This window comes from Saimiri boliviensis, chromosome 3 (assembly GCF_048565385.1).
Source record: "Saimiri boliviensis isolate mSaiBol1 chromosome 3, mSaiBol1.pri, whole genome shotgun sequence".
NCBI lineage: Eukaryota > Metazoa > Chordata > Mammalia > Primates > Cebidae > Saimiri > Saimiri boliviensis.
The window spans coordinates 40,037,409-40,585,000 of NC_133451.1; the positions used below are offsets into that span (position 1 = coordinate 40,037,409).

The 547,592-nt window shown below is 40.5% G+C and overlaps 2 protein-coding genes and 2 long non-coding RNA genes across 18 annotated transcripts in view; 2 read left to right on the top strand and 2 right to left on the bottom strand.

Annotated features, from left to right (window-relative positions):
- The first annotated feature begins 304 nt into the window (after positions 1-304).
- LIMCH1 (LIM and calponin homology domains 1) lies at positions 305-362,716 on the top strand. 15 transcript variants are annotated; one of them, XM_074396063.1, is made up of 35 exons: positions 305-494; positions 143,191-143,261; positions 174,535-174,604; positions 255,510-255,616; positions 260,685-260,715; positions 262,733-262,843; positions 270,329-270,524; positions 276,447-276,699; positions 277,696-277,962; positions 284,178-284,480; positions 286,947-287,192; positions 288,883-289,203; positions 290,764-290,882; positions 290,989-291,097; positions 291,560-291,820; positions 297,026-297,061; positions 302,912-303,038; positions 304,542-304,699; positions 304,905-305,313; positions 309,030-309,245; positions 320,634-320,724; positions 322,482-322,645; positions 329,554-329,659; positions 333,952-334,026; positions 334,765-334,805; positions 339,969-340,049; positions 343,104-343,196; positions 344,054-344,158; positions 345,441-345,568; positions 347,448-347,569; positions 348,766-348,886; positions 350,631-350,708; positions 352,359-352,467; positions 354,634-354,736; positions 359,826-362,716. In XM_074396063.1, exons 1-35 carry the CDS (start codon positions 399-401, stop codon positions 359,849-359,851), a joined length of 4,950 nt encoding a protein of 1,649 aa, XP_074252164.1. In that variant the 5' UTR covers positions 305-398; the 3' UTR covers positions 359,852-362,716. The 15 variants fall into 15 exon arrangements, with proteins under 15 accessions (XP_074252164.1, XP_074252165.1, XP_039324035.1 ...); XM_074396064.1 differs by lacking the exon at positions 333,952-334,026 and having other exon boundaries at positions 306-494; positions 350,631-350,717; XM_039468101.2 differs by lacking the exon at positions 333,952-334,026 and having other exon boundaries at positions 306-494.
- A 50,298-nt stretch (positions 362,717-413,014) lies between these two features.
- On the bottom strand, positions 413,015-417,616 carry PHOX2B (paired like homeobox 2B). Its single transcript, XM_039468314.2, has 3 exons — positions 417,261-417,616; positions 416,252-416,439; positions 413,015-415,244 (listed from the first exon to the last, which is right to left on the bottom strand). The coding sequence occupies exons 1-3, from the start codon at positions 417,499-417,501 to the stop codon at positions 414,729-414,731; spliced, it is 945 nt and encodes a 314-aa protein (XP_039324248.1). The 5' UTR covers positions 417,502-417,616; the 3' UTR covers positions 413,015-414,728.
- On the top strand, positions 417,240-465,971 carry LOC141583898 (uncharacterized). Its single transcript, XR_012516736.1, has 4 exons — positions 417,240-417,477; positions 463,744-463,878; positions 464,595-464,753; positions 465,261-465,971. It is a non-coding gene; the product is annotated as an uncharacterized LOC141583898 (long non-coding RNA).
- Positions 465,972-546,943: 80,972 nt separating this feature from the next.
- The window catches only part of LOC104653391 (uncharacterized), a 3,108-nt gene continuing 2,459 nt past the window's right edge, over positions 546,944-547,592 (bottom strand). Inside the window, exon 2 of the long non-coding RNA XR_746582.2 lies at positions 546,944-547,592. This exon is cut by the window's right edge and continues 666 nt beyond it. This is a non-coding gene — a long non-coding RNA (uncharacterized LOC104653391).

The following is a 547,592-nucleotide window of genomic DNA, read 5'->3' on the forward strand; positions in this document are numbered from 1 at the left end:
ACGTGAGGGCAGCCGGTGAAGTCCCTCTCCCCGGCCCGGTGTGAGCCGGCGGGAGACACGAAGCGGTCGCTCCCGGTTATTTTTAGTCAGTAGCTGTGCCCCCCCTCCCAGGGGCGGAGCGGCCCGCGAAGGTGGGGAGGAGAAGCTCCCGGCGCCTCGGCGCTCGCTCTCGCGGGGCACTCGCGGCGCGTTGGAGCCCGGGCGGCGCTGGGACCAGCTGCCGCGGCGTCCTCTAGCAGCGCGCGGCTCTCCAGGGACCTGCGCCGGCCGGGGGCGGGGAGAGGCGGGGAGGAGAGGCCGGCGGGCGGGAAGGGGCGGGGAGCGCGCTCCTGCGGCGGCGGCGGCGGCGGCGGCGGCCGTCCTCATCCCGGCGCTCGAGCGGACGCGGGGCTGCGCAAATGGCTTGTCCCGCTCTCGGTCTGGAAGCTCTTCAGCCCCTGCAGCCCGAGCCGCCCCCTGAGCCCGCCTTCTCCGAGGCGCAGAAGTGGATCGAGGTAGGTGCGGGTGGCTGGCGGGCGGCCTTGCACTGGCGCCGGGAGCCATGGACCCGCGCACGCTCGGACCGCAGGTCCAGCCTCGCCTCCCCCTCACCCCCCCACTTTCTTTTGCCAGCTGCCCCAGGTCACCCCCCCCTCCGGGCCTCGGCGAGCCGCGAAACCCTGGCCCTTTGGCATGGGAGTCCCGGGCGAGGGTGGGCGTGAAAGGGGACACTGCAGTGTAGCTGCGCGCGTGAGGACAGGAAGGGATCCCCTGCGCCTCCATCCTTCCTGCCCGCCGGCCTCGCAAATCTCAGCTCCCGCCGCTTTCAGGCGCTGCCAAGGGAAGCGCAGTGCGAGCAAAGGGTTGCAAAGGCGCAGGAAGCGCGAGCCCGCAGAGCCTTCACCGGTGCTCGCATTTCGGGGTATCTTGCTCCTGGTCCCGCATTTCGCCCCTTGCCCCCTAACCCTCCGCTGCCCTTCCGGAGCGGAGTTGGCAGTGTCTCCTCGGAGGCGCATACCCACCGGAGCCTCTTGCTGTATTCCTGGCACTGGGTCAGGTGTGAGGCTGGCACAGCGCACAGGGCCGGGGTAGCCTGCAAGACCCACTTGCGAGCACGCATCCACATAGACGCTGCCCAGCCTTTGGCAGCACCCGCCCCTCTCCATCCCAGCGACGGCAGGGTGGGTTACGAAGTACTGGGTACCCGACCTGGTTGGCATATTTTACTTCTTAAATGACTCGTTGGCAGGCCAGGGAAATCACTGGAGCTGTCAGCTCAGTCCAGGAAGCGCTCGCTGGGTGATCCTGATTCACGATGTCTATCAGTAGATGGAGCTTGGTAGCCCCAAGCTCCCGAAATGACCGTTCCGCGGGGTTCAGGATGCTTGAAGGGCATGAAGGGGAAAGGTGACCCCCTATGATTAGTGCAAGGAGCCTCTTTTTCAATGGATGGCCTTTCTGGAGGCTTAATGGAGGGTGTGAATTTGGCCTTGTTTCCCTTAGTGACAAGCAGTCCTTTGCTCAGTAGTTCAGAGGAGGAAGTGTACCGCTAAATCATGACCCAGCAATGTTGAAGCTTCCAGAATTCTGTCTGTCACTTAGTGACTTCCCACTCTGTTCAGCACCGTAGTTCTCAAGATGCTGCTACAGTAACAGAACTCCACGTACAGATTTAAACCTGCTGATTTCCCTGCAGAAACTACCCTCACTTAATGCTCTTCTCCTGCTCCAGCCAGACACCGGCATCCTACAGGGTTAACCTGCTTCCCGCAAGCAAGAGTGTTACTTAAGTGTTTAGAAACATCTATTTAAAACTAGGGCTCAAGAAACAGAGAACAGTGAACTCAGGGCCGTCTTGCTGAAAGCCCCAGGCATGTCTCTCATAATTTGATAGCTCACCATCAGATGAGAAAAAGACCTTGACTTTTTATTTTTGATATGTGGCTGGAACGATTTGGTGTGTGACAGGTGCTCTCTCTGTGTCGCATACTTGGGCTCCCAGGATACGCAGGAAGCATTTGTAGTTACTGGCTTAGTGCAGAGTTGGATAACTGTTTTTCAGGTTCTTGAACTTTAAAATTCTCAGGAGAGATTTTGAGTGTGGGTGGGGGAAAGGGGAGGATCCAAAAGCAGAACAGTCTTACTGTTCTTGCAGTCAAGTGATTTATTCCCAATTTCTTTAACTGTGAGTAACACTGACATACTCTGCTTTAGAAAAATGCAGTCTAAGTTACACATGGAAAAGTGCACAAATCTGAAGTGTACACCTCCATGAATTTTTGACATATGTCTATTACTATAGCCCCCACCAAATCAAGATACAGAACATCTCCTTTGGCCAAGAGTAGTTTGCTTTTAAGAGGTAGTATATTTCAGGCTATTATGCAGTGCAGAATATTAGTTTTAATATAAGTTTAAGAAAGGAAGAAAGGATTCCTTAAGAAAGTAGAGCCTCATTAAGCCCTGTAGACAGTTTGGCATTGTTCTTGATGCTTTACCATTCATAGCAATTTAGAAATTTGAAAACCGTAATGGGACGTGCATGGCTTTAGGACCAGGCAGCCCAGGTGAGCTGCCTGTGCATTATTGAAGCGGCCTATCTCCTTTCAATTGTAGGATTCAGTTTCAGAGAAAGGAGAGCTTCCCCCTCCCAGGCTATATAAAAAAGGTAGTTGCTCCAGGGAAAGACAGAGACCTTTCCCTTCCTACCCAGAGTATTTTCTTGAAATGTAAATGTCTGCAAACCCGGGATCCCAGAAGTAGTAACAGATGGTTTTGCTTGTGGTTGCCTTGTGAACAAAGATTCCTCAGCTAATAATGCAATAATGTAGTACTTAGGGCCAGTGAATTCCTGGGGGGATTGTTATCTCAAGACAGTTGCAGCTCCTCTAGGGGCCCCATTGTCTCTGACAACATCCTCATTGGTGGGGCTTTGTTTTAACTTTTGTTCAGTTGTTAAATTTCCCGTAGGATTTTTTTTTCTTTCTTCTTTTTGAGTGGTCAGGAAATTCACCCTTTAATAAAAATGTTCCCTTGGGTGCAGCAAGTTAATAAACAAACTTTGCTGCCTGTCTCTCCTCAGTTCTTAGTCTTCCTTGAGTCATGAATTGGTGAGAAAACATTCATTCTTAATAAAGGCTCAAGGAACCAGCTCCAGGACATAACTCGTTAGTGAGGAATTTCTCGGCCTGCAGCCTTGGCTATTTGAGGACTGTGTTACTGGGAAGGAAATGTGGCCTGGGAACAATTCCCCCAACTCAGCCCCCATCCCCTCGCACCTTCCTTATCTGGCAAAGGTGAAGGCTCTAATGGAGCTCTAGATGGTCACAGACCACGCAGGGACAACCCTGTAACATGCCTAGAGACTTTTTATAGCTGCAGGATCAGGCTGCACATCTTACTGTGCGTTTGGGAAGTCTCCTAGAGGAGTCAGCAAACTTGAAGAAGTAACTCTGGCTACCAGCAGGCAGGGGAGTGACTAACTTCTTTCCATACTACTTTTCTAGAAGGCCTTCCTAAGCAGAACACAGTGGGTGAGGGATCAGACCTTGGAGCCCAGCATCCTGGCTTTGAGTCCAGAGTCTGTTACTTCCTAGCTAGATGACTCTGAGCAAGCGACTTTCCCTTTCCTATGGTTCCAAATGATTTCTTTGAAAGGTAGCTCTAGTTGTTAACAACAACAAAAATAAGAATTATTGTTGACAGCATCTGCAAAACAGGTTACCAATAACAGCTCACCTGTTTCATAGGAATGCTCTCAGGATTAAATAAATCGATATATTTAAAATGCTTAGAACAGTGCCCAGTATATAGGAAGTTCTGTGTGAGTATGGTTAGTAGTATCATTGCCATTAACATTACACTGCTGTTACTTTTACTGCTACTATTATTACTATGATCATTATTAGTACTATTGCTATTGCTATTGTTTTTTCTGTTGTGAACAACAACTAAGGTTGATTTTGAAAGAAATGATTCAGAACACCTATTTTCCAGGGTAGAAGATATGATTCAATTGCCTGCTGATTTCAACCTATTATCTTATTCTATTAACTCTGGACACCTGGTCCCGAAGTTAACTAGATGCTACATATCACTTTAATTTGCATTAACAGTAACTTGGGGATCAGAGAAAAACCTTTAATATCTACTCATAAAATGATTGCAGTAGTCCATCAAAGCTTAGAAATTGTTCCTCAACATTATGCCGAATATGTAAGTTGAATGTATAATCTTTGTTACCAAACTTCAAGCAGAATGTTCAGTGCCTCTCCTCTTGTAGATGATCTAATATTAAGTCATTATACAAATAATGGGTCTAAATATTCATCTAATTGCAGCAGTGTTTTTTTACACTGAAGTTGTGTCAACTCCTGCTAGGAAAAAGAATAATTCTTCCATTGAGTTTCTTTCTCTCTTTTTCCCTTCTTTTATTCTTTCCTTCTTTTTTTTCTGGTGGTATTTATTGAGTTACAAGAGTTTATTAGTAGTTAGATGACTTGGATTTTCCCGATTCCCCACTTCTCTTGGCCTCACCACCCACAACAATATTTATCTGTTCTTATCTGTAGTTCTTCTTTTCAATGCCAAACACATTCTGAAGAAACAGATGTCCTTCAGCTTGGTTTCGGTTATGATTTGGAGCAGGTTCCCAGGCCTTTAGGGAGGGACTGGAAATTTCAACCCAACTCAGCCTTACTTCTCAACTTGAGAAGTTCCTGGACTCCTTTACCTTCAATCACAGTGTGCCTGTGGGGCTTGGTGATGAATGCAATCTTATTTGTGACCTAATCCATACTTCACAAGAGTGGGAACTAGTGCTGGAAAGGATCAGTTTTTCATTTTGGTTCATTCCCTGCTGCCCACATAGAATTGTTTTCTGATTCAACTGGGACCTAATTCTGAAGATTAAAAACACTGAGGGTATCATAGCTCTCCAAGACTGAAAGATGCTTGTGTTGTTTGGCAGTAGGGAAAATTTATGAGTAGCTTTTGAGATAACTTAGCATTTAATGGCCAGTAACATATGACATTTGTGATGTAATACCATAAGTTATATATGTAGTCATTTCTAATTCTCCACCTCTGTAGGAATTAAACTCTTGCATCTTTTTTTTTTTTTTTGTGGGACGGAGTTTCGCTCTTGTTACCCAGGCTGGAGTGCAATGGCACGATCTCGGCTCACCGCAACCTCCGCCTCCTGGGTTCAGGCAATTCTCCTGCCTCAGCCTCCTGAGTAGCTGGGATTACAGGCACGTGCCACCATGCCCAGCTAATTTTTTTGTATTTTTAGTAGAGACGGGGTTTCACCATATTGACCAGGATGGTCTCGATCTCTCAACCTCGTGATCCACCCGCCTCAGCCTCCCAAAGTGCTGGGATTACAGGCTTGAGCCACCGCGCCCGGCTAAACTCTTGCATCTTTTTATCCCAACAGATAGTTAACTTTGCAGATGGTCCTCCAGCTCTGCATAAATTGCCAAGGAAGGGGAAGAAAAACTTTTCTGGCTAGATGAAGGAAAAGAGTAGTGGTCTGAATAGATATGTAAATGAGAGCAGGCGGCATCTTTCTCACAATGACATTTAAATGGTCTAGCTTGTTTGTATACAAGGGCAGCTATGACACAGTGCTGTCACATGGTAGGAAAACAGTGAGGTCCCACAGATTTGGGGAAAGGGACACGGAATGGGAGATAGAACTGGCATTTCTTGCCCCAGCATCTCCCTGGAAACCAGTTGCATCAAGTAAGCTCCAAAGGGCAGGCTGAGCACTGGCTACCAAGAAAGGGAAGGCTGGGCATATGTTCCCAGCCACTGGGTCTCTTAGCCTCCTGCTCTCCGCCAATGGATGACAATAGAGGCATGATGTAGACAGTTGGCCTTGATTCTGTGGGTGGCAGTCAGTGCTAGGTGGGACTAGGCAGCTCTAGGAGTACTAGAAATTGGCCTGGCAGCTTCTCTTTTTGCTTTAAACCATTCTGAAGCTTAAAAGCATCACAGCTGGGGAATAACATGATGATAAAAGTTATGGTAATGATGCTGATTTTGATGATGATAAAAGCTTCTATTTTATTGAGTGCTTATTATGTGCCTGCTAAAGTCTATAGACAGTTGGCCCTCCAAATGGTACAAACTGCATTTTGTATTTTGGCCTTGATGTTCATGGTTTAGGACAGAATCAGTTAACACTGGTTGATTTTTGACCAAACTGTTCTCACTGGAATTAGATTTTCCTTTTAAGCCCAGTTCACAGCTCTGAGAATTTTAAAATGGTACAATAATTTTATAATAGAATCCCTCATGTGTTCCTCAGGATGTGTTTGTATGTTTACATTTGAGGCAGAAGAAAGGTAACAGATATGATCGCCTTTGGAGGAGGGGTAGGGTGGAAAAAGGATGATTTCAGTGCTATTAAATGAGGAAAGGAAGGGATAATAGAACTTTGGTTTTAAGTGATTGAGAAATATAAAAATAGCCTAAAATAGAGGGCTAATAGATAATATAGGGGAAAAATAGTTCTTGAAAAAAAAAAAAAAAGAATGATAGGATATTGGAAAGACTTCTGCCTGCACATGAGATGTTATATTTCAAGGAGGAATGATGCCATGGAATTCAGTTCTGCTGTGATAAAAATTCCATGTTTACGATATTGAAAACAACACTTCCAAAGACATCACCTCATGCATCTAACCCTGATGGGATGTGTATTAGTTTGCTTACACACTACTACAAAGATATGACCCAAGACTGGGTAATTTATAAAGAAAGGAGGTTTAATTGACTTACAGTTTCAAGTGGCTGGGGAGGCCTCAAGAAACTCACAATTATGATGGAAGGCAAAGGGGAAGCAAGACAGGTCTTATATGGTAGCAGAAGAGAGAGCAAGTGAAGAGGGAACTACCAAACACTTTTTTTTTTTTTTTTTTTCTGAAACAGAGTCTTGCTCTGTGGCCTGGTCTGGCGTGCAGTGGTACGATCTTGGCTCACTGCAACCTCGATCTCCTGGGTTCAAGTGATTCTCCTGCCTCAGCCTCCCGAGTAGCTGGGATTACAGGCATGAGGCACCACACCCGGGTAATTTTTGTATTTTTGGTAGAGACAGGGTTTCACCATGTTGGCCAGGATGGCCTCAATCTCCTGACCTTGTGATCCACGTACCTCAGCCTCCCAAAGTGCTGGGAGTATAGGCATGAGCCACCTCGACTGGCTATGAGCCACTGTGCCTGTCAGCCAAACACTTTTAAAACCATTAGCTCTTGTGAGAACTCACTCACTCATGAGAACAGCATGGGGGAAACTGCTCTCATGATCCAATGGCTTCCTACCAGGCTCCCTTTCCTGACATGTGGGGATTAAAACTTGAGATGAGATTTGGGTGGGAACACAGAGCCAAACCATATCAGGATGGCTGCCCTATCTCAAGGAATTACCTTTGGCATCAGGAAAATGACAGATGATGTAATCATATAAGATGCACCTAAGAAATAATTTGACTGATACTTTTTCCCACTGTCAGGAAAACTGTGCTCTGTGCTGAGACCTTAAGAATAAAATATCGGTTAGGTTGACAAAGCACCATGTTTCCACTGCCCTGCATTTTGTCTGTGAGAGTTACTCTAGTGTGGCTCTTGGAGGCTGCAGTTTGGCTCCTGGTCAGTGTAAGCTAGGGACTGTCCCACCCATTTATCCTTTATCCTTGCTTTGGAAGTTCTTGAATATTCCTTGCAGGCCACTCAGACTTTGCATGATGATCCACTGTCCATTTTACAGCTGAGGCACAGATAAATTAAGAACTCACCTAAGAAAAATGCGGAGAGGACTCTGGGGTTTATGTTTGAGTCTAGACTCTGGATTAAAATTTTTGGACAAAATAGAGGCTGTAGAAGAAGCTGCACTCCACTCTGAGTAAGAAGGGGCTGTGGGAAACCTGCTTGCTTTTCACTGAGACAGGAGAGCCATTTTATGTTAAGACTTTGGGTGGTGACCTACAGATGTCTTCTCATTTGGGAACTTTCCCCAAATTCTTCTAAAACAGGGGGCTTTATAAACTAATAAAGCCAGGTGCCCTTTGGGAGCCCCAGAAATGGTAAACTCTGGAAGACTGAATAAGATTCCTTTCAGCACTTGAACCCACCATTCTTAGATCTCCTCCCTCATCTTCACAGTCTGATATGGCTACTGGAGAGTCATGATCACATTACCTTTCCAAGAAGCTGGATGGAGGCAAGGAAAGTGAAGAGTGCCTCCTGGGAAACTGTTTTGGACATATGGGCTACTATTTTATTGCCCAGAATTTCAGGAACATTGCCCTTTTTGGGTGTAGGGGAGACCCTGGAGAAGGGTCTTTTTCTCCAGGTAGCAGATAATATTCTTGAGTTCTATTCTTCAGGAAAAAGGGGAGACGAGCCGCTGGGGTAGCCACGCTCTGGAATGCCCCTTCTCCACTTCTCCAGGGACAAATCCTTTCAAGACAGAGCTTAAACATGACTGACTGCCTCTGCAGCACAGTCCTGATTCCTCTTAAGCTCATTAATACTTCCCTTCTCTGTGCACACCTGAGCCTCAGTTTTTGCCTTTTTTAGAAAAGTTGTTGTATTTCACTATCACGAATGTTTTTGTGTGTGCCTGTGGGGGGATTTGACTCCTTTGCTGAAACCCAGAGCCCTGTGGCCAAGGACTGGGTCTTATCACCTAGTTCCCTCCGGGTTTCAGTCAGGCTGCTCCCTGCCAGGGCCCCACGCCACATTTCCCCACCACCTGAGTGCTTTCTCAGTGAGTCTATGCCCAGCTACAGTTGCCTGATTGGCACTTGGGCTCGGCTGTGGCAGAGAAAATAGACTCTGTTGCTGCCCTGACAGGAAACAAAGTGTTTTTTTTTTTTTTTTAAGAGTGATTAAAAAAAGCAGTTTACCCAATAGTTGCCTGGAGACAGTTGGTGATTGGACACTAGGAAGGTGATTTCTCTTTTGGCCCTTGGGCAAAGATACTCTTTAGGGCACTAACCCTCCCTTCAGGTTGGACTGGGTCAGGGCTCATTGAACTTGGAGTTCCTGGCTGCAAGGCTGGAGATCAAACATCTCTTTTCTTTACATAAACATGCCCCCAGGTTTTGGGCCTGGGACTCTCACCTACTCTTTCTTTCCCTACATCAAGGCAAACCTCTCTTTCACCTGTTGTAGAAGGACAAGGGAAAGATAGAGTACTTCAAATGATAGTGAATCTAAAAAAAAGCATGGAACAATTTTTATTATAGTGATCACCTCTATGAGTTCTTTTTAGACAGTTTTTTTTTTTTTTTTTTTTTTTTTTTTTTTTGAGACAGAGTTTCACTTTGTTGCCCAGGCTGGAGCACAATGGTGCAGTCTTGGCTTAGTGCAACCTCTGCCTCCCGGGTTCAAGAGATTCTCCTGCCTCAGGCTCCGGGGTAGCTGGAATTATGGGGATGTGCCACCACACCTGGCTAATTTTTGTATTTTTAATAGAGATGGGGTTTCACCATGTTGGCCAGGTTGATCTCAAACTTCTGACCTCGTGATCCACCTGCCTCAGCCTCCCAAAGTGCTAGGATTACAGGCATGAGCTGCTACCCCTGGCCTAGACAGGTATTTTTAAAGGAAAAAAACCCCAAATGACTGACTAGTAGCTGGTGTCAATAAATGACCACGGCTGTGACTGTTAATTGTCATGACCCAATGGGAACACTGAGAAATAGCATTCTCTCCTCCTTTCCTATGGAAAATTTAAAACAACAACAACAACAATTAAGCCTGTGGAGCTGAATGTTGTCATCAGCCAGCAGATGTGGTTGCCGCCTGTTCCCTAAGGGACCATGCAAGATGTCATAAATAGGAGGGGCCAGTGACAAGTAGAAGCCTGATTCATTATGCTGTTAGAGTTGACAGAGCATGATAATAGAAAGTGATAGCCGGGCGCGGTGGCTAATGCCTGTAATCCCAGCACTTTGGGAGGCCGAGGCGGGTGGAACACGAGGTCAAGAGATCGAGACCATCCTGGTCAACAAGGTGAAACCCCATCTCTACTAAAAATACAAAAACTAGCTGGCCATGGTGGCGCGTGCCTGTAGTCCCAGCTACTCAGGAGGCTGAGGCAGGAGAATTGCTTGAACCCAGGAGGTGGAGGTTGCGGTGAGCTGAGATTGCGCCATTGCACTCCAGCCTGGGTAACAAGAGTGAAACTCCGTCTCAAGAGAAAAAAAAAAAAAAAAAAGAAAGTGATAAAAATGGCTAGTTCAGTGCCAAATAAAAATAGTAACAGGGAACACACTTCTGCAACACTTACCATGCACTAGTGCTAGTCTAGGTGCCTGCTTGAGTTAATGAGGTGATGTATTATATATATAACAAACACCCAGTACAGTGCCTCACATGTACTTCTCAAGCAAGCACCATTTATGGCCATTTTACGGATGGGAAAATGGGCACACAGAAATGGTAACTGACTTGCTTGAAGTCACACAGCTAATCGGTGACAAAGCTGGGATTTGAACCCAGGCAAACTGGTTCCAGAGCTTGGACTGGTGACTGCTGTGTCCTGCTGCCTTATCCTCAATAGCTGTTTAGTATATATTTATTCATTGGAAAAAGTACTTTTCCAGAGTTAGTATTGGGAACCCTTTAGAAGTAAAAGCGAAACTTCTAAAAAAGATCATGATCCCAAGTAACTATCTAAACGAGCAGGTGACCTGCTTTCCCCTTCTCTTTTCTCATTCCCTTAATGATTGAAGATGCTGTTTATTGAGCATCTTCTATATACATAGCACTGTTAGTTGTGAGGAAACAGTTTCATCCATATGGCTCCCAAGCACATTCTCTGAAACTGGAGCCCTTTCAATGTTTTTTAAAAGATAAATGTCAGGAGGGTGGTTAGGACTATGATGAAAATTCATTACAGGAGTCCAGTGAACCATCGTCAATGGGTAGAACCATTTTTATTCCTTTTCACTTCACATCCCCTTCCCCAATCTTTTTCTCATTGATTGGGACCTGACTCCCCTACTGGATTCAAATAGTCCTGAGATCCAGACTGGAATGATTATAAACAAGGGGAAGGAAATCGTGGATTTAGGGTGTCTCCCTGCCAGGCACTGTTAGGTTCTCTGCATATGGTATTCTGTTTAGTCTTTGCATAACACAGGTATCTGCTGTCCCCTGTCACAGCTTGAGGTTTTCTACTGTGTCTGTTTCAATAAATTTCACTCATGTTAAGACTGGCAGGTGAGCTGGCCTGATCCCACATGGCTCCTGAGTCCCCACATGGTACCCACATGACGGTCCTTCTTTTGGCCTCACCTGGCACCTCCCAACTGCAGCTCCACTCATAGACCACTCATGTGGCATGGGCTCTGGCTTTCTGAACAAATACAGTTGGCTATATTATAATGTAGATTTCTGTAATGAGGATTATTACATATGCGACTGGGAAACAGGAGAAGCATGCTTCATAATGTGCACGTTGCGATGGTTCACGTGAATTTTTTTTGGTGGGGGGGATGGAGTTCACTCTTGCTGCCAGGTGGAGTGCAGTGGGATGATCTCAGCTCACTACAACTTCTGCCTCCCTGGTTCAAGCGATCCTCCTGCCTCAGCCTCCCAAGTAGCTGGGACTATAGGTATGCACCACCATGACCAGCTAATTCGTGTATTTTTAGTAGAGACAGGGTTTTACCATGTTGGCCAGGATGGTCTTGATCTCTTGACCTCAAGATCCACCTACCTCAGCCTCCCAAAGTGCTGGGATTTTTCATGTGATATTTTTAATTAGCACTTGCATATTTTGTACCACCAAATAGCAATGGTTGAAACCAAAATAGGACAGTAGAGGTGAACACAACCAACCAGGGAGGTGAACACTGCTGTTCTTGCTCTTCACTCCATTTGGCTTTGTGTTGATTCAAAAGTCTGGTTTTCCCAGCTCTTTCTCCATTTTCCTCTTACCTCTGTAACACAGCAGCCGTGGTCTTTCCTCACATCCTTCCACCATGCACTCTTCCCTCGCCTTTTTGTGAAATTCCTCTTTCGTTCTGTAATAGGAAATAGAAAACATCTTTTTATCTGTGCTGGTAATTTTTAGTGTTCTTGTTTTTGTTAGTGCTCTAGTTACAAAGTTGAATGGGGTTTGGGCCTTTTATATGAACTCTGTATTTTCCATAAGCCCTGTTATTTTTAGTGTGTGATTTTGTAGAATATAAGGTTTTTGGCTGTCTGTCTTAGTTTGGTACATTATTCATTCATTTACAGGAAATATGGATACCGTTTTATGGTAGAAATACTTAGATATTAATATTTTGTGCAGATAGTATCTGTCACACACTCATACACAGATGCATAAAACAGTATCTTGAAGATTCCCAGTGCTGGAGTCTGGAATCTTGGGTCATGTGGAAAACATTTTTTAGGAATTTCACATTTCCTATCTGCTCTCAGAAGACCTTGCACAACATTTCCAGGAGAAGCTTCTGTTGCCTTTGGAGGAGGTAGTGAATGTTGTCTGTGTATGTGTTTTTCTAATTTTTCTTTGGGATTTTGTGCCTGGGCACTACATAAAGCAGCACTCTTTTCCCCAGGGAAGCTACAGGAATTACTTATTGTGAGTGAGAAACTCTTGCAAGTGAGTTGGAAATGAGGAAATGGAGACTTGATGATTGGTGATTTGTCTGAGGGTCAGTGACTTCCAGGCTGCGATTATTCCTGTTCTCTGGAGCCCTCATGACACCAATATATGAGTACTGGCAATCTGTCTTAGTTTGGGACGTTATTCATTCATTCATCATACATGATGAATATTTGAATTATTGAGCATGTCCTAGTTATTGAGCATGAGAGACAAACATGGGATTTGTAGTCCACCTGGAAGGATGGATGTTGAGCACAGAGTCATGCTTGTGATGCATGTTCGGAAAGGGAAGAGCAGGTTGTTCTGAAACACAAAGAGGGCCAGGCTCTCATTTGGTCTAAGGGGCTACAGGACAGCCTCTCTGAGGAAGTGCTATGTAAGTAAGCCGAGACCCTAAGGACAAGCAGGGGTTGGCCATGCAAAAATGGGCAAGAAATCATGTTCTAGGTGGATACTGAAGGCTGTATGGAGACTCTTGTGGAAGAGCTAAAGGAGACCAGTGAGGCAGGAGCTTTGGGAGTCAGTACGAGGCCTGGGCTGTGGCTGGCTTTGTCTGGGAGGACAGCAATTGGGTTTTCTCCAAACTCTCAAATTACTACATGACAAAATAATGGAAACGTAGCTACCAGTTATGAGAGCTTATGGCCTGGCAAACCCTGTCCTAAGCACCTAACTTTTCAACCATCCTATGAGCTAGATACAACCCTTATTACTCCCATTAAACGTAGAAATGAGTGAATGGCTAAGGGTTGTACAGTCATTAGATGGTAGAACTGATCTTCAAACCCATGCCGTCTGGCTGCTTTACCTGTGCTCTTAACCTAACCACCATGCTACAGGGTGTGATATGGTTCGGATTTGTGTCCCTGACCAAATCTCATGTTGAATTGTAATCCCCAGTGTTGGAGGAGGGGCCTGGTAGGAGGTGATTGGATCATGGGGGCGAATTTTCCCCTTGCTGTTCTTGTGATAGTTGGGGAGCTCTCACAAGATCTGGTTGTTTAAAAGAGAGAGCAGTAGTACCTCCCCCTGCTCTCTCTTCCTCCTGCTCCTACCATGCAGGACATGCCTGCTCCCCCTTCTGCCATGATTGTAATTTTCCTGAGTCTCCCAGCCATGCTTCCTGTAGAGCCTGCAGGACCATAAGCCAATTCAAACTTTTTTTGTTACAAATTACCCAGCCTCAGGTAATTCTTCATAGCAATGTGAGAACAAACTAATACAGGGTGCAAATGCAGGCTGTTGACCAAGGGTGTCTGTGAGGGATGTAGATAGGGGGGAATAGCTGTAAAGAGCTGGGGGTGGGAGGGTGGAGGTAGGGGATGCCTAAGAGTGCTGGAGGCCAACGTTGGCTTTAGACATGTTTTCTATGTGTTAAAAGAAACTCCAAAAATAAGTCCTCTCACCTTGACAATTGTTGCCACTTGGGAAGGAGAGTGATTATGTACAAAGAGGGCTCCAGGCGTCTCCCCAACCCTACATTCTTTTTTTTTGAGATGGAGTTTGAGATGGAGTCTCGCTCTGTCACCCAGGCTGGGAATGCAGTGACACAATCTCAGCTCACTGCAGCCTCTGTCCCCTGGGTTCAAGCAATTCTCCTGCCTCAGCCTCCCAAGTAGCTGGGATTACAGGTGCCCACTGTCATGCCCAGCTAATTTTTGTAGTTTTGGTAGAGTGGGGATTTCACCATGTTGACCAGGCTGGTCTCAAACTCCTGACCTCAGGCAATTTGCTCACCTCAGCCTCCCAAAGTGCTGGGGTTACAGGCGTGAGCCACTGTGCCCGGCCCCCAGTCTCACATTCTAATGCATGGGAACTCTGGTTCCCAAGCAGCCTGGTGAACCCTGGTATTGCTCTGAGATGACAGGCCACTCATTTTTAACTTCCATCAATAGTTGTAGGTAGTATGATATATTTTAAAATATACTTGTTTATTTGATTTTAAACTCTGTGTGTGTGTTAAATAATTTTTTTATTCATTTTTTGCTTTAGTTAGTATTCTTATGGTTGCAAACAACAGAAATCCAATCAAAATTAGCTTTAAAAAATAGACAGTTCATTGCTCCTTGACAGTCTGGAGGTAGATCCCTACTTCAGACAAAGGCTGACTGAGCAGCTTAATGATATCAGTAAGGACCTGATTCTCTCTGTCTTTCCACTGTGCTGTGCATTGTGTGGCTTTGTGCCCTGGCTTTACATAGGTCCTCCACACCTGTCCTATCCCACCTTAGAAGGTTCAGGCTTTTCCACTGAGGGCTGGCTGGGAAAGAGTGACTGCAGTCCTCAAGTTCTCTTTACACCCTCTGGGCAGAGAGAGGACACATCCCTCATTCATGATCCCCAGGGGAATAGATGAGTTGATTAGCTTAAGCCAATCAGACTTCACCCTGGTCTATCCCTATCAAAAATGCTGGCTGCTACCCAACAGAGAAGCAGTGAATTCCCTAGAGGAAAATCTGGGTACTTTTAATAGAAGAATGGGTAAAGTGGATACTGAAGAGGTCACCACCAATTGTTACTAACATTTTCTTAAAAGTGTGGTAATATACAAGAACGCACATGGGTGAAAAGGAAAAGGGAAGGAAGGAAATAATTAAAATAAACTATTTAGAACAGTGACTACTTCTTGGAGGTGAGTATAAGATTTTACAACCCAGGAGTGGTTTAAAAAAAGGCATTAATAGATTGTTTTATTCCTATTTTTATAAAACTAGAACAGTGCTATGTTTAGAGGTATCACTGAATATCAAGTGCCCAACCCACACCTAATTGGTTCTACTAGGTGTAAAAATTCAATGGAATGAACCGGGTTGATTTTTGAACTATTGATTAAAAAAATAAAAATGTTCATCAGAGTACTTCAACTCTCTTTTCTTCCCAATATATATGAACCTTTACACTGAATTATTGTAGCTTTTAAAAAAAATGTTAGAAATGAAGGTATCCAATACCAGTATCTGATTTGTTTTTTCCCATTTAGTTTCATATTTCTCAGGTAAAGATACATATTTTTTGGATCCTGAAGCCTAGAAATAGCAAAACCATGCAGTTGCTGTTCACTGGGCACTCCGGGTCGAGAGGGTGTGCAGCTCCGTGCCTGAGCAGACTCCAGGCATGCGGAGCCTTTCTAAATGTGGATACAGCGGCTGTTGCCCACTGATCCTCTGTGCTGAGTGACCCAGATTGGCACAGCGCAGCTGGGTTCTACCCAGGGCGAGTACGGGAAAGAGGAGTAAAAATAAAAACTGGTTGGACAGCTTAGGTGGAGTCAGGATACTTGAAAGCTCACAGGTTACTTTGCTAATTCTTGGGCAGATTTTTCCTTTTTTATTTTGTGAGGGTATAGTAATGATTCCAATAAGAGTTTTCTAGGTTTCTTGGATTGGGCAACATAGTTTCATATAGAACAGCAAAATGAAGTGAGGGGTGCTTTTTCTACATGTGGAAAATATGTTTTTTGAGATTAGAACATTTTGCTGTTGGCATGAGTTTATTATTTATCCTATTCAACATTCAACTCTTTAATAAACTTTTCCCCAAGGGTATCTGCTTTATGGAGTTACTTTCTGAATTAAGACGTTTCTCTCTTTTTTTGTTAATACCATGAAATGTGCTTGTCATTATAGTTTCGATATAGATTCTTTGTTATCTAAGAAAAATGAGTAACAGTGTTTAGGTATGGTGTCAAGTTATCCACCCAGAATAGTCTTTTAATCTCTGCCACTGTTTGTGGCATTTTGACATTTGTGGGTTTTTTAAAGTGTTGATTTGCTAATTTTTGAAGCTTTGGTCCTTACTATTAGAAATTTTGATATTTTATTTTTGGTGTTTGACCAATAGGTGCCTTTTTTTGTGTGTGTGCAAAAGCAGAGTTTATGTAATGTTTGTAATGTTTTTCGTCAGGTATGGATAGCTTTGATAAACTATATGATTTTTTTTTCTACTGAATGCTCCGTGGCTTTTATGTAATCATCTCTCTTATCTGTAGACCAATAATTAAATCTCCAAATGGCCTTTGCCTTGCAATAACAATTAAAAAGAGTATTTAATATTTATACTTAAACTATATGGGAAATGAGGGTAAAACTTCTTTTAAAGATTAAAATGTCCTTAAAATACCCCAGGAAGACACATTTCTGGGGAAAAAAATTCCTGCAATGTGTACATCATGATACTAATTTGAAATAAGAGTTCTCCTAAGAAATTTCTTACATTTTCATTCATTAAGTTAGTTACAAAATCTATTAAGAGACTGCTAATAGCTATGGGTTTCTTTTTGGGGTGATAGAAGTGTTCTGGAATTAGACAGTGGTGATGGTTGCCCATATGTAGTACTTACTGAAAAACTAAAAATTTTTTTAATTATAAAAGGGTGAATTTGATGGTATCTGAATTATATGTTAACAAAAAATCTGCTAAGAGCTCTTAATGTTTTTTTTTTTGTTGTTGTTGTTTGTTTGTTTTTTTGGAGATAGAGTCTTGCTCTGTCACCCAGGCCGGAGTGCAGTGGCCCAATCTTGGCTCACTGGAACCTCTACCTCCCGGATTCAAGTGATTCTCCTGCCTCAGCCTACTGAGTGACTGGGACTATAGGTGCACACCACCATGCCCAGCTAATTTATTTATTTATTTTTTAGTAGAGACAGGGTTTCACCATGCTGCTCAGGCTAGTCTCGAACTCCTGAGCTCAAGGAATCAGCCTGCCTCAGCATCCCAAAGTGCTAAGATTACAGATGTGAGCCACCATGTCTGGCCGAGCTCTTAATGTTTTAAGCATGATTTTGAGCTCCCAAGATATGTAAACAAGCATATGAAATTAAGACTTCCAGATGTACGTACAATAATGCAGCATAACAAACCACCCCCAAACCCAGTGGCAGATAGCAATGGTAATAATTTTTCTTGGTCATGGGTTAAAGAATCAGCTTGAGCAGTTCTGCTTCAAGCTGTGGGTTGGCTGCACTTGGCTAAAGGCTGTGAGTTATGTTCAAGTCTGTTTCATGTATATTCTTTCTTTTTGGACCAGAGGCTACCTGGGAGATGCTTTCTTTATGGCAAATGAACGACAGGTGCACCAGAACCCAGCCAAAACCATGCAACAAATGGATTTAACGTTTCTACTTGCATCACATCTACTCATATTCCACTGCAAAAGCAAGTGATATGGCCACGTCCAAAGTCAGTTGGGCAGGGAAAGGCATTCTGCTCACAGTGGGAGGGAAGGGGAGTGGATATTTTTCCAGTAATACTCTCATCTACCACAAAGTCTGTTCAGGGTTCCTTGGTGCTACAAAGGGAGATGTGAGCGTTCTTCCTGGGTACTGGAATGTTTGAAAGATGGGTATTCAGTTCCTTGGTATTTTGGTTTGTTTTCTGTCGCCTTAACTAAATACCATAGGCTGGATAATTTACAAAGAATATACATTTATTTCTTAGATTCTGGAGACTGGGAAGTCCAAGGTCAAGGGGTGGCATCTAGTGAGGGGCATTCTTGCTAGTGGAGACTCTGCAGAATGCCAAGGTGGTATGGGTATCATATGGCAAGAAGTGCTCACTAGAGATGGCCAAACTGGTTTTGGTAAGAGACCCACTCTTGTGATAACTAACTCACTCCCTTGGTAACCTGTTAATCATGAAGGCAGAGTGCTTATGACTAAATTACCTCCTAAAGGTTCTATTTTTCAAGACTGCTGCACTGGGGACCAAGTTTCCAGCACACGAATTCTGGGGTAGGCACTTAAGTCATAGCACTTGGGTTGAGTCTTGAAAAATTAGCAAACATTGTCAGTTGGATGGGGTGGTAAGGATGAAGAGAGGTGAAAGCAAGGGCTAGACCATGAAGGCAGCATGAGCAGAGGCATGGAGGTATGTGGTAGCAGAGTGCACTTGGTAAGCTGCAGAGCTGGACTTAGCATGTGGAGAGTGCTGCTGGAAGGAGACACACTGAGTCACATCAGCAGAGGCCTTGTGTGCCATGCTTGAGGGTTTGGTGCTGAAACTAAATGGGCTGGGCTCAGAGTCATCCTGAATTGCAAACTTGGCTCCGCTATTTACTAATGCTGTGAGTGTGGGGGAAGTTATTTGGCCTCTCTGTGCCTTACCTCTTAATCTGTGAAATGATAAGGGTATTTTCAGCACCTACGTTGTGAATTGTGGTTAGGATTAAATAAATTAATATACACAGTGCTTGATATAAAGTCAAGTGCTCAGTAAGTGTTGCTGTTAGTAATTTTTAATGGAGTTTAGATTTTATCTGTAAGCAAGGGGGTATGACCTTAAAGTATGAAAGGGATGTGATATATTTTGGCAAGACGACATTGGTGGTAGTGTAGGGGATGATTATGATGGCCAGCATGGAAGCAGGGAGGCTGTATGGTTATTGCAATAATAGAGGTAAGAGGTGATGATGGCAGCATCAGGGGGAATGAATGTGAAAGATGTTAAAGTTTTTAAAATGATGAGATTTAGTGACTGAATGGATGTGTGAAGCGAGAGAAATGGAGAGATCCAGGGAAAGGAGGAACATAAGATTGTAGTAGGATTTGCTTTGTTCTGTATTTAAGGATCGGAAAGACTTGGACATATTAGAAGGCTTTGACAAAGCAGTAGAGAGGGAGCCCACTGATTATATGACAATGAGAAGGAATGATGGGTAAAACAAGTTCCTGAGACATTCAGAGAGGGAGTTGAGGGTAGATGGGAATAGTAGAAGGGATACTTTAATACTTGTCAAGAAAACTTAAAAGTTTTGTGATGGTGATTTAGTTATCTATTGGTGCATAATAAATTATCCCAAAACACAGTAGCTTAAACCAACAAATATTTATTATTTTATAGTTTCTGTGAATCAGAGATTTGGGAATTATTAGTTAGATGGTTCTGGCTTGGGTTTTTCTTGAGTTTGCAAGCAAGATGTTGGCTAGGGTTGCTGTCATCTGAAGGCTTGACTGTGGCTGGAAGATCTGCTTTGAAGATGGCTCCCTCATGTGGCTGTATGCAGGAGGCCTCAAGACATTGCTGGCTGTTGGCAGAAGGTATTAGTTCTGTCATCTAGGTCTCCCTGTAGGGCTGTTTGTGTGTCCTTATAACATGGCGGCTGACTTCCCCTCGAGTGAATGATTCAGGAGAGCAAAAAGGAAGGCATGGTAGGACCTGGCTTCAGACTTCACATGTCACCATATCTGCCAACTTCTCTGCCACTGTATCAGCCACGATTACTTCCTAATAAGTACAGCCCAGACCCAAGAGGAGAGGAATTAGGCTCCACCTTTTGAAAAAAAGGATTGTCAAAGAATTTGTAGATGTATTTTAAAACCATCATAAGTGGCCACACAATCAATATATAATTTTAACTGTAACTGGTCATTTATCATGTTTTATATATAAGGTATTCAATATTAGATATTCTGACACTAAGTCATTTGTCCTAGTCCGGTCTATTTAGATAAATGGTAGGGTAAGATATTCTATCTAGATATGTTTTCCAAATAGGTCTAGTATTTTTAAAATGTATTTTTATTTTTTTGAGACAGAGTCTCGCTCTGTCACCCAGGCTGGAGTGCAGTGGTGCAATCTTAGCTCACTGAAACTTCCGCCTTCCGAGTTCAAGCGATTCTTCTGCCTCAGCCTCCTGAGTAGCTGGGATTACAGGTGCACACTGTGACACCTGGCTAATTTTGTACTTTTAGTAGAGACGAGGTTTTGCCATGTTGGCCAGGCTGGTCTCAAACTCCCTGACCTTAACCTTAGGTGATCCTGCCTCAGCCTTCCAAAGTGCTAGGATTACAGGCGTGAACTACCATGTACAGCCAGGTCTAGTATTTTAAACACCACCACCCACCACCACCGAACAATATAGGAATAAAAATGCTTCTACTCTAGAATTCCACAGGTAATCACTGGTAATATTCACTATTTATATTGAAACTCATGTTACTGAAACTTTTGGTTAATTCTAGAACCATTTATTCAAACAAAATCTTACAGAGATTTGCTATCTTTTTTTTCTTTCTTATAGAGATGGGATCTCACTTTGTTGCCCAGGCTGGCCTTGATCTCTTCCTGGCTTTGAGCAATCCTGCTGTGGCCTCCCAAAGTGCTGGGATTATAGGCATGAGCCACTACGACCAGCCTGATAATTGGATTTGATATTTTGTTTTCTTTCTTCCTTTCCTTTTCCTTCCTTCCTTCCTTCCCTCCCTCCCTCCCTCCCTCCCTCTCTCCCTACCCCCTTCCTTCCTTCCTTCTTTCCTTTCTTTTTTCTTTCTTCTTCTTCTTCTTCTTCTTTTTTTTATAAGCATGTAATAATAATCACTGCCTCCCTGCTAGTGGAGAGCTCTGGCTCAGCAGTTCTCAACTCTGGCTACATGTTAGAATTATTTGGGAGCTTTTGATTTATAATGATCTGGATCAGGGCCTGAACGTTGTTATTTTATAGCAGTTTTCCGCCAAGTGATTCCAATATGTAGCAAGGGTGGAAAACCCAGCAGATGACAAAACAAGTGAGTAAGTTGCACTGGGCGATATCAGAAGAGCTAAGATTTAACACTTGTTGGAATGATTATTTCTGTGGGGGTGTGTGAAGAGATGTGCATCCAGGGGATATAGTTATATTTTGTCTGCCAACAGCATCATTCTTAGTTCCCATGATGGAATAAAATAATCAGCATTTTGTGGTACACTACGAAGAGTAGTAGAAAGTTCTAAATACCTGAGCAAATTTGACCACAGCTTCTTTAGGAGAATCTTCCTACTTTCTGCACTGAATCACAGACATCCCAGGGTGTAAGGTCACATCACAATCAGTCATTCTTCTTTGTATGAATGTCCTCATTTATTTATTTATTCAGTAAACAGATCTTGAACACTTACTATGTGCCAGGTAAGTACATTTAATGTCCAAGGCACTGAATGCCCAAGAAAGAACTTAACGTTACCATTATTGTTATTATTATTATTATTATTATCTGAGATGGAGTTTCACTCTTGTTGCCCAGGCTGGAGTGCAATGGCATGATCTCTGCTCACCGTAACCTCTCCCTCCCAGGTTCAAGCAATTCTCCTGCCTCAGGCTCCCGGGTAGCTGCGATTACAGGCATGTGCCACCATGCCTGGCTAATTTTTTGTATTTTTAGTGGAGATGAGGTTTCTCCATGTTGGTTAGGCTGGTCTCAAACTCCTGACCTCAGGTGATCTGCCTGCCTTGGCCTCCCAAAGTTCTGGGATTATAGCATGAGCCACTGTGCCTGGCCCAACCTTATTCTTAAACGAATATCTTAATATATAGATTCTAGCACCAAGTGTGAGTAATTCTCTGTCAGAGTAGAGGAGACGAACAGGTGCACAAATAAGTGGAGGCCAAGGTAAGGAAACTTTAATAACAGTACAGCACAGCACCAACCAGCCAGAGCAGACCCAGTCACAGTAGCATCCACCACGGTGAATAGTGGCTGTCTGTCAGCCTGAGTATAGGTAACACCAAGTGCAATATTTTAAACACCCAAAGAAGAATGTAAACAAGAGGGAGCAGAGAGAAGGGAACCACTTTTACGATTCCAAGTTCATGTTTCCCTCGCAGAGGGAGCTGAGTTGGTATGGATGGCTATTCCAGTTTTCCATCCTGTCCTGTATATGCACTGCTTGCCAAGTGACTGCACTTCTTCTCCCTGAAGAGGTGGAGTCTATGTCCTGACTCCTTGGATCTGGGCAGGCCATCTGACTTGCTTTGGTCAGTAGAATGCAGCAGAAGTGATGAGATGCCTGTTCCAAGCTTAGGCTGTAAGATGCTTTGAGTAATTGTGTTTGTTCCTGCTCTTCTGCCATCACTATGACAAGATGCCCCGGATAGTCTACTGGAGGATGAGAGACCTGGACAAAGCCAAGTTGCCGCACTTGCCCCAGACAAAGCTATTCGAGATCAGCTAATAGCCAGCCAGCACCTGCAGTGAAGTTCTCAGCAGAAGCACTTTGATGTTAGGGTTTGGATCATTGTTTGTTATAGGGAGCTGTTCATTTTAGGATGGTTAGCATCATCCCTGGCCTCCACTCTCCAGATCCCAGTAGTACCCACACCCCCACCAAAAGTGTGACAACCAAAAATGTCTCCAGACATTGCCAAATGCCCCCGAGGGGCAAAACAGCCTCTGGTTGACAACTTATGCTCCAGACTCATATGTCCAGCTAAGCTCGGCAGTGCTACCTAGTTTCTGACCGCAGATACATGAGCAGTAAATGCCTAGTGTAGTTTGCCTCTGAAGTATATGGTTATCTGTCTCATAGCATTATTATGGAATAGATAGCTAATACATTGACCAAAAACATGGAAACGTGGAAGTGGGAGATAGAACTGTACAGCTGGAATTAGTTCAGTGGGATGGTTGTAGGTAGAGTTGGGTTTGTGTGAAGTACAGACCAGGCTAGAAAGCTAGGGTAGGCTGTATCCATGGTGACTTTAGGTGCCTTGGTATGAATTGGGGACATGATTATTCATGGGTGTGGGGACGGGTGCTATCAGAGGTTTTAGTTATGTATTTATAGCAGAGGAAACAGGGTTATCAGTCTGTACTGAAGGCAGCAGTAGGGAGGGGGAATTGGAAGCAGGAAGGAAGGTTCTGCAGTGGTTCAGTTCATACATAAGGCCTGAATTAGGGAATTGGAGAGTGACCATAGGTGTAAAAAGGAGGGGAGGGCTACCAGGTGCATTTGATATAAAATTGAAACAACTTAGTCACCTCTACATTGCTGCCTTTGCACATTTGATTTCCCTTGTCTCAAAGGCTTCCTCTTCTCCAGTGATGCTCTACTTAGCCCTTAATACTTAACTCAACACTAGGGAAGTCTTTTTGGTAGTCTTCCGTGTCTTATGAAGGCAGAGCTTATATGGCTATCACCATTTTTTTTTTTTTTTTTTTTTGATACAGAGTCTCACTCCCATCTCCCAGGCTGGAGTGCAGTGGCACAATCTCGGCTCATTGCAGCCTCAGCCTCCTGGGCTCAAGCAATCTTCCCACCTCAGCCTCTCAAGTAACTGGGACTACAGGTGCATGCCACTACACCTGGCTATTTTTTGGTATTTTTTAAGAGGTGGGGTCTTGCCACATTGTCCAGGCTGGTCTTGAGCTCCTAGGCTCAAGCAATTCACCTACCTTAGCCTCCCAAAGTGTTGGGATTATCCACATGAGCCACTGTGCCCAGCCATGCTTATCTTTTTACCACTGAATTGTCCATCTTATATTTGAACTAATAATCAGTCGTAAGTCTGTCTCTTCATATTGTCAGCTGCTAATTCACGTATTAAGTGCCTTTCCTATGTTTGGCTTGGTGGTCGCTGCTTGGGACACAGTGTTGAGTTAGAGAGATATATAATTGCTGATTTCTTGAAGCTTATGGTCTAGTGGGGAGCCACCCAGATAAACAGGCAATTACTGAACATGCTGTAAAGTGGGAAGTAAAGATGGCTGTAGGAACATACAGGACAGACAGTCTGAAATGTGTGGGTACCAGTGAAGACCTCTTGAGGAGTGAAGTGATGAAGGGGTAGGATGTGGTATGGGAGGAGTTAAAGGCAGGGAACTATGGGCTTTATGGTTCTGGATTAAGAGAAAACAGCACATTTGAGGAAAAGAAGAAAATTCAGCATCATCATAAAGGGCTTTGTAAACTATGATCAGAGCTGTGTTGGGAAAAATCACTCTGATTGATTTTCAATCCTGGCTGTACAACAGAACGACTATATGGAGCTTTTAATAATAGAGAGACCCGAGCCTCACTCCAAGCCTGTTTAATTACTATGACCAGAGTGTGCGGCTCAGATATATATATATATATGTATGTATATATGTATGTGTATTTATGTGTTTAAGGCAATGTAGGTGATTCTGGTGTGTGACCAGGGTTGAGAACTGTAGGGCTACAGTGGAGAGCAAGAATGAGAGTAGAGGAGCAAGACTGGAGGCTTGCCAGAGAGACAAAGCAAGACTGGAGGGACACAAGAGAGACAAAGAGTAATCCAGGTGGTGATTCTGGAAGCTCAACTTGGAGTAGTTTAAGGGGGCCTGGAGAAAGCATGTATAGATTAAGAGATTTTTAGGAGTTAGAACCCATAGCAATTAAGATCGATTGAATGTAGGGGGCTGTGGGGACGGAGTTCAAGAATGGCTCCTAGTTTCTGACACAGTCACAGAGTGGAAGGTTGTGCTCTTCACCAATCTAGGAAATATTAGAGGAGGAGCAGTTTTCATGAGAAAGGTGAGGTTTTCAGGTTTTAGGTGAGTTAGAAATCCTCATGGAACCTCCAAATAGGATTATCCATTAGATTATTGACTATAAGAGTCTGGAGTTCAGGAGATGTGTCTAGCCTGGGGAACTGTAGATCAGCACCATCCATCTGACACTGGAGCCCATAAAATTGAATGAAATTGACCAGTGAACAGGTGAAAAGTAAAAAGGGAACTGTGAAGAATGACATTTAAGGGATGAGTAGAAGAGGAACCTGCAGAGAAACAGATAAGGAAGTCAGAAACTTGGACAATTAAGTGGGAGAACTAGTTGTTAAATGTTGAAGACAGCTAATAGTCTCAGAAGCTAAGGCAAGAGTAGTGTTCAAGAAGGAAGGGAGGAGCACAATTGTCAAATGCTGCCAGGAAGGCAAATAAGGAACTGAATATGGCCAAAAAGATTGTTAGAGATCTTGGCCGGAGCCATTTCAGTGGAGTGGTGGGGCAGAAGCTAGACTGCAGGGGCTGAGAAGTGAGTAGGAGGTGAGAGGAGTTAGACAATGAGGGGTCCTTCACATTACATCCTGCTTTTTGGGTCATCACAGAATCCTCAGCAGTCAATCAACTTTTAATAAGTGAAAGTATGGGTATTGGGAGAGTAAGGGGTTAAGTTGATACAACATTTTTAGCCTGGCTGGTTGGGCACATGATGGTGGCATTTGCTGAGATTTGGAGCAAAGCCAGAAGGAAGGGCTGAGCTTGGTTTTGTGTTCCAGATATGCAAAGGAGAAGATGCTAAGTGCGGTTGTAGATATAGTAAGTTTGATGCTCTTTTTCTGATTATTCTGTAAGTACAGCATTGTCTTCAAAGTCCATGCTAAATACTACCAAGTATTACTTAGTGTTGATCAGAAGTAGGGTTTCCCCTCAACTTTGTATATTTGAAAATGTGATAGAATTAAAAAAAAACTAGCAATTTAAGAAAAAAGTATGAACAGCATCAGTTTGAGCTATAAGTAAAGTAGAACTGATGGAGAGGGGAACACATTCTGTTTGCATGAGGGAGTTGGACTAGCTCTACCTCTGTTATGGCATTTAAAAATTGTATATTTAAATTTTCAGTGTATTTAACTTCTCTTTGTCCTCTTGAAGTTGGGAACATTCAGTTGTACTCTGAATCAGTGGATAATTGTGACCTGGCGCTATGCCACTTGGGCCAGCTTTTGTTTCCTTAATGAATGCACTTCCTTCATCTGTTAGTGATAAGCAGGCAAGTGAAGAATTCTTATCTGCATCTATCGATTGAACATCTGTTTCTATTCCACTGTGTCAGTTTTAACTTCTTTGCTTAGAAATTAATGTGAGCAAGTGAGCCCCCTCTTTTGTAAAGCTATTTTGGATTGAGAGTATTTGTTATCTTAGTACCTTATATGCATTAAATTGATAGTTTAGATTTTTTTCTGATATTTTGAGTGATACAGAAATAATCATCACAAGGTTTCCTTAAATGTCTGTGACAATGGGTTTATTAAAAAATGTAATTTTGTGCATAGTGATTATTGGAAGGATACCATATTTATCCTTTGGGTGTTCAATTTTGTTAGAGTTATGATACATTTTATTCTGCTTATTAAAAATGTTCCAGAAAGGAAAGCAAAAAATCACCATGGCAACTCAGTAGAATGCCCTTATTTTGTTTTTCTGAAGGGAAAATTCTAAATCTGAGTAATGAGGTATAAAAAATGAGCAATGCAGATTGTGTCTCTGGCTTCCAGGAAGTGAGCTCATAAAAGAATGGATTTGATGCCCTGGGTGGCTCAGTGTTATTTAGGACCTTGTTTCTCTTTTCTCATAAGGAAGAGCTATAAAAAGGTAGCTCATATATTGACACTACTAAAGCAGATCTGCCAAAGAGCCTGTTGGAGAGCTGCAGGCGTTCGTGGGGGAAGGTTCTTAAGATGCCATCACACCACTTTTGACACTTCAGCACTGAAAGATTGCTACTAGGGTGACTTTGATTAGAATGATTTTGGGCAGAATGTCAAAAAAGAAATAACACATAGTAGATGAATTGATACATGGATCAATAGTAAAAGTAGAATCAAGCCATGCACCATTTTTATAGAGAGACTGGTGGGCAGATCAGTTGTCAAAATGGCATCCAGTTGTAGCCCCAAACTGGTCTTCTAGAACTCAGTGTCTAATCGTAAATGGTTGCTATATCAGGGCTTCTGTTATCTGTCTTGGAGAAGCACCAGAGGCTCCACAGGAACATCAGTATTCTATAGAGGAGAGGTAAAGTGCTCAGGCATAGGGCTTGAGTGACAAGGCTGGAAGTAGCTTGGGAAAGTTACTTAACCTCTCCAAACATCAGTTTCCTTATCTATGAAATGGTTATGGTAATAACACCTATCTTACAGGGTTGTTTTGAGGAATATATGAGTTAATATATATATAACATTGAAAGAAATGTCTGAAACATAGTAAGCACCAATTATTAGCTCTAATTATTCAAGAATCTACAAGTGATCGAGAGAGATCCAAGATGGCTGATCACTAGCAGCTTGGGATTGTAGCTCCCAGTGAAAGCGCAAAGAATGAGAGGACGCCACACCTTCACATGAATTCTTGTTGCTCATGCACCAGGAGATTCCCAGCGGAGGAGCCCCACGGGTCGCCAGCGCGACTCTTGTGACCGGCGAGGCGGTTTTGCCGGCGCCTTGGAGCGACGGTTCTTGGTGCAGAGTCAGAAAAGCACCATCAATCTTAAGGCCGCTGATTTGGTCGGTGCAGTGGGTTGCTCAGATTTCGGCGCTGAGAATCAGTAAGTTGGACATCCACTCAGAAACCTAATTACAAAGACGGTGAATACAAAGACCACAGATGTATAAATTTATAACGAAGGGAGGAAAACGGCCAAAAAAGGCTGAGAATGCCCAAGATCGGAACGCCTCTCCCTCAGCGGGGGATCACAGTTCCTCATCAGCAACGGAACAAGGCTTGATGGAGAACGAGTGTGTTCCAATTACAGAAGCAGGCTTCAAAATGTGGATAATGAGAAACTTCTGTGAATTAAAAGAACTTGTTTTAACCCAATCTAAAGTAACTAAGAACTTTGAAAAAAGATTTGACGAAATGTTAACAAGAATATACAATTTAGAGAGGAATATAAGTGAATTGATGGAGCTGAAAAACACAATAGGAGAACTTCGTGAAGTATGCACAAGTTGTTGTTTTTTTTTTTTTTTTTTTTGAGACGGAGTTTCGCTCTTGTTACCCAGGCTGGAGTGCAATGGCGCGATCTCGGCTCACCTCAACCTCCGCCTCCTGGGTTCAGGCAATTCTCCTGCCTCAGCCTCCTGAGTAGCTGGGATTACAGGCACGCGCCACCATGCCCAGCTAATTTTTTTGTATTTTTAGTAGAGACGGGGTTTCACCATGTTGACCAAGATGGTCTCGATCTCCTGACCTCGTGATCCATCCGCCTCGGCCTCCCAAAGTGCTGGGATTATAGGCTTGAACCACCGCGCCCGGCCGCACAAGTTTTAACAGCCGAATTGATCAAGCAGAAGAAAGGCTATCAGAGGTCGAAGACCAACTCAATGAAATAAAACAAGAAGATAAGACGAGAGAAAAAAGGATAAAAAGGAACGAGCAAAGTCTCCAAGAAATATGGGACTATGTGAAAAGACCTAATCTACGCTTGATAGGTGTACCTGAATGTGACGAAGAGAATGAATCCAAGCTGGAAAATACGCTTCAGGACATTATTCAGGAAAATTTTCCCAGCCTAGTAAGGCAAGATAATATTCAACTCCAGGTAATACAGAGAACACCACAAAGATATTCCTCGAGAAGAGCAACTCCAAGGCACATAATCGTCAGATTCACCAGGGTTGAAATGAAGGAGAAAATACTAAGGGCAGCCAGAGAGAAAGGTCAGGTTACCCACAAAGGGAAGCCTATCAGACTTACAGCAGATCTCTCAGCAGAAACCCTACAAGCCAGAAGAGAGTGGGGGCCAATATTCAACATCCTTAAAGAAAAGAACTTTCAACCCAGAATTTCACATCCAGCCAAACTAGACTTCACAAGTGAAGGAAAAATAAAGTTTTTTTGTGAATAAGCAAGCACTCAGAGATTTCATCACCACCAGGCCTGCTTTACAAGAGCTTCTGAAAGAACCACTACACATAGAAAGGAACAAACAGTATCAGCCTTTCTAAAAAAATTATCAAAAAGAGCATCAATATAATTAAGAATTTACATCAACTAATGGACAAAATAGCCAGCTAATGGCAGTATTAAACTCACATATATTATTATTAATTCTAAATTTAAATTGACTAAATCCCTCAATCCAAAGACAGGCAATTTGAATAAAAAACTAAAACCCATCAGTATGCTGCATCCAGACCCATCTCACATTCAAGGATACACAAAGACTCCAAACAAGGGATGGAGAAAGATTTACCAACCAAACAGAGAGCTAAAATAAATAAATAAAAAGCAGAAGTTACAATTAAGCAACAAAGATCAAAAGAAGCAAAGAAGGACATTATATAATGATAAAAGGATCAATGCAACAACAAGAAGAGCTAAAGATCCTAAATATATACGCACCCAATACAGGAATACGCAGACATACAGGAGTTATAAAGAGACTTAGACTCCCACATAATAATAGTGGGAGACTTCAACATTAATATTAGACAGATCAATGAGACAGAAAATTAACAACGATATTCAGGGCTTGAACTCAGATCTGGAACAAGTAAATGTAATTAGCATTTATAGAACTCTCCACTTTAAATATACAAAATATACACTCTTATCAGTACCACATCATATCAACTTAGAAGTTCAAAAGAAATCTTGGTTGGCTCCTTGTTTGTTATTCTCTTCCCTCATTTTCTTTTATATCTCCATTATTAAGGACAATTATAGGCATACCCATATTTAGATTGCATTCTAGCCCGGGCAATAAAGCAATACCCTCATCCTCTCTCCCTCTTCCTCATTCTCTTTCTTCCTCTTCTTTATTCTTTTTTTATTAAAAAAAAAAATAATCCTTTTATGATTTTTCTGATGGAACTAGGGAGATGTTTAATTTCTGCCATGGCTTTCTTGATCTTTACATTTTCTAAAATAAACATATATTCTTTTAAAATAAGAAACAGAAAGATACTGAAAATAAAGATATGCAAAAATTATATTACGTTGCATGAGAATATATTATATTTATCATTTACTACATATATTTTGAAATGTTCTAATGGCTTGCAAGAAATCAACTATGATATTTTTCCACAGGACAAAAAAGAGGAAAATTGATATTGTAAGAGGGAGTCATTTTTTCTTTTCCTACGTATAAAAAAGTCTATCTGGTAACCCTAAAGATCAATAAATGCTCATTACAGAAACATCAGGTGATCATTAATCATTCTCAAAAATATTGGAAAGCAAAATAAAACGAATATAGTTTTAGTTTCATGAAAATGTATTTCCATACACAAAATAAAATTTCAGAACAAAACTGATTTTAATCAGTCATCTATGGGGATTGGGTCCAGGACTTGGATAAATATCGAAATTTGTGCATACTCAAGTCCTGCAGAAAAAAAAAAAAAAAAAAAAAGAATCTACAAGTGATGCTGTTTTTGGCTCTGACTCTTCTAAATTGGATCTGTTTATGAAATGGACAGGCAAACAATTACTTTTGTCATTGTTCTTTGGTAATTACTTTGTAATAAGTTAAAATGGGATGGACATAAATGGGGAGGGGATATATTGAAACCCAATTTTCAGTCACATGGGGTCATGTGGAATACTGGGAGATAACTGACACATGGAACATTCTGGCCTGTAGCATTTAGGGAAAATATGGATATTCAGCAAAGATGTATGTAAGGCACACTCTGGGTAACTATCAGTTCAAGAGTGAGGTTTCTGATGTGCATGACATCCAGGGGCAAGATTTCTGCTGCTGTGCTGTAGGAAAAGGAATTGCATGCTATTTTCTTTATTTTAATTGTTTTTAGCCAAAGTAGCTGTTATAGCTGTATGCTATGGTAAATCACTACAGCTCTTGGTTGTTAGGAAACTGTTGGGTTATCTGGGCTCTTTTTCCCAAGTTCTGAAGATGAAGTTCTGGCTATCAGAAGGCACAAAAAGAATAAAACAGTTTGTGACTTCTGAGACATAAATTGTTATCCATTATGGTAAGTAAATGTTCATTCATACAGTATTTTTAAAAAGTTAAACAAAATTTATTTTCATTTGTCTTATTAGAAGTGATAAAAATACTGAAAATGAGAACATACGTATACATAAGAATGAGTTGTATGAGAACATACAGATAACATACATGAGAACATACGTTATTCATTCTACAAAGAACAAGGCTCATAATCCTATTTTAAAGTATATTATAAGTACATTTCCTTTACAATGAATATACATCTCCCATATAATCGAGCAATTCATAAACATAACCAAAGGATAGACCAAAAGAAGTTTGAATCATTATTCTATTATCAACATGTGGATTATTTCCAATTATTATGAACAATTTCTTAAATAATATGACTGGACACTTGCCATCAGGGCAGAATAATGAGGCTCCTTCAACCTAAAGGGCTGTTTATTTTAACAGAGCCAAGGCAGCAGCTTCTCTGTACATATGTACCTCTGGGAAGACAATTTTCTAATGAAGGCATGGCTTCATTCAGCATTTGATGACAAATCTACACTAGTTTAGTGAAAGAGATATACTCATGTTCAGTGATACACCAAGGAAGGGCAGATTATTACCTTGGAAGTCTACACTTGGCAACTATCTGACAACTTTTGGCAGTCAAAACTTGATGTGAAGGTTCTTATAAAGTTAACTTGGTCAGGCACAGTGGCTTACACCTGTAATCTTAGCACTTTGGGAGGCCGAGGTGGGTGGATTCCCTGAGCTCAGGAGTTTGAGACCAGCCTAGGCAACATGGCAAAACCCCGCCTCTTATTAAAATTTAAAAATTAGCTGGGCGTGGTGATGATGTCTGTAATCCTGGCTACTGGGGAGGCTGAGGCAGGAGAATCGCTTGAACCTGAGAGGCGAAGGTTACAGAGAGCCGAGATCACGCCACAGCACTCCAGCCTGGGTGAAAGGGCAAGACCCTATCTCAAAAAAAAAAAAAAAAAAGAAAAAAAAATTAACTTACCACAGACCCAGCAATTCTACTTTTAGGTAGCTGCTTTAGAGAATTGAAAACATACGTACATATGAAAACTTGCTCATGAATGATCCTAGAAGCATTCATATAGTCCAAAATGTTCATAGTAGCTCCAAAGTAGAAACAGGCCAAATGTCTATGAACTGGTGAAAGAATAAAGGTGGTATATCCATACAATGGAATATTCTACTACTTGGCAATACAAGGGAATGAATCACCGAACCTCAAAAACATTATGCTAAGTGAAAGAAACCAGATGAGAAAGACTGTACATTGTGTTATTCCATTTATGTGTGATGTCCAGAAAAGGCAGACCTATAGAGACAGAAAACAGAGTTGCCTGGGCTACAGATGGGTGTGATGATTAACTGTTCATGGGTAGGAAGAGTCTTTTAAGGATGATGGAAATATTCTAAAACTAATTTGTTGTGATGGTTGTGCAATTCTATAAATTCACTAAAACTTATGGAACTGGACTTTTACAGTGGGTGAATTTTGTACTATATGCATCCATAAAGCTTTGTTTTGTTTTGTTTTGTTTTTTTGAGACAGAGTTTTGCTCTTGTTGCCCAGGCTGGAGCACAATGGTGCTGTCTCAGCTCACTACAACCTCTGCCTCCCAGGTTCAAGTGATTCTCCTGCCTCAGCCCCCTGAGTAGCTAGGATTACAGGCGTCCAGCACCATGCCCAGCTAATTTTTGTATTTTTAGCAGAGATTAGATTTCTCCATGTTGGCTAGGCTGGTCTCAAACTTCAGACCTCAGGTTATCCATCTACCTCAGCCTCCCAAAATGCTGGGATTACAAGTGTGAGTCACTGCACCTGGCCCATAAAGCTGTTTTTTTTTTTTTTGTTGTTAAACTTAATGAATTGTATTTGATTATTAAAACATTGAAAAGGAAATTGGTAAGTTATTTATAGTACTTTTGTGTTTTTTGGCTGGGAGGAAGCCGAGGTGCAACTTTCTTTGGTCAACCTGTATCCCCGGTTCCTCTGATACCAGCTGCCTCTCCCATACCACCTAAGTTTGACCCTAGTGAGATCAAGGTTGTATATCTGAGGTGAACAAGTAGCAAAATCAGATTCACATCTGCCACTGGCCTCTAAGGTCAGCCCCCTGGGTTTTTCCCCATCAAGGTTGGTGAGGACATTGCCAGGGCAACCAGCGATTGGAAACGTCTGAGGATTACAGTGAAAATGATCAGGCCCAATTTGAGGTGGTGTCTTATACCTCTGCCCTCATCATCAAAGCACTCAAGGAACCATCAAGAGGTAGAAATAGAAAAATAAACCTGGCTGGCCACGGTGGCTCATGCCTGTAATCCCAGGACTTTGGGAGGCTGAGGCAGGCGGATCATGAGGTTAGGAGTTGAAGACCAGACTGACCAACATGGTGAAACTCAATCTCTACTAAAAATACAAAAATTAGCCAGGTGCAGTGGTGTTTACCTATAATCCCAGCTACCAGAAAGGTCGAGGTAGGAGAATCACTTGAACCCTGGAGGTGGAGGTTGCAGTGAGCTGAGATCATGCCACTGCACTTCAGCCTAGTTGACAGAGCGACACTCCATCTCAAAAAAAAAAAAAAAATAAAAAAAGAAAGAAAAACTCAGTGGAAATATCACTTTTGATGAGATTGTCAACATTGCCTGACAAATGTGGCAGCGATCTTTAGCCAGAGAACTCTCTGGAATCATTAGAGAGACCCTGGGGACTGCCAAGTCTGCGGGCTGCAGTTGTTGATGGCCACTACCCTCATGACATCTAGATGACATCAACAGTGATGTAGTGCATTGCACAGCTAGTTAAGTACAAAGGAAAATATTTCAGTGAGGATCATTTGACAACCAACCAACCAACCAAAAAAATAAATAAACAAAAGGACATCAACAGCAGAAGTTCCCAACCTGCCTGCTCATCAGAATATTTTGGGAAGTAAAATTAAATAAAAAAAGAGTCCTGGGCCTGACCCCAGCCTTAGGGTTCCTGTTTTCAATGATCTTCCTAAATTATTGGTGAGTCAGGTTAGAAACCACTGCTCTTTGTGAGCCATTGCTCCGGATCCTGAACTAGTCTGAAAAATACCAAAACAGATGTATTCAATAGGTGCTGATCCCACCTTCCCTTCTGGTTTGAGCTAAATAGATGTCAAATCCCCTAGCTCCCCATGGTTTACCTTGAAAGCCTCTCTTCTCCTACTTAAAGCTAGACTTAGTGCTTCTCTGCATTCACCTTAAGGAACTGACTCACTGTAGAAGCATCAGCAGCACCATTTTTTTTTTTTTTTAAACTGGAGAGACAAAAAAAGCATTAGCTACAGAGCAAACAACATTCCTGCCCTCTCAAGTTTAGGTGTCCCTTTCCGTGACCCTTCTGCCATCTGCCTCTCACTCCACTACTTTCTGAAGCTTGGGTGACCCTGTGTTGTCCAATCTTCTGCTCTACCTGCATCTCAGAGAGAGACAGAGAGAGAGAGAGAGAGAGAGAGAGAGAGAGAGGGCGGGCTTCTCCCACTGGGTAGTCTCTCTGCCTTCCTGGAATTCCAGGGAGTACAGTTTTATTTATTTTGTTGATGAGTTGTTGTTTGTTTCTTCTGTGTTTATGTGTTCTGCTTAGTTCAGCTCAAGTCGTCAAATAGTTCCAGAGTGAATGTAGTGTGTGAGGTCTGCCATGCATGGTGTGTGATATTACCAAGAGATGCATTATCAGATCTATCAAGGCACCTATGGTTTGACAATTAGAGTTGCCAGATTTAGCAAAGAAAAATATATGATGGCCAGTTAGGCTTGAATTTGAAATTAATGACAAAATTTTCATTGTAAACGTATTACTTTATCTGAAATTAGAATCTAATGTTTTACCCTCTCTTTTATTGGACATTCCTGAAGTTTCCATCAGACCTGGCTTTTCCACTTGAATAGTTAGGTACTCAGTAGGTTACTTAACATCTCTAAACTTTGGTTTTCTTATCTGAAAATTAGGGCAAATATTACCTGTAAGTGTGGGCTTCCTTCCTTCTCAGAGGACTCCAAGCTCATGAGAAACAGTGGTTAGCCCTGTGTGCCAAGTTTAGAATTTATGCTTACATTTTATTGTCTGGAATGTAATCAGATGGCCACAGCTACCTCTAAGAGTGGCCTGGATGTGGTCCTTATTCTGGGCAGCCATGTAACTACCAATTAGGGATTCTCTTATGTGGGAAGAACTCAGGGACAATTAACAGTCTTCACCACATACTTTCTTTCTTTCTTTCTTTTTGTCTGCAATACTGTTGAATAAATGCTATTTATTAAACATATTTAATAGAACAAAGGTCACTACCCAGTTACAGCAATCAAGAAATTGTTTGGATCATTGCCAAGGATACAGAGTAGGGGGTCATTCTTGGATTCAACTAACTAGCTGACCTGTCCTGCCATATTGGAAAAATATTTTAATCCTTAAGTGCTCTAGTTTTTTCATTTGTGTGAAGTCCATGTTGACTAGGGTCACAGACATAATTACATTATATAGCTGGTTACTGATCCAATTTTTGGCAGTTTTAAAACATGTCACAGGGATTTTATATACCTCACATTTTCCTGGTGACTGAGTTAAAGTAGAGGTGCATTTTTGCAGAAATTAGGTTCTAACGTCAGCACATAGAACAAACATTGTGTGTAGCTAACATTACTGAATGTGGGCTGATACAGTGACTCACTCTTTACAGACAGACTAGGGGAAGGGAAAAATAATAACTTCACAGTGGAGAAATCTGGCAGACACCACCTTATCAAGTATTCAAGATTAACTTCCCCAACAAGTCGTGCTGTTTCATATGCCCTCTGAAGAGCACTTCATCTCTGTGGTATTCTTCCCCCAAATCTATACCCCAGATTAGTCATGAGATAGCATCAGACAAGCCAAATTGAAGGACATTCTACAAAACATCCAACCAAGTACCCTTCAAAAGTGTCAAGGTCATAAAAAACAAGCAAAGACTGAGAAGCTATTACAGATGGATGGAGACTAAGAGGTTATGATAACTAAATATGATATGGACATTAGTGGAAAAACTGGTGAAATCCAAGTAAAATGTAGTTAATCGTGTTGTACCAATGTCAGTTTCTTAGTTTTGATAAATGCACTGTGGTTAGATAAGATGTTAATATTAGAGGAAGCTGGATAAAGAAACATGTGAGAACTCTCTTTGCAACTTTTCTTAAATCTAAAGTTATTCCAAAAATTTTTTTTTAGAAACTACTCCTGAAATTCCTTGGAAAATGCTTTATGTTGTGAATGAGGACCATGTGACACCTTGAAAGAAGATTAACATGTCTGGTTTTATTCCAGCATTAGGGCAGATTACTGTTTTCTTAATAGATATTTAACATGGATTTTCCTGGTGCGGGTAATACAGCAGTGAAAAAGCAGTTAAAAAATAATCTGCCCTCCTAGAGCTTACAGTCTAGTAGGGATGTAATAAAAGAAACAAACAAAATGTATTACACATAAAATAGTATTAAGTGCTATGGAAAAAAATAAAGCAGGAAAGAAAGTAAGTATTGGAGGGTTGATAAAAGTTTAGAGCCCAAAAGATGTTCTCCCTAAGAGGATGACTTTAATGTAAAGACATGAGGGAAGTGAGAAAAAGAGCCATATCAAACAAACATAACAGATATTTTGGAGAAAAGCACCCCAGATAGACGAAATAGCATGTGCAAAGGACTTGCCTGGTATATCTGAAAAACAGCAAGGGCTGCTGTTTGCGTACTTGATCCACAGAGAGAGTAGCTAGTTTTCATCTGGCGTCATGTTGTAGGAAAAATATGTATCTTTGAATCATGCTCAGCTTGGGAGTTGCTTACATTATGAGAGGCATTTGGGAACTCTGCCTGATTGAAGGGGCAGTCTTCTTCCATCTTGTCTAGGATCATAGGCTTATACAGTGAAATGGAAGTCTAACTCTCCACGCTGATGAAAATAGGCCGAACGTCGTGGCTCACACCTGTAATCCCAGCACTTTGGGAGGCTGAGGCAGATCAATCACATGAGATCAGGAGTTTGAGACCAGCCTGTTCAACATGGTGAAACCCGACTCTACAAAAAAAAAAAAAAAAAAAAAAAACAAAAATTAGCCTAGCATGGTGGCACATGCCTGTAATCCCAGCTATTTGTGAGACTGAGGCAGGAATCGCTTGAACCTGGGAGGCGGAGGTTGCAATGAGCCAAGATCAAGCCACTGCACTCCAGCCTGGGTGACAGAGTGAGACTCTGTCTCGACAAAGAAAAAAATAAAATGTTATATATTTTTTATTTTTTGGTCCAGCACATACAATTTATTTTGAATTTGTTAAAGGCAAAGAAAAGATGTTTACTTTATGTGCTGACTTTGTGATATGACGACAGAGCCCATTCACAATGAAGACGCTGAGTGTTGCTAGGAAAGGCTGACTTACTCCTTGTTGGCTGCCTGTTGTCTCTGGCTTTCCTCATTGAATGCTTACTCTCCTAACTGCTTGGGAGGAAGTGGCCAGGAGGAGTGTGCTGTGTCTTTTTTCTCTTTGCTAGACAATGTGGCTGCTGCTGGGAGTGGTAAATTATGATGGTTCTACTCTGTCCTTCATGAATGTCACTGTTGCGGCAATAAAGTGTGCATTAGTAGAGAAGGGGATTGTTGCACTTGATTTTAGAATGTACTTTGATAAAGAAATCCTTTATTATGGGTCCTAAAAGGCAATCTGTTTAAACATACCTTTCAAACACTGGGCCATTTATATGGATGTGTGTTCCAGTTACCTACGTATAGCTAGATAGTCCCATGGTGGAGACTATATGACTGAAGGCCTGCTAGAAATAGAAGAAAATGAGAGTCTCTCCTACAGAATAGAGCACTATAGTTTCACTTGAAGCTTTAATGTCTTATAACAAATACCATGGCTTTTAAGCCATGTAACAAAAGGAAAAACACTTTCATCTGGACCTCTTTAACCTATAAAAATGTATCCCTCTCTTAATCATCTAGAATTATATACATATAAATATGAACTGTAAAATTGGAAAGACCTGAAGATACTTGAATAAAAAGAAAATTTTCTTTTATTCAAAATGTATCATTATCATCTGGCTCAGATTTTTTCATTTTTAGGAGACATATAAAATGAAACCCTTTCAATTGAATTATCTCAGGAACTCTTTTTACTGTGTCATTAGGAAAAATAATAACAGTTTGGGAATAATATAAAATATCCTTGAATCTGAAGTATCTGGGTTTAAGTAGAAACTTTATATCATCTGGGGGCAACTTTTTACTTTTGGGATTGAGTTCTTTGTCTATGTAAACTTAATGTAGTTTTAAAGTTACTACATAAAGAATTTTCTTTCCATTTCCATAGTATGCTAGGCCAAAATTGGTTCTGTTTTATGTGTTATTGACAGTTTTGATTGAAGTGCTACCATACCTTTCAGGAAAAGATTGTTGAGTTGGTTGCTGTGGTACGTTAAGGAATGAACACTTTCAATAGGACCCTGATTGTGGTATTCTGATAGAATCAGAAGTTAGATTCTTAGGTTACATTTAAACCTTCCAAATGAAAAGGACTTTTTATTATACTATGAAATGAGAATGAAATATTCATTTGCTTGGAACCTGTTAAATTCTTAAATTTCATATAGGAGTTACAGAATAAAGACCTATTGTTGACTAAGGCTAATCTGAAAATCTCTATCATACTTCTCTGCAAGCTGTGAAAGCTGTGCAGCTATATTCTGGGTCTTGGTATTTAAAATCTTTGGATTTCCTGAGATTGGTAGTGGAAGGGAGTGTAGAAGTGAAAATGCCAAGAAAATTACTGCTCTTCTTGATCTGGGATTGTAGGTACTTCTGTGACCTTTAATTCAAGATTTCTTATTATGAGTCGCCTTAATGTTCCCCTGGAAATCACATGTCTTGGGGAACACCTAAATAGCTCGCTTCCTTCTGTAATTGGGAGTAAGTAGGGAAGGGTAGATGATTCATAGAGCATCTCTCATGGTGGAGGAATCTGAGTGCGATTCTCCTGCCTCAGCCTCCCAAGTAACCGGGACTACAGGCACCCACCACCATGCCCAACTAATTTTTGAATTTTCAGTAGAGACGGGGTTTCGGCATGTTGACCAGGCTAGTCCCAAACTCCTAACCTCAAGTGATCCACCCACTTCAGCCTCCCAAAGTGTTGGGATTACAGGAGTGAGCCACCAAACCCGGCCGAATGTTCTTAGTGGTGGTATAATTGTGTTTACTTTTGGCCTCATGAGAGAAAGGAAAATATACTACTCTATAAAATACTTCTTGGCAGCTGGGTCTCAGTTTTCCTGCTCTTAGTTCTGGGCATACTTTCATAAAAGAGTGTATTATTTTTCTATTATGGCTCCATGTCACCCCCATTCATCCATTCAGCAGATACTTATTGAGCCTCTACTATGTGTCAGGAACTTTTCCAGCTCCTGGGGATTCCGGCCTCTGGTAACTTAGATTCTAGAGGTTAAAGACAAAAAAGAGGTAAGAATATACATCAGACAGTGGTAAGTGTCATGGAGAAAAATAAAGTAGGCAATGGAGACAGGGATTATTTGGGGGAAGGGAATGTGCTGTGTTTTAAGGTGATTAGGGACAGTCTTACTGAGAAGGTGACAGTGGAGCAGAGACCTGAAAGGAATGAGGACGAAAGCCATAAGAACACCTGGGAGAAGAGCCCCCCAGTAATGGGAACAAGGGGGCCAGGGTGGTGCCATGAGTGAGAGGAAGAGCAGTAATAGAAGTTAGAGTGTTTGTGGGGCCAGATCTGGAGGATCTCGTAGCCAAGAGAAGGCTTTAGGATTTTTTTCCCTGTGTGAGTTATATCCTAATACAATTGCTGATATTTCTTGTGCCTAACCTGTTTCATTTTCCTATGCCATTTCCAGTTGTTTTGACATGTAGACTTGTGAAAGTTTCAAAAACAAGCAAATATAACCCAAATAGCAATGTATGAAATGCAAAAGATTGAAAGCTGCATGTCTATTTCTATTAAACCACTCTTTATATGTGCCATTTGCTGGGGAAAACAGCATTTGCTACTGACCTATTTAAATATGCTGAGCTCAGTGGCCTTCCCAGTCCAGCAAAATGTACTTAACCCTCTATGGGAATAGAAGGTTGATATATTGTTTGATGGTTGCATTGTGTGTAGGTTTTTTTTTTTTTTTTTTTTTTTTTTTGGTTTTGCACCTGACTTTGATGTTTATCTGTGTCTGGGAATTTTTTAGAAAGTAAGCTCTGAAGGCTGGGCACAGTGGCTCACCCCTGTAATCCCAGCACTTTGGGAGGCCAAGGTGGGTGGATCACTTGAGGTCAGGAGTTCTAGACCAACATGGTGAACTCTGTCTCTACTAAAAATACAAAAATTAGCCGGGTATGGTGGCGGGTGCCTGTAATCCCAGCTACTTGGGAGGCTGAGGCAGGAATCACTTGAATCTGGGTGGTGGAAGTTGCAGTGAACCAAGATCATGCCACTACACTTCAACCTGGGTGACAGAGCAATACTCTGTCTCAAAAAAAAAAAAAAAAGTAAGCAAGCTCTGAGAAGACAGGTATATGTGGAGTATAATGGTTACTGTGGTTGATTCCCTGACACACAGTCCACCCACTGTGGTCATTTCAGTTGACTCCCTTGTCCCAAGTTCCTCCTACTAAGCCACTCATGGCATTCCTATGCTCCTTGTCAGTTATTTATTAGTTAAGGATTGGGCTGTTAGCTTGGTCATGACTAATGTTGAGGGAGCTTCTATGAAGGATTTCCTTGCTTCTAAGAAAGACATGGAGAGAAGGTTGCCTTTCTTCTTTGGTCATTGCTGTGTTTGGATGTGATGCCTGGAATTGCTGCAGCTATTTTGCTACCTGCCTGAGAATGAAATTAATATGTTCTGAGCTATGGAATTGTCCAATTCTGGGTCCTGCTCACTTTAATCTTTTTATGGCATGGGATATATATCCTTGTTGTTTACAGCTGAAAGCGTCCTAACTGATAAAGATGTATTCATTCCCTTCCTGAAGTTTTTTTTTTTTCTGAATACATTATATAGATTTACATGTAGTGTTTTTCAGTAATATTTAGCCCTGTGGATTCAAAACTTGCTAAAATAATTTAGAAGGTTAGAGTGGGAATGTAGTGACATTAAGTTGCCTCTGTTAATGTCTGGAGTTCTGTTACACGAAAGCAGTATGAAAACTTTGTGTGTTTAAAGAGTTGAAAAGGAAAAAAAAACAGATACAGAAAAAAACCACAGTTATTAGACTGTATTGTTCAAATATTATGTAGCTGTACTAATTTTTGTTGGCATATTTGTAATTGAATGTGCTGTATTGAAACCTCCCATTATGGTGGTGACTTTGTCAATTTCTCCTACAATCTTATCAGTCTATGTATTGACATTTATATATTTATAGTTCTCTAGGTTATTTTTTTAGATGCATAGAGATTTTAATGGTTATGTCTTCTTGGTGAATTAAAATTGTTACATTATGTAAAAAAAAAAAAAAGAAAGAGAGAGCTGAAAAGACCCTTTAGACCACGTTAATTTATTTTAATGATCATGCCCTGATCTTTAAGTTAGCAACATCTGAACTAACAGTAATAGAAAAGAAAGGTAAATTGTGTGATACAAACCCATGTCCATGTACCAGATTCATCATAGCTATTTTTTCATCAGCCCAGATACTTTAAATTAAAAAAAGGAAATGTTGAAGAACTTGAAATTCATCATTTTATCCCATTCATTTATTAATAATTTTCTCAAGCACAGGTAATACTAGCAAATTGATACATTAATATTTGAGGGTTTTAAGGTGGCCAGACTGTGGGATCATCAATTTCCATACTTTTCCATCATCCAACTGAGTTTACCATTTTATTTATTGTAAAGCAACATTTTTGGTATTTTTTTCTCACATATCTCTTTTAGTTCTTATAAAGGCTAGGAGTAGAACTTTGCTGCTCAAATGGGGAGTGAGCAGTAAAATTAAAAGGTTGGCCAAGACCCTGGGAAAATGCGAACAGTGAGTGTCTATTTTTGCATCTGAACTGAAATCTGAGAGGTTCCTAGGTTCTGTACAAGGTAGCTTTGTGCATATTTCTCTGATTGCTGAGCCTGGAGTGAGCTACCTGACAGGCCTCTGATAATCAATTCCAAAGCACACACTATTCTCTTTCAGCATCTTGTAGGAAAAGGTGGACAAAGAGTGTGAAATGAATATTCTCTTCTCAAGCCTCCCATCCCAAGTGCCTCTGAGGTGGGATACTGACAAAGTCTTAAAAATATCCATCTTGCTTGCCCGCTTCCACATCCCTAAATACAAGAAGAAGAAAACAACCCCAAATGCCTAATAGGAAGACAGTTCCTTTTAAATTTTGTCAAAATCTAGGAACTCTTTGTGCTGTGGTGTCCAGAAACATAAAAGGAGAATTCTATGAACAGATTTCAGCTAATTAACATTTACAGGGTGCCTACTGCTATGCCACCACGTGAGGTGTTATTTAAGCTTTGCAGAGGTAAATTAAAATGTGTTTTTTGTTGCCTTGCCTGCTTAAAGGGGAAAGCAGAGGCATGGGATGTTATAAAGTAAGGAGTTTGATTTTCATGTGAGGCTTAGTGCAAATCAAATCAGCCTGTTGTTTATTCTGAAAAGCATGCTTTTTTTTAAAATACAGATTTATTTATTTATTTGCTTGTTTCTTATATTAAGCTTTTTAAGTGGGACAAATAATGAAAAAAAAAAATCCATAAGAATAGAAAGGATAAAGGGAGCAGAGAAAAGGGAGGAAACTCAGAAGGTGAAGAAATACTAACGGTTGCTACCAGTTTCTTTTTCTGCTATCTTTGTCCCAGAAGGATACCCGCTAAATGTCAGTCTGATCTCTCCTTTATGAGGTGACTCTTTGGATATATGGGCGTCAGGGAGCTGCTTGAGGAGACAGTCTGTCCTTTACATGAGCTCAAGTGTTGAGTTGTGGGCTCCGTGTTTCATTCAGGGCTGCTGGGCAGGTACGTTTAGGTCTGCTGCAGCAAAACTCATAAACACCTTTTTTTTTTTTTTTTCCCCAGGTGCTCTGTCTCAGGGAGTTAGGGCTTTATTTATGAGTTTTCATTGTGCTGCTGCCTTTTCTTCAGGGCTGCCCTGCGCAGCAAGGAGGCAGCCTAGTCACTGTCTGCCTGCAGAGGCTTTGCTGAGCTGCTGTGGGCTCCACCCAGCTGTAGTGTGAACTTCCCTGCAGTCCTGTTTATATGGGTGTAGTCAGAACTGTCTCAGCATTGGTGGCCTGCCTCTGTAATGGTGGACTCTTGCTGTAACGGCAGGTTGCCTTGGCAATGGCGGGCTGCCTTGGCAACAGTGGGCTGCCTTGGCAATGGTAGACTACCTCCATAGTGGTGGAGTGCCTTGGCAATGGCGGACACCCCTCCCCCACAGAGCTGGACTGTCCCAGACTCAGCTGTGCTTGCTGTGAAACTCTCGGTCCAAAGACTTTCTGATTGCTGTTCTTTTGTGGGGTGGGACCAGCCAAGCCTGATCACCTGGCTCCCTGCCTCAGAGACTTCTGTTTTTTTTATTTTTTATTTTTTTTTTTATGAGACGGAGTTTCGCTCTCGTTACCCAGGCTGGAGTGCAATGGTGCGATCTCGGCTCACTGCAACCTCCGCCTCCTGGGTTCAAGCAATTCTCCTGCCTCAGCCTCCCGAGTAGCTGGGACTACAGGTGTGCACCATCTTGCCCAGCTAAATTTTTTGTATTTTAGTAGAGACAGGGTTTCACCATGTTGACGAGGATGGTCTCGATCTCTTGACCTCGTGATCCACCTGCCTCAGCCTCCCAAAGTGCTGGGATTACAGGCGTGAGCCACCGCGCCCGGCCAAAGACTTCTGTTTTTCAGTTGAACAGTTGACTCTCCCAGGTGTTCCAGTTGCCTATTGAAAAGGCGCTGAGATCTTTGCGATTTCCCCTGTGACAACTCACTGCGCCAGCTTAAACAGTGGCGCTGAGATTCGTGGGGCTTTTTTTTTTTTTTTTGCCTGGGAATCTCCTGGCCTGACCCCTTTTTAGTCTGATGAATGAGCCACTGCGCCTTCCCGGGGCTCCAACCTTGCCAGCTAAAAGGGCACCTGGACCAGTGTATTTTGTATACAGAACTGCCGTGCTGGGGCGCCGCAATGCAGCCACATGGGCCAAAACGGCCACTGGCGACCCGGGGACTCCTCTGCCTGGGAATCTCCTGGTCTGTGGGCAATAAAAATCCATCTGGAAATGTGGCATCCACTCACCCTCTGTGCTTTCACTGGGAGCTGCAATCCTGAGCTGTTCCTAAATGGCCATCTTGGATCTATACTACAAGGCTACAGTAATCAAAACAGCATGGTACTGGTACCAAAACAGAGATATAGACCAATGGAACAGAACAGAGGCCTCAGAGGCAACACAACATATCTAGGACCATCTGATCTTTGACAAACCTGACAAAAACAAGCAATGGGGAAAGGAGTCCCTGTTTAATAAATGGTGTTGGGAAAACTGGCTAGCCATGTGCAGAAAGCAGAAACTGGACCCCTTCCTGACACCTTACTCTAAAATTAACTCCAGATGGATTAAAGACTTAAACATAAGACCTAACACCATAGAAACCCTAGAAGAAAATCTAGGCAAAACCATTCAGGACATAAGTGTAGGCAAGGATTTCATGAACAAAACACCAAAAGCATTGGCAACAGAAGCCAAAATAGACAAATGGGACCTAATAAAACTCCACAGCTTCTGCACAGCAAAAGAAACAGTCATTAGAGTGAATCAGCAACCAACAGAATGGGAAAAAATTTTTGCAGTTTGACAAAGGGCTGATATTGAGAATTTACAAATAACTCAAACAGATTTACAAGAAAAAAACAAGCCCATTCAAAAGTGGGCAAAGGATATGAACAGACACTTTACAAAAGAAGACATACATGAGGCCAACAAACATATGAAAAAATGCTTATCATCACTGGTTATTAGAGAAATGCAAATCAAAACTACATTGAGATACCATCTCATGCCAGTTAGAATGGTGATCATTAAAAAATCTGGAGACAACAGATGCTGGAGAGGATGTGGAGAAATAGGAATACTTTTACACTGTTGGTGGGAGTGTAAATTAGTTCAACCATTGTGGAAGACAGTGTGGAGATTCCTCAAGGACCTAGAAATAGAAATTCCATTTGACCCAGCAATCCCATTACTGGGTATATATCCAAAGGATTATAAATCATTCTACTATAAGGACACATGCACACAAATGTTCATTGCAGCACAGTTTACAATAGCAAAGACCTGGAACCAACCCAAATGCCCATCGATGATGACTGGACAGGGACAATGTGGTACCTATACACCATGGAATATTATGCAGCCATCAAAAACGATGAGTTTGTGTCCTTTGTAGGGACTTGGATGAATCTGGAAGCCATCATTCTCAGCAAACTGACACAGGAGCAGAAAATCAAACACCATATGTTCTCACTCATAGACGGGTGTTAAACAGTGAGAACACATGGACACAGGGACGGGAGCACTACACACTGGGGTCTGTTGGGGGGAAATAGGGGAGGGACAGCAGGGGGTGGGGGTTGGGGGGGATGGCATGGGGAGAAATGCCAGATATAGGTGAGGCGGGGAGGAAGGCAGCAAATCACACTGCCATGTGTGTACCTATGCAACAATCTTGCATGTTCTTCACATGTACCCCAAAACCTAAAATGCAATTAAAAAAAAAAAAGAAGGTGAAGAAATATTGTGGTTTTCCTGAGGGAATCTGGGAAGTAAGGAGATGGAAGAAGTTGGGCGATACATTCAATTAAAATAAGTGAAGACGGTTGTGGGTTAAGAGAAGTAAGACTTTCCAATTACGAAGATCTTGCACATGTAACTGGTCAAATATTATAGATTCTAGATGGACATTTCAAGAGAAGAGGTAATATAATGTAATAAAATATTGGCTAATGATTAATGACTGCTTAACATGTATGTGTTAAGACTGGTGGGAACAAGACTTTATATATGTTATTCAGCTGACTTTACTCTTAACAATCCTATGAGGAAGATACTCTTTTCATTTCCATTTTTTTTTTTTTTTTTTTTTTTTGAGGAGGAAACTGAAACTTAGAGAGATTACATTTCCTAAAGTCTCAGTTAGTAAGTAATAAAACCAAGGTTAGGACAAACACTGTGCCCCTAATGGCTATCCTATACTGTTTCTGAATACCTGAGGAAATGAAGTAGAACATACAACTGAAATCATTTTAATTTTTTTTTTTTAAAACAGTAGCAATAGAAGCATAGAATTTTAAAGTTTAAAAGGTCTTAGAAATCAGATTATAGGGAAAAAATGGAAGTCCAAGGAGAGTTCTTAAACTCTGTCATGGAGTACCTTGGAAAAATTTTTACCTTTGTATTTTCACTTCCCAAAAAGTATAAAATACATAATTGGCTGGGCGCGGTGACTCACTCCTGTAATTTCAGCACTTTGGGAGGCTGAGGTGGGTAGATCACCTGAGGTCAGGAGATTGAGACCAGCCTGGCAACATGGTGAAACCCGGTCTCTACTAAAAATACAAAAATTAGCTGGGCATAGTGGTGGGCATCTGTAATCCCAGCTACTCGGGAGGCTGAGGCAGGAGAATTGCTTGAACCCAGGAGGCAGAGTTGCAGTGAGCTGAGATTGTGCCACTGCACTTCAGCCTGGGTGACATGAGCAAAACTCTGTCTCAAAAACAAACAAACAAACAAACAAACAAACAAAAACTCCACCCCAAAAATGATTTACTCTGTCAATTTTTTTCCAGTTTTTTGTTCATTATGAATGTCAGGGCAGGTATCTATTTTAAATTGGACTCTGTAATGAGTAATGCTTGAAGAATTACATGTTGTGCTTGGCAATTCGTACTGTGTGAAAAGCTGAAATGTAGGAAATTTTTCTGTTTTGTGCTCTCTCTCTCATTATGTGTAGGATGAGGAGAATGGAGCCCTAATGCAGTTTATTTAGGAAGTGTAGTATACCAGCAGTAATTAAAATGATTATTATGCGATAATGCCAAGGGCTTTAGAATAGCAAAATTACTTGATGTTTTCTAGATAGATCTTAAAATAGATATCAATATAAAACAAAATGGAAGGTACAGAAAGTTAATTTTAGAATGTCAGTTCTGGATATATTTTGATGAGAATATGAGAAAGTAGCCACAAATCACACCTTGCACCATGAAATTTGCAACAGAAATTTCAAAGCCAAATATATTTAAGTGTTCTTGGAGCCCAATTTTTGTTTTATTTAAAAAGATCTATCCAAATGCTGAAAATGAAACTAGTAGAAATTATATAAAGATGAAATAACTTATATTGAGGATTTTACATAGTTATCATGACTTAGATATTTTTCTATTCAAAAAATAAAAAAGCCTGGAACCATATCTAGGAAAACAGAGTAATGCTGTAAAAGTGCCCAGGGGTGGTAGGGAAAGATGGAATTTTCTAGTTGATTGATAACATGAAATTGAATATGCAAACAACTATGTTGCTCTTTCTATTTTAAGGGACCCATCAGGTTGGGCGTGGTGGCTTATGCCTGTAATGCCAGCACTTTGAGAGGTTGAGGTAGGCAGATCACTTGAGGTCGGAGTTCAGACCAGCCTGGACAACATGACGAAAACCCTGTCTCTACTGAAAATACAAAAATTAGCCGGGCGTGCTGGCATGTGCCTGTAATCCTAGCTATTTGGGAGGCTGAGGCAGGAGAATCGCTTGAACCTGGGAGTTGGAGGTTACAGTGAGCTGAGATTGTGTCACTGCACTCTAGCCACAGTGAGACTCAGTCTTAAATAAACAAATAAGATTAAGAGACCCATCAGTGTTGGCTGGGCGTGGTGGCTCACGCCTGTAATCCCAGCACTTTGGGAGGCTGAGGTGGGTGGATCACAAGGTCAGGAGATTGAGACCACCCCGGCTAACATGAGAAAACCCTGTCTGTACTAAAAACACAAAAAAATTAGCCAGGCGTGGTGGCATGCACCTGTAGTCCCAGCTACTAGGGAGGCTGAGGCCGGAGAATCGCTTGAACCCGGGAGGCGGAGGTTGCAGTGAGCTGAGATCACGCCACTGCACTCCAGCCTGGACAACAGAGCGAGACTCCGTCTCAAAAAAAGAGACCCACAGTGTTTTGTGTTTGGTCACTCGCCAATAGTAACGTTGTAATTTCCACCGAGCTCCTGCATTGATCTTGCACTTTTGCAATCCAATGCATTTTAGTTGGTCTACTTGTACACTTAATTCTCATAGCAAGCCTCATTAATCTCATTAATGCCATGCCTTAGTGAACTGCTGAAAAGGAAAGTTGGCATTACCATGAATTCTGTCCGATAAAGGGATGGAATGGTGGAAACCACCTTCCTTTGCCTTCCTCTGTCTCTGTTTTGCTGCTGTCCAAATGTTTTACATCAAAAGAGTATTATAAAAAACAAATTGATTTCAGGTATTTGAGGGATGGCATACTGATTTAGTGTATTTGGGCAACTGAGAAGTGTTTGATGTGAGGTAGAGGTATAAGGAAATGGGAGTGGGTTTTATATGCATAATAGTGCATGGCAGAGTTGGATAGGCTAGACTAGAGGCTAGATTATGTGTCAGTTACAAACGACCCCCAAATCTCAGTGGCTTGCACCTTAGAAGTTTTTTCTTGCTCATGCTATATCCATCCAACGTGGGTTGGTACCCAGACTGACAAGAGACTTTCTTCACAATATCTCCAGCCATGACCACCCTTACAGTGGGGAGGGAAAGGAGCTTTCTTTAGGACATGACTCATGGGTCAAAGCAAGTCTTACAACAATGCCTACCTGCAGCTGGGGATGGGAAGAGCCATCAGACTTTATGTCTCAACAGGAAGACCAGAAACCAATGACAGCTAGGACTGTTTCCTAACTATTCTTAAGAAAGAGCGATAACATTAAAGGATTAAGATAGGGGCAGTGCCAACCTCTTCAGTCTTGTGTTGTTTCTCGGGGAGTATCTTTTAAAAATAATCGATTAATAGGCTGGGCACAGTGGCTCACACCTGCAATCCCAGGACTTTGGGAGGCCAAGGTGGGTGGATTACCTGAGGTCGGGAGTTTGAAACTAGCCTGACAACATGATGAAACCCCTTCTCTACTGAAAATACAAAAAATTAGCTAGGCGTCATGGCAGGTGCCCATCATTCCAGCTACTCGGGAGGCTGAGGCAGGAAAATCACTTGAACCTGGGAGGCAGAGTTTGCATTGAGCCAGGACTGCACCACTACACTCCAGCCTGGGTGACAGAGTAAGAGACTGTGTCTCAAAAAAAAAAAGAAAAAAAAATTGATCAACAATATTGCATATGGAGGCAAGGGCCCCAACATGTGATCTTAGGGCTTGTTAGTTTATTCTCTTCTTCATTCTTTTGTTCCTTCACCCCTTCACTACATATTTATTGAATGATCACATATGAAGTACATGATGTAAGTGCTGATTTATTTTATTTATTTTGCTTTTGCTTGTGTGATCTTTAGTGATTCTTCTTTAACCCATTTTTGCTGTCTTGTCAATTTTTAGTTGCACTCAGGAGCAACCTTTTGTATGCATGTTTATTTTGAATCTATTATTTTTTAAATTCCTTCAGGGTGTGGACATGATCTGTTTTCGTTACCATACTATCCACATGTATTCTTAGTAAATATTTGATAATGAGAGAGAAAGCATAGTTTATTGGTTGTACCATTTTTGGTATTTCTATGAAGCCGTTCTGATTTTAAAAAACGTTCCAAGTCTATTAACATTTTAATTAGCATCTTGAAATTTTATCTGTAATACACAGGTAGAATTTTTCCCTTGCTGTTTCACTTGTGGACTCAAATGATTCTAATCCATGTCATTCAGGTGACACAAAAAAACCTCTGCATAATGAGTAAAATTATCCCAGAGGAAGAAGCTCATTTAGACTGAAACATAGTGGGGTTCTTGAGTGCAACTAAAATTTCTTTTCTGATTAATCGCTGTCCCCTTGGTTCATCTTTGCTTGGTCTTGTGTATTTCTACTGCATAGTTTGACTTGTAATGTGGTTCTGCAGTTTTGTCTTTCTTAGAATTAGGTGATCACAGGAAGCATCTTATTTATCTTTGTAGCCCAGTCCTCCTCCTCTCATCCTGTAGGCCTTACTCAATAACTTGTATATAGTAGCTGTTCAATAAAAGCTTTTTAAATATTAAGGTGATGGATATCTCAATTACCCTGATTTGATTATATGAATGTATCAAATTATCACACATACCCCTAAAATATGTGCATCTATTATGTATCAATAAAAAATAAAATCTTGTTAAAGGGATTTAATTTTCAGTGATGACAGGTGTTGTGCTTTTGAGGTGATGCAAGGCTAAGAATAAAACTGTGATTGCTGAATACAGAAAGTAGTTGCAGAACGGAGTCTGAAGAGAGATAGGACAATAGGGTCTGCATGGAAGGAAGATTTTGTGCATAGAATGTTCTAGCCTATTTAGATTGCCTTGACTTGTGTCAGCTTAGCAGTTTGTTTCACTTTGCCTATATAAGATTAATGCTCCTGAGATGAAAAAACACACAAAACAGGAGCTTTTTGATGTAATCAAGTATCTATCAATCACTTCTTGCTTTTTAACAACTTTTGTATCTTCCTTTCAGGAGAGCAGTTGAAGTGAATTCTTCTGGGACCAAATCCAGTGTTTCTGCCTTGAAGAAACATAATTAACTGACATTTTAAAAGCTACTTTATAGGCATGTTCTGACTCTGAGCAAAGGACATTACTTGATTTATAGTTTATGAAAAGTCTACTTTCAGAATTTGAGTATGTTTTATGGTAGCTCTTTTAGTTGATTACTTTCATTTTTCTTGGGGAAATTATCTAGAGTAGCTGTAGTGATGTCATCAGAAGCTTGACTTTTACCTCTGTGTGCTTAGAGGGCTGACTGACGCACAGGGAAATATTTCACAGTGAATAGTGAGGTTAAGCTTAAGTGTGCAGGAAAAGGTAACTGCATTGCAAGCAGCTTCCCACTCCCTCCCTCTCCAAGGAGGGGATGGTAGCTATTATTAACTGATTTTCCTCTTACCATGGAAGCCAAGGGTTTTGATGTTAATGGAAAAGAATTACTGAAATGTCAAGGATTTTGTTTTGTGGCTTGGGTTGCCTGAAACCTAGCTTGAAGAGACCAGCAGTGAATTACAGTGTTGCATTGTAAAGACACTGACAAGATTTTTGTCATTAAAATTAAAAATATTGCAACAGATTGCCTGGGTAATCAGACCTTCCTTTAATATGTGTGTTAAGAATTCTTATTCAAGGGAACTGAGGTGGGATATATATTCATTGTTAGAGACTCCAGCATGGATATGATTTTAGGTTTCAATGTAAAACTTTCTTCCAGAATTACCATGCTTCAGGAAGTAGGATTAAGAGTTGATGACTTCTGTTCACCAGTCACAGACATTCTTGCCAGTTTAAGAGCATGAGTAAAAGTGATCTCTGTGCTTCTAGTCATATGCACCTATCACTGTTGGGTCTCCCAAGGATCTCATATGTCAGTTCAGATCCATGTGTCTGGTGACTTTCATCCCTCTGCCTGGAGCCCAGCCTCATTTTCATGATAATGGGTCCCCTTCCAGCTTTCTAATAAGGAGGTTTCATGTTGGTCCTGTATTGGTTCTTGGGATATAGGTAAAAGAAGAAAAGTCATTTGAAAGTCTACAGGTCCACGCTGGGTGCTTCCCTGTCATATTTTTCTTTCTTGAGGCAGTGTCTTACTCTGTCACCCAGGCTGGAGTGCGGTGGTGCAATCATGACTCACTGCAGCTTTGACCTGCTGGGCTTAAGTGATCCTCCCACCTCAGCCACCTGAGTTGCTAGGACTGTGGATATGTGCCACCATGCCTGGCTAATTTTTAAATTTTTTGTAGAGGGGAGATCTCACTGTGTTGGCTAGGCTGGTCTCAAACTCCTGGGCTCAAGTGACCCTTCCACCTTGGCCTTCCAGAGTGCTGGGATTACAGGCATGAGGGCATGAGCCACTGTACCCGGACCCCAATCATCTTTATCTTTCAAGTGAAGAGTCCTGGAGGGAGTGGTCCATGTCCATAGGTTAGGAGTGTCAGTGTTGTCATTTGGCTGATCCATGCCCTCTGTGGAAGGTACCAGACTAAGAAAAATATATTAAAACAAGATAGGCCAGGCGTGGTGGCGCACACCTATAATCCCAGCACTTTGGGAGGCCGAGGCAGGTCGATGATGAGGTCAAGAGATCGAGACCATCTGACCAACATGGTGAAACACTGTCTCTACTAAAAATACAAAAAAATTAGCTGAGCGTGGTGGCACATGCCTGTAGTCCCAACTACTCAGGAGGCTGAGGCAGGAGAATCACTTGAACCTGGAATGCTCAGGTTGCAGTGAGCTGAGATCACACATTGCACTCTAACCTGGGCGGCAGAGTGAGACTGTGCCTTAAAACAAAAAAACAAGAGTAAACCAAGCAAATGACCACAGACTTTGCCTATTCCAGAGCTACCACCTTCCCCTTCCAGCCTACTTCTTATCATAGTATCCCTAATTGAGGCTTGGAGGTTTGAGCCCCAGGTCTAGACTTGAATACTTGAGCATGTGAAGCCAACTGCTGCAACTTTCTCAGGTTCTTGCAATTTCAACTCTGGGCTACTAGTGCTCTGGACACAAAATTAGTCACTCAGTGGATCAACTAAGTGCATATTGCTGGACTTAGTTTTGTAGATAATCATTTAAAAATTCTTGGAAACAAATTAGGAACTATTTATAAAGTTATCGACCTTTTGCCAGCATAGTTCCATATAGAATATGAAACTGGTTTCATTTCATACCTCGCCTCACTCCATGCCTTGTCCATAGTTAGTGTTCAAAATATCAGGTCGAATGAATAATGAGTGAGTATCAGACAGATTTATTCATGGAAGGCAGCAAAGTGAACAAGGTCAAGTAGGCAGGGGTAGGGGGACAAACCTGGGAGGGCTGCTTAAAAGTTGTCAAGGAACATAATAGATTTTTGGGGCTGATGAGATGAGAGATGGTTGAGTAGAGATGTCTGACTTAGAGCAGGATTCACCTAAGGAGCATCCCACTCAGTGCAGTAAAATGCTTGTCCTGAGAAATGTACATGTGAACTCCCTTTGTGCGTTCTGTATGGTTGGATTTCTCTAGCTTTATGCAAATACAACATGAGTCCACTGTGAATGTGTTGGTGCTTTCAAGAAGCTGCAAAACTCTTACTACTATCCCATTTTAGATGAGGAAATGGAGAGTCACAAGAGTCAAGAAATCTGCCCAAAGTCTCACAGTTGCAGACCCTCAAAATATGCATACATATTCCTCTGTAAAAATGTCAGGTTTTCCAATGTTCCTCCTATACCCAACTGTATATTGATTTGCCCTGAGTGAAAGGAGGGAGGTGACAAGAAATAGGAACTAAGTAAGGTTGTTTCTTGTGTGATTTTTTTGAACCAGAAACGGCAGTTGAATCAACAGGTTTTGCTTCCACCTGGAATAACATCTTCATTTTGTTCCACTCTTTCTTAAACATCTGTAATGGCTTAAACTTTTGGGAGTTCAGTTGGACTGTATTGAGGGTAAGTTTCCAAGATAGGACAACTGTTGGCTCCAACAAACTACTGCCATAGTATCTTCTAGCACTTAAGTTAATCCTGATGTTTCTCATAAATTCTAGGGATGATCAACAATTTAGTCTTGGAAATAGGCCTTCTAACTTTAGTTGCAGGAATCAATGACCCAGAATTAGTTGCAGCTATATCCTGATTTGAAGTCGTTTATAAAATTTGCTCCTCCTGACTCGCTCTGTACATGGACTGTGTATAGATCAGTGTGGGAGTGTGTGCTTGCTTCATTTTGAGGACTTTTTATTACAAAAGCTGAGGAACTTGACTTGAAATTCTATGATATAACTATTTATTACTGAAGTGATGCCAGGGCTTGGGTGATATTTCATGCCAAATTTAAAAAATAGTATTATTATTTATAAGCAATTACATTTTACCATGCATAATTTGATTGTTTGATTCATTATGACTCATGAGCAGCTGAAATGTGTGGGTTGAATTTTGAATCAGTTCATTAGGAAATATTCAGTCAAAAAGCATTTATTAGGGTTTCTCTTGGCCCAGAATTTAAAGGGGATTAATGCTGCCAGTGGTAGAGATGACTATTAACACTATGACAATTCAAATTTGAATGATATACTATTGAGGTGAGTCAGAATATATCCAGTGATAACTAGTAATAGCTTGACATTGGGAAAATATTGGCTGCTTTTGTTAATCTTTAAAAAATATGGACATTCTTGCTATAATTAAAAAGCTGCCATTTACACCGAAATGCATCTATGTTGGGGAAGAGGAATGATTTGATAGCTGTAAGCTGGTTAGGTCTTTATTCAGAAATTGTGTTGACATTGACTTAGAGCAGTTCCTCTAAATGATGTCCCGATATAGTAACACTATACTCATCTTGTAGAAGTCCACTCTTGCCTCTTTTTGTCAAATAATGTTGCCAGACTTTACAGCTGTACTGTGATTTGAAACACTGTGAAAACTGCCCTATTTACTGATTCCAAGCCAAAGGACTAATGCTAAGTCCGTTTGCTTGTCACAAGTTGATTGAGTAATAGTCAACTTCATTCACTTTTCTCTGGTTCTTTTTATTAAAGCTTTTCTTCCTGTGCAATCATTTTGATTTAAATTCTTTTAAAACAAAAGAGAAAAAAACTCTGACAGTTACTCCTTTATCCTTTATCTGCCTCAGAATAGCTAAGAAAGGTTATGTTAGGAATTCCTGAAAATGGGGTCATATAAGGGCTTTATATTTTATGCTACCCAAATCCTTTTATGTAAACTGGAAAAACACACACATACAGACACATCAGATTCTGAATGAAAGCACAGAAAAAAAAAGAGTCAGGGCTGACTTTAGCAGAGCAGCCCAAGAGGATGAATGTGTTTTCATTGTATTGCCTTTCAGAAACAAGGGAGGTAGTGACTCAAGACCCAGTTGATACTTGCGTACTTTCCCAGGAGGCTGTGTTTATGATTTTTAGGGCCTGTTTCTAGGGCCTGTAGATTGCACCTTACACAATATTGGATTCCGCTCATTTCTGTTGGTTAATTCAGTCTTCATGTTCTGCAATGTAGCTTCTTTTGGCTCAGTTAAGATTTGTACTCCTCTCAGTTTACTTCTGTTCTTCCATTAAGGCTTTTGTCGTTGGCATTGTAGGAAAGAATGATTTCTCCCTGTTCCCATTACTGTTGTTTTCATCAATGGTCCTTCTTTGCTGTCCCCTGAAGGATATGCCCTCAAACCACTTTACATCTCGACCTGGGTGTGATAGCTCTGCTTGGATGCACTTGAACAAAATGTGGGGGGAAATGGAACTCACTCATTGTGCTCCCTGCAAGACAGCACCCACTCCCCGCCCCCCCGCACTGTCAACTCTGCCAGCAGTCTCCTCTCCCGTCCATGGGATCCAGTGAGAGGTATTCAGGTCCCAGATGTTTTAGGATTAATTTGTGTACTGTCATTTCTGCTACATGCTGGTTCATTAGCCTGTCTTCTGGCTTTCTTCAAGCCCATGCCTAGATTAGTGAAACTGTTTCTCTGATTTTTCTTTACACTTGACTTCCCATCTCATTTTGCTGGGCCTTGCTCCCCACTGGGCTGACCTGGCTCTTACCTAAGCCCCACACTCACACCTGCTAGCTCATCCAGATAAATGAACTCCATTCTGTAGTCTTGCTGTTTGTAGAGGTTTACACAGCTCAAGACATTCTTCGCCACCATCAGGTTGTTTATTCTCCCTTGTTATGTTAGACCCCATTTAAGACTCTCAGTCTTCTCAAACTCAGCACTTGAATGATTGCCTGTGTTTGTAAAGCATTTTTACAGTGTGTTTTTTCTTTTTTCTTTTATTATACTTTAAGTTCTGGGGTACACGTGCAGTACATGCAGGTTTGTTACATAGGTATACACATGCCATGGTGATTTGCTGCACCCATCAACCCGTCATCTACATTAGGTATTTCTTCTACTACTGTTCCTCCCCTAGCCCCCCACCTACCAACAGGCCCCAGTATATGATGTTCCCCTCCCTGTGTCCATGTGTTTTCATTATTCATCTCCCACTTATGGGAGTGGAAGATGAATAATGAAAACACATGGACACAGGGAGGGGAGCATGCAGTGTTTGGTTTTCTGTTCTTGTGTTACTTTGCTGAGAATGGTGGTTTCCAGCTTCATCCATAACCCTGTAAAGGGCATGGACTCATCCTTTTTTATAGCTGTATAGTATTCCATGGTATATATATACCACATTTGTTTTATCTAGTCTTTCTTTGATGGACATTTGGGTTGGTTCCAAGTCTTTGCTATTGTGAACAGTGCCACAATAAACATATGTGTCCATGTGTCTTTATAGTAGAATGATTTATAATCCTTTGGGTATATACCCAGTAATGGGATTGCTGGGTCAAATGGTATTTCTAGTTCTAGATCCTTGAGGAATTGCCACTACAGTGTGTATTTTCACCTAGAATGTCTCATTTACAAATGTATCTCAAATGTATTCAGGCTGGGATTTGAATCCAGGCAGTCTGGCTCCAGAGCCTGTGTTCTTAAATTACTAAGTTTTATATTTAGGGTAATAGAAAGATGAGAATTTGGATACAAACCTTTACATATAAAACCTGTTCCTTTGCTATCATGTTATTCTCTCTCATCATGGCCAAAATTATCAAAATTTGTCAGCCAAAAATTACTGTGTTGCTGTGTCTTGTTTTTGTTTTTTTGTGTGACATGGTCTCATTATGTTGCTCAGGCTGTTCTTGATCTCCTGGGCTCAAGCAATCCTCCTGCCTCCGCCTCCTGAGTAGCTGAGACCATAGGTGCTGGCCACTGCCCAGCTTGCTGTTTTCCATTTTATCAGGAAGTTCCCTTGAAGCTTTAAGAAACCAAACCTCACTTTTTCCTCTCTCACCAATGGCTGGAATTCATTGCCTGACTGACCACTCCACCACTCATTCTTGTGGTCCACCATCTGCCAATGGACTCAGCTTCTAGGAAAAAAAAAAAGATAGTCTAGACACAGGCTGAAAACCCTGTTTTAAATAGATCACAGAGAACATGCATTTTTAAAAACCAGCCCCACTAGCAGAGATTGTTAGCTATATGCAATATAAGTTCCCTTTTAAAAAATGTTTTCTTCTGTATTAAGGCTGTGACCCACAGCTCTCATTCTCACAGGGAAGCATGGTAGTTGGTGCAGCTGAGCAGCAATTTATTAAAGGTACAAATTAGATTTCATATGGCACTTGGTCTTCCTCATGCCTCTTGTAACCAAATTTTTATATATATATATAAATTTTAGGTTCTGGGGTACATGTAAAGAACATGCAGGATTGTTGCATAGGTACATACATGGCAATGTGGTTTGCTGCCCCCATCCCGATCACCTATATCTGGCGTTTCTCTCCATGTCATCCCTCCCCAACTCCCTGCTCCCCACTGGACCTCCCCTAGTCCCCCACCACAGACCTCAGTGTGTGGTGCTCCCCTCCCTGTGTCCATGTGTTCTTATTGTTCAACACCCACCTATGAGTGAGAACATGCAGTGTTTAATTTTCTGCTCTTGTGTCAGTTTGCCAAGAATGATGGTTTCTAGGTTCATCCATGTCCCTACAAAGGACACGAACTCATCATTTTTGATGGCTGCATAGTATTCCATGGTGTATGTGTGCCACATTTTCCCTGTCCAGTCTATCATTGATAGGCATTTGGGTTGGTTCCAAGTCTTTGCTATTGTAAACAGTGCTGCAGTGAACATATGTGTGCATGTGTCCTTATAATAGTATGATTTATAATCATTTGGATATATACCCAGTAATGAGATTGCTGGGTCAAATGGAATATCTATTTCTAGGTCCTTGAGGAATTGCCACACTGTCTTCCACAATGGTTGAACTAATATACACTCCTACCAACAGTGTAAAAATTTTCCTATTTCTCCACATCTTCTCCAGCATCTGTTGTCTCCAGATTTTTTAATGATTGCCATTCTAACTGGCGTGAGATGGTATCTCAATGTAGTTTTGATTTGCATTTCTCTAATGACCAGTGATGATAAGCGTTTTTTCATATGTTTGTTGGCCTCATATATGTCTTCTTTTGAAAAGTGTCTGTTCGTATCCTTTGCCCACTTTTGAATGGTTTTGTTTGTTTTTTTTCTTGTAAGTCTGTTTTAGTTCTTTGTAGATTTTGAATATAAGTCCTTTTTCAGATGGGTAGATTGCAAAAATTTTTTCCCATTCTGTTGGTTGCCAGTTCACTCTAATGATTGTTTCTTTTGCTGTGCAGAAGCTCTGGAGTTTAATTAGATCCCATTTGTCTATTTTGGCTTTTGTTGCCAATGCTTTTGGTGTTTTAGTCATAAAGTCCTTGCCTATGCCTATGTCCTGAATGGTTTTGCCTATGTTTTCTTCTAGGGTTTTTATGGTGTTAGGTCTTGTGGTTAAGTCTTTAATCCATCTGGAATTAATTTTAGAGTAAGGTGTCAGGAAGGGGTCCAGTTTCTGCTTTCTGCACATGGCTAGCCAGTTTTCCCAAAACCCTTTATTAAACAGAGACTCCTTTCCCCATTGCTTGTTTTTGTCAGGTTTGTCAAAGATCAGATGGTTGTAGATGTGTGGCTTGCCTCTGAGGCCTCTGTTCTGTTCATTGGTCTATGTCTCTGTTTTGGTACCAGTACCATGCTGTTTTGATTACTGTAGCCTTGTAGTATACTTTGAAATCAGGTAGCATGATTCCTCCAGCTTTGTTCTTTTTGCTTAGAATTGACTTGGCTATGTGGGCTCTCTTTTGGTTCCCTATGAAGTTTAAGATTGTTTTTCCAGTTCTGTGAAGAAGGTCATTGGTAGCTTGATAGGATAGCGTTGAATCTATAGATTACTTTGGCCAGAATTCTACCAGACATACAAAGAGGAGCTGGTACCACTCCTTCTGAAACTATCTGAAACAATCCATAAAGAGGGAATCCTCCCCAAATTATTTTATGAGACCAACATCATCCTGATACCAAAACCCGGTGGAGACTCAACAAGAAAAGAAAACTTCAGACCAATATCCATGATGAATATAGGTGCAAAAATCTTCAATAAAGTACTGGCAAACCGTTTGTAACAGCACATCAAAAAGCTTATTCATCATGATCAAGTAGGCTTCATCCTGGGGATGCAAGGGTGGTCCAACATATGCAAGTCCATAAACATAATTCACCACATAAACAGAACCAAAGACAAAAACCACATGATTATCTCAGTTGATGCAGAGAAGGCCTTTGACAAAATTCAACAGCCCTTTATGCTAAAAACTCTAAATAAACTACATATCCATGGAACATATCTCAAAATAATAAAAGCTATTTACGACAAACCCACAGCCAGTATCATACTGAATGGGCAAAAACTGGAAGCATTCCCTTTGAAATCTTGCACTAGACAAGGATGCCCTCTCTCACCTCTCCTATTCAATGTAGTATTGGAAGTTCTAGTCAGAGCAATCAGGCAAGAAAAAGAAAGTGTATTCAATTAGGAAAGGAGGAAGTAAAATTGTCTCTATTTGCAGACGACACGATTGTATATTTAGAAGACCTTATAGTCTCAGCCCAAAATATCCTTAAACTGATAAGCAACTTCAGCAAAGTCTCAGGATACAAAGTCAATGTGCAAAAATCACAAGCATTCCTATACACCAATAACAGACTTAAAGAGAGCCAAATCAAGAACGAACTGCCATTCACAGTTGCTACAAAGAGAATAAAATACCTAGAAATACGACTGACAAAGGATGTAAAGGACCTCTTCAAGGAGAACTACAAACCATTGCTCAATGAAATAAGAGAAGACACAAACAGGTGGAGAAGCATTCCATGTTCATGATTAGGAAGAATCAATATCGTGAAAGTAACCAAATATTTTTAATAGTGTCTAAAAAAAGTTGGAAATCAGAGGATACTATGAAATGGAGTATAATTATGTACCGAAGACATGTGATGGCTGTTGTTCTAGGTGCTGAATTGCATATCTCAGTCTGTATTTTTTTCAATTTTCAGGTTTGAAGGCTTTTAGATAATTTCAGTAGCTATAGAGGTTACTTAAGGATACTAACTGACGTGAGGTCTTATAATCATAGGGGGAAATAGAGGTAAAATGGGAAACTAAAACGTTAATATTTAGGGCAGTATTTAAAAAAAGAGCATAGTAATTGGGTCAGTTGATGTATGTATGCATGTGCATGGGAAAGTCAATGCATTGAAAAAGAGCAAAGGTTTTTTGCATTGTATTCTAATACAATAATGTATTAGAATTGTGCTTTATAGGTGGGGAAATGAGCCTTAGAGAGGCTAAATGAGTTGACCGAGAGGCCATGGGGAAGTGAGGACAGAGCTGGGATTGAAACACATCCTCCTGGATTCAAGTACACTTGATCTTTGTCTTCTGGCTGAATGGATGGCAAGAAGGATCCACCATGTCAAGAGAAAAAATGAAAAGGGAAGCTCTTCATCTAGGGGACTAGTATGATATCATTAAATTGGGGGTAAAAAATAAAAATAGATGGTTCAAGTCAACTCTGTGGGTTACCAGATTTGGAACCTAGGTAAGTTGCTGAAGTTGGGGCCTCAAGTCTGGAGATCCTCATAGCTAAAGGGAAAGGGTTTTTGGAGGATAAGCTTATCCACTACCTTTGGGGATTGAGATCATGTGCATGACAATATCTAGAACTTGATAAGTGTCAAGTTCCCTTCTCCTTCCTTTACATATTGATCTATAAGTGGTTTAAATTTTTCCTCAGGACATTGTTTTCTCCTGATTCCCCTTCATTTTAGAAAACCATTTTATTATATGCAACATGTAGACATAATACTTTTTTTTTTTTTTTTAACTATGGGTTTTGTGCGTTGTAACGTAACTTCCAGGTAAGTTGCCTTATGGCCAAATGGTTTGAAGTCTCATGGAGCCGTGAAAATGTCATCTACAATTTAACTTTTTTTTTGAGACAAGGTCTCATTTTGTTGCCTAGGCTGTACTGCAGTGGTGCAATCATAGCTCACCGCAGCCTTGAACTCCTGGGCTCAAGAGATCTTCCCACTTCAGCCTCCCGAGTAGCTAGGATTACAGGCACATGCCACCATGCCTGGTTTCTTTCCTTTTTTTTTCTTTTCTTTTTTTTTTTTTTGTATTTTTGGGGGTCTTGCTATGTTGCCCAGGCTGGTCTCGAAATCCTGGCTTCAAGTGATCCTTCTGTCTCAACTTCTCAATGTGTTGGGATAATAGACATGACCCTGGCCTATAATTAACTTTTAAGAAAATATCAGTGATGCAATGATATAATATAAAGGCCAAGAGAAATGGCAAGATGTTACGTCTTATGCCATTTGTTCTGGTGGCTGTGAATGTTTATTTAGCATGGCTCTTATGTTGTGGAGTGGTTAATGTCCAGATCAGTTCCACATAATGTAAAGCTTACTTCAAGTAGGAGGAGGATAAATAGGTTCAAGGAAAAAAGACTAGCAGAGGTTCCTGTGGTTTATAAAAAGGAAGTGGTTGAGGGAGTAGATTGATGACTGAGGATTAGTAAACCAGGGTTAGCTGGTGCACAGTTTTAATGCAGACCCTAAAAGTGGGGCAGGGACATGCCTTTCTCCTGCCTGGTCAAATGGGAAATATCATTAGACAGTAATAAATATATTTAGTTTAAACTTCAGTTCCTTATGTTTACATGAGAAAAGATCAGATTACAGATTTATTGTAACTCATTCTTCAAAATATCTGGGAGTAAATAAAAAATGAAATAATCCTCTATTATTCATATTAACAGGATGGAGGAGACAGGAATAGAGTGTGTGTGGACAACATAGGACAATGAATAGTATAAAAACCGCTGATCTCTGACAGATCCCTCTTCTGTTTTCTTCCTGGCCTTCTTAGTTTGACAACACTAGACATAGCTGAGTCTTTAGCATGAGGGAAGGGGGTTGAGAGGAACAGACAACTCACATACTACTGAAGTTGATGATAAAAAAACCATTATTCCAATCTGCCCCCTTAAAAACTGTTTTCCTCTCAACTTCTCACACTCTGTGAAATATATGTATAAGCCTCTAATGCCTGACTTGATCCTCACTGTAGTGATTAAAGTCAGATGTTTAGACACACTGGACTAATCTAATGCACTCTGACTTGGCTGCAGTGGAGACTGTAAATCCATATGTCAGATACCAGGCGATTGACGTTTTTGTAATGACCGTAAATTACGTTGGACCTGGAGTCTGATGTAAAATTATGCATTATGTCACTGTGTTAACTACTCATCATGGAACGCTTTGTTTGATGTTGGTCCTGATTGTCTAATTCTAGGAGTATGAAGTTTCATACTCCTAGAATGCCAATTTCAAATTTAGATGTCAGCCATGATGATAAGGTTTTACAAATTTGTGCTTTAAAGCAACTTAAATCTTACAGGTGGTTCTCAGTATATAAAGAATAAATTTGTTCAGTGCTTTAAAGAATGTTGTACACATACTGTGATCACAATATCTTAAAAAGAAAATGTTGATAAAATGGAAAGGAAACACAGCAGAGTGGTTAGGAACACAGACTTTGAAATCAAACCTTAGTTTGAGTCCAGGTCTTTCTTGCCACTAATTAGATGTTTAACCTTTCTTAACTATATCCCCCTGCCCCCATGTATGCTATAGGAGTAATAATATAATACCTGTTTCATAGAGACATTGTGATAATTAGCTGAAATGATGCATTTAAAGGCTATAGGTTGGTACATTGTGAGTGCTCAATAATCACTGGCTACAATTAGCAATAATAATAGAAATAAATATTAAGAGTACCACCCTTAACATCTCAAGTTTATAACCTTCCTGAAAATGCAGAATGATTAATATCTGTTGTTGTTTTGATGCTGATATTGTAGAATATATTAACTTTTGTCCTTTTGCTCCTAAAAGCCACGTGGAGAATGTCAGTCGTGTGTCCTGAAGATGTGTTATTGGGAGGTGACCTTATAATGATTTTTTAAACCGTTTGGATAAAATAAAATGTTCTCTAAACTTTCCATCCCCTCTCTTGCCCCCTTCTTTCCTGAAGAGAGATTTGGTGGTGATAATGTATATATGATTTCTTTGCTGGAACAAATGATTTAAATTATTTGGGGTTTTGAAGCAGCATGCTGCAGGAAAAGAAGGAGAGGCCCAGAGGGCTGAAACCCGGCCTTGCCCATATAGCTGTCTTCTGCTTTAGGAGATAGGGTTTGGAAACATTGCCAGCTCTATGATGCTTCTGTGACCTTGGCTAGCCATTGTCCCTTATCCACGTGTCTGGTACTGCTATTTGTGTACATGCCCATTATTATGCTGAAAACACCATGCGGTGGTTCACGTCTATAATCCCAACACTTTGGGAGGCCGAGGCAGGCAGATCATGAGGTCAGGAGTTCGAGACCAGCCTGACCAACGTGGTGAAACCCCGTCTCTACTAAAAATAAAAAAATTAGCCAGGCATGGTGGCAGGCACCTGTACTGGGGAGGCTGAGGCAGGAGAATCACTTGAACCTGGGAGGCGGAGGTTGCAGTGAGTCAAGATTGTGCCACTGCACTCCAGCCTGGGCAACAGAGCAAGACTCTGTCTCAAAAAAAAAAAAAAAAGTGCCCACCCATTAAACTGTGAATTCTTTGAGGGCATTTTATGTATTGTACTCAGGCTAACACCGAGTACTGACCTAGTAAAGATTTGTTGAGTGATTGTGTGATCAGCGTCAAGGTGTGACTCTGGGCTTACTTTGCTGGGTGGTTTTGGGAGGCTTATTTACTCTGAAACCCAATGAACATCACACCTGCTTTGTCTCTTGCAAATAGTTAATGTGAACCCAAATGAGTAAATGTAAATAGTTTCTGTAATTTCAAAATGAAAGGCAATAGAAGATTTAAAAACCTGGTCACTGTAATAACAATGATGTTGAAACCCAAGCTATAATATTTACCCTGGTATGCTTCATAATAGTGAGAACTGGAAACAACTCAGATTTTCTGTGGCTCACACCTGTAATCCCAGCACTTTGGGAGGCCGAGGTGGGTCGATCACTTGAGGTCAGGAGTTTTGGACCAGCCTGACCAACATGGTGAAACCTCATCTCTACTTAAAAAAAAAAAAAAAAATTAGCTGGGTGTGGGCACCTGTAATTCCACCTGCTTGGGAGGCTGAGGCATGAGAATCTCTTGAATCTGGGAGGTGGAGGCTGCAGTGAGTTGGAAGTTGCAGTGAGCCGAGATCATGTAACTGTACTCCAGCCTGGGCAACAGAGTAAGACTCCATCTCAAAACAAAAGCAAAAGAAAATTTTATCACTAGGTTATTTGTTAAATCACTGATGCCACACACACATAATATAGTATTAGGCAGCTGATAATATTCACTGAATGTTTAAATTATGTGTTGTTCTATTGTGAATGAGCTGGTCTAGGCAAACCTATCCTCAAAGGCCAAGGGAGCTGAGAGGCCAAAGAAAGAGGTTGACAAATCTAGTTTTTCAGAAAGAAATAGGACTTACCAATAGAAGAAGTGTCTCTGGCAGCTGAGAGACGGTGGATCCCTGCACTTGCCCTGCAAAAAATATCCTTTACATAGCAAACCTTTAGTGCAAAGACATATGCAGTTGGTCATTTCTAAGACTTTTGTGAGAAATTTGTGACTTCTTGAGAGGTTAGATACCCGTCTTTATTCGGGGTTATCTAGGCTATAGGCATTGTTTCTTTGTGAGGGGTTAGCTGTGATATGGGAACACATTGGTCATCACAGAGGTTTTGTTTCAAGATCGAGTCACTCTTGGTGAAAACAGGCTGTTTTCCTGCATGCACCAGGCCCTCTGTTCTAAGCGTTTAGCAAATATCTCATTTAATCTTTACAACACCCCTTTGAAATCCAGACGCCAGAGTCCTCAGTTTATGGATGAAGTGGAACTATATGACTGGGACAGGAAGAGTCACACATTTTGTACATCAATCAAAAGCAAGTTGAATGCTGTGTATATTTATTAAGCATAGAAAAAGCAAACTTGATAGGCGGCCCATCCAAGAATTAGCAGTCATTATCTGTGGAGACAAGATTTCTGAGGCAGTTGCTCCCTGTAGGGGGGCCGGTGTTGCTCTCTTGCCCAGGCTGGAGTGCAGTGGCACAATTTCCCACCTCAGCCTCCCAAATAGCTGGGACTACAGGCATGTGCCACCATGCCTGGCTAATAACTTTTGTATCTTTTTGTAAAGATGTGGTTTCACCATGTTGCCCAGGCTGGTCTTGAACTCCTGGGCTCAATCGATCCACCCACCTCAGCCTCCCCAAGTGCTGGGATTACAGGTGTGAGCCACTGTGCCCAGCCTCTATAGGGCATTTTAAGATTTGATTGGAATTTTTTTTTTACAATGAGCATGTATTATTTTATATTTAATGAAATAAAGCAATACGTGATCATTTACTTTGTAACTATTTTATTACAAAGAAGTAGCCAAGAAATGAAATGTTAACATAACTGAAACGTTAATTAGTTCTCAATTTAGCAATGAAAGTTGTTCAATTAGAGGTTTAAAATAGTGCATTTGAAACAAAAGATACCTGCCCCTATCCACCTCTTTTCTTGTTTTCTGGGTCTCAGAAATTCACTTGCATTAGACTTTCATGTATCATATTTGTGAGGATAGGTGAAGTTTTAGCTAATCAGTAATGTAGCATTAAATTTCTGTGACTGTAAAAAAGACTACAGCTTTCTAGCCAGCAAATGCCTCTTTCCATAAGGGAACAAATTCTCTGACTTTCAAAAATTTAATATAACAAACGACTCTATTCTAGATTGTATGGATGTTGTAAACTTTAATGAGATCTGTGTTTTTCTCCATTCACCTGGTGTGAAGAGGGAGGGACTCAACCTGGGTGAGCAGCTATTTAAGCATCTGGCACAGGAATCTTCGTCAGCCACATGCGTGTGAAGGGCTATAAAGAAGTCCAGGTTTGTGTTAGGAGTCCATCACTAAGTGTTTATGTGCCGGTGAAGTCACCAGGCCTTCAACACCCACAGCCAGGAGCCATGCAGAGAGAAGGAGGCTGCCGCTCCTGCAGTCTGGTTGACAAGCCTCCATGCCCGGCACCTGCGCCTGTTGACTGTGGGATTCCAACTCTCATTGTTGCCTCAGAAACTTTTGTTACCAGAGAACTTTCTCACACTCACTGGCCCAGACGTTTGCAGAATTCCAGGGCTGGTGTGTGTGGTCAGGCAGCCAAATTCCAATTTTAGAATGCTGCTTGTGACCATGAAACTCTGTTAATTCAGGCTTTTAAAGGGCTGACATGGTGAGAGAGAGAGAGACAGAGAGAGAGAGAGACTGTGCTGGGGAGGAAACAGTATGAAGATGAATAAACAAGCAATTGTTTATTGTTCTCAACTAGAGAACAAACATACATTTTGATCTCCAGAGGATTTGAGTGTCGGCAGTGATAAAATAAAGGTATTTGAAAGATGGAATGATGGTGGAATCTTCAGTCATCCACATTTCACAAAAGATTGTGTTAAAATTCTTTCAGAAAGGTAGAGGGCTTATTTCACTTCTAAATTTCCAGTTGCTTCACAATCTGCCTCAGTAAAGTGTCTCAGAATTTGACATTTCTAAGTCACTAAGTTTTTTTTTTTTTTTTAATGCCTACAATAACTCTCTCATTGTGAGGCTTATGGAAGACCCTGCACTGATTCATTCCCTCCTTCCCTCCCTTCCCTCCCTCCCTCCCTCCTTTCCTCCCTGCCTCCCTTCCTCCCTTCCCTCCCTCCCTCCCTTCCTCCCTTCCCTCCCTCCCTCCCTCCCTCCCTTCCTCCCTTCCTTCCCTCCCTCCCTGCCCTTCTTTCTTCCTTCCTTTTCTTCCTCCCTTCCCTCCCTCTCTCCCTCCTTCCTTCCTTCCCTCCCTCCCTCCTTCCTTCCTTCCCTCCCTCCCTCCTTCCTTCCTTCCCTCCCTCCCTCCTTCCTTCCTTCCCTCCCTCCCTCCTTCCTTTCTTCCTCCCCTCCTTTCTTTCTTTTGTCCTTCCCTTTTTTCTCCTCTCCTTCCTTCCTTCTTCTCTCCCTTCCTCCTTTCTTGTCTTCCCTCTTCCCTCCCTCTGATGCCATTCTTTGACAGGTATTATTATCAGCATTGAGGATGTAACTTGGAACCAGATGGAAGTTTCCTTGCCTTCAAGAAACTGACATCCTAGTGGAGATAAACAGATAATACATACTAAACGAGAACTTCAGAAATATTAAATGCTATGAATAAAACTAAGCAAGGTACTGTGATAGAGAGAGGGGCTGAGACATGTGGATGGGGGCCTTTTGCTTTTAATTGGGTGCTCTGGGCAAGCTTCTCTGTGGAGCTGACCTTTCATTTAAGAGCTGCTGATGAGAAACTGTGGGAGATTCTGCCAGCCAGACCCAAAGGCTTCCATTTTCCATGTGTCAGTTAAGGCAGGTGGGGCAGGATCGCAACACCTACCTGACAGGTTGATTTGGATTAACTGAGGTAACATGCCAAAATCCCCAGAATAGTGCTTTCGTACTTAATAGCCTCAAATTATAATAGTAGACCTTAAAAATGTCCCCACCCCCATTTTTCATGCTTGTTGAAGTAGTCATCATCTTTATAAAAAGCTGCTAGATACAGAGGTCAGAATAAAAGGTCTACCAGAGCCATGCCTTGGATTCAGGGTGTAGGACCAAACAAGATGATGCCAGAATCTAGCCCTGCCTCGTGAGATTACCAGTGGGGTTAATCATGTTCCTTTATTTGCCAACTTTATCTCAGAAGTTGGCTAGAGCTTAGTTTTTCGATGGATGAGTTGGACATAGGACTTGCCAATATGAACCACGCCTTAGGTTGACTTAACTTGATTCCTCCACCCCAAGGAGGTGAAATGCAGGGAGCTCTGAAGACAGGGCCGATGTGCTGGCCTCAGGAGGCTCTTGAGATATGCTCACATGCTTGGCACGTCCTCCGCTGAAATTCCCGAGTTCTGCTCTGCATAGCATGGAAGAGATGGCTTTGGCCTGGAAGGTTTGATAGCAGGTGTTACCTTGCGGCTGCCAAGAACTAGACGATAGAGATTCCTCATTGCAAGAATGCTGGAGAAAGAACATTTTACTGTATGTGGGCCAATTTGAATTTCTTCTTACTAGTTAATAGTTGTTGTAGGCTTTGCTTCAAAAAGGTGCATACAAGGCTTACTCAAGTAACACATGTGTAACCAATGCCTGTGTTTGTATAGCGTGTATAGCTTGACCTAGATCTTTGAGCCTTACTGCAAGCTTGTGGGTTGTTAGGACTGGCCCCAAGAATTGTATCCCTAAGTAGTGTGGCATAGTGGTTAAGGAGTATTGATACTCTAAAGCTAGACTTCCCGGGGCTTGGATCCAGGTTCTATCACTAGCAGTGAGATCCTGGTTAATGTATTTACCTACTCTGTGACTGGTTCCACACCATAAAGTGGTACTCACATCATCGGAGTGCTGTGAGAAGTAAGTTATTCTATGTAAGCTCCTTAGCGTCATACCTGAGTGTGAACCAAGACTTAAATGGTGGGGAGACAAGAGACTCAAGAAGTCACATCGCTGATTTGGGTGAGCAGATTTGCAGAGTTGAGATTCAAACACAAGTTTGATTCTAAGTCTGGTACAATCTTTCTACTTTCTCTTATGTTTAACAGTTATTGGTTATGATTTTAAAACATAAACACAGAAAGATGCCTAGGAAGATATTTAGGATCCTAGTAATAGAATTGCACACTATTCGAAGTAGTGGTACCGTTCTCTCTCCTTTACATATGGGGAAACTGAGGTATATAGCAGTTGTTTTGCAATGACCTGATGTTACTTTGGTTGGTATTTTTAGTATGTCATTTGTCTTTTCATTTCCGGATCCTAATTTTATAAGCAGTGTGAAAAGAGTAAGACTAAAAGTGGTATTTCCAAAATTAAAATTAAATGAACTGTCATGTGAGGCAAAACTATAAAAGAATACCATTAAAAAGATAAAATAGCAATTCAGATATCACAATGAGATTAGAGGCCAGGCATGACAGCTCACACCTGTAATCTCAGCACTTTGGGAGACCAAGGTAGGTGGATCACTTGAGCCCAGGAATTTGAGACCAGTCTGGCCAACATGGTGAAACCTTGTCTCTACTAAATATACAGAAATTAGCCAGCAAAGTGGTGTGCACCTGTAATTCCAGCTACTTGGGAGGCTGAGACATGAGAATTGCTTGAACCTGGATGGCAAAGGTTGCAGTGAGCCGAGATTGCACCACTGCACTCCAGCCTGGGCGACAGAGCGAGACTCTGTAGAGTCTCAAAAAAAAAAAAAATAGTGATAGAGATTAGAGACTTTTCTCAATGATGATACTGTCATCATCAACTATAACTGTAACTTCTCTTTGGAAATTACCTTAACAATAGGTATCACCTTATTTTATTTATTTATTTTTTTAGGTAAGTGAATGATCTCAGTTTACTACAATCTCCACGTCCTGGGTTCAAGCGATTCTTGTGCCTCAGCTTCCCAAGTAGCTGGGATTATAGGTGCACACCACCATGCCTAGCTAATTTTGGAATTTTTATTAGTGACGGGGTTTCACTGTGTTGCCCAGGCTGGTCTTGAACCCTGATCTCAAGTGATCTGCCCACCTCAGCCTCCCAAAGTACTGGGATTACTGGCATGAACCACTGAGCCCGGCCAGGTATCACCTTATTTTAAATAAGCTTTTAAGGTTAATATTAATTTTTTTAAAAGAAAAATTTACTTGAGCATAAATTTAGTAAAAATGTAGACATTACTTGAACATTTTTTCTTTTTCAGAAATAGAAGACAGCTTCAAAGGTAGAGGAAGAAAATGGTGTATAATCAATTTGGGACTAAAAAGCTGTTTAGCTTGTGTGGCCAAAATTGTGGTTTTCCTGCGTGGCTCCAGCAGATAGGGACATTTCTTTTTCTTTCTTTCTTTCCTTTTTTATTTTATTTTTTCTTTGAGAAAGGGTCTCACTCTGTCGCCCAGGCTGCAGTATAGTGGCACAATCACGGCTCACTGCCACCTTGACCTGTACTCAAGCAATCCTCCTGCTTCAGCCTCCCAGGGAGCTGGGACTGCAGGTGTGCGCCACCACACCCAGCTAATGTTTTCAATTTTTTGTAGAGATGGGGTTTCACTATGTGGCTCAGGCTGGTTGATCTCCTGGGCTCAAGCGATCCTCCTGCCTCAGCCTCCCAAAGTGGTGGAATTACAAATGCGAGCCACCATACGTAGCCTGGGGATTTCAAATGGAGTTCTTGTCCCTAACGGCAGCCACGATGAAATGAATGAATGGGGACTGCTGGGAAGGCTAACATTCATGGGGTGCTTGATAAACATCAGCGTCAGACACCCTCCGTATGATATGAAGAAGTAACGAAAGCCGCAAACTTACCATCCGGCTTGAAGCCATAACTTCTCTTTCCAAGTAATCTTTTCAGGGAAAGCCTTTTGGCTTTGACTACAGCCATCCACAAATGGAAAGATTTGAATTTCATGAAGTCTGGGAAAGAGAGTTTTGGGTGGGATGTGCATCAACACGATCAAGAGTCTGTTAAAGTGAATTTTGCAAATGAGCAAAAACTAATTTGCGTTAAATGCAAATATGTTGTCTTGGGGTTAAGAAAAAGAATACTGCAGAGCTCTGAGACTGCTAGCAGATGGATTTGAGAGTGGAGATGGGAGGCGAGGTGAGAAGCTATGGTGGTGGTCTATTGGGAGAGGCACAGAAATGCGTCAGTTGTGGCCTGCCTTCTCCCTAATGGGGGAGGAAGGAGAGCTAGCTGGGGGAATGTACTGCCAGTGCCCAGACCAACTTGACGTAATTACCCAGGTGGCCTCAGGCCTGGCATGGGCACACATGAAGATAGGAAGTGTCTGCTTGGAGTTACAGAGTGGGGAATATTAAGGGCAGGCACAGCCATTCAGGACTGAAAGCTATCATTTTAATTTGCCTGAGGCAGCCAACTGTAGATGTGCCAAATGTCACAGAATGTGATATTTGTATTTCTTCTAAAACTTTTATATCAGACACCTAAAGCCAGCCATGGCTCTTGCAGCTGATTTAGTTGGAGAGTTCCAGTTGTAGCTGTCAGGCTGGTAGTTAACTGTCATGACAACTTGTTTTACTTGTTTTAAATTGAGTCTGTAAGTCTTTTGAAAGTACCAAATATGTGAATGCCTGGTCATGTTCGGGAAACTTAAGTATTGGGAGGTGATTTTAACTTGGTTTGGGATAAGAATAAGTTGCTCCTTAAAGGTTGATGTCATCATGAAGAACACAAGCCAGGAAAATGTTGCACAAACATCTATGTTGAAAAGACCCTTCCACATGCCTGTTCTACTTGGGCAAGAGAATTCTTCCCTGCAGGAAAAGAAACATGATCATTACTCTTTCATTTTTAGAGTGGAGCCTTAGTGAGCAAAGCACAAAGAACTCCTCTCTGTCCTTGAATAAGTGCTTAATTGCTCTAAGCCTCAGTTTCCTCCTCTCTACAATATGACTACTAGTAGTGTCTTGATTATTGGATTTTGTTATTATTGGAGAATGAAATAACACACGTACAACACCTAGCATGTAAGTGTACAGTAAATGTTTTTAAAAAAGTATTGACTGAGTACCTGACCCTCTATCAGGTGCTGTTTTCAGTCACCATCTTTTACTCTGAGGAGGTGAAGAATCGTCCAATTCAAATTCTGTCCTCACGGTCATGTATTTGTGTAACAATAAGGCTGGGATTCAATCCCAATGCCGCCTTCTTCTTCTCCTTCTTTTCCTTTTCCTTCTTCATCTTCCTTTTTTGACAGAGTCTCGCTCTATAGCCCAAGCTGAAGTGCGGTGGCATAATCTTGCACCTCCTGGACTCAAGTGATTCTCCTGCCTCAGCCTCCTGAGTAGATGGGATTACCAGGCACATGCCACCACGTCCCGCTAATTTTTTGTATTTTTTGTAGAGACGGGTTTTCACCATGTTGCCCAGGCTGGTCTCAAACTTTTGAGCTTAGGCAGTCTGCCCATCTCAGCCACCTGAAGTGCTGGGATTATAGGCATGGGCACCCATCCCAGCCACAATCCCACTGCCTTCTGACTGCAGAAGTTCACATTCTTCCTGCTGCACTTACTTTTTTTGGTTATTAACTTATCCTGGGTGAATAATAGTTTATTCATTAATTGATGAATTCCACTCACTTTTATTGAATATCACGCTGTGGGCCCTCTGTGTCTTAGCTAAGTAAGCTTATAAGTTACTTTGCCTTTCTGCACCTCAATTTTCTTATCTGTAAACCGAAAGTAAGACTGCTATCTATATTTAGGATGATGTGATGTTTAAATGAGTTAGAACACATAAAGTGCTTACCATAATGCCTGGTACTTAATATATGCTCACGGAACACTGGTTAATACTAGTAGCAGTACTGTAGTCATTATTGGTTTAGTATGGTTCCTGGACTCTGTTTTTATGACCAGCTTTCAGTGTTCCATTTGATTTCTGCCTTGGTGGAGATGATGGTTTATTTCTTTCTTCCCATCCCACCGCTTCTTTTCTGCCGTGAGCCAGCAGAATTGCAAAGTGAGTGTTATGAGCAGACCAGCATATTCACTTCTGCAATGTAGGATGTATGATTAACTTTTATAAATCTGGAAAATTCTGAAATATGAATGATACCTCAGCTCAAGGGTTTTGGGCAAAGCTCTGTGGACCTGTACTTGGTAAGAACACTTTCAGCAGCGAGTATGAATCTCTGAATCAGGGCTCACGGTATTTTTTGGGTTACATCATTGAATTAAGTATAAAACGAAAACAATGTTTAAATGAGTAAGGAAGTTTACTGAGACATTATATCTTGCTTTTTAAGTTCTTCATTTCATCCAACTAATATTTTTAATCCCTTCTGTGCCAGATACTGTGTTAGGCAAACAAGTCCCAAGTTCCCGCCTTCTCCAAGCCTATAGTTTGGGGGAGTCTGTGGGTGGGACCAAAAGTCCTCTAAGCAGAAACATTCTATATATTCAGAATTTATCAAAATATTCTGGTGTCTGTGATTATCCCAATCTGGAAGAATTCTTGGGTGAGGGCTAAGAATTGAGATGCTAAATTTTTTGGTGAAAGTGCTATAAAGGTGTGGAGTTTGGGGGGAAAGTAAGTGTTTAATACGGGAAAGACTGTGAGTGCATTGGTAAAAAGAAGGGGAAGGTGGGTTGGGGTTAACTGTGAAGTAGCATAGGGCATTTCAGTGATGTTTCAGGCTGTCAGGGCCAGTCAGTGAGTTACTCTTTGCCCATGAGTGATGTTCTGAGCCTCAAAATAACTAGGATAGGATACTGCAATCCCGTCGTTAGTGTGGTTCCCTCCCTCCTGCCTTCTCTTCCTCTCATTTTGATATGATCGACTTGGACTTTTTACTAAACTTTTTTTTTCTTTTTACCATGTGTACTAGCTTTATACATATGTCATAGGGTTCCCTGTTTCCCTCCCTCCTTCCCTCTCTCTCTCTTTCTTTTTCTTTCTCTCCCTGTGAACGTGGAACTCTGCTAATGATTCAAGCAGTGATCATGATTCTTCTGATCTTGTTTTATATGTAACAGAAAAAATCAAATTGAGACCTTTTGGAAATAAACACGATAGCCCAGCACTGAGCATATAGTGAGTGTTTTTAAAATGTCAGTGGAACGAAACCACCTGGATGAAAGCTCAAAGCTGTTTTCATAGATTCTTATTGACTGCTTGAAGTAATTTTACCATAGATTCTTACAAACCCATGGGCCCTTATCTGAAACTCTTGGGGCCAAATGCCTTTCATAGATCAGAATTTTCTAGATTTAAAAAAGTTTATATAGTGTGGATAGCATGTATTATGTAACTTCTTCAGTAGCAGCACCCATATCCAAACATACCATTTTTTTTTTTTTTTTTTTTTTGTAATGGAAATACACATTTAATAAATAAAGACAATACATAGCTGTAAATCAGTTCAGGTTAGGTTTTGTCACTAATTGAGTTTTCACAAAGCTTGTATACTTTTGGGTTTCAGAACTTTGGGGTTTTGGCATTGTAGACCATAGTGGCTTTTTGGAACTCTTTCTTGCTTATGTTGCTGTTAACTGTTGCCCAGTGTGCCTTAAAAAAAATTGGATTCACCAGGTCTGACAGTGGCTATCAATATCATTCATCTTAGGCCAGGCGCGGTGGCTCAAGCCTGTAATCCCAGCACTTTGGGAGGCCGAGGCGGGTGGATCACGAGGTCAAGAGATCGAGACCATCCTGGTCAACATGGTGAAACCCCGTCTCTACTAAAAATACAAAAAATTAGCTGGGCATGGTGGCGCGTGCCTGTAATCCCAGCTACTCAAGAGGCTGAGGCAGGAGAATTGCCTGAACCCAGGAGGCGGAGGTTACAGTGAGCTGAGATTGCGCCATTGCACTCCAGCCTGGGTAACAAGAGCGAAACTCCGTCTCAAAAAAAAAAAAAAAAAAAAAAAAAAAAAAAAAAAAAAAAAATATCATTCATCTTATGTTTCCTGTAGGAAATCTGTACGTCTTATAGGCTCTGCATCAAAGAGAAAATCAGAAGGAAAACCGTCTTTGGTCTTCCCTCTGGTTTTCTGTTTTAGATCCTGATTAGCTTTGTCTCTCAATTGTAAAAACAGTCCTCTCAGCCACCAGATTCCTCAGTCACTCCTCTGGTCCATCTCTTCCTTTATCAGTGTTCATGCCTCCTTTTAAGAGCGTGATGTCATTCATTGCTTTTAACAACCTGGGATTTGGCCTGATACAAATGGGTTCTTAAACTGAGAAGAGCATATCTGTTTTTCTTCTGAACATTTAAAAAGATTTAAAGCATGGAACGGATTGTAAAAAGCAATTTGCTTGTTTTAATACAGAGAGATAATCACTTCTAAAGGCTTCATGTCTGTGAAGGGTCTTGATCCCATGAACTGTTCCTGTATCATCTATTTCTTCCTTATTCCTCTTTTCTTGGTCTTGGTTTCTACTCTTGCTTTTCAGTACTCTTAGGCAGTCTCTCTCTCTTTTTTTTTTCGATAGAGTCTCACTCTGTTGCCCAAGTTGGAGTGCAGTGGCATGATCTCCACTCACTGCAACCTCCAACTCCCGGGTTCAAGCGATTCTCCCACCTCAGCCTCCCAGGTAGCTGAGACTACAGGTGTGCACCATCATGCCTGGCTAATTTTTGTGTTTTTAGTAAAGACAGGTTTTGTCATGTTGGCCAGGCTGGTCTTGAACTCCCGACCTCAGGTGATCCTCTGGCCTCAGCCTCCCAAAGGGCTGAGATTACAGACATGAGCCACCACACCCACCTAGCCTGGTAGTCTCTTTCTTACCACCCTTTCTCTACTTCTTTTGCTTGCTGCCTCTACTACCTGCTTCTTTTTAATCAGTTGTATCCGCTTTTAGTTGTTTACAATCAGTTGCCAATCTCTGAGAACAGTTTCTTAACAAACACATTTCCTCACTCTTCCTGTTTTGGAGGCTTTTCTGTTTGGGATTCTGTCCACATATGCAGACACTTAAACTTCTAGTTTCATGGCTGTTTAAGAGGACTTAGGTTGCTGGGCAGCTGAGAGCTGGATGTCTGAGGTACTGCTGTTTTAAGGAACATTTATACGCATGTGAGTGGTTTTGATTTGAAACCAAGGCCGCTAACTATGAAATCTGAGAGAGTGAAAAGATTCTTTTAAGATTCCAGGTGATTCTTAGTTCTTTTCATGGTCTGTATATGAGAAGTATTTTTCTACATCTTTCTTTATGATAGCAAAAGATGTTTGTAACAGTATAGACATTTCATAGGAGACTTTAGTTTAAATTTATGAATCATAACTTTATCCTGGCAATTTTACTTTAGAACTATTATATGCTTAGAATATTTCAGATAACTAGGTCTTTTGAATGTTCTGTGCATATTGCTGCCTTTCCTATTTGCAGATGGATTTGGAAAAGATTGTTCTCAGGGTGTAAAGAGTCCAATATGTACCACAGTTGTTTCCACACAGCATTGTCATTTCCTACCAGGGACTCTCCCTTTTAGACTTAGAGTTGGCACGGAAACATTATTGCTCACAAGAGCCACCTCATTCCCGAGTGTGATTGGACAGGTCTTTGTAAACAAACTTCTTCAGGCTTGCTGAAATAAGTGGAAAAATCTAGGCTCTCATGTTTATAGTTGATGTGGATTTTCCTTTCACCTGAACCATTACAGGTAAGACACTAAGGAAAAAATATAGTCATTTCTACTCAGTACATAAAAATATTATATGTTTGATGTATTCAGTGACAGTTCAATTAACTCACAACTCTTTGAGGCCATGAATGGAAAGCTGGCATTATTACTCTCTACCCCCTGTGCTTTGCACTATTCCTGGGCACAGAAAGAGACACATAATTCATAAAATTCATGTTGGGTGGATCAAAGAATGATTGACCACTGGCATCTCCTGATTCTATTTGGTGATCAGAGAAAGTGGCCAGACTTAAGTGATTTTACATATGAACATTTCTTGCAAAATTTGGAGAGGATGTTTTGATGGCTTGAGATCTTTTCATTTTTTTGAGAACTTTTATTGCCCTTCCCACCCCTTCCCTCTCTCCACTCTGAGCTGCATAGGGCCTGCCTGCATAACTACTCACTTCTGACTCCAAGGAAGGCCATATCATGTGTTTTAAGTACTCCATAAAGTTTGTCTTCAAAGTAAAGCTTCCTTTGCTAAGCTCACAAATGACGAATTTTGGTTTTCCTTCGGCTTGAGGGTCAAGAGAGTGGCCACTTTGTATGTATCAGCCTTCCTGGCCATTTCCTCCCTCCTACTCTACTGCCCTCTCCCTGTCTTAGGCAAGAAATAGGTTGGTTCCAAGCAGTGAACTCCACTGGGCCAGACAGTTTTGAAAGCTTTGTGTGTTCATTTCCTTAAAGAAGTGGAAGGTAACATGTTTGAAAGCAGGGCAGCTGTGGCCTGTTCCAAAACATCAATGTTGATTGTTTGTTTTTCTGGATTTTAACAAAGAAGCTTTTGCCAGAAGACCTTTGCACTCTTGCTTATGCAAACCCCAAATTACGAAAATACATAACAAAAATAAAACAGAAGCCAGACTTAAGGTTATCTTACCAGAACAGGACTTCTTCTCTCTTTAGATTGTACAAACACATAAGCTTCCCAGTTAAGTTTCAATGGGTCATTCCTGATGGATTCAGCTAATGCTTTGCTTTAACTCATACCACATTGTCTAGTCCTTAGGGCTTAGTTCTATTTCCTCACCTTGTTTACCTACAAAATGGTGCATCTATTTGGGAAAAAAAAAAAAAAGAATAATTTACTGGTTCCTTTTTCCCTCTGTGTATTCGGCAATAAAAAAAATTCTCTGAAATGTATGCTGGGGAATGATAAGCACTTTTCCTTGGGTGGTCTTAACAGGTCATCAGTTAGCTTGCTATGAAATTGAGATCCTCAAAGATGATCTTTTAAAAGGGGAAGTGTCAACTTTCTAATCTTTTGGAGAGAGAGGGATGCAGCATTAGCTAGAGACGGTGTAGGGTGGTGGTAAAGAACATGAACTCTGAGGCCAGTTGGTTTGGTTTCGAATCCTCTGCCTCTTACTAGCTGTGGATCTTGGCTTTATCACTTAACCTCACTGTCCCTCATCTGTATAATGTTAATAATAGTAGTATCTCCTCCATGCTATCATGATTAAATCAGTTAATATTTCTAAAGCACTACATAATAAATGCTATGTGAGTTTTAAAAAATATATGAAAAGGAAATAGAGATTGGGTAATGTCAGAAGAGATTAGTGTCAAGCCCTTGAAGGGATGGGGGCAATTTCAAATGAGAAGAGCTGATAGGTAGTGGCAGAGAAAGCAAGTAAATTGGGGATTAAATAATAGACTAGGAATCTGGCCATTTGGAGTTCTTAAGTATTTTCTAACTATTCAGATGTGTGACTTTAAGCAAGCCAACTTACTTCCCTATCAGTAAAAGGTGACACTTGGCTGGCTCGATATTCTTTTATGTGTCCCAGCTCCAGAAATATACAGACTGGCTTCCATTTTTAGTGCAGTGCTGTGAGCAGAAGCCAGACTGAGATTTCAGGTAGGATTGAGGAAAGATGAAAGCGTTGACACTTGGTATTTAAGTCACTTCCTGGCAGTGAGTGAGAAGAGAGAGCATCACTAATGGCAAAGCCAGGGCTGAGAGGCACAGGGTTGCATTGCTGCATGAAGACAGTCGCTCACTGCTGCCTGAAGATGTTCGTGGTTTCTTCCATGTGTTCTTCCTTTCTCTTCTCAAGTGTTTGATTCCCCTTCTTCCTTTTTTTTCTATTTCTCTTTCGAAGTTGCCCATGAAAGGGCCTCCTTGTTTGAAATCTCTTCTTGGGAAGGAAGAAAGTGGCATGCAGCAACATAAATAGCAGGTGCAAATCCTCCAGATGAGTTCCAGCCCAGGGAGAGTGGTGCTTGAGTGGTGTGCTGAATTCCTCCTCCCAACTTGATAGCATATTTTTGATATTACAATCCATCTGTGCACCATTTTTTAATGCGTATGTTTAGTTTTTGGTTTGCTGTATTCTCATTTTTTTCACCTTGGGCTCTTTAAAGTAGTCTTATTCTACAAAGCACCTTTTTTTTTCTTTTTCTAATTTGTGCTTCTATTGTTCTGACCCATGGGTTATTTGAATATAAATTCATTTGCCTTTAGCCACGGAGTGAAAGGTACTCATTTCTGAGGAACATACTTATTATTCTGGCATAAGATATGCGAACAGACTGTTCTCGACAGATTTTAGTATCTTTGAGAGGTGCTGGTGACAACAATGGCATTTGGCAGCATGATGCTCTGTTCAAACAGATATTCAACTTGGTTAATATTAGTGTTTGCATTAGGCTGTGATAAGCACAGTGTTCTCAGATTTGAACCTATAAGGAATTATGGAAAAAGGATGGTGAGGTCCACAGAAGTGGTCATTGCACTTATATTTTTCAAGTTTGCTTTTCTTGATTTTTTTTCTTCATTAAACTTTCTTCAGTATTTTTATCAGACAGGTTGTGCTAGATTATGCTACAGTAACAAATAATACCGAAGTTTCAGTTGCTTATAACAACAAAGTTTTCTTTATTGGCCATGCTGCGTATCCATGGAGGGCTGGCGTTCATGTAGCTCTTCCTTTTGGCTGCACGTTGATAGATTTCCCTCTGTCCCCAGTGACCAAGGTGAAGGAAAGGAAACATTGTGAATCATGTACACTGTCTTGTGGGACTTGGCTTAGAACTAATACTACTTTTGCTCACATTCGTTGGCCAGTCAATGAAATCCAAGTCAAATGGCCATGCCTAACTTTACATGGACAGGGAAACACAATCCTGTAATGTTCTTGGAGGAAGGAGAATTGGAAATATTTGAATAGCACTAAATGCCTAATACGATATAGACCTTATGTAAGCCAAATGCCATAATGGATTCTAGGGGCACAAAGATGAATGGAGTGTATACTAGTTCTAGAGAAATTAATTTTTTTGGTGGGGTGGATAGCTTTATTGCAGTGGCCTGATCTCGGCTCACTGCAACCTCTGCCTCCCAGGTTCAAGTGATTCTCCTGCCCCAGCCTCCCGAGTAGCTGGAACTACAGGTGCGTGCCACCATACCCGGCTATTTTTTTGTATTTTTAGTAGAGATAGATTTTCACTGTCTTAGCCAGGATGGTGTCAATCTCCTGACCTTGCGATCCGCCCGCTTCGATCTCCCAAAGTGCTAGGATTACAGGTGTGAGCCACCGTGTCTGGCCTCATCTCTGTATTTTAAAAAATTAGTAATGTTTTCTATATTGTTTCATTTCTCCAGGTTTTGAGAATGTCTTCCACAAGTTACAAGTAGCTACTACATAATCTTCAGGTCTTAAATCCGATGAAAAAAAATTGGCTTTACCTAATTTTACATAATGTTTAGGTCTTCTCTTGAATCTTTATGTGTGAAAGACATCATTTTTGTGTTTTTGCCATGCTTTAGCAGTCTAAAAATTGAATGTGCCTAAGGAGAATAACTTTTTTATTACATGCTGGCTTAAATCTCAGACAGAATTCCACTGAAAGCCAATTGGTTTTCTGTTTTTTTCTTCTATGTGTCTTTCAGTTCTGAAACTGGAAATAAACCAGCATTATGGCTTCATGACGGAAAGTGTAGCAATTCTGCACAAAACACAAGCAAGTTTGTCGTTTAAAATATCAGACATCTGTCTGAAGTTGGTGCTGACTTTCTAAACTGCAACTGAATGTCCAGATTGTTATTTCTCCATCCTCCTCAGATGCATTTCCAGTGTTGGACTCATAGCCCCATGCTTCTTGTCTGCTTCCTAGTGGGTTATGGGTTGTTTCCTAGAGTCTAGACATGAAATGAAAAATGATTATGTAATCTATTTCCCATTCTCCTCTGCAAAATTCAGCAGGAGGGTCAAAGCTTTGAGACATTCTGCCTCTCTGCGCTTGGTGTGAAGAGCAGATTTGGGGATCTATAGACATGGGTTGGAATCTTGGCCAGCCCCTTCCTACCTGTAGAACTTTGGGTAGGTTGATTAATCTCTTTAATTCTCAGCTTCTTTCCCAGTAATGTGAAGTGCATAAGAACTATTTCAATGGCTTGTTGTGAGGGTTGAGTATATGGCTTATATAAAATGCCAACAATGTCTGACATGTAATAAGAACCCAATAAATATTCCCTATTGGCACAGTGCATACTGTTTTTTAAAGAACTTCATTATATTTTGTCTCATGGAAATACATCAAGGAGGTAAAAGGCATCTAGCTGAATTAGTTTTCCATTAACTTGCCAAAAAAATAAATACAGACTGCATTCTCTTGGAGTCACAGTTGACTTTGAGAAGATCTTATTCAATTATAACGTGTATGTTTTCTTGTCTACTCACATTTTTCCTTACCCATCATCTTGTTAGATTACATGTAGACTGAATCCTCTAACTACATTTTTTAAGTTATAAATCTTTTCTTGTGCTATTATGAGTTTTGAGTGATTACTTCAACCAGCAATGAATGATTAAGGTCTGAGGGGATTAGTGTTGGTACTATAGGAGAAGAAAACAAAAACTTTAATAATTTTAATAATAATCACTAACACTAATTGAATACTGAATCTGCACCTAGTTCCTAAATGAAGTTTTCTTTTTTCCATGAAATCATAGTTAATCTTCTCTCCACCTTGTAAGGTAGCTATGACTGTTACTTGCATATTGCAGGTGAAGAAATTTAGGCTAGGATGTTAAGTAATTTGTCCAAGGCAATATACTTAGTACGCTTAGCACTGGAATTTGAATCCAAGATCGTTTGATTTCAAAATAGCTGTTTTTCCCCATTCAGCTCTATAGTACAGATAAATTTGAGTTTAAAATAGGGAGGTTATATTCCTGGCTGATACATGTTCTATGAACACTGTCTGAGTGGATTAATTGTGGCAGCTAAAAATAACAGGGTGTATTGTTGCCTTTTTGCATAGTCTAAACTTCTTGTCTGGATGACTTTAAAATATGTGTTGCTGCTCCTGATTCCTAACAGGGAGCTTTAGAGACCTGGAAGCCTGTCCTTTGTGTAACTCTCTAGGATTCTGTGGACAGGTGGCCCTCATCTGCATCTCTAACAGGAGGGTTACTAATGAGAAGTAAGGGTAAAGATAGAAGCTAGAAAAACAAATAGGCCGTACCTTCTCATCTGAATTATTTTCTCATTTTTCTAATCCCTGACAACTTTCTCAATAAACTGGCCTAGCAAGTAAATCCATGGGTCCTCTGTCCTTGTTGGGAATAGTGTCATTTGGGCACAACTTTGCCATCAGTGTTCCATTTAAAAACATTTTCGGAGATAAACATTAAGACCTGAATGACTGCTATAGGTTGAGATTTTTGTTTGAATTTTGAGGCTTACTTGGATGGACACCATTTTTCAATTACAACAATCTTTCCTGTCTTAAAACCTGATTGTTAAAATACAGGACATATGGGAGATCTTAAAAAGATCAAGTTTCAAGTATAATTCTTTTTCAAGTAGGCAGTGGAGTCTGGTGCATAATGTTCCAATCCAGTTTCACGGTTCTTTTGATCAACCCAAAATAAAACTGAGTAAGACAGCATCTCTCAAAGGGTTAATACCCTGGAATTTCACACTTAACAATTGGCATTATGTTCTTTGCATTCTTGAGGAATTTTCTCACTGATGTCAAAAGACTTTGGTTTGTTATGCAAGACAGTGGTCCAGTGACTTTGCATATCACATTCTCTTAACATGAGGGAAATCCCTGCATGCTAATTGGAGGAGGAAAAAAGTAGTGCGAGTGGTTCTTTGGCTCCAGATGAATTAAATGAGGGAGTGCATTTAGTGAAAAACAAAGCACAACAAAACCCTTGCAAATGAGCGGGCATCCTGTTGAAATGGCTGCTTACTCTGGTCATTTTGTGTATGCCTTACTGCTATGTCACTGTGATCACATTTTTTGGGGGGAAATACTTGAATGTATATACAGTTTTTTTTTTTTTTTTATTTTTCTGATTGCTTTAATTACCTATTGCTCTATAAGAAACCATTCCAAACTTAGGGGCTTAAAAATAACAACACTTTATTGTTTATTAAGATTCCAGGAGTTGACTATTCCATTCTATTCCTTGGAGCATTGGCTGGTCCCTATGTTCAGTTGGTGCTGGGGCTGGGCTGGAAGGTTCAAGACGTTTTTTCTCATGTCTGGGCCCTCAGTGCTTCTCCACGTGGCCTCTCTACCTGGCAAGTTTGGGTGCCCTCATAGCATGGTGGTCTCAGGGTACTTGGACTTCCTCAGGTTGCTGGCCTTCAGGAAAAAGAAAGCAGAAGCTGTCAGTCTTCTTAAGGCCAAGCTTGAAAGTGGCAGCATGTTACTTCCACTATATCCTGTTGTTTAAAGGAAGCTCTAGAGAGTCAGTCCAGATTCCAGAGAAGTGTGGGAAATAGACCCTACTTCTGGAAGGCTGGAGTGCCATGTCCCTACAGGAGGAAAATAATTGATAGCCCAAATTGTACAAGTAGAGGGAGCACTGAGGGCAGAAGGGATCATCCTGGCTTGTAGGAACACTAAGGGCAGAGGAGAGTTTTGTCCCACTCTCTGTTTAGGGTTCTGGGCAGGCACTGCTATGTGAGTAACTTCATGCCAGCTTGGAAGGGGTGCACAGTGACATAAGAGGACAAATTGGTGAGGTCAGGTAGAGGAGGCCTCAGGGGCACTCACCAAGCCTCTCTCAGCTCTTATGTGGTGGCAGAAGGAGCCAGATGTTCTGGAATTCTTTCAAGGGAGGGCTCAGAAGGCAGCTGAGCTAAGAGGCAGTGGGCTTAGGCTAGGAACTGGGTGGAAAATAAGACCCAGAGCTGGCTATGGCACCACTGGAGGCCAGCCAGTGGCACTCTAAGCCCTGACCACCAGCTGTGGACATCAGTTGCAGATGTCCATGGAATATCCAGGGTTATAGAGCTAGTCAGTATCACTCCCATGGTCACCAGGCCAGGCGGCAACCCAGACTAGCTGCTTTGCAGCCGAGGGCAGCTAGGCTGCAGAGGACAACATGTGATTTGCATTCTCCATCTCTCATGTCACCATAATAATGGAGACACTCTCCTCTCTCCCCATGGTTACTGTTGTTTATTTTTACCCCCAAGCCAGAGTCTCACTGTGTCGCCCAGGCTGGAGTGCAGTGGCGCGATCTCGGCTCATTGCAACCTCCACTGGCCGGGTTCAAGCGATTCTTCTGCCTCAGCCTCCCGAGTAGCTGGGACTACAGGCACCCATCACCATGTCTGGCTAATTTTTGTATTTTTAGTAGAGCTTGAGTTTCACCATATTGACCAGGCTGGTCTCAGATTCCTGACCTCAGATGATCTGTCAGCCCCGGCTTCCCAAAGTGCTGGGATTATGGGCATGAGCCACCAGGTCCTGGTTACTGTCTTGATGAACAGAAATCTGAGTGACTGAGCATGATGTCTAAAAGGACTGAACCTAAAGGAACTGTTTAATTTATTGCCTAGGAGTAAATATTTCCCAGAGTTTTCTACAATTGGGTCTCCCTTTTTTTAGTAGTCTGAATAAAGTCTTCCTAGGGATGTTCACATCCTAATCTTTAGAGCCTCTGGCTATGTTATCTTATATGGAAAAAGAGACTTTGCAGATGTGGTTGTATCAAGGATCTTGAGATGGGGAGATTATTCTACATCATCTCAGTGGACTCTGTTATCACAGAAGTCCTTGTAAGGGGGAAGCTGGACATCAGAAACAGAAAAAGGAGAGTTGATGATGGAACCAGGTATTGGAGTGATGCACTTCGACGGTTGAAGAAGGGCCCAGGAGCAAAGGAAAACAGTCGGCCCTAGAAGCTGGAAAGCAGCCCTGCCAACACCAGGACATTACACTTCCTACCCTCAGAACTGAAGAGTCAATTTTTGTAGTTTTAAGCTACTAAACTTAATGTGGTAACTTGTTGGAGCAGCAACAGGAAAGTAATATACCCTTCTCTTCCCAAACCAGTCACTTAGAAACATTGAAGCTACAATTTCTTTGGTTATTTGAGTGTAGAATAAGCTAATAGAGTTCTACTAGTTCTATTTTTTTCTCCCATTCATTTTCCTAATAAGATATTATTTCTGACTATTTTATGAACAAGAACATTGAGAGGTAGGGAGTGAAGTTCAGTAACTTTGCCCAGGTTGAATAGTTAATGATTGAGCAGGATTCATCTGAGCTACAGAGACACTGTCTGCGAACATCATGCAAGATGTTTTGTATAAGAACATCTTATATATCAAGGCCGGGCACAGTGGCTCATACCTGTAATCCCAGCACTTTGGAAAGCCAAGGCAGGTGGATCACAAGGTTCAGGAGTTTGAGACCAGCCTGACCAACATGGTGAAACCCCATCTCTACTAAACATATAAAATTAGCTGGGTGTGGTGGTGCATGCCTGTAATCCTAGCTACTTGGGAGACTGAGGGAAGAGAATCACTTGAACTCAGGAAGTGGAGGTTGCAGTGAGCTGAGATGGCACCAGCGCACTACAGCCTGGGTGACAGAGTGAGACTGTCTCAAAAAAAAAAAAAAATGTATCAAGTAGAAGTTTATATACAGAGTAAGCTTTTAGTATCTCAGGAATCTTATTTCTGAAGTCCTATATTGTAGCAACTTATTGACATGATGATTCCTATAGTAGAAATAATATGAAAACAATTGCTACTACATGACTCAAATTGTCTACTCCTTATTTTGAAGACTTTACTCAATTTCTCCAGAAATAACCATTGTACTGTATTTGTTCTACTTTCAATGATACAGGCCCTTTTCAATTCATTTATTGCTTTTGTAAAGTTTAGTTCTAATAAAGCTCATAGAGCCACAAGAAAATCTCTTTAAACCTTGTTTTTCTATGAAAAAAAAAAATACATTCTGGGTTGTAAGTTAGGAGGCCAGGAATTCTTGTTCCCTCTTTGGAGGTGATGGTGGTGGTGGTTTGAGCTGTCTCCTTACCTAGATCTAGGTATCTAGACTCCACATCTGTTCACTTTTTGCATCTCTCCATCTGTGTAGAGTTGGTACATTTGTCTGAACGTGAGTATACCTCCAGTTTGCCTCTCCTTGAGCTTTTCTGACATAGAGAAGCAAGCAGTTGCCCCCTGCACCCTCCACTGAGGACTGAGGTTGCAGATGTACTTCGAGGCTGATCATGGGTCTGGAGTATTAAAAAATAATGTCCATATGTTGGGGATAGCTTGTATTAAGAATAATCTTCGCGAGCCAGTTAATGCTGTGAGAGATTTTTTCCTAACATTGTCATTGTGCTATTTGCAGCACAAGTTCCAACACAACAGCTTTTCCATTTTATCACAGGGATTGTCGAGGCAGCATGTAAAGTAATTAAAATAATGGCACCAGGACAATCTATGTGGGAGATGCTGTCAGGACTGGAAATGGAATGCAGAAATTTCCAAATTTCTGTGCATATGCTTTGGTCCTTCCAAAGGAACCTTCATATGTATTTCAGTCCTTGCCCAGGATGGGAAACTAGGATTTTGTCAGCGTCTGGGTATATACTGGAAGTGTGGAGCTGGTTGAAAAAAAAAATCATGAAGGAGATATAAAGCAGACAATTAGAGTAAAAATACATGTTTTTTGTCTGGTCTTCTGCGTTTCCTATGTGAAAGGTGAATCCTTCAATCTGAAAATGAAAGCATCTCCAGTGTCTCCTAGTGAATATGTTAAATACTGTCACGGACCTCGGATCCCTTTCATTGCACTCTTTGTTATCTCTAAATGTGAGCTTGACACACAAATCTTTTAAGAAGGCTTTCCAGAAGGCCTACTGTAGCTGTGTGCATGCTTTAAAATAAAAGTAAATCCCTTTCTCACTTAAATAAAATAAAACACCAACCTATTTGTTTCCGTGAAAAATATCTTTGCATGTCTAGACAGTAGTGCTGATCAGCTGCCTTTTGTAAGGAAGGGATACAGAAAAACTATTATTCTCCCCAGAAACCTTGTAAGGTCCTATGTGACCCAAGTGACCTCTCACTCAACTAGTGAAACAGGAGCCAGAAGTGTGCAAGGAGCCAGAGCTGGAGCTTGATGCTGATGTTATAAATCAGCCTTGGCATTACCGAGCTTTCCTGTTTTTAGCCAGCAGTCCTTGGGGACTGTTGCTGATTGAGGGTGAAAAAAATTTCAGAACCATTGTGAGTGGTGACACTGACATATCATTAGGCTTCTACCCAGATGGCATTTGTAACAAATAGAAAGGAAACAGTAATGGAATTAACTTAAAGAGGAAAGAATTAAAGCACAATTTTACAGGCAAACGTGGCATGGGAAAGATTGAAAGGGAACTCTGATTTGCTCTCTGCTTTTGCTAGATACTGTGCTTGGTGTGTTGTAGGTGGACTTCGCAATAATGAGAAAAGGTTTTTGTTTTTCATTTACAGAGTGGCCAGGAGAGCCCTATACCTGGTAGTTGAAATTGTCTGTGTTTACCTCTCTTTTCCTTATAAATTCAGTTTTTTTTTCTCTTCTCCTAGGCATCTTCTTCTGTGTTTATGACTATAAATCATTAAAGCAGTTCCTGAAAACTGTTCTTAGGTCTTTAGCTGTTGTTGGAATGCAGTTGAGAATTTTTTGCTTTCACAGTGGCCCAAAGTAAATTGTCACATGTGCTTAAGTCTGGACCCTGCAGTAACCACTAGATTATCATATCCGTATCCAGTCCATGGTGCACTGAATTTGTCACCAAAATATCTTCCACCTGGAATATGAGAAAGTGCTGAGAGCATTCATTATTTTATTGCAGGATAGCTGTTTTCTCCAAATAGCTGCTATTTTTTTTTTTTCACACAGCTGTGGAACAAACCACAACCAAAGTGTATTCAAGTGTGTGACTGACCCTTGTGTTGAACAAATGTTCAAATTGCCCATTTTATGGCATGAGGAAGAAGCTGCTCATTGAACAGAGATGTACCCTCCTTCATCCATATCTGCCAGATGAGAGAATGGAGGTCCAGAAAAGTAAAGTAACTTGTTCAGGTCATATCGTCAGGCAAGTAGTGGAGCAAACACTCATACTTGGTTCTGTCTGATTACAGTGCTTGTGCCTTTTAATTTTTCTTTTCTTTTCTTTTTGAGACAGAGTCTTGCTCTGTCACCCAGGCTGGAGTGCCGTGGCCTGATCTTGGCTCACTGCAATCTCCATTTCCTGAATTCAAGCAATTCTTAGGCCTCAGCCTCCTGAGTAGTTGGGATTACAGGCATGCACCATCACACCTGGCTAATTTTTGTATTTTTAGTAGACATGCAGTTCCACCATGTTGGCTAGGCTGTTCTTGAACTCCTGGCCTCAAGCAGTCCACCTGCCTTGGCCTCCCAAAGTACTGGGATTACAGACATGAGCCACTACACCTGGCTGGCTTGTGCCTTTTTATTACAGATCTTTTCAAACTTTTGCAGTGAAGGACTAAGTTTTTTTGTTTTGCTTTTGTTTTTAAAATTTCCAATCCACTGTAATACAGGGCTGACTGCACAGAATCAGCATGCAGCTTGCATCACATGCACCTCACCCAGGCCAGTTGGCCAACACCTAAACAGATTTACATCTTGCTCAGCAAGATGCGTCCTGTTATCACATGGCTTGGTTGTGGTGGTGATGGCCAAACTGCTGTCAAAGTTTCTAAGCGTAGATTCTCAATCCTCTAATGTACAATGTCATGGACCAATAAGATCAGTTCACAGGTCACGTTTGAAATAATACTGCTTTGGTTTATGGGTGAGGGGAGCATCTGTCAGAGAAAAACCAGACTTCTTTGATTAAAGAGAAACATTGAGAGCACAGTTGGGAGGCTAGGAATAGAATATGTGGAAGATGTACACTTCAGCCTGCAGATGGTATGGTTTTCTTATTCTTTTCAGGACAAACTTGAATTCCAGCAAGTCATGCTCACATTCAGTACATGCAGATTTTTGTTCTCAAGTCAGATGGGAGCATAATTGCAGTGTCCACTATAGGAAAAACACCAAGCGATTTCTAATACCTACGACAAACAAAATTTACATCGTGAAAAGGGGTTCAAAAAGGGGAGGGCAGGCCAGGCGTGGTGGCTCATGTCTGTAATCTCACTTTGGAAGACTAGTGTGCATGGATTGCCTGAGCCCAGGAATTCGAAACCAGCCTGGACAACATGGTGAAACCACCATCTCTACAAAAAACACAAGAAATAGTTGGATATGGTGGTGTGTGCCTGTCATCCTACTCAGGAGGCTGAAGTTGGAGGATTATGTGAGCCCAGGAGGTCGAGGCTGCAGTGACTTGTGATTGTGCCATTGCATTGCAGCCTGGATGACAGGGCAAGACCCTGTCTCATTAAAAAAAAAAAATTAAAATTTCTTTTTTAAAAAGGGGAGGAGGGGCTGGGTGCAGAGGCTCATGCTCGTAATCTCAGAATTTTGGGAGGCCAAGGAAGGCGGATCACCTAAGGTCGGGAGTTTGAGACCAGCCTGAGCAGCATGGGGAAACCCCATCTCTACTAATAATACAAAATATTAGCTAGGCATGGTGGCATATGCCTGTGATCCCAGCTACTTGGGAGGCTGAGGCAGGAGAATGGCTTGAAGCTGGGAGGTGGAGGTTGTGGTGAGCCAAGATCATGCCATTGCACTAAAAAAGAGGGAAAAAAAAGGCAAGGAGGAGCATTCGTCCTTATATGAGATGAGTTTCTCCAGAGGCTTTTTTTTTTTTTTTTTTTTTTTTGAGTTGGAGTCTTGCTCTGTCGCCCAAGTTAGAGTGCAGTGGCACGATCTTGGCTCACTGCAAACTCCACCTCCCAGGTTCAAGCGATTCTCCTGCCTCAGCCTCCTGAGTAGCTAGAATTACAGGCACCTGCTGCCACCTCCAGCTAATTTTTATACTTTTAGCAGAGATGGGGTTTCACCATCTTGGTCAGCCTGGTCTCAAACTCCTGACCTCATGATCCACCCGCTTTGGCCTCCCAAGGTGCTGGGATTACAGCTCTGGGCCACCGTGCCTGGCCAAAAGGCTTTATTAATTCACTCGGTGATTTGTTCAGCTTCCTTATTGAGCATCTCCTGTACACTTTGCTTGGTGCTTCATGATGAAGCATGATGCTTCAAGGTAGTGTTCTAATGCTTTGTAATTTACAGCTGCTGGAGGAAAGGAAGAAGTAACAAGAAGACATTTTAAAAATTATTAAATAAACGAGTATTTGTTTTGTTAGTTTGACCTCTATAATTAACAAGTTTGAAGAAAATATTGTTTAATGCTTAGTTTTTTTAGGCGATTAGTAATTTGTAATAATTGTATTTTTTAAGGGCTTTAATCAGGAAACTAGCATCTAATTAAAACCATGTTTCTGTGGGGAAATCACATCCTACAAAAATATTTTTGATTTCAAAACTTTTCTCAAGAATAAATCCTGTCAGAGTGTGAAAACTGCCTGTACTTAGCAGAGCAGTTTTTTTGTGAACCAGTATTGGTAAATGCCCCAAATGGTACCATTGGGTTTCTTTGACTTGAGATATAATAGTCTTACGGAATTTTATGTTTTTAAAAAATACAGAAAAAATACCATGGTTATTTATTTATTTGTTTGAGACAGAGTCTCTCACTCTGGCACCCAGGCTAGAGTGCAGTGGCATAATCTTGGCTTACTGTAACCTCCACCTCCTGGAATCAAGTGATTCTCCTGCCTCAGCCTTCCAAGTAGCCAGGACCACAGGTGGTGGGGCCATCATGCGTGGCTAATTTTTGTATTTTTAGTAGAGACGGGGTTTTGCCTTGTTGGCCAGGCTGGTCTCAAGCTCCTGACCTCAGGTGATCCATCTGCATCTGCCTTCCACAAGTGCTGGGATTACAGGTATAAGCCACTGCACCCAGCCCATGGTCTATTATTGATAATATGGCAGACCTAATTCTATCATGACTAAATATAACAGAAATTAATGATGTTCTCAAAAGCTTTTAAAATGAAGCTGAATATGAATATGTGGCAGAATACGAAATTTGGTCTTAAGTCTTTGATTCTGATTATCCACAGATTGTTTTCCTTTGTGTTTGATTTTACTTCTGTTTCATGACATAAGAGATCTCTTTCCCTTGATATTGCCTGTGTAGATATAGATGACTTGAACCCCTCTTCCCAGCACTTTGCTGTGCAAAGTCAAAGATGCCATGTATTGCTAGGAATTTTTAAATCAGCTGCTGTCTCAAGTAGAAGTTAATTTACTAGGAGAAGATGTAGTAATCTTAGTTTTATAGTAACCAATGAAAAATGAAATTTGCCTTTTCAATGAAAAATGAACAGCTTCTTTATAACTTAAATCTATTAGCAATGCTTTAAGCAAATATCTAATGAGTGTATTTAAAAAATACTGGTATTTATTCTAGTTTCCTTGGCTCAATCCTCTTTCTTATGATAAGTCTTGTTTTTGAGTTTCTATAAAGAAAGACTTAAAAACTTAGAGCATTCTCTCTCTCGAATCAGTCATTTTTTTTCACTTTAAAGACATCATTGTGCCTTGGTTTTAATATGAGGAAAAATGAAGGTGGGAGTGGAATTTGCATTAAATATTTGGAATTTTTCTTCTTCCCCACCCTCAACATCTAAAATATGCATGGGATTTGGAAAACAAATTAGAAACAGGATATTTCACAGATATTTAAAAAATGCATTTCTAAATGGTGGGGAGTTCTGATTTCTGAATAGTGCCATTTCATTTAGGAGCTTAGGTTGCAGAAGTCATATCTAATACTCTTTTTCTTTTTCTTGGTTTTTATTTTGACTTCTTAAAATTGAAAGTCTTTTTAGTAAATTAATGTTAAATATCCACTTTGCTAATATAAAGTAATTTGCTAGTATAAACTAATAATGGTTTAAGCAGTATTAATTTTTTTAGTTTTTTTTTGTTGTTGTTTGTTTTTGATGTTGGATATCTGCCAAGGATATAGAGAGTAATTAGACTCAGAAATGATTTTGCTTCTTTGTCTCTCTCTGTCCCTAAACTCTTGGGTTAGTGGGAACATGGAGAGCATACATGAAATGAGCTGTGATTCTTTCTCTTTGACATTAATTTTAAAATAGCCTGGGTGCCGTAGCTCATGCCTGTAATCTCAGCAATTTGGAAGGCTGAGGTGGGCCGATCACTTGAGCTCAGGAGTTTAAGACTAGTCTGGGTAACATGGCAAAACAGTATCTCTACAAAAAATACAAGAATTAGCCAGGCGTTGTGGTATGCATCTGTAGTTTCAGCTACTCAGGAGGCTGAGGCAGGAGGATCAGCTGAACCTGGGAGGTTGAGGCTGCAGTAAGCCCTGATCATGTTACTGCTTTCCGGCCTGGGCAACAGAGCTGTCTCAAAAAATAAATAAATAAAATAAATAAATAAATAAATAAGGCCAGATGGACTGGAACAAACCATCAAAGAAGCATTTTACAAAAGACATGCGTTTGGCCACTTAACGTCAGTGTCTACTCTTGCTCACTTTTGTGTACAAGCTTAGCATATTCCCCAACATGCATATGGCTCAAATATGTATCCATGGAGCAAATGGATGAAGGAAATTAATTGGGTGTAGAACCAACTAGTTAACTGATGAGTTGAGTTCATGATAGTTGAGAACTCATCTGTGTGGGTTACCTTTGTGTGTTGAAATCACCTACATTTTTCAAACAGGTACTCTCTCCTCATTTTGGTTGACTGTGTTGACAAAGAAAAAGATTGTCACACTCAGAAATCTAAATATAGCTTCACACAGATGCACACTTGTTATAATGATGCAGATGGAAATTAACTACGGATTGAATTTTAATCATGTAAACTGCACACATCTCCTACCCCTTCCTCCCTCTATTGTATCACATGTAATTACATTATTATACATCAGTCATTTAACCAGTGTAAACAATAATTGCTGGAAAACTAAGATTTTTAATTTGAAGAAAGGAATTGCTAAGTAAATGAAAGGGAAACATACAGATGTATTGGGTGATTCTTTTTGTATAGCTGTTTGTTTAGCAATTCAGGAAGTGACTTAAACTTTGCCTGCCAATATTGGATGCTAGATTTTTATCAAAGGAAGGGTCCTATCGTTTTTCATGTGTGTTTAGTTAGAGATTTATTTAAATGGAAACATGATCTAGCAAGCAACAGTTTAACTTTTGGGGAATGATTTCCCTCATAAAAACTTCATGTCTCATGCTTCAAGGTAAAGAGATAAAAAGTTATATTGAATGTTTTTTTTCTTTCTGCTCTGGAAAGTGCATCAAATGTAACCAACACAGTGAATTCAGACCACCTGTGAGATTCCAAATTGCTTTTCCCAATCGTTGTTGAATTAAATAACAACATTTGATTATGGTACTTAAAGCAAATCAAGGAATATTCAGATGAATCAGTGGATAAACACATTTAATAGTAGTATGGACTTGGCTCTTATTGCAGATGGATTATTATCCAGTGAAACCATTCTTCTTTCATGTTGTAAAGCTTTCCAGATTTCAGGAAGCCAGGGCAGCTGTATTTTTTTAAACCTTCACATGTGATCCAAAAGTACCATTTCCTAGGAGAAACGAGATCTGTTAATTTACAGTATTTGTAAGCAATGGCTAAACTCTTTTCTGTAAACATCGGAAATACACCTGGTGAAGGAAAGCTCTTCTGCCAGATAAAATGGAATGTTCTCAATGAAACAGGGAAGCAGCTTGGTTGAGAGAGACCCACAGAACAAGTGCTGCTGAGTATCTGATTCCAGCCTGTGAAGGATGTGAGGGAATTTGCCTCGTCTTAGGGCTAGAGAACTATTAATACAAGCAACTCAGCAATTTCTGTCTATATTGCTCATTTTGTCTTGAAGAATATGCCCACTTAAAACTCATAGACTCGAGGAAAGTCAAGCTGGCTAGACTTAAAACTGAATCATAGAAGAGACAACGTCTGTTAGAGAAAACTCTGTAATCATGGACGGTGCAGATATTCCTATCAGGATAGGTATTGTCAGTGGGACTGAAGAGAGCCAAAATGTGTGCAAGAGATGCCTCAGAGATTGAGGAGCTCTTCAGGTTTCTATGAGTCTGAATAGTTCCAAAAATGTGGAGACTCATTTGGTTTGAGTTTATGTTCTGGCAGGTATTCATTGTATAAAATTCTATTTTTGGTACTCCTAAACAGCTTTTTGGTGACTTTTCAATCATATTACATATAACTAAAATATATGTGTGTGTGTGTGTGTGTGTGTATATACATATATATATATATATATATATATATATATAGTACAGGGCACAGCATGAGTTTATTGTACAGGGCACGAGTTTATTAATGTTTCATTGAGAAGGGGTAAGACTGACATATAATTGCAGAATGTTGAGGAAAATCAATATTAATGCATGGGCTTGACCTTAAGGGTAGGTCAGTGGATCTTGCGCTATTTGGTGGGTGTCAGGCCATGCCTGTGGTGGCTCTTCATTGCCCAACACAATGGCGTCTTTGTCTGGGAATCTCTACCTCTCATTAGGGTGGTCAACATAACACAGTGCCTTTCCCTTTCCCAAATAGCTGTGGGAACAAAAGAGCCAACACAAGCATAAACCCTTGCCAAGTACAACAACATGAGGGTCCATCAGCCCTAACGAGGGGCATCCTGAGAACCCTCAGTGCCCTCGGAGTTGGTCATCACAGCAGTGGGATAGACAGTCTTGCTCAACAATTGGGGATTTGAATAGCTCTTGGGATCATCTATTCTCTAGTGGTTAAGGATATAGTCCCCATAAAAGAAATCTGCTTCTAGGATATATTTTGCCAAAATCTGACCATCCACAGTCTGATGACCAGGTCACCAGACTGAGGTTTAAGAGCTGAGTTACTTATTGACAATGTCACCAACTTCTTCTAGCTCAGCATCTTGCTCAGTAACCACTTTGTGCTTTTGTAGGCACATGAAGAGAATATTCAACATTTTCCTGTTCTTTGTGTTTTTGAGATGGAGTCTCACTGTGTTGCCCAGGCTGGAGAGCAGTGGTGAAATCTTGGCTCACTACAACCTCTGCCTCCTGGGTTCAAGCAGTTCTCCTGCTTCAGTTTCCTGAGTGACTGGGACTACAGGTGCCTGCCACCACGCCAGGCTGATTTTTGTATTTTTAGTAGAAGTGGGGTTTCACCATATTGACCAAGATGGTCTTGATCTCTTGACTTTGTGGTCTGCCCGCCTCAGCCTCCCAAAATGCTGGGATTATAGGCATCAGCCACCGCGCCCAGCTCTGTTTCTTTATTAAACTTGTAGGAAGCCTATTTATCTTTCAAGCCTCTGATTGACAGCAGTTGATTGATTGTTTGTGAAAGATGGACTTTTACCATTCTTTGTTCCCAAGCTTTAGTTAGGCAGAAAGCCATTGCTGTCTTCTGAGATGAAACCCGGTAATGTAACCATAAAGCAGGAAGGATCATAGGCACCTGTGGAGTTGTTGTCCTCAAATTTTTTGGCAATTAAAATTGCAACTGAAGCACTGCTAATATTTTCAAGAAAAACAGTAAAAGTAGATTGTTACAATTAGTTTCTCCAATTAGGTATTCAAGAAAAGCATAGAAGAATGTGAAGGTTTCCTTATCTGTTTATCCAGTGACCTGTATCTTTCCACGATACTTTCAAATGGAATTTATTTAGCCTAAAAATGGGAATTAATTTTGCACTGATGGCCTGAGATTAGAGTTTCTGTGCATTCTGGAGATGAGGGTGGCTACTGACCTCTCTATCTTACTTTATTATCTGTTGGTCTTGGCAGTACCTTTCTCTTCCAGGATGCATTCCCAGAATGGTTAAGTGAAACAAACGCTGTTTGGAGGACTTTGGCTCTTTGTGGCTGAGATAAATATATATCAACTTAAAGTGGGGTTTATTTCCTCTGTGAATGAGTTCCTAGAGAATTGTAATTGTGGAAAGAACTAAAAGCTCAAACATAACAAAATGAAATTTCCCTGAAGGATTAAAGATTGAAGCCTCAGTACATTGAGTAATTGTGCTAAAATAGGTGCTTTTTGTCAAAGCTTTTAAGGGTTGCTGTCAATCTGTTTTCAAAACTGAAGATGAGGTGAATGATTCTCAGCTGCAGGTTCAATTGGAACATTGTTGGGGGAAGAGTCTCTTTTCTACTAGTGATTGGTTTTTGAAGCACAGACTGGGCCTCTGAGATTTGGGTGGCATGGTGAGGGAAGGGGAGTAAGGGACGATGCAGCAGGGTATAGGGGATTTAGACTCACCTTCCTAGGCCTGTTGCAGTTCTGAACCCTCTGTGTCTATTAGTGCCCGACACAAGTGCTTGTTAAAATAGATCAAAGTCTAGATTTCTAACAATTAGGGAAGGGAAAGACATTCTCAGAGATTCACAAATATATGTGGTTAATGGAACCATAACTTTTAGAAGTCAGTGTTCACAGGACAGATGGGAATAGCTGGAATGAAGTGAGCTTTGAATGTTGATTGCTTTATTTTTATACCAGCTAATGAGTTAATGTGCCACACATCCTCTAACCTTTCTGGAATGGTGAACAAATGGGCCGGTGTGCTGAGTAAGTGTTGGAAGACAACGACATGAACTCTTAAGAAATTAGAAGGAATTGAAAGAAATAAACCGTGTGTTTACGATTGAACTAGGAAAAGCCTGTATATAAATCCAATTGGTAACACTTTATATAAAGATAAATGATAAAATCCCTAATGTTTTTCATGATCTTTCAAAGTTTCTTTAAAAGTGGTAAGTGGCCTCAGAAATTTGAATTATCATGAAAGGAAAAGGAAGAATAACTTAAGGATGTGCATGTGTGTGATTCTGAGTTAAGATTCTGATACAGATCAGTATAATGGAGACATTGGAGACAAATTTGAAGGTTAAATTTATTCACTGGGCCAGGTGTGGTGGCTCATGCCTGTCTGTAACCCCTGTACTTTGGGAGGCTAAGGAGGGTGGATCACTTGAGCCCAGGAGTTTGACACCAGCCTGGACAACATGGTGAAACTCTATCTCTACAAAAAACACAAAAAGATAGCTGGGCATGGTGGTGGCATGTGCCTGTAGTCCTAGTTACTTGGGAGGTGGAGGTGGGAAAATCACCTGAACCCAGGAGGTTGAGGCTGCAGTGAGCTGAGTTGGCACCAACTGTACCACTCCAGCCTGAGTGATAGAGCAAGACCCTGACTCAAACAAAGAGTGTCCCTAAAACCCCCAAACTCAACAACAAATAAATTTATTTATTGCATTTCAAGAGGAGTATTTTGAGGAAGGCTACAAGGACTGTTGGCAAGTTGGGTTAAATACTGTTATCTACTTCTTTAACAGGATCACCACTCTTGTCTATATCTGGAAAGAAGACAAACCTTGGGCAGCAAAATGCTGTTTTTATTATTAATGAAGTGATGTCAATCCAAACTAGATGACTATGATTCATGGAATCTTCAAGGAAAACTAAATATTCTTTTTTAATAAAGTAATGGAGCTGGGAATTGCACATCTGCTCTTAAAAATCTGTTTTTCATAATACAGAACATATGTTAATAGTCACATCTTTTATTAAACTGAAGGAAAATTCTTGTTGAATGGATTAATTCTGGATCCTGAAAATGTGGGACCATGGAGACAAGCATATCAAGACAAATGTCTGTCTGTCTTACCAACTTACCTCTAGAACGGTGATTTTCAAACTGCTGGATATGACCCTTAAAACGGTAATGAAATCAAGCTAGTGGGTTGGGAGTAGCATTTTTTTTTTCTTTTGAGACAGGGTCTCCCTCTGTCACCCAGGCTGGAGTGCAGTGGCATGATCTCCACTGAGTGCAACTCTGCCTCTCCGGTCCAAGCAATTCTTCTGTAGCTGGAATTACAGGTGCATGTCACCATGCCTGGTTAGTTTTTGTATTTTTAGTAGAGATGGGGTTTTGTCCCATTGGTTTTAATAGACAGAATTTTGCCAGGCTGGTCTTGAACTCCTGACCTCAGATGATCTGCCAGCCTTGGCCTCCCAAAGTGCTGGAATTACAGGCATGAGCCACTGTGCCCAGCCCAGGAGTAGCATTAAAAAAAAAATGAAATGGAATAGAAAATGCTGGAGTACATTGAATGTCGGAGCTTTTGGAAGCTTTTACATTGTTATTCTCTGTTGTGTGTCTACACAGAGCTGTCTGCAGTGATGTTGTAGGAGGTACCTTTCCTGTATTTCTTCTAGAGTTCCAGCTTTGGGTTTGCTTTATGTTGGTAGGACCAGCAAAATCCCACCCATCCTTGGAGAGGTCAGGCTGATTGGTTGAGGCTAGGGCAATGTCTGTTGAGAGGGCTCAAAGACTCACCCATAGCATTTGAGTCACTGATTCTGCAGTTGCATTATACCTGCAGACTCAGCTGCCTGAGCTTGTCTGTTTCCTCACAGATATTTATCACAGTGTGCTCTCCTTGGCTGGCAGTGACCCAGGAATCAGAAGCATTATGTCAGTACGTAAGGAAGCATAGTTCATTAATTCTTTTTTTTAAAAGACTTTTTTCTTAACAGTTTTATTGAGAAATAATTCATATACTATAGAGTTTATCAATTTAAAGTGTGCAAATCATGCTTTTCAGTATATTCACAGAGTTGTGCAACCATCACCCACATCAATTTTGGAATATTTTTATGACTTCAAAAGAAGAACCTGTACCTTTTAGCTAGCATTTCCCAACCGTTCCTTTCTTGGGTTGAGGTTGCAGCCTCTGTGGAAGCCTCAAAAGAAGAGATGAACTTCCGCATCTATAGGCTAATACAGTGGTCTCCAAACTTTATTAACTCTTCAGTAAAAAAGTTTTTGAGCATGCACCCCCAACTTACATCGATAGAAATACATTTGTTAATTTCTATTTCAAGCTTTAAAAAAAAAAGAAAATAAACCATTTGTAAATGATATATGCCACTGTACTGATATAGTGTTACATTATCAAACACACACAGGGTTCAGCACTTAGTAAAAAAAGCTGGTATTTTCTCCACATGCCCCCGTGACTCAGCCTCTGTGGGCCCCCCTTCCATTTTGATGGCCTTCAGTTAGCGTACACGGTCCCAGTTTGGTCTGGGCTCACCTGACTTCTGGACCTCTCTCTCATTCTCTGGCACCCTTCCAACCCATTCCCCGCTCTCTGGCCTTGCAGAACTCCAGGCAGTGCTCCCAGATGTTGACTTTTCCCGCCCAGTGCCATCGCCCCATCTTGACTTTCTACCTGGAATGTTCTCCTTTTCCCTGTCTTTTTGGCAAACTTGGTATAATTCACACAGCATATACCCAGGTTTACCTGCTCTGCTCGCCTTCCTTACTCTCTGAAGCCCAGGCAGATGGGCCTACCTCCTTTTCCCCATAACAGCCACAGCTGTTTATTGTAACAATATATTCATTTGTTTGTATCCCGTTTTGGGTCCCGGGGATTGGACTTGTGCATGGCTTACATTGTCTCCCCCACCTTCGCTTTCTCTTTCTTTCTTATTATAGTGATGTTAACAAGTTTATTCTCCCTTATACATGAATCTTTGCACTTTCCCACGTATCTTCCTAGGGAAAGATTCCTAGAATATTGATGCTATTTTCTGGTCAGAGTTTAAAAAATCCAGAAAAATGGGTTCAGATCAATTCCAAACATTAAAGCTTATTAACTGGGCATTAATCATAGGAGTTTGCTAGAGCTGCTACAATAAACCACCACCAAGGGGGTTGCTGGAACAACAGAATTTGTCATCTCAGCAGTTCTGGAGGCTGGAAGCCCAAAAGGAGAGTGTTGGCAGGGTTGGTTCCTGAGGGCTGTTCAGGAAGGCTCTGTGCCAGGCCTCGCTCTTTCGCCTTCTTCATGTTCACCTGACATTCTCCCTGTATGCCTACCTTTGTTCCCAGATTTCCCCCTTTATGATGGCATAAAGTCACACTGGATTAGAGGCCCACCCTACTTCAGTATGACCTCTTTGTAGCTTCACTAACTGCATCTGTGATGACCCCATTTGCAGATAAGGTCACATTCTGAGGTACTAGGGGTTAGGACTTCAACATATGAATTTGCCGAGCAGCGAGCAGCGCACAGTTCAGTCCATAACATTGATTGATACAAAGTTGAAGTTATATATGATTAGGGAAATCTGATACATTTATAATGTTGAATCTTGCTAATCAGGAACACGATGTATTTCTCTTTTTATTTAAGATTTATTTATGTTTATTTTATCAAGTCAAGTTTATAGATTTATTGGGTTTGGGGCCTTAGAAAATTAGAATATTTGTAAAATGGGATCAAACCAGAAATAATATGGGTAAACCATGTTAGGGAAGTAAGAGAATGGAGTGGAGTGACTGACATGTAGTTGGTATTCCACAAGTGTCTGTGTAGTAAATTTGCTGCATGAGTAGAGGGAATCAAAGGTAAGGCAGACATTTAATTTTGTAGTGTCAAAGTTGTAGGGGATGATGGCCGGATGCATTGGTTCATGCTGTAATCCCAGCACTTTGGGAGGCTGAGGTGGGCGGATCACTTGAGGTCTGGAGTTCGAGACCAGCCTGGCCAATGTGGTGAAATCCTGTCTCTACTGATAATACAAAAATTAGCTGTGCGTGGAGGGCACCTGAAGTCCCAGCTACTCAGAGGGTTGAGGCAGGAGAATTGCTTGAACCCAGGAGGTAGAGGTTGCTGAGCTGAGATTGCGCCACTGCACCTAACCTGGGCCACAGAGTAAAACTTTTTTTCTCTCTCTCTCAAAAACAACAACCACCACAAAAAAGTTGTAGGGGATGTTGCTGTACAGTTTGGTTATTTACATATTTGAATTTGTCTAAGATTGTCCTTTGTCAGGACAGATTGAGCTCTCAATTTGATAATTCACTTTGCGTGTGTGGCTCATCATAGAGGAAGTATAGAAGCTGACATACTATTATGAGAAAAAGACTGCATAAAAAACTCACTACTACCAAGATCTCCTTTTTCTTCTTTTCTTTTTGAGATGGAGTCTTGCTCTGTCACCCAGGCTGGAGTGCAGTGGCATGATCTCGGCTCACTGCAACCCCTGCCTTCCAGATCCCAGTGATTCTCTTGCCTCAGCCTCCCGAGTAGCTGGGACTACAGGCATGCACCCCCACGCCTGACAATTTTTTTTGTATTTTTAGTAGAGACAGGGTTTCACTGCAGTAGCAAGGCTGTTCTTGATCTCCTGACCTTGTGATCTGCCCGCCTTGGCCTCTCAAAGTGCTGGATTAGAGGTATGAGCCACCGTGCCTGGCCTCCTTTTCCTTCTTATATTAGTCTTTAGAAATACAGATGATTGAAAATTTGCATTACATGGAAAAAATAAGAAATACCCTAAAAGGGTAATTATTTTAAAACACTTTTATTTCTATGGTCAAAGAAGACTCACAGATCCCCATCCTGCTATTCTCTGTGGCATTTCCAACTCTTGAGAGTCTTTCCCTCCCCCTGGGGCCTCTCCTATCTCCCCTCTCCCCCATTTAGTGCTGGTTCAGGAATACTTGATGATTGTCCTATTGTGCAAACACTCAACACTGCATCTTTCATCTCAAATCCTACAGCTGAAAGCAGAAATATTTAAGTTTGAAAGAATGGGAAACCTTTGCAATTCACAGATCTGTAGTTCCCGGTTCCAAACGCTTGCCTTGATGTTTGTTACCTCATTATAGTCCTCAGTGAAAAATTCTATCTTCAGGGTAGCACTGTGAGTTCAATTATTACGTTCTTTCTTTTTCTTTCATCTTTTTTATTCTGCACAAAGTTTCATTCCTTTAGCTAAGCTCCCACCTGCCCCATCTTCTTACCTTTTATCCAGATGTCTCCATGCTGGGAAGCCTCTGCCAGTTGGACTTGTTTCTCAAGGAAGGCTTCATTCACCACTTTGCCTCCTCATAAGCCCTAGGCACGCTTTCTGGATAAACTCTTTCTTCTTTTCTTCTCAGAATCAAATAACTCAGCCCCCGCCTGGCTCTTCCTATAGGCTCTAGCTGTAGTCCGTAGAGCCTCTCCCAACCGCCCTCCAGTACATGACAAAAAGGCAAAAGCATGCTTTCACTGCTATGGCAACCATGTCCAGCCACCTCTTCTCTCCCTTTTGAAGTTCCTTCCTTATTTTATTTATGTAAAGTTATTGAATAGCTGAGCTTCATGCTTTTAACTGTTTCCAATCCTCCTTTGAAGACTTGGCCTTATTTCCTTTCATAAGCTTCATTATAGCTGTTTGGTACATGGATTTCTTCATCACAGATACCTAGAATACTTTCCCTGCCCATGGCCCCTGGAACACTTCATTGTCTCTGAATATACAAGTCCCTTTGTGAGAGGTAGTACCTTAGCTTGTCATGCACTTCCAGTTTGAAAATATCTTTTGGCAGATTTGTGGATGATGAATTGGCTGTAAAGCTAACATAGGGTGGTATCTTTAAAAGTGTGGACTTACATGTGATAACTCACTTTGGGATGTTGTGAAGTGACACGTCTCTACTCCTCCTAACAATGGTTGACTTACAAACAGCTCTCAGGAATTGCTTTGATTCCTATCATTAGTATGAATGAAGTTATCCAGAAGGTCATAGGGAAACACAGAGTTGTGTACAGGGGATGGGGAGGAGGACACAGATCTCTTCTAATGTCATGATTAGGGAATTAGAGGTCACTTATTTTGGGTATCTATTGAAGGAAGAATTATAATGTCTTTATACAGACAGTAGATTAATAGACACTGGAGACTATAAAAGGTAGGCAGGTAGGAGGGGCTGAGGGTTGAAAAATTACCTATTAGATACAATGTTTACTGTCTAGTGATGGGTACACTAAAAGCCTGGACTTTACCACTATGCAATGTCTGTATGTTAAAACCCTGACCTTGATTTTTTTTTTTTTTTTTTTTTGGACGGAGTCTTGCTCTGTAGCAAGGCTGGAGTGCAGTGGTGCAATTTCAGTCCACTGCAACCTCCGCCTCCTGGGTTCAAGCGATTCTCTTGCCTCAGTCTTCTGAGTAGCTGGGATTACAGGCATGCTATACCACGCCTGGCTAATTTTTGTATTTTTAGTAAAGATAGGGTTTCACCATGTTGGCTAGAATGGTCTCGATCTGTTGACCTCATGATCTGCCTGCTTTGGTCACCCAAAGTGCTGGGATTATAGGTGTGAGCCACTGCTCCTGGCCACAAACTGTACTTGTATACCCTAAATATATAAAAATAAAAAGAAATTTAAAAGAAAGAATCATAAAAATTTTAAGGTTGTATCGTATGATTCTCAAATCCTTTTTATGATTTTTGCTCAAGTAGATTTCTCACTCTTTAAATATCACTAAGGTCTGAGATGATCCCCCTTTTTTGGGGATCACATTTCTTCTTTGGTCATCTCTTAATAAGATAACTTCTTCTGAGTGAGCCTGTCTTTCTTAGGTCTGTCATTGTGCTGGCTTATTCCTGGGTTTTCAACCATGTAAATTCCTTGGGCAGTATGCAGATATTTGCACTTGTTTTTATGCAGCTAGAAGAAACAGTGGAAAGGAATGATGTGTCTAGTCAAAGCCATGGCAACATACATCTAAGTAATGCTGAGATGAAATGGTGACTTGTTGACTCACTCAACACACATTTGCTTACATAACTTGTGAGGCATAGTGCTGGATGCTGAGTACTTAACAGATAACTGGTGTTTTCTGGCTTGAAGAGCTTCCTTTCAGGGAAGGAAGTATGTAAAATATCTATGTGGAGCTCACTCTATAAACCTCCCCAATTCCATTCTCTTTCCATATTTAGAAGTAACCACTAGATTAAATTTGGCTTTCATCATTCCCATTCATGCTTTTGTATTTTTACTACATGTATATGTATCCATAAACTATATATAAGATTATTTTGCATGTTTTTGAACTTTATAGAAATAGCACACTGATTATGTAATCCTGCAACCTGCTTTCTATGCCTTTGCATAGAATTTACCCATATAGTTCTAGTTTATAATTTTTGCTGCAAGTTTTATTGTATGAAAATACTATTAATATATATTCACATCATCATCTGTTAATAAACAGTGTTTCAATATTTCACTTTTGTAAAGCTTGCTAGATTGAACAATCTTGTGTGTCTTGTGTGAGAGTTTGTCTAGGCATATCTGTATCATTGTTGAGTCAAATGATTTGTGTTATCTTTAGCTTTACTGGATTTTGGTCAGTTGCTCTTCAAAGTGATTTTGCCAACTTACTGTTCTACCAGTGCTGTATTTGAGTTTCAATTCCCTGCATTCTCTTCAACACTGGGCTTTGTTGTATTTTTTGATGCTTGCCTTTAAGATATTCTCATAGCTCCCTCAACTTTGTCTTCTCATCATTCTTGTTTAAAGCCCTTGCCAGACTGTAGACTCTAGGAGGCAGGGATGGTGCTTGTTTGTTCACCATTCCACTCTCAGGAGTTCCTGAAATCCGACACCTCCTTCCTTCTTCTATTGCAAGGGCAGTTTCGGATGCCAAATCTTCTACGAAGCCTTCTTCAGTCTCTCAAAATCAGGTGGCTCTTCATTTTTTGGGGAATCTTTGTTGTTAATAGCAGTTTTTGTACCACTTTAGTGTTCACCAGGTCTTATATCTAAATGTGTGCTTTTCTGTTGCCCTCAATAGATTAGCTGGTTCTCGAGGGTGGAGAAGATCTTTCTCATCTTTGTAGCACCCACAATACCTGGGCCGTGTATGGTCTAGGTGCTTGATAAATATTTGAGTGAATACTTCAGTGCCTGCAATGTTCTGGGAAATCATTCATACCCTTCATACTTGATGATACTCAATGTAGTTGCTGACACAAAAAATATGTACCTAACGTAGGTTGTTTATCAGGGCCAGGTGGTGCTCTAGAAGGACTGCAGCAAACAAGAGGACTTTTCTCCCCACACCTGCTGAGGAGGAAGAAGAGGGGTTGGTTTTGTTGTTTCAGGGGTAGCAGAAGCAGAATAAAATTGACATGGAACTAAACTCGTGAAGTTCAAACTGTGTTATTCCAAGGTCAATTGCATATATGTATTTCTGTTGTGAGATTTCTGTTTATGCCCTTTGCTCTTTTATCCTTTGGGGTATTTGCCTTGTTTGCATAACTTCTTTCTACATTAAAGATACTAATACTCTCTCATGTTGCTCACTTATTTGTTATCTAAAGCTTGTTTCTTAGGATGAGTCTCCAGCCCAAGTACCTCCATTTATCTTGTTTCTCTGAAAGGAACAGTCTTCCTTTTTCTACCGTTCTATTTCTTTTCCGTCTCCCTCCCTTCTTCTACCCTTCTCTCCTTGCCCCATCTTCTCCAACAGTCTTACTCTGGTCAACGTCAACTCATTTTTCCTACCTAAGTTTAAATACCACTGCTTTGGAGAAGCCTATCTGGTCCTTCCCTCCCACCTCATGTCAGTCAACCCCCCTATGCCCCGTTATTCTCTTTCAATGCCTGCCCCTTCACACACATCATTCTCTCCCATAACTGCCCTCATGCTCCCTTCATGTCCCTCAACATCATTAGCAAACTACATGCACATGGATTTTTTTTTTTTATCCGCTGCTACAATGTAAATTTCTTCCAGGACTGGGATAAAATCTGTTTGGTAAATAAGGGAGTGAGTAAATCAAACAGTAAAGTGATTCTTTTTGATCATTGTTTTATTAAACTAAAATGGTTTCTATTTCATCAGTTCGTAAAGAAATTGTTTAAAGACTTCCACTTGCACTCTGAAAAAAATTTGATGTTTGCTAATGGAAATTAATAAAAATGGAGTGTTTTTCAAATGAGTGAATGACGGGGTCAGAGAGAGAGAGAGAGAGAATGTGCATCTGAGAGCAAAACAACTGCATATTTGAGAGTAGGTGTGGCCAGCCATTCTGTGTTCTGTGCTGGAGGAGGCTGCACCCTTCCTGGTGTGTTTCCCCAAGTCAGCTCTGCGAGAAATCTGTAGCATTCAAACAGCCCCTTCAGTGTGTGTCACAAGTAGTGTATCTAGTGGCAGTGCACATTTCACAGCCATTGCTAAAAGATAAAGCAGAGACGCAAGCTATGCAGGGCACGTCAACATTCACAGCAAGCTATTTTCTAGAAAGCACTTGTGAATCTGATCTGATTATTAGGCTGTTTTCACTGCATGGTAGGTATGGTTTAAGGGCAACCCCATGCTCAGTGGTGAGAGAATGGTAATTTGAAATCCTGACCTTCTCTGATTCTGCAGTAAATGCTTTGTTGGCACAGAAAATATATACCTGAGGGTTTTACAGCTGTGCTTGTGCATGCGCGCGAGCATGTGTGTGGTCACATTTAATGAAAACATGCTTCTTTGACTATTAGTTGGGGTTATTGACATGAACACCTTAGATGCAGCCATAAAACATACTATATTTCTCTATGGATTTGACTATTATAAATATTTATGATAGTTTATTCTCTAGATTGCATTTTTTCCAGATTAAAAGGAAAACAATAGCTGACCATTGAAATATGAAGAAAGGGAGGCTGCTATCAATTATAGTGTTTAAAAGTATGGCTTTAGATAAAAGGATGATTTGTTATTTAATGTATCAAACAATAATGTGAGCAAATTCTGGTTGACCACATCTGGGTGTGTTCCCCTTAACTCTAAAAGGAGAGGGGTGAGCCAGGAATGATTAGTTTGGAAACAGTCTAGGGGCAGAGAGGGTGGGGCTGGATTGTATGCAGTGGGGAGAGACACTGCTCAGTTTGGTTTTTACAACTCAGAATGGATATTTGGAGAGGACACTGCTTTCATCCCTCTGGGTGCAAGGTCAGCTGCAGATGCTCTTTCACTGTTTCTTTCTAATCAGCTTCTAAGAATGTGGCTTCAAGGCTCAGCTATTTCCAGGTGGTTGGCATCATTTATTTAGTTGTCAGCTAGAGTTATTTCATACAATGCCTAAAATGACTTAAAAAAAAATAAACAGCTGTGCTGCAAACATGCTGATGAGGACCTCTGCATTTAGTTGCTTCGACTCAGCACACAAATTAATTTAATGTTCTGAGTTTGGTGACTTATTCAAGTCCTAAATTGTTACTGCTGTGGTTAGTCTATAACGTCAGGAGTCTTGTTAATCATGGTGGTTACATTAACCTGTTAAAGAAAGACTGACCTCAGACAAGATAGCCAATGGTGGGGTGATATCTTCTGACTTGATACTAACACAGACGAAATCTCTTGTTCCTTTAAAATAACCAGTAAAATTACTTATCTTGTTAGTGAGTTTGCATTTCAACATTCTTTTATTTCCAATTTTATTCAACTCCTGGATGCCAGACACACTATTTTGAGTTTTTTTTTTTTCTGCATGAGTTCTTGTAATACCAGTGAAATAGCTACAGCAGTATCTTTTATTGCAATAGTGATTTTATCAATCAGACGATTTGAGCTCGTTTAATCCTCCCAATAGTACTGAAGCAAGTAGTTCTATTATTTTTATTTTATGAGTGAGAAAACAGTGGCCCAGGGAGGCTAAGTAGCTTAGTCCAGGTCATACAGCTACTCAGTGCTAGGGCTGAGTTAGAACATAGGCCATTGCACAGTTTGGCTCTAGAGTCCACATCCCTAACTAGAGTGAAGGTAGACTTTGGATAAAGCCTTGGCCTTTGACTTTCATTTCTTTTAAGAAATCATATGATGCTGCATTTGTGAACAGTTAATGCAAATCCATTCAAAACACATTTGCAAATCATCTAAGAGTGATTAGTAAAAGTCCCTCTTAAATGCTGATTGGAGATTTTAAAAATCCTTAAAATATCATCTTTGCCTTCAAAGACTTTATTATTTAGTAAAGGTATTAAAATAATTAGACTATAAGGTAAATAATGGATAAATAAATGAGGAACTATGAAATGGGAAACTTCAGGGAAGGGCAAGAAAGAGAAAAGTACTTTGAAGATAGGAGGCAATCAATAAATATGTTGACCAGATAACTAAAAGTATAATTGGATTGTGTGTAACACAAAGGATAAATGCTTGAGATGATGGATACCTCATTTACCCTGATATAATTATTATGCATTGTTTGCTTGTATCAAAATATCTTATGTACCTCATACAGCTGCTATGTATCCACAAAATTTAAAAAAAACTTGATGCATAGTATCTCACACTATGAAAGGAAGAACTTGTAACAAACCAGTCTCCTTCTTCTGCACATTAATCCTGTTTCCAATTTATTTGCTACCATAAAATGATTAAACAAGTGACTTATAAAAAAACAAATGAATATGTTGACATTAAAGTTTGAACAGATCTTAAGAGGCACCTAGTAATCAAATAGGGGTGGAATGATACTAATCACATATCAACACATAGTTCAGTTTGGGTTTGGGTAAGGACAGAGTAGGAGCCAAGTCTGGAAAGGTGAGTTAAAGATGGATTATGAGTTGTTTTCTGAATATCAGGCTAAGGAAGTTGAACTCTTTCCTGAGACAATGGGAAGGAATTGACAGTGTTTCAATAGTGCACTTGAGTGGAATGAGTTCGCATGAACTTACATGAACTTTTGAGGCAGGCTGAGTCATTTAGTTGCTGTTTAACCTGCTTAAGTTTCTCTCTAAGCCTCATTATTTTCAGTTATAAAATGGGAAAAATAATACTGATTTCATAGAGTTCTTATAAGGAACAAAGAACTAGAACATGCAAAACTGCCAATAACATGCTTGGCACTGTACAAATTATGATTTCTGATATACTTTTATATCATTTACTATTTAGATGATTAACATGCTGATTATGGCTGAGTTTCATGACAGCAATTATCAGGATAAAGAGCTTAAAGAGGAAAATTTAGTTAGGATGGTATATTAGTGTTCAGGGAGTAAAAGAAAAAGCATTTTAGGTGTTTCTTTGCATCCCTCCCTCCCTCCCTCTGTCCCTTCCTTCCTTCGTTTTTGACAGTTTCTTGCTCTGTCACCCAAGCTGGAATGCAGTGGCGTGAACACAGCTCATTGCAGCCTCGATCTCCTGGGCTTAAGTGATTCTCCCTCTTCAGCCTCCCAAGTAGCTGGGACCACAAGTATGTGGCACTGCACCCAAATAATGTTTTTAATTGTTTGTGAAGACAAGGTTTCACCCTGTTGCCCCAGCTGGTTTTGAACTTCTGGGCTCAAGCAGTCCTCCTGCCTCATCCTCCCAAAGAGTTGGGATTATAGGTGTGAGCCACTGCACACAACCCATTTTAGGTATTTTAATGGAGGGAACTTAATAGAGCAAATTGGGTATGTGGATGGTATAAGGGCTAAGAACCAAACAGGAGACAGGGAAGCAATCCAGAGATTAACAGTAGCAAGAAGCTACCACTAACTACTCCTAGGGCTGAAGGAACTTAGGGAGGATATTTTACCTGAGTCCAGAGACAGAGGCTGCTAAGTGGGAGCTAGAACTAAGACGAAGCTTGCAGTCAGAGCTATAATGTGGAGGGAGGCGCTGACCAGGGAAAGTTAGAACCATGGAGGAGAAATGACCATTGCTAAGGATGCCACCTGAGGCAAAGTTAGGGAGGGGAACATTTCCTGGCTTTTCCACTTCCCCTCCCCACAGCCTTTACCCAAGCCTCTGACTGATAGATGAATATTGGTGAGACTTTCTTACCTGGAAGCCAATTGTCAAGAGGGCCTGGGAAATTTAAGTCGCCTGTGATATAAAGCAGAGAGAGGGTATGGGCAGTAGGATATGCATCTTAGAGTGAACGGACAGAGGATCGCACAGATAGAATTCTAATTGACTATAAAAATCTGCACAGCCGTTATGGTAGCCCCTAGTCAAGTGTGACTATTGAAATTTAAATTGAAATAATTGAATTAAAAATTCAGTTTCTCAGTTGTACTAGCTGTATTACAAGTACTCAGTATTCGCATGTGACTAGTGGCTACCATATTGCATAGTGCAGATATAGGACATTTCGATCATTGCAGAACATTCTTGGGCAGTGCTGTCTGTATGCTGTCATGAAGGCTGTGTTAGAGAAGTGCACATGGAAAGGCAGATGCAGATTTGAGAGGCAGCAAAGAGGTAAAATGAGCCTGCCTTATAAGATTATAGAATCCATGGTGGGGAGGGGGAATGAAGCCAAGACAAGTACTGATGTGTTTGATTCTGTGGTAAATGCCTTGGTAGTACTTTTAGATGCAATAAGAAGCCAGGAGAAGAGGCTGGACATGATGGCTCATGCCTGTAATCCCAGCAGTTTGGTAGGCTGAGGTGGGAAGGTCATTTGAGTCTGGGAGTTTGAGACCAGCCTGGGCAACATAGTGATACTCCATCTCTACAAAAATTAAAAATTAGCCAGGTATGATTGTACATGCCTGTAGTCCCTGCTATTTGTAGGGGCTGAGGTGGGAGGATTGCTTTAGCCTGTGAGGTTGAGGCTACAGTGAGCCATGATCATGCCACTACACTGCAGCCTGAGTGACAGAGAAAGACCTTGAGAAAGAAAGAGAGAGAGAAAGAGAAAGAGAGAAAAAGAAAAAGGGGGAAGGGAGGGGAGGGGAGGACCAGGAGAAGAGCAGAGGGGAGGACCAGGAGAAGAATCTGATTGGGAGGAGGGATATTAAGTTTGCTTTGGGCCATGATGGGTTTGAGGATATCCAGAGACATATGTGAAGCTATCTTGGAGCTGGTTAGAGATTGGGCTAGAAATATGAATTTGGAAGTTGCCTTCCTAGAAGTGATGGTTGCATATTTGGGAAGAGAGCCAACCACTAAGAATTTGTGGCTTCCTTTAAGTGCAGATGGAGTAGACTCTATGCTCCAAATCTTGGCAAATTTGAAGATGCTAACTCCATCTGAAATTGTTGATGACCCAGTTGCATTCAAAAGTCATCAAAACCAAAACAGAAGTGAGAGGTCAGGAGGAGAGGTGACTGGAGATCTCGATGGAAATGAAAACTGTTAATAGGTCCAGTAGGTGTGAGGTAGTATCAAGAGTAAAAGGATGGCAGGAAGCAGGTGCTGCCACTAGGAAACCTCTTGAGTTCAAGATCTTTGAGGAGATCCTGCACAGGGTAGGGTGCAGAGGAGGTTTGAGGTAAGGCGGGAATGGTATGCAGGAGCCTGTCACTTAGAAAAGGGAGGTTCCAGGCGCCAAGTCCTTTGAGAAGTTGAAGTTGCTATGGATTCATCCATTAAATACATAGTTTTTCGCCATTTGCTGCGTGCTTGGCACTGTGATAGACACTGGGTATATCACATTAAATATCGTCTGGCCCCTTCAAGAAATGCATTGCCTAGACTGGAGTCAGAATCTCCTGGGGAAAAGGAGCTTATTAAAAATGCAGGTGCTGGCTCCATCCCTGGGGAGTCTGAGAGATTGGTGGTGGGGACAGAGGAAATGAGCAGAAATAGTAGAACTGAGAGAACAGAGGTGATCCTGGTTGTGGGGAGGGGATGTGGCTATCACCAACTAGTGTCTAGGCCATGGACATGTTTAAGAGGTAGGAAAGAGACAGAGAGGCAGCTTCTAGACCCATGTCAAGGTAGGAGGAATACTAAAGAGGCAGGTCTGGGGGATTTTGCTAGAACTAGCTGGCCCTAAAATGTGAATAAGTTTTCTACCCTTACTTTTGAACTAATATGTCATCAAGTGAAATATTTCAATCAATTTAAGTTCAATCAATGGACTTAAAGCGACTGATCCTGGCATTCAAAAATTGAAATGGAGCCAGGTACAGTGGCTCACACCTATATTCCCAACACTTCAGGAAGCTGAGGTGGGAGGACTGCTTGAGCTCAGGAGTTTGAGACCAGCCTGGGCAACATAGTAAGACCCTGTCTCTAAAAAATAAATAAATAAATAAAGTAACCAGACATGGTGGCATATGCCTATAGTCCCAGCTATGTGGGAGGCTGAGGTGGGGATGGCTTGAACCCAGGAGTTGGGGGCTGCAGGGAGCTATGATTGTGCCACTGTACTCCAGCCTGGGCAACAGAGACCTTGTCTCTAAAATAAATAAATAAATAAATAGAAATGCCTATCACTTCAGCTTTATGATGAAGTTATGGTTGTCACTGGCAAGTGCTGATGCTTCTCTTGTAGCAGGAGCCTGTTTCAATGCTACGTGAGCCCCAGGTTTGCTGAAACATCCTTCAGCTATATTAAACCTTGGCCTTAGTCTGTAGAATGAGGTGATGCATAGGTTAATTTGTACTAGTAATCATCTTATTATATATGTATCTTTTTTTTTTTTTTTTTTTTTGGGACGGAGTTTTGCTCTTGTTACCCAGGCTGGAGTGCAATAGCACGATCTCGGCTCACCACAACCTCCGCCTCCTGAGTTCAAGCAATTCTCCTGCCTCAGCCTCCTGAGTAGCCGGGATTACAGGCACGTGCCACCATGCCCAGCTAATTTTTTGTATTTTTAGTAGAGATGGGGTTTCACCATGTTGACCAGGATGGTCTCGATCTCTCGACCTCGTGATCCACCCGCCTCGGCCTCCCAAAGTGCTGGGATTACAGGCTTGAGCCACCGCGCCCGGCTTATTATATATGTATCTTATAATATTACACTATAGATCTTAAATATACATAGGAAGACTTTTTTAAAGTTGTCAATTTTGAGAAGAGATTTAGGTATGTTGGTTTTGTGATTGAGTCATGGTGCTTTTCAGTATTTTTCTAATTACTCAAAATAAGAATATAAATAATTTTTAAAGGCATAAAAGCCCAAAAGAGCCACCTGTTGTGGTCATGCGTTCCTCTGCAACCCATCAGCCCTCTCTTGGTTCATTTGGTGCCATTATGAGTGGTTGAGTAGGTGTGTCCCTCTGGCTTTTCCTCTTATAGAAAAGCCTTTTATTTCAGTGGGTGTAGTTGACAGATGTTCGGAGCCAGAGCACCATGCATGCTGGCGAGGAAACGCCTGCTCCGATGAGCTTCCTGCCGTCCTCAGTTCCCCTGACTGTGGCAGGTACTGCACATTGGCCCATTGGAAATTGCGGTTGTTTTTAATATTTTTATAAACAAATGATCTCCAATTGGCTCTGTTGCTCCCAACTTCCTTTCATTTGTTTAACACTCAAGAGGCAAGTATCTGGTTTGTTTATGGTCTTGTGGAAATTGGAATAATGAACATTTATATAGTGGTTAGCCTATGCTAGGCCTTCTAAACACCAGTACTTGCTAAGCACCCATTAATTTGTTGAATTTTCACAGAAACATTATGAGGTAGGTACTGTTGTTACCTTTAATTTCAAATGAGGAAACGAGGGAGAGGGTGTTTTAGTATGACCTGCTCACAGCTAGGAGGTGGCTGAACAGGATGTGGCTGAACAGTCTGGCTGCAGAATCCGTGCCACTGGTCAAGCTTCTCTCACTCGAGTTTTAGAATGCTGGATGCAGTTTGTTTGGACTTACTTCTTCGATTGCTTCAAAATAACTAAAGAGGTTTTGCCTCATTTGATGTGTATTCTATTGTGAGTTGCACAACTTCTATTGTCTTTTACTTTAAAAAAAGATAAAAAGCATAAAATTATGGATGGCTTTTGAGAAGCTGAGAGTCTGTGGTCTCACTGGGCTGTTTGGTACCTACCTTCAGCCTCAAATCTCTAGAGTAAGAGCACACTGTTAGCTTAGTGATATCTCCCTTAGGACATTGTGACAAACTGCCACAAAAGTAATAAAACAGAAGCAGGGTTTGTTGGGGTTGTGTTGAGGGCCAGTGTCTGATTTCTGTTAGGCTCTTGAAAGCTTGGCAGTTTCCTTATGGCTAGAAGGCCTTCAAAACTTTTTTGAGGATTTAGAATTGTGAAGGCCATCAGCAAAACATGAGCCCAAGTGGCGTTTCTCCCTCACATTTCCTTTGCTTTGCATGGAAATCATTATCTTCCTTTAAAAACATAAAAGAGAAAAGTGCTCCGACCTGAGTAAGAGTCTAATGAAATGCGCATGTGCAGCCCACAGCCCTTCATCAGGGCTTTGCCCATGATTGATTGTTTTGCAGGACTCTCTAAATCAGTAGCATGTTTTTGGACAGTTTGCAGAAGACCAACCTATTTAGCATTTTGGCCAGTGTTGCCAAAGGGGCTGCTGCTTGAAGTCTGCAAAGTTCTCTTTGTATGATAAATAATTATAAAGGGAACTGTGTACTTGAACATCTGGCTGATGGAAAGACGGACTTGGAAAAATGCTGACCTTTTTGAGTGCATCCAGCCCCAACATCTGGTGTGGGGATTCGATGGATTTGGGAGGGGGCAGTATGTTTGACATCTGTGTATGGGTCCTAGAATGTTCTTTTCAAGTTGTTTGTGCTTGTCCCAGTTGACTTGTATCCTGTAGGAAGTAAAAAGGCAACTACAGAAAGGATTAATTAGATTCCATCTCTCTGGGAGAAAAATCTTTATTGGTAACTTACAGTTCGAGATGAGAGTTTTCACTGGTAATGTAACTTCTTCTGGGTTTGATTTCCTCCTTAAATAGATTATCATCCAGGAGATATCTTAAGAAGAAAAAAAAAGTTCTAACATCCTGAAGGTCAAAAGATAGAAGAAGAGAGGAAAAGAATCCCACAGGAATCATGAGAGCACTTGGCATAGAAAAGCAGAAATAATTCAAACATAAATTTAAAAAAATGCTTTGAATCAAATAGGAAAGCATACGTAAGTCATCAGTTGGTGCTAGATGCATCTTGAAATTTCGAACTTTTATACATAACATAAACTAAAAGGAGCACAAGTTTTATATCAATGACCCAAAACCACAAAGCAATTTACTTTTATTAACATTGGAGTAAATACCAGTGTTTGCTGGCTTGTGGCTTAGATATGAAACATAAAAGAGGAAAAGTCTGTTTGCTTTTTTTCCCCCAAAAAGTAATACAGCTGGCAAAAGGCAGCATTTTGCCTCACTTGTAATTGTCTGGAAATTTAAAATAGGTCCCCCCCTTTTTTTTAAAGTTTATATTGAAATTCCATCTTTACATGAAATCAGTGAGCATAGGTTTAATAGCACACATTGGTCTCTCATGTATAGTTTGTATTATGTGAAAGGCCAGAGCAATTTTGTGCACCAGCATGGCACAGCTCTTACATATCTTGGGATGAGGTTGCTTGGGTAGGATCCAGGATTACGAACCACCCAAATATTGAACCAATTGTCTTCTGTGCTGCTATGACCATTCACCTCCTGGAAGGTCCCAGAGGGAGTTATACACGTAGCGAATAAGTTGAGAAAAATTCATTTAAAAAAACGATGAAGTTTTTTAGGGTCTTGAAGAGCTTGGGCAGGGTGATGTGAGTGTCAGCTGCTGAAGATCTAGACAGGATTGGCTTCCTAGGAGTCACTTTTTCTTTTTATCATACACTCACTTTGTATAGCAGCCATCGCTTGCAGAGCCTATATTGTCTGTGTTTAGGGCTCAGAACAGAAGATAATGAGAAAGGTTTAATGCTTTACCCATTGCTAGTAAATCTGTGATAAATGTCTCAAATTCAGGACCTGGACTGAAATTAAACTGATGGAAAGCTACAATTCCTAGTCAGTTGTGACACTGCTTCTAGTTAGAGATCTATCATGAAAGCCTCCAGGTGGTTTCTGTATCTGCTCCCTACCCTTCACTTCTCCTAATCCCTTTTTTTTTTTTTTTTTAACTTTTATTTTTTGAGGCAGGAGTCTCACTCTGTTGCCCGGGCTGGTGTGCAGAGGCATGCTTTTGGCTCACTGCAGGTTCCATTTCCCGGACTCAAGCGATGCTCCCACCTCAGCACCCACCGAGCGGCTGGCACTACAGGTGGGTGCCACCATGCCTGGCCAATTCTTATGTTTTTTATGAGAGACAGAGTTTCACCACATTGGCCAAGCTGGTCTTGATCTCCTGACCTCAAGTGATCTGCTTGCCTCGGCCTTCCAAAGTGCTAGGATTACAAGCGTGAGCCACTGTGCCTGGCCAAATTTTTAAAAATTTTTGTAGGGATGAGGTCTCACTGTATTTTCCCAGTCTGGTCTCAAACTCCTGGGCTCCAGCTATCTTTCCACTTTAGCCTCCCAAATTGCTGAGATTACAGGTGTGAGCCGCCATGCCCAGCCATCCCAATCCCTTTTTCTTTACAGTGGTATCTTTTTGAAACCCAAATCTGATTTGTCATCCCCTTTCTAACTCTGCTTAAAATCATCCGATGGCATCCCATTGTTCCTGGGTTCAGCTGACATTTCTTCAATGCCTTGGTTCTTGTCCCACCCCCATTGCTAGCACTGGTCCTTGTCCCATTTACGTCTCTAGCCAGGTATCTGTGCTTGCCATTGTTCTCTGAACTCCAGTACCCTTCCTCCTGTCCCTCACATGTGCCCAGTACTCTTCCTCCACCGGGCTATGTGCATGCCATCTTCTCCCCTGGAAGGCTCTTCCCTTTTTACTTCCTTACTTCCTACTCATTCTTCAATTTCCACTCTGGAACCATTTTCTTTTCTTTTTCTTTTTTCTTTTCTTTTTTTTTTTGAGACAGAGTCTCACTCTGTCGCCCAGTCTGGAGTGCAGTGGCATAATCTCGGCTCACGGCAATCTCTGCCTCCTGGATTCAAGTGATTCTCCTGCCTCAGCCTCCTCAGTAGCTGGGATTGCAGGTGCATGCCACCATGCCGAGCTAATTTTTGTATTTTTAGTAGAGATAGGGTTTTACTGTGTTGGTCAGGCTGGTCTTGAACTGCTACCTCGTGATCCGCCTGCCTTAGCCTCCCAAAGTGCTGGGATTACAGGCATGAGCCACTGTGACTGTCTGAGCCAGTTTCTTAAGTAGGTCTAGTCTCTTCATTCTGAGCTTCCCAGCATTGTCTGTTTTTTGTTTCCGGAATTTACAACAGTTGCAGTTTTACATTTGTGTGTGATTCTTGAATGACCGTCTTCTCCCTTCCACAAGCTTCCTCACTGCACTACTTGTGTGGAGCACAAAGTCTTTCCTGTTACAGTAGGTGCATGCAAATATTTGTCAAATCAGTGAATTATCTCTGAGGGTGTATCTACTCCCTGATCACGGTGGAAGACTGGAACTGTAACCCTCTACTGCAGAATTTAGAAATTTGCAGTGATCGTGCCTCTCATCTCTTTGTCTTTCCTGCTTAGCTTTTTTGGGTGGACATTTTGTATATTTCAGACATCTGCAAACTTTTCTTTTGGACTACTGCATTCCTAGCGGCCCAGAACTAAACTGATCCAGGAGGGAATTCTCCAAGTTGCATTTCCCACAGTCTTTCTTCTGCTGGTGTCTATTTTTTTCGTTCTCAGCAGAGTCCCCAACTTTCTTCCCCCTGCGCAGCCATTTGTTGCCTCCTTTTTGGAACCAAAATCCATAAGCCAGTCTTGTGGGGGCTGGTTCCCACCTGCCTCCGCATTTGTTCCTGTCTGAGAAATCTGCTTGATGAGTCTCTGAACTCATCAAGTGCTGGTGATTCTCAAGTCCCTGCTGCCAGCACGCCAGTGAGGTCCAAAATGTCTTGGCCAAATCATCATCTTCAAAGGGTTTCCAGGCCTTGGGTTAAAATTCTCCACTCCGTCATGCCTTCCTGCTACCTCTTCTCCTCCAGCGTAGATCACAATTTCTATTCTGATGTCACCTGCCCATTTTCCTCCATTGGTTCCCTCTCCCTTGTACAGAAGCTCATATGGAACACGGGTTACAGCCCAGTTCTTTTGCTGTTCCCATCTGCCACGTGGAGGACTGGATCAGCAGGTTTTCCTCCTCCAGTTTTTGTTTTTAACTTCAAAGCTAGTATTTTATATTGATACTTCTCTTTTCTGAGTTTGAGATTATCCTTGTAAAGCCCAAGTTATGATTTTCTATACACTTAGAAAATGTGAAGGCTTTCTTCCCTATAGAACAGAAGTAAGCCAACTGTGGCCCACTGCCTCATTTTTACAAATAAAGTTTTATTGGAGCACACCATACCCATTCATTTTATCTATGGCCTGTACCTGTTTTCACACTATAGTGGCAGTTGAGTAGTTGTGACAGTGCCTCTTGCAAAGCCTAAGGGATTTACTGTCTGTTTCTTCTTAGAATACTTTTGCTGACCTCTACTCTAGATCAGTGGTTCTCTACCCTGAGGATACATTAAATTAACTGGGAAGCTTTTTTAAAAAATGGCAGTACCAGCCAGGCACTGTAGCTCATGCCTATAATCCCAGCACTTTGGGAGGTCGAGGTGGGTGGATCACTTGAGGTCGGGAGTTTGAGACCAGCCTGGCCCCAATTCTACTAAAAATAAAAAAATGAGCTGGGTGTGTTGGCTTGTGCCTGTAGTGGCTACTTGTGAGGCTGAGGCAGGAGAATACTTGGACCCGGGAGGTGGAGGTTGCAGTGAGCTGAGATTATGCCACTGCACTCCAGCCTGGGTGATAGAGTGAGCCTTTGTCTCAAAAGAATAAAAATAAAAAATAAATAAAGGCAGTGCCTAGGCCCCATTTCACAGCAATTAAATTAGACTCTCTGGCTAGGGCCATATTTCCAGGTAATTATGTGCAATCAGATTGAGAAGCACTGTTAATAGGCTTCCTTTTATTTCTTGATTAATTGATGAACTCTACTTCCTGGACCTTCCAAATTTATGATTATCAAGGCTTAGAAACAGTTCAGTTCCTTAACCTCAGCTGAGAGATGGAGTGATTACAATGAACCTCATGCTTCACTTCATTTCAGAAGTCCCCAGTCTGCCCTAAAGCTGTCTCTAAATAGCCAGAATGATAGACTTCCTGTGTCATTTTTGAGGTTGTTCAGTACATATTTTCAGGATATGCCTTCTTTCACTATTAAATTCCTTCATTATTTTATTTATTTATTTATTTATTTATTTATTTATTTATTTATTGTGACGGAGTCTTGCTCTGTCACCCAGGCTCCAGTGCAGTGGTGTGATCTCTGCTCACTGCAACCTCCACCTCCTGGGTCCAAGGGATTTTCCTGCCTCAGTCTCTCGAGCAGCAGGGACTATAGGTGCATGCATCATGCCTGGCTAATTTTCTGTATTTTTAGTAGAGACTGGGTTTCACTGTGTTAGCCAGGATGGTCTCGATCTCCTGACCTTGTGATCTGCCCATCTCAGCTTCCCAAAGTGCTGGGATTACAGGCGTGAACCACTGAGCCCAGCCCCTTTATTATTATTATTAAATCATGGTAAAATATACATAACATAAAATTTACCATTTAAACTATTTTTAAGTGTACAGTTCAGTGACGTGAAATGCATTCACATTTTTCTGCAGCCATCACCACCATCCATTCACAGAACTCCTTTTATCTTATAAAACCAAAACTCTGTACCCATTAAACAATAGCTCCCCATTGTCCTGCCCTCCAGCTTTTGGAAACCACCATGCTACTTTTTATCTCTGTGAACTGGAATACTATAGGTACCTTGTTTGGTGGAATCACACAGTGTCTGTCCTTTTGTGACTGGCTGACTTTGCCTAAAATGATGTCCTCATGCCTTCATTCATGTGATAGTATGGATCAGAATTTCCTTCTTTTTAAAAGCTGAATAATATTCCCTTCTGTGTGTATACACAGTTTGTTTATCCATGCATCCATCAATGGATGTTGTTTCCATCTTTTGGATATTTTGAATAATGCTGCTATGAACATTGGTGTGCAGGTATCTCTTGGAGTCTATTAAATGTTTTTTAACCAGTGTATTAGTTCGTTCTCATGCTGTTAATAAAGTGACACCTGAGACTGGGTAATTTATGAAGGAAAGAGGTTTAATGGATTCACAGTTCCCCATGGCTGGGGAGGCCTCACAATCATGGCAGAAGGTGAATGAGGATCAAAGTCACATCTTACAGGCAAGAGGGTGTGTACAGGGGAGCTCCCCTTTGTAAAACCATCAGATCTCATGAGACTCCTTCACTGTCACGAGAACAGCACAGGAAAAACCTACCCCCGTGATTCAGTTACTTCCTACCGGGTCCCTCCCATGACACGTGGGTATCATTAAAATTCAAGGTGAGATTTGGATGGGAACACAGAGCCAAATCTTATACACAGGGTATCTTTGATCTTGTCCTAAGGAGAAATCAGATCTGGCACATGGTCCTTATTATTTTCACACAAAAGATGATGTTCTGGTAAGGTCAGTGGCCAGTAAGCATTGTACATCTTGCATTTCTACCAGAAAACAGAACAGTCAGCATCGTGCTTGTAGGTACCCCTGAACTCAGAGGCTAGATAATACCCAACAGTGTTCCTCACTGTACGTGGGAAGCATTGACATGTGCGAGATGCCATTCATACAGTGTCACATACCAGATTTCAGAAGATGGTGGTTGCCTGATGTTTGTCAACATTTTGATAATCTCCGCTTTTTCCATTTGCTTTTCATATGGTAAAAATGACAGCTCTTTGGAAGCCTGATAGTTGAATATAGCAAGCCTACAGGGCAAAGCTTGCGTGTTTGCCTTTTGTTTTTATAGGTCTTCATTTATTTGAGTACAAATACAAAACCCAAACAGCTTTGAGAAGTGGAAGTTTTCTTTTTAAGTTTAGTCTTTCTTATTTTCAACTGGCTGGCCTGCCTTCATTCCTTTCCTGCCTTTCCCCTTCCCCGCCTCCTCCTCCCCTTCCCACCCCCTTCCCTCACTATCCCCCTCCCCTTCCCTCCTCTCTCTCTCCCACCTTCTCTCCTCCTCCCCTCCCCCCCTTCCCTCCTCTCTCCCTCTTTCCTTCCTTTTCTCTCTTCTTTCCTTCTTCCTTTGGTAAATTCATTTAGCAAAACCTTTACCTGATCTGAAATGACATTAGGTTATTCTTTATCTTAATGAATTTCACTTAATGTGAACATTCATACATTTTACCACAGAAATATTGTGTTCGATTACAGAGTGCTTCCCCTGATCATTTGGAGGTGTTACTTAGTAGACAGTACATATATTACCATTCTAAAATCCAACACATTACCAATTAGCTTCAAGAGTTGTGGGTAAGGCATATAGTCCTGCATTGTCAGGTATCTGGTTTTCTCTCATTCAGGTAAGATCAAAGGTGGTGATCACATTTCGGCCACTTTCGAGAGCCCTGTTTACTTTCATACACACCAAGGAGTGTCTCTATGCCCAGTGTAGCTGGTGGGTAGCAGCTCCGACGTCTGACCTTGGGCTTCTGTGTGTTGGGAATGTCTGTAAAACTCTCTTATGGAGAAACTGTTATTTTTTTAAGGAGTTGAAAAACCGTTACCTTACCCTCGGAAACACAGGCAAGGTGTTTATCCTGGTGATTTTCAAACCCTTTTCTCAAAGGACTCATCAGAGGGCTTGTTGTCATGAGTTCACTCCAACACGGTCAAATGGGCAGCTTTCGCCGTGATACTTGTAATGATGTCGCAGGTGTTTAGGGCCGAGAGTCATCCATACATCCACTGGGACTGAGGATCATAATTTATTTTATGAGGTGGGAATTAGTAATCTGGGCCTCCTGGTAGCTGGACACTGAAATTTTTAACCACCACCTCCCACAACAGTTGAAATAAAGCCAAGCACATTTGAGTGACTGCCACTCCTCCCCTTCTGTTGATCTTGCTCCTTCTTCAGGGGAAACAGATCTCTTACGTTCTTCTAGCATATACAAGCATGGTTACAACTCAGAAATCATGCTGGGCTGGTCCATTTGCTGCCTCCCTCTTTCAGTCACTAATTGGTTTCCAAAGTCTCTGAAGCGTTGCTTCTCTGGAATGTCCCCCTGTGGCATCAGTAACTCCGGTGTACGTGTCAGGGTGAGAGAGGAAGGCGACTTCACACTGCGAGCTGCTGGCCGTGCTCACAGCCATAGGCATTCTTCATAGTGTCCAAGGCATGGCCAGCCATATACATTCCAGAAAAGTTTTCTTTATAGTTAGGTAGTTTGTTTATTTATTTATTTGAGTCTTAACAGGAAACTATTTCTTTTTAGTTTTAACCACCTTTTTTAGGATTATGTCCTGGCTGGTTTTGAGATTTTGGTTTTGTTTTAAAGCAGTCAGGCTCATCTTGGAGCATAATTACGGGATTTTGTGTTCATGGATAATAACTGCAATGGCCAAGGTTCCTGAAGGAGGGAGAAGGAACAAAGGAACATCCAGTGGGCCGGCCATACTTACCCACTACCCATGTATCACTTTACCATCTTCACTTTTCACCTTTTTCTTTCCTCAGACCTCCAGCACCATTCTCCTTTTGGCATCCTCAACTGCTCACTTCTAAAGCAATCTGAAGAGAACTGCTCGTCTTCTCACCCTCAGCTTTCCCATCTGCCCTGCATCTGCACCCGTTTACTCTGACTTCCTTCCTTCGCAGTGGATGATTTCTCCCTGCTCATGTCTAAGGCTAGACCTCGCCCTTGTGACCTGCATACTTTCACCCAGTCAGAGATTTGCTCTTTGTCCTTGCAATTGTCGTTTCTCTCTTTCCTATGTGATGAACTTCTCTTTCTCTTCTGGGTTGTTCTTTAGTATGTGTCCTCTCTCCACATCCATCTCCAGCTACTTCTCTTTTTCTACTCATTCAGAGAGTTGACTATGGTAGTTCTCCTTTGTGTACTCCCGTGTACACTTCTCCCCACGATTCTGTATAAATTGCTCATGCCAAGATTACCTGGGTCTTTTATTGCCCCTGATCCATCAGACAATTCACAGTTCTCATCGTACACAGCTCCTTCACATCTTTGGACTATTAACCATGCCTCTTCTCTTCATTTTTCTTTTTTTTTGAGATAGTGTCTTGCTCTGTCTCCAGGCGCCAGGCTGGAGTGCAGTGGTGTGGTCTCGGCTCACTGCAACCTCCGCCTCCCGGGTTCAAGCAGTTCTCCTGCCTCAGCCTCCCAGGTAGCTGCGACTACAGGTGCATGCCACCACACCCAGCTATTTTTTTTTTTGTATATTTAGTAGAGACGGGGTTTCACCCTGTTGACCAGGATGGTCTTGATCTCTTGACCTTGTGATCCACCCACCTCAGCCTCCCAAAGTGCTGGGATTATAGGCTTGAGCTACAGTGCCTGGCCCTCTTCAAACATCTTTTCTCCCTCTTTCCTGACTTAGTGGTTGGCTGGCCCCAGGATTCAGGACTTAGACCTCTTCTCTTGCACACCTCATGGGTGATTTCATCTAGTGGTCTCTGACAGCAAATTTTGTTCTCTCTCTTATTTCTGTCTCTGTTGCTATCATCTAGGCCTTTGGTTTAAAGTACTTACTTGGGAAGAGAGAGAGACAATTCTTGTGGATAGGTAAAAAGAAACTATAAAGGTTAGGGAAGGTACTGGTAGCTCCCAGGATTTTGAAGTGTAATTGTTTTTGTGTCTGAGGATGCCTGTCTTTCCAAACTAAGACTTTATTTATGTTTTTTCTTTTTGAGATGGAGTTTTGCTTTGTCACCCAGGCTGCAGTGCAGTGGTGCGATCTTGGCTCACTGCAACCTCTGTCTCCTGGTTTCAAGCAATTCTCCTGCCTCAGCCTCCCAAGTAGCTGGGACTACAGACACTTGCCATCATGCCCAGCTAATTTTTTGTATTTTTACTAGAGATGGGGGTTGCACTGTGTTAGCCAGGATGGTCTCGATCTCCTGTCCTTGTGATACACCCACCTTGGCCTCCCAAAGTGCTGGAATTACAGGCATGAGCCACTGCACTTGGCCGACATTTTTTTTTTTTTTTAAATATAGGTGGGAGACTAATCACATCTGGAGGTTTGAGTTTTGAATTGTTAGTAGAAATCTTAAAATAGTTATGTGAAAAGTAACAGAAATTGTAGAACAGCAACAGTTAGATCTTCACTTAGATTAACAAATACATGTTGTGCTATCATGTGTTAGCTCTAACTTGCTAACAAGAAAATATTTTCGTATTTAAGAAAATATTGTGGTAATCACATTGTGGTAAAATTCCAATACTAGGCATTGTGTATCTGGACACAACAAAGCTTTGTTTTAGAAGCTGACCCACCTTGAACTGATTTTAATAAATGTTTGAGGATGGTGGAAAGAGTTGGGCGGAACAATGCTTAGTATTTCAAAGTGAGGACTTGAAAATCTATTTCTGCTTCTTAGTAATAGGATCTCTGAGGCTCTAGAATTATTTTTGAACTGGTTCGCCAGCTCTTGGACACCCTGCTGCCCCAAGTCTGTGGCACTGACGAGGATCTTGACATAATTGCTTTTCCACCTGGCATTTGATGGAAATTGTTTGGGGAATTACTTAGTCATATATCTAAGAAGTATCCAGCGTTTATCCTCCTAGAGATTGGATTTAATGGCCAAATGGCTGGATTTGGCTCTGTCCATGTCTCAGAGCTGCGTAATTGTTAAAATTCCTGACTGCTGTGTTCCTCAATTCCATTTCAAATTAAAAAGTCAAGCTTGTGTTTTGTATCTGTATTGTGAGGCAGCCTATGATCTGTCTTTATGACTTACTCATTCCAGCCATGTGTGTTTGTTCCTGGAACTTCCTTTAGCACAGCACACACTCCTTTCTTCCTGCTCATCTGCGCTCAGGCCTGCCTTTTTGGACGTCTTTCCTCTTTAATACCCCACTCTCATGGGCCTTGTTTCAGTTCTCTCGAACATCTACACATAAGCGCACTTGTTACTTTTGTTTCCTTAACTTCGCTGTAAACTGGATGCCTTATGTGGTGTGCAGTTTTAATTCCTTTATGGTTTAAAAGATTCTGCACAGGGCAAGTACATCTGTGGGTAGTGTTGTGTGGGTAGTATTGCTCTGTTAGTCCAGTTTTTAAAATTTCTTTCAAGAGAAGCCATAAAAAAAACCCCTTTGTTGTTTTTGTTTAAATATTAGCTCTTTGAATTTTTAAATTATGGTGGCTTATGCACATTTTTTAAAGTACCATGTGTGCCACTACAGCAAAGGCCAAACAACACATGTATGGGCCTGTTTGGCCCCTGAAGCCATGATTTTGCCAGCTCTGCAGAAAGCCAGTTCCCTCCTTTCCTTCCTTCATTTCTTCCTTCCTCTCTCATTTTCCCTCCTTCCTTCATTCTTCTCTCTCTTTTTTTTCTTCCTTCTTCTTTTTCTTTCTTTCTGACAGGGTCTCACTCTGTCACCCTGGCTAGAGTGCAGTGGTGCAATCACGGCTCAGTGCAACCTTTGCCTCCTGGGCCCAAGTGATCCTCCCACCTTAGTCTCCCAAGTAGCTAAGTCTATAGGTACATGCCACCACACCTGGCTAATTTTTGTGTTTTTTGTAGAGATAGGTTTTGCCATGTTGCCCAGGCTGGTCTCAAACTCCTGGGCTAAAGCGATCACCCACCTTGGCCTCCCAGAAACCCAGTTTCCTAAAGCAAGTTCTGTAGGACACTGATCCCACCATTGGATGATTTTCCTGCAAAGTGATCTTGGTTAGACAGATTGGGAAACTGCATTTTATCCCCCTCTGGAGAATCTCATTAACATATTGTTGGCACTGAGAAGTTCAAAGTTAAAAAAAAATTTTTTTTTTTAAACACAGCATTTCCCAAGCTTACTTGACCATGGATTCTTCTTTCTGCATCACATCTCTTAACATCCCATGGAGCTAGGATTCTATAGAACACACTTTGGGAAATGCTGCTATAAGCATTTTTTTTTTCTCTTGGGTAGGGCAGAGAATAAATGCGAAGGCCTCTCCATGAAATAATAATGTAATACCCTTCAGGAAAGAAGTGAACAGATATTGCCTTTGAATTTTAACTCCTCCCAGTGCCATAAAATGACAACTTGATAAATGTTGATGTGAGTGTGAATCTTTTAGGACCTGCCAATACTGAGAGTGGGAGGAGGAAAGGTGTGTGCCATTTACTGCATGTTCTTGGAGATGTGAGGTCTGTTTGGTTGGCTTTGCTGAGGTTTGTCATTGTGTGCAATGGTACATCCTGGTCCCATCACTACCAACATGTTGCATAATGGATGAGGCTGAAGAGACTCAGGCAGCAGGCAGCAATTTAACAAAACAGAGAAAGAACAGAGCTGTTGATGGTTGGAAAATGCATTAGCCTTTTCTCTCTTTTGCAAACAACAGATCCCTGTGTCAATCAGCAGTGAAACTGCAACTGGTCTATTTTGCTAGTTCTCCTGATCACTTCCCTTGCAGGGTAATCAAGAGTCTAGTTCGGGATCTTTATCTCACCCCTTATACAAGAATCAACTGAAAATGGATTAAAGACTTAGATGCAAAGCCTGAAACTACAAAACTACTAGAAGAAAATGTAGGGGAAAACTCCATGACATTGGTTTGGGCAGTGATTTCTTGCATATGACCTCAAAGCACAGACAGCAAAAGCAAAAACAGACAAATGAAATTGCATCAAATTAAAAAGCTTCTGCACAGGGAAGGAAACAGTTAACTGAATAAAAAGACAACCAACAGATGGGGAGAAAATATTTGCAAATCATACATCAGATAAGGGGCTAATATCCAAAATATGTAAGGAACTCAAACAACTCAATAACAAGAAAATAACCCTACTTAAAAATGGTCAAATGTCTGGGCACAGTGGCTCACGCCTGTAATCTCAGCACAATGTGAGGCTGAGGTGGGAGGATCATTTGAGGCAAGGATTTTGAGACCAGCCTAGCCAACATGGCAAAACCCTGTCTCTACTAAAAATATAAAAATTCACCAGGCATGGTGGTGCACACCTGTAATCCCAGCTACTCAGGAGGCTGAGGCATGATAATTGCTTGAACCCTTGAGGCGGGGATTGCAGTAAGCTGAGATTCCACCACTGTACTCCAGCCTGGGCAACAGAATGAGACTCTGCCTCTCAAAATAAAAATAAAAATGGGCGGCTGGGCATGGTGGCTCACATCTGTAATCCCAGCACTTTGGGAGGCCAAGGTGAGTGAATCACAAGGTCAGGAGTTTGGGACCAGTCTGGCTAATATGGTGAAACTCCATCTCTACTAAAAATATAAAAATTAGCTGGGCATGGTGGCAGGCACCTGTAGTACCAGGTACTCGGGATGCTGAGGCAGGAGAATCACTTGAACCCGGGAGGTGGAGGTTGCGATGAGCCAAGATCGTGTCACTGCATTCCAGCCTGGGTGACAGAGTGAGACTCCACATCTCAATAAAAGTAGAAATGGGCAAAGGACTTGAATAGACTATTCTCAAAAGAAGACACACAAATAGTCAACAGATATATGAAAATACGCTCAACACCTCTAATCACTGGAAAAATGCAAGTTAAAACTGCAATGAGATACTATCTCACACCTGTTAGACTGGCTATTACCAAAAAGACAAAAGATAACAAACATTGGTGAGGATATGCAGAAAGGGAACCCTTGTACACAGTTGGTGGTATTGTAAATTAATATAGTCATTTTGGAAAACAATAAAGAGGTTCGTCAAAAAACTAAAAAATAAAATTACCATGTGCTCCAGCATCCAACCAATGGGTATATATCCAAAGGAACTGAAATCAGTATATTGAAGAGATTTCTGTATTCCCGTGTTTACTGCAGCACTGTTCACCATAGCCAAGATAGGGAAACACCAAAGTGTCCAACAATGGATAAAAATGTGGTGTATATATACACAAAGTAATACTATTCAACCTTAACAAAAAGCAAGGAAATTCTATCATTTGTACAATATAAGCTAACCTAGAGGACATGATGCCAAGTGAAATAAACCAGGCACCAAGAGACAATTTTCAGGAGTTTAGTAGAGACCTTTGCTTTTGTTTTCCATTGCCTACCTTTAGCCAGGAAATCAGAAACAGCCATCTGAAAGGATGCTAGGTTTATGTTATTCAAGTCCTTGTGTCTTTCTATAAGATGTTGACTGTTTATAAATAAGAGTATACACAAGTTTAAAAGTATCTGAATGTTTGTATAGTTAACATGTTTTGTTTTCTATCATTTGATAAAAAAATCATTTCAGTCATTTGATTTGACCATTTCAGTCTTTTGATAAGATTCTCCAATTTCATAAATATTCAGAAATTATAATATAGTTGGAACACTGCATTTGAATTAACTCTTGTCCTATAATGTATGTCATACAGACTGTGAGTTTGCAGCAGGGGTCTGGAGCCAGGTCATATGGCTGGGGAGAAGGGATTGTGCCTGTTTCTTCTCCACTTTGCATTCAGTGATATCAGGTTGAGCATGAATTCAGCCAAAGTGGGAATATTGCAACCACAGAAGTTGGCAATTATTATACATTAGTAATCTCCCCATTCCCATGAGAACTGGTGGTTAAGCATTTAGTTGAACACCCTTAGTCCTGGACCATTTCTCATGATGACTTGATTATAAAGAATGTGGGAGTTGAACAGTGGAAACACATGGACACAGGGAGGGGAACGTCACACACCAGGGCCTGTTGGGGGGTTTGGGGCCAGGGGAGGGAGAGCATTAGGACAAATAGCTAATGCATGCGGGGCTTAACACCTAGCTGACGGTTGACGGGTACAGCAAACCACCATGGCACATGTATACCTATATAACAAACCTGTACATTCAGCATATGTATCCCAGAACTTGAAGTAAAATAATAAAAAAAAAAAGACATTAAAATGAATTTTAAAAATACAATCAAGGACCTTTCAGAACATAGTGAGTGTTGTAACAATAACACAATTGCCTTTTGTTTATCTGTTTTTAGAGACAAGGTCTTGCTCTGTCGCCCAGACTGGAGGGCAGTGGCATGATTATAGTTCACTGTAGCCTTGAACTCCTGGGCTCAAGTGATCCTCCTACCTCAGCTTTCAAAGCGCTGGGATTCCAGACATGAGCCCCCACACCTGGCTCTCACAATGGCTTTTTATATCTTTATTCCTTTCTTCATTTCTTCAGTCTTTTGGTTAATGGTGTTTAAGCTGATGTGTGGGCACAAGGGCCCATTGTTGGTTGGTTTGTTGGTTCGTTAAACATGGTTCTCACCTATTAGGTTTATAAAGAATAACTGCTGGCCGGGAGCGGTGGCTCAAGCCTGTAATCCCAGCACTTTGGGAGGCCGAGGCGGGTGGATCACGAGGTCAAGAGATCGAGACCATCCTGTTCAACATGGTGAAACCCCGTCTCTACTAAAAATACAAAAAATTAGCTGGGCATGGTGGTGCGTGTCTGTAATCCCAGCTACGCAGGAGGCTGAGGCAGGAGAATTGCCTGAACCCAGGAGGCGGAGGTTGCGGTGAGCCGAGATCACGCCATTGCACTCCAGCCTGGGTAACAAGAGCGAAACTCCGTCTCAAAAAAAAAAAAACAAAACAAAACAAAACAAAACAAAACAAAAAACACTGCTTTTTTTTTTCCTATAATTTCATAGGGATAATTCAGTTTTGCGTTGTTTCATTAGAGTTCTTGGTAACACCCTGGAGATAGTACTTGTTCTTCATTGCAGTGGGCGTTGTTTGTGGAGGTGGAGGTCAGGAGAGCCAAATTCAGAGCCTGAGCAAGGTTCTCTCCTGTGGAGGGCACGAGGGCTGCCTCTGGCGGGGCAGCAGCACACTCCGCATCAGCAAGGCCCAGTGATGAGTGGCATTTTAGTGGGCTGGGATTACCACCTGCTGTCTGCATCACAAACCAGCCAAAAGAACAGATTTCCTGCCATAATGCATTATGTATAAGTCTAAGGAACCAAAGGAAGATAAGTAGGGAAATATTTTGTTCCAGAAATGCCTGATGGTATGAAATGAGGCATCTTGTCTTCCTTCCTTCTGTTCCCCCCCACCCTCCTTAAATGGATATTTATTTTTCATTCCATAGGGGACTGAGTTGTATATAGGATTATTTCAAGCTGGATTCTTTGGGTATTTGTGATGATTTTTTAAAAACAAAGGAAAAAAATCCAGGGACCTTACAAAAATTGTTATTATTTCACCCCCTGGTGTTGAGTGAATTGATAATAAATGCACAGACATGTTGATATTTTTCTGGATTTGAGGGTTTATTTTCATGGTCCACATTTTGAGGAAAAGACACATTGAAGCGGGCAGAATGTTGCATAGGTAGTCGACGTCTGGTATCTCTTTGTAACTCAACTGATAATAGGGGGAAATCAGCAACATATTTAGACAACATAGCACACTGGCTAGGAGCACAGGTTAGTAGCCAGGCTGCCCAGCTTAGAATCCTGGGTACACCTGCTAGCTACAGGAAATTGGGCAAATTACTTAATGGTCTGTACTTTTATTTCTTCATCTGGAGAGCAGGGATAATAATAATGCTTATATCCAGGCTCCTGATAGCCCACTGAGCACTTTTGTGTAAATCTGAAAAGGCAACTTTTCAGGTTGGGCTCTATGGGCTTGGGTCTTTCACATAAAGACAGTAGCTTTGTGTGAGTTAGGAAAACAGGACTCTTCCTTTAGAGGAGTTTGTATGGTTTAGCAAAGAGTGGTCAGGCTGGATGTTTACCCCAACATGACAATCTGTGTAACCAGCCTTGGTAGCTCTGACTACCACACTGGGAGCTGAGGAGTAAATGAGTTGATGAAGATTCAATAAAAGATGCTGTTATTATCATCATCATTATTTTGAAGTGACAGGCTAGAGTAGAAGAGGGTCCAGAAGAGCCTGTAGATTCATGCAGAGTAATCTTAGAAAATGAAGCTATTTGCTGAAAGTCCTTGGTTATTAGCAAAACTGTGGCTAGAACCCAGTTGTCTGGACTTTCAGTTTCTGCCAATCCTGACTAGGTGTTGCTATACAGCTATGTGAATCAAACAAAAGAACCATTGATAGAAGATGGGGTGAGGGGCACTATGTCAGTCCCAGCCGCAAGTGCCCACTGAGAGCCATCCAAATAACAAACTCTTAGATGATGATGGTTTTCCCTCTAAAACTGAACAGTATATTGGTTCTATTGTCCAGAGTTTAAGTGTTCATTCAAAAATATACCATGAAGTAGGCATGTGTGGATCATAGCTATGATCTTAGTGGTAGATTTGAGGAATATCAGTAGATGGAGATATATTTCTGTCATATTTGAGCCAAACAACTTTTAAAAGTAGTACTTCTCACCATGGTCTTTTCTGCATAAAACTAAATGGAAAAAATACCTTCATTTCTTATAAGAGGAAAGAACAAGGGAGATGAGCTGCTGCTCAAGTTAAGCTATGTATTTCCAGTTCCCTGTGAAACCTATTTCATTATAAAATGTAACACAAGTACAGAGAATCACATGAAATGAATACATTGCTTAGCTAATTATTTAAGTTGAACAGTCTTGTAATGACTACTCAAATCAAAAATTAGTATTTTACCACCCTGGAAGCACATTTGTTGCTCACCCTCAATGATCACTCCTTCTTTCCTTCCTAAAATCACTCTCCTCATTTTTTGTTGATCACTTCCTTGCTTTTCTTTATAGTTGTGTTGCCCAAGTCAAGCCTTCTTAAAAATAGGCTGTTTGAACTGGGATCATTCTGTCTTTATGCTAAGCATTTCACCATGTTTTATTTTCATTCGGTAATCTAATAACTTGTTTGGGTGAATTCTATTAGTTTCCTAACTTGAGTTTGATGCCTTTTCAAATGCCGAGAATTGGAGACATATGACAGTTTTGTGGTTACTTTGGATTCTTAGCTAAAAGTTATCCAGTTATTAGAATATCAAATAGTGAAATCGATCACTTCTTCAGACAGCTCTACAACTGTTACAGGACTGTGTGTTCTTGGCAAAGCCTCTAGTACTAGTTCCTTGCCTGAACTCAGGAAGCCAAGGGGCTCAACCCCTCCTTCCTTCCCATCCTCAGTGGTAATGTCATGTCAATTTGATGGCTAGAAAGTGCCATTTCTGTGTAGTAAACAGGGGAAGAGTGAGTTGAATGTAAATGTAGTGACCAGTAGTGAACTAGCAAATGAGTGTCATCAGCAAAAATAAATATGAAAAAATACTCCTAGAAATTAATGAGGTGGCACTGGACAGGTTGTTGATCTGAGTATTTTCCCTGGGCCCCAAACACTTTATTATGAATGTTTTGAAACATTCAAAAGAAAGAAAAAGAAAGGGGAGGGACGAAGAGGAGAGAGAGATTGGTTCAGAGAGACCCATCACCTAGTTTTAACAATGGTTAACATTTTCTATATTTGCTCCCTACACACACCACTCTAGCATTTTTTCAGTCCTTTCAAAATAAATTACAGCTGTCAGAACGCTTTCCCTCTATTTATGCATCTCCAAAGTACAAGACCATTCCCCTATGTAACCACCATGGCATTATCACTCTTTTTGTTTGTTCAAAATAATATCTCACTTGGTCCTCCAGGGTAGAGCACAGTGCTGTGATCACAGCTTACTGCAGCCTCCAACTCCTGGGCTCAAGCTATCCTCTTGCCTCAGCCTCCCAAGTAGCTGGGTCTATGGGTATGCACCACCACACCCAGCCAGATTTTTTTTTTTTTTTTTTTTTTTGTAGAGGTGGGGTTTCACTATGTTGCTCAGGCTGGTCGAACTCCTGGCCTCAAGCAGTTCTCTCACTTCAGCCTTTGAAAATACTGGGATTGCATACGTGAGCCACTGCACCCAGCATCACTCTTAATAAGGTGAGCAGTGATGCCCTAATATCATCAAATGGCCAGTATGTATTTAGCTTTCCCCAAATGTGTCCAAAACATTAATTATAAATATTCTTTTAAACTAGCATCTCATTAAGGAGTATCCATTGCAATTGGTCATTATGTCTCTTATTTAGAATAGCAGCCCCTCTGCTTTTCTTCATGACATCAATTTTTTGAAGTCCAGTTCTCTTCTACAACGTGTCATTTTGGATTTGCATAATTGTTTCCTCATGGTCTCATTTAACCCAGATAGTGTATATAGAAGGCTATCACATGGGCTTCCGTGTGTGATTTTGTGCTCAGCATTTACAAATGCAGATCCATCGTTGAAGTGGCAAATTTGCCTCAACTACACTTTCTCTCTCCTGGGCAGCATTTCAGAATGAAAATTGCAACCTCCTGATTTAGGCACTCCAGTTATGGATTTTCTTCTGTTTAAATATGAAGCTTGAAAAAAAAATAATAGACCTACCATTTTGCACACTCAGTAAGTACTAAATGTCCTAATAGATGTCTCCTACCCATGATTTCCAGCCTATAACAGGTTGGAAATCAGACTGTTGTCAATCAGACTTCCGTTACCATTTTTTAAAGGAAGCAGGCTCAGAGAAATCAAACTATTTGTCCAGTTCCCAAGTGCCAGGCCTGAAATTTGAATGTAGATCTGCCTAATTGAGAGGTTTTATACTTCAGTGTACTGAAGGCTACCTGAAAGTTAGATGGACTGATTTGCCAAAATTAGTCAAGAACTAAAACATTTTTTCAAGAAGCAACATGATACCCAGGTAACAATAACACTGTGGTCAAAGCACATCTCTGCACCTTGAAATGGAGGCAACCCATCCAGCCTACGAGCTCTCCACTAGTCCATTTTCTGTCTGGACTCTTCTTTCACTGTGCTCTCAAGTCAGTTACTAAGGCTTTATGCTGTGGTAGAGCTCATTCTGAGTGCTGTCTGTCTTTCTGTGAAGCTTCTGTTCTTTTTGCAAGGCAAAGACAGCTTAAGGATGTGCAAACACAATTTTGCTAAACCCACTCACATGTCTCTTGACTGACCCATTTTCTGCATCTAGATCATACAAGGGCTCGATCAGAGGATTTAATGCTCCCTGGGTGCTTTTGAGCATCGGCTGTATTCTTAATTAGATTTTTTTTTTTTGTAAAGTCTGTCAGTCTGTGTCTATAAACAGTGCCTTCTGGTTTTCTGATGACACGATGAAAATATAAATGGATTCTGCAGAGTGCATTTTATTATCCTCAATATTAAGCACTCAGAACTGGTGCTAGAGGGAATTATGGTTGGATAATGTTGATTAAATAACCTCAGGCCTGGACTTCTGTGCTGTTTCTTTGCCAACAAAACTGAATAGATATAGGGAACTATTGTTATTAAAGAAAGTGTAGCAATGTAACTGCCACAGAAGGAAGAGTCGGGCTTCAGAATGCAGCGTGGTCGGGCAGTGCAGCCCTGGCCTGGGTGAAATGAGAACTGAGTGTAGACTTATCCTTGCTGCTAGCTGGTTATATGACCCTGGGCAAGTCACCTAATTTCCAGGACATTATTTTCCTCATCTGTAAAATACAGGGGTGTGTGTATTTTACCTGAATTTCAGTTTAAAGAAAGGACATAAATGAATCTCTAGAAAGACCCCTAGATGCTGTGTGGGAGGTGGCTTGTGGAAGGGCTGGAGTGGAAGCAGAGAGGTCCCTCAGGTGGCAACTGCTGTTGTCTTGCTGAGACATGACGGAAGCCTAGACTAGTGTCATAGTGCAGAGACAGAGAGAAAAGGACAGACCTAAAATCTATTTTGGGGGAGAATGTTATTTTTCTTGGTGGTTGGAATGTGTCAAACCACCAAGAACTAAAACATTTATTCAAGGAGCAACATAATACCCATGTTACAGGGAAGGGAGATGGTAGTGCCATTTATTGATACGGAGACTAGATGTGGAACAGGTCAGAGTAGGGAACAGATGTTAAGACTTTGGTATTGATCTTGGTGTGAAATCTTTTTTTTTTTTTTTTTGAGTCTGAGTCTTACTCTGTCGCCCAGGCTGGAGTGCAGTGGTATGATCTCGGCTCATTGCACCCTCTGCCTCCCAGGTTCAAGCAATTCTCCTGCCTCAGCCTCTTGAGTAGCTGGGATTACATGTGTGTACCACCATGCCTGGCTAATTTTTGTATTTTCAGAAGAGAAGGTTTTGCCATGTTGGCCAGGCTGGTCTTGAATTCATGGCCTCAAGTGATCTGCCTACCTGAGCCTCCCAAAGTGCTGGGATTACAGGTGTGAGCCATTGTGCCTAGCCTGAAATAGTTCCTAGGTACCCAAGTGGAGATAATGATGAGGAAATTAGATATTTGCTTCTGATGTGTGAGTTACCATCATCTGTGAACTGTAGAGAGCCAAAAGATTGGATGAGACTATCCAGGGAAGGGGGTGGGAGTGGTACAGAGAGAAGAAAAGAGAAGTGAAGACAGTACAAAAGTGCCTGCAATTACAGCTAGGAAGAGAATGACACGGAATTCCCTATGGCAATGGATAAAGGAGTATTTATTTAAGGAAGGAGAAGGAAATCAGGAGTGTCTGGTAATGGGGAAGACTGGGAGAGGCAGATGATCCAAAATGGAGGGAGAGGGTGACTGTCATGCTGCTGCGATGTTACAATCAAATGAGAAAAATGTCTTCTGGGTTAGACAGTATGACAATATTAGAATATAAGAGGAGAACCAGGAAAGCGTGGCCTTGTTTAAGATCAGGGAGGAAGCTGAAAAAATGAATGGAAAGGGAGAAATCAAGAATGAGATCCATGGCAATTTTATTATTGCTACCAAAAATGATAATGGAATGTCCTGAGCTCTTACAATGGAGCAGATAATGTAGTCCTGGTTTTAGAGACATTAATTTATTTATTCTTCATGCAAACCTTTGGAGTAGGTTCTATTAGCATGTCTTAATTGGGAAAGCTGAGGGTTGGTACAAGTTTATTAAGATGATTTAGCTGGGGGAGCCGTTAAGGATTTTCAGTGAGTTAAGTGAGGACAGCTTGCAGATGGCTGAGCTGTGATGATAGGGTAATGGGCATAGGATACTCATATAGGAAGTCTGGGCTCTGTCAGGAAAGAGAAGAACAGGATGGTGATTGAAGGGCTGGATGGAATGAGGGTTTTTAGGAAAAAAGGAAACTCAGGTTATCTGTAGAGAAATGACGGATGCTGTGAGTAGAGGGTTAAGGTTGATGTAAAAAGGCAGGACCTAGGGATGAGAAGGGGTGGGGCCTAGAGCCTTGATAGAGGAAGCCAGTTCAGGAAGGAGAAAATATATTTCTGCCTTTTGAGCTGTCAGGAAAAGATGAAAAGATACGTGTGGATGTAGCATGTTGTTGGGGGTGTGTGGGGCCAAGGATGGTGGTTATAAAGGAAAGTCTTCCCCAATGGTCTCTGTCTCATTGCATTTCCCACCATGAAGTCATTGGTTGTACAAGGGGGTGCAAGAGTCCATGGAGAGATAATTAGGAGCAACAAGCAAAGTGTCATTCTGGAAGAATGTCTTTAGAAGTAGAAAATTGGTGGGAAATAGGGAAATTGATTACCAAAGAATTCCTCCCCATGCTCTTGTCTTCTGTGGTGTCTCTTTTGTTCTGGGTTCAGGTATAACCCATAGTGCTGGCACATAAGGTCTTTGACCATCTCGACCATTCCTGCTCTGGCACCTCATCACCTACCACCCTTCCCATCTGCACCTGCCAGGACCCCTGTCCTCAGCTCTTTGAACTTTTGGTCTTTGTTCAAAGAAACCTTTGTGTAGGTCTTTGTATCTGCCTGGAGTGTCCTACTTCATATCCTTCCTTTGGGGAATTCCTTCTCATCTCAGGACCAACTCAAATGTCAGCCACTCAAGGGCCTTCCCCAACTATCTTAGGCAGAGAGAGTTGATTCTTCAGCTCTCCCATAATATTTTGCTCAAATGCTGCACAAAATGGTGCCTAAGTGTGGCATCAACTCTGTAGACACACTCCCTGGGTTAAATCCAGGCTCTGTTATTTATTAGTTTTGTGCCCTTGGGCAAGTAACTTAACCTTTCTGTGCCTGGATTTCTTTGGCTTTAAAATGGAAGCAATAATCAAACACCATAAAATTGTTATGAAGTTTAAATAGATTAATATGTGGCAAGCATTTAGAACAGAGAAGGCATATGGTAGTCGAGATGGTGAAGGACCTTAAGTGCCAGAACTATGGGTTATACCTGAACCCAGAACAAAAGAGACACCCCAGAAGACATGAGCAAGTGGAGGAATTTCTTCAGTTATGCAGTTTTTGTTCATTGCTTCTTCCATGAGCTTGTAACTCTCTGCCCATATTTATCTTCCATCCGTCTTTTGTTTTCTAATGTTTTATTTTTTTCCTGGGCTATGATTTCTACAGGGTTGGGTCCAGATCTGGTCATTTTGGTCTTACTCACACCTTTTACACTGACTGCCATAAAACAGGTATTTGGTGAATGATTGATTGGTTGATTTCTAATTCTGGCGTAGATGAGTGTGATTCATCAATGCTTAAAAAAAACCCTTCCATAGAATTTTGATTTGATTGTTTCTAGCAATTCCACAAAGGGTTGATTCCTCAGAAAATAAGAGAAATTTTTGTTCCACTTTATTTCACAATTTAGGTATAAAAATATGCAGAGATGTTCTTCTTGTGAATTAAGTCAAATATAATCAGAAGAGAAGTAAGCATAATAAGCTACAGATTATCTTCAGTGAACTAATGAGGTGTGATTTTTTTTTTTCATTTACAGTTTGTAAGAGGAAATCATGGTCTTCTGAAAAGTGTCCCTGCTTTTGTACAATTTAGGGAAAATATCCATGTCTTTCGCAAGTTGCCAAAATCTGTTAAATCTAGTATTTTGTTCCAGTTGCTTGAATCTAGGAACCATTATTTCGTCAGTCAACAGAATCTCCTCTTAAGATCATTACAATAGGGTTTGTCAACATTTGTTTAAAATCTTCTTCAGACATATAGTTTGTTAGCGGACTGTAGTTTGTCCACCAGATTGCTTTCAAAAACAACCAAAGGTTAATGAAAATATTTCTAAAATACCTTATATAAAAATGGGAATGATCAGGCTGGGAGACTCATTCTTGGCAGTCTTTGACTTTTTATGGCAATTACATAATAACAGTGGTTACAAAGAAATTAGCAGAGTGGAGCATAGTGATATACAACGTTTTATATCACATTATAAACACACTGTGAAAATGTTGCTATAAAATTGTGTGGTTTTCTTTATTAGACTGTTTTTTTTAAAGTCCCCCATGTTTCTAATTTGGGTGGTTCAGAGCAGTGCCATTGATACAGACAAACTGAGAAGCATAATTACCTTTTAGTTCTATGGAAAGGAAATCAGATACAGATGAGCTTTCTCACTAATTACTTCCATAAAACAGTGTGATGACACATTGAAATCTCCTCTTCTGCTTTTGGTGTAACTGCTAAAGCACATGAACGCTTTTCTTTTCCTTGAAAATCATCAATTTTGGTGAATTGTCCATTCATTGATTGTGTTAATCTATGTGTCCCTCCAAGAAATAGTTTGGTTAGTGAATTAATCCTAAAGCATAAAGCAAGAAAAATCTGGCATTGGGCTTTCTTGAAAAAGGCACACGGGGCATAGTTGGTGACATAACTGCCACCGTTAAGTACTTCTGAGGAGTAAGTACTACATTCCCCTTGAATGGAGACATATATGGAAGTTTATTATGCCCACCTTAAAGACAGTGGTGTCCCATGTTTTTTGTTTATGCGTGCCCATTAGTTTGTGTGTTTGTATGTTTACTTGTTTGGTTTTATGTTGAGCAATATTAGGGAACTCTAAGAACTTTTCACTTAACCAAGAGTGAGATAGGGACTTGTTGGGGTGGCAGCGGGGGTCTGAGTGGAGTGGTAGCATGATGTAACTTTACAGGATTCCCTGGCTGCTGGGTTGAGAATAGATGGAAGGGAGGCAAGGGTAGAAGCGGTGAGGCCAGCTAGGAGACCCTTGAACTATGACAAGATGTGTTAAATGACGGTAGCTTGGAAAAAGACAGTAAAATGCAGGCTGTGAGAAGCATTGACTGGCTAAATTCTGAAAGAAGAATCAACATGACTTGTTGATAGATGTGGTTAGGTGTGAAAGAATAGAGGTCAAGCATAACTCTAAGATTTTGGCTAAACAGCTGCAAAGGTGGAGCTGTAAGGATTAAATGATCAGTGAGTGAGGATCAAGAGGGTGAGAGAGCAGGATTTGTGGGGGCTGATGAAGTGCTCCTGACATTGCATGCAGCTCTTGCCCTGCTGGCCCCTGAATGATTCTGAACCTGAGCTCTCTCATCATCGTTCCCATATCAGGCTCTTTTTAAGAGCTCTGCTAAGCTTCCCATCCTGCCCTTGTGTCTTTGGAGAGTGATCATGAGCTGATGGTTTGCCCAGTGCCTTGTCTGGAAGGTTATTGAGAGTCCTCCGTTAGTCAGGATCCAGGTGGCACGGGAAGGCAGTCACTTTTTTTTTTAATTGCATTTTAGGTTTTGGGGTACATGTGAAGAACATGCAAGATTGTTGCATAGGTACATACATGGCAGTGTGATTTGCTGCCTTTCTCCCCATCACCTATATCTGGCATTTCTCCCCATGCTACCTCTCCCCAACTCCCCACTTTTTACATGTCCTGCAAATGGACTGTCGATAATGGTGGTTGATTCTTGGCAGCTGTTTTGCTGTTTATAGCAATGGCTTGTGCTATCATTGAAGTGAACAGGAATTAGCAGTCTTTATAGTTAGTATATAGAATGTGTGATGTGTAAACATATTATAAGGATGTTGCTTAGAGGGGTTGTTGAGACAGGCCATCCCAAATCCTGACACGAGTGGAAGGCCCTCCCTCTGTGATTCTGAACCTCTGGCTTAGTTTAGTATACAAGGTGAGGGCTTTGTGAAATTTAATGTGCATAGGAATCATATGGGGATCTTTTTTTTTAATTGCATTTTAGGTTTCGGGGTACATGTGAAGAACATGCAAGATTGTTGCATAGGTACACACATGGCAGTGTGGTTTTCTGCCTTCCGTCCCCTCGCCTGTATCTGTCCTTTCTCCCCATGCTATAAGCAATTTAGGTTATAGGTGGGGCATCAATATTTTCTTATATTCTTAATAGTTATGTTATCTTGAATTTATCATAAGAGTTTAGATATCTGCTTTTCTCATCAATCAGTGAGGTTCCTGTGCATAGTGGCCACACTTCATCTGTGGTTCTGTCTCTAGATCCTGCCCATTATCATTGTTCAATACATGGAGAAAGGCCTAGTTAAACTTAGCCAGAGGTTCTGAAGTAAATGTAGCTAAACTTTGTTGGGTTCTCAATGTTGGCACTGTTTTCACTAGAACATAATACTTTTAACAAAAATGTAAAGACTTATGAAAAAATATTTTAGAACCTTTCTAATCACTTCTTGGTGAACAAAGGTTAGTATTATAGAGAGGATTAGTGATGTTGCCAAAATATAAATCATTCTGACAGATGACACATTGGTGACAGACAAATTATTGACAGATTCTGGAAAAAAAATGCCAACATTTTTAAAGTCTGTCTTTAAAATATTAGCTTTTTAAATAGGCTCTTTCTTAATTTCTGTATTTTGAGAACACTAGATATTTGTAAACTGTTAAGAATGACTTTTTAAAATTCATTTTCTTACCCTCCCTCAAATAAAAATGAGAGGATTTTAACAAAATAATTGTTTGAGACATTACATAGTGGGAGTGGTTAATGAGGATGTTTTATGATAGAATTTAAACTTTGATTTGTAAGGAAAAATTGAGACCATTTAGTTTCTTTAGATTACTCTTTTATGAGCTTTTCTTTTTTCCTCAAAAAAGCTTGTTTGATTTTTCTAATGCTTAAAGTAATAAATACTAGTTGTAGAAAGTTTTAGGAAAATATTGAAAAACTTAAAAAGTAAAGTAAAAGTGATATATGATTCCCAACATGAAGAAATATTATTTTGGCATATTTTTTGTGTGTCTTATAATATCTATCTGGTTTTGGTATCACGGTAATACTAACCTAGTAAAATGAATTGGGAGATATTGTTTCCTTTTCAATTATCTGGAAGAATTTGTGTAGAATCACATTATTTGTTCCTTAAATATTTGGTACTGTTTATCAGGTAAGCCTTCTGGGCCTGACATTTTCTTTGTGAGAAGGTTATTTATCCATGTCTTTGTTCAGTGAACTATGGCTGTTTGTGTCAACAGATTTATCAGGTTCATCTAAGCTGATGAATGTATTGGTACAAATTTAGTTATAATTTTTCTTGTTATCTTTTTAGTATCTGTAGCATCTGTAATAATGTCATCTCTGTCATTCTTGATATCAGTAATTTCTGTCTTTCTTTTCTGGATTAAAAAAAGGTTACTAATTTTATTGATGGAGAGTTTATCAATGTAGCTAAAGGTTTTTTAAATTTTATTGAGCAATAGCAATGACAAAACCAGCTTTTGTCATTGATTTTTCTGTATTGTTTTTCAGTTTTGTATTTGATTTCATTCCTGATTTTTCCCCCTTCCTTCTACTTCATTTGGCCTTAATTTGATGAGATGAAAGCACAGTTCGTTGATCTGAGATGATGTTTTCTGATATAGGTATTTCATGACATTCCTTTCTCCCAAATACTGCTTTAGTGTCTTTCATATATTTTGATATTGCCATATTCTTTCACTACAAAATACATTGTAACTTCTTTTTGATTTCTTCTTTGATCAGTGAGTTATTAAGAATTGTGTTATTTAGTTTAAAAATATTTGCGGATTTTCCAGTGATATTTCTGTTGTTAGTTTAGAACTTAATTCCATTGCAATCAGATAACATATTTTGTATGAATTCTTTTAAGTGTATTGAGATTTGTTTTCTGACTCAGAATTTGGACTGTCTTCATAATGCTCATGTGAACTTAAGGAAAAAATGTACAATCTGCTGTTTTTAGGGTGGAATATTCTAGAAATGCCAGTCAGGTCTATTTGGTAGATAATGTTGTCTTCTATAGCCTTATTGATTTTTCTGTCTAGTTGTCCTGTCAGTTATTGAAGAGAGACACATTAATCTCTGATTGTTTGTGGATATGTCCATTTCTCTGTATAGTTCTCTTTTGGCTTGTGTATTTTGAAGCTTTTTAATTAGGGATGTGAATGTTTAGAATTCTTACATCTTCCTGATTAGTGAACCTCTTTACCATTGTCAAATAATTTTATTTCTGTTGTTATTATTATTCTGAAAGTTTCTTTCTCTGATATTTAGTTATATCAGACTTTACAGGAAAAATTATATTTCCTAAACAATACAGTCCAACAATTTACATATAACCATATATATATGGTTAATCCAGCTTTCTTTTGATTAGTGTTATCATGGTATATCTTATTCCATTCTTTTATTTAACTTTTTTGTGTCTTTATATTTAAAGTGCATTTCTATAGGCAGTACCTGGTCGTTGGGTCTTGCTTTTTTATCCATTCTGACAATCTCTGTGTTTTAATTGGGATGTTTAGACCATTTATATTTAAGGTAATTATTGACATGGTCAGGTTTAAGTCTATAATCTATTTATTTTCTATTTTCTCCTCTGTTCTTTGTTATCCTTTCCCTTTTTTGTTGCTTTTTAAATTGTTAGCATTTTTTATGATCAATTTTATCTCCTTTCTTGGTTTGTTAGCTTTAGGGGTTGCTTTAGAGTTTATAGTAAAGTCAGGCTTCCATACCCATGAGTTCTACATGGGTGGATTCAACCAACTGTGGATCAAAAATATTTGAAAAAGAAAAAGAAAAAAAAAGTATCTGTACTGAACCTGTAGATTGTTTTTATTGTCATTATTTCTTAAAGAAAACAGTATAACAACTATTTAAATAGTATTTACATTATATTAGGCAGCATAAATAATCTGGAGAAGATTTAAAGCATACTGGAAGATGTGCATAGGTTATATGCAAATACTATACCATTTTTTATCAGAGACTGGAGCATTCGCAGATTTTGGTAGCTGAGCTGGGTTTTGGAACCAATCCCTCATGGATATTGAGAGATGCCTGTGTACATACTTACCTGGCATATTTTAGGTACTCAGTAAATATTTACTGAATGAACACATGAACAAATGTCTCCCTGATGCCTAGGCCACAGGGCTGCTGAGAACCAGAGGCACCAAGAGTGGCTGTCAGTCCTGTGCTGTCAGACAACTGTTCTTCCCCAGCTTTTAATTTTTTCTCTTTTATGCCATATTATTTATGGCTATTGGCTTTACTCTTCTGGTCATGATGTTAGTCCCTTGAGATAGGCATCTATATCCTCTTCTCCCTTAGTCCCTGAAGGTTTCAGTAAATAGGGTCTTTATCCTCAGGTGTGCTTTCCCCAGGTTTTTTTGAAAGAGTGCATGGGGTGGATCCTCTGGATGAAGGAGGCTATGGCTTTGACTTATTGTGGCCAAACCCCTAAAAGTAAGAAATTCTTATCAGGAAGGACAGATATTTTTTTAATGTAGTTAGTAGGAAAAAAGCCTTCAAAGAAATGGTCTAAATTTAACTTTAGCTGATCTAGGCAAAGCTACACATGGGAAGGAAATTCAGGTCTAACAGATTTTCGCCATTCTTGGAATACCACCAGTTTTTTAAAGTCTCTTGGAAAAACACACAGACACACCCCCCTACACACACACACACATATATATGATTGGACTTCTTGATTAAAAAAGAAAAACTTATGCTTTCTTTTTCTTTTCTCTTTTGCAGCAAGTAACTGGCAGAAGTTTTGGTGATAAAGATTTTCGGACAGGTTTAGAAAATGGAATCCTCCTCTGCGAGTAAGTATAGCCTATATTCAGTTGGTTTTATTCAAAAAAATCATTAATAGTATCCAATTTGGCTGTAAGACTTACAGTATTTTGTTTTGAATTTATTCACAGTTTGAATCTGAAACTAAAAAAATCACTAGGCTTGCTAGGCAAGAAACACATATCAGTGTGGGAGCCTTGGTGTGGCAGTAGGGAGTGGTGGGGACTGTGGCAACTGCAAACAAGACAGAGAAAGAGTGCCTGGTAGCTGATGCTCGGCTCCAATAATCTTTCCCTGTGCATCAATTTGAGCCCAGGTAATTGTAAGCATGGACCTAATTGTGGTAAAAGTAATAGCTTTTCTCCCCTCTTAAATCCCAAACAAAAGCAGCTTATGCCAAAAGAAGACAGTGCTTCTAAATACTTACAGCACTTAAAAGCATGCAAGGTTATGTTCCTCACTTTGCCTGTTTCACTGATGTATTTTGGATATTTAATTTGTGCTGTGGGCAAAATTTAAATGTGAACAATAACTGCAGTGTTTAATTTTTGTGTTTTGAAGAATTCATAGCTCCTATGAAGTAGTTCTAGATACAAAATAAGCAGAGCCTTCATACTTATATAGACATAAATTTCAAGACTTCAAAATTTGCATTTATTTAATTCTTTGATTTCTATAATTACAGAATTGTTCTGTAATTTCTATACTGATTTTTTTGAAGTAAAATATACATACACTGAAGCAGCTCCTAATTGTACAATCTAATGGCTTTTGAAAGATGTGCACATGTATGTAACCTATACCTTAATCAAGATATAGAACAAAAAGTTTCCTCATGCCCCTTCTCACTCAATCTCAAGCTCCTGGAGACAAGCACCATTCTGATCTGTATCACTGTAGCATCTACTTTGCCTTCTCTTAAGCTTGATGTCAGTGGAATCATATAGAAAAAAATTCATTCTGGCAACTTTCAGAACATTGCTTGGGATACACTGATGAAATGGAAGGAGTGTGGGTTTTGGAGCCTGAGGACAAGAGTCATGTTCCTACTTTACCCCTAAATCATTTAATCTCCCCAAGTCCCATTTTATTTTCTAAAATCGTAATAAAAATTCATAACTCTATTTCATAGGCTTTTTATAAACTTCAAAAGATAGGGTAAGTGAGGCACTTTCAAAGATCATGCAGCACAGAGGTACAAATGATGACTAACATTTGAACCTCTCAACATAGCTCATGTCAGCATTTTTTTCTACTTCCCCAGTGTTCTTCTTTCTTCAAAAACAAGTGTATATCTTCTGTTTCATGTTTCCATATTCTGTTTTCTACGAAGTCTCTCCACCCTACTCATATTGTGTAATCCCTCACCACCTCTTTTCCCTTTATTATTACATCTAAATCAGAGCTTAAGTCTTAGGTAAGCTGTAATTATTTCAGAACCTCAGTGGAGGCAAGCCCAGTCAGGCCCCGAACTCTTTCCTTCTGTTACAGCACTTGGTTTTCCCATGATTCTGGACTTAGCCCTCTCCTGAACAGACTCTGATCTAATTCGTGTGGACCATGTTGGTTCAGTTGAAGTGGGCCTTTTGTCCAATTTTTGTTTACCTAACATTTGCTCCAGAGATTCTTGTAGGCATCCACTTCTCTACTATATTCTCATGCCTGGTAGGTAGGATGAAATTGTCTAAGTCATCTCACCACGGGGGATTGGACCCACTGGTCTATTTGAAGGAGCATGAGCTTTGGAGTCGGAGGACTAGGGATCAAGCCCTCATTTCCCCAGTGGGACTCTAGCTAGCAGCCCTGGCAAAGAGTTTGCTAAAGTGGAATGAACCACATAGGAGGCTTGAGGCAACGAAAACCAGTAGCACGAACCCTAGCTAGATCCTTTGAGAGACAGCTGGGTCAGGAGCCATGGAAATCAGATGCACACAGATTTCTAGACATGGAACTTGCAGAACAATGAGAACCAAAACCATGACCCAGGAGCTGCATGCAATGGTGGCTGGGGGCAAGGGAGGAAGAGCGTTTTCTTCCTCACCCTTATGGCTAGGTTTTGTCTAAGTCGAGACTATTAGGCTGCCACAGACTGAGATTAGCAGGTGTATTTTCTGGGACTTGTATCCCAAGGCCAATCTAGCAAAAAGGAGGACTTGCTCTGTTGCCAGTGTGGGATTGTTAGATGGCAGGGGCCAAAAGCCAGGACACTCAGCATGGAGGGTTTTAGGAAGTTGAAGGCTCCCAGACAATGGAGCCACACAGGTGTCAAACCACCTGTCTTTGGAGATTAGATTAGAATGCCTAAGTCTGTACCATGCTCTAGAATCAGAGAGAATTTAGAGGGTGCTGGTGATTAGGAGTTCTGACTCATAGCTACCCTACACCACAGAAACATTAAAAAACATAAGGATTCTCTACAGTTTCAAAATTTGAAAACTAAGCAGTTTAGCTCTTCTTAGAATGGGGCTTTTTATAGTACATAGTCTTTAAAAAATTATTTGATGCTTTCCAGTTTTGTGTTATTCAAAATAGAAGCCCAGTTGGTATCTTGGAACAGTGTTTTCATCCCAGTTGGCAAATACATGAGCAGCATTATTGAATTCTTTCTTTTGTTCAACAAATGTTCATCGTTTTGTCCAAGTTGGATCCACTATAAATGTTAGTAGCAACTGTGTAGAGACACCAGGCTCTTTGTTCACTAAAATTTTCCTGGTTTGTTGTAGGAGTCTTAAAAAAAAAAAAAAAAAACTTCATCATTTTCATCAAACAGAAGGATATCTTCTGGGCCTGGGGTCTGGTTTTCCCCGACCAACCTGGTTTTAAACTTAACTGTGGTCTCTAAGGAATATTATTATACTTATTTTATGGAGGACATAACTGGGATACAAAGGATTAAATAACTTGGCTAAAGTCACACAGATAAGAAATATTTCAGTTTTGATGGACGCAGTGGCTGATGCCTGTAATCCCAGCACTTTGGGAGGCGAGGGCAGGTGGATCACCTGAGGTCAGGAATTCAAGACCAGCCTGGTCAACATGGTGAAATCCCGTCTCTACTGAAAACACAAAAAATTAGTCGGACTTGATGGCAGACACCTGTAATGCCAGCTACTCAGGAGGATGAAGCAGGAGAATCGCTTGAACCAGAGAGGTGGAGGTTGCAGTGAGTCAAGATTGCACTACTGTACTTCAGCCTGGGCAACAAGAGCGAAACTTCGTCTCAAGAAACAATTAAGTTCAGGAGGTCTGATTCCTTAGCTTTTGCTGTTAATCACTGCCCTGTTCTAGAATTAGGATTCTAATGGGAGAGAAAAGAAAGAGATTGGCAAGTGGGGAGAGGAGAGAGCATTAGTGCTTGCAGACCTAAGTGTGAGGAGGGCGGCAGTGCAAAAGGTGAACCGCCGGGTCTCAACTGGGCAGAGGACAAAGAAGGACTGTATGGGGTTCATGGTCTTAGAAAAACAAAAGCATTGAGGGCCTGGTGGTCTCACTTGGGCTAAGAAGACGACTTTCATAAAAGTAAGGGCAAGAGAGCTGAAAGGGTCAGAGATTGTGGTCAGTGGAGGATGTAGGTGTTTCAGTTATCAATAGAGTGGTCAAGACCAGATGGAGACAAACAAGAATAGCAGACCTGGATTAAAGACTACAGAGACAGGAGAGAGAAAACACGAACACCCACATGCAGCACATACGACAGAAATGGAATACCCTCAAAATCACCCTGGGAGATCTCTGACTTCATATGCCTTTGAATATGCAACCCCCATGCAGGAATACTAATACATAAATGTATAATTTACAGTAATAGCAAGCATAAAATAGAGTGTATGTGCTCAGTGCAATGGCAGTAGATGTGTTTTTGCCATACTGATGTTTCTCTTCCTCTGTTGTTTTTGCCAAGTGTGTGTGTAGCTGGTTTCGGAGGTTAAATGCTTAAATGACATGAGCCCTCTTCTGAGTGTTTAATAAAAGAATGGGGTCAAAGTGTGACAGAGCCACAATCGTGTGACAAATATTATGCTGTTAGAAATATTAATCATATACGGCACAGTGTCCTTGATGACTTATGAGTCAAAAAGTAAGGATGCAGAGAGTTATTCTTTAAAGAAGAGGCTCCCAGGGGTCGAGCGTGGTGGCTCATGCCTGTAATCCCAGTACTTTGGGAGGCCAAGGCGGGCAGATCACGAGGTCAGGAGTTTGAGACCAGTCTGACCAACATGGTATAACCCTGTCTCTACTAAAAATACAAAAATTAGCCAGGCATGGTGGCACATGCCTGTAATCCCAGCTACTCAGGAGGCTGAGGCAGGCAAATCGCTTGAACCCAGGAGTCAGAGGTTGCAGTGAGCCGAGAACGAGCCACTGCATTCCATCCTGGGCAACAGAGTGAGACTCCATCTCAAAAAGAAGCTATTGGAGTCATTAGAAGATGATATTCTCTACTTCCCTGACAAACACACCAGGCTGTTTTGAAATGACTCCAGAAGTGAAACTTTCTGACTTATATTCCTGACTCTCATTTTATTATTTAGATAGTGTCTATGGAATTTTATCTGGATCAGGGGTTGGCAAATTATGGCCCTTGGCCTATGTTTGTACTGGCCTTCTTGCTAAGGATTTTTTTTCTTTTTTAATGTTTTTAAAGGATTGTAAACCAGACTAAATTAAACAAGAGTCCATACGTGGCTCACAAAGCCTGAAGTGTTTACTATCTGGTCCTTTACAGAGAAACTTTGCCAGTTCAAAAGGACTATGGAATTAATGTTAGCTGTAAATTGTTTATCCTTGTAAAGTTAAGAAACGGAGTTTGGGCAGTGCAAATGCTCTTTGGGTAAATCAAATAACTTTTTACAAAATGTTTTCCCAGGAGTCTCTTTATAAGTTTTCTCCCCCACCTTTTTATTTTGGACAATTTCAAATTTATAGAAAAGTTATAAGAATAATATAATAAATATCCATGTACCCTGCACCTCAATATACTAATTATTATCATTTTGTCATATTTGCTTTATCTCTTCATGTATATATGCCTCTTTTTCTCTGAGCCATTTGAACATAAGATGCAAACATCATGAAACTTGACTCCTAAATGTTGCAGGGTGGATCTTTTAAATATAGGAACATTATCCTCCATAAACATTCAAGGCATTTAGCAATAATATAGTAACATCTAAAGCATATTCAAGAGTTAAATCGTAGTATCCCCAGTAATATCCTTTATGCTGATTTTTAAAAAAAATCTAGGATCTAATCAAAGGTCACACAATGCATTTGGTTAGATGTCTCCTTAGTTTCCCTAAACCCAGTACCATCCATCCAGTCTTTCGTGTCTTTCATTACATTAACATGTTTCAAGATTCCGGACAAGCTATTTTGTAAATATCTTACATTTGGGTTTTTCTAATTGCTTCCTCATGGTTAAATTAAGGTTAGACAGTTATAACAAGGGAATTACATAGGTGATGGTAAATGTTCTTGGCATGGGATATAGTAGAGTTTTTCCCATTGCTGGTAATGTTATGACTGATAATTGGTCAAGGTGATAGCCCAAGATTTATGCATCGTTAATATGCCTTTTCTTTTTTGTCATCTGTGAAAGATACTCTGAGGTTGTAGAAATAACTTGGTATCCCAAGCTCTTTCATCTGGTGGGTTTAGTATCTATTGATGATACTTTCCTGAATCAGTCATTACACTGAGAGTTGCACAGTGGTGATTTTCTAATACTATTCTTTCTTTATTTGTTAGCTGGCATTCTTGTGTCTTTTTTAAGAAAAGAGCTTTCCTCCCTCCTCTTTTTGAGTATCGACAATCCATTGGCATCCATACTTTTACATTATCCTAAATTGCTAAAAAGTTCTTATAGACAATGAAGGAGGTAAGTGATAATAGCAGGGCTGTTTTACAAATACAACCAGAATATAGAGCCTCTAAGATTTTAAAGTCAGTCTACTGGAAAAAGATTTTAGAGCTTCTGTGTTCATATAGGTAGGTGGTTTATATTTCTATTTGTTTTTATATTATCTTCCAATTTTATCTTAGTGTTCACCTTTTGCAAGGTCAGATGTCCTGCCTTGGCCAATGTTCAGGCAGATCCACTAATATGACTATATTGGGCACACCTGCCCGAGGAAGGCGATTCCAGTGAAGACTTGGAAAGACATTTTCTACATTTACATACTAGAAAAATGTAAGCATCAAGAGTCCGATAGTCCTGCTTGGTTTAATACAAGTAAGGGCATGAGAGAGCTGAAAGGATAGGAGGGTGGGGTCAGTGGAGGATGGAGGGGTTTCAGTTTTTGATAGAGTGGTCGAGACCAGATGGAGACAAATGAGAGAGGTGGATCTGGACTACAGAGGCAGGAGAAAGAAAAGACTAGCACCTTCAGGCAGCATAAATGATGGAAACTGAGTACCATCAAAACCACCCCAGGAGATGTCATATTTTAGCATGGGGGCTTCAGGTGATGTCACTGGAAGTTCAGGTAAGAACTTTGCATAAGAAAGATCATTAATGGGCCAAGTGTGGTGGCTCACACCTGTAATCCCAATACTTTGGGAGGCTGAACTGGGCGGATCAGGAGGTCAAGAGATTGAAGACCATCCTGGCCAACATGGTGAAACGCCATCTCTACTAAAAATACAAAAATTAGCAGGGCCTGGTGGTGTACACCTGTAATCCCAGTTACTCAAGAGTCTGAGGTGAAAGAATCGATTGAACCTGGGAGGCAGAGGCTGCAGTCAGCCGAGATTGTGCCACCGCATTCCAGCCCCGAGACAGTGAGACTCTGTCTCAAAAAAAAAAGACCATTAATGACCCTGGTGATTTTTTTTAAACCCCGAGAAAACTACAGACCACACATGAGTTACTTCTACACAGAACCTTCAATATTTTTAAGTTAGTCATAGTAAAAATTATTTCTTTGAAAGCATAGATATATGTGAATGAGGAAGAGCCTGCTACTGGCTTACCATTTTCTGGCTTATCTAAAGCATTCACTGCAAGAACCTCAAGTAAATGAACTCTTAAGTGTTTTAGAATCTCATGTCTTTTGACCAGAGCTGTATGAAAGTCATATTTCTACTTGGTGTAGTTGGTGTAGGAGGCTGAAAAGATTTCCTCACTGTTTGGTGTTGCTTGATGTGTGAAATCATGAATTGATAAGCCCTGTAGGGATAAGTTATCTAGTCACCACCACATCATAAGTAGACAGAGGTATTCCAGCTTTTCTTTTGTTTCTTCTGCTCTCATGTTGCCTGTTTAGGGATAATTCTATGAAATTTTCAAATCTTTTGGTGGGGTCATTCCAGAAAAGGGACAGGCTTCCATGCATTTTGTCTCTAAGGTATAAATGAAAGTAACTTGAAAATATCCTTTTCCTGGTGATGAGGCACAATTACTGAATTATAGAAAACAATAGAAGACAAATTAATTCCTTTGTCCACTGTATTAAACCTTTAGTGGGAATCTTTTTCTTTTTTATTGCATTTTAGGTTTTGGGGTACATGCAAAGAACATGCAAGATTGTTGCATAGGTACACACATGGCAGTGTGATTTGCTGCCTTCCTCCCCATCCCCTATATCTGGCATTTCTCCCCATGCTATCTCTCCCCAACTCCCCACTCCCTGCTGTCCCTCCTCTATTTCCCCCCGACAGACCCCAGTGTGTGATGCTCCCCTCCCTGTGTCCATGTGTTCCCATTGTTCAACACCCACCTGTGAGTAAGAACATGCGGTGTTTGATTTTCTGTTCCTGTGTCAGTTTGCTGAGAATGATGGTTTCCAGGTTCATCCGTGGCCTTACAAAGGACACGAACTCATCGTTTGATGGCTGCATAATATTCCATGGTGGATACTGGCTACATTTTAAGGTGAGTTTAAAGTCAATGCCACGTTCAGTGTAGAATTCTTTTTTTTTCCTCTTCAACTTTTAAGTTCTGGGGTACATGTGCAGGATGTGCAGGTTTGTTACATAGGTAAATGTGTGCTATGGTGGTTTGTTGCATATATCAACTGGCTCTGTCACCCAGGTATTAAGCCAAGCATCTATTAGCTATTCTTTCTGATGCTCTCCCTCCCCCAGCACCCTCCTCCTGTACCACTGACAGGCCCCAGTGTGTGTTTAATCCCTATGTGTCTATGTGTTCTCATCATTCAGCTCTCATTTGTAAGTGAGATGTAGTGTTTGGTTTTCTGTTCTTGAGTTAGTTTGTTGAGGATGATGGCTTCCAGCTCCATCCATGTCCCTGCAAAGGACATGATCTAATTCCTTTTTATGGCTGCATGGTATTCCGTGGTATATCTCCACCATATTTTCTTTATGCAGTCTTTCACTGATGGGCATTTGAGTTGATTCCATGTCTTTGCTATTGTGAATGGTGCTGCAAGGAACATATGTGTGCATGTGTCTTTATAATAGATGATTTATATTCCTTTGGGTATATACCCAGTAATGGGATTTCTGGGTCAAATGGTAGTTCTGCTTTGAGATCTTTGAGGAATCACCACACTATCTTCCACAGTGGTTGAACTAATTTACATTCCCACCAGCAGTGTAAAGCATTCCTTTTTCTCTGTAACCTTGCCAGCGTCTGTTGTTTGATTTTTTAATAATCACTATTCTGATGGCATGAAATGGTATCTCATTGTGGTTTTGATTTGCATTTCTCAAATGACCCATGATGTTGAGCTTTTTTTCAAACTAGTATAGAGTTCTTTTTTCACTTTTCTCATTTCCTACATGTAGACATGTGTCAAAATGATGGGTCTTCCACATTTAGAGAATGGGTTTTTTTTGTTTTTGTTTTTGTTTTGGTGGTGTTGGGGGTTGAGTTGAAGTTTGCTAGTGAGAATTTTTGTTGTTGTCAGTGATAGAAACGCAGCTGAAACCAGTTTAAAAAAATGGGATGTGATTGGTTCATGTGAATAAGCACAGAGGTCAATCACTGGTACACACACACACCCCAGGTACAGACATAACTATATAACCATGCTTGAACTATGCTATCTGCCTGCCTGCCTGCCCCCCCCCATATATATATATCAACTCCCGACTCCCTGCTGTCCCTCCTCTATTTCCCCCCGACAGACCCCAGTGTGTGATACTCCCCTCCCTGTGTCCATGTGTTCTCATTGTTCAACACCCACCTGTGAGTGAGAACATGCAGTGTTTGATTTTCTGTTCCTGTGTCAGTTTGCTGAGAATGATGGTTTTCACTCTCACCACAGTCTACCCTACCCCTCTCTCTCTCTCTCTCTCTCTCTCTCTCTCTCTCTATATATATATATATATATATATATATATATATATATAACCCCCCCATGTATATATAGAGAGGGGGGGTTTTATATATATATATATATATATATATATATATATATATATAGAGAGAGAGAGAGAGAGAGAGAGAGAGAGAGAGATTTATATCTATATAGAAATATATAGATATTTCTATGTAATCTGTGTGTCCATCTACCCATCCATCCATCAATCCAGCCATCCATCTATCCATCCATCCATCCAGCCATCCATCATCTATCTCTTGACTCTGCTTTATTCTTTATTGCCTTTGTCTTTGGGTAAGCTTTCCTATGTGGTGACAATGTTGGCTACTGTTAGCTTTTAGCTTATATTTTACTAGCTTTGCAATCCCAGCAGGAAAAAAGATAATTTTTTTTTTTTGGAGTAAAGTAATCCCAGTAGAAGTCCTGGTGGCTACCCTTTATTGACCTCAGTTGGGCCTGGTGCTCATCTTGGAATTAACCGAATGACCAGGTCTGGATTTGCCCTTGCTTGGAGCCAGGAAGTAGCCTGAGCTCTCACCACAGTCTACCCTACCCCACATCTACCCTACCATGCCTGGAGAGTTGGGAGGGAAAGTTGCTCAAGTGAAAATTAAGACGCTATTATCAAAGAAGAAGGAATGACTATTGGATGAACAAAATCAATACATGCCTGCCGAGGGACTTTTCTATCGAATAAGGATAGGCAGCCTTCAGAACTTCTAGGGGAGAAAAGGTGAGCTTAAGAGTGGTGTGCAAGCTTTATTAGGTGTCTTTGGGGCCTGGGTTAGACTTACATAGGGGTTTGTTCAAAGAAGGATACTTTGGAGAGACTTACGTTTTGTGAACTTTCCTGTTAGGATCCATTCCTTTATCCCTCTCTTCTCTAAACTACAGAGTGAATTCCCTTGGTGAGGTAAAGCTGAGGCCACCAAAATCTACAGATCGGTACTTCCTTGGGAGTATTGCCAGAGAAAAGCCTCTCTCCTGAGAAACAGGCCTTGTCCTCTACAGGTCGGTTCCCTCATCCCTCAGGTGATAACTGCCTTTGCTCTGAGCTTTCTCCCAGGCTTTTAACCTTGATCTCCAGGGGTTTGGGCTGATGCTTCCAGGAGCTACCACTTTTCTCCTGATGTGGCTGCCGTGTTCCCTAACCCTGCTGCCTCTGAGCACTTGGAGTTGGGAGAGAGACCTCTCTGCCAATGATAGCTCTTTGGGCAAATCTTAGACAGGTGGTCCTCTGAGCAGTCTGTACTTTCTCCTTTTAATGTATAGTACCCTCTACTAAATAACTTGGCACAAATTCCCTGAGAGTGGACAGGAGACCTTGGAGCTATCCAGCTGGGTTTCTCCTCACAACCATTTGCTGTCTCCTAGAGTAAGGACTCTCTATATCCAGTTCTGTCCAACCTCAGGGTGTGTCTCTGCATACTTGAGACCTTTTCTTTCCAGGGGCTGGGATAAATGTTTGCTTCCCTGGCATTAGTCCCGATGTCTGTTCATCCTGAATTTCCTAGAATTTTTTTTTTTTTTTAGACGGAGTTTCTCTCTTGTTACCCAGGCTGGAGTGCAATGGCAGGATCTCGGCTCACCACAACCTCCGCCTCCTGGGTTCAAGCAATTCTCCCGCCTCAACCTCCTCAGTAGCTGGAATCACAGGCACGCACCACCATGCCCAGCTAATTTTTTTTATTTTTTTTTTTAGTAGAGACGGGTTTCACCATGTTGACCAGGATGGTCTTCATCTCTTGACCTCATGATCCACCCGTCTTGGCCTCCCAAAGTGCTGGGATTACAGGCGTGAGCCACCGAGAATTTCTTTAACTATTTCTTCCAGGAGGTCCAGGGGACCCCCAGCCAATGGGACCTCTGTGGAACTGTTCAAACATCGTAGGTGGGTTTTGAAGCTGATGAGCTCCTGTTTTTCCACAGGGATGATACTGCTGTCACCAGAACAATTCCTTTTTGCATCTGAGCAGTTTCACCTATTGCAGATAATTCTCCTCCTCCATTTTGCTCACTTTAAGCCAGTGGTACCTCCTACTCATGAGAACAACCCCATATTCACCTTCAGATTCCCAGATACTTTCTGACAATGGTGGTATTGGATTTGTAACTTGCCCATAGAAGAAATGTAAAGCCGAATTTCAGTGTGTGTATGACTATGTTTATTTTCTTACCCAGATTCTTACTGATATGCTCTCCTTTATTCTTTGGTTTGCTTATTATTTTCCCCACCCTTTTCTTCCATTTTTGTTACTCTCTAAGGACATATATTTAACAAAAGCCAATTCAAAGGCTTTTATGAGAGAGTATAGTGGAAAGTGAATGGATTTTGGATTTCCTACATTGAATCCTATGAAATTGTGTCAATAGACCAAAAAATAGTTAGATAATGTGATTTCCTGGGGTTCAACCTAGTAGATGGAGCAGATGACATTAAAATAGTCAAATAATGTAATTTCCTAGGGTTCAACCTAGTAGATGGAGCCTCCTGTATGTCCTTAGGCTAGTAACCCAACCTTTCTGAGTCCCTCAGTTTACTTATCTATAAAACAGATAATAATTGTAAAAATTCATATAGGATTGTTCTGAGGATAGAATGAATTGAAAATAAGTATAAAATTCTTTGTTTAGTGCTTGGAACATAGCAGGCACTTAAATGCTAACTTTTCCCCATTCATCTATGTAACGGGGAAATTACTACTTCATGAGGTTTCTGGGAGATTCCAGTGAGAAAATACAGTGAAGCACTCAGCATAATGTCTGGCACTTGCTTGGCACCCTGTGCCACTGGCTGTTCTGATTATTATTGTTGGAAATGGTCCAAAAGTCAATTATGAATATGACATAGTCATTGCAACTCTGTGTCACTGTGCACTCACTGGCTCGCTCCCTCGGGCTGCCAACAAGCCATGGGATAAAGGCATTTGGATTTTACTTTCTAGTTTCTCTCATCTAGCTTGTGATCAAAAACTGGGCAAGACAATTTGGGTCTCTTACAAACTTGATCATGTGTGAATAATGAACTTTGGCTGGCAGAGCTTGGGAACTAGAGTGATTGTTTTGAAAACAATAACCTTGACCTCTGTGGTGATGTCATTTCCTCCCACTTCGTCCAGTCTGTTGTGGTTTCCTTCTCTGGGAAGCTGTTCCAGAACCTTCTAGGCAGAGTTAATAGGTTCCTATCTGGCTGTAAGAACCCATACAGAACTCCACTTTAGTGCTGCCATAAAGCTCTTCTTCTTTGTTCCATGTTCTACCAGATTGAGAGCTTCTCAAAGACCCTTTCTATTTATCTTTGTATTTCACTCATTTGACACTGGTGTAGCAAATAATCCATCTAATAGAAACACTTGATGATTAGATTGAGACCCAGATACAAGAATTCTACCTAGGCCACCTGATCATCAATACTGCCTTTAACTTTATCCCAGTCTTAGTCAATATTATATTCTCTCTCTGTCTCTGTTTCTGACACACACACACACACACACACACACACACACACACACACACACTCTCACACACTTTATATAAACAACAGACCTATTCCCTGAAGACTGGGAGACCAAAGGATGGATGTCTTTGCTTTCTTCAAGTATAAAATTCTCTATTACAAATTCCATCTTCCTAGGAGTCATAGAACTGAACTTAAAAGTTTTGTTTTGCAAACATAACATCATGAAATGAAAGTCTGAGTATGTTAATCTACAAATAAGTGACCAATAAAGAATGTTTTAGTGGATTTTTATCTCAGTTCCTATGTTGCTGAAATAATTTTCCAGAGATAAGAAATCTGTTGGCAAACACTTTTTCTGTCATCACTAATAAATGAGCTGCTTGTCAGAAGGAGCCCTGGCCTTGGATTGTTGTCATGATTTCAGCATGAGATGTGGTGTGTCACAGATATGTCCTAGTCTTCTAGGACAGGTTGAGGGTTGATGGTGTAGCTCTGTGTGGAGACATTTTATCACATGGAGGAATTGTTCGCTGTCGACCATGTGCTGCATAGCACCAAATTAGGCACCAAGAGGCATAAAAACAGAATGTAAAACATGATCTTCAAAAGTTGTATGATGTGCTTGGGGATGGGGACTGGATCCACACACACAGAGCAGTGAAGTTGCAGTGTAATCCAGTGTATAAGTAAATGCAAAAGCAACCAAGATTTAATCTCCAAGATTTAATAAGAGGCTAAATGAGGATATTGTTACAGCTTGGGAGACAGTTAATTGGGGAGATATAATATTAATTGACTATTAAGAAAAGAATAGGTTGAGAGAAAGAGAAAATCATCTTTATAGAAAAAAAGCAGTTTTTTCTTCTTTATACTTTCATAGCCCTCTGATCATCAAAATGTGTGGGTTTTGTCCCCCATAATGACAAATTCTCCAGTACCAGCTGGGTATCTTAAAGTTTTAACTTAATCTCAAGACTAACTGGAGATAATGCAGACCCCATAGATTAAGGGCTCAGCCCCACAAGACTGCCTCCCCCCTACTTTAGAGGCCAGTTGCGAGTAGTAGGTCCTCAGGGGACCCACAACTTCTGCCCACTTGGCTACAAATTGGAGGCTTTCATGGGAACATTAGTCAGAATGGCTCACAGAACTCCGGAGAACATTTGTGTATATTTACAGATTTATTCTAAAGGATCTGATAAAGGGTACAGATGAATGACCAAATGGAAGAGATGCAAAGGGGAAGGCATGGTGCCAATGGAATGGGGTTTTCATCCTCTTCTGGTTGGTCTATCTTCCCAGCACCTCCACATGCCCAGCAGCCCAGAATCTCTTCAGACTCTATTTCAGGGATTTTTATGGAGGTTTTGTCACTTAGGCATGATTGGTTATTAACTCTGTTTCTAGCCTCTTTCCCCTTCCTGGAGGATGGCGGTAGGGCTAGAAGTTCCAAGCTCCTAATCATAGCTCCAACTTTATGGTAATCAGCCTCCATCTAGGAGCCTACCAAGAGTCACCTCATTAGAGCAAACGATGTTCCTATCACCCGCTCCTATCACCCAGGAAATTCCAAGGGATTAGGAGTTCTGCGTCAGCAACTGGGGTCAAAGACTAAATATTAGAGAGAAAAAAATGTACCTAGCATTCCTATTGCTCAGGCAATTACAAGGATTTTAGGGACTCTGTGTCAGGAGCTAGGGATGAAGACCAAAATATAGATTTCTTAATATAATCCACAGTATCACAGCATGCTACAAAGGCAGGAGTAAAGGTTTGGAGTCAGGAATGAGTAGGCTGTGTTTGGCACACATAGAGGAGAGCTGCCTGAAAGGGCAAGGGCATCTCTTCCTTTATCCAACTGACCTTTATAAGAACCCACTTACGAGTGTGGTAAGTTACTGTAAAGATGAATGCACTGTGCGATCACATCATGTAATGATGGTGGTGGTGGTGGGGCAGCTGAACTGAAATCTAAATCCTGACTCTGTGGAATATAAACCTCAGGTTCCCTTCAAAAAGCAATATTTAGGTGGAGACCTGAATGAAGAGGAGAAATTCTCTTCTACCAGGAAAGAAGAAAGGAGAAATGAAAATTGAGAAGAAACATACTCTAGAGCTGAAAGAATAACATGATTGAAATCCCTAAGACTGGAACAAGCTCTGTGTCTTGGAGGAATTACAGGTAGACTTGTTTGGCCAAAACGTAGAAAACCAGTGGGGGAATTGTATGAGATGAGTGTGGATGGAGAGAAATAGTAGGGGCAAGATTGTGCAGGACCTTGTAAGACATATAAGGATTTGGGGGTTTGATTCCCAAGAGCAATGGAAATAAAGAGGATTTTGAAGAAATTAACAGCACCTGGTAGAGTGTAGTGATGAATGAAAGAAAAGACAAAAAATAGTTTTGGTGTTTCAGTTGAGTGGGGCTCTGATACAAGCCAGAAAGTCTCCTCTATTTTTTGGAGAAGTCATGGTTTCAGTTTGGGCAGGTTGAGTTTGTGATATGGACAAACCACCCAGGGCCAGAGTCCTGTAGGCTGTTGGAGATGAGGGCCTGGTGCTTCGGAGTGAGACGATGCATTTAGCTTGCTCAAATTGGATTTGTGAGCCACTGTTGGACATCAAGGTTAAGCTGTGAGATATGGAAGCCTCTCTGAGGGAAAGGTCATATTAGGAAAGAGTTGCAGAATGAGGTCTCAGTTTGAGGAAGTCTCTACCCTGGATCAAGGGTGGGAGAAAGAGAAGCTCACAAAAGAGCTATTGGAGAGATGAGAGGAAACCCAGGAAAGTGTGATGTCATGGAAACCAAGAGGGCTAAAAAGACTTTTAAGAAGGTGGAGGTGACCTTTATTGTATGACCCTGGTAGATATCAGTTTCAGCAAATCCTCAGAAACAGCCTGCCTTGCTTGCCGAAGGAAGGACTGGAGGCTTTTATCAATTAACATGTATCTATGGGAACTGCCAGTCAACTGATTATGATTTCGCCGAACTGTTTTAGGTCTAGCTCATGTTTTTGTATCATTCCAACATGCTGTTGTTAGAGACTTTGTGTAATATAAACTACAAATGCAATATTTTTCTGAGATATCGATGAAGAGATGAGATTATTGTGACCCAATAATCTGATTAGTAGAGCAGCCATACAACTTGTCATTTTAAACTGAGGTACTGTTCAGAGTGAAATGGAGTATTAACCAGATGAGATGCTAGAACAAGTAGAATCTGGGACTGACCTCCGCTAACTGGGATATGTGGTCACCCCAGTTATTGATGACTTTAGACTGGTCTCTACTGGGCACCATTGCTTTGTTCAATATTCACAAACCGATCCCTTATTTAGTCCTTACAGTAACCCCAGTGAACCTAGACCTCTCCACCTCTCTTCTGTAGATAATTAGATGCAGACCCGTGGTGGCAAAGCACAATGTGTCTTTGCATTCTTTGCCTAGAGCTCTATGTTTAACCCTGATGCTAGCTCTAATCTCAGCAAACTTGGGTCCTTTATCCATTACTGATTTTGGCCTTAGCAGACTGGGAAGAATTTGATAGGCCTTCTATGTAGGGTTCTCCCTTGTCTTTCTGCCAAATCACAATTGGCCATGCTGACTTGGCCTGTCTCCATCTTTTTGGCACCAAGACTCATTAAGCCTTTAAGTTCAAGTGAGGACATTTCAACCCACTCCTTTTTTGAAAGAGATCTCCAGTGAAAAAGCTGCTTTTTGTTTGAAGATTGGACTGGCTTAGGTGGGGGCTTAGGCAAGAACATGGAAGTATCCCTAACAGGCTTCTGTTAGAAAGAAGAAAACAGATGGAGAACATGGAAGGTGAATATGCAGGACTCATGATGAGCAGAATGAGCCCCAGTGTTGCCTCTTTTTTTGAATACTCACCAAATAAATAGCCCTTGGTTCCTACTCAAGAGAGGGACTCTTAGCACAGTAGGGGATACTGTTTCCATTCAAACTGTTTTTTGGGCATCAGTTACAAAATCTACTCTGGGAGCTCTTGTGTGCGGTTAAGCATTGTGCCTTTGGAATATTCTCAAGCTCATCCATCTTTGTAAATATTCTGTTCATTAAAAATTATATAATTATTGACACTTCCTTTCTTCTAATACATAGTCTTACATGATCCAGAGCCAATAGGGCATTTACAGAGTTTGTTTTGAAGCTTCCCAGAAATGTGTTTGAAACTTATTTTAGAATAATTGTCACTTGGAACCACTTACCCCAACATGCAGTGATTCCCTCATCCTGTTCTTCGGTACCTTAATAAATATGAAAATTCTCCTGACTTGAATCTCAGGCTAATCTTTCTCCTCCTGAACAAATTTTTGACAGATTTTTTAGAATGATCAGCTGATTTGAGAAAATACAACAACTGGTTTAAATGTGGGCTGCTCATATGGTAGATGAGAAACTGGCCTAGCCTGTCGCCTGCCTGTGGGGTTACATGCTGGATTAGGCTTTGCTTAGATTTAAGAGGATTTAGTAGCTCTAATTGTATTTTCTTAATAATCCATTTTCTGATTGTCTCTAATGGGCTGTCAGGCTTGGTGGGCTGGCTTCCCATGATGAAGTGTGCAAAATCCCTGCCTCAACCGTTATGAATGTTCCCTTTGGTTACTCAAAGGAGTGGACTTAAAGAGCCTACCAACAACCCAGTTTATAAATGATTTCTTTAAAAAGTTAACTGTGAAGAAATAGACTTCCTTCTTGGTATCAAGAGGAAGAAAGAGTGAATAAAAAGAAAAAGAAAGTGAAGACTGTGAATCTGAGTAATTAGCTCTAGTGCTTGCCCTTCCCTAAGCCACTGTAGACTCTACTAGGAGGTGAACATTCCCAAACATGGCTTCATCATGACCGGTGGCCTCTTCCCAGAAGATGGGACGTGATTCAAGTTCCTTTGCCTGGAATGTGGTGTCCCTCACTGTCTGGAGGCAATTATTCTATTTAGCTCATCAACCCTGTCCATTTGCACTGGCCATAGAGGTTGATTTATTGTTCCTATGATTCTATTTGTGTGTCCTTACTCTGTATCTTTCTTGCATTTGCTTCTAGCTACCTGGGTGCTGTATTCCCTGTCCATTTCCATCTTCCTAAATCCCAAACACATGCAATGGACTCTTTACCCTCCACCATGACATCCCCAGTGCTGCAACCTGAATTCAGTCCTCTGGGTGCCCATGGCTGTGACAGCCATACATTCCGAAGTGGAGATAACAGCCCTGATTTCAACTGCTGTGTCCTTCCTTTCTTGTTTGAAAGAAATTTTGGCTGTGCCTAGGGCAAGTCATTTGTCTCACACATGACACTACTCATGAAGTTGGATATTTTAACTTTCTATTAGATTATGAATTCCTTGAAGGTAGTGACAGTGACTCACCCATCTTTGTATGCCTAATGGTGCTCGCACATGGCAGGCATATAGTAAGTTTTTAAAGGGAGAATGGGAGAAAAGAAGGATTATTTAAAAATTAATACTTTTAAAATTATTGACATGTTTATAACTAATCATTAAGTGTGTAGTAAAATGCTACACTTTTAACTCAGAATGGATCATAGACCTAAATGTAAGAGCTAAAAACTACAAAACTCGTAAAGTAAAACATAGCAGTAAATCTTTGTGACCTTGTATTAGGCAATCATTTTTTAACATAAACATCAAAAATACAAGTGACAAGAAAAATAAATAAATAAATTGGGCTATATAAAAATTTTAAGCTTTTATCCTATAAACGATATCATCTCTCAACCCACAGAATGGGAAAAAATTTTGCAAATTATATGTCTGATATGTATCCAAAATATACAAAGAGCTCTTATAACTCAAAAAGAAAAAGATAACCCAATTTAAAAATTGTCCAATTTAAAAATGGACAAAATTTTGTCCAATTTAAAAATAGACAAAATATCTGAATAGATATTTCTCCAAAGAAGCTACAAAAATGACTAATAAGTACATGAAAAAGATATTCAACATAGTCTTGAGAGAAATGCAAATCAAAGCCACAATGAAATACCACTTCACACCTACTAAGATGGCTATAATAAAAAAGGAAGACAGTACGACATGTGGCATGATATGGAGAACTGAGAACTTTCATGCATCACTTGCAGGATTGTAAAATGATGCAGCCATTTTGGAAAACCGTTTGGCAGTTCCTCAAAAGGTTAAATATTAAGTTACCGTATGACCCAGCTGTTATACTCCAAAGTACATACCCAGGAGAAGTGAAAACACACATCCATACAAAATCCTGTACTCAAGTGTTCATAGCAGCATTATGCGTAATAGCCAAAAGGTGGAAACACCCAAATGTTCACAGAGTGATGAATGGATAGATCAAATGTGGTATATCCTTGCAATGCAACATTATTTGGCCATAAAAAGGTATGAAGCACTGATGCATGCTGCAATATGAATGAACCTTAGATGAACCTTAAAAACATTATGTTAAGTGAAAGAAACCAGTCACAAAAGACTCCATATTATATAATTTCATTTATGTAAATGTCCAGAATAGGCAAACCCATAGCGACAGAAGGCAGATTAGTGGTTACTTGGGGCTGGGAGTTGTGGGTGAGTAAGAGGGGAAGTGAAAACTAATGGATTTGGGTGTTCTGCTAGTGGAAGAAGAACTAAAATTAGATTGCAGTGATGGTTGCCTAATCCTGTGAATGTACAAAAATATTGAATTCTACATTTTCAATGGGTAAACTGTGTGTGAATTGTATCTCAGATCATACACACACACACACACACACACACACACACACACACAACACACACACACGGATTTGAATTTTTGGCTTCGAGATGTTTGCAATGTCATCTATAAGACTCATTCCAAGTATCATTTAGTTCATTTCTAGATGTACTAGTATCATTATTGTAAAGTGCTGCTCATATTTTAGAACATCGTTGGAGAGAATGTTCCATATATTGATAATATTTATATTATCTACTTCAAAGGAGATGTAAAGAATATTACAAAAATAAAACTAAAAAAGGCACATTAATTAAGATCAGAAGTAGTAACATCAGACAAAGAAAGGCCATGGAATGCAAGAATGCGAAGATGGTATTATTTAAGTACTACACAGCTTTTGCTCACTTAAAACTCTTCTGCCGCAGATGAAAAGGCTTTGCTTGCTGTTTGATGATTTTTCTGCAAGAGCCTCTGGCCTCAAGAATGTATTCCCCAGTCCTCTGAATAAAAGTGTATTTTGTATTTCTGCTGCACACCCAGTAAAGGAGAATAATGTGTGCTGCCCAAGGGGAGATGGCCACATTGTTTTCTCCTCACCCCATTTGTATATCCCCTGGTACATCAAAAAAGAAGGACCCAGAAACTTTACTGCTTCCTTTGGAATTAACTAACTCCTAACTCTTCTTTAGAGAGAACAGGGTGACTCTACTCATTTCCATCCTCTCTTTCACAGACCAACAGGAACTTCATGGAGTAATAACCGGCAGGAAGGAACTAGAGGCCTGTCAGATAATCTTTCTTTCTCTGCTGTGGTTGCTTGAATCCAACTTTAGTCTTGGTCCTGAGGGAGTGATGCAGATATGATTAATGGGCCAGGCGTGGTGGCTCACACCTGTAATCCCATCACTTTGTGAGGTGGAGATGGGTGCATCACCTGAGGTCAGGAGTTCAAGACCAGCCTGGCCAACATGACAAAACTCCGTCTCTACTAAAAATACAAAAAGTAGCTGGGCATGGTGGTGCACGCCTACAATTCCAGCTGCATAGGAGGCGGAGGCAGGAGAATCACTTGAATCCAGGAGGCAGAAGTTGCAGTGAGCTGAGATCACACCACTGCACTCCAACCTGGGGGCCAGAGAGACTCCATCTCAAAAAAAAAAAAAATTGATGATAACAAAAGTTGTAAAATCATTAGCAGATCTAAACCATTACAGTTCCAAAAATGATGTTTTGGGTCTTTCCCAATACTTTGAGATGTTGCTCATTTCATTAACAATTCACTCAGCAAACAAAAATTGAGGCCCTGCCAAGGACTGGCCCTTACACTACAGCTGGAGTTAAGGCGAGAACTAACCCTTTGCCTGATGAAGAAGCCAGACAATTTCTTTGCAATGTGATAATTAGGGAAGCCAAAGAGTGTTGGAATCCAGAGGTGGAAGGTACAGTCTCTACTTAGGAAATGGTTCGGTGAGGAGGTACCATTTAAATTGGGTTTTGAAGGATAAGTAGGAGTTTGCTAGACCACAAAGGAGTAAGATGAGGCCTGTGGGAAAGGCAGTTCAAGGGAGGAAGAAGTAAGCATCTGCAAATGCCCAGCTGTATGAAGAAGCTTTGCATGCTCAGGGTCAAAGGTTAGGACAAGTGCAAGGTGGGGCAGACTAGAGATGAGAGGTAGATATCAGGTCAGTTTGGGAATGATCTTTAGTAGCATGGTAAGGACTTTCAACAGCATCCAGTGAGCAGTAGGCAGCCAACACAGTCTCTATATAGAAGAGCAATGGGATTGGGTTTGCTTTTTAGGCAATTACCTCTGGTGGCAATGGAGACTAAAAACAAAACACCATGCCTCCTGAGGAGCAGCAGAAATGCTTACTGCACCCACTTTGTTATGTCTGTCCTTAGTTTACATCCTACTATGCACATCCTACATCTCAGAAGTTCTCTTCCAAATTACTTGTTTAGAACTTGGAAGTTATTTCCCTATAGAAGTAGTGTTCTTTCTAAAGTCTTATGTAACCCAAATCACATCTGAGATTTTGTGAGCCTCACTGTAGAACCCAGCCTCATGTGTGTGTCTGGGCTTAGCTGGTGTGGGGTAAACGTTTGATAGTAAGATGTGAAATGAATAGGAAGTAGATTCAGAATTCTCATGGCCACATTAGGAGCAGAATCCCCTTTCTCTGCAGCTGTTGACTTGTCCTCATCATCCTCGGGATGGCAAGTAAGGTGGGGGAGATGGGAGCCTTCTTAAAAAGAGTTAAAGGACAGCTCGATTTTGGCAGAAAGCAGGGCTGGGGGCAGCTGTGACTGCAGTGATTATGCAGTCGGGTCTGTCTTTGGAGCTTCTTTCTGCCTTTTCTTTGTCGGCATCCTCCCTTCCTTCCGCCCCATCACCAGCTTTTCTGTTGCCTTCCGCCTGTCCAGAGACTACGCCCATGGAAGCCTGTCCTTCAGAAGGACTGCCATTGTCTTGTTCCCTCACTGCTGTTCTTTCTTTGCTTCTAACTTAGCTGCAGCCACAGGCAGGATGCTCAGGAGGAGAAGTGAGCCAATGGTCAACACAGCCAATTTTCACCAGTGGGAGGACTGCATCAAAATCTGCTTGGAGTAGATGGTAATAACACCTGCCATTTATGAAGGGTGTCTTGTATACCAGGCCTGTGCCAAGTGCATTGTTTTACTTATTCCACATTCTCAAGCTATCAGTACTAGGTATTTTTGTCTCCATTTGAAAGAGGAGGAAACTGAGGCTCATGGATGTCAAATACTTCAATAATTTGGCTAGTGAGTTACAGGACTGGGATTTGGAACCAGGTCTTTCTGTTTTTGGAGGTGCCTGCTGCTCTTGGAATTTTATGAACCCATTTTATGAACCCCAATCCTGGAACTCTTGGTTCTGAGAACTTCTTGCTAAAGAAGAGTTGGGAGCTAGCTGTGTATTCCACCACAGGATTGGATACAGAAACCTTTAGAGCTGCTTCACAGCAATTTCACCTGAATTTTCTCTCCACCCTCTTGATAGTAAACCCAGCAATAACGAGGTTTTAGCTGTGCAAAGGAAATGCTAATTACAATCATTTATATGTAATTACTACATAGCACAATGATGATTGCACATATCATTGCCTGTGTCAGAGTAAATTTAGTCTCCATTTTATTTGTTATACTAAGTTCTTTTCGTATGTTGGCAGCTTTTGCAGTTTATTGATCACATGTATCATCTTAAGCTTGTAGCTTATAAAGGCAGGGAGACTCTTGAGTGGGAAAGGCAGTTTGGGGGTGATTGGGATTGATCACTAGGTGAAGGCACTTGGAGGGTGTCCTGTGGCACTTGGGAGCCTGGAAGTTCTTGGAAGAGGGAAGGAGCCTGGCTAGAGCCAGGATTTAGCAGTGGTCAGTTTGGGTGCAGTGGGCCTTGGATTAGGATGGCAGAGACTGGTGGCTGGAGATGATCTGCAACATGCAAAAAGCGAAGTGTCGCAGCAAAGCACTGGCTTCACATTTAGAAACCCAAATAATCCCAACTCTACTGCATAGGAGCTCTGACCTCAGACATGTGCCTTCACCTCCCGGGGACAATTCCTTTACTCCTTATCTAGATTATTTGATTTGATTTTTATGCCTTTTCTAGTTCCCAAAGTTCATAATTTCCAGACAGCAGGAATAGTTATGCAAAGGATGTACTGTAAAAGAGATTGGAAATGGATCAGAGCACTCTGAAGATATTCAAATAATGGCTCTATGTTCCTTCCCATGCTTATGGTATAGATGATTTTAGAAGTGCTAGTATTTTAGTGTTAAGGTGGATGTGATAGGCAAGACGAGGTTTTATCTTTCGTCCTAGAAAATGTGGGAAAATAAAAATGCATCCATTTGTTTACAGTATCCCAAATTTTAGCTCTTTTTCTTTCTGCTGCCATCCCTGAAAAATCCAGAAGAAAGTATTTGCCCAGGTGTTAAACTTCACATTCTGGAACAGGATTTTCTTTTCTTTCTTTCTTTCTTTTTTTTTTTTTTGAGATGGAGTTTCGCTTTTGTTACCCAGGCTGGAGTGCAATGGTGCGATCTCGGCTCACCGCAACCTCCGCCTCCTGGGTTCAGACAATTCTCCTGCCTCAGCCTCCTGAGTAGCTCGGATTACAGGCATGTGCCACCATGCCCAGCTACTTTTTTTGTATTTTTAGTAGAGACGGGGTTTCATCATGTTGACCAGGATGGTCTCGATCTCTTGATGTTGTGATCCACCCACCTCGGCCTCCCAAAGTGCTGGGATTACAGGCTTGAGCCACCGTGCCCAGCCCTGGAACAGGATTTTCTTGGGTATGGTTTGCCTGGGTATTGGAAAAAGGCCTCCTGCAGAGGTGTAACAGTCAAGATAGTGCTGGGTGCTGTAAGTAATAAACTCCTAGATCTCAGTGGCTTAACACTGTGGAAATGTATTTCTACTCTTGTATGGCCTAATTTTGGCAGCAGGGAAGGATGAAGGCAACTCTAAGCAGGCAGTTCTGTAGGGACACCAGCTAATAGACACTCCATCTTCAACACACAACTTTCAAGGACTTCCTGGTGTCAACATCTGACTAGTAAATGCAGAGGAGAGAGAATGGAGAATTCTTTGAGAGGTTTTTTAGGGCCAGGCCTGCATGTGATAGAATTACTTCTTCCTGTGCTCCATTGGCCAGCACTCTTATTATATAGCCACAGCAAGTTGCAAAGGAGGCTGGGAAATAAAGCCCAGTGTGTGATTGAGACAGCAGGAAGATAAGTATGGTGAGCAGTCTCTTCCACGGGTGCTGTATTAGAATACTAACAGCACTGCTGAGCCGTAGAAATTCACCACGTCAGGCCCAACTTCTTGGAATTCCAAATCTACAAAAGCCTTCTAAAGCTTCTATGATCTGGTCTTAGGTGTGCTCAAGGCAAATGACTTAATATGACCTACATTTCACACATTCTGAACTGTGCATAGCACCCCACAAGCATTTGGTAGATATTGATGGTAGCTTGCATTCCAACACTCTTTTGTTCATTTGAAACTCCTCTTTGTTTCAAGTTTCACTTTTCCCTATATTTTAGCCAATTTTTCTTGATCTCAGAGGATTTGTTAATTTTCCTGGTTTTGCCTGGGCAACTCCAGAAAGAAGTCTTTTAAAATGACATCTGTAACAGGTTTATGGTCAAGGTTAAATTGATCTCATACTTAGGTTCAAAAACAGATGCCATGTTATGTTAAATGAAAGTACATATACTTTTATCCAGGGTACATAGTCAAACCCAGAAAGTGATCAAGGAAACCACATAGAAAAACACTATTGAGCCAAATTAAAAGGGACACAAAGTGAGTAATTTTGTGATCATAGTTGCCTATTGCAGCTGTACAAACCAAGCTAATGAGAAGATGATGTAATCTCTTGTTGCAAAGAATAAAGTGATTTCCTATGAGATTAAGCACAAACTTTCCAACCTTGTATTTAAGATTTAGATAGCTCTTCTGTTCTTCCCCAAACTCTAGGATAAGTATTAGAATTAAATTTCTGAGCCAAATGACTTATAGAGTAAGCTCAATCCTTTTTAAATTTGCAATCCTTTAAGAATTTTATGTTTAATGTTCACATTACAGTCTGATAACATATAAGCTGCCCATTGCTATAATTCCTAATGTCTAGATCGTCTCATAAGGTACCTTTTTCAGTAGTATTCTCAGTGCTGTGCTCCTTGAAGAGCTAGTATATGGGCTATTGGAAGAGTATGTCTGAAACAGAACCTGTCTCTTCCAGAGTGGGACTTTGAGTTGTTTTTTATTTTAAAGTCGCAGGTAGAATAAAGGTTTTCATTTTGTACTTCATAATTATTAAATGATGATTGAGAGACTACAACATGCTGGATATTAGGTGTACCAAAGAGTTATTAAATGCAGCCTGTGGTTGAATCAGAATATTAGTATCATTCCTGGGTGTCTCAACAATTGTTTCTTTTTTAAAAAAGTTAATTTTACTTGAAGTTTTGGGATACCTGTGCAGAATGTGCAGGTTCATTACATAAGCATACATGTGCCATGGTGGTGTGCTGTACCTATCAACCTGTCGTCTAGGTTTTAAGCCCCCCCCATACATTAGGTATTTGTCCTAATGCTATCCCTCTCTTTGCTCCCCACACCCCGACAGGCCCTGGTGTGTGATGTTCCCCTCCCTGTGTCCATGTGTTCTTGTTGTTTAACACCCACTTATGAGTGAGAACATGAGGTGTTTGGTTTTCTCTTTTTGTGTTAGTTTGCTGAGGATGATGGTTTCCAGCTTCATCCATGTCCCTGCAAAGGACATGAACTCATCCTTTTTTATGGCTGCATAGTATTCCATGGTGTATATATGCCACATTTTCTTTATCCAGTCTATCATTGATGGGCATTTGGGTTGGTTCCAAGTCTTTGCTATTGTAAATAGTGCCACAACAAACATGTGTGTGCAGCATTCCCTCTGAGCAATTGTTTCTTTAAGGAGTCTGATCATTAATCTTTTAAGAACTGCATTCTATAGAACGTGTGCAAAGCATATCTTTAATTTACCTTCTCAAAAATTAAGATGGCCATGCATTAGGGCATATGACAGTGAGATACGTATGTGCACTGTTCTGGTCTTCCTGTGGGTTTTTAAGCCACTAGTGAGCAGGCCCCACGAGGGAGAGACCTGGGGTCTTCCCTGCCTTTCTTCATATCCTCAGAACCCAGCATGAGACCAGACATCATGCATGCCCAATAAATGCTTTTTGAGTACATGAAAGAACATGTAACGTAGGCTTAATTGAAATGGGTTGAGTGTGTTTCAGATTTAGAATATAAAAGTTTAGTAGATACCATTTCATTTTCATATAAAATTAACATTTATTTTTGATTAGTCCCAATGCCATTAACTTGTTTCATAATTGAGGATTATCTAAGATCATAGCTTTTCTTCCTGTTTCTAGTTGTTTCTCACCTAGTGTATGCTAGGGAAGCTGTAGACATTTGTTGATTTGATTCATTAATGTGAGACTTTTATCTAAAGGTGACCAGAGAAAGAGAACAAGCAAACTTGTTTTGGTTTTTGGTAACTAGTTAGTAGAAACAATGAAACTAAAATAACTTGCAGTTACCTAGCAAAAAGTGAAATGCTCAGTATAGTAAACGAATGAATTTGCAAGTTTCCATTTATTAAATGCTAGCAACCAATATCACCCCATTGGACTCTCACCCTAATCCTGAATGGCAGGCGAAGCTTATTTTAAATTCACATTTTATGAAAGGGAAAACTGAGACCTTGATTAAGAGACCTCTCAGTTACTCATAGCTAATATGTATAGGATTCAACTTTAAAACCTAGACTATTGACTCCAAATTCACTGCCTCTTCCTCTTCATCAAGCTGAATGTTATGTTACTGGTGATGTTTTATTGTTATCAATGCTCTCTGATACCTATGATATTTAATAAGCAGAAATCTTCTGTATGCATGTAGTTGTAAATTTATTTTCATACCTATTTGCATACAGTGATATTTTGAAAATATAAAGCAGATCATCTCAGTCTGTGTTTTAAGAATATTCCTATCCTTCACATTGAACTTAAGATAAAAAATCTAGACATCTTGCCTGGGCCTGGATTTTGCCTACACCTGGGCCCTCTTGTCCTAGACCTCTTCCTTCTACTCAGTCTGCTCACCTCCGTTGGCCTTCTGGTTGTCCCTTGAATATACCAAGCCCACTCCTACCTCAAGGCCTTTCTACTGACTGTTCAATCTGCCGGGAAACTCTTGTCCTCGAGTCTCTCATTGGCTAATTCCTTTGTATCATTCTACTTTTTTTCTCAAATGTGACCTCCTGGCAGCCTTCACACTGTCCAATTAGAGTACTACTGTGTGGCCTGTTACTGTACTGGTCTTCCTAGCATGCACGCTATCTGAAATTTTCTTCGCATTTATTTACTGGTTTTCTGTTTCCCCGACTGCCCCATCCACTCACTATACCAAGATTACAAATTCCAAAGAACAAAAACTTTGCTTGTCTTGTTCACTGTTGTCCTTCCTGTGCCTAGAATAGAGGACAATACATAATAGGCACTTGATCAAGAATATTGGATAAATAGCAAATATCTGAAAACAGTTCCTTCTCATTGGCTCTTAAATTTTGGACATTTTTTATTTTCTTTATTTTTGTTTGTAGTTGTGGGTATGTTTAGCACAGAAGACATGGAATGGTACAAATGCTTAATAGTTTTGTTGTGTAGGGTTATGCTAATTTTCCAGAAGCATCTTTCGTTGAATACAAAGATGATCTCCTACCAGACAGAGAGAGCAGACTACCTGTTAAGACCTTCAGCTGTAGGTTTTGGGAACCACAGGAAGGAAATTGACATAGGATTCTGCTGAGTGGAGATACTCCTCCCAGTGGATGACAGCCTCCTTCCCTCTGGAATTCCTGGTGATGAAGTTGTAGATCACCCATAGATGGAACTTGGATCTGATGTGTCTTACACGTCACCAACATACACTCTCTTCCATTTTCCTTTTATTGCCACCTGATATTGATATTATCCCATTGTATTTAGATGGTGTTTGCTTGGGGTTTGATTTTTGTGTTTTGTCTTATTTTGAATTATGCTTTGATGACACATACTGAGGTTGGATTTTCGAAAGCACCAAACTGTGATATAAAGTGACTAGCATAAGAGGTGAAAACTGTCCCAGCTGTGCGGCATCTGTCTCTGGGAGACCTTTACATCTGTTTGGGGTTCATTGTTTTCTTCTACAGAAATGGTGAGACATATACATGACCTGTCTCTACAGGGCAGGACTTTTGGGAAATAATGCACCCCACAAGTTATATAAATATAACATATCATCATCAGCATAATTACTTTAACGCATATTATCAATAAGTATTTACTGAAAATATTTATATTTTAACTTACATAGGAAGGCAGTAGTGGTTTTTAATAAAATTGCAAGTGAATATCCTTGACTCTTACTCAAAAAAATCTCTTACACAAAAAATGTCCTCAGTTTAACACAAAATACAAGATAAGCAGGTGTTGGGCATTTCAACAATGTGAATTCAATGTTATTTCATTGTTGTGTATTATAAACATTACACAGGATTGGAGCAATGTTTACCTGAAAAAAAAAGTACAGCTGTCTCAGTCTTGAAAGTAAACATTATGGCTTTTTATTTTTTAATTTATGATAAAAGCATTGTGAGAGAGATCATATCATAGTTTCTGGTTCTTTTAAGTAAGACCTAGAGTTATAGGTCATTTGATTGATTTTTTCCAATCTTCCCTTTATGTGATAGGGAAGATTCTGCCATACAAGTGTAGTTTTTACAAAGGATGAATACCATGAAATATTAAAAACAGCTTAAAAATCTAAATATATATAAAAGAGGAGTTTTGGGGCCATGATTACTGAAAATATTAACATAGTTCTTAGATACAGGAGACAAAAAGGATACCTCTTTAAAAGATAATATTTAAATAATGAATTTCGGGGTAGGACATTTTGTTATTTTTTCTACTTTGCCTAATTAGCAACAAGGCTTAGATCTCAGTCTGTCTGGTAGCAATGGTATTTCTTCTTAGAAAAATCTAAAACTGTTAGACAAAGTGGTTGATCTTCCAGATCCTTAGTCATTAGTGGTCCACAGCTATTGAAAAGAACATAGCTCTATGTGTATGGATAAGCAGTCTCCAAGGTAAATCCTTCAAGCTCCAGAATACATTGTTAAATGAAAAACAAGGTACAGGACAGTGTGTACTATATGCTACATGTATATTTTTAGAGTTCTATATATTTTTATAAATTTTTCTCTGGAAAGTCTTTCAGGTTGCCTTCAGAGAGTAGGTTGGAGTCCTGTGGTACAAAGATGACAGTGAAATATTTTACTGGATAACCTTTTGATGCTTTTGAATTGTCAACAATTGTACACAAATATTATCTTAAAAATCAGTTTAAAATGACACTGTTAAAAACTAGTAAGAAAAGTAATGTGTCTGAGAAAAGCAAAACTAGTGAGAAAGAGAATTTTGTGCATTTAAAAATGTGGCTTTGAAGATATCATATCTATCTGTGAATTTTAAACCAGGAGATTTGGGATATGTACACCACCTGAGAGAATGCATTGATCTAAGAAATTTGGGTTCTAGACCCTAGTGTGCTACTGATCAGCTCTGGGAAAGTCACTCAGATTTTAATTCAGACTTCACCAGGCCTAAATTTTCTAAACTATAGAATGAGAAGAGTGAATAATTACCTTCCAACTGGTGAAACCAGTAATTCCAAAATAACTTGTAAAGAAGCATTTTTAAAGGGTTAAATTTATGGTTAAAAATAAGTGTGTTCATGAAAAGAGCAGCCAGCTTTGCTCTCTGTGGCCAAAAAAACACATGTGCACTCTGAGTACTGCCTCTTGGTGACAGCATGTTGGAATTGCAGTGAAAATTACTGAGAACAGGCAGCTAATCTTGCGTGCAAAAATGGAATATCCTGTCTGTCACAATCCCTGTAGGGACATTTCTCAATTTATAAACATATAGTGATATCAAAGTCAAAGATAGTCTAATTTCAAAACTATTAAACCATTTGAAAAATTTTTGTTACTCATCTGTAGAAATCTATCAAGCATAGGTTCTTTATAATTTGTTATAATCTTGGATTGCATGAATTTTAACAGAGGTCAGCAAACTTTTTCTGTAAAGGGTCAAATGGTAAAGATTGTATGATTTGTGGCCCCTAAGGTCTCCATTGTAACTGTACAACTCTGCAATTGTAACAAAAAGGTAGCCATAGACAATATGTAAATGAATGAGGATGGTTATATTCCTGTTCCAGTTACACTTTATTTAGAAGTACAGGTGTTAGACCAGATTTGGCCCACGGATTGTAGTTTGTTGACCCCTGAATTATAATACACTCCTACCCTAAGTTTCTCTTTGCACCGTATTCTTAAGTTACCCAATTGCCTAATTCCCAAGTATGGAAATAACATTCTACATTCTACAACCCCTTACCTTCAATCACTTCTTTATGAATAACCTACTTTGCAAATACTACGCTTTACCCAGTTACCCTGATTTTAACCATATTTTAGTTCTATAAGTTGTTTTCCTTGTTTATCTTCACTCTGGATTTATTTTTTTCTGAAAACAAGCAATGATATTTCTCTTCCACTCCCTTGTGTGTGTAACAATTTTTATGTAATTTCAATCTTTAGCCTGAAAGTCTTTTGCTAAATATCTTTTGTACCTAGGGAATCTCGGTCAGCCTTAAAATCTTCAGAATATGATTGGTTAACCACTTATTAAACATATTCTTCCCTTTTTAAAGTGAAGTTCAATCACATTGAAAACTCCTCAAAGAGCAAATATGGTCTGACTTATAATTTGTCTTGGCAAATCATTTGCAAAGATAGATATTGGTCTTTGAATTTAGTGCATCCCTGGGGAGACCCCTGTCTTAGCCAGGAACATTGGCAACAAGACCTGAGTTGTAATACCTGGCTCCAGTTCCAGATAATTCCCTCACCATGTCAATCCAGCTCTCATCCTTGTCTTTTTCCTTGAAGCTCTCCTTAGTCTTTACCCTTTCTCCTCTCTCAATATTTCTGAATTCTAAAACTTTGCCTGCCATGGACCAACTTGATATTGGCAAAACTCTTCACTTACATGCATGAAAGCTGATAGATTATTGAGATTTACTACATGCTTTAAATTCACTGCTTTTCCTATCCAGCAATTTAGCTGTAGCCCTGGATAAAGGTGATTCATGTGATCCATCTTGCTTTATGTCTCACTTGACATTCTGCCTTTTTCATGACAGGTTGCTGAATGCTATAAAGCCAGGACTTGTTAAAAAGATCAATAGATTGCCTACCCCCATTGCAGGACTGGTGAGTATTTGGAATTGAGATTTATTTTCCAATATTCCTTTGCTCTAACCTAGGGGTCATGACAGTACCATTTATTACAGTTCTCTCCTGCAATATATATTCCACTTGAATGAGAATGCATTGAATCCATTAAACCAAGAGGTCACTTAAAATGAAAGATTGCAGTCATGCCTAAATGACATGTTAATCTTTGTTTGTATTTTTTCCATGACTGATAAGGACCTTCATTCTCAAAGAGCTAAATTTGTTTTGGGGTGAGAGGCTGATAATTTGGTTGATCTTTGGGGGAGGAATGTGATTTTAATTACATTTTCTCATTTCAGGTCATCACTGCATTCCCCTAGAACGGAGGTTAGGGGAGATAGTGAGAAAGAAAATATTAAGAGAAAACAACAGTTTCATAATAAATTGCTGTTTTCAATATTATAATCTACTTGGGTTTAAATACCACAATTGTAGACCAACTATTCTAAAGACATAATGGGCCACTAAGGTGGTCTAAGGTTATCTGGAGAACTGTTTAAGCCCTTCTGAACCTACCCACATAAAATCTAAAACTCACATGTTCATATGTGGTTAGAAGCAGAATTTTTTTTCATCCATTGATATGTCTTACAATTCTTGGCAACTAATTTTAATTGCTTCCTGGATGTTGCCTTTGTGTAGAAAAAGGAAAGAAGTAGAAGATCAGGAAGACAATCAAATTTTCGTGCCGGAAGGAATTGGCATATGTGTACGTGTGCACACACACATACACACACACAGCCGAGGAAGTATATGGCTTGGTAATGACTCACTGATTGTTTCCATTGTGATTGCCTTCTGTGTATGTGGTTTTGCAGAAAAAAATGAGAAGAATGTCAAGAATTCAAGCAGGATCCTAGGTAGACTTTACTGATTGTTGTTAAAAAGCTTCTTAGCCATATCACGATGACTAATTGAAATTAGATGTGACAAAAAACCAATTGTATTTGAGAACTGTAGGGGGTCCTTGTAGGAAGGTACATAGTTTCAACCAGTTGAATGCAATAGATGTTTTCTTTAAGAATTGCTCTTTTGGCGAATGCATTTTATTCCCCATATAGGTTGGTAGTGAGCTGGTTATTAGTCATTAAAAATCCTTCTAATTTTGTTTTTCAGAATCATGTAACCAAATAAGTTAATATCTAGATAGATACATAAATTTGGAAGGAATATATTTGAATAATTCTATAAAATAACCAAAAGATGAATATTACATATTAATGTGTACATATATCAATTATTACATTTAGTATCTTCACCTATTACAAATTTTTTTTTTTTTTTTTTCCGAGATGGAAATTCGCTCTTGTTACCCAGGCTGGAGTGCAATGGTGCGATCTCGGCTTACCGCAACCTCCGCCTCCTGGGTTCAGGCAGTTCTCCTGCCTCAGCCTCCTGAGTAGCTTGGATTACAGGCACGCACCATCATGCCCAGCTGATTTTTTGTATTTTTAGTAGAGACGGGGTTTCACCATGTTGACCAGGATGGTCTCGATCTCTTGACCTCGTGATCCACCCGCCTCGGCCTCCCAAAGTGCTGGGATTACAGGCTTGAGCCACCACCTCTTACAAATGTTAAAGCCAAGCTCTTAATGATCCTGATGAATATCTGTTTGTCCCCGAGCCTATGGCATCCTGGATCTTGGAGCTCTGGAGTTTAATGTTATAGAAGCAAAATTTGCTTCTATAACAGGAAGGCCCCAGAAAAATCCAGATGAGGAGAAACAAGTCACGCCAGTCCAGTAGCTAAAGAGAAAGGGGTTTTAAAACCTCAATTTAAAAATGGAAATAATAAATAATTTTAGTAAAATTAACTGTTAGGGGCACATGCATTTATCTTTATATTATTTCCTGTCATGGACGAAATGTTGTTTCTTACCTATTGCTTCTGTCTTGGAGTATTTAGGCAACCTGATATAAGAAGGCAAGGTGACCTCATCCTTTTTCCTTCTATTTATGTTCTTGACTAGTATTCTCCTACTTCCTTTTCTTCATTTGGATTTCCTTTTCACTTTGTCCTTGCCATTACTATTTCCTTTTTTTTGGCTCCTTTTCAATGAACACCTCCCCTACTTGCTTTCACCCTGTATCACCTATATTTTCTTTACTAATTTATTATCTTTAATTAAAAAATACTTTATAGCAATAAGTGCCCACACGAGAAACAAGGAAAGATCTAAAATTGACACCCTATCATCAAAATTCAAAGAGCTAGAGGAGGAAGATAAAAAAAAAAACCTCAAAAGCTAGCAGAAGACAAGAAATAACTAAGATCAGAGCAGAACTGAAGGAGATGGAGACACAAAAAACCCTTCAAAAAATCAATAAATCCAGGAGCTGGTTTTTTGAAAAGATCAACAAAATAGACAGACAGCTAGCCAGACTAATAAAAAAGAAAGGAGAGAAGAATCAAACGGATAGAATAAAAAAAGATAAAGGGGACATCGCCACTGATCCCACAGAAATACAAACTACCATCAGAGATTACTACAAACAGCTCTATGCACATAAACCAGTAAACCAGGAAGAAATGGATAAATTTCTGGACACTTGTACTCTACCAAGACTAAATCAGGAGGAAGTTGAAACCCTGAATAGACCAACAAGGGCTGAAGTAGAGGCAGCAATCAATAGCCTACCAGCCAATATCATACTGAATGGGCAAAAGCTGGTAGAATTCCCTTTGAAACAGGCACTAGACAAGGATACCCTCTCTCACCACTCCTATTCAATATTAGTATTGGAAGTTCTAGCCTCAGCAATGAGGCAACAAAAAGAAATAAAGGGTATTCAGTTAGGAAAGGAGGAAGTCAAACTGTCTCTATTTGCAGACGACATGATTGTATATCTATAAGAGCCCATTGTCTCAACCCAAAATCTTCTCAAACTGATAAGCAACTTCAGCAGAGTCTCAGGATACAAAATCAATTTGCAGAAATCACAGGCATTCCTGTATACCAGTAACAGACAAACAGAGAGCCAAATCAAGAGTGAACGTCCATTCACAATTGCTACAAAGAGAATAAAATACCTAGGAATACAATTAACAAAGGATGTAAAGGACCTCTTCAAGGAGAACTACAAACCACTGTTCAACAAAATAAGAGAGGACAGAAACAGATGGAAAAACATTCCATGCTTATAGTTAGAAAGAATTAATGTCAGGAAAATGGCCATAATGCCCAAAGTAATCTATAGATTCAATGCTCTCCCCATCAAGCTACTAATGACCTTCTTCACAGAACTGGAAAAAAACACTTTAAACTTCATATTGAATCACAAGAGAGCCTGCATAGCCAAGACAATACTAAGCAAAAAGAACAAAGCCAGAGGCATCACACTGCTGGACTTCAAACTATACTACAAGGCTATAGTAATTAAAACAGCATGGTACTGGTACCAAAACATAGACATAGACCAATGGAACAGAACAGAGGCCCCAGAAGCAACATCACACATCTACAACCATCTGATCTTTGACAAACCTGACAAAAACAAGCAATGGGGAAAGGATTCCCTGTTTAATAAATGGTGTTGGGAAAACTGGCTAGCAAAGTGCAGAAAGCAGAAACTGGACCCCTACCTGTCACCTTACACTAAAATTAACTCCAGATGGATTAAAGATTTAAACATAAGATCTAACACTATAAAAACCCTAGAAGAAAACACAGGCAAAACCATCCAGGACATAGGCATAGGCAAGAACTTCATAATTAAAACACCAAAAGCAATGGCAATAAAAGCCAAGATAGACAAATGGGATCTAATTAAAATTTAGAGCTTCTGTATAGCAAAAGAAACCATTGTTAGAGTGAATTGGCAACCAACAGAATGGGAACAAATTTTTATAATCTACCCATCTGACAAAGGGCTAATATCCAGAATCTACAAAGAACTAAAACAGATATGCAAGAAAAAAACAACCCCAATCAAAAGTGGGCAAAGGATATGAATAGATGCTTTTCAAAAGAAGACATATATGAGGCCAACAAACATAATGAAAAATGCTCATAATCACAGGTCATTAGAGAAATGCAAATCAAAACCACATTGAGTTACCATCTCACACCAGTTAGAATGGCGATCATTAAAAAATCTCAAGACAACAGATGCTGGAGAGGATGTGAAGAAATAGGAACACTCTTACACAGTTGGTGGGAGTGTAAATTAGTTTAACCATTGTGGAAGACAGTGTGGCAATTTCTCAAGGGTCTATAAATAGAAAGAAATGGAAATTCCATTTGACCCAGCAATCCCATTACTGGGTATATACCCAAAGAACTATAAATTGTTCTACTATAAAGACATATGCACATATACGTTCATTGCAGCCCTGTGTACAATAGCAAAGACCAGGAACCAACCCAAATGCCCATCAATGATAGACTGGACAAAGAAAATGTGATAACATATACACCATGGAATACTATGCAGCCATAAAAAATGATGAGTTCATGTCCTTTGTAGGGACTTGGATGAATCTGGAAACCATCATTCTCAGCAAACTGACACAAGAACAGAAAGCCAAACACTACATGTTCTCACTCATAGGTGGGTGTTGAGCAGTGAGAACATGTGGACTCAGATCATTACACACTGGGGGTGGTTGAGGGGGTAGGGGAGAGACTGCAGAGGGTGGGGAGGGATATCATGGGGAGAAATGCCAGATATAGTATGCACCTAAAGTAAAATTAAAAAAAAAAAAAGAAGACTTCAGCCCCAGCAGGCATCTCACTGCAACTATATAGAAAGATCTCAAGTGAGAACCACCCAGCTGAGCCCATCCATCCTCAGAACTATTAGAAATAACCAATCATTGTTTTAAGCCACTGAGCTTGGGTGTTGCTTCTTATGCAGCAGCAGATTAATAGGATAAGTCTACCAATTTACAGCAAAGGGCAACTATTATATAAAACCATGAGAAAACAAAAAAAGAGGGATTAGAAACCTACCAGTTAAAAAAGAATGAATCCACACTGAGGGCTCCAAAAGGTGGGAGTGTGGGAAGAGAGTGAGAGTATAAAAACTACCTATTGAGTATAATGTTCACTTTTGGGTGATGGGTTCACTAGAAGCTCAAATGTCACCACTAAGCAATAATATATTCATGTAACAAACCTGCACATGTACCCCTGAATCTAAAAAGAAAAAGAAAAAAAGAATGAATGAACTTAAAAAAAAAATACTTTCTTAAGTAAAGTCAGTCACCTACTGCCCATGCACTGTTAACTCCTGAAACTACAAATCTGGTCAAACTCTTTTCCTTTGCTCCAGTGGCCTTTAGGTCAACATTTTCACAAAAACCAGGGCACTAGTTGTGGCCCTGGTGGGAAGCAGATCACTGTCTACATCCCCCTGTTATGTTCCTGTCCTTCCAGGGTTCTCACTTCATTCCTGTGCCTACCTTCCTACACTCATGTGCTTGTCTATGTTCATGACTTTAACTCTCCATGATACTGACCCAGAGTAGCATTTCTCATCAAGTGCTGTCTCCTGAACTCCAAATCCAGTGTTCTGTCTGTTGGACAGCTCTATCTAGAAGTCCTACAGGCACCTCAAACTTAACATATTCAAATGAGGCTTGAATGACCAGTCCCGTTCACCTATTTTCCAGTGTCAGTGAAGGCATCATAGACGTGCAGTTGCACCAGTTCCACTATCAAAGAATTTTCCCACCTGTCTACTTGCCTGCATTTCCTTGGCCACTGTCCCAGAGCAGGCCGTCCTCATCTCTTGCCTAGACTATAGTAGTTGACTCACAGTTCTGCAAACACTCTTCATTCCCATGTATGATGCCTTTTCTTGTGATATGTGTTATTCATTGAATGCTTTCCTCCTGCTCTGCTTGACAAAATCATGTTTATGTATCAAGATCTAACACAGATTAACACATCTTTTAACTTAAAAAAAAAAACAAACTAAAGATCTAACACAAAACATCCTCCTTTGTGAAACCTTTAGAATTTAGTCCATTATGATCTTTTATTATAGAATACAGAGAGTATCTCCTGATATAGAAGAAAATGAGTTAATACCCGAGAGAGATAAAAATCAGCTCTGTTTTGAAATATATTTTGAAGAATAAGATTTTGAATAACTATGGTTAACAGTTTGAAATTAAAGGCCTGTAAATGGTTTCATGTTAGTGTTAAGACACTATGTGTTTAAGTAGTTGGCCCTGATCAAACTTACCAATATCTATAATGGGTCCAAATGATGTTAGGTGTCCTGGTGATGCACTAAGAAATCACAACAGTTCTTAGGAAACAATCCGACAAATCCACATTCAGGGACATACTGCAAAACAGCTGGCCTGTCCTCTTTACCACTGTCAGCATCATTAAAAATACTGTCCCATCCCCAAAAGGCTGGACAACTGTTGTAGATTAAAGATGTCTAAGAAATAGGACACCTCATGCAGTGTATGATCCCTTAATTGCAACAAAAAAGCAGCTGTAATAGACATTATTGGGACAATTGGGGAAATTTGAGTATAAATCGAATTTTAGATAATAGTATTCTCTCAGTGTTGGATTTCCTGTATGTGAAAACTGTCTTTGTGTATATAGAAGAATACTCTTGATCTTAGATGGCACATATATATGCTGGACTATTTTGAGATGAAATGTCATGCTGTATACAACCAATCCTCAATATGTTTAGCAAAAAAGTCTAGGTAGATGATACATAATTTTATATATACATAGAGATAAGAAGGAAGGAAGGAAAGGAAGGAAGGGAGGAAGGGTGGAAATGTGGCAAAATACTGTCTGTAGATAAACGGTGTACAGGGGTCATGGTACTATTGTTGCAACCTTTTGGTAGGTTTGAAACTTTTCAATATAAAAAGTTGAGGATTAAAATCCATTAATTCTCTTATTTTCAGGGAGACGTAGGGAACCTCAAAGAAGTAGTAGGTTTGAAGATGGCAGAGATCATCTTGTTAGCAGAAATGCAGGCTTTGTGTGAGGGTATTTTTCACACAATATTTTTTTCTTCCTTATATTCATGACATTCAGGAAAGGGCAGATAAAAAAAAATCCCTGAAATGCTTCTGAATACATCAGGTTGATTTTTTCACTTTGTCAGGGGTTGACAGGCCACTGACCATCTATTGATCATGAAGTCCACAGTAGCAGGGGCCATAGAGATCTGAGAAGTGTGGCCAGTGAGTTTTCCATGCCTGAAAACCATGCATGTGTGTCTTAATGGGCTAGTGTTGAGAAGCCAATCCATTAAGATGGCCCAGCTGCTTGACTTGAAGATAAATAGAAAAGTGTTTTTTCACATAGCAATCTGAAATTATAAACATATGTAGATTTACAAAGGCATGAATAGGTGTATTTTAACCCCTGAGTTCAGCTGTGGTTACAAAGAATTCAGGGGTGAAGGTGTTAAAACAAAGTAGTTGAAAATCATTTCCTGGCAAGAATGCAAAGACCCTGGATCCGGGTCTGCATTTCTTCTGTAACGATTGCTGACATACGAAGCCGTGCAGTGACTGCCTGCAGATGCTTGCATTCTCTTTTAGGTGTTAGTGATGCTGTTTGCTGCTGCCAGAGTCCTTGAATTTAGGACTTAGCATACCAAAGGTTTTTTAAAACTGCACTTCAGTCTGTGAGCTTGTCTGTATTGTACAATAAAGCCACATCTTGAAACTCAATTTAGTGGTCATTAGAGATCATGCTAAATGTTGTTTCATCCCAGGAGCTTTGGGTTTTGTGCAAAAGTCATGAATGGATAAAGTCTTTGCTTATGATAGGAATGTGGGGATTAAGCCTTTTCTTGCCGGGAATTGAATGGTGACAGCCGTCGTGTGTGTACATATGCACATATGAAGTGTAATTGGGAATAGATGATATCCATGGATTCTGCCCCTGAGTGCTGAACCTTCCTAGAGTTGTCATGAAATGCTGTTTGACTTTTCGTGGGTCTATGAGGATAAAAGTGATCTGAGGAAAAGACAACTTTACATCTTAGATGTATCTTATAAGGTCATCTTAGATGTATTTGTTTTACAGATGAGGACATGTGGGTCCATAAAGGGGAAGTTATTTGCCCCACATGATATAAACAGTGAAAGATGCGTTGGTCCTGAGCCCTGGCTGCTCCTCTCCTTGGTTCTTCCCAGTTGAAGATGAGACACGTTTAATCACACATTATTTTACCTTTTTTGAAAAAGAGAGGAAGATAAAAACTCACGTTTTAAGTTCATCTCTCTTTCTTTTCTTTCTGTTGGCCAATACCTACAAAATATCTCCCTGAGCTCTCTGAAAGGCCTTACTTCACGGATCACTTCTTAGCCTGATGAATGATGGAAATTTGATGTTATAGCTGAAGGTCAGTAGGATAAGCAGGAATGCAGCTGCTTGGATGATCCCACCCTTTGGAAACCCTAACCCACTTAGAAACGTGTTTCGGGGAAAAGGATGTACTTTTCTCTAATCAAAGATAAGATTTCAGATATGGTTAGAGCTTCTTGATGTTTAAAATATAAAAATGTAAGTTTCCATAAGTTCTTTCAACTTTAGGAAGCTTTCAAAAGTTATCTGCTTTATTTTATGAAAGTGATATCAGAATAGTTGACATTTCATTGAGGGAGATCAGTAGGGGAAGCGATGAAAGAGCTATAGAGATGTCCATATTATGAGAAGATTAAAAACAGTGTTTTGGACAAAAGCTAGACATACAAAGCTGTTAACCTGAGGAGTACAAGTGAAAAGACTTTAGGCAGACTTCATCATTTAGGAAGATGACAGTGTGATGAATTGGGGTCCTCGCTTTTTTGGGTATCTGTCAAGAAAAGGTTTTCTGCAAATCCCACCTAAGAATTATCTCTGGTGTGCCTCAGCTCATCCTGATCAATGTCTTCTATTTTAGGTTATATTCTTAAAACTTCCTTTAGAATTTCTAGAACTTTTACCTTCCCTCCAATGGTTTGTCTTATAGGTTACCTTGTAAAAAACTGGTTAATATTCTGTTCTCTGGCTTCTGTCTCTCCTTCAGTTAAAATTGTTTTTTTTTTTTTTTTTTTTTTTGGTCTGGGCATGGTGGCTCACACCTATAATTTCAGTACTTTGGGAGGCCAAGGCATGCAGATCACCTAAGGTCAGGAGTTCAAGACCAGTCTGGCCAACATGGTAAAACCCCATCTCAACTAAAACCACAAAACTTAGCCAGGCATGGTGGTACATGCCTGTCGTCCCAGCTACTCGGGAAGCGGAGGCAGGAGAATTGCTTGAACCCAGGAGGCAGAGGTTGCGGTGAGCTGAGATTATGCCATTGCACTCCAGCCAGGGCTATAAGAGTGAAATTCTGCCTCAAAAAAAAAAAATGTTTTCTGGGCCAGCAAGGAGGTCAGGCAGGCAAGAGGGAGGTTAGAGGTGTAAGTTACCACAGCGATAACCGTCACATGCAACATATCACATTCCTACCCCAGACCAGGTGCTGTGCTAGGTCATCCTCCCTAATCTTTGCAGTACACCTGCTAGGTCGTTACTGCTGTACCTTTAATCTAAAGTTCAAAGAAATGTCACCAGCTTTCCAACTAAGAAGAGGCAGAGTTGGGACTTGAACCTGGGTTTGCCCAGCTCTGTGTCTGTGCCTTTTCCACTGGGTTACACTCTCTCCATTAGACCTGAGGATGTAGAATTGAACCTCAACACTTTCAGAACATTTGTTTGGAGACATCAACCTCTAAGGAGACAAGTTATTAGAAGACAAACTCTCTCATTTCAAATCTATTAGTTCAACCAAATTGAAGAAGTAGCCTTTTTGAAAAAGGCACTGCTACATATAATATTTCTACCATGGCCACTATCAAATCAGGCTTCATGTGTCCACACCTCAAGCATCACAGTCAGTGAAACACCAGCCTAACAACTGATCATGGGAAAGCACTAGAATCTTTACTGGAGTCTTTTTTAAAAATGTCAGAGTGATTTCATTCACAACATGCAACAAAATTTCCTAAAATGTCCTCCTCTATTTCCTTCTCTTCTACACACACACACACACACACACACACACACACACACACCCCTTATACTTGCCAACTCTCCCAAACCTCTCTCTACCTCCAGTGACTTCAAATATTTGAGCCTCACACTGTACTAGTTCTTGTCTTCCTTGCTGCTTATGCTTTTGTCTGCTGTGACTAACGATTAGCCCTTTCCAGTGCAAATCAATCCAGCTAGATTCAGCTCTCTTTGCCCCCGATTCTGATTCTGGACAACAAAGATTCAGAGACAGAAAGACAAAATTCTCCTTCATGGGTAGGGGAGGATGAAGGGTTCGGAATAAAAACCCTCATACGTTTTTTCTGCTACTCTGTGTTCTCTGTAGTAGCATGGCACAATCAGGGGTCTCCAGGGGTCGTCCTCCTCTTCTTTAGGGGAACAAGTAAAAACTGGTAGCCGAGTGATGTTCTGTCTGAAGGAGGTATATTTCACTGAGGGAAATGAATAGACGTTGTGAAGTTTCTCAGCCAAAATGGAATTTAATGACACACTTTCCTTTATCCTCCTCCCTGGCACAGTATGAGAAGTCTCGGTTGCATTCCGACACCACACACAGAGGGAATGCTCAATTTGCTGCTCTCAAGTGTGATGCCAAAGCCAAACCAAAGTAGGAGTGATGGTTAGCATTTTAGTAAGTTTAGGCTTGAAAGACTGCACACCACCAGGAAAAACAACAAAATGCACAAGGTCTTTGCTGCATTCCATCTGCGTTCAGTTGAAAGGTGGAGTATCAACTTGGGGATCCTAAGTTTATTTAACACCTCCCATGTCAATACGGCTTGAAACAGCCTCCACGGTTAGCTTGTGAAAAAGCACAGGTCATCTCGTGTCCCTCATCTTCTCATAATTTTATATGGCTCCCCATTGAACGTGGAGTAAAATCCAAACACCTCGAAAAGGTATTTAAGGCTCTTCCTGAGGGAAGGTAACATTGAAGGTTTATCTCTCACTACGTACATCACTCTGGGAAACAGGGCAACAGATGATTCATGACCTAAACCAAAAGGCTTGACCACATTGTGAATACAGTGATAAAAGTGTGTCTGATGGTGAGAGCCATTCTCCACTGTGATTGGACCGGGTGAAGGGGAGTTCTGATGCCCACTGGAGCAGGCTGGCTTTTGGTTGTTCACTGATGTGCTTGGATCAGACCAGCAAGTTATTCCCTTTGCATATCTTTTGTGGGTATTTGGGAAGACTTAATAAGAATTTTTTGTCCCTCCATGATCTCGGCTTACTGCAACCTCTACCTCCCAGGTTCAAGCAATTCTCCTGCCTCAGCCTCCTAAGTAGCTGGGACTACAGGCACATGCCACCACGCCCAGCTAATTTTTTATATTTTTAGTAGAGACAGGGTTTCCCCATGTTGGCCAGGATGGTCTCTGTCTCTTGACCTTGTGATCCGCCTGCCTTGGCCTCCCAAAGTGCTGGGATTACAGGTGTGAGCCACCATGCGCCCAGCCCTGGTTTTCTTATTTGGTCAGAGTTGTAATTATCCATTGCTGTATAACAAATTACCCCAGAACTTAGTGGCTTAAAACAACAGCATTTATTATCTTGTAGTTCTTGTGTGTCAGGAATTTGAGCAAGGCTTAGCTGAGTTCAGGGTCTGTCACAAGGCTACATTCAAGGTGTTGGTCAGTATCATTTCCAGGCCAGAGTTGGGAGCTTAGAACTTCCGCTTCTAAGCCCACTCGTGGATATTGGCAGGATTCAGTTCCTCACAGGCTGTTGGCCAAAGCCATCCTTGGTTGCTTGCTATGTGGGTCTTTCTATAGAGCAGGTTACAGGGTTGCAGCTTGCATTATCAGAGTGAGCAAGCAGGAAGGGCCAGAGAAAGAAAGGAAAAGGGAGGGAGAGGACAAGCAAGATGGAAGTCACAGTCCTTTATAACCTAATCTCTGAAGCGATGTTTTATCAGTTCTACGTTATTCTATTAATTAAAAGCAAGTCACAAGGTCTGGTCCACACTCAAGGGGAGGAGGTTACACAAGGGTCTAAATGCCAGGAGGAAGGGATCTCTGGGTGCTTTTTAGAAGCTGCTCGTCACGAAGAATGAAATGGTTGTATCCGTCTATTGAGCAGCCACGGCAGACATCTCTCATTTTCCTGAGCATGGGCTCCTTGTGCATATGGGACTTTAAAGATAACACAGTTTTCCTTAGATAACCTTTGTTGCATGACATCCAAGGTCTTTTTTCTAATTTTCTTCTGCACATACACACCAAATAGAGATGATGTGTTTTCTCTCTCTTGCCTTCCAAGTAAAAATCCACTTATGATTCAAGACATAATTCCAATTCCTGCCTTTTAGGAGACTACTTTCTAGAAGACAAATATAGAGGGAAGGTCAACTGTAAAGTAGATTGTGAAATGTTCATGAATATGCAAGGAAGACTAAGGAAGAATTTTGATTTGAGATTAAGAACTTTGGAAGACGTGGGATTTGAACAGGGCATCTACAGATAGTGATCATGGAGTTAGAAGAAAAACAACTAGCTTCAGGGCATGGAATGAGAAAGGCCCTGAGTCAGAAGAACCTGGGTCTTATCTGGAAGTTGCTATTATTTGCATTATTTGCACTGGGTCTAGTGACTGCAACTGGATGCAGAGTCCTTGAGAAAAATCCATGCTTGAAAAGTGGACTGGGAATAGTAAGCTGAGACCTGAAATGCCATCTGGGGGTGTTTGTACTCATTTTGTGGCCAGTAAGAGCCACTGAAAACGAGGGAATCTTGTGTTCCAGATAACTGAGGTGGCTGTGTAGAAAGCTGATTATGGGAACAAACCAGCAATAAAAGTCAAGTAGGAGATAAGTAGTCCAAATGGGATAGGATGAACACTTAAACCTTGTAGAAGCAGTGGGATTAGAGATGAGGAGAAAGGATTTGCTTTTCACTACATGTAATGTGCCATCAATGATGAAACACACCATTTAAAAAAATTACAGCTCATTTTTGAAAGCTGCCAATTTAATGATGACACGATGTTAAGACACTGGCAATGAAAAAAATGCATCTTTGTTTCAGAGGTTAAAAAAAGTTTACATCCTAGAACTGATGAAATACAACGGATAACTTAGGAAGATGACGTTTACATTTTGAACTTGAGCAACATGGAGGATACTGATGCCATTAATAGGAATCATGGGAACATGGGAATGAGAAATGGGCTCTAAAAGAAAAGATGCATTCTCTTTTGGACATGTTGAGTTGGCTATCTCTAAAAGATATTCATGTGCAGATGTCTGGCAGACTATCAGAAATGCTGGTTTGGAACTCAGGGAAAAAGTTACAAAAAATTGGACTAGGTTAATGAATGGATTATTTTGACGTTATATCCTTATGCTTAAGTATATATGAAGACTTTTTTTTTCTATAACGACAAGCTATGAAGTTCCCCCCCCCAAATTATCATATTGTCTTTGGAGTGTTTGATCCACATTGGCAGTGACTGGGAGGAGAAAAGTGAAAAAACGAGTCTGACACTACAGGAAAAGTAATTAGCAATAGCACTTAGAATTGAAAATTATGACAGAAAGACCATTGCAGTGGCTCATGCCTGTAATCCCATCACTTTGGGAGGCCAAGGCAGGTGGACCAGGAGTCCAAGTCCAGCCTGGGCAACATGGCAAAACCTCGTCACTGCTAAAAATACAACAAAACTAGCCAGACGTGGTGGTGCACGCCTGTAGTTCCAGATACTTAAGAAGCTGAGATAGGAGAATCACTTGGGCCTGGGAAGTTAGGGCTGCAGTGAGCTGTGATTGTGCCACTGGACTCCAGCCTGAGTGATGCAGTGAGACCCTGTCACACAAAAAGAGAAAAGTTCTTCATATAATTGGCAATTCACTGAGATATCATATGTACCCAATCTTGTACCCTGTAGCCTCTCTTATACCCTTGATATTTCATTCTTAGTACCAGATGAGTGTATTAGTTTGCTCTGACGGCAGTAGCAAAGTACCACAGATTACGTGGCTTTAAATAATAGAAATTTATTTTGCCAATTCCAGAGGTTAGAAGTCTGAGATCAAGGCCTGTCTTGTTGGCTCACAGATGGCTGCCTTCTCCCTGTGTCTTTACATGGTCTTTCCCCTGTATGTATCTGTGTCCATATTTTACCTTTTTATAAGGACACTGTCATATTGGATAAGGGCCCCCTCAGATGACCTCATATAACTTAATTACCTCCTTACAGTCACTACGGTCACTGAGTTAGAAAGGGTTAGGAATTCAAGATATGAATTGGGGGAGGGAAGAGGAGACAGTTTAGTCCGTAACAGTGGGTTAGCCAGCTAAGCACTTAAATTCTTATTCACATGTGTTTTGAATGCCTAGACTTGCTAGCTGAAGTCTAATATCCTCTTTGTGCACCACAAACTATTTTTCCAAATTTGTTTCCATAATTATTCTCTGCAGAGGTAAAAGGTTATATATAGCAGTCCTATAAAGCATTTTTTCCTCCTTCATTTTTCTTTCCTTTCCTGTTCCTGAGGAAAAAAAATGACATTTTTGAATAAAGAAACCACTTGTTCTCCCTTATCTTTCATTGAGCAGCAGTTAGCAGAATTTGTGACATTACATCAGTTCCTCACTTTTTTTCCCCTTAGGAATAGACCTTCAGTTACAAACTGTGAGCAAAAAATATATAATAGCAGGAAGTACATATTTCAGGCAAAGTCTGACTTCTTTTTTTTCCATAATTACAGCTTACCTAGAGGATAACTTTCTGTGGAACTAATTCTTAGCATGTATTCCAAATCTTAAGTTTATAGGGATTTTGTTGTTTGACAACAGGAAAAAAAAAATCACCAAATATATAAAAGTATCATTTGAAAGAGAAAACCAGGCTTGGCTGAAACAGCACTTCTCTTAAAACGTGCCTTCCTCTGGATTGTTTTTGTAGGAAGCTTGCCTTGGCAAGCATTTCAAAAGAACTTGCTAGACACCTCACTTGTAATTAGATGGCTTTCTGCTAGAATATTAGGTCTACCTTCATCTCAAATGGGTGCAAAAATCAATTCCTCTCTGTCACTCTGTCCACAGTATAAAATACTAGATTCCTGAGTAGTTTGAGATCTAATTTTTCCTTTCTAAAATTTAGCTGTATTCAATTTAAATTTTTTGATTTAACTTAAACATAACATTCAAAAATAGGATGGTTGATAATGATGTTATAGAAGTGGTACTTTTCTTCTTTTCCCACAGGTTTAAAAAAAATTGCACTTTTTCCTCACAATTTAGGTTTGTCTGATATTTTTTCCATGGCTGTATCCCCAGCCATGGAAAAAATATCAGACAAACCTAAACTGAAGGATATTCTACAAAATATCTGACCAGTATTCTTCAAAACTGTCAAGGCCATCAAAAGCAAGGCTTGTCTGAGAAATAAGGAAAGTCTAGAAAATGTTAAGGAGACATAATGATTAAACATAATATGGCATTTTAGGTGGGACCTTAAAACAGAGAAAGTACATTAGGGAAAAACTAATGAAATCCAAATAAAACATGGATTTAGTTAATAGTAGTGTAGCAGTGTTTATTCGTTAATTGTGATAAATGCACCATAGGAACATAAGATGTAAGATGCGAGTTATACTGAAACTCTGCATATTATCTTTGTAGTTTTCTATAAATCTGAAAACTATTCTAAAATAAAAAGTTCACTTAGAATGAGTGACAATAAAGGTAACAGAGCATAATGCAAGGAAACTATGAAATCAGCAAGGAAATACAGAAGTTTTTAATAAATATTAAATGTCACCCTACCACTTGATGTATTGGTATCAAGAAATGGCAGGATACCAGTGAGTCCATTGGCATATTAATCCAATAAACTTTTACAAATGATGAATTGGTTGTAAACATTGTTTTATAGCATTTGAAAATTCCAAATGGTAACTCCGCACACGATGTTTCTGCTCACATATTTCAGGATCCTGTTTTTAGAATCTGCAGAAAGAAATATTTCATGTCCTTTAGGGAGGTTTAATAAAAAGCAACAGGTGGAAAATGGATTTTGCAGTAGCACGAACGGCCATAACCATAAATACTAGTACCTCAGAATTATACCAGCAGAGGATTGTAAACACATTAATCTCCCAGCAGTGCAAAAATTCCATTCTCAGATGTCATTTTAATTTCAGGCACAAAGATTGAATGCCTCCATTTAAATTCAAAACACTGAGTGGATATGATGATCCTTTATTTTCATGGGGATTCATGTGAGTGAGTTTGCTGGTTTCCTCATCTATAAGATGGGGTTGATAAATCCCATCTCAGCATTATGGGATTAAATGAGATGATATACATAAGATACCTAACATGGTGGATTGTACACAGTATGTTTTCAATAAATGGTAGTTTACTATTTATTATGCTTACAAGTATTAGGATGTCCTTAGAATCTCAGAACCAGGAGCCACTTAGAGATGTACTTTTTGAAACACGTTTATTTTACAAACAAGGAAACTGAGACGTTTCTCGTGTGACTTGCCTGGAGTCAGGCAGCAACTTCGTTTCAGAGATGGGATTTGAATCTTTGTTCCTCGGGTCCCACTTGGGTGCTTTTTCCAGATCTGGATTTCCTGACAATACTGCAAACCTACTGTGTGCTAGTGGCTGACACAAAGCTCTCTGCAGAATTCCAATCCGGGCATCTCTGCCTCTGAAGATGCCATTCCCCTTCCTCAGAGGGAGCGGGCTTCTCCGCCTCCCTCTCCAATAGGTGTGGCAATCAGCTCTTTTCCAGTCAGTTCCCTTTGACTGCATCAGCATTTCAGTCGCTGCAGCCTGCTTGTGGACAGAGCAGGGGTTGGCAGTGGTGACGGCTGTTTTGGGAAAGGAAATGTAAGGGCATTTCAGCTGCTGTGCTGGGGTTGACCAGGAGCACACTGGAGAGGTGCCCCTCCCATCTCCCAGAGTGGGTCCGCTGGATTTCAATGTGGAGCGTGAGGACATGTGGGGGTAAGTAAAATTTATTATAAAAATGTACATGTTTAGGGGTATCCATGATGGAAAGAAGGAAGCTGTTTAGACTAATACTTGGTTTAAAAAAAAGTTATTTTTTATGCATTTATTAGTATGCAAAAATAATATGAAAATTACTTTCCTGTGGATTCATCTTATCCTTTGATAACTGTTAGCACCTGTTGCTTTTAATTAACTTCCTTTTTTAAAAAAATTCCCTAAGGAAAGCATTGTTTTTTCTTTTCTAGTATGTGGTGGAAGACACGTAACTCCATTAGTTTAGTCAAAATAAAAAGGATTTTCGAGAATTTTGAGAATGAGTAACAACTTGGCTGCATTTTTAAGCTGTGGTCCAGCAGCACATGGGGTCGTGGGGAGATGTGGTGCATTCATGGTGGGGCTGCTTCACCTGAGCTCCGTCACCTTCTGCTCCTGACTCCATGGCCCCCTTTGCTTTTTGAAAAGGGGAGGGAAAGAAGTGAGGAGAGCATTGGGGAGGGAGGAGTATGGAGAGAAGGGCTGTGTCTCCAGCCTAGCCCACTTAGTCCTTGTCCTTCGAAGTCACTATTTACTGCAGTCTGGGAAAGGAGTGGGGGTTATTTCTGGACAATTATCTCATAAAATCCTTTAGACCTGTCTGAATGCTAAATGCTCCATGGCACTGGTTATCCAAGTGAACAAAATTTTCCTTTGCCAAATTTGAGGCTGGGTTGAAAACCAGGTTGAAACAGAGCCTGGCGAATCCCCATGGCAAAATGATTCATCTTCGTGGAGTTGGAAAATCTATTTTTATCACCTTTATTTAGCCAGCTCCTGATTTTAATTCTCTCACTGAGCGACTGCTGTTTCCTTCATGGTACTGAATAGACCAAATGTCTCAGGAGTCTGAAACTTCTCTCTCGCTACTCCCAGTGTGGCTGATTCAGCAGCCTCGGGAAAAGGGGTTTGTCTTGTGCTGCACGGGTGGGTTCCGTACAAGGTGAAGGTCAAATGAAACCGAGAGGCTGCAGATGTCAGCAGCCTGCCTTTGACTGAGGAATCCTGCCTGGGGGTGTGTGCCACTCTGCTTTCCTGCTTTCTCTATAAGGTGGACAGAAAGTGACTAGGCAGCCATAACTCCTCCAGTCTTGAAGACCTTCCCAAGGGAAGAAGGGGCAAAAATAAGCCATGCTCCTTAGATCTGCCAATGCATCTCTCCATCTAATCATTGGGCAGAGAGAGACTTCCTGACACCGTTGTGTTCATTTTCCTATTTCCATTCAGTTCTGTAACTGTGCATTCCAGGCTGCTACATAGTCCCAGCTGGTTCTTGCTGGAGTCCCAAGTAATGCTGAGAGTAGTGATGATAGTTTTCTGTAATAAGTAAGTTTAAAGGATACAGATATGGAAGAAGAACTCACTCTTGAGTTTCCTTTTCTAATGGATTCAGCGTGCTTACTCTCTGGGTGCTACGACAAATGGTGATTAGGAAAGCAACAGGAATGTTGACTAGACAGGAACAGTGACTATGGCTGCTGGGGCCATTCCCAGAACCTGGTATATTGGTATATAGAAGGCACTCAATAAATATTTGTGAAATGAATGGCCATGATACTGTTCCTCATAGACTTCGGTTGGCCTTCTTAACAGCTGTCCTTCAGGACATACTATTACAGAGCAGCTAGGAGCTGACATTCTAGAGTGAGATGGCCTGAGTTCAGATCCTGGATTTGATGTCAGTTGTGTGCTGATCTGTGGCAGGCAGCACAATCACTTGTTTCCTCATCTCTAAAAATGGACATAATATAGTAACTACCTTATATGGTTTTCATGAAGAGTAAATGAATTAACACAGGTAAAGAGTCTAGACATTTTTTTCTTGTCATGTGGTTCAAGATACGAAGAAGAAGAAAAGCAGGAATAGGAAAAGGAGGAAGAGGAGGAGAAAGAGCTTTGGTCATTGGAATAAATTTGGGACCCTTTGAGATTTGGGCCCTGCCTTTTAGGTTAAATAATTCTCTAAAACTATGATTCAGTGATTTTTAAACCTTTCCTTGTCCAGTAGAGAGAATAATTTGAGAATAAAAGGATAAAATGGTCCAGCTATGGTGGCACATGCCTGTAATCTCAGCACTTTGGGAGGCTGAGGCAGGCAGATTATCTGAGGTCAGGCATTTAAGACTAGCCTGGCCAATATGACAAAACCCTGTCTCTACTAAAAATACAAAAGTTAGCTGGCCATGGTGGTGTGCATCTCTAATCCCTGCTACTCTGGAGGCTGAGGACTTGAACCTGGGAGGTGGAGGTTACAGTGAACTGAGATCGCACCACTGTACTCTAGCCTAAAAAAAAAAAAAAAAAAAAAAAAAAAAAAAAAAAAAAAAAAAGAAGAAGAAGAAGAAGTGGATTTTAAGGGGGGAAAGATGACAAATTATTACCAAGAGTTCCTGAGCTCCTGCTCTTTGTTGGATACTAACCATATTCAGTGTTGAAACAAACTGTCGGTCCTTGCCCTGATGGATGCTGTGGCTGACTCTTGAGGACTTCTGGGCACTGAATTCATTGGCTCAGTGCTCACAATTGCTACGTTCCTTGTTTTCTGCCTTTTAAAAAGGAATGTGGAGTAGATCTGGAAAGATGAAGTTTCAGACTTAGCTCCCAACAGGACATGAGGGGTGAGAAAGTAAGGAGATTTGCATGTGTGTGTGTGTGTGTGTGTGTGTGTGTAGTGGCAGATGAAGCCTAATTGTACAGCAGTGTAAAGGCAGTGAAAGAAATGTAGGCATGGGCATTGGATTGAACCATGAAACTGAAGGGACATCCAAAGCAGTAATGTCTCATCAACCTGTGAAATGTAAAGAAGCCGAGGAAAGTAGTAAAAGAATGAAGGCACCAAAGCAGTTGTTGTGATGATATAAGAGCCATCGCTTATTAGACCCCCAAGAGTCCCAAAGCCCAATCTTGAGAGTGTCGATTAGGGAAGGCTGGATTCCTTTGGCATCCTCCCCTTTTTTCAGCTCTGGGTACTACCACAGCAGGTGAGCTTCTGTTTGGTCCCTTTCAGAGCCTGGAATCTCTCATCTCTTAGAAATACAAGGGTATGTATGAGCTACGGACTCCCACCTGGCTTTGCTGGTCTGTGGGACATTCTATTTTAATTTGATGAATGCTTTTTTGACTCTAGAGATCTTCAGCTGTACCTGCCCTTCACACCATTCCCTCACCTTTGCCAGATCTGCTTTTGAGTAGCAGTTTTATCCCTAGATGTCTTATAGCCCAGACCTGGTAAATCACCAATGTGAATTATAGAACAGAATCATTTTTCATCCTGCTTTCATCCCAGTGGTTGGACTAATTTTTTGGATCTCTGTTTTCTATAAGCAGTCATTTCTTCCACAGCAGCCATCTGTGAAGAAACAGAGCTTACGAAATGACTGGGGCATGTTTTACATGGCTGTGCTCCGTTCCTTCTGTTTGATTCCCATGTAAGCTTTGGCAGTGATTTCCACAAGCATTTCTGTGGGAGGTGCTGGAGAATGACTTTGGTAAACATCCCCCTGGCTATTGTTGGCCCTTTCCCCACAAATACCATAAAGGACACAACTTGAAAAGTAGCTGTGGTTTCCAAGCCCCTCTTAGGGCCGACCCCAGGTCTGACAGCTGAAAAGCTGACCTCAGCCATGCTTGTGGTAGGGCAGCAGCCTGGACTGGCTCTGTGTTTGCATGGCTTCTTCTGGGCCACTCTTGGCTGGATTGGAGCTCGACTATAGAGTTTACTCCCTTCCCCTCATTATACATCCTGGGATTTTCACCCTAACCCTCAATCTGCTGGAGTCTTTTTTGATAGAATCTCATTTCATCTTCCTCATTTCCATTTCAGTTTTTCATTCCATTAAGAATGGAATGACCGGTTCCATTGAAAAACAGCCTTAGAAGCTCTCAATGTATTGATTTTATTTACACTGCTAGCGTTACATTTTGCTTTTAGGAATATGGAAAAGGCTAGGGAATTTTTGGACATGTGTTTTTCTTTTTTTTTTTTCCTGCAAAGATACTAACGGCAGGAAGTTTCTGCTTTCAAATTACTCAATCAAGGTAATTAAAGACTAAAAAAAATTAAACGTGTGAATTAAGCAGTAAAAGCTTATAGGAAGGAAAAAGTATCTTCCTTATAGGAAGAAGCAAAAACTGGATATGAATAAACTTGTTAGAAAGAGAAAACTGATTTACCAGCAACTGAACACCATTTTGTTTCCTGATTTTTTTTGCCTTTAAATAGACTGTGCTGTTTCCTGAAGTTGACCCGTTTTCCTTGCTTCTGCCAACACTCCTTTAAGATAACGTATTTATAAAGTTTTTTTGACACTGATATTTCAATAATTTCCAGAAATCCATCCCATCACAGTAGCTTCCATACTGACAGGGAATCTGACCTCAGTGTTTTCTGAAGTCAAAGGATGGTCTTAAATGTATGTAAGTGCATATATAGAGAGTAAGAGAGAAGAACTTGCTATATGGTGCGCATATGAGTCAATGCTAATAAATTAAAAATAATAACTAAAAAAATACCATAATCCTCACATTATTTTTAAAGCATTATATGTTATGAAGCTGGCAAAGCTGATAACCATATATAATGGCCAAAGGAACTATTCACTTTCAAAAAGATAAGTAACTAGGCTGTCTTTGTTTTCATCAACATGTTTTTTTTGATGACTATTGTGTTGATTTGATGAAAGCTAATTGTACAAATATACGGTTTGTGGGGAAGAAAGTAACATGTGGAACTATGTCTAAGAGATGTGGATGTTAATTCATTGGTGGATCCAGCACTTTCTTCCTCAATAAAGGGTATTTGTTCCTAAAATAACTAGTGTCCTTCAAAGCATAGAATATCTAGCTCAGCTAAAGTTATTTAATTTATATAATAAATGTACCTACATATTTTATTAATTTTAATAGAAATATATTAATTTACATTGATAAGTTTAAACATAAAACATATGAAATATGTTTGAATGTATTGTTAGGGACATCTTTGATCTCCTGTGGAGATAGTGTCTTGTCCCTAACATAACTTACATTTAAGAAAATTGGATTTTTCATGAAATTTACTCAGGTAAGGCTGTAGGCTGAGTTTAATAAATATGACAACTAAACTTTCAGCTCATATTGCACCAAATTAAAGCTTTCTTCTTTGTCTTTGAGCACAAGAATGAAGGCTGGCATACCGTCCGATAGACTGAAATGTGTCCTCACAGTAATTTTGACCACCTTATGAGCATGATTAATTGACAGCATGTTGTCACTATCTTAATTATTTGGTCTGAATCTCAGCTCCTGTGCCAGACCTCTGAGTCCCAAATGTAGCGCCACAGTCTGGGTCTTCACATCTTGGCCAAGTTTCTGTTAAAAAAACAAAGGCGTCTCTGTGTTACAGTTTTATGGAGCGCATGTGGTGTGTATTTATTTTGTGATAGGTTTTTATCACTTGCTAGAAAGATGTGACTGTATCTTAACTGAATGATCGTTTTACCCCGTTGCTCCACAGACCCTAGTTGTTTTTTTCCATGGGTGATGGATTTTGAGGGGCATGTTGACAAGCCTGCCCTGAGAATCTTTCTTCTCCAGATGTTTGCTTCTATATTTTTATCTGAAATTCAGCCTTTTCACCTGTGGACCCAGCAGCAAATAACATGACGAACTCTTTGTCTTTAAATTTCAGACTCCCCATCCATTGCCCCCCACACCTTCTTAATTCCAAACCTATGATTATGCTGCATGCTTTATGTGTTATGCTCTGGCTTGTAATGGGCCAACTGAAAGATAAACTGCTATTAAATAAATCTATGACCCTTTTGAGAACAAATAGAGCTGTTGAAAGAATTTAAGAACATAGTGACTCCTCAAAAGACTGTGAACATTCTTGAACCCTTTGAATCAAAGTGAATTTTCTTCACTCTCCTTGTGTGGGTGTACATTGAAACTTATAAGAAAGAACCTCAGTAGCAAGATATTTGAAGCCTTTTGTGTTCTTAACCCTGCAAGGTTTTTCTTGGCAAGACTTGAAGAAAATGTAGCTGTCATCTATTTTCTGCTCCTGTTGAGGGGCGCAGTTGAGACTGGGAGGCCTCTGATGTGTCAGGGAGAAGCCTGCGAGTAGAGAAGAGCCCCAAAGCCTCCAGGTGTCCAGGGGTTCCCTAAGTATTCCATTACCTAGTTACCTGGTTATTCCATTACCTAGTTACCTGGTTATTCCATTGCCTAGTTACCTAGTTAATTCATTGCATTCAACCTCCTCTCCAAGCCAGGCTGGGTTGTTCTTCTACTTTGATCTTTTCTCATGTGTCTCTGTTGCTGTGGAGATGTAACATTAAAGCCTACCCCAGACCACTCATCTTCTGTTGCCACCATGTTTTTCCCTCTGAACACTGGCTCCGCCCTGCTGCCATTAGGATGGTTATGCTTCCTAGGAAGCTCATTCTCTGTGCTGGGGCAGTGGCTGAGGACTACACAAGCTTTGCTGTCATGGGTTTAGCCTTCAGGAACTCCCCAACTCATCTAAGTTACCTCTTGGGTCCTTGACTAGAACTCCAGTTGCCAGTTAATGGAGATACAATAATTCACATTGATCTCTCTTCCCTTTTCCATCTTTCCTGCTTCTCTTCTGAAAAGAACTGCTCTGAATTGGCAAACGCTTACAGGGACCTCAGTATCATAGGACAGGCTACCTTAACTCCTTTGTTCAACCTCAGAGTCACTGCCAATACAAGGGTAAAACAGATTTTTTTCATTGTACTCAATTTCAGTGTGATGCGAGTTGGAATGCTAAGAAAAACTTAGAGATATTTTTAGCAAAAATGAAATATTTTGATGCCTATCTCTCACCTGAAAATTTTCCCAGATTTGCTATTTCTAGATTTTAGCAGCTTCACAAAGGGGTATTGTGTTTGAGTCGGAAGAGAAAAATATTTTTATTTCCTGTCCTTGACATTTAGTGGAATTGATAAAAAAGCATCAAGGATCTTTGAGTTCTGGATCTCCTGCAAAAAAACACATTACGTAAGGAAGGACTGGAGTGGTTTTTTTCCTGTTTGTCAGTATGAGGGGAGAGTTATCGTGGAAAGTGAAGGGAAGTAATCAGCAGGAATGAAAAACAAAGAGCTTTGCTAGAAAATCACAGCAAGGGTGATCGGGCAGTTACTCTGTTATCTGGCTCTAAAATTAATGTTGACCTCGACAATGGCTTTATTTTATTTTTTATTTATTTTATTTTATTTTTAGCTGATCACCTGAGGTAAGGAGTTCGGGACCAGCCTGGCCAACATGGTGAAATCCGACAATGGCTTTTACATCCTCCTCCAACATAGTTAACAGGCTTCTTCACTCATTCCTGAAAAGACACTGTTGCAACTTCAGTTGCAGGGTTGTTGGAGCTACCTGATGTTTTATTAAATGGTTATTTAATCAGTAAATAAGTGATCATCTCTTATGGTTGATTAGGAAGTATTCATTAAAATGTCATAGGTTTAACTTTTTTAAAAGTCAAGTCAACACAGAGCTTATGTATTTAAGCAGTTGGAAGTCAAAATAATATGTTCAGTCAAGAATATCCATTTCATTTCATACTTATTTGCAGTTTCATTTTTTTTGGCCATAGTTTACATGGTCCAACTCTTAGGTTGGTTAGGTTTGCCAACGTGAAATATTAACAATGGGGTGAATGCTTTACAAAAAGAAACTGTTTCAGCTTGGTCTACCTGTTTATTCATTCATCAAGATTTCTCAGACTCTGTCAATAATTCCTGAGCAGACATTTGATGATGTATTGTTATAGGAATAAAATATATGTTATATGAATAGAAAACTGCATTCCATGTAGGGTAGAAAGAAGCATTCGGTGGTCTGTTTGTTTTGTTTTGTTTTTTTGAGACAGAGTCTCCCTCTGTCACCCAGGCTGGAGTGCAGTGGTACAATCTCAACTCACTATAATCACCACCTCCCCGGTTCAAGCAATTCTCTTGCCTCAGCCTCCCAAGTAGCTGGAGTACCGGTGTGCGCCGCCATGCCATGCCCAGCTGAGTTTTGTAATTTTAGTAAAGATGGTGTTTCACTATGCTGACCAGGATGATCACAAATTCCTGAGCTCAAGTGATCCGCCTGCCTTGGCCAAAATGCTGAGATTGTAGGCATGAGCCACTGTGCCCAGTGTGTATTTTTTTTAAAATAAAAATAATCCTTGGACAACTGTTTATGTTGTTCTCTTATGCTTCTTTATAGATAGAAAGAACTCAGTGTGTTTTTTTTTTTCTCAATTTTCTTCTTTTTTATTCTTCTTCAGTCCCATCATTCAGTGTCTTTGTTCCTAAGTCTTTCAGGTGATTTAACCAAACTCTTTTATTGCCTGATTCTCTGTTCCATTTAGTATGTTATTCTAGGCAATTAATGTTTATAAATATTTTATTATTATGGCACTAAAATAGTAAAGAGCGTTAGTACAATTGGAGCAAAAATTACTCTCCTAAGCCCCATTCTTCCCCTAGCTCAATTCAGTGTTCTATTAGCCATAGAAGCATCAAGGGTTTCACATACCTACATATGTAAATGGAAAGAGAGGAAAAAGAGAGAGAGTGAGAGATTGAGACCGAGATTGAGACAGAGAGAGCTATTTCCCTGTGAGGTCTTTATTATTGGAAGAATCAAAGATTTGCAAATGGAGATTTTTCTTTGCATCTTCTTCTTCTTCCTATTATCCTTTTTTTTTTAAAATAAAAATGCTTATTTTATTTTTAATTGACAAGTGATAATTATATATATTTCTGGGGTACAAGGTGATGAGGTGGTATTATAGTATCTGTATACAATGTGGAATCACCAAATCAGGCTAATTAACATGTCTGTCACCTCAGACTTATTTGTTTGTGGTGAGAATGTTTAAAATCCATTCTTCACACAATTTTGACATATACATTATTATCAACTATAGTTGTTATGCTGTCTAATAGATCACTAGAACATATTCCTCCTGTCTAACTGGAATGTTGTGTGCTTTGACTAACATGTCACCTTTCTCCACCCACCTCTTACCTCTTCCTCAGCCGCTGGTAACCTCCATTCTACTCTCTACTTCTATGAGTTTGGCTTTTTTAGATTCCACATATAAGTGAGATCATGTGGTATCTGTCTTCCTATGCTTTTTATTCTTAAATATATTTACTGCAGACGCCAATGTTCATCCCCTGCCTTAGCCACTGCTCAGCCCAAGGTGACCCTGGGCTAATAATTTAAGTTTCACATTTTTCATCTGTAAAATGATGATTAGCTATAGTACTGACCTTATAAGACTATTGTAAGGACTAAATGAGCTAATATATATAATAATATATACAGATATTATAAATATATATACATATATAATATATACAGATATAAATATATGCATATATAATATATGCATATGTTATATCCATATACTATATGCCTATTATATATATACACACATCATAAATATATGCATAATGTATGAATAAATATATAAAATATAAACACGTATATAATAAACAGATATATTAAAAATAAATATACCTTTTAAATACATATGGTTTTTTGTTATTATATATATGCATAATACAATGAGTACATTTACCTAGTGCATAGTATGTGCTTAGAAAAAGATGACTATAGTAATGGTGCTGGTACAGGTGTTAATGTCACTCGTATTCTTCCCTAAATCTCTATTTTCCCATCTATAAAATGTCATAGTAATAGTACCCGACTCATTAATTTGTGAGGAATGAAGGCATATGGATCAATGTAGCATGCTGCCTGGCACCTTATGAGGTCTCAGTGAATCATGATGGATACTTCTGCAATAAGATAGATCATTGTACTTCTCCTGTTTATCTCTACCCTTTGTTGAAGGCTTACATTTTAATCCATAATCTTACCATGAGGTCCTGAAATTACACTAGCCAAGTCACTTTGAGCCAGTGATTTGTTTTCTTCATTTCTATTCCTCATTTGTAAAATGAGTGTTGAATTAAGTACTCTGAATAGTTTCTTCCTTCAAAGTATTTTCACAACCATCTTATCTCACTCAACTCATTTTAAGAAATACCTGCTAATGAGAAACTCATCCAAGAGAACTTCTTTGCCCCCGTTCCACCAAAAACCTTACTAAACTAGTCTGTTTAGTTGCTCAGTCAATTTTCTCTTTTCAAAAAGTTGGGCTGTTTTGTTTGATTAATGACACCATCAACTGGCCTTATCCCAGAGCGTAATTGATCAGCCCATAATTCCCCAAAGTCATTCATATTTCCTATGGTTATATTTTTAATTTATAAACCTTTGGCCAGTTTCACCAAAAATTAAATCCTGATGCGTTTCAGATATATGTTCCAAATATCGAGGAGCAGTATTCAATTTTGTCTCTTTGCCAGTGGCTGCTCTCACCTTGTTCCAACTCCCAAATCCCCATCTTGTTTTTTCCTTTTTGGAGAATAGTTGTGAAAAACTGGTTTCCATTATAATTCCATCACCCCTAGAGGCAGGAGGACTAAGTATGCAGTGCAGTTTCAGGCCAAGAACATTGGACTGGAGGCCCAAAGAGCTGGGTTGCAGTGCTGGCCCTGCCTCCAGAGCTGAGGGGCTTTGGGCAGGGTACTTTCTGTTGCTTTAGTCCTTAGTTGTCTCATTTGTGGAGTGAAAGATGAAACTGAATGATTCCTAAGACCTTTTTACCTGTGAAAACTCATGGTTTCTATTCTTTCCCATTTTGTCCCCTGCTGTTAAATTTTTTTTTTTTTTAAGACATTAGGTCTCACTATGTTGCCCAGGCTGGTCTCAAACTCCCAGGCTCAAGCAACCATCCTATCTTGGCCTCCCAAAGTGCTAGGATTGCAGGCATAACAGCCACTGTTCCGGGCCTGATGATATTAACTACCATTTATTTAGTACCTACAATATGCCAGATATTAATCTAATAATAGTTAATATTTAGTATGTTCTCACCATGTGCTAAGCACTTTACTCCTCTCAGTAACCCAACAAAGTAGATACAACAGGTATCCTCTTTTACAGATGAAGAAACTGAGACACAGGGACATGAAGTCTGTGCTCATGGGTATGCACTCAGTGAGGGATAGAGCCAGAAGCTGAACCCAGGATGCTGATGCCTTGCCCTTGCCCTTAGTTATTTTATTATGTAACATTCCTAAACACTTTATTTTTTTCTTTTTCTCTCTACAGTAGCACTAGGATGGATATCATAGTACCCTCATTTAAAAAATGAAGAAACCAAGTGCAAGGAATCAAAATAATTTGGCCACCACAATAACCCAGCTAGCGTATGACAGAGCTGGGGATCAAACCTAAGCCTGGCCCCTAACCACCATGTTCCAAGACCAGAGTGGATTTCTTACTGCTCTCACACAGATCTTGTGGGTTAGTGAGAAGCAAAGTATAGCACATTTTAAAAAGAAGGATACTTTTGCTTTCTATTTTAAAAAAATTTTTAGCATGTAAGATAGAAGTTTGCTACATTTACTTGAAGAAACAGAAATCACTTTGTAATCAACACATTATTTATATGTAGATAGATTCTTTTTGTTTAGTAAGATATCACAGTTTAATCTAGTTCCTGTGACATTTGTCTTATATTTCAAAGAATGCTATCTGAATTGTTAGGTTGGTGCCAGAGTAATTGTGGTTTTGCCATTAAAAGTAATGACAAAATTAGAAATAATGGCAAAAACCACGATTACTTTTATACAACCCAATAACAAAACTTGGCCAAATTGTAAGAGACAACAGGCTTCACCCCTGCCATCTCTTACAATATTCACCAATATCCTCAGTGTGGCTGCTATTTCTTATGTCCACTGTCCCTCATGCTGCTATTTAAAAATCAATTATCCTGTTTACAAAATGAGACTCAATTTGATATAGTATCTAAGTGGTTAATTTTATATTGTGTGTATGTATTTTTCCTATTGATTCAGTCAACAGGTATTAATTGAGCACATGTGGCAGGTGATCAATTAATACCTGTTGGCTGAATCAATAGGAAAATATAATTTGATACTTTTAGTTCATTTTATTCTTCTAGGTATTTTTAAAAATGAGCCTTCTACTTTCAAAATGGTCTGGAGTAAATGGCTCAAGGCCATCTCATTTCACCATCTCTGGTGCCTCAAGTTGGAATCAATCATACATCACTTGGCCTGAAATTCAGATAATAGTTGACAGGAAGTGGGCAGTAACTGTTTCCTTGTTTTTTGTTGTTTGTATAAATGTTAAGTGCTATGGCAGCATAAAACTAACAGCCAGATGAAGAACAGAAACATATGGAGAAGTGAAAGGCAGCCTTGACAAAGAGATATTTGAAAGAAGATTATTTATTTGGCTCATCTTGATATGAGTGAGCGCATTGCTAACATGCTTGTGTTCCTGAGTAGAAATGCAAGCTTACTAAGATTAGAGAATTAATGAATTAGTTGGTACCCTTTCTTATTCTACAAAGGACTTGAAACATAAAAATACTAAGTTATAGTTGGGGGTAAAGTAAAAGCTTTGACCATGGAAAATATCAGTGTAACCAAGAGATAATATAATTTTAATAATCGGGGCACACACTTTACTTTGAGTTTCCTGGCAGCCACAGCAAAAAGGAAAATATGATTAGTTACAAAGCTTTTAGCTTCCATCGGACATAGTCAATTTCTCGTGAGGAAGAAAGTTATTCTTAACATCTAGGTTTAAAAGAAATTCCTTTCATAGGTATTCATATTAGAGACTAACTCTTTGACTCCAAAAATTCAGAATGTTTCTTCTTTCCCCTCTGTGATAAAAAAAATTGATGCCATTTAAGATGAAGAGTAAGTTTCTAAAGTCATGTTCAGACCTGCTGTATAATTAGGTAAGAATACAGATGGACTATGAGGGGAAATATGCCTTTCATCCTTCCAGCAATATCCACAGAGTTCATGAGTTTAAACTTTCATAATTATGGATATTTATAACAGCCTTGCCTTCTATTGCTAAGCTCATCACAGATCACTCCAAACAGTGCATGATTCTCAAAATTTTCTAAAGGAGTTTCTCAGGACAAGGTAACACTATTAAGTCTTGCTTTTCTTTATCTGGTTGTATCATAGCACTTATTTTTATCAAGTTCAAATGGTCAGTACTAGGCATCTTCCAGGGGCAGGCTGTATTGCTGGCATTGGGCACTTCAAGGATACAAATAGGAGATGAAATTAGAGTGTTTGTATGAAGTAGAGTTCAAGGAACTATATCCTGCAGGCCAAAACCAGCCTGCTCCCTTTTGTTCATGGCCTGTGGGATAAGAATGGTTTTTATATCTTTAAATGGTTGGAAAGAAATTAAAAGAAAAAGATTTCATAATACATGGAAATTAAGTGAATTTCTAATTTCAGTGTCTATAAATATAGTTTTATTTGAATACAGCCATAGTCACTCATTTATGTAGTATCCATGGCTACTTTCATACCACAGTGGCAGAGTAGATACAACAGAAAACGTATGGATCACAAAGCCTGAAATGTATACTATTTGGCCCTTTCAGAAAAAGTTTGCCAATTCCTATTGTAGTGGAGAAAGTGCTTTCTGTGTGTATTAGTCTGTCCTCACATTGCTAATAAAGATATACTCAAGACTGGGTAATTTATAAAGGAAAGAGGTTTAATGGACTAGCAGTTCCACATGGCTGGGGAGGCCTCATAATCACAGCAGAAGAGCGAGGGACGTCTTACATGGCAGCAGGCATTTATAAAACCATCAGATCTTGTTATGAGACTTATTCACTAACAGGAGAACAGCACAGGAAAGACCCACCCATGATTCAGTTACTTCCCCCTGGGTCCCTTCCACAACTTACGGGGATTGTGGGAGCTACAATTCAAGATGAGATTTGGGTGGGGACACAGGCAAACCATATCACTATGTGTTCATGAGCTGTATGAAGAGTCTGTAAAAGGAAGAACCTTCGGCCAGATACAGTGGCTCATGCCTGTAATCTCAACGCTTTGGGAGGCCGAGGTGGGTGGATCACAAGGTTAGGAGTTCGAGACCAGCCTGACCAACATGGTGAAACCCCCCATCTCTACTAAAAATACAAAAATTAGCTGGGTGTGGTGGCATGCACCTTTAATGCCAGCTACTCAGGAGACTGAGGCAGAAGAATCACTTGAACCCAGGACCTGGTAGAGGTTTCAGTGAGCTGAGATCCTGCCATTGCACTCCAGCCTGGCGACAGAGCGAGATTCTGTCTCAAAAAAAAGAAGGAGAAGGAGAAGAAAGAAGAAGCAGCAGCATCTTCTCTTGTAGACAGGGCCCTCTATCTATGTGGTACATCCTTTATGTCTCCATATGCTGATTTTTAAAACATGGCATGTGTCACGCTTGCATCAGGATCCACCTGAGAAGAACACTCCAGAAGCCTGGACTCATGAGCCCAGGGCCCAATATAAATGCCATTGCCTTGTTTTGGAGCCTTTCCCTACTGGCTCTTACTCTCTTGGAATCAGTGCCTTTTTCTCATCTTTTGCTTCTCGTTCTCCTCAACTGCTGCTCACCAATCCATAAAAATCATAAACACGTATGTTCAAAAATTCGGGGCCACAAAATATTCAAATTACCCTGCTACTACCTCTTCTAGATACTAGGTCTGTTCTTTATTAATGCCCTCCTTTTCTCAGGAGCTTGGATAAAATGGTGCACACCTGTAGTCCTAGCTACTAGGGAGGCGGAGGCCAGAAAATCGGCGGAGTTTGCAGTGAGCCGTGATTGTGCCACTGCACTCCAGCCTGGGCAACAGAGTGAGACTGCGTCTCAAAAAAAAAAAAAAAAAAAAAAAAAAAAATCGCTGAAGTCTGTTTGCCTTTCTCCTAGGCTCTGCATTTTATGTCCTTATTAGTATTTGATTATGATAATTTTAAAACTTTATGTAATCAGAAGTAAGGCAGACTTTAAGAATTATGAGCTGAAAGGTCAGGTTCATAGCTCATGAAAGTAATATATAAAGTTATCTCCTTAGGAATTTTAATTCTTTGAGGTGAGCTATTTAAAATTAAGAGTGCAAAGTACTTATGTGTTTAATTCCTATTCCAAACCCCAAAATCTGAATGGAGATTTATAAAATCATGCAATTATGGGGTTAGTGTGACGCTAAGTGCCACTGGTATAATTAACCTTCCACGTGCTACAGAAATCTCTTCTCTCCCTTCTGGAGTAATGGCCTTCTGGTCTCTGCGAGATCTTTCTCAGTGATTGGCAGCTGTCTGACTCCTGGTTTAGTTTTGTTATCATGATACTGTCTACCATACCAGCCACTGTGCTTTAGGGGTTACAACCATGAATGACATGGTCTCCACCTTTGAAGAACTATCTAGTGGGGGAGGCAGACAATTTCAGTTTAGCATGGTAGATAAGATGGATATATTCACAAAGTGCTATGGGAATATAGGGGAGGACCTCAATTGAGTCCACTTGGGAATTTGGAAAAATCTTCCTAAAGAAAGTAACACAGGAGGTGAGTCTTGAAGGATAATTGAGTTAACCGGGCAGAAAGAAAAAGGTGGTATTTATGTTCCCAGCAGATAGAACAGCATGAGAGAGGACATAGAAATACGGAGCAAAGTGTGCAAGGCACCGCTAGACCAGAGGATGAGGTAGGGTGTGGTGGGGGATCAGGAGAGCAGGGAGATATGTACTGTCTTGAGAGTCCCTGTGCACCTGGTAAAGGACTTGGGATCCCTTCTCATGGTGATTAAAAGAAAGAAAGTGGTTAACTGAATGATAGCAATGAAAGAATGGAGGAAGGGAGGCTAGTTTCAAGGTTCCAAAGGGGATGTTAGTGTCAGTGGATCAGACTTTATGGTACACTGGTGGTGACCTCTGATGAAAGATTCTTGAACCAGTTTCAGCTGTCTGTCCTCTTGGATCAAGGGACTGGAGGCCAGCTTTGGCATCCTCCATTCATTTTTGGTTTACCTACTATGTATTGTATACCTACTATGTGCTAGATCCTGTGCTGTTATCTCAATGTGTAGGGACATAAAAACAAAACAGATAATAATATCCTTGAGCTAAGAGAATTATCAGGCTCATCAATATTAGGCTAGGGCAAGTCGGGTTCAGCACCTGAGCCTGGAGAAGCTGTGGTGCCGTGGCCAGATTTATGGATTTCCAAGCTCAGATTCACTAAAGCATATTCTTTTCATGATTGGCTTCAGTCCTTATAAAACTACAACTTTCTGAATCCAGATTTTTCTTCTTGAGAGCCATTTGAATCAGTTTTTCCATTCCCATCGTCTAAGGAAAAGGAGCTGTTTTGCTTCCACTGATGTATAATAGACCTTCCACTATTTCTCTTTGTGTCATTTATCTATTATTGCAATTGAACTAGGTAACAAACAATCACAAAACCTCAGGGGTGTAAAACAAGTGTTTATTGCTCATGCATCTGAGATGGCCAGATTGGTGGCTCTGCAGAGGTTGGCCGAGGTGATGGGTAACGTGGCACTGCTCCAACGTGGCTCTTACTCTGGTTCGCAGTCCCAGGCCTGTGTTCATGCTTCCCAATTTCTTCTACTGTTGCCTATGAGACCTTGTTTGTGGACTACTCATCATTATATCAGGATTTTTTCCTAAAATGTACACTCAGACCGGCACAACTCTCCTCTAGGTATGGTCTAACCAGTAAAAACTGCAGGGGAAGCATTATTTTATTTCTTATCCTCTGGACACATTGCTTCTATTAGTTGTTAATTTGGGCTGAGATGGCATTAGCTTACTTAGCAGATGAATTGCTAAGTTGGCCTGCATCTCACATTAAGCTTGAGAAAAATAAAACTCAGATTTTCGTCCATATATACTGCTGCCAATTCTCATCCATCCTGTTGAAAAAAAATCTTTGTCTTTCATGCCTAGCCCTTGAACCGTGTCAATTGGGTTTTGTAAAGGGTCTTTGAAATATGTCTTGAATTAACAAAGTTCATTCATTCATTCCATAAATATTTATTATGTCCCTATTAGGTGCCAGGCTCTGTGCAGGGAACAAGACCTGAACATAGTCCTTGCTCTTGTAGAAGTTGTGCTCTAATTGCAGAAGGGTAGGGTAGATGTTAAAGATTTAGTAGTCAGGATTAAAAGGCATTATCCACTTTGTGACATGTTTCTTGCCATGGAGTCTTCTTTATTCTTTTTGAGAACTCCTGTAGTTGATTAAAATTCCAGTCATTACCATTTGATTGATATTTGAAGTTTTGGTGAAATGTGACACATCTGCTCAAGCAAGGAATGAATAGTTAGAGGATGTGAAAACTGTTCACAAATTGCAAAAAGCAAGTTTCTGTTGAACATTATGAACTTGATCGACATCACACGCAGGATGATGTTGGTTTAGCAAGCATGTCCTACTGTTTTCATGGAAAGTTCAAACATCTTTCCCCTGTGCCACTTGATTTGCATAATGTGTGAAGGATTCTTAGGCAAAAGAGCATGTGGTGACTACTGAAGCCTGTCCCAGAAAAGCTTTCTATCACTCAGAACTGCACAGCGTGCCTATGTTAGAGCTAGCTGAATGCCTTCCATTGGTTCCAAGGATACCCAGTTAGCAGTGCACTTGGTGTTGCCCTGACCTGACTCTAAAGCTAGGGTCTGAGTACTGGGGGGAAGCATCACCCCTTTTTGACTAACCCAGCATTCACAATGCAAAACAATTCTAAGTGAAGTTCTTTCGTTCATTCAACAAATATCAGAAAATCACTGGGGACTGAAAATTCATCAGCAGGCAAAATGCCCTTGAAGAGGGTATACTCTAATGGGAAAACAGAGAGGTAATAATAATAAAACTAACAAAAATGTTTTTCTTATATATTTAGGCAGTAAGTTCTATAAACAAGGATGTAAAGTGCTGAGATGAAAGACAAGGGAAAAGATAAAGTGTTATTTTGTTTTATTTTTGAGACAGGGTCTCACCGTGTTGCCTAAGCTGCAGTGCAGTGGCATGATCACAGCTCACTGCAACCTCAACCTCCCAGGTTTAGTGAATCTTCCCACCTCAGTTTTCTGAGTATCTAGGACCGTAGACTCATGCTACCATGTCTCGCTATCTTTTTGTGTACTTTTTTGTAGAGACAGGGTTTCACTGTGTTGCCCAGGTTGGCCTTGAACTCCTGGACTCAAGGGGTCTGCCTGCCTCGGTCTCTGGATCATAGGTGAGCCACCACACCCAGCTAGGTGTAATTTTAAATGGAGTGGTTGGCACAGGCCTCATTGAGAAGGTAATATGTAGAACAAAAATCTGGAAAATGATCTGAAAGAAGTAGTTAGCCAAGTCCCAACACTTTGGGAGACCAAGGCAGGTGGATCATCTGAGGTCAGGAGTTCGAGACTAGCCTGACCAACATGGCAAAACCATGTCTCTACTAAAAACACAAAAATTTTCCAGGCATGGTGGCACGTGCTTGCAATTCCAGCTACTTGGGAGGCTGAGGCAGGAAAATCACTTGAACCTGGGAGGCAGAGGTTGCTGTAAGCTGAGATCGCCCCACTGCATTCCAGAGTGGGCAGCAAGAGTGACACTCCATCTCAAAAAGAAGAAAATATCATAACATGCAGAGACAACTGCCAGTGTCAAGTTCCCTGGTTCTACCTTTTTGATCATTAACTCTAAATTACTTGTAGCTATTAAATTAGCTACAAGTTTTTGAGTGCCCTCATGTGTCCAGGAATTGGGCAGTTTATATCTATTGCTTGGACTCTGCCTAGGAAGTACATTATATTATAAGTGGAGGAAACTGAGACTCAGATGAATTAAGTCAAGTCTCATATCTTAAGCAACAGTGGAGACGGGATTTGAATCCATCTGACTTTGAGCTCCTGGAAGCCTGAGCATTTCCTTCTCTGTCTTGTGGCTTCTCTCATATAGACATAACCTTGGTAAAAACAAACGGGGAAATTACTCTTTGAACCAAGCAATTTGAGTGTTTTTAAAACTAAGAGATTGAGTTTCTGGGATATAACTGGTGTTCTTTAAAATTCACCACAGGATCTACTTTTTCCAGGAAATCTCCCCTGAATAAGGGAAAGTATTTGCCATTCCACATCCAGCTAGGTTAATAGAGCTCTTTGTATAGCCTATCTGTCATTAAAGCAGCCATTCTACACAGAATTTTGTTTAACTATCATTAATGACTATTCCAGGAACCTATCTCTATTTCTTTGGGATACAAAATCAATTCTGTATCCACTGATTACTGACTGCTTGAGACTCTTTGACACATAATAAACACAGACCTTCGTTGTGTTCTGAGGTTGCAAATTGTATCATGTGGGCTGTTGTAAAGTGGTTCTCATTTTTCCATGGCATCAATACCAGGACGGAGGAGTTGCCTCCCTAAGTGGTCATCATGACCGACAATGTCATAAACGCAAAGATGAAGATAAAATTACCTTTGAACCTCCGTAAAAAAGGTTATAAAAGGGAACCCCATGTACTAGTGTACATAAAACACACACACAAAAAACCTAACTCCACTTTCATACATTTAGAGTTTACAAGAATCAAGAAAAGAGATAATTTTTTAAAAGGTATCTAAGAAAGTTTAAACTGATGCTTTTTCTTTAAATAAATAGGTCTAAATCAAGCAAATATGTTAAAATGTGCATGTTTTTTTAAAACTTTATAGCCGTTCTCTCTCTCTGTGTATGTGTGTGTGTGCATGCATAAATAGAATGGTGAGGAGAATTCTTAATAAAGGTGGCTTGGTGAGCAGACCCAGCACAATTTTAATCAGTGAGGTGTTAAAACACTGCTAGAAATTTATGGTGATGAGGGAAACTTGATTTACCAGAAATCTCCCCAGACATTGCGTGGAAGGAACCTTTACCTAAGCCACATAGGGCGAAGGTGGTCTGGCACATTGGAAATGCCAAGGGCCGTTCTAAACTACATTCTACTGAAGGTGGATCCAATCAGTGTGGGCTTTTGTCGGAGCTTTAATTGCGAGGTTAGGATCTGATAGGAATCCTGGAGAGCTCAACACACCCCCGCCTTTTTTTTTTTTTAATATCTTCATGCTCAACTCAAGCCCTTCTGAAAATTGATGTCCAACAGCTAGGTTTTTTTTTTTTTTAATTGCATTTTAGGTTTTGGGGTACATGTGAAGAACATGCAAGATTGTTGCATAGGTACACACATGGCAGTGTGATTTGCTGCCTTCCTTCCCCTCACCTGTATCTCATTTCTCCTCATGCTACCTCTTCCCACCTCCCCACCTCCCTGTCCCTCCCCCATTTCCCCCCAACGGACCCCAGCATGTAGTGCTCCCCTCCCTGTGTCCATGTGTTCTCATTGTTCAACACCCGCCTATGAGTGAGAACATGCGGTGTTTGGTTTTCTGCTCTTGTGTCAGTTTGCTGAGAATGATGGTTTCCAGGTTCATCCATGTCCCTACAAAGGACGCAAACTCATCGTTTTTGATGGCTGCGTAATATTCCATGGTGTATTTGTACCACATTTTCCCTATCCAGTCTATCGTCGATGGGCATTTGGGTTGGTTTCAGGTCTTTGCTATTGTAAACAGTGCTGCAATGAACATTCGTGTACATGTGTCCTTATAGTAGAATGATTTATAATCCTTTGGATATATACCCAGTAATGGAATTGCTGGGTCAAATGGGATTTCTATCTTTAGGTCATTGAGGAATCGCCACACTGTCTTCCACAATGGTTGAATTAATTTACACTCCCACCAACAGTGTAAAAGTGTTCCTATTTCTCCACATCCTCTCCAGCATCCAACAGCTAGGTTTTAAGGGCTACAGATTATCCACCTTATCACGGTGCCCACACGTGTCAGCCTGGTGATGATGGTGTTTAACATTTCTCAACAATTCCTCATGGTGCCTGGATGTCGGATTGTGTAAAGCTTTAAATAAAGCTGTTCGTACACATCAGACCAAATAGCCACCCATAAACCCATAAAGTGCTTTTAGGTCACTTTGACACCTTGGTGACAACTCTTGGACAGTTTCACTCTTCTCTGAAGAGTCGTAAAAACGGATACCAACACTAAAAAAAAAAACTTCAAAGTTTGTCTCTCAGAGTTGTAAACGCAGGAACGAGACAGCATTGGCCTGTTCGATCTTATGGGAATTTCACCAAAAAGAGGGGCGGTGTATAGGAAGGTATCATTTGAGCCACTGGTTAAATGAATGGTTTAAAACAAATTAGGCGGTAATGTCTGTTTTTGCTTTTTTCCAGTTCAAAATCTTTATTGGTTCTGTTTGTTCTATTCCTCAGCAGGTTACAATCCATATTCCTTTCCACATTCTGCCCAGCCTCATTTCCTGTCCATTCATTTCTATTTCCTCCACCCTCTAATGTCATTACCTTCCTGGCCCTTCCCTCAATAGAGAAGAGGCAAACCTAAAGTCAGCCTTGGAGACCCAGGCCTCATCACCTCACTGAAGTGCCCTGTGAGGTGCTTCTGATGAGTTCTGACACCCATGGTACAGTTTTCTTCAATGATGTCAACCATATTGTATTTATGAAAGATGCATATGTGTATCTTTCGCACACATTGAGACAGTAAATTTTTTGAAATGTAGAGACCATTTTCTATCAATCCCTTCAGCATGTGGCATAATTATAGCTCATGAATGACTGGATTGGTGCTATAAAGAGGAGGCTTCCTATTTATGATCTCAATGCAAGCAGAGCTTCTTTCTTTGTTAAAACTGTTGGGTTTTGAATTTCAGCAGACATGTCTTCACCATCTGATACTATGATAAATGTTTGACTTACTAATGCAGAAATTTAGCTTTGTAAAACTCAGACAGATTTTTTGTTTGTTTCGTATTATCCAAAAGAGCATTGTCTTCCTGGCTGAAAAAAAAAATCTTATATCTAGTTTGGCAGATTAATTTGGAAGGATAGATAGAGCTGGGTTGGGGGTTAGGACAGTTTATGTGGAAGGCAATTTTTGTCATTTGTATTTTAAATGCAGTCCTTGTGGTACATATACACCATGGAATATTATGCAGCCATCAAAAACGATGAGTTCACATCCTTTGTAGGGACATGGATGAACCTGGAAACCATCATTCTCAGCAAACTGACACAAGAGCAGAAAATCAAACACCGCATATTCTCACTCATAGGCGGGTGTTGAACAATGAGAACACATGGACACAGGGAGGGGAGCACTACACACTGGGTTCTGTTGGGGGGAAATGGGGGAGCGACAGGGGTGTGGGGAGGTGGGAAGAGATAGCATGGGGAGAAATGACAGAAACAGGTGAGGGGACGGAAGGCAGAAAAGCACACTGCCATGTGTGTGCCTATGCAACAATCTTGCATGTTCTTCACATGTACCCCAAAACCTAAAATGCAATAAAAAAAAAGAATTGTGAATTTTTAAATAAAATATCCTTGCTTTTGTTGCCCACTAAAACATAATAAAAATAAAAGCCCAGATTCAAGTCATCCTACAGGAGCACCTTCAATTTCCTCCTCTGCCTTAGACATTCCGTTTAGCCTGTGTCCTGTTCTATTTCCCAAAGTCCTAAAGGAAGATCCTTTCTTAATCCTACTTTCTTCCAGAATCTTCTGAACCAAGCCCTGCTATTAGAGCCCATCTGTCTCACTTGTTCCACCCCTCACTTTACCATCAGCTCCTACGCTTCTGTCTACAACCCTGCTAAGCCCTCTTTTACTCTTAAATCCCTCTTTCCCAAACCTGGCTACATCCTCTGACTCCCATTTTCTTCATCCTCTTCTTTAAGTGCAACTCGTTGCAAAAATAGTCTCCATTTACATCATCATCCATCATCATCTCACATCTTAAGCTTGTACCAATCTGACTTCCACCTCTTCATGGGATTAAACCTACTCTCAGAGTCACTAATGCCCATCAGCTACCTCCTGCTTGATGGATACCACTGGTCAATCCCTACCTGAAAGTAGCTTTCTTCTTGACTGTTGCCACACCACAGCTTCTGGTTTCCCTACATCTCCTTTATATGCACGCTACCCCTACCCAACACAGATATTTCCTTTGGTTCTGTCTTTCATTCTTGTGCATCTCTCACTACCTTTTTTCTCTTGACAGCTCTGCTTGCTGTCTTCATTTAAACCGCTGTCTACATGTGCTAAAGAACCCCAAGTCTATATGCCAAAATCTCCCAAGTCTCTATTGGTAGTCCCAATCTCTTTCTAGGGCTTTGTACCCTTATTTCAAAGTACTGCCTGGACTTCTTTTCCTGTATTCCTGACAATTCCTCAACTTTATTCTGCCCAAACTGTCCAAGTGTGATGAACCGCACAACCATTCCTCCATCTGCATTCCTTATTTCCCTTAACACCCATGTTCTTTATTGGCAGCACAATTCTTATAGCCTGCATCCTGGAGGCATTCCCAGCACTCACCCCTCCATCCAGTTGTTCCAAAGTTCTGTAGATTCTAAGTCCTCTCTCTCACACACACACATCTTTTCCTTTCTATTGCTTCTGGCCTTTGTCAAAGCTCCTGTGTCAAAGCACAGTGGGGATTCTGTTACTCTCCTGCCCTTTCACTGCAGCAGTGAAAGACTTCAAATTCTTGTACAAGGCTTTCAGGGCCACACAAGTCTGACTGTCATTTACCTTATATAAGCATAAGGTTACAGTGGAAAGCAGCACTTTGTTAATGGTGAAAGTCCAGGCTTCTGAAGTTCATAGACATGAGTGAAAACCTTGGACCTCCCCTCCCTCAAATACGGTTACTTCTCTCCAAGCTTCATCCTTGTGTATTCCACTCTCTATTTGTCTTTTCTGGGTCTGGGTTAAAAACTGTTCTGAGGCCAGGCATGGTGGCTCACACCTATAATCCCAGCACTTAGGGAGGCTGACGCAGGAGGATTACTTGAGCCCAGGAGTTTGAGACCAGCGTGGGCAACAGAGTGAGGCCCCTTCTCTACAAAAAATAAAAAATAAATTAGTCAGGCATGGTGGCATGTGCCTGTAGTTCCAGCACTTTGGGAGACCAAGGTACATGGATCACTTGAGCTTAGGAGTTCAAAAACAGCCTGGGCAACCTGGTGAAACCCTGGATCTACAAAAAATACAAACAGCCAGGTGTGGTATGCATGCCCATAGTCCCAACTACTTTGGAGGCTGAGGCAGGAGGATTGCTTGAGTCCAGGAGGTCAAGGCTGCAGTGAGCCATGATTATGGCACTGTACTTCAGCATGGGCAACAGATTGAGACCCTGTCTCAAAAAACCAAACATCTCAGACAAATCCAAAAAACAACTATTCTGAGTCTTTCCCACCTCAGGATGTTTCTGACCCAAGAGAAGCCCCGAGTGCTGACTTGGACCTGTAGAAGCTGCCAGGCTCTTTCTGACCCTGTGTTGTTTAATCCAACCTCAGTGTGAAAGGAAAAGAAACAATACAGTACTTGCACAGACTTAAATGTTTTAAAAATTATTCTCCCTTCCTTTCTGTCCAGTTTTGAAATGCTGCACATAAATTTAGTCTTGCTTCCTTGGCTGTATTTTTTTTTTTCCTCCAGAACTGCATGGAATTTTCTGTAGGTGTTAGAAAATCTAGATTCCAATTAACTTTGCTGCTGATTACTTTGTAAATCTTGGTGAGTCAGAGCTTGTTCGTAAATGATGATGAAAAATTTAAAGTTCTTTGAGCATGGCAATGCGTGAGCAGAATGTAGATGAACTAATTAGAATGTATAGTCGCAGCTCTTGTGTGATTGGTTTTGAGAAGAAGGCTGTAAATAAACATGGAGCTTTCAAGTCTTGTTTGTGGTTTTCAAGGGGAAGTTTGTGTGCTTTATCTCATATGGAAAACCAGTTTACAAAACTTCTTTAAATCTCTCTTGATCTTAAGTTCATATTCTTGGGCACTAAACTATGGACAAGTACAATGGGAAAGAAAAAGAAGTGGGTATTCTGTAAAAATTCCACTGATGTCGAAGAACTAAATTCCTACTGGGAATGTGATCAAAAAGAGACTAGGGGAACAGCAGAATGGGAAAAGTAACCAACAAGTTTATTCTTCATGCCTCCTAATTACACCATGAGGAAATAGACGGATGTCACAAGAGGATGCCCTTCAATAAACATTTGCTTGAAAATGGTATTTAAGAATCCTCTGAAATCTCCCCAAAGGCCTCTAAAAGGCCTTCTATCTGGAGAGAATTCTGATTATAAAACATGTTCTGCCTGTCTTACCCTTTCTCGTAGGCAGTATCGTTCCTTGCGGGGTTTGGGCTTTGTTTTGCTTTTGCTTCTGTCGTGAGCCTCTGAGCAGTGTTCAGAGGTAGCCAAGGCAGCCTTTTTCAGGTGTTCTTGGTGCCAGGGCCAGCCATGGGCATGAAAGAGTCACAGCCCTGTCCTACTTTTGAAAAAGAGGCCCTGCAACCTCCCCTGCACTTTGCATGTTAAATTTCCAGTTAGAACTTTCTGTTATCTCTTTTGCTTCCTTATAAAATTTTATCTCACCGTTAGTAGAGTGATTGGGGTATATGAGAAGTTTTCCCTACTTTCCTCTTTCTTGTGTGGTGAGGATGAGTCAGTCTTTCTGAGTGGTATTTTAACTTTCCCTGTTTCCTGTAACATTTAAAGAAGTCTGAGAGAATGTCAATTAGCTAAGTTCCTATCCAGAAATAAAAGAAAAAGGAAAACTGTCATTAAGTATGGTGGTAGGATAACAATTTTGGTGTAATGCTGAGACAAAAAGGAAATCGTTTTTGACAGGTCATGAGAATTAGCGTGGGTCTAGTCATTCCATCCTCAAATAACTTAATTTAGACTTTAAAAATTGTGCTGACTAGATAACAAAATCTGTAGCAAAATTCAAAATTGTTACCCTAGTATTTGGATGGCTATATAGTCCACTGTGGCAATGATTATTGGTACGGAAATGTTTAAAATGGGTAAGTTCAGGCCAAGTGTGGTGGCTCACAGCTGTAATCCCAGCACTTCAGGAGGGAGGCTGAGGTGAGTGTATTACCTGAGGTGAGGAGTTCAAGACTAACCTGGCCAACATGGTGAAACTCCGTCTCTACTAAAAATACAAAAATAAGCCGGGCATGGTGATGGATGCCTGTAATCCCAGTTACTCAGGAGACTGAGGCAGGAGAATTACTCGAACCCAGGAGGCAGAAGTTGCAGTGAGCTGAGAAGCTGACCACTGCACACTCTAGCCTAGATGGCAGAGTGAGGCTGTGTCTCCAAAAAAAAAAAAAAAAGGTAAGTTCAGGCTGGAGTCTGGAAGTAAGTATTGATCCTTGTATCTCCCCTCTGTAGGGCTAAGGATTTGACAGAATTATGAAATAGATATTTGGATATCTGTACCAAGGTGAAAAATATTGCTCTTTCTGGGTCATGGGAAAGGTGTGATTTTTGCTTTCCCTTTTATCAGCACTGAAAAAAGTTTGATAGAAAAGATCTTTGGAATGATGCAGTCAGTGTGAGTTCACTGGGCAGAATGTTATGAAAGGGTTTGATTTTCCAGTTAAAGCATTCTTAACTAGATTAAATTGAGCAGCATCAATTCTAAAGATGAGTCTGTTTACCTCTCCCAGTGGAATACTGCAAAGGATTGCCTTGTAAATTTCAAACACTGTGCTTAAGTTAGGAAGATTCATCTTCTGTTATTAGTAGTTGAAGATTCATAACATGAGCCATGGCCTATATAGACCTTGGACCAAATCTTCGTGCCATCACCTATCAGTTCTGTAACAGTGTGCATGTCGCAGAGCCTCTCTCATACCCAGTTTCTTTGATCTCTCAAACTTAGTGGTAATATATTCAAGAGATTATGGCTAAAAAAGGATATATGTATATATGGGGGCCTGCAATGTATGCACACACAGTAAATGCTCAGTAAGCACTACCTGTTATCATCTTTATCCTGATATCCATACTCCAGGTATGTTATTCTCTTCCAGGGATGTATCTGGAGCAGGTGTCCCCAAACTTTTTACACAGGGGGCCAGTTCACTGTCCCTCAGACCGTTGGAGGGCCACCACATACTGTGCTCCTCTCACTGACCACCTTCCTGAAGTGCGGGGAGGGGCCAGATAAACGGCCTCAGGGGGCCACATGCGGCCCGCGGGCTGTAGTTTGGGGATGCCTGATCTGGAGCATAGATAATTAGAACCCCACAAACAGCTTATAAAATGAAGCAAGTATCTCTCAAATTTAAATAATCAGTCCAGATATTTGCAAATTGATTTTAATATTTTTCCTACATAAAAGGGTAGAATTTAGTTATTTATAGTGATAGATACTAAAAATTAGAGCAAATTCTTTCCTCAATTGTTCTGAATATATATAGTTTACTGAGAAATTCTAGAAAACCCAATATACCAGTGGCTTGAACAGCATCTATACTTTGGAGACTAGAACCCCCTCTCCCCATCCTGCAAAAAATAAACAAGTATTGCTTGTGAATGCTTTGCACAGCAATGCTCTCTCATTTTTCCCTATAAATCACCCACTTTTTCCTCTTAGTCACGTGTTATTAGATTTTATCACTAAAGTCTAATATACCTCTATTAGAGTTGAAAACAAGACATTTTGCCTACTTCCTCATTCTTGAACCAACAATCAGAAAATTTACCATCAGGGATCTCCTGTTGAATTTAAGTCAGGAGTGTTGGACTCCTTAGTAATCCTCTTCTCTCCATCCTGGAGCAAGAGGATTGGTGGAACTGTTCCTGCTCTCTGTTTTACACCTGAGGAAATTATAGAACAGAATGGTTAAGCGACTTACCCTAGGCTCATCAGCCAGCAAATAATACAACAATGCTTAATATTTACTTAGTGCTCACTGTAGGCCCAAAGCTCTCCTTATGCACTTTGTATGTTATTTCGATTGCTTCTCATAACAAGTGTAAGAAGTACAGATAATATAATTATTCCCATTTTACAGATGAGGAAAGGAGCATGGGAAGCGAGTGACTTGCTCAAGGTGGTAGGACTGGAATTAAAATTCAGGTAGCTAAATCCAGCGGCGTCTTTGCCCGAGTAGCTGGAACTACAGGCATGCACCACCACTGCTCAGAAGTTTTGTATTTTTAGTAGAAACAGGGTTTCACCATGTTTCCCAGGCTGGTCTTGAACTCCTGACCTGAAGTGATTTGCCCGCCTCGGCCTCCCAAACTGCTGGGATTATAGGAATGAGGCACCACACCTGGCCCTTACCTAATATTTTATATATGAGGTCCTCTAGCTCTGAGGGAAGAATAGAATTCACATTGAGGCTATTTCAGGTTTTGCTGGTTCTCCTGAAAGCATTATTGCTTAAAATTATTATAATGAAAAATAAAAGACAGATTTGCCTGCAATTTGGGAACGTTTATTTAATAAATACTTATTGAGTACATGGTATGGTTAAGGGTCTGTGCTTGGTTCTGTGGGGGAATACTAAAATAGACATGATTATTGCAGTATACATTAAACCCAGTCTTTCTATACAGAAAAAAAGTACATATAATCCCTGTTTTGTCCTCAATTAAGTTAATATATCCTGTTCTGGAAACTTCCCAGTGATTTCCATAGAGTTAGCATGACTGCTGTCAGTTCTCACTATAAGCCACTCAGTCTAGGAAATCCAAATTACCTAAAGGATAAATTGCCCCTATGATTTGGTTTGGCTCTGTATTCCCACCCAAATGTCACCCTGAATTGTAATAATCTCCACATATCAAGGGCAGGATCAGGTGGAGGCAGTTTACCCCATGTTGTTCTTGTGATGGTGAGTGAGTTATCACGAGATCTGATGGTTTTTTAAGGGGCTTCCCCCTTCACTCAGCACTCATTTCTCTCACCTGCTGCCCTGGAAGGAGGTGCTTTTTGCCGTGATTGTAAGTTTCCTGAGGCTTCTCAAGCCAGCCCTGCAGAACTATGAGCCAATTAAGCCCCTTTGTAAATTACCCAATCTCAGACAGTTCTTTATAGCAGCGTGGGAACAGACTAATACACCCTATTAAAAACAAATAAGAGAATAAACTGTGAATAAGTAGTGTCCTCAAATTAGACCTTGGTAGGTCACGAAAGTGATGTGACACTGCTGTGCTGCCAGTGCCTAAAAGCTCGTGGGATCTTGGAGTGGTTTTGTGTTCTAGTTGTCACCATTCTGTTCTAAGCAGGGATCTGTCATCCAAGCCAAGATCTCCTCGGTTTATGCATAGTGATTTGAGGGCTCTCTGTCATAGGTTGGCATCTTAGGAAAGATAGTTAGAAGTTAACTCCTAGGAGGAATTTAGCTGTTTTGGTTATATATATGTTTTTCAAACTGGTGTTTGATGTCTGTTTTCATTGTTCCAGATAGAATCTTAGGATTTTTAGAATTTCCTTTGTCTCATGATAAAAATAACACTTAGCTTTTGTGTCTTTTTAAAAAAATATATTTTACTGCACTTAAGTTCTGGGGTACATGTCCAGAACATGCAGGATTGTTGCATAGGTACATACATGGCAATGTGGTTTGCTGCCTCCATCTCGCCATCACCTATATCTGGCGTTTCTCCCCATGTTATCCCTACCCAACTCCCTACCCCACACTGTCCCTCCCCTAGAAGCCCCCAACAGACACCAGTGTGTGATGCTCCCCTCCTTGTGTTTTTGTATCTTTCTCTAAAAGGAATTCCAAGATGTTTAACAATGGTCCAGGTACTTGGACTGGTGAACCATTAGATCCCTAAATTCCCAGCGATCTGATGGGTAAGAGAGGGAGAAGTGGGCATTTTGGCTGTTAGTCTTGGGACTGGAGTTGTGATGTATGTGGTTGGAGCTTAGTAATCTGAGTGCTGTTGCTGCTGTACCTGAGTCTGGATCAGGGTGAGTATCCCATCTCAATTTGTGCCTCACACTCGGAGAGTGTCTAAGATGATGATGATAATAACCACTACAAGCAACTAACATTTGGGGATGCAGACTGTGTACTAGGCATGGCACTGAGCTCTTGGGAATTTCTTACTTAACCCTGACAGCTTATACCATAGATATTATTATTCCTGTTTCACAGATAAGGAAACTTGTCCAAGATCACAAAATTAGTAAGATCCAGAGTTCAAACCACAGTCTGTCTTATTCATCCCTGAACTCTTAACCACTAAAGTAGGCATCCCTAGTGGTGAAGATACTAAGGTAGGAGTCATGCCATATGGGTGGGCATGTCACATTGCATCCCTCAAAGTCATCTGTGAGGACTGGAATCAACTTATTCCAAACTCCTGTTAATATTGATATTTTGAGCATCTCTCAAGAATCACAAATAGTCTTTTAATGGCATCTAGAATGACGAATCCTTTCCAGAAGGTCTTCAATTTGCTTTGCCCAGATCCATCAGAGGAATCACTATCTATGGCAGCTATAGCCTTACAGAATATTTCTTAGATAACTAGACTTGAAAGTTGAAATTATTCCTTGGTCCATGGACTGCAGAGCTTTGAGTGAGGCTTTGAACGCGGGGAAGGCTTTGTGCGTGGAGAGGAGATAGGCTTAGGGGAGACATGATGAAATATTAGAACAGACGTCCCCAGACTTTTTACACAGGGGGCCAGTTCACTGTCCCTCAGACCGTTGGAGGGCCGCCACATACTGTACTCCTCTCACTGACCACCAATGAAAGAGGTGCCCCTTCCTGAAGTGTGGGGGTGGGAGGGCGGATAAATGGCCTCAGGGGGCCGCATGTGGCCCGCGGGCCGTAGTTTGGGGACGCCTGTATTAGAATATTGAAGGACAGCTGGATGGAAGAGAGCCTCAGCATGATGTAGGCAGTCTCCGAAAAGTAGACTTAGAACTAATGAGGAGAAGTTACTAGGAGCAACATGTTGATAAAATATAAGAATGAGTTTTCTTTGATAACTTTGTGAGGTGATAGATATGTTAATCATTCTACACAAGATCATTATACGAAAATGTATAAATTTTAAAAGTAGAATGTGATATTTTTGGTACAAACATCATTGTACACTTTATATGATTTTTGTTAATTATACCCGATTAAAGCTGGAAATAAACTTAAAAAAAAAAGTTGTTTTTTTTTTATCACATGCAGAGTTATCCAAAGATGGGCTGAAATGCATCAGAAATTGGCCACATCCTCATCACTGAAGCCATTCGAGTTTAGACTGTGCAGCTTCCTGATGAAGACTCAGTCATTGTTAATCCTATAATTCTTTGATCCCAGTAAGCAATGCTCTTATAAGTGCCCATCAGAATACTTGCAAAACCTGCCTGCTCAAACTCCTCTGTTCTTAAAACTGTTCTTCCTTTCAACAAGTTCAGGGAACTAGCAAGGGCTCTGCCTAATGGTGTGTCATAGCACAGTACAAAACTGATGGGTCTGCACAAGGAGGCAGAATAGAGGATGCTGAGGTTAAGAGCGGGAACTGCCTGGGTTTGAACCCTGTCTCATTTACTTGCTGTGCATGCATCTGAAGTTACTCTACCTCTCTGTGCCTTGGTTTCCTCATATATTATGCTGTACATGGGATAATATTAAAATGAAAGTGTTTTCAAGATTAATGAGATAATACATTGAAAGCCCTCAGAACAATGCCTCGTTTCAGGTATTCAGTAAGTGTTTTTGTTGGCTTTATGAGTATGTCAACGAAAGTTTTTTTAACTTTTGATTTGCTCTCAGCCAAATAAGTAAAGTGTTTATTCAAAAATAATAATGACAAGGTCAACAGTAGCAGCAACAGTAGTAATATGTGACTGAGGCTGAATTAAATTCGAGAACCTGTACTTGTGTGTGTATGTGTGTGTGTGTGTGTGTGTGTGTGTGTGTGTGTATACTTTAAGTTCTGGGGTACATGTGCAGAACAACATGCAGATTTGTTACATAGGTATATACGTGCTGTGGTGGTTTGTTGCATCCATCGCCCTGTCATCTACATTAGGTATTTCTCCTAATGCTATCCCTTCTGTAGCCTCCCACCCCCTGACAGGCCCCAGTGTGTGATGTTCCCCTCCCTGTGTCCATGTGTTCTCATTGTTCATCTACCACTTATGAGTGAGAACATGTGATGTTTGGTTTTCTGTTCTTGTGTTAGTTTGCTAAGAATGATGGTTTTCAGCTTTATCCATGTCCCTGCAAAGAACATGAACTCATCCTTTTTTGTGGCTGCATAGTATTCCATGATGTATATGTGCCACATTTTCTTTATCTAGTCTATCATTGATGAGAGCGCATACTTTTGACTACCTACTTAGTGTTAGGTACTACGTTAGGTGCTATACTTGAGTTATTTCCTTTATTCCCCAGGAAAACCTGGTAAGTAAGTGCTACTACGTTTTATAGATGAGGAACCTGGGGCTTAGGCAGATTATGTAGTTTGCCCAGTATTAACCAGTAAGTGCCCAGAAATGCATAATTAGAATCCAGGTCTTTTTATGTTTATCTTTGGAAATATTGCTACACTTGTATAGTAGTAACACATAGCCCCTTTTAAGAAATCCTGTACTTAAGTGACATCAGAAAAGATGATAAGTTTATTTTACCTCCTAGGTAATGTCCTTAAAATTGGCAGCTATGACAGTTACCTAAACGGGCAGTAAAATGGCATTTGAGAGATAAATGGTCAATAGGATCTAGTGTTTACAACCACAATTGGTAGTGAAATTACAGATTCATCACTAAGGATGCCTTCCTATCACTTTACAATAAGTCATGCAATCTGAAAACATTAAAACAAAGGGTTATCAAGGTCCAGCTTCAGGTCAGCCAACGTGACAGATGATCTGAGGCACCAGAGTGACAGAACAAGAACTGTCACAGTCTCTGCAATGGGGTGTCATGGGTTTGATCCACACGCACGCAGTGTGTGTATTCAAAACAGTGGTGACATAATGTTCTACTTATTTTTGAATCTAGATGTCTTCAAACACCAATGCTAGAAAAATACTCTAAAATGGATTATTTCTTCTGGCTTTCCTTCAGAAAGACTGAATGAGAAAAATATGATGCTGCTAAAATAGGCCAAAATGTTGATGAAATGTCTGTGGATGTTGGAGGATATATTCAAATGTAAACTGTCTCTTTGACATAAAATAAGGCGAGGCTACAAGTGTAGGTGTTGGCAGTTGCTATGAATAGTAAATAACCATTGAAAGAGGTTGCTTGACTTTGAAATTGATTGCAGGGATAAACATTTACAAGTATTCTCTCAAATCCTAGACATGTTATTTACCTCCCTATTCAGGTTACATGGCCCATCTTTGCACACTGGAAACTTACTACATTTTTTACATTCTTTTTGTCTCTTTATGTTTGTGTTTTTAGTTTTTCATCCTCTCGACCAACTTCTATATATGGTGTAAGGAAAATAGACACAGAATATAATCAAGAACTGTCTCATGTAATTAAGAAAACAATTTTGTGCTTCTTAACATAGTACTAAATAGAAATTACCAACTGAGGGAAACTGAGACTAATTGTGTAAATGCCTGCATCCAAACCAGCATAGATATTGTTTAATAACTGGTTTTGTTTCTCATGATTAATAATGCTGTGCCACCTGTTACCTGCCTTGAGAGATGCGGGAGTTTGAGATCAAAATGCTCAGTTTATTAATGATAAGAGCTCAGTTGAAGACTGTGGTCTTTGGCAACGGTGACTACTGCTCTTTTAGCCTGGACTAAGCCAGACTTAACTCAATCAGCCCCGAGAAAGAGCCCAGCATGCAGGCCTCTTCTGTAGGGGATGCTCCCCTAACACTTGCAATATAGAGTAGAAGAGAAAGCGTGCATTTTGCCAGAAGCTGGAGGAGGAGGCTTAGCTAAACATGTTCATTTCTTTCATCACTCAGACACCCCATGAGCAAGAGAGCAGCAGATGCCCAGGGATTATACTAAGGGAGCATCCTCTACCTGGAAACAGGAAGTAAAAGAATAGGAGGGTCTACCCTCAACAACCAATTAGGAGATAAATCTCAACTGAAATCTAGGACTTTTTTAAAATCTGGCTGAACACATTAGCTACAGTACCTGTGGTTTCCAAACACTATAGTAAATATATTGTACATAGTTCGATTACTAGAGATGCATTGTCAAAGTAGTCAGGTCAAGGACCACATTCAATTCTGAAGTGGGTTTCAAACGTAATGAAAAATAATAAGGACTCCAAAAATGCCACTAAAAGCAGGTTCTAAGTATTTACTGTGCATCAAATTCACTTTAGTTCACTGAAAAATAACCTATTGATTAAAGTTCTGTTCCTCATCATCATCAAGAAAGGATTTATGCTTTAAAGTTCCTGTGCTGTTGAATCTATTTAGCATTTCTCTGGCCATTGTGACTGAATTTCTCTTTCATGTGGAAATGTAAAAGACTAAATGACAGCCATTTATAGCATCATTGCTGAGGAAACAGCTGAGAGTCTGCCCAGCATGAACCACATGTTTGCAGAATGGTTGGTGGGCAGCAGGTCCCAGTGTGGGATATTAGGTATGAGTGTCACCATGTGTCTCAGTAACACAGAGTGGTATCCTTGGCAATGTACTCTGTAACCTCCACAAAACATTAGATATGCTGCATCAGCTTGAATGCTGAAAATAGTAAGCCTGCCTGGCACACATAATTCTGTGACCATTATGTGCTTTAACCAGTAGTGCTACAGTGAAGCTGTGACCTGAGGCATTCTGCTTATAGCACTAACAAAACTTTGCTTTCCAAGGGGTTAAAGAAATGCTTTCAAAACATGTGGCCTCACTTCCACTTGAGTGCTGTAGGGACTCTCTTGTTTCACCAGGAGCCCTTGAATCTGAAGTTTACAACTTGCTTTTGTTCTCAGTCCTCATTTCCTTCAGTGATATGTTTTGCGTTAATGTTGCAGTGGAGTAGACACTAGCTCGTGTTGATTTTGGTTTGCATGCTTATGCTAAGGCAGAGGTGTTAATTTTGGAGGAAGAATGAATCATGGTGTTGGACCTGAGAAAGGGAGGAAATTGTCATTTCCCCACATCTATAACAGTGGCCCTGCTGTGAACATTTTGTGGTAAATATATGTCCAATAGGTAGTTCTGGGCAGGCAAGAGGGATTCAAGAATCAGTAACATTTAGGCAAAGGTTAAAGACAGAAGGATGAATGGCACTGCCCAAAAAGAACCGACTTTTAAGAGTCATTGGCCATGGGGTGTGACTTGGAGAAACTGTCATTTAAGGATTCGGGGAGAAAAAGGGACTCAAGAGGAGGACTGAGAAAAAGGAATAGAGAAATAGTGGAAAGGGGAGCATCCTAGCATCCATTTGAAGGAGAGGGAAGAAAGAGGAAGTCATGAACCGTGTCAAATGCAGGTAGAGATTTAGCACATTGCGATAACTGAAAAGTGTCCCTTGGATTAGCAAGTAAGGAATGATTGTTGATCTTAAGAGGATTTGTACCAGATGGTGAGAATTGAAGTCTGATTGTGAGGGGGATCAAACAGGAGAAGAGAAATAAAGACTGTGATTATGTTCAATTCTTGTGGGCATGAGAGCTGAAAAGGAAGGGGAGAGAATGAGTGGCTCAGGGAACCACCCAGTCCTTGGAGGACTGTTCGTTAGGGTAGAAATTTTTTTTCATCTTGTTTATAGGACAAGGAAAAGACTGGTGAGAAAAAGCAGATGAAGACAGGGAAGAGAGGGGAAAATCGGTATAATGAAGTCTTGGATGTTAGGAAGGGATGATCTTGACAAAGGAGAGACTTCTTTTGTCCTCAGAGCAGGGGAAAGGAGATGGAACACAGGGGTGTATAAATAAGGAATGGAATATTGACAGTGCCATTTCTGGAGGCCTTGACCTTCTCAGGGGAGCAGCAGGCAAGGTATCTGAGAGTAAGTGGGAGGGGTATCGCAGAGAGAATATGAAGAGAGAAGCAGGATGTTGGATTTTTTGTTGAGGGGAATAGGATAAAATTATGGCCTCAACAAAGACTCAGCTGAGTTTGGAAATGACGAATTTGTAAGGGAGTCAACATGTTCCATTGGGTGATCAACAGATTAGAAACTTGGTATGAGGTCCAAGTAGAAGTGCATTTTGAGGGTGAGCAAGAGCCTGTTGGGTAATGCGTTTGGCCATGGAATATGGTAATAGATTTTCTACAGTATCACTGCAGGTAATGACAAGGTTCAAAGTGGATCTCCAGAGTGGTATGGTGCCTGGCCTTGAAGGAAGGGAAAGTAGATGGCTCTTAATAGGAGTTGATGTCAAAAATGTCAAAAAGCAGTGTTACCTCAAAAACCCTTTTTCTTATCAGATGTTTACCAGAGCCTGAAATTCCTTGAGGGGTGTCTTATAGCAGCCTTTTGTTAATAGTAAGCTAGAAGCAGATATGTTAATCTCCCATGATTTCTACCTAAGCATGAATGAAACATGAAAGGGACAATCCTAAGAAATAATTATCGGTAGGTTTGTTGATAGGAGTAGGAGCAAATGGAGGGAGTGAGATGGGCACTGATTATGAGAAAAAGAAATGTTAGCTGCTGAAATGAATTCTACTTTGTCGAACTTTTCTAAACACAGCTCCATCTGGAAATGTAACGCAATTAACGACATCTTCACAGATGTAAGATAATGATCTTGCAAGGGCCCCACTCCAATTATTATAGGTTGTATAGAGATACAGTTCAGGGGTTTAGAAACCACAGAGAAACAAAGTTTGACAATTAGCAATACATTGGATTTGGGTGAATTACCATTGGAATTGGTTTTATATTACATTTTAGTGCCCAAGACTGCATATTTTACAATCCAATTTTTTTTTTTACTTAAGGAAAGAAAATATGAGACATCTTAATACCAAAAGGAAAATTAAGAGTGGAGTTTGAGTGATATGGAATTTGATAGTGAGGTAAATTTAAAAAAAGGACCTCTGAGGTAAGACTTTCTGGCAGAAGAAAGCAAGGCTCTTAGTAGCACATTTTAAATGAGTAATGGTGAAGGAAAATAATGTGAAACAGATTATCTCATAAACACAGAGGAGAAAACACAGAAGGGAATAATGCAAGGTCAGGCTGAAATGAACTGGAATTAGAGTCTGTGAAATAGCACAACCAGAATATTGTCACGTGGTGTTTGTGTTTTGATTTCAGTATCTTGGCAGTTAGATAGGACCTAGTCAGTGATTCATAGGTGAGTAAAGAACTTTCTAGACATAAGGCATCAGGAATGAGGAAACTGAAGGAGGAGGAGACAGACAAGAGCGTTCAGAGGAGTCGGACACTTCCCAAGGGCTACTGCTATTCAGTGACATCACAGAAATATCTAATGTAGATGTTTTCTATCCTCAGACCAAGATATGGTTACCTACAGTAATGGGACAATTTCTGCATTAGGGGTTATATAGATAAGGAAAATCTCTAAGTAATGTTACCCAGTGTAGGACTTTGAGATCTTCTCCAAACTACTGCATGGCAGTCAGCCTCTCCTACCAAAAAGATGGCTTTGAAATTTACTGTCAGGTCTCCTCCTTCTATGCACCAGTGGTGATGCCAATAAGTAGTGAATTTTCAGACAACAGAAGGTGAGAGAAAAATAGTTCATGTCTCATTGGCTTGGCTGTCACTAGAAAAAGCCTATAGCTGAGAAAGTCAACAGCATCAACAATCAATTTAAAGAATCTTAAAAAAAAATCGCCATCTTTTTCAGGATTTAACTATGATATATAATCACTATGTAAAAATTAAAATTAAAAATATATAAAGGAGCAAATAAAATAACGTATAGCATTTTACTCAGAGACTGTTCGCATTCTGGTTGACGTTCCTCTAGTGATTACTCTGAATGTTGATAAGTATGCAAATGACATGGTTGAGGTTACATGGTGCATCACTTTTCTAGCCTTCATTTTCCCTGCACCTTGATCATGAGGACTTCCCTACATTGTTAAGTATTCTTTGCAAATGCTATTTTGATGGCTGTATACACTGGATGTGCAATAAATTATTTAACTGCACTCCTGTTGTTGGGAATTTGGGTGATTGCTATTTTTAAGCTATTGTAAGTCAACTTGTGATGAACAATAGTGTACATAAACCTTCTTTTTTTTCTGATCATTTTTTTAGGGCAAATTCCCAGTACTAAAATTGCTAGATCAAAGAAAACCCACACTTTTAAGGTTTTTGAGACTTGTTGTCAAGTCCTCCTCATAAAGGTTGTAATACACACTTTGCGTGTGTAAAGCATTATAAAAGACCCGAGGGGAGATACTGGATTATGAAGGCTAATGGCTATTAGGTCATTAGCTTAAAGAACTATTTTTAAAGTTCTGAGTCCTGGATGTTTGCCATAAGCTCCCATCTATAATACAATTAGGAAGACAAATCTCTCTTATATGCCATCTGTGAGGGAATTTGTGCCAAATTATTCAAACAAAACTCTTGCCTATAAAGCAAACTCAAGAGGCAGGAAATACCATGGGTTTTGTTGAACTGGCTTTATTTCAGGCAGATCTTAAGTACAGAATCAGGTGGGATCTGGCAGAGGTCATTGAGTAAAAGTTTCGGAAAGGCAAAACATGTTAAAAGTGTGAGGAAGACCATCTTGATTTGACTTATATCCATCAAGATCCCTTTTCCCTCGTCTCCTCTCTTCTCCTCCCTTCTCTTCTCCTCCTCTCCCCCTTTCCCTCCCCTCTTTCCTCTCCCCTCCCTTCCTTCTCCCCCTCCCCTCTTTCCTCTCCCCTCTCCTCCTTTTGCCCCTCCCCTCCCTTATCCTCCCCTCCCTTTTTGAAATTGAATCTTGCTCTGTCTACCATTCTGGAGAACAATGGTATAATCCCAGTTCCCTGCAATCTCCACCTCCTGGGTTCAAGTGATTCTCCTGCCTCAGCCTCCTAAGTAGCTAGGATTACAGGTGGGTGCGACCACGCCTGGCTAATTTTTTGTATTTTTTATAGAGATGGGGTTTTAACATGTTTGCCAGGCTAGTTTCAAACTCTTGACCTCATGTGATCCACCTGCCTCGGCCTCCCAAAGTGCTGGGATTACAGGCCTGAGCTACCTCGCCTGTCCCTTTTCATATTTCAGGATCCAGACTCATCCCTGGGAGACAAGCATAGCCCACAAACCTATCAACTTAACCATCATCCAGTCATTGTTTTACTGTGTTGAATGTAAGTGATTAAGACTTCCAATGTGGCTTGAGTATTCTATTAAGCCATTTGCTTTTTGCTTTCCAGGAAAACATTTATGAGACTGTGCAAGGGAGTAAAATGGGTGGGGCACTTGAGAGTAGGTTTAAATCCCATCTCTACCACTTGCTGGATGTATGGCCTTGGAGAAATCATTTTACCACTCTGAGATTTGGTTTTAATTTCCTCATCTGTAAATTAGGAACTACTGACTCTTTGAGGGCTGTTCTGAGAATGAAAAGAATCATGTCTGTGAAATACTCAGCACGATTTGATTTCTATGGCTTTTTTTTTTTTTTTTTTTTTTTTTTTCGAGACAGAGTTTCACTCTTGTTACCCAGGCTGGAGTGCAATGGCGCGATCTCGGCTCACCGCAACCTCCGCCTCCTGGGTTCAGGCAATTCTCCTGCCTCAGCCGCCTGAGTAGCTGGGATTGCAGGCACGCGCCACCATGCCCAGCTAATTTTTTGTATTTTTAGTAGAGACGGGGTTTCACCATGTTGACCAGGATGGTCTCGATCTCTCGACCTCGTGATCCACCCGCCTCGGCCTCCCAAAGTGCCGGGATTACAGGCTTGAGCCCCTGCGCCCAGCCTCTATGGCTTTTTAAATCCTACTGTTGCAATCTTCATTATGTGAAATCACACACACACACACAATTTATTAATTTATTGCAGGACATTTTGAAGTAGCAAATGATTGGAAACAACCTATAACCTCTAAATATCCATTGGTAGAAGACTAATGTAAATATTCTGACTAGTAACTGTTGTTATTGCTTTAAGTATGAAGACACTGACCAGATAGCATATATTTCTTTTAACATCTCTGATTTTTAAAGCCATCGTGATTGGGAAAGTGCTGTTTTACCTGTTAGCTCTGTATTATTTCATCAAGTATGGTTTGAATGTGTAAAGATCTGCCTCACCCCAAATGCAATCATTCAGTAAATATTTATTATGCGCCAACATGATGCTATAGTTTCACAAACCCATTACAAGTTCAAATTTTTTAAATTGCATTCATTCAGGGGTATATTCTTTTGGAAATAATTTTGAAATACTGTTTCATCATGTGGATATGACATTCTTAAAAAAGTGCTCATAGAAATCTTCCCTCATATGTTTGAGAACATTCTGTACTTGGTTTGTAACTCTTGGCATACAAGTTTATATGATATATATAAAGCTCCATATCAGCAGTGTCTTGTGAGTAGTAGGAAGATGTTTAAGGTTAGAGCCTAAATATATGAGATTTTTAAAACACATTTTGGCAAGTGTAGGTTTCATTTTTTATATGTAAAAGGAGCTGTGTCTTCTTTTCCTGGAGCTTAAATACACTAAGCAGGAATGTATCTGGTGGTAGTAGATATTTGCTTCTTGCAATGTTTAGATGGCGTAATTTTAGCAGATACTCCCAGCCTGTTGGTCTTACATTCCGCTACTTCTTTGGGCTTCAGGTCCAGCAGCTGTAATGGGCACAGTTGGTACTACAATAGCTGGCTCTAAGGAGAAGAATAATCTTTTTGTAACTATTTGTTCTCCGAGAAGAAAAGAAGCAGGCTTCTGTCAGCCATTTGTTGTCGTTTATTGACTTCAGATGAAAACTAACTTGCCTAGTTGGACCACAAGAAAAATGTGTAAGGTATAAAAATGGGATGAGACATGCACAGTGACATTAATAAGCAATACATTTACAAAGTGTTTGTTAGTTTACCCTCTGCATAATCTGCTGATTCATACGTATTTCTTGTAAGATTTATGTTTTTTTTGAATCTTCCACATTGTCCAAATACATTTAACTTTATTTCCAGTCTTATGTTTCTATATGCATTTATGATCAAGAATGCTTTAGACTTGCTCAATATATATTTTTCAGACATGTTTTAAATTTCAAAAGTAACTTATTGTTTTATCTTATTGTAAAGGCAGTACTTGCTTATGTCAGAAAAAAGATGAAAATGATGACAGCCTTTTGGGAGGACAATCTGGAAATACCTATCAAATTTTAAAAAATGCAGATATCCTTTGAATAAGCAATTTCTCTTATAAGTGTTATAATTTACAGATGCACTCCCATTTATGTGAAATAACATGCATAAAGAGGTTTTCATTGCAGCAGTTTTGCGGTAGCATGTGATTAAAAATAACCTAAATGTCCGTCAACAGAAGAATGGTAAAATCAGTTGTGGTCATTTGTGGTTAGGATGATCATTCATCCAGGTTTGGCTGAGACAGTCTTTGTTTATGTCTACTGTTCTGCAGTAGTTAGGAATAGCATCCTCTTCCCTTTCAAAAGTATTACGATTTGGCTGATAAATTTTGTGTCCAACCTAATTTGAGCAGTCTTACCATGAAATGCCATATAATAGATATTTTTTAATGATGGCATTCTTTGTCTTTGATTAATTAAAAAAAAAAAGGAAGATGTACCTACATTGGGTTTTAGAATATTAATATATGGGGGAGGATGTGGAATGTGTATAAGGAGATTCCTAGACACAATTGACCTTTAATACACTAATAATGAAGATTTTGTTCAATATACAGTAGCTCACTGCATCCAACGGTTCCGAATCTGCAACCAAATGCAGATAAAAAAAATATACAGCCTTCCCAGGATATTAAGCCCTTACATATGGAGGGTTGACTTTTCCACAGGGCCCACTGTGGGACTTGAGTATCCATGGATTTTAATATACTTAGGGTCCTGCAACCAATTCCCTACATGTACCAAGGGATGACTGTACACCAAATACTTCAGGAAATATGTATAAGAAACTGAAAATACTAGTTGTTTTGGAGGTTGGAATCTTGGTGGCTGGAGTCTAGAACTATGAGGGAAACTTTACAGTATACCCTTTAAACCATGTGAATAAACTACCTATTAGGAAAATTCAGAATTTTAGAAAGTGAGGAAATATTATATATCAATATAGAAAAATAACTTATAAAGTTATGCATCCTAGTGTTAACAGTGCTTATTCTGAATAGTGCAGTTGCAAGTGATTTTTTTTTTTTTTGAGACAAGGTCTTGCTCTCTCATCCAGGCTGACGTGTAGTGGCACGATCACAGCTCACTGCAGCCTCAACCTGTTAGGCCCAAGTGATCCTCCTATCTCAGCCTCCCAAATAGTTGAGACTACAGCTGCATGTCACTACACCTGGCTAATTTTAAATTTTTTGTAGAGATAGGGTCTCCCTATGTTGCTCAGGCTGTCTTGAACTCCTGGGCTCAAGCAATCCTTGAGCCTCGACCTCCCAAAGCACTGAGATTACAAGTGTGAGCTACCATGCCTGGGCATAAGTGATTTTTTTGTACACATCTTTTTGCATATTGCCATCATTTGGACTTCAGGATTAAACTACTTCAAATTATTTTAATGCCTCACATGAGCATATACCAACGTAAATATATACCATAATAGCTTCCAACATAACTATATACCATAATTTTATTTAAGCAATCTGTTGTTGTTGAACATTTATGTTGTCCCAGTTTTTCATTTTAAACAATGTTACAATGGTCATTCTTTCATAAAAATATTTGTGAATGTCCATGTCTATGTCTTTAGGATAGATTCCTCAAAAGTGAATATCTGAATCCAAGAAATGCAAAATCCTAAGGCTTTGGCAGTTATTTCTATATTAGTCCTACAATGTTTACTGAATTATTTTTATGCATACCCTTTTAAGATATAACTGGGTAATTTATAAGGAGGTTTGATTGACTTACAGTTTTGCATGGCTCAGGAGACCTCAGGAAACTTACAATCATGGCAGAAGGCAAAGGGGAAGCAAGGCAAATCACAATCGAGGCAGCAGGAGAGAGAGGGAGAAGGAGGAAGCACCAGCCACTTATCAAACAACTGGATCTCAGGAGAACTCACTCATTATCATGAGAACAGCATAGAGGAAACTGCACCCATGAATCAGTCACCTCCCACCTGGCCCCTCCCTTGACTTGGGGATTACAATTCAGATTACAATTTCAGATGAGATTTGGGTGGGGACAGAGTCAAACCATATCAATTTGTAAATCATTCTTCTAAAATATAGTATAGAACCAATTTACACCCTTGATAGCTGAATCTGAGACTGTCAACCTCTTTATACCTTCCCAACACTAGATCTTTATAATTCTTACTCATCGTGGCCAATTTGATGGGTAAAACTGTTTCTCTGCTGTTATTTTAATTTGCATTAAAAAATTTTTTTAGAGTAGGCCAAATTTCCCCCCACATATATATTGACCATTAGTATTTCTTTTCTTTTCTTCTTTTTCCCCTCTCCACTCCCTACCCCTCCCATCTCCTTCTTTGACAGGGTCTCACTTGGTTACCCAGACTAGAGTGCAATGGAGTCATAGCTCACTGCAGCGTTGAACTCCTGGGCTCAAGTGACCTGGTAGCTAAGATTACAGTCATGCAAAAGCACACTTGGCTAATTTTTAAATTCGTTCATAGAGACAGAATCTCACTATGTTTTCCAGGCTAGTCTCAAACTCCTGGCCTCAAGGGACCCTCCTGCCTTGGCCTCCCAAAGCTCTGGGATTACTGATGTGAGCCACTGCATCCAGCTCTATTTATATTTCTTATGAATAAAACTAACAGAAGAAAAATACGTGAGTTTTTTTAGTGGGACCAAATCCTTAAAAGAAGGTTCTGGGAGAATGAAGTTTCACATATCATGGCTTTCTTCTTTTTGCCAGCCAAGGTGCTCAGAATAAGAGCTGTTATGGAAATATCAAGTCTAAAATGATTATATAAGTCTACAGGCCAGCTGCTAGGTTAAACCTGACTTTGTACTCTGAATGTCAGGGCTGTTTACCACATCCTGTCCTATAAGAGTCTTGTCCAGTCACTGAAATTGATCGGGCATAATATTGCCACTTCTGATCCGTATACAGTGGCATTTACTGAGGCAGGAAAGGTCTTAAAAGTTAATCACAATTTTCTGAATTATTTTAACTCACAATAGCATGTTGCAACCTTAAACATGAGATGGGGAAATCATTTGTGTTAGGACTGGTTTACCTTAATCTGCTTTTCAAATGGCACTGAGTCAGATGCCTCTTGACATGGTTGCGCAGTCCATCTGGCGTACAGACGGTCATTGTTAATATAACAGTGATCTGCATCATGTATATGTGTCTAAACATCAAACAAATCAAACTCTTTTGATGTCCTTCTCAATCAGTTTTTAGTTTCAAAAATAGTCTTTACACTGCCTAACAGCAAAATTACTTTAAGTCCTTTCTCTCCTCCACCACTGTACACTCTGTGTTTTAAGGAATTTAAAACACTTAACTGCTTCAAAAGACACATGATAGGGAATGATTGCCTTTCTCTGGTATCCTCTTGGCACGTGTAACATGCATGCAGCAGTGTGTCCATCTCTCAATACTTCATGGTCTCTGGTGCCTGACAAGCCCCAATCTCCATTTGAAGCCTTTTCTGTTGTTTACCAGGGCTGCAAAAGAGCTGCTTTTTAAGGGCAGTATTTCAATAGCTAACTGGAACTTCCGGGAGGCACAGCCTTCGGGGAGGGCACCACCAGGCTCATTTAATTTTCACTGTTAATGTGGTAAGGTAGGCAGGCACAATTTACATTTGACGCACGGGATAACTGAGTCCCAGGCCTCTGCGTGGAGGAAGCAGGATTTTAAAATTCCAAATCTCATGCTTTTTCTTACCACCTCATGTAAGGTGTCCTATAGAACAATCCTTAAGTGAATGAGTTTCATGTCAACTTTCAAAGATCATGGTCAGCGTATAAAGATAGACATTTAAATGTCCATGAAACATGTCCTGTCACTCTCCTTCCCCTGAATCATGTATGTGGCCACAAAGAAATCCTTCAAAAGATCAAAGAAAACGGAGATATTTAACAGTTCACACTCTCTGATCATGATGCAATGGGAATAGAAATAATAACAAGAAGGCAATTTAAAAAATTTTACCCCATTGCAAATTATGAAACACACTCACTGATAACCCTGGAATCAAAAAGAAAACCAAAGAAAATATTGGCATCATCACTTCCATTTTCATTGGAAGTGAAAGTTATCAGAGAAGAAAGAAAAACTAAAATTTTATTATGAAAACTTCTGAGCACAGTGATACTCAGAGGAAATTTACTATTCTTTACTAAAGAATAACGAAAAAATATGACAAGTCATTACTCAGCTTAAGAAATAAAGAGAAACGGGAACCGCCATCTTCCAGTAATTTGCCAAAATGACGAACACAAAGGGAAAGAGGAGAGGCACTCGATACATGTTCTCTAGGCCTTTTAGAAAACATGGAGTTGTTCCTTTGGCCACGTATATGCGAATCTATAAGAAAGGTGGTATTGTAGACATCAAGGGAATGGGTATTGTTCAAAAAGGAATGCCCCACAAATGTTATCATGGCAAAACTGGAAGGGTCTACAATGTTACCCAGCATGCTGTTGGCATTGTTGTAAACAAACAAGTTAAGGGCAAGATTCTTGCCAAGAGAATTAATGTGCGTATTGAGCACATCAAGCATTCTAAGAGCCGAGATAGCTTCCTAAAATGTGTGAAGGAAAATGATCAGAAAAAGAAAGAAGCCAAAAAAAAAAAGGTACCTGGGTCCAACTGAAGCGCCAGCCTGCTCCACCCAGAGAAGCACACTTTGTGAGAACCAATGGGAAGGAGCCTGAGCTGCTGGAACCTATTCCCTATGAATTCATGGCATAATAGGTGTTAAAAAAATAATAATAATAAAAGACCTCTGGACTGTTAAAAAAAAAGAAAAAGAAATAAAGAGAAACAAAATAAACCTAAAAAACTGGGAAGAAGGAATTAATAAAGATAAAAGCTGAAATTAAAGGGACAGGAGAATGGATAAATAAATCCAAAACGACCAGTAAAATAGATAAATCCCTTGAAAACCCAATTAAAGGAAAATAAGATAGCAAAAGAGTACAACATAAGGACAAAGAAAATAAATGGCATACCAATAAATCATTTTGAGACTTGTATAAACAAACTCATGGTAAGAGGTTTGAAAACCAACAGAAAAGGATGATTTTCCAGCAAAATATAAATGATCAAAATTGATCCCAGAAATAGAAACCGTGACTAAACCAAGTACTATAAAAGATGCTGGAAAGGTAATTAAAAAATTAGCATTGAAAAGGATTCCAGAACTAGATGGTTACAGGGCTAACATTTAAAGACAGAAAAACTGTCCATCCATCCATCCATCCATCCATCCATCCATCCAATCTACCTGCCTACCTACCTACCTACCTACCAACCATCTTATCTATCTATGTATCTCTTTATCTACCTATCTAATCTATCTATCTGTTTCCCAGATTTTTTGAGGGATAGTTGTCAAATAAAAATTGTATATATTTAAGGTGTGTAACATCATGACTTGATATATGTATACACTGTGAAATGACTACCACAATCAAGCTAATTAACACATCCATCACTGAAAGTGCAGTGAGAACACTTAAGACCTACTCTCCTAGCAAATTTCAAGTGTACAATACAGTGTTATTAACTATAGTCACCATCCCACACATCATATCCTCAAAATTTATACATCTTATTACTGATTATACCTTTTGGACCAACATCTCTCTATTTCCCACAGCCCCTGGCAACCCTCATTGTACTTTCTGCTTCTATGAGTTCAATGATTTTAAATTCCACAAGTGAGATCATAGAAAATTTGTCTTTGAGTCTGGCGTATTTCGCTTGGCATAATGTCCATCAAAGTTCATCCATGTTCTCACAAATAACAGAATTTCCTTCTTTTTTATGGCTACTAATCCATTGTAAATATATATGTCAAATTTTCTTTATTCATTCATCCATTGAAAGACATGTAGGTTGGTTCCATATTTTGGCTATTGCTAATAATACTGCCATGAATATATTATTTAAACTCTTCCAAGTGAATTAAAAAAAAAAAGAAAGACTTGCTTAAAATGTGTAGTGTACCAGCCATAGTGCTAGTCCTAAAATAGTTGGTACATGCATGAGTGTGAATTCCTGCATGTTAACTCATAGAATAATGGATAACTAAGCCATAGGCTTTAAGCATAACCCAGAGCTGCATGTGCATGCTGTTCCTACCACCGTAGTTTAGGCGGTGCCAAAGAATTGTGGTTCACAGGCACACATGGAAAACTACATGGAAGATGGTGCTGAAGCAGGTCTTTGGAATATTCTCCTGAGAGACTAGGTGGCAACTCACTTTTATTAGCCCATCTGAATATTATTTATAACCTCTTACCGTGCTTGGTTTGGGCATTATCTTGAGGCTAGTGAAGTTTATGTCTTTATATGCTTATGTGCCTAAATTTATAGACCAGGAGGCAATGCAGTGTAGTGGTAAGGGGCAGGAGCTCTAGAGTCAGACTGCCTGGATTTGATTCAACCATTTATGTTGGTTCAACCATTTACGTGTGTGTCCTTGAGCACGTTACATTATGTCTCTGTGGTTCACTGTCTCATCTGGAAAATGGGAATAATAATAGTATCTACCTTTAGGGTTGATGTGAAGCTTTGGTATGTAAATATAAATAAATTGCTTAGAGCAGTGTCTGACACATCGAATGGACTCAAGAAGTCAGGAATGATGATGATCATGATGTTGATATTTATAATCATCATCATCATCATCATCATCTTTAGCAGTAGTTTTATAAGTTGGAGGGAAAGACTGTATGGCTTTTGAATCAGACACACATCTGTTAGCTTTGTCATTGGTGTGTTGTGTGCCCTTGGGACAGTACTGAACTTTATTTGATTGTGGTAAAATATACATAACAAAATTTACCATTTTAATCACTTTAAGTGGACAGTTCAATGGAGTTAATACATTTGCATTGCTGTGCAAGCATCACCACCATCCATCTCTGTAACTTTTCATCATCTCAAACTGAAACTCCGTTCTTATCAAACAATAACTCTATGGAGCTTATTTTAAACATCATCTTTCTATGTGAGAATTAAATGTGGAAGAAGTTGCAAAGCCCCGCACACCTTATAGGGCCTTAGTACTTCTTGTCTTTAGGAAACCATGTCTATATCTTCCCAAACCTGAGTGCTTAGGAAAAGGTCCTTTGCAGTCACATCAGTGGCTCTCAACATTCCTTATGTTCACCCTTCTCTCTTCCCCCTCCATGGTGATCTTTTTCTCAGACATCTTGTTTTGTGAACATGAGCAGCATATGCAATGTGTTAACTTATTTTAGTTGCCAAGAATGTGCTAGGTGCTATTTGGGAGAGATAACTTCTCCCGTTAGATTTACTGTACAAATTAGGTCAAACACTAAGTTGGAAAGAGGAAGCTAGTATCCATGGAAAATTTATTATTTTGAATATACTTTTTTTCAACATTCCTTGTAGATGAAATGTGGTTTCTACTTGTGCGTGATTACAAAGTTGAGAATGTAGAGTTATATGAAGGCAAGCTTTTCTCCACACCTTTTTTGAATTACATAGAAAAAAATTGGAATAGTAAGGGCAGCCTCAACTTGGGTTAAGCACCTGATAAACTTGAAAACATAAAAGGAGTGGTGGTGATATTTCAACCCGATTTCTCTTTTTCTGCTTTGAATTCGTACCCTACTTATGTCTTCTTCCTTTTCATATACATTTTAATGTCAGCAGAATATTTCAAGTGGACTTTTCTTCAGCTGAAATTTTTGAATACTGAAATGACTTCAGGTTTGTTTTGGGGTTTTTTATTTTGTGGTATTTCCTTTCTGGCTGACTTTTTAGTCTTCTCAGTAGAGAGGTTATGACCTGTAAATATGATAGGGGTAATGGTGTTTAGATCCATTGACATGGCTCTTGCTCTCACACTCATTTGACCACTGTATGCCTGTTTGTTCTCCTAATGTCATCCACATGCTTGCCCTAGACTATGAAATACTTTGTTCCTGGGGTTACCCCTAAGTAGTAAATCATTGTCTTAACCTGCAGCCCTATAGAGACAAGTGTGGAATATATCCTTTGTTGCAAAGATTGAAGTATGCAGAGATGAATCAGACCTTGATGTTTGACTCCTATTTGTCTCATGTGCCTTGGAGGTTGGCATTGCCAGTGTAGATATGGATTGAAAATTGACAGTTTTAGATGACAAGCCACAACCATAGTGTGATGAGTATTTGACCCTTGTTTAAATATGATGTGAAAATATAAACTGTGTTTCAGTATAGTTCATCTGGCTCAGCATTTCTTAAACTGTGCTTTATGAGATATTAAAAGGTACATGATGGAAAAAGGGATTCTAAAGTCCAATACATCTAGGAAAAGCTGAGTTAAAATTAAGTGTCTCTTAGTAAGACTTTATCAGAACTGTTAGTAATATTAGGAACTCCAAATGGGGAATATTTTATGCAGTATTTTGCAAACTTTATTTGATCCAGAATCTCCTGGGACATATCCTCTAGGACTGTGGGTTGTGTTTGTTGCTGTTGCTGTTGCTGTTGTTGTTTGCACTTTTTATACCTAACAAAATTTATCATTTTTAGGTGTACAATTTATTAAGTTACATGCACAGTGTTATGCAATTGTCACCTCTATCCATTTGTCTTAGTTTGTTCAGGCTGCTGTAACAAAATAGTATGGACTAGGTGGCTTATAAGCACCATGAGAACTTTATTTCTCATGGTTCTGGAGGCTGGAAAGTTCAAAATCAAGGCACTGGCAGATTTGGCATCTGGTGAGGACCTGCTTCCTGGTTTATAGATGACCATCTTTTTTCTATGTCCCTCCATGGTAGAAAGGGCAAGGATGCTCTCTGGGGTCTCCTTTAAAACAGCACTAATCCCATTTATGAGGACTCATCCTCATGACTTAATCACTTCCTAAGACTCTACTTCCAAATAGCTTCACATTGATGGACACAAGCATTCAGTTTATAGCACGATTTTGAGAACTTTTTTGTCATCACAAACTAAAACTCTATACTCATTAAACAACAACTATCCTTTATCCCCTACCCCTACCTCAGACCCTGGTAACCTTTATTTTACCTTCTGTCTCTATGAATTTGACTACTCTAAGTACCTCATGTATAAGTGAAATCCTGCAATATCTGCCCTTTTGTGTCTGGCTTATTTCACTTAGTATAATATCATCCAGATTTATTTACATTATAGTATATATTAGAATGTCATCCCTTTATAAGACTAAATACTATTCCATTATATGTATAGACCACATTTTGTTTATCTATTCATCTGCTGATGAACATTTGGGTTGTTTCCACAATTTGGCCATTATAAACTTTAGTATGCAAGTGTCTATTTGAGTCTCTGCTTTCAATTCTTTTAGTTATATGCCTGAAAGTGGGATGGCTGGATCATATTGTAATCCTGTGTTTAACTTTTTGAGGGAACATCAAACTCTTTTCCCTAGTAGTTACGCCATTTTACATTCTTACCAGCAATGCTCAGTGGTTCTAGTTTCTCTGTATTCTCATCAATTGTTTTTTTCTGTCTTTTTTAAAATAGCCATTCTAATGAGTGTGAAGTGATATCTCATTGTGTTTTATTTGCCTTTTATTATTGTTGTTGTTTAACTTCCGAACTAACTCAGACTCATACATGATTCTACTGCCATTGATTACACAGTTCAGCACAATATGTGACTCACACAGGTTGGAAAAAAAATTCAAAATAGTATACTCCCTGTTCAGTGAAATGAGCTCATTGATCACAGAGTTGGATGAGACTAGAATACCAAATTGTTATAACAGTTTTTAAATGCTTCTTTTCTTTTTCTTTTTTTTTTTTGAAACAGGGTCTCACTCTGTCATCTAGGCCTGAGTGCAGTAGCATGATCTTGGCTCACTGCATCCTCAATCTCCTGGGCTCAAGCAATCCTCCCACCTCAGCCTATGCCTGGCTAATGTTTATGTTTTTGGTAGAGATGAGATCTCCTCATGTTGCCTACACCGGTCTCAAACCCCTGGGCTCAAGTGATGCACCTGCTTTGGCCTCCCAAAGTGCTCAGATTATAGGCATGGGCCACTGCGCTTGGCCTAAATGCTTATTTTCAGTTCTGCAGTTATTTCATCATGGACCAGTACCAAACCCATAGCAATCCACAGACCACAGTTTATCACTGCTCTCGGTCATATTTTACATGTCAAATATATGGGAATTGTTTAATGGAATATGATAAATGGTTTAAGCAGTTTTATTCTAAAATAAGTGAAGGTAGTTTTCATTCAATTCCCAAAATGCCACTAGTGAATTATGTTGGAAAACAATCTGGCAATATAATATAATAATGCATATGTTAGGTTTTAGGGTTAGTTTAAGTTGCCTGGGGAATAGTTCAGTAATTTTTTGAAGGGTTAGATTCCTTGGAATCCAGACAGTTTTCCTGCTAAGCTGCACTGTAGTATTGCTCCTCAAGTGAGCTTGAATGTGAAGTCCTTGAGAGGCGATATAGCTGCCGTATGGATGGTCATGAGTCTGGAATCCAGAAAGAGATAAAACCAAGGCACAAGAGCCAATGGAGTCTTTGGGTTTGGGCACTCTATTTCCCTAACTGTCCTATGAGGAAAGAAAAATTAATATATGTTCTTCTGGCAAGGAATTGTGCTTCCAAAGCTCTTCCAAGCAGTTAATTAAGTAATATATGCTCACTTCATTTTGTAGTTGGCCCTCTTTGACATCAGGACTGTTGACTTCAAGAAATGGAAGCAGCATTACAGCTTAGTGCACAGACTCTTCCAAAAGAATATCTTTAAAGCAAAACCAAATTTGATCAGTTACATTTGTATGCTAAACATGATAGTAGTAATTCAGCATTCTACTCTAAAACTGTGAAAGGAAAATCTACATCTGATCCACTTTTGTGAGTGTAGCCAGTGTTGATGGTTTTGTCTGCCCTAGGGAGTCACATTTTTCTTCTTTTGGAAACGATTCCTCCTCTACTCCTCCCTGACCAAGGATTCACAGTCTTTTCTTTCATTAGCTATTGTGGGAGGGAACTTGACCCTAGACAGGTCAATATGGGTCTTTTCCTGGGATGTTTTTCAAACTGCAAGTGAGAAGAAGTCAGTCCTCTGATGTGGTGCCAGCCTTCATGTATGAAGCCTGGGAACTACAGGTTCATGTGGAAGAAACTCATGAACAGCAAGAGCCAATAAGCCAACATGCAGAATAGGCAGGCAAGAGATGAAGTGAGTCCAGGCCCACGGTACCTGAGGCCTTGCTTTCAACTGTTTCAGTGGGTCACCTACATTCCCACCCCACACCCTACTGGGTGGTACTGGACTCTGTAATCCAATATATGCCTGTTTACGTCTGGATTTCTCTTACTTGCAAATAAGAGTCTCTTATCATGACCCCTTCCTGCTCAAAACACTTAACATACCACCTTTTAAATAGCAGATATGCCGTTTATACCTTTGAGTAAGCTTTAAAAGTTAAAGTTAGCATAGCCTAAGCACTGACTCATCATCATTCTAACCTAGACTCACACTTTGCTTCCACTGTTGAAAAAACAGTAACAGATTATTTCAAAATATCTTAAAATATCCAACTCTATATTCTTTTAAAAAGTCATTTTTAGGTACAGAATAGGGGATCGGTGAAATGAGGGGATTTAACTCTGGGGAGCTAATGACATTTGTGAGTAAGAAGAAGGTGAAGACATGGCAGAGAGGTAAAGGAAAGCAGAGGAGGCTTGTTGACACATCTTCCAAGGTTGGAAGAGGGGACTGACCAAGGATGCCTGGAAGGATTAACAAGTGGATCCAAGAGCTCACTGATGTGGAAGCTCATAAATTTGTAGCAGCTCCAGACCCAATCATGGCAGCAGTATGTCCTGTAGCACTGGGAGTCAAGTGTTAGGGACTGAGAGTGATAAATAATATTCTTCTCTTCCCCTTCCAACTGAGACATAAAATGGGAATCAGACAGAGATCACAATATCATCTTGACTTCTCATGGAGCAAATTGGAGAACATGGGTTTAGCGCTTCAACCAAGTGGGTTTGCCAATCCTCAGTCCCGAATTAAATGAATTTATCCACCCATATCTGGCACAGCTGGGCAACCAGAGGCCTTCCCCACAGAGAGAGGCCCCTTATCACATGGCAGAGACCAACAGCCTGTCTTTACGGAGAGGAAATGGCTGAGCAGGGAATGTCCCATTTCTCCTCCCAAAGCAACTTAGGAAAGGAGGAGTGAGGGGTCAGGAGTACCTCCACAGAGGCATGCGGCTGATCCTTCTTCCAGTGGAGGCAAGAGCTGAATGGGTTAGATGCCAGGGCTCATTGTCCCAGGCTCACTGCTCCACCTGTGCTATTTCCTCTTCCTAGTCCCTGTTCTCATAGAATGACGAAGAGGTGGAAATGCTGAAGCTTCAGGCAGTGGTCTAGACTGGATCTCAGAAGAAATAAGGCAGCAAGGGGAGAGAGAAATGGACTGAGAAAAAAGGGCAAAGTCTTGAAATGAAAGAGCAGATGTTACAGGAGCGAAAGAATGAGAATCCTGGAAGGAGAGGGACTAAGGTCAAGGAGGAAGAGCATTTACATCTTATGCTCCAGATATTCCAGGTGATATCTAGGTTAAAGGAGAGTGAGAGAGTGCAAAGACCCTGGTGGGAGCTCACCTGGCATGTCTAAGGACCAGTGAGCAGGGTGTCTGGCTGAAGCTGCATCAGGGGAGGTGGGTTGGGGAGAGCCTCAGAGATGTGATCAGAAACGTAGTGGGTAACAGGTCCTATAGGACTTGTATGGACACAGGCTTTTAGAAGAGAAACCTGGGGCAGAGAAGGGTTAGGTTATTCATCCAGAAATGGACAGAGCTGGGATCCTCAGTGTGGTGTGGTGGCATTTGACTCCAGACACACAGTGCCCCCTGAAACAGTGCTCCTGTCTGTCTTCCCTGGCACTGTCTTCCCTGGTTCTCCTCCTGCTTGTGTTTGCCTTTCTTCAGGCACAATGGATTCGTCCTCTTCTAACTGTCCTTTACGTGTCAATGATGGCTCTGGGTTAGCCTCGCTCGTCCTGTCTGAGCTCTCCTAGGAAATATCCTGCCTTCCCTCTGCTTCTCCCATGTTCTTGGGCTGGTGATTCCTAAACCTGCTTATTCTGCAGGGGCCTCACTTCTCAAATCCAAACCCAAATGTAAGTCCCCGATAAGCTGTGGCTTTCTGAATATAGAATGCTCCCAATTTATTTCCCTTCCTCACAAATCTCTTCTTGCTCCTGTTCCTTAGGATGATCTAAATGGCTTAAAAACCTTGGTGTTACCTGAAACCCCATCTTTGCCCTCATCCTCGATCCCCACATCCACTCGATGGCCAATCCAAAGAGAGACGCTCACATCTTACTCCCCTGGTTTAGCTCTCCCTGGACACTTTTAAAATTAATTAATTAATTAATTAATTAATTATTTTGAGACAGGGTGTCGCCCAGGCTGGAGTGCAGTGGCATAATCATGGCTCACTTCAACCTCTGCTTCCTAGGTTCAAGCCATCCTCCCACCTCAGCCTCCCGAGTAGTTGGGACTATAGGTGCACACCACCAGGCCCAGCTAATTTTTTTTTATTTTGTAAAGATAAGGTTTCACCACATTGCCCAGGCTGGCCTCAAACTCCTGGGCTCAAGCAATCTGCCCGCCTCCTAAAGTGCTGAAATTACAGGGACGAGCTACCACTCCAGGCCTGGGATGTTATAGTAACCTCTTAAATGGACCCTCTTCTCCATCCATTGGCTCTCTCCCGCTGCACCTGACATCTTTTCCCAAAACAAAGCTAGGATCCCAGGTCTCCTGTTCTCATGAACTGGTCTGGCTTCCCCACTGCCTAAAGAACAGTCCAGATCTTTAGCAGGACACTCACCGCCCTCCTCTCTCTCGCCTTTCATTGTCTCTTCCCCTACCACCCCACCATTTTCTTTCCCATGATCCACTGCACTTCTGTTCACTTCCTATCCATAAAATGTTTGCTTCTGCTTCAAGCAACCACCCAGTTGCCACCTTCTGGGTCAAACCTCCCCAGAATTCCCCTAGGCAGAGTGAGTTGCTCTTTTCTCTCAGTGGAAGAGCTGGTATTCTCATTAAGTGCTCCTGGCAAATAGAAATGCATTGAAAGTCTGGCAAGTGCTGATTGTTGTTGGACATGGGCCAGTCACTGGAGTGTGGCTGTTACCTATACAGGCTGAGGCAGTAACTGTGAACACACGGCAGTCACAGGAAATCCCCAAGTTCTATTAATTATGGGGTAAGTTCCTGGAGATATTTTGGTAATATATTCCTTAAGTTCTGAGTTTCTTAATTGCATTTCTGTTAAAGGGAGTTAGCTTCAAATGCAGAAAACCTAATCAAAACATGTTTAAAAGAAAAAAAAAAAAGTCTTACAGGTAGAAGAGAATAACATTAGTGGTCGTTATGGATTTCCTAACAAGATCTGGGTCTTCTATGATATACTTGCAAATCTGCACGTCTTTTTGAGGTATGCTAGTCCTTATTAAGATTTCTTTCTTTTTTCTTTTCTTTTCTCATCCTCTTTCTTTTCTTTCTTTCTTTCTTTCTTTTTTTAAGACAGAGTCTTGCTTTCTTGCCCAGGCTGAAGTGCAGTGGTGCAATCATAGCTCACTGCAGCCTCTACCTCCTGGGCTCAGGTGATCCTCCCATCCTAGCCTCCTGAGTAGCTGGGACTACAGGCATGCCCCACCATGCCCAGCTAATTTTTTAAAAAACATTTAATAGAGAGAGTCTTGCTCTATTGCCCAGGGTGGTCTTGAATTTCTGGCCTCAAGGGATCCTCCTGCCTCAACCTCTGAAAGCACTGGCAGTACAGGTATGACCTGCTGCACCTGGACCTTATTAAGATTTTTAAAGCAAATACTTGTTATAGAAAATGTATAAAAATGAGAACTTCAACTGAGGTAATTCTAGTTTATGTTTTAATATTTTCCACCTAGTCTTTTCATTTATTAAAAACTGAGAATTATATGGATGCTTTATAATATATGTACATTTTGCATTTTAAATATCTGGCAGTAAAGGTGTCTGGATTCATTTGAAACCCAAATGAGTATTCCCTTCATTTTCTGTGAACACAAATCCACGATCATATTGATCTTTTCCTAATGGAGTAAAAGAAATAAAGCCAAGAAGGATGGGCACAGAAGGGAGCTTCTCATTGCCTGTCTGGTTTCCACAGAGAACTACCAAATGCAGGGTGTCTGCCCCAGAGCCAGAAAGCTGCTTGCTCTGTGCAGGAGATAAAGGAAAAAGAGAAACCTTTTTGCGGATGGAAATGACAGCTGAAGAAAGGGAAAGGTAGCAAGGAGCTTCTTGCTTGCCTTCTGAAGAAAAGAGAAAGGCTTAGATGAGGCCCCTTCCTGCTCCTTCTTCTCCCTCCTATAGCACTGCCATGGGCTGAGGAAACCTCTTCTGTAGCTGCTGGAATCCTTGATCCAACTATAGTCAGAGGAGTTGTGCACCTGGCATCTCCAAATATTTTCCCACTGAAATGTTCTGCCCAGCTTTCAGGTTCCATCATGTAATTCCTATGCTCCTTCATGTATATTCTGGATGAAGTAGGCTTTTCTGATTTGAACTTTGAACCACCATGCAAGGATTTATTTCTGTGAGATAATTACAAATGGTGACTTAGAAGCAGCTACCTTACCAATGAACTTAGCCTGCTCCTAAATTTGAGGCTGTTTATAAAACTGCCAAGCTGGTGGTTAATAACAGCTAAGTAACAAAGGTAGGAGCTATCTTTTTCTTTTCTTTTCTTTTCTTTTTTTTTTTGCCATCTCCTATGTAACTGACAAAGGCTATGCCTACATACTGTGCCTATTTTTCATAATGGACAAACTATTCTTCATCAATGCATCTTCCATGGTCCTTTCTTGACCTGAGTGAACAAGAATGTCTTACTAACTTCCATGCAGGAGAGTGTCCAGAAGGTGCCAGACACTGAGCTGTGCTCTTAATGTTTATTTTTTGTAATTTTGACATCCCTACAAGTTGATAGCATCCCTCACCTTACAGATTAGACATCTGAGGATCAGAAGGGTTAGGAACTATCCCCAAGGGACATATAGCTAAGAGGCAGACAAGGCTGGAATTCTAACTGGAAAAGCTATTTGTGCCCTGTTCCTTGATATGTTTGTTCTTCTCTTATTTCTGTTTTCTAATTTGATGTCAGAACTCTGTTTATGTGTATCTTGAACAATTCCAGTTATTGCATGGATTGTGAAGACTAAGGAATTCTGTTTTATTCATTGTTACAGATACATAGAAGAGTAAGTAGCACATTGAATTGAGTTTATTTAAATATTTAGCGAGCAATTGCTGTATGTCGGAACTTCGCTACGCTCTGGGGATAGAGAACATCCTGGGCTATTCTCTCACCTTGCCTTTGGAGTGAGAAAGGAAAGAGAGTGAGTTGCAAGGATGTCTTTAGAGTAAGAGGCCCTGGGAAGGTAGCAAGCTCAGGTCTCACCCATAGCCCTTTGGGAATATTTTCATCACAGGGCAGGCCCACAAATCAATGAAATGAGAAACCACTGGCCCATGAACAAGGGGGGTTTAATGCATGGAAGTTACAGAAACAGTGGTACAAATCCATATATTAATAGTAGTCTAGTACAAAATAGACTCTTTAAGGAACTTTATGTTATGCTTCTCTGTGGAATTGAGACTCATGTTATACTGTACTTGCCAATTAGCCAGAAGTGGTAAGTTTCCCTCAGTAGCACCTGAGCATTTACCTCCATGACTTTGCAGTGGTCATCTCAGAGGTTGCAACCATTTTTCCTTGAATTTTGTGGAATAGATTTTTGCCAGTGGAGTCACAACCCTACCTAGTTGAATATATCTTTTAGAAATTTAAGAACCTTTCTCACAGCCTTTTTTGGGAAAGATCTCAAACATACAGAAAAATGGAAAGAATGGTATGGTGAATAACTGAATATGGGGTCAGCTAGCTACAGCCTGTGGGCCAAATCCACCCAATGCCTGCTTTGGTAAATAAAGTTTGTTAGAATACAGACACACACATTTGAATGGTTATGATCTTATTACAACAACAATGTTGAATTATTAACAGAGACCACCATATGGCCTACAAGGCCTAAAACATTTACTATCTGACCTTTTATAGAAGAAGTTTACTGACCCTTGATCTAGATCACCACTTGTTACTATTTTAGTATTTGCTTTATCTCTTTCTTCACAGACAAGCAGGCATACTGGCAATCTTTCTCTCTCCCTTCCCCCACACGTGTGAACCTATATATACATGCATACTTTTTTGAACCATTTGAAAGTTATGTTATGACATTATGATAATTCACCCCTAAATAATTCATATGGATGCTTAAAAATAAAGGCAGTCTGTCATGTAAATTCAACATTATAATCACACCTAAAAAAATTAACATTCATTCAACAATATCATCCAATATGCAGTTCATATTTAAATTAGACTTTTGCAGCCTTATTTAATTTTTACTTTGGGATCTAGGGTCCAATCAAAGGTCATGCACTGCATTTGGTCACGATGTCTTTGATCACTAATTTTTGTTTTGCATGACATTGACTTTTTGAAGAGTCATTTAAAAACTTCTTCCAGTGATGTATGGGTTTGTTAGCTCCACGATAGTAAGAGCTAAATATATAGCCATTATAGTAAAGTGGTGTCTTGTACTTCTTTTCCCTTGGGATTGAGATACTTTTAGTGCTTGGCTTCCAAAGTTAACACGCTAAGATGTGGGTTTTGCTTGAAATTGTAAATGTGGAAAAATCTCTGTGAAAAGCAAGGCAGATGAGAATTCACAGGATGCATTTTATGTAATTAAAGGCACAGTCCTTGCTTGCTCCAGTGGGTACCCTTGCTAGGTCTTGGCTGAGTGGCTCTTCCTTCTGGCTTTTCTCCTGCCCGGGGCCTGGCTCTGATCCAGCATCATTAGGTTGTAGCAAGAAGCTGGAAACAGACCTGCAGTTATTTAAATCTTCTAGCCCAAATTGTTTGGGCTGGCTGGCAGCACAAAGCTTTTGTGTTTGCAGCCTCTGTGCTGGACATAGCATGTTGTTCAAGGGCAGGTGTGTGCATCTGGGATGCACATAGGAGGAGCACCTTGTTGAAAATCTGGGGGCCACACTCACGTACCTCTTAGGGGACTATGTGCTGGTCACAGGTTCTTGTCCTTTATTGTGGTGTCAAATGATTCCTAGAGAGCATCAACACTCAGCCTTTCTCCCTCTGGGGAGAAAGCACTCAGAGCTTAAAGGCAAATCAAAGGATACTTGCAGTCCCTAGTGAAGACTCACCTGGATCTGTACTAGCCACTCTTTGGTTTGAAGTTGCCTCATTGGGTAGTTAAAGGGTTTATTTACTGTTCCTGAACAGTGGAATTTTAAGTGAGCAGTGCACCCATCTTTGAATGTGGTATCCTCAAGATTGTTCAGGGCTAGAGCCAGTGGCACATTTAAGAGTCATGAAGCCACGCAAGTAAGAGGGTGCACATATATGTGTGTTTGTGTGCTGGTGGGAGGTAAGGAGGAGGAACATCATAGAGAAAGAGAAAAGACAAGAAAAAAAGAACTAAGATGGAAATGTCAGGAAGGCTGAATTAAGAATAAGGTACCTGGAAACTTGGAGAGGTGGGAAAAGGAATTGCCACTTTTCAGACTTAGATTTTTAACATCTGGGGAAACTTTTTTTTTCTTGCTGCGTGGAGTTAATTGGGAGTTGGATTTAGTAGCAGCGTGACTGGTATGGTACATAACCTGCCTGTGCCTCAATTACTCCTCTAGAAAATGGAGACAATAACAGTGCCTGCTGTGTATGGCTGTTTTGAAAATAAATGAAATAATCCATGTACATCCTCAGAACAGACCAGGTAGATAGATGGTAAATGCCTGAAGAATGTAAGCTACAAGTGTTTAGTTTATATTATTAAGTGCCCCATGTAATTTGCCATAATGATCTGATATCTAAAGACTTCACCAATCTTTAACTTGTTTTCTTAAGAATAATAAGTAAATTTTATTAAAGCTTTTTCAAAAAGAATTTACCAGCTAGGCATGATGGCTCATGCTTGTAATCCCAGCACTTTGCAGTGCCAAGGCCATCAGAAAACTTGAGGTTGAGACCAGCCTGGCCAACATGGTGAAACTTTATCTCTACTGAAAATACAGAAATTAGCCAGGCATGGTGGTACACACCTGTGGTCCCAGCTTCTTGGGTGGCTGAGGCAGGAGAATTGCTTGAACTCAGGAGGTGGAATCTGAAGTGAGCTGAGATTGTAACACTGCACTCCAGCCTGGGTGACAGAGTGAAACTCCATCTCAAAAAAAAAAAAAAAAAAAAAAAAAGAATTAACCAGCAAGCTCTGATTCTCATATTGACAAAATACTTTCCCAGTTTTCAGCAATACTTTATTGTACCAATTTTTATCTTTGTATGTGCTCATAAATATGCCAATAATAATAAAGTAGGTGACTTTTATTTCTTCTTCTTTTTCTGCCATTTTACTAACCAATCACTTACATGTAAACATACCAAATGAACATCCACAGATACTTTTTCCACCGGCAATAAGAAAAGCAAAATTCCAGGGAGAAGATTTTTCTGTCTCTGGAAAATGATGTGGCCCAAATTGGAAGTCTCAGTACTAAGTAAAGACAAGCCTGGAAACAAGTAAGACCAGTGTGGTTGGCATAGCTAAAATCACTGATAAATCGATATGTCTGTGTGATAACAAAGTTAACTAGAAAAGGGATTGAAAACAGTTTTATTTCAAATAACTGAAATATTGGGACAAATTACATTTTTTGAAAGGAAAGATGTTATCTTTAAATTCAGTAACAGGATGATCAATGGAAAACTAGAAAATCTGAGTCCTTTAAAAAGGACTCAGTATCACCACTTTTTTCATTCCTTGCTTTCCCTTTGTTTTCTACCTAGGACAGGGTTAATCAATGAAAAACATATAGGGCCGAGAAAGCAGAAAACTGTAAAACTCAAGGATGGGAGGGAACTCTTTTTTTTTTTTTTTTTTTTTTTGAGACGGAGTTTCGCACTTGTTACTCAGGCTGGAGTGCAATGGCGCGATCTCGGCTCACCACAACCTCCGCCTCCTGGGTTCAGGCAATTCTCCTGCCTCAGCCTCCTAAGTAGCTGGGATTACAGGCATGCGCCACCACGCCCAGCTAGTTTTTTGTATTTTTAGTAGAGACGGGGTTTCACCATGTTGACCAGGATGGTCTCGATCTCTCGACCTCGTGATCCACCCGCCTCGGCCTCCCAAAGTGCTGGGATTACAGGCTTGAGCCACCACGCCTGGCGGGAGGGAACTCTTACATTTGATAATTTAAAAATGTGGAAAGTAACTGAAGGAGAAATTGGTGAGAGTGTAGGTGACTCCAGACTTGCTCTGACCGGCTGGCTCACTGTCAGCCTCCAAGAGGTCTTGTGAAGGATGGTATCTCTTGCCTACTGTAAAGGAACAAGGCTTTACACAGAAAGAAAACATCCTGGGATGAAGGCAACCTCACTGGGGGAAATGAAGGTTATCATAACTCCTCATTTGTCTCCCTTTCCCTCACCTTGTTCCTTTTTTTTTTTTTTTTTTTTTTTGAGGTAGAGTCTCACTGTGTGGCCCAGGCTGGAGTGCAGTGTTGCTATCTCAGCTCACTGCAACCTCCGCCTTCTGGATTCAAGCAATTCTTCTGCCTCAGCCTCCCGAGTAACTGGGACTGTAGGCACATGCCACCATGCCTGGCTAATGTTTTGTATTTTTAGTAGAGATGGGGTTTCACTGTGTTAGACAGGATGATCTCCTGACCTCGTGATCCACCTGCCTCGGCCTTCCAAAGTACTGGGATTACAGGCGTGAGCCACCGCACCTGGCCTTGTTCCTTTTTAATACTTCCTTCACACCATCTGCCTTCCCCCAACCCCAACCACAACAATCTCATTTCACCATAGATCTGGGCTTTCCCTTCTCAGACACAGCCCCTCTGTGACATTCTGCAACTTGCCTTCCATGGCCTTCAAGGCCTCTGTGATAAGCCTCTACCTGCATAGCTTCATCTTCCTCTGGTGCTGGCCTCAGATTTTATGCTTGAGTTCCTCATATAAGCCATGTTGTTTTATACCTCTATCCTTTGGGGAATGTGTGATCTTGGACAATTTGCTTAATCTGTGCTTTAGATCACTCCTCTGTAAAAATCATTGATAAAGTTATATAGGAATTAAATGAGCTAATATATGTAAAGTTCTTGGAATAATGCATGGTGAATAATAAGGACTATAGAAAGGTTTGCAACTTATTGCTATTGCTCTTGTTATTTTGAGCCTGGATGATTTTTTATTATTATTATTACTGTGTAAACCTAATATCTTTAATAGCCATTGGTTATCTCTCATTTTCTGAATGTCAGAAGTCTGGAGATGGTGTGACTGAGTTTTTAGCTCAGGGTCTCACAGGACTGAAATCAAAGTGTTAGTGTGGGCTCAGATCCTATCTGAACATCTTCCAAGCTTCTTCCAAGCTCATGTGGTTAATAGAATTCATCTCATTGCAGCTGTAGAATTCATGGCCAGCATGAATCCTGACCTCGCCTTCTTCTAAGAGCTTCCCTGATTAGGTCAGGCCCAATCAGATAATCTTTCTTTTGATTAATTCCAAGTCAACTTGCTAGTGACATATCACAGAGTGATATCCCATCATATTCACAGATTTCACTTACACTCAAGGAGAGATGTGTACATTGGGGGCAAGATTCTTGAGGGTTATCTTAGGTCCCTGCCTGCAAACTGGGTAACTGGGAAATATCTTTTCTGTTCACCAAGTTGAATAGCATGTGGGTGAATATATGCTTCTGTAATCACCACCATCATTTCAGATTTTTGTAGCATCTTCTCACAGCATTTAGATGGATTCACATCAGTCTGGCTTCTGGAGCCGACATTCCCTATCCGGTAGTTTTCACCAGCTGATGAGGTCAGTTAGCACCTTCAGAAGTCTTTTAGGAAGATGACAATTAGAGACTTGTAACTGATAAACCTCTTGACTGACATCCTGGAGTTCTAAAAGGATGACCCACAATTTGCAATCCCTTTCAGAACCATGTGTTTGTTCTTTATGACTTAAATAGAGGAAGACAGACTACTCCTTAATTGTCACTGTTGCCTGCCAATTCAAAGTAAGTTTGTATCTGCTAGAGAAAATTTCACTTTCTTGACAGTCTTTTGCATTATTATTTTAAAAGCCTTCCCTATCCTTCTTTTTTCTCATTTCAATTGAGTCTAGATTTTTTTTTTTTGCCTTTAACTCAGTTTATAGTCCACAAAGAGGTATTAAAACTATAAAGGATGTAAAATACATAAAGAATACATTTTAGAAGATCAATTAAGAAGAAAAACTTGCTGAAGATGAAAAATTCTTTAAAAAAAATTTCAGTCAGATTCTAGGCAACAAGACATGGACAAAAAAGCAATAGGGAATACCTGTTTTTTTATTTTTTAGGTAGTATGTTTTTTTTCAATGTGTCAAGCTAAAGGGAAAAAAATGAATCTGGCATGGTCTTGGGTTTGGAAGTCTGAAGTGCCTGTTTATCTGGGATTTCCTAACAAAGTATGATTTGTTAATGCAAGCCATGGTTTAGACCTGACTGCTGCCTTAGTGACTGGTATCCCTACAGCACCCTGGGAAGGACTCGTTCATAAAGATAATCTAAGGTAATATTGACTTGGATTTCTTTTCTTCCCTCTAGGACAATATTATCTTATTCTTGAGAGGTTGTAAAGAGCTTGGCCTAAAAGAATCTCAGCTTTTTGACCCGAGTGACCTCCAGGATGCATCCAACAGAGTAACAGTCAAGTAAGTAAAGCATGATTTATGTTTACGGGAAACTCCTTTAAAGTTTGATTTGCAATTTTGTGATGATGTTGTAAGTTCTAAGAGACAGAGAATTGGTTATGCTTAAAAAAATAACAGTGTGAAGGTAAAAGTCAACTTTCAAAACAACTCACCTTGGCTCTCCCTCTGTGCAGAGCTTTCATTCTAATCAAACATAATTTTTTGAATGCAAAAATCTTGCGTATAGAGTTACAACTTTGAAGAGATGGAGAAAAATGTTAATTAAAGCTTAACAAAGAGGCAAGAAAGAAATAGACACAGAACTAGTGTGTTAGACAAAAAACTTCTATTGGTGCCAATTGAGCATTTAAATAAGCTTGGAAGGTAAACAGATCTGAGCTCTGTTATGCAAGGAAAGCATTAGATTATGGAGAACTTGCTTCATTTACATTTCTGTTTTCTCCTATGTGTCAGCGATCAAGTTCTTTGAAGATGGATCATTGGCACTTTATATCTACTTAGTGAGCCCTGTTTGGGCCAAAGAATTCTTGGAGCAGAATGTCACAGAAAGAGACAGCAGTGTACTTCGTGTAAAGAAATAGCTTGTGACCAGGGTTTGAGATGGCAGAGATAACTTTCCTGTAGTTTAGAAGCTCTTTAATTCCTACTGATTTCATATAAAACATTTTCCACTTTAGTCAAATAATGTTTGACATGGATATGCCTGAATAATAAACACAGTTACATAGACAGGGTCTGTGAATTGGTAACTTTTCTTCTTTTGATTGTTTTTGGAGTCATTTTATCATGGAAGAACAGAAAAAGGAGAGTGCCGAAATTCAGAGCTATTAAGTTTATACTATTTGATGATCTTGATTAGAAAAAAAGAGGATGCGGAAAAACAGGGAAAAAAGAGAACTACTGGATAAAATAAAGTTTGGGGTTTATATTGGATTTTACGATTCATGCCTGGGAATACTGGGGAGTCAGTGGTGATCTATTATCTAAAATTACTTTTCTGTTGTCAATGCTCCATTCTTTAATACTTCTCATGGAAAAATTTTAGCTAAGTAAAAAAAAAACAATAAAAATTAGGATGTTTGAATATAGAAAGCACTGTAAACCTCATCTTGGTCATCACATGCCCCATTTATTATTGTACCTAGATCTAGCCTCTGTAAACCATTGTTCCCTTTAGGAAGTCGTTTTAGGTTCTGCCTCATCTCCCATTCATAGTTTCACCTAGTGGCAAGTGACCAGAAGCAACAGTAACTGTGCAGCTTCGTAGGTGATAATTAGTCACACACACACATTGCTTGGAGGGTGAAGGAAAGGTCACTTCCACAGTGTCTGCAGCTGCATTCATTTTGTTTTTTAGGGCCATTTTAAATCAATATGTTACTAAACCAGGAGAATTCTGAGCCTGATTGGTTTTTAAAATTCAGAACTCATATCACCTTTATTGTTTATCTACAAAAAAACTGGGCATCAGGAAAATTGGGATCTAGCCCTAGGTCTCTCGCTCACTAGATCTGAAGCCCTGGTTAAGCTCCCTTCTTCAGCAGGCCGCAGGTATTCATCTAAAAATTGAAACTGGACAGAATATTCCATCTGGTATGATTCTAGGTAAAGCTTGCTCAGTGCAGTTAAGGGAAGATGGAACAAGTGACTTGTAAAGAAAGAGACTTTCAATCAAGACTTGGAAAGAAACCTAAAGGGGAAAAAGTCACATAGGCAAGTGACACATGGACACAGTCCCTTCTTAGTTACTGTATCATCTTTTTGTTTTCCTGTCCTTTGGATTTTTCCTTTTTTTCTGTTTCCTTTTCTTCCTTCTGCCTTCCCTCCCTTTTAAATCCTGCCTTTCTATCAATCTCTCCTTTTGTATTTCTTCTCCTCATTTTCATAATTTTTCCTTCAATTGGGCACTCTTATTTTCTTTTTTTTCTTTGGAAATGGAGTCTCACTCTGTAGCCCAGGCTGGAGTGCAGTGGCACAATCTCGGCTCATTGCAACCTCTGCCTCCTGGATGCTGGTTCAAGCAATTCTCCTGTTTCAGCCTCCCAAGTAGCTGGGATTATAGGCACGAACCACCACGCCCAGCTAATTTTTGCATTTTTTAAATAGAGATGAGGTTTCACCATGTTGGCCAGACTGGTCTTGAACTCCTGACCTCGTGATCTGCCCGCTTCAGCCTCCCAAAGGGCTGGGATTACAGGCATGAGCCACTGCGCCCCACCTTTTGTTTTCTTTAGGTAATACTTTTCCATCACATTCCCCCATGACCCTGGCAGTTTTCATTCATTCATTCATTCATTCATTCAGCAAATGTTTGCTGAGCAGCTTCTCTGTGTTAGATACTTTTTTTCATCACTAGAGAAATAGAATGAACTCAGATAGCCAAGGTCTTCTGCTCATGTGAAGTTTACAGTCCAGTGTCAAGAAACGAGAAGCAAAGAAGTAAACAAAGAAGATCATTGCAGAAAGTGATAAGTGGTGAGAAGAAAATAAATAGAGTGATAAGTGAAAGACAGTGGCCAGTCCAGAGGTGAAAAGGGTGGCCTTTCTGAAGTGCTAGCATTTTGGCTGAGTGGTGAGGGCTGAGATATGAATGGGAAGGAAGAACAGGCTGTGGGGAGATCTGTGGGGCATTCAGGACAGAGAAAGAACAGGTACAAAGGCTGGGGAAAAGGACCAACAAGATTCATGTTTAAAAGAAGGAAAAGTAACTGGTGTGGTTGAAGGATAACGTGAGGCCGGGCGCGGTGGCTCATGCCTGTAATCCCAGCACTTTGGAAGGCTGAGGCGGGTGGATCACGAGGTCAAGAGATCGAGACCATCCTGGGCAACATGGTGAAACCCCGTCTCTACTAAAAAATACAAAAAATTAGCTGGGCGTGGTGGCGCGTGCCTGTAGTCCCAGCTATTCAGGAGGCTGAGGCAGGAGAATTGCCTGAACCCAGGAGGCGGAGGTTGCGGTGAGCCGAGATCGCGCCATTGCACTCCAGCCTGGGTAACAAGAGCGAAACTCCGTCTCAAAAAAAAAAAAAAAAAAAAAAAAGAAAAGAAAAAAAGAGTGGTGAGCATGGCAGTACACAAATAGGGTAGGATGTTGAACTCAGAATCATTATGGAGAAAAAATACTTCACTGTATGAATATTTGAAAGAACATAAAGAATTTTATCTTAAAATTATGCTATACATTTACATTACTTAGAAACTTGTTTCTAGTTTTAGTAAAGAGTAGAGTATGGAATAAACTATCAGATTTCATGTAGTTTTAATAAGTGATGCTGGTTTAATTTGGCCCTGTGCAGGGAGTGCTGGTAACATATGCAAATATTGTAAACTAAGGTAGTTAAAGTAGAACTGCTGTATTTCTCTGTTGTCCCTCTGAGAGTTCAGCAGGACATCCGTAAACACAGAGAGCACCTCATTGCCACCAATTATTAGTAGAGGCAGTAAGGTATAGATCCCACAGAAGAGATTTGGACGGTTTTCTGAAATTTTGTTTTAGAAAATACTCTTTCATTTAGCTTTCATGGTAGGTAGTTTTGTGTGTGTGTGTAGTTTTTTTTTTTTTTTTTTTTTTGGGAGAAGTAACTTGAGTAGACCAAAAAAAAAAAAAAAAAAAAAAAAAAAAAAGAAGGAAAGCCTGCAAATGATTACTCCATGTGTAATTTAGTGAACTCTACCTGTAATGGATGCCAGACAACCTTGATGGAATTGAAAGTGTAATCTAGACAGGCACACAACAAGTATCATTCCAGGGAATCAAAGCAACTGGATGAAAACGTACACAGGCTCTGGATTGCTCCTGAGTGTCTCTGTAAAAATTTGGAAGTATTTCCACATAATGGATTGCTAGGTTGGAGTCATTCAACAAATATTTTGTGAGCTTCTACTATGTACCAGGTGTAATTTTTAGCATGGAGTCAAAGTCTTAGTGAACTTTTATCATCAATGCAAAAAAAGTTTTATGTTCCCTATTTTAAATATGTTTTCCATGAAAGTTTCAAATCTTTTATAGGTTTTAAAAAATCTGGTTTCTTTCTTAAATTAAAAAACAAACAAACAAACCAAAAACCCTAGCAGATAAGGACATCTTTTTTTTTTCCCCGATTAAAAACAGAAACATGGAAACATTTACTTAATCAAATGCAAACTGGACTAATGCTTCTTTGAATCTATGTCCTTGTTGATGGGTTTATTCCATTGTATACTACCTTGTTTTCTATTCCTTCACATTTCAATGGACTTAAAATTGTTCACTTTAGGTCAGAATATGCTGCAATGAAGTAATCAGAGTCTAAATACTTTAAGGAATGGAATTCTTGAGTGGTTTATGTGATAGACTTTCTCTCCCTCTCACTGAAGTTACTGTGAAAAAAAGAAATGCTGAGTCTTTTTTTTTTTTCTGGTGTTTATTTATTGACATGTTAAAAAAGACTTTGAAATAATTTTGCAGGAACTCTTATATTTCATTGTATGAATATTTCAAAGTAGCTTTCTTGTTTATAGTTAGAGAGTAAACATGGGTGGATATTCGAGCATGCGTGTGTGTATATTTGAACATAGCAAACATATTTTCCTGCTTATGGCTTACTCTCAGTGCTAATTTATGTCCAGAGCAGAAAAGAACAAATATTTGGGTAGGATTTCTTCTTGTACACATATTTTCAGACCTGTATTAAAAACACTTGCATGAAGATTTTGGAGGTATAGTCAGATTTCAGCTTGACAGTGGTCTAGAATCAAGGCAGAATCTTCAATGGTTAATCTTTGAGATCACAACTATGAACATTCCTGGTTCGAATCAGACTTCTTCAGTTTCCAGGTGTTATAAAACATCATCTTTTCATAGTGTACTGTGGAATTTAATCCCACCTACCTTGTCCTTCTACATTTTGTTTTCTAAGTAATTTTATTCATTCCCCAAAATCACGAAACTTAAGCCTTAAAAAACAATACATTCTTCTGATTTCATTATATATGTTAGCTTCAAGTACATCTTAGTGGTGTTTAAGGAAAGATCATAATATAGAATTGGCTATTCTGACAATATTTTCTTTTCCCTTTCCTTGACTAGGAGCCTTGATTATAGTAGGAAGCTGAAAAATGTAAGTGTTTTAACTTCCAAACTTGTATCTTTGGTGGTTCGAGTGTAAATTTTAGCTAAATTCAATGCTTCTCATATGTCTTGCTGATAAAAGTCCTTAGAAAAAAGTTTATGTGTATTTGATAGAATAATTAATGACCATGATAGGAATAAAATAGTAAATTGTGTATATGTTGGGCTGGGGTGGTGGTGGTTCTCTTTATTTAGATAAATGTTCAATCCAGAAATAAACAAGTGAAAGCCTGTGCTCTGTTTCTGATTCAGTTTCTTAAACGCAAAATGATCAGGCTCAACACTAACATTAGCTCCTTTCCATTTGTAGGCACAGATGGGATTATTAAATTAAGCAGTTGGGCAAATTGTTGTAGGGTAAGATCAGCATAATATGAATAGTATTGAATGCCATGGGCCTATACTCTGTGTATTTTGTTCTCCTTTTAATCTTTTGTACTCTTACTAGTACTTGCCAGAATCAACTTTTTGTAGATCTTATTTTCAAAAGGCAAGTATGTTAGTGCTGTTTTATTTTCAGTTTAGATTGAGGAATGAAAGAAGTGACCGTCCACATCTAAAATTTTTAAATTGGCTGAAACTTTTTTTAAAAAAAATTTCCCCAGATGTTCTTATATTTGATTAACATTTTCATTCTTACCTTCTTTTACCTTCTCTATAAAACTAGAGGTATATGCCATTTTTCATCATAAAATTTTAAACAAATCAGAAAACCTTTAACCTAAAACAACGCAATCTATTTTCCATTCTCCATTATACCTTTTAAGATAAGCTTATACTCTAAGCACACGTTAGTTATTTTATGGTCCTAGTTAATGTCCTGACATTTGGAATCTCTGGAAATTTATTTGTAGGTAGTCAGTTTAAAAAGATGTTCTGGAAGTTTCCAGGGATTCATGAAGTAAAATTTTCTCACAGAGGTAGAAAACAGAATCACCTCGTAGCATCAATGCACATAACCATATTTTGGGTCTGTTGCCAGCTGGACTCATGTAACTATAGCATGCTGTCTACAGTATTTTCTGGCTACCAAGTAGGAGTCACAATAAATACTTCCCAACCTGGCTGAAGCAATAAGACAGAATGTGAAAAAAAAATTACTCATCTTAGCTTTTGCACGGGCCTCAGATCCCTGTAATTCAGTTTGAGAGAGCCCATCTTCAGCTGACTCCTGCTGGATTTCATGGGAAGTGAATGTAAAGAGGATTTGCTTTTGTGGATGCTTTCTTCAGAAAGATAGAACAAAATTAACTTGGGACCGTAGCTTCAGACCACTGAATATTCATAGACATTCTTAACTATCCAAGGTTGTTTAATTGGTAGCTAGCTTGTCAAGGCTTAAAATTTCCCATCTCAGATTAATGGGACTCTAACTATATCCCAAAGCTAGGTATCCGCAGATCATATTTTTCATGACATTGCTTTCTTTCAACTTTAATTAGATATATTGTGTTGATCCTGTGCTGGGAACCACTAATTAAACTTCATCACTTGTTTGGGATTTTTTTTTTTTTTTTTTTTTTTTTTTTTTTTTTTTGCCATTGGCTTTAGCAGAACCTCTGTGCCCACAAGTAGAAATTATGAGCCTTCAAAGCACCTTTCTCAAAAGGAATTGACAGTCTCTTTCATTGCTTCTCTGGGTAAAGGTTCCAAGGCATTTCTGAAAAATGTTGCTGCCTAATTGTGAAACCTTCATTACATAAAAATAATGTTGGTGGATTTATTTTTCCTTCTTGCTGTCTTAGAGATAATTTCCTCACAAACTAACTTTCCCTAACACTGGAATCGTTTTAACTACTGAACCATGTTTGTGTTGACTGATACGGCATTGGGTTCTTATTAATATGATTTTACATTTAATGCATACCTCATGGGTGGTGGTTTTTTAAAATCAGTGTAAATCAGGTCTTTCCTTCCTGCCTTCCTGTTAGTGGAGCATTATTGACTCCCTAGTTTAAATGTGATTCTTGAGGGAAAAATATGCTCTTGTGTGTTTTGTTCCATAGGTATTAGTTACCATTTACTGGCTGGGAAAAGCAGCAAATAGCTGCACATCCTACAGCGGAACGACACTAAACCTGAAGGAGTTTGAAGGATTGTTGGCTCAGATGCGAAAGGTAACTTGGCTTTTCTTCTTTATCCCATGAGCGTCAGACAAGGTGGGAAAGCCACACGTTTGCTTGTTTTTTTTTTTGTTTTGTTTGTTTGTTTGTTTTAATACTTGAAGTTCTGGGGTACATGTGCAGATCATGCACATTTGCCTGTTTTTAAGATTACCAGAGTACTGGGTTGTGGAACAGTATGGGCCAAAGATACGCACTCAAGGAAACTTACCTTACCAATGACATGTTAGCCTTGTGCATCTCACACCTACCTGAACTTTCATACCCTTCAGAGAACTGGAGTTCTGAACTCCATCCAACTTTTAATTTTAGAAGAGCAAATTCAATCTGTCAGTATATGCCTTTGTGTGCCAAGGAGCTCAGTGCTTGTTTTCTTGGGGAAATAGTGCTTGAATTAAACACTGCAGTATTATGCACAAATGAAGACTCACTCTGCGCTTTTGTCCTAAAGGGCATTTTGCTGACCCACTGGGGCCTTGGTGTGCATGAGGTAACGTGAGCCAAGTTCTTACCTTCACATACACCCTGGACAAGCCAGGATACATTAAAAGCGTTCTCCTCTAACATGCACATGTCATGGCCATTGTTTTTGAATGACATAGAAATTTGGAAAACATTTTATTAAACACTTCATTTGTTTCTTTGAGTATAGAAGCGACTGACCTAAGGTAGGGATTTGTCAAGGAAACAGTCGGATGTTTCATGTGTACTTGCCTGAATGTTTCATCTGAAGGTCCGTCAATATACATAATTCATACAAATGACTAGTACATAGTATTACCCAGGAGAGGCCCTCCTAACCCACCTTAGTGAACAGGTAAGGGTTATTTGTAATCAGCCTCCATGCATTTTTGGTTTTGTTTTTTGAGATGGAGACTTGCTGTGTCACCCAGGCTGGAGTGCAGTGGCGCAATCTCAGCTCACTGCAATGTCTGCCTCCTGGGTTTAAGTGATTCTCCTGCCTCAGCCTCCCAAGTAGCTAGGATTACAGGTGGCCACCACCATGCCTGGCTAATTTTTGTAGTTTTAGTGGAGACAGAGTTTCACCATGTTGGTCAGGATGGTCTTGAACTCCTGGATCTGCCAAAATGCTGGGATTACAAGTGTAAGCCACTGTACCCGGCCCCTCCATGCATTGTGGATAAGGTTCACATTAAAGGATAAATAATTGAGGCCTTACTCTTCCTCATTTCTCTAGCATAAAAAATAAATGAACTAATGAGACTTCACTGAGAAACACTGAGTTCTTTGCAATTTTTCTTTTGACACTGAAAGCAAGAATTGTTTTCAATTTTCTAAACATTTATTTTCCTTTCCTTAAAGATAATGGTTCTGATAGTCTTCATATTTGGCTAAGGCCAGTCTGGCTCACATATTTATAAATGGACAAAACTTTCATATTAGAAGTAATGCACATACACAAAGTACTTTAAGCTAAATTCCTTTAAAAATAAAATAAACACACACAATGAAGCACAACTCATTGCTTCTCAGTCTCACCTCTTATTTGCCCTTTAATTTCTCATTTAACATTCATCTGGATTTGAGAAGTCTAAATGTTTATGGTTTTTATGTTAAATTTGGACTTGAATAATAATAGATGAGTCATCAAGTTCTGCCTCACAGTTCCCCTGCTAGATTTTGTGGGAATCTAATTTATTCTCATTATTGACATTTCTTACTGCTAGTCCAGCACCTGTAGAATCTGAGCAGCTACTGGTTTCTGCAACTCTCTTAGTTTCTCTTTCTACAATCAGGTTCTTCAACTGCCATAAAATGACCTATTGTTAATAGCTTTACCCTTTTTGTTGAATGCAGATAACATCACAGGACATGATGGAGTAGGTAGTATCCCTGGATAAAGCATGACTCTCAGCAAAAATGGCCAGGCATGATTCTGCCATACCTCCATCTAGAGAGAAAATGACTTAACAAGTCTATCTAAGCACCTGGAAATACTAATTTTATATTGTCTCATTTTCTCAGTTATGATCGGGTTCAGCTGGGAAATGAAAAGCCTCAAAATAACAGATAAAATAAGATAAAAATTCTATTTCTAATTCACATAAACAAGATGTGAACATGAGTAGCCCAGGGCTGATGTGGGCTTCCATGTCTTTTCAACAGCAGAAGGCCCAAGCTTTTTGGTCTGTTTGCACCAACATCCTCAACCCGTGCCTCTATACCTGCTGATCCAAGATGGCTGTTGAGGCTTTAGCCATCATGTCCAGATTCAGCCAAGAGAAAGGAGGATTGGCAGGGAAGAGGTTCTATGCCCTCCCTTTGAACACACCTCTGGAAAATTACACACTACACATATACTTCCATCTACAGACCTGTACTTGATTATGTACCCATACCTAGCTGCAAGCAAGGACTTGGGAAAAGTAGACTTTATTTCAGCTAAAATCTGTAGGCATGGTTACTAGGAAAGCAGATATTGAGGGACAACTGTAATCTCTTCTGCACATAGGCAGGCTGAAATAAATTGGAAATCAGATTTTTTATTTCACAAAGGAGATTATCCACAAATGTTTATATTCATTTTTCTAGCGGGTGAAATGTGCATAAAAATGATTCACTAGGGTGCAACTTGTTAAGTTCTGTAGTAAAGGTGACCCAGGGAGAGCCTAGGCATAAAGTGTGGCGTGTCGTAGATTGCTGCTATTGCTATATTTTTTAAAAGGGTCTCCGAAATCATAGTAACAGTGTCCTTTCACTGAGACCAGATATGTCAAAGAGTCCTTCCACAGGAGGGGGCACCTCAGCAGAACAATGAGGATTTACTACAAGAATATTAAGATTGTAGGGACACCCATGGGGACTAGGGCGGCTCTCGGGATCTCAGAATCTTTCTCTCATCTCTTCTTACCTCTCCTTAAACTCATTCTTTCCTCATATAGGCAAACATTCCCTTATAACAGGAAGCATGGATAATATCATCCCCAGCATTACTTGTTTCTAGCTCCTTGCCCAGAAAACCAAGGGAATTCTTACCCCTGGCCCCAGGTGTAAAATTCCTAGTAATGTACCCTGGTCCAGTGTGGACCTTATTCCTGAAGCAGTCACTGTGATCAGAGGCAAGTGATACCATGACTGTATCATACTATTCCTGTTTCAGGGGGTGAGGGGCATTACAGGAAGAAAGGGAAAAAGGGAGGGAGCATGGTGAGCAAACAGATGCAAGACTTCTGCCTCAAAGAGCAACCGTCTCAACTTCTAATCCCTCAACACACCTTCTTTTTATTTTCATGATACTTATCATCCAACTTTGTATTCATTTGTGTTTTTCTGTTTATGTTTTGTCTTCTTTCCTGGAACTTAAGGCCCATGAGGACAGGGTATTTATTGATTTTTGTGGAATGTTGTAGACTAGAACAGTGTCTGTCACACAGAAGATGCTCAGTAAATATTTGCGAAATGAACAGCTTCCGCAACCAGAGGGTGATGGGTGGAGAGTGGCTGAGCAGGCTGGAAAAGTAGGACCCGAAAGCCCTCTAGAGCCGAGTAAGCCACCGGACAAATCACAAAGGGATCAGAAAATGGTCGGTGGTAAAAGAGAGGTATCTGGAGTGTCTCAGAAACTGTGAAGTCATCCACCAATCCTAGCTGGTTCTTGCTATGTCTGAGAAAGGGGAATGGGAAGAAGAAGAGTAAAATAATCCCAAAATTTTTTGAAGCTGATAGTTCTCACTTCTTCATTAATATACTTTTACTAGAATAATTCAGTAGCAGTTAGCACAAGAGACTGAGCTTCTAGATGAAAAGCAGAGACTATGTTAATTAGAGCCCAAGAAAGGCGAATGTAGGTGTGCTAGTTTCAGTGTTGGCTTGTATCTTCTACTCATCCTCAGAAGTTTCGCTTTAAGTGACCCAAAAAAATGAGATATGGTGACTTGACGGCAACCAAAGGATTGTCCATCCAGCTGATACCCACATTTTTATTTCTGGCTGAAGAGCCAGCCTCTCACTTCACCCTGAACTTCTTAGGGAATGAGCTTGGCCAAGGACAGCCACTGGTGGCCTGGTTTTCACTTTTCAAACTGGCCATGCCATTCAGCTCCCAGCTCTTGCACTTGGTCCAGGGTTTGATTCCTGGCTTTCTACGCAGCCACGAACATAGCAGCCTTTCTGTTTTTCCTTCCCATAACTAGCTGTGAGAAAGTAGCTAACGCTCCAAGAGGCATGTTGACTTTTTCCTTTCTTCTCCTGTGGTTTGTCGGGTGAGGGTGGGGAAGACATTTGGTCCTGTGGGGAGCCTTTCTTATATTATTTTCTTGAAAGGCCAGTGGTGTAATGCTGTGCCAAGGAGCTTGTAGTTGTGTCATTTCCAGATGTGACCAGCAGTCTGGCTCCCTGAGAGTCTGCCTTTCCTGATGGGAAATTAGGCTCAAGACATCCAGATATGGGATATAAATGAAGAAAGAGATAGAGGAGTATCAGAATGTGTGTAAAGTTATGTCCCTAGCTATGTTTATAAATGTCTTACGATTTGTATATATTGAAATTTACCTATTTGAGTGAATAAATTATAGCAATTATAACTATAGCTGATACTTTTGGAGTACCTGTTCTGTAATAGGCATTTTTCTGAACACTTTCCATATATGAACCCATTTAACTCTCCCAACAACTCTGTGAGATAGGCATTATTATTAGTCCCATTTTTATGGATGAGAAAACTGAGGTCTGGAGAAATGAAATAACTTGCTTAAGGTTACACAGCTGGCAAGGGGTGGAGCCAGTATTTAAACCCCGCTAGTTGGGATTCAAAGACCATTCTCTTAACCATTATGCTAAATTCCCTCTCTTTGGCACTAATCGTGCTCCATATAACAGTGTTTCAGTCAATAGCGGACAGCATATACGACAGTGGTCCTAGAAAATTATAATGCAGGTTGAATATCCCTAATCTGAAAATCTGAAATCTGAATGTTCCAAAATCCAAAACTTTTGAGCAAAGATGTGACTCTGAAAGGAAGTGCTCACTGGAATTTTGGATTTTGGATTTTCGGATTTGGGATGATGCTGACCTGTATAATGCAGACATTTCCAAATCCAAACAAGTCAGAAATCCTGAACACTTTTGGTCCCAAGCATTTGGAGAATGGAGACTCCATCTGTAGCACATTTTTACTCTTATCTTTTCTATATTTAGGTATGTGTAGATGCACAAATACATTGTGTTGCAATTACCTACAGTATTCAGTACAGTCACTTGCTGTATAGGTTTGCAGCATAGGAACAGTAGGCTGTACAAACAGCCTAGGTGTGTAGTAGGATCTGGCATCTAGGTTTGTGTGAATGCACACTATGATGTTTGCACAATAGTGAAATCACCTAATGACATATCCCTGTCATTCACCAACACATAACTGTATTTATAGTTTTGTAATCTAGGCATAATAGCATTCAGCTGAGGAACATAATTGAGGTTAGCATCAGCTACAGAATAAGGAGGTTATAAGTGTCTAATAGTGGAGGAGAAGATGCTGATGATGGAACTGTAACTATACAAAAGATGATCAAATATTTTCAGGTATACCATTTGGGATTTGGAGACAGAGTTCTGAGTTGGAATCACAGCTTTGCCACTAACTGTGTGACCTCAGTCAAGTTACTTAACCTCTCTGACTCTTATTTTTCACTTCTGTAAAATAGGGATAATGCTAACCACATGGTAGGACGCGTGGTTGTGAGGATTAAATAACATAACATGCAGAAAGCATCAAGTATAGCCACAGACACATAATAAGTGTTCAATAAAAGTGACCTTTGTTTTTTCACCATTTGGCCGATTCTCAGCCGGTAAATAACCCAAGATAATTACTTGCATTTCCAAAGATATTAAATATGAAACCATATCCAGTTTGTGTCTATAATTTTCAGTGAGTCATGAGTCCTTCCTTTTCCAGCTAGTCAGGCCTGGCTTTTGTTCATGTCCTGGTTAACTTTTGACCTATAAGTAAGCTACCTTAATTTCCATAACTGGAATTTCTGCCTTCCTCTGGAAGGTCATTCCAGCTCTACTCACCCAGGCCATTTGACAACCTATTTTTCAGGGGTATTAATCAATCCTCTGTCTGGAGGCTGCAGGGTGCTCCTCTCAGTCCTGCCCTTGTCCTCTTGCCCACTTCCTTCCCTTGATGCAAAGCTGTGTGTGTCTTGCAAAGTATAGCCACTCTGTCCCCAGCAAAGGGCCTCCTGCTGCAGAGTATGTCAGAAGCTCTGCATATAATTGATAGAAGCAGCAAGCAAAGGCACTTCCTGCAAACGCACTGGCTCCCATGGGCATCCTAGACAGTTTAGACCAGTTTCCAAAACTGCTAACATGAAGAATATTTATTTTTCCTTTCTGTTGGGAATGTGGAGGGGACTTTCATGAGCATCCCAGGAAATCTACAGTGTGGCATTCCAGTCTTTGCCAATGAGAACATGCCTCTCTGCCAGTGTTATGCACAGTCCTAATTTTAAGTGACAGTCCAGAGGATATTAAATTGAGGTTTATCTTTGAGTGACCAGAGTTATTTTTGTTTTAGTCAGCCTGGACTATTGTAATTAATGCTAAGACACTGGCGGGAACAAGGCTTTTATTATAATACGAGGGTGAGGATGGCTTTGACTGACCTTTCTTCTGCTGGAGTTTCAGTGTTTTAGTATGTGCTGCTTGTGCTGGAAAGAATTTATAATCACAGGCTGTCAAAGACAGCCATTGTTCTCCCTGCTCTGAACATGTGGGTCAGCCACAAGTGCTTTCAGCTCCCCCAGCGCCAAGAGCTGGCCTAGAGCGAGAGCATGCCTGGATTCTTCTGAGGCATCAGGAAAAGCGTTTTGCATATTTTTCATTGCCTTTTTTTTTTTTTTTTTTTAACTTTTTGCCTCAGAAAGGCAGCTCCCTTTCAGAGCAGGAATTTCCCTTCAAGGTAGCAGAAGATGAATGCATGCTGCTCCAGGATTTTACAGAACTGATTCTGCTGCAGAAACAAATGCTGCCTGCATTTGCCAGATAGCATAAACAGGAAAAGTTGCACAGCTAAACCAGGGGCTCATTCCCAGGACAGACATGCAGTCATGGATTCCGAAAGACAAGTCAAGGTTAAGGTTTTGGCTTTTTGTTTTTGTTTTTGTTTTGAACTGTCATTGTACTGTTGTGAATCCAAACTTTATAATCCTTTCTTCTAATTCTTTCTCTACTCTTTTTTTTTTTAAACCTTAGGAAGTATGAGTTATTTGGGAATTTCTTTTTTGAAATAACGTACGTGATTTTCTGATTGGGAAAGTTGCAGCAGAGGAGGCTTGAGGAGCATTGAGTGATGACTTTTCGATGATGATTGATCCTATAACTGGTTACCACAATCTTTCCATGCTGATGTGATATGCAGGGCTTTATTTTTTGGAGACCCCTGGAGACCCATGTCCCTGATACTATAGGCTAGAATGCAGTAATGCCTGTAACCTTTTCATTTTCTTTTTGGACAGGAGACTGATGACATTGAGAGTCCTAAACGCAGTATCCGAGACAGTGGCTACATCGACTGCTGGGATTCCGAGCGCAGCGACTCCCTCTCTCCTCCTCGCCACGGCAGAGATGATTCCTTCGACAGCCTGGATTCCTTTGGCTCTCGCTCTCGGCAGACGCCTTCACCAGATGTAGTCCTCAGGGGAAGCAGTGATGGTAGGTTGGAGTCTTAATAAACTATCCATCTTGGAATTAAACATTTGCAGGGACTGCACTGCGGCTGGCAGAGGGATGGGAAAGCAGACTCCATATCCACCTTGCTGGAACCTAGTAATTCTATAAACTGGCAGGAAAAAAGTCTTTGAATGTTGTTTTTCATGGTCCTTAGAATTTTGGTTGGCTTTGCCAGGAGTTTATTTGAGCACTGCCTCAGTGAGCATATCTTCTGTTGGAAAATGTGTTACATCATTTCTCCCTTGGTCTCAGTGAATCAAGACACTGTGCAGACCATTAGCTCATAAAGTGTGCTGGAGGTTTATGTACTCTGGGCATGAAGAAGGGAAATGTGTGAGTGAGTACCATACTATATAAGTGAAAATGGATCAACTTCCAGTAAACTGGAAATGAGCTGCACACACTTAGGAAAGTTCTAAAGCCTGGGATTGTGCAACTTTAATTGGCATGGTTTTTGGCAATCTGTTTGATGCTTATGATACCTGACTGGTATAGCCAGCATGATGCAGGTGGCCGTTAACGTATAGTGCACAACCCAGGCTGTGCACAATCCCAGCTCATTCTGAAGCTGGGATTGATTTAAACCCTATGGGTTTTATGTCGCTTGGAAGAGATGATCATTTTTCTTTACAAAAATGTGTAATCATGTAACTTGATATACATGTAATGCCTATTTTTCAGAAGCTGTTTGTCTTACTTATCTTGTACCTTTGTACTTTTAGAAGGAAAAATGGTTTGGTTCTACATATTCTACATATATAAACTTGTGGAAAACATGAGGGCTGTTGGGAATTTTTAAAGTGTTTCTTTTTTTTTTTTTTTTTTTTTTTTGAGACGAAGTTTCGCTCTTGTTACCCAGGCTGGAGTGCAATGGCGCGATCTCGGCTCACCGCAACCTCCACCTCCTGGGCTCAGGCAATTCTCCTGCCTCAGCCTCCTGAGTAGCTGGGATTACAGGCATGCGCCACCATGCCCAGCTAATTTTTTATATTTTTAGTAGAGACAGGGTTTCACTATGTTGACCAGGATGGTCTCGATCTCTTGACTTCGTGATCCACCCGCCTCGGCCTCCCAAAGTGCTGAGATTACAGGCTTGAGCCACCGCACCCGGCATGTGTTTCTTTTTTTAATGTATTGCTTGTTGAAGCTACTATATCTAGTTATTATATCTTAAGCCTACTCTGAGATCAGAATTATCTTTTGTAGCTAAAAGATACCTTCCAACTATAAAATTCTGTTACTAAAATACTTGACTGTTTAATGTGTCCAGGATCTAAGTTAATTCCTTGGCACACAGTATCTCATTTAGTCTCAGCTGAGATCTTAGAGATACTCACTCAGTATCTCATTCGGCACTCCCACAGAGTTGTGAGACACTACTTATCCTTGCTTTACAGATGAGCCTTTGAGGAGTTAAGTAATCATCTCAATATTTACAAGTTACAAAAAAATCACTGTCAGAAAGTAGCATAACAGTGTTAGCTTCAAGAAGTGTGAATGCAAAATCTATGCTCTTAAGCTTAGTTTACTCACACTTCTTTCTCTTTGCCTAATAGATGTTTTATTCTGGAGTGACTAAACTAATGCTTTTGTTTTGGACTTAAACTTTCCAACAAATAGTTTAGCCTCAGGCCACATAGTATGTGACTCCTGAAGAATTCCAGGATGCATTGTGAGCCTTTTGCGAAGCATTTCTAAAATGTTATATGACATCTTAAGTGCCCCCCACACTGTTAGAAGTTAAATACCAAGTTCCCAATCTAAGTGAGCTTTAACATAACCAAAGAGTAGATTTACTTTTCCAAAACATACCTTAACCAAACGATTTCATCCATATTATTTTGATTAGTTGTTTTAAGTTATTGCATTTTCTTCATCTTGTTTTTTCTTAACTGCCAATGTAGATCATTTATTTATTGTTACCAGCTTTAGGGGGTTTAATGTTTAAACAAATCACATCTTGAAGGGATTTGAGGTGGTGATTACTAATATTATACTAATATGTGCTGAAGCACAATTTAGTTTGCAGCAATTATTTTTATGAATGTTTTTTCCATCCAAAAAAAACACATGAAATTAGAGCTTCACAAAACACCATCCATGGAAGAGCTTCTTACACACAGATTTCACCAATCAATCCAATACCTTAAGGCTTAGGTTCTTGTAAACTAATCAAGAGCTAATGAGATTCAAAAAACAACACATTTATTGATCTGCCGTTTAAAATGTGGTATAATTTTAGCCAAATAGATGTTGGGTTTCATGAGAGTTTATATTATGTTTTTTAAAATGATGCTAATTAAGAAGATTGCTAGTCCTAATAAATACTTCCAAATTTGAAAAAAAAAAAAAAGAGACTTGTTTTTTTAAGTCTTGAGAATTTATATCCTAGGACTCATAATCAGTTAGGGAATATCTGTCTTATCATGAAATTCTTCAACTCTATATTGGGCCAATATAGAGGTCTTTCATTTTATTATATTCTATTCCCACTAATCCATTCAATAAAGACAATCAGGAGCCATACTCCTGAGAGGCATCATGATTCTGTAGGTTGGACGCAGAGCTACCTGGTAGGATGCTATAGATCCCCAGGATTGATTCAACTAATCTGTCTTGCTAGACAGATGCCCAGTTTCTCCCCTACCATTAATAGCATCTCTTATGAGTTCACTTAACGGGCTTCGTTGAAGAGGAAATAACAAAACCCTCCACCCAGGTGTTTTTAGAATTAAGAACATATTTTGTAAATATGATGCATGAGGTTAAATGAACAGACTAATGTTTTGTATAAAAGACATGCTAAGGGAGAGAAACAATGAGATAAATCAAAGTGCTAGGGAAGATTAAAAAGCGAAGAGTTGGGGGTGTATATGGCAAAGATATGTTAAAGAAAGACCTTCAGTTACTGAGAGAGAAATGTAGCCTCATGAAAAGGAAGAATCAGACTTTGATAAAAAAGAACAACATCATCACATGCTAGATTCCATTTTCCTAACTCCGGACATAAATGGAGAAGCCACCCTAGTAAATTTCCATGTTCACAGGGAGAGGTGAAGTCAAAACTTTTGAGGTGCCAGCCTTAGATAGGAAGACTCTGACATTTACCAAGGATATACTGGGCCAGCCACCTCCTAGGTGCTTTCTGTCATCTCATTTAATCCTTGTGACAACATGTAATACCTGTATTATTACCTTCATGTATCCCATGAGGACCCTGAAGTATAGAAGATTTAAGTTTCCCAGGACCACACAGCTAGTAGGTGGTAGAGCTGAAATTTTAGACCCTGGTCTCTAAATCCGTAAACTTATACTTCTTTCAACTGAGCTACTCTGTGCTGGAGCATTTGCAAGGCTAACATTTCTGGAATTGTCTAAGACATTCACCAAAGAATAAGTGAGGCAAAAAGTAATTTGCTTATGTTGTTAGACAACATATTTGGAGACTTTCACTCAGTATATTATAGATAATATATATAGACATCTGTGTGTGTGTGTGTGTGTGTGTGTGTGTGTATAGATACTATACAAATAAGGTTCATAGATTATAGGATTTTAGAATTGAGGGACCTGAGGCAAATCTAATCCATCACTAAGCTTTCGTAGTTGATTGAAGAATCCTTCACTTTATTTGTTCCACAAAGCACAGCACTTCTCATAGTCAGGACACTCTTATCAGAGGACATTTTCCCAGGACAGGTGTGTCACAGAGAAAAGAACTTTGGGAGTCAAGAGAACAGAAAGTAGAATTTCAGAGTTGTCACTAAGCAGCCCTGCAGAAGCGGTTCCTACAGTCTCGCTGAGCCTGTTCCTATCTTTATAAAATGAGGATAGTATCAAATGGGGAAACAAATGTAAGAGTTTAGCAAGGTAAGGTAGTGTTAGTATTTGTTTATAAAGCAATTCACAGGTGGCACTAAACATTTCATTGTGATACTGAGACAGATATACTTGTTTAAAGACAGGGTAGAAAGGAGCTAAATTATGAATCAAATACTGTACTGATAAGTAATGAAATGGTCAAAACTTCAGAAGGAAGACTGAATGCATGTGGCATGAATAATTCATAAACTGAATACTTCATCTGTAACAATAAACAACTTGTTTATGGTCAATGCTTTTAAGTTTTACAGTCTTTTAAAAACCATTATATCACTTAACCTCCAGGGCAAATCATTTTATTTCTGTTTTACAAAAAAGGACAGTCAAGCATGTTAGAGACAACCCTAGGAGCCCACAGCTCATTTCTGCCAGATCCAGAATTATTATGACATAAAAAGTAGCCAGTATTTATTAAGCACTTAGTCTAACCCACGCACTGTACCAATAGTTTTATATGTATCTGGTCCTTCCAACAGCTATGAGATAGGGATATTATTATCCTTATTTTATAAATTGGGAAACTGAGGCTTAAAGTACTGATGTAACATATGCAAATGAGCAGAACACCAAAGGAAGTGGTTCTGGCTTAACACTTAACCAACCCCTCTACCAGGCTGCCACATCTCTTGGCTCTTAGTGTAAGGCTCTATTTTTTTTCTTTTTTTCTTTTTTTTTTGAGATGGAGTCTTGCTCTGTTGCCCAGGCTGAAGTGCAGTGACGCAATCTCGGCTAACTGCAACCTCCGCCTCCTGGGTTCAAGCAATTCTCCTGCCTCAGCCTCCTGAGTAGGTGGGATTACCAGTCTGTGCTACCACGCCTGGCTAATTTTTGTATTTTTAGTAGAGATGAGGTTTCACCATGTTGGCCAGGATGGTCTCAAATTCTTGACCTCAAGTGATCTGCCCACCCAGGCCTACTGAAGTGCTAGGATTGCAGACATGAGCCACCGCGCCTGGCCAAGGCTCTTTTCTTAAGTCTAAAGAGGTATACATTTCATTTATCACCAACATAGTTGAACAATCTTGTAATGCTCTCATTGATTAATTGTTTTCAACCAGCATTGAAATGGTGGCTATTTATATGGTAGTTTTGTTGGAATGATGACTTCATTCTAAGAGATCCTAGAAATCTAATAAGATAGGACTCAGGAAACAAGAATACAGTATAATCATTGGGTCTATTGTCCAACAAATGGCTGATGTTGGGAACATTGAATTCTCATGTGTTGTCTAAAACGCTCTCTAAGCCAAACCAACTCATTTATTCATGAGATAATCTAAGGATGTCCACTGTGTACAAAGGCAATGGCATGAAAACGTTAAAAACTATAAAGCTCTTATTCTCAAAGTACAAGTTAGAAAGTAGAATGCACCAGAGGAAAAAACAAGATCATGGGGGCATAGGATTTGCCGGAAGAACAGATTGCCTCCAGCTGTGGGAACCAGGAAGAGCTCCCATGCAGAGGAATGACCTGAACCACTTCCTGGAAGGCAAACCCTTGGTGTAATTCAAATCGATCATGTTCCTGAATTCCTATTGTTCTTGGCTTCTTGATTATAACTTAAATTCTCTAGGTACGTTATGGGTTGGTTAAAGATGCCTCAAAGACAAAATGTCTCATAATTTTTATTTGCTGGACTATCTGGCAAAGTGTAAGACATGCAGCAGGTGCTCAGTGAAAACTTCATTGATTAATTTCTGTTTTCTTCTTTTGAGAGTAGCAGAATCTCAGTAGGCATATAATCCTATTGCAAGTGTGTTGCTAATTGTAGTTCTCAGATACAGTTAGGCTTATGTCTGTATTTTTAAATTTTGCCCTTGTTGGTGTTTTTTTTCCTGATTTTTTCCCTTCTTTTCCCAGAGTAGAGTAATCTACATGGATTCTTCTGATTTGTTAAGTTAATGATTTAAGAAGGAATCCTCAGAACCCACAGATTGAACCACATCCCTAATGCGTACTTAACATTGGGAACTTTCTGCTAGCTTGACACACTTTCTCAGCACCCATCCTCTCTTTCCCAGGGAGAGGAAGTGACTCTGAATCCGACTTGCCTCATCGGAAGCTGCCAGATGTGAAGAAGGATGACATGTCTGCAAGGCGGACTTCCCATGGTGAGCCGAAATCAGTAGTGCCTTTTAACCAGTACCTCCCGAACAAAAGCAATCAGACCGCCTACGTCCCTGCACCTCTGAGAAAGAAGAAAGCAGAGCGTGAGGAATACCGCAAGAGCTGGAGTACCGCCACCTCCCCCCTGGGTGGGGAGAGGCCCTTCAGGTAAGGCCTGAGTGCAGCTGCCCTCTTACTGGCTTGGGCATGAGTGGTTTGGGAACTGCAGCTTCTGGACAGGAATGAGGTTAAATGACCAATTCAGAACTTTGATGGAAGATTACAGACAGGGGTGGATGGGACAGATATTTGGAGAGAGCTTGTCAGGAGAAAGTAGAAGCTTGGTGAGTGTGCCTAGAACAGTGCCTGGCACATAATAGGTATTCAACAGCTACTTGCCTAAATAAGCAGATTTCTGAAACCAATTTTGTTGATAGGACATTGAGAGCAAATCTGTCATCTGTGTCCTTCTGCAGAGACTGCTTGACTCCGAATCCTATCAGATTAGGTGTAGAAAGAGTCCTATCTTGATGAAAAAAGAGGTTTTAAAAATCTAGGCTTAAATTAATCTGATACAAGCTCAAATATGTGATGCAAATACATGATGCGTAGGATGTGGTTCACAATCACATGTGAAATAGTCATAATAAATGGATTTCTCCTCTCTTTAGAGAAACAGTGGTTTCCTTAATCTCTCATTATGCTTTTGTATTTATTTATTCATTTATTCGGGAAGTACTTGTTGAACATCTATTATATACTAGGCACTGGGGACCCAATAACAAATAAGGCAGAGTTCCTGCCTTCAAGAACCTTATAACAAAATAAACTTCTCCATTAGTCCATCTGTACTATTACTTTCCATTGAATAAAAATTTTATTACAATTGTTAGTTTGCTGAACCAACTAATGAATTTTATGTTTGCAGCAGAAAAGATTTTTGCCTTTCATTATCAAGTCTGGGATAACTCTCAATGTTGCGGGTATGATGCATTGTATGAATTAACAAATGGTTGTGTTGAATTTTCTTCACATTTTCAGGCTCATATTTTGTGCTGTGACTTCCTTTTCTAAAGTGAAAATCAGAATAGCGGGGAGATGACATGGGGTGTGCTCCCCAGCCCAGTCTGTTAGTTTGGTAAACCATATTGTCCAACTCACTAGCTTTCCTGAAACAATAGAGGAAGAGGGGAGTGAAGTGGGGTCGGCTGATGAAGACGATCCAGTTGGCCAAATGAATCCTGGTCGGAAGCCTTCCCATGGTGGGTGTGAATTACCCGACGGCAGTGGTAAGGAGCACCCTTCTTCAGATGGGGCTGTGGTGGCCCCAGCTCCCAAGTCTGAAGAAAAAGATGCTGCTGAGATCCAAAAGCGCAAAAGGCTAGAGCAAGCTGGAATCAAGGTCATGCCAGCAGCACGGCGCTTTGCCAGGTCAGCTCTGGGCTGAGGGCTGGCCCGGCTGGCTTTCTGCATGCCTGGGGGTTTGGAATGTCTCTAGAGAGCTGGAGTTTTCATCTTATTTTTTCCACTTCCCGCTTTTCCTGTTGCATCGCTGTTCCCTACTCTGAGCACATAGATGATAGTCTTTGCCTTAAGGCATGTCTCTGCTAAGTACCTCCTAGGTATTTTAGATGAAGGTGAAGAGTGAGCTCCTCGCCGCCTGGTGCAGACCTTGTCTTCCTCACATATTTGTAGTCATCATTTGTGGGCTGCAGGATTTGCCCAGTAATAGCATTGTATTTTTCTATTGTTTGTGGCTTGTTAATTTTCACGCTACTCCTAAATGGCTCATATCTTACTTTACACATCACTAGAAGATAGTCTGTTTCTTTGAAATGGGGAACACTCTAGAGGGTGGCTGGCTTACAAAAATCCACTTACTTTCTTTGTCTCAAGAGGGTACTAAGTAGAATTGAGTTTATTTGACTCCTTATTTTCTAAAGCATGTCGATTCAAAAACAAAGAATGGAGTAATTACTTCTCTTTAATTGTAACAAAGGGACTAGTATCCGGTACTGATAGTTTTGTATTACATGTGAGATGGAGACCCTTTGTATTATATGTGAGATGGCAACAATCAGAGCCAAGGAAAATTATAGTTATACACTCTTCTGTAGTGTTTTGAGAAGCTAGTTAATTTTTCTTATGTAATAACCACAATAATCCTAATAAATAATAGTGCAGCCAAAATATATTTTACAAATTGACATTAATAATAATTTGACAGTTGAAATTCCTTTGCCACTTGCTGTTCCATTTATGTCTTTTTTTTTTCTTGAGACAGAGTCTCCCTGTGTTGCCCAAGCTGGAGTACAGTGGTACAATCTCAGCTCACTGCAACCTCTGCAGTGAGGTTCAAGCAATTCTCCTACCTCAGCCTCTTAAGTAGCTGGGATTACAGGCATGTACCAATATGCCTGGCTAATTTTTGGATTTTTAGTAGAGATGGGGTTTAACCATGTTGGTCAGGCTGGTTTAAGAGGTGGATTATATACCCATTTTCCAGAAGTGGAAGCTGAGGATCCATGATAGTCAGTGACTTGCAAAGCTGGTCACCACCAACCTGGTGACCAGATTCGGATGCTCTGACCACAGTACCACATCAGCCTCCCACACATTTTCCATCTCTGTGTACAATGCCACATATGGTTATTTCTGTGGACCAGGTCTTAATTAAAATATCCAGTGTTGATTTATATAAATTTAATCCTAGAGTAGCTTTGTATTAAAAAAAATTTAAAAACCAAAGGATATCTCTTTGTCTGTGGTATGTTACAGATAATCATGCCTATTCTAAACACATATGTGCTTCTGGAATATTCTAACATGAAATTGTGCTTTTGTTACAAACAGCTCTCTGAATTTATTAAATAATGAAGAGTAATGTAATAAAATCTTTTTTAAAAGTCCAGATAATTAAGTTTTGATACAGAGACCTTTTCAGACACATTTTTTTCTACATCCCTTGAGCATCTTATGTACTGGAGACCAGACTAGATGCTGAGAAGGCAGAAATAATAATAGTGAGAGGAATAATATCTCCTCACTATGTATCATTTTTCAGACTTCTCTAGCTCCTGCCTTTAAGGACATAGTAGTAGGTAATAATTTGATCTTCCTATCTTTGACACACATCTTTCGTTTATATCACATGTGTAGAGTGTTTAAGCTAGTGTTTACCAAGGATACCATAATCTTTAGAGTATCTAAAACAGCAAGCGAGGACGGGGGGAGCTGCATTAAGCTAATTCAGCACATTCAGGAATAATGGTCTTGTAGAGAAGAGAAGTTGGGCAAAGGCTGGGAAGTCCATATGGGGACTGTGCTGCTTCAGTAACTGGGATGTTTATTTTATAAAAAAACTTTGAACTCTTTTGTGACAACTCGCATTCACTGTACAAACATCAAATCATAGTTTAAAAATGTAATTCTATCATGCCTGTAATTTCCTAGCACTTTGGGAGGCTGAGGTGGGCAGATCACAAGGTCAAGAGATCAAGAGTATCCTGGCCAAAATGGTGAAACCCTGTCTCTACTAGACACACACTCACACACACACACACACTGGCTGGGCCCAGCTACTTGGGAGGCTGAGGCAGGAGAATCGCTTGAACCTGGGAGGCGTAGGTTGCATTGAGCTGAGATCGCGCCACTACGCTCTAGCCTGGTGGCAGTGTGAGACTCTGTCTCAAAAACAAAAAAAAATGTAATTCTAATGGATATATATTTCTTTATTTCACTTCCATTCATGTTTCCTGTTATCTGGCTTAATTTTAACCTATTTCATCCAAGTTAGCTCTCGTATGCAGAAGTTTGTAGGTCAGTTAATGTCATGATGCCTCAGATCTTCTGATTTAGCATTTAAAATTGGGTTCCGGATAATTATGCATATTCTCAGAGAATGTTCCCAATAGCAACACAACACAGCTGCTCCAAACACCCAGAATTCATTTGTTAGACAGATTTTTCAGCTGCCAGCTCTCTCATAAAGGTTTTACACATAGCATGCCACCAGCCTGGCATGTCTATGTCTTTGTTACTTTTTGCAAGCCCCAGGAGTTGAGAGTCATTCGAAGTTTATTCACATTTGGGATCCTGCTTTTAATGTGGCAGAAACTAGTTTAACTGAAATGAAGTATCATGAAGAAGAAAAGGACTCTTGGTGTCTGGAAAATAAGAATTTAAGTCATTGAAATATGCTGATGTCTCTGAAGACATTTTAACTTCAGTATTCTGTCTTTGACATCCAGATGAATTCTGGCCAGCAAGTCTTTGCACCCAATAAGAGGACCACTTGTTGTGGCCCATTTCTCAGTTGGGAAATGTTTGCAGAAATGAGTGAAATAATAGAGCCCTGTCCAAGGGGAGGAGCATGTAGATGAACAACAAAGCTTTATTTTGTAGACTGTTTTTTGTTTGTTTGTTTCCCAAGTATATTCTTAAATGCCTTGCTAGGCTGGATGCGATGGTTCACACCTGCAATCTCAGCACTTTGGGAGGCCGAGGCGGGCAGATCACTTGAGATCAGGAGTTCAAGACCAGCCTGACCAACATGGTGAAACCCTGTCTCTACTAAAAATACAAAAAAATCACCTGGGCATGGTGCCACATGCCTGTAATCCCAGCTGCTCAGGGAGGCTAAGGCACAAGAATTGCTTGAACCCCCGGAGGCAGAGGTTCCAGTAAGCGAAGATTGTATTAGTGCACTCCAACCTGGGTGACAGAGTGAGACTCGCATTATCTTTAAGGCAGTATACAAAAGGGAGCAGAGGTGCATGTTGTTTCATTTTCACAGGAGGTCAAAATCCTAGAAGCCCCAAGCTTCCTGTCAAATAATATATTAGCAGTATCTTAGCATCAGGAGACAGAAAGTAGGACTTCTTAATAAATGTGTGGACTTTAATATTTATTAGAGTTTCCATTGAAGTGAAAAGGTATATAAACTTTTTCTTCTATTTTATTTTATGGTTGCACTAACTTAATTATTCCCCAAATATGACACTCTGCCAAAGAAGCTAAGATTTCTGTTTTCAAGAGGATAAAATAAGAACCAAGATGCACTTCCCCTGAATTAAAGTGCCATGGAGATTTGAGTTCTTTTACTTGGTGTTTCCCATTGGAGAAGTAAAAATTTTTTTAAACTGAATTATAGGTTTCACGTGATTGTACTTCTTTTCTAATTGTTTTCATATGTTTCAGCACTCAGTGCTTGGTTTCTGCTGGTCTGTGGATCTTCTCAACCACATAGTAATTAATTACAGGGGGGTGGCGGGGAAGCGGGTAAAAAAACCTCTGAGGAACAATAGGCATTTTAGAAATCTTTAGAAGAAGAGCAGATGCAGCTAAGTGCCAGACACAGATTCCTCTACAGACCCTCCTCACCAGACGCCGGTTCAGCATGGCTGCTGAACAGATCCTTGGGTATCGGGGACAAGCCAGGCACATAACTTGCATGACTCTTTGTGACTCTGGGTGTATTAGGCTGGTGCACAAGTAATTGTGGTTTTGCCATTTTTAAAGGCAAAAAACGCAATTACTTGTGCACCAACCAAATAGCTGCCCTGATTGGAGATGGGATGAACAGGGAGGTTTCCGGTATCCCCCAGCACATTCCCAGGGGAACTAACAGGCTTTTCTGGAGAGCCCAGTTTCCTTCAGTGGAATACACTAGCTACCAATCTGAGCTGGTTGCTTATACATTGCTAAGTTAAAACGGGGTGAAAGAAAACCCCAGCTTCTCCTTACTTTAAATCATTATCTCATTCACTTTGAAATATATAAGCCTCAGAAACGTTGAGACGAGCTTTTCTTCCCCCTCACCTGCTTTGGGCCCATCGTCTCTCCTATCAAGATAGCTAGCCTGCCTTGTTTTAGGTGAGGCTGTGCAGGATCGCCAGTTGGAGGCAGGGCTTGGCATTTCTCATTTGACATTGAACTATGTTCCTTCCACATGAAGCAATGAGCTGTGCTCTGAAAGCAGCTCTTTCCCAAAGCATCTCATCTGTGACTGACTTGGATGAAATAAAACTGCCAAACCTTTTCATGAATATAAAGCCAGACAGCCTGGGCCTGCCCCTTGAGTATACTTCAATTAATTTACCTAAGTTCAGATGGCTTGAACTAGAGACCTTAATATTCTCTTCTGCAAAGTGGGCATCATAATCTCTATTTTGCAGGGTTTTCATGAAAGTTAGTGTATCTGGAATGTACTGGCTACTCAAAGAGTTGTAGTTATTGAAAAATAAAGTAAAATGGACCCAAGTTTCATGAAAGACTGCCCTTAGGGACCTTCAAAGGAGAAAAAAAAAACCACATTATAAAAATCATTTAAATATTTTGCTACCTAGACACCTGTGAATACAATCTTACATATCTACCTTATACATAATATTTATTGTTTCAATGCCATCAGTGCCAGCTCAAAACTTGCATCATTATTTTTTGCTCTCCATGAATTAGTGGCATTAGTGGAAATTATCTATTAGTGGAAAATCAGTCATTGTGACCATTTTTTAAGTGGGCGGGAGTGTCTTCCAGTAGCCAATGGTATGGAAACTTTCTTTACCCTCTTTTTTTTTTTTTTTTAAGTTCGCATATCTAAATTCAGATCACTTGAAATGAGTCTTGTCACACTGGGCATTTAGCCTAAAAATAAACACCGAAGGGAATGTGCAGCCTGGCTGGGCTCACAAGATGCACAAGGGACCAGATTATTCCTGCTCAAATTGGCATCGCCAATTGGCAGGGCCATTTGCATAAACACGAATATTTTATTCCAAAAAATTCTGCCCAAGGGGATGCTGGAGCCCAGGACCATTTGGTTTGTCCGAAAGTGGAAAGAGTGTTGCTCTTGGACTTCAGGGGTTCAAGTAGAAGATCTGCTTCTATATTAGGGTATGAGAGCTGTGATTGCACCACTGCATTCCAGCCTGTGCAATAGAACAAGACCCTGGCTCTTAAAAAAAGAAAAAGAAGAGTTGGGAGGTAGAGAGACAAGGAGATAGAAGAGGAAGAAAAGGTTTCTGATGGAAAGGTACAGAGCAAGATAAGCTTCCTGGAAGTGGAGGACCATAGGAATGGAATAGTTTAAGACCATCCTATGAATGGTTTTAAACTACCCCCGATGTTTCATGTGAGCTCAGCTCTGTAGAAAGACTTCCTTACACTTTGTAATCTGTGACACATTTTAAGTGTGCTGTCATGTAGCTGTATTCATTTGTTTTCTCCCAGATCAGTTTCTTGGCTCAGTTTTTTGCTCTGTCAGTCAAAATCAAATTAAGTGTCTACTGGGTACTAATGTGCTAAAGAAAAAAGAACAGTCACAAAAAACTTCCCACCTTTCCCCAATTTCATGCAAAGAATCTACGCTGTCATTTTCAGAGCCATTTAGGATCCTGTCTTTCTGTTGTGGATGGAAACCCTGAAAACTAAATGAATTTTTAGTATTGCTAATGTCTGGCTAAATTCAAGGTTTTAAAACCCACCCTAACTATGCTGCAATCTAGATTGAAATAATGAACAGATGCCATTTGAACTAACAATTTTGAGAAGACTTTTTACTAACAACACAGTTGTCTGTCTAGAGATGGGGATTTAATTTTTTTTGTCTGATCACATGTGGAGTCCCATTTAATTTTCCCCATTAGTCAAAAACAATTAATTGAAGAGAAAGAAGCTGTTCGTGACATTGTCCTTCGCAAAGAAAACTCTTTCCTGAGCCATCAACATGGCAACGATTCAGAGGCAGAAGGTGAAGTTGTGTGTCGACTGCCTGATCTTGAGAAGGATGACTTTGCTGCAAGGAGAGCAAGGATGAACCAAACCAAGCCAACGGTGCCATTAAATCAACTCCTCTATGGCCCTTATCCAAAGAAAGGGGCAGATAAATCAGATGGCAGCAAACAGCTCTCAAAGGGAATCTCAAATAAAAGAAGTTTAGAATATAAAAGGTGTGCACATGGCGTGTGTGTGTGTGTGTGTGTGTGTGTGTGTGTGTGTCTATGAAAGAGAGGGAGAGAGGACATAATTAAATGAAGGCAGTTTGTATTATACCCCCTCCAGTTCCTCTTTCCAGCCCCTCAATTATGTGTACTTTGTAATGGGGGTTTATTTTGAAGTGGAACTTTAGATATTCAATCTCCTCTAAATGCAGATGGCAGACAGTAGAGTGTCCATGTCCAAAATAGGGCTAACTTTGCCAAAGAATCATTGAATTCCAGTGTGTAGATGTGCTGAATCAGGGCTCATCACCACATATGGGTGCTGGTGTCATCAGTTGGCATTATTAGCAAAAATAGACATGTACTATTTCCTATCAGAGAACAGCCACCTCTAACAGCTGCTCCAGTCCATTCAAAAGAAGCAGAAAAACACTAAAAGCACTTCTCTCTTATTAGTTCCGTTTAGATGTTGGAAGGAAAAAAAAATGAGACTTGTTCTTTCTTCTCTCACACCAGCAACATCTCCTAGACACATGATAATGGGTATTTCCCATCAAAACTACTTCTCAGACTTAAAGTATACTTCTATATGTTCTGTCATAGAAATTGTTTTCAGACACGTTTCCTTCTGCCAAAATTCTTCCCATCCTCTTAATACATGTTGGAGTGAATTGTGGAAAGGAAATTTGTAGTAAGATGGAATTTGACCAGTGATTTTTGTCCTAAGAGGGAGATACGATTTCATTTAGGGTGCCCACTTGCTGCATTTCATTCTGCTGAGTTTATCATTCCTGTATGTTTCCTTATATCAAAATCAGCTAGAGTTAACATCTACATTATTGAATTGTCATCTTTTTGCCCATCACTTTAGAGGTTTTTAAGCCTGTTGAACTTAGTATATAATTATCTCAGCTGTGCTTAGACAATTGAAAGGGTTCTTTGGGCAGAGTTGTTGAGCTCAGTGGAGTAGTTGGTCTTTTTGATTTTTCTTAGGAAGTACCAGATACAAAAACCCATGAGAGATTCCTGGATATAGAACAGGGATTAGATGAGAGAAAATCTGGCATAATTTCTTTATAGGACACATTATAGCTTCAGAAGGCCCTTGGTCTTTGCTATTGGCAGGCCTTGTAACAAACCATTCTTGGAGGGCCTTGAGGGAGGGATCAGTTGTGCAAGTGAAACAAAGACTTTTGGATAAGTGACTAACATCAAGGCATATTGATGGCAATCAGCACTTTGAGTGAGGCAAAGGACTAGCCTTCATCTCCCTTTTTTTCTTTCTCCTATATGTAATTTTAATTCCTTATATTTCCAGCTACATCTGTCTGTTGTCACCTGACTGTGTTTGTGGACACAGCTCTGGGTCTGAAGCAGCCTATGACCTCCCTAGATAGCATCAAAGAACTTATTTTAAAAAAAGAATCCCTTGTGCCTCGTTGCTATGCCATTCCTTGATCTCCTTCCTCAAACTAAGTAGAAAATTCTGCTGCCTTTCTATTTTTGTGGGTTCTGCAACCACACCAAATCATTGAGGTGACAAAAGACTATCTCATGGTTTTCCAGCTCGAATGATATATTTTGTGGGAAAATTAAAAGGCTGTATTTCTATATTTTTTGAGATTTTTCTATTTTAAGAAGCGTATTTAGTTAGAAGTGGACTTTTAATGGAATATTTATGCATATAAATGCCACAGCTTTGGTTTAAATCACAATTTTGTCAATGTTAGCCAGCTAATGTTCACGTCATAGGAGAACGATTGAAAATATAGTTTTAGCATCAATAAAGGTGAATGGTTATTAACATCAGAAACAAATGAGTATTGACTCTCTCAATCCAGGTAAAGAGGAATACCCTCTGCTCTTCAAGTTTGTATTAGCCGAACCTGACTAATGTCATGAAGCAGACGTTAAGTTTAAACATTGAAACTTTCTGTCAGAATTGACTTAGATGTACTTTCTGGCAGCTGTGGGTTTAGGTTTAAGATATTTAATATGTGAACAATGTTCCAGCTATCTACAAACTAATCCTAGAATTTGGATCATGCAGAGCTCATTACGAACATTTTACTAGTGCAGTAAAAAACATTCCACGAGGGCTAAGGGATTCAATCAGAAAAACTGAATTCATTACAGTAACTTGAATAGTGTGGGAATTGGGCATCATTACCATCCAGCCAAAATCTCATTACCATTAGTAATATTTCAGCAGGCACTACTCTGCTTCCTAAACTGTAGTTGAGACTGTCATCTGGTGGGGGAAAAAAAAACATCTGTCTCACTCAGAGTTATAAGGGTGACATAGATGAAAGTCATCACAGCTCCTTGATTCCATTTTTGAGAAAGGGAAAGGCACTTCCATCATTTTGTTCTGTCCTCAGCCTGTGAGTTTCCATGCTTGACATTCTCTTTGTCTGCTCCCCTTCCTTGAACTTGATTTTTCCATTGATGTGGGGGCCTGGATCAAATGGACAGAAACCAGGGCTACACAGAAGAGGTGAAGTCAATAGTGACCTGTAATGCAAGGGCTCAGGAGAGTGAACCTGTGGAAGGAGGAGGACTCAGGAAGGTGCCAGATCTTCACAAGGATGACCTGGCCCAGCGGAGAATTCAGGGCAGCCTTGCCCCTCACCGTGAGCCCCGAAGCTTCATTACACTCTCCAACATAACAGAAGCTGACTTGGAGACGTGGGAGAGACTCAAAGTATCAGGAAAGGCAAGGTGTGTCATGTTTCCCCCTGGCAGTAGTAGTATTTTATTTTGAAGGCATCAAATACTTATCCTTGTATCTTTTTTTTTTTTTTTTTAAAGTCAGGGTCTTGCTCAGTTGCCCAGGCTGGGATACAGTGGCTTGATCACAGCTCACTGTAGCCTCGACCCCTGGGCTCAAGCAATCCTCCTGCCTCAGCCTCTTGAGTAGCTGGGACTACAGCCCCATGTCACCATGCCTGGTTAATTTTTTATAGAGACAAGGTCTCACTACATTGCCTATGCTGAAACTCCTAGGTTCAAGGGATCCTCCTGCCTCAGCTTTCCAAAGTCCTCAGATTGTAAGCATGAGCCACTGCACCTGGCCAACTTTTTAATTGATTTTTTAAATAGAGACAGGGTCTTGGTGTGTTGCTCAGGCTGGTGTTGAACACCTATGGCTCCTAGGGCTCAAGTAATCCATATCAGCCTCTCAAAGTGCTGTAATTACAGACATGAGCCACTGTGAGGGCCCCTTGTACCATTTTTTATTTTGATGGCTTGAAAAAGTGCCTCTCATATCACAGAGTTCCTGGAGCTCAGCACATGCATCATGAGATGAATTTATTAATACTAAAAGTTAAAAACCACATGGAGAGAAAACATTCTCTTTTTAACTCAGCTGACTTTCTAAGAATGGTTATTTATTTTGATAGCCTTGTTTATTGTAGAGTTTAAACTTGACTTTAAAATAATTTTAAGTATTCCACAGTACCTAAGATTTTCTTATGCCATCACTTATGATGTTAGAGATGTTAGAATTAATGTTTTGAAAGCTATAGAAACTTAAAGACAAGGTAATGATCATTTTTAAGCAAGACAATGATCATTTCTTCATTTGAGTATTAATGGAAAAGCAATTCTGCTCTAGCCATAAAAGTGTTTTTTGGGCCGGGTGCGGTAGCTCAAGCCTGTAATCCCAGCACTTTGGGAGGCCGAGGCGGGTGGATCACGAGGTCGAGAGATCGAGACCATCCTGGTCAACATGGTGAAACCCCATCTCTACTAAAAACACAAAAAAAATTAGCTGGGCATGGTGGCGCGTGCCTGTAATCCCAGCTACTCAGGAGGCTGAGGCAGGAGAATTGCCTGAACCCAGGAGGGGGAGGTTGCGGTGAGCCGAGATCATGCCATTGTACTCCAGCCTGGGTAACAAGAGCAAAACTCCGTCTCAAAAAAAAAAAAAAAAAAAAAAAAAAAAGTGTTTTTCGTATACAGTTGTCCCTCGGTAACCATGCTTAATTCCAAGACTCTACTTGGATATTAAAATTTTTAGATGCTCAAGTCCTTAATATGAAATGGTATAGTATTTGCATATAACCTATGCACATCCCCCCAAATACTTGAAATTATCTGTAGATTACTGATAATACCTACAGAAACCTAAGCATACCTTATACATGTATACCTCATACAGTGCTTTCTCATCACTTCATTCACGTGGATTCAGTGTAGTACTTACTGCACAGCAAGTTCACGTTTTGCTTTTTGAAACTTTGTGGAATTTTTTTTCTCCGAAATAATTTCCACTGAAGTTGGTTGAATCCACCAGTGCCGAACCCACTGATAGGGAGGGCCAACTACTTCTATTATTTTGTTTTTTCCAAACCTCTTATTGATTTTTACTTAGACATTTTTAGAACTTCTTTCTGGTTTTGACTAGGGATGGAGATGTTCAGCATATCTGTGCTTCTGAGCCTTCCCCAGAAATTAAAGCAGAAACTGCCATCCGTGATGACTTTGCCAACCGCAAAGCAAGGGCCTCTAAGAAAGCTTCCAGCCCCAGGCAAAAGTTTGTGCACTTTGGACCAGTGACGGAGATAGACCAGCAGAAATGGAAGCGGCTTAGCATTGGGAAGGCTGGGCCTAGAGAGGATGAAGAAGAAGTCATCTGTCATGGCAGCAAGGTTCAAACGGACTCTATGTCTCCTGTCTCAGTGGCCACTTCCAGCTTAAAGGGGCACCAAGCGCTTAATGACTACAGGTATTTTTCGCCATACATGAGCAAGGATATCTGCATGGGAGTCACTGCTGCTTTTTTTTTTGAGATGGAGTCTTGCTGCGTTGCCCAGGCTGGAGTGCAGTGGTGCGATATTGGCCCACTGCAACCTCCGCATCCCGGATTCAAGCGAATCTCCTGCCTCAGCCTCCTAAGTAGCTAAGATTACAGGCACGTGCCACCACACCCAGCTAATTTTTGTATTTTTAGTAGAGACGGGGTTTCTCCATGTTGGCCAGGCTGGTCTCAAACTCCTGACTTCGTGATCTTCCCGCCTCAGCCTCCCAAAGTGTTGGGATTACAGGCGTGAGCCACTGTGCCTGGCCCCACTGCTGCTTTTAAAGAGTTTGCTGAAGAACATTATATAAACCCCTAGAGGTGACATAGTTTTAACAGACTATGTATAGCAGAGAAGTAATGTTAGTGGGTCCCGTTGCGGGGAACATGTGTCTGAAGTTTAATGGCAGACATCCATTTTGATTCTGTTGTCACCAGAATCACTGCCTGGGAATGTCAATAATCTTGACAAATGACCCTTTTTCCCTTGGCTGCATCCAGCACAATTTTATTAGTTGAAAATATTGAACGAGCTAAATGGAATGTTTTAATGATATTACTAGGGTTTCTTGGGCTTATCTATAACCTCTCTCTTTCCTACGCCTTAGAGAGAGGAAGAAAAAGTTATTAGTATCATGAGTTCACATTTTGGACATCTAAGTAGACATATTAAAAAAGTAAAGTTCTCCTTCCTCCCCTACTTTTTAAAATTGTATAATAAATCAGGAGTCTAAAAACACTCCTCTTTGGGGGTTTCTATAAGCCAAGACTTTCCTTGGATGAATCATCATCCAAATGTGTAGGGGAAGAGCATCTTATAGGCCTGTCCCCAGTTCTCGTCCTCCCTGGAGGCCACCCAGTTTTGAATTCCCAAGTTCTCTTTTGGGGATTTGGTTCTGCGGGCTGATCTTTCATCCAGGAAACACATAGAGTACATGTGTAAAACTGGATGGGCCCCGGGAACCTCCATTCCATCTGTACGGTAGGAGTGAAGTGATGCTCTCCATAGCAGGAGGAAGTGTTCCTAGCATTCTTCTTTATACTTTGCCCTTGAAATCCAAAGGAAGCAATGGATGGCCCCATGACAAGGGTTTCTTTGGTTCCAGACTCTGGGTGACACCATAGAAGAGAGAAGGCTGTGAACACCAGAGATAAAGAGCTGAGGTTTCAGAGACTGGTGGGAATCTGAGGTGGGGAGGAAGGATAGGAAAGTAATAAATACATCCTTCAGGCCTTGAATCCTGAGGGTCCCATCACTCAGTCTTGTGGTGACAGAGTCACGCCAGCCTTGTTTGACTTTCATAGGCCCTAGCCAGAGTTCACATTCCATTATCTCAATCTGATTATATCATCCTTACTAACCAGCCTTTGGAATGAGAGCAGCCACATTCTTCTCTTAATCTTTCCGTCCCAAGGGCATTCATTGTCTTCTTTCATAACCCTTGTTCCTCTCCTTTCTTGCCACCAATGCTACTTGATCGTCTGCAGAACAGTGAATTCTGGCCTAGGTGACTATTGCAGAAGGGCCTCGTGGCTGGCTCCTGTGCCGGAGTCCCAGGAAGAGTGGGTCTGCAGTCTGGGCAAGTGCCCGAGGGGGACAGAGGAAGGTGAGGAGCAGTGTTTTCCTGCCTCTCCAGGAGGTGAAGGAGGACAGGTGGGGTCCCTCTGGTGTGAATTCTTTCCTAGGAGTGAAACTATCCTCTCTGGCTTTAGTTACATCCAAACAGCTGTCACAGGATGGCAAAGAAGAAATGGAAAGTGCTCTGAGAGATTCCAGGAGGCTGTCAAAGGCAGAAAGATCAGAGGAGAGCAGCCAGCCACCGTGAGCATCTTGCCTGCGCTCTGCTCCATGGTGTGTTGCCCCTGCTGTGTGTGGCTGTTGTGTTCCAAAAAAAATCAGCTTAAAGTCACAGTCTGCACTTGGCGGCTGATAGCAGGTGGAGTAAAGTCACTAAAAGAGTGTTCTGATCCCAAGATCAGAGTGCTGCTTCTGATGCCCGCTCTGGGTAGTGATTTTAGCCTTTGCATGTGGCTGAGTACTGGCCAAATTTCATTCTCAGGACTCAGGAAAACCAGAAAGGGAAACCTGTCCTATGTGAGTACCAGCTGCATGACAGCGGGTCCCAGTGTTCAAAAGGGAGATTTCCTGCTCAGCTGCTGTGTGTGCCACTGCCTCCAGGGACGCTGGCTTCTTCTGTCTTGAATTAACGCCAGTGAGTGATGCTACTGAAAATATCTTTAGCAATAAGTGGCCTTTGACTGGCTGGACTGAATGTTGCCCTAGGGCATGTCCTCTGGCCTCTGAGTATGAGGCTTCAGGGACAGAAGAGAAGTTGGAGAAGATGACAGCTCCTGCCTGGAGTGACAGTGGACTGAAAGGCCAGCAAGAGTTGGATGATTCACGAAAAGACGACATGATGGCCAGGAGAACTGGGATGTCCCTTAGACACACTGGATCCAACCCAAACCAGTTCCTTCCAGTTCCATTTGCAAAGCAACAGGATGTGGAAGAATCTTCTAAGGGTCCACCCATGAAAGATCAGAGGTCAGAAGGTTACTCTGTGCTCTTGTGACTTTGTTTCTCCAGTCTGAGCTTTCAGTATGTTCTTAATGCATATGGCGTCTCAGTGCCACTTACCTGCTGTTGCTAGCAGAAACAGAATGATTACAATTGGCCTCATCTGCCAAGAGTTTTTTCCTCTTTTTTGGCATGTAAGCAAGTGTAATTCAGTGGTGGATTTCCCTGTTAAACATTTTTTGTTTCTGACTCTTGTGGACTTAGTAAATGGGAAATTCTTTTCTTTCTAGCTCACAAAGGAACCTTTGGGTAAAGGGGTTGCCCTTCTTTCTGACTTACTTGATTTCACTCTGATTCCAGGTACAAAGAAAATGAATACCATTTACAAACGTTGTAATTATATTAATTTTCCGACATTAGCAAACACTCGTTGCCTTCTGGAGGTAGGATTTCTATTCCATGCTCTGACTTAACTTAGAATCAAGCACAACTTGATGACAAGTAACGGAATAATTATCCTGGGGTTCAGGTTCCAGTTTAGGGTCCTATATGTTGAAGCCTCTCTTGCCATTTAATAAAAGTGATACATTTTTGTTAAATATGTGGTTAGCCTACCAATATAGGGCAAAGGAATGGGGAGTGCTTTGCATAATTTGTAAGCTCACCATAAAATAGGAAGCTATGGTGTTCTTTTTCTCCAAGGACCCTGATGGCAATGAGACAGAAGAAGGCAGAGTGGGAGGCAAGGAGAACAGTAGGTACTCTCCATATTTTTAAAAAATAAATGCCCTAGCCATCTTTATCACCTGAATATAATCTATATTTTACATTCTTCTGAATAAAACAGTAATGGAGCCTAGCACTATTTTCAGGGAGAAGTAATATTTGTGCTTTACAACCACAAAGTGCTTTGCAGCATTTCCTAAGTGTGTCTGCTCCCTCAAGCTCACCTTGTCCTGGGAATTCACAGGTAGGTTGAAGGAATCCATGTGAGCTCCATTTCACGAATAAGAAGGCTGATGTAGAGAAAGGCTATATGAGTGGATCACACATGATTCCCAAGCTGGTTGGGGCTGGGGAGACAGAGGAATAGAGGGCTGAACCTGGCCCTCCATAGTCACTCACTTTCCAGATGCCCCAGCATGGGACTTGACCCTGGATCCGTGGGCTTCTGTAAAGCAAGTGAGAATGGAAGGAAAAAAGGAGGTGAGGATTAAAGGCTGCCTACTGGATACATTTAGGTGCTATCCCATTCATTTATTTCTTACACTACCTTAGAGAGTGAGAATTTTCATCTGCATTTTGCAATTAGGAAACTGAGCTCCACATGTTCACAGCTGGTACCTACAGAGCTAAGATCCAAACTCAGCTCTGTTAGAGTGGAAAAGCACCATCCCACTCCAGCACGATGCCTACACAAGTACTGGAGAGCACTGTGGAAGCCTGAGGAATTCTCTATCACTTTTTGTTTTTTGTTTTTTTTTTTTTTTTTTTTTTTGAGATGGAGTCTTGCTTTGTCACCTAGGCTGGAGTGCAGGGCCCGATCTCAGCTCACTGAAACCTCCACCTCCCTAGTTCAACCAATTCCTGTGCCTCAGCATCCTGAGTAGCTGGGATTACAGGTGCATGCCACCACATCCGCCTAATTTTTGTATTTTTAGTAGAGACAGGGTTTTGCCATATTGGTCAGGCTGGTCTCAAATTCCTAACTTCAAGTGATCCACCTGCCTAGACCTCCCAAAGTCCTGGGATTGCAAGTGTGAGCCACTGTACCTGGCCTGTCACTGTCTTTATGATTTAGGAAAGAGTCCTCTTTATTTTCACATGGGAGTGGATGGTTACTCTGAGCACAAGGAGGAATGGCCAGGTGAACTATGTGACATACTGTGTGATTGATCGAGCCAGCATTCACCGTGAGGATGCATGTTTCCTTTCAACAAGTGTTTATTGAGTAACAGTCACTGTGTGTAAAGGACCATGCTCGGTGATGGGGGGTAATCTTATATGAGCAGTAAAATCATTTTCTCTCCCTCTCACTTTAAATTTAGCTAGTGCTAGTTCATGATATAGAAATAGATAACTAGTGAATTGTTGATTCTAAAATGCTTTATTAGTAGTGAAAGTTACATAAATATAGTCAATGAGTACATAGGCTGTTCCCTTTATCTTTCTACCTACCCCTACCCTCAAAAGTAAACTTTATTTTTTTTGAGACGGGATCTCACTCTATCACCCAAGCTGGAATATAGTGGCGTAATCACAGTTCACGGGAGCCTGGACCTCCCAGACTCAAGCAATCCACCCATCTCAGCCTCCCAAGTAGCTGGGACCACAGGTGCATACACCACTACACTTGGCTACATTTTTGTTTTTGTTTTGTGGATGTCCATGAAAAACTATTAATTACAGGGTCTCACTGTGTTGCCCAGGTGGTTTTGAACTCCTGGGCTCAGTGATCCTTCCACCTTAGCCTCCCAAGTATTGAGATGACAGGCATGAGCCACCATGGTGCCAGGCCTCAAAATTAAACTTTATTGACTTTTTTTTTTTTTTTTAGTAGGATGCGTATGTCAACTGTGACCTATCTGGCCAGTTTTGTACCTCATAGCCTATTGACTCAGGTACTTTGCATTAAAAAGATTGCTCTATTGGTGATCCTCACCCCCAACTTGCCTTTACTTTTTGGTCTCCTGTAGAATGATTGGGAAAGTCACTTGACACCTCAGCTCTAATTATCTTCCCCTTGCCAGCAATGGCAATTATGCTTAAGTTGGTGCCCTTTTAAAGCTAATACGTTAGTCTCAGAGGAAATTCCTTAAACCCACAGTACATAGTAAAGGGATAAATGAAGGTTATCTTTGGAAACTGGGCTATTCTTTTCTATTTTTAGAGCACCTGATAAGTATTTAATAAATATTAAAATAAAATTAAATAAAAAGTATTTAATAAATACTTATTGAGGAACTCGTTTGGTCGCTGTTCAGGGAACCCAAACAGAAAAATCTCTGCTCCCGTGGGGCTTACATTTTGTTGGTAGAGATGTCCATGAAATGCTGTTAATTACTTTGCGTAGAAACAACATAAATTCAAATATATCCTAGATGCAACAACATAGTTGAAACTCACAAACAAAATGTGTTAAAGAAGCCCAGCTCAAGAGTATATACTATTTGAGTCTGTTTACGTGGTACAAAACACTCAACACTAATTTATGTATATGTTCAGTTTGTGAAAATTCACTGAAGTATATGTTTGGTATGTACACTTTGTACGCTTTCTGTATGTATCTTATACTTCAATAAGATGTTAATTAGAATGCTCAAATTAAGACACAAAAACACATAGCAACTATTAATAGATTCTTGATTAACCATCCATTGGGAAGAAATTCTCTGCTCTCTTGTATAGATAACTTAGAAAAACTATGTTTTAATAAATTTATTCCATTAGGCTTATTTATTAACTGGGAAACATTTATCTAGTCTTCGGAATTAATATTGCCCTTGTACTCTTTCTCTTTCTTTCTTTTTGAGACAGAATCTCACTCTGTCATCACCTTGGCTGGAGTGCAGTGGTGTGATCTCTGCCCACTCAATCTCTGCCTCCTCAGCTCAAACGATTCTCCTGCCTCAGCCTTCAGAGTAGCTGGGACCACAGGCATGTGCCACCATGCCCAGCTAACTTGTTGTGTTTTTGGTAGAGATGAGGTTTCACCATGTTACCCAGGCTGGTCTTGAACTCCTGAGCTTAAACAATCTGCTCGCCTCGGCCTCCCAAAATGCTGGGATTACAAGCATGAGTCACCATGCCTAGGCCATTCTCTATTGATGTGAAAGAATCCACTCATTATCTGCTTCAATGTAGTAGTGTTTTGGAAAATTGAGAATATTAGATTCAACCTAAACACCTTCTGAAACGATCCTCTGGAGAAAGAGAAAATGAGTCTTACTGCCAGAAAAAAAAAAAAAAAAAAAAAAAAAAAACATACGTAAACCCTTTCCTTGTCTTGCTTTTGGCCATTTCAACAGAGATTTGGGGTTTTGCACTGGTATGATTGCCTTCACTGTTAATTAAATAATTATCAATGAATGCAGACTATTTTAGAATGATTAAAGCCTAAGAAAGAAGAGGGTATTTGTGTGTACACTCATGCATTCTAGGCTGTTTTCTCTAAGACTGCAGAAAAGATTTTTAGAAATTACCCTTTTCCTATAAACTATTGTGTAACTGATCATGGGACAGGTAATTTTTGCTGCTGACTCCAAAATGTAATTTATTGGAAACTGGAAGCAGGATGTATTTTCTTTACTATTCTTTGTCTGCCATCAGAATTGCAGAAAGGAGAAGCTTTTCAGAATATAGGTAAGAACTGACCCTTAAAACTCACCTTTGCTGAAGAGACAGGCATTTCTAGGAGCCGTGTTTTTGTTGTTGTTGTTGTTGTTGTTGTTAAAATGTGCTTGAAATATGCCTTGCAATGTCCTAATATTTTTCTAATTTAGTCTTTTTGCTTTAGTCTCATTTAGACTTCAAGTGACTGTCACAGAGGGTACAACTTTATGGATCTAAATTATCAGGAGAATATATAAGATTAGAAAAAAAACTTTAGTTTTTCAAGTTATGAAATATCATTCAAGTCTGGTTTTGATTAAGGCTACCAGTTTTCTAGGAATTGTGGTTTCTGTCAAATGCATGCAAAAGGCACTGATTGGGGTTCTGGTTTACTTTCAGAAAACTGCAGAAACACTCTTTGATGTTTCTTGTGCAAATACATTAACGTATCAGGGACAGGGTCAGTAAGGGCGCACTTGTACAGTGGGTGTCCATTATAGCCCATTACTGCTGAACATAAAGGCACAAAAAGTTGAACTGTTTGTGAATGACTGTAACACGTTTGTTTTCTAAGCTGCCTTCTCTAAACAGTATGGATTGTACCTAAGCCTTTCTGTGTTTATATTGAACAGATTCTTTCTTTCTGTGTAGCATGGGGATTATTTTCATTTCTCCTCTGGGTTTTGAGATAAATTCTGCATTTTTTAGAAATATCAAGACTTGTCTTTGATTTTCAGCAGCCAATGAATATTGTTAATTGTATAATCCCGCTTCTCTTTCAGTATCTCAGCAAAAAAGGCTTGGCGCACGTGCATTTCACCAGCAGTTTTTATTTCCAGCTTGCTTACAGCATTCACTTTCTGTTTTGCCAGTTCTCTAATTTTGTATTTGATCTTATAGATACGGTCCGAGAACTCCTGTGTCTGATGACGCAGAGTAAGTTGCCTTGTATTTGTAGGATTACGTTAATTACTAGCCTAAACTGCATGCTTCCAGTACTTACCACTAATGGAAATGCAACTGATGCAAGTGAACTGAATAGTTAGCTGACTTGTGCAGCAAAGCACTTGAAGTTGGAATGCAGAGCATATGTTCTGTGCAGGAAAGGTGAATAAAAAAGCAACTTAAGCATGATTCTAATATGAAGCTGCTGCTTGAAACTTAACATTTGCTTTTCATAGACTGGGCATGTTAAAGTTGTTCATGTTATAGATTGGACATTGGTACCCCTTCTAAACCACCAAATTATTGAAAGGGTATTCTGAGTTTTGCACTTAATTCTTGATGTGTTGGGGCTTAGAGTTAACAACAAAGTAGTCATTCCCATAGTCACATTTTTTAACGAAGTAAATAAATCCCAAACCACTAATTATAGATTCAGAAGCCCAAGTTCCTCCCAGGTTGGAGTCATATAAACTGTGGGATGCTTGAGACCAAAACGTTGGAGTTTTGCTCAAGTTCCATGAATAGTAAGGAGCCAAGGATATAAGACATGACTGGCCCTTCCCCTCCCTGCTGCTTGATTTTCACTCCTCTCAGAGATTCATTCCTCATCCCGTACTTCACATCCAAATTTGAGAAGAATCCAAACCCTCCCATTTGTGACCACATTAACTCTGCTTCAAAAAAGGCTTTCCCATATCCAGATCATTCTGCAACTGATACACAAAGCAAACATTTCCTTTGCAAAATACTGGCCTTCTCAAATTCAAGTAACTTGTTATTTGAAGAAACGTGATTAATATCTAAATCCCATGTCAGTAGTCTGCTGATCCTGACATCGAGGGGCATTTTGTGGCCTTGTGGGAGCCTGGGCCGTCCAGAATGTAATCACCAGCACCTCTCTGCCTGTCCTTCCTGTGCCTCAGTTTCAAGTCACAGAAGGAGGAATTTGAATAGAATTTGCATGTAGAACACACAAACATCATTTCCAGCAGTGACAATGAGATTAGGCAAAAAACTTAAATGTCTTCAGATTGTGCTATTTTTCATGTTTGTGTTCAAGGTGTCTGCTTAGTTTGGACTCTAAGCCCTAAGTGGTCAGACTCCGGGGCCAAGTTTCCCATGCGTGATCTGTGATTGGTTAGTGGCCTAACATAAAGAACACTCATGCCTCAAAACCAAATTCAGCCTGAGCTTGACTGACTGCACAGAGTTAAGTAGTCTGTAAAATTGAGCCCTGGTTATTACTTTTCAAACCTGCAATGGCAATACTTAACATTCACTGAAAGGAGGATTTTATAAGATTGATAGGCAAAACACTACTTTGGTTTGGTGAGCAAAAACATTTTGATAGAATGGGTTCATTCTTCATCAGTGCAAGGCTGCTATGCAATTTGCCTAAAATAGACCTCTGGGAAACCCTAAAAGGTGAAAGAAAAAAAGGGAAATTAAAGAGGTTCTGAATTTTGCCTGCACCTGAACACAAAACTTCACACTTGACCCACAGGAAAAGTTAATGATTTCTTAAAAGGGGTGAGGACAGGGACTCCCTTCTTGTCTTCTCTAAGTTTGCAAAGGAACCAAGAAGAGTAAAAGGAGCTTCTGTTCCAGAGCTCTTATCTGGGGATCTCCAAAGTGCTGACTTTCCTGTGTGGAGTAGATACAATTTACATGAAACCATGTGGGGAACAAAATGAGAAGTTGATATCGGGAATTTATTCTTAAAATAGAAACTTATCCTATTTTTAGTTTATTCCCTTAATATTTCCCTTTTCCTAAATCTTGAAAGACATTTTTTTTGGCATAGGCTATATTTATTAATAATGGATGCATTCTTAACATTGAGCCCAGTCAAAAAAAAATGTGCCCTTTAAGGAGAATATAGGTCAGGGGCAGACCTACCGCACAGGCGCACGGAGAAATTTCCACCTCCTTGTCAGCCAAGAATGTTTCCGTAGATTTCATTTCACTCTCTTGCCCTTTTCCTCACTTGCACACTCTTTCCCTTCCAATGCCTTCTGTAGGTTGGGAGAGCCATAGGCCATTTTTTTCTAAATTCCTTTACCACAAATGCGGCCCAGAAACCACTTCCAGGCTCCCCTTGGGGCAATTCTATCCTGGCTTTCAAAAATGCCAACCCACCACCAAGAGAGATGCCAGAGCGGCCAGGAGCCCTCATCCCAACAGCCCAAGAGCATGGACGTAAGGTACCGAGGCGCACAGGATTAGTCCAAGTCACATTACTAATTTGGAAGCCGGCCTTCTCCAGGATCCCATACCCGCTAACCCCCATCCCCAGACACACACTTCTTCATTTGGGAGGCCAAGTCTAACCTGAACTAGGGACCATTTTCTGAACGACAGCTCAACCCATTTTCTATCTAGTATGATCAATTCTCAACTTCTTAATTCCTTTTTTTTTCGAAAATGGTGTATATGTCACTCACAGGTCTGTCACTTGTTTTTTGGCCAGTTTGCTGATATTTCTTTAAAAAAAAAAAAACAAAAAAACTTGAGAAAAAAATAGTACAGGTTGAGCCTGCCTTATAGAAAATGCTTTGAATGAGAAGTGTTTCCGATTTTGAATTTTTTTTTTTTTTTGGATTTTGGAATATTTACATATATACAGTGAAATATCTTGGGAATGGAACCCAAGTTGAAACACGAAATTCATTGATATTCTAAATATACCTTATATGCATAGGCTGGAGGTGATTTTATACAATAGTTTACATAATGATGTGCATGAAACAAAGTTGTTTTTCTTTTTTTTTTTTTTTTGAGACCGAGTTTCGCTCTTGTTACCCAGGCTGGAGTGCAATGGCGCGATCTTGGCTCACCGCAACCTCTGCCTCCTGGGTTCAGGCAATAATCCTGCCTCATCCTCCTGAGTAGCTGGGATTACAGACACATGCCACCATGTCCAGCTAATTTTTTTGTATTTTTAGTAGAGACGGGGTTTCACCATGTTGACCAGGATGGTCTCAATCTCTTGACCTCGTGATCCACCCGCCTCGGCCTCCCAAAGTGCTGGGATTACAGGCTTGAGCCACCGCGCCCAGCCTACAAAGTTTTGACTGCATTGTGACTGCACCCCATCACACAAGGTCAGGTATGGAATTCTCCACTTGTGGGGTCATGTCAGCACTCAAAAAGTTCTGGAGTTTGGAGCATTTTGGATTTCAGATTTTTGGATTAGGGATGTTCAACCTGTACTTCCTGGTATGTAAAAGGGCAAACAGGAGTTTCTCCTTTTATTTAACTAACCGGTTTTTGGCTACATTTGGGCTGAGCTAGTTAGAGCTTCACAGTGGGAATGGAGATGGGAATGCAGGACAAACAAAGGTAATTCTAAAGGCCTGCTCTCATTTTCTCCATGCCCATTGGGTGAGATAATCAAATCCCAGATCCTGGAGAAGGCTGCCATTTTCTTCCTGGGGTCCCAGAAGAAAACCTGCATCTATGGCCACCTATTGTGGCCCAAACCAAAATTCTGCCCTGTAGATATATAGATGGCAGAGTTGAATGAAGGGACCTCTTTTCTCTCCCATAGTCTACCAACTACTTAGTGGGATGATAAGAGGTTCCCAGCTCAGAGAGGTTTAAATCTTCTAAGATCTTAGCAAAGATTATAAATCACCTTAAAAGATGAACTGACTAGATTGACTATTTTAAAAGTAATTTTTTTTTAATGGTGAGAGGAAGAATGGGATGAATTTCTGTCTCTTTCTGGAAGGCCTACTTAAGTGAATTTTGGTCTATGAGGTTTAAAAGTACGGGTTAGACTTTCCTACCTAATCCTGCAAATTTCTAAATCTTCCTTAAACACCGTTAGTCAATAATCTGAAATAGATGAAAAATCACAGCCCTTCTCCTCTATTGAGGACTACAGTTTCTTTCTTTCTTTTCTTTTCTTTTTCTTTTTTTCTTTTCTTTTTTGAGATGGAGTCTCACTCTGTCACCCAGGCTGGAGAATCTCAGCTCACTACGACTTCTGCCTCCCAGCTTCAAGCCATTCTCCTGCCTCAGCCTTCCTGATAGCTGGGACTACAGGCATGTGCCAGCATGCCTGGCTAATTTTCTTTTCTTTTCTTTTCTTTTTTTCTTTTTAGTAGAGAAGGGATTTCACCATGTTGGCCAGGCTGGTCTCGAACTCCTGACCGCAAGTGATCTGCCTACCTCGGCCTCCCAAAGTGCTACAGGTGTGAGCCACCACGCCCAGCCCAGTTTATTTTTTCTAGAAGGCACACCTGCTGAAATCCGGACTCTCCACTGAATACATGGAGGCAGCATTATGCAGTGGCTTGTCATATGTATGCTAATAGAAACCTCAGCTAAGAGTCCTATGCAGCCAGAGTATTAGAATACTCTTAGGGAAGAGAGGTTACAAGTATAGTTTTCAGTTTAGTTCTCTTAGGTCAGACTTAAATTGTCTAACATCTGAAGAGTGGGGAAAGGCACTCACACAGTCATACAGATTCCTTTTGAGTGAATTGAAAGGACGGTGGGCAGCCCTGCTTTGGGGGTTATCTTCCAGAGGGAGGATTATCTTCCCTGCTAGGGCGTCCATTGCATTCAACGATGCTGCTGTTCATTGGCCGTGGAATAACAATTTTGGACATCACGATGATGTCTGGAATTTGTTGGTGTCTAAGTGCATGGTGTTTTGGGTTTTTTTTCTTTGTGTTAGGCTGGTTTCAAAAATGGACTATCACCTTTGTTTTGTTGCTAGCACCTAGTGAACTTTTAAGAGCCCTCTATGTCTTGAATTTTGGTGGGCTCCATACCTACTTGGTCCCAAAGTGAGTCATTTCTTTGAAAGAAAAATAAAAGGAGGAGGATTTTGCTTTGATTTCTATTTCTGTTTTAATCTTGCTGCTTCAGCTTTTGCTGTAACAAAGGTTTATGTAAGCATCACAAAAAAAGCCCTACCTTCTTGCCCAATGTTTAGTAAGTGCCTATAGAATATATAAATTATATGCACAGTCTAAGAGTTTTTTTAAAGATTGCTTTCCCTGTCCTTTTTCTTTTAAAAGGGCATATTCAGAGGTATCCTGACAAAAATTAAGTGTGTGCATATTAGGATACAAAATATATACCTAATTTATGTATCTTACTTCTTACTCTTGTTATAAAATACCTTGTTTTCTTGATTCCAAGATGCCATCAACTGCACTATCAATTACAGCAGTTTTACAAGAAATAAAAAGAAATAATTACAACGAGCATACATCACCAATCCGTAGTTGTCAGGCGCACCTAAAATTCAATAAAGTAAAGTAAGAAAAAGCAGGTGTCTTAAACTTAAGGCCAAATGATATTTTTTTGGAAATGGAGAAATTGCCTCTATTCACGTAGGAAGAAGTCTTTAAGCCAGCTTCCTTCGACACAAAGACGCATTTACCATAATAAAGTTTCACTTCACGGAACACCGCCCTTTTCCCCCATAACTTCTCCCCAGGTTATACCTTTTAATTGTTTTATTTTTTTAAATGCATTTCCAAATGAGAGGATCCCAGGGCTTCAAATACCATTTTTCTAGCTCTTCTTTCAGCCTATTTTGGCACCTACGTATAAAATGATATTGACCCGATGCAGTGGCATCACTGAAGACAAAGGCTGTCACTTTTTTGGCGATTGCGGCAAAGGGAGGCGGTGGGGTGACAGCACGCCCACCGCCCGCCCAGGGCCGGAACAGGCCGCCAATCACGCGCCGTGCGCAGCCAGGGAAGGGGGGCAGTTTTCCAAGCCCGGGAGCGCCCCCACGCGGCAGGACGCCCAGGCGCGCGGAGACGCCAAGGTGCTGATCGCGGTCCCTCCTGTGTTCGCTCTGTCCTCACCCAGGAGCACGAGCATGTTTGACATGCGGTGTGAGGAGGAGGCCGCGGTGCAGCCGCACAGCAGGGCCCGCCAGGAGCAGCTGCAGCTGATCAATAACCAGCTGAGGGAAGAGGACGACAAATGGCAAGATGTGAGTTCCAGCCAAGGCGCGCGGGCAGCGGGGAGGCTTCTGGTAGCAGAAAATCCAGCCGGGTGGGTAGATGTGGACTTGAAAGCCATGCCGGGAAAGGGAGCCCCTAGCGGGTTTCAAAAGGCGACACGGGAAATGTGGGACTCGAAGGTGAATAGCAGCGTGAAGGTATGCAGTGATGGTACAGACGTGTCATCAGCAAACACCCTGGCCAGAAGCTTGGCCACAAAGGAGAGGGGAGGGGAGGCAGGAAACTGGAATGAGAGGTAGAATGGAGGCTACACTTTCTTCTGAGATTATATATTTGAAACTGATCGTGATGATGATGATAGTAACGCTAACATTATGGCCAACATCAATCGCGTACCAGTACCAGGCATTGTTCTAAGTGCTTTGCATGCATTCACTTAATCCTCTTAGTAACTCAATGAACTAGCAACTCTTATTGTCCTTGATTCCACAGACGAGTCCCAGCACAGCTGTCGCTTGCTGAACGTCACACAACTAGCCAGTGGGGGAGCCAGGATTAGAACCAGGGAAGGAAGGCTAAAGAGGCTGATGAGGGCTTTGAGATTGTGTACTGAGAGCCAAGGCAGGGAGGGAGGAGGGAGAGTGGATTATTTCATTGAATTCTCACAGAGCATTCTGGAGGTAGCTGTTGCAAACTTTACTCCACCTTTAGTTTAAAAAGTTAACTTCTCCAAAATTGATAAAATGTAGTAACAATTACGTCTAGAATATCTTGAACACTTACTATGTGCCTGGCACCTTGCATCGACTTTCATATTTGGTTAACCGTACAAGCTTGTGAGAATTAGATGCTGATATCCTCATTTTAGAGATGAGGAAATGGAGCCACAGGGAGACTGAGAAACATGCCTGAGATTCCAAAGCATGAAAAAGATAGAGCTGGGATTATTTCCCACAGCTGCAACCCCATCCGTCTGACCCCAGAATCCTCACTCCTTATCATTTTGCTATAACTACCCTTAGAATTGTGGTGAGGTTATTGTAAGGATCACATGAATTAATACATATAGAATCACCAGATCGGTAAGACTCAACACTATTTTTTTCCGCCTTGACTACCTTCCATGTGGAAACTGTATAATACAAACGAATCCCTACCATTCTATTATCAGCAAATCTATTCACAATGCAGAGGTTATAAATAGGAAGAAATGAAGTTTCTTACAATTACCTTGTGAGGCAGTTCTCTGAAATTTGGCAACTGACACGAAATGTGATTGCATATTTCACACTGCCATATTTAAATAAATGTGCTGCCCTGTTATGGATACTGTAGATAATATCTGGTTGTTTCTGCCTTTGAGGCATTCCAGTTCCAACCAGACTTACATTGGATTATGTGGGAAGGCCCTGTTGTAGGGCCCGGGCCCATAGTCAGTTCACTAAAGAGTAGAAATGTCTAAACTCTGAAGAATAGAAATGGAATTATGCGCAGGTCTGAAGAAGAATATTACATCTTTCTTTCTCTGCCAGGACCTGGCTCGTTGGAAGAGTCGTAGAAGAAGTGTTTCTCAGGACTTAATTAAGAAAGAGGAAGAAAGAAAAAAAATGGAGAAGTTACTGGCTGGAGAAGATGGGACAAGTGAACGAAGGAAAAGTATTAAAACCTACAGAGAAATTGTTCAGGAAAAGTGAGTTCTTTCTGTTGTTTTTAATGTACAGGATTATCTAGGTGTTTTTTTGTTTCAAAATTGTTGCTGTCAACAAAGGTTCTGACACTATTTATATTCCCTGTACTATTTCTTTAGTGCTACCTTGATTTCTACCCAGGTCTTCTTTGCAATTTTCATTAGTTGACTTTGTTAACGCATCTCTCTCCTATGTCCCATCCTTTAGAGAGCGGAGAGAGAGAGAGTTGCATGAAGCATATAAGAATGCTCGGTCCCAGGAGGAGGCAGAGGGGATCCTTCAACAGTACATCGAGAGGTTCACCATCAGTGAGGCTGTTCTTGAACGCTTGGAGATGCCAAAAATTCTGGAAAGAAGCCATTCAACAGAGCCAAATTTATCCTCCTTCCTGAATGACCCCAACCCCATGAAATACCTGCGGCAACAGTCACTGCCTCCACCCAAATTCACTGCCACTGTTGAAACCACCGTTGCTCGTGCCAGTGTTCTGGATACCAGCATGTCAGCAGGCAGTGGGTCTCCAAGCAAAACTGTCACTCCCAAAGCAGTGCCTATGCTGACACCTAAGCCTTACTCCCAGCCCAAAAATTCTCAAGAGGTTCTGAAGAACTTTAAGGTAGGACAAGTTCTTTAAGAGTAGAACTGAAGCTGAACTCCAGGGAGTCAATCGAAAGAAGCATCATGACCCAAGAAAATGTCATTCCTTTTACCAAACAAAAGCAAAATGTGTTAACATTTACAGTTGTGAAAGTTAGAGATCTCTGGAGATTTGGTTTGTAAGTGCTTAAGGGACAGATGTTTCCCTCAATTGCTGTTGTTAATACAGATGGACTCCTGTAGATCAATGGTGGAGTCGTCTCCATGAGCAAGGTCTGTTTTCTAGTTAGATAAAAATGGCATAGTTTTTCTTCACTAGAGGTAAAAACCCTAATTTAGTAATACCCTAGTATTTCTAGGTATTGGGAGGTATGGTAGACTCCTCAAAACAAAATTTTATTTGCTTTTGGTTCAAATAGAAGTATATGCAGCTACCTCTCTTTTAGGAAGAAATTGACTTATTCAAAAAGATGCAAGGAACACATGGGAACATGGGAAATACCTGGTCCTCCATAAATAAGATCTGTGTTTTTGTTTTTTGTTTTGAGACAAAGTTTCATTCTTGTTGCCCAGGCTGGAGTGCAATGGCACGATCTCGGATCACTGCAGCTTCCACCTCCCAGGTTCAAGTGATTCTCCTGCCTCAGCCTCCTAAGTAGCTGGGATTACAGGGGTGTGCCACTACGCCTGGCTAATTTTTTTTTTTTTTAAGTAAACATGGGGTTTTGCCATGTTGGTCAGGCTGATCTCAAACTCCTGACCTCAGGTGATCCACCCACCTCAGCATCCTAAAGTATGGGCGTGAGACACCACACCCAGTCAAGATAGGTTTTTTAAGCAAGTAGAACGAGACTAGGTTGTTGTGCTAATAATGAGTGTGTGAAATAATGTTTCAAACTGAAGAACTTGTGGAAACCAAACATCTTTTCACTTCCTCAAATTCAAGTATTCTCCCTTATATCAGGAGGACACACTCATCCTTTGTCTTGGGATCAGTTCCCCTTGTCCTTGCACTCAAAGAGTTCGTAATAGACAGAAGTGGAATGCATCACTTGGAGATGTGACCATTACGTAGAAAAGTTTTCATGACCGATTGAGCAATGTGATGCCATGTATCTTCCTTACTGTGTTTCAAAGGGAACCAAACCACACTTTCTGACTTTTGCTGAAATAACTCTGAACGTATCTCCAAAATCTCTACCTTGGGCTTTGATAAAACAAAAGAAAAATGTCCTGACTGTCTCATCTGGATTGCATTGAGCTGCTTGTCCCCTTATAATGGCAGGGTCCATGTCTCTCTTATTCATGACTTCATGCTGAGGGGCTGGCACAGGTGCCCAGGGCAGAGTAGGCACTTAGCAAGTGCCCCTTAAATAAATACATGATTTTTTTTTTCTGAGAAGATGAGCTGCTAGTCATACGAACTCACACACACACAGATATACATATGCCCATGTATGCTCAGTGGTTTACCTGTTTCAGAAGCTTTCCTTCACCTAGGGCCTATGATAATAAACAGCTATGATACTTCCTGAAGGAAGAATCTGTATTGAGGTGGCCCAGAATAGGATAGGGAATACCTTTATTTAACTGGAGTTCCAAGGCATCTGATCATAAATCCAGATGTCCACTTCCACTCCCTTATGTGAGTAGTGCAAAGTGATTGTTTAAACAGAAGAAATAGCATAGATGATTTTATGGTAGAACTTCAGCTCTGAGAAAACTGTTCTTCACCACTGTGGCAGGGTGGTATGGTGGCCTCAGGAAGCACTTCCATGGAGGGGTCATTAAAGAATTTGAGCAGAGGCCCCCTTAGAGCTGGAGATCACTCCTGACCACGCACTAGCGGGGGTCCCCTGCCACATCGTAGTCCTCATTGGCTAGTATTTCTATTGATGGCCTACAGTTCCATTACTGAGTGTGTGGACAGCAACTCTGGTCAAAGGTCAAAGGTAGTATGCAAATCAGACCATTGTTACCCGCTAACAACGCCAGGAAAGAAGCCAGGGTGTGTGTGTGTGTGTGTGTGTGTGTGTGTGTGTGTGTGTGTGTGTGTGTGTTTCTTCTTGGAGGGCAGGGAATACAGGCTTAGTTGTTTTCCCAGTGCAACAGAATTAAGGATAAAGGAAGATCAAGAGAAATAGTTTAAGGCAGTGTTTTTCAAACTGAGAGTTACCACCTGTTGCTAGGTCATAAAATCAATTTAGTGGTTTGATGCCAACATTAAAAAAATGAGCTGGAATAGAATACAATTTAAAAAACATAACGTGTCACACAGTGAAGGCAAAATTGCTTAGGGAAATTTCTATTTCAGTTACATTTATGTATGTGTGTGCTGAGTTGTGATTCAAATTTCTTTTCATGGGTAACAGGTAACAGAGTAAGAGGGCCAGTTGCCTAAAGTAAATAAACTATAACTAATATCCAGCCTTCCATTATTTATTTTAAAAGATTTAAAAAGGCCTAATGAGGCTGGGTGAGGTGGCTCATGCTTGTAATCCCAGCACTTTGGGAGGCCGAAGCAGGTGGATCACTTGAGGCCAGGAGTTCAAGACCAGTCTGGCCAATATGATGAAACCCTGTCTATGTTAAAAATACAAAAATTAGCCAGGCATGATGGCATACGCCTGTAATCCCATCTACCTGGGAGGCTGAGGCACCTGAATCGCTTGAACCTGGGAAGCAGAGGCTGCCCTGAGCTGAGATTGTGCCACTCCACTCCAGCCTGGGTGACAGAATGAGACTCCATCTCAAAAAATAAAATAAATAAATAAGTAAATAAGTAAGAGACCTAATGATAATAATGGCTAATAGTTAAGTACTTAAAATGTGTCATGTACTGTTCTAAATTCTGTACATATAGTAATCCATAAAATCTCCATAACAGCACTATGAGGAAGATACTGTTACTTTAAATTTTGCGTCTGAGCACAGAGAATAGGAAACCTGTTTAGGATTCCATGCCTGTTAAGTGGTAGAGCCAGGTTTCAGTCAGGTCACCTAACTGCAGAGCTCCCTCTCAAAACCACCCTACATTCTGCCTCAAATTTCAAGACTGAGATTTCCGATGCCTTTCTGTAAGCCAGGCTAACCACCCTCTCTGGTTCCCTCTTTCTTGCTCTAACTGCCTCGCCTAGATGTGAGTACAAAAACAAAAATATTTTAATGTGCGTAGTCTTTGTTTCTTTAAAAAACGGAGGTTATAAAAATAACTAGAAATGGAGATTCACTGCAACAGAGCATGGTATCAGATCCCTTGCCCTCTGCCATAGCTTCAAAAAAAAAGTATCTGTTGCCCCTGCTACCCCCACCTGTAAAATATTCCTGATCTGTGGTAAGTTCCACCTCATTTATATGCTAGCCAGAAAAAAAGTCAAAATTGTGGAATAGCAGTCAGAACTGAAATGAAACATTATTGGAACCCCAATATGTGGTGTGTGTGTTTAAGATTCTTTGGTTTTCTGTACTTTAAAATAAAAGCACACCATAAATGAACATGAAATGGAATCTAAAGAGAAGTCCCCCAAGTAGGTCAACTACCTTATAAGGAGACCCTTGAAGATAGCATTTATAGAAACCCTAACTTATAGATCCCATCAAAACATTAGAGAGTGCTGTTTCTTGCTTGGACTATGGTTATTAAATGATCCTCTTTTGAGGTAATTCTGTACGTGTCATTTTATTACAGTCTTTGATTGAGGTCTAGCATTTTTTTGTCCGTTCTGGGTTTTATAGGTAGATGGGAAAGTCAGCATGAATGGAGAGACGGTTCATAGAGAGGAGGAGAAGGAAAGAGAGCGTCCCACGGTGGCACCTGCCCACTCCTTAACCAAGTCCCAGATGTTTGAAGGTGTGGCCAGAGTGCATGGGTCTCCACTGGAGCTGAAACAAGACAACAGCAGCATCGAGATCAACATAAAGAAGCCAAACTCTGTTCCCCAAGAGCTCACAGTAAGAACCAAACATTTCCCCACTTCTCTTTGGGATGATTCCATGGTGAAAGAATCTGTTTTTAAAAATAAGTAGGTCATGATAATGACCATTTCCTTTTATGTTGACATATTAGTTTTCTAGGGCTGCTGTTAAGTACCACAAACTAGATGGCTTGAATGACAGAAACTAATTGTCTCACAATCCTGGTGGCTAGAAGTGCAAAACCAAGGGTGTTGGCAGGGTTGGCTGCCTCCACTGGTCATGAGGGAGAATCTGTTTCAGGCCTTTCTCCTAGTCTCTGGTGGCTTCCGGCAGTTTTGATGTTCCCTGGCTTACAGATGCGTCATCTCCATCTCTGCCTTCATCTTCACTCATCTTCTCCCTGCAGATGTGTCTGTATTTCGATTTCTCCTTTGTATTTTATTTATTTATTTTGAGATGGAGTTTTGCTCTTTTTGCCCAGACTGGAGTACAATGATGCAATCTTGGCTCACTGCAACCTCCACCTCCTGGGTTCGAGTGATTCTTCTGCCTCAGCCTCCCAAGTAGCTGGGACTACAGGTGCGCATCACCACACCCAGCTAATTTTGTATTTTTAGTAGAGACAGGTTTCACCATGTTGGCCAGGCTGATCTTGAACTCCTGATCTCAAGTGATCCACCCGTCTCAGCCTCCCAAAGTGCTGGGATTACAGGCATGAGCCACTGTGCCTGGTCTGATTTCCCCTTTTTAGAAGAACACCAGTCCTACTGAGTAGGTCCACCCTCCTCTGATGTGACCTCATCTTCACTAATCACATCTGCAGCAGCCCTTTTTCCAAATAAGGTCATATTCCGAGTAGTAAGGGTTAGGACTTCAGTAATATGAGTTTTGGGAGGCACGATTCAGCCTGTATTATTGGAGTATAATGGAAGGTATTATAATTTATAAGCTAGAACTTATTTTTCATGTCTCATTATTGGTGTCCAGTGTTATAGAATAATAAGTAAATCTTTAAAATACCTTTTTTTTCCCCCTGTTTATTCAGGACCTCATTAGACTTGTTAATGTCATTTGAAACTAACGGGTGCTATCAGAATCTGGCTTTCCATCCCCAGTGATATATATAAAAGGATCTTTTTCTTATTAGTTAAAGAAACAAAAATCCATTTAAAAGCTGAAAGCAATGTAAAGCATGAGATCACTGCTGAATGGCCAAGCTAAAAAACGTAGGCTAATTCAGAGTCGGCAGAAAAGTGAACTCAAAATAACGTAATATTTGTTGCTTTGGAGTAGAAGGCATTACTGGGAAAATTACGCCTTCTTCCGTCTCTCATCAGAAAGGCTCACACTGGTTTTACTAATCTAACCAAAACGGTCACTACCCAGATGCAGCTCAGCTTTCTGGGTTCGGGCTGGACTCTGTTCAACCTCATTTGTCCTCACAAGAGGCTGAGTTTCTGCTGTTCTAATTTATAGTATTTGGGTTTGTATTATAGTGAAAAGAAGGGGAAGACTGTCAAGATGTTTTCTCCTAGCACCTAGAAAGGCTTGGTGTGAAAGGAAACATCTTCCAGCACCAACGGGGCTGAGTGTTAGGTGACCCAGCTAGCTAAAACCCACCCACAAGGCTGGATATATCATTATTTTTCCCCTCTATGATTAGTCTTTTGAAGACTAAAATTACATTTTTTCAGAGGAGTTGAGAAGATATAACTTTCCCCCGCAGTAGCCAAGTGCTCTATGAAAGAGACTCAAATGGGAATAGACAAAAATCATTTTCTCACCATGGTAACATGTTTCCTAGTCTCTAGGAGCAAAGTTTTGTGATCCAGGCCAATGCGGAGTCTCTCAGCCTGGACTTCAATTTTACTTTTCATTTGCATACAGGTTACCACTGCTACAGATTTCTTGCAGATGATCATGACACAGAGTATGAGTTCTGCTAACAGTGTGAGAACTTAGCTGGTAGAGTAAACATTAACTTATGCTCTTAAAATTTAAATTAGAAGACCCCTAAATTAATTAGACATAGGGGTTGCATTGCTTTTCAGGGGCAGTTAATAATTCTGTTCTTACTTCTCTTTTGCCATTTTTCATGATGAGCATTTTCTAAACTTCCTTCATAAAAAAAGATTTCACATTGATTACATATCCCCCAAAATATGTTGTTTTAAGAGAAGCCAAATTACCTGGTCTGAAAGAAACTATGCTGTTTCAAAAGTTTATGCATGATCACATGGAGAAGGATGGCCTTCTGGACTTTCTTCCTAGAAACCAGCCTGATCCTTGTCACCTAAGGATGCAGGTCTAAACTCAGAAAAGCCTGGGAGTCTTCCTTTTGTGTATTTCTTCCTAGGAGAAATTGCCTAGTTGAGAGTAATTTCTAGTTCAGTGAACCCTAATGTTTCTGAATAGGTAGTAGTATTTATGGATCCTGTCTGTAGAACTTTAGGCTCTTAAATCAACTATGGCAAGGGATATTGCATTACTTTCTGTGTTGGGAAATCTCTGTATATATCTCCCAGACTGTCAGCAAAGTTGTTAGCTGTACTGCGTAGGACTGTGGCTCATTACTAAAACACTCATCATACTCACATGCAGCTTAGGACACCACAAGTTTTCCATTCAGAGTATGTTATCCCAAGAGTCATTTGAAAGAATCACTCTCCAGTAAACCTACTTCTCATTTTATTTCTTTCTGCATGATTCCAAAGAAAGCATTTCTTGACTGTGTTACAGCCAGTATACTCCTGTTAAAAGAAAAATGGAATTAATTGGTCATGGCAAAATATGGTGGCCAACTTAGAATGGGTGGCTGCACTTCAGGGCCTCCCAGGGATTGATACCAGCTTGGACTTCATTTTCTGTTTCAAATTCACTTGCCTGATTCTGTGGGGCTGTCAAAAGATTAGTGTTCTTCTTTTTAAATAGTGTCTTTCTTCCAAAAACTGCATTCCCAACAGATACACTCTCTACAGAGGAGGCGCTTCACCCACTACTAAAATGTCACAATTCCTTTAGGGTGAGCTAGAACTGTTCAAAGGGCACAGCAGCAGCAGTAGGCAGGAGCATGAATTCAGGATGGGAGGCAGAACGACAGGGAAGGCAGCACGGGGCCTGCTCAGGGAAGGGATGCCTGCGGAGCCTCAGCGTCTGTACCCGGGACGGGCTCTACGGATGATGTCATGTCATTTCTTCAGTTTCCTTCTACCTCATCTTTCTGATTTAGGACTATCACTTTCTCACTTAGAACTGGATCCTAAATTAAGTCAGGAATTTTAAAAAATACTTTGTCTGTATCTTCTCATGCCAGATAATTCCCAGTCATCTTCGGTTGAATTACCTTTATGGTAATAAGGTCGTGTAAGGACCTACTCTGTTACCTGTTTTTTGGAATAGAAGAATAAACTTATAAACTCGCTGGGGAAAAATTTTCATAAAACTACCAGAGAAGTATATAGAACAATTGAGAATTAAATGCAGACTCCGACTTAGGATGGTTCAACTTAACAATTTTCCAGTTCTATGATGGGGAAAGGCAGTATATGTTAAATAGCAACTGCACTTCAGATTTTGATCTTTTCGTGGGCTAGTAATATGCAGTAGGACACTCTCATGATGCTGGGCCTGGTTGTGAGTAAGCACCAGCTCCCAGATAGCCACAAGATCATGAGGATAAACAACCAGTACTCTATAGTGCACTGAATCTCCAGATGATTTTGCCCCACTGTGAACGTAAGTATTCTGAGCATGTTGAAGGTAGGCTAGGCTAAACTATCATGTTTGGTAAGTTAGGTGTATTCAGTACATCTTTGACTTAACGATATTTTCGATTTACAGCAGGTTTATTGGAATGTAACCTTATCGTAGTCATGGAACGTCTGTACTAGCTGGTAGGGTAAGAAAACCAGAGGAATGTAAGATTGCAAAGAACAGGCAAGATCCTCGTAGGTCTGGTTTAGTCTGGGAAGGTTTTATCTCAGATGTAGATTTCGATACTTGACAGTAAGTATGGGATTTGTGTTGAAGAGGAGGAGAGGGTATTCTACACACCGGGAAGAGCAGGATCAAAGGCATGGACAGTGGTGAGGAGCCTACCAGAGGACCTCAAGAGGTATAAGAGGTGATGACGGTGCTGTATATTCCAGGCAGAGGGATCAGGTCCTCCTCTGGCCACCCCACCCCTTTGCCCCCAATTATCCTTGAGATACTTTTCAGGGGTTTTGTTCATTTTGGCATCTCTGTTAAAGGTCCAGTGGAAACCTCACACTTCGTTTTTTCATTTAAAAATACTGGCTTCTGTAAGAAAATCTGTTATGGCACACAAACAGACTCCTAGAATATAAGACAGTAAAAGAATTTAGAAGGTTTTCTAATCTGAGGGCTAATATATCCTAAATTTAGTGGCCTACAGAAAGATATTTTAATGTATGTCTCCCCCAAAACTATTCCAGTGTTTTCTTGGTTCACTGTCAGTTATATTTGTATCTGAAGCTCTTCTTTCCTCAATGGCACCAAAATGATCCTTTTCAAAAATACCTAAAATACTTCATGCACTAGATCAAAGGTTAGACTCTACCTGAACAAGTTAAACTGTCTGAGCCTCAATTTATATTTAAAAGGAAGTATAATAATAGTGTATACATCAAATGGTTATTGTGAGAATTCATGTCTGCAGGGCACTTAGCATGCTGTCAGGGTGACTCATAGACCACAGGTGCCCTTCAGCCATCCTTAATATTGTCATACAACAAGCGGGAGTAAGGAAGTTATCATATCTAATACATTTTTCAGAAGCTCAAAAAAGCAATCAGTATGAAGTGTTTTTTTTGGATTAAAGTTAGATGGTCAAAAATTACCATCTTGAACAGATGTGAATTTCATACAAATGAGATGAATTCCTTGTCAGCTTCTACTCAGCTTGTTAGTTGTTCCAATTGTAATTCTCTAGAAAACATACAGATGTGGACGGCTTTTTCTAGAAGATGGTTGTCCTTGTAGACACTTACTTGATTCTTCCTGCAGCTCTTTTTTTTGGTCTTTTTTTCCCCCACCTTTTGTAGAGAATGGGATCTCACTGTATCGCCCAAGCAGATCTCAAACAATTCTCCAGGGCTCAAGTAATTCTCTCACCTCTGCCTCCCAAAGCACTGGGATTACAGGCATAAGCCACCATGCCTGGCCCTTCCTGCAGCTCTTTTTGCCTCTTCTGTTGTTCCCTCCTTTCCAGTTCTGGCCCCTTCTGCCACCTAAACTCTTACGACTCCCACCCATCGACCCCTGTGTCCCTCCCTTCCGTGCCTGTTCATCAGATCTCTCTCACCAACTCATCTCAAAGGATGTAGCCCATGCTCTCCCTCCTAGCCAGCACCATCTCACCAGGTTTGTGGTAATTCTCCCTCATTGACCATGGGCCAAACTCACCTACTGGGTATCTAATCTATCTACTTCATCTGCTTTTCTCAAACTAAGTCACAAGGTAGGTCTGTTTTTCCCATTTTAAAAAGCGCTAGGCCTTCCTCTTGAAAATTCAGTACTTATATTTTCCAATCCAGGAAAATTACAGACAATCGGATCTTTCTTGAAACGTTGCATTTTGCAGTGACAGCAGGGTGAAGGCATTTGAGTAGGTGCTGTTTTTCCTACAACTGAGACTAACTGCAAATTCCTTTTAGAAGGCAAATGTCAATAAACATTTCTTTAGAAACTGGTTTTCTCCATCTAGAAGTAGTTGTAAAATTGCTAGTTTTGATGATTTTTTAAAAGTCATGAAAGGTATGTAGATACAGATGCATTTACAGATTTCAAGAAAGCACACATCAGGGTAAATCAAAAATTAACCTAGCCTATCCAGTTACCTGGATCAAAACCTCATTATTTCTTTTATTTGAAAAGTTTAGTACACACACAAAAAAGTTTAAGACATGGAGAGCCTGATTCTCCATCTCTGTCTTTCAGTGGCGGTAGATATTTGGAGGTATAAAAGTGAAAAGAGAAACCCATGCACAGCATGTGTGACACCTGGGTTGTGGTGCCAGAGCATAAATAGACTGATTTTCCAGGCTTGTGCCCAGATAAGTTATTCAAGACAAGAGCCAGGAAATCGCCCAGAGTCGCAAAACCATTGCTCAGGAAAGGACCCTGGACATGACTTGTTCCAACCCGTGGAGGTTACATGATCAATCCAAGCTCCCCAGCAACTCCATGCTAGAAACAGGCTCAGAACCTAGGCCCTGGGTCTCAGGACGGGGTGCCTGCCCTCCTGCTTCACATTTCTAGTTCATCTTCCAGTGTCGTTCTCTGGGCCAGTTCACCACCACGATTCTAGTTAAAATGAGCAGCCAGATGCCAGGTAGGCTTCGGGCTAGACCATGTCTCTCTCAAGCCAGGAAACTGCCACTCCCACCCAAGGCCCCAGGGCTGAGTCTGGCACCCAGGCGGTTTGGATTGCGTTCTCAGTGAAGGGGAAGCCAGCTCCTGGCTGAGTCCCATGCAACCTTTCTCTGCTCTCATTCATTCACGTCCAGGGATCTGTTTTTATTTACTTGTTTTTCATTCTTGAAAAAGTGTTACCAGTTGGAGAAGGGGAGGGCTCTCCTCTGTGGAGCTGTAACCAAAGAAAAATACAAGTCAGAAAACAATTTTTCCAGCAAGGCAGGTTTGTTTGAAGCCAGCCTCTGAGTGTATCATTGCCAACTTTGAATTCATTTCCTTTGAAGTAGTGATGTGAGTACAAAAGTAATAAGCCTCCTGGATGGAGTATCCAGACATGAGTTAATTAACCTGGCTTTGGGGATTTTCCTTGATTTCAGATAGCCTATACACATTGCAGAATACAGGAAACTGTGGAGAAAACATCAACTTCCTATTACTCAAAGACACCCTGAAATTAATGCAAGATTTTTAGAAAATGTGTATTCTTCTTTTTCTCAGTGTGTATGAAGTATTTTTAAATAGTTCCTGTTACTTAAATTGCTTGCTTTTTCTCTTACTATGTCTGAATATTTTGCTAGCTGTAGCCAGATTTTGATGACTAGTATACATTTAAACTAAGCTTGAGAGTATGCATTCCATAAATAATGCATAATATTTATTTACTTAACAAGGATTCTGCACCTGGCCTCTAATCCCTCAGAACCCGGACTGAACAGAAATCTCCAAGATAAGCTGATGGCTGGGGCAGTTGGGTTTCCAGGAGCCCTAGGAAGGGGAGAGATTCCAGGAGTGGTCTAATCTGTTGCAGAATAAATGAGTGGGAGGTAGAGGAAAGAAAGGGAATGGAAAAAGCAGTTTGAATCATTTCAGCAGTAAACGAGACTCTCAGGTGATAGATTGCCTGTCATGGATCAAAACCTTCAAATACTGGAGGACAGCTTGGAGCTGGTGTGACTCCAAGCCCAGATGATGGAGCGTTGAGGTCACCAGCACAGGCAGGGTTCCCACTTCCCCTGCCTACCAGCAGTATGACCTTGGGTAAGTCACTTAACCTCCTGGGCCTCAGTTTCTTCATTTGTATAAAGGGAATCATATTGGAACCTACCTCCTAAGCTTGCTCTGAGAATTATGTGAGATGATTCTTATGAAGGACTCAACAGCACTGACACGTGGCAAATGCAGTAAATATTGATTGTGATTTCTGCTGTTGCTGCTATCATTTTACCACATCAAATGTCAGGATAACCTTTAAAGCATCCTTTTTAAGGTAAGGTAAATTGGATTATCTGGAGTTTGGTGTTAGAGTGCTGAGCCATACAGAAATGCCTTGAGAAATGTGAGAATTCTTGAAAGTAGAAGTTCTCCGTTAGGCATGCCTAAGTGGTAAAACGCTGCAGGAATGTGGTGTGCTGGTACAATAAACCTTGGTGAAGCAGTGCTTGAGCACCCTGTCCCTCTGCATCACACATTAGGTCTAAAGGGCTTCATGAATTATCTTCTTTCATTGATTCTAAGTGGCTCACTTTTCACATTTTAACATCTCTAAATCAGGATCTGTCTTACAATCAATGGTGTGTCATATTTAACCGATGGTGTGTTTTCTTTCTTAGTAGTACCTAAAGTAATAAAAAAAATTGATGGTATTTTAGATTTAATAAAATATGTTCATTTCTTTGAACAATTTTGGTCTGGGGAGGCTTTGGCCCTGTTCTATAGTTACATATTTTTGTTTATAGTGTTTGGAAACACCAGTGTTCTCAAGATACTCATTCATCAATATATAATTGCAAATTTGTTTCCCAGCCTCAGATAGTTTTCTATAACCTAATCCTTTTGTGGGGAAGGCGAAGCTAAAAATAAGTATTTCTGCCAGTATTTTCCATATAGACATCATAAAACAAAAACATCATCATGTATTAATATTTCTACATGTGTGAGAAAGCACTTTAAATTATAAAACCCAACTTATTCTTTGCAATGCTAAACTGATAGATCTTCAAATCCTACTACCATGTTGGTGGTTCATATAGCAAACAATGTAAGCACACACATGTACCATAACCTAAATGTAATTTAAAAAGACCAACTCTTTTCACTCATTAAGTCTCTTGCAGGGATTCAATTCAGACTTGTTGATATATTAAAATATTTTCAAATCCATTAAATAATACTAAGGTGATGCATATTTCCTGCCTAGGTTTTTTAAAGTGCAGTTTAACTTAATATTATATTCTTCCAGAATTGATACATGAGTATTCATCATTAGAAAATGCCCATCTAATTATGAGGATTTCAAAACTACCCCATCCTCCAAAGAAAAGTCACATTTTTGCCACTAAATGCTATTGTAAAACTTTTTTTTTCTAATTTTTATTTTTATTTATTTTTATTTTTTTGAGAGGGAGTTTCGCTCTTGTTACCCAGGCTGGAGTGCAATGGCACGATCTCGGCTCACCACAACCTCCGCCTCCTGGGTTCAGGCAATTCTCCTGCCTCAGCCTCCTGAGTAGCTGGGATTACAGACACGTGCCACCATGCCCAGCTAATTTTTTGTATTTTTAATAGAGACGGGGTTTCACCATGTTGACCAGGATGGTCTCAATCTCTTGACCTCGTGATCCACCCACCTCGGCCTCCCAAAGTGCTGGGATTACAGGCTTGAGCCACTGCACCCAGCCCTGTAAAACTTTTTAGAAACTTGAAAGTTTTGTTGTTTGAAATTTCTTTGTTTTTAATGAATTCGGTGATGGTTTCCACCAATGCATTAACTTTAAAGACCTTTCATTTTGAGAGGCAAATTTTGATTTATGGGTAAAATATATATACTTAAGAGAGATGAATAAATTCATAGTTCTTGAGAACCCATGGGGATACTTTATGAAACATTTAATAATGCCTTTTCTGAAACCGTTATCTTAAAACCTTTGTAAAATTTATGCAATATTTTATACACACTTTAAAATTTAACTTTAGTTTTTTACAAGAAACTTCTACCAAAAAATGCAATAGTCATTAACTTGCTCTCTTTAAGTCAAAATATAATCTAGCTAATATTTAATTCAACATTTTATTCATTTTTACCAAACATCTATTGTAATAGCAGGATAATTTCGGACTTCATTCTAGGGTCAATTGGCTCCAAATGAAAGACAATGTAAAACTGCATTGATTTTGTTTTTCAATTACAGAAGTAATACATAGTCATTGTAGAACATTTTGGAATATATAAAATATATGTAAAGAGAAGAAAAAGTCACCCAAAATTTAAGCACATTAAAAATAATCACAATTGACATTTTGTATTTTCTTACTGTTTTTAATATATGTTAATATATGTATTAGCAGATATATTTATGTGTATGTATAGGCATGTATATAATCTTTTTTTTTTTTTTTTGAGACGGAGTTTCGCTCTTGTTACCCAGGCTGGAGTGCAATGGCGCGATCTCGGCTCACCGCAACCTCTGCCTCCTGGGTTCAGGCAATTCTCCTGCCTCAGCCTCCTGAGTAGCTGGGATTACAGGCACGCACCACCATGCCCAGCTAATTTTTTGTATTTTTAGTAGAGACGGGGTTTCACCATGTTGACCAGGACGATCTCGATCTCTTGACCTTGTGATCCACCCGCCTCGGCCTCCCAAAGTGCTGGGATTACAGGCTTGAGCCACCGCGCCCGGCCTGTATATAATCTTATACATGTAAACATCAAACTGTATATGCAGTTTACATTTCCTATCATTAGACAGTATTTTCACATATCATTAAGTATTCAACATCTTATTTTTTCATGATTATATTCTTTTTATGGACATGCAGTAATTCAATCATTCCCCCATTGCTGGATATTTAAATTGTTCCAATTTTTTTTTTAACTATTATAAATTCCATCAAGGGTAAAACTGATACATTCAAGGTCCTGCTGAGAGAGAGAGGAACACAAGCGTTGGCGTAATAACGTGAGGTACCACGGAGAGGAACATGACAGTGATGTGGCAGGTAGATAGCGAGGTCCGAATCACAGAGACCTCTTAGCGGGGAACAAGGAGTAAAGGCAAACCTGGAGACCCAGCCAGAGAAACAGAAAGGAAGTGATGGACATGAAAACGAGTGTGTTGGGAACTAAGTAGGACTTGGCAAATGATGAATATTCATGAGGTATGAGTCAGAGATCAAAGTTTATGTGATGGGAAGAACTGGTGCCATAAACAGAAATTGTCAAATTTGGAGGAGAAGGACATTAACCCTAGAGGTGAAACCGAAGGTCTTGATGGACTCTCACAGCTGGAGATGAAAATACGAGGCATACACAGAGAATGCAATGGTGAATCCGTGGGACTAATTGATGTATCTGAAGGTCGTTCAGCACAGGTGAAGGAAAACAGGGTCCAGCTGAAATCTTTAAGAATGATCCATATTTTGGTGAAAAGGAGTAAGAACCAGTGAGAGAAGAGGAGGCTGAGAGTGGGGAGGAGAGGGAAAAGGAAAGAATGAATTAGAACACTAGTAATAGAGGTTCACTGGGAGCCCAGGAAGGATGAGAACTTCAAACTAAAAGTCACAGCGCCAAGGGCCGCAGGCAACTATGCCCAGGATAGGCCGCTGAGGAGCTGATTGTAACCTTTACAGAGCCACAGAATGACTTCACTGGTGCTATGACCCTAAGCCAATTTGAAAGGCGTTCAGGAACAAGCGGGTGATAGCCATGATTTTGAAATTTTGATGATGAAAGAAAGGAAAATGTGGGATGTATGTCCAAGGCGGTCATAGGAGGTTTGGGGAGATAGTGACCTGCATGGGTGTCCTGTTTCCAGTATAACATCTCCCTCCAATCAATCCAGGCTCTCACCTTGAAGCTGCCTAGGAAGCAGAAGAGGGAATTTCTATGGGCAAACCACCTTGTTGGCCTAAAAATTACTGTTTAAAAAAATCATTTATAGAACCTTTAAAGGAATAATTTATTCATGGGGGGGGGGGAAATCTCTTTTTCAGGCAACCACTGAGAAAACGGAACCGAATAGTCAAGAGGATGAGAATGATGGTGGAAAACCAAGAAAAGGGAATATAGAACTTGCCACATCAGGTTTGTTTCATAAGAGACTAGCTTTAAGGTAAATCATGATAACTCTTAAGATGTAGTGGAAATAGTCAAGACTTTTTCCTACTGAGCCACAGAAAGGTAGGAATTAGACTCTAGGAGTGGTGTGGTTGTGCTGCCACCTAGAGGCTTCTTGGGGAAATTCTGACCATACGGTTAATGTTGCTATGAAAATAGGAGCCCATGCTTTTTTTTTTTTTTTTTTTTTTTTTAAGGTACCCAGTTTTATTTTGTTTCTTAAATATTTATCTATATAATCATAAAGAATATCGTTTCTTCTATATAAATCATGCTAAAAATTGACGAGAAAATTTTGACACAGTAACAGCAATAGATAAACGAGAGATAAAAAATATATCATAAAAATAGATGCTGAAATGATAAAGCTCATGAATAGTTAAAAAAAAGAATAAAATAATGCTATGAATCTGGACAGTGAGTATAAATATGCTATATTCATTGTTTTAGGAAGGCGGCCCGTATTCCCTAGAGTCTTGTTCTTCAATATTTTTTGCAGCCTTATCGATATATTTAATGCATTTCTTCTTTTGAGAAACATTAAAACCTCTCACCCTCAGCAGGAGAATCGCTTGAACCCAGGAGCTGGAGGTTACAGTGAGCGGAGATTGTGCCATTGCACTCCAGCCTGGGCAGCAGAGCAAGACTGTCTCAAAAACACCACCACCAACAAAAAAAACCTCTCACCCTCTTCCAATACCAAATTATTATTTTTTATAAGTTCTTTCTCCACTGTTAATCACCAAATTATTTTAAGTGTCATTTTTAAATAAATTAAATGTCATTTAATAATAGCATATACTTTTTCAAACTAGATTGTGCCTTCATGTTTTGATATGCCCCCTTAGGTAGTGACTTTTCCACCCCTTCTAAAGTGAACCTAGTTCTTTATGTATCAGAGAACACTTTATTTTCATTGCATTATATACATATATCCCACACTCCATAACACATTCCAATTAAGAAATTCCGATGTTAAAAAAGGAGCACTGAAATACAAAAAGAGGAAGCATCAGATTGCTGCCCATCCACTGGGAATGTAGAGGCCAGGTGCAGTGGCTCACACCTGTAATCCCAGCTCTTTGGGAGGCCGAGGTGGCTGGATCACGAGGTTAGGAGATCGAGACCATCCTGGCCAACATGGTGAAACCCTGTCTCTACTAAAATATCAAAATTAGCTGGGCGTGGTGGCACGAACCTGTAGTCCCAGCTACTCGGGAGGCTCAGGCAGGAGAATGGTTTGAACCCAGGAGGTGGAGGTTGCAGTAAGCCGAGATTGCACCACTGCACTCTGGTCTGGCACCTGGCAACAAAGCGAGACTCAGCCTCAAAAAAAAAAAAAAAAAGAAAAAGAAAAAAGAAGATTCACCTGTAGATGTTCTCCTCTCCAGCCCATCTGCCATGATCGTGCTATATTTGTGTCAGCATTCTGTTTCATGTAGTATTATTCAGATGTAAACCCTGACCCTTACTAAAAATTTCAGTTCTTCATAGTGTGGTGATAGGATACATTTTTTGTTGCCTGTTGTTCTATAATAATGCAAGGGCTTTGGGAATTCCAGTGTCTTCGGTTCTCTTACGCCTCTCAGCACGCTGTCATCCAATTTACATTGCCAGGGTGGGATATGCACTGAAGGTACTTTGTGGCATTGTAGAATAAATGGTCCTATAGTTACTTGATTTTCTTTTTTTCCTCTCTGTTTCTGGATATAACTCCATTGCAGAACCACAGCATTTTACAACAACTGTGACTCGATGCAGCCCTACTGTGGCCTTTGTGGAATTTCCCTCCAGCTCCCAGCTGAAGAATGATGTGCCAGAAGAAAAAGACCAGAAGAAACAAGAAAACGAAATGAGCGGAAAGGTAGAGTTGGTGCTGTCGCAAAAGGTGAGGAAAGTGGTTTAAACCCACAAGTTAACACCGACCCATATTGCAGCTAGCTGCTACTGTGGCAGTTGTGAATAATGAAAATTTATTTTCTCTCCTCATCTTTTTCCCTATCTTTCATCTGTAGGTTTTTATGTTTGTTTGTTTGTTTTGTGAGATGGAGTTTTGCTCTTGTTGCCCAGGCTGGAGTGCAGTGGCCCTATCTCAGCTCACTGTAACTTCCAACTCCTGAGTTCAGGTGATTCTCCTGCCTCAGCCTTCCAAGTAGCTGAGACTACAGGCATTTGCCACCATGCCCAGCTAATTTTTGTATTTTTAGGAGAAACAGAGTTTCACCATGTTTGCCAGGCTAGTCTTGAACTCCTGACCTCAGGTGATCCACCTGCCTCGGCCTCCCAGAGTGCTAGTATTACAGGCATGAGCCACAGCGCCTGGTCCTAATCCATAGTTTTTCTAAATATAAATATGCTGCTTGTTCATTGTAAAATTTTGAGTGTATATATATATATATATATATATATATATATATAGTATATATATACTATATATATATACTATATATATATACTATATATACTATATATATACTATATATATATACTATATATATACTATATATATACTATATATATATACTATATATACTATATATATACTATATATATACTATATATATACTATATATATACTATATATATACTATATATACTATATATATACTATATATATATACTATATATATACTATATATATACTATATATATATACTATATATACTATATATATACTCTATATATATACTATATATACTATATATATACTCTATATATATACTCTATATATATACTATATATATATACTCTATATATATACTATATATATATGCTATATATATATATATATAGAGAGAGAGAGAGAGAGAGAGAAATATATATCTATACACACAGACGTATTACTATGTAATAAATGTTGGGGAGAGATCCAAGATGGCTGATCACTAGCAGCTCGGGATTGTAGCTCCCAGTGAAAGCGCAAAGAACGAGAGGATGCTACACCTTCACATGAATTCTTGTTGCTCACGCACCAGGAGATTCCCAGCGGAGGAGTCTCACGGGTCGCCAGCGCGACTCTTGTGACCGGCGAGGCGGTTTTGCCGGCGCCTCGGTGCGTCAATTCTTGGTGCAGAGTCCGAAAAGCACCATCAATCTTAACGCCACTGATTTAGTCGGTGCAGTGGGTTGCTCAGATTTCGGCGCTGAGAATCAATAAGTTGGACGTCCACTCAGAAACCCAATTACAAAGACGGTAATTATAAAGACCACATGGATAAATCTACAATGAAGGGAAGAAAACAGCCAAAAAAGCCTGAGAATACCCAAGATCAGAACGCCTCTCCCTCAGCAGGGGATCCCAGTTCCTCATCAGCAACGAAACAAGGCTTGATGGAGAACGAGTGTGTTCCAATTACAGAAGCAGGCTTCAAAACGTGGATAATAAGAAACTTCCGTGAATTAAAAGAACTTGTTCTAACCCGATCCAAAGAAACTAAGAACTTTGAAAAAAGGTTTGACGAAATGTTAACAAGAATACACAATTTAGAGAGGAATATAAGTGAATTGATGGAGCTGAAAAACACAATACGAGAACTACGTGAAGTATGCACAAGTTTTAAGAGCCGAATTGATCAAGCAGAAGAAGGGCTATCAGAGGTCGAAGACCAACTCAGTGAAATAAAACAAGAAGACAAGATTAGAGAAAAAAGGATAAAAAGGAATGAGCAAAGTCTCCAAGAAACATGGGACTATGTGAAAAGACCTATTCTACGCTTGATAGGTGTACCTGAACGTGACGAAGAGAATGAATCCAAGCTGGAAAATACGCTTCAGGATATTATTCAGGAAAATTTTCCCAACCTAGTAAGGCAGGACAATATTCAACTCCAGGTAATACAGAGAACACCACAAAGATATTCCTCAAGAAGAGCAACTCCAAGGCACATAATCATCAGATTCACCAAGGTTGAAATGAAGGAGAAAATACTAAGGGCAACCAGAGAGAAAGGTCAGGTTACCCACAAAGGGAAGCCTATCAGACTTACAGCAGATCTCTCAGCAGAAACCCTACAAGCCAGAAGAGAGTGGGGACCAATATTCAACATCCTTAAAGAAAAGAGCTTTCAACCAAGAATTTCACATCCAGCCAAACTAAGCTCCATAAGTGAAGGAAAAATAAAGTTTTTTGTGAACAAGCAAGCACTCAGAGATTTCATCACCACCAAGCCTGCTTTACAAGAGCTTCTGAAAGAACCATTACACATAGAAAGGAACAAACAGTATCAGCCTTTCTAAAAAATACCAAAAAGAGCATCAATATAATGAAGAATTTACGTCAACTAATGGGCAGAATAGCCAGCTAATATTAAATAGCAGTATTAAACTCACATATATCATTATTTATTCTAAATTTAAATTGACTAAATCCCCCAATCCAAAGACAGACAGGCAATTTGGATAAAAAACTGAAACCCATCAGTATGCTGCATCCAGAGCCATCTCACATTCAAGGATACACAAAGACTCAAAACAAGGGATGGAGAAAGATTTACCAACCAAACAGAGAGCAAAAATAAATAAATAAATAAAAAGCAGAAGTTACAATTTTTGCCTCTGATAAAATAGTCGTTAAAGCAACAAAGATCAAAAGAAGTAAAGAAGGACATTATATAATGATAAAAGGATCAATGCAACAACAAGAAGAGCTAAAGATCCTAAATATATACGCACCCAATACAGGAACACCCAGACATACAAGACTAATAAAGAGACTTAGACTCCCACACAATAATAGTGGGAGACTTCAACATTAATATTAGACAGATCAATGAGACAGAAAATTAACAACAACATCCAGGACTTGAACTCAGATCTGTATAAGTAAATGTAATTAACATTTATAGAACTCTCCACTTTAAATACACAAAATATACACTCTTATCAGTACCACATCATATCAACTTAGAAGTTTAAACGAAATGTTGGTTGGCTCCTTGTTTGTTATTCTCTTCCCTCATTTTCTTTCATGTCTCCATTATTAAGGACAATTATAGGCATGCCCATATTTACACTGCATTCTAGCCCAGGCAATAAAGCAATACCCCCATTCTCTCTCCCTCACCTCTTTCTCTTTCTTCCTCTTCTTTATTCTTTTTCTTATTGTTCTTTTTTTCTTTCTCTAAAAAAAAAATGTATCAGGTAATAAATATATTTTTAAATAAACATCGAAATAGAATGAGAGAAGGCATAAAAATCACTGAAACATACCTATTAGTAACATTCGGTAAATGTTCTTTCAACATCTTTTAAAACTTACTTTAAATCATTGATTTTTTAATTCTGAGGAGTTCAGTACAAAGAAAAGTGTAATGTCATAAAAGTTCTAAAGCCTTACAGTTAGGTTTTAGTTTGCTGTGTGTGTTTGCTTATTTGCCTTTTAACCTATCAGCTTACTAGCTGGTCTCTTTCCAGTACTTTCTAGTATTTGTTAGCAATGATACTTCTGATGCCCCTGGATTTGGATAACAAGAAACCTAGAAAATTATTATTCTGATGTAATAGGTTTTAAAGTCTAGTTTTTATTAAGTTTTCTTCCTTGTTTAGGGTCTCATCTCATTCACATCAGTTTGATTTGTTTTCAGGTACAGAGTCTAAAAATATTCATCAGTTACATCAGTAAATCTCAACCTTGATTACCCTTGAGAATTTAAAAAATATAAAGCTAGCTGGGTGTGGTAGCTCACAATTGTAATCCCAGCACTTTGGAGGCCAGGTCAGGAGGATCACTTGAGCCTAGAAGTTCAAGACCAGCTTGGGAAATCCAGAAAGTCTTTGTCTCAATAATAATAATAATAATAATAATAATAAATAATGAACCAGGCATGGTAGTGAGCACCTGTAGTTCCAGGTACTATGAAGGCTCAGGTGGGAGGACCACTTAGCCCAGGAGGTCGAGGCTGCAGTGAGCCATGTGTACACCACTGCACTCTAACCTGGGCAACAGAGCAAGACCCCATCTCAGAAACAAACAACAATCCAAGTCCATTCCACACCAAATAAATTAGAATCTCTGGAGGCAGAGCCCAGGCTTCTGTAGTTTTTTAAGCTCCCAGGTAATTTTAATGGGCCACCAAGACAGAAAACCACTGACTTTCACAGCTAGAAGACTGTATGTGATGGCATCCCAGCTTTAAAAATGAATCCTCAATTTGGATCTGACTTTAAAGTGAAACATCTACCACTTGTAGTTCCAGTTTATTCATCATTTACTCAACCAGTATTGGCTGTGCATCTACTATATCATGTCTGGCCCTGTGCTAGGTACTGGGTAGTCAGCAGTGAACATCATACAGCTCCTGGCCTTTGGAGCTGAGAATGATGTATCCTTGGCAGAGCCTCTAAAATGGCTGCTGCTGCTTTGATGCCTTTTCAATATTTTAGACCCTAGCTATTCCTTTTTTTTGGAGACAGAGTCTTGCTTTGTTGCCCAGGCTGGAATGCAGGGGCATGATCTCGGCTCACTGCAGCCTCCGCCTCCTGGGTTCAAGTGATTCTCCTGCCTCAGCCTCCTGAGTAACTGGGACTATAGGCGCATGCCACCATGCCCAGCTAATTTTTGTATTTTCAGTAGAGATGGAATTTTACCATGTTGGCCAGGATGGTCTTCTCAATCTCTTGAATTTGTGATCTGCCCACCTCGGCCTCCCAAAGTGCTGGGATTACAGGTGTGAGCCACCGCACCTGGCCCTATTCCTCATTTTTATAGAGAATTAAAGAATGGTCTGAAGGTCTGGAAAGGAGAACTAAATGGGGGTCAAATGTTGGGAGGCAGGCAGAATTTCCCGCCTTTGCAGGTTTCACTTTATCCACATCAGACTAGGAACCATTATTTATTATCTTTCCAAATTTGCTTGCCTTTCCCACTTAAATCTAAACCGAAAGGAAAAATCTATATCATTGCAAGAAAAAAGTTTAACTTGAACAGAATGAATATCCTAAGTAAAAAGTAGTCATTGCAAATCTCAGCTGTGCAACCTCATCTTGGAGTCCATTTGTGGATCAGCAGAGTCACACCTGCCCTACTATGGAAAAAAATGTTTTCAGGAGTTCTTCAGTTTGTTTGTGTGTGTGTTTTTGTGCATTTTTCTTTTTGGCAATCTGGTAAACATTATTCTCAGAATATTTTTTAAAGCATAAAATAAAATATGCAGGATTACCAAGTTATTCTTGGTATCATGTGGTACCAAGTATGTATGGCCCCTGAATCCTGTTCTATTGACTCCAGGATAAGAACCCTGACAGTTGATGAGCAAATGGAATGATGGTCTTTGTATCCTGTGCTTTTCTCACTTGGACTATGTGAATTTCTCCCTTTTCTTCCTTCCCTATTGTACAGTCAGCTCTTAGATAAAGGGAGAATGGCAGCCACCATGATTGCTACAGCTTTTATTTCCTGATTTCGATGGAGAGTGTTCCCTTTATAAAACAAAGCACCCATGCTTACAGGCTGACCTTTTTATATAGCGGCCATTTTGAGCATTGCTGATGACTCTTAACTGTTTCATTTATGACCAGGCATTAGTGAAACATGTTTTTGCCAGCCTCCATTATGAGGAAATGATACGAGGTTAATGATTGGTGGGTTGTCAGCTTGGGAAGGCTAGACCTTAGCATTTGCTGTGTAGCACCAACATTCATCTGGATACCTGGTTAACCTCTGTAATGCAGAATGAGGTGATTAGTTTTCTTCAGGATTCTCTTAGAGTTGAATATATTATTCATAAAGAAAAATAATTTTTTCTGAGGGTAAATTCTAACATTAATTTATTCTGAGGACCAAATTAGGGATCAGGGTGTGATGAAGCAAGTGCTCCATTGTCTCATTGGCCCTGAGGTAATTTATCTGTCAGGAACACAGCCACCAGCCAAGGAGTGAATCAGAGACGGTCCTGTGAGCAGCTAAAAAGACATAAACTTTTACAACCACACTCTTCATTCAGACCCATGCGCAGTGTCTGCTGATGCTTATTTTAGACATTTTGTCTTAATAAGTTTGGTAATCTGGTCTTTCAGTGATCAATTGATTAGAAACAACAAATCATAAGGGTGCTTCTACTAAAGATCATTCAGATTAGGGAGAAACAAAATTAAGCAGCAATAACAAGAAAAATCTATTTTGCAAAGCAAACGTAAGAATTTTTAAAGTCTGTAATTTTGGAATTATATATAAGTAATGACAAGTAGTCTAATGTGCCTCAAAAATTCCCTAAGGGCATCAAATACTAAGGCACCATTTGATGGTGGTTATTTATAATAATGCTTCTTTGTCAACAGGCAAAGGATATTGTCTTTCATGTGCTTTGCATAAATTCATGGGGGTTATGTAATGTCTTGAGAATAATGTCCATTGAAAAGTAATATTACTTTAATGTTTAGCACTTATAGAGTAAGATTTGTTTTAATTATCTTAGGTGGAAGATCTAATTTCCTGACGTTACAAATTCAGTTTTGTGTGGTACCATGAAGAGAATTTGTGACTGCTCAGTAAGAAAATAAGAGAGATTAATATTTAATTCCAAAGATGGAATGTTGTCTTGTGGTTTGGAGAAAAGTGATCATCACATTTTTATTGTCTTTTTTGATTTATCTAAAAAATGGACTCTCTTAATGTAGAGAAGGATGAAAGTGCTTACTTAGGGAAAGAATAAAAAATTAAATGTTTAAAGTTAAAGTTGAATATTAAATGTTTGAACTGATTGACTCCTGTAATAGCCATGGACCCTTACCTTTTATGTCACCTGTGCATTTATTAATGGACGATTCTTATAATGTTTATGCCTGTTGTTCATTGTCCAGGTGGTAAAGCCAAAATCTCCAGAGCCAGAAGCAACGCTGACATTTCCATTTCTGGACAAAATGCCTGAAGCCAACCAACTACATTTGCCAAATCTCAGTTCTCAAGGTAAAGAGAAGGATATGTTTTATTGTAGGTCTGCATGTTCTGCCGGGCCCATCTGTGGTAAAATATTACTTAATTTAAAGGAAGATTACGTCCTTTATGTTGATATTCCTTTAGCCAGGGTGTTTGCCAGAGTCTGCGATAGCTGTATTTATGACTTCAGAATGGAAAGTTGGATCTGGATTTTCTGTTTGACCAGACCAGGAACCCTAGCTGCCAGGGCCATTTGGTCTGCCAGGTATTATGGGCACAATAGAGCCGATACAAGTGTTAGAGCTTTAAAAATGTTTATTATCTCCAAAATAGAAAAAGATAGTCACAAAATCAGAAATTAATATACTCAATACAACATTTAATATAATGTCTGTTTCACTGTTCATTCTGGTCTTCATGAATGTCATTTAACTTGACAATAATTTTGAGAAAAAGCCAGATTTTTTAAACTCCATAATAATTCCTGAGTGCATGATAATTATTGAGAAATCATTCACCATTATAGATTAAACAGGTTATAGACATTTTAATCATCCCCAAAATTATTTGTAGCTGTATATAAACATATATATATATATGTGTGTGTGTGTGTGTGTGTGTGTGTGTGTGTGTGAAATATATGCATGTGTATATGTACATATGAGGACTTTAAAATGTTTAACACATACATACTGAGGATATATTTTCATATGTTTGATATATTTTAATGTGTTTGATATGATGTGGGAAGGGGTTGCTTCTAGAAATATGGGCATTCAGGGCCTATAAGAAAGTCTTAAAATGGCATTGACCACCGCAAATTCCCTAAGTACTGTGTAGACTATATATAGGGTTGTGAATTTACCCCTTTACTCTTTAAGAACCAATTTAAATCCCTTCATCCTGGTGGGAATCCCAGGTGCCCGTGACCACCAGAAAGGACCCTGAGGGATGTGAACAGTAGAGGATGGATTCTGAGAATTCCTCAACCCAGAGGGACTGTTCTTCAAAACAGACCACTGAGTTTTACTGCTGTGAGATCTCTCTCTAGATGTGGAAACAGGGCTGGATGTGGTGGCTCACACCTGTAATCCCAACACTCTGGGAGGCTAAGACAGGAGCAGCACTTGAGGCCAGGAGTTTGAGACCAACCTGGGCCACATAGCAAGACTTTGTTACTGTCAGAAACATAAAATTAAATGTAAATTAAAACTTTTTTTAAAAAAAGAAACAGCCAGCGTTCAGGATGCAAGAACTATGGGTTTCTCGTTTTTGCTTTTTTTTAATAGACTTTCCCCAGTGCATTTTGTAGATTTAGCTTTTTACTTTTCTTTTTAATTGGTGGGCAGCTATTTGAGTGACTGGCAGAATCTGAGTTGGCTTCCATTAGCGATCATTGATGTTTGGCAGATAAATTGGGCTTTATCTACAACTGTTGGGAAGAATTAACTGTGTATGTACTGATGGTTACTAGGTTTCTTTGGTTTTGTTTTTTTGGGTTTTAATTTTTTTTGTGTGATGGAGTCTCACTCTGTCACCAGGCTGGAGTGCAGTGATGTGATCTTGGCTCACTGCAAACTCTGTCTCCCAGATTCAAGTGATTCTCCTGCCTCAGCCTCCCAAGTAACTAGGATTACAGGCGTGCACCACCACGCCCATCTAATTGTTTCGTATTTTTAGTAGAGGAGAGGTTTTACCATGTTGGCCAGGATGGTCTCAATCTCCTCACTTCGTGATCCACCTGCCTCGGCTCCCCAAAGTGCTGGGATTACAGGCGTGAGCCACTGTACCCAGGCAGTTACTAGGTTCTTAATGTGGAAACAAGTTCAATACTGTTTTCAAAGCATTTGTCTTAAATTTGTCAGTCCTACTGTCCTGAAGGGAATTAACAAAAATAAGTATTACAACTGTCCCAGCAAATGGCCATATTTGAACCACTTTTAATTCTGCCCTAATTCTAGTACTTTGTAATTGTATAGGTAAGCAGTATAGAGAGGGAATATTTTAATCCATGTTAATTTTAAGCCATGTTAAAGCCATGTTTTGTTTTCTTATAAATTTACACATTCCATTAGTTATTATGACATATTTTGATTTTATAAAATGTGCTGTTGAATTAAGAGACTTTACTTCATTCTTTACCCAAGTTGAATGCTTAAAAAACAAAATTTAGTAGAGTACTGAAACATTTCAAAATTTACTCTTTAAGATGCAATTATATTTGGAGTATACCAGTTGTATATTTGTATTAGTTAGCTTTCATGCTGCTGTTAAAGACATACCTGAGACCGGGTAATTTATAAAGGAAAGAGGTTTCATTGACTCACAGTTCCACATGGCTGGGGAGGCCTCATAATCATGGTGGAAGACGAAGGAAGAGCAAAGGGATGTCTTACATAGCCAGCAAAGAGAGGGTTTGTGCAGGGAAGTCCCCTTTATAAAACCATCAGCCCTCATGAGACTTATTCACTATCATGAGAACAGCAGAAGAAAGACCTGCCCTCATGATTCAGTTACCTCCCACCAGGTCCCTCCCATGATACATGGGAATTATGGGAGCTACAATTCAACATTTGAGTGGGGGCACAGCCCAACCATATCAATATTTGTACTGGTTCATGGAAACTGTAATTATAGCTGCAGGCTCTGGAGACAGAATGCCTGGGTTCAAATTTTTGTATGTCTAGTTCTTAGCTCTGTGACCTTACCCAGCAGATTTTCCTTCAGCTCTCATCAGCACTTGTAAACTAGAAATAATACTAGTACTAACCTCATAGGGATATTAGAAATATCAAATGGGAGAATCCAGAGAAAGTGTTTAGCTCAATACCTGGCCCAGAATAAGCATTTATAATGTAATCTAGTAATTGTAGAATAGCAGCAGCAGGAGTAAAAGAATAGAGCAAGAACCAGGCAGAAATAAAGTGTTCTTGAATCCTTTCTTTAAAATCAGAGTGCTCACAAAGAAAAAAAGAAAAAAAGAAGAGTGTTCATGTTGTGGAGATCCAGTTTTACACTGTAGTTCTCAAACACTGGTATGTGTCAGAGTCCCTGTAGTGCTCGGAGCCCACCCTCACAGTTTCTGATTCAGCAGGTCTAGGCTGGGGCCAGAGGATTTGCATTGTTTACAGGTTCCCAGGTGATGCTGATCCTGCACATCTAGGGACCACACTCTGACAACCACTGGCCTCAAGTATTTATTTAAATTGTGCACCAAAGATATCATTGATTGATATGAAAATAACAGTAATAATACCTTGAAGTTTGTAAGTTCCTGTCTTTCAAGAAGCAAAAGATCTCTAATAAATATAACCTTAAAATACATGATTTGTCTTCAGTTGAGATGGGGATATGGGGGAGGCATAGGTCTCTGCCCAGCACCCATTTAAGAGACTGGTCTGAAGGTGAGCATCAAGTCCAATGGAACTCTAGGGTTAGGATCAGGAATCCTGGAGCCCACCTAATACTTTCTCCCCCAGAAAGTGGTCTCTCCCCCATTTCTATAAAGTCATCCATTTATAGACTGGTCATACCGGTCACTGAAGATCTGCTGGTCGACCCTAATGAAGTTCCACAGGTTTTCCTTAAACACACACACATGCATTCAGTCTTTAAATGCCCTGAAAACATTCATAAAATACATTTGAAAGTGACAAATTTCCTTTTCTCAGCTGTCTCTCAGCTGCAGAAAAAGATCTCGAATTGATGTTTCAGTAAAATGTGTGCACATTAAGAACAGATTTTTTAAAAATTGAGAATGACAGACTAGAACAGCAGAGTTTAAGGATGCAAATCCTTGCTATGAGCTCTGTGTGTTTGTTGCCACCACATATAGGCATATACACAGCCTTTATTTATACGTGTAAAAAGACTTTTGCCACAGACTTCTATATGTAACCTTTACAAAGTGTAATGTATATGAAATAGTGACTAAACCACCCATCTTTGCTGCCTTGTATACTTTTCTAGTGTTCTCCAAAAAGCAATACAAACTGTACATTTTTGTTTTTCCATAGTATATCATCCTGTCATTTTGAGATTTAACATTTTAACAGTATCACCATTAAGTATGAGCCTATGAAATTCACTTAACACCAAAGAAGACAAACAATAAGATAAACTGTCCCAGTTCTGTTCATTTTGTCCATGCCTTCAGTTTTATGTGTGTGTTATTAAGACATTTTGTGCTATAGATTTACTGACTCTCAATTCTGATATTGACTACAGCCAGCCCTCCTTCAGTACTTGGGAGCGTGAGTCTATTCAGTTCTCACCCCAGTTTTCATGGTTTTCTGTTTGTTCTGTTCTGCCATCTCATCTAGAGTCGCCTGGCACTGCCAGTGTTCCGCTTAGAGTTCAGAACTCTTGGCGACGATCCCAGTTTTTCTCTCAGTCAGGTAAACTGCATACTGGGCAGCTATATTTCTTCTGTGTGAAAATTCATGTTGGGGCAATCAATGATGTCTGGCACTTGTCTTCATTTCTGATTTTGGGGAAAAAATTATTTCTTATGCACAGTTAGCAAAGAGCTAGCTCTTTGATATCACTACCAGTTATGCTAAAATCTGGCACAGGGGGAAATCACAGAACTTTATGTTGATTTCAAGAATTCAATGAAATAATAATATTCATCATTTTCTTGATAGTTCCCTGCTTAAAAAACAAACAAAAAAGATTAAAAGCATTTACCAGAAACTGATCATGGTTCTCTTGTTAACTGTGTCACTGTGTTGGCTTCCTGGGTGACATCTGGCCTCTCTTTATATGGTACTTCTCTATGCCAGACAGTGAGGGAACTGCTCAGTCAAGCCAGAATGCAAGGTGCATTAAGAACCAGTACTAATAGGAATAGTTGTTGCTTCCTGTAGTCTAGTACCTGGTGTTAATTGATATGATCAATCGTTTGATGGTGGTTGTAACTTCTTTTGGTGATGGGCACAACCTGCTGCAGGGGTTGCCTGCTTTATAATAATTTTCTAATGCTCTTGGCTTACCACACACACATACACAAACAAAAAATTGATTTAAAGCTGATGTAGGAACTACATTCCGCTGATAGGATCAGAAACAAAGACAATTAGAAGATAGTCACATTCATACCTTTTTTTTTTTTTCATTCTTTTCTCTCTGTGCAGTGGATTCTTCAAGCAGTGAAAAGTCACCTGTTACGACACCTGTAAGTCACGCATTTTGAGGAATAAGATTATGAGTCAGTGTGATTTTAATTTATAACATTTGATTTGCTTAAAGAGTATTCAACCAAAATTGAGACCCAAACAATTGATTTTTAAAAGAATAATTAAAAGTCATGTATAATGCCGTCAGGTAAATTATGAAGACATGGATTATCATTATACGGAATTGTAACTGTGCCTGAAAATAAATGATAAGTCAAGAAAGCAAAATAAGAATTGATATTGATTATGGTGGGCTGCTTGGATTAGCTATTGGGAACAGGGGGAGGGGGATGGGAGGAGGATTCATTTACGTATCAGGCACTATGCTAGAGGCTTCTGAATAATTATTTCAATTAAGGCTCATAACAATTTCAAAAGGAAAGTACTGTCATCTTATTGTACAGTCAAAGATGAGGTTCAGAGAAGTTATATAACACCTTCAGGGCTACACAATTAAATTGTTCCAAGAGGCAATTAAAATGAATGTGATAGACTGGGCATGATGGCTCACACCTGTAATCCCAGCACTTTGGTAGGCTGAGGTAAGTGGATCACTCAAGGTCAAGAGTTCAAGACCAACCTGGCCAACATGGTGAAATCTCTTCTCTACTAAAAATACAAAAATTAGCTGGGTGTGGTGGCAGGCACCTGTAATCCCAGCTACTCAGGAGGCTGATGCAGGAGAATTGCTTCAACTCAGGAGGAAGAGGTTGCAGTGAGCCAAGATTGCAAAACTGCACTGCAGCCTGGGCAACAGTGAGACTATCACAAAGAAAGAATAGAATAGAATAATAACAAAATAGAATATGATAGTAGGAATTAGTATTAAAACTGACAATTTCTGTAGATACATTTTTTTAAATGCACCGCATTTTTTAACATAAGGATAATACTTGAACATAGTATATTGTTGGCAGACGGGACCTAGGTTATTGGCCCACTTGTATTTGACTATTCTGTGAGCATCATGGCCATCCCAATCAATTGCAGGAAGCACAGAACTTTCCAAGAGACCTAAGCTCCAATTTTTGCACCCCTTCTCATAATCAGTGTTTGACCAATATTAACTGTAATGTTGCTTTGCCTTTTGTATTTTAATTAAATAAGAAAGCATTTCTAAATTAAAATAAGACACAAGATGCTGTGGAAATTCCTTGCTGCTGCATGACATCTGAAGCTGGTGTTTCTAATCTTGGGCCTATCCTCCTTGTTTGCCCTCTGAAATTCCCATTAGATTTGGAGACTTTTGTTGTTCTTGTTGTTGTTCTTGTTGTTGTTGTTGTTGAGGTGGTGTCTAACTCTCTTGCCCAGGCTGGAGTGCAATGGTGTGATCTCGGCTCATTGCAACCTCCGCCTCCTGGGTTCGAGTGATTTTCCTGCCTCAGCCTCACGAGTAGCAGGAACTGCAGGTGCGTGCCACCATGCCCAGCTAATTTTTTGTATTTTTAGTAGAGATGGGGTTTCACCGTGTTAGCCAGGATAGTCTCTATCTCCTGACCTCATGATTCACCTGCCACAGCTTCCCAAAGTGCTGGGATTACAGGTGTGAGCCACTGCACCTGGCCTAGATTTGGAGACTTCTTCTGTGGCACAACCAACTGTGGCATTGACCTTGAGCCGCCTGGGCTCAGCCACATAATCACTACTGTACCTTTGATTCTGTGTCTAGTGTGTAGCACTGAAGGTGTTATATAACTTCTCTGAACCTCATCTTCCTTGACTGTACAATAAAAGGATAGTACTTTTCTTTTGAAGTTGTTATGAGCCTTAATTGAAATAATTATTCAGAAGCCTCTAGCACAGTGATATGTAAATGAATCCTCTCCTGCTCCCAATAGCTAGTCCAAGAGACCCACCATAGTCAATATCAGTTCTTATCTATAGGGAAATTGTCTCCCTTAGGGAGTTCTTAAATGCCTCTACAGAACAGAGAAGGGATCCATCACTTGTTGCATAACCCTTGGTGTCCCCAGCCACATTTCAAAACTAAGGACTATGTGTGGAGGCTCAGTCCCAAGCCAGTACTGGGAATCCTGAGTTTCCTGGGAAGCTGAGTTCATTGATGATAGATGGGAACCCCAGAATGATCCCAAAGCTAGTACCCATGGCACAAATCTGAAGATTTCCGTTGTAAATTGCATTTGGAACAAGGATGTCAGTTGTTCATGCCCCTTGGGGAGGGGTAGAGAGGAAGGACATTCTAAAGAACACATTCTCATTTCTGGTTTATGGAAAACAGAGTAAGGAAGACACGACTCACTGGCTCACTTAAGTAAATCCTCTGAAAATTTAATGTGTTTTTGATGGTAAATGGCTCATTATAGAACAGAAAATAAAAGAAACTTGAAATAAATAAAGCTTCAAGAGGAGAGAAGCATTGGATTATGCTGGGCTCCATAGACTGGCTATTTTTGGTCAGACTTGGAGTACCTGAGGACCTCGGGACTATGAAAGGAAGGAACTCTGACAGTAGGAGATGCATTACCCAGCATGAAGGAATTCCATTCATTTATTCAACAAACATTTGTGGAAAGCCTAAAAATATAAGGTCTTGGAGTCATTAGGAGGGTAAGGGACCCTTCCTGCCTCCTGAGGAATCCCTAGACCAGAGGAAGATACAGACTTGTAAACAGGTAAATTGGAGGACAAAGTGAGTTAAATGCTGTTCATTCTGACTTCCTCTAGCACCTTTTATATCTCTTATGATAATTATGACACTGTCTTCTGATCATATGTATATATTGGTCACTCTTCCACCCCACACACACTCAGGTGTAAGCTCCACCAGGCTGGGCCATTTGGCCAGCTGGTACGCACCCTGGCCCACAGTCAGCGCCCAGTAAATAATCTGCAAAGGAAGGAGCAAGATCATTGTTTCATTCTTTCTTGTTTATCATGCTGGTTTCTTCCCCTTTATCCTCCTCTTGAAATACCCACTGCTTTTCTCTCTTGCCTTTTTACACATATTCCATATTTTCTGTGCTCAGTCCTCTCACCCTGTACTTCCTCCTCCTATCTGCCCACTCCTTACTTGACTTATTCCTGAGAGCCTAGGGCAATTTAGAAATTAAATAATTCCCAGTTGTTTCTCTTATTTTCCTACTATTGGACTTTCCTCAGTGGTCTTTTATGGCCTTATTCACATAAACATCCCCTTTTCCCTCAAAAGACAAAGAGGGGCCATGCCCCTGGAAGAACTTCTGAACTTTTCAACCGCCTCCAGTTCTGGAAGAATGACAGGTGGAGCTGACTTCCAACACCATTACATTCCAGTAGAATTTCCCATCTGGTGTAACCACATTTGGACAACATTTATGGTCATCCAAGGGAGTTTGGGAAATTTTGGATGACAGATCCTCTTCAACTTAAGAACGGGGTTACATCCCAATAAACTCAGTATAAGTTCAAAATACTTTTAAGTCAAAAATGCATCTGATACGCCCAACCTACTGAACATTATAGCTCAGCCTCGCCTATCTTAAACGTGCTCAAAACATTTATGTTAGCCTACAGTTGGGCAAAATCATCTCACACAAAGCCTATTTTATGATAAAGTGTTGCATATCTCATGAAATTTATTAAATACCATTATAAAAGTGAAAAACAGAATGGTTGTTTGAGTATTTGAAGTACAGTTTCTACTGACTGCATATTGCTTTTGCACCATCATAAACTTGAAAAATTGTTAAGTTAAACCATCCTAAGTTGGGGACCATCTGCATATATAATTAAATGATTTGCCCCTTGCATAACATCTCAGAGCCTGTAATATGCTAATATGCAGTGTGAATCTCAAGAGTGGCAAACAGGAAGTGATAAGCTAATATCTCTAGCTTATTGGCCCACTTGTATTTAACTATGCTGTGAGCATCATGGCCATCCCAATTAATTGCAGGAAACAGCCGCAGGAGTACAAAATGAGGCCCATGTTTGATTTGTCCAAATATATTAAAGTTCTAAATATTTATGAAGTTATAAATCAAGCATCACCCATGGCCTGGCCTGCATTCTCTGCCTGAGGATACTTTCCTGGGCAAGCCCGCCTGCCATGCACCTGAATGCTAATGTCGACCTGTTAGGGGCCAGGCAGAGTCAGGGGTAGGCTGGCCAGGTACCTGAAACACAAACTGGCTCTGTCAAAACCTTGGATAGGACTGTCTTTGTCCATCTTCCCAGGCTACCAGGGTACATAGATTCTGCCTGCACCCCTCCCCACCCCAACCCTGTTTCCCATCCCTCAACAACTTCCCTACCCTTGCTTTGCTTTTTCTACTCATGATTCCCAGGCAGTTGCCTCGCTATCCTACCCCATCAGAACAAAGGAAAGGGAGGAGCACAGTTACTGGGAACCTGGTCTGTCTGGCCATCTACTCTGGGTGACTGGGGCAGCTGACTTTAGACACAGCAGCCCCTCTTTTCCTAGTTTCCAGGGGCAGGCTATGATTTCCCCTCCCCACCCACACCCTCCCAGTCTTATCTTCTGTGGCCTGGACACCTGCTTTGGTTCATGCATTTTTCTCCATTATTTCTCATTATTTACTTGGTTCCCAAACTTACAAAAACCTTTTATTAATTCAAAAAGGAAATAAGTCCTTGGGCTTGAGTGTTTGTGTCTTGTGGGCCCTAAGTGATCTGTTTGCCTGGATCTTAGGTGGTACTGGTGACCATTGTTGAGTTAGATAACCCACTATAGGGAAAGCTGGTGTGGAAAAGCAACAGCAGTATAAAAGATTAGTTTCATAGCATGGGAAATACCACTTCTTACAAAATGCATTTCTGCTGAAATAACCGGTCTTGTTTGCTTAGACCCAGGATCAGTATGAAGGATGAGCACCTTAGGCTCAGAAGCATGAATGCATTTCAGAGAAATCACTTCTAAGAGAATGAAGCAAAGCCTTCCAATGCCAGTGGCTAATTACTTTGTGTTTTTATTAGCTCCAAAAAGATTCACAGAATCATATCAGCATCTTGGAAGTAAACCAAAGAAGGACTAAGATTAAAAAATGGTTTCTGCCACCAAAGAGGATGTTTAGATATGTGAAGCCTTCTGCTTCTGTGTGTCAATCTGGGTGCCAGGCCAGAAGCCAATTGTCTTCTCTTGACCTGGCCTGTCCCTTGAGGACATGGCTCAATTCTCATCATGGTTTTATTTTTCTGAGCAGTTTAAGTTTTGGGCATGGGACCCAGAAGAGGAGCGCAGGCGACAGGAAAAGTGGCAACAGGAACAGGAACGTGTGCTCCAGGTAGGACTGAGTTTGCTGCTTTTTTTTTTTTTTGCTTTTGCTTTTGCTTTTTTTCCCCTTGTACTTTACATTGCATTAAGTAGACTTTTAGCACAGGAAATGAATGGAATTGAGTTTTTCTCAGAAGTTAGTGAGTCTCCAGTCAGTTCATTTTGTGTCCATGTAACAGAGTACCCTGTGTCTCATTCTTCCTGCCAAAGACTGCAGTAATAAACATGATGAAAAACCATTCATATTAATGCTTAACCAAAAAAGCCTCCAAGTATGGTTAAGGGCCAGTCTACCCATTCATTGCCTCCTTAGTTGTCAATCAATTTTCAGTCCAAGTGGCAGTGGCAATGAATTATCTAAAAGCTCTCTGCTGGCATACACATGAAATAAAATTTAGCCTCAGTCTAGTTTCATAAATAGAAATGTTTGCTCTACCATTGAGCACTGGGCACAGTGGCTCATGATTGTAATCCCAGCACTTTGGGAAGCCGATGTGAGTGGATCACCTGAGGTCAGGTGTTGGAGACCAGCCTGACCAACATGACGAAAGCCCATCTCTACCAAAAATACAAAAATTAGCCAGGTGTGGTGGTGCACACCTGTATTTCCTGCTACTCAGAAGGCTGAGACAGGAGAATTGCTTGAACCCAGGAGGCAGAGGATGCAGTAAGCTGAGATCCCACCATTGCACTCCATCCTAGACAACAAAGTGAGGCTGTCTCAAAAAGAAAGAAAAGGAAAAGAAATGTTTGTTCTACCTTTGTAAAAAGCTGCTGATTATCAATTCTAGAAAAATTCTGGTAGTAAGTTCATCACACTCCTACTTCATGCCAGCTTTATGGATTAACAGGGTTTCAGAAGGTAACCTAGCAACCTGAAGAACTAACCCAGATTGAGTACCTGGGATATGCCAGGAACTATGGTTAGTGCTTGACATTTTTACCTCATTTAATCCTCAAACAGCACTTCAAAGGATGTCTTATTAGCCCTTGTTTGCCATTGAAGAAAGTAAAGCTCACTGAAGTTAAATTAATTGTCCAGGGTTACACAACTAACAGGTGTCAAGCCCAGATTCAAATCCAAGTCTGGATGACTTTAAAATTCATGCTGTTTCCACTACATTCCTACTAGTACTGATATTACAATCAGTCAATAAATGAAAATAATGTTAAATCTCATAAATTTTTATGACTTTCTGCTGCTCATAGAAAGCAATGCTTAATGCAAGTTTATTTTGCTTACTTTTTCTTTCTTTTATCTTTTTTGTTCTAATCCTTTTGGCTTAATTCCCAGGGGTGAGGTGGTGGAGGGTGAGTAGTAGATGGTAGTGCGGTTTGGGCTCTGCCTGTTAAGTTTGGCATTTTGGAACTTGCAGAAGGGTAAGCCTTCAATACCAAACTGTTGGTAGGAACCCGATTCATCAAAGTCTCAGGGCTCCTGGGATTTGAGGTCCATTGGGAAACCTCAGTCCAGCCCTGACCATCTGCTCTTCTCTGGGAGAGTAGGTGCTCATTCCTCAGCTAAATGGTAACAGCCAAGAGTCAGATTTCCACACTGTGAAGTCAGGCAAATGTGCTCCCCACTGTGATGCTCTATTATACACCAAGAGGTGACCCTCGTAACAGATGCAGGCACCCGGCCTTTGTATTGCTCCTGTGTCTCTGACTTGTTGCCTGGTATGGCATCGTGGGTTGTGGGCCAAGGTGTTTGTAGGAGAGGGCGAGGGAGAGAAAGAAAGAGAGAGAGAGAGAGAGAGAGAGAGAGAGAGAGAGAGAGAGAGAGAGAGAGAGAGAGAGTACTGCACATTTCATTCTCTGAATCATCAGTTCATCCTCTTGGGGAGGGTAACATGTGATACAAGCTCCTAAGAAGCCTAAGAAGCTTTTATATAGTTTTAAGGTCTCTTTTATCTACTCTAAAAAGCCCCTGAAGTCCCGCTCTAAAACTTTACAGTATTTGATTTTCATAACAAATTTTTACCTGGTGATAAAGAACATGCCATGGGTTGATCAACAATGATTTTCTTCGAGTTAATAAGAATACCAGGCTCCAGAGAACACCAAGAAAGTCCTTCTGCTCCTAAGATACCGACAAAACAGGTGATGCCTGGAGGAAATCTCAGTGCCTTCCCCATGAAGACAGAAGCAGATTTGTTTCAGCCTTGAACAGAGGATTGACAATAATCAGCCGAAAATATTTGAGTGTGTGTACTGCACATCAATGGTTCCTTTGTCTCTGTCATGTTAGGAAGCCATTCCCAAGGCATCAGGAGTGTCACTTCACATTTTATGCATTAATTTCAATCCCCATTTATTCATTTCTTCTAATCAGCTGTCAAGGACTCCAGTCACAATTCGAACACCAGTTTTATTCATAGTGTGTTCTTTTTTCCTCCCAGAAATGGTGACTTGTGCTGCATTATTTCTGAAAACAAAAATGGGGGTTCTGAAGTACTCTAATGGACTGTTTAAAAACTACTCTTAATTTAGAAGTTACTTAAAGCTAGGAAGACTCTATTTTGATAGAACAGTTACAAGCAAAGAGTAATTCAGCTACTTAGCTAATTATCATCATGTCCACTATGGACCTTTATGTACTGTCTGTCTTACAAACCTTCAAGGTTTTTCATCTTTTATCACACTCTTCTCCAAAATGCATTTCTATTAGTGGAATGGTAAAACTCATCTCTGAAGGGCCCAATAAAACCAAACTATTGGTTCAGCTCACCTGGAACAAAATCTGAATGAAGGAGAATTTTAGAGGCTTTCCACCTTTCCGTCTTTTCTCTTTCTGTAAGCGAATATCTACTTGTATTATCTAAGAAACAATTCTATAAAACATGAACAGCAGAAAATACTGCTGTCCATTGGATTTTTATGTTCCCAAAATATTTGAATGCTACAAAACAGTATGCCCTTTTTATTGCATGAATCAATCAGATTCAGAATGCTTGGAAGAAGAAGAAAATCTTGGAACATGTTGTACGTGGTGGTTTAGTGGGGGGAATTCCGAGTGGTGTATGCAGTGGTCAGTTCAGAACAATCTATGGAAATTCCATAACAGGAGAGATACCAGAAGGAGCAGGACAAGCTGAAAGAAGAGTGGGAAAAGGCCCAAAAGGAGGTGGAAGAGGAAGAACGCAGATACTATGAGGAGGTAGGAAATTCCCAAGGAGGAATTTGACCTTGTCGTCCCAGTTCCTCAAAGTTTAGCAACACTCTCTGTGTCTGTGGCATGCAGATGCATGTGGCTATGGCTGTTTACTGACAGCAGAATCCTATCAACCTCTTTAAAATAGTCATGTCATATAGGTTCTAAAAGACCGCAGTTCCCTGCAAATATAGTTTATGGTAAGGGTGTGTTGAGTCGCAGTCAAGGGAGACGATAAAATTACATCTGTTCTCTAGCCCGTGAGTCAGATTCTTGATTGATCTTAGAGAGGTGACATGAAAGAATCAGTTGCATTCATTTGTGTGTTTGTTTGTTGTTTGCTACTGGTGAATTAATTTTATGATGATAATTTTGATACTAAGGCTGAATGAATGCATTTACTATAGAGCACTAAAGGGATTTGGAGGAGAAGAAAATTTTGTTTAGGTTCATTTTGTTTTTTAAATGAATAAGCCAGAACACATTAGACAACTTAAAGCGGGCTGCATTTTATGCATATTATCTACAATTTGTTCATAATTAATATTGTTGTGAATTTTATATCCAACAATACTTTTTGTGCATAATCAGATCCCTAATAGCATTTCTAATTAGGCTTCTTGCATCACTCTAACTAATTAATTTGCAAAGATTTTGTTTTTCAAAATTAAATGTTAATTTTTAAATTATTGCCTATGGAGAGTATTATATGATTTGCATGCTTTTGGAAAATAAGACTTTTTAAAATGCCCTGCTTATTTGCACATATTCTGATTTTTTCTAAATGCCTTAATGACATTTTTCTCTTGACAAATGTGATTTCTATTTTTCCCCCTTTCATAAATGTCTGTCCTTCCCCTTAGGAGCGTAAGATAATTGAAGACACTGTGGTTCCATTTACTATTTCTTCAAGTTCCGCTGACCAGCTGTCTACCTCCTCCTCCGTGACTGAAGGCAGTGGGGCAATGGTGAGACCACAGATTAAAAGTAATTTGTAAAATAAATAAACCTGAATAGAAGTACAAAACCCCAGGGTCACCACCAGACTCAATAGTTTAAATCCAAGGCTAGCTAGTTCCTAGAATCACGTCAGCTACTATGTGGCCGTTGTACCCCATTGTTCCATCACTGCTGCAGCCAAACTCCAGAGTCATTTCCTGGGGAGTGGAAAAGTCATTACCCCAGAAAGATCTATCCTAGTAGGCTGGCAGCCAAAGTCCCTTCACACCTGGCTGGCAAGATCTCAATTAGTGAAGTCATGTTCTAGATTATTCTTCTCATAGCCCAGTTCCCAGATCATTCATTCATTCAATAGACATTTATTCCCCTCTGCCATACCATACATTCCTTTCCATTGTTTGGCAGCAGCAGAGATGTCAGTAATACATTCTCCACCAGCGTCCGTGAAAATTGCTTCTAACCTCCCACATTCCATAAGACGTGTAGTCCCAGCTACCTGGGAGGCTGAGGCAGAAGGATCCCTTGAGCCCAGGAAGTAAAGGCTGCAGTGATCATGATCTTGCCATTGTACCACTGTACTCTAGACTGGCAGAGAGAACAAGACCCTGTCTCTAAAGGAAAAAAAAAAAAAAAAACTAGCCAATACATGCTGGGCTTAACATTTAGGTGATGGGTGGATGCAACAAACTACCATTGTACATGTTGATCTACAAACCTGCATATCCTGCATATGTACCCTGAAACTTAAAAACAAAACAAAAAACAAATAAACAAAAAACCCTAAATAAATAAATAAAATGAACTTATGTAGGGCATCACTAAAAACAGACAAACAAAAATCACAGGAAATTTACATGTTGTCTTTGAAGGCCAGAAAGAGCCTAAAGGGTCCGGTCTGCCTTCACATCCCCCAAATAAGGTCGTAGAAGATGGCAGTACCAGACAGAAGTTATATCAAGACCTGGATAGTCCATAATTCACATTTTAAAAAATAACCTGTGGATGCGGATGCCAGAAAACCATTTGTCCTGAAATGAGCAGCCCTATGACTGTTCTATTTTGAAAGAGGGATTTTCTAATCAATTCCCTTTTGTGATAACTTTCAAAAGAGATTCAGATAATACATTTATTCCAAATAGTTGGAAATCAGTTGCTATTCAGTTAATTTGGACAACTACTCTTTAAATTATAGGCAACATGATTGAAAAATACTTCCGATATCCCTGGCCAGAGATAAGTGTTATACAATGTATTTAAAATGTATACTTAAGATTATCCTTTTCTCCTTAGAATAAGATAGACCTGGAAAACTGTCAAGATGAAAAACAAGACAGAAGATGGAAGAAATCATTCCAGGGAGACAACAATGACTTATTGCTGAAGACTAGGGAAAGTGATCGACTGGAGGAGAAGGGCAGGTATGAGCCCAGCTCAGGCCATCCATGAAAATGTACAAAGCTGGGCTCTGCTCATGCACTCCCAGGAAGGGTACTCATTGCTGATGCAAATTATATTCAGCTTTGAAATGAATGTTCCAATGACACATTACATATTGCTTGGACATATTGTAATAGTTCTAAAATCAGTGTCCTTATGCTCTTGAATAGAAATAGCCTGCTTTTTTTCCTCCTTTTTTTTCCCTTAAGACGGAGTCTTACTCTGTCATCCAGGCTGGAGTGCAATGGCATGACCTTGGCTCACTGCAGCCGCCACCACCCAGGTTCAAGTGAGTCTCCTGCCTCAGCCTGCTGGGTAGCTGAGACTGCAGGCGTGTACCATCATGCCCGGCTAATTTTCATATTTTTAGTAGAGATGGGATTTCACCGTGTTGATCAGACTGGTCCTGAACTCGTTACCTCAGGTGATCCACTTGCCTCCGCCTCCCAAAAGTGCTGGGATTACAGGCATGAGCCACCATGCCCAGCCTAAATAGCCCTATTTTAAAATAGACAAAGTCTCTTTTAAACAAAAGGGGACAGTATCGGTCATCAAAGGAGTATGTTGTCAATTCAAAGCCCCAAACCTAAATATTACTCAATTGAAATGATGAATGTGTCTGGAGCGATAGAAATTGAAATGAGACCCTGGGGTCCCACCACTGTGGTTTCACTGTGGACCTGCACTTGCCATCATTATCTCCTGAGCTGTTAGAAACCATGTTTACCCTGGTGATACTATAAAGGATAACCAACTAATCAACTGGTTGTGGGTAGTCACCCCACCCATGTGTTCCATGGGAGATCAGAAAAGGACAGCTAGGGACCCCTGGAGCACTCAAAATGAGCTCAGACTGGAGCAGACTCTGGTTGTGGCTGTGGGTTGTCATGGGCTTATTGATGCCACCCCACTCCATCCCTTACCCAGAAGGGACCCACAGAAAGCCCAAGAAGCTGGCAGTGCTCTGCCACTAACAAGTTTTTCATGAGAAAGATGTTTGCCTCTAGGAGTCTGAGATACCAGGTAGGTATTGGCAAGAGTACATGCCTGTGCACACACACAGCATCCCAGAGGGATCTGAAGGCATGAAAGGCTAAGTGTCACTTTCAAAGACTGGCCAACTTGAAAGATGGGCTGGGAACAGAGCTCTCCTGGTGGGATTTTGCTCTCAGAATTCTCCTATGCTCATCAGCTAGAAGACTGGTTAAATTGTCAGCTACAGGTGCTCAGGGCTATGTCCAGCAACTGCAGAGCCCTTGAATGACTTTCCAGTTTACACTCTTTAAAGGGACTTTCCAGTTTTATGCAATGAAAACCACTAATCAGGAAAAGCTGAATGATGCTGATAAGCTGTTTACATGAATTTTTGCCGTATCTTCAGACAGGCATTTTACATGAACTACATTTTAGCTAGTTCTCCAGACTGTGCCTGTTGTCAACAGAAAAACTTTTATCTCCTTCATCTCTTCATTCTTTACACATAGATGCCACCAAAAGGCTAGTGAGTTACCACGGTATTCAAAGGTTCCATGTGGCCAAATGATTTTTGCAGTAAGTCCTCTCTTGTGGACATCAGGGGATTCTAGTTAGCTCTGGCATTCCTTGAAATTATTAGAATGAAGACCTTTGTGGATAGAGGAGACATCAGAAATAATAGTTTGTTGAGCTTGTTAAATGGATGGATGATAGAAATTTGTAGTACTTTATCATTTTCAGTCTATTTTAAAATAGAAAGAATAAACAGTCTCATCTCTTTTTTTATATTGTAATTGGTACTTCCATCCTTTAAATTATAGGACCAGTAAGTTGGATTCAGTTGCTTTTTTCTCTGCTCTGAAATATACCTCTTTATTTTAACAGCCTAACTCAAGGGGCCTTGGTTCATTCTGGGAATCCTGTACCGAAAGGAGTCCATGAAGACCGTCAGCTGGATACTGAGGCTGGGGCCCCACACTGTGAGATGAACCCACAGCTCACTCAGGGTAAGAATGGAGAAGGCCAGTTTCATTCAATGTTTAAATTGTTGTAAGACCCCCAGATTGTCCAGAAAGATGATCTCTGCTGGCTGCAGGCTTCTCTCTAAGGGCCCTGGACTTCTAGCTTAGGCCCAATGTATAGTAAATAAACTCCCACCACCATGTGCCCAGACTCTATAGGAACTTGCTGGGGACTCAGTGAGACCTAGAGGGTATTAGCACTTTAAAAAAAAGTTTAAACTTACAGAAAACCTTCAACCTTCGTAAGTAGTACATTTGAGACTTCCTCAAATTCGCACTTCCACCTTTGGATATAATCTCCCCAGTTAAATGGTTGTGGGGGAATGGAATCCCCAAAGCTGGGTGAGATATGGGTGCTGGAATGTTGGGAGGTTCCATCAGTTCCCATTGCCATTTCACCCTCATTCCCACCTGTGGCTCCTGGCTCACCACGTTCCTGGCTCACCACGAGAAGATTCAAATGTATTCCTCACCAAAATGATCAAATTCTATATGCCGAGGGTCTTCAGGATCATTCATATTATCTATAAATGAAACTTAAAATGTTGAATTACATAAAGAGGAGGAGTGAGGAAAGAGGATGAAAGACTGACCCTAGTAAATGTGTTTATTGCCAAAGCAAATCTGGCTGACCAAATAAACATTTTTAATCGTGGAATTAATGAATTTTACCTTGCATTTTTTGGCCTGTTGTCTATACATATATTTACCTGGGTTGATTATAATACATAAGCATAGATTTGTGTGTGTTCCCAAACAGAGATATCCTGCAAGCTGAATACCACTCAGGTGCCACATGGAGTTAAACCACATCACAGTTGGTATGATCCATGGTTCAGTGAAAGCCATGGCTGTTCACTGTGTTTTAGAAATTATGTTCCAAGTTACAATTGCATCTGCCCAGATTTGCTTTCATGTATAAGAAGTCAGTATTTTAAAGAACTGTTTTATGACATCAGAAATCAGCCAGCAGAAAGGGCATGGTTCCTGACCTCCTTTGTTGCCAGAACTAAATCACGATACAGCAATTTAAGTGGCCTCTCTAACCACCATGTGCCCATGACCTGGATGAAATTGCTATGAAATCTCAACAGGCATTAGCACTTTTAAAGAACTGTGACTTACTAGGAAGTAAAGTGATTTTACTGTGCACTACATTTATGTTCTTTAATTGGCCTCAGATCCATCCCAGAATCAGCAGGTATCAAATCCAATGCACAGTGCAGAAGATGTGAAGCCAAAAACCCTCCCACTGGATAAAAGCATTAACCATCAGATTGAGTCTCCCAGTGAAAGACGGAAGTGAGTAACCAGACAAGATGGCTGTGGGATTCCTTTTTTGAAAAATGTATTTACTTAGAATGGGGAAGAATGAAAAATGTGAGATGGCGGGGTGACAGCAGCATGTTTGTGCTTTCTCTCCATTAAATCTCGTTGACAAGGCAGTCAATATGAATGGAAGTTTGGAACAGTCTTCCTGGCAAGTAAATATGTGCTCTGAATTTATTGAGTTGTAATAGGCAAAGTTATGTTGTTAGCCCACAAATTTAAACCTTGGAAAGGATGTGCAGGCCTGTTGTGTTTGTAATTCATTTGAGTTGCATTGCCTCAGAGCCTGTGGACAGAGTTTCATTCAAGGAATAAAAATGTTATTCTTTCATTATGCTCTCCCATAAGGTAACTACTTGGGCCGTATTTTAATATTGTAAGAAAGTCTTTTTGACAATAATAGTTTCTATCATGTTTGAACCATTTCAATATAATTGGCACTCTGTTGAAGAGTTTACATATATTTTTCTCTCCTCTTCTTTTCATACATTAACTCACTGAATCCTTCCAATAACTTTATATGAGATTGTTCCTGCCATTTTACAGATTATGAAATTGAGGCTCAGGGAAACTAAATAACTTGTCCACATTATTTAACTGATTAAGTAGGAGAGAAATTCACAATGAACTCTCAGTTTCACAGTAAGATCATATTTGAGCCAGAGATCTTATAATCAAAAATTTTTTAATGTTAATACTTATAGTACTATAACCAATCGTTCTACCTAGAGCCAGACCACCTGCATTCAGATTTTGATTCGGCCACTTGCCTACATTGGACCTTGAGCAAATTACTCAATCTTTCTCTGCCTCATTTATAAAATGGGAATGGCAATAGTCTCTACCTCATAGGGTTTTGTGCCTGGCTAATAGTAAGTGTAGGTGATGATGATAACTTGTTTTATAAGAGAAAATATTGCCTTATTTTTCTTGTTACATTTTCCTTTTTCTCAATGCAATATTTGAACCATTTCCTCTGTTTATCTTCTGTCTCTCCAGTATCATTTCTGTTTGTCTATATGACACTCAGAATCCATAGAAGCTAAAATTACCTGGAAATAATCACTGTTGTTATTGATTATTGCAGTGATGTTTAATCTCTTTTTTAAACATTGGTACATGAAGTTGTGATATTTGGAAAAGATCAACTTTCCCTCAGGAGGGAGGTTTGGGTGGGAAGTGGAATCAGGGAGTTACGCTGAAAGCGGAAGACACATAGACTCATACTCTGTTCACTTCTGTGTTGGTAGATTTATTTCCCTTGTTCTTTACTATGTTCTACCCCTTTTCTTTACGAATGATACTAAATTTTAAAAGCAAGAATCCAAAACTGATGGCTTAATTACCGGCAGGGCTCACGTACAACCATTCTGGTATCTTCTAGCTGGGAGTCATTTTGACTTGTTTTAGCAATTTTAGCTAAAAAGAAATTAACTAAAAATAAAGATTATAAAAAATTCTGCCTTTTCTGTTCAACAATGCCAGCATGCCCGCTTGGTTTTGGTTTGATGTAGATAATGCATGTACAATTCTTGCTAGACATTGTTACTATTTTTGTTCATTAAAAAAAAAAAAAAATACTGCCAGGAAACTCTGCAGTCTTTGATTTGGTTGTCACGAACTATTTTTCCCCCCTAATCTAAAATGTCTTTTTTCTTTCATGGAGTTTGGCTTCTCTTTACTTGTCATAATTTTTTACTCCTTTACCATATTGCAGGAAAAGTCCCCGAGAGAACTTCCAGGCTGGGCCTTTCTCTCCCTGTTCTCCCACCCCTCCTGGTCAGTCACCAAACAGGTACAAGAGGTCAGCAGGCCTTTCTGAGGCTGCTTTGTTGTGACTTGAGCTTGCCAAGCATCATTTCAACTGAATTAGTGCTTGCCAAACGATTTTGAGGGATGTGTCTCTCCTCATCTCTGCCTAGACACACACACAGAGGCAGAAGGAAAGAGAACAGTCTCCATCTGTCTGCAGATTTATCAACTGCAATGGAAAAATTCAGGCCTGTGACATTGGTGCCACTATGGCCATAGGGCTTTAATTACATTGTGTGGAACCTCCAATCTAATAATAAAATCCACCAGACAATCGCCGGGCTCCAAAGCTGGCGCCTTTCCTTCCAAAAGGGCTTGGCCTTTCTAGGCAGGATCCGCTGTTGGCTCTTACAGAGAATCAGGCGGAGGCTGACAAACGAAACTTCATCCTTCTAACCTACTCCAGCTCTCTAATGATGACTTCTGGACATTTAACTGGGCCCCATGATATTTTTAAAAGCTGCCTGAATTCCCATTCCCTAGAGAGACAAATTACTAAGTGCTCAGAGATTTTCTTTGATGTAGAAATTTCATTTAACTACCGGATAAGAGGGAAATCCTAATAAATAGCACTTGATTGGGGCAACACTTCCTCTTTTCTACTCTCTTCCTTTCTGTTTCTCCTGTCCCTCTGTACTCTACTGTTTTTCAAATAATATTGCATATTTTTAAATTCCTTGTATAATTCCAAGGGTTTCTCAGACATTAGGCATCATTGCTGTGTGATCTTAGTTCTATAAAAGCTGCCTTTCAGAGAACAGATGTCTAGTTTCAGATGGGTTGCTGATGGTGTCCTTTCACCTGGTGGTGTTCTGCTTATTTGGTTCCAGTCCATTGCTGGCATTGTACTGGAGGCTTCAGGGGTACAGAGAGGAAGTAGATGCAGTCCTGCCTGCAAAAGGCTTACAGTTTAGAGAGAAGGCAAGTGCCTTCATTCACAGAATATATGCACTGGTAGAAATTGTAGAGATAATCTGGTCCAATCCTTTCATATTAAAATGTGAAAGAGAAACCCAAAGTGAGCTTATTAAACAAAACCAGAGAACTTGGTGATAGAGTAGACATTAGATCTCACCCCTCTGGGCCTTCTGCCTAGTCTGCTGTATCACAGGTGATTATTTTCAAACAAAAATGTTGTTTTCTTTATAAGTGAACAGAAATGCTGTAGTAGACCAGCGAACCACTTAAGGGAAATTTAAAAGCAACATTGAAACATCAGCAAAGTGAAACTCAGTTATCTTTTAGGACTTAGAAAAAAGTATAATAAATATATTGAATCATTCTGAGGCATTTGAATAGACTACAACACAAACTTCTTGAAACAAATAACTTAAACACACTTACCAGATTCAGTACCACAGTGGAGACCCAGTATATTTAGTCTAGCAGTTGTTTACCATTTATATCTAATGTTTGATCTCCTATTCATGATCAGTTCTGTAATTCTCATTTCATTCATGATATAGGCATCTTAAAAATCCAGATTTTTCTTGTGCAGTGGCCACGCTAATCTGAAGCATTCCATATTTTTTCTAAATTCATATTTTTATTTTTGCATGAGGTTACATTTCTGTGTGTTTGACCAGGTATTCTAAACTAAAGTTTTTATTGTTACATATATTTTTAAACCTAGGTCTATAAGTGGAAAGAAGCTGTGCTCCTCCTGTGGGCTTCCTTTGGGTAAAGGAGCTGCGATGATCATCGAGACCCTCAATCTCTATTTTCACATCCAGTGTTTCAGGGTACGCACTTACTGCTCTTCTCTCCACACACAACTTCATGATGTCTTTTGGCATCATTCCGTGCTGAGAAATGCCTCTTGGAAATTCTGGAGGGCTTTGTCTGTGAGGCCTCTCTGTCTAGGTTGTATACATTTGTGGTTGGATTTCATCCTTCAGAACGAAGCTCTCCTATCACAAATCCCTCTGGAATGTCATATTAGAAGAAGCAGAACAGATTTGTGCAACTTCTTACAAGTTTTAGTTGCTAAAGAACACAGGAGTATATGTTCTTTATATGTTTCCTAAACTCTTATGACTTAATGTGAAAGGGTTTTAGTCTTTGACCTAGTGGAAAATCGTCTGTCAATTAAGAAGGTAGAAAATCGTAGGTCTCAGAATGAATATGTCTGTAACCTTAGATTAAATATCACTTCCTCGAAAAAGCTGCCCCGCCCAATCAGACTAAGGTGCCTTTGTTATAGGTCCTTAGAGAACCTTTCTTGGTCCTTATTACTGATTATTGAATTATTTAAATATCATCTCCTCTAATAAATTTAAACTTCGTAAGGGCAGTGACCATGTCTGTCTTGGTTACTACTTGTTCTACCTAGAAGAGTAGGTGTCAATAATATTTTTAGGTGAATGAATTGGTGAATAAACTGAAAATGAGGAGGCCTACATTCTAGTCCCAGATTTCTGGTAATAAGTAGGTAAACTAACCAATTATACCTGATTTATTCTGAAATTTATAAGCTGGACTATATCAGCATATCCTGGTTTTATTGTCCACTCACAGACACATTTCAAATTAATATATAATTTTTGAAGGCAAACCCTCTATCTCTGAGGAGGAGTCATACTTTCTTTTTCCTTCTTGAATTTTCTCTTATTTCTTGTTAGTTTCATTGGCTATAAAGTAAATTTGCCTGGGTTTAAAATAACTCCCACTTTGCCTATAAGCTAAGAGAAGTGAAGTTGTCCCCAAATTACTAATTTAATAATACCAGTAATCACTTAAAAGCAAGATTTATCATAGGCAAAACACAACATAGATACTTATTTTAGATTTCATTTATCAAAAGCTTATTTTATTTCCATTCCATTTATTTTATTCCACAAAGGGCAAGCAGAAGTACTCTTATTGTAAAAATTAACCTAGATAATGTGTGTCCTAAATTGTCTAGGGATGTTTTGAGGCTCAAGGAATGTGCTCTTTAAGATTTGTAGTTATGCCAAGATAATATGTTTCAACACTGAATTCTGTTCTCAGAAACTTTATCAGGGCTAGAAATAAGCAAGGTGGTAAGGGCTTTTTGCAGATTCTCGAGGGTCAGGAGACTTGCCTTCTTAACTCTCAAGGCCTTTATTCTCTCTAATTATTCACTTCCTGAAGCTGGCCTGACACTTTAAGGTACATTACCTCTTGGATTTATTCCCCACTCTTGCAATGTAGCGGCAGCTTGTAGCATAATTTGGATGAAGACTTGCTCTGTCCCAGGTGACCTTAGAGGATGAGTTACAGGCTAGATCCTGGTCCCCCTGCAAGAAGCTGGCACCTAGACCAACTTCCACTGCCCTTCTGTACAAACATCCAAGTATATCCTACAGTCCCCTTCTGCACTCGTGTTAGCTTGGTGGAAAATCCCAGTGGATTTGTTGCTCTGAGTATCACTGCCTTTAATGTGGAAATACATAATGGAACAGCTATTTCCCAGAAATTTTGATCTGTAGAACTTAACAACAATGCTGGCAAGCCTTTAAAGATTATTGACGGACAAGTTTCAATGGATAATTCATTGGCCAGGTGTTTATTTAAAGCTACTATGGTTTAATGTGCTTAAAATGGTTCTTCCATTCTGATTGAGAAATGGTATATGATAGAAGTTAAGAGACTAGGCTTTGGAGTCAACCTGCTGCCACTTGCCAGCTTCACAGCCTTGGGACAAGTCAACGAACCTCTCTGAACCAGTGTCCTTCTCCATAAAATGCAAGGAATTAAGGTAAAATGCTAACTGTGTATTTGCTTTTGCTGTAAGTTGACATTGGTGCAGCATCTTACACATAACAGCTCTACAAATGTGGCGGTTGTAGAAGGGATTATTGTGCTATTCATATCAACAGTAACTCAGCATTATAAAGAAACAATTGCTTATGCATCTTATAATGTCTGTTCTTTTTACCCTATAGTGTGGAATTTGTAAAGGCCAGCTTGGAGATGCAGTGAGTGGGACGGATGTTAGGATTCGAAATGGTCTTCTGAACTGTAATGATTGCTACATGCGATCCAGAAGTAAGTTCTGGGGAGAATGCCTCATGATGATCGAGTGTAATCACATGTTTTCCATATGACCCAGTGTAGGAATTCAAATATTTTTCCCCAGCTGTTGACACTCTTGAGAGAAAGGTTTCTTAACATCTAGGTTTTAAAAAAAGGTAATGCAATATCCCTTCATTTACCACTTGTTTCTTCCTGGAAGTTACTGCGACCATGTGGACCAATTGTGTTTATCCTGAAGTACATCAGCGCACCAGCAGGTAGAAACATTGCCTGAGCTCACCACAGAGATTTTGGTGCGATAGAAAGGAGATATAAGGTCTGTCAAACACTATTCGCTTGATCAGGTGTGTCTTTGGAAGAGTGGCACCATTTGGGGATGGTTAAATGTGGAGAGTGGCACTCCACTCTTTATCAGATCGAGCACCAAGTCATCGGTGTCTACACGTCCCACATTCAGAAGTTTCGTTACATCATATGGTTGTGTTCCCAACTGAATGGAAAGTTCCTTGAGAGACAACAGTGATAGGTTCTGCTTCTCTGCGGTTTCTTCCCCACCTCCCATCTCTACAACACCTTAGTAATAATATGCACTTAACGAATTATTTGCTGCCTTAGCAAGTGAGCAGCCTGCTCTCCCATCTTGCATCCTGGCCTCCTACTGTGGAAGGTTCATGTTAGTTTGGGGGGCACCAGGGGGTGCTGTTGCCTAGCCACTGTTTAGAAAATCTGGAAATGGCCAGTGGCTTGTCTCGGAATATTTCCTCATTCTCCATCATAAGTACAGTCCCTCTGGTGGGTCACCTAGACAGCAGAAGACCTTTTAGTGCAGTCAGAAACTCTTTTTTTTTTTTTTTTTGAGATGGAGTTTCGCTCTTGTTACCCAGGCTGGAGTGCAATGGCGCGATCTCGGCTCACCGCAACCTCCACCTCCCGGGTTCAGGCAATTCTCCTGCCTCAGCCTCCTGAGTAGCTGGGATTACAGGCCTGCGCCACCATACCCAGCTGATTTTTTGTATTTTTAGTAGAGACGGGGTTTTCCCATTTTCTTGACCTCGTGATCCACCCGCCTCGGCTTCCCAGTGTGCTGGGATTACAGGCTTGAGCCACCGCGCCCGGCCCAGTCAGAAACTTAAAAAAAAATTGGAGTGAACATAGGAGTATGAAATTCAAGAATGACTATTTCTCAAAGTGAAGTCACATTTTTACTGTCTTTTTACATGAATCTCAAATCTCTTCAAGATTGAAAATTTTAAGAATAAAAATTGCAGGTAATTTGTTTTATAGCTATAGATTTAGTAAATTCAGTTAAATGTATGTCTATTAATAAAATGATGGGAAATAAAAATTTAATCAAACCCAGGTACTTTAGGTCTATAACAAATATTTGACTTGAGATCAAAACAGTTCCAACTTAGAGCTGCTGCTATCAAACTGGACTATTTGTATCTTGTATGATATATATGATATTAATTTTTATACATAGATTTTATAAAATATGTAAATAGTATACCCTATATACACACAAATATGTATAATACATGTATAATAGGTAATAATTGTATACATATTCTTTAAACTGGACTTTTGCTTTTATATGCTCACAAGGAAAACTACACTCTTTTCTCCCAGATTTTGATGTGATTTTTTTCTATCGTCTTCTATAAACTATTCTTTTTCTCAGCCTCAGTAAACCTCGGTGAACCAGCTGAATGTAATTTATGAAGCCAGAAGAGGGCACTGTTAGGTTGAAGGACTGCTCAGAAAGATTTGAAAAGTGCTGCAGATCTGAGTTGGTTTCATAATTTAAAGTGCTTGAAGGATGCCAACAGAACAAACCTGAACCTCCCTCTGAGTGCCAGTGACCTCTTTTTCATCCACATTTTTTTAAATTGAGCGGGTTGTGTGATACATTGTCATTTGTTTTGGAAGTTAGCCCTTTAATTCAAAGCCAGGTATTTTTCTCTTAAATATACAAATAGAAAGGGCATTAACTACTTTTAATTTCAAAACCTTGGAATTCCTGTAATGAGCTGAAAAATAAGAAAGTGATTAGGAGGTAGGCCACAAAAAGTGAATTTTTATTTATTTTATATTTTAAATGCAGTGTTTTACCAGGATTCTTTTTTGAGAATTTAACATATAAAAGAAAACAAAAAAGCCCATTGTTTCTCTGCCAGCTACTTCTATAGATAGTCAATTAATAAATAAAAGTTATAGATGGTATAAGGTTAGAAGAATTGAATTGTTCAGAAAGACACAAAATTATAAGTGCAAATCTCCATTGTAATCCATTTCTAATCATTTCTTGGGGTAGGGGAAGAATATGTTTGTTCATGTGCATCCACACACTTGCACACATGTACACACAGAGACACATATGTGTATAATGTATCTACTTGGATTTGTGTTGGTTTCTATTTCACAAAGGTGAGGATCATATAGTCACGGTGTTCTGTACTTGATTTTTGTTGCTGTCGTTTTGAACTTAATGATATATCTTGGCAATTTTTTCATACAACATGTTCTTTCTCCTTTTTCTTTTTAATGACTTTTAAATAGCCACGTACAATCCCAGTGTGTGAATTTATAATTTAAAACTAATTCTCTATGAATGGACACTTTGGTAATTTCCCATTTTTAATATTATTTTTTAAATGCTCCAGTGAACATCCTTGTGCATATATCTTGATGAATATTTCAAAACATCTCCATAGGATAGATTCTGAGCAGTGGCACAGCTGGCCTAAAAGGCATGTGCTTTTTAAATTTTCAGACATCTTGCCTAATTATCATTCAGAAAAGTGTACTCTCCCTGCAAAATATATGAGAAACCTCCTCTTTTTTCTCCTCTAAGCCTGTATCAGCTCTGGATATCATCAAACATTAAAAATTTCCATTCTGCTAGGTGGGGGAAAAAAACTCATTGCTTTGATCTGTATTTCCATAATTATGAGTTTGAACATCTTTTCATATGTTTACTCACTGTCTATATTTCCTTTTCTGGAAAGTACTTCCCTATCCCTTTGCCCATTCTTCTATTTGGTACCTTATTTGTATGAGTTCTTTGCAAATTAAAGAAATTTGCCCTTTGTTATATTTGCCGCATATTGTGGTTATTGGTTTTCCTACTCTGATTTATTTTCATACAAAAGATTTTCATTTTATGTAATTAAATATATATATTTAATACATATAAAGGAAATATATATTTCTTTTTCGATTATAGGTTTCTTAGGAAAACTCTCATTATTTCAAGTATATAAATACATTTAGCTGAGATTTCTTCTAGAACTTTTTCTTTCTTCTTCACATGTAAATATGTCATAATCAGGATTGTATTTGGGGGTAAAAAATGAGGTAGATACCTGGCCTGATTTTTTTTCCCCAATTAGCCAATTGTATGAATATCACTGAATGAATAATCCCTCTTTTTCTCACTAATTTGAAATGCCAGCTTTCTCATAAACTAAGTTCCCATATATATTAAGGCCTATTTCTGGATATTTTATTATGTTTTATTAACCTATTTATTCTCCATTACTGAATGTTTTTAATTATTGTAGCTTCATAATATGTTTTAATATTGGATAATATTATTTTTTTCCAAAATTTTTCTAACTCTTCTCCCATATTCATTTTTCCAGACAACATTAGTATCTTTAGGCTAATTTTAATTAAGTTAACATGTGACAGAGAGAATAACCAGCACATCTGAGAATACTGTTATTTCTTTGCTGGTGTCCTAAGAAATAAATACATTAGGAATGCATAGGTAGAGGGGATTATAATTTCACTTGAGAAGTATAAATATACTCAAATTGGCCAAATTTATCCAAGATGCAATAAAAGAGTCAGAATGGGAGGAAAATGGCTAAAAAACATTTTTCTTTCTTTTTTAAAAATTTGATTTAAATTGAGAAAAGTGGAGATGGATAGATGTGAAGGGTGGTTTACATCATAGGCATTCTAAGTGAAACAAAATAATTTCATTTTGTGGAATAATAAAACTTGAATATATAATCCTGTTTTCTCCAAGTAACTAGTCACATTTAAATGAAATTTTTCTGTTGAAGGGAAAAATAGCATACCAGCATATTAAAATGCAATTCCTAAAAGCAATGTAAACAGTTTTTAGGTTCATATGTAAATGGGAATGGAAGTGCAAAACAAATTACCTGTCACGCATCAAACCATCACATGTTTAACTTCTGCCATTTGTGTTTGGGTGTTGGATGACTGTCTTTGTACATGGTGTTCTGTTCCATCACTCACTCTTACGAAATGCATTTAACGCAAACTCCCTGGGGTCTTTTCAAATGTTGCAATTGCTTCATCACAACTGTAGTGCCTAAAAAGGAGAAATCCTGTGAAGGCTTCAGCAGAAAATACGGAACCCAAACAATCCTTTCTAGATAGGATTGCCAGATAAAATATAAGATACCTAGTACAATTTTTTTAACCAAGTTAAAGTTGAATTTCACATAAACAATACATTTTAAAGTATTTGTATGTTCCAGATATTGCATGCTCTGGATTTACCACATGCTTATACCAAAAAAAAAAAAAAAAAAAAAAAATCTGTGTTGTTTGGCTGAAATTATCTTGTAGTGAGTGTTCTGTATTTATACTTGCTGAATCTAGCAATCCTATTTCTAGATCATATGTCAAATTACTATATTACAATATACTTATTCTTAGAGAAATCAAAATCTTAGGAAACTGAGAGAAAAAAAGATTATTTTCTTGCTTACTTGCCCCAGAGGACAAGGTAGAAAACTTGATGGAGATCCTTTGGTTCAGGGGCAATCCAGAGCATTTGGTCAAACTGGATTGAGCATTTGCTCAAACTGAATCACCTGGGCACCACGTCATGTGGGTCTGGAACGAAGCTCGAGTCCACATTGCTAACAAACTCCAGGTGATGTCAATACTGTTTGTCCTTGGACCACACTTGAGGTAGCAGGATGGGACAAGTTTCCCGTCCCCAGGAAGAGGAGACTTTGGTAAAGGCAGTTGCTTACTGGGGAGGTTTTAAAATGTCTGAAGTGAGAAATGTTGCCTAACCACTCTTGTTTTTTGTTGTTGTTTGTTTTAATCACAGGTGCTGGGCAGCCTACAACATTGTGACATGGTTTTCAAGCTTCCAGATCACTCACCATTTCTTTATTGAGAGTGTCCCCTGGCAATTCTTAACCAAATTCAGGGGCTTCTCAGCATTTCCCTAATTTCTGAAAGGCTCTTCTAAAAGGTGGTATCTGTTCTTTGGTAGCACAGTGTTTGTGTTTTTCCTGTTTTTCGTTTGGGGATTTTTTTTTTTTTTTTTGCATTTGCACAGTATACACAAGATAATATTGGGTTGTAATGATCCTGAATAGCTCAAAAAAAGGTTTTAGCATGGTCAAACAGGCTTGTGGTTTAAAATGTGTTATTCTCTTCTTTGGGAATTAGATAAATGATGCAATAAACCTGTTTTGTTTTAGAATTTCTAGGAATTAAACACTTTATGTTTACAGAATTGAGCTGCAGAAAGTGCAAGACATGCCAATTTGAGACACACGGTCTTCTAAGACCGAAGGATAAATTTAATGCATTTCAGAAACTGAACATCACAGCAAGCTCTGTCTCTGAGCTATAATTTGTTTTTAATGCAAAGACACTAGTTTGATAATATATACTGTAATCCTGAAACATTTGTGTTACTTACCTTTTGAGGTAGAAATTATACCAATAAATTATTGCACCATTAGTATTAGATTTTGTGTACCTTGGAAATTATGTCATTAATACAGGCTGGTTCATCAAATAAAGCAAAACCTTGCAATATCAGCTAGGTTTACACTCCGGGACATTGCCCACAGGTAGGAAGAAAGCAGAGGGGAATACTTCAGTCATCATTTCCAAAGTTATCAAAATCTGTGAGGAAGTTTAATCTTCCAAAGGGTCAATGTCAGCCAGCAGGCCCCTGTTGCCTGCTTCTCTCGAGGCACTAGATTAGCGGTCTTCAATAAGAGACTTAACATGAGGCATATGGAAGATAAGGCATCGAGATAAGTTCGTCATTAGGTGTCAGCACTGCTCACCCTTGCTGGCAAGTTCGCCTTGAGGGCCTGAAGCACAGGTGCCCAAAGAAAAGCATTAATCCCATTCTAATAGAGTCCATGTGGCGTACAATGTGGTCAGCCACTGGTCTTTGATCAGCAAGAGCCTACAGCACAGACTGTGCCCTGCCCACTTCAATGAACACCTACTCTCCTCCATTCTCCACCACTTTCTTTACTATCAAGAACTCCGGACCTTGCCCATGGAGAAGTTTAGAGAGGAACTCTGTGGAGAGCTGGTTTATTTTCTGCCTTGTATGATGAGTTTCAGCTGGCCAAGAAAGGAGTCAAGTTATTAGAAAGCATCACAATGTAGATCTCCAGGCTGGTTTTTTGTTTGAAGATTGGGGAAATGGGGACTATTTATTCTGCCTTAAATCAATGGCAAATAAGTCAAGATGACATTTTGTGAATGTAGACTATGGATACACTCCTAATAGATTAATGTAGTCATAAAAGGAGGTCAAGTAGATGTTTTTCTGTTATGTAAGCAATAATTTTTTCTGTGTCTTACTGAGTATGGCTAGCGATTATTTATTTACATGCTAGATGGGTTCTTTGCATGTGGGTTCCATATAGGTGCAGAAATTTCCTCAGCCACTGGAGGGATTTCAACCATATTTGTCATTTGGATGAGCTGTTACTAGATTGAAATCTACACATCATTTTATTAAAAATTGTGCCTTAGAAAATGCAAAGCTGTTGCACATAGTGATAAATTATGGATGCATTACATTGAAGAGAGAGGAAGTCACTTCCAAGTTTCCAAGACTTCTCATGGAGGTGTTTGCTGTTTTACAGGAAAAAAATCAAAAAGAGGAAAAAAATTAAAAAGAAAAAAAGTTTTGAAAATATACAGATTAAGTCCAATATTTTGATTATCCACCTGCATGTTTTACTAAATATTTTGATAATGTGGTTGTTTACACTTTGCATGATATTAGCAGAGTACCACAAATAATGCACAAAACATGTACAATATGATCATTCATAACCGATTTTTATAGAATACTTTTTACATGTGCAACTCCATCCGTTATGTAAGGATTACATGAATATTGCACATTCTCTTCTGGTTTCACAAACCCATTTATACATATTTCTTAGTGAGACTCATTGTACATGTATTGAAGCTAGAATCAAGTCAAGAAAAATAAAGCCCCATTCTCCAACTGCAAAATGTGCTTTCCCATAATGAACACTAGTCACCAGCACAGAATAATCTCCAACATTTTCTAAATTCTAATTGCCAACTGTTTCTATTTATATTTGATTTATATTTCATTTTGAGTCTGTTACATGGCAGCTTAGGCAGACTAGATCTTGTTTTTTCCAATGCAGCATAATGAGTATGATCTATTTCTTTTCAAATAATCTTTGAGATCCCAGGAAAAAAAAAAAAAAAAAACAAAACGAAACAAAACACTCTGCTCCATTGAGCTATAATGTAAATGTGTTTGTTTAAAAACCAGATGGGGCAAGTGCGTGATTTATTGTTCCTGAGGAAGTATATCTGATTTTTTCTCATACTCCAAAAGCTAGTCTCTACTCTTTAATAAAATAAAAATAAAAAAAAATGGGTAACTTTTTGTTTTTCACTAGTGAACTTGCCTGACATTTCCTTTCTATGTAGTGTTATTAATGCAATACATATAATAGTTATCTATACACAGTGTAAGATTTAACAAACTGAAATGATCCACCTCATATGTGAGTCCGTCCAAAAGATGTTACTGCTCTGGGTGGGCCAATGTTCTATATCGGTTACACTAACTTTCAAGTATTTATTCTAAAAATGCCTCTGAGAAACAGTAAAAAATAAAAACAAAAAGTTGTCTAAAATGCAACAGCTTTTATAGTAAATGTACATTTATAAATAAAATACTTAAATCAACATTGTATTCCATTAGTTATTTTTGGAGTGGTGGCCTTTGATTTTCTTATGTGGGCAAGAAAGAATCAAGCTTTCTCTTGTAGCTTTTGGTCCAGGGTTACATAGATGATGGCAATGCTGTGTGTTTACATGTACCTATTGATGCATAGTTGAGGTCAACTATTGAAGGCAAACCAAACTTACTGGTTGGTTATACGGGTCACTGAGGAATTGCCTTCTTTGGAAGGGTTTAAGCTTCTGGAGATGAGACACACAATAACGAGGAGAGATTATGCAAATGCCAGTGAAACTTGTTTGAAACAGCAAAATGATGGTCAGCTTGCAGTGCTGCCTAGAGAAAAACAAGGCAAACTTTATTTTTTTTTTTTGAGACAGGGTCTCACTCTGTAGCCCAGATGGAGTGCAGTGGCACAATCTTGGCTCACTGCAGCCTCAACCTCCTGGGCTCAGGTGATTCTCCCACCTCAGCCTCCCAAGTAGCTGGGATTACAGGTATGTGCCACCACGCCCTGCTAGTTTTTTTGTATTTTCAGTAGAGATGGGATTTCTCTATGTTGCCCAGGCTGATCTCAAACTCCTGGACTCAAGCAGTCCTCCCATCTCAGTCTCCCAAAGTGTTGGGATTACAGACATGAGCCACCACACCCAGCCAAGGCAAACTTTTTGAAGTCCCTATATCCTGCCACTTTCCCCAGGACTGCCCCGGTGTTCCCCACTTATTATATATGTAAGTTGTGTTTACTAAGGGCTTTTCTCTCAGGTGTTGAGCCAGGGAATTTGCTGTGAATCAGTAACATCCTGCTGACACTGTGGGCTCTGTGAAGTACACATGTATTCTGCTTTGCACTCTGTCCCAGATTTAAAGGTGGTGGCAATACCAAGCAAATTTTCAATTGCTTTAAGATGTGATACTCTTTCTTTTCTTTTCTTTCTTTTTTTTAGATCAAGTTTTGCTCTTGTTGCCCAGGCTGGAGTGCAGTGGCATGATCTTGGCTCACTGCAACCTCTGCCTCCCGAGTTCTAGTGATTCACCTGCCTCAGCCTCCCAAGTAGCTGGGATTACAGGCGCCCACCACCAAGCCCAGCTAATTTTTTATATTTTTGGTAGAGAAGGGGTTTCATTATGTTGGCCAGGCTAGTTTCGAACAACTGACCTCAGGTGATCCACCTGTCTCAGCCTCCCAAGGTGCTGGGATTGCAGGCGTGAGCCACTGCACCCCGCCAAGATGTGATATTCTAATTGCCACCACTCATTGTCCTCTTTGCAAAGTTTGGTTGGCAGTTAGTAGTTGCTTCTGTTTGTATGGGAAAGTGGATTCTTTTCATGAGAGAGTTTTAGTAGCTATCAGATGAACTTAATATTGTTATTTAAATGAAAACCCATTAAACTAGAATGCATTTTAAAACAAAGATTCTAATAGGACTGTGAAAAATATCTTTATTAAAAAACAAGCATTTTTACCTCAAGGATGTGTAACCAGCTTTCTTTCCATTAACTTTCTTCAAGACCTAAGGACTCCTTTTAGAGTTCAAATCAAGGCTCCTTTCCCCATTCTTTGGCATTATGTAAGTTAGTAGTTACAAACTCAAATGACTAGAGGGGTACAAACCAAAGGAGCAGTTAGGCAGTGTAAATGAGAACTGGAAGAGGACAATAGAGAGCAGTGTGGAGTATGGCAAACTGGAAAAAAGTAAGTTCTGTCTAAAGAAGGAGGCAGCTACTTGGCTTCATCAGTTGTTTTATGTGAAATCTCCAGTTTTTAAATGTCGACAGTTTAAAACATTTTCCAACACAGTGCTATCCAAAATTACGGATTCAACAAAATATATGTTCAAGTCCAATTTTGCTCTGAGGCCACTAGTTTGCAACCTATAGCTCAGTCTCCTCTTTGCTCTTCTATCAACTACTACTAATTTGCTCTGCTTTGGGTCATTTTATTTGAAAAAGATATCAAGAAATGGCCATGCAAAATATTTGCTTTTCAGGGTGTCTTGGGGAAGATGCTAACAGAGCCATTAATCACCAAGTGATATGTTAGATTCATAACACTTTTAGGAAGTAGTATTTGTGCATTGTCATCAAACACTGTTTCCAAGTGGCCATCTGCAGCGTTTTGACCAACTGTGCCCTTCCCCTTAATGGTTACATTCATGCTTCTGAGTGACTAAGAAGGACAGAAAAGTGTGCAAATACACAGACTAGAATTTTTCCTAAATTTGTTTAGCATCATTTTGCCAAATGCACTTTTGCAAGCATTGTTTTATTTATCAAATAGCATTTTTGGCATGTGAGAAGGTAGATGGATGCCTCCTCATTTTACAGGTGAGAAACTCAAGTATGAGAGGGATATGTGACTTATTCTGGATGAGCATAGGATTTTACATAATTGTGTATTTCACCATCGGTTACCAATCCGGGTGGATCAGGGTAACTTCCTATGCAACTGTTCCTGGTGCCTGTATATGGAATCCAGACCAACTAGGAGGATCCTTGAGCATACCTCGACCTTGGTAGGATTTCATCTGCACCCAAACAGACTAGAACGCTCTTTTTATAGTAAATTTACATGTATAAACAAATATTCAAATGGACTTAGTATTTGTCTTAGTCCGTTTTGTGTTGCTAAGAAGGCTTGAGGCTGGGTAATTTATAAATAAAGTTTATTGGCTAATGATTCTGTCTGTAAAAGTTCAAGATTGGGCATCTGCATCTGATGAGGGCCTCAGGTGGCGTCCACTCCTAGCAGAGGGTGAAGGGGAGTGGCATGTGCAGAGATAACATGGTGAGAGAGGAAGCAAGAGAAGCACGTGGGGGTGGGGATGCCAGGCTGTCTCTAACAACCAGCTCTTATGGAAACTAATAGAGCGAGAACTCACTCACCTTTGAGTGGGAGCTTTAATCTATTCATGAGGGATCCACCCCCATGACCTAAACACCTCCCATTAGTCTCCACCTCCAACACTGAGGAACGAATTTTAACATAAGATTTGGAAGGGACAAATATCCGAATCACAGCAGTATGTTGGTTTTTTCCTCTTGGGAATTGATTTTTTTTTGTTCTGGAAAAAAAATAATAGAGCTCTCCTTTGCAGCAAGGCTTTGAGCGCCTTGGTGGTTGCTGCAGTAGAGGCTGAGTGTCTCTCTGTGCCAACCACACCCTTGGCCAGAGCCCACTGATCTCTCCCTAACACACACCACCTCCAAAACCTCCTTTTCCCTCCCAAAGTCTAATTTCCAGACTCAGGGAAAAACTAGTGCTGCCTGATGGATAACACGTTCCTTTTGCTTCACAGCCAAACCTCAATTTTCTCAAACTCAACAGCCCAGGCCTGAATGAAGGAAGGTCTCTTTCTAACCATCGTGATGGAGAAAGGACTCTGACAGCACTCCACATGGGTCCCCATATCACAATATCATTTCACTGCAAATAGATCCATTGATCCATGGATCAAAGTGTTTCAGTTTTTCAGCAAGAACGATGGCATTGTCTGTGAAAGCTTGTGTTCTGTGTTATTCACCAGGTAGATAGAGAATTATTTCAGCAGGTCCTGTGGTCTTAGAAAACATCTTAGCTGGCTATGGTGACTCTATATAGCTATAGGAAGCCCCGATCAAACATTTTCTCAGGCACTACAGTCATGCTTCTTTGCTATGGAATTAATGGCTATCCCAACCTCTGATTCTGGAGCACTGAACGTTTCCTCTTGAATTCGAAAATCTGTCTAATACCTTGAATATTTTGAGAAACTTGGTCTTGTTGATATGATGACATTCTGGGAAACGTGGAATCTTTGACTAGACAAAGGGTGAATGCCTTTTCTGAGATGATCCAAGAAAGTATAAAAGAAAAAAGAATAATCAAAGGAATTTGCCTTGTCCTAGAGTAAAATTTACTATAAAGATAATGAAATGCATATCTTGGGCAAGAATTGATAAATTAGTTGCACTGTCACAGCAATGAATATGATCCACAAACAGATCCAAATAAACAAAAACTTTAGTAATAGTAGCACAAGCCAATGGCCAGAGGAGGGATAGTTGATTGACATTATCTGTTTACAATAAAATTAAGGTTGATTAATGTGTTAAGTGCAAAAGAAAGCAAAACAAAGAAAAATAGGCTTAAATATGTTTAAATACATACTCAATAAAGAGAATTGTAGGCAAATTTAAAAAATAATGAAAAACTGGGGAAAAATATATCCAACAAATAAAGGGCTAATAGCCACAAACTATGAAAGTCTTTTACTAATCAATAGAAAATGTACATAGACTCACAGAGAAATATAATGATCAATAAATACCAAAATATTTTCAACCATACTAGGGATATAGAAATGGAAGTTAAAACAACAGTAAGATTGGTGTCTGGCCCTAGTGGCTCGCACCTGTAATCTTTGGGAGGCATGAGGCAGGAGTATCACCTGAACCCAGGAGTTGAGACCAGCCTGGACAATAAAAAAGACCCTGTCTCTATAAAACAAACAAAAACAGTAAGACAAGACCCCTCCTATCTCCCCTCAAACAGAAAATTAACTTTATTAAGAATTAAGAACTTCTATATGGAAAAGAAAGTTTTTAAAAAGCTACAAGCCAAGAGAAGATATTTGTTGCACATAAATCAACAATTAGTGTCCAAGTTATATAAATAACTCCAGAATATCAATAAGAAAAATACAAACAGGTCAATAAAAAACAACAAAAGGCATGATGGGCATTTCATAGAAAACATGAATAGCAAAGCACACAAATATATTCCATATTTTTAGGAAGGAAATATAAATTTAAGCCATTATGAGATACCATTTTATATGAGCCAAACTGATTGAAATTTAAAGCTTTGATAAGACCAAGTGTTAGTGAGGATGTGAACAATGGGAACTCATACACTACTGATTAGAACGTATATTGGTAAAACAATGAGATACCATATCACACCATTCAGAATGCTGATTATTAAAAAGTCAAACAAATGATGCCAAGGTTGTAGAGAAAAAGGAATGTTTTTACACTATTGGTGGGAGTGTAAATTAGTTCAACCATTGTGAAAGGCAATGTGGCAATTCCTCAGAGATCTAGATGCAAAAATACCATTTGACCCAGCAGTCCCATTACTAGGCACCCCCAAAGGAATATAAATTATTCTCTTATAAAGATACAAGCATGCATATGTTCATTGCAGCACTATTCACAATAGTAAAAACATGGAATCAACTCAAATGCCCATGAGTGACAGACTTGATAAAGAAAATGTGGTACATATACACCGTGGAATACTATGCAGCCATAAAAAAGAATGAGATCATTTCCTTTGCAGGGACATGGATGGACCTGGAAGCCATTATCCTCAGCAAACTAATGCAGGAACAGAAAACCAAACACCGATGTTCTTACTTATAAGTGGAAGCTGAATATTGACAACACATGGACACAGGGAGGGGAACAAACATACTGGGGCCTGTGGGGAGAGAGAGAGTATCAGGAAGAATAGCTTATCAGGAAGAGGCTGGGCTTGATACCTAGGTGGAGGGATGATCTGTGCAGCAAACCGCCATGGCACACATTTACCTATGTAACAAACCTGCACATGTTCCCCTGACTTAAAAGTTGAAGGGGGAAAAAAAAGAAGAAAAAAAGAAGAATGCATATTGGTAAGCAATTCTGTATTATCTAGTGAAGCTGATGAAGCTCATACCCCTTGACATAGCAATTACTTCTAGAATATAAATGCCTCAACCTAAACGCTAGAGAAAATGGAGAAAACTGTCACTTCACCCACGTGCTCTGGGAGACACATTCAAGAAAGTCCTTCACAGCATGGTTTGGACATTAGGGTATTCCATTTTCGGAGTGAAAAATGAGTGAACTGCTGAGTACACATATGTATTTAGGTGAACCTCAGAAAATGTAAAGTTAAAATAGCAAGGTACCCATAATTACATACAGTACAACATCATTGATATGAATTTCAGAAACAATAGAACACTAAGCATTATATTCTCTGAGAGTACCTGATACAATAATAAAAGAGCAAATCACAACAAAGGAGTAACACGAAATTCAGGATTTGGTGCAGGAGGAAGGGGATCCTTATCAAAGAGGATACACAGGGGCCACTAATTTCTTTGCTTTTTGTTTTCACATTTATTCATAAGTTTTATTTTGTTATGAGTACCTCCAGCTCTACTAAATATTGACAAATCCTTTCCAAAGTGATTGCTCCAAATAGTTGAACAAGGCATAGAAGATTATGCTTCCCCATATCATACACAAAACTTGGTATCTCTAGTTTCTTTTTTTTTTTCTTTTTTCCTTTTTGCCTTTCTGGTGAGGCGGAACTAGGCATATTTTCATATCTCTATTGGATTTCTGGACACAGAAATGGACCAATTTCCACTTCTGTGAATTACGTTTCCATTTCATTTGTCATTTTTCCTATTGAATTGCTTTCTTCTTATTATTATTATTTGAGACAGGGTATCACTGTGTCACCCTGGCTGGAGTGCAATGGTGCCATCTCAGCTCACTGCAACCTCTGCCTCTCAGGCTCAAGCAATTCTGCCTCAACCTCCCCAGTAGCTGGGATTACAGGCACATACCACCACACCTGGCTAATTTTTTGTATTTTTTAAATTGCATTTTATGTTTTGGGGTACATGTGAAGAACATGCAAGATTGCTGCATAGGTACACACATGGCAGTGTATTTTTAGTAGAAAGAGGGTTTCACTATTGGCCAGGCTGGTCTCCAACTCCTGACCTCAGGTGATCCACCTGCCTCGTCCTCTTGTTGTTGGAATTACAAGGATGAGCCACCACACCTGACCAAATGGCTTTATTTATACAGCTTTTCAGGGGTTGTGTATATATTCTAGATCTCATTGCTTATGTAAAGGTATCCTGCTACATACTCTTTTAAAATTCTCAAAGTTTTGAATTTGACATTTGGATCTTTATCAAATGAAGTAGGTATCTAATGCTTTTCCTTTTTGGATAGTCAATATTCCCAGAACACCTTATTTAAAAACTCATCCTTTCCCTGTTGATTTATAATGTCACTCTTGTGGGATACTGATTTGCATATATCTAAGATTCTGTTTCTGGGAATTTATTCTATTTCATTAATATATTCGTGTATCTCTACACTAATATGGTACTATTTTAACTACTATATTTTAATATTAAGCCTTGCTATCTAGAAGGGCAAATGTCCTTTCTCAGAATTGTCTTAGCTATTTTTGGATCTTTGCTCTTTCATATAAATTTAGGATAAGCTTCTCTAAAATGCCTTGGGATTTGGACAAAAATCGAATTTATAGACTATACTTTTCTAATTAGTATTGCTCACATACAAGAATACCACTGAGTTCTTTATGTTAATCATGGACTCAGAAACTTTGCTGGACTCCTTTATTAGTTCCAATTATGTTGTTTATCATTTCTCTTGAATTTTCTATGTTAATCATCATCTTAAAAAAGACTACTTTGTCTTTTTTAATGTTCTCATTTATTTCATATCATACTGTATTGCTATACTATTAAGCAATTTATGATAATGGGCATCCTTGTCTCATTGTTATTTACACAGGCAAAAAATTGGAAAACATCCTAGATGTCTAACAATAGGGAAATAGTTGTGAAAATTATGGCATATCCTTACAGTAACATTGAAAAAATCCATTTCAAAAACACTTACTTTAAATTGTTGAAGTACCCACAATAAAATGCTATGTTTAAAAAATCATGAGGCCAGGTACAGTGGCTCATACCTGTAATCCTAGTACTTTGGGAGACTGAGGTGGGAGGATCGCTTAAGCCCAGGAGTTCAAGACCAGCCTGGGCAACCTGGCAAAACCCCCATCTCTACTAAAAATAGAAAAATTAGCTGGTTGTGGTGGCATGAGCCTGTAGTCCCAGCTGCTCGAAAGGCTGGGGTGAGAGGATCATCTGAAGCTGGGAGGCAGAAGTTGCAGTGAGCTGTGGTTGTGTCACTGCACTCCAGCCTGGGTAACAGAGCAACACCTTGTCTCAAATCAAATAAATAGATAAATAGCCATAATATCAAACTATGCACATGATTCAAATGTTATAAGTCAAATCCATTAAATATATAAACTATGTCTCATGCTTTGTGTAATATATGTAACCTGAGCATCTGCAGTTTAAAAGATTTATAGGCTCGGGCCTTCCCATAATATTCATGCCCCATTCTACTGGACTACAAGAAATCTGGCTCTTTCTGCAATTAGATCTTCAGAGTGCCCTGGTTTTTGTTTTCCTCAGTTCTTGCTTGGTGGCTGCCCCAGCCTGCTTCTTCAGTCACTTCTGCCTTTTATCATTCTTTCTATATGCAGTTTTCTCTCTCTCTCTCTTTTCCGTTCAACTAAGCCCCAAACATGGATGCAACACACCACTGATTTATTCTTCAGAGACAAGCTAACAGAAGCCTCTCATGGTTTAATAAGTTTAAATATGGCTTGAGGAGAGCATAGCCAAACTACAAGGCAAGAAAGGAAAACATCAAATTGGAATTAATGTATCATTGCTCTTAAAATCCATTGGCCATGCCTGTTCACAGAGAGTCATATCCATCCTTCCTCCTTAGCTGCCAGCCTGTGGCCCGCTGCCACGTTGGGAGTCATACTTTTCCCAACTAGAACTTCCTTTTATTCCCTCTCTCCTCGCCTCACTCCTCCACTCCTGCCCCTAGGAGAGCACCCTTGTATTTAAACATGCTAAAGGAATCCAAATAAAGCCAGCAAATAACACAATAATGTTTACAGCCAGCCCAGTGTAAAGATGGCCTTCACTTTACCAAATGTCTCAGGTAACATCTCTGTCTAAAGGAGGACCACAGACTCTGGAGTTGGGATGTCCAGGTTCACATCCCAGCTCCACCACTTAACATCTGTGACCTAGGGGAAGTTGTTTATCTTCTCTGTGCCTTGGTGTCCTTATCTGCAAAATGGGGATAATAGTAAAACATACCGTATAGTGTTATCGTGAGGTTTAAATAGGATCATGCATTTTAACTAGGACGGAGTTTAGCATACATGGTAAATATTCGCCGTATCTATTAGGATGACCCTGCATTAGGACTAGTAGCAATATAGTAAAAGTTGAGGCTGTGGAATTACTTTACCAATATTCAGGGCTACGGTATGAAAAAAAAAAAAAAACCTCTTGTTTAACTTGTATCAATATAACTGGATATGCTTATCAGAGTAGTTCTTCTGAGAAGAGAGACTCTGCCCCTGAAATAAATTCTAGCCAATAGCATGAGGACCACAAAGAATTTACAAATATTCTCAGAACCTCTGCAAAATAAAGATGTACCAATCCGAAAAGAAAATATTGAATTAGATATGCCAAAATATTGACAGCATTTATTTCTGATTAGTGCAATTATAGATTTTTTAAATTTTTATCTGAACACTTTTGAATGTTTTCTCTACACTGACCATCTATATGGTTTTTATAATATGGAAAAATAAGAACGCTATAAAAGAGAGAAGGAAAGCTTTCTTCAACATCCACACCAGATAAGACAGTTTCATAAAAATTTGTTGAATTACCAAAACTCTACAATGAAATACAGTCTAGGCTTGAACAGAGAACATTTATTTGAGTATCCAGTCCTGGGGGGAGCCTGGCTATTGTACAGCCATGTTGCTGCTCTGAGTGGACTGTGAGCTTTTCAGCTGCTGCCGTTCAATACATATAATTAGAGTTCCGTCACCATAGGGGAGAGTCAGGTCTTAATGTGAACTTCTAGTAAATACCAGACCCTCATCTCCATTTGCAGTTTATATGTGTAGCATTTGTCCTCTCCATAAGAGTGAGTCACAAAAACTGCTTCAGTAAAATCTTACGTCAGTTGTCTAAAACCAGAGTGTTACCACTCCCAAGTTTGTTATGGCCTCAATGTGTTGACATAGCAGAAGGGACTTTAAGATCCAGTTAGACGTTAATAGCAAATGTGCTCTGCCTTCAGAAATACAACAGCAAAGATCAATCAGAGGCTTTTGCTTTTGAATTGAACCTAACATTCTTGGAAAAAGTTGCTTTGGGGTCTTTATTTCATCCTATCACTCCTTGAAAAGAAAACAGCAAAGCTTTTCTTTTTTTCTTTTTTTTGTCATAGAATGCAATCCCGGGAATACCTGACAACAAAGGCTGATGAAGGGCAGGCAGATCATAAACTCACAGCAAATATGGTAATTTAACAGGGACAAACATTTCCCAAAGTGTGTTCCTTAGGTGTGTTGCATGAAATGCTCTTCAAGAAAAGGATTCCATGGTTACACCTGAGTAAAAAGCGCTGCATAGCCTTTTTCTTGGAGATACAGAAGGCATAAGTAAAGACCTACACAATTCTGCAGGAGTCTATTGAAATTTGTTAAACTCACTTCTTTGTCTAACTTTATTTCATTAAGAAGCTCTATTCCAGACTCTTCTCAACATCTTCTAGCACTTAGGTTCCACAGTATACACTTTGAGAAACATTGACTGGACAATTAATATCTTTGGGAAATCACACAAACACTTTACCAACATGCAGACATGTTTTGTTTTGTTTTGTTTTGTTTAATTCTTAGGGCTTTTAAAAATTATTGATAGCCAGTAACAAGAATAATAACAATAAAATCAGTTGGGGCTGGGCACTGTGACTCATGTGTCTAATTCTAGCACTTTGGGAGGCCAAGGCAGGTGGATTGGCTGAGCTCAAGAGTTCAAGACCAGCCTGGGCAACATGGCAAGACTCCATCTCTACTAAAGCATACAAAAAATCAGCCAAGCATGGTATGGTATGCACCTGTAGTTCCAGCTACTCGGGAGGTTGAGGCAGGAGACTCGCTTGAACCTAGGAGGCAAAGGTTGCAGTGAGCTGAAATCACACTATAGCCTGGGCAACAGAGCAAGCCTCTGTCTCCAAAAATAAATTTTTTAAAAAATAATGAAATAAAATCAGTTGGGATACTTGCCTCTGGACCTATGACAGCAGGAAGTGGAGGCTCAGGTGAATTAAGGGCCTAGGAGCTGTGGCTGGCAGCAAACACAGCTGAAATTCACTAGACCTTTTTATTCAAGATCTAATTCTTCTAAGAAATTTCCAAAGCAAAGTGGTGCTGTCATCTGGAACACTGTCAAGAATATGGTTGAAGCATTTATGTTTCAGTACTGGAATAATAATACCCTCAAATAAGACTTTTATTGTATGTCAAGAGACAGAATATTGAAGAAAAGTGATTTCCATATTCAACTTACCTTTCTCTCTCCCACCTTCCCTCGGTACTCAGGAGGGAAAGCTTCGAACCTCATGTGCAAAAATCTCAGGCACTGCACCATGGGCGAAGATTTCCATGGGGCTGGTGAGCCTCAGTGCATCTTATAAAACACAAATCTACCTTAAGCTGAATTTGGGAGAACAGGCAACTAACAATGGGTTAGTATTGAAAAAGTGTCATTGGACAGTCTATCTTAATAGACAAAAGTTAAAAACAACATGCCTTTCAGAAAGCTGGTGAAGGAACTCCCGTGAATTCTGATCTCACTAGTTCTCTAGACTCAAGATTCTACTCTAGACTCAAGGATTATCTTGTTTGGTGTATCAAAAAAGTATTCAGGATAAAGAAAATGTGGTACATACAAACCATGGAGTACTATGCAGCTGTGAAAAGGAATGAGATCATGTCCTTTGAAGGGATATGGATAAAGCTAGAAGGCATCATCCTTAGACAACTAACACAAGAACAGAAAACCAAACATTGCATGTTCTCACTCATAAGTGGGAGCTGAACAATGAGAACACCTGGACACAGCAAGGGGAACAACACACACCAGGGCCTGCAGAGGGGTGGGGATGAGGTGAGAAAGAACATCAGGATAAACAGCTAGTGCATGCTGGGCTTAATAACTAGGTGATGGATTGAAAGGTGCAGCAAACCACCATGGCACACATTTACCTATGCAACAAACCTGCATGTTCTGCACATGTATCCCAGAACTTAAATTTTTTTTAAAAAAAGAGTATTTAATATATTCCATTGTATTTTTTTGTCTTGAGACTCTTTAGAATAGGATAAAATCAGCCTTTTCTAAATTCTTAGTTTATCTTTGTAAAAAAATAAATAAGGTAAGAAACTTTTTGCTTTAGTGAACCATTTAATAAACCATTTTGGTAGTCTTAGTTTGCAGTAGTTCCCAGTTTGAGTATCACTGATCTTCGTCCTCTTGTGTAGAATTTAAGAATGATTTTTGATGCTTTGAATTGAACCAGTATGTGAATCAGTGCACATCTATGTGAGTCACAGAAGAAAAGTCTGAGTAACATAAATGAGGAGACAATTGAGCAACCTCACAATCTCATCTTCTCCAACGTCTGTCAGAAAGGAGCTCAATAAAAAGTGAGATTACCAATAACTCTAAAGTTAATACTGTATCTTTTACTGAAAGTCATAAAAAACAACATGAAGCTAGGCAATCTTGAATTCCCTTTCTCCCAGAGTATCTATAGTGGTAAATCTGTTGCCTTTCTATTCATTTATTCTATAGCAGTTGTTGAGGTGAGATTAACCCCTCCATCAGCTCCAGGGTTAGGCTCTGATTGCTGTAATCCAGCAAGTTAATCTCACCCTCTTGCCATAAGTATTGGTTTGATTAACCCAGGTTTAAGCCAATCAATGTTCCAATCAGTAGTAATCTCAGAACTTTTGTTTGAGTTAAGGAAAGCATTCTTTTTTTTTTCCTTTTCTGGATAATTAAGAGGAATCATGTGGACCTAACTATATTGACAGATATCCTATAACCCTAAAGGGCCCAGCCTTAGGGTGAGGCCCACATTATAGCTAGCAGATGTAGAAAAAAAGATGGAAGAAAAAGAGTCCACGATGACATTACTAAGCTCCAGACTAACCACCTTTGTAACTCAGGCCACCTATACATTTCCTTATTGCTGAATTCAATGTGAGATAGTTTTTCCATCACCTGCAATGGAAAGTATCCCAATTGAGTCAGAACTATTAGGCTATGTTTCAGCCACGGAAGCACATTAAAATAAGCATACTTTTAATTCCGTCATGGGTAGTACTTAGATTTGAGGTTTCAAAATATATATTATTATGTTTATTTTGATGTGAAAATATGATTAGTGTGTTAGGCCGTTCTTACGTTGCTGTAAAGAATTACCTGAGGCTGCGTAATTCATAAAGAAAAGAGGTTTAATTGGCCCATGGTTCTACAGGCTGTATAGGAAGCATGGTATCGGTATCTGCTTCTGGTAAGGCCTCAGGAAGTCTCCAATCATGGCAGTAGGTGACAGGGAGTCAGCATGTAACATGACCAGAGAGGGAGCAAGAGAGAAGGGGGAGGTTCCAGACTCTAAACAACCAGATCTTACATGAACTAATTGAGCAAGGACTCATGTATCACTGAAGAAACAGTGTTTAACCATTCATGAGAAATCTGCCCCCATGAGCTAATCACCTCCCACCAGGCCCCCACCTCCAACACTGAGAATTCTCTTTCAACATGAGATTTGGATCACAAATCACATCCAGACTGTTTCAATTGGCTTTGCCGTTTTTCCTCAGTAACAGTTTCCCTACATTTAATAGCACTAGTTTATCCTTTATTCTTATTTATTGTTCCCCAATACCAACCTCCTGACTTTTCTATCTACGAGAAAATAAAAACAAGAGGAAGAAGTCTGATCTCTTTTTTCAAATTGACAGCTTTCATTTACATGTGACTTACAAAAACATTTAAGTCCAGTTACTCCTTGGGCTAACTGAGTAATGAGAAATAGTTGTGCTTCAGCACAGTTTTGTTAGGAAATAAACAAAAACCAACCAACCAACCAAAAGATGGCCAATTGTGATCAAATCCAAATTCATGGTTCCCCCCACAAATCTAACATTGTATTACTTTGACTTTTAAAAACTATATCACTTCCTCAGTTGGCCTTTCCTAGAGATGGAGGACCAACTGTTACGGAAAATATTATAACATTTAATTTTTGAATATTAAATCCTGGATGGAAAGGGCCTCTCTGGACAGTCTTCTCATGGATTTTTTGGAAAACACAGTATAGTTGTCCTTCTCCCAGCCACAAGGCAAGCCTCCAGTTGACAATTATTTAGGCTAAAATACCAAAAAAAAAAAAAAAAAGAATTGCTGTGCATAAGAGGACACATAAGTACTTAACCCAGAGAGATTCATACTATTTTCTTCAAAGCCAAGGTGATTTCCTTCAGCAACCTGTGCTGGAATCGGTAGTCTAAAGGGCACAGTTAGTGAGAGGTTAAAAGAGTTATTTCTACTTGGTGACTAACCACATTTGATTGTCTTAAGTGCATCTGGCTTCTAGAGTGTGCTTTTATTTCAGATGATTATGAATGTTCCAAGTGGACTCATTGCATCCACCTGGCTTAAGGACTGTAAGGCACTTGGAAAATCAAATTTCAGGAGAGAAGATTGATTTGAGAAACAATGAACAAGGAGAAATCTTCCCCTTGCAGAGCTGCTGTGTGTCAAAGTTTATCCTCATTATATTATGGTGGGAAGAAAAGAACAAATTAAGACATTTAACTGCTTAAAATTTGAGACCCAATTGCATTTAACACCACAAATCTTGTTACAGGACCAGTGGGCTTACCTTCTCCCTATGTGAAGTCTGGTATGTGTTAGCAAATCACATTTTTAAAAATCAGAGAATGGATCCGAGCTAAGTGGATAATCACTGTTCACATTCCTCACCAGATAAGAGAAGATCCTGTAAAATCCAAAGAGTTTTAAAATTAGATAGAAAGTCTTAAGGAAGAAGACCTTAATATTACCTTCTTACCTGGCCACCCTTGCTAGTGCTAGCACACTTTAAATTAAGAGCAACTACATGACGGCAGAATTTCTAACTTTTAACATAAGGGGACACTCAAACCCTCACACCACCCTTTCAAAATTGGCATCCATAATGAAAGCACCATTAAGGGCTTAGTGATGTTCCAAGAACTCTTCTTCAAGAAAAATAAATAAAGAGAGAGAAGAAAAAAAATTGGCTCCTTTTCTTTGGCCAGTAACCCACATTTTAATTGAATTTTGATGAGATGATGGATGTTGTATTGTATTCCAAGTCTATATGCTAAATTAACAAGGCTGTCTGCTTAGTTTCCTCTTTTGAAGGCACATTGAGATGAGCGTCTGCTAATTCTCTTACATAAAGCATGATGAGGATGTCTCAAATTCTTGTTTAGTGCCCAGAATCACCCATTTTCTCCAACTGGTTTTATGCTGAAACGAAACTACCTGGTTTAAGGAAAAACTCAAAGCTGAATCATATTCAATCAGCCAGGAAGAATAAATCTCATTCTTTCAAAGGCATCTGCTAAAGCACTGAAATCTTGCTAACCATATTGTAAAAGACTTATTTGTGCATCTTTTTACAGTAAGGACATGTCTCCAGTGCTAAATGCAGATAGTTCATATTTGTCTACAAAATAAGAGTGACGAATGGCACGATCAAGAAAAATAGGCAATTTCAGCAAATTTTGGCACACAATTATTCTTTTGCTTCCCAGTGTTTCTGCTTTTACAGAACTTGGTAGTTAAATTCTATAACTCAAGTTTTCTATTTATTCTGAATAATTTCAAAGCCACAAACTTGAATGTTGGCCCCTCCCTAGAAATATGAAGGCTCAGGGATGGGATAGATTACTGCTATTTGGAGATTTTGCATTTTGGCATAATGGTTACTTTACTTTTTAAATTACTAGATATAGTAGGCCTGCCCAATTAGCAAAAATAGTATCTAAGTTGGTTAATCATTCTGGCACCAAAAATAGCATACTAAACCAGAACTATCTACCACCTATAGGCTGGAGGAGTCAGATACATAGTTATTCATTAAAGAAACCCAAAAAATATAGGGTGGGTTTGAAGTATGGCTGCCACAAGGACCCCAGGTGAAGACCATGGGCTTGGGTTTACTCTAGGAGAAACTGACCTCCAGGCATCCTGAGAACCTGGTACAAACTTTAGGCAAACTCCTCATATGTGTCTTGGTCCAGACCTCATCCCTTGAAGTAGACTAGGCACCAAAAGTTTTTGTAGTCCATTCACCCCATGATATCCCCTTTTGTGTGATACTAGCTGTCATAGGTTGAATTGTGTCCTCCTTCCCCCTAGATTCATATGCTGAGGTTCCAATCCCCTGTACCTAAGAATGCAACCTTATTTGGAAAAAGAGTTGTTGCAGACATAGTTAAGCTTAGGTCTTACTGAAGTAGGGTGGGCCCCTCTAATCCAGTATAATGAGTGTCTTCATAATAAAAGGGGACATTTGGACACAGATATTCGCAATCAGGGAGACGTACGTTTGGACAGGGATATATGCACACTTTGGGTACAGGTATCTGCACACATAAAAATGAAGGCAGAGATCAAGGTGATACTTCTATGAGCCAAAGAATGCCAATGATTGTCAGCAAACCACTAGAAGCTAGAGTATGGGCACACAGCTGGTTCTTTCTCATGGCTCAGAAAGAGCCAACAGTGCCAGCATGTTGATCTCAGACTTCCAGCCCTCCAAACTGTGAGATAATAAATTGCTGTTTAAGCCACCTCGTTTGCAGTTGTTTATCACGGCAGCCCCAGCAAACTAATATACTAACCCAAGCTCTTGTATTCAAATACCCCAACAGAATGTCAGGTTTCAATATAGATGTCAGATATTTTACCTTCAGTGAAGATCCAATTTGTCTGTTTGGTGTAAAGGAAAGATATAAAACAATATAGCCAGAAAGCCAGAGTTCTCCCCTATTCTTGAGAATAAGAATTACCCTTGGCATTTAATTGAAAACATTGAACCAAAACCTCATTTGTGGCTGATGTTTGCACATCTCATCAGAGATTGGGTAAATTACTTCTTGTCTGGGTCTTATCTTCCTCAAATGTACGATGGCAGGCTTAGAAAGAATAATTGCTAAGAGCCCTTCCACTTCAGCATTCTACTAGTTATTATATTGTTAATTATTGTAAAACAATTCTTGATGCAAAACATTTTTCAGAACCGTAAAAATATAAGTTCACACATATTCCTAGCACCCGGAGAAAACCACTCTAAAACTTCCAGCATATTTACTGGCACCTTAATTTGATAAATAACTGTATCTCAAATGTTTATTTGCATCCAACATACTTTCAAAGAGGATTGGCACAGCTTCCATAAATGCCTAATATGAAAACAATACTGGAATGAGGTTAAAAGTAGATGGGCTTTGTAATGAATGCAGGGAGTTCATTGACCGGAAACAATGATGCTAATAAGAATGGCTGCATATAATCACCAATGGGTAGCTTATGATGGAAGGGGCTTTGCCTATGTGTCTACTCCATATCCTTTTTAAAAATAAGCTAGGATTATTCTTATCTCCACTTTATAGACTAAGAACTTGAAGCAGACAGCTGAAATAGGTTGCCCAAGTTTACACAGCTAGTAAGTGGCAAATCAGGATTTAGGCTCAAGCAGAAAACGATAGTTCTTGTTTTCCTTATTTAGAGACAGAGTCTCACTGTTGTCACCCAGGCTGGAGGGCAGTGAACAATCATATCTCACACCAGCCTTGAGCTTCTGGGCTTGAGTGATCCTCCTGCCTCAGCCTCCCAAGTAGCTGGGACTACAGGCATGCAACATGGCTAAATTTTCTTTTAGAGATGGGGTCTTGCTGTGTTGTTGCCCAAGCTGGTCTCAAACACCTGGACCCAAGCAATCTTCCTGCCTCAACCTCCCCAAACTACTGGGATTACAGGTGTGAGCAACCACACACCTGCCCCTATATCTTTCTGTGGCTCTGAGTTTCATGTGGAAATTTCCCTGAAATAGAACCAAGAACTGGAGCCAATACACTAGATATTTGAAGATTATTTAAGGAAACTGGTCTACCTAGCACTTGCCAGGCTACCTAATGTTGGTCAACCAGGCACAGAGTCATTGCCGAGGATGACCACAATTACCAGGTCCAAGCCCACCTGGAAACCATTCATTTTTGAGTCATATTTGGTCTTTTAGAATAGCTGAAGATATTTCTAGTACCATCTCTTCATAGCAAATGCATTCAAGCTGCTTTCAGAGTCCATGGACACTTCCAGCGCACTCTGTGAAATAAATGATTTAGTACATCTTTGGGTTAACTTTTCTTTATAGCCTGGTATTTACAAGGGTGCAGACTCAAAGCTGCTAGCTTAATGCGGAATGGTCTCTACTATAGCCCTCCAATCTGTTGATAACTGTGCAGTTTGTCTCCATCAAACCATGAACTTTTTTTCTCTTGCCAAATATTTGCAAAAATATTCAGAGGTATGTTTATCAGAACTGAGTGCCTATTGAATAGTAATTTCCTTCTACTAGTTACACCATCTATTATAACTAAGTTTACTTTTATTCATTCATGAATGAATATGTATTGAACATCTATTTAATGTACTAGACACCAGGGGTATAAAACAGAATGAGACAAATATGGTACTCTTCCTTGAAGAGCCTACAGGCCAGACACAGAGCTAACCAAATAATTACAGTGCAGTATGGTAGGTGCTATTATAGGGGAAGAATGGCACAGTGTATGGCTTAGAGTATATGCTCAATCAGAATTTGATGAATGAAAGAATTAATTAATAATATGGGAGCACTTGGCAGAGGCAATTAACCCAGCCTTGGAAGAAGCCTTCCATGAGATGATTAAACTGAGACCCGAAGGATGAGTAGGAATTTGAAAAAGGAGGAAGGGAAGGAAATGGGTGACAACAGAGAAAGATATTTTGGATAGGAAGAACAAATTCAAAAGCAAAAAGTCATATCAAGAAACATGACACCCTGGAAAAACTGAATTAAATGTAGGATGCTTAGAATTTGTAGAATCACATAAAATAAGGCTGGAAGATAGGCAGAGGCCAAAGCCTGCACAGATTTGTAAGAATGTTAAGGAGATTGAATGTTACCCTAAAAACAATAAGATCCACGGGAGGGTCTTAAGCAACTGGCAAAGATCATAACCTCTAGCTGCAGGAGGGATCCAATATTAGAGACAGAGATGATAGTAACCTGGATTGGGCAATGGTATAAGCTATCAAAAGAAGGGTAATATTCAAGAAGTGATTAGGAGGTGTAATCCAAGGGGCTGGGAACTATATGTGAAGGATGAAGGAGAAAAATGAAAAGATGATCTCCAGGTTTCTGGGGATATGATTTTATCCATTGTTGCATAACAAACCCTGCAACATTTAGTGACTAAACCAATTGTTCTATTATTTCTCATGATTCTGCAGTGGATGGTGTTGAGCTGGAAGGTTCTGCTGATCTTGCTCATGCTCTCTCAAGTGTTTGTAGTCAGTTGGTGGTTTGGACTTTACAAGAGAGCATCATTCACATGCTGCAGACCTTGGTGCAGACAGCTAGTAAACTGGGCTCCACTGGGATGTTGAAAGAGTTGGGCCTCTTCTTTCTTTCCATGTAGGCTCAGCATTCCATTGTCTCCATGGGATCTCTCCTGAAAGAGAGCTGGACATCTACAGTGGTAGTTCAAGTCTTCTCAAGGTGCAAAAGTAGGAGCTGCCAGTACCATGTCACTTCCACCACATTTTGTGAGTTAAAGTAAGTCACAGGACAAGGCAGTCAATGTGGGAGAGTCTAAACAAAAATACGAATGTGGGGAGGTGTGATTCATTGACGTCATCTCTGCAGATGCTACAACATGTGATGATACCTTTCACTGAGAACAGAAAAAGAAGGAGAAGCAGGCTGGAGGGAAGAAGAGCTTTTAAGTTGAACTTTGGATGAACTGAGCTTGAGACATCCCATAGATTTGTAAATTTGAGGGAAGACTGGACTAGACATACACATTTGAGAGTCCTCATCAGATGGTAAATGAAAGAGGGAGACAGTACAGAATGGGAGAAAAGAGCCCAAAAACTAAGAAATTTCAATATGGAAAGACTGGGAAGGGAAAGAGGAATCTCAAAGGGAGACTGAGAAGATTAAGTGAAAGAAGTGACAGGAAAATCAGGAGAGCTTTGAGCTGCACAATCCAAGGAAGACTGGCAGACTCAGATGCCTCCAAAGAGACTATGAGTCAGAATAAGTTAGGTGATGCTACAGTAATAAAATAATCCCTCAAGTCACAGTGGCTTTGCCAGAGGCGTTTGAACCACAGCAACTCCATCTTGAATAGGAACTGGGTAAAATGAGGATGAGACCTACTGAGCTGCTTCCCAGGAAGTTAGGCATTCTTAATCACAGGATGAGAAAGGAGGTCAGTACAAGACACAGGTCACAAAGACCCTGCTGATAAAGCGGGATCCAGTAATGTAGCAGCCCATGGCACTGTTCCACCTATGGAGTAACCATTCTTTCATTCCTTTACTTTCGTAATAAACTTGCTTTCATTTTACTCTATGGATTTGCCTTGAGTTCTTTCTTACGTGAGGTCCAAGAACCTTCTCCTGGGGTCTGGCTCAGGACACCTTTCAGGTAACAGCTTTATAATAAAAGTTTATTTCCCCCCGCACACTCAGTCGATTTCAGGACCCTGAGGAAACTCAACTCCGAGCAGTGATCCAAGAGTCCAGACTGGTTCCATCCTGCATGTCTTCCATCTTCAGATAAGACCTCAACAACCACCATGACAGTGGAGGGAAGGCAGAAGGGCTCACACATGTGCTTCTCAGCTTTAACACAAAAGTGACACACATCACTTTCCCTGAAAGGATTTGGCCAGTAGCAGATTGCAAACTGACCATAAGGGAGGCAAGAAAATGCAGTCTTGTACGCTCAGGAAGAGAGAAATGACTCGAACTTGGTGAACACATAGTATTGGCTCTGTCAATACTATGATCAAGTAAGATGAGGACTGAAAAGTATCTTTTGGATGGGGCCACAAATTATCTTTGTATCCTAAGCAACTCACCCTAATAAACCCTCAGAAAAGATGCTTCTTGAGATACTTAAGTACCCACTGCATATTTAGTAGTATGTCGAGGTCTCATTCTTAAATAATCCTTAGTAACTCTTCTGCCCTAAGAACCTTGGATTTGAATAACTGGCTCTCCAAGCCTGTGTAATAACATTCACCAAAAACATCGAGCATCTGCAAGGTGGCTTCCATCATGGTAAAAACCAATTTGCATAAACCTGTGGTCAATCTGGCTGACTCTGCCTTCTCAGACAATCAAAACTATGAATCATCAGAGGCAGTGGCTGTGTGGAGGCTCTATTCTAAGCCAGAATTTTTAATTGCATTGTTTTTTCTTATGGCAAGTAATTAGAAATGACTGCTTCCTACCAGTCTGAATTACAAGATGATTATTCCCTTTAAGATTCACTGGCTGCTTGGCATTGCAAGACTGTGGTATTATTAAAAATGCACTAATTAGTGGAGAGAGTAGCCAATGAGAAGCAATTTTTCAGCATTGGGGGTCCATTTTAGCCACGGGGAATGGGCTAAGTGGGAAGGAGCAAAGATTCCGTGAGGACCCCACTGGTGGGTTTTTCAGAGGGTGGTCCTGGGAATATTGGCATGTCACATCCACAAAGGCTCCTTTTCAAGCTAACTCCCCTCCTCATGACTTAATTAGCCGAGAATATAAAATTAATCAAAGGCAAGGGAGTGACGAACAAGAAAAAATACTGTGCTTCCAACAAGAAGAAATTATCAATCAGTACCAATTAGAGAATGAGACCACTCCCTTCACCAGGGAAGAATTTCAATCTTCAGTCAATGAAAAGGAAAGAGGCCTGGAGAAAATCAGCCCAAGGAAATATTTTAGGGTGGTGGGTAACATTATTTTGTCTTGTTAGGCACCATTTCCCCAACAATGGGAAATAATCAATTATTTTAAAAACATTAATGTGGAGAGTAAACGATGCATTCAAATTACAGTCTTGTGCTCCCTCTGGTGAAAATCAGTCAAGTTAGAAAAATCAGGACGCCCAAGCAATAGGAGCACATGATTCAGAGAAACTGAAGGGAAAATTTGTCATAGTTGCAACTAAGAATTCTTGCCACTAATCGATGTTTTCTGCTTCCTCCACAACAAATCTCAAAGGGAGGACATTCAGTTAGAAGCTTACCATCCCGACATTCCTGTTTAATCTCATATAAAATATATTCAGGTTTCAAAAGAAATGTGGCTCCATCAACACAGTGATTCCTTTGACACAGGTACCTGTGCAAGAGAGGACTTTAACACAGTCAAAGTGGTTGATCTCACTGGTTCCACAGAAGAACAGATGAAGCATCTGGATGATCTATGCCAGATTGCTTGCAAAGCCACACGTTTAAGAAACAGAAGCCAGAGAGAGGCAGACACATCTGGACATTTTACTACCATATACCACGGGTTTGCAGATGGCCAAGTAGCAGTCATTAGCCATCACTGTAAGAATATGATAATCTCTGATGACCAGGATGATGAAAAGGTGGAATTATAACATAACCACCACCTGTGCATGTACTCCTGAATCTAAAATAAAAGATAAAAACCAAAAATCCAGCCGGGCATGGTGGCAGTTTGGGAGGCCAAAGTGGGTGGATCACCTGAGGTCAGGAGTTCAAGACAAGCCTGGTCAGCATGGCGAAACCCCATCTCTACTAAAAATACAAAAATTAGCTGGGTGTGGTGGTGCAGGCCTGTAGTCCCAGGTACTTGGGAGGTTGAGGCAGGAGAATCCTTGAACCTGGAAGGCGAAGGTTGCAGTGAGCCAAGATCATACCACTGCACTCCAGCCTGGGTGACAGAGCGAGACTCCATCTCAAAACAAAAACAAAAACAAAAAATCATACACAAGCAATGATGAAAATGGTTTTTCTCTTGGTAAGAAATTAACCGGCATCCAAGGAGTGACATTACGAGTCAAAAGAGAGGTGACTGAGGAAGAAGTACACTGGAATGTGAAGTTTTCAGTCACTTCTAATGATCAAAATCAGGCTCACAATGTCCATTACCAGAATAAGATAAATAACCAGGAATGTAACAGAAAGAAGAACAAGCTGCAACTCAGCTTGATCTGTCAGTCCCAGAGGAATAAACTCAGCCACGGCTGACTAGTGTTTCTTTGACATTGTACTTGCTTGGCTTCTAATGAGGTCTAAAGAAAAGAAAAATAAAAGTGTTTATCTTTTGTCATTCAGCCATTCCCAAAAAAGACAACATGGCTACCTTTGGTCTCCTGTAATTGTTTTTGTGTCCCATGAATGAGAAAACATTTTACCGTAAAGAGGTGAAAATGTGTGAGTTTGCAAAATGTAAAATAAAGTCAGAAGATTCAGAAAGATGAGCCACAGCACACATGAAAGTGTGCATTGATGACTTTTTTTTTTATAATCATATAGGATTCTGTGCAAGAAGATATTATTTCTTTAAAGTAGAGCAAAATCTGTCTTCCAACTTCATATTTCTTAAGCCATAGAGAAAAGGATTTTCTTTTGTTTCCTTTGTTATGCTCTGAACAGTGAGTTCCTGTCTATAGAGTTGAACAAACTTCCCTTCCATCTTCCCTGACTTTGTGATCTCAGATGAACCAGATTCATATGTAGCCTGCCCCTCCTGACACCCCCCTTTTTTTCCAGAAATAAACACGTAATGGGTAGAAAAAAAAAATTTTTTTTTTTTCATTTAAATTGTGCTGGTCAGGTGTGTGGTTCACACCTGTAATCCCAGGACTTTGGGAGGCCAAGGTGGGTGGATCACGAGATCAGGAGTTTGAGACCAGCCTAACCAACATGGTGAAACCCTGTCTCTACTAAAAAAATGCAAAAATTAGCCAGGTGTGGTGCCATGTGCCTGTAGTCTCAGCTACTCAGGAGGTTGAAGCAGGAGAATTGCTTGAATCCGAGAGGTGGAGGTTGCACTGAGCCATGATGGCACCATTGCACTCTAGCCTGGGTGACAGAGCAAGACTCTGCCTCAAAAAAAAAAAAAATGCCTCTACACCAAAGGATTCCACAATGAGTGGGAGAAAAATTTACTGGGTAGGTAGATAGATAGATAGATAATAGACAGACGGAGATGGATAATTTTTTTCCTCTCCAAAACATGAAAATATGCTTGTGACTGCATGGAAAAAGACTTAAATATTTCAAACTCTTGACTATTTCTGATGAGGGATAGATAAGGGAGGAAGAGGTGGACTGTCATTTTTAATTTTATCCACTTACCTAATATTTTAGGTTTTTCCTGTGAATAATTATTACTTTGATAATTACTTAATCATTTAATTTTTAAATAAAGAACTAAATTTATAGAGACACGTAATCATGGTAATGGGGGTATTTCTAAAAGAGAAACTTTTTTTTTTAAATACAAGGTATCTTTAACTTGAGAATGCTGTGATTTTAAAAGAATTAGCTCTTTGTAACCTATAGCTGAACTACCATATATTTGGGTAGAAAATATTCATTTTAAAATTAATGTCTCAATAAAAAAAATACTAAATGTAAAAAAGTTTTTCCTTAAATGTCTTCATTAGAAGCAGATGATCTCTTTGCAGAGATTCTGAAGGAAACTCCTAAGTACACCTAAGGCTTACTAACACTGATTCTTTATTATGTTGTCTGAGATTCCAATGTTTGACTCTTGTTTTCCTTATTGCTACTAGTATTACCCTTACACATATTAAACAGGATAAAGGTTTTTGTTGTCGTTGTTCCTGTTTTGTTTTTGTTTCTGTTTTGGTACATGATGAGAAAAAGAGGTAGAAGAAGTTATGTGTAGCAGGAGAAAATTGCTCAGGAAAGAAAAATCCCTGAGGTCTTGGAAAATAGTTTGAGAGACAAGGAAGAAAGGTGTGCTCAAAGAAGATGTGCATCTAGATATGAGAAGGGGATTAGCTGAATATAAACAACTTAATTATAGCTGCTGAAAAGCAAGGTTGAGAGACAAGGTAGACCCAGTATATTTACCCTTCAAGAGAACGTGATACATGGGTTTAAACAGTTCCAGGTATTGCCAGAAGGTGGAGCAGTTGTCTCAGTGTGGCTGGGTTGTTGTCTCCTGACCGCTGAGTGGGTAGGGCGGCGGGGACAAACAAAATAGCACCGTGCAAGTACAACAATCTATTTGAATTACAGGATTTCCTAAATAAGAACTTTGTAACTTGAGAGGTCCATATAACTGACTTTTTAGTAGCTTCAATCATTTTTTATATGACTAGAAAAACCTCTAATCATCTCTAATAGAAAAGATGACAGAGGAAAAGTTGACTTACCTTAAAATCACAAAGAAAGGCTACTCAACTCACTCAAAAGTTGTAAGAGGACAAAACTTTCGAGCAATAATTTAAAGTCACTTTGGACAATGTTTAGTGCATCAAGAATCTTCAAATACTTAGGTTGGTTATTCATCATGTCTTCTATATCCAAGTATATATAGCTTCTAATGTGACTTAAAAAGTTTACAGACCATAGTCTTTAAAAATCATCCTTATTGATTGATACTTAACAACACTGATTCTACTGTATTAGATTGAGTGTTTTATTTTAAACTACAGTGCAGAGAGCAGTACTTTGCTTGAAAACAGTAAAATAATAATGATAATCATTTTTCTTCTTCCCTTCTTTTAGGCTTTGACCAGGAGAGAATAACTACAAGAAACTACTAATTTACAAAATGTGCAGATGACCTAGTTTATTCATAACCATAGGAGTTTTAATTTATTAAGCAACAATTTAATATAAGCAGTGCCTAGTAATTCTAGTTTACTGTGTGTTTTGCAGGAGAATAATGTATTACTTAATGGGAAAGATAAATTTCTTATTGGAAAATTTTAATAATGAACAAAATTATCTTTGGGTATTTCCATGAGAAGTAATTAGTTGCAAAACTGTCCTTCCCTGAAGTGTGGCAGTATCGGTGGCAATTGCTATTTAGTGGTGAATTCCCTTCTAAACGATCTACTCATGCCTTGCTGCAGTAGAGTGAAGGGAGGAGCAGGAATGGAATGACCCATGTGAAAGGTCCAGGGCTAGGAAGAAATCTCATTAAAGAAGTTCCTGACATTCATTAGCTACAACCCCTGCCCCTAGCTACCACCGTGGGGATATGGAGACCAAGGATTCTGCTTCACATTCTCAAATGACTTGGCAGGCTGCAGAAACCTAGGTGCCTAGCGTATATCTCTTCCTTTGGTTTGCTAAACTGCCCAAAACTTGTTCCTGCCACTGAAAAGACCCCTTTGCATCAAAGCATAAGCTCTAGAAAGCCTTTGGTAAAATGCAGATGTTAAACCACATGAGAAACATATTAATTTATGTGAATCTGTGAGCACTTAGGCATTAATTAGTAATTAAGTTCTAGAGATGTTTTAGAAAATGACCAGGTATTATTAAAACCCTGCAAGTGACAAAACCTCAATTCGAACCTGCTTAAGCAAATAAGGAATTTATTGGCTTGCAAAACCTGGGGTAGCTCATGAGATTAAGGGGAGAGCTTCAGGAATAAAGTCACATGGTCTGGAACCAAGAATCCAACAGCACCAGAATTCTCTCAACTCATTTCCCAGTTTGTTTTACCTCTAGGTGTTGATATAATACTCTATTACTGAAGATGACCTTTCTCCATCCAGCCAAGGACTATTAATACAGCCAAATTGGGGCTTTTATTATTCTAGCTTAGCAACATCAAAGAAAAAACAGAGAGAGAGAGAGAGATCCCTTATTTTATCTGGCATCCACATCTCAATCCCGAGGAAGCCCATGTATGGTTCAATAGGTCATATGTCTACCCCTTGGACCAATAACTGTTGGAATGAACACCATGATTGGTTCAGTCTGGGGCATGCGACTATTTCTATGGACAGAAAAGAAGGGTGCCGTGATAGAGTGCCCCAAAACAGTCCCATGAAGTAAAAAGGAGTTCTCACACAGAGAAAAGGAAACTAGTATAAGACATAAGATGCAAAAAAGCTATTCTTCCTCACTGTAGAGGAAAAAAAAGGTCTAGCATTTTCTTAAGCCATTTTTCCATTTTTATTTTGTGTCTGGGCTTCACCCTACAGATTTTGTATGTGTCGTGGCTTTTGTGCAGACCCACTGTCGGGCTCCTCAGTAAAGATAAGCTGTGGAAACCCGGCTAACTGAGGATGCAACTACCAAGCAGTATTGTAAAGGTGGAATGTAAGCTGCTATCACAAAGGTCCCACAATATTGTGTGGCTTAAATATGAAGGGCTGAACATTTCTCTCCCATGTAATAGTCCAGGCTCATAGAGCAGATGTGCCATCTTCAGTATGCATCTCCCTTCCCATTCGAGGTGGCTGCTTTAGCTTCTACATGCATCCCAGCCATCAGAAAGCATTAAGGGGCAAGGAAAGCCCTACTCATTTCTCTATAAGGTGCAGGTTGGATGTGGTAAAATCCCTTTGCCTAAAACAGATATGTGATCACAATGAGGCTCAAGGAAAACAGGAAATGTAGTCTCTGGCTGGGCAGCCATGTGTCTAGCTGAAACTTCAGAGCTGGGTTATTATAGGAAAAGAAAAATGGATATTGGTGAATGATAAGCAGTCACTGCCATAGAGCATTATTCCTGCAGGGTTGCAGATGAGCTAGAAGGCCAAAGAAAGACTGAGAAACTCCTTAGGGTTCCAGGTAATCCCTTTTTTTTCCTTCTCTTCAGAAGCAACACCAGCCCAGTGCAGGGGAGTCATCTGCTGGGAAAAGTGGGAGCAGGAGCTGTAAGGTGGTAGGGAAGAGCACCAGAAGCAGGCCCAGTACTCAGTCAATAGCCACTAATATGGCTGCTCTCATTGTGAAAATACTAAAATGTAAACTGTACCATTGGCTAAAGGGCCAGCCCCCTAAGTTCTTTTGAATGCCCATCTGAGACCCTGTTTACCCCGACTCCTCTCCTGAGATCCTCATGCTCCTCCCATAATGCAGCAGCTAAAGAATTAATGTCTGGCTCAGAGAGGGTCTCTAGAGGTCAGAGCCTCTCTGATGGATACTCTACTGTGATTGGCCAGTGCTGATTGGTGATGGTTTGATGATCAGCCTTGGCTAGAAACCTAACACACAGCAACCTGCCTCAGGCCCCAAATTCACTCCAAAATAAAGACAGAAGTGCAATGTATGGAGATTACTCAACCTTATCCTTACTGTACATTTGAAATCTTGCTATAGATACCAAGATTTTGAAGTTGAGTCCGATTTCCATGACCCATAACATCAGTGTGCATGACCCCTGTAGGCAAAGTTTATTTTGATAGAAGAGAAAAAGTTTAATATTTAATATTTTAATATTTTCACAATGAGTGCAGCCACATTAGTAGCTTCTGAGTGAGAGAAACTCTGGTGATGTCTCTAAAACAATGCAAATAAGCCATTAAGAAGTCAAAATGTGGGAGAGGCAGAATTAATCTAATAGCCAGCCCTCCCAAGGGCATCTTCATGACACTGAATCCTTCTTTCAGCTGGGTTGGAGAGGTGCAATGGAATAGAAAGGTTTGGGTATAGAAGGTCCTGGTAGTAGTGTAAGTAGTGGAGAGAGTGGGTTTGAAACCTGTTTCCCTGATTACAATCTGTACAGCTAGTCTCTATATCTGTAGAGCAGAGGATAATAATACTGTCTTTACCATAAATATAAAGGCTATAATGGTTGAATGAATTAGGCATACTGGGTGATTGGTATGTAGTAGACACTCAATAAAAATAAGTTCACATTCCTTTTGCTTTTATTCTCCTCTCTTATCCTCTTCCCTCACTCACCCACACCTAGACACATACCACCTCCCACACACACTTGCATAGGAATTTGTAGTGGAACCACAGTCAGGTAACTTAATGTATTTCTCAGGTTTTTAACATGAAAAACAAGGACGGCACATTTCTTGAGTGGTGAGTGAGATTATGAATGCACAGCAGGTTACAGATGTGGAGGAATACTAGTGTGGTCAGGAGGAGCAGAAGGAGGCGACAAATTTACATATTTTCCATGCGTAGCTCCATCATTTCTACAGCCTGACTTATAAAACCATCTACACTCAACAGAGTTTCAGTTTACTTCTGGATTAAAGCAACGATATGTAATATCGAATATGCGAATAATTGCATCAAAATCTTCCATCTTTTAAAATGTGCCTGGCCCAAAGTAGACACTCATCAGTATCTGTTGAGTAGAATGGATTAGTAATGAAGCCAGCATATTTTTTAAGGCAAAAGAAACAAAAAGTAGAATGTACTTCAGGTATACACGCACTTATTTCACACCAACCCCAGACTAATGTTTGAAGAAATAAAAGTGAACCAGCTCATGAATTATACTGAACTTTACATTCTCCTCCAACCGGTAATTGCTTTAAGGAGGGCCTCTGCCTTAGTCATTGTCAGCTAACAGATGAAAATGCATGCTTATTCTAAATGTATGTTTGAATTTCCAAAGTCTTGCATGTCACATGAAGAACCATATTTCAGTCAACATTTCCACTTACTAAAAGGAAATAATCAACGAATAAACTTTGTTTTTAAAGAAATATCTTTGGGAAGATAAGTAGAAATTTATGCATAATTCATGAATTGGCAAATGCTTTTACTGTTTCTTTAGCATTGTTCACATAAAACACCTGGCACAGAGGTGCAAAGTACCCCTTCTCTCTGCAGAGCCATCAACAAATGTTTGTTGAGTATCTTTTGGACTCTGTGATTGAGAAGCTCAAGGTGGTGGCAAGAAACCATTAGAGACAGGGAGGGCTGTCATCAACAGAATTTCTAATGTGTTAATAAAACACATTTCCTCAAATTAGATCTGGTTTAGGGGGAGTAAAATTTGGAAGGTTAGAAAAAAGTGAGGTAAGCTGGGCACAGTGGCTTACGCCTGTAATCCCAGCACTTTGGGAGGCTGAATTGGCTGGATCATGAGGTCAGGAGTTTGAAACCAGTCTGATCAACATGGTGAAACTCTGTCTCTATTAAAATACAAAAATTAACCCGGGTTGGGTGTGGTGGTGCACACCTATAATCCCAGCTATTCAGGAGGCGGAAGCAGGAGAATCGCTTGAACCCAGGAGGCAGAAGTTGCAGTGAGCCGAGATTGTGCCACTGCACTCCAGCCTGGGTGACAGAGGGAGAATCCATCTCAAAAAAGAAAGAAAGAAAGAAAGAAAAATGGTGGGTATGTGGCTATTCCTTTATGCATGGCCTTGTGGGCCATATTAAAGGATTTAGACTTTATTCTATAGCAACAGGAAGCTGTTAAAGATGTTTGGTGGCGTGTGTGGAGTGATAGAGAAATTAACCAGATCTTTACGTTGGAAAAATGGCACTGGCAACTTAGGGAGGATGAATGGGAGGGGCAAGCTTGGAAGCAAGGGGCTGATCAAGGAGGCTAAGACAACAGCCCAGGCAATAAACGCAGGGGGTCTGACCTTAGACCATTTCCATGAGGACACTGATTAAAGGGTGGCATGGGGTCAGGTGGGGGGTTTCAGGGAATGTTAAGGGGGTGGAATTGATAAGTATCTGAGGACAGGCAGGGGAGAGCACGTATGGGTCAAAATTGACAATGAGACTCAAATGAGTCTTAAACAAATTTAAATGATAGATTAATCTCAAGGGTGAAGTTAGACAGTTTTCCATTTAATCCTTGCCTCTCATAGCATTTAACTGCAAGGTTCGTTGATGTCTGTATTGTATGCATGGAACACTGATTTGATTCTTACTTGTTTAAAACACAGTATTATTTGGACTGTTCATCTCCTCTATTCTTCAGGTTTTTGGAAACCTGACCGGGTTTACCCATCCCAGACACCTCTGTTCAGCTAGGGCAGTGACCAGGGATAGAACCTCTGGCAGTGACAGAGGAGACAATTCTTTTATTTGTCCTAACATTTTAAACTTTTTATCAATGTGTAGATAACGTAAACCTTGTTCTATCAATTTTGGCAACAACAACAAAAAAACCACAGCTGCTGACTGCTCAGAAGATGGCTGACTAAGAACAGCTCAGGACTTCAGCTCCCAGTGAAAGTGCAGAGGGTGAGTGGACACCGCGTTTCCAGATGAATTTTTATTGCCCACAGACCAGGAGATTCCCAGGCAGAGGGGTCGCCAGCACCGCTGTCCCAGCCTGTGCGGCTGTTTTGGCCCCCAAGGGGCTGATTTGTCCTGCACGGCTGCTGTGACCATGTCCTGGTGCAGGCGGTTCTCCGTACAAAAGCCACTGGTCTGGGAACCCTCTTAGCTGGCGACTGGAGCCCTGAGACGGCAGTTGCCCATTCATCTGAAATAGTGAGCCAGGCCAGGAGATTCCTAGGCAAAAAAACCACCAGGAGCCTCAGCACCGCTGTTTGAGCCAACTCAGTGAGCTGCAGCACGGGAGATCCCGGCGCCTTTTCAACAAGCAACTGGAACGCGGGGTCGTTCAACTTAAAAAATAGAAAAAAGACTCTGAGTCAGGGAGCCAGGTGATCAGGCTCAGTTGGTCCCACCCCCCACCCCCAACAACAACAACAACGACAACAAACACAGTAATTGAAAACGCTCTGGGTTGAGCATTTCACAGCAAGCACAGCTGAACCCGGGACGGTCCGGTTCTGTGGGGAAGGAGCGTCTGCCATTACTGAGACTCTTCACCACTATGGAGGCAGGCGCCATTGCTGAGGCAACCCGCTATTACCAAGGCAACCAGCCACAACAGAGAGAGTCCGCCATAACAGAGGCAGGGCCACCGTTACCGAGGCAGTTCTAACTATGCCCATATAAACAGGACTGCAGGGAAGATCACACGGCAGCTGGGTGGAGCCCACAGCAGCTCAGCAAAGCCTCTGCAGGCAGACAGTGACTAGGTGGGCTGTTATCTGGTCAGGGCAGACCTGAAAGAAAAAACAAAAAGGGCAGCAGCACAATGGAAACTCATAAAGCCCTAATTCTCTGGGACAGAGCACCTGGGAACAAAAAGCAGTTTATGAGTTCAGCTGCAGCAGACCTAAACGTACCTGCCCAGCAGCTCTGAATGAACAACGGAGCTCACAGCTCAGGACTTGAGCCCCAATAAAAGACAGACTGTCTCCTCAAGTAGCTCCCTGACCCCCACAGATCCAAAGAGTCACCTCATAAAGGAGAGAACAGACTGACATTTGGTGAGCATCCTTCTGGGGCAAAGATAGCAGAAGAGGAAACTGGTAGCAACCCTTACTGTTCTGCAGCTGCTGCAGGTGATCCCCAGGCAAGCAGGGCCTGGAGAGGACCTCAGCAGTCCTACAGCAGAGGGGTCAGACTGTTAGAAGGAAAGCTTAAAAACAAACAAAAAAAAAAGAAGTAACTTCAGCATCCATAAACTGGAAGCTCACTCAGAGACCCAATCTGAAAGACAGTAACTACAAAGACAACAGGTGGATAAACCCACGAAAATGGGAAGAAACCAGCAAAAAAGGATGACAACTCCCAAAACCAGAACACCTCTCCTCCTAAAAGGGAGCACAACACCTCACCAGCAAGGGAACAAGACCGGATGGAGAAGGAGTGTGATGAAATGACAGAATCAGACTTCAGAAGGTGGATAGTAAGAAACTACAGTGAGCTAAAAGAACATGTTCTAATCCAATGCAAAGAAACTAGCAATGTTGAAAAAAGATTGGACGAAATGCTAATGAGAATGGACAACATAGAGAGGAATATAAGTGAATTGATGGAGCTGAAAAACACAACATGAGAACTTCGTGAAGCGTGCACAAGTTTCAACAGCTGAATTGACCAAGCAGAAGAAAGGATATCAGAGGTCGAAGATCAACTCAATGAAATAAAAAGAGAAGGCAAGAACAGAGAAAAAAGCGCAAAAAGGAATGAACAAAATCTTCAAGAAATGTGGGACTGAGAAAAGACCTAATCTACGATTGATAGGTGTACCTGAATGTGATGAAGAGAATAAATCCAAGCTGGAAAATACTCTTCAGGATATTATCCAGGAAAACTTCCCCAACCTAGCAAGGCAGGCCAATATTCAAATCCAGGAAATACAGAGAACACCACAAAGATATTCCTCAAGAAGAGCAACCCCAAGGCACATAATCATCGGATTCACCAGGGTTGAAATGAAAGAGAAAATGCTAAGAGCAGCCAGAGAGAAAGGTTGGGTTACCCACAAAGGGAAGCCCATTAGACTCACAGCAGATCTCTCAGCAGAAACGCTATGAGCCAGAAGAGATTGGGGGCCAATATTCAACATCCTTAAAGAAAAGAACTTTCAACCCAGAATCTCCTATCCAGCCAAACTAAGCTTCATAAGTGAAGGAAAAATAAAATCCTTTGTGAACAAGCAAGTACTCAGAGATTTCATCACCACCAAACCTGCTCTACAAGAACTCCTGAAAGAGGCTCTACACATATAAAGGAACAACCAGTACCAGCCACTCCAAAAACATACCAAATGGTAAAAGAGCACCAACACAATCAAGAATCTGCATCAACTAACCAACAAAACAGCCAGGTAGCATCAAAATGACAGTATCAAATTCACACCTAACAATACTATCCCTAAATGTAAATGGACTAAATGCCCCAATCAAAAGGCACAGACTGGCAAATTGGATAAAAAGCCAAAACCCATCAGTGTGCTGTATCCAGGAAACCCATCTTACATGCAAGGATACACAAAGGCTCAAAATAAAGGGGTGGAGGAAGATCTACCAAGCAAATGGAGAGCAAATAAAAGCAGGAGTTGCAATTCTCATCTCTGATAAAATAGACTTTAAAGCAACAAAGATCAAGAGACAAAGAAGGACATTACCTAATGGTAAAAGGATCACTGCAACAAGAAGAGCTAAAGATCCTAAATATATACACACCCAATACAGGAGCACCCAGATACATAAGGCAAGTTCTTAATGACTTACAAAGAGATTTAGACTCCCACACAATAATAGTGGGAGACTTTAACACCCCATTGTCAATATTAGACAGATCAACCAGACAGAAAATCAACAAGGATATGCAGGACCTGAACTCAGACCTGGAACAAGCAAACCTAATAAACATTTACAGAACTCTCCACCCCAAATCCACAGAATATACATTCTTCTCAGCACCACATCACACCTACTCTAAAATTGACCACATAATTGGCAATAAATCACTCCTCAGCAAATGCAAAAGAATGGAAATCAAAACAAACAGTCTCTCAGACCACAGTGCAATCAAGTTAGAACTCAGAATGCAGAAACTAATTCAGAACCGCACAGCTTCATGGAAACTGAACAACTTGTTCTTGAATGTTGACTGGATAAACAATGAAATGAAGGCAGAAAAAAAGATGTTCTTCAAAACCGGTGAGAACGAATACACAACATACCAGAATCTCTGGGACACATTTAAAGCAATCTCTAGAGGAAAATATATAGTAATGAGTGCCCACATGAGAAGAAAGGAGAGATCGAAAATTGACACCCTATCATCAAAATTAAAAGAACTAGAGGAGCAAGATCAAAAAAACTCAAAACCTAGCAGAAGACAGGAAATAACTAAGATCAGAGCAGAACTGAAGAAAATAGAGACACAAAAAAAACTCTTCAAAAAATCAATAAATCCAGGAGCTGGTTTTTCGAAAAGATCAACAAAATAGACAGACCACTAGCCAGATTAATAAAAAAGAAAAGAGAGAATAACCAAATTGATGCAATAAAAAACGATAAAGGGGATATCACCACAGATTCCACAGAAATCCAAACCATCATCAGAGATTATTACAAACAACTCTATGCATATAAACTAGTAAACCTGGAAGAAATGGATAAATTCCTGGACACCTGCATCCTCCCAAGCCTAAACCAGGAAGAAGTCGAAACCCTGAATAGACAAATAACAAGATCTGAAGTTGAGGCAGCAATTAAAAGCCTACCACCCAAAAAACGCCCAGGTCCAGATGGATTCACAGCCGAATTCTACCAGACATACAAAGAGGAGCTGGTACCATTCCTTCTGAAACTATTCCAGACAATCCAAAAAGAGGGAATCCTTCCCAAATCATTTTATGAGACAAACATCATCCTGATGCCAAAACCCAGTGGAGACTCAACAAGAAAAGAAAACTTCAGGCCAATATCCATGATGAACATAGATGCAAAAATCTTCAATAAAATACTGGCAAGCCGATTGCAACAGCATATCAAAAAGCTTATCCACTATGATTAAGTAGGATTCATCCCAGGGATGCAAGGCTGGTTCAACATACACAAGTCCATACACGTAATTCACCACATAAACAGAACCAAAGACAAAAACCACATGATTATCTCAATTGATGCAGAGAAGACCTTTGACAAAATTCAACAACACTTTATGCTAAAAACCCTCAATAAACTAGGTATTGATGGAACGTATCTCAAAATAATAAAAGCTATTTACATCAAACCAACAGCCAATATCATACTGAATGGGCAAAAACTGGAAGCATTCCCTTTGAAATCTGGCACTAGACAAGGATGCACTCTCTCATCACTCCTATTCAATATAGTACTGGAAGTTCTAGCCAGAGCAATCAGTCAAGAAAAAGAAATAAAGGGTATTCAAATTGGAAAGGAGGAAATCAAATTGTCTCTATTTGCAGATGACATGATTGTATATCTAGAAGACCCCATTGTCTCAGCCCAAAATCTCCTGAAACTGATAAACAACTTCAGCAAAGTCTCAGGATACAAAATCAACGTGCAAAAATCAAAAGCATTCCTATACACCAGTAACAGATTTAAAGAGAGCCAAATCAAGAATGAACTGCCATTCACAATTGCTACAAAGAGAATAAAATATCTAGGAATACAACTTACAAGGAACATAAAGGACTTCTTCAAGAACTACAAGCCACTGCTCAATGAAATAAGAGAGGACGCAAACAGATGGAGAAACATTCCATGTTCGTGGTTAGGAAGAATCAACATCGTGAAAATGGCCATACTGCCCAAAGTAATTTACAGATTCAACGCTATTCCCATCAAGCTACCAATGACCTTCTTCACAGAACTGGAAAAAAACACCTTAAACTTCATATGGAACCAAAAGAGAGCCCGCATAGCCAAGTCAATACCAAGCAAAAAGAACAAAGCAGGAGGAATCACACTACCAGACTTCAAACTATACTACAAGGCTACAGTAATCAAAACAGCACAGTGCTGGTATCAAAATAGAGATATAGACCAACGGAACAGAACAGAGGCCTCAGAGGAAATACAACATATCTACAACCATCCGATCTTCGACAAACCTGACAAAAACAAGCAATGGGGAAAGGATTCCCTGTTTAATAAATGGTGTTGGGAAAACTGGCTAGCCATGTGCAGAAAGCAGACACAGGACCCCTTCCTGACACCTTACACCAAAATTAACTCCAGATGGATTAAAGACCTAAACGTCAGACCTAACACCATAAAAACCCTAGGAGAAAATCTAGGCAAAACCATTCAGGACATAGACGTGGGCAAAGACTTCATGACCAAAACGCCAAAAGCAATGGCAACAAAAGCCAAAATAGACAAATGGGACCTAATCAAACTCCACAGCTTCTGCACGGCAAAAGAAACAGTCAGTAGAGTGAATCGGCAACCAACAGAATGGGAAAAAAATTTTTGCAGTCTACCCATCTGACAAGGGGCTGATATCCAAAATTTACAAAGAACTAAAACAGATCTACAAGAAAAAAACAAACAAGCCCATTCAAAAGTGGGCTAAGGATATGAACAGACACTTTACAAAAGAAGACATACAGGAGGCCAACAAACATATGAAAAAATCCTCATCATCACTGGTCATTAGAGAAATGCAAATCAAAACCACATTCAGATACCATCTCACACCAGTTAGAATGGCGATCATTAAAAAATCTGGAGACAACAGATGATGGAGAGGGTGTGGAGAAATAGGAACACTTTTACACTGTTGGTGGGAGTGTAAATTAGTTCAACCATTGTGGAAGACCATGTGGCGACTCCTCAATGACCTAAAAATAGAAATCCCATTTGACCCAGCAATCCCATTGCTGGGTATATATCCAAAGGATTATAAATCATTCTATTATAAGGACATGTGCACACGAATGTTCATTGCAGCACTGTTTACAATAGCAAAGACCTGGACCAACCCAAATGCCCATCAATGATAGACTGAATAGGGAAAATGTGGTACATATGCACCACGGAATATTACGCAGCCATCAAAAATGATGAGTTCGTGTCCTTTGTAGGGACATGGATGAACCTGGAAACCATCATTCTCAGCAAACTGACACAAGAGCAGAAAATCAAACACCACATGTTCTCACTCATAGGCGGGTGTTGAACAATGAGAACACATGGACACAGGGAGGGGAGCACTACACACTGGGGTCTGTTGGGGGGAAATGGGGGAGGGACGGTGGGGGTGGGGAGGTGGGAAGAGATAGCATGGGGAGAAATGACAGATACAGGTGAGGGGAAGGAAGGCAGCAAACCACACTGCCATGTGTGTACCTATGCAACAATCTTGCATGTTCTTCACATGTACCCCAAAACCTAAAATGCAATTAAAAAAAAAGAAAAAAGAAAAAGAAAACCACAGCTTACTTAAATAGAGTACACATTTTAGGACCTCAAAACTTAAAATTACTACATTCTTAGTCCCACATAGAGGCCTACAATATAAGACTGTGTTTGCAAAGTATGGTCTAGGTATCAGTCGTTAAGGTAATACATAGATAAATATAGCTTTTTGGTTTTTTTTCAAGATTTTGTAATTCTTTGATTTCCAGTTATAGCAAGTCCTTGTTTTCATTTTTAATAGTGATCGGAAATTTCCATTTAAAATAAATTTATGTAGATAAAGAAAACTAGTTCAATGAAAAGAAAAATTATAAATAACATAGGAGTTTCCCTGATGTGTCAAAAATTGTTAAGGTAGTACAAGAGTGAATGAAATTTGGGGAACCCTAGGCAAATAGTCAGAACCTGGGACTCCAAAATCAAGCCCCAGCTTGGCTAGAAGTAATCAGGGTCTGAAGCAAATTGGGCAGCTTAGTTTGGCTGAATCTTACCTATGAAATGAGGATTGTAACATCCACCTCATAGGGTCTTAATCAAAAGAGACGGATTATGTGATAGCACCCTGAAACCTGCCAAGTGCATTAGGAATGTTAGCTTTTATTGTTGTCACAGGTGCCAGGATGTTCAAGTGCTGATTTACAATTGCTTTTCCAGAGAGAGAATTGTAGCGCCGGGAACTTACCTTCCCTGCACAGTGTACTGGGCCCTAAAACACATCTGTTGCTTCCTGATGATCGTATCAATCTTTAGGGGAAGGAGTTTATTGATTTGTTTCCCTTGAAAGTGCTTCTGTGAATTGATCTGGTCGTTTAGATGTTGCAAGCTAGCTAATGCTTCTGCCTGCGTCCCTGGCTGTGGTTGGAAATGATCCTGCTGCGGGAAAGAGGCTGGATCATTCTGTCATTCTCTGGTCTGGCCTGGCTCCTCCAAGTCTGAACAACGCCTGAGACTATGCTTAACTCCTGTGGAGTTCTGGTTGATCAAAAACATCAGTAATCTCAGAATGTGGTTCTGCTCTAAGCAGTTGCTGGGCTGAGGGTGATGGGTATTCTTACGTGTCTTTTTCATTTAAAACATTCAAAGGGGGAGGAACAAAGAATGTCATACACTCCCCAAATAATTAAACCACTTCTACATTTTTTTCCAATTTAAACATAGGTTCATTGGAGGCAGCAGAACCACTAAATAAAGTGCATGGGATTTTAAATCTGTGTTTCTGCCACTTCCTGAGCAATCTCAAGCTAGTTATTCATCCCCTACCCAGGCCTAGGTTTATGCATCTGGAAAGTGAGGATATTAGTAACACTCACACATAAAGTTTCGCTGTGAGGACTGAATGACATCACTTATGCTCTGAACAATCGAGTTCTACATCTGTGCAGGAATACATGGCAGGGTCTGGACCCATAAATTACTTTATCTGAAAATTGCTGGGCCTTAAGCACAATCCATTTATCACCTGCAACAGACATCACAGGCCCTCAAACTAGAAAGGGTTGGCATTCCTGAATCAGCCTACTGCAATACTTACCAAATGGGATGGTGACTTGGGCACTGTGCCAGAGAAAAGGCACTTGGCCCTCTGCTTTTATAGAAAAGTCTTGGCCCACAAAGAGGGAGGACCTCATGATGTAATCTTTGTCATTTGGGGTCAACCTCTGAAATGCAATCTTATATGACTCCTTCTGGCTGTCCTACTGTGAATCAGGCTCTGAGGAAGGCTGCCTGAAAGAGAAGTGATGGGCAAGGAGAGATGGTTCAGCATCCAAAGTGGACCCCTGATGATCCTACCCATGCCCAGAGCACCTTAAAGTTCTTATTACCCCAACTTTTGGGGTCCAGGAGGCACCTGGCACAGGTAAACATTCACTGGTACAAGGGTGTGGTTTAAAAATCTGTGAAATCATGTACAATAAACAAAATGCTCTTAAATAATCACACATGGGACTGGGCACAGCTATTGCTTTGTGCATAATCAAGATCTTTATGGGGTCATGAAGAAGGTTTTATTCATGAATGTGTGAGTGAGCACAGTATTGTGGATGACCAGAAGCAGTATGGCAGAATGGTCTCTCAAATCGGGCTTAGCTGAATTCAAATCAGATTCCAGCTCTGCTACATACCAGCTGTGGGAGTTTGAGTAAGCTACTTATTCTAAGTCCTGGTTTCTTTATCTCATAAATGAGGATAATCATAGTACCATCTTATAAGGTTGTTGCCAAGATTAAATGAGATAATGCATGTAAAGTACTTAGCACAGTTTCAGCATATGGCAAAGTCTGAATAGAAGTTAACTATTATTATTACCGGCCATCAGTGCCAGGTTTCCTTTCTCATGAACATAGAGAACATTTCTAGACGTGATGCAAAAAGGTTACATAATTTCCCTAATCCAGTTCCTGGGAAAGTTGTTCCCTGTTTCATTGTAACGTTTTTGGAGAAATATAGATGATGCTGGCATGTGAGTTGGAAAGAAGAGTATTTTAAAGGTGTTGCATTTTACGGTGTTGATTTTCAGCCTTATGACCATTGTGGGTTTTTTAAATCAACCCAGGATTCTCCTCTCAGAACGTTTTTACTTAGTAGAAGAAAGCCATGCTTGATGCTACCCTTGTAGTCACTTTCTCATTGATGGAACTGTCTCTCAGACCTATTAGTGGTAGGGTTGACTGGGACTGGTTTTCACGTCATTCTTAAAAAAAAAAAAAAAAAAAAAATTCTGTTCTAGGATCTCCCAGTGACTCACAAAAAAAATTGGGAAATTCATGTGGACAGTACCCAAGTCCATTAATATTACCCAGGGGCATAAAAACCTTAAATGAACATCTTGCCAGTGGTGGTGTGAAATAATTATGGACTTTGATTAATTATCTAATCCATCGGCCACTTAATGACTCTTTTTTTTTTTTTTTTTTTTTTTTTTTTGAGACTAAGTTTTGCTCTTGTTGTCCAGGCTGGAGTGCAGTGGCGTGATCTTGGCTCACTGCCACCTCCGCCTCCTGGGTTCAAGTGATTCTCCTGCTTCAGACTCCCAAGGAGCTGGGATTACAGGAGTGCGCCACCACACCCAGCTAATTTTTGTAATTTTAGTAGAGACGGCGGCGTTTCACCATGTTGGCCAGGCTGATCTCAAACTCCCAATGAGTGGTAAGGTGATCTACCTGCCTCGACTTCCCAAAGTGCTGGGATTACAGGCATGAGCCACCACACCTGGCTTAATAGCTTTTTAAAAATCATTTAAATGTCTCCATCTTTGCACATGCAACAGCCTTGAATGTCATTCTCATACCCCAGTTCATCTGGTGAATCCTACTGAATATTCAACATCAATGTCAGCTCTTCAAAGATACCTCTTATGTTTGTTAAGATATTGTTCAGTTCTTTAACACAGGTGAAACAATCGCCAACTGAATATGTATTTTACTGCACAAATCTGTAGAGGGCAATAGGATGGCTGTACCCCAAGGAGTAGCTCATGGGCCCAGGCAGGTTCTGTTCTGCTGTTTGGCCATCCCCCCAAATCTTGCCCTCATTGGTGCAGTTGAGGGTGATTCATCATCCTCATGTCTACGTTCTAGTCCACTGCAAAAAGGAAATGAAGTAGTTCAGGGCAAGCAGCTTTTGTTGACCTAAAAGTGGCATGTATCCTTTCTGCTCATACCCATTGGCTAGAACTTAAGCACATGGTCATGTCTAGCTTCAAAAGAGGCTGGGAGACATCATCTATATCTGAATTGCCATGTGCTAGCTCTCAAAAAAAGAAGGAGTTCTCTTGCTAACTGGAAGAAGAGAATGCGTGTTAAGGGACAGTTAACAATCTCTACCACACTACTTACCATTCTGAGCACCATTAGAAATATAGGGACCATTTTGCTGTCTTTTCCTTTTTTTTTTTTAAACCAAAATACCATGCAGCCATCTAAAATAGACAAATCTACAGGTTTTCATAGGAAATAGTCTTTGGGACATACATATTAAGTAAAAAATACAAAGCATAGAAAATATGTATAATGTAACAACGTTTGTACTTACATACACAGGTATGTAGAGAGAGAGGCTATTCTCAGAAAGATACAAAAGTAACTATGACTGGTTACTTTGTGGGGACAGAGGTAAGAGGGAAATACACTTTTCACTAAAAAACCTTTAAAATCATTTGAAGTTTTAGCCTATTCATGTGTATATGTGTGTAATTTTTTTAAAAAACGTCAAAATCGCTGAATTATTCAAACATTGTTTTTACTTATTACAAACTATTTTTTCTGCAAGGAGGTGTGAATGGCACGGAAACTAGTCTCAACCAGTTCTAGCACTAATGGTGCCAAAGGACATTCTCACCGAAGAACAGGTAACTCCAAGGCTAGATTTAGACGTGGTTCTCTCCTAGTAAGCAGAAACTTTCTGAGCAACAGAATCCTGGGCGAATAAAAAGACCTAATTATCTTAAGGCCAGGAAATCAAAAGAATAGCTTGCACCTTAGGTAGCCTCCTGCATGAATATCATCTCTGCTTCTCAAAGGACCTACAATGAACATGAAGCAACCTTTTAGATGGGTTACCCTAATTTCTGCAAATAAATATGTGCTGAAATTTTCATCATTTCTCAAAATTTTATTTTATCTATTTATTATTTGTTGATTTATTTTGAGATGGAGTCTCACTCTGTCACCCAGGCTGGAGTACAGTGGTACGATATTGGGTCACTACAACCTCCACCTCCTGGGTTTAAGTGATTCTCCTGCCACAACCTCCTAAGTAGCTGGGATCACGGGAGACTGTCACCACATCCAGCTATTTTTTTTTTTTTTTTTTTTTTTTTTTTAAGTAGAAACAGTGTTTCACATGTTGGCCAGGCTGGTCTTGAACTCCTGACCTCAAGTGATCCACCCATCTCAGCCTCCCTAAATACTGGGATTACAGCCTCCCTAAGTCCATGACCCACCATGCTCGAGCTAACCTTTTATTTTAGGTTTAGTGGTACGTGTGCAGGTTTTCTGTATAGGTAAATTACATGCTGCAGGAATTTGATGTGCAAATTGTTTCATCACCCAGGTAACATGTATAGTACCCTGTAGGTAGTCTTTTCGTCCTCACCCTCCACCCTCAAGTAGGATCTAATGTCTGTTGTTCCTTTTTATGTTTGTATGTATTCAGTATTTAGCTTCCCCTTATAAGTGTGAACATGCAGTATTTGGTTTTCTGTTCCTGTGTTAGTTTGCTAAAGATAATGACTTCCAGCTCCATCCACGTTCCTGCAAAGGACATGATCTCATTCTTTTATGGCTGCATAGTATTCCACGGTGTGTATGCACCTCATTTTCTTTATCTAGTCTATCATTAATGGACATTTAGGTTTATTCCATGTCTTTGCTATTGTGAATATGCTATGATTAACATACATGTGCATGTGTCTTTATAGTAGAAAAATTTGTATTCCTTTGAGTGTATACCTAAGTTCGTCAAACTGCTTTCCGTAATGGCTGAAGCAGTTTACATTCCCACCAGCTGGGCATAAGAGTTCCTTTTTCTGCATAGTCTCACCAGCATCATCTTTTTGTTTGTTTCTTTTTTCTTCCATCAGTAGTAGAGTGCTTAGAGAAAAGAATATTTAATCTTTTCAGCATTTTCTAAGAAATTCTATTTGTGTTTCAATGCACCTGAAGGAAATTCCAGCATAAGTAGATGAATGCCCTCAGATATTTTCAAATGTTATTTATTTATTTATTTTAATTAATTTTTTGAGACAGAGCTTCGCTCTTGCTGCCCAGGCTGGAGTGTAATGGCATGATATTGGCTCACCACAACCTCTGCCTCCCATGTTCAAGAAATTCTTCTGCCTCAGCCTCCCATGTAGCCGGGATCACAGTCATGCCCCACCACATCCAGCTAATTTTGTATTTTTAGTAGAGATGGGGTTTCACCATCTTGGCCAGGCTGGTCGAACTCTTGACCTCAGGTGATCCACCCACCTCGGCCTCTCAGGTGGCTCGGAATACAGGAGTGATGTATATACAGCTCAAATGTCCTTTGGGTTATAGCTTCTTCCAGTTGATTGAAGGCGAGAATGGGCCTACAGAGGAGTTCCCATGCGTGATTGTTCCAATACATGGTCAGGTACAGGGATGTTAAAATGTCTGAATATTTTAATATCACCCAGGTTTCAGTGACAAAGTTGGAAAACTTTACTTCAGTGTGAAACAGAGTCTTAAGAATTATATTAAGAATTTTTTGTCCAATTTTACAAATCAATATTGGAGAGCAGACTTTTTCTAGCCTCCAAAAAAAGATAATTGGTTAAGAAAACAGTATTATTTTTCACTCTCTTCTCTCTCTGCTAATTTATGTTGTTCTGACTTAAGGCTAAGATGGACGGTGTGTATAAATTATATCTGTAAGAAATCAAAGATTATGGAGGAAGGTAAAAGGGGCGATGGGTTTCTTGTACTATTCTCTACTTTAAAAAAAATTGAGATATGATTCACATACCATAAAATCCATCTTTTTAAGGTATATAATTCAGTGGACTTTCAAAAAAGAAGAAAAGAAAAAAACATGGCTAAGGGCGGTACTGAGTTCTAGGCCATGCTAGGGACTTCTCTGGACTCTGGGAGCCCCAGAGGATGGGACTTTGAGGTCAAGCAACATGTGTTTGGAGCTCATCTCTGGCACATGCCAGCTTTGGGCTCTTGAGCAAGTTGCTCGGCTTTTCTGTCACTTGGATTTCTTTTCATACCAATGCCATCTATTCCCAGAAGTTTTGATACACTATATAGATAACAAATGCAAAACAGCTAGCCAAGTATCTAACACATAGTAAGTACTACAAAAAGCACAATATCTAAGTTTCAAACAAGTCGGCTTTACATTCCTCTTTTGTCCAAGTTGGCCCTGCCACTGGGGCTGTAAAGAAATTAAGTTTTAACCCAGGCTCTTCCTGTTCTGGAAATCATCACCTAAATCATCTGAGAAGTCATATAGCAAGTAGTCATCCACTATGTTCCCTAATGAAATTATATCCAGGTAAGAGGACTTTATTTCCCTTGATGTCTGACTTTTCCCAGAGGGAGGTCTTTGACATCAAACACATGGCTAAAGTAACATCATTGCTCAATCACTTGGCTTTGGGGTAATCCAACAGACCCAGTAGCTTCAAGTTCAGACAAAAAGTAAAGTGAGTGACCTCTAGGTAACTAAGGAATTCCTTTCCTTTTTTTTTTTTTTTTTTTAAGAAAGAAAACAAACCTTTTAACATATTGATTAAGAGGCTGAGCTTTGGACTGAGTCTTGCTTTGCCATTATTAATGATGTGACCTTGGGTAAGAGTCAATGGATTTGAATCTCAATAGTGTGGTACATGCAGCACAGTGCCCAGCTCATGTAAATCCTTCATAAACAGTAAGAGGGTTCTCCAGTCCTGCTGAAACCTCTGAATCACCTCCTGCTCTCCCTTGCTTTCTCACTCACCTCCAGCCAGCCAGTGGCCTAGAAAACCCTGCAACTTTCTTTGTGCAACTTGGAGGGCTTGTTTTATTCTGTCTCTTGAAGGAGCATGGGATAGCTTTAAAACTTCTCTAAGATTGCATCCACCCATGAAATGAAATGATTACATGCTCTGATCCTGAAGAAATGTTCTCACAGTCAATTTCACAGAGAGATGGAACACCCTGTTCTCATCAGCTGGCCAGGAGACAGGAATGACATTCATTCCTAGTTTTTTTGTGTGGGTGCCATAAACCCCATGGCAGCCTGGTGACATCCAAGAATCTCTTCTCAAGGTTTTAAGGTATAAACAATAAGGAACATCTCCCCAGCAGGGTAAGGCTGGGGATATGTTGGTTAAAGGATACAATATTTCAGTTAGGTGGAAGGAATAGTTTAAGAGATCTTCCCTACAACATGGTAACTATAGTTAGTAACAATGTATTGTTTTCTTGAAAGTCACTTAGATGGTGGATTTAAAGTGTTCTCACCATACACATAAAAAAATGGTCAATAGGTGAAGTGTATATGTTAATTAGCTCAATTTAGCCATTCCACGGTGTATATATATTTCATAACACGTTGTATATGACAAACATATATATTTTTTGTCAATTAAAAATAAATTTTAAAAATTGCTTAATAAATAAAGAAAATATTTAAAAGGAAAGATAATCCTTTAAAGTGCATAGGATTACAATAGAAGCCAAATGACACAAAGTTATCAAAAATGTTTTGAAACAAATTTGTGCTGTAGTAACATATGTGCTTCTTCAGTAATGCCTTAAACAACAAGATATAATGCCTGATTTAGTATTTATCATAAATTTCAAACTTATTAAGCTATCTGTTAAGATAGCTTCAAAAAACTCTATTGTGAAATGAAAATATCTGTGGTTTCCACTGGCTACGAAGTCACAGGTACTGACAATTAGTACTGTAGCTACTTTGCCCACATTCATCATTAAAGAAAATGCTGTGTTTCAGGAAGAGGTTACTGAAAATGTGTTTTTCTCTTTCTCCCTTGAATTCTATCCATGAACCCAAGGTTGAGAACCTCTGCATTAAGCCAAGACTAGTACAATTCAAAATGTCTACCACGGCAGTGGGGACATGGTCATAGACTGTTTTCAGATAATCCTGCCTGTTGGTCTAATGAGGTCACAGATCTTTGCACTGTACTTTGCTTTCCAACATGGAAATACTGTAAGGTAAAGACATTTAGTCACTATTATTATTATTATTATTATTATTATTATTATTATTATTTGAGATGGAGTTTTGCTCTTGTTGCCCAGGCTGGAGTGCAATGCACAATCATGGCTCACTGCAACCTCTGCCTCCTGGGTTCAAGAGATTCTCCTGCCTCAGCCTCCAGAGTAGCTGGGAATACAGGCATGCACCACAACACCTGTCTAATTTTTGTATTTTTAGTAGAGACAGGGTTTTCTCCATGTTGGTCAGGCTGGTCTCGAACTCCCGACCTCAGGTGATCCACCAGCCTCGGCCTCCCAAAGTGTTGGGATTACAGGCATGAGCCACTGTGCCCAGCCCATTTAGTCATTATTTATCCACAGAGATTTGTAAACAGCCACTCTGGAATGAGGGCTGGAAGATGAAGGATGCAGGTGGGCTTTTGTCATTTGTGCCATCCATCTGTCACGATGGTGATGAATGAGCCCAGAGGCTGGCATCTTTTCCTGTCCACCAACTGATGTTCTGCACTTCATAAATGTAACTGTTTTTTCCCTTCCACATTCTATGCCTCTGGCTACTCCTTGTCTTGTTCACTTATCAGAAAGAGACTGTGAGCTGTAAATATGTTGCCTTGCAGAAAACATTCTCCTTCCTTCTGGAGATTGCAAAGCCTTTCAGGCCTTAGACTTCCTTCTGAGTCTGGCTGGGATTCCCATCCCAACACTGTTCTGCTGCCCTTTCTAACCTTCACCTGCCTCCAGAGTCTCTTGCAAAATCTCTTCCGGGGTCTGATAGTGTGTAACCTTGTGGACTGAAATGAATTCTTCCTCTTGTGAAGACTCTAAAGAACAGTGGTTAAGGAACGCGTGCTCCAGACACCAGCCAGCTAGGGCTGCAATCCATTCCTGCTGCAATCTCTTCCTGCTGCAATCCTGCTAACTGTGTGACCCTGGCATGTTACCCAATTCCTCAATGCCTCAGTTTCCTCATAAGGAAAAAAATTGAAATTGCGATTATCTCACAGATTAGACATGAGGACTAAATACATTAAAACTTGTAAGTTTAAAAATGGAGCCCAGCATGCAGTAGGCACTCAATAAATGTTAGTAGGTGTTACTTGTCAGCTCCTCACTGATTTTAGTCTGTTCCTGTCCAGCCTCAGCAAAGTCACCAGTTAGCACAGATCCCTTCTCTGAATTGAGGACCATCTCTAACCATAGGCTATCTTTATAAGGTTATGCAGCAGTCACAGAGACGCATCGGGAGTGAGTTATGGACCGCTACTATTTGCTGTGTTGTCTACTTCCCTCTAAAACCACTGTCCCATTCTCTGCATTCTGCCATTTTGAAGGAGACTTGGCTTACGGGTGGCTATCTGGCATCGGGTCTGCAGCTTTTGTGAAGTCACATGTGGTCCCAGAGTTGCCAGGAAAAAGGATGCCTTGATGAGCCAAAATGCAAATTTCTTAGGAGAGGAAAAGTGAAAGTGAGCTTGTTCACACTGTGCAGGGCTCCAAGGAAATGACACAAAGTGAGAGACAGAGTGTCTTGCCACTAGACTCCATCATATCACTGGGATATTATTTTGCATTTCATCGTAGATTTGCCTCCCAACAGTTTGCTTCTTTGATCAGTAAAAGCAGCAGAGGTGACCCAAATTAAAACAAAGGCGGTATTCAGAATACTAGAGCTACAGTAGGGTGCCTCCAGACATTTACACTGCAATCCTCTGGGGAGCTGGGATGGAGGTGAATGCATGGTTTTCTCACCAATCCTCAGAGTTTCCCTTGTCCTGGAGGCAAGTCACTCAAAGTAGCTCAAGGCCAGGAGAAGGAAATTTGGCAATCCTCATCAGTTTATTCACAGCTGAAAGGATTTCTAGGACCTTCTCTGGGGTTTCCAAAAGCTCTTCTGTGGCTATTTGTTTTTCCTCTTCCTTCTCCATCCCTCTTCCTCTCTCCACTCCTTGCTCTCCTTTTCTCTGCTGGTCTTGTCTTTTCCGGAACGCCTGTCCACTAGCCTGCCCATCAGCTTTCAGAAACTTACCTCATGGTCTTCCATGACTAAAGGGAGGTGAACTTTCCTGACAAGGCCCAGGACCTTGATTGCTCTTTTTGCCAATAAATTCTTGCTTTTGTGGTCTATCTCAGACCTTCTAAGTTATATTTACAACCAAAGACTAGAACCTAAGAGGTCTGGCAATTGCTAGCATGTTAGACTAGCACAATTAGTGACTAGTCTAATATGGACAATGTTGTCTTGGAGACTTTACTGAAGGGCCTTTAGGTGGATTTAAAAAAGAATATTTAAAAGTCTTATTATTATTATTATTATTACTTTTTTCAGACAGGTGTCTATCTCTATCACCTAGGCTGGAGTGCAGTGGCATGATTATAGCTCATCGCAACCTCAGCTCCTGGGCTCAAGCAATCATCCCACCTTAGCCTCCCAAGTAGCTAGGACTATAGGCATGTGCCACCACATCTGGCTAATTTTCCTTTTTCTTTCTTTCTTTCTTTCTTTCTTTCTTTCTTTCTTTCTTTCTTTCCTTCCTTCCTTTCTTTCCTTCCTTCCTTCTTTCTTTCTTTTTTCTTTCTCTCTCTCTCTTTCTCTTTCTTTCTTTCTTTCTTTCTTTCCTTCCTTCCTTCTTTCTAGAGATGAGGTCTTCCTATGTGGCTCAGGTAGGTTTCCAACTCCTGCCTTCAAGCAATCCTCCTGCCTTGGCCTCCCAAAAGATTGGCATCACAGGCATGAACAATCATGCCTGGCCCTAAAAGCTTTCTAGAAACATGATTTGAAGTTTGATATGACACAAATATTTGACATTTCTGAATGAACCTGACTGATCAAATGCAAGCCACATTTGGATGCTTGTGGTGAGAAGCTCTTGAAAAATTTAAACCAGATCAGCTGCTAATCCTTAAGCCAGAGGAGGGAAACTGTGGCCTCCCTTCAAATGAGGGGAACTGAATTATGTGTTGATTATGCCCAGCCAGAGAGGTACAAAGGTAAGGACCAGAAGTGTACACAGGGCTTCTGCTTGGAAAAAGTAGCCCAAGGGTCCAAGGAGGAGGCAGGATTCCATTTTGGGGCTGTAGTGAGGACTGCTTCCCTCCAAAAGAGATCATTAAGGCTGTCAGAATTCCTCCCTGCACCTGTTCCCAAGGTAGTCCAAGTTCTGGAATTTTCTGATTTGCATTTCTTATACGGTAGTTAGTGATTCTCATAACCTCTAGAACTTAAAGCACATTGCTTGACCCCACCCCCTAGAGTTTCTGATTCAGTAGGCCCAAGGTGGGTACCAAGAATTTGTGACTAGCAAATTCCCAGGTGATGCTGATGTTGCTGGTCCAGAAGCCACACTTTGAGAACCACTGAAACATTGCAGGCTCTGGAATGAGATTTTCTCTCTTCAAAGGCTGGCCCCATCACTCATAAACTGGGGGTGCTTCAGCAGGTTAAGTCCCTGTTGCCTCCATTCCCTCACCTGTTTAAAAGAAAACAGAGGATAGGAATTGTACCTGCTTCACGGTCTTGTTTTGAAGGATAGATGAGGAAATGCATGGAAGGCACAAACCTATTCCACACAGTACCTGATCACCTGCCCATATGGAGTTTGTCAGGTGTCCCGGGGTGTCAGTAGTTTGCAGGGTTTGGGGGAGCTGGACAGCCTGGACCTTGCCAGATATCATTGGTCTTGAAGGCACCTGCATGCAGAATCCACACTGTCATTTCAAGTCCACCTCAAAGACCTGAATTCAAATCCTGCCTTGGCTGCCACCCAGTCCACAGATTCGCAGCCAGATGTGAACTCTTTTATCAATGCCCTCGTGTGCTTCTGGGGACAGAAAAGCATGGACAAGAATCCTGCTTGCTCTCCCAAGCACTAAATTTTATATTTGGCTGAATTTGGCTGCATGGGTTTAGATGCCCAGCCACCTGGATTTCCAGAGCCAACTGGGCTTCTTGCTATTTTTTAGTACAATTTACTTTATCTTCCCTTGTCCTTTTAAAATAAAACTTTTTTTTAAAATGACCAATAAAACAAAAATGAGTCAAGAAAAAAAAGAGTTCAATTGCTGGACTTGCTTTTTGTTTTTATTATCAACAATCAAGTTAATGGTACACTCTTGGAAAACTATATGCACATGTAGAAATATTTCCCTTTTAAATAGAAGCATTCATTATAACACATATAAATAAATTCAAAAATCTGAAACATAACTTATGACAATTGTGTTCACAAACATAGTCCAACAGGGAGAAAAAAAAAAAAAGAAATCAGACAGACATGCACCTGATAACAAAAATATATACCATTGTCTGAACTGTGGTCTCTCTAACACAAAAGATTGAACCCGTGAGAACCTTGTTACACCATAAAGACACGCCATAGAGACTACAATAAGAGAAAAACATTATACGGTCACGTAGAGGAGACGGTCTGTACTGATATTAACACGATACAATTGAGTCACAGAACACAGTTGTAGAAAGACATCGAAAAAGTTAAAGCCTCAACATTCAACTAATATCTAGAGTTTGTGCCTTTTAAAATAATAATAAAAAAATCCCAACAGAGATGTCTAAACTGCGCGAAGAATGGAACCATCAATATACAGTCCATCCACCATATAGGATGTGAGTCCAGTTCGGATCATTCCAACAGAAATGCAAACCGAGACACTTCTGCAAACGTGTGTGTGCCTTTCCCTTGCTCAGTAGATTTCTCTGCAGCCAGTTATGTGGACTGCAATTGACTCCAATCCAAAGCAGTGCCAAAAAGTTCAGTAAAAGCTGGTGGAAGAAGAAAATGCCGACGAGCGAGGGGGAAAAAAAAGAGTTGCGAAACATGAGACACATTTTGCAGAGTTTGTGGGTGAAAAGGCATCTCATGGATAGGGCATCTTTCAGGGCCGAACGGCTGCAAAGATTCGGGATTGGGAGTTGCAACTGTGTGGGGTTCCGATGCGCTAATGGCGGGATGGTGTTCGGCGAGGTGGGACAGGCAAGGGGGCATCAGAAAGTCACTTCTGCCACGGGGACAGTCTGAGCGAGTCGTCGGTCGCCACGGTGACCCGAACCCAAGGACACGATAGGAAGGTGGGCTGGAAAGGCGTCCCTACCCTTCCCTGAAGAAGAGCCCCAAGAGAATCCGTGCTATTAGCAGGGAGAGGATTTAGGGGTTCATAAGATCGAGCCCTCAGCTCCAGCTGCAGCTTCTTCCCTAGCCCCTCCTTGAATTTGTCTTTTTTCTTTCTTATGTTTTTTAAACCTTTCTGGGTTGTTAGCCTTTGTTTTTTAATGATTTCTGCCTTCCAACTTTTTTGTTTTTAGTTTTACTTTTTTGTCTTTTATTTCTAAACAAGTCACTGAGTTGGTTGCGGCCCCCCATCTCTTCCTGTAACCTGCTTGGGCCACAGACACACATTCCCCGAGACAGACACAAACTGATACGCAGACACAGCCCCCTGAGAGTGCCCCCGCGTCCAGGCCGCACTGCTCACAACCCCCGGTCAGCAGGCGGAGCCCTGGCCCCGCTGCGCAGCCGAGGCAGGTGCGAAGCCAGGGAAGTTTGTTTTGTATTGTTTGGAGGTTAAGGAAGGGGTTAGGAGTGGGGTTGAAATGAGGGCGACGCCGTTTTCCCTTTATTCTTAGCGCAATTACTTTAGGCCCTCGATGAAAAAGCCACGGCAGCAGCGACGACAATAGCCTTGGGCCTACCCGCTCGCCCACTCGCCCGCCCGGGCCCTGGCTCGCTTGCTGTCGCCGCCGCCGCCGCCACAGGATCCCCGATCAGAACATACTGCTCTTCACTAAGGCGGCTTTGGCACCGTTGGGTCTTTGGAGCGAAGATAGGACACTGGCGAAGGGGCCCCCAAGCGAATCCGGGATGGAGGTGATGGGGCCGGGGCCAGGAGCCCAGCCTTGTCCAGGGCCCCCAGCCGCAGCCAGGCCTCCAGCTGCCGCCGCCGCCGCAGCCGCCGCTGCTGCTGCCGCGGCCGCCGCCGCTGCTGCCGCGCCGCCCTTGCCGGGTTCGCCTCCCGGACCCCCGGGCCCCGCCGCCCCCGGAGCTCCAGCTGGGCTGGGCCCGCCGCCGCCGCCGCCACTTGCTCCGCAGCTGGGGGTGGGGTTGGGGTTGGGACCTGGGCCCCCAGTGCTGTCCGGGTCGGTGCTCTTGGCCTCTTTGCTCTCGTCGTCCCTGGAGGAGTCAGACTTTTTGCCCGAAGAGCCGTTCTTGGCCGCGGCCGCTGCGGCTGCAGCTGCGCGCTCCTGCTTGCGAAACTTGGCGCGGCGGTTCTGGAACCACACCTGGCCCAAGACGGAAGGAGAGACGGTGAAGTAGGGGTGGAAAGAAGGAAATGGGAAAGAAAAGCACGAGTTAGGGTGGCCCACGTTCTACTTTGGCTTGTTTTAACATCCCCTCCCCGTGCGCCGTGATCACATCCGCGCGCACGCAGTCCACCAAGTCCACCCCTCCTTGTTGCCGCGCATCTTCGGAGAAACTTTCTGAGGGCGAGCTGAGCATTCCAGGGAAATGAAGCCTTACAGGAGAGTTAAAAAGGTTAGAAAGAGTTAAAAAGGCCCCAGGTCCCAGAAAGACCCTAAAAGGGAAGGCCTTATTTTGGTGAGTCGGCTCCTTGAGCAAGCCCCAAGCTTGTCATTCACCCCTAAGCCTAAGTTCTAAAGTTAAACTCTAATTTTAAGGAAAAGGGATCCGCTGGGTTTGCTCCGCTGCACATCTCAGGCCTTTGGGCCTGGAAGAGCCTGCGTTTGGTGCGAACTGTTTCTCCGTGGGGGGCTCACCCAGGGAGCCGCTGTGGCCAACTTGTGAGCGCACCTGTGTCTAACAGGTTAGAGTAAGCCTTGGTTCTTGACCTTCATGAAGTCACAGCCCCTTTGCAAATTTGACTCAAGTCATAGTTTCCAGAAAAATGCACCTATATGCCATGGGGCCAGGTAAAACGCACTTGAGTTAGGAGGCATTTGTAGGGGGAGAAAAACTTATAAAACGGGAGCAAAGTCTGCACACCTTCCACCACAGGCACTGCCTGTCCCCTGGCTCATCCACGTCCCAAGGCCCCCCGTGTCCCTGCTCGGGTGAGAAACACTTGACAGCTGTGCATAAAATGCCAAGAGCGCGCTCTAAGCCTTTCTCGCAGGCATAGCCACACCAAATCCAGTATCTCTGATCTGACCTGGGCCCCTAGCTCCTTCTCAATGAGGCTCCAGGACTTCGAATTTCACCAGCCGACCCTCACCCCCACACCTCCCCGGACTAGTGCGGCGGAGCCGGGTCGGTTTCCAGGCGCTCGTACCTGGACTCGTGCCTCTGTGAGGTCTATCTTCAGGGCCAGCTCTTCCCGGGTGTAGATGTCCGGGTAGTGAGTCTCCGCGAAGACCCTCTCCAACTCTTTGAGCTGCGCACTGGTGAAAGTGGTGCGGATGCGCCGTTGCTTGCGCTTCTCGTTGAGGCCGCCGTGGTCGGTAAAGAGTTTGTAAGGAACTAGAGAGAATGACAGAGGAGAAAGAAAGTGAGCGACCGTGGAGCCAGAATGTGGAGACTACAAGGTCAGATCATCCGGCAGCCGCTACCTATACCCGCGCGAGACAGTCGCAGAGAGAAGCCGCTGGAATAAACCGAGCAAATTTGTTATCTACGGAAACCCAGGCTCAAACTTCGGGCTTGGCGGCATCCTTTCTGGCACAAGCGCCTTTAGTTGGATTGAAACAGCGCGATGTGACGGACTTGGGATAGTGCTTTCAGCAAGAAAAAACGAGAGAGGAAAAAAAAAAAAATCCAAAAACATCAGTCGGAATATCAGGGAGCCAGGAAAGAAGTTACCAAACAGTCCCACTTTGGGAAGTTTTCAATTCTCAGAAAGTTGAACCGGCTCAAAAGTTCGGGAAAGTGCTGCAAAAAAATAATAATAAATTAAAGAGATAATCATAAAAATGACCAGCCAAAGAGGTGTGAGCCGCTGTCGGTTCTTAAAAAAAGAAGACACTGCCAGTAATGAGCTTTATTCTTTGTTATTTAATTATTTTCTAAGCTTTACGTCTCATCGCAAAGTAAATAAATTATGCCTATCATTTTGGCAGCTTAAGATAATTTTGTTGGCGGTTCGGGTGTGACTAGGATAGTGTAACCCTGTAAGTGAATTACCCCTCCCTGCAATCGCTTCTAACGTGATAAATTCTTTCATTTGTGTAAGCAAATTTCGTTTGGTAAATACTAAACACATTTCCATTTTCAAATGCAATCAAGGCTTCCTATATACGAGCGGAAAGGCGGCTTCCTCCGCTGAGAAAGCTGACGGTCCTTACCTGCGGCGTACGGACTGCTCTGGTGGTCCCTGAGGGTGCCCAGGCTGCAGGATCCCGGCGTGAGGGACGGGCAGCCGGACGTGGCCCCAAAAGTGGTCCTTATCGGGTTATACTGGAAGCCACTGGCCTGGCTGCAGGAACTGAAGTCAGCATAGGCTGAAGCCAGGCTCGAGGTGTCCATCCCAGCCATACAGGACTCGTAGGCAGAGGAATTGAGGTAAGAATATTCCATTTTATACATTGAAAAGGTTCTGGATGGCTCAGCCAAGTGGAAAAATGAAATAAAAGATGGATATGGAGAAGGTGGCTGGAGTGGGGAGATGTGCACAGCTCAACGCCTGCCTCCAAACTGGCCTCCTTACTACCAGCAGAGCCTAGTTTTATGAAAAAGCCTCCTATGAGATGCCTTGTCTGAGGTCTCTAGAGCATATAGTCCTCATAATAAACTTGGCTCTTTCCACTTGGACAATAGCAAAGCGGTTGGTCTTATTGCTGGCGCTTTTTACATGACAATAACTCATCCGTCTATTGGGCTGGCACTGGGGAACTGAGCTGTCCAACCTCCCTATCATTGATTCCTGCATCTCTAATTAGAATTTAATACCACACCATTACGCACCGAGCCCCTGATCCTCCCTTCTAACCAGCTCCCTGCCCTTTAATTCAATCACACTACTTGGAAATAATGAAAGTTGGGTGACGATTCTCCCTGATCCAATTTCCCCGAGCTTTTAAGCCTTTTTAACTGATCATATACCTTAGGCATAAATTGAGATAGTGTGTGTATTTTCCCCCTTCTTCGTCCTCTTCTTTTTCCCCCCCCTCGGTTAGGGAGAAGAAACCTTGATGTCATAGAAAACCTGTTTTGTAAGAGTGTTACACGCTCAATTTAACAACAAGCCTACCCCCCGAAGTGCATGAAATGTTATAAAGGACTGGGACATTGGCAAGACTCAGGCGCCCTGTAACATAGAGTAAGTGGGCCAAGGGGGTTTATGTGAACGATAAACGGATTTCTTTAAAAATACACCTGGTAGAGGGGGTTAAGAAAGAGAGAGAATGCATCTTATAAATTGCATTTCTCCTTGCAGCTTAATGTGCTTTCAAGAGACTCGGGGTATACAGCCACTTAAAAATCTGTGTATACAGCCACTTAAAAAAAAAAAATCTGAGGAAAGCTTTTGAATGTAAAACATCTGGATTCTCAACGGTGGTGTGTTATTTGCGTTCAGTTCTGTGTCTGTTTTCATTAGCGCAAGGTTTGCATTTGGTTGGTTTGGAGGTTGTTCGTTTTAATTACGCCTAACTGGCAAGCAAGCGTGAAGTGTACCCAAATGTATCTCTTCTTTCATCTCTTTCGGGTGCTCCAACTCTTTATGGCCTCTATTTCTTTCAGGTGCCCACAATCCTCCACAGACCCGGGGATTGCTTCTTTGCCTTTTCGGTTTGCCTGCTGCAGTGAGCAAAATTCTCGCCATGTAAATGTCAAGGCAAGGGTGCCAGGTCAGGCACCTTTCTTGTCCGATTCCTTAGGCTTTTGGGTGCTGGCAGCCAGGCACAGACAAAGAAGCGAGCAGTGATTTGTGGACCTCGGTGGCCCCATGATTTAAGGGGAGGGTAATTTTCATTTGGTTCGTTAGGCCCTAGCAGAATAAGGGAAACTATTTCATTAAATCCTTCCTCTCGGTGGACAAGAGGGGGAAAGCTTAGTTGAATCGCCGTGTGGTGTAAACAAACTCTGGATATTTTATATGAATTAAATGTGTAGATAATTAGTTTTATTGCATTCATTACCCCCTTTATGTGCTCTGTAACAAGTCAGTAATTAAAGTAACAAACTCATAAAGTCTTTATAGGGGCATTTAGGCGTTCAGTGTTTGCCAAACTAAGTGGTTTAATTCGATGCTAGTGCCGGAGAGTGGATGGGCGCCCGCTCTCCCCTGCCACCGTGTTTTATTGCGCACTAAACTGCCGAGGATGCAGTAATGGATTAAACAGGGACAGCGGTCCCTCAGCCTTGTGCTTCTCTGCAGGGTGAGTTTCAGACTCATTTCAGGTGGTTGCAAATCCTCGAGACGTGAGGAAGCGCTGAAGTTGGGAGAGCAGAAAGCGGGACCTACCAAGGATCCTGGTGATAGTTTTATGGGGAGGGCTGATAGTTTTATTGCAGTTATATGTTGTACAATGCGTATTTGATAAAGAAGAGCCCTTGGTGACCAGTGTGCACTTTTTTTGTGCACGGGGGTGAAATGAAAATAAATGTGTACAAGGTTTTACTGCGGCGGGAAACAAATTGCAACGCTCTAAATGGTTTTTCTTTATAGTCACCAGACAAGAGGAGAAAAGGGATGCAAACATCTGTCTTCAGTCCCCTAAACCTAAAGGCCAGCAAAGACGGATGCGAATCCAAGTGCTATTACGGCATAGATTTGTCTTTATTTATCCCGCTCTCATGAATATGAATCTGCATTTGGGCCGGGAGGTGGCTGTATCCCTTTGGACTCCACACATGGAATTTCCCCCACGCTCATCCCCCTTCCCAACCACTTGAGGGAGGTGGGGGATAGGTTGTCCAGCACAAGGCTGAGATTTTCCAAGTTTCTTCGTTCCCTTGCATTTCGGTTGGGGGTTGTGCCTGCTGGTTTTCGAAAAGCGACTCGGCCGCCGAGGCCTGCCCTCGGGAGATGTGGATGTGCGGAGCACAGGCCGGGGTGACACCCCGCCAACCAGCTCCTCGGTTGTAGGTTTTAAGCGAGTTTCCCTGCAGAAGAGAGTGGCCAGAGTGGCCAGGAGGTGATGCGTTTCGGCTCCAAGACCTCTATTCCTGACAGTTACCGGGTTCACACTCCGCTTGGCGCTAGAGCCTAGGTTCACCCTGGGTGTGTCTGAACGTGGTGCTGATTGCGCGCTCGGCTCGGGAAGCAACGCCCCAGCGCCGCGCCGCCTCTGTGCGCCTCGGGCCTGAGCCCTACGCCACGAGCCGAGCGCAGGGCAATTTCACCGCGGGTCCTAATTTGCGGACAGAGCCCAGGCCCCGTTGGCTTTTAGGGCGGAGACAAAACTAGGACCTAAAAAGTGCTCAGAGCCCAGAGTAGAGGCGTTGCTGTTGGCAGTTTCTGAGGATAGCTCTTGGGTGAAGATGTGGAACTTCGAAATTTAGATGGTGCATATAGGCAGTTCCTGTGCGAAAGGGAGTGTTGGGATGAGGAGTTCAGTGCGCAGCTCAGGGGACCTAGATGCTGACGGGGCTTCCGAGGGTGACTGGGGGAGAAGCGGAGAGATCTGGGCGAGGTCTCAGCGGAGGGGCGCTGCCAAGGGAAGTGCCTGGCCGGGGAGGGTGCCCGGGGGATAGTCAAGGGGCAGACCTGGGGCTCGGTCCCTCCCGGTCCTGGGGTCCCTCTCCGCCCCGCGGTCCCAGGCCGCGGAGTCGGCCCGCTCCGGGCGCCCCCTGCTGCCGGCCACCCCGGGTCCGAGTGCCCTGAGCCTTCTTGCCTTTGTACCACGAGACCTTTCAGCGCTGGGCCCACACGGCCGGATGAGCAAATGCGCTTGACTTCATTTTCCCCTTTGTGGGCCTTGTAGGTTTGTTTTGTTCAGTGTCACCGTCCCTCCCCCACCACCCCTGGTCTACTGTCCCTCTGCCCGTCTTTTGTGGTCGGGGGTCCTGCTTCTGCTTGGAGATGAAAGGCGTGCGGGGCTGGGCCAGGCCAGAGCCCCAGCCCCAGCGCCCTGTTTTGTTCCAGTTGTGCTTTCTACACGCGAGTTCTCCCCTAAAAGTTGTACTAAATGGTTAATTTAATTATTCCAACTATAGACCAACTGCTTCAGCAGCCTCCACCACGCGTCTGGGAGGGAAAAAGAAACCATCTATAAGAAATAATCTAATAAAAGTGAAGTGTAGAAAAACCCCTCCTGATTTTCAACCGGCACAAATAGAATTAAGCTTCAGCATCCTTTCCCCAAACAGACCTTTTGTCCAGATCACAACTTCAGCCAACCAGCAATGTGTACAGTGCCTGCTATTTATTTTAATAGAGGCGGGTGGGTAGCAGGATGGATTGATAGATAAATGACCACATGGATAGATGGATGAGTTTGATCCACCTGCCTCTGCCTTCCCTTTCTTAGTATGCGTACACGGTTGACTTTTTCCCCCTGCCGATTTTCTGAATCAATAATGGAAAGGCAATAGTACGTGATAAAAGGGAGGGAAAAGGCCATTTAAAGCACCAAAAAGGAAGAGATTACCAGCATATATACTATCAGGAAAAAAAAAAAGTTTACATGCTACTCAATACAAACTGAAAAAGGTTGAAAGTTTAAAAGAACTTTTCTTTCCTTTGCTACACCATTCATAGGAGGGTTTCTTTTTCTTCTTTTTTTCCTTGAAAGTCAGAAAGAATGTTAGAAGACAAGGAAACAAAACAGCAAACAAAATGCCATTGTATTGTAGTAGCGATTCATGGGAAAATGCTTGTCAGCCTCCTAATGCCTCACTCCTAGGAGGCTGTTCTGAGGCTGTTTTACCGCAGGCGGAGCACAATAACATGGGGATGAATAAAATATTAAATACCAGTGAGAGTTTCAGAGGAATTTCTTTTTGATTGCTTTATTTGATGCTGCATCCAAATTATCCCAGCATAGCCAGCCTACTGCCTGGCATAGACTCAACTCAGAACCAATATTTCTCTCAACTGGAGAATGAATAGGCAAGATTTGTCCTTGGGTTTCTCCAAAAAGATATGTGGAGACAGCAGCCTTTCCCACTCACCTGCATTAAGAAAATAACCTAGACAAAATTTATTGGGACACCATTTCTCCAGAACAGAAAGCATTCCAGCCACAGCAACCCCGTGTCTGATGACCCACTGCATTCTCCTAGCATTTTAGAATTTCCACCACATTTTCCATTTGCCTAGCAACCATGATACACGTTTCATAATAGAAACTCTTTGAGGTTCTGGTAACTAACCTCCTGACACTGTGAGACTAACAATTATTAACTGATTGACAATAGCGTATACAAAGCAATTAACACAGTGCTTGGCACATGGAAAGAATCCAGTGACTGTTAGCCACCAGTATGATGATGATGGCAATGATGATGTTGGAACAGTCTCCTTGAATTGTATATTAAACACTTTACTTTGGGACTTAGACGGTGCATAGACACAGCGTTTTTCCTATTATACGTTTATAATGCATGCATGTGGAATGGACAGGGAGGGGAGCATCACACACTGGGGTCCGCTGGGGGGGTGTTTAGGGGAGGGACAATGGGAGGTAGGGAGGGATAACATGGGGAGAAATGCCAGCTATAGGTGAGTAGGAGATGGAGGCAACAAACCACATTGTCATCCTTGTACCTATGCAACAATCCTGCATGATCTGCACATGTACCCCAGAACCTAAAGTACAATAAAATAATAATAATAATAATAATGCATGTGGAAGAGAGAAGATAAATCAAAAAGCAGGCTCTAGGATATCAAATGGGAGAAAAGAAAGCAATCAGGCAGAAAATTTTATTTTTTAAAGGAATTTACTGGAAGGTATATTTGTATTAGATAGGTTAATTATATGTTTTGTCTGGTTATATACAGTTTTTATTCATAATTAATATGGTGCTTTATCCTGTATGTAAATGTTAGTATGTTCAGGGTGATCTCACTTCGAAAGGCATTTGTCCTGGATTAGCTGTGTGGTTTGGGGTTGAACTTTTATGGCTAACTCATAGATGATGCTTCTGTATCTGGATTAACTTTGAAGGTACCCCGTGTGTATGTGCTATATAGGTGATGGTGTACAGATCTCCAAAATCCATTCTTTTAAGAACTTTTAAGGACATTTAAAGCCCCACTGCACTCCTCCCCGTCCTTTCTCTTCACTTCCACAATGCTATAATTAGCAGAAGGGGCTGCCTGTTACCTTTTTGCTGGAGTTTGGCTAATAGTAGTAACATCTGCTGGGCTGGTAGGGGGGAGACATGGGGCATTCGATGTAAAAGTGACACAGATGTAAAAGTGACATCTGCTTGTAACGAAGGAGAAGCAAAATTAAATTAGCCAGGAAGCCCTCTCTATCTAAACCCAGAAAGAAAAAAAAACCTATTTGAAGAAGGAAGAAAAAAAAAGTACTCATTAGCCCTGACCAAGCTTGCAGAGTGTAGAAGAGAACTTGCAGGGGGGATTATGATTTTCTGAGCCAGCAGCTGCCATAATAACCGGAGCAGCAGCATCCTAAGGTAGCAATGTCCTGAGATTTTGAAGGCATCTTCTTAAGCTCCAAAGAAAATGATCAGGCAAGATTATCCTTCTTAGCCAAGCAACGACCTGAACTGTGTGCATAGCATATGGACTGAGAAAATCATTTTCAGGTTGAAGACAGAAAGAGAGTATGGACAAAGGTTTCAGAGTTAATGATATCTCTGTATATTTTTGGATAAGTTTGGGCAGAAACAGATTTTCATTTCACAGCTATATTCAAACTCCTACTTCCAACTATTATAGATAAACCATTTTTTCACCAGGCTCATCCATGTGCTTAGGAGATTACATTTGGCAGTTGAAACTGCCTTGCCTAAAATAAGCCTCAATTATGGCACAGGGTGGGGGTGGAGGGTGGAGGTTTGATATACTTCACATCCTCCTAGCCATCGTTCTAGGAAATCATGTGTTACAAAGGAGCATCTCTCTCACTCTCTTTTTCTTATAATGATTTCCTAAATTTCTCTAAGTGGAACACATTTTGACAGCTTTATATAAATTAATTTCACAATGATAACAGAAGCCACTGAACAAGAATTCCCTCAGTCTCCTACTTTTCAATCTATAAATTGATCAACCTCTACACCCACTCACTCTCCATGGCTCCTGCTACTTGGAGGAGGGAAGCCTAGTCTCATCTAAGGCCAATCCCTCTCTCATACTTCGGAGTTTGATCTCTTCCACTAGGTCAAGGACCCTACACAATTCTTCCTTTCTCATGGCTATCCAAACTCTCACCTGTTCATATGGACATACCCTGTTGTTCTCTAAATATGCTCAAGCCATGCTCATGCTAATTATCAACCAACTCTTTATTCTTCCTTGGCCACACCCCACCACCACCATTTACCTCTCTTCCGGTCTTTACAGTCAAACATCTTGAAGGAGTTATCTCTTCTCACTGTCTTTACTTTTTTACTTCTCAATCACTCTATGGCTTCTTATAATATGGCTTCCACTACCCTCATGCAAATTAAATATTTCTCAGTAAGGTTATCAGATCCACTGGGGATTTTCCAGATCTCCACTTACTTGAATATGTAGATCACTAGGGTTGTTTTACAAATGTTTCTCTTTCTCTTCATTTCTAGGCATATAGTGTGACTTATTTTGACCAATGAAAATTGAATGGAAGTCACACTTAACACTTCCATTCAATTTTCATTGGTCAAAATAAGTCACATGGTCATCTCTAACTATTTCATTGGTCAAAATAATTTCTATAGGAAATGGTTAGATATGACCATGTAACATATAGAAATGGTTAGATATGTGGCTTATTTTGACCGATGAAAATTGAATGAAAGTGCTAAGTGTGACTTCCAGGTGGAAAGTTTGAGAGCTAGCATCCAAGTCTTCATCTTCCTTTCGTTGCTCTCTTCTATGCTCCAGATAGTGACTGCTTTGTCAGCCTGAGTTCCAGGTGAGGACGCCATGAAGTGAAGATCCCAGCAGACCCACAGTGGACATATATTTCCTTAGAGTTTCAGGGAAGGCTTCTGGAAGAGGTGACATCTATACTGGGTACTAAGCAATGAGTGGGAGTGAGCAAATGGTGATGAGGTGGAAAAGAAGTTTCCTAGTATGGTAGTGACAAAGACTCCAAAACCAGAGAGAACATAGTGTGTTTGTGAATTTATAAGTAGTTCAGTTTAGCTTTTAGTTAGAGTAGAATTGATGAGGGTTGGGGAACACATCAGGAGGCATGTAATGAGCTATAAGAGGAGTAGAGCTGGAATCAGACCCTACAGGATTATGGATGCAGGGTAGTGTCATTTGGGGAGGAGCGGGTGATGGAACAGAGAAGCCAAGAGACAAATTAGAAGACTGTGGCACAATGCTAGTCAAGAAATTATGGATTTTTCAGCCGGAGAATAGCAGTGTAAGATAAAGAGAAGTGAAGGGATTCAAAAGGCATTAAAGAAGTAGTGTCTTAGCACAGGCAGAACCCACAGTCCTGTACAGTGCTGGAATTTCAGGGGACCCAGGAAGATGCCTCGAAGCAAAAACCCTCTCTTATCTCTCCTGGCAAGGTTTTCACTTCTCTAACTTGGGCCTAGTGATCCTCATTATCATACTTCTCTGGATTTGGCAGCACTTGATGGTATTATCCATTCACTCATTCAACCCGTGTTTATTAATTACCTACTATGTGCTAGAAATCTGCACCTTAGAGTAGAAGTAGTTTAGATATTGTCTTGAAAGCTAATTTTTGAGATGAAGCAAACCCAATGACTGCAGGCACCTGAGAGGAAGGGGAGCCACAGGACTTGAAAGTAGGGACAACCACAAGAAAGTCTGGGTGCTGACCTTGTAGGGTCTGTAACCCACACTGGATGGACTGACCATTGGACCTATCACTGCTCAAGCTGGTGAAAGACCTTAATTGCTTCAGGGGTCAGAATAACAATTTTGTGACATTCTGTTCAGTCCTAAGATTCTGTTAATTGATTTGGTGGAGAAGGGGTTGTCTAGGCACCTTCTCTACATATATTCTTATGTGAAAGAAAGGACATAAGGGACATTGTGTATAGTGGGAAATCAAAGCAGTATTTTGAGATTCAAGAAGAGGGCTCCATGAACAGGAGAGAGGAGTAATTGCCTTCTGCTCCTCTGTCCTTTCCGTGATGATCTTAGGATTTTGCACATTATCCCCACCAGGTGTATTTTCAAGTGAAGATACCAAAAGCCCAGTATCACAAAGGAAGAAAGTACTGATGGTAACACAGCAGGTACTTCAGAAGTGAGAGCAGCTATTTTATACGGCACTTTCCTATGTTGTTCCTGTCACGCCGTGAAGATGCCCATTTCATCCACCCACAAGAAAGCTGCCTTGGTCCTGGTACCCAAGGGCTCTATGCCGCCTCCATCGTACCCAGAATTAATCCCAATAACACATTCTTGCATCCTTCGCCAGCACAGCCAGGGCGCTAACTGAGAGGCATGTCGGGAACACTAGAGTCATTCACTGTCTTAAACAACTCAGCCTTAAAATACACATAAAAATGTGTTAGAATTCAAAAACTTTAAAAATATTTCTTTTGGGGGGCTTTCAAAAGATCCTGCTGCTACTGATGTTGGTTTGTATCATTTTGTTTTCTTTAGGAGGTTTGTGGGGTTTGCCAGTAAGGTGCTGCAGCATCATGCATTTTAATGTATATTTCAGCTGATTCAGAATTTAGAAGCAAATGCAATCCGGTACTCAGGGACAGGCACCACATGTCCTAGACCTTAAGAGCCAGAAGACAATAAATGCTCACAGTGATGCATGTTTGTAGTATATCCTTTGTTAGATATAATGGATAATATTTCTTTTCTTCTAAAACACTTCTTTTCTTCTCTCTCTCTCTCTCTCTCTCTCCCTTCCTCTCCCTCCCCTTCTCCATCTTCCTCTCCCTCTCCCTCTCTCTCCTCTCTGTTTTTTTTCTCTGATTTGTTTACTCTGGTAAATTAAACAGCAGCCTAGAGAACTCTAAGGCTAAGGGTTCTAATCACAAACACCGCCAATTCCCTTGCTTATTCATAAATCTTTATCATTGAAATTGGGCTTGAGGAAGAGAAGGAGGGAAAGAGATTTCTAAGAAGAGCCAGGGAGGCTGCTAGGAAGGAAGTAGACCGTAATAATGAACAAAACAGCACAGTGAGTCACACAAGAGACTGCAGAGCAGAGGCCAAGGGCTTTAACCCAAACTCCAGCGAAACCTCTTGAATGAACAGTGTTAACTGCTGAGAGGTGAGCCACCAAGCTCTAAATTTTAAACAACCCAGGGTGGGGCCAGACCGGGCCCCAGAGATAAGGACAGACTGGACTTCTTGGCCTTGTCTTGGCCAGGTCCACATTCTCGGGGCAAATTCCTTTTTCAGCAGCTATCTGGAAGTGATCTTCCTCCCACCTGCTGAACACCCCCTAAGAGTGACTGCTGCTGCCCCCTGGTCTCTGTACATGGAGATGGGGCAGCAAAGTGGCTCCAAGGGAGGTTAGTGGTTGCTGTTGAGAGGTGATCAGGCCAGAACAGTCTGCACCCAACCAGGGGAGAAAACTGAGATGGGGCCTGAGCTGGCTCTGTGTGCCCTCTTTCTAGTTCATGAATTACTCCTTTTTCTTATTTGAGAGTAAGAAATATCCATTAGCGAAATTGTTACAGCATGTGTGAGGAAAGGAGAATAAAATTAAAGGAGTTACTTTAACATTCTTATATAAATTTTCAGTCTTTTTTTCCATGCATACATTTTTGTAAAAATGAGAAACATTCTCTGTGAACTGTTTTGTTCATAATGTTTCCACTTTTAGAAAAAATTTAATTTTTTAATTAAAAAAATCAACCTTTCTTCCCTAAATTATATATTATAAACATCTTCCCATATCATAAAGTATCCTAACATGTCATCTTTTTTGGCTACATGATATTCCACTGCAAGATAAACTATAGTTTATTTAGTCAAACTTTTTAAAAATATATATTTAAGTTGCTTCTAATTTTTAAAATATATTTAAAATGCCATCTTGGACATTCTTTTAACTAAATCTCTGAGCACATCCATATGCTTTGGATCAATTTCTTTTCTTTTCTTTCTTTCCTTCCTTCTTTCTTTCTCTTTCTTTCTTTCTTCCTTCCTTTCTTTTCTTTCTTGTTAGTGATTTGAAGCTCAAGGATTAATTCCTAAAAATGTAATTCCTTGGTCACAAAGTACACACTTTTAAAAAGGCTTTGGATGCATGTTATAAAATTGCCTTCCAGGAAGGTGATACCAGTTTATACTTGAAGAGCAGAATATGACAGTGTCAGTATTCCAGTACTCATAAACATTGCATAGTTCCATCAAAAACGTTTAGCCCATTCTCTTTCCACAGTGCTATTGCAAATGAGCAAGAATTCTTAACAAAGGGAAGAGTGTCCAAAAGAAACTAATGACTCTATGAAGAAAAGGGAAAGCAGGAACAGGTAATTTTTAAGAATAGCAGAGACCTAGAAAAATAGAGTCAAAATGCCCAGTCCAGCTTTATTTATTTATTTACTTATTTATTTATTGAGATGTAGTTTCCCTCTTATTTCTCAGGCTGGAGTGCAATAGTGCAATCCTGGCTTACGGCAACCACCTCGTCCTGGGTTCAAGCAATTCTCCTGCCTCAGCCTCTTGAGTAGCTGGGATTACAGGCGTGTGCCACCACACCCAGCTAACTTTTGTATTTTTAGAAGAAATGGGATTTCACCATGTTGGTCAGGCTGGTCTTAAACTCCTGACCTCAGGTGATCCATCCAACTCAGCCTCCCAAAGTACTGGGATTACCAGCATGAGCCACCACACCGGCCCAGTCCAGCTTTATTTAAAAAATAAAAATCTAATGATGACAAAGGATACTTTTGTGTATGTTTAGAGCTAGATAATAAAAGGAATTGTGTTTTTTTCAATGTTGAGAAATGAGAAAGAAAATTGAATAAAACTCTTATTTAAAAGAAAAAAACTTTTTTGAGTCAGTGGTATGATTATGGCTCACTGCAGCCTTTGTCTTCTGGTCTCAAGTGATCCTCCAACCTCAGCATCCCGAGCAGCTGAGACTACAGGTGCATGCTATTATGACTGGCGATTTTTGTAATTTTTTTGTAGAGGCAGAGTCTCACTATGAGGTTCAGGCTGGTCTTGAACTCCTGACCTCACAGGATCTTCCTATCTCAGCCTCCGAAAGTGTCAGGATTACAGGTGGAGTGAGCCACTGTGCCTGGCCCAAAACTCCTATTGTAATCCTGTCTTTTCTGTCAAAAAGAATGGGCTTCATTATGGAAAGGACTAGTGTGAACACTGGTGACAGAGACCAGAGCCCCACATGCACAGAGTGATTGGGAAGGGTCCATCTACTCTAATGAGTTCTTCAAGAATCCTCTCCTGGTGGCCCAAGAGAACTGGCCATTGTGATGGCCACAGAACTGTGATTTTTGTGGAATCATGGAGAAGCAGGCAGGAATGAAAAAACCACTCTTTTGGCAAACGCTCACATTTTCAGAGAGGGAACGTGTGTTCTGACACAGGTCAGTGACCTCAATAACAGTTTTAGGTAACATTTTATATTAGATTAAAAGATAATTATGGGAAAATTTACACGTACAAAGGAAAGGGAACAATATAAGGAAGCATGAACCTCTTACTCAGCTAGAACAATTATTGATTCATAACTGTTCTTGTTCTACCCCTCATCCCAAACCCCACTGCCTCCCTACTAGGTAGTTTTGAGTCAAATCTAAGAACTCATATTATTTCCTCCTTAAATATTTCAATATTATCTCTAAAAGATAAGGACTCTTTTCTTAAAATACATAATCCCAGTACTATTATGATACCAAAAATATTAATAATTTCTTAATATCTACTGTTCACATTCCCCTGATAATTTCACAAACATTTGTTTTAGTTGACTTATTTGAATCAGAATCCAAGCCTGGTCCATGTATTGTGTTTCATTTTTATGGCTGTTAAGTCTTTTTTGATCTGTAGGTTACTCTCCTACCCCCTTTTTTTTAATTTCTTCTTGAAATTTATTTTAGAAGAAAGCAGGTCAGGCCAGGGGCGATGGCTCATACCTGTAATCCCAGCACTTAGGGAGGCTGAAGCCGGCAGATCATCTGAGGTCAGGAGTTTGAGACCAGCTTGGCCAACAGGGAGAAACCTCATCCCTACTAAAAACACAAAAATTAGCTGGGCATGGTGGCACTCGTCTGTAATCTCAGCTACTCTGGAAACTGAGGCAGGAGAATCGCTTGAACCTGGGAGGCGGAGTTTGCAGTGAGTCAAGATTGCACTACTGTACTCCAGCCTGGGCAGGAGAGCAAGACTCTGTCTCAAAAAAAGAAAAAAAAAAAAAAAAAAAAAAAGCAAGTCATATGTAGTGCAGGATTTCCCACAGTAGTCTTCCCATGGAGTTGTTTCACCCTAAATCCTATTATTTTCTTTAAACTGCTGGTTGAATCTAGAGTCTAGACAGTGCCACGTCCAAGTTTTTTTTTGTTTTTTGTTTTTTTTTTTTTTTTTTTGAGACGGAGTTTCGCTCTTGTTACCCAGGCTGGAGTGCAATGGCGCGATCTCAGCTCACCGCAACCTCCGCCTCCTGGGTTCAGGCAATTCTCCTGCCTCAGCCTCCTGAGTAGCTGGGATTACAGGCACACGCCACCATGCCCAGCTAATTTTTTGTATTTTTTTTTTTTAGTAGAGACGGGGTTTCACCAAATTGACCAGGATGGTCTCGATCTCTCGACCTTGTGATCCACCCGCCTCGGCCTCCCAAAGTGCTGGGATTACAAGCTTGAGCCACCGCGCCCGGCCCACGTCCAAGTTTTTAGCAAGGATAACAAGGGGCTGATGCCGTATACTTCTTCTTGCACCATACCAGGAGGCTGGTTGTCTCTCCTTTTAGGATATCAAGTCTGATCTGTGGGGTTTATGTGTTGTCAGCGGGAACCATCCATTATAAAGTTCATCATCAACTTTTTACCTAAGGATTTTAGAAGCCATGGATCATCATTGCCTAGAATACTTTATTTTATTCATTTAGTGGGTGTAAAATGGTGATATTCTAATTATATCACTCCTTGTTAATTTATTAGTTAGAATGCTTCTATAAAGAAAATAATTCCTTTTTCAATTATTGGGTCCCTAAGGTTAGTATGGTAAGGTGTGAAAAGTCAGGATAAATGCTGAGTTCTTTCCTTTATTTACCATTGTTATGAACTCATGGGTTTATACATATTTTATGTATTTTCTTTCACTGCAGTAATTCTTCTAATTATTAATCAAATTATCCAAGCTTTGACCATTGGAAACCTCTTCGATTTGACTTCTCAGTTTCTGAAAACCCTAATTGTCTTTGAGCTTCCTTGCTGACTGGCCTGCCCAGATGTTCTAGGCTCATCTTTTATACTTTTGCCTAGACCTGGCATCAGCCATTTTTCCAAGAAGCCCTGGTTCCTTTTCTTGGGAATTGGCACTAAGGTAGCACATGGTGTGTGCTAGATTGGATTTGGGAATGAGCGATTTATGAATATTTTGGAAAGGAAGTGACTGTTAGTAAGCATCAGGATCTAGTTGAATTAAAGTCATCAAACATCTATTAAATAATATATGGCTCATTCTAAGTGAGGGGGAGGAGAATAAGCATAAACAAACAACTGGGACATGACGCTATGTATAAAGAGCTTTGGGGGAAATGAACCATGCTCGGAATAATTATGTCTGGAGTCAAGGACTAAAGCTTCATTGAGGAGGTGACATCTCAGCAACAGAAAGAGTAGAGTAGACGAGGTGGAATGGAAGAAAATTCTGGGCAGAGGAAAGAACATGAGCACAGTCTCAGAATCATCAAAGTGCATGGCGTGTTTGAGGAAGAGTCGGATTTGCTTCATTTCCTTTGACAGGGTTAGCGAATTTTGAGGGCAGCCAAATGTAGGAGACATAATGTATCTGGACTTTAGCAAGGCATTTGTCCAGGCCTATCAGGATATCATTGTGGACAAGATGGAGAAATATGGACTAAACAATAGTACCATTAGATGAATTAACAACAGTTAGGTGAATAAATGAACCCAAAGAATGCTGATTAGTAAATTGATGTTAGCATAGAAGATGGGCTCTAGTGGAGTTGCACAGGGTTATGTCTAGTTCAACATCTTAATCAATGATTTAGATTAAAGTACAGAACAAGTACTTGACAAATCTGCAGATTATGTGAAACTAAGCAGGATAATAAACAGTTTTAGTGACAAAGTCTGGATTCAAAAAGATATTGGCAAGTTGGACCTCTTGAGAAAATTCTAGGGATGAATGTAAATTTCCATAGCTGAGTAAAAAACTAAGCAAACAAACAAACACTCACAGAGACACATAAAAGTAAGAGAAGCATAGCTGGTAAAGCACATACCGGAAAAGGAGTTTAGATCCTTGTAATTCTCTATGCACATTAGAACCATGAACACTTTTACACTGTTGGTGGAAGTGTAAATTAGTTCAAGCATTGTGGAAAGCAGTGTGATGATTCCTCAAAGACCTAGAACCAGAACTACCATTCAACCCAACAATCCCATAGTGTGGGTATATACCCAAAGGAATATAATTTTTTCTATCATAAAGACATGTGCACACGTATGTTTATTGCAGCACTATTCACAATAGCAAAGATATGGACTCAACCTAAATGCTTATCAATGGTAGACTGGATAAAGAAAATGTGGTACATATATACCATGGAATACTATGCAGCTATAAAAAAGGATGAGATCATGTTCTTTGCAGGGACATGGATGGAGCTCAAAACCATTGTTCTTGCCAAAATAATGCAGGAATAGAAAACCAAATACTGCATGTTCTCACTTACAAGTGAGAACTAAATAATGAGAGCACATGGACACATAAAGCGGAATAACAGACACTGTGACTTATTGGAGGGCGAAGAGTGAGAGGATCAGGAAAAATAACTACTGAGTATTACACTTAATACCTGGGTAACAAAATAATCTGTACAGCAAACCCTCATGACGTGGGTTACGTATGTAACAAATCTGCACATATACCCTGAACTTAAAAGTTAAAGAAAAAGAACTGCATAGAACATGATGGGGATGTTGATCAACAGGGGACTGCTCTGATCCCTCTTGAAGAATCCTTTGAAACAGCAATTGAGAAACTAGGGTACTTTAGAGGAGAGTGGTCTGATAGGTAGGGGAATTTTAAAAGCTACATTAAAGAGTCAAACAGGGACTATAAAGCTACAATAGCTATTGAGCTGCCATGTATTAAGGAAGTCAAAGCCTTTTGCAATATTACCCTAAGGCAATATAAAGGTGCAACTAGGAAGTAATTGGGTAAAAGCTAGCAGGAAACAGATTTCTGCTCTGTGGAATCTTCTAATAGACAGAGCCTCCTGGAGGGGGAGTAGGCTGCTCCACAGATCAAACCTGCCATCATCAAGACAGAGATGACTAGTAGGGAGACTGCGGAAGAGTCAAGCACATTAGGCAAGAATTAAGTCCTCTTCTGAATCGGAGAGTCCATGACTCCTGTCCTCCTCTTAGCAACCTCGTTTTCAGGCTTGCAAATGCTCATGCCACTCATTGCGTCTTAGGGCCCACCCTGAAAAGCTCCTCATTCACACAATGCCCCATGCTTTGGTTCTTTCTTTTCACCCTCCTCTTATGTACCACTGTCAAAGTTGTCATATGCGCTAAGAATCAGGAGAGGTGGATCCTAGTCTCAGTTCTTCTGATGCCAATTCTAGCACTTCAGGTGTGGTAGATTTAATATGGCCACAAATTTTCTGATGTTTCTCTCACTGATAGATGGAATCTAACTTTTCCTCCCTTGAATTTGGGCTGGTTTCAATGACCTGCTTGACCAGTAGAATGTGGTGGAAACCATGTGGCTTCCAAAGCTAAATCATAGGAAGTCTTACTGTTTCCACTTCAGTTTTTTGGAATGTTCACTCTTTGAGGAAGCCCCAGTATCCACCGGGGCGGGGGGTGGGGAGAGAGAGAGAGAGAGAGAGAGAGAGAGAGAGAAAGATGCCTGGTGAGCCCCAGTTGTTCCAGCTGTCAGATGCTTGAGTCATCCCAGCTAAAGCTGCAGATATAATATGAAGCAGAGATGTCACCCTCTTCAAGCTCAGTCCAAATTTCAGATTCAAGAGCAAAATATATGATTGTTGTATTTTCAGCCACTAAGTTTTGAGGTGGTTTGTAGCACAGAAGTAGGTAACTAGCACAAAATGTAAGTCACCCTCTCTCTTTGGGGATCAATTTTCATCCTGTAAATGAGGTGAAAGGACCTAATACTTTCTAAGGTCCCACCCGCTCTGACATTCTACACAACAGACATTTGTGGTCCCAAGATTCCTTTACACTCTTAAAAATTATTGAGGACCCCAAAGAGTTTTTGCTTATGTGTGTTATATCCATTGATATTGGCCATATTAGCAATTAAATCTGAGAAAAAACGTAAAATATTTACATAGGACTTTAAAAATAACAAAAGTAAATTAAAAGTTAACACAAATAATATACTTTTGATGAAAATAATATTTTCCAAAACAAATTATTAAGAGTAACACTGTTTTATATTTTTGCAACTTTTAAAAATATCTGACAGCTGGATTCTCATATCTGCTTCTGCATTCAAATTGCTACCATATCACATCACGTAACTTTTAGAAAATTTCACTGTGCGCTCAAGAGAATGAGCATGAACAAGGTAGAAAATGTATTAGTATTATTATGAGAATAGTTTTAACCTCATAGACCCCAAAATGAATGTTGGAGACTTCCAGGGGTCCCCAGACTATACTTGCAGAACTGCTGCTCTAAAGAAATGATGTGGAAAATTAATCTTCATTCATTTGTAGCTGATAACAGTGAACAGGTCCCAAGTTTTAGAGTAATTCACATTTTAACAAGGCTTAAATCTTCCTCCAAATAATCAGTCTCTAACACAGAAGGTCTTTTGTCTAGCTGAGGCTCCCCTGCTGTGGTCCACTTCATAGATGGGCAGCCCCGCTGCCCTCTCAGCCTCCACTGAAATCTGGCCCTGGCCAGAGGGTGGCGTAGCCACAAGACTGAACCCATCAGGGTCAAGAAGATGGCAGAGAAAACCTGAAACCATATTCAGATGATCTAGGGCTGCTTCGCTTGAAGAGAATAGAGCCTTCTTGTTTTATTAATAGAGAAGAGTCCAATAAGTAATTAGCAAAGAACTTGAGATTACTAACTCTCATTACCCCTACTTTAAGCAATTAGTCTGGGTTCTTTATCATATTGTAAACTATGCTTAAAAACTATTGTAATATGGAGGTAATATGCTTGTTTATTTTAATTAAATTATTGAAAATCAGAAATGATATCATACTAGCCTTTCCTAGCAATATAGAGATTTCCCAGAACTTTTAGCTGCATATTTTTAGTAATTGCATTGTGCTAATCAACTAAAATGGCCCAGTATGAATGTTAATAAATAAACATCATCAAAATTATAATCCTAGACATATCCAGCTGCCAAGGAAGGACTTCAAGAAGTCATTGAATCCATCCCTCTGCCTCCAGGCATGCTTTCCCTTCCAGTCAATTCTTGACAGAAATAATGTCAGAAAATATGTTCTGTGTTGGATCACTTTTTTCTATCTTTTATATGTTTTTTTCAGATACCTTCACCTAGAAAATAATGACAAAGTTATTTTAGAAAACATCAGAGAATATTGAGATATTGCAAAATTTGTTTGAAGGGAGATTTAAATTATCAAATGAATCTTTTTTTTTCTAGAAATGAGGTCATGCATGCATATGTTTTGCCTAATACATGCAAACCTACTAAATCTACACATTTTGAATATGATTTCAGTTCTTGATATATGGGTTAGAGGATTTTATTTTTTATTTTGGTAACAACCAATTTTAATTAATGATTAATTGGGTGTTTTTCACCTAGTTTCATGAGGAACTAAATATGTCTCGGTGCATTTAAAAGTTTTAGGATTTGATGGGTACAAAAAATTACTACAAAGAATGAATAAGACCTACTATTTGATAGCACAACAGGGTGATTATAGTCAATAATAACTTAATTGCATCTTTTAAGATAACTTAAAGAGTGTAATTGGACTGTTTGCAACTCGAAGGATAAATGCTTGAGGGGATGGATAAACCATTCTCCATGATGTACTTATTTCACATTTCATGCTGTGTCAAAACATCTCAAGTACTCCATCAATATACACATCTACTATGTACCCCCCAAAAAAAATGAAAAGAAAATTTAATATAAAGGTTTTGTGATTTGAAAAGACATGTAGGCTGTAATAAATAAAACTCCTTTAAAAGCTTATATATATGGATGTTCATAGGAGCATTATTTGTGATAGCTAAAAACTGAAGACAACCCAAACGTCCTTCAATAAGTGAATGCTCAAGCAAACTGTGGTACACTCATATCATGGAATACTAGTCAGCAACAAAAAGAAACAAACTACTGATACATGCAACAACCTGGATGGACCTCAAGGGCATTATGCTTGGTGAAAAAACTCAATTTCAAGATGTTAAATACTTATATAATACTCTTGAAATATATAAAACTACTGTGATAGAGACCAGATTAGTCATTCCAAAGGACAGAAATGGGGCAGCAGTCAGGGGCTGATTATAAAGAGGTAGCATGAGGGAGTTATTCTATGGTGATTGAACAGTTCTATATGTTGATTGTCTTGGTAGTTACATGAATCTATGCATGAATTAAAATTGTATAGAACTTAAAAAATTAAAAATAAATATAAATGGATGGGCACATTGCTCAATACTGACCAAAAATTAGAACCATATGCACACACATAAACATAAACACACAAATAAATGCATGTAAAATGGTGAAAACTGAATAAGTTCTGCAGTCTAGTTAGCAACATTGTACCAATTTCAATGTCTTGGTTTTGATATTGTACCAGTTATGAGAAGTCATCACTGGGGGAAATTGGGTAAAGGGCTTATGGGACACTATGCACAATTTTTGCAACTTCGTGTGTGTCTATAATTTTTTCAAAGTAGAAGTTTAACAAAGGGAAGCAGAAGCTAAAAACAAACTTTTTTTTTATACTTTTGTTGAGATTTAGAGCTACTGTCTTTGGCTTAGGGAATGCATTCCATTTACCCACTATGACTTCTTTCTTCAGCTTTAAAATGTGTTGGAAAGTCAGAAATGGTGCATCTGGAGCTCTTCTTATTCTGTCGTTGGAAACTTGGGCTGTTTACAATGGTCCTGATTTTTCTTTTGAGGATATGGTAGGACTACACTTCCCTGACCCATTTGAAGTTGGGCATATTTACATAATTTGCTATGGCCAAGAAAATGTGAGCAGAATTTACATTAATCACTTCCAGAAGAAAGTTTTAAGACCCAGTTTATGATTTTCTGAATTCCCTTAGTGAAATGAATGAACAGAGACACCCTTGTGACAACCAGTGTTGAAACAAATTACACATGGAAAATAAACTGCTGTGTTACTGCAAAGATTTGGGAATCATTGTGGCAGACTTGCCTCTTCTGACACAAAAGCAAAGACATATTCATATAATCTCTCAAAAAGCAATTTGGCAAAAGATACTTATATCCTTTGATACAAAAATTCAACTTGTGGAAAAAGAAACATCATATAAAACTTCATGAACAAGATGTTCAACAGGAATAATTCATAATAAAAAACAATAAGAAAATACCACTAACAGCAAAACCATGAAAGTGGCACAGCATAGATGTTCAACAAAAAAGGATGTGTTGCTGGCGCGGTGGCTCACGCCTGTAATCCCAGCACTTTGGGAGGCCGAGGCAGGTGGATCACGAGGTCAAGAGATCGAGACCATCCTGGTCAACATGGTGAAACCCCGTCTCTACTAAAAATACAAAAAAATTAGCTGGACATGGTGGCACGTGCCTATAGTCCCAGCTACTCGGGAGGCTGAGGCAGGAGAATTGCCTGAACCCAGGAGGCGGAGGTTGCGGCGAGCCGAGATCGCGCCATTGCACTCCAACCTGGGTAACAAGAGCAAAACTCCATCTCAAAAAAAAAAAGAAAAAAGGATGTGTAAACAAAGTATAGTTCTGTGGAATCCACAGTGTCATGTAGTCATTAACATTATGTAAGAAAGTGCTTATAGCTTAATATTAAATTTAAAAATCAGGACACAAAATTATGTCTAGTGTAATTGTGTAAACATATGCATAAAATACTAAATTACTACAAATGACACACAAACAAATGGAATGACAAGTGAAAGACTGAGAAATGATACTTGCAACATTTTAAAGAGTTTAATATTCAGGATTTGGGGTCTGTTGGGGGGAAAGAGGGGAGGGACAGTGGAGGGTGGGGAGCTGGGGAGGGATGGCATGGGGAGAAATGCCAGATATAGGTGAAGGGGAGGAAGGTAGCAAATCACACTACCATGTGTGTACCTATGTAACTATCTTGCATGTTCTTCAAATGTACCCCAAAACCTAAAATGCAATTTAAAAATTTCAGGATTTATAAAGAACTCATTAAAAGTAAGATAAACATCTAAAGTGAAAATGGAAATGGGCACAGGTTGTGAGTAGGCAATTGCAGAAAAGGAAATCCAAAGAATAAGCATATGGAAAAGATGTTCCTCTTCACTAGGAATTAGGTAAATTAAAATAAAAGTGAGATGTTTTGCAACAGATATTGAAAGAAGTTTAAAAGTCTTAAAATACCAAGGATTGTCAAGAGGGTGAGAGAAAATGGAAACTCTCATATGCTGCTGGTGACCTGAAAGAGCAAACTGGCAATAGCTGGTGCCTTGAAGATGTTCAGACCCTGCAACATAACACTTTCATCTCTAGAACATACTTTATGGAAACTCTGACACCTGCACAAAAGGATGCTTAGGACAGCATTGTCTGGATTACAAAACATTGGAAACAACTTAAAAAACCAACAATCAAAGAATGAATAAATGATAATAGTAAAATTGAATATTACCAAGTCTAAATGAATAAACTTGATTTACATATATAAATATGAATGAATCTTGAAAACATTGTTGAATGAACAAGGCAAGTTGCAAAATGAAAGAGCGTAAATTTATATACATTTAAAAATACAGGAACTATAGTTGTAGGGATACAATCAAAACAAGATAGTAAGGATGCATATCAATTTAGATGAATGAGTGTCACTGAAGAGGGCGGGAGAAGTTGCTTCTACTGCAGGTGTTTTGTTTCTTTTAAAAAATGGCAAATTGTTAAAATCTGTTGAAGATGACTGGTGGATTCATGGGAGTTTATTATATGATTCTTGATATTTTCTTGATGCTTGAAATATTTCAGCATGATGATGATAAAAATCTGGAAGGGAGTAAATTAGGTTTACAATTATTGTCTCTTAAAATTATGGGCAAACTTTCTTCTTTGTTATACTTCCCTGAAATTTCCAAAGTAGTCTCCATAAACATTTATTTTATAATTAGAAAAAAATCTAAATTAGTCTACCCCCTATCTCATACAGTTTTAATGGAAAGGGAACTACTGTAATTATTTTCAGCTTAACTTCTTGGTAGCAGATAGGGTACAGAATTGTGAAGAGTTGAAGGAGAGCTATTCTCTCTCCTCCTCTGCTTTAGATACAGAAAAGGAATTAACATAAAAGATGGAAATACCTATTTTCCTCTCTTTTAACATGACAGGTCCTTTATCCAGGCCCCAGATGTCTACTTAGAAACTGTCTTCCTCCTGACTCCCCATTCACCTTCACTACAGTGACTTCTGCATTTTGCAACTAGAATCTCCCATCTCAGCTGTCTGGAAATTAGTCTTTATTTTATACCAACACTACACTTTTTTTTTTCTCAATTATTGATGGAGGTTTTAATGAAAGAGAGAGAAAGCATAGACTTGAGACAGAGCACATACTCTTGCATGTGGAAGGAAAAGAAGTTGTAGAGGCGGTGAAGATGGGCCAGCATTAAAACATGACGGGTGCAGCAAACCACCATGGCACGTGTATACCTATGCTACAAACCCGCACGTTCTGCACGTATGTCCCAGGATTTAAAGTATAATATATAAAAAAAGAGAGCGAGATAAGCAGTGCTGACATTGGCCAACATGGAGCAATGTCTGCCTTTATCTGGAGTATTCACGGGAGAGCGTGAGTGCGGTCTCGAACCGGGACATGTTCCACAGTGGAGTTTCCCACACTGGGAAAATTGCAGGGGCCAGCAAGTCCAGAGTGTAACGGAGAAGGCTTATCCTGGGAAAACCACCCTCTTGGTGATGATATTCTTTCTGCCAAGTAAGTATCCAATCTACACTTTTGCTGCCTTACTCTTCAGTCTTGGATACTGAGAGAGAACTCTATCACAGTGCCCAAATAGAGTGGTGTGATGGTTAAGGACACCAAAGGTGAAGTATGATTCTAAGCCTGTTACACCACTAACTAATTATGTAACCTTGGGGAAATTATTTACCATTGTAAGCTTAGGAGGTTTCATGTGTTAAGATGGGATTGTGTTAGTCTTTCTGTTCATAAAACACAGAAAACCAAAATAAAACTGGCTTTTAAATATACACATGCCCTAGAATTTCTTTTTAAGTTCTGTGATGCAGAATGTGCAGGTTTGTTACATAGGTATACATGTGCCATGGTGATTTGCTGCATCTATCAACCTGTCACTAGGTTTTAAGCCTCACATGCATTAGGTATTTGTCCTAATGCTCCCTCCCCTTGCCCCCCAGCCCATGAAGGGCCCTGAATTATGATGTTCCCTTCCCTGTATTCTCATTGTTCAACAACCATTTATCAATGAGAACAAACACTTCTCAAAAGACATTTATGTGGTCAATAAAGACATGAAAAAAAACGCACTAGGATTTTTTAAGCCACCATAACTGTAAGGCAGAAGTAGGAAGCTGAAGAACCCATCTCAGAGCTGGCCAGATCGAGGTTGTCAAACTTTGGCATTGGGAACTGTTTCTCCACGAGTTTTGCTTTCCTCCATGTGGCCACGTTCTCAGTTAGGATGGTCCCAGGAAGTGGTAAGATGGCCACAACAGCTGCGAGCTTCCGTCCAAGCAGCGTTGGCAAACCCAGTGGAAGGAAGGGTTTCTTTGGCAATAGTCCCAGAACAAGCCCCATCATAGCTTTCCTCGCCTTCGATTGGTCTAGCCTTCATCCAGCTCAACCTTAAACCAATTGCTGTGGCCAGGAAGATGCATATTTTCCTTGACAAGGCTCAAGGGGTGCGCTTGCTCATGCAGTTAGGAATGGAGCAATCCCACAGAACTAGACAGACATACGATTCTTGGAAAATTCTAGAGGAAATGGATGCTGGGCAGGATGAAAGACAAAACAAAACTAGTCTAGAGCTGTCTACTCCAGTGGATAAAAAACGTCTACTTTTTTCATGATAATTAAATTAAAATGTCAGGAGAACAGTTGGCACCGTACCTGGCACACGGCGAGCATTCTGTCACACTGGCTAGTGCATGACCAAGTAAGTCTTTGTGGAATGAATGTTGAATGTTTGAAAAGCCTCAATAGTAACAATTCTAAGTGGATGCATTTCCCATTTTTTAGTGAAAAGGTTTAAAAGAGGGGCGGCAACTCACAAGCCAACTCCAATGAGGACTGTCTGGAGTGCTATGTTGAGAAGGATTCTGAGGCTAAGTTTCAGCCCTTCAGGGATTCGTGCCATGCTCAATTAGGAATACCTATAGACTCCCAAGTTTCATATTTACAATCTTTGTTTTAGAATAATACCGAGTATATAAGGGTACTCAGAGAGCCCATCTGCTTAATTTTGGCCTGGGGAATTATTAAAATATAAAATTATGGCTGGGCAAGGTGGCTAATCCCAGCAATTTGGCAGGCCAAGGTGGGAGGATTGCTTGAGCCCAGGAGTTCCAGAGCAGCCTGGGCAACATATTGAGACCTCATCTCTACAAACAATTAAAAATTAGCCTGATGTAGTGGCTCATACCTGTAGTCCCAGCTACTTGGGAGGCTGAGGCAGGAGGATCACTTGAACCCAGGAGGTTGAGGCTGTAGTGAGCCATGATCATGCCACTGTACTCCAGCCTGGGCAATAGAGCAAGACCCTGCCTCAGAAAAATTTAATTACATATAACGTTTCAATCCTTATTAGAACAGCTAAGGAGGATCACATTATGTGTAGTTTGAGAAAGGAGAGGGCAGGCATGTATCTTATTTACTCCTGTAGATTCAGTGCCTAGCACGTGGTAGAAGCTCAGTCAATACTTTTTTGCATTGAACTGAAAATAATTATGTTATGCTGAAATTCCTCCCATGGAACCCAGGGGATATTGGTAAAATTAAACCATGTGAAACTTGAGTAGTGTTAATGTTTTGTTCTTAAGTTTCATGAATTTTTGCATATATTTCATGGCATTTATATTAAATTCATTAATAAAATATTCCTCTGTGTGAACTCAATAAAGCATTTTACAAGAACAGTAAAAATGTCCTCCTGCCCTCTTATATATTTTCCAGTAATGTCACTGATTTCTTAGCTCTTTAAGACTTAATGAAATAACTCTACAGGGTGGCAAGTTAGTGACAGCAAATGTGGCCTGGCCAGTCAGACATGGAAAAGGTGTGTGTGCCAGGGTCACACTGGCTACAGACAAAACTGCTCTTCTGACGCCACTTCACATCTGAAATGATGCCACTTCACATGGTCAGGAAGTACATGTATTTCCACCACACAGTGTGGGGAATGTATGTTAGAAACAACTGCATTGCTAGGCAGTCATTTGCATGGCTCAGGTATGGCTAACAGGAGGAATCAAGAACACTGGATATAGGGGCCACAGGAGAATAACACCCTCCATGGTATCAAGAACATGATTTTCTTTTTCTTATTCTCATGCTTTAAGTTCTGGAGTACATGTGCAGAATGTGCAGGTTTGTTACTTAGGTATACATGTGCCATGATGGTTTGCTGCACCCATCAACCCGTCATCTACAATAGATATTTCTCTTAATGCTAATCTCCCCTAGCCCCCCATTCCCTGACAGGCTCTGGTGTGTGATATTCCCTTCCCTGTGTCCACGTGTTCTCATTGTTCAGCTCCCACTTATGAGTGAGAACATGCAGTGTTTGGTTTTCTGTTCTTATGTTAGTTTGCTGAGAATGGTGGTTTTCAGCTTCATCCATGTTGCTATAAAGGACATAAACTCATCTTTTTTATGGCTGCATAGTATTCCACGGTGTATATGTGCCACATTTTTTTAATCCAGTCTATCATTGATGGGCATTTGGGTTGGTTGAAAGTCTTGGCTATTGTGAACAGTGCTGCAATAAACATACACACGTGTACATGTGTCTTTATAGTAGATTGATTTATAATCCTTTGCATATACACTCAATAATGGGATTATTGGGTCAAATGGTATTTCTAGAAGAACATGAGTTTCAAAGACAAACAGACTTAAGTTCAAATTCCCGTTCCACTAAGAATGTTAGTATGTTACTTCGTCTCTCTAAGACTCAGTTTCTTCATCTGCAAAATGAATCTAAAAATAATGTTGACTTCATACATTATTTTGAAGGTGAGCAAGATATTAATCATAAAGTTCTTAACATGTGGTAAGTGCATCATAAATGGTAGGCCTTATTATTGTTGTCGTTTGAATTTTAAGCCCAGCTCACAGGATATTAGTTGGTAAAACTGTAAGTTGAGGTAAAGCTTGAGATTTAATTAAATGTATGAACATATATGTACACACACACACATCTAACAGCATAATATGGTGGATTATCTACTGCTATATTTCATTGCTGTCACATTCTTTAACATCTCATGCCAAGAACTTCTTGACGTTTTACCCCCATTAGTGCATGATATAAAAATAGTCCATTTCACTCTCTTTGGAGTGCTTTTTGAAGATTTATTTTTCTCTTGGATGTGCTTAGGAATCCCTTTACATGGCACTGGGTCAGGACTGGGCAAAAATTTTATCAGATAATAGTATTTTGTCGAAGGAGATAAAAACAGCTGGTGACACAACACAGACTGCTTTGTACAAACAATTACTAAATCCGAGAGATGACAATATAATTAACATATCTAAATCTGCTTTGTTCCCAGTTTTTCTCTCTTATATATTGAGTATATCATGACATAGCATAATATGTGCTGCTATTACCTGACTGCTGAGGTCATAAACACCATGGTCAGAAGCTGACTTAAAGATCCCTAATTCTAATTTTTAAAAATTCAAGAGACACTAATCATTATCATGATAATAGATAACTTATTGAATAGCCACTAGGTATTGTAGTCGACTAAAATAATGGCCCCAAATGTATCAGGTCTTAATCCCTGCAACCTGTGAATGTTAATTTATATGGAAAAAGCATCTTTGCAGATGTGGTCAAGGTCAGGCGCTTGGGATAGGGAAGTTATAGTAGATTATCCAGATGGGTCTAATGTAGTCACAAGCATCCTTATAAAAGAGAGGTGTCAGAAGATTAAAAGAAGAGGAGAAGGCAATACGGTTGTGGAGGCAGAGATCAGACTGATGCCACCACAAGAAGCTGGAATAGACAAGAAGCCAATGGAGTGCAGCCTTGCCGACACCTTGATGTTGATATTTGATAGCCCCAGTGATACTGATTTCAGATTGCTGGCCTCAGAAATTCTCAGAACTCCGATAAAATTAATTTCTGTTGTTTTAAGCGAATACATTTGTGGTAATTTGTTACAGCAACTACAAAAAACTAATCAGTTTTGAGACAGAATCTCACTCTGCAGCCCAGGCTGGGGTGCAATGGCATGATCTCTGCTCACTGCAACCTCCGCCTCCCCAGCTCAAACAATTCTCATGCCTCAGCCTTCTGAGTAGCTTGGATTATAGGTGTGCACCACCAAGCCCGGCTAATTTTTGTATTTTTAGTAGAGATGGGGTTTCACTATAATGGCCAAGCTGGTCTCGAACTCCTGGCCTCAAGTGATCTGCCAGCCTCTGCCTGGTTAAGTACTGGGATTACAGGCATGAGCCACTGCACCTGGCCAAGTATTATATTTTTACAGAGGAAATTGAGGCTCAGAGAGGTTATATAAGTAAACTAAAGGCACACAGTAACTTTGTAGCAGAACAGGAGTTTGAATTCTGATCTACACTCCTTCCACTCTACCATGACATTTCTCTGCTTTGTCATTCAGTACAATTTGGGCAAATGTGGATAAGCAACTGGGAATAAACATGGGACACTTGGGGCTTTATTTATAAAAGGAATTTCAAAACACTTGAGAGTAGAAGTTAAGAGTGGGACTGGGCTCACGCCTGCAATGCCAGTGCTTTGGGAGGTCAAGGCGGGTGGATCACGAGGTCAAGAGATCGAGACCATCCTGGTCAACATAGTGAAACCCCGTCTCTACTAAAAAAAATACAAAAATTAGCTGGGCATGGTGGTGTGTGCCTGTAATCCCAGCTACTCAGGAGGCTGAGGCAGGAGAATTGCCTGAACCCAGGAGGCGGAGGTTGCGGTGAGCTGAGATTGCGCCATTGCACTCCAGCCTGAGTAACAAGGGCGAAACTCCATCTCCAAAAAAAAAAAAAAAAAAAAGAGTGGGACTGGTTTTCTAGCGTTGTCACTATGGTTACCAATAGTGTACCACAGGTTTCAAATTCCCGTAGAAATACCTTGCATCTGGAGTTGGACTTGGTTTTCCATAGTGATGCCTCCCCAGTGCTGAATCCTAGGCCCGCCCCTGATGGTGACCTCACAGAGGTCTTCACGTGCTCTTTTTCTTCTGTCCTTCTCTCAGCAGTATTCTGCTGTTACTTGTAATTGGAAGCTTCTTCACTTCATGGTGTGGTCTGGTCACGGGGGTGCATTCTCTAATTTGTAGTTGAGCCTTAGTATTGACTGAGAGGGATGGCCCTGGGTCTGGGGGCTGCAGCTTTCTTGGTCTTACTGCCCCTTTTCGGATCACACTTGTGGGCCTAATGCATAATCCAACTGCTTTCCAAAAAATCATTTTTTGTCTGTTTGCTTTTTAACCCTGATATCTTCTCTTGGCTGCAGTGAGTTTTCACAAGTACCCAAAGGACTACAGTTCTGAGTTGCCCTTTGTTCTGAAGAAGAGGTTTTATAGAGTAGTGGAGAGAGAGGAAGGTCTGTGTGGAGTTTCTTGCCTTTCCTGCTTAGCTGCTCTCCCCAACCCCAGGCTGCACCACATGGTCACTTCTCAGGGCTTTGTCCAGTCTCTCCTCTGAGTACTGACTGGGGTTCACAGTGCTAGCATGCAAGAGGGCATTGACTCTGGTCTCTTCAGCCTAGTGGTTTCACACTGGCCTGCCTGCCCTCACTGAGCTTTCATGGACGTACAGCTGTTCTGGCTGAACTCTTTATCTTTGTATCTGCTTGACTTGGTCCTCACATTTCTTCTTACACCACATGTATCATGTCTCCAAAGATTTTTGTACCAGTTGGCTGCTCTGTGACCTCTTTTCTACAATAGATTTAAAAGGTTGTGAGTTTAATGTTAGCTCAGCCAACTTCAAATTTCATTGTGAGAATTTGAGTGACGTTCTTCCCAGGTCTCTACAATCTGGGTGGAAAGCTGGAAAAATGATAGAAATTCAAAGGCCTAAACATTCTTAAAATGACTTTCAGAGTAAAATAAAAGACTAAAGTCCATGATTTATTTATAAGATTCCTGCTTCCCAATCATACGAAATCAACAGAACAGCAACTAGGAAGCATAATTTCTTCACACTAAAGGAGCAGCTCAACAGATGAGAAATTTTAACCAATTTCTAGAATTTGTAAAGTGGATGATAGACTATATAGAGATTACTGAAAGCAGAGAAAGCCCCTGTCTAATGGAGGATGCTGAAGACAACGAAGCTGAGTTGCCTTTGGAGCTAAAGGGACTCTGGGCTTGGAGACAGCAGGCTTATTACAAGGAAAGAGAGAGGTGGTAGTAGAAATCAGAAATACTAACTGGAAACCTAAATGCCATTTACAGTCTATTAGGCATTCACACTTCCCATCCCTGCCTTTATTTAGAGATCATAGAGAAACCAGAAATGGGCCTATCACATACACACACACACACACACACACACACACACACACACACACACACACAATGGTTCTTTTCTCTTGTGTTATATAATCTTACAGGGAAGAGTGTACAGTTAGTATGGGTGTTGCTAACTTAAGAATAGCCTTCTTTCTTCTGGCATTTGGATGAACCCTAACATAAGAGTTAGCTCCTCTCATGCTCACCGTAAAGAAAAACCTCTGTATAACCAAGCCTTTGTTATTATTATAAGATGAAAATGTAATTTAAAAATAATAATTTAAAAGAATGAGTTGTTTACTTCTTACTGTATACCAGTGCTATTCTAAGATTCAATCAAGAGATAAAACATTTATCAGACATTTGAAAAAGTCAGAAATTGAAGGTAAAGTACTAATAATAAAAAGACAGAAAAGTTAAAATAAGAAATTGGTATTTGAGGAGTAAGAAGATGAAATTTTTTAAATTGAAAGACTCCAAATACTAGAAAAAATTCACAGGGATCTTGGATTCATAGTGAAAAAGTTATAGAGAAATGGAATAACGTAAGAAGAAATGGCTTTGAAAATATTAAAACATAATTTCCCAAATTAAAATATAGTAATAGATTTATTAGAAGACCAATTTAACAAAATATTCCAAAATAAGTTAAAATAATAATAGTGGCTGAACATCATGGCTCATGCCTGTAATCCCAGTACTTTGGGAGGCTGAGGCAAGTGGATCCCTTGAGTTCAAGAGTTCAAGACCAGCCTGGGCAACATGGCAAAGCCCTAGCTCTACAAAAAACAGAAATTTGCTGGGGTGGTGGTGCACACCTGTAGTCCCAGCTACTCGGGAGGCTATAATGGGAGGGTCTCTTGAGCTTTGGAGGTGGAGGCTGCAGTGAGCCGAGATCGCACCACTGCACATTAGCCTGGGCAACAGAGCAAGATTCTGTCTTTAAAAGAATTAAAATAATAAAAATAACACACTTTATACATTATGTGTGTAATGAGAGATACTCCAAGAGAGTCACAATAAAAATAGATCAAAACATATGTAAACACTATTTTCAAGTTGCTTGTTTTCTACTGTGTGGCTCTCATTGATATGTTTGTGTCTTTCCATTTCAAGATGCTGCCACATTACACACATGCATTACACATGCATGCACGCACACATACACATGCATGCACATACATATGCACACACAGACAGATGACCTTTGAACAACATGAGTTTGAACGGCATGGGTCCACTTTCATGTGGATTTTCTTCTGCCTCTGCCATCCCTGGGACAAGAAGACCAACTGCTCCTCATCCCCTTTCTCCTCAGCCTACTCAACATGACAATGAGAAGGATGAAGATTTTATCATGATACACTTTCACTTAGTCAATAGTAAACATATTTTCTCTTCATTATGATTTTCTTCATAACACTTTCTTTTCTTTAACTTACTTTATTAGTAAAATATGGTATTGTACAAAATATGTGTCAATAGACTATGTTACTGCTAAGGCTTCTGGTCAACAGTAGCCGATTAGTAGTTAAATTCTTAAGGCGTTAACATGTGTATTTTGGACAGCATGGGTACCCCAATCTTCCTGTTGTTCAAACGTCACCTATATATTCTTTAAGATCCCAGGTCATCTGCAAGATCAAGACTACTTGGTCTAAGGTGGATCATACACACCTATGCTCCTGTATCAAAGGTCATGGTAAGAAATGCTCTATAACAGCCCTCCTAGTCAAGAAAAACCTATTCCCGGTAGTGGAAAAGTTTTGCAACCTTCTAAAGCAAATGAATATAAAATCTCAGATTAGTTCCATCAGCAAAATGTTTTTCAATATTGTCATTTGACATAGGCTAAATTCTTAAACTGTCTCAAATAAAGAAAGAAAAGACAATGTTAACTTTGAGTAGCATGGGTTTCAGGATGATATTAGAAGCTTGCATGCTGGTAGCCTTTGCTAAATGCTATTTCAGCCTGAGCCCTCCTTACAGATAGTCTCTTTCAGTTAAGAAAGGAAAGAACAGATAAAGAAGTTACCAAAGTTACCTCTATTATAACTATCTCGCCACTGTTGTTTACAAAAAATGTATCAGTCTTCTGTTCTACTGTGACTAGATTCAATACACATTTTTAAAGAGGTTCCTCTAGGATTTGTTTGTTTGTTTGTTTTGAGACGGAGCTTTGCTCTTGTTACCGAGGCTGGAGTGCAATGGTGTGATCTCGGCTCACCACAACCTCCGCCTTCTGGGTTCAGGCAATTCTCCTGCCTCAGCCTCCTGAGTAGCTGGGATTACAGGCACGTGCCACCATGCCCAGCTAATTTTTTGTATTTTTAGTAGAGATGGGGTTTCACCATGTTGACCAGGATGGTCTCGATCTCTTGACCTCGTGATCCATCCGCCTCCGCCTCCCAAAGTGCTGGGATTACAGGCGTGAGCGACCACGCCCAGCTTTTTTTTTTTTTTTTTTTTTTTTTTTTTTTTTTTTTTTTTTTTGAGACAGAGTCTTGCTCTCTCACTCAGGCTAGAATGCAGTGGTGCTATCTTGGTTCACTGCAACATCTGCCTCCTGGGTTCAAGCAATTCTCCTGCCTCTGCCTCCCAAGCAGCTGGAACTACAAACATTAGCCACCACCCTCAGGTAATTTTTGTATTTTTAGTAGAGATTAGGTTTTGCATGTTGGCCAGGCTGGTCTCAAACACCTGACCTCAGGTGATCCACCTGCCTCAGCCTCCCAAAGTGCTGGGATTACAGGCATGAGCCAGCGTGCCAGGCCACTTACAGACCAGTTATGGTAATCATAATAACAACTAACCTTTACATAGCACTCACTCTGTACCAGTATTATTATCAATGCTTTACATGCATTCATCATTTAATTTTTACAATTACCCTAGGAGATAGGTTCTATTATCATTCCTATTTTACAAATCAAGAAAATAATGTTTAGAGGATAAAACTTGTCCATGGCCTTTTAGCTAATAAGCAACAGAGCCAGAATTTAAACTAGACACTCTGGTTACAGAACCCAAACTCTTAACTGTTTCTAATACTGGAACAAGACAAGGGCACTGTTGACCAGAATATAAAGTGGGGAGAGATAATTGTCATAAGAAATACATATGAAAGTGACCCCTGTGTTCAAAGAGAACTGTAGCCTGCCGTTCTGCCCTCAGCTCACACGGGCTTTCTTTCAGTTCTTCAATCACACTGAACGCAAAGCCTTAGCTCCTATAGCTCAGGACCTTGGCACGTACTATTTCCTCAGCCGGGAGTTATTTTTAAGTACCTTATAATTAATTTGATTATAATTAATTTGATTATAATCGTATTGATTTTCTTATATTAGAATTATTTGACATGTTTAATAGTTGATAATTTATTTGTTCATTTTTGCCATTTGACTATGCTCCTTGAAGGCTAAGCTTGCCTTTGTCATGTTTACCATGATTTTGTCATGTTTACCATAACTAGTCTATAAAAACCCCAATGACTGCTGCTTAGTAGGACCTCAGTATTTGCCTGTTGCTGCGGGGTTGTGAGGAATTTAGGAAAGGCTTCATGCAAATGGTGGTTTTAAAGCTGGCTTTTTAAGTTTGTGTGTTTCTTTTTAAGTTTCTTTTTTGAGATGGAATCTCATTCTGTTACCCAGGCCAGATAGTGGCACAATCTTGGATCACTGCAATTTCCACCTCTTGGGTTATTATTTTAATTTAGGCTGAAGGGGCAGTATCACATACTCCTAACATGGTGATCATACATTAAATGAGAAAATGTATAAGAAACACTTTATAAAGAGTTGAGTATTTTTGTGGAAATAGATTGGAAAGACTGGGAAAATAGGGCAATGTCTTTGGTAAGCTGTATTTAATCCTAATTTACAGATGAGGAAACTGAAAGACCAAAAGCTTGTGGCCAAGTTTTCCACAGCTAGCGAGCAGCAGAGAGAGAATTTGTACTTGGGATGGACTCAGCACCCATGAAGTGAACTGCTAAACCATACTCTCTCCATGTTAAAAAATTTTGAAATGCCAGGATGTGGAATCGGCACTTGACGAGATGAATCACTGAGCATAGATGGGACTAGGGTCAGCTAAGTACAGCACTCCACAAAACTCAATAATCAAGATAAATAATATTAGAATGCAATATTAAAAAAATTAAAATAACACCTGGCCAACATGGCGAAACCCCATCTCTACTAATAATAACAAAATTTAGCCATCAGTGGTGGTGGCTGAGTCAGAAGAATCCCTTGAAACATGTAAGATAATTCAGAGTGGGAGCTGAGAAGAGCAGCCTCAGAGAAGAATATAAGCAAGAACGGATCAAGACCCAGATGACTTTGGGAGGCTGAGCTGAGATTGCACCACTGCACTCCAGCCCAGGTGACAGAGCTAGAAAAAAGACTCAAGTGAACTGACCATGAGGATGGAAACCACGGGGAGAGTCTTCCCAGAGCTGGAGTCTGTATGATCTGGCAACTGTTTGGTAGGAGAATGATGACAAGGACTCCAAGACGATGCCATGACTTAGAGGAGTTAGAGATAACTTGGGAATTGTGCCACTTTAATGAGAAACGAAAAGTCAGGAGACAATTCTGGTTTTGGGAGGATGATGTCAAGTCTGAGGTTAGGGGTATGAGACAGGCAGTGTGCATTTGAGGGGTTTTGGCCCTATTTTTAGGCTATTGCTAAGGTTGTATAACAGCTTTAGAATATAAAACATTTGGTCTGGCATGGTGGCTCACGCCTGTAATCCCAGCGCTTTGGGAAGCGAAGGCAGGTGGATCACTTGAGGTCAGGAGTTCAAGACTAGTCTGGCCAACATGGTGAAACCCCTTCTCTACTAAAAATATAAAAATTAGCCGGGCATGGTGGCAAGGACCTTTAATCCCAGCTACTCGGGAGACTGAGGCAGGAGAATCACTTGAACCTGGGAGGTGGGGGGATTGTAGTGACCAGGGTCATGCCACTGCACTCCAGTCTGGGCAACAGAGTAATAATCTGTCTCAAAAAAAAAAAAAAGTATATAAAACATTTGAAATAATTGAGGCAATGATTAAAACTTAGAAATCATTTTGTTCTAGAATTTTCTTTTTTTAAATTGCATTTTAGGTTTTGGGGTACATGTGAAGAACATGCAAGATTGTTGCATAGGTACACACATGGCAGTGTGGTTTGCTGCCTTCCCTCCCCTCACCTGTATCTGTCATTTCTCCCCATGCTATCTCTTCCCACTTCTCCACCCCACTGTCCCTCCCCTATTTCCCCCCAAAGGACCCCAGTGTGTAGTGCTCCCCTCCCTGTGTCCATGTGTTCTCATTGTTCAACACTCGCCTCTGAGTGAGAACATACGGTGTTTGATTTTCTCCTCTTGTGTCAGTTTGTTGAGAATGATGGTTTCCAGGTTCATCCATGTCCCTACAAAGGATGTGAACTCATCATTTTTGATGGCTGCGTAATATTCTGTGGTGTATATGTACCACATTTTCCCTGTCCAGTCTATCATCGATGGGCATTTGGGTTGGTTCCAGGTCTTTGCTATTGTAAACAGTGCTGCAATGAACATTCGTGTGCATGTGTCCTTATAGTAAAATGATTTATAATCCTTTGGATATATACCCAGTAATGGGATTGCTGGGTCAAATGGGATTTCTATTTTTAGGTCATTGAGGAATCGCCACACTGTCTTCCACAATGGTTGAATTAATTTACATTCCCACCAACAGTGTAAAAGTGTTCCTATTTCTCCACATCCTCTCCAGCGTCTGTTGTTTCCAGATTTTTTAATGATCGCCATTCTAACTGGTGTGAGATGGTATCTAGAATTTTCTTGATTTATTTTGATTATCTTGGTAATAAAGTTTTGGCTTCTTAAAGGTAAAATGACTATAATGTCCATTTCTTGTTTATTTCCTGGAAGAGATAATGATAGAGTTTACTTACAGGCTTAATCTCAAGATTTTCCTTTTTTGATCTCATATCAGGCATCCTAAATGCTAAGAGATGTTTAAACACCCCATCTCTCTAAGGTGTTTTTTGTCTCCATAAACGTTCACCCAGCTGCTTTATTAGCTAAGTTTTTTTCCTTAAACCCTTCTTACCTGAAATATTTAAGCTAATTTTTTTCTGAACTTCCCCTAAGTATTTTGCTATTTCATAAAGCAAAGCATTTTAAAATGCATCCATTTACTAGCAATGTCTTTGGAAGGCATTTCAGCCCGTTGTGTGATACAATACCCTATTGTGTATATGTAACCCAAACTAGTTTCAGGCTATTTTTACCACACACGCTCACATTGGTTTGAGCATTTTAATTGAATCAGACAAATAACCAATAGCTAACTTAGCCAGTAACCAGTCATTCACTGAAAACAGTAGAACAGATTGTGTCTGTAGACACAGCCTCAATCTTTTTGTTAGCACAGCCATTTTGGTTTTCTCCACTTAATCTCATTAAGGGTATCCCCCTCCCTCCACCTGACATATGACTTTCTAGGTTTCCCTGGCTCAATGAATGTTTAAGTTTCCAATTACATGTCCCCAGATGCATTTGTTCTGCCTTAATTCTTTTTGTTCTTCCTCATCAATGTACTTAATATATTTTGATCCATTGTATTTTGCATTTGTCATAACTAGTTTTTATTTGGGCTTCCAGTTTAGGGTATTATCATTTTTGTATTAGACATGCATACCATCTGTGTCTGTAAGGGCATTAAAATATCCTTATCTTGGCTTCCTTTCATCTTTCTCTGATCCTGGGGATGGACGAAGGCCTTGTGTCTAATAAGTCATTTGCATCAGCATGTCCCAAATGACCAAGAGATGAGGATGGGAGAGATTAGCATGGTAATCTCATTCTGATGGATAAAATTAGCAGAGATATTCCCCACAAATGGAGAGCTGCCGTTGGCGAACTGCTGTGCTTAGAATCAATTACTAAATTACTTTGAGCTCTAAGTTGACATTAACAGAAAAAAATTGCCATCGACTGAAGGGAAATAAGATAAAAAATATGCGATCATTAAATCTCTCGCTACTATTCACGAATGTGACTCACAAGAATGGTACACAAAATAGGGCAGAATTTAATTTTTAACAGTGCCCCCTGTCAACATTTCATCCTGAGTTTCTCTGTGGCCTGTGAGCCTGCCATGGCCTTTCCTATTTATTTGCAAAGGAAGGAGAAGCTGGGAGAGGAGAAGAGATCTAGCTCCATCTCTCCACTTTTCTCCAAGCCTAGGCAGCTAACTCAGGAGCCCCAAGGGCAATTTCTGATGCCTCAGCCACCTAATCACGCCAAGCAGGGGTTGGTAGGCTGTCCCTCCCTCTGTGTCCAAAGGAAAGCCACACCAGGCAGGGCCTGTTGACACTCTAAATGCCTCTTTCTGACCAGTATCAACAATACCAATGTGAAGCTAGCTCTCTCAATTTCTACTGGCCCAGCCTGACCGAGAAATGACTATAAATGTTTCCTTAGACCATCACTGGTACTACTAGGCTTTCCAGAAGTTGATGAACTCACACAGCATTTCTTATTAATACAAAATACCTCCACTAAGAAAAGCCTTAGAAACACACCCTTGTCTTAATGGGTAGACAGTGGTAATGATGGGTATAAACAAGGAAATTAGTTCATGTAAGGAAAGAAGCTTTAAAATACTTGTTTTGTTTTTTTTTTTAAAGCCAGGGCCTGGGGAATCCCAGTGGCACAGTAATTGTTAATATTATTAGCACAATATACATATCAGCTGTCGAGATATTATGAGGACTTGAATTCAGTCTCTGTTGGGGGAGTCAGGGTCAACATCATTAACTATAGATCTTGTCTCAGTTTCCATATAGATGCCTCAGGGCAAGTGTCTGCCAGATACATCTCTATAGATAGGCATAACCATAGGATATACAAGAGGCCCATCACACACATCAGTAATAGACAACAAGCTTTTGTTTATCTGAAGGTTTACTGGAATTAACTGATTAGTGTCAACTTGACACAATAACTTTTGTCTACAATGCAGTAGATCATTTTGATGGTTTTATTGATGGAGTGTGTTGTCGAATGTAAATCGTAGGGGAGGTTGAATTTAGATAAAGTCTGACACATTTTTCTTAAGAGGAAACTGAAAAAGCTGTTTGTAAATGCGCCCTTGACAGGACACCTTCTGCAGTCTTATGGATATTAAGATAGTAATTGTGATATTAATAATAATAATTACAAGAGAGAGTTGTAATTGAAATGTATGCAACTCAGCGGTTGGCAAACGCCTCTTTAAGAGGACACATTTTGTGCTCTTACAGATATTACAACAAAATTATGGTATTAATAACAATGAGATTTGTAAGTGAAATGTAAGCAATCCATTCTTAAATTAAACTTTGAACACAAAACCATTAAAGGGAAATTAGAAAATAAGGCTAGGTTGTTAAGGGTGACACAAGTTTCATGTAAAAATTGCCTGCAAAAATGGTAGAGAAATGAAATGAGAGCAAGTGGGAGTTTATATACTTACATGGAATTTTTAATATAACTATAAACAAAATGTATGCAAAGGCTAAGTTCTAATTTGGAGGGAAATAAAAATGGATTCTAAGCTTTGAGAGATTATTTGTGGTAACATAATCAACATGTATCAATCAAAGCAAACTATATGCACAGTTAATTTTGAGATTTGGGTAAACCAAATCTAGAATAATTAACCATGAGTATTCTCGATAATTTAAAGTTTCCTAAATCAAATAATTTCTAGAAACAATCCATCACTTCAATTTTTTTTTCCAGTTTTGTCCTAAGATTCTCTATTAAAATTTAAGCTTTGCAATTTTCTGAACCCAAATTCCAGAAAAAAAAAGGATGACTTACTCTAGTCACAGGAGAAATATCAGAGTTTATCCTTGGAAGCAGAAATAGGATGAGTGCCCGGGAATGGTAGAACTTCAATGAATAAAAAGATGAGGCAGACACTTACCAAACAGGCACCATTTAATCCCAAAATCACTTCCTACTATTGGGATATAACTTTTCTCTTTCATAATATTATGTTTTATTGAAATTGGGTCAGTCTAAGATCTAAGACACACTGAACTGCAAAATGGAGTAATTCTCTTCTGAGTGTCTCACCAGTGTTGTTTCCCAAAGGCTCCAATTAGCCATCTCATTCCGGTTTTAGGAGAGAATTATTTTCTATTCCTCATGAGAAAATATGCCGCCATCTTGTCCCTTGATTATACTTCTGCTTTTCCCCCTAAGTCCTCTGTGCTTACGTTGTATTGCAAATAACGCCTACACGGATCACAGAGTAGTGTTAACTCCCATCTGGAAGCCTCTCAGAGGCATACTCTTCTCTTTTGGGTTCTTAAGACTGAACAAATGAGAATGCCAGTGGAATTTCTTGTCCTGAAAAAGGAGCACCTCATCATTGACCTGGAATTGTTGAACAGCTTCTATACATATCCTAACAAAGAATAACACATGCTTTTAAATATTCATAAACAAACAAACAAAGTCACAAAAGGTTCTTGTGTCTCCTGAAAACTTCTCTCCAGCTAGATTCTCCAGCTGGAACAGGTCACCTGAGGGTCACCTCAGGCCCCAGTATCCTTCGAACAAAAAAGAACTATGTTTCATTTCTCCAAGCCATGAACCTAGAAGAACAAAAGCTTTTGGGAAGAGTAGGTAAGGATGGTTAGTAAATTAACCCATCCAGGCATAAATGAACCAGTTTAACTAAGTAGAAAATTACACCAAGATAGAACATTTTACAAAATAGAAGAGAGAACATAATTCTTCTGTACACTGAGGCTGACAATAGCAATATCAGCAAACGTGCTGATTGACAGGCACAATGGTTCCATTTTATTTCATCCTTTCAGCAACTCTTTGTTAAGGATTATCACCACCATTTTCTAGACAGAAAAACTGAGGTTCTTTCAGGTTAAGTAACACAAATCAAAGTTACACAGATAAATGACAGGGCTGGAAATTTAACCCAGAGTTCAAAAAAACTCTGATTTTAACTGTGGCATTTTACCTCCCTCCTTGTGCCCCCACCCTGAGCTGGGGTTCACTTGGTCACCCACCCCCACCTCACCCGGGGTGGCCCGAGACAGCTGAGGGGAGAAGCTGAAGAGTCTTCATTGTTCGTGAGGCAGGGCCCGGGCTGGGAGTCCAGCGATCTGCCCTTGGGCAGTGTCTGAAGCTGCAGCCCGAACAGTCTCACTAACAATCACTCACAGCGTCCAAGGGTTTCTGAGGGCAGAAAGACCCAGCCTTGGGAGTGGGGGAGAGAGAGGAAGAGGAAGGGGAGCCTCTTTTACCCCTTGCTGGTCATCCTCCAGATTCTTCAGAAGACAGAGAGAGAGAGAGAGAGAGAGAGAGACAGAGAGAGAGAGAGAGAGAGAGAGAGAAGGAGGGAGGGAGGGAGGAGGGGGGGAGAGAGAGAGAGAGAGAGAGAGAGAGAGAGAGAGAGAGAGACCTAGCAGCAAAGCAAGATTGGATGTTTCCCCCATACCCCAAAAAGTCTCTAATGGTGAAGCCCTTGTAATGTACATTGTAATTTAGCTCTGTGATGTGTTCAAAAATGGGCAAAAACCGGATGTAGGAAAACGCGAATACAAACCTTTCCTGTTACCGTTCTGCAGTCTCCTTGTTAGGTGTTCCTGTAATTTCCTGGGAGCACATATTGGGTTCTAGGAAGCTGCTAGCTTCCTAGATGCCCAGGACCCAGTTTCCACGTGATCCCTTTATGTTAACTGGCTTTGATGTTGCCCACCACCTCACTCCTGGAGTTCCACCATAGGATGCTCTACCTAATTCTGAGCTTTAAATATTGGGCATCTATGCTCTAACATTCTCTACAACCCACGTGTTCGACAAGGACGGGCAAGAGATTGAGTATTCAAATTATGGCATACCCACTCCAAATATTATTTTGACATTTCAGATGCTGCTGAAGGTAATATAAGAGCTTCATGCTTATAAAGCTAAGTATATAGAACAATATTCAAGATTAAACATGAACTCTAATGATGGCCTATCCAGATGGTTGAAGCATAGACTTTGAAGTCAGACCGACCTAGACCAGATTCTGCCTTTTGCCAGCAATGTGACTCTGGGCAAGTTTTTGCACCTTCCGTAGACTGCTTTTTCTTCTGTAAGAGTGGTGATAGCCAACACAGAATTGTTATGAGGATTAAATGAGATAATATCAGTTTGAAGTTTAGAAAATATCGGGCTTGTTGCAAGCAAAAAATAAATGGTACCTTATTATCTTAAAAAGAAAGTTGAATGTAAGAAAGGGAAGTTGAAATTCTCCAAAATCCAAAATGTTTGTAAAATTCTCCACAGGTGAAAGTAGGATTTAAAAACACTCAGGAGGAGGAATATCTGGGTGAGAACTACTCACTTGAGATCAGCCTGGTCAGCCTTCAGGATCCATTGATATAAGCCCACTGGACACTTCTTGAGTTGTTGACCACTATACGGGCAAAACGCAAGGCTGTGTTCTTGGCACAATACATCTACTTGTATTCACCACTGGCTTTAAATTCAGTATTTAAAAGGATCCAATTAAGCAAAACAACCATGAAAAGAAATCTACCTGGCAATTTTGATCACTAGTGGGGTTAAAAATATATTTATAGACATGATTATATGCCATTCACTCAGCCACTCTTTACTAATCACTCTTCTGCACCGAGATGCTGCATTCCCTTCTAGGGTCTTGGGAATGGGCCAGAAAGACACAGACCTGCCTTATGCTACTTACTCACCTAAAGTGCTGTGCAGAAACCTTGCAGGGGCAACTTCTGGGCAGTGGAAATAAACATGGTTTGCTTCTTTGGGTTATTCTATGCTTTCTTGCATTTCTGTAACAGAAATGCATTTTGTTGTATTCAAGAAAAATTGTTATTTAAAAAATCTATCTGCTACTAAATAACCAGTTCAAGCACATTTTAAATTTTCAGTTGATGGGTGGGTGTCAGGTAAGCCAACTTCAATGTCTTGTGATCATGAGATCAGCTGCACCTGGCTCTAGCAGTAAGCCTCCTTGAGCACTAGGAACCTTCACTTGCCAGGAAGGTAGAAGCAGTAAGTCTTAATATTCCTTCCTTCTTCTGCTCCTTAAGATGCACTATGAAACCCAGAGAATGTGGCTTGGATTACTTTTGAACACGGCCATTTCTAAGAATTGACTTTATGTATTAGTCTGTTCTCATATTACTATGAAGAAATATTTGAGACTGGGTAATTTATAAGGAAAAGATATTTAATCAGCTCATGGTTCTGCAGGCTGTAGAGAATGTAAGATGCTGGTATCTGCCTGACTTCTGATAAGGCCTCAGGAGACTTACAATTATGGCAGAAGACAAATTTCATCTTACATGGTGGGAGCAGGAATAAGAGAAAGTGAAGGGGTAGGTGCTACACTTTTATAAACAAACATATCTTGCAAGAATTTACTCACTATCATGAGAGCAGCACCAAGCGGATACAGATGGTCCTAAACCATTTATGAAAAAACCTATTCCCATGAGCCAACCACCTCCCACCAGGCCCCACCTCCAACACTGGGACTACAGTTCGACATGTGATTTGGTGACGACACAGCTCCAAACCATATTACTTTGTTTTAGAAATTCATTTCTATAACTTAAAATTATTACTAGTATTTCTTGACTTCCTACATTGTACAAAGCACGTTGTATATATTGTCTTATTTGATCTTGACAATAAACTGAAGGCATATATTATTATAATTAAATAAGTTGCCCATAGTTATATAATAGTGTCAAAACTAGAGTCAAATGAGAAAAATCAGACTCCAAAACCTAGATTCTCAACCACACTATTCCACTGCATCCTGAATTACTGCTTACTGCTTACCAAATGAAATGAGGCTTATGGATCTGTATTTTGGATGGGGTCAACCTTTAAATGTTGGAGAACCAACAGCAGATTTCTTAATGCCTGAATCCAAAACCAGTCATCAGTAATTCCCCTTTTTTTGCTTCCCCAGGGCAAACACTAAACCCTTTGCTTTTTAAAATTTCATTGATAATTGCTACCAAGAATCATGTGAGAACTACCGAATTTAATTGGAATAGGATAATCATAGGAAAAGCAGAAACTCATGTGAGCTGTGCTCAAATATGGGCCAGGTTTTCATATTCATAACAACATGAAAAATTAATTAATCATATGGTCCCCATGGTTTGAACAGCATCTCTGTACCATGTCCTCTTCTAAGTGCTTTATAAGGACTACCTTATTTCTGAGAAAACTGAGGTACAAAGGGGTTAAGCATCTTGCTCAAGTTCACAAGGAACCTGAATCCTGACCTAGACCATCTGGCTCCAGAACCATACTCTTAACCAATATTCCTGCACTGCCTTTACTGGCCAGCCTAGCTGCAGAGGGCAGAATGGGTAGAAGAGAGAGACTTCAGCTCTGTAAACAAAACAAAACAAAACAAAACAAAACAAAGACAAACAAAAATCTTTGAGATGCCTTGAGCTGTCCAACATCATGGAGAATTACCTTAAAGTGACAAGTGCTCTTCCATTGGAAATGTAGACAAGACTGGGTTTATGCATCCTGGGATGATGGGCAGGTGATCTCTGCATTGTGTGACAGGTTGAAATAGCCTCAAAAGAGAACTCGGTGAGATCGGAGCTTTCAGAGTCTGTGCTGCCCCACACTAGGATGCAGTATCCACCTTCAGATTCCCTAGCCTGGGACCAATCTGGATTCCAGATAAAACCAACATTTATTGAGGCATCAATCTCCTACTTACCCACCCTATCAAAATGTAAGACCTACACAAGCGGAAGATCAGACCAAGTATGTGTTTTCACTTTTCCTCCACTAGATGTCCTGCTTCTAAGACCCCTTCCAACTCTGAGATTCCACCATTCTTCCTGCAGGATACTAATTGTTGAAATACACCTGATATGCAAGAGAAGGATTCTCACCACATTGCACAAGAAACTAATGGATCTCAGGAATCATATAAAAGGCTTCTCCCAAAAGCAGAATTAATATTTCTCACCACTTCCACTATTACCCACAAGGGTCAACCCACCATATTCTTTCCCCAGGCAATTGCAATATCCTCATCATTGTCTGTTTGCACTCTTGTCTGCCCTATACCAGTTCTTCACATTGTAGTCAGAGTGATCCTTAATATATATTAATCAAGTTATATCAATTCTCAGTTCAAAGTCTTTCGCTGACTTTCTGTTTCTATTAAAATGAAAGACAAAGTCCTTACAATGATCTCCAAGACCCTCTGTGATGGTCCCCCTCCACCTGGCCTCACTTTCCATGCCTGCCCCCTCATTTATTCTGCTCCAGCCACTGGCCCCGTCCTCTAATACACCGTGAATTGCTCCTGTTTCAGGGCCTCATATTTGCTGTTCTACCTGCCTGAAATACTTTTCCCCCCCACAGCTATATGACTCACTGCCTCACATCCTGCATGGTGCTGCTAAAATGTCAGCCTTATCAAGGCCTACAACTAGCCCCAAAGGACAATTCAAAAAAGGAAAAAAGGGCACTTCATCAAGTACTTTGATCCTATCTGCCAGAAAATTTTCACAGCAATACAATCTATAATAACCATGAGGAGAAAAGCAACCTATGGACTTGTACAAAGTACAATCCCAAGTGGTAGCCCCAGATGGGAAGTTCCCTGACTACTCCATGTAAAAGAGCAAAACCTGCACCCCCCTGCAGTACTCCCATCTTCCTTACCTTGTACATTCTTCTCTTTAGGACTTATTACCACCTAGTATAGTTCATATCTGTTGGTTTATTTGTTTACTGACTGTCTCTCCACTCTGCTGCTAGAACAAAAGAAGCCAAGGACTTTGTGTTATTCAATGTTGTACCCCAGCACCTAGTACTATGCCTGCCACATAGAAAGCACTCAAACATTTCTCAATGAATGAATGACAGAATGTTCTCAGCAGCATAGAGTGCAGAGCTGGATGTGATCAGGAAAATGTGGGGGGAAATTGTAACTTTAAATAGAAATAGGTGGCTGCCCAAAGTATATATAAATGGACATATAGTGTAAATCTATGTAAGTGTCTGAGAAAATTAAAAAAAAAAAAAAAAGAAATAAGGTAGGACACTTAAAACCATTCCTGTTGCCTGTGAACTGGCTTCTCCACTGGTGTAAGCACACGATCTGTAATGTTCTAGAGGTGTGTGCACTGTTGTGAGCCAGGGACTGTGAACATGAAGGTAGCAGAGGTGGAAAAATAAAACTGGTCCTTCATGGTCCTTTCTAGCAGCAGCCATCACACAGCCATATCAAGAAAAAAGAGAGGAAGTGAAGCCTAATATGTAACAGAGAGGTTTTCACCCACTTGGAGTCAAAGGAGCAGCCCAGAGACAGCTCTCTGTAGAAGTGTCTGCTGGCCTAAGAGACCACGGGTCTTGTTGATGAGCAAATAAACAGCTCCACTCACTAGGATTTCACAGTCTAAGAGGGTCTCTGAAGATATCATATCAGAGAGGACCATTTATGAACAGCCAGCTATTCAAAACAAAAATACGGCAGACAATTAAACAGAAGCAAGCTTCTAGGTAAAGGAAAAATATTGAACTCAATTTATTCCAATTACATACTCCTTTGTAGAAACGCAAAGAAACATGGAGCATAATTTGGGCCACGCCGGGCGCGGTGGCTCAAGCCTGTAATCCCAGCACTTTGGGAGGCCGAGGCGGGTGGATCACGAGGTCGAAAGATCGAGACCATCCTGGTCAACATGGTGAAACCCCGTCTCTACTAAAAATACAAAAAAACTAGCTGGGCGTGGTGGCGCGTGCCTGTAATCCCAGCTACTCAGGAGGCTGAGGCAGGAGAATTGCCTGAGCCCAGGAGGCGGAGGTTGCGGTGAGCCGAGATTGCGCCATTGCACTCCAGCCTGGGTAACAAGAGCGAAACTCCGTCTCAAAAAAAAAAAAAAAAAAAAAAAAAAAAAAAAAAAAAAAATAATAATAATTTGGGCCACCTCTGCTTTGAAGACCTGTATGAAGAAAGGGTTTCCTCTTTCAGCCTGAAACTCCTGTAAGAGCAGTAGATATGTCATATTGGTTAGATCCTTGGCTACACATTTTCCATGGAACATAAACATATATTGAATGTTTTTTTTTTTGAGGTGGGGGCGATGCTTAGTGACCATGGAATCAGGTACATTTGATGCCCCTCTTCAGGGAAAAGGATAGAAACTCTCACAAGGTCATGACTGATGTAATTTGGGGGAAACATCTCATCCATTTCTGAGGCACACCCACTTTCTTCTTCAATAATTAAAATATTTAATCCCAAAATTTCTTTTGTTGCCCCTGTATGCATCAACTGCGGCTACGTGAGCAACAGAAATTCCTTGAATCACATAAAAAAATTTTATTGTAAAATGCTATCAGAACTGTGTGTGTTTTAGTATAATCCATTTGCTGTCAGGCATTTGACTTAATGATATTTCCTCTTCTACTTATGTATTTCATTATCTGTTTTTGTGTCTTCAGAAACACAATAAACTATAATGAACATGAAAAGATTGGTATGCTTTTCAGAGCATGTTTCATTTTTCATCTTTAATGAATCTTTTTGTAGGGTTCTCACAACCAATTGAAAGTGAATAAAACATTCTCTTGCTTTATAACCGAAGTACTGCTCACATTTCCAGCATCCTTTGGAAGGGGAATTCTGGCTATTGATGGCCCTAGAAAGAGAGTGGTAGAAGAAAAGGTAAGTGCCAGTGCTTGAGAAAAGAGTGGCCTCCCTCTAGCCACAGACATTCGATGGCCAAACACCTCTGACTTCCTCTGTTTCCTTCCTTCCACCTTCCTTTCCTAGGCAGTTTGAGGTTTGGGTCAATTCTAACTGCATTTGTGTTTTGCATTAAAACATACAGTATTCTCTGCTCCAACAGGCATTATTTTTGAGAGTACAAAGTACAATTTCCTTTCTCCATTCCCTTAAAAATATTTTTTCTTCCCTCTTTTTAGAAATTTCCTGAGAGCAAAGAAAACGTAGTTACAGTCACCTGGAAACTTGCTACTCAAGTTGTGGCCCCAGACCAGCCATATCAGTATCACCTGGGAGCTTGTTGGAAGTACAGAATCTCAGGCTCCACCCCAGGCATACTGAATCAGAATCTATATTTTAACAAGATCACCAGGTGATTTACTGGCACATTTGAGTTTAAAAAGCACCAACTTAGGTCAAATTGAGTGGCATAAATGAAGCCAAGTATAAAAGTTTAGATATGGAAAAACATTAATGCACAAAATGACTTTGATCTTCTAAGAAGGTAGTAAGATAGGCTTACACAATTTAAATATTTATTTCATCTGACCTTCTTTTCACGTTTCCCAAGTGCATAAAAGTGTTCAAATGGAAATATACAATGTCCCAAGAGAATATTTATAAAAATCTATGCGGCATTTTTTCTTCTGTATCAGAAATTGAAGACATTGAAGAAAGATGAAAACATTGGCTGTTAAATGCCTGTGTGTGGTTACTGAGGGTGGTATACTTGGACACCAGGCTCCCCCACCCATCAAATATCACAAAGGGTTCTCTTACTCTTGGATAATTTCAAAACAAACTGACCTCCCCAGGTAAGCCCCTTGTCACTTTCAGAAGACCCCCTTTTAATGAGTGCCCCACTAAGATTTTAAACTCAGAAACTCAAGACTTTATTACATTGCTACACTTCCAAGGACATTTTGACTTGGAAGGGAATTTACTTGGCAAAATGACTAGCTATCCATTTGCCCAGAAATGGGAGGTTTCAGAGAATGTAGAAATTTTGGTTTTAAAACCAAGACAGTCTCAGCATAACTGATTTGGTTAGTCACCCTATTCTAACATCATTTATGACACCCAATTGGCCTAATAAAATTAGCACACAAAAACTAAATTGTGAAGGCAAACAACTTTCATAGAAATAATTTACTGAAATTGCAAGCGAATTCTCTGAGTCCTCACATTTGAGAGGCGCAGAATCGAACAGATCATCCGAGCAGATTTCTTTAAATTGCCTGGAAGTGCACAGCTCTTGTTTCAGCATCAATAGATGTGTTCAGTTTCAACTAAGCAGTTCACTAACTGCATTGATTTTTAAGGCCAGGCTGAAGGTATTGAGAAAATATCCAGATGACACAGAAACTGGAATGTTCGGAGGCTGATGAACAGAGGGAGAATTTTGTTCCTGTCACTCATTCCTGGGACACCTCTCCCTGAGACTACAGGAGTACAGGGCTGTTGGTAGTTTTAACCTTTCTTTGGCCACTTGATGGTTGAACCATTCTAGTACATCCCTGTGCCTAAGGCTCTCAAAATACTCTGGGAATACAAGTTCTTGCTCAAGGTCCAACAGCTGTCAGAGCAGATGGCTGGGGATTTGTTTACTGTGGTCCTAAGTATCACCCTTTGGCTCTAAGGCACTGGGAACAATTTGACAAATTTGATTAACTGAGAACAATATGATGCTTGCCTGGAAAGCTCACTCCACACTTTCACAGAGTTCCTTATGTTCTTTTCATGGTCTGAGGATACAAGATGATATTAGCTACCACCTCAGTCCAATAAAACTATCAGAGAAAACAAAAAAAGTCACCCTTGACTACCCCTTTTGTTTTACAACTGAATGTTTGTGATTCATACATACAGCCAGCTGTTCCATCAGAGAGATGCTCAGAGCATACCTAGTCCTGCCTTTAAGAAAAAGAAATTTGACTTCATGTTCCATGGCACTCTGTGGCTTATTTGTCAATTACAAAGTATGTCTGCTTTGTGAAACTAAAAATAAATAGTTAATCTGCTGGAAAATCTTATTCTACCCTCCCAACTTGCCTCTGTTTTTCTTCCTTGCAACTTCTAGTCGTTTCTTTGGTGAACATCCCAGAGATGGCTTGCAAAGCATTTTGTGCTTTGAGATGGCGTGTGTGTCCTTGGGTCTGTGAAAGGCCACTGCTGCAGAATGGGGAGACAATAGTCGGCTCTGGGAAGTCTGTGGGAATTCCTGAGGGAGCTGCAAGTTACTATGAATAGCCTGGTATTCGAAGAAGACTTGCAGAGGAGTCTCCTGCTGTGCCCTCTAGCTCTCTGCTTGATGGAGACAAGCACAGGGCCTGAGAGGTTGGGAAGGGCCCAGGGAGGACCCCCATTAAGGCTTTCTTGTGTCCAGATTCCACTTCGGTGACCCTGGGGAGAGAGACTGCTGGCTCTTTTCCGGAGCCACAATGCTCCATTTACAAGCTGCAATTAGTCGCAAGCAAAATTTGTGCATCCACTACTAACTGTCAGCTCAAGAGGTTGAAAGTTCAGTCCTGGGGAGGTCAGGACGTCTTCCAAGGGGCCAATGACTTTGCTCACAACCTCCCCTTCCCCAGGACAGTGGGGACCGTGCTCTGGGGGAGAGAACCACATTCCAGAGTGGGATGCCTACAAAGCTGAATGATCTATGCCAGACTGGCTGGTGGTTCTGGGGCTATTGGTATAGCAGGCAGATGTACCCGTTATGCAATGACTTTTCTACAGCAGAATATTGACTTGGTTTATAATAAATACAGCCATTTGAGAAGAGCAAGGCAAGAAGTGCTCTAGTGCTGCTAGGATTTAGCTGCTATTTAAAAGTTCAGCCAGTTTTGCCTGCATATTCCATGTGGAATAAAAAAGCCAGAAGGATCCAGAAAAAAATGAGCTGTTCTTTGCCAAATCAAAATGTGTAAATAGTTCTTCTGAGAGTATAACAAAGGGTCTATTTTGCCTTTAGACACCAGAGCCAGAAACAGGAAAAGGCTACAATTAACTAACTGAAGCACAATGTGAAGTTAATCAATAATAGAATGATAATGACGAAGATGCCATGCATTAACTCTACCTAGAGCATGAGTGCCGCTTTCAGAGCATGTCCATCCTTTCAAATTCCAGAGACCATTTATTTCTTTGTGAGGCTACATTTTAATTTTGCATTGTCTCCTCAATTCTCATTTGCAATCCTCTGGATCTCAGTGTAAACTGTGACGAGATTCCTCCTTCCCCCATTTGTGGTGTGTGATGTTGGAATCCCTGAATTGTATTGCTCTTCTGAGAAATGGAGACTTCCATTTGGAGACTTGGCTGGCAAGGATTGAATTATTTCTTTCTTTAATGGGCCCAAAGCAGCCACTCATTATATGATGTTGACTCCCTTAGATGAAAGTAAAATTAATCATCATATTTAAATTGAGTAAATCATTCCAGACCTTCCCAGGTTTCTACTCAGGACACCAAACACCAAGAGTGGGTCAAACCCAGAGAAAGGTTTTGAAGCTGGGCATGGTGGTGCACACCTGTAGTCCCAGTTACTGGGGAGGCTGAGGCGGGTGGATCACCTGAGCCCAGAGAGGTTGAGGCTGCAGTATGATTGTGTCACTGCACTCCAGCCTGGGCCATAGTGCAAGACCCTGTCTGAAAAAGGAAAAGAAAAAAAAAGTCTTGTAGATTTTCAATCAGTACCAAAGCTGAGTGCCTACCCAGCTAGCCCATCAATAGAAAACAGTGATGAGCTGTGGGTGGGAGGGAGACTGGGCTGGCTGCTCCATCCCTGCCCTCTGCAGGAACAACACAGCATGAAGACAGGCGGCACGCTTTTAGACTTCTCTCCCAGACTCCCGTTTGGACCAAACTCAGATTTCCAAATGCAAGGCCTTCAGTGACAGTGGATATCATGTGACATACCAGACACTTAGCCTCCCCCACCACAGTAGAACTGCTTCTTTCCTTCCCCTTCTGCCTTGTAATCACCGGAAGCCAGGCGATGTACAGGGCTCCCACTCAGAGTGAGCTGCTTGGGTCTCTCTTCTGGACAGTGCTCTAAGGAACAGTCTTTGCCTCACGATTCCTATCACCACCCTCCCCTGCCACACCCCCTGCAACACCTTACCTAGAGTTAGCCACAAAAAAATAACTGTTCCAGGGTGGGCAGAGTATGATGCCAGGTGATGAATTAATGAGAAACCTCCCTTTACCTGGTGGGTAATTTTTTTCTAATTAAGTTAATTGGATTTTTTTATATTATAAAAGGAGTGCATGCTCATCATTAAACATTTATAAAATACAAAAAAAAAAAAAAGAGTAGAAGTGGAGGGGGAAAAAATAAAGCCTACAGGTGGGTAATTACAGCCCTGGAATTATTAGTCATTTTGACGGGTCACCTGGTAATCCATAAATTAGGTTTTTAGAGTCAACTCCAGTTCCACTTTCTAGTTCAACTACTTGTATCTTCCGTAAGTTGATGCTGCAGTTATTTATCACAGTTTTCTTGGAGAAGGCAAAATCCTTTTTGTCTGAACTTCAGACCCACTTGAAATTTTAATGCAAAACTGTATTCCTCAGAGTTACTGGAGACACAACCTCCTGGCATCCTTCCATACCAGCCCCAGGGTTTCTGTCCCTCCAGAACTTCCCCAAGCTAGCTTTCCTCGTCATCAGCTCTCATGGGAGGAGTAGAATTCTTATTTTTCCTCCCACAATAGAACTTTAAAAAATTTCTCTGAAATATACTGTGTTTATAGAGTTGCATGTCTGAGTTTCTATCAATTAATCTTTATTTCTCTCATGGCAAAGCATGAATATTTCTGCAAAAGAATGAAAGCAGAATACTGAAGCAAATATCAGGCGGGATTTTGGCTCATGTACAAAAGTCAAATATCCATCGACCTCAGCTACCTGCAACTCAGCAAGGAAGCCACAGATGATCCACAAAATTCCTAAGCAGCAAAAGCAGCAGCGTGAAAATCAAGGTTCCAACAGCCATGTACTCTCTCACTTGGTCACTCTTCTTTGAACCCCATTCAAAAAAAAATAAGGAGTCTCAGTTCTCTTAGATCTAAGGAACAGATTGCAATGTGACAATGGGTTCTGGTGGGAGGGATGAAGGAAATAGAAAACTTTCAAAAGTGGATACAGGAATTCAAAATATGTATGTGAGCCAGGTATGGTGGCTCATGTCTTATAATCTCAGCACTTTGGGAGGCCAAGGTGGGAGGATTAGAGTTTGAGACCAGAAGTTTAACACCAGCCTGAGCAACATGGCAAAACCCCATCTCTATGAAACATACAAAAATTAGCACGATGTGGCGATGCATGCCTGTAGTCCCAGCTACTCAGGAGGCTGAGGTGGGAGGACTACCCGAACCTGGGAGATAGAGGTTGCAGCAAGCCAAGATGGCACCACTGCACTCCAGCCTGGGCCTGACCCTGTCTCAAAACAACAACAACAACGAAAAAAACAGGTGGCTTAGCTGGGTGATCCTGGCTCAAGGTCACTCATGAGGTTGAAGTCAAGATGTCATCTGAAAGACAATATGCTATGTGAAATATAGTATCTGATTCCACTTATATGAGGTACTAAGAGCAGTCAAAACTATAGAGACAGAAAGCAGAATGCTGGTTGCCAGGGATGGAGGGAAAGGTAGAATGGGAAGTTATTGTTCAATGGGCGTAGAGTTTCAATGTTATAAGAAGAGAAGGGTCCTGGCGATGAATGGTGATCATGGCTGCACAACATTATGAAAAGTATCCAATACCACTAAAACATATACTGTAAAATGGTCAGCATGGCACGTTTTACGTTATGTGTACTTTATGACAATTTTTAAAATGGGAAAAAGAAAGAGATGTCGTCTGAAAGCTTGACTGAAAGTTCAGCTTCCAAGATGGTTCACTGACGTGGCTATTCACCATTAATGAAGACCTCAGTTTCACTCTGGCTATTGACAGGAGGCTCCAGTTCCTAAGCAGGTGGGCTTTCCCTAGGCTGCTTGAATGTCCTCATGACATGGCAGCTGGCTTTCCTTAGAGCAAAAGAACTAAGAGGGAGAGAGCCAGGAGGAGGCTGTATTGCCCCTTAGATTTAATCTCCAACCTCCTGCACCATTGCTGCCCCCATTTCTACTTGCGAGAAGGGAACCACTAAGCCCAGCCCATTCTCAAGGGAAAGAGATTAGGTTAGGCTCCACTCTTTGAAGAGAGGAGCATCGAAGCACCTGTGGACATATTGTTTGTTTGTTTATTTGTTTTTTAGATGGAGTCTCACTCTGTTGCCCAGGCTGGAGTGCAGTGGTGTACTCTCAGCTCACTGCAACCTCTGTCTCCTGGGTTCAGGTGATTCTCCTGCCTCAGCCTCCTGAGTAGCTGGGATTGCAGGCATGTGCCACCATGCCTGGTTAACTTTTGTATTTTTAGTAGAGATGGGGTTTCACCAGGTTGGTCAGGCTGGTCTCGAATTCTGGACCTTGTGATCTGCCTGCTTCAGTCTCCCAAAGTGCTGGGATTATAGGTGTGAACCACCACACCCGACCTTGTGGACATATTTTTAAAATATCCCATACAATTTTTCCCAACACAGAAGCCAGAGTGATCATTTATGTCAACTCTCTGCTCAGAGGTTTCTCATCTGATGCAAGTATTAATAAAAGCCAAATTCATACCATGGGCCTCAGAGTCCTGCATGCCCTAGTGCTTCTGTAACCTCTCTGACCTTACCTCGTACCCTCTCCACTCCAGCCTCCTCACTGCTCCTACCTCCTACCACCTGCTCAGGACTTCTGCACTTGCTGTTCTCTGCCTGGAATGCAGATTCTCCCAGCTATCCAAATGGCTCATTATCTCATCTCCTGTAGGTTTTCACTCAAATGTCACCCTCTCAGTGAAGTCATCCCTGACCACTCCATACTTAAAATGGAAACTCCCCCACCTTACTTGTTGATACGGTTTGGCTGTGTCTCCACCCAAATATCATCTTGAATTGTAGCTCCCATAACTCCGTTGTGTTGTGGGTGAAACCCAGTGGGAGAAAATTGAATCACGGGGGTGGTTTCCCCATACTGTTCTGTGGTAGTGAATAAATCTCATGAGATCCAATGGGTTTTCTTGTTTGTTTGTTTCTTTTTGAGACAGAGTCTTGCTCTGTCACCCAGGCTGGAGTGCAATGGCACCATCTTGGCCCACTGCAACCGCCACCTTCTGGATTCAAGCGATTCTCCTGCCTCAGCCTCTCAGCTGGGATTACAGGCGTGCACCCCCACACCTGGTTACTTTTTGTATTTTTAGTAGAGATGGAGTTTCAGCATGTTGGCCAGGCTGGTCTCGAACTCCTGACCTCAGGTGATCCATCCACCTTGGCCTCCCAAAGTGCTGGGATTACAGGCATGAGCCACCGCACCCAGCCAATCTGATGGTTTTATAAGGAGAAACCTCTATTGCTTGTTTTCATTCTCTTCTTATCTGCCACTGTGTGAACCATGCCTTTTACTTTCTGCTGTAATTGTGAGACCTCCCCAGCCATGTGGAACTGAGAGTCCATTAAATCTGTTTTTCCTTATAAATTATATAGTCTTGAGTATGTCTTCATCAGTAGTGTGAAAACAGACTAATACTCCTGCCCCTGCTTTCTTTTTCTTCATAGCACTGATCCTGTCTGTCATCCTCTGTATTTTACCTAGTTCTTTTCTTTTGGGTCTATTTCTCCCTCCTAGCACCCAAGCTTCATATGAGTAAACATACCTATTTTGTTTACTACTCTAAACCCAGTGTCCAGAACAGGGTCTGGTGAACAAGAGGGACTCAGTAAATATCTCCTGAATGTTGGTAGCCAGAGGTAGAAAACACCTGAGGAATATTGCTTCCAAAACGAGAGTCCACTTTGGTCCACAGAAGTTTATCTCAGTGGGTTAACCAATAAGAACTAAGAGCTGATCTTCTAATTTGAGCTGGGTAACCATATTCTCATGGGCAAGAAGCACCTGTCTGCCGTCTCTGCATCTTCTGCCAGGGCAAGTTGAATCAAGTGATGCACTGATAATGCAGAAAGCAAAAAATATATGCCAACTAAGGTTGGTGTGCCCAGGTTGAATTCAGTAAGATTGGCAGTGAACCACATGGTAACAAGGACATCTGCCCTGTGGAGTGAAGCAGAGTGAGTCCACGTGGGTTTTATTTGGGCTGTTGGGCAAATTTAATGTCTCTCTCATTCTTGCCATGTTGAATGCAGGCTGCAGAACCAGCTTCTGCAGTGAGATTTGCCCTCCAGCTCCCCTCCAGGGTTTAATCCCTGGTCTTCACTGCACAGCTTCACAAGTCAGTTGAAAATGCTGAGACTGCAAAAGGAAGGGTTAAAAGAATAATCTGCAGGGCACTGACACTAATAAAAAACAACTGAGGCCAGGCGCCAGGCATGGTGGCTCATGCCTGTAATCCCAGCACTCTGGGAGGCCGAGGCGGGCAGATCATCTGAGGTCAGGGGTTCAAGACTAGCCTGACCAACATAGAGAAACCCCATCTCTACTAAAAATACAAAATTAGCTAGACATGGTGGCGCATGCCTGTAATCCCAGCTACATGGGAGGCTGAGGCAGGAGAATCTCTTGAACCCAGGAGGTGAAGGTGGTGGTGAGCACTCCAGCCTGGGCAACAGGAGTGAAACTCCATCTCAAGATTAGTTATTTTTAAGTTATTGATACCAACTAAAGTACAGCCTAATGATTGTCGTGAGGATTCAGTGAAATGCCGTGTTGTAAAAGGCCTGGAACAGAGTCAGCACTCAATAAACGTTACTTCACTCTCTTCCCCCTACAATGCCTGTGCTCCTCTGCAGCATTCTAGGGTAGACAACAGGCCTACTACATTGCCTGGAACTGAGGAGTTTCCTGGGACAAGGGACTCTCAGTGCTAAAACCAGAGCAATCTGGGCAAACCAGCATGGGTGCTAGTGCCACTCCTCTTCACTTCCTGTTAAAGCTCAGAAAAGACAACTGCCAACATTTTTTCTTTTTTTTTCTGATTGAGATTCATTGAAAGAACCAGAATCTTTCCTTGTTCCATCAAAACCTAAACAAGACAGCCTGGACCAAGAATTCTTAATCTTGTGGAGGCCAGTGATCTCCTTCAGAGACTCATGAAAGCAGTAATAGTCAGAGCTGATATTTTTTGAGTTGTGTGTGTCAGGCACTCTTCTAAATTAAAGGAGATTAAGTTAGTAAAAACCCAGTGAAGTAGGTACTATTCTTCTACCCATCTTACAGATGAAAAAAACGAGGCATGGAGAAAGCGACAGACACAGTGGAGGAGTCGGGATTCAGGCTCAGTCTGGCCCTAGAGACCATCCCCCGACCCACAGCAGCCTGCCTTTCTTTACATAGACTTTCCAGAAATAAACACACCAAAGCAGGCACAAAACTGGCACATAATTTCAGAGGATCAAGAGACCCTTTCATGGGTCCTGGATTAGGAAATCCATGCTGTATCTTTTATGGAAAGTTCTCCCAAAAAAGAATAAAATAGCCAACATGGTGGCTCAAACCTGTAATCCTAGCACTTTGGGAGGTTGAGGTGGGCAGATCCCTTGAGGCCAGGAGTTTGAGACTAGCCTGGACAACATGGTGAAACCCCACCTCTACTAAAAATACAAAAATTAGCTGGGCGTGATGGCAGGTGCCTGTAATCCCAGCTACTGGGGAGGCTGAGGCAGGAGAATCTCTTGAACCCAGGAGGCAGAGGTTGCAGTGGGCCAAGATCACGCCACTGCCCTCCAGCCTGGGTAACAGAGTGAGACTCCATCTCAAATAATAATAAGAAATATTGTTGCCTTCATCATCTTTGCTCAAGCCTCTCTGAAAACGGGATGGATTTTTTAAAAACAAATGCAGTGACTGTGGGTCTTTTTGAAGAGCAGTTTATTGAAAAGCAGTTTATTGGCTGGGCATGGTGGCTCACGCCTGTAATCCCAGCACTTTGGGAGGCCGAGGCAGGAGGATCACGAGGTCAGGAGATCGAGATCATCCTGGTCAACATGGTGAAACCCCGTCTCTACTAAAAATACAAAAATTAGCTGAGTGTGGTGGCACGCACCTGTAATCCCAGCTACTTGGGAGGCTGAGGCAAGAGAATTGCTTGAATCCGGGAGGCGGAGGTTGCAGTGAGCCGAGATTGCACCACTGCCCTCCAACCTGGCGCCTGGTGACAGAGAGAGACTCTGTCTCAATAAAAAGAAAGAAAGAAAGCAGTTTATTGTTGCAATGTTCAACAACATAATTTTATTCCTGAAACGTACAAATTTAACTAGAATGGTGAACTAGATGTCTGTAGTTAAAGAGATGAGATACTTTCATACAAATACTTTCATAGAAAGTTATTTCATTTGTATATTTTTCATTCCACCTCTAGAAAACAAATAACAAAGATTGATAGCAACATTTATTTTTAAAAGCAACTTCGGGGACCTTTTCTGGGGTTGCTGCAAATTGACCCCAAATACCTGCACCTGCCTACTGTTTCGGTGAGCTTGCTTCGTGACCACATACAAATTACTTAACACTTCTAGGCCTCAGTTCTTCCTAACAGATTAATTGGTCTGGATTTATTCTGAATTTTCTTTCAAAGCTAAAATTCTGTAATTTTCTGACTCCGTGTGAAGAACCATAACCCTGAGACACGAGTTTATTAAATCAGAAAAAAGGCCTCTATTATGCTCACCAGGATACTTCCTACAGTCAAAAATTTCTTTGAACTAGTAGATTTAAAAGATTGCAATACTAAAATTATTAAATATACTTTTAAATGGATTTAAATATGTTAGTATTTTTTTTTATTTATTTATTTATTTATTTATTTATTTATTTATTTATTAGACAGAGTGAGACTCTGGAGTGTAGTGGTGCGATCTCAGTTCACGACAACCTCCGCCTCCCAGGTTCAACTGATTCTTCTGCCTCAACCTCCCAAGTGGCTGGGATTACAGGCATGTGCCACCGCAAAGGCATTAGTATTTTTTAACAGGTCTATAATATATGTTTGTGTATTATTTTAGAACATTCAATATTGCCTTCTAAGGCCAAACAGATAAAGTGAATGAAACTCTTAAGTGTTTCATGTAATAAGCAAGTAGTTTGGAAGAGAAACAGAATTCATGAGCCATGTTATCTATAGATGATAAGTTAGTAACCTGTAGAGCAGATAGAAAGGAAGCATGGAATGTATGATAAAGTAGATGGAACAAGCAAACATGATATTTACAGGCAGAAAAGGATGGAAGGAGCAAGTCATTAGGAAGGACCACGCCACCACCAGGCCGATAACTACATTATCTGTAAATCAGTTACTCATTGAGGTGTTTCATTCTGGCTCCACATTTACTCTGTTCCAGAGATGCAAGTAAAACCCAGAGCTTCTCAGCAGGCTGTCTGGAGAGTGATGCCTGTAGCTGGGTGCATCTGTTCCCCTCCTCTCTTCAGAAGATGCAGTTTCAGTGTTTGTGTTGGCTTCAGGAACTTTCTGAGGGTTAAGCTCCCTTATTCAACCTCAGCTGTGGTCCCTGTAACCACACCAATAGTGGAGAAAGCTGACACAGGAATGAGAGAAAGAGACAGAGAGAGGGGAAGGTAATGGTTGGAGGAGGTCAGAATAGATGAGCACCACTCAAGGGTGGTCCTTCCACCTCGTTTGTATCTTATCCAAAATATGTAAACTTGCCTATCGTTTTCTCTGTGTGTTTTAAATGAACTCAATCAACCGTGTGGACTTGAGCACCCAGCTACAAAGCTTCGTGTTTCACAACCTCTGTGATAGTTTGTCTAGCAGCAGACTTGAAAGTTACCATTGCATTAAAATAATTTCCCACATGACGATATCCCGCCTGATAGCCATACCTGTTTCATTCTCGCACTGGGCAAGAGCAGATCCTGGGAGGGCCCGGCTCTGTGCTAGTAAAATGACAACATGGAACTGTGCTGTTGATTTTCCAAGAAGTACCCTCTGCTTGAAGAAGACTAAAATATGTCTAAAAAGGGGGAAAGATAACAGTAAGAGCTCTGAGACAGGTGAGAAGAAATACAATCAAAATTGAAGTACCAGTCTCTAACTCACTGTCCTTCCCAGTCCCCAGCCTTAGGGTTTCAATCGTGCCAGGATGGATACTGCTTTAAGAGACTGCCATTCAATGTCTGGAAGTTGTCTCCTATGCTGCACTATGCCGTACTGAGCTCACCGTCCTAAGAGCTCTGAGACCACTCAGTTCACATTTGGGAAGATGACTTGGTTATACAAAAAATTTAATAGAAAAAGAAATAATCCTGATGTCAATTTTCTGTTTGGACTTGATGAGGCTGTGTCTTTCCTTCCTGCCTTTATCATCCTCACACAAGCAAGGAGCCCTTGGTAAGTTCAGAGGGCTGTTGTCTGCCTGCATAGAACTAAAAATAGACTTCCCGATGACTTCCGGCCAGCCTTGTCTCTCCCTCTAAGAGCCTTTTCTGCAAACAAAAGCAAAACTCCTTATTACATCAGGCTCATGCCTGCCTCCTACCAGCTGGACCATGGCATAGAGACTGGTCTCGGTAAGCCCACAGAGACATGGAGACTACAGAGAAACTCATTCCCAAAATGCAGCAACAGCATCTGCCTTCTATGCGGAGGCTTCAGAATGTAGTGGGTGCTAAGTAGAATTACCCAAGGAGATGGCTGGGGAGTTGGAGACTGGGAGGACCGGTGGGTTGGCAGTGAGGAAAGGGTAAGAGAACTACATATAGCCCTGATACTTGAAGCATTCCAGCTGTGAAGGTTAAGGCCATGTCTACTCACTTAACTCATGCCTCCACCTCTTCCTGGGCCAATTAGTCTAGAGCAGTGGTTTCCAATGGAACTTTCTGCAGTGGCAGAAATGTGCTAGATCTGCACTGTCCAATACATTAGTCACCAGTCATGTGTCATTGCTGAAGAGTTCAAACGTGGCTAGTGCAACTGAATTTTGAATTTTATTTAATTTTAATTAGCTCAAATTTAAGCACCCACATATGGCTAGTGCAGATCTAGAGCACAAGATGGTCTTCCGAGTCAGATAACTCTGAATTTGAATCCTGGGCTTTGTTATTCACTAGCTGTGTGATCTTGGACAAGTCATTCAATTGCTAGAAGCCTCAAACTTACAATTTAAAATCAAACTTACAATACTTCCTTCAACAGATTGTTGTGAGGATTAAATAAACTAATACATGGAAAGCACTTGGCATTTTGCTGCTCAATACACACAGCTTCCTCCCGATCAAACTTGAATTAAATATTGAGACATTTGGCAATGTCTGGAAACACCCTGAGTTGCTTCAAATGGGCAGGTACTACTGGTACCAAATAGGTAGGGATCAAGGATTTTGCTAAACATCCTACAATGCACGTGACTACTCCCCCACTCTAACACCAAACAATGAATTATCTGCCCCAAATGTCAGCAGTGCCTAGGTTAAGAAACTTCGGCGCAGTGGCAGAGAAAGAAAAAGAAAAAAAAAAAAAAAAGAAACTTTGGTGCGGTGGCAGAGAAAGAAAAAGAAAAAAAAAAAAAAAGAAACTTTGATGTAGACACACCCTAAGAATGAGACTATGAGATACAGAGCCATTTAAAGATCTCACCTCATTGTTCCCTTGAGCCTTCCTTCCATTCCCCAAGAATCTCTCTCCACCTTTTACCAACCATTTTCCAAACTTCTACCTGTATTGAAAACCCCAAATGTGGTAAATTTTCTAAAGAATATATAGACAGCCATATTTATAAAGGCAAAATTCACTTGGGCAAAAACAAAGTCAAGAATTGCCCCTACCTCCATATTTGCTGATCTCTCTGCCTGGAGCACTCCTCCCCCTGATATTTTCATGGATTGTTTCTTCATTTCCATAATACTTACGAACTTTATGTCTTCAAATGTCATTTCCCAAAGAGGCCTTCTCTAGCCATCCTCTCAAAAATATCACCCTACCACCATCCCGCCATTGTCTACCCTCATTCTGCCATTGAAACACCTGACATCACACTCCACGCCGATTTGCTTAGAATGCAAGATCCTCGTCTAGGCGCAGTGGCTCACGACTATAATCCCAACACTTTGGGAAGCCAAGGCAGGTGGATCAGGAGGTCAGGAGTTCGAGACCAGCCTGGCCAATATGGTGAAACCCCATCTCTACTGAAAAATTCAAAAATTAGCCAGGTATGGTGGCACGTGCCTGTAGTCCAAACTACTTGGGAGACTGAGGCACGAGAATTGCCTTAACCCAGGAAGTGGAGGTTGCAGTGAGCTGAGATCATGCCACTACATTCCAGCCTAGGCAACAGAGTGAGACTTTATCACCCCTCCACAAAAAAGAATGGAAGATCCACAGAGTATGGATTTTGTCTCCTCCAGTGTATCCCCAGGGCCCAGCACTGTGCCTAGCACATAGTCAAAGTCCAGGAAATAATTGTCAAATGAGTAAAAAAAAAAATATTTCTAGCCCAGGTCTAATGGTTCCCATATTTCAGGTAGCATTCAATGCAATAATTTCTTCAAGTGTAAAAAAATATGTTTAACTCACTTGGAGTTCTCAATAATAGAACTTGATCTTGTCAGAGAGAAGCGTGGGGCATGTACCTGAATTTGGGGAAAATGAGCAAATAACAAAAAACCATGCCTACTGTGGCAAAATGGGATTTTTCCTGTTGTTCCTTTTGTTTTGAAGTACAAAGTGTTCTCTTATATTTATTTCTTCTAACAACCCAATTTTACGGAACTATACAAAAAATTTAGACAATTTTATCAAAATTGGTTTTTAAATAATGCAATGTACTTTTTAAACTAATCATTTTATAGTCTGCTTCCACTGTTGGGAGAAACACTGCCAAATAATCGGATCTCCTCCCAGTAGGGAATGGCTCACTGGAGAGAGAAACCATGTTATTCCCTTGGGGCTCCCATGGGTAGCCCAGGGACTGGCCTACAGCAGGAGTTTGGCCAGCACCTGGTTCTCCCCTTCCTACTACACTTTCCCCTTTACCTGTGAAACAAGCAGCCCAGTCTCAGGAGACCTCCTTCCAGGGCACATGGTCCCTGAGAAAGAATTTGCTGAGACACTGTAAATCTTGGTCCTGGGCTCCACTTTGCTCCACCATCCCATCCATCTGTAAACCAGGGCTGTTGTCACTGGTCCCTTACATCCTTGGCTCTCCCAGAGGCTTGGTTCAAATGCGCCTGCCTCTTGCCTGGACCACGCCTTCTGTTATGTATGTCACTGCTGCTGCCATTTCCTGCCAATGAGGCATAATTTACATTTCCCTCGAGGCCTCATTTGACATTTTTTTCTGCCCTACCTGGTTCCGCCATGATATCCGAACAGCATTGGCTGAGGGAAAGTTGACTAAAATCCAACCTCTCTTTTTACTTCCAAAGCAAAGTTCAGTCTGTATGCAAAGCTCTCTCTGTAAGACTCTTGGTTTTTGTACCATTCTATATTCCCAGTGTGAACTTCTTTTGCTAGAGATTACATCGACTTCATAGTTCTCTGTTTACCCTCTGGATACCCTCAATGTCATTTCAAGGTCACTTAGATGGTCACAATTATTGGACTGATTGCTTAGTTTTCTACCTACACAAAGTAGAAATCCCTACTGTACCTAACGCTGAAGATAAGAGCATGTCTTTTTTCTACCTGGAAATTGTATTCATATTAGTCTTTATATTGTTACAGTGCTTTGTGTTTTTCAAAACTGTTACTTCTATGATCTCAGTAAGACAGAAAAAGACTGTGAGCTTTCCAAGAGCAAGAACCACATCTAGCTTATTCATTACAGAGTAGGTTCGTCAAGTATGGTTCCTAAATGGTGTGTTTGGTGTGTTCCATTTGCATTTCCTTGGATTCATCCTGGATTAGAAGTCAGGAGACCTGATTTCTGATACTGGTTTGTTTATAGTCTGCCAACACTGTCCAGTAGGATTGGAAGGCTGGTCAACATACCACTTAAAATGTTCTAGTAGCCATACTTTTTAAAATAAACAAAAAAATACATTTTAATAATATATTTTACTTTATACCAACTATTAGCTTATCATCGTGTAATCAATATAAAAATATTAATAAGATATTTACATTTTTTCTTCACACAAGTCTTAGAAATTCAGGGCTTATTTTATAGTGACAGCACATCCCAATTTGGACTGGCCACTTTTTTTAAAAAAATAGATTTTATTTTTTAGAATAATTTTCAATTCACAGCAAAATTGAGCAGAAGGTACAGAGAGTCCACATATACCCCTCCACACACAGCACTACAGTGGTGCATTTGTTACCACTGATGAAGCCACACTGACACATGGTTATCACCCAAACTCCATAGTTTACATTATGGCTCACTCTTGGTATTGAACAGCCTATAGATTTTGACAGATGTGTATTGATATTTATTCACCATAATAATCAGAGTAGTTCCACTGCTCTAAAAATCCTGGATTCCACCTCTTTATCCCTCTCTCCCCCATAATCCCTGGCAACAACTAATCTACCATCTCCACAGTTTTGCTTTTTTCCTGAATATCCTATATTGGAATCATATAGTAGCAATCTTTCCAGATTAATTTTTTTCACTTAATAGTTTAAATTTAAGATTCCTCTATATCTTTTCAATCTTTATAGCTCATTTATTTTTAGTGCTGAATAATATTCTACTGTCTGAAGGCATCACGGTTTACTTATCCACCCACCTACTGAAGGACATCTTGGTTGCTTCCCAGTTTTGACAATTATGAATAAAGCTGCTATAAACATTTATGTGCAGGTTTTTATGTGGATGTAATTTCAAGCTCATTTGGGATAATACCAAGGAGCATAATTGCTAGATGGTATAGTAAGAGAAAGTTTAGTTTTGTGAGAACTATCCAAATGTCTTCCCAAGTGGCTGTTCCATTTTTTATTCCCATCAGCAATGAATGAGAGCTCCGATTGCTCTGCATCCTCACTGGCATTTGGTGTTGTCAGTGTTGGATTTTGGTGTGTTTCATTTGCATCTCACTGATAATCTGTGGTGGGGAGCACCTATTCATATATGTATTTGCTACCTGTATCAGCCCATTTTCATGCTGCTAACAAAGACATACCCGAGGCTGGGCAATTTACAAAATAAAGAGATTTATTGGACTTACAGTTCCACATGGCTGGAGAGGCCTCACAATCATGGCAGAAGGTAAAAGCCACATCTCACATGGTGGCAGCAAGAGACAGAATGAGAGCCAAGCCAAACGGGTCCCCTTATCAAACCATCAGATCTTGTGAGACTTATTCACTATCATAAGAACAGTATAAGGGCAACCACCCCTGTGATTCAATTATCTCTCACTGGGTCCCTCCCACAACATGTGGGAATTATGGGAGTACAATTCAAGATGAGATTTGGGTGGGGACACAGAGCCAAACCAGATCACCATCTGTATATCTTTGTTGGTGGGATGCCTGTGAAGGTTTTTGACCCATTTTTTAATTGGGTTGTTTGTTTTTTCATTGCTGAGTTTTAAGGGTTCTTTGTAGATTTTGGATAACAGGTTTTAAATCAGATATTTCTTTTGCAAGAATTTTCTTTCAGTTTGTGGCCTATATTCATTCTCTCTCTCTCTCTGTCTCTTTCTCTCTCTCTCCTTCCCTCCCTCTCTCTCTCTCTCTTTTTTTTTTCTGTACTAGCCACATTTCAAGTACTTAGTAGTCACATGTTGTTGATGGCTACTGTACTGGACAGTACAACTTTAGACGGATTAACCAGGTAATGAGAGGCAGTCATTTGACCTCTGTGCTAGGATATCCAAAAGGAAATACCTAGGCTGGGTGCAGTGGCTCACACCTGTAATCCCAGCACTTTGAGAGGCCAAGACAGCAGGATCGCTTGAGGCCTGGGCAACATAGCGAAACCTCATCTCTACCAAAAAAAAAAAAAAAAGCATAAAAAAATTAGCTGTCTCTGGTGTCATTTGCCTGTAGTCACAGGTACTTGGGAGGATTGCTTGAGCCCAGGAGTTTAAGGCTGAAGTGAACTATGATCATGCCACTGCACTCCAGCCTGAGTAACAAAGCATCACCTTGTCTCTTTAAAAAAAAAAAAAAAAAAGGTAAGTAAATAAATAAATAATACTTAATTGGTAACTGTTGGGTCCAGGAAGCTAGAGCTCAGAAGAGAGGTTCAGGCAGAATGTAAAGCTTCGGAGTTATCAGCAATTAGGTGGCAGGTGAAGTATGTGAATTTATGAGACTACTCAAGGAGAGAATATTGACTGGGAAGAGAAGAGGGTCTGGAACTGATTTCCAAATTACCTGCCTACCTAACATCTCCACTTATGCGATGGGAAATATTCTAAAACTTGGACTACTCCCAACTCAATTTCATTATTTTCCCCTTCCTAGTCTCCCTCAAACTTTCTTTCTTACCCATTCACCAGCTTGCACAAGCTGAAAATCTAGAAGTCATTCTCAGCTCCTTCTCCGTCAGTGCCCAGGACCCACCTATGGCCAGCTCCTGCTGATTCTATATCCTAAATGGCTCTTGCATCTGTCCCCTGTTGTTATCCTCATTTCATCGTCTCTCACCTGGATCACTGCCATAGTTCCCTAACTGGCCTCTGTGTCTCCAGTCAGGTCTCACTCCAGTACATTCTGCACCCTGATGCCACAGTGATCATTTAAAAGGTAAATTTGATCATGTCACTTCTATAACTTAAAATCCTTCAATGACTCACCATTACATTCATAATAAAGTCTAACTTCATAATGGCATATGAGGCTCTCTCGTTTACCTTGCCAGCTGTATGCATATTTACCCTGAGCTCCAACCACACCAACTGCCTCCCAATTCCCCAGCTGTTCTCTCTCACTTGCTCTCGCTCTCTTGTTCTCATTCTTGTACATACTTCCTTCTGCACCCTTGCCCTCTGTCTGACATTGGCCATGAGTCCTCTCTTCTCCCGTATTATCATGGCATGCCTTTAGTATTATTTTGTAATTGTTGTGTATTCATCTGTCTCTGCAGCTAGACTGTGAACTCTCTGAGGTCAGGGATTGTATCTATTATCTCTGTATCCCCAGAACTTTACCCAGTGCTTGGCAGAAGGTGCTTGATACATTTTATGGAATAAATGAGCAGAAGGGCTAACTCAGTACCTAAGAAGGATCAGGCAATAACACATAATATCACTGGAGGAATTTCTCCAGGGTTAGAGAGGAGGAAGTAGCCCCAGAAATATTGAAGGAGTGAAACATTAATGCTAAATGGCAATGTTTGGGATTTTTTTTTTTTTTTTTTTTTTTACAGCTTTATTGTGGCTTAGTGACCAAATTAGAGAGGGCGTGGTTAGGGAATTAACATCTCCATCACACAAACCTACTATCTCAGTCTTTTTGTGCTGCTATAACTAAATACCACAGACTGGGTAATTCATAAGTAACATAAAGTTATTTCTCACAGTTCTGAAGGCTGATAAGTCCAAGACCAGCCACCAGCAGATTCAGTGTCTGGTGAGGGCCTCCTCTCTCTACTCCCAAGACGGCACCTTGCTGCTCCATCCTCACGTGGAGGAAGCGTCAAGAGCAAAAGGGCTGAGCCCTGTGGGAAGCCTTAAACCTATTAATGAGGAAGAAGCCCTCATGACCAGATCACCCCCTAAAGGCCCCACCTCTTAACACTACTGCATTGGAGATTCAGTTTCAACATGAATTATACAGGCGACACAAACTTTCAGACTATAACACCCACCGGAACTCCTTGCTTGTTTCTGTGCACAGTTCCTACTTCCTGTTGTCCTTCCTCTGCCATTCCACAGTGGAGTCTCACATACTTCTACTGGGTCCCCAGCTTCATTTGGTGGGCGCTGTGTATTGATGGAGGGTGTCCCTTCAAGGAACTCTTGAGTCCACGATAAATCCCTTCCTGGGCCTTTGGAGTCGGAATAGACCTAAGTTTGAATCCTGGCTCCACCAATTACTGCTTGTTAAGATCTTGGGCAAATTGACTGCTGTGTGCTGCACTTCCCTTGTATTAGTTTTCTGTAGCTGCTGTAACAAAGTACCACAAATTTGGTGGCTTAAAATGGCAAAAATGTCTTCTCTCACAATTCTGGACACCAGAAATTGGAAATCAGTGTGAGTCGGCTGAAATGAAGGTGTTGACAGGGCTGTGCTCCCTCTGGAGGCTCCAGGGCAGAATTCTCTCCCTACCTCTTCCGGTTTCGGATGGCTGTGGGCATCCTTCAACCCGACTACCTCACTCTAGTCTCTGCCTCTGTGTTGACATTGCCTCCTCCTATTCTGCGTGTATCGAATCGCCCTCTGCCTCATCACATGAATCTTATCAGAGAATATATGTGATAGCTTTTAAGCAAGGCCCATCTGGATAATCCAGGAAAATCTCCCTATCTCAATATCTTTAGCTTCATGGCCTCTGCAAAGACTCTTTTCCCAAATAAGATAACATTTACAAATCCCAGGGATTCAAACCTGACATTTTGGGGGCTGCCACTCAGTCTACTATATTCCCTAACTTCTAGTTATATATGTATTAAAATATATAGTTTTATATTTCACGATTTAACTATCAATGAAAATAGATTTCCTATTCAAAATCCAAATATGAATTGTTTTTGTTTGAGTTCTCGCCTCCCCATACCCCCTGAGCAGGCTGGAGACCAAGGACTTGCATGCAAGAAGTTTTGCAGGGAAAAAGTGGCTCCAGGAAACAGGAGGACGGAACTAGAAAGAATGCATTAGAAATGGAGGGAAAGTCAGTATAAGCATACATTACTGAGCTAGCCATTCGGAGCAGCTGGAACCCAACCTTGCTGGTACCTTCTGAGGAGCTGTGTAGAATGACCTCGGAGTTGTCTTTTCCAGGGATAGAGGAGGGGAGCATTTATCCACCATTACTCAACTTCCACTGGTCCTGTGAGCAGCTCCTTTACACTTTCAAGCTTGAGCTCACATCAGAATAGCCGAGCAATTTCCCACAGGTAAAATCCTTGGCAGAAGCAGTGAAACCCCAGGGCAGAAAGTGAGAGATAAGAGGTGCAGCCGAAACAAGGTACTGCCAGCTTATACCTAGAGGACACTGGTTGTCATGGCAACAGCAAGACTAAAAAGATGAGTCAAGAAGATATGAGATGAGGCATACAACGGTCCTGTACATTTAGGGTTGTTGTAAAGATAAAATACCACAATGCATATATCTAATACACGGTAAACTTTCAAAAGAAGCAGCCATTATTTTGGTTGACATGGTTACTAAATACCTGTCCTTATATCACATGCCTAGCTTAGTGACTAGCACATGGGCAACTTGCAATATATCTTTGCTGGCTGGCGGGCTGAAGGGACAGAAGGAAGGATAAGTAAGTGGATGGATGAATGGATGGATAGGCAGATGGATGGATAGGTAGATGGATGGGTAGGTGGATGGATGGGTGGATGGGTGAGTGGACCGACAAAAGCAAACGAGCATACTGGTCTATGTGCTTTGGTATTTTATCAGATAGAAGCTGCAACTATCTCTCTGATTGATAAATCAAGTAGTCAGATGTAGGGGCTGTGGTGCCTTGGATGAGCATAATAAAATATATAGCACCCAAGATTAATGCTCTTTTAACCTAACTGATACATTTATTTTCTTTCACTGCAAAGTTCAATTCACTTAGAATTTCCATTGCCCTGGACAATTTTGAGATTCAAATCTCAGCTGGGATTTTTTGTATTGTTTTTGTTTTTGAGAGAGAGTCTTGCTCTTGTTGCCCAGACTGGTCACTGCAACCTCCACCTCCCAGGTTCAAGTGATTCTCCCGCCTCAGCCTCCAGAGTAGCTGGGATTACAGGTACCCACCATCATGCCCAGTTAATTTTTGTATTTTCGTAGAAATGGGGTTTCTCTATGTTAACCAGGCTGGTCTTGAACCCCTGACCTCAAATGATCTGCCTGCCTTGGCCTCCCAAAGTGCTGGGATTACAGGCATGAGCCACCTCACCCAGCCAGAGCTGTTTTAATCTGTCTGGGTAGGACCCTCACGGTGTCATGTGCTGGAAGCAACTTAACTTTTGATCTTAGCATTAAATATTTTCTTTAGACCCATGTGCACTCTATTTTTGCCCTCATGCTGGGTGCAGATTACAAATGAGCAACTTGACAATAGTCTTTTGAGAGGGAGTATATACTTCCTCACGTCATCATCTTAAACACTTCATGCTTCACCGAACGCTGACTAGGCAACACCCCTTGCATTGGGATCTAAGAATAAAAGATTTATATTTCTGCCCTGAATGAATGCACATTCTATTTGAGGAGATAGTACTGTAACATAAAAATAAATAATGTTGCTAGACACTTACCATGAGGGCCTAGTGAATGCTCCTGACAAAACTCCCGAAGTTCAGGAGTGGAGGAAGTGTACTGCAAGTTAGGGAAGCTCATTAAATCTTTCTGAAAGAGATAGAGTAAGCTCAGGCCTTAAGAGAGTATGGAAGTGGATACTTTGAAAGGGGACAGAGGGAAGCAATTTCAGGCAAGAGGAATCATGTTGGATAAGAGCTCATGACTTTCAGGGGACCTCAGGCCAGGGGCTTTTAAGCAGATGAGCCTGAAAATAAGAGAGGAAAAAGTATTAGTGCTCTCCCATTCATCATAGCACAAAGAAGAAAGGCTGCTACCCAGCGCAGAGCCAGTCCACCTATTTGTGATCTGGTGGCTACAGTGCCAAGAACAACTTAATTTGGGGCTCAGGCTAGTGAGATCACACTTGGCTAACTTTCCTCCAGCCAGATCATGGTTGGAGGATGCTCTCCGGAAGACTGTTAAGAAACAAAGTCCTTCCTCTCTTAATGTTTTAACCATATGCGTTCCATTTCCCCTGCCTCTGCCTGGTCTTCAGTGGAGGGACAAGATTATCCTCCTGGGTTTACTCATTTATTCATCTGTTCATTCGACAAATATTTATTGAGCACCTACTTTGTGCTAGACTCTGTGCCAGGCACTGGGGAGTCAATGGCAAGCAACTTTCATGAATGCAGAGTTTTAAATGTAAATATGGGGGCTGCCTAATCAGAAAGGTAGGGGAGACCTGAGCTAAGCTGAGATCTGCAGGACAGCAGGATGAGCGAGAGTCAATCAGGTAAAAATGTCGGGCAAGATCACTTCAGACAGAGGGAACAGCTCTTCTAATGATCTTGTGGTGGAAAAGAGAGCAAGACTCACTTGGGGAACCAAGAGAAGGCCAGTTTAGACCAGGGCATAAAGACCAAAGGAGTAGAGGGCAGGATGAGTTTGGAGAGGCAGACATGGCCTGATGAGGCAAGACCTTGTGGTCCAGGACACAGGGTTTGGCTATTAGCCTAAGAGTGATGGGGGGCCATTGGTGACCCAAGTGAGTACTGTTTCTGTGAAGCAACAGAGTTGGCTACCGGAATGGAATGGAGTTAGTAAAAACTTTGCTAATGTTAGTGGCTCAGGCATCTGTCTCTGTGATAGTAAAATATAAAATAGTTTGGCATGTCAAGTCTGCAGAGAAGGGGAGAAGGGGGCCAAGAAGGGTATGATGATTCTTTTTAAGAGCATAATGTTGAAATTACACACACTATTTCTGCTCCCATCCTATTAACCAGAATACTCTCTTGGCCTCTCCTAGCTACAAGGAAAGCTGGGAAATGTGGTCTTTCTCATAAGCAGCCCTGCACCTGCAGCCAGAATTTCTACCACTTCTCCGTAGAGGAGACAGTGATTATTGGGGGAGAGTTGGCAGTCTCTGTCATAGAGCCCTTACTGATCTTTTCAATCAAGGCCAATTATAATAAAGATATACAGTCATTCAATGAGCACCTACTGTATGCCATGCTGTGAGCCCTATGCAGAGATTATACAAATGAATGAAACACGGTAACTACACACAAGTAGCTCATAATCCAGTGTAGTGGAACTCAAACTGGGCCCTATAGTGACCTGGGAGGTATTAAATATCTCAGTGCTCAGGTCTCACCTCTTCCCAATTAAATCAGAACCTCTGAGGGTGAGACCCAATTATTGGCATATCTTAAAACACCCCAGGTGCTTCCAGCATGCCAGCCTTCCACTGCTGATTCAGTGGAAAAGAGAGATGGGTTAACAAATGGCTACAGCATAAGGCAATAATGCTTTAACAGAAAAAGATACAATCTCTGTGGGAACCCATGTGATTTCCTGAATAGACAAGTGTCATCAGAGAAGCCTGCACAAAAGAGGTGACACATGAGCAGAGTCTTAGAAGATCAGTGGCTGTTTGCCTGTTTATGAGATGGGCACAGTTGGGAAGGGCATTCTGATAGAGAAAGGAGCATGTACAAAAGCACAGATCTACAAACCATTTTGGAATTCCAAAGTCAACAGGTATCTTTTCTCCAAATTATACTGGGCCATAGACCAGTCAGAGTCCAGGTCATGATACCTAAAAGCAACTTCCAATCTGCAAATGACTAAATATTTAACATCTTATACTTATTCCCTTACCACTGCCTATAAATGGTTGGCCTGTAGGTTTCTGGGGTATCTCTGAGTTCCCTAGCTAAGTGATGATGAGGCAGAATGTTTTTCTGATGGGGCATGACAAGCACATCACCAAATAGAATGGATGCCAACTGGATGCCAGCTGGAATGGTTTCCCAGAGATTCTCTCCAGTGCCCATGTTTAAGCCTTTAATTGATAGAACATGGGGAGCTCCAGAGGCTGGCAAGGGGCAGGGGGGATCCTAAGGGTTGGATTCAGAAGGGTCAGTTAGCAAGGGTGCGCTCTGGGGCTCAGATATTTTAGAAAATGACATGACTATACAGTTGCATGCTAGCTTTATGTCAGCCCTGGGCCAGGGGACCCATGGAGCATCAGAAAGTCAGCTATTATTCTAGTCATATGCAGATATTAGTGATGCTGAGTTAAGTGAGGGCACCAACGAAGTAGAGATAAGGCAAATGACGAGGGCAGCAAGGTGGAATACTAAAGCATTAATGGAGTGGGGTAGGGAAATGTAGGGCAAGAGTAATGAAAGAAAGGAAGACATTGCGGAAGTCAGGAGGCCCATGAAAGGCTGCAGCTGGAAGCTCCTGGCATCAAATCACTTGCAAATGTTTCTCTGCAGCCTCCTTCCAAACTGTCCACTCTTTGACCCCAGCTGAGGTTGTGCAAAATGGCAAGGACCAGACTTCTGGTATGACCAGAGTTTTCTAGCTCAATCCCCAGTGACTCAGAAGGAAAGAGAAGTGAAGCAAGGAATGTGCCAGAAGTGGCTGTCACCTATGAATGCACACAACTGGCCAGCAGAGCAAGGTCCAGGAAAGAGTGACTTATGTCAGGCTCAGCTTTGGCCTCTTATTCAAAATGAGAAGTGGACAATAGGGAGCCATTGTGTACCCAATCAACTCTCAATTATCCAGGGGCATATTCTTCACTCTGTGGGTCCCCCTACTTTCTTTGAGTTCCCTCCAGCTGTCTGCCCTTTGACCGTTTTCCTGCCCATCAGAGCCACAATCGGAGGGTGGGTAGGTGGAGGAAGGGGGAGGAAGTAAAATTTAGATCAGTCATTTTATAGCTATGCCTCAGACGTTTTTGCAAAAGGGAGTCATTGGTTAAACTAACATTCAGTTTATTTGGGATTTTAATTTATCAGGCTCTGCCTCATCCTTCATTAGCATGGATAATTGGTAATTGGTTAAGTAATATTTATTCAATCTGTGGCGCCTCAACTATTGTAGCTGCCTTGTTTCATTTGAAAAATAGTCTGCATTAGTAAAAGCTATATTGAAATGATTTTCTAAATGCACTTAGAGCTCTGCTATTTTAGCATAAAATCTACATCTGCATTCCCTATTTGTAGGGGGAAGAGGGTTGCAAGTAGTTGGAGTAACCACCAATATGTGGGGTTCACATCCATTGGAATATTTAAGTAAAATGCTTTAAAGTTATATTTGTTTCACTTTTGAGTATAAGCAATCCAAATCTGTAACAGATTTGCGTGGATGTTTTAAAGATCTCCCGAGAGGTTTTTGTGTGGTCAAGATGAAAGTAGGGCAGAGATTTCTGATTCCTCTCCTCCCACTGGTCCCCCTACTGTGGACAACTCAGTTTACTTCCTTGCATAAAACAGAGGTCATTCTTTTTCTTACTGAAGTTCACAAAAGTTGAACTAACTTACGTCTATGCAGAAAAAAAGGTCACGGCATTTGGAGGTATCCTTTAGGTTTATAACAGCATTTAAACGAAATCTTACAGTTAGGCAAAATAGGGTGAGGTAGATGACTTAGTTTTATTATCAGGCTACAGTGTGAGGGAAGAGAATTTACACTCTAAAATTAGAAACAAAAGTTTAGTAGAAAAACTACCAAACTATAGTGGGTTGCTTTTGGCTTTTGGGATTTTTTTCTTTTTTCTTTTTTCTTTTTTTTTTTTTTTTTTGTACCTTTATGGATAATTCATAGTGATTTGAATTGTTTTGAGTTAATATGTTTTCTAAAAGAGTAGGACCAGCTGCTATGAACTACCACAGAATTAGGCTGAGATCTGGAGTGATTAAGTGCTGAGGCTTTGGATTCAGAATACAGTAGCCAAGATTTGAGCAGGGCTGAAGCCAATCCCACAAGTACTGTTGCCCACAAGCGCAAATCTGCCCTGTGGCCAATGGGGCGATTTTTTTCTTTACAGAGGGACCTGAGACTGCGTTTGGCCCCTAACTTTATCACTTATTTGCCAGCTGTTAGTAACCCTCTCTGAGCCTCACTTTCATGATCTAATGAGTGGGAGTGACAATGGCTCCTGCCTCCTAGTGTTTGGGGAAGGATTAAATGCCAGAGTGTGATGCCTGGCATAAAATAAGTGCTCAATAATGTTCAATATCTTCAAGAGTTGAATTTCTAGCAGAGCCTCAGGGCCCAGAAAAGCATCAGGTAGTTGTGAGAAAAAAAGTATGTGAGAAGAAGAGAAGTATAGAAGAAAGTTGTGAGAAGAAACAATTTCAACTGCACAAAAATGATCTTTTCCAAGATACCATACTGATTTATCCACCCATTATTTCAAATACAGCTATGTAACAAGCCTGAGTGGTGCAGCAGATAGCTGCATCTTAACTTTCAAGCAGAGGTGTATCTTGGGTTAAGTTGGCTTGGCAACCTACATGCTTTTTATAAACAGATTTTGACAAAGGTCCTGAAATCGTTTATTGAAACCTTAAGATATTCCCCTTTTTCTTCTAGAGCAAGCAGCCTGCTAGATAGAACGAAAAATGTAAATAAACTGGTAGGTGATCTGAACAGACACACTTGCCTATTCTCATGCAATGTATGGAACTGCTGCCTCCTGTTTGGGCATTGCAGAAAACATTTGGATGGCTTTAGATGCCTTACCATGCTAATTAAATAAAAAATAACTAATTAAATGACATAATGCATGATCTAAACTTGTTAATGTCAGGAGAGATTTTTAAAAACAACTATCAAGATGGGCAAAATTTGTCACATGTCAACATTTTTAGTTAATTTTCAGTGGTAAATAAGTAAATTTTATTTAAGAAATTTGAAAACTGTCTGGCGATATGATTAGGGCATCCTATATTTTGTGCTTGATGAGACTGTGGCTTATAAGGGGGGCTGGAGAGTCTCTTCTGAATAGTTAACTACCCATTTTTTCAATTAAGCATAATGTTATGTTAACATCCTTAAAGAGGTAAATGATGGCACAGTAAATCCGATTAGAATACATACTACAACTGGATTCTCTTGCAATTTTCAAAAAGCTGATTGCATTTTACGTCTTCCCTGCTATTGTCAGAGAGGCTTTACCACAAGTTGCTGCACCCTGCCTGGTGTCTGTGTCTCTGCTTGGTGACCTTTGCTGTAAGAGCTGCTGCAGACATCACCAACTCTCACATCAATTTGCTACAATTGGATGTGGCATCTTGCAGCTAATTTGATTTGGGAAGAAATGCACCTGGCTCTGTTTTTTCCCTATAGAATGTGGAGGGAGTTCTGAGTCCTCGCAGATGCCATCTAACCGAGAAGCCCATGTGTTTTTCAAGGTCTAAGCAGTTTGTCTTCATCTCCCCAAATACAGCCCATTACAAAGGGAGAAGAGCTGAATTATTTAACACAAAAATCAATTAAATTGGGGTCAGGGAGGGAGAAAGAGAAACCAGATGAACTCAAAAATACAACTGTTGATGTAACTTCTAGTCTTCTTGCCTTAAAAGAGAAGCAAACTCTTTATTTAGTGATTCAATTCCACTTTCTTTGTTTTTATCAGATCGATCAAATGCAATTTCCCCCCAACAGAATTCAAGGAATGCTAACCAGTCAAATTCACACTATTTGAAAGAAACACAAACACAAATATAGTTGTGTGAGTTTTTTTTAAGTTTCAAACTGATTTGAGGTTGTAGAAAATATGTAAAATGGCAATGTGTTTAATCTACTATTGATACATTTAAATAGATCAAAGGGCTGCCGGTTGAAGGAAAAATACAAGTCTTGGGCCTTTTATTCAGTGACCCACATCTTGTCTCAATTATATTCCAGATATTGAGAAGTGAAATAATCAACAACAACAAAACCTGCCTTGTAAATATCATTTACATTGATTATGTGGGGATGCTCTGAAGGTAAGGAGGGAAAAAACGATTATTGAGTACTTGCCCTAGTGTTGCACATTAGGTTTAATTTGCATGGTGGGGGTGTGCTTTCCCGGAGAGGTTTTAAAAAAATGTTAATTTGTAGAACTCTCCAAGGGTGACTCACATCTTATCTATGTCATACTGCTGTAAGTACACCTAAAATATTGCTTATGTAAAACTAAAGGGCCGGGCATGGTGGCTCATGCCTGTAATCCCAGTACTTTGGGAGGCTTGGGTGGGTGGGTCGCTTGAGGTCAGGAGTTCGACACCAGCCTGGCCAACATGGTAAAACCCCATTTCTACTAAAAATACAAAATTAGCTGGGCGTGGTGGTGCATGCCTGTAATCCCAACTATTTGAGAGCCTGAGACAGGAGAATCACTTGAACCCGGGAGGCAGAGGTTGCAGTGAGCCGAGATCCTGTCACTGCACTCCAGCCTAGGTGGCAGAGCTAAACTCTGTCTCAAAAAAAAAAAAAAAAAAAAGTAAAAGAGGGTCATTCTTTGAAAAAATAAATCTGCTATTTTTAAGAGTGAATCTATACTGAATCAAAGGTTGAACAGGAGTATTACATGTAACTCTAGCCAAAAAGTGTCTAACTTCACACCACACATACACATTTGAAATAAAGTTTTGAGTGATTTGTGTCAGGGAAAAGAAGGGAACTGTCACCAACTCAAAGCAACATGAGAGCAAGAATCCCAGTTTTGCTGTCTGCCTCTCCTATTTTCTTGGTGCCAAGTCTGTAGTTGGACTAAAGCTTTATAACTCGAACACTTTGCATACATATATCTTGCATAAGTAAGTCTGTTAATGGCAAGTTAGCCTGTCAAATGATAACCAAAGAATTTGTGTGCCTACTGGATTGTCCAGTGATTTTTTTGCTTTAAAGGAGGGTGTGTATTATTGTTACAATTCCCTTGTATACTTTTGCTTCTTATTCCCCTGCATCTTAAAAATAGAAGGCTTTACAGGAACATTTAAAGATGTAGAGATAAAGGGCAACTGGTTTTAGGCTGGTGAGACTGGGAGATGATGTCATTTCCAACAAAAACTGGAAGGCAAGGAAGAATTCAGAGCCCAGGGCAGGAAGCAAAATCAAAATAAGTTCCCAGAACTCTCCCCATCCCACAACTACCATTACCAAAGGGCCTTCCAGTGCAGCTTCATTGTTTTCTCTGAACTTGTATGAATTTGCAGATCATTAGATTGCTCCAGGAAGATAATCTAAGACAATCATTGTGCATAATTTTTCATTTGAGTTTATTGGAGCCACAACTCAGCTCCATGAGACCACATGACCTGAAGAGGAAAATATTCTTAAGAACTGCTTTACTTCTTCAGAGCCTATCATAGAGTAGGGACTCCATAAATACCTAAATTAATAAAGACTCAATCAATAAATTAATGGATATAGAAACTCACTGGTATGAGTCAGGAGAGGTTGGCTGCAGGTAGCAGAAATCAAAATAACAGTGAGAACCAAGAAAAGTTGACTTCATGTTCATGTAAAAGAATTCTGGAGGCCATCCAGTTCCATGACGTCTTACAAGACAAAGGCTCTTGTCTTTCTGCAGCTATTCTCAGAGTGTGGTTTGTAACCTCTCGATTTAGGACGGCAACCATCACACCCCAAGTTGAAGGCTAGAAGATAGGAAAGCAGAGAAGTAGAAAAGGAGATCCTTTAATCTGACGTAGCTACTGTTCAGCATCCTGGAAGGTCCCACGACAATTCCACTTATCCTGCTACCTAAACTGTATAGTCATACAGCCACACCTATCTTCAAGGAGGATTTGGAAATGTTATCTTTTGTCTAAGTCTGAAATTCACATTCTAATACTAAGGAAAGTGGAATGCATATTGGATTAGGCAATAGCAGTATCTACTATATTAGATTTGTAACAGAGTAGAGCTTTGTAAAGGAAAAAGAGAATTGTAAAGGAAAACGAATTGATTCCTTCATCTAGCCTGATTATTCATTTCCTCCTCATACCTGTCTGGTGCAGAAGAGGAAGAGGCAAATAGTTTCCTTAAGCATAAATGTCAAAGATGTTGAATAATAACATAGTGTTGCTTTGTGCCAAGCAGTGTTCTAAATACTTTATGTATATTAATTCACTTAATCCTAGTAACAACCATATGAAAATGGTGCTCTTATTATCATACTGTCACAGTTAAGACTTTAAGACACAGAGAAGTTAAGTGACTGGCCCAGGGTCACACAACTGATAAGTATCAGAGTCAGGATCAAACCCAGTTTGACTCGTAATCAACTAATCAACTGATCAAAATAAGGAATGAGCAGCTTAGCATAAGATTAAAGATCAAATTCTTAGACTTATCCAAAAAGCAGTATCTTAATCAAAACGAGATGAAGCACAACTCAGGAATTAGACTTCCATCCCCTCCTCTTACCCTCCATTTTGTGGTTAACATGTCTTAACTTAAAGCTCCTAAATGCTAAAATGTTTGCATCATGTTTTCATTTGTGGTAGATGATTCAAAGGAATACGTGTTAGGAAAACTTAAAAATACCTTTGGATGAAACAACTCAAAATATAATTTTGTTCCCCTCCTGGTTGGAGCCATACACTTATACATCTCAAAGCTAAATATTTAATGGTCAATTCAAAGTCCTAAAGGCCCACTCCACTAATGGCTCACAGCTAACTGAGCTGCAGTTTCGGGTGGTTACACTGTAGTTTCTCCCTCCTTTCCTGTTCATATCTTCTCCCCAGGCAAACAGCTAGAGCCACTGCCCCCTGAACAAACCTATAGGGGTTTCTTTTTTAAAAAACCTGTTATTTGATTGACTTTGCCTCCATCTTGGAATGTCTTCCCCCACTGTCCTCTGCCTGTGTGAACAATCTTGTCTTTCAAGACAAGCACAAATCTGACCACAAAACTCTTTACTCACCCACTTGCTCCTCCTCCAGTGCTCTTCACATCAGTAAATGCCACCATCATCCAGTTAGTTTGTTCTCTGGACTCCACCATCCCCTGATCTCCTACACAAAGCCCTATTAATTTAAACTTCAAATGTGTCTTGAATCTGTTTCCCTCTCTCATCTCTACTGCCATCACCTTCCCTAGGTTATTAAGATAAACTTTCTAAACTGGTCTCTCCAGTCACATCCTCAGTCTTTGGGATCCCTATTACCTATTAATCTATTGTTTCACACTTTCTACATCTAATTCGGTTGCTAGGGCTGGGGCTCTGCAAACCGCTTTTCTGCTTTGCTGGTTGGTTCCTGTTCGATTCTACCAGCAGGGGGCTCCAAAGGGAAACATGAAGGAAGAAGATGGGAAGAGCCTTACTTCTTGCTGTTTGCTTGCTGCTCCTGCCAGCAGGACCACATGTTGGGGGGCTAGCAGCAGTGAGGGTTCCAATAACTATTGGTTCCAGTTTCCAGGTATTTTCCCCATCGTCCTAGAACTGGCCTCATTGCACTAGCCCAGAGGTACTAGCACTAGCTGGGAATGCCCTCTCTTTAAAGGACTAGGTTCACTTCTGTAGGGCTCCTCTGAACTCTGAAGTTATCAACACTAACTTGGTAGTTAGTGTCTGTTCTCAGGGTTAGAGTCCCAGCTCCATGGGGCCTCCAAGCTTCTAAGTTCTTGTAACCCCAACCTCTTATCTGTGTTCCCCCAGCCTTAGGAGTGGTAGTTGTCTCCCAGAGTTACTATACTATATGAGGGAACATCAAAAAGTTCATGGAAAATTGAATTAAAAGATAAAAATAAAAAATATAAACTTTGTTTCTCAATAGAAGCTTCACCAAGTTCAAGACACTTTTCAAAGCAATGATACCAGCTACTTAGCCCATCCCTAAACAACTGAGGGTCCTAGAAATTTAACCAGGTCAATACAGTCCTTTTTACATTATTAACTGAAGGAAAATGAGTGCCCTTTAAAAATTTTTTAAGATTAGGAAACAAAAAGAAGTCAAAAGAAGCAAAATCAGGACTGTAAGGAGGATACCTAATAATTTCCCATCAAAACTCTCAAAAAATTGCTCATTCAATGAGAGGAATGAGCAAGAGCATTGATACGGTGAAGAAGGATCATGGTGAAGCTTTCCCAGGTGTTTTTCTGCTAAAGCTTTGGCTAACTTCCTCAAAACACTCTCACAATAAGCAGATGTAATTGCTGTTTGGGCCTTCAGAAAGTCAACAAGCAAAATGCCTTGAGCCTCCCAAAAAATTGTTGCCATGACCTTGGCTTTTGACCAGTCAGCCCACTTTTGCCCGGATGGGACCACTTCCACCTCTTGGTAGCCATTGCTTTGATTGTGCTTTGTCTTCAGTATCTTACTGGTAGAGCCACATTTCATCTCCTGTTAGAATTCTTCAGAGAAATGCTTTAGGATCTTGATTACACTTGTTTAAAGTTTTCATTGAAAGCTCTGTTCTTGTCTGCAGCTGATCTGGGTGCAACAGTTTTGGCAACTATTGAATGGGAAGTTTACTTGGCTTTAATGTTTGAGTCAGAGTTGTGAAAGCTGAACAAATTGAGATGTCCATGGTATTGGCTATTGGTTCTGCTGTTAATCATCAGTCCTCTTCCATTAGGGCACAAACAAGATTAATTTTTTCCTTGTAAAAGGATGTTGCTGGTCTGCTGGAAGGGACTTCATGTTCAACATTATCTCATCCCTTCTTTAAAAAAAGCTATCCTTGGCTGGGCACTGTGGCCCACACCTATAATCCCAGCACTTTGGGAAGCTGAGGCAGGCAGATCCCCTGAGGTCAGAAATTTGTGACTAGCCAGACCAACATGAAGAAACTCCATCTGTACTTTAAAAAGTACAAAATTAGCTAGGCATGGTGGTAATCCCAGCTACTCAGGAGGCTGAGGCATGAGAATCGCTTGAACCTGGGAGGCAGAGGTTGCCATGAGTTGCTTTTTTTTTTTTTGAGATGGAGTCTTGCTCTGTCACCCAGGCTGGAGTGCAGTGGTGCAATCTCAGCTAATGGCAACCTCCATCTCAATTTGCATTCCAGCCTGGGCAACCAGAGTGAAACTCCATCTCAAAAAAGAAAAAAAAAAAAAAAACTTACCCTCCTTCATATCTGAAGGATTTTTTTTAAGTTATTAATTTGCAAACTGCTGATTTATGTGGTATATTGTCCCCATAAACTTTCTATGAAGCATTAATGATTTCACCATTTTTCCACCCAAGCTTCACCTTAAAGTTAATGTTTGCTCTTGCTTCAATTCTAGCAGAAGTCATGTTCCTTTTTAGCAGAATTCATGTTCCTCTGATAGGGAATCTTTTTAAACTAATGTCTTATCCTTCTTAATGCCTCAAACTAGATTCTGTTCAGACATAATAAATGAGTATGGATTTTTTGACTCAAAAATATTTTGAAATCCAGGCAGAGTTTTTTCTAATATGCATTTTTCATGAACTTTTTGAAGGCCCCTCAAATTACTGTTATTACCTCTTTTTTGATCTAATACTTGTATTACCAATTGCTTCTATTGAATTCTCACTGTTAAACTTGCTGGCATGGTTTCTGATTTCTTGACTGGATCTCAACAGATATACCCTTCTTGGATCCATTGTCATGGCAGCCAATGTGATCTTTTGGATATGCGAATCAGACTGTGTCATTCTTGGGCTTAATATCCAGTGATGAGATCCCACTGCTTCAAAATCAAGTCTAAGGCCCTTACCATTACTTATAAAACCTTTGTATTCATTCAACAATCAAAGGATTATGGTGCATGATGTGGTGACCTGCCCAGATCCTCACTTTGATACTGAGATGCTCATTCTCCAGCTGCCAGGAGTAATAGCTACTTGATGACTCCTAGATGTGTCCCTCTCTGGGAATTGGCTTTGATTAAAAGAAACTGCCTCACCAAAGGTCATGCAACTCCTCCCCAGGAACACTCACATTCAAATGACTAGTCAGTTCAGAGTGTCTAAAGCAGGCATCCCCAAACTTTTTACACAGGGGGCCAGTTCACTGTCCCTCAGACTGTTGGAGGGCCGCCACATACTGTGCTCCTCTCACTGACCACCAATGAAAGAGGTGCCCCTTCCTGAAGTGTGGCGGGGGGCCAAATAAATGGCCTCAGGGGGCCGCATGCGGCCAGCGGGCCGTAGTTTGGGGATGCCTGGTCTAAAGCCCTGTTCAACTTGCCTTCATTTGGGACAATTCAGAAGAGATAACCCAGCTCCAGAATACCCTGGAGGGTTGGCAGAGATGTCTGTTGCAACTGCATCGCAATTTGAATTCTCCCTCTGTCTAGTTTGCTACCCTTATTCTTACATTCTGCTGAGAGTACTCGCCTATAAATCTCTCTCATGCAAATCTCCATCTTAGAGTTTGCTTCCTGGGGACCCAATCTAAGTCAATTGGTACCAAGAGTGGTCCTAGGAAGCAAATGCTAAAATGGAATTTTTGGAGTTGACTCCACACTACCTGGCTGGCAATGAGGACCCCAAAGTTGGTGTAGGCAAGCTGTTGATAGCCGCTGGTATTCTGTAATACAGGTTGCATATTTCTTAAACAAAATGCTTGGGATCAGAAGTGTTTTGGATTTGGGAGTTTTTTGAATTTGCAATATTTGTATTAAATACTTACCAGTTGAGCATCCCAAATCCAAAAGTCTGAAATCTGAAATGCTCCAGTAAGCATTTCATTTCAGTGTCATGTCAGTGCTCAAAAACTTTCAAATTTTGGAGCATTTGGATTTTGGATTTTCACATTATGGATGCTCAATCTGTTCTACAATTGTTACAGTTTTCTCAATAGTGAGCTCTTCCATGAGATACTGGTGAAAGTCAATGCATTTGTGGGTGCCATGTTAGGCATTCAAGAGGTTTGTGGAAAATGATAAATATAAGCACCAAGGAATCAGATTGCTGTTGCTGGTTGTTAATCTATTGATGAATTGGAGAAAACAATGAAAGGCTGAGGGTGCTTAAACACCAATTTAAGTGAACTGTGAAAGTCAAAGAGTCTCTCCTTGGCAGCTTATTAAGGGACTATCAGTTCCTGTAGCCAAGAGATAGAAAAGGCTGAGGATGAGACCCTGAAAGTATAACAGCAGGGAAACTCCAGAGAAGGTTGAATGTTCACCCCCAGTAATTCAGTGGCACCAAGCATAGGGCCTAGCTTGGAAGGAGTGGTACCCTGAAATTTGGTGTGAGGATATCTAGGACAGACACTCAAGAACTTTGAAACCCCACATCCACCTGAATTATCTGGACCTGTGGAAATGACCCAATCCTCCCTGTTAAAGGCAACCATGCTCTCTTTACCTAAAAATAATCCAGAAGCCTCTACCTTGCAAAACACATGTGCCTCTCTTAGGAGTTATCACACTGTGTGTGTGTATATATGTGTGTGTGTGTGTGTGTGTGTGTATATATATATATACATGTATATATATATATATATATATATATATATATATATGTATATTTTTTTGAGATGGAGTTTCACTCTTGTTACCCAAGCTGGAGAGCAATGGTGCAATCTTGCCTCATTGCAACCTCCACCTCCCAGGTTCAAGCAATTCTCCTGCCTCAGGCTCCAGAGTAGCTGGGATTACAGGTGCCTTCCACCACATTTAACTAATTTTTTGTATTTTTAGTAGAGGTGGGGTTTCACTATGTTGGCCAGTCTGGTCTTGAAATCCTGACCTCAGGCGATCCACCAGCCCCAGCCTCCCAAAGTGCTGGGATTACAGGCGTGAGCCACCACACCCAGCTTGCCCCAGGGCTATGTTAACCCTCTTGCCTACCTCATAATATATTCCGATGGAATCTGTACCTCTGCACATTCCACAAAGCATCACATTTGTCCCCTCTATCAATGACATCATGTTAATCACATTGGATAAGCAAGAAGTAGCAAGAATGTTGCAGGCTTTTATAAGATCCATGTACTCCAGAGATTGGGAGCTAAATCCTGTAAGACTCAGAAACCTAATACATAAGTGAATGTAATAAGGCTTCAGTAATCTAGGGCATGTGAGGAAATCCCCTCCAAAGTATGTCTCTTGTTAATTAGCCAGGTGTGGTGGCACATGGCTGAAGTCCCAGCTACTGGGGAGGCTGAAGCAGGAGGATTGCTTGAACCCAGGAGGAAAAAGTTGCAGTGAGCCAAGATCGCGCCACTGCACTCCAGCCTGGGAGACAGAGCAAGACTCCATCTTAAAGAAACAAGAAACAGAAAAAAAACAAAACAAAGTATGCCTTTTGTACCTCTACCTCTAGGAAGAAAATCTCATGACTTTCTGGGCCCTGGGAGAAGCATATTCCATACTTTTAAGTTTTATCCCAATTAATTTACAAGTGACATAGAAGGGTGCCAGGTTTTCATAGAGCCCAGAGCAGGAAAGGGCTTCAATAGGCTCCAGGCTCTTGTGAAGAAGCTCTTCCTTTTGGACTGTTATGTCCTGGTAGGTCACATGCCAGAGGCTCCTTGTGTTAAGAAACAATATTCTATGTGTCTTTTGCATTTCTGCATGTCTTGTGAGGGAAGTGCCATCTGTCCTTTGATCTGAGCTATCTTAAGAAGGATGTTTTGTTTGTATAGCGGTGTCTTTCTCTGGACCAGCAGACAGATTTTCTCACAGTTTTAGAGGATATAAATAGTATCTTCCTGCAGAACACAGGGCAGTTTTTCTTACAACAATGGATGATAGAGATCGTATCTCTCTCTGGAACAAAGGGCAGGCTTGCTTACTGCCCATTATAAAATATTTGGGTTCCCTAAGCTCAGATTTTATTTACTGTAATGCAATTCACAGTGGAAGCAGGTGTGATCTATCCCTCTGTGTCTCACCCTATAAGAATTGGGGTTCAGAGAAAGAGTACAGAATTTCTAATATTCTGGCTATTGCTATTGCTGTGAGTAATAAACTATTCTTCATCTCTGACTTCTTTACTTCTACCAGCACCCATGAAATGGTGGTAGGCTAACTTGTTGTCTTGCAAGGAGGTAAAATATCAGACTCTTCACCATTTTTGACATTATAATAAAAACAGAAGCTGTGTAGAGTTTATGGCAAACTCCAGTAAGAGAATCATAACATAGACTTCTGGACAGGATGGTGCAGAGAGAGGGATTGGTTTTATGGAATTTGCTCACCCAGTTGTGGAGGCTGGCTAGTCTGAAATCTATAGGACAGATTGACAGGCTGGAAACCCAGGGAAGAGATTGATGTTATACTCTTGAGTTTGACTTTCATGGGGCATGAGGCTGAAAACTTAGGCAGGGTGTTAAGATAGATGTTGCAATCTTTTTAAAAATAATCATTTTATTTTTAATTTTTGTGGGTACATAGTAGGTATATATGTTTACAGAGTACATGAGATGTTTTTATATAGACACGCAATGTGTAGTAATCATATTAGGGTCAATGGGGTAATCTTGAGGCTTCCTTCTTTTCTAGAACACTTCAGTCCATGAACCTAAAGCCTTCAACTGATTGTGTGAAGACCACACATGATGGAGGGCAATCTGCTTTACTGAAAGTGACAGACTTAAGTGTGAGTGACATCTGAAATACACCATCACAGCAACACCTAGTGTGGTGTTTGACCAAATAACTGGGCTCCATAGCGTAGCCATGTTGACACATAAAATTAATTGTCACACCATCCATGCTCCAAAGCTGAGGCCTCCATACTCATTGCCTTTTAGTCCAACTTCTTCAACTTCTCCCCTGCTTAATCCTGCCTCTCTCACTGCCTCACTCACATTGTTCCTGAGAGCATCTTCCAGTAAACCTCCTGCACTTATATTTCCTTTTGAGAATAGGTTTTATTGGAATCCTGACATGAGACAAAGATACGGTAATGAACAAAACACAGTACTCAGAGTTATTACCAAGCCTAAGTCAGAAACTGACTCCTGGGCTGGGCACAGTGGCTCATGCCTGTAATCCCAACATTTTGGGGAGCCAAGGTAGGAGGACTACTTGAGGCCAGGAGTTCAAGATCAGCCTGGGAAACATAGTGAGACCTTGTCTCTATAAAAAGAAAAAAAAAATTAGCCAGGCATGGCAGCGTGTGCCTGTAGTCCCAAGCTCAAGGCTGCAGTGAGCTATGATCAAGCGATAGTCATTTGTGACCATATTACTGCAGTCCAGCCTGGGCCCCAAAGTGAGACCCTGTCTCTGAAAAAACGAAACAAACAAGAAACTGATTGATAAAGATTTTGTTGTTAGTTGTTAAAATACCCAAAATCTGGTCTTCAGATAACTACTACAAAATTTTAAATAAAGAAAATAAAATATTCGAAATCATATAGTCTGGTGTCTTTGAGAGAAATAAACCCATCTCATTACATGTTGGAAAAAGCTATTTGACTTCAAGAACAAAGCAACTGACCAGTTAAACAGAAAGCAAACGATCGTATGTACCGCCCCCCAAAACTTGTACAACTATTTATATCAATAAAAAAGTAAATAATTTTAAGGAATACTTAAACCAACAAAAATTAAAACATAGAGACATTTTAAAAATAAATTGTCTGCTTTTTAAAAAAAGAAAAGCTCACAAAAAGAAAATCTCTTATTTGTTTTTCCTTTGTTGCTTTTCTGTCTAAGCAGGAACTGCCTAGTTTTCAAGCTCCAAGCTCAGTCTGTAATCCTTAGCTGTGCACATGTTCTGGGAGTGTGTACCCACAGACATTCAGCAGATGGTCTCGGGCTGGACATCTGGAAGTCTCATCAGATTATGGGGCACAAATTTGTGATAATAGATTTAATTCAGTTTTTGCTTAACATTTTTTGGCTGGTTTAAAGACCCTGGGGTCAGTATGTAACTTGGCAAGAGTTTTACAAAAATTGTTCTGAATTTACCATCAATGGGCCGATCTTATACAATATTTTGTTTGTGCAACTCAGACCAGCTGGGTAAAAGATAATGAAAGAAATGTAATTATAAGGGGGTGGGAGGCACATGTAAGGCTTATTAATGCATTAGTCATTCTCTGCAAACCCCTGACCATCCCACTGTGCTGCTGTATCGTGAGCACAAGATAACCTTGGGGGAACATTGCTGTCTTCCTTTATCTTCTGATTCTGGAGTCTAGAATGTATGCTTTATTTGGGATAATTAAGGGGCAACACAGCAATAATTATCACCAGATAATTTTGTATTTTTATTAAGAATAGTCTGATAAAACCCTTAACAGAAAAACAGAAATGAGGTAAAACTTCACCCTCATGGAACACATAGAACATGGAACTTTTTCTCCTTATTGTCCAAAAGAGCATAAATTGGGCACTTGCATGGAAGAGCCTGCACCTTTTTCATGTTTCTTTCATAGCATCTAACACTCAATTTTTACTCAAGAAAAATATGTAGAACAAATGAATTTCTTTCTTTTGTTTTTTTTTAAAGATAAGATAAAAATAAGCCAAGAAGAAAAAAGATCAACCACCCGTTAAGGAAATGATCAAAGTCACTAATGGGAAAGAAAAGCTGAAAGGCCAACAGACATATAGAAATGTGTTTGGCCTTGGGACTAATTAGGAAAAACAAATTAAACTACAATGAGACATCATCTCACACCCTTCATATTGGGGGGAAAAAAAAAAGAATGACAATTTCAGAGATTGTCGAGAAACTTCATACCCCTACGGTGGGACTATAAAGGTACAACTATTTGGCTATACAAATACCCAGTTAGGCTGAAGATGCACTTATCCTGTGATCAGCAAGCCCACTTCTAGGCATGCACCCTAAACAAGGTTACAAGTTCAGGAATGTTCCTTGCAGCATTGTTGGAAATACCAAACAAACAAAATTGGAAACACTCTAAGTGTCCATCAATGAAAGAATGGAAAATATATTGTGCCACATTTATATGATGGAATACTATACAGCAGTCAAAATGAATAACTTATGGTTATAAATTTAAATAATTTATAGTTATAAATATAAATTTATCAATGTAGATAAATCAACAAAAAAAGCAAATTGCATAAATCTAGAAAATACCCCAGAAGAGTCTAGAAAGTAATGCTTTATTGATATGGTTTGGCTATGTCTCCACCCAAATCTCATCTTGAATTGTAGCTCCCATAATTCCCACGTGTTGTGGAAGGGACCTAGTGGGAGGTAATTGAATCATGGAGGCGGGTCTTTCCCACGCTGTTCTCATGATAGCGAATAAGTCTTATGAGATCTGAAGGTTTAAAGGGGAGTTCCCCTGCACAAGCTCTTTCACCTGCCACCATGTAAGACATCCCTTTGCTCTTTGCCTTCCACCATGATTGTGAGGCCTCCACAGCCATGTGGAACTGTGAGTCCGTTAAGCCTCTTTCCTTTATAAATTACCCAGTCTTGGCTATGTCTTTATTAGCAGCATGAGAACCAATGATTACATTTATTATGTTTATTGATGCAAAATACGTTGAAAAATTACTAAAACAAACATGGAAATGATGAACACAATTTGCGTAGTTATCTCTAAGGAGGACAGCAAGGAATGGAATAAAGGAGGGAATTCAGAGATGGCTTCAACTGTGTCTATCACATTTAGGTTCGAAGGCAGGAGAGAAAAAATGTGAAGAAAATAAGGCAATAAAACTGTTGTTCACTGTCTCATTTTTCTATTTTTAGTATGTTTAAAATGTATTTAAAAACAATATTTAAAATTTAAAAATCAACATTTATTTTAAAATCTGAGATTAGGCATCAGCTCTCTTGAACTATATTATTTCAACAACCTAAATGGGGAGGGACATGAGCTCATGCCGGCAATAGCTCTAACCCAGGCCTAACTCTGGCTGATGTTTTCGCAAGCAGAGCTTCCAGCCGCCTGTTTTCCAGATTTCCAATAACAATTTGCCAAAGATGGCATGATTTGTTTGAGAGAGCTGAGTTTGTCTTCTTCCTGGAAGTGTGCGCCATTGCCATTAATTTTATTGCTTGTACAAATAAAAAATTGAAGCCGCCTCTTCAACTGGCTTAGTTGGAAAATGCTGTGTTGGTAGAAATCCCACCAAGTAACCACACCTGTATATTCAATAATGCCATGCAAAGTAGATGTTTTTAGTTGGAGTCATTTTCACCCCCTGGAGCTGACACAACCTGATTTGTAATTTTTTTCATTTCATTTCTTTTTTTCTTTTTTTTTTTTTTTTTTTTTAGACCAGGCCTCCCTCTGTCACCAAGGCTGGAGCACTTGGCTCACTGCAACCTTGATTTCCCGGGCTCAAGCAATCCTTTCACCTCAGTGTCCAAAGGAGCTGAGACTACAGGCACATACCACCATGCCCAAGTAATTTTTGTATTTTTTGCAGAGATATGATTTCACTTTCTTGCCCAAATTGGTCTCAAACTCCTGGACACAAGATAACCTCTCGTCTAGACCTCCCAAAGTTCTGGAATTACAGGCATGAGCCACCACATCCAGCCAGCATTATCTTTTTCCAAGTTTTTTCTATGCATAAAAGATACCTAGCTGGGTGTGGTGGCTCATGCCTGTAATCCCAACACTTTGGGAGGCCAAAGCTGGTGGATCACCTGAGGTCAGGAGTTCGAGACCAGCCTGGCCAACATGGTGAACCCTCATCTCCACTAAAAGTACAAAAATTAGCTGGGTGTGGCAGTGTGTGCCTGTAGTCCCACCTGCCCAGGAGGCAGAGACAGGAGAATCACTTGAACTTGGGATGTAGAGTTTGCAGTGAGCTGAAATTGTGCCACTGCATTCCAGCGTGGGTGACAGAGTGAGACTCTGTCTCAAAAAGAAAAAGATATTTTACACATATACACATACAAACACACAATTGGAATCAGCGTTTCTACCGTTTTGTATTGTTCTCACTCAGCAACATATTCCGTTTTATCGTTTATCTGGAGCGTCACTTTTTAATGACACACACAGTATTCCCTTATATGAAGATTCCATAATTTATTTAAGGAATTCTCTCATTGAAGGACATTTACATATTACCAGACTGCCATTCCCAAAAGCCTGAACCAATTTAGGTCCCTATCAGCCCTATCAGCAGTATATGAGAATGTCCCTGTCCCTGTTCCCTTAACAACATTGTTGACCAAGTGTTTTTTTCCTCCTCCACAGAAAAATAATAGGAGATTCTCATTATGACACATGATTTGGAGAGGGGGATTTACTGAGTGAACAGCACTTTTAAAATATGTACTGCTTAATTACCAGATAATTTTTATGCAGTTTTTTTTTCTACTTAATGCAAGGTATTCAAAGAGGAATGATTGTTGCAAGATTTCAGAATAATGTTTCTGTAGTTAAACACTCAACTCCTGCTACGTAAGCTCCCTAAGGCCAGAGGTTAGGCCCTATTTATCATTACATCTCCAGGGTCTCACACATAAAAGGCTTTCAATACATGTCTATCAAAGTAATGAATACAAGAATGCTAAATCCATGTCAAGCAAATGGTCATGCCTTGGAAATCGCTTATATTAAAGCAGTTTCCAAAATAAGATGAAAGTTGAATCCAACATATTTAGTTTAAAAAGTCAGTTATCCATGTTCATCTTCTTAACTGTTATATATATTTTTGGATACCAGGCCCTGACTATACCTATGCTGGATAGCAGGAAAACACAAGAGAAAAATAATAGGGAAATATCTGTGCATGCCATGCAAACATATTTTGTCTAGCAGTATAAGTAGCCAACAGACTGGCAACATTGTCAAACGGCTTGGGCTATTGCACTAGGTTTTTGGCTTATACGATGATGTTCATCTCTATGGTAGTGAGAGAAGATTATTTCAGCAGCCAGGATAGATTGCAATGGAGAAGGCTGGGCGTGGTGGCTCATGCCTGTAATCCCAGCACTCTTTGGGAGGCTGAGGCAGGTGGATTACCTGAGACCACAAGCCTGGCCAACATGGTGAAACCCCATCTCTATTAAAGACACAAAAATTAGCTGGGCCTGGTGACACCGACCTGTAATCCCAGCTACTTGGGAAGCTGTGGCAGGAGAATTACTTGAGCTCGGGAGGCGGAGTTTGCAGTGAGCCGAGATCAGGCCACTACACTCCAGCCTGGGCAACAGAGTGAGTGAGATTCCATCTCAAAAAAATAAATAAATAAAAGCAATGGAGAAACTCCCAAAGCCCTGGCTTCACGCTCTCAGGCTGCCTGAGAGGCAGTAAGAGGCTCCAATTCTGCAAGTCGGCCTCGAGCACGTGCCAGATCAAGAATGGCGCTGTGTCTTCCCAGCAACTCACAGAGGAGCACAATTCCAGGAATTTCTTTTTGGGCAGATTTGTCATGAGCTCCACAATTGGTGTTCTATAGCAAGACATATTTTTAGATTCAACTTTCAACTCTGGTCACCCAGAGCTGGGGCTCTGGACATTGTCCTCTGAATCCTCTTTCCCAGGATTGCTCAAATTGCAGAGGAGGGGGTCATGACCCCTAGAAGGTCACAGAGAGCAAAACAGCCAAGCATCAAGTGGAGTTTTCTTGAAGCTGCTGGGAAGGGAAATTCTCTTGTCAGTGGCCTTATTGCCATCAAAACTGCTTTCCCTGTTGCCGCTCCATCTATCAGTCATGACAGCTGCTTCTGGTTTAAAACGTACTGAGTGCCAGGCACCATCTAGGTGCTTTACTTTCCAGGACTTGCTCACATTTTTCACATCATGGCACACAGGAATGACACCATTTGTGTACCCAGCATACAGGCAACGCTGCTTGTGACAGAAGGCCCGTGGCTGAGGGTCTGGAAAGTCCCAAGCCTCACCCAATTGTTCTGTGGGTTGAGAAATATACTAACACAACCCATAGGTAATCAGTCTGTGACATGCCATTGGGAAAATACTCTATAGAGATTATCTCACTTAATAAATGCAAATGTGTGGGTTATGTGACATATTTACAAGTGAGTCTCTGAAAGGCTAAGCACCTTATTCCTGGTCACATAGCTAGTTGGGAATCCAAACTATAGTGTAGACTGTAATGGATGTTACAGTTTGTATCTGGATGTTACTGCAGCATACACACTAACATTCCACTCAAACTCTAGTGTAGACTGTAATGGGTACTAGAGCCTGTATCTGGATGCTACATGTAGCATACTCACTTACATTCCATTCAAACTCTAGTGTCGATGATGATGGATGTTATAGTCTATATCTGAATGCTACTGTAGCATACCCACTAACATACCATTAAAATTCTAGTGTAGACTGTAACCAATATTAGAATCTGTACCTGGATGTTACCTATAGCATACCCACTAACATTCCATTCACTAAAGCAAATTATATGTATTATTTGTTCACAAGTATTAATATCGATTTCTTTTCCACCTTTGCAATGCTTACCTGTAAGATGGAAAAAAAAAACCCTTTGGCTTTGAGAATTACTACACTCTCAAAGTGTTTTATTAATAGCTATTCTGACTGGTGTGAGATGGTATCTCACTGTGGTCTAGATATGACTTTGAGAGTTACTAAGCATAAGCTGACCTCTATGCTAGGCCTGTCTGTCTCCCTTGTCCAGGTACTTTCCATTTTGCTGTATTGCCTCTCAGCTCCAGTCCTTCAAGGAGCTCTAACCATTAGCCTGTTTTTCTGGTATTTTAATTTTTCATATTCATGAAATATGAAAATTTTCATGAATAGTGGAACTTCTCTTTTACCTGTAAAAGAAAGATGAAGATACTTCCATCTTACAGGTAAAAATAGTGGAACATCTCTTCTTTTATCTATAAAAGAAAGATGAAAATACTTCCATCTTACAGGTAAGCATTGCAAGGGTGAGAAAGGAAGAGTTCTTGAGAACAAATAATACATATAATTTGCTTTAGTCAATGGAATGTTAGTGGGTATGCTACAGGTAACATCCAGATACAGGCTCTGAATGCACTGGCATGATATTGCTTGACTCCGTGAGCTCCTACCATCTGTTGCAAGAATGTACCCTAGATAGAGGTATCAGAACGAAGATCTGTGCAGCAAAAGTGAAGAGAGTGAAAAGTGCTTGCAGAGCCAAGCAAAGCTACAGCCAAGCCACAGATCTGGGAGTAAGAAGCATTATTGTAAACCATTGGCTTTGAGAGTTCCTGCAGCCTAAGCTAACTAATACTCTAGGTCTGTCTGCCTCCCCAGTCCAGCTACTTTCCATTTGGCTGTATTGCTTTTCACCCCTCATTCTTCAAGGAGTTCTACCCATCAGCCTGTTTTCCTGGTATTTTGATTTTTTATGTTTATGTTAAAATCGTAGAATTCTTCTTTTTGTCTTTTTACATTTTTTAAATAAAAAATGTATTTACTTAGAAGCATTCAGATTGTCCACAAAACAGCTGCAACTGTTTTTTCAATTACGAAATGGTATTCAGTTAACAGAACAACAATGATTTCCTACAAGCTGCATCAGAGACAGCTGAAGATGAAAAAAACGACCATCCCCATACATAACTAACTTATGCTGTGGATCCGCAAGAACTTGCTTTAAGTTCCCATGGCAATTTACAACTCCCGTACTGTACCAGGAAAGGTTAGTGGCTACTGAAAACACCATCGAGTCGGGGCTATCTAGACATATTCAGTAGTTTATTGACTATTCAAGAAAAGACACTGTACGGTTTAAAAATGAATCTTACCCAGCCTTACCTTTCTATTTTTTTCTTTAAAAGGAGTGAGTTGTGTACAGGGGGATTAAATGCTTTACAGACAAGAAAAAAACAACTGCACTAGAACCAATTTATTCACCATTACTTTCTTCTTCATCTTTATCTCCTCATTTTCTTCCTCCTCCTCATCCTCTTCATCTTTCTCCTCTTCCTTTTCTTGCTTTTTTCAACCTTGACAACTCCCTTTTTTGCTTTATAGGGTTTTCCTGTAGCTCAATACACAGCTTTTTCTATTTTTCCATCATTCAGCTTCACAGCCTTCTTTTCTTTCTTTTTTTGAGACTGAATCTCACTCTGTTGCCCAGGCTGGAGTGCAGTGGTGCAATCTTGGCTCTCTGTCTTTCAGGTTTAAGCCTGGGATTACAGGCGACCACCACCATGCCTGTCTAATTTTTGCATTTTTGGTAGAGACAGAGTTTCACCATGTTAGCCACCTGCCTCGGCCTCCCAAAGTGCTAGGATCACAGGTGTGAGCTACCGCGCCTGGCCACACAGCATTCTTTTCATAAGGCTGCTGTCATCTGCAGCAGTGCTATTCCACATCTCTCCCAGTTTCTTCACAACATCATCAGTGGACAGGCCAGGATGTTCTCCTTTATTTTGGGGGCAATCCTCAGAACAGAACAAGAAAAAAGCCAAATGAGGCCTCTTGAGCGCACTGGGATCCTTGAAGTTCTTTTTGTCTTCCTTTCAGGACGAATATTGATTTTCTTATTTCTTTCTTTCTTTTCTTTTTTGTTGATAATAAGTTTCTTTTTTCTTTTTTTTTAACTTTTAAGTTCAGCGGTACACATGTACATTTGTTATATAGATGAACTTGTGTCATGGGTGTTTGTTGCACAAATTAAAATCTCAACATCACTGATCATTAAACAAACGCATATCAAAACCACAGGAGATACCATCTACAGCAGTCAGAATAGCTATTAATAAAAGTCAAAAAATAGGCTTGGCATGGTGGCTCATGCCTGTAATCCCAGTACTTTGGGAGGCCGAGGCAGGCAGATCACTTGAGATCAGGAGTTTAAGATGGTCCTGGCCAACATGGTGAAACCATGTCTCTACTAAAAATACAAAAATTAACTGGGTGTGGTGATGGGTGCCTGTAATCCCAGATACTCAGAGGCTGAGGCAGGAGAATGGCTTGAACCTGGGAGGTGGAGGTTGCGGTGAGCTGAGATCGAGCCACTGCACTCCAGCCTGGATGACAAGAGTGAGACTCCGTCTCAAGAAAAGGAAAAAAAACAGTCAAAAAATAATAGTTGCTGGCAAGGTTGCAGGGAAAAAGGAATGCTTGCACACTGTTGGTGGGTGTGTAAATTCCTTCAACCATTGTGGAAAGCAGTGTGATGACTTCTCAAATACCTAAAAACAGAAATACCATTTGACCCAGCAATCTCAATCCTGGGTATATACCCAAAGGGGTATAAATCATCCTATCACAAAGACACATGCATACATATGTTCATTGCAGCACTCTTCACAATAGCAAAGACATGAAATCAATCTAAATGTCCATCAGTGGTAGACTGGATAAAGAAAATGTGGTAGATGCATACCGTGGAATACTATGCAGCCATGAAAAAGAATGAGATCATGTTATCTGCAGGAAGATGGTTGGATATAGGTTTTCATTTCTCTTTCATAACAGGCCTCATCTGCCTTTGCCATGTCTTCAACTTTTCCTTTCTCTTTAGCAGACATTTTCTTTCACCTCTCTGAGCACTTCTTAGAAAATTCTGAGAGGCTAACTGAAGCATCTGGGTGCTTCATCTTGGCCTCCTCCTGACAAGTTTGCACAGGGAGTGCATATAATGACGTTTTTACTCTCAGCTTCTTAGCATCTCCATGGCCCATGTTTAGCTATTTTTCCACAGCAAAGCAGAGTCCCCAGTGCCCATCCAGTTCTCACTATTCTCACTTGCCTCACTGCCATCTTTCTGGAGCTCAATGTACTACAATGGCTCTTGTCTTTTTTTTTAGTTGTGATACAAGGCCCTCAGAAGATCCCAACATGAAAGTAATAAGAATTATCCCCTGCAATTAAACAATAATGTATCTACTTTCCAAAACCCATTCGCTGTGTTAGCATAAACAAGACATTCCCGCCATAAGATTCCTGCCACAAGATTACTCAATGACTGTTTACAGAATGGAACAGTCAATCAATATTCATGTCGCTTAGGAGAAAACAAAAGACTCGGAGATGAATGATGATAATTATGGTGATCTTTCGGTTTGTTGTTTATCCATGGGCCCAGTTCTGTGCTAAATGGTGCCATTTAATCCCTGCAACTATCCTGCAAGGGAGGTGTTCCAGAGACTGCTAGTCGCACCCCAATAACCATTCTCCCTGTCTTACTTTAGTAACAAAAACCTGGAATTAGACACACACTACAGCAAATACTACATTTCCCATGCTCCTTTGCAGTTAGGTGTGGCCATGTGGCTAAGGTGGATTTGAACACTTCCAAATCATGCCCTTAAAGGAAAAGCAGTGTGCCCTTTTATTTCCCTTTCCTTCTTCTTTCTGTCTGGAATCAGACATCATGGCAGTACTGAAACTGCCATTTCAACATGAGAGAGGAGCCCAGCAGTGCAGAGGAAGAATAAAAAACAACGTAGAAGCTAGGTTCCTGACACTATGGAACTACCATCCTAACCCTGGCCTCCAAGGTCAGGCCTTAAACCCGCCTGCTCAGGTTTCTTCTGCCTCCATTGCTAAGGTTTCAATTACAAATGTCGTATTATAGAACGTAACATTCTCTTTCCCATGGGGAAGATCTGCTAGACCTGAAGAAGATTCAGATCATGGCAGAGATCTTCAGAAAAACATTCAACAACTTCCACAGCCAGGATGTTGCAAGAGAATGAGTGAAACAGTCTACACCATGTGAAGACAAAAGTGAGGTGATGGCGCCCCGTGCCCTTTTGGATGGTCAGTAAGAAAATATTAGAACTTCTGCTTGTGTTTACATTTTTAGGCTCAAAAGTCAGAAATTTAACTTGAGTAACCTGAAAAATATGGATTGACCTTGCTTCGTTCAGTCCCTTCATCAGAGATTCATGTGTCCGAAAGGTCTCTCCCAGGGAAAGGGCAGGGGCATCTGCAGCCTTCTTTACATCTTTGTTTGCTGGAGGCATATTGAAACATAGTGCAAGTTAGATTGCGCCCCAGTTTAATAGATTAAGAATCATGTTTTGCAGGGCCAGGCACAGTGTCTCACATCTGCAACCCCAGCACTTTGGCAGGCTGAGGCTGACGGATACTCGAGCCCAGGAGTTTGAGACCAGCCTGGGCAATACAGTGAAGCTCTATCTCTACAAAAAAATAAAAAATTAACTGGGTATGTGTTAATTCAGTGGCATGTGACTATAGTCCCAGCAACCAGGATGCTGAGTCAGGAAGACTGATTGAACCCAGGAGGATGACACCGCAGTGAGCCATGATTGAGCCATTGCACTTCAGCCTGTGTGACAGAGTGAGACCCTGTCCCCAAAAAAATAAAAAATGAAAGAATTGTGTTTTGCAGTTTTAACTAAATTAGCAAAGCAGAAATGTTACTTAAGAGGAGAAACCACAAACTGAATATCATACTAATGAAGTGATATGGTTTGGATTTGTGTCCCCGCCCAAATTTCATGTTGAGTGGTAATCCTGGATGTTGGAAGAGGGGCTTGGTGGGAGGTGATTGGATTATGGGGGTAGATTTCCCCCTTGCTGTTCTCAAGATAGTGAGTGAGTTCTCACGAGATCTGGTTGTTTAAAAGTGTGTGGCACCTCCCCCTTCTTTCTCTTCCTCCTGCTCTGGCCGTGTAAGAAGTGCCTGCTTCCTCTTCGCTTTCTGCCATGATTGTCAAGTTCCGTGGGGCCTCCCCAGCCATGCTTCCTACAAAACTGTGAGCCAATTAAACCTCTTTTTAAATAAATTACTCTGTTTAGGTATTTCTTTATAGCAGTTCCAGAACAGACTAATACATGAAGCAAGTGCAATTTGAAAATGGTAGAATTTGGCCGGGCATGGTGGTTCACGCCTGTAAACTCAGCATTTTGAGAGGCCAAGGTGTGCTAATCACTTGAGGTCAGGAGTTCAAGACCAGCCTGGCTAACATGGTGAAACTCTATCTGTACTAAAAAATACAAAAATTAGCCGGGCATGGTGGTGGGCGCCTGTAATCACAGCTACTTGAGAGGCTGAGACAGGGAGAATTGCTTGAACCCAGGAGGTGGAGGTTGCAGTGAGGCGAGGTTGTGCCACTGCACTCCAGCCTGGATGACAGAACAAGACTGTCTCAGAGAAAAAAAAGAAAAGAAAAGAAAAAGGTAGAATTTGCCCTTCTTCTCCTAGAAAGGCTCTTCAGCTACAATATGAAGTTCTTTTAAAAGTATGATCTAATCAGACCTGACACAGTCAGCCAAACAATTTTGAAATTATCAAGAAAATATTCTAATTGAAATACGAATTAACATACACTCTCATTACCAATGAAACTCACCCTAGCTACATATTTAACCTTGAGGTATTGGCTACCGATAGCACAAAGCTATCACAATTAGGAATACCTTTTATACTACATTTAATTTCCTTTATTTCATCCTGTTAAAATGTCTACTTGTCTGTATATATTATAATTTAATGCTATATAAGGATACTAGTGAATAGTATATAAGTATGTATACTTGAATATATGAACATTAAGTAAAGATGGTTTATAGGTAAATATATACTTATTTTGAGAGTACCTGCTCAAAAATGTTTTACTGGTAAAAGAACACAATAAAAAACAATATTCTACCCCATCTGAATGATGCCTTGCTAAGGGGGCAAGCATGTCTGGCCTTACTCATCATAGTCCGGTGTATAGGGTTTGGTCTGCAGCTCAATATGAAGAGGGCTGCATATACTTAATGCTATATACATGAGCTCTCAACTTTTGGTCTTGAAGGACAGATTTACTTCTATAGGCTGTATTTTTTTCTCAGTGCAATAACCTGTTAAATCATGGAATTAAATTATTTCACATCAGACCAGCACATACTGGATAAACAGAAATGGGTTACAATCAAATGTCTGAACAATAGGATATTGTGCATGTGGAAAGTGTCAAACTAAGATTCCAACTTTTTAACGTGCTAACAAGTATTGCCAAACATCTTTGCCTCATGCATTATTGCCCTTTAATGATGTCTACAATGTGAAAAAAGGTTTGTCCATATTCTGGTTAATCTTTGCAACAATAACAATACTAATAGACACTTACATACATCTTTGTGTCAAGCACTGTTCTGAATACTTTGCCTGTATTCTCACAGTAACTCTCTGAAGTATATGTTATCCCCATCTTACAGATGAAGAAACTGAAGTGCAAAGAATTTGTATATTTTACTCTAGCCAGGTTACGGCAAAGCCAGGTTTCAGTTCTAAGTAGTCTCCTTCCAACTTCATGCTTTTAACTACAATATTTTACTACTAACAACCTAGCAAGGTGGATATTATTAGTTCCATTTTATAGACGAAAAAATTGAGGCACTGGGTTGTAAAACTCAGTCTAGCTGAATCCAGAGTCTCTACCCTTTCCACCCTACTCTGAGGCCTTCCTAATGTCAGTATTGTAATGATTGGCTCCATTCCTGGAGAATGTGGGGAAGGACACTTAGTCTTATTAGCAAACCTATTCTTCCTAAGAATATTCTGAGGAGGAGAAACATTGGCTCTGCCATTTTCCTATTTGCTTTCTTTGAATCATTCATTAGTATTCTCTTCAATCTAGTTTCTCTTTTAAGCCACATTTCAATTTTGTGAGGGTTGTTTAGTTAAATACCCATTAATAGCATATAATTCAAATTCAAGACATATAATGGATCAAATATGATAGATATTTATTTCATGCTCATAAAAAGACCAAACAGGTATTCCTGACTGGTCAGCATCTCTCCTCCCAGTGGTAACTCAGGGTCCAGAATCCCTCCACCTGTGGCTCTGCCATCTTTAACATAAGGCTAATGAGGTTACAATGCTGCCAAATGCCACCAAAGGGCAAGAGGCTGGAGGATCCTGGGTGGGAGATGTCCATGGGCCAGGCATGGAAGTGGTACGTATCACTTCCACCAATGCTCTGTCGGCCAGAACACTCGTGACCACACCTCACTGTAAAGGAGGCTGAGAGAGAGCGCCTAGGTATGTGCCCAGGAAGAAGGAGAAACAGGCTCAGTGGGGCAGTGAGCCACAAGGTGTCTGCTATGGTGGTTATCTACCAAAACACAGAAGAAACTTTAAATAATCTGCATTCTAACTACAAATCTTATTCAATTCTAAATCAAGGCCCCTGAAAAGACCTCTACTAAGCAACACAAAATTTATCATATGTAATATTGTATCTTGTTACTTTAAAATTAACAAAACTACCTTTCCTTTTAAGTGGTTTATCATTCTTATTTTTAAAGTAATTCAAGCTAGTTTTTTCCACGATTAGGTGAGGTTGCACAATTATAGAATTTTAGTTTTGAAGGAAACCTAGTGCTTGTTTCTCATTTTGTAAATGAAATAGTGGAAACAGAGGATGGGAGACTTGGTCAAGCTCACATGGCTGCTCATCAAGGTTGTTCCACAGAGCGATCACATTTTTCAGCTATAAGCTTTAACTTCCTCCAGTAAAATGTCCTCACATTTAAATATAATTTGAACTTTTGTAAAGGTGCTTTTTTTCTCTCTTTCCTTTTCATTGGGGAAATTACTTTTACTCTTTGCCCTTTGAGTTAGCCCAAAACATCTAAAATAGAAAGAACATAAGAATTCCTTGTATCCATACACCAATCCTAAGAACATTCTGTTATAATTTTATTTTTAAGACAGGGTCTTACTCTGTCACCCAGGCTGGAGTGTAGTTGCATGATCTTAGCTCACTGTAATCTCAAACTCCTGGGCCCAAGCAATCCCACTTAAGCCCCTTGAGTAGCCAAGACTTCAGGCACATGCCACCATGCCCAGCTAAGTTTTTTGTTCTTGATTGCACTCTCAGTCTGGACATTGTTGGTGTATAGAAATGCTACTGATTTTTGTACATTGATTTTGTATCATGGAACTTTACTAAAGTTGTTTACCAGTTCTAGGAGCCTTTTGGCAGAGTCTTTAGGATCTTCTAGGCATAGAATCATATCATCAGCTTCATTGCTATGTTATTCGCAATAGCAATAGCAAAGACATGGAATCAACCCAGGTGCCCATCAATGGTAGATTGGATAAAGAAAATGTGGTACATATACACCTTGGAATACTATGCAGCCATAAGAAAGAGTGAAATCATTTCCTTTGCACCAACAGGGGCAGAGCTGGAGGCCATTATCCTGAGCAAATTAACACAGGAACAGAAAACCAAATACCACATGTTCTCACAAGTGAGAGCTAAACATTGAGCACACATGGTCATAAATATGGGAACAATAGACACTGAAAACTATTAGAGGGGGTGTGATAGAGGGTAGGCTTAAAAGAAAACTACCTATGGGGTACTACATTCACAACTGGGTAATGAGATCTATACCCCAAACCTCAACATCACACAATAGTCCCATGTAAGAAACCTGTACATGTAGCTCCTATATCTAAAATAAAAGCTGAAGTAAAAAAAAAATTTTTTTGTGGTAGAGACAGGTTACCCAGGCTGTGGTTACTATGTTACCCAGGCTGGTACTGAACTTCTGACCTTAAGCAATCCACCCACCTTCCAAAGTGCTGGGATTACAGGTGTGAGCCACCACACTTGGCCTCCTTTAAATTAAGGAAGAAATTGAGCCTCATTCACTTATCCTATGGCTTTCTGGGAATAATGTAGTATAATCTGTTCAGTTCACATCTTTTAGAGTAAGTCAATTATACTTCTAAAATGTATATCAATTATTTTCTGTAATTTTTTAAATTTAAAAAACTGGTCAACTAATAATTGCATATTTAAAAAAATTAAGCTTTAAATGTATGGCTGCTACCAATATTTATTGAGCACTTACTATATGCCAAATACTGTGCTAGATGCTGGAAATATAATGTCAAGCCAAACTAAATCCATTTTCATTAAGTGAAATGTGACAAACCACTTACTCTGATCACTCTTCCCACTAGAAAGATTTTTAAATGATGTAAAAAAAAGAAAAAGAAAAAGAAAGAAAGAAAGAAAGAACAAATTCTCAGCACCACAAATGCCTCCCTTGAGTTCCGTTTCATTTACTAATCATCCAAGAGTAATCACTACCCTGACTTCTAACAGCATAGATTTTGAATCTTATGTAAATGAAATCACAAAGTGTATTCTCTTTTATGTCTGGGTTCTTTAGTTATGCTTATGGAATACATTCATGTCATTACATGTAATTTTACTTTGTTCATTCCCCATCTCGGTACAGTGGCATAAACTATATGTAATATAAATATGACACAATTTATTTAACCTTCCTCTTGATAGGTGCCTATATAGTTTCTAGTTTTAAGGCTACTATAATAAAGCTGATGTGAACATTCTTATAAGTGTCTTTTGGAGAATTTGTATATATGTTTCTGTTGGTTACACACCCAAGAATGAAATTGTGGGGTCATAGGCGTGCACAGGGTTAGCTTTAGTATATACTGCCAAACAGTTTTCCAAAGTGGTTGTACCAATTTACATCCCCATTCAACTATCTGCGAGGGCATTTTTATAAAGTACTTTTTAAACTTTGTAAATGCATCAAGAAGTAAGTAAGGTAAGAAATATCCACAGGCCAAAAATTCATTAAATAAAGCAGGAATACAGAAAAGTATGTAGGGCGCTGAAGTCCAATTACCATCAGGAAGTATTTGTTGAGCCCACATGATTTGGGACTTGGGGTTTCATGGCCTTAAGGGACACAGAGGATGAGAGACAAAGTGCTCAGGTGAAGGTAATGTGGAAATAAACCCATTCTCCAAGAGGATGGCAAGAAAACCTCCTTTCTTGAATGTTGGCATCAAGTAGAGAAGCACAAGTAGAAACCTCTCCTCTGCCATCTCCTCTGCCACCAAGACACCATGAGCAAGAGTCATCAAAAATAGTAAACAGCAGCATTGGAATTACCACACAAAGAAAATTAACTATACGTAATAGCTTTGGAGTTTCCATGGCAAATAGTTTCTATTTCTGTCACTTAAGACCACTGTTATTTTGTGATTTTCTAGTACTTGGAGTGAGAGTAAAGTTCACTAAATGATTTCCCATTTCTTTGACAAAAATTAATCTATTCAGAGATTTCCCAATTTCAGACCTTTAGGTACCTCCTTCCTGATTACTTCCATCTCATGATAAACTTTACTCAGTATTTCATTTAAATTAATTTATTTATAGAAAATGTATATTCCGGCTGGGTGCAGTGGATCATGCCTATAATCCCAGCACTTTGGGAAGGTGAGGCAGCAGATCAGCTAAGGTTGGGAGTTGGAGACCAGCCTGACCAACATGGAGAAACCTCGTCTCTACTAAAAATACAAAATTAGCCAGGAGTGGTGGCACATGCCTGTAATCCCAGCTACTTGGGAGGCTGAGGCAGGAGAATTGCTTGAACCCAGGAGGCGGGGGTTGTGATGAGCCGAGATTACACCACTGCACTCCAGCCTTGGCAACAAGAACAAAAATTCTGTCTTAAAAAAAAAGAAAGAAAGAAAGTAAGAAAGAAAGAAAGAAAGAAAGAAATATATATATTCCTGTTTTAGCCTAGTCTTAAGTGATAATATCTCAGAACCATGATATACAAGTTGTGTTTCAAATACAATTTAACACTTAAATACTAACATTTCAGATATTTGTCCAGGTACTATGCAAAATAATTTTGAACACTACCAGGATAACACGAACTATACCTTAAAAAACTAGCCTAGAGGAAAGCATGGTGGTGCACGCCTGTAGTCCCAGCTACTCAGGAGGCTGAGGCGGGAGGATTGCTTGAGCCCAGGAGTTCCCTAGGCAACATAGGGAGGCCCTATTTTCATTTAAGAAAAAGAAAAGCTAGCTTGGAGTAGAACCACCAGAATAGGTGCATATCTTTTTGGGGAAAGAAACAGGCAAGGACAAGGTGTAGGCTGAGGGGAGAGACAGAAGAAATAGGGTAGATATGTGTGGAAAAGGGGAAGATGAATGGCAAAAAAGAAAAGGGCAGGGAAATACCAAAGATAAACCTCCCTAATTTACAGATGTGCCCCGGGACTGACCCAAGTCCACTGATTGTCACAGATAGAGGCTGCCTTAGGGGTCTTCATGTTCACGGGATCATGTCCTTTGCAGAGACATGGATGAAGCTGAAGGCCATTATCCTAAATAAACTAAAGCATTCACACTGCCACACTGTTAGCAGGTGACGCCATCAGGCTGACACACTCCCCCTCCTAGGGCGTTGGCTCTAACAAATGACTCTGTCTTCCCTACTCAAGAAAGTGTCATCAAGAGCACACAAATTACATTTTTTTTTCTAGGTTATCTTAAGATAAAATTTAAATTGATAAACTTCTATACTTTATTTGTACATTTCAAATTACTTTCAGTACATTTTACAACTTAAGACAGAATCTATTCCAGTCACGCTACTTTACAGAAGAAGAAATCAACCCAAGAAAGTTGATTTTTCTGATCTTCCTCCCATGCACAAAAAAGATCCCATGATCTTTCTCCACAAGACGCTATGTCCTCTTTTCTCAGTTAGAGGTTAAAACACGATGGATTTGGTCTTTCAGCCAGTTGTTACATTTTCTTAGGTAACAATTTTTCAAGTAATGAATGAATTCTACCAATAATGCAAATCTGCATGATAGAAGCCTGACTTTTCTGGCCTAAATAGGTGCCTCAAACTAAGAAGGCCGATGTTTGACTCAAGAAGAGTGACCTTTGGTGGACATGTTCAAGTCCATTGGCCTTTGGGTCTTATCTCTAACACAGCCTTGCCACTCTGACACATGGAGAGATGCATGGCTGATTTGGCGACCTAAGGTTCTCAGGCTACTGAAAGAGGCCAAAATGGGAGATAGCCTCGGAGTACAACCAGGCTGGTCTCCCGTTCTGCCAGCCCTTCATTTGGGCAGATCCAGACTGGTAAGTTAAATCCTTCTCCACCGTGGCTTGGTTTTCCAAGCCACTTCCCTTTCCCACATGAAGTAGAAGGGAAAATTAGGGGCTGCACTTGAGGGAGAAAAACATGGAACCCAATAGTCCCTTTCCCTCTTCCCATTACTGTCTTCTCTTCTTCGCAGAAAGGAACGTAACACAGACCATTCAGTAATGGCTTTCACCGTAAAAAAGAACGGGATCATGTCCTTTGCAGCGACATGGATGAAGCTGAAGGCCATTACCCTAAATAAACTAAAGCAGGAACAGAAAACGAAACACCACATGTTTCTCAGTTATAAGTGGGAACTGGACATTGAGTACACATGGACACAAAAAAAGAAAATGATAGACACCAGAACCCACTTGAGGTTGGAGGGTCGGGGGAGGGTGAGGATTGAAAAACTACCTATCGGGTACCACAAAATGTGGACACCAAACCCCCGAGACACACACAATTTACCTATAGAACAAGCCTGCGCGTGTATCTCTGAAATTAAAATAAGGGCTGGGTGCAGTGGCTCACGCCTATAATCGCAGCATTTTGGGAGGCTGAGGTGGGTGGATCACGAGATCAGGAGTTTGAGACCAGCCTGGCCAACATGGTGAAACCCTGTGTCGACTAAAGATACCAAAAATTAGCTGGGCATGGTGGCAGACACCTGTAATCACAGCTACTTGGGAGGCTGAGGCAGGAGAATCCCTTGAACCCTGGAGGCAGAGATTGCAATGAGCCGAGATCACGCCATTGCATTCCAGCCTGGGTGACAGGGAGAGATTCCGTTCTCCCCCACAAAAAAAGAAGTTAAATAAATAAATAATGGAAAATAATGGCTTTCACAAAAGCCCCTCAGTTCCACAACACCAGAGGGCACTTGTCTCAAGATATATTATGAAAATGCCCCTCAAGAGCAAAATTCCATAGCATGCTATATGGCTGGGGTCCCTGAAGTTATGCAGCATAACAACCTCTAAAATATTGGCAGGGGTTGGAGAAGAGGGATGAGAGTTTTTAAATGAAAGCTAGAGGGCCTCTACCTTGAGAAAATAGCCTACCAAAGCAAAGCTTTAATTTTTCTTCTTAACAGCAACAAAAGTCTTGCTGTATCTAAGGGATGAGTTAGCCCTTCTACGGTGTAGACACATAATTAATTGCATTTCTTCCAGAGTTCAACTTACAGGGCTTGACATAGTTAGGCTCTTCCCCAGCATCAGAAGCCAAAACTCTACTCCCAGAGGCACCCAGCCATACGAAGCCTCCCACCAGTCTCCATCCTTGCTTAAAACTACCTTTATGATAATCCATAGGAGCCTGTTGCTTCAATCATAAATTATACATTTCTAGGAATGCTGCTTTTCTCTTCATTGACTGCCATTTCCAGGAAAGAAGGGTTTTTTTTTTTTCTTTTACTGTACTCAGTGGAAGTCTTTCTGCTGACATAGTCCATAATTAAAAATCAAAGTAATAAAGTGACATTCTCAAATTTGAATACTGGGTACAAAAGCTTAATTGCCAGTCCTTCTTGCCAAATAGCACAGTGGCTCCCACATTAAGTCATAGAGACTTTCAAGAGAGTGATTTGATAGAACTTTAAAAGGGCACACATTTAATTTTATTAGAACGAGTTTTAGAACCTCAAGACAAGCTGAAAACACTGAATTACAATTTTTTTCTTTTCATGTTTTGTTTATTGAGAAGTTATTTAACAACTGCCACTGATACCCAAGTGGATGCATAACTGTTCAAGGGTCTAAACCAGTAGAGAACGTCATCAAAGTTTCCTAGGCCTAAGGTTCTTGCTTCTATGAGGACATACAAAAGAGAAGACCCTGCAGAAGCACTGAGCGCCCCAAGTGACCAGTGAACACCCAATGTCTGACTTCATAAGAGACAGCAAGGTAGTGCTCATAAATTATGACTCTTCACAGAACGAAGTCAGTTTACTTTATATCACCTCCCCTTTTCCATTGTTTTAATTCAATTAAACAAGTGGGGAAAAAATAACATTCCACATGTTCAATTTTCTCCCCCTTGACCTCCAATATTTCCAAAAACTAGAGGGAATAAACACCACCAATTGCATCAAAACATTTGTCCATCACAAACTAGAGTTTGTTAAGTTCTTGTAACTTTTTCTTAGGATATCACTGATAGAATATGTAATGTCGTTTTGAATATAGACGGTTTAGCCACAGATGTTATTGAAATTGATTTTAAGAAACAATTGGGGCTGTCACATATGCTCCATTAGAACATAGAGAGCAAAACGTCCAATGAAGTTATAATTATTTATCAAGTGTGACGTATTTTTAATAACTTATTTTCACGTAGACAAAAAGATTTGGGACCAGGTGTGGTGGCTCACCCTTGTAATCCGAGCACTTTGGGAGGCTGAGGCAGGAAGATCGCTTAAGCTCAGGAGTTTGAGACCAGCCTAGGTGACGTAGTGAGACACCATCTCTCCAAAAAAAATTAGCTGGGCATGGTGGTGTGCAACTGTAGTCTAGCTCTGCAGGGAGGCTGGGCCATAGGATCACTTGAACCCAGAAGTTCAAGGCTGAAGTAAGCCATGATCTTGCCACTACACTCCAGCTTGGGTGGCAGAGTGAGACTCTGTCTCAAAAAATAAAATTTAATTGTGCTTCTTTTGTATTTTTTTTTAACTGCAATACTGGAAAGTGTTTTTATTGAACCAAGTGATACAGTGGTTCGAATTGTTTTTATTTCAAGCACAGAATCTGTATTAAAAATAACACAGTGTCCTGTCCTTCTTTCTGTATTTTCTCCTAGCACAAGGGAAAAAAACACGTTCCCTAATATATTTTCTGGACACACTCTCTTTGTAATATTTCCTTTGCAAAGGTCCTGTTCATATTTGTATCTTATTACTTTTCTTATACTGGATTTATTGATAGTTTCTAACAAAAATATGATTTCAGTATATTTACTGAACGAAATTCAATATAACAGACCCCAATTCAATTTTTTTCATCAAAATGGAGAACAATAAAGAAGCTAAAGTCCTCAGTTTAGACAGATAGCATCAAAAAAACTTATATTGTTTAAAGAAATAACACAATAAGGGGGAAGTGATAGATATTACTTAAAGAACAACATTAGCTTTGTTTATTTATCTATGTTCCTAATAATCCTGCTTCTAACTTAGTCAGCGACAAACATTTTTGGTGTTCCTTGGTTATTGAATCTCACATAAATGCAGTCATTTTCTACTAAAAATAGAAAAAAATTGTTATTATGTATTGCAAGATATCCATGGTTTGTATTTACTGTTAATTGTCATTTCATGTATTCAAATTTAATTTAAGAAGATTTTTTAAAACCTTACTGAGCCTGTTTCCCAGATTATTTTGCTATTGTGCTAGTATTTTTTATAAATTAATCATGTTTATGCTTTTACATGTTTACAAAGAGCATGTATTCTGAATTTCTAATGTCCTGCTCTTGAAGACGGATTACAGAGGGCTTTCTTCATTGACCATTAGATAGAGAGTTGAAAAATAACTTTGGTTTACAATAGATTTTTAGTTTAATGGATGGGTGTATTCATTATTTACCTGTTCTCAGTCTCTTGTGTATCGCCTAGTGATGATTATAGTTGTTTTAAAGATGATTCTTATTTATGGTCTATTGCATCATCCTGAGATTTAGTAATGATTTTAGATTTTCCACCTAAATTACAGGGCACTTTCCACTGAAAATGGTAAACAATATTACAAACTAAAAAAAAAAAAGTAATCTGATTTCTGGGAAGAGGGAGCCCAGTGAAAGATGTGTGCTTTTATAAGGATGGACAATGGAAAGCAAAATAATAACTCCTAACTTTGATTGTTCAAATATATTCTGCAATACAGAGAGCTGCATGCAGGCTAGAGCAGGCATGGGGCAGGAAGGTTAAGTAGAAGAGAAGGCACAATACTTCAGATTGGCAGTAGACTGCAGCAAGAATAATCTAATCAAAACGAAATTAAATTATCTAGTCCCAGGGCAGGCTCCTGGGACTGCTGCATTGAATGCTAGCAGAGCTCCTCCTAGACATTTTTCCCCAGTCAAACTCACATGATGAATGCAGATGAAATTTGAAATATGAAAATCTGAAATAATTTATGGAAGTTGTCAGAAATTTGGCTTGCTTGTGGTGTAATTTCCTCCGAGACGAGGCAGGCCGGCTCACTGCTGCAAGACTTGGAGCGGCTGCTGGCCTTCCAGTGGATGGATCAACCCCTTTAAAATGCTCTTCCAGACAAATTACAGCTCATTACACACAGCCTTGCACCATGCCATTATGTCAGAGGAAATCTTTTTTCATTTGCACAAATTTGCTTGGAATTCTCATATTTATTTGAGCATCCATTATCGAATCTGAACATTGAATTATCCACAATTATTTTCTGGGTACGCGGATGTTTGTGTATATGGAATAGATGGTGACTGCGGGGCTATAAAAATATTACAGTGTGGCTGAAAACCCCACGTACTTTGCAGCTGTGTTACAAAGAGCTTTGTTTGGCTGTTGAAAGAGAATTGACTTTTGCGAGGATATTTACAAGGTTCATTTTCTTTTTGAACATAACTCCAAAGGAGACTAACTCTGCTTCTAGTGACTCTTTCTCTGCTCCGTGGGGTATAAGAATTACAAATTGTTCGTTACACCTGAGTTAAGATCCTCTTTCCTCTCCCTATGTAATTTGTTTTCTGATGGTCATTTTCATATTAATCGTATACCGGCATACATTCTTGAATAAAACATATACTCTGATTGCTGAAAAAAACACCTCTGTCCTGAAACTCATTCTTTTTTTTTTTTTTCTCATCTTTCTGATAATGTTGCCATGGCAAAAGTGGACACTTTATTGCTGAGAAATACTGCAATATAATCACAAAAGGAAATTATGGTCTAAAAAATCAACAATAATATTTACCTACTGGCTTCATAGAAATCCGAATTAGAAGAGTGTTTGTATTGTGGCTTTTAAATGTTTACTATTGTTTAGCATAATAAATCTCTGCTTTATGTAATATTGCTAAATTGAGTGCAGTCCTTCTCAATATTATTTTATCCAGTCATTCAGGCTTGTATCTAAATGTCTCATCAACCGAAATTTCCAGTGACTAAATAATTAAATGCTTTCTATTGACTTGTTGACATTTCACTACTTATGGCAGGTGTAGATTCAAAAGAAAACGTGCAATAGTTCTCCAAAGTCAACTTTTTTTCCCAAAAGCTTTTATGCATGGATAAAACAACTTGAAAAAATTCTAAGGTAAGCATCCCTGTAATATCTCATCATGATTTTGTAAATTGGATTCATTTACAACAACGTAAGAAATACTTTTGCAAATAGAATTTGTTTCCGTCGAAGAACCAGTAGGACTTCAAATCAAGGTGAGTTAAATTGCTGTTTGAATAACCTATTATTTTTCTAGCCATAATATATAAATATGAGCATATTACACATTTTCAAGTAAAAAAGAAAACCAATTCTGCATGATATAAATAAGTAGTGACTACTAGAATTTAGGGAAAAAAAATTGGTCATCAACGTAATGGAAAAGCTGATTTCTTGGATAAAAAGCAAAGCAATTGCATTCTATACTCCAGCCTTGCGGAGCTTCAACTCCTCTAAAATCCACTGCAGGGTTGGAACATGTTGCCACCTCCCCAGCTTCTCCTTACTGCAGGAAACTTTGTAATAGCACTCAAATAAATAAAGAAACTGGGTTGGAGATTATTGCTTTCATTGTGCTATTGTACATGTGTATTATATAGTCACTCCATAGTTTGACACAATCAGCTGAATGTGGGACAAGACAAATGTTGTATATGACAGTGGGGTAGTATTGAAAGATGACCCCATATCTACAGGGCTAAGAGTTATGGATGCATTGATAGCTGCTACTAACATTTTGAAGCGTGGCTGTTAAATTTTGCCTGCTGGCTTCTGGCTGGAGGCCGGCCTGCCTGGGCAACGGAGCAATTGAAAAGAACTGCAGGCAGCTTTTTTTCAGTACACATCAAGGAACTTTGTTCTTCCTTTATTATAACTGACCACTGACAGGAGTGACTTCGGAAGAAAGCCAGGCAAACAAGGCACATTGAATGCTTCTCGGCTAATCTTTGTTGTGAATTTTATTTACTTCCAGTGGACACTTTTTCTTCCTAATTGTTAAATTTTTTTTAACTAAACCAGAACGTATGATGAAAATCACAGGAAAGATTGCGAGTATATAAAGAAAACATTTTTCATGATAAAGCAGGACCTACTGAGAACAGAGTATATGGAGAAATTGAGGTAAATACTGTTTCTTCTGAAGACCTGCGGGAAAAATCATACACTAAAAAGAGTCTTAGAAAAGTGTATCTAAGATACTTGAACTCTGGACTGTGAGTGACATTTATTTTAGAAAGCAATGAATAGAGAGATGGTCTGAAAATATGGAACACATTTTTATATGTGCGAAGAAAAATGAATCATATGAACATTAAGTTTCCAAGTTTGAATGAACCGTACAATTGCATAGCTAAGTTCTTTGTAAAGCACTACTAATGACCAACTTCTTTTATAAATTAATTTGAGAGTACATTTTAATAGCTGGGAAGAAATCTTGTTATTCGTAATATAGATAAACATGTTTGACTCGAAGATGCAAACTTTAATATCATGCTGGTATGTTTAACTTAGAGACCTCAAAGCTTATCAAGTGGTCCAAAGTATTTGGACTTGAGTTAAGGCCATGGGTTGAGGTTTCTTTGATTCATTTTCACCATAGAAGATATAAGGAATAAAAATAAAAAGAATATAAGGGCATCTACGTCTAGCCTCATTTAAATGTATAAAAAATCCACCAGCATTACTATCAAACAAATGAACTAAAACTATAGCCATGTAAATATCAAACACCAATACTTCCTGCTTATGAAACTCTATAGTCATATAAATAGTTATGTAAATCCCAATGTTTATGAAATTCCATCCTACACTTGAACAAATGCAATTTTTCAGTCACCATCGCTAGTTATTTTGTCATTTCTTTCCAGATTTCCCTAGAGATCCAGTGAGGACTAAGCACATAAAAAGTTTCATCATTTTTCTTCTACAGCCAGCCAGTTTTCAGAGGAAGAGCAAAATTTTTCCCTGTGTACTTTTAAGTAAATATTTCTGGAAAATTATAATCATAAGAAATAGCTATGCAATATATATATATATATATAGCCTTGGTAATAATGCTTGGTAAGATAATAAAATAATATTATTTATTATGAAAAGAAAATTAAGTAAAAATCCAGCCCCTGAAAAGTTTAACTACAATTTTAGACTCATTCCCTTGACCTTCCTTAAAACAAAGTAAATGAGGAGGTAATAATCAGCTATTTTATTTTTTAGTGAGAAAGCAAAATTTGCATGGGATGGGGAGAGGAAAGAGCATAGAGATATATTTTTGCAATGTCAAATAGGGTTTTTTAAAAAACACCTCATTTCCAGAAAATTTTTCTCCTATTTAATATCTTTATTATGATTACAACATAAAACATTTTCATTTATAGTCTCTAAACCCAAATAATCACATATACTTACATTTTATTTTAAAATCATTCACTTTTCAGTGTTTAAGGTACCAAAGTGCTGATTCACCCATCTATCTTACAATTTTTCTTAAAATTCAGATAACCATAAACTTGAAACTGTTGAAAAGCAGAGCTTGTCCTATATCACAGCTCATTCAAGTCTGCCTTGTAAGTGCATCTATTTCTAACATGTATTAGAAAATAATTGATGCAAAAAAGAAGTTAACCATATTTTTGTCTTGAGTAATTTCTGTAAGCGTATTGCCCACGGGGTTCCCATTACAGCTGTGGAAGTTCCTTCTCCATCAAAGCTCCTGGGACCCTCAATCAGAAATTTAGGCCAACTTTGAGGAAAGTGAATTTGCTCTCTCCTTAAAGTAACAAAACTAGATACTTCTACTCAATATCAAGGACTCAGAGGCACACAGCAGACTTTTTATTCCAAAAACCTTGCATTTATATTTTGTTCATAGACAACAAGAAGGGGCGAGCTGAGCAGTTATTTAACCAGCAAAAGCAACTTCGTTTAATAAATTAGAGAGTTTGGGCTTGGAATGTCTCCTTTTTTTCTCTGAAAAAAGTGCACAATTAGAGATGTAGACTTTACAATATCTAGTCAGTGTCAAATTACTTTTAGGGAAAATATGTGACATTCACCCAAATTGTATGGAGAATTATCTCAATTCTACAACCTAATTTGACAAATAATGTGGCCACAGAGATTTTACGTAGATGATACTGACTGCTGTCAAATGTTGCTTATAAAAGTTTATGGTCTCCCTCTAATCTCAAATGAGCCCTTTGTTGTGTTCAAGATTAAATTTTTCAGGCCTGGTCTCATCTTCCCCAAAAGATTTCTAGAAGCATATGGTATGAAGGAGCTCAAGAAGGAAAGAAAAGGATGAACTTTTATACAATATATTGAGGAAGATTTTCAAGGGAATCATCACAGACATGAACATGTTAAGACATGTGATCATAAAATATTATTTTCTAAAGAAGCATACAAAAGCATAGTCAAAAAACATTTTTAAATAATATGTATGCTTTACAATCAGAGAAAAAGCTAATTTGAAAATATCTTTCCTCGTTGAAAGGTACTAAACCATCATTTTCCACCTTTCTCTTTTAAATGATAAACACAGAATTGATTTATTAAGTTCTACTTGTTTGTAATGCAATACACAATCATTCCATATACAGGACACTATCCTCAGAAGCTGGCCTTCTAAACTGAAAGCACAGCGACAAAAGAACTAGAGCTAATCTGCAGTTGATAGGCATGAATAGTGAAAATAGAAGAAATTACTGTTTAATGCAAATGTTACATGATATAGAAGAAGCTGATGTTCAGGTACTTTTTTTTAATAGAAGAGGTGGTCTCTCTTGAGCCCCTCATCCACACGGTCTCACAGCTTCATGGCCACTGCTCCATTACCAACCGTCTTCAAAACACAGAATAAAATCAGATATAGCTATGACCATGCAAGAAAAATTGAAAACAAGTTCCAGTTCACGACTAAAACTTACAGGTAGAAGTTACATAGGAACAACTGTGTGTAAGTGATGCCACCGCCAAAAACCAAAATTTCCATTACGTAGATGGAAATGTTTCCTATCCCTCTGTACCTACAAGTGCTTATGAATTAATGCTGGGTTGTGGAAAAGAGAGACTGTGTTTGCTCACCAGCCCCTGATGCTCTGGAGGGAGAAAAGGCCACATTTCTCCCAACTCTCACTCTATTTAGTAGCCCTCAGTAGCTTAACTGGAGAGTGTCACCTGCTATAAGTGTATTTATGCTCATTTGGCAACTACTGCTTCTCCAGCCATTGTACACTCTAATTCCCTGATTATTTCTCACCAAATGATCATCTTTTTTTGTTTATTCATTGTAAGAACTATATAGTACACCATCTTTTGAAAATATATGTATGCTTAGTTTTATTTGTTGTTGTTGTTGTTTCTGTTTGTTTTAACAGATGAAGTCTCACTGTGTTGCCCAGGCTGGTCTCAAACTCCTGAGCTCAAGCAATCCTCCTGCCTTGCCCTCCCAAAGTTCTAGGATTACAGGCGTGAGCCACCATGCCCAGCCTAATTTTGTTTTTACTGTAAGCCCGTGAGTCTTTTTTCTATTTTCATTGTTCATAGCAAAGAAATAGAACAAATATTTTTCATTGAAATTCCTAAGTGGATTTGGGATTTTTCCTCCTCCTTCTCTCACTTTTGATGACTAGCGCCTGTTGTTTTAATAATTGCCTTCTCATACTTAGGAAGAGAGCCAGAAGATGCTCTAACACTGAGTAAGGCCTGCCAAGCCATGGACCGGTTACTTTTGCTGTTCTTGGGCATTTGCTCCCTCTCTCTCTGCCTTGTGGAAGGGAATACCCAGGTCCCATGCCGATTACCCAGACATCTGTGGTGGCTGATACTGATCTAGCCCTTTTAAGCCAGAAGGGAGGAAGAGAGGCCGTGTGTGTGTGTGTGTGTGTGTGTGTGTGTGTGTACGTTCGCCTTTCACCCTCCCCACTTCCTCTGCAGCCCTCCCCTGCTCTCTGCGGCTGGTGGCTTAGTGCATGAACTGATTAGGTAACAACAGAGCACCTTCCCTCCCAGTTTCCTCCCAATGCATTTGGGCCACAGCTTTTGAAGGAGCCCAGCCCTGCCACTATCCCGCCTTTATCACAGGCTGTATGGGGCTTTATCTGGAAAAGCCTGGGCTTTGCCCCTGGCTTCATCAATCATTTGGACCAGTTCACATCTCCTTCACGGTGTTCCGCCTCATTAAACCCATCAAGGGCACTGCAGTGAAGCTGTGGGGCCCAGGAATGCCTCAGCACTCCTTCCTACTGTTCCCCTTCGCAGACATGAAAAAGGCTGCACAAACCTGGGGGACAGGGTGCCCAGGGTGACTTACACCACGGCCACCAGATGCTCAGGACTCACTCTTCTTGCAGGCCAGGGGTCTACTTCGGGATATTTTTTAGAGGTACACTTGGGAAATTAAGTGATCATCCCAGGCTGAAAAGCATGCACACCTCCTCAGTCTTACTTCTTAAACAACTCATGTGTTGCTGGTGAAATTGGAGACCACAGTTTCACAGAAAGTGAAATGTCTTCAGATTGACAGATGCAAATGCTGGTTGGAACCTGAAACTGAATTTAGGAGCTTCTAGGGCGAAATGAAACATCAAAGTGCCATCTAGGTAACTTAGACACAACCCAGTTCTATATGTGGGGAAAAGAGACTTCCACAAATTTTCTAACTGCTATTCTACTGGGTAGCAACTCAGATTTCTACTTTGGGGTTTTCATTATGATTATTTCATTTTTGTGTATAAACAAATTAAAAGAGTTTTTCCTCACATATTACCTTGCAACAGCCTTTGGAGGTAGCTAGAGCAGGGATCATATTTTCAATGTCATTTTAAAATCAAAAAAGCCAAGGCTAAGAGAGATTGAACTTAACCAAGATCATATGGCTAGTAATTGATGGGTTTACACCTCCTTGTTTCTCCTTCACAACCTCAGAAAAGAGAAGTTCAGGACGACACTATTGTTCATGTATTTTTTTTTTTCTTTTTGGTACAAGGTCTAGGATATGATATCAAATATCTAGATACAAATGTACTTCCCTAAGGGTTTTCCCCAGTCTATTAGGAGAAAGAAAAGAAGGAAATAGTAAAAACAAACAAACAAAAGCACCATAGCTCTGTTATCCTGTTATTGATAGAGTGAAATTAGTCTCTTAGAACCAGTTAGTTGTAGAGAAGGACTTGCATTTCACTGGTTGTGAGCAGGGAAGAGGTGCAAGGAGGAAGAAAGGGAGGAAGAAAGCCATAACCTTACATTGGTCTCTTAACATCCACTTTGTGTTACAGATAAAAATCAAATTCCATCTCATACAGCACCACCGGGGGGGGCCCAAAGTAGTAGCCCCTGGACCTCTTCTTGCACCCAAACAACTATTTTATGCACCAGGCATCGGTATGGGAGTGAACTTCACCCTAAGTCCTGTGCTATTACTTCTAAAATGTACGGGGAAGCTAAGGGGGCAGTGAAGACACCTCCTCAGCCCTGGTCTCTCCCATCAGCATACCACCTGGCACTAGACAGCTCCAGCTCACCGCCGCTGCAGTCCCTGGGTGGCCTCTGCGGGAATTGTGGGGCAGAGATGGGATTGCGAAACCCTAAACCACTCCGGCTGCGCGCGAATCCCCTCTGGCAGGCTGCTCCAGCCCGCGGTCCACGCACCCCCGGGCCTTTGCGCCACCGTACCAATTTGCATCCCCAACAAATGCGCGCTGCCCTGATCCCCGAGCACGCGGATATTAACGATCATAAAAGACTGGGCGATTACAAAAAGAGAAAGTGCTAAATGCCGGGAGCTGGGGCAAGATTTCAAAAGGCAGCACACCGAATCCAAGTCTGTACTTTAACTTTTTTAATAACGATTTTTTTTTTCTGGGTTGGAAGCTCGCACCGAATCCTGGAGGAATTGCTAAATCAAATTAAGGTTATATTTTGCAACAGACTGGATGGAGCAATAAAGGAGAGCGCGCGGAAATGGGACTTCACTCATCAATTAGATCTCTATTAGCAGCCAATGCAGGCTTCACCACAGGAAATGTCACGTCCCAGCCTTAGCGGACCCTTTCGTTCCCCACCCCAGCTCTCACCTCCCCTGTCCCTTGGAATTAAGCAACTCTTCTGGCGCACACATTGGAACTAAATAAACCTCTTTGTGTGGAACACGGTTTTTGTGTTTGTTTTTTGTTTTTCTTACTGATCTTGTTTTGGAACCCGGTACCACCTGCCTTCCCCACCCCCAGCGCAGCGAGCTAACCCTGAGACACTTCCGCCCCGGCCGACTGAACAGGTTGCAACGCGACACCTGCGCTGTCTGCTGGGTCGTTCAGGACCGCGGTGCGGGGGCTGGGGCGCTGGGCCTTATTAATATTAAAAGCTTTATGACGGTCCTGGGCAGTCCGTAATGAAAGGTGATTAACAAGACAATGGACAGGATTCTGAATGGTGGGGCAACTCATCTGCTATAATAGATGAGACCCGCCTCGGGGCCCCAGCGTGCGAATTTCGCCCCGGGATCCGAACCAGTCCGAGCGCTTGGAGTGGAAGAGAAGCGTGTTGTGGCCAAAGTGGGAGTCAGACTGCGGAAAGGCGCGCCCTGCAGCCTGGAGGAGACCCACCTGCGGGGTCCACTCTGACCTCCGCTTCATCTCTGAGGTTCTTTGGGGTGTTCGCTTCAGCTTTGGAGTCTGAGACATGAGCGGTCCCCACTAAGACCATCAGCCTGCTCCCGGATTCCCAAGCCTAGAGACTTTGACCCCTTCCCATCCTATAGCTCCAGATGCTGGAATCCGAGCTCTGATGGGAAAATGTCCTAATGCTGGCATCTCTCGTTTAGCACATAGGCAAGAAACTGGGGCACGCCCCCCAAATCCACTCCCTTCCGGCCTCCGAAAAATGCTCCCAGGCCTTGACCCTCCACTCCTACGGTCCCCAGCAGAACGAACATTTCCTCGGGCCCTAGAAAGCCTCATTTATCATTCACGTGGGGGCTCAGATAACAACGCTTCTTGTCCCAGCCCGGCTGTGAATCGGAGCCCCCTATTTTGGCTGCCTTGTCCTCCCTGCGCCCCTCCCGCTCCACATCCCTGCCCCTAAGGAGACTAGGTGCAACAGCCCGGGAATGAGCAAGCAGAAGAAGTGGCCGAACGGATAAAGGAGGCACTGTTGTGGCTGCCGCCGCCGCTGCCCCCATTCAGGGACCGAATTGAAATGGATATTTCCCTCCTCGGCCCAGCTGAACGAGGCTCAATGCCTCAAAGGTGCAGAACTGCCTCGGTGGACATGCTCTGTGGCTGATATTATAATTTTCATAATGCGCTTTTATGTCGCGCCAGACTCCTCCGGTGAGGAGCCCGCAGAGCTGCTGAAAGGGGCTTTGAGAGGCCCGGGCGCGCTGCTGCTGCGAGCTGCGCGCCCCCCGCCGGCCTGAGTGGCACCGCGTGCCCCTGCCGGGGCGCGGCTTATGCACTGCGGGAGCGCAGGCGGCGGTGGGCTCTGCCCGCACCCCTCATTAGCATGCACCCTGGGTGCGCCCCGGCTGCTCCCGCCGCTTCCGGGCCTCTCTGCGCCCCTCCGAGGCTCTGCCATCCGCCTGGGTGCGAGGTCCCTGGCCTCGCCCCTGGTCAGACTCCATTCCGCTCCAGCTCAGGCAGGATGTGAGCAGAACATTCCAGAAGCAGTCAGGGGCCGAAGTCTTCGGACAGGAGTGGAGGCTGCTTTCCCAAGGGTTCGGAAGCGAAGGGATCCTTGCTGTGAGGGGTTCGTAGCAAAGACAGGGATTGAGTGATTGCCATGAGTGAGATGTACAGTTTTGTTTGAAGCACTTAGCAAGTATTAATCACCTAATCCTGGTGATGGGGAAACTGAACAGCAGAGAGGTTAAGTAGTTTGCCCAAGGTCGCTCAGCTGGTAAGTAAGAGGGTCCAGATTTAAAACAGGTGGTCTCGGAGTCCCTGTGTTTTTAACTGAGCTAATGGCTATTTCCTAATATCTGCTATGTGTTTGGCCACAGCAGTCAGTTCACCACCAGCAAGCTCATTTGCCAGATGCAAAATAGGGAAGAGATCAATTAGAGATTAATCAGAATGTACAGTCCTCACCTATACTAAGTTATGAGAGCTGACTGATATTTCATAATAGTCCAAATCGCCTCTTTTTCCCACTTCTTTATTCCAGCCTCACAGTAGGAATTTGGATGAAATACTTAGAGCCTCTGAGAGTCTAAAACAAATACTTTGCCTTAGTTAGCAATAAACAGATTTAAAATTAATAAATATGTAACATGGTGAAACTAAAAAAAGAAAAAAGGAGAAAACCTGCATTATAGAAGAACTTTCAAAATAAACTCATCATTTTTATTGGCCCTGGATGGAGAATTTAAAAATATAACTTTACCTTAACATATAGTAGGCCATGTTATAGCAGACTCCAGGCTACCATTTTTAAATGATCTCTTCCATCAAACTTGGAAATTGTTCATAAGAAATACCACAAAAAAGTTGTAGCACTGTAGTTAATTCTGTCCCCAGTGCCAAAGTTATAAAAAGTTTATCATAATTGCCCTCTTAAGTAGAGTCTACTATTAAGATTGCCAAATACAAACTTTATTTCTTTCGAAGAGGCCCAGCATGTGTAATAACAGAAGAGAACAATCAGTGTCTGTTCCCCTAATTCATATTTGTTCAAACGACAGACCAGTACCAAAGAAATATCTCTATCTATACCTATATTTAAATCTATATATACACACACACAAGCCTCAAGTTTTTAAGTAGGAATAAAATAATGCATCTGCAGCTCGATATACCTACTATAAGAATGTTTGTCCTGGGAGCAATTGCCCCACAAACACTCTGGGCCATATCATAGCCCCATTTGTCTGACATTTTTCCTTGGCATAGTTAGAGGGAGATTATGGTATTGGCAATGCCCACCATGCACTGGGTTACAGAAATTAACCTCATGCATTCATCTGCAGTAATACCACAAGGTCAGGTAAGAATCAGTGTCAGATTGGATTTTTATTTATCTCTAAAGGCCTTCAGGGCTTAGTTTAAACTTGAAAATATTTATGACCTAGAAACTAGCAATAGATCTGAAAATACAACCCACAGATTCCATCCCGAGAGTTGTTATATTTGATTTTCTTCCTTAAACCAGCCTCATTGTTCTTGTTTATGAATCTACTGGTGTAGCCCTGCATATCTAATGGAATGATCCCAAATTACAGCAAAAATCTGTTCTTCCTGATTTGTTGCAAAGCAATGAAAGATAACTACAGCTGAAATTGGGAAACAGCAGCTGCTCATACATTTCTTCATTAAATAAACATCAAGATACCTGCTGATTGAAGCCATTTTGGGGTTTGGATGTGAATGGCTCTATAAAACCCTTCCCATATGTTAGCTTCTATTAAATTCAACAACTTTGCTCTGGCTCCCTCTAAATCAAAGGTTATTAAATCCTTATTAAAACTTGAAAATGTTCTGAAGTAAAATTGTATTGCACACTTGCAAATAAGCAATAAACAGCCATTTTTAGCAAGCAATTTTTAAAACTATATATATGGTAGGATGGGGACCAGAGGTCAAGTCACTCAGAAAATTCATGACACCCACCTGGTTGGCTTTTGTTTAAATTACCCAGCTAAATGAGAAGAGAAAATAGATTTGATTTAAATCATTTACTTTATATTACTTCTTAAACCTTCTCAAAAGTTTTAGCAAACCAAGTCATCTGGAGAAATTGTAAGATGTGACAATAACTACCAAGATAATCACCCTCAAAAAGGAGGTGATGATAGCAAGTTAATGAATGTCATTATTGAATATAAGAAGACTATTACCACTACTTATTGTGCAGGTTAACATAAGCTTAAAATTTTTTTTTGAAAACTATAATTGATCATTGTAAGAGTATGAATTTATACTAGATGGTGGATTTAAAATATTAGAGTATTCAGATATGAAGTATTAGGATATTACGATATGAAGTGAATTCTATAAGGATTGCTTAGGAATCTTACACTCAGAGAAGTGTAAGATAGCCTGAATTATATAATAATGTCAGGATTTATGTATAGGCAGGCTGGAAAACTGGGGCTCCAAATACCTTCTCTTCCACACCTGGGTTGTTTATGTCCCCTCTTTGTGTATAAGGGCACAGCCCTCACAGGTCTCTCTTTTTTTCTATTTGGAACATTTTCATTTCCTTTATTTTCTTGTAAGTAAGGAAATAGAAATGGAAATACTCAGGGAACTGTCCAGATAATTCTCAAGAACAAAAATCTTCCATGAAAGGAGAACTGTAGTCTAACTCCCCGAATGGGCTGTTGGCATTGATTTAACTGACCTTGTGCTTCCTTTGGCCTGTGCAGGCATTAGCTTATTAAAGTCATGCTGTAAGTGGGAGGAGGAGAACTGGATGTAAATGCCTTTGGAGAATCTTTTTTCTTTCCTTTTCTTTCTTCTTTCTTTCTCTTCTTTCTTTCTGTTTTGTTGTTGTTGTTATTGTTGTTTGTTTGTTTCTCTTTGGTGGACATGGGAAACAAAATTAAAGACAGCAGTCCCTGATTTAGTAAGGAACAGAAGAGGAGAGGGGGTAAAAGCTACAGGTACACTGCCGTGAGTACATTGTGACCACCATTTTACCTGTGTAGGCTTAGTTTTCTCATCTAAAAACTGGGAAGTCGCACTGATCCAGACATTCCTTCTCTGGCCTACTTTTCTGACGCTTAGGAGAGCCAGCACCTGACAAAGCCCATATTACTTCCTCCCTAGTCACAGACTCAAATACATGTTTCCAGAATGTCATTTCAAATCTGAAGTTTTAAGTTTATGCTTCACTATTGGTCCTTTGCACTATATTTATAGAACACACTGTACTACATATAACTGCTTGACGTTTTTCTGTTAATCAACAGGGCCTCTGCTCTCACCAACAATGACAGTAATCAAATGGCTTTTACTGTATGTACCAAGCATGTTAAAATTCCAAGACAGAAATTTCATAAGTGACTATTTGACATGATAGATGAATTCCTGAAAGAAGTTGTGTTGAACAGACTTCAATGGTGATCAAAATGCTACCATTTCATTTTTTAATATAATTATTTCAGGTAAGCTTTTATGACTTATCCTGATTGGAAGTGACTAAAAAAATTCAACTTTTGCTTTCTCTACTCTAATTCCCCCGGTCCCTCTAACTTACTAAATAGATTGCATGGATACCATAAATATGTCTAAAATGAGTATCAGGAGTAAAAAAGAAAGAGAGGACAATGGGAAGACTATTAACTATATTGAAATATGTTTTGCTTTAGACAATTATAATATTTGTGCTTTTTACCTTCATAAATTTGTTATTTGCAATGGTCTTTATAAAATACAGAAAATGCTTTAATAATTACATTTCACTTAATAGATGTTTTTCGCTATATAAAATGTAAAACTGATAATAAAGTGGCAGTGAAAGAATGAGATCAAGGGTCATTCAGATAGCTACATGTTAAGTTAAAATGTTTAGTGCTTGACAGCAAGATTTGTTAAAGACAAACGAGAGGTGAGAATTGTTGCTGAATCTCCAATTGCTATTTTAAATCTTACATGGTGAGTGTATGTCCAAAAACTGCAAATTATTTTAGCTAATAAAGAGTGCTTAAATAACTGTTGCCACAGTAGCTACATGCTTCATTCAAAACTAATAAAGCCAGTAAGTTAATAACAGTAATTAACTCCCACTGCACTATACTCTCTTCTATAGATGCTTTGTAACATACAGTTGATATTCAAGGAGTTTGGAAAAGCAAAACACAGAAAAGAGATGATGTGCATGTAATGGATATGGGGAGAAAATCTTATATCAAGAAAAATAAATGTATTTGCTGCATAACTGTGTGTGCCCCACAAGATCTATGAGCTTATGAGAACACAGCAGATCATTAATTCATAAATAACCAAGAATGGCAAGCACAGTTTCTGTGTGAATATCCAGTAATTCTTCAAGAGCCTTTTAAAATACCTGGTTAACTACAACATTGGGTGAAAGGATTATCAAAATGAAAACATTTTGAAGAGAAGGGTCAAGGAGAATCAAAAGATGGGGAATTAAACTGAGACAGTTGGTAGGAAGTGGCATGTAATATATGCTGAATGCACAGCATAAAATGTTCTTATTCACTCAGAAATTATTTCACCTAACATCCTGAAAGGTCTCTGGAGGTAGTGGGTTAAATGTTATTTTGTGATTTCTTTTTGCTTTTTATTATTATTATTTCCTTTTATACACCTTACACAAAAGACCATTCATCAAGTTCAAGAATAGGAAGGACACCGTGCCAGTGGGCTGTTGTTGTTGTTGTTGCTGTTAAGAAAGTGAGTTTACATCCCAGCATGGTGCCCAAAATGGTGTCCAAAGTGCCTCCAGAGCAACTGCAGAGCAAATGGAATTTCTTCACCAACTCAAGAGCTACGGAAACCAGCCTATTTGCAGAGAATTATCTAGATGGGACCCATATTCTATTGATTTGAGCAGTAAAAGAAAAAATAAACCTTTATTTTCTTGCGTATTTGGTGCTAGACACACACACAAGAAAAAAAGGACTCAAAGCAACAAACAAAACACACTTAGCAACTCCGTGGGGAAAAAGGTCAGGCTACTATTGACAAGTATGTAAAGACACCTCCTAAACCATGGGAAAACATGTAGAAATCGTTTCGACTCACTGCATTCAGAACCCATGGAAGGGAATCACAAAACTGCACTTTGGCATTGTTGGGCTGAAAGGATATCTATTTATCATCTTATAAGACAGCTCGAATGATCTTTATCTACTTTGCCCACTTTCTGACCCAAATTCAGGGTTTTTATGGAAAATTGCAGTCAGTTTGATTGATGAAATCCAAAGATGTCTAAAATGGCACCAAAGATCTCCAACTGTGCAGACTCCAACCGAGGGCTTCAATGTTGGCATTGTTCCTGAAGGAATAAAAAAAAAAAGAAAAAGAAAAAGAAAAACTTGAGAAAAACAGGCAAAAGTTAGAGAATTTCTGCTTTAAAACTTCAAATTTCAATGAAGATCCCCAAACCCATTATCCCTGTTCACACGTGCGAACTGGGCGGACATCAAAGTATTTCCCACACATTGCAACAAAACCGGGTTCCTGTTGAACCAACAAACCTTTTTTGTAACCGGCTGAATGGCTGTTATCTACGGAGCCAGCAGGTTGTAGAAAGGCGCTCGCAGCGTGGAGGAGCCGGTAGTTGGAGAACCAGGCGCGCCTGATGGGGCTCAGGAAGGAAAAACTGACCGACGCGATGGCCCCTGCCACCGGCCATTTGGGGCTTTCAAACGCCCTAACGAGGAGTCCGAGCGGCCACTGAAAGCCTCCCTGTTCCTGGGCAGGGCAGCCAGAGTGCACTCCCCTCTCCCTTCCCAGCCTCCCGGCGGCGCCACCATTAACCCGGAGCCAGACCCAGGCGGAGGCCCCGGCGCCAAGGCCCGCGGAAGCAAGAGACAGCCGTGATAGTCTTCGAAACCCGGTCCAATTCCGAAGACGGCGCATTATAGTGGAATATTGTCACCTGCCTAATTGTTCTAAACTGGCCTCCGCCCCTCCCCCATTAGTAATAATAGCTTAAGCGCTCTTCCTGCACGGTTTCCAGGTCTGAGAGCTGATGAATGAACCCCCTAGTAGGGGAAAATCTTGGGAGCTGTCTTCTGTCCTATTACCCAAGGGGGCCGGCTATAAATCTTCCTTCATTTTAACCACATTTACCCTCATCCTCCAGGCTAGGGATGCTGCGTTAAGATTGCACTGATGTGCCAATGCTCTGGACCAGCTGCTCCTAAATACAGACAGGTCCTTGTCAATTAAGGCTTTGAGAAGCAGGTCCTCGGGCCCTGGGGCATTGGAGCAGCCAGCAGCGTGCAGCCCCCACAATTAGTATCCATTTGGAAGGGACCTTCAGGGCACAAATGCACAGGCAAAGGAAGAATCAAAACACCAGGCAACTTCAATTCTGGAAATTGGTCTTGTAAGTGTTGTGAAACTGAACAGACGGCCTCCAAGAAGGGAGCTAAGATTTCTGGTGCGAGATGGGCCTCTCCTGCCCCCCTTCTCTAGATCATCCCTTTGTTTTGTTTCAAGCCAGGCAGTAGATTGAGTTTGTGGATAGGTTTGGGGGGAAAGAAAGATAAATGAATACATTCATTTGCCCGTTCCAAGCTGAAGTTGTCTTTTGTGGCCACCTCAAGCAGCTGGTCAATCCTGCCCAGACCCTGGCCTTTGGCCCAGGGGGCGCTGGACAAGACAGGCGTTCCAAGGAGAAGAGCTGCGATGTATCAGGTCAGCGAGGCCAATCCGCCGGTGGGCCAGGCAGGACATTAGCAGCTAAACAAAACTCAAAAGGCTCAGGGAGCCTGGGGCACCACTAGGGAAGGTGTTTGTTGAAGCAATTAGGAACAGTTGGTAGTTAGGGGCGGAGAAGGGGGCAGAGCTTGTGACACAGGGCAACTTAGCTGGACAGCAAGGGTGGACATTCAGAGGACATCACTGTTTAAGAATGTGTGACCCCACCAAGTTCAAGAACAGAGCAAACAGCACAGGCCATTAGGGACAGCCGTCAAACGGATGGCAACAAAGCCAAGAGGGGCATTGAGAAAAATCTTTCAATATTAAATATGGAAAAGTATTAGGGACCAGGGCAGAGGGTCAATGAAAGTCAACAAGAGTGTAGGCTTAATGAGATAAAGAATTTAATATCAAAAATGCATAAATCTGCACGGAAGGCAGCCCTATAATGGAGATAAAAGAACCAGTTCAGTCAACATTCTGTGATAATGGCACCATAATAGATAGCATCAGGTTTTTAACATTGAACACAAAAGTTAAGAGAATGAAAGGAAAGGCAGCTCCCTTAATTGAGAACCTGCTGGAAGATATCCACAGGCCAAATGCCTTGCTGGCTGCTTTGCAAACGTTCTGAGCCTCAGGAGAAAGGTGGGCCTCTTTTTTGGGGGGTGGGGGGGTTTCCACCCAACCTTTTCCCCTTCCAAGTCTTCCCCCCTCAGAGGCACACATTTTCTCCTAGTAGTCAAAGTCCTTTCTCAAAACACATTGTGATTTTCCTCCTCCTTTTCAGCAAGGAGATAAGATTTCTTTTAAAATTTGCTTCACCTCCCTAACCTAAGTAAGCTAACAAAGTTCTTAGCAAGGAATATATTATAAAAAGAACAGTTTGGGTTTTGTTTTAGTTTTCCTGCTAAGAATACAAACACGTATTTCTTCAGAAGGGAGGATCAGCCCAAAAGCTTCAAAAGACTTTTTCACTGTCCTCACTTTTTTCCAGTCAATAATGAATCTTATTTTCAAGGAATCTTCCAAGCAGCAGAGTCCTTAAAAATCACTGAAGCTTAATGAAGCAGATATTTCTGCTGTATGTGCCAGAACTCTCTGGGGCTTCACCTATACACAAAAAAACACCGTCTCTTTAATACCCACAGGTGGATGCTGAAAATCAAGGAGAGAATGTCCTATCCTGACAGCAGCATGGCAAGTGGTATGTCATTTCAACTGTGTACATCTGCTGCCCAAGACTCTAATTGCTGCCGCACCAAAAGAAAGGGGACACCTATCTTCCGGGTACGCATTATTTGGGGATGCCTTCTGCAGAGTGGAGTCGTAGCTTCTTGTTTGTATTTTTTATTTCCATGATACTTGATAGTCTTCAAAACACATTTGCACACATTATCAGAGTTGATCCTCACAGCTATTTTGTAGAGTGAGTGGGGCAGACATGATTATTCCCACTGTCTGTGAGAGGAAGCAGATTCAGAAATGTCAAATAAGCCAACTGACTTTACTAGATTAATGACAGTCCGATTCCTAGCCTAGTGTGTGTTTTACCCTGTACTTTGTCCTCCACAATTTGGAACTGAAGGTTCAGAGGCATGGTCAGAAACTGTTTTCTCCCTCAAGTCTGTGTAAACACTTTGATGTTCTTGCCTATAGGGGCTGTGAATAGTGCCTGTTTTAGAACACTAGACGACGTAGTGAGCATGCATCCAATGCCCTTATTTTACAGAAGTCAAAACTGAGGCTCAGAGTCCTTCAGTGCCTGACCGAGGTCAAGTCAGGAGCTGGTAAACCTAGGCTGAACCAAAATCCTGTAGTCCCACAAACAAGTTAAATCAGAAACCCTCCAGTATCCACTACACCCAATTTTCTCGCTTTCATTCTTTCTCTTTCATCTCATATGGGATTATCTCCTGACAAACATTTTTGGACTCAAAGAATGAGTAATGGCCAGTAAATGAATAGATAGGATTAGGGAGACTAATCAAAGAGACACCAGCTTGGACCCACCTCCAGTGACATTGACAGTGATAATGTGAAACCATACTGCACATATTTGGATGTCTTTGTGTGTGTGTGTGTGTGTGTGTGTGTGTGTGAGAGAGAGAGAGAGAGAGAGAGAGATAAAGTTTTGCTCTGTTGCCCAGGCAGGAGCGCAGTGACTTGATCTCAGCTCACTGCAACCTCTGCCTCCAGCGTTCTCCTGCCTCAGTCTCCTAAGTAGTGGGGATTACAAGCATGCACCACCATGCCCAGCTAATTTTGTATTTTTAGTAGAGATAGGGTTTTGCCATGTTGGCTAGGCTGGTCTCGACCTCCTAACCCTAGGTGATCCACCTGCCTCAGCCTCCCAGAGTGCTGGAATTACAGGCATGAGCCACTGTGTTCAAAAAAAAAAAAAAAAAAAAAAAAAGGAAAATAATGTGTTACAAGAAAAACTGGCCCCACAGTTTGTGTTTGTTTTGATTTAATTTGAAACAGCTGTTAAGTCAAGGTCTTGTTCCTGCAACTGCCACTTCTCTCACTCTTAAACAAGGAAAGCCCAGGCCACGGGGCCTATGTTCAACAGAGCTTACTCTGGCAAGGCCCAGCCTCAGCTCCCCCCATATTCCTCTGCAGGCAAAGACATGGGACCGTTAGGAGCCCAAACCTATCAGGAGGTGGATAAGACTCTATACCAGGCGTCTCCAAACTACAGCCCGACCGGCGGGCGGCATGCAGCCCCCTGAGGCCATTTATCCGGCCCCCCAGCGCACTTCAGGAAGGGGCACCTCTTTCATTGGCGGTCAGTGAGAGGAGCTCAGTATGTGGCGGCCCTCCAACAGTCTGAGGGACAGTGAGCTGGCCCCCTGTGTAAAAAGCATGGGGATGCCTGCTCTATCCCATCACACTGGGAGTCACTTGGGCCAGTTGACTTCTGAGAGCCCTTCCATCTCTGAATTCTGAGATCCTCTCCGGCTCTTCTGACCTGTAGCCAGCTGGGACTAAGTACGCAGGAGATGACTGGCGAGGAAGGCCGTGGCAGGTAATGCTCCCCACCACCCTCCACCCCCACCCAGAGGATGCCTTGGGGAGCAAAACTGGCTCTGGCATCCCCAGGCCCATGCCAGCTGGAGTGACCAGACCAGACGATTTCCACGGAATCCTCTGAATCATTCCCATCCTCTTACCATCATCAGCTCCCTCCTGTCTTGGCACCTGGCGACTGACCGCAGTGCATGGCGCCAGCTTGGCACTTCCAGGGCTTGCCTCCTCCTACCCTTGCCAGATCTGGTCAGTGAGAGCACACGTGAGGCACCTGGCTGCTCCTGCCCGCTGGCCTTGTCCCCCAGCTGCACCTCAGACACCGGGACCAAGCAGGGCATCAGCACTCCTGAGAGCTGCTGTCCTCCCTCTCCACCTTTTTGGCCCCCACTCCCATGCCAGCTACCAGGGGAGAGGATTTGGGAGACCAGACCACTGCCTGGAGCACCAAGTGTCTGTAGACCACCTTATAAAACTCAGGACACCCAGAACAGCACACCTGTGCTCCACAGCATAAACAAGGAGAAACCTGTCTTCACCGGAGGGAACTGTCCTCCACAATTTGGAAGGACAATGTGAATTCCAACATATACCAGAACCTAAACTAGAGGTGGACAAGACGGGACTAGAATTTGCAGTTTTAAAAGCTTTTTTTTGTTGTTGTTTCTATAGAAAAATGTGAGTTAGCTACATGCAACAAAGCTTTTCCGAAGGTTCAGGAGGTCAAGCAGATGTAGACAAGCGCAGGGGAGTTATTTATGTCAAGTTGGGTTATTGTAAAGGCGAGAGAGAGAATCGCCCAGGCGGCTTAGGCAGCCAGTGGGCCTGCGCGGGGTCAGGGTGGCGGGCAGTGTGTCCATCCTGGCGGGACAGTAATTGCCCCGAGTCTGACACGACGCCAGGAGCTCAGGGCACCTCCATTCATCTCCATCCAGTTAGCGACGCGCCCCCCGACCGGGCGGGTGGCCCGGCTTGGGCCTCAGCTCCGAATAATGAGAACAATTGTCTCCCAGCCTGGCACGGCCCTCTACCGCTCCACCGAGTTCGCTGCCCCTCTCATTTCTCCAGCCCTGCTTGTTCCCCAGCCTTGGCGATGGGGATCAGGTGGGAGGTCAGTTCCAGATCCAGCGGCCCTGAGCTCAGAGAGCAGCGAAGTCAGGGTGTGCCCAGAGGAGATCGCAGCCTCTGTCCCCACTGCCCTCCACTTTGCCTCCGCCAGCCCCTAACCCACCTCTTTCTCCACCTGTCCAGCGAATCCAGCTGCCCGGCCTTTCCCTCTCACCCAAGAACCCCCGGCTCCTGCCTCTAGAATTTTCCACAAGCACTGGGGGCTGGTAAAGATTCTGCCCCTTCTGACAATTTAATAGTCCCAAGTCATCATCTGCGTGACACTGGCCATCCATCTTCTCCCAAGGGAGGACAAAGCCGGGCCTCCGGACTCCAGTACTCTCCCTCCCCAGCTCTTTCTATTTTGGGACAGCCTCACCACAATGGCGTCCTTATAAACCATAATGGCGATGTTTATGAAGGCCGCAATACCAGTGTATGAAGACAATTTTATGCCTAATTAGAAAATGATGTAACTCCAGAGAAGACAAAGGGAGGCTGTCCCCCTCCCGTTTCTCTCTCTTCAATCACACCCCCTCCCCAAATTTCCTAGGGCAGGACCCGTTGCGAGTGCTTGGGGCTTCAGGACTCTGTTTTGACAGTAGCTGGGCTCCCCGTGCCCCGCTGGCCCTGGCCTCGCGACCAGCCGGTGGCCGGCACGTCCCGCGGCTCGAGAAGGCTGGGGAAGGGGATAGGGGGAGGTCGCCGCGGGGAGGGGACGGAGGCAGGCACAGAGTCTTAAAGAGATTTGAGACTCGCGCTCCTGCACTTTCTATCCCACGCGCCCCCATCCGAGGGGACCTCACCCCTGGGAAGACTCCAATAAATGCAACCCGGCGCCACTCGATTCCAGGATAATTTTTAATATATATGCAATAAATGTTCACTTTGTTAGATTGAATGACAGACAATAATATCGGCAAATCTTCATATCCATCCATTACCAGCAAATGAGCCGCACAAAGGACAGATTTGCTTTTGATTAATTTATTTGCAGACTCGGGTTGATAAAGCAATAACTATTTGGTTAAACTTGACATTTGGTCTTCAGGGGGTTATCAGACAAATCTCTGTCGCTCGGAAGAGATAATAAAGCTGTTTAAAGGGGATTAATTATTAATTGGCTGCAATTAATTTCCCCCCTATGCTCGGCTGCTGCCACAATTCGCATCCTTCACCCACAAACAAAAGACAGAGGTTTGCCCTCCCCCTACCCATTGACCTGGGGCAAGGAGGGGATCCTCAAAGCCCTGAGTGAAGATGTGATCTCTTGCCCCACGGTAATTTCAGTGCAGACTATTTTAATGAACCTTTGGCAAAACCTGTCCATATTTGTCCCTGGCAGCTTTTCTGGAGTCGAGAGTGCGATTAAACATCAATTTGAGGATCGTGGATTCGGAGCTGATTTTCTAGTCTCAATATTTTTTATTGTAAGAACAGCAGCTCACACCGTTGTTACATCGAAATCCACACTCCCCAATTTGTTTCCTTGGGGCAGCGGTTTGGTGGCTGAGCTGGAACCTGGGTGTGGAAGAATCACAAGCCCGCCCTGCTGATAACGCGGAGAGGATTCCTTCTTTCCCTCTTTCCCACCTCGAGCCCTGCCGCGGAAACCCTTCC

Bases quoted from the DNA above. Each gene is read 5' to 3' on its own strand.
- LIMCH1 (XM_074396063.1), top strand. From the start codon at position 399: ATGGCTTGTCCCGCTCTCGGTCTGGAAGCTCTTCAGCCCCTGCAGCCC. The intron at 260,716-262,732 runs GTAAGTGTTTTA...TTTGTTCCATAG, and splicing joins ATAGTAGGAAGCTGAAAAAT to GTATTAGTTACCATTTACTG. The intron at 345,569-347,447 runs GTATGAGCCCAG...TTATTTTAACAG, and splicing joins CGACTGGAGGAGAAGGGCAG to CCTAACTCAAGGGGCCTTGG.
- PHOX2B (XM_039468314.2), bottom strand. From the start codon at position 417,501: ATGTATAAAATGGAATATTCTTACCTCAATTCCTCTGCCTACGAGTCC. The intron at 416,440-417,260 runs GTAAGGACCGTC...CATTCTCTCTAG, and splicing joins GAGCAGTCCGTACGCCGCAG to TTCCTTACAAACTCTTTACC. The intron at 415,245-416,251 runs GTACGAGCGCCT...GTCTTGGGCCAG, and splicing joins TCACAGAGGCACGAGTCCAG to GTGTGGTTCCAGAACCGCCG.